This window comes from Protomyctophum parallelum (assembly GCF_964188405.1).
Source record: "Protomyctophum parallelum genome assembly, chromosome: 3".
Lineage (NCBI taxonomy): Eukaryota > Metazoa > Chordata > Actinopteri > Myctophiformes > Myctophidae > Protomyctophum > Protomyctophum parallelum.
Window position 1 is genome coordinate 35616261 of NC_139698.1, and position 529615 is coordinate 36145875.

A 529615-nucleotide genomic window follows, 5' to 3' on the forward strand; every position below is an offset into this window, starting at 1 on the left:
GTGTAGACCTCGGTCACAGGGTTTAATTGGTTGAGTCAGACAGTCGGATATTAGACAGAGCACCAGACAAGCAGGGAAACAGACAGTCAGATAGACAGACAAGCAGGGAGACAGACAGTCAGATGGACAGACAAGCAGGGAGACAGACAGTCAGATAGACAGACAAGCAGGGAGACAGACAGTCAGATAGACAGACCGTCAGACAAGCAGGGAGACAGACAGTCAGATAGACAGACCGTCAGACAAGCAGGGAGACAGACAGTCAGATGGACAGACAAGCAGGGAGACAGACAGTCAGATAGACAGACCGTCAGACAAGCAGGGAGACAGACAGTCAGATGGACAGACAAGCAGAGAGACAGACAGTCAGATGGACAGACAAGCAGGGAGACAGACAGTCAGATGGACAGACAAGCAGGGAGACAGACAGTCAGATAGACAGACAAGCAGGGAGACAGACAGTCAGATAGACAGACCGTCAGACAAGCAGGGAGACAGACAGTCAGATAGACAGACAAGCAGGGAGACAGACAGTCAGATGGACAGACAAGCAGGGAGACAGACAGTCAGATGGACAGACAAGCAGGGAGACAGACAGTCAGATGGACAGACCGTCAGACAAGCAGGGAGACAGACAGTCAGATGGACAGACAAGCAGGGAGACAGACAGTCAGATGGACAGACCGTCAGACAAGCAGGGAGACAGACAGTCAGATGGACAGACCGTCAGACAAGCAGGGAGACAGACAGTCAGATAGACAGACCGTCAGACAAGCAGGGAGACAGACAGTCAGATAGACAGACAAGCAGGGAGACAGACAGTCAGATGGACAGACAAGCAGGGAGACAGACAGTCAGATACACAGACCGTCAGACAAGCAGGGAGACAGACAGTCAGATAGACAGACAAGCAGGGAGACAGACAGTCAGATGGACAGACAAGCAGGGAGACAGACAGTCAGATGGACAGACCGTCAGACAAGCAGGGAGACAGACAGTCAGATACACAGACCGTCAGACAAGCAGGGAGACAGACAGTCAGATAGACAGACAGACAATCAGGGAGACAGACGGCCAGTCAGAGTGAACAAGACAGGATACCTGTCTGAGCCTCTTCCATGTGAGCCAATAGGATCACTGAAACAATGAGCCACTGTCCTCTAATGAAGACAGCCCACTGGGAATAGGCCAGTCTATGGCCAATAGCCTGCCATGCACTGACCTATATTCACTAGTATGACATGGCTTCCAACATCCTGAAAATATGCCAACAATGGAACCAGAAAAATCTGAAACATTAGAATTTTGTAAGATAAAAATAAATGTAATATGTGACGCTTTTCAGGGACACCTCACCGCTTGATAAAATGTAAACATGCGTGAGAGTACAATAACCATTACATCAGAGCTGATTGTACAACAATGCCATAGCCTAGTACAGTAGCTGTGTTTTCCTATATTCCTCTCGTTTTGGCGAGAGAGAGAGAGAGAGAGAGAGAGACAGAAACACCACATAGCATTGGTATCCTGGAGAAAGCCATAAGGCCTAGACGAGGAGTGCAAACAATCTAATCTTTATCACACCCGGCAGGAAACTATTAATTGACCTTTATTTGACCAGGAAGTCCCCCGGGCCGTATTACATTTATCCCAGGGCCGCATTTGGCCCGCGGGCCACACTTTGGACACCCCTGTGATACACTGATGTAATACAAAATATTACAACATTATTGAAAAAGAAGCTTCAATGTCTATTCTATATGACGTAATATTCATAAATAATTTGGCTGTGTGTGTGTGTGTGTGTGTGTGTGTGTGTGTGTGTGTGTGTGTGTGTGTGTGTGTGTGTGTGTGTGTGTGTGTATTTTTGTCTTCTGTTGGATTTTTTAATGTTCTGTATTTGATGCTTTTTTGCGTTTTAACTTTGATGCCTTGTGTGTTGTAACTTGTAATGTTCATGATGTGCAGCACTTGGTTGATTTCAAATGGACTTCATGAATAACATTTACTTGACTATTGTCTACTTGACAGACTGTGAATAATAAACATCCTGGTCAGTCAGCAACACTGTGCGCGCGCACACGCACACGCGCGCACACACACACACACACACACACACACACACACACACACACACACACACACACCCCTGCCCACCACCACAGGCTACCTAGCTAGCATGCCACTGACTGTCATGGTGTCCCCATAGCAACCTATATTTACACCACTCCACTAGGAAGGTGGGTCCTCCTCTATTTCAAAGCAGCTGTGAATTTATGATGGAACTTTGCCACATACTGTACAGTACATGTATTTATGATAGAACTTTGCCACATACTGTAGGCTACAGTACATGTATTTATGATAGAACATTGCCACATACTGTAGGCTACAGTACATGTATTTATGATAGAACATTGCCACATATTGTAGTATACAGTACATGCAAACCAGGGCTGGGCAGTTAACCGGAAATATATAAAAATAACTTTATAACCAATATCCGACTTAATCTTGCTCCTATACAGTAGGTTAATTCAATGTTTGTTTGTGTGTGTGTGTGTGTGTGTGTGTGTGTGTGTGTGTGTGTGTGTGTGTGTGTGTGTGTGTGTGTGTGTGTGTGTGTCCTATTTTACACATTGTCACAAACGTTGCATTGCATAGTGAGCGTGTACTGTAGATCTTCTATTTTCTGTATTGTTTTTAATCTGTTATTTCATAAAAAAAACAATATTATTAATTATTATATTTTTTTACAATCAATTCCATCAATTAGTGGGATTAACTGTTCCCCACCCACTACAGAATATGTCCACCAGAAGCATGTTAGACATACGAGACCAGCCCGACATTTGTTTGCAGTTGCTAGGGACACAGATTCCTAATTCAGCATAATTATGTGCTCTACACTCAGATTACCCCACAGCCATGTGGTTACAGTAAAAACCCCACCCTACTCCACTGGTCAGAGGGGAAGTGCTGTGAAAAGATTATATGCATAGCGTTTTGAATATGGCTGGGCGATGGCATAGGGCAAAGTTCAAATCCACATCATCGCTAGTACATGCTGTCTGATATGTCATCGCTAGTACATGCTGTATGATACAATATGGGTCAGTCACTCCCTGCTGTTGAGCCATTAGAAAAGTATTGCACATGAGTCTGTACAAAAAGTGACAAAATGTACCTGAAAAAGTATCAAAACCAGAATAAATTCAATCTCATTCGGTTAATAAGGATGAATAAAGAGAATTAGCTACAAAATGGATTCCATCATTGTAGTATGACATTATCCATACTATTGAGCTGCAATGATAAGTGTCTGTCAGTTGGGGTTTTGCTGAGTTGCATGGCCAGGGGAGTATCAGTGTGGATCAGTGTAGTACAGTGTAGTACATTTGACTCTCTGCTTTGTCAACAAGTTCTTCAATAAATGTCGGACGCGAACATTACCATCCCTCATCATGAATATGGTACACAGTCCTCCAGCACGCACAGGCTGTACACAAACACACATACATAGCCTACTGTACTCAGTCAGGCTACACCCCCCCCCCCCCCTTAAGCACCTAAAGCCAATGACTATGTGTATGCAAGCTAGATGTACTGTTGACGTACCTAGCTTGTACCAAAGAAATGTTTAAGGAATTAACCTTATTACTGGATTATCAGGCTGGACATTATTGGTAACTTGCAGCCAGATAGTCAGAAGAACAGAATGATCTCTCATGAAGGGGTAATTCAGACTGCTGCCATTTGTCTCCGCAACGTTGTCCACAATGGTTTCACCTCATCTTGGTCTGAAGTTCTGAACTAGGCTTAAAATATCCAGGTCATCCCTCTTTACAATCTACTGAACAAGAAAACAGCCAGACATAAGAAAGAAAAAGAAATGCCACACAGTGTTTTGTTTGTTTGTTTTTTCTTGTCTTTTTCTTTTGTGTAAGTCATGTGGATTGTGTATGCTTTATTTAAAATAATTAAAAAACTTTGATGACAAAAAGAAATGCCACACAAAAAAGACTAGCAGTAACATAGCCCGGGGGACAATCAACACAACAGAAGCTCTCAGGTGCCAGGGTGAATGAACTGTTGCACTGGGACCAATTATGCCACCTGTAGTAGCACTCCTGCTTTCTAACGTTAGTGTTCTTTACATCCAGGCTATGGCGTCATGAGCTCAGGTTGACTCAGCAGCATGCAGGGATCAAGCTGTCTCTCCTTTCACACCTACTTAAAGGACAGAAACCCACTTAACAGTAATACTCATTCTACTGTCTTCTTTTGTCTCCTCCCCTCCCCAGTCCCAACCATATAATACAGTCATCTGCACGAGAACAGGTCATGCAGTCCACTGTCCACTTGTGACCACTGGTACACTAACACTCATGCCCAGTGTTTCCATGAAGAAAAGGATTTCCTCTAGAATAAAAATATATTTTGGAGACACCAAATACTGTGAAATTATTTATGAATTCCCTGTTCGCCTACATTGGCCCAGTATGCCCATTTCCCCCTGCTGGATCAGTTTTAACACTGTAATGCCAAACCTGAGACATGTTTTAACCTGCAAACAAAGTAGAAATAACTTAGTGACGTGACAAGGTACTAATTACCTGTACCTAAGTTCTTGGAGCTCAATTACTGCTAGTTGCACGTGCTCAAGCCACATCATGGAATTACAGACTGGCCCCCTGCAGTATTAAGCACCAACCTCTGCATTCAGAAAACTCCCAGGTGGACAGGAACGGGGTGGGACGGAGACAAGGAAGGCGAGAAGGATAGATGGAAGGAGTGGAACAGCAGGAAAATACCAATTAGTCTGTTATCTATTCCCCAAGCTGATCCTTCAATTAGAGAGCTCCTGCTGGAGCCAAGGGTGGAGAAAAAACCCAAGTGTAATGCTGCTTTAATATCTTTGGAGACCACATGTTGAATGACTTACTGTATAATGAGCCTTGTGTTGAATGGTCTTTAAAGGTTTAGAATAAAAGGAATAGGAGTGCACATATGCTGCAAATTCCTGAGTTTAAATTTAAATCAGAGGGTCTTATAAAGTACAGTAATGACGCAATATGGGTATTACTTTTTTGTTTTTGTTTTTTACACTTTCAGAATTAATCACTGTCTTAAGCCCAATAGGCTACTGTAGTTCCCCTAGGGTTCTATACCAGGGATCTATGCAGTTTGGTGCTCCTTTTTTCACTGTTCTCTTGCAAATAAAACTCACAACACAAGGTGTCACATTGAGATTTGATATTTTTTCAGAATATTTGCCCTCAGAATAAGAGTGCTAGGGGAAAGAAAGCTGAAAAATTGTATTGCTAGATTAGACATGAAATATCTCAATATCCGTGTCCTCTGCCTTTTCAGGAATATTTTCAGGGGCTACAGTAAGACGACAGTGTTCTCATTCTCAAAATGGGGTCTGAGGAAAGGACACCTCAAATATTAAATGTGCAGAGACCTTTCCCTATCAGCTGTATGTACTGCTACGTACAGCAATGGCAGCGAGAGTAATCCCTATCTTCTGTAATGCCTACATGTCTTCCTCTCACACAAACCCACATTCCATGGTGACTACCATCTGACAGCAGGTTTCCACAAATAGGACTGAGCCGCCCAGACCAGCTGCATAACAAGTGCCCAGACAGATACACTGTACTGTACAGTGCATGCTACATACAGTCGGTTCAAATTATATGAAATCTGCTGAAACAAACCTACATTTGAAGGTATACTGTATACACAGTATATTTGAAAACTCCTCAAACATCTTGCTAGATATTCAACCCACTCATGATGAATACTATATTAGTAATATTACTATACTGGCAATCATAGCACTTCATAGTGAAGAGAACTTCAAGTCTACTTAGTGCTTCATTCAACAGCATAGCTTTAAAGATAAAACATAAACTGTGGATTTGTGGAACAAAGTTTAACAGCTGCAGCATTTTATATTGTACCTACCATAAACTAACACCTCTTTCAACCACATAAAATGAACAAAGGTTAGGCAAGTTTACAGTGACTGAATTTATTTCTAGGACATTCAGTCAATGTGTACTTTGAACAAATATACACTCAGTTGGGCGTTTATAGAGCTCATGGAAGAATTTCATCTACAAACACCCACACTATATTTAAAATGTAGGGCTGGGCACTCACCAATATTGCCCACCTTAGAGACTGCCACCACGCTCCATGAGTTAAATACAAATAACAAAAGTTACAAAACACAACAAATTGACATATTTAAAACATCAAAACCTTGATAATCCAGATGTGAGGGTATAATGGTTGTCCTAAGAATTGAATTTGTACACTAAATACAAATAGTCTCTAAGGAAATGGAAAAACAGGAGGGAAGTCCTTTAGTCAGCAGAGTTCAGCTATAGAGCGACCACACAAACCCTGAAAGCCTGTGGTCTGGACCTAAATACAGCAAACATGGAGCAGGGTGTGTCTTTGAAGCACTGGGTGGGAAGGCCGCATCTGTGTCTGTCTCGTAATCTCCCATCATTTGGGACCCCGGCAGGAAAGGGTTGGTGCAGAAGGATAACATTATCTTACAGTAGCCTAATGTCTGAAAGTATTTTAAGAAACTGTATTACCTAAGCAGTAAGCTGACAGATATGTATTCATAATATACTACTAAAACGTTGTATCCACTCACTGGCTAATGGATCTGTTAATTGCCTCCATGTTAACACACAGGGTCAGGCAAGCATGTATGCAGTTCTTCACGCATATATGCACTTCACGAAGAAGTGATTCAAGGACGCTATCTTGTGCTGTTTTCTGAATGAGGTCACAAGGTTGTTATTTGTTGGTTTCATTTATCTGGTTAGTGTGGAGTTGGCCTTCAGCAGAGTTGGTTTCAAACATAGGCAAGGACAGTGCAAAATAAAATAAAACAAATAAAAATAAAAAGCAGATGCATGTAGAAGTAAATAAACTGACATGCCTAATACCAGGTGGATTTCTGTGACTTGTGAGTGTGAATGCAGGGCAGGCAGGTGGAGTGAGGATAAATACATTAAAGGCATCTAAGAGGGCGTTGGTGGATAATCAACCAAGTTCTGGAGCACACGGATACAATCAAGTCCTTTTATGTGGGCAAATAAAACTCACCGCATTTCATCGCTACTGCGTCTTCATTAGAGTCATGAGTCATGAGCACTTGTAAAAAAGTCTGTAAAGCTCTTTGAAGAATGAAAAAAAAAGGAATGCAACATTTCAATGCCAGAGCATGATCGTCATCTCCGTTCATTAGGGATGCAATGGACTTTAGACTTTAAGATTAACTTGACCTACAAACACCATTTTAAACATTTAAGAAGTGAGTAAGCTTTTGCCTTTTAAATAATCTTTGGAGTATATAATGGCTGGAAGGAAGATGATATACTGTTAGTAGTAAGGCTGTAGTAAGTAATTATACATTTATACTGTGATTTAGGACTGGGCGATATGGACAATTATTGATGTTGACAATTACTTGTGGGAATGTCTATTGGTGCTTTGTTAAAATATTACACACAATGAGATTGTATATATCAATAATGCCTATATAACAGCTATGTGGGTAAACTAACATCACTTTACTACAGTAATACAAAAAAACGTTTTATTATTATTATTTCAAGGACCTCCAACCATAACTCTCAGAGAAACCCTGAGGGTCCCTGGACCACACTTTGAGAATAATAATATCACAACAATATCCAAAATATGACTCTTTATAAAATGTTTTATGTAATTCTAATGGCTCAGACCATCCATGACATGTCATATTCAATACCAAGAAAAGACTTGTTGGACTATATTGACATGATTCTAGTAATATTATTTTCACCTTAGTGCAGCTGAGTCTCTCAAATGACTGAAATGAATGGAAAAGCTGCTGTCCTTGACAGTTGGGAGACACATATCATAACAATGCTAATACACTTATTTAAATATGTGTAATTTATTTTATTTGCGTCCATAAAGTAAGCTAATGTGGTTCTTAGCAGTTACAAGGCAGTTACAATTAATTGTAATAACATGCAGTGTGTGTGGACTAGTTCTGCCATCAGTGCTGCTGTTTGTGGAACAAACAGTCATTTTGTCTGAGGTAGCAAACATGCCGGCTGCTGTGGCAATCCTTAATTACAGTCTGGCAAAACTAAAAGCTAGGAGGTAAGCCTTCACTTAGTCTACTTCTCCAATACTATGCACGCATGCACGCAGCCACGCGCACGACTCGCACGCGCGCACGCGCACACACACACACACACACACACACACACACACACACACACACACACACACACACACACACACACACACACACACACACACACACACACACACACACACACACACACACACACACACACACACACACACACACACACACACACACACACACACACACACACACAAAGATGAATCTACTGGCTGCCAGCTTGGACTTCAAAGAATCTATTATTCAGATACAACTGTGTTTCATTTTCTTTCAAAGTGCCGTCTCTTTTTTGATCCAGCCTGTCGGTCCATCTGTTTTTGTGTGCTTGCCTTGCATACACACATGTGCGTGTGTGAGTATTTGCTGTGTGCCTGTGTACATTGTGTGCGTGTGTGTGTGTGTGTGTGTGTGTGTGTGTGTGTGTGTGTGTGTGTGTGCGCGCGACCATGCGTGCGTGCGTGCGACCGTGCGTGCGTGTGTGTGTGTATATGTGCGTGCGCTTATATGAGTTGTGTGTTTCACTGTAAGCGGGCTATGTAATAAAGAAGTGACTCCCTGCTTGATGACGGAAGAGAAAATCCGCAGCACAATGGGAGTTGTCATGGTGATTTATATGGACAGAAATGTCACATACTTACAGGATGAAACACTCTTTGGCCTCCATGCCAAGTGACACTTTGGCCAGTCCACTTTGTAAATCTATCCTAAAAGCCAGTGGCTGTCTCTATTGCAGTACATCTGGTTAAGAAGAACCTTTCTTCAGCTCCCCCCCCCCCTCTCTCCTTGACTACTTAATGAAAAGGTCAGAGTGAACAAACCTTAATTCTTCAGCTCATCTACGCATTTGGTTGTAGTAAATGTAAAACATAAATAGAAATGCAATAGATAATGAAAAGGTTAGACAAGAATGAGTAAAGTAAAATACCCTTCATATTTCCCATTGTTTTCCAAAGATCCAGGTTTCTGTTCTCACTGCACTAGTTACTGTAAGTCAATTTAATTTGCAATGGATGCAAATCCATGCAATTAAAAATACAATAGTACTCCAATTAAAGTAGCAAAAATATAGCCTACAGTAACCTCCCAGCCACACGTGTAAATAAAGCATTTCAAACTCCCACTCATCCGACTTCACATGGTACAGCTCTAATGACTCTAGTTGTACCGCACCTGTTCTTTACAACAAATGCTGGGACAAACTTTTAGAGTTGAGAGGGAGGAGGTGATATACAGTAGTAACAGTACAATGGCTGGGGAACAACAGACACAAAATAATAACGTCCTAAAATAAGGCTCACAAAGTGGGGCAATATACTGGCATTTATTCAATACATTGTTCTTACTTCTTTCTCTATTTTGTTTCATAGAGGACTGAATGAAAAATATTTCTGGAAAGAAATATACTGTATAATAATTGTTCCAATGAACAATGCATGTGCTCTCTGTATTTGTACAAGATTCAGCTAAGTAAGCCAGGTTACTGTGCTGCTCTAATGAGGATGTACAACTGACTTATGACAACAATGAGCTTCAGAGTTCAGACTAGAGTGACAGACAGAGAGAGAGAGAGAGAGAAACAGAGAGATAGAGACAGACAAGAGAGGGGGGCAGAGAGAGAGTGAAGATTGCAGGGGGAGTGTTCAGCAACTGGTGTCTTTAAATAACTAGTATATTTATCATGTGCTCTCTTGCATGTTGCAGATAGTATGAAAGCAGCAGCCTTTAAGTAGTTCAGATCTATGGCTGGTCAAGGATAAGTGCGTGGGAAAGAGACATGACTTTCTGTAGCACTGTAACATATACAGCCAGAGCCGTATGCCATACTACAAAGGATAACTTTGGGTGATCCGTTTACACTTAGACATGAGATGATTTTGTAACTTCTACATTAAAAACATTGGGGTAAAAGAGCTAAAGTTGTCATTGTTTTTGTGAGTTCACTTCTCATGTCGTTTGCTTGCATATATAGAGGGCAAGTGCATGTCCGGAAAAAGCATCATAATATTGGCGGCTTGATGACCTTTAGGACTACGGACTTACTTTCCATCCATTGTAAACATACAATGATGACCAGATTATGGAACACTAAATACTGGTCTTCATAACCAACAACATACTATACTGCAGTTCAAGTACAATAAATCACGTCATGTTATATGTATTGCTAGAGGTTGTATTATAATGTTGTACAGTGAAATCTACTATATATCTACTAAGCTACTCTTCTTAAGGTCTACAGTTATCACAGGGGATGCAAATAAAATAAAGGGTGCAAACAAAATGGGTGTCATATCCATTCCCTTGCTGAGTCGTCTCCATGCAGGTACAGAATATGAAGTTGCAAAGCCATCTATGCAGTATAAATTCATCATTGTCACTTTATCCTTTTGTAACTCTTGAGAGTCCATTTTGGTTATACACTCTTTGACATGAACACTGGGAATTGTCCTAGCACAATGTGAATCAAGTGATGAGTTAACAGCTAATCAAAGAAGACGGTCCAAATTCAGTTATAGCAGCGTGAGCCATGAGCCCCAAACAAAACAAAACAAAAGGCACTTTTGTGGAGTAGCCACAGTTGTTGTTGTTATTCAACCAGCAAGTTTAGTAATGGACCAGCCTGTTGGCTAGCTTACCCTCCTAAAATGTTTTTGCTTACTGTGCTTACTGTTTGTGTATGACAAAACTGAGACTGTGTTAGGTCAGTGCAGCACATACAGGTTAACCAATCTGGAATTCTCTCTGTTGTTTGACTCACTGCCTGGACAGAAAATCTGTTTGACTGACCACTGCTGTTAATGTTATTTTTGTGTGTGGACAAATATAGCTATGCATCTGTAAGAACAGGTAGGTAGGTAAGTAAGAGTAGTTAAATAAATAAATAAATAAATAAATAAATAAATAAACAAACAAACAAACAATGTAGTAGGCTGACACTCAGGGAATCAGGTTGGCCAACTTGGCCTACTGATAAACTGCAGTACAGCTATTAAAAGTGTAACTTAACTTGTGATCACTTTGCTTAATGTTTTGTGTACAGCTTATTGAATTCCATTGTTGTTGAAATGTGCCATACTATACAAATAAACTGGCCTTGCCTTTGCAAATGTTATTGTTATTAGGTTGTTATTATTAAGCCTGAATAGGTTTGTATTTACGTTTAGAGGGAAAACTTACCCTATGGGTGGTTTGGTGGCCGTGATGGAGACTTCACCGTAGTCCATGGTATGAAAATGAAATGTGGCACTTTGATTACTGTCTGTCCAGTGTCCAACTTCAATTCAATATCAAAGATTATATGTTCCTCCTCTCTGGGCTCAAATCCCCCTGGTCTTAAACCCCACGGATATCCATGGTCACCTGCGATCAGCATGGGAAAATGTAATCAAAGATGTGTCATTTGTATGAGGTGGGAAGGTCTAATATAGCGTAACGTAATAATAATCCAACAAGTGTGTGTGACTGTGTGCAATGCAAGAAGATGACACAGTCACTGGCTGCCCGCAAGTATCCACGTAGCGCGTCACCTTAAAATAATAAGCCTGACCTCGATCCCTCCCCTCGCCTCTCCTCTCTCAAAAACATTACATAAATAAACCCCTTGAATGGGATTCCTTCCTCCCGCGATGTAAACTTACTTTTGGCTAAAATGTTGCACAGACTCATTCAAACACACTTGCTTGCTGTTGCCAACGCAGCCTTTAATATAATCCTTCTTCTCTCGCCTCTGACTGGTTGCCTGGCTGACACTGGAGTGATTCCCCTTGTGCTGCTGCTGCTCCCAGCCCGCCTTCGTCAGCAGCAAAGCGGGCTCACTTTCTTGTCGTACGCCGGTGTCGCGCCCCGAGAATAGCCGATCCACAAGCAAAACGCGTCGCATCTGCGACGCGTTGTGGGCACTTGTGGGCTTGCGGATCGGCTATTCTCACGCCAATCGTCCCCCCCGCTCTCATTTGGGAATTCATTGAAAACAGACTGTTGTCGACACGACGAGGCACCAGCTGGCCACCGACTCTGTGTGTGTGTGTGTGTGTGTGTGTGTGTGTGTGTGTGTGTGTGTGTGTGTGTGTGTATTGTTTTTTTTTTAATTATCTTTGAAGGATGTATTAAGGTGCAATTTGTGAACGTATAGTGCATAGGTTGTTGGCAGGTAGGCTAAATGATAAAAATGCAAAACTTTTCAAATAGGCTACATAACATTTCCAAACCAACTCAGAGAGTGCAATTTTTCACATGACCCAAAGAAAATTGCCAAATCATTCAAATTAGTATTATTATTTTAATTAGTCGAAATTCAAACCTTTCTCCCGGCATGCTTTGTAACAACAACATCCTCCCTCCTGCACAAGTGTATTAATGACACAAGAGGTCACTCTACAACCATGGCATTTAGGCATAGTACTGGGAGTCAAAAGTAGAATATTTAAGGGACCAAGCAGTCCTGAAAGCCCTATATTGTTTAATTCCTGTGCATTCGATGGGTGGATTCATAATTTCATTCTACATCGGGTGTTTTAAGGGACCAAGCAGTACTTTATTGTTTTTTTCTTTTTGTCCTTCTGCCAAAATAGCAGTTTTCACGAAACTCTGCAACATGGTACAGGGCCATGCCAAACGGTGATGATGCGAAGCCCATGACCATTGGCCAAAGGGTGGCACTTCGACACACATATGCGTCTCATCATGCCGAACAAGTATCTTGCTCTTACTTTTGACACCTGACCTCTAGATCACCTGCCATTTTGAATTATATGAAAATCAGTTAAAAGGCATCTCCTCCCAGGATCTTTGCTCAAAATGCACGAAAAGTTATACACGTGAACTTTGGACCTATACGTCTATAATGAAGGTTTTATGAGCCAATGAAATTAGCTGTTTTGTGAAAATTCTTCTTTTGTCAATAATACATGTACATGCAGCGTCATAATATGCTTATGAAACTTTACAGTATAGTAGAGGGTCATGCCAAATAGCACTGAAACCAGCCTTACTCCAATTGGCCAAAGGGGGCGCTATAGCATTCTTTTTAAATGAAACCTTTGAACAGGCATAACTCATGCCTCGTTTGGCCAAAAGTCATGGCACTTGTTTCCACATGTGCTTTGACTCATGGGGAACACATCTGTCACTTTGACCAGTAAGCTCCGCCCTCAGATATTCCACCATTTTGAGCATTTTGAAAAATGCTTATACCTGATTTTCTGCCTGGATCTTTGAGCGATTTGCGTGAAACGTACACACAATCTATGGACCATTATCTGAAATCCCAGTTGAAGATAAGTTTGTATTTGCAAGAATTAACAGCGAACACACTGTACAAATGGATGATGATCCCCAAAACCAGGACACATAATTGTTATAAAAACACTGAGATTTTACTGTTTACAATGGAACAACTTATTGTGTCCAGATAGTTCAGTTGGTAGAGCTCTTGCCTTTGGACCACAAGATCATAGGTTAAAATCTGGGCACCGCCAACTAAGTGTATGACTAGCATGGCTTTGGCTTGGGTGCTGGAAGTCCTGGGAATTGATGGTAGGTGTGGTGTTACAGTAATTATAATTACAGCATTTGACAGCTTTAGTAATTGTTCATGCTGATTTTTTTGTATTTATGAATACAAAAATGTATACAAAGCCAATCTGTGATGTAATACACTGTCTGGATGTCATCTTGAATGGGATTAAAACGGAGTAGTTTGTAATCAAAACCAGCTGTGTTCGGAGGAAGATGCAGCAGTGGGACTCAATTTATTATTTTATTGGCTTTTATTGATGTGGGCCTTGACACATCATCACGCAGTACGTTTTCATTTTAAGGAAGTAATTAAAATTCGATCTTTATGGACTTTTTATATAAAAATACACAAAAATGAAAAATGTGCAATTGTTTTTGGCATCATTTGTCAGGTATGCTCATTATGATTGTTACCAAGTGGGATTGTGGATCGGCTGTTTGTCAGTAATAAAACCTTTAAAATGACATATTTGACATGAGGCAGACTTGCAGGTGAAGATAAGTTTTAATTAAGTTCCAGGCCTGGACAACATAGTGAATAATAAAGAAAATAAAGAACTCAAACAACATAACACAACTTAACTGTGAACAGAGAGGTACTGGTGTCAACCTCTCCCCATGGCAGCACAAACACTACTGAGCCATTTCCCCTATATATAGACTCCTGACTCCACCCCTGGCTAAGCAGTCAGCGAATCACAAGGCATTTAACAACACAAGCAATCAGAGCTCTCTTCAGGCCATCAAGGCAGCTTCCCAACTACAGCATCTGCATAGATAAACACAAGTATTAATTCACATGTCACAGCAGAATGTGCACCTTCTGTGGGACTGAGAATCAACCCGTTATATATATATACAGCAATATACAGCAACAATACAATGAATGTATATTGTACATTACTCTGACAGAGGCTGCTCTGTCACAATGATGACCACGGATGTGGTCTAAAAGTGTGAAAAACGTATTTTTCATTTCACTACACCTTTAAATATATGTGCTGTGTTGCTTCTATTCTATTACAGTGTCCATAGAACAATATCTAAAGAATGCAGTATATGAATGTGGTGAGCCTGAACAGTCTGCCAAACACATAATTAACACCTGTCCGCTGTGCAGACCATCTAAAAAAATCTATTTTGGTAGATGATACCCAAAACCAGGACACACATGATTGTTATTAAAAACAGGCACTTTTATTTTGGGAGATCTATTTTGGGAGATGATACCCAAAACCAGGACACACATGTTATTAAAACTGTCAGCTATTAGCTTGTATTCCCCATCGATGATGTCACTGGAGGACGGTTTCTGAACTGCCCACAGCCCTCCTATGAGACACAGACCGAGTAGAAAAGGATTGCGCCATTTTTTCATGATTATTAGTGAGGACCTATTATATGAAGATAGGTTGAAAAGTGGTGAAGTGGTCCTTTAATTAATTAATTAATTAATAAATGAATTACTTAATGTTATTTTAGGAGAGTGACAGGGCGTGCATACTTAGTTTAGACTAGTAATTGGTTAGTATAAATGTAAATTAGCCCCAATACACTGAGAGATTAACATCAAACTCTGAGCTCCTAATCCGAAAATAAAACTATACACACAAACATACGCACGCGCACGTGCGCACGCACGCACCCACACACCCACACACCCACACACACACACACACACACACACACACACACACACACACACACACACATAGATACACACACATACATTGGTATTTGGTGGGGTTCCACTTCCTGCACGTGTCTGATTTTACAGTCTATGGTCTGATTGCTGTGCAATGGCAATAAGTGACCGCCAAGGGGAGCTGTTGTCCAAAATTGATCTCTGTCGCATGAATAGTACTCCCTAGTCCCTTTGATGATGATTTTACGGCCTGTGGCACTAAAACAAATAATACCAGTCATGAATTTGTCCAAACCTCTATGCCGGCTGGGGTGACTGAGGTAGTAGAGAGGGTACAAAATGATGCTGCTGCAGCATCATCAACATTCTCTCTTCTCTTCCTTCACATAGGATAGGATATCTCTGCAATCTGCATGGTTCTCTGCCTGCAAACTCGTTACTTAAACTCCACATTTTTCATATAGCCAATAAGTCTTTGCGTTTGTGTGTGCATCCTTCTTTATACTCTATGGTGTGCATACGTTCCTCTTTCTCTTGCTGTGTTGCCAGTTTTGCAAGAGAAACAAGTGGCCAGGTCTATGAAAACAAGCACAAATTAAAATAGCTGATCTACAAGCTCACAGCGACACATTATTGTGAGGTTGTACATCCGTTATTTAAACACATTGAGAATAAATCGAAATATTTTGAATATATTTTAAACATTTAAACATGGTAACACGGCCTGAAGGAAGCAAACTAGCAAAGCACACACACAAGGAGCCCCAGTAGCCTACGTTGGCGGGGAAAAACGTGGTATCGACGTTACAACTGTACTTACATTAGTAGGCCTATGCTCTTTTTTCACAATTCACCAAATCTCTTCACCAAACATAGGCTTTGTCAGCACAGGTAACATGTAATGCCCATGAGTACCAAAGTATACCAAGTAGAACCGAAAGACATGCATACTCTTTATTCTTCAATTTGTTTTTATTCTGCTCATCATGTTAATCGACTTTAATACATTAAACTTGATACTTGGGTGGACGGCAGACCATGTGAATGCTGAATTATGGAATTGATCCTGACAATTCAGAAATGGTCTGAAGCTGTGTTCTATGATATATCTGCTTTTGTCCCATCATCACCTCATTATGAAGCTGCGAAGATTTGGGCCCAAACATGATGGGATGTGACTCCACCCGTTGTCCCTTTGAATCTATAGTCATCATTTCCTTCATGCACTCATTTCTGAATTCTAATTCTCTTTATTCTCATGGGTTTCTACGGCGGGACCTTGTTTGTGACCTAGATAAGTGTGGACCACTACATGGCCATCGTTCATGCTGTGGCAGCCATGAGGGCCAGAACACATTGCTACGGAGCTGTGGCAAGTGTTTGGGTCATATCAATTATATTGATCTGCAAAAATTCCTCAAGTGGTAGGCTATTTGCTGCCATTGAGCCAGAGGACGACAATGAAGAGATAGGTCCATGTCATGCCAGAGTGTGTACCCACATGAGACAGCAACGCAGTGGAAGATGTTCCAAAACTTTGGAGAGAACATATGTGGGGCTCTTTGTTTGCCTTCCTATCATGGCCTTCTGCTATATGAGAATCATTGTTGTGCTGCAGAAGTCCAGGAATTCAAAGAAACATCTGAGCCATGAAACTAAATAACTAATATTCACCATTGTTTGTGTGTTCATTGTCTAATGGATGCCTCACAATGTCATAGTCTTCCTTCAGACTCTACAGCTGTTTGATATCCTAAATAACTGCCAGACCTCAACTACAGTTATGATCAACTCTGCATTGAGTGTGACAGAGTCCATATTTGCACTGGCTCATTACTGCGCAAATCCAATAACTTTCAATATTAGGGAGCTCAATTCCGCTGCAACTAGTTGCAAGTTGCAACATTAAATAAATGGGCACGGCCTGAAAGGTTTAAGTAACACTGGACCAACCGAGCAATAGGAAGTGGTCAACTGGTCCTATACTAGTACTTCTCACACAATGACATGTACCATAAACACAATTGAAAATTGCAAAGCACGACTGAACTGGACTTGCTATAGAATATTGTTTTGGCCTGGTAACTTGACAGAGAAATTATGAGCACTATTCACGGCAACAGGTGAGTCATTTTGCTATTGTCTGACTTAAGAAAAGACTGCAACAGGACACATTGATACAATAAAATAAACTAAAGTCTAAACATAAGAAAATATATGTTTTGCCTCTGTATAATTATATGCAGTATTTTACTACTACAGATTGCAATATTTGACTTTCATTTTCAAACACTGTGTGCATCTAGCCCCCTGAAAAACATACCCCTTGGGTATGTTGTTCATGGGTCAGTGTGACCTGTTGTATGTTTTAACAGAAACATTTTTAAGTTGTCAGAAACCAAAAACATTCTAATAATCATTAGTTTGTATATTATCATTAATAACACTTTTACCATGCAATCAATATTTAGTGTAATAGTGTTATTCACCTCCCACTGATCAGGGCTACATTAGGTTAATTCACCCATTCACATGTTTCTCAAAATGTTCTGTAGCCTACATGATGTTTTTCTGTACTTTGGTAAAGCTATACACAATGCATTAGTTTTAACGTTATACAACGCGCACACACACACACACACACACACACACACATGCACAGTAATGTTAAATAGAGATGAGATTGATGAAAATAAAAGTTTGCACTCAGATATCATTTTCTGAATTTACTCGTTGGGACGAAATCGGTCTATTATGATTATTATTATTACGTCCTTTCCTTTTGAAAATGCACCTAATCGCTACTCTTATCCCTCTTTCTTTCTTTCTTTCTTTCTTTCTTTCTTTCTTTCTTTCTTTCTTTCTCTCTCTCTCTCTCTCTCTCTCTCTCTCTCTATCTCTTTATCTCTCTATCTCCCAGCTTACCACCTACCAGTGCTACCACTGACTTTGATTACCCCCCTGGAGGCTATGGGAATTGTGAATACGGACGTCATGGGGCCTACTTTCTCCCACTGCTCTATTCAATCTTCTTCACCGTGGGTCTTCTAGGGAATGTGCTTGTTCTCTGGGTCATCATCTTTGGGGTGCGTCTCCGTAGCATGACAGATGTTTGCCTCCTCAACCTGGCCTTTGCTGACCTTCTGCTAGTATGCTCCCTTTCCTTCCTAGCCCACCAAGCCTGGGACCAGTGGCAGTTTGGAGATGTTATGTGCAAGGTGGTCCTCGGTGCATACCATATTAGCTTTTACTGCGGGATCTTTTTCATCACCCTGATGAGCATTGACCGGTACCTGGCTATAGTGCAGGCAATTTATGCACTAAAAACACGAACACGCACCTTTGGAATGATTGCAGCTGCTGTTACGTGGGTTGCTGGATTTTTCGCCTCGTTTCCAGATCTAGCCTTTCTTCAGGATCAGGTACAAAAGTCTGCTCATTTAAATGGAAGTGATATTCATATCTGTAATAGCTTTAAAAGCTTTCACCTTGACACTGCGGAGAATGGACAGGACAGGCACTACTGGACTATCTTTGGGCTTTTCAAAATGAACATTCTTGGCTTGCTGATTCCGATGGTCATCATGTGTTTCTGCTACAGCCAGATCATTTGGAGGCTCCTGCACAGCCCATCATCCATGAAACATTCCATCCGCCTGATTCTTGTAGTTGTAGCCGTGTTTTTCTGCTGCTGGATGCCCTACAATGTTGCTTCTTTCTTCAAAGCTTTGGAGTTACTGGAACCAGAGGGCTTTGCTGAAGAATCAGATGCAAAATGTGCAAGTAGCAAGGCAATCAAATTAGCTTTACAAGTCACAGAGGCCATTGCTTACTCTCACAGCTGCATCAACCCCATCCTGTATGTTTTTGTAGGAGTGAAGTTCAGGAAAAACCTGCAGAGGTTGATGAACATGGCTCCATGTGGGCTGTGTCAGGTTTTGAAGACCCTCATCCCTGAGGACAGAGTCACAGGGTCTGCTTATTCTCAGACCACCAGTGTAGATGAAAGGTCTGTACAAAGAAACAGTGTAAGGGTTGAGTTGTGTAGTATGTAGTGATATTACCATATATGCACTCACCACATTAACTCTGGTGTCCTTAATTTGGGGCGAAACTATTTTTACCCTTCAACCAATAAATAAATTCAAATCTTAAAAAAAGGTCGATAGATAGCTGGATAGAGCAAGGCACAGGTCACAGGATAGAGAGCTCCTGCAGAGGTTCTTTCTTTGTAGAGAGCACTTTTTCAATTGGGTTCAAGGTTGTACTTTATTGTTACATCTTTTGTAGGCTACAGGTACATAAGAGTAAAACTCATTTTAGTTTGGCTTCCTTCAGACAATGCAGCAACATAGAACTGTTTTACTTCAAATGACATCCTGCTAGTGAGAATAAGAAATATGTACTATTTATGTATGCATGCTGTGATAACTGTACCTTTATTGCAAGTATACAAGTAGCCAGAGGCGTCAGGTTCCTATAACGGCGGTGGGTGCAGACCCCTGAAAAGGACCTTTCTGCGCTGCATGATGTGACAGGGACAGTCAGCACTTGTTTCACCAGTCTTACGGCCTCTGGTAAAGTAGATATGGCGGTCCCCCCGTCCTCACTTTTGAGGAACTCCACGACATCATGAAAGGTAGACAACTAGTGGAACTCTATGCCGCTTTGCCATGGCAAGCAACATGTCACGATGCAGTGTCAGTGTCAGCCTTAGAGTATATATTTCTAGAGAAGGCACCCAGAGGAAACCCTGAGGCGAAATGGACATAGTGGCCGGATTTGGTAGTGCAGCTCGAGCCAGCGCTGCTCCGTTGACTATCATTGCGCACGTTCATGTGATTGGGGCCATGACACGTGAACGAATGTTTCATATGTGAACGCGCACAAAACGGCACAATGATAGTCAACGGCAGCGCGTTCATGTGTTTGTAACCAATCAATCCCAGAATGCACTCTGTTCCTACCAGGAAGGAGGAGTGAATCCGCCTCATGCGCTTTTGAGCAACTTAATGCAAGTGGATGGGAGGAGAACTCGGGTGTCTTCTCTATAGATATATAACTCTATGGTGTCAGCAGCTCACTGTCAAAATCACTCCCATAGTAGAACTGCACTATGCTTTTGCAGTCGCCCTTCCCGACAAGAAACTACCTGGCAGCAGAACAAAAGCCACCTTATTAGCATTAGAATGCCCATGGGCGGCGGCCCAACACCTATCTTGCGCCCAAGCGCCCCCAACCCCCCGTAAAGCCAAAGGTATGTGACTACGTGCATGACAACATGTCCACTGGGGAAGGGACATTTCAGTCAGGACAGTGGGTGCATATACTGCATATTGATATTGGCGCCGCTTATTATTTTGCCCGTGGGTGCTTCTGCGCCTGAGCACCCGCGGAGTTGACGCCGCTGCAAGTAGCCTACTATAGTATATAGTTAAGGTAAGCTAAATGCCTGAAATGAGTAAATTGATTTTTATTCCATACTGCATGCTAATGAAAGCTTTACAAGGCGCTACAGTACAGTAGACTGTATGTTCATTATATATGTTAGATTTTCTTGTATGAATTATGATTATGCCTTGTAAAATAATAAAAAGCAACAGCACCTAACACTGTGTTTCTTGTTTTAGCTTAACCACCACTTATAAAGTGGAAGGAAGTGTTGTGTGTGTGTGTGTGTGTGTGTGTGTGTGTGTGTGTGTGTGTGTGTGTGTGTGTGTGTGTGTGTGTGTGTGTGTGTGTGTGTGTGTGCGCGTGTGCGTGTGTGAGTGTGTGCGTGCGTACAAATGCATGTGTGTGGGGGTTTATTTGCACATAATTGCAAATATATTTTTGCAGATCGAATGCAATCCCTTTGTGCATATTTCTTATGTAAAGATGTATTAATTTATTCATTGATGATGTCACAAACGTACCTCTTTTGGCTTCCAGTTAGTGTTTTAAATGCATTCAGTGGCCCTATATAGATCAGCCCAGGAAGTGTGTTGTGGAGGGGGTGGTTAACTAAATGACAACGTCAAAAACACAAGATGTTACAGAGCACAACTGAACTGGATATGATATAGAAACATTTAAAAACAATTCCAATGAACAATACATTTTAGATTAAAAAGAAGACATTTGTTTTGGTACCTTGACCAAGCACAGTAAATGATGGAGAACGCCACAAGCTATTTTATCAACAGCACTGTCAGGTGAGAATTTTTCCTATAATTTGACATAAAAGTCAGCATGCAATCACCCATTTTTTACATTTAGTTTTTAACCCATTTAGAACTGGAACACCTATATTTCCAGCCGGGAACACCTCTTTGTGAATAGTTGTTGTTATACAGTATATAGTAGTAAAAATAAAACTTAGGTCAGGATTTAGAAGGCGTTTTTAGAATTGGCCTCAGGCAGGGCTGCCATATGTCAGAAAATGTCAAGAGTGAGACTCTAGTGTCTTAATGTGTTCGACGCCGTCCGAAGGGCGGCGGCGAAAAATTGGCTTTTTTTATGTCGATTTGGCCCGTTTTAACGTTGATATTTAACCTTAACACTGATGTCTTCACCTCCATGCCAGCTGCTCTCCCTGCACTGACAGCCTCCTCATGCTTAAAGTAGAAATGAAAAAGATATCTATCTATCTATCTATGCTCCTCAGACCCAGCCAGCCAGCCAGCAAGCCACACACATAGTACTCAGACCCAGCCAGCCAGCCAGCCAGCCACACACATAGTGCTCAGACCCAGCAAGCCAGCAAGCCACACACATAGTGCTCAGACCCAGCCAGCCAGCAAGCCACACACATAGTGCTCAGACCCAGCCAGCCAGCCAGCCAGCCAGCCACACACATAGTGCTCAGACCCAGCCAGCCAGCAAGCCACACACATAGTGCTCAGACCCAGCCAGCCAGCAAGCCACACACATAGTGCTCAGACCCAGCCAGCCAGCAAGCCACACACATAGTGCTCAGACCCAGCCAGCCACACACATAGCTCCGTAAGGGAGTGGTTGCACCACTCAAAAAATCTTAAAAAAACTGAAGAGGCTATACTGGAGATTGGAGAACCTGATTTGGACATGATCTGATGCAGGACAATGTCACCATGACAGAAAGAGAAGATGGGTCTGGCCACATTCATTCACCCCATAATCTCAGTGGAAATTGGGGAATATGTCAGAAAACTGGAATGTGGGAAAATTCCTTATTTTTACATTTTCTTAGTTCAAACACATCTGTGGGCTCTCTCTCTCTATGAACAGAAACAAGTCGCGATGCGGCCCCTATAATGTGCACGGGCTATGGCACCGTTCCACTTCCTCATATCACGCAAGAGACGCCACACACCAGTATAGAAGAGAGATAGTCACAGGTCACTTACTCACTTGTTGTAACTTGTGGGGGCTATATTGTCTTCCATGAAAAATATTTCGAAGCGATGTTAAACTCCGCATGGCTCATTTCCATGCGTCACACAGTCGCACACAGACGATTTGGTCCACTGTTTACCCTCCTGCATATATCAGCGCTGCATGCAGATCGGCTATTTTACCGTTTGTGAGGAGCGTGCGTTATTACGCGGCGGAGCCGCAGAGAAAATTGTTATTTATCATTATAATGCGTGTGAAATGGCATGTGTGGCGTGGTGCGTGGTAAAGGGTTAAATTGCGTGACTGTCACACTCAAAGGGTGAGACATGGCAGCTCTGCCTCAGGTCTAAATGGGGTGATGACGGAGATGAGACACATTTCCTGTGAGGTTTTAACTGACCCAATCACTTAATATAGCAACCGGGACAAAATAGTTATTGGACCCGAGGAAGAACTTTAAAAGTCAGCACTCAGCACACAGGGCCTTCGTCCCACTCCTTCCACCATAGTTGACCAAACGCTCCCCGCTGACAGGTGCATGCCAAATCACCTTCCTCCCCAGAACACGGACAATAAGTGTTCGCATAGACGCCTGACAAATGGATTCAAACCCACAACCTCCGTTGTGGTGGGCAGGGACTTTTACCACTGTGCCACCAGAGCGCTAGTCATGCTATATTACCGTATATGTTTATTTTTAGTATTTTTACTGATCTAATAAAAAAAAATCATTACTAATTCCTATTCTTATCATGCAATTTCTCTCTCAGCTCAACTGCTCCTTCAGACATCGCTGAAGAGACAACAACGTATATATATGAGGACTATGGTGATGAAGACTTCGGGAGGTGTGTATACGAGCGTCATGGGGCCTACTTTCTCCCACTGCTCTATTCAATCTTCTTCATCCTGGGTCTTCTAGGGAATGTGCTTGTCCTCTGGGTCATCATCTTTGGGGTGCGTCTCCGTAGCATGACAGATGTTTGCCTCCTCAACCTGGCCTTTGCTGACCTTCTGCTAGTATGCTCCCTTCCCTTCCTAGCCCACCAAGCCTGGGACCAGTGGCCGTTTGGAGATGGTATGTGCAAGGTGGTCCTCGGTGCATACCATATTGGCTTTTATGGCGGGATCTTTTTCATCACCCTGATGAGCATTGACCGGTACCTGGCTATAGTGCAGGCAATTTATGCACTAAAAACACGAACACGCACCTTTGGAATGATTGCAGCTGCTGTTACGTGGGTTGCTGGATTTTTCGCCTCGTTGCCAGACCTAGCCTTTCTTCAGGTTCAGCAGGTACAAAATGATATTTCAATCTGTGGTACCTTTTACCATGACACTGCAGAGAATGCTAATGCTACTATGCTACTAACGGACAGGCACTACTGGACTATCTTCAGCCTTTTCAAAATGAACATTCTTGGCTTGCTGATTCCGATGGTCATCATGTGTTTCTGCTACAGCCAGATCATTTGGAGGCTCCTGCACACCCCGTCATCCAAGAAACATTCTATCCGCCTGGTTCTTGTAGTTGTAGCCGTGTTTTTCTGCTGCTGGATGCCCTACAACGTTGCTTCTTTCTTCAAAGCTTTAGAGTTAATACCGACGGCGGAGAGCTTTGAAGAAGAATTAGATGTGCAATCAAAATGTGCAAGCAGCAATGCAATTAAATTAGCTTTACAAGTCACAGAGGCCATTGCTTACTCTCACAGCTGCATCAACCCCATCCTGTATGTTTTTGTAGGAGTGAAGTTCAGGAGGAACCTGCGGAGGTTGATGAACATGGCTCCATGTGGGCTGTGTCAGGTTTTGAAGACCCTCATCCCTGAGGACAGAGTCACGGGGTCTGCTTATTCTCAGACTACCAGTGTAGATGAAAGGTCTGTACAGAGAAACGGTGTAAGGGTTAATTGAGTTGTGTAGTACAGTGGTTCCCAAAGTGGGGTCCGGGGACAAGGGCTTTAAGCAACTATAGTGGACTATTCAACTAGTTGACTAGTAAATCCACTATGACCTTGTTAGTACTATAGTTGACTATAGTTGATAAATAAGAAAATTTTAATTTAAAAATAATTATCCTTGAGAGAGTTATAGACAAATTCAGAAACGGGTCTCATGGTCGCAGCTTACGTATTTCCTGTAGGCTGGAGCCGACATATCTGCGGGGTAAACCCGCACCTCTTCTACTACAGTGAACTGCAGTGTTGGGCAGTAGCTAGCTACAAGTAGCGAAGCTACATAGCTTAACTACATTTATCAGTAGCTTGATGGTAGCGTTGCTCCTTTTGAACCAAGTAGCGTTTTTTGTAGTGTAGCTATTTTTAGACCCAAGTAGTGACGTAGCTTTCAACAAAAGCTATACATTACAAATTGACTGTTAAATAAAGTTTTGTGGGGGGAAAAAATCCCTGGAAAAAAATCCATGATTGGTTGGTTTAGATAAGAAGAGTCTGACACAGTTATGTTGTTAAGCAGCAAGAGGATCCCACGCAGCATTGAGTTTGTGCTTAAAATGTACTGTAAATTCTACAAACTGTTAATAAATATTTCAATCAATCAATCAATCAATCAATCAATCAATCAATCAATCAATTCTCTCAATCTGAGTTTCCCATCCTCAAATATTCGGTAAAACAGTGCCTCCCCGAGGCAACAGGCTGTCTTGAGAGACTAGCATTCTCTAAATCCCTGTCTCTCAGCTGGTGCGCAAATGGCTAGGCTGTGGCAATTTTTTTTTAAAGAACAAAAAATAACTAAAATCGTTCATTTTTTGGAACCATGAACTTTAGTTCAAAATGTTGAATTATGAACTGAATTAGTTCCTTTAAAAAAAATTAACTGTGAGTGTGAACTGAACTATAGTTAATAAAAAAAAGAACTTTCCCAACACCGAACACATGAATCAGCCGGCTCCTGACACCGCAAGGTACATTAATACAAGTAAATGTGAAAAAGTTGACACCAAAAGCCAGACAGAGGGCTTGTTTCCAGTTTGTTTTTAAATAAACAATCAAACTCAGCATTTTTGCCTGCCTATTAGGCTATTTGTTCGGTGGAAACTTGATCATGAAGTTGATAAAAAATATTAAAAAAAAAAGTAGTGTCCATGTAGCTAGCTACTTTTGCTATGTAGCTTATAGTGTAGCTTGCTACAATTATAGCTTCGTTGTAGAAGTTGAGCTATATTTAATAGAGAGTAACTGGTAGTGTACAGTTTCCAAGTAGCTTGCCCATCACTGGTGAACTGTAGAGTGACTGATGTTAGTCTGCCTCAAACGTTACTATTTGACCTGCTTTTTACTAACAGTAACATTACAAATATTCCCAGAACATCGGGATGAACCTGTGTAGTTTATGGCTGCTCCAACAGTAGTGGCAACATTTAAAAAAAGAAGAAAACGGAATGTCAAAATATCCACCGTGGTGGCTGAGAGCCATGGAGTAATGGTTGAGATGAAGCAGTGAAAGGTCCTGAAAGATACATAACGTCAGTCTTACCCAATACCCAATCTTTCTGTTTTATGAACACAAGACTGCTGTATTTTAATAATAATAATAATAATAATAATAATGAATTGCATTTTTGTAGCGCTTTTCCAAGTGCTCAAAGCGCTTTATAATGGTTCATTCATTCATACATTGGGAGGTGAAGCGGCGAACAGTCGACGCCAGCGTCCTCACTTCCCACATTCACACACCAATGGTGGCAAGCTCACACCGACCGACTAATTGGAGGCTATGTAGGGTTCAGTGTCTTGCCCAAGGAAATGAAATGAAAATCACTGCTAGAGCCGTACGTTCTCTTATGGATCCTTGGCATATATTTTCATATGGCATATATAGTGTCAATTTGGGGGTCCCAGACATGAAAATGGTTGAAAACCACTGGTGTATAGTGATATTACCGTAGGCTTATATAGGTAACAAGAATACTCGCCGCATTTACCCTTTTTGACGAGTTATCTTGACAACTCGCCAAAACGTGTAGAAAACTCGCCAGAATGTTAAGAAGAATCGCCGCGGGACGACTCTTCTTCACATTCTGGCGAGTTTTCTACACTATTTGGGGCACTTTCAGCAGCTGCAGCTGCAAGTTTCTGAATGTTCTCAGAGCCTGCATCTCCGCATGCTGGGGGTGGCTGATCTACCCACAAACAGTCCGTTGTGGAGAAAAGGAAGTCCACACATATGCAATCACACAGAGTGATTAGCCTACTAATGAGTGACAGGTCTTGCCACTTTTGTAGCCCTGGCTGGACCGCTTACAGCGACTCTCTCTCAGCAGCGCAGTACATTCTCATCAGACAGACATGATATTTTGTTAAAGTGTAGGCTATTATAGGCTATTATGGCTATAAGCTCTGTATCTGGTTAATTCAAGATTCAAGATTGCTTTATTTGTCATTCTTTAATTCCAACTGTAGCAGCAGAAAAAAACGAAATTGCGATGTGCTGAGTGCACGGGCCGCAGCAGCATGGGTCGCGCAGCTCGCGCTGCCACAAACTTGTCTTTACATCAGAGAAAAAAAGAAAAAGAAGAAAGCGACCGGCGACTTCTTCAGAAGCGTGCATGATCATCATGCAGTAGCTAGATGCGTGCTCCAGTGGCGAGATTACTTCCCCTTTCGGCGACTCTTCGTCACTTTCCGAGTCGAGTTCTCAGACAGAACTCGACCGGGAAAGTGACGAAGAGTCGCCGAAAGGGGAAGTAATCTCGCCAAAGATGAAGAAGACTCGGCGGGTCGAGTCTTCCAGTATTCCTTATATATACATGCACTCAGTCACCACATTAACTCTGGTGTCCCTAATTTGGGGCGAAACTAGTTTTATGCTTCAAAAACAATCAATAACTTCAAAATTCATTAAAACTTATAAGGGACTTCCAGCTGGAAAGAACAAGGCACAGGTCACAGGGCGCTCCTAGAGAGCTCCTGCAGAGGTTGTTTCTTTGTAGAGAGCACTTTTTCAAGGTTCAAGGTTGTTCAAGGTTGTTACATCTTGTGTACAGGTACATATTACATAAGAGTAAAACTAATTTTTGTTTGGCTTCCTTCAGACAATGCAGCAACATAGAACTGTTTTACTTCAAATGACATCCTGATAGTGAGAATAAGAAATAATGTATTTGTTATGTATGCATGTGATTACTGTACCTTGCTTATTGCAAGTAAGTAGGCCAGTAGTTTAGATAAGCTAAATGTCTGACATTAGTCAACTGTTTTTTGATTCAATACTGCATGCTTAAGACAGCTTTACAAGGAGCTACAGTATAGTAGACTTGTAGTAGACTTCCTTGTCAAATATAATAAAAGCAACAGCACCTAACACAGTTGTTATGATATGCTGTGTACTGATACTTGGTACTTGTACGTAATTATGCAATGTAGTTATATGTATGGTGCACTGCCTGAACTGTAACATACTTTAGGGCTGTGTTAGGGGCACGCTGAAGGCCGCGCGCTGCAGGCAGTGATTGTGATGTCTAGTCAGTGACGTCAGTAGGACATGAAGTATCCAAGCTATATATGATCCTGTAAGTGTAATAAACGATGTGAATGAATTGATGTGACCAAGTCTCCGTGTCATGTTAATTTCGTTCTCCCGGAGCAGGCCTGCCCGTATGTCCGTCTGTCCGAACCATGGAAATGTCAAGGGTCGTCACACACCAGAACCAGACGAGGGTCCGAGTACTTAGAACAAAAATCATTACAACAGTGTTTCTTGTTTTACCTTAACCACCACTGAAAAAGCGGAAGGAAGTGTTATGTGTAGTGTGAAGTATGTGTATGTGTTTATTTGCACATGTTGCAAATGCCTTTTTGCGCATCCACTTTGCAAGCTTTTTGCATCCATGTTTTAAAACAAGTGCAATTGCTTTGTGCATATTTCTTATGTAAAGATGTATTCATTCACTTTTGTCTTCCAGTTAGTGTTTTAAATGCATTCAGTGGCCCTATACTGTACATGATATAGATCAGCCCAGGAAGGGTGGTGTGGTTAACAAAATGACAACTTCACTTCTCATGCAATGACAAGCTAAAACACGACATGTTACAGAGCACAACTGAACTGGACATGATATAGAACATTGCCACATAAATTAAAAAGAAGACATTTGTTGGTACCTTGACCAAGCAGTGGCAAGCACAGTAAATGATGGAGAATGCCACAAGCTATTTTATCAACAGCACTGTCAGGTGAGAATCTTTCCTATAATTTGACATAGAAGTCAGCAATGACCCATTTTTTACATTTAGTTTTTAACCCATTTAGAACTGGAACACCTATATGTTATTATACATTTCAAGCCGGGAACACCTCTTTGTGTAGTCGTGGTTATACAGTATATATAGTAGTAAAAGTAAAACTCAGGCCTCAGGTCTAAATGGGGTGATGACAGAGATGAGACACATTTCCTGTGCGAGGTTTTAACTGACCCAATCACTTAATATAGCTTGGAGAGAAAATATATTCTGGCTGTTCTGCAGCTTTGTACTATGAAAATATTACGTCTGCCTGTGCGCCTTACTTCTTCCTAATCTCTCTCTGTGTTTGATTTTCTGAGCGGAAATCGGTTTCTGCAAGGCTCCATTGTGGGACCTTATCTGTTCAATATCTACACGGCTCAGATTATGAAAAACATAATGCTACCATAGTTATGCAGATGACACAAAGATTTACACAATGTATCACTGAGGGAGGGGACCTACTGTATATGTTCCAATACAAACACTGAGTAAATGCGTTGACAAAATCAATCATTCGATGTTAAAGACAACAAAAAGAGAAATACTAAATATTTCACGATGTGGTTCTGGAGGTGTAAGACTCAGGTGCAGAACAATGGCAACCATGACAAAATAGTTATTGGACCCAAGGAAGAACTTTAGAAGTCAGCGCTCAGCTTCAGTCAGTATTCGATAATGTGCAACACCACAACCCAAGCCAAAACCTTTGTTAGAGTAATAGACTCAGACCTGAATTTTAACAACCACATTAACACAATTACAAAGTCATCCTACCGGTACTGTCACCTTAACATATCAAGAATTAAAGGACTTTAAAATATCTCAGCAAGATTTAGAAAGACTTGTCCATGCAGATCATCTTCACTAGACTTGACTACTGTAATGGCATCGTCTCTAGGTCTCCCTAAAAATCAGTTATCAGAGGGCTGCTATACTGCTGCTTGACTCCTTTAAAAATACCTTGGAAGTAATTTCTTAGTCAATAAATGGTTATTAAATTAAATAAATAAATTTATGGTTGCTCTGGATTAAGAACATCTGCTAAATGCCTAAATTGTAATTGTAATTTAATATAAAGAATTTAATGGTTTAGGTCCCAAATACATTGCTGATCTGAATTTCATGAAACATTTATAGACCTTTCAGGTCATCTGGGACAGGTCTGCTTGTGTCCATGAATAAGAACTAAACATGGAGAAGTAGCTTCTTATATGTACCAAACTACCAGAAAACTACAGGTCTGCTATACAAGGCTTATTTCTTTTAAATCAAAACTAAAAACATTTCTGGTTGCCGGCTTGCCGCAGCCATTTATTAAGATTTATTTTATTCTTTATTACCATACTTTTTATTTTTAAATCATTAAAGTGTCTTTCATGAATGTGTTCATTTTGCTGTCTTCATGTTGCTGTACAAATAAATTTGTCTTGCCTTGCCTAGAATCTGCTTTGTACAACCTTGTTTTTCCCAGGACTGTTCCTTTTGTTGCCTTTTGCCTGTTTTTTCATTCTTGTAATTAAACACTATTTGCAGTTATTACATTATCAGCTGCCGCATTAAATTATTATTTTAAGATACCATGTTATTATTTTTGGATACTATATTTATTTTTACTATATATTTTTTTTTAGATAGCCTACTATAGTCATTCTTTTGAGGTACTAAGCCATTCTTTTTAGAATATAACATTATTTTGAGATATTGAAATACTTTTTGTCATTAATATAATGACACACAAAGTCATTATTTTGAGTTATAGTTATCTCCCACCTCCTTTTCTTGTACTGAATACTGTACTAGCTGCTCACTGCTCATAAGTAATTAGGATGGATCAAATTTAGAGGATAAATCTCCCCAAGGGGATGATAAAGTATAACATAACATAACATAACATAACATAACATAACATAACATAACATAACATAACATAACATAACATATAACTATTATATATAGATAATTGAAGCACAATACTTTCATACACAGCTCTAGTCATGCTATCCTTTTTTAGTAACAAATCTATTTTTTTCTCCCCAATCTTTGTTGTTATGACAATTATCGGTGATTCCTCCCCACACACATTTCTGTGTTGTCACTCACCTGATTTGTATGAAAATCAAGCGATAAGCACCATTAGGTTACTTATCAGTCGAATGCAAACGAGCCAGCAGGCTCGCCTGGAGCCGACAGGCTTTGATAAGGAAACATGGATTTATTGATTGATTGAATCGTTTATTAGACAAAAATGAAAATAACAGCAACAGTCAAACATTTAGTCCAAAAGGGATAGCACCAAAAAAGGTCCTTGCGGTCTTGTTTACATTTAATGGTCAATTCATAGACATGACATGAAGAATTACGACAATTTACAATTCAGGCATTTAGCAGACTCTCTTAATCCAGAGCGATTTACATTAAGCAAGAACAAAAAACATGGCAATACATCGCATACATAAAAAGTAGTTATCATGAAACATGCGTAAGTACGTAACATTGGAATATCTATATAATGAAACTATGCATACTTTAAAGTGCTATGTGATGTCTACATAAAATGCTATTCTAGTGCTGTCTACATAGAATGCTATATGTCACCACCATCGAAAACCATTGGTTTTATACATAAAAACTAGCTCTCAATGATTACGTAATAAAGATGTGGATTAAAGGACCCAATGCCAGAGTGTAATTGGTTTTCGATGGTGACGTAATGACGATATGTTTTAGTGTTGGATGGTTGGAGGATTAAAGGTAATGCTCCTATGTATACATGTATGTAATCTGGCACCACTGCCGTATCAGGCACAATTAGTCATTACGTCATTTGCTGGGACGGTGCATATGCATCAAAATTGGCGGGACGGCTGGGACGGTGCATACGAGTCCCGGGCGAAACTAGTGCTTGCGCAAGTAATAAAACATTGTCCAAGAGGGGGGGGGGGGGGGGGGGGGTGATCACCTTTTTAAGGGAGAAGTGATCTTCCCTCTCCATTGGGCCTGCTGAAAGGTGCATTTTCAGGCCTGTTTCAAAAGATGTAAGTTATCTGCATTTTTGATGGAGGGGGTCAGGGCATTCCACGCTTTGATGGCAGTGCTGTAGAAGGAGAATTTACCCATATTTGTTTTGAAAGTGGGTGGTACCAGATCGTTGTACTCACTCCCACTAGTATTGTGGCTATGGGAGTCGCTCACATTTTTAGGTAGTTAGTCATGCGGGTATGCGGGTACTGAAGGCATTGAGGGCAATTTTGGGCAATTTACAATTTTGAATGTATGCAGTTGGCTCCAAGCGAGCCTGCTGGCTCAATTGTATTGGAGTGATAAGAAACCTACTGGTGATTATGCCACCCCAGTCCGTAGGTATACGTACGTCCAATGACCAATACCACCTTCCTCACCCGGCTTCCCTCCCACGAACACGGACAATAAGTGTTCGCATAGACGCCCGACAAATGGATTCAAACGCACAACCTCCGTGGTGGGCAGGGACTTTACCACTGTGCCGCACCAGAGCGCTAGTCGTGCTATATTACCATATATGTTTTTTGGTTTTTTTTACTGCTCTAATACACTTTTCATTACTAATTCCTATTCTTATCATGCAATTTCTCTCTCAGCTCAACTGCTCCTTCAGACATCGCTGAAGAGTATATATATGAGGAATATGGTGATGAAGACTTTGGGAGGTGTGTATACGAACCTCATGGGACCTACTTTCTCCCACTGCTCTATTCAATCTTCTTCATCCTGGGTCTTCTAGGGAATGTGCTTGTCCTCTGGGTCATCATCTTTGGGGTGCGTCTCCGTAGCATGACAGATGTTTGCCTCCTCAACCTGGCCTTTGCTGACCTTCTGCTAGTATGCTCCCTTCCCTTCCTAGCCCACCAAGCCCGCGACCAGTGGCCGTTTGGAGATGTTATGTGCAAGGTGGTCCTCGGTGCATACCATATTGGCTTTTACTGCGGGATCTTTTTCATCACCCTGATGAGCATTGACCGGTACCTGGCTATAGTGCTGGCAATTTATGCACTAAAAACACGAACACGCGCCTTTGGAATGATTGCAGCTGCTGTTACGTGGGTTGCTGGATTTTTCGCCTCGTTGCCAGATCTAGCCTTTCTTCAGGTTCGGGTACAAAAGGCGTCTGGAAGAGATATTTCAGTCTGTGATACCTTTTACGATGCTACAAAGGACAGGCACTACTGGACTATCTTTGGCCTTTTCAAAATGAACATTCTTGGCTTGCTGATTCCGATGGTCATCATGTGTTTCTGCTACAGCCAGATCATTTGGAGGCTCCTGCGCAGCCAATCATCTAAGAAACATGCCATCCGCCTGGTTCTTGTAGTTGTAGCAGTGTTTTTCTGCTGCTGGGTGCCCTACAACGTTGCTTCTTTCTTCAAAGCTTTGGAGTTACTTCAAGTCTATACAGAATGTAAATCCAGCAAGGCGATCAGATTGGCTTTACAAGTCACAGAGGCCATTGCTTACTCTCACAGCTGTATCAACCCCATCCTGTATGTTTTTGTAGGAGTGAAGTTCAGGAAGCACCTCCTGAGGTTGATGAACAGGGCTAGGCTGTGTAAGGTTTTGAAGACCTTCATCCCTGACGACAGAGTCAGACTAGGGTCTGTTTATTCTCAGACCACGAGTGTGAATGAAAAGTCCTCCACTGCTTTATGAAGTAACATAAGGGTTGAGTTGTGTAGTCTATAGACAGCCACACTGGGACTGCCATCACTGCATTTCACACTTCTCAACTCAAGCTACTTGCCTGGCACACTCAAGCTATCAGAGTGTGCCAGGCAAACTCTGATGAGCTTTAGTGGTGTGTAAAGCCCTGCACACACCGTCTGCGAGCGCTGCGTGTCAAAACGCCTCGCCTGACGCGCCGATACACCACTGTTCTATTTTCCAGGCGTTGCCGCGCGGCAACGCCTGTGCCGCGTCGCTGCGCACCCGGTGTGTGCAGGGCTTAACCTACCGCCAAGCCTACTGCTACTGTTCTTGCAGTTGAGCTATGCATATAGCTTTTATTTTCTGGACCCATTTAAAACTCTCCAATTCATTCATTATAGAGATTTACAAAAAAATCAAGCCATCCAGGATCCTGGTGAATCATGACCATAAAACCTTTGATTATGTAAAAAATAATAATAACAAAAAAACAAAGAGAGAATGATATGATATACTAGTACTACATTTAATTATACCCTTTGTTCAAAGGTTTTATGGTCATGACTCACCATGAGGATCCTGGATGGCTTGATTCTAGGCTTAAAATAATTGATATAAATATTTGTATAAATCTCTATGGGAAACATGATTGGCCGATTATTCAGTGGGTCCAGAAAACCTTCTATGCTTTATATTCATTTGATCCAATATTGGTGGCTGACCAAAATAAGTCACTATGTCGCCCTAGCACTCCCAATATCCTGACCTAGATCTTTATTGTATGCAAAATCTGCATACTATATTTCTCTGCTGTCGGGCAGAAACTCCAAAATGTTCATTTCATATTTATTTAAAGACCTTTAAAGCCTCGGACAAATTGACAATTACTCATGACAATAAACAACATATTTTGTGCCGGACCAATAATTAGACAGAAAAAAAAATGGTGTTCATTGTCATGAATTGTCACCAGCCGAGTTGGCATTGTCCGAGACGTAAAGGTCTTTAAATAAATACATTTTGAAACGTCTATGGAAAAATGAATGGGAAATTCTCTTCCGGTGCCCTATGGAGCCATATGGAGTTAGATGGGTTTGTCAAAAGCAACTTTTTATGAAAAATCTGAAAATTTGCACAATCACTAGCGTGTGAGTTTGTATGCGAGGACAACAGGTTGATAATGCATAACGTTATGGCAAATTCGTGCAAGCAACCTGTTGCTTGTACATTGGAGGAGAAATTGAACGGAAGCAGGGAGCAACCCTGTTCACACCATAGACTGTAAAAAATATGGACAAAGCGTTCCCTCGGTCTAACATGAACGTAAAATGAAGCCTGTCAGTCCTTGCAATGGAAGTCGCCATCTTTCTAGATCCGTTTGGGCCCAGCTGGCCCATTGGCTGGACCAGACAACGAGGCGGGACTTCCCCCCTTCTTCTTCGTTGGTTTTTATTTTGACTCGAGTGGGTGGGGATCCCGTTCATAGACTGTAACGGTAGCCACGCCCCTCAGAACATGCGCGACTTTATGGTAATCTTTTTTATAAATGGGACCATAATTTTCCAAAAAGAATATTATGACATTAGAAATGAGACTTTAAACTAGTGACTGGAAGCAAAAAGTATTCATGACCATGTTTATTAAGGTAATACAGTCTAGGTGAAGTTGGGCCCAAATACATGGACTTCTATGGGGCTATGGGTTTCTATGGGCCCAATGACAGCGCCACAACAGGCCATTATATGAACTTTCAGGAAATCCCGATTTCCTTGTGGCTTCACAGAATATCTGTCTGACTACCCCCCTGGTTCACACCCTGCCATGCAGGCTGTGCCTTTTACATCACACACATCAATTTGCCTCTACCTCTGCCAGCAGGGCATAAAAATTACCCTCTGTTATCCTCATACAGTGGGCCGCAGAGGCAAGGCCCACAGGCCCACTGGTGTGTGGACACACCCATGGCGTCTGCCAACCACTGTCCCAGCTATGGGCAGATAGCATGGGCAGATGGGGCTCATATCTATGGAATGCAACCCATCTAGGAGAAGGACACTGAACTAAAACCAGGACTGCGAGTAGTTCCCTCCACAGTCCTTAATCAGCATTGTAAAGGGCTCGTCTGAGGACGACCTAGAAAGAAGACAACAGACAATGCCTCCTATGAACTCCTGAATCAAGGACTCCCTACCATATTACTTTGGAATCTTGTGATGATTCTATACCAAGAAGCAAGAATTTAGATACCAAGACATTCCATCTCTTGGTGTTCACTCCACTGTTAACATGTAAAATGGCAGTGCAGCCTGTGTTCCCTATAACACCTTGATAAGCCTAGACGCGCTGGGCGCAGCCATAGCTGTGGTGTATCATTAAACACAGCTTTACACTGCAGCACTGATACAGCGCAGCACTGATACACGTGGCCTCCATGGATTTGTCTATATAGGCAACTACCTCTGCCACTTGGAACTCTTCAAGACGTGATGACTCCAACCTCCTGAAAGGTACTAATCAATCATTCACCAATATAGCTTATTTTCAAACATTTCTAATGTAATCTATTGCTGCAAGATATACATATGCACCTATATTATTTAACCTATGTTGATTTTTATCAGAGCATCCTCTGCTCTAATATTACAGCTTCAAATTGCTAATTGCTAATATGTAAAAACCAGAGCGATATTTTGCAGTGGAAAACTTGATAATGATATTTTATTTGATGAGGTGACTGAATGAGGTATAAAACACTAAACCCAACTTTTGTCACACCATCACTAAACCCAGGTATTTAACCCTATACATATATATATATAATCCCATGATCTTTTCACCCAGTGTCAATTATCTAATATACAGGGGGGAGTTTCCCCGGTTGGACGTAGCGTGTGGAGGAAGACATTATTCCAAACAGTTCCTTTCCCCTCCATCATGCACACCAGCTGGCCAGGGGGAGGCATTATAGAGATGTTTTTTGTGAGGGTATACCCAGGGGACACGGGGAGAACATGCAAACTCCACACAGAAAGGCCCTCTTGACAACCCCTCCCAGAGTATGGGCACTGATGACGCATCGGAGAGAACACCCTCCCAGCTCCCACAGCGTCCCCAGCGGGAATCGAACCCAGGACCTTCTAGCTGTGAGGTGACAGTGCTACCAACTGCGCCACCCTATATTCCATAACAAATATTCCATATTCTCATCAAAATGAGCAGGGCTATACCTTCTATGATGTCACTGAGCATCATACCCAAGGACCCACCCACCTCAGACATCAGCAACATTATGAAATTCACATATATGTCTGGGTGCAAATCACACAGGTTTCATGTTCTAGGCTCATGATAGGGTTATTATAGGGTTGTTCTAGCTAGTGTTATGATATGTGAAATGTATGTAATATGAAAATGAATGAAAATTAATCATCTAACAACAGGTGTGATGAAAATGCACAAAGATAGCAACATTAATTTAAATTGAACATACAATTTAAAATGGTGTATTCATAGATTTCTTCAAAACGTGGCCTTTTTGTGGTATTTATGTTGCTGAATGAGTCATAACTCATCAGAATGTCAGTGTGTGATCACACAGATAGATGATTGGGGGAATATTTGATTAGCATGATGACAGTATCAGTAATGGACCAACTGCAAAAAAGTATCAGCCGTCATGGGAATTTAAAATACAGCGCAGTACTTTGTATTAAAAAAATAATACAGCTATAATAATACAGCTAATCAATCAGTATACAGTATTATAAATTACAGTAAAACAAACTAATAGGCCCCAGCACTGTCGAGAATTGTATGGCACAGCCTCAGGCTTGTGAAACTATATTTCGACAGTACCTGCAACTTCTGACACCATAAGAGGAAACTGATGACAAAACGATAATAAAGAGAACTATGACCAATTACTACCAATGCAAGTCATTGCAACTCCTTGCAACACGTGTGTGTGTGTGTGTGTGTGTGTGTGTGTGTGTGTGTGTGTGTGTGTGTGTGTGTGTGTGTGTGTGTGTGTGTGTGTGTGTGTGTGTGTGTGTGTGTGTGTGTGTGTACATATACATACATATACAGTCATATGTATATAGATAGAGACGGGTCAGAGAAGCAAGCAGAGATGGTTCACAGATGCAAGCAGAGGTGAAACACAGACCGGGAAACCTGCAATGTAACCACTGTGACAGAGTACTAATACTCTGCCTGCCTGGTGAGTATTGATTACCAATATACTGTAACACTCTGCTTTTTGGAAGAGCGTGTAAGAGATAGAGATATTGCAAGCCATGTACACTACTGGTGACTTGCCATGTTCTTGTCCCCCTGTTACAGCTCGCTCCCCATCACCTCCACACCCTTGTGATGTGGGCACTCTGTGCCCTTCAACGCCACCAGAAGCACCCCACAGCACAGCTGTCTCCCAGTTCCAATCTCCCCTCCTGCCTCCCTGATTGGCGTCTGCAATTAGCGCCAGAGGCTACAAAAGCCTGTCCTGCCTGCAGCTCAGTGCCAGATCGGTTCTCCACCAGTCTATGGTTGGTAAAGTACGTACAGACAGTTTCCCAGTGTTGTAGCTATAGCCAGTTAAACTTCACGCAGTTGCTGTGCACTATTTTCTCCCCTGTGGATTCCTCTTTATAACGCTGCTTTTTCTCTCCTCTCCAGTTCCCAGGATTCCCAGCTGAGTTGGAGCAGCAAACGGAGCCCACACTCTCTTCCCCCCAGCTTGCTGTTAACTATTGTTAATAAACACGCCCGGGTGGGCTTTAATAACTTTTTCATCCAAGGCACCCCTGAATTACATTGTTATACTTTATAGATAGAACCTCCTTACAGTATGTGTCACGAGGAAAACTTAAAATGAATAGTAGTTTCCATTACGACAAATTGAAAATGGCTTCAGACTTGACGTTCAACCACTTGAACTCCAGCATCCCTATATTCTGGGGGGAGTGTTCACCAAAAAAAGCAGATCTACAAGCGCACAACACGTCACACCGCTTCACAGTGCGTCACAACGCATGTCACAACGCATCACGTGGCCTAGAGGGCCACTATATTTCCACACTCACTCCAGAGGGATACCATACTGTCAGGCAGAAACCTCTTATCTCTGCATTTTTACTTTTTCCGTAAATCCATGCCCTACTTCGTCATTCTATATCAAACAAAAGTAGCAAAAAAGCAGATCTACAAGCTGAAAACACGGCACAGTGTGGCACGTTTTGAGCTTGTAGATTTGCTATTTTTGCTATATTTGAATTGCTTTTTGGCCGGGAGTTCTTGGTGTCGGTGGGCGGTGGCAGTGGCCAGCTAGTCTCATCCTCCTAAAAAGTAACATTATAATTTCATTTCAAATGCATTTAGTTATACTTATGTTAACTTTATAAACTTAAATACAAATACATTGGACATATAAATGACAATACAATTGTAATACTAGTCATTAGGCTACTATAGACTGAAGTAATTAAAGCGGGTAATGTTTGCATGGGTAATATAACAGCTGAAATCAATAAAATATCCGTATTCGGGTATTAACCTGGCCCGCAGGTTAATACATTTAGTGAAGGTGGGGGCCGCATGTGGCCAGCAGTGTCTTACCTTGCCTCAATTTTATGCAATGCCTCTTTATTTTATTATTTTAGGGGCCTGTGCGCATACCTACAACCTTTTGCTAAGTTGGTCACCAAAGGAGATACCGTAAACTTTACGGTATACCGGAGCCTTTACGGCGTAAAGGCTCCGCCTACCAGAGGAACTCAGACCCACTTTTACAGGATGGCCTTTTTATCTCCTTGATGCTATATCTTGTTTGTTATTTAGTTTTTTCTATTGTTATTTCATTATTGTATTATTGTTATATTGTGGTTGTTTATTGCTGTTTTGATTATTCAAACATATTATAACAAGCTTTGTTTAAAGAAGTGCTATATAAATAAAGTTTATTATCATTATTATATATAATTATTACAATTGGGGGTTTAGATTTGCTTTGTGGTTTAAATCATTAAATCTTCATTGTATACAAATCTGGTTTGGTTGTTTGGTTCAGGTTGTAGTTACATGTATTAGTAATTCTGTAAAATTACACACTTAGGACGTGTTCAGAAATACCGCACCGGAGCGAAACTCGCCTATTAGTTGCACAATGCAATGGCCAATGCAATACACAATGCAATAGCCAATGCGCTATTTCCTGCGCCCTTCATTTGCTGGGTTATGGTCCAGGACGGTGCATGACTGAGGCCTTATATGAACACGCTAAACATGAGCTTCTTCTTAGACGCCTATAGAAATGGAAGTAAAGAAAACCACGTACATTTCCTGTTTACTTTTAGTGGTTTGAACAAAACATCACACATATGTGTCAATGTCACCACCATTTCCTGCATAATTAGTTGAAATGTTCTACCTTGTATAGCATGCAGGCTCTTCCATAACATTGTATCTAACAGAAAGCTAAACATTACTGATTCATCATCTATGAATAAGGACCAACTACTAGACAAACAACATGTGCAGTGCAGATACTCCATATGCTTGTCTAGAATCTAGACCAGTGTTTCCCAAACCTTTTCATGTCAAGGACCCCCAAATTGACACGAATTAGCCCATGGACCCCCATTTGAAACGATATGCCAGGGACCCCCATAAGAGAAGATTTTTATGGCTCTAGCAGTGATTCTCAACCCGGTTAATTTCAAGGACCCCCAGTTTGACATGCATTAGTCTACGGACCCCCATTTAATGGCATTTCTGAGAGTGTACAAATGGAACCATTTGTACACTCTCAGAGTTACAGACCCATTAGGGTCCATTTGGTTCCAAACTATCATTTAGCTGGGGACCCCCTGGAACTCCCTCAAGGACCACTGGGGGTCCCCGGACCCCACTTTGGGAACCACTGATCTAGACAACCTTATGGAGTATCTGCCTCTTAAGCCGGTGCATTTCTAGAAGGAAGCTAAAAACATTAATTTAGTTTTAGTCACATTTTAGTAATCTGAATGTTTTAGTGTTAGTCTAGTTTTAGTCGACTAAAATATACAGTTGAGTTTGTCAACAAAATTGTATTTTGGCAGGCCTTGATGGTGTCATAAATGCCTGATTTTACACTTGGTGAAACCATACATAAAAAATGACTTATCTTTAAGTTTTCTCTTCTACTACTAGTCGCTCCTATAACATTTTAATTTAGTTTTTATCTGTTGACAACATTGTCAATATATTTAGTCTTAGTTTTAGTCATCGTAGCTAAGTTTTTATTTCGTTTTTATGTAGTTTGTCAGTGAAAAAAGGTTGTCGATGACCATTTTTTTTCATAGTTTTAGTCCACGAAATCTGTTGGTTTCCCTGCTGTGAGATGAGCAATGTGAAAACCTGAAAACGCAAGTTACGAATGTAACTATGGTTATGTGAATTCCTGGATGACTGCCAGTAGGCAGTAAACAATAGTGAATATGCCCTCTCGCGCTCCGCGCAGGTCGAGTCTTAATATAAACAAAGTCATGTGACGTGTAGGCTGCCCGTGCGTCCCGGTAGGCTATATAAGCACGTGACAGCCCACACCCGGCCTCTTAAGAATCTTCTCGCCCTGAAAGATTCCGAGTGACCGTTATTACTGGCAGTCATCTGGCAGTGGATGACTCATACCAGAAGTGTCACGAGGAATTGAACCCACCTACTAAACTGCCGTAGCAGCCAGTGGCAGGATCGCCGACGTCAGTGAGGATCCGGAGGCCACATCAATTCGATAGAACCTCGAGAACGTGCAAGGGGCTGTCCAAGATGCCGCCGCACAGACGTCCGCCAGTGACACCCCTCTCATCGCCGCCCAGTAGAATGGCAGATGACCTCGGAGGGGGCAGGTTTACCAGATGCTTCATAAGCCTTTTTAATCGCATCCACTACCCAGTGGGATAGCCGCTGTTTAGACAGCGCGCCTCCTCTATTCTTTCCGGCGTAGCACACAAACAGTTGCTCTGAGCGTCTAATATCCCGTGTTGCCTGAATGTACAGTTGCAACGCGCGGACTGGACACAGTAAGTGCAGGGCCCTTTCCTCCGCCTCGGATGTAAACGGGGGAGGATGGAATCCCGCCAACTCTATGGCCTGGTTAACATAATCGGGGGGCTGAACCTTAGGCAAAAATGACACATTTGGCCAAAGTGTGACCCGAGTGCCGCCAGCCTTCCACCGAAGGCATGCAGGGCTAATAGAAAGTGCGTGGAGCTCACTCACACGCTTAGCTGTCGTAACCACTAACAGAAAGGCGGTCTTAATCGATAAAGAGCTCAAGGACGACCCAGCCATAGGCTCAAAGGGCGCCTCGCTCAATGCCTGCAGGACCAGAGGCAGGTCCCAAGCTGCAGTATGCCTCACCCTAGGGGGGCGTAACCTCTTGGCACCACGCAGAAACTGTGTCACCCAGTAATGCGCACCAACTGACCTGCCATCAACATGGCTATGATTGAAGGATATAGCTGCCGTGTGCACCTTCAAGGTGGAGGCTGCACGGCCGGCATCAAGTAGACACTGTAAATAATGTAGTACGTGTTGTATAGGGCAAGAGACCGGGTCCAGACCCCTGTCGCTGCACCATGATGAGAAAGCAGCCCAGCAATTTGAGTACACCAACCTTGTGGAAGGGGCCCTTGCATTCCGCAGGGTCTCACATATTGAGGGGCCTAGCCCACTCAAGAGTGACTGATCCCTTTCAGTGGCCATACCCAAAGCTGAAGGAGGCTCGGCGATGGATGCCACACCTTCCCGTCCAGCTGGGACAGGAGGTCTATCCTCGCTGGAAGCTGCCATGGATCCCCGTCCAATAGACTGAGGAGCGTTGAATACCATGTTCTCGAGGGCCACCTGGGGGCCACCAAGAGAACTCTGTGATCTGACGATCTCACCCTGTGAAGCACAGGCAACAACAGGGGGATCGGGGGAAATGCATAAAGGAGCGCTCTCGGCCAAGCGCTGGCGAGAGCGTCCATCCCGAGTGGGGCACTGGCCTCTGCCAGGCTGAACCACCGAGGACAATGAGTCGTGCCTTCCGAGGCGAATAGATCTACGTAGGCTACCCCGTGTCGATCCCAAATCAACTGTACCACCTGGGGGTGCAATCTCCACTCCCCAGGGGGCAGTCTCTGATGAGACAGATAGTCTGCCACAGAGTTTGCTCTGCCTGGCAGGTGCATAGCCCTCATCGAGGAAAATAGAGGATAAGCCCACGTCCACAGGCGATGGGCTTCCCTCAGGGACTCCAGAGACCTGGTTCCTCCCTGATAATAATAATACATTTTATTTATATGGCGCCTTTCAAGTCACTCAAGGTCGCCTAACAAAACAGAAAAATACAAAACAATAAAGCAAGTTTAAAAATACAGCAAGTTTAAAATGCACACAAAATGATGGTTGACATGAAACACCACTGAGGTGCTATCCGTCCGAATGAGCACGTGCTTCCCCCTGAGAAAGGGCAAGAAGTGCTTCAGCGCCACGGAAACAGTCCGGAGTTCTAACACATTGATATGGCGTCCTCTCCATCGAGAGCACCATAGCCCCTGGACTGACCTCTTCTGCCATACCGCGCCCCAACCTTGAGGCGAGGCATCTGTTGTCACCACCTCTCGTATCGCCGGGACCGAGCCGAGAGGGACTCCACTCAGCAGGAATGCATTGTCCCGCCAACGGCGGAGATAACCAAGGCACCTGCGAGTGACTCTGACCTTGACCCCCCTGTGTAATCCAGTCGCACACTGCGACTGGAATACCAGTCCGGTGCCCAGACCGTTACGCTACGGCCTGGGCCGTCCTTGCATTCTTTCCTCGGTGGGCAGATACACCCGGCTCAGCCCAGCACTCCTTCAGCTGATTTAGGTAGTCAGGCGAGGGTGGGACAGCGAAGGGTGGCATTTTAGCGGCGGCAGCCCGTTTGAAGAACGGGTTACTCGCCCCACGAGCGGCTGACGGGTCGTCCAGCTCAATCTTAGCCAGGGCAGCACGCAGCGTTGAACGCAATGTGCAGCGCCCGATCCCCAGCTCAGTGCTTCCCGAGCTTCTGCGGGAAGTCTCTGAGCCATCCTCAGCCTGCACACTATCCACCTGGGGATCACCCTGATCCAGGGGGTCCCCCCTGGGGATATCATCCTCGTCATGGAACATGGAGTCTGAAGCTCCAATTGACATGGCGTCATCAAAGTCATAATCATAATCTAATTCTAGATCATCATCGCCCTCCGGCTCCTGGACCGCCTGTGGCGGAGGAGGCGGTGGCTGCTGGACCGCCTGTGGCGGGGGAGGCAGTGGCCGTACTATTGCCTTAAGGCGCTCTATTTCAGCCCGCAAATCATCCATTTCATGGCGATATGTAGCAGTCGTGACAGCCGCCGTTGACCTCTTCCGGGCCAGGTGAGCGCTCTTTGCGAGACCCGCGTTTGCGCTTCACCTTCCCATCAGCAGGGACCCCAGAAGGTGGGAGGTTTCCCTTGAACAGGAGGTTCACACAGCCTAGCCTCTCTCACAGAGAGTGGTAGAGTGCTACAGTTCATATACATGCTTTGTCAGTCAGGGCTTCCCTGAGGTGACCGACACCCAAGCATGTCGGACACAAGTCATGTCCATCGTCGACTTGGAGCTGAGTGCTACAGGACATACACGCCATAGCTCAGTAGTCTCAAGCCAGTTGTATAGCCAGGCAATACCAGCGAGAACTGTACAATCACAGAATGCGTCAGTAACCTCCAGTAAACAGAACAGCTAACTGGTCAGGATAAGATGGCCTGCTGTTAACTTAATGTCAATTATAGATACTTAAATGGGCAATCCCAGCGAGGGCTGTGCAGCCACAGAACGCGTGGGAACCTCCAGTAACCAAAGTTTTTTTTTTGTTTTTTTTAACAAATTAAGTTATTTCGATTAATCAATTAATTAATTAATTAGATTAACCATCAAACAAGAATGTCAATCGGACATTCAACTAGGCAATCCCAGCGAGGACTGTGCAGGCACAGAACGTGTGGGAACCTCCAGTAACCAAAGGGTTTTTTTTTAAAGAAATTTAACAAATTAAGTTATTCAGATTAATTAATTAATTAATTAATTCGATTAACCGTCAACAAAAAAAGGTCAATCGGACATTCAACTAGGCAATCCCAGCGAGGACTGTGCAGGCACAGAACGCGTGGGAACCTCCAGTAACCAAAGGTTTTTTTCTTTGTTTTTTTTTAACAAATTAAGTTATTTAGATTAATTAATTAATTAATTAGATTAATCATCAAACAAAAAATGTCAATCGGACATTCAACTAGGGCTAGGCAATCCCAGCGAGGACTGTGCAGGCACAGAACGCGTGGGAACCTCCAGTAATCTGAATTTATATCTATTCTTAATCAAATTAAGAATGAAATATTAGTTTAATTATCAAACAAACAATTATAACTAGGTATAGGCGAGTGCTGTGGGAAACCAGCAGCACACGGCCAACACCCAGTGTGTGGAGGAAGCCCTTTAACAACACTATGAGTGTTTGTAGCTAGGGATCCTCAAGACAAACAAAGAGTAATGGTGATAATTTGACAACCACAGCCTTGAGAGGACAACAATTTGCGCTCTCGGCAACAGCCACAGGCAGGATGTCAACACCACGACACATATAGTGTCTTAACAACTCTTTGGACTTGCAAATACAGAACTGATGTACAGATTCTAGGAGCTAAACATACCTATGATAATCACGTCAGGTAGCGAGAAGTTCAAAGAGGCCGGGTGTGGGCTGTCACGTGCTTATAATATAGCCTACCGGGACGCACGGGCAGCCTACAGCGCGAGAGGGCATATTCACTATTGTTTACTGCCTACTGGCAGTCAGTAAGGAATGAAACATAACCAGGTTCTGTTCCATATGTTGATCTGAGTTCATCAAACCCTGTGTACACTCAAGACACGCTCCATATATGGCCATACCTCATCAAACTCTGTACACTCAAGACACCCTTAGATCTCCATATATGGAGCTGACATGTTCCGACCTGTTCTGACATCCATATGTTGATCGGACCCCAAAAATTATATGCATTTGTCCTCCGACCCCAATATGAAAATATGGGACCCCCAGGGACCACACAGAAGCAAAGATTTGAATTAAAAATGTTTGCTCTGAAAGAATATATATTCCAAATTTGCACCACATTTTCACGATTCTTCAAAAAGAGCAGATCTACAAGCTGGTAGCGCTCCACTCGGTGCCGCGCTATAGCTTGTAGATCTGCTTTTTTCAATAGCTAAAATATAACATAATGCTTAAAACACCAAAAGGGGGCCTGGGCCATGGCTCAGTGGTCTCTCTCCCCATTTCCTGTCAGCCTACTGTCTGCACCCTACATAAAAGCCACTAAAAAGACACCAAAAGGGGTTCCCGCCCAGAATGGAAATTAGTCATGCAAAGACGAGCAAAAACACATTTAAAAAAATAACAGGCCAAGACTGAACAGGATATTTCAACACAGCGATGAACACCACGATCAGGTGAGACTTTTCAAAAAACTATTTGCCTTTTGTTGAAAGCCACAGTAGTCAAAATGTTTTTTGCAAATCCTTCTATTCTTTATTCTATTCTATTATATGATAATCATATTTTAATCAAGAATAAATAAGCATATAGCTTTTCATATAGCAATTAGGGGTTCAGCGTCTTGCTCAAGGACACTTCGACACTAACCTGGGGGAGTCAGTGATCGAACTGGAAACCTTTCAGTTCCCATCCAGCCGGCTACTCTACCCCTGAGCCACTGCCACACTGCATGTCTCCCCATGTCCTTTGTCAGGAACAGCAAAAATGTTCCAAGGTCAATATGACCTGCAAGGTGCATATATTTTATCATAAGAAAAAATAAATCTTAATAAACCTTGTTTGTAGTTGTACTTCATGTTATGTACCTGGCCTAGGGGGTGCCAAGATACACAACAAAAAACAGGGGAGACGCAGTTTACCAAAGAAATAGAATTGATTGATTAACCAAAAATAAGTAATCAAACGATAAATCATGAATAAACAGATGAAGTGTGGAGATCAGTATTCAGTGGTGTAGTGTGTGTGTATGCATGAGTGAAATGTATGTGTGTGCGTGCCGTGTTGTAGTATTAACCGAAATGTTGAAAAGTGTGCATGGTGGAAAAGGTGCAGGAGGCAAATGAAAAGAACAGAACTGGGGAAGGACTGGGGAAGCAGGCATTTATAGGGCGTCGACACCCGGTCCCAGGTGCGAGCTGATCAACATTAGTAGCTCTGCTCCCCAATCCTATTGGATAAAAGAAACAGAGGTTACTATAGGGTAAACGCAGCATATACCAAAACCAGATATAATATATCACAATATAGGAACCGTCACATTACTGATACCATTCAATGCTTGGTGTGATAATGATATTCACCTCTCACTGTTTGAGCAGTGAGCAGGACAGCAGGTAGAGGAAAATCTAGAGAGGTGGAGATGTGCCCTGGAAAGGAGAGGAATGAAGGTTAGCCGCAGCAAGACAGAATGTGTGAATGAGAGGAATGTGTGATAGGAATCAGACAGAATGAAAAGAAAGATGTACAAGACAGTGGTGAGATGGTTTAGAGACAGTTGCACTGAAAAGACAGGAAGCAGAGCTGGAGGTAGACTAAAATGTTGACGCATGTTAGATGTATTAATTAATGCATGTTCAAACTATTTTGTACTGTACACGAGAAACCCTAGATACATTAGTTTTACATTCAATGTATTTTTTTCTTTTTCTTCTTGCTTATGGGTAAGACAGTATGCAGTATACAGTATGATCGTTGTTTTTGCACTAATATATTTATAATTTACAATTACAATCCTATATGTATCCTCTACTTGACACTTACACTTACTTTTATAAAGGGACCTACTAAAGCATTTAATGATGAAAACACACCTAATCCCTACTCTTATCCCTCTCTCTCTCTCTCCCTCTCTCTCTCAGTTTAACTGGGACTGCCCCGCTGGAGTGTCTCTCTCAGCTTACCACCTTGGAGCCGGACTTTGACTACTCCTCTGGCTACGAGCCGTATGAATACGAACCTCATGGGTCCTACTTTGTCCCACCACTCTATTCAATCTTCTTCATCCTGGGTCTTCTAGGGAATGTGCTTGTCCTCTGGGTCATCATCGTTGGGGTGCGTCTCCGTAGCATGACAGATGTTTGCCTCCTCAACCTGGCCTTTGCTGACCTTCTGCTAGTATGCTCCCTTCCCTTCCTAGCCCACCAAGAACGCGACCAGTGGCCGTTTGGAGATGTTATGTGCAAGGTGGTCCTCGGTGCATACCATATTGGCTTTTACTGCGGGATCTTTTTCATCACCCTGATGAGCATTGACCGGTACCTGGCTATAGTGCTGGCAATTTATGCACTAAAAACACGAACACGCGCCTTTGGAATGTTTGCAGCTGCTGTTACGTGGGTTGCTGGATTTCTCGCCTCGTTGCCAGACCTAGCCTTTCTTAAGGTAAAGGAGTCAAGTGATGATGATTATGAAACTATTTCAACCTGTAATCCCTACGAGGACATTGAGGACAACCCTCAGGCACAGGAGGACAGGCACTACTGGACTATCTTCAGCCTTTTCAAAATGAACATTCTTGGCTTGCTGATTCCGATGGTCATCATGTGTTTCTGCTACAGCCAGATCATTTGGAGGCTCCTGCACACCTCGTCATCCAAGAAACAATCTATCCGCCTGGTTCTTGTAGTTGTAGCCGTGTTTTTCTGCTGCTGGATGCCCTACAACGTTGCTTCTTTCTTCAAAGCTTTGGAGTTACTTCAAGTCTATAATACAGGAGGTGAAAGCAGCAAGGCGATCAGATTGTCTTTACAAGTCACAGAGGCCATTGCTTACTCTCACAGCTGTATCAACCCCATCCTGTATGTTTTTGTAGGAGTGAAGTTCAGGAAGCACCTCCTGAGGTTGATGAACAGAGCTCCATGCAGGCTGTGTAAGGTTATGACAGCTCTCATCCCCGGGGGACAGTCAGTGAGAGCAGCGTCTGTATATTCACAGACCACTAGCGTGGATGAAAGGTCCACTGCTGTATGAAGTGACAGGGTTGAGTTGTGTAGTCTGTAGTGATATATGGTCATACAATGCCTGTCCCACCTTTTTTGCTCTCCGACGAATGGGCATTTTCTATATCCTCACTGACATTTTTATTGCCAATTTATTGCCATTTTTAGTATCTATTTTACAAGAGAAAACCTGCGCGTCACATTAGCTCAGGGCAGGATTGCAGTTTAGCAACACTGCTGCACACTCCGGCAGACACGATCACACGCCACGGAGCACGGCCAGCCTCCCGGGACCTCACGAAAAAACCACCCCATTAATAGGAGGCAAGGTTCAGGGTCCAACAGGAAGGGAGCATCCACATGACATCCCTCTGTAAGGTTCAGGGTCCAACAGGAAGGGAGCATCCACATGACATCCCTCTGTAAGGTTCAGGGTCCAACAGGAAGGGAGCATCCACATGACATCCCTCTGTCTTCCTATTTATTGATTGACCCACATATGACATCACAACCCAGCTATCCTCGGTACCAGGCTTTCATTTTTGTTGGTGCAAAAATTGAAAGCCTGGAGGAACGCATTGGCCGCTCTGGTCTAAAAGTGGGAGTCAACCCTTCTGGGTGGGCGTCAGTCCAAATGATGTGACCTAGCGCTGCACTAGGGGGGAGAGGAAGGGCCGGGGTGACGGACAGATCGATGAGATCCAATCAGGGCGTGCGCAAATCTCAGCCCCGACCCGCCCCTCTAGACCAGAAACCTAACACGTTAGCTCAGGCTACAGCCCAGCAGGAAAACGGGCCCGGGCGGGAAAAGATGTACGATAACAATAGTGGGCGCTACTCAAGCCCACAATTAGCAGTTGCTGTTGATTATTTAGAAGTCTCTGTGCACTTTGTGTGATCTCACTGGTCCTAATTGCCTGCTTTATGATCTTTGTAGAAAATGTTTAAGACACCCTTCCTCCTCTCATGGTCGAAAAGCTGTTTTGTTTTTGTTCCCCTCAACAATAATGTAAATACTTTCGTATACATAGAAATGCTGTTTATACTGTACTGCTTTTTCCAAATAAAATAAATATTATTAAAAAAGAAAAAAGGTGTCTGTGCAGGCCTCAGTCATTCACACGTATCAAACACCGATCAATGCTTTTCCAATGGGATCGAGTCACATGGTTTGACCAAACATTTTTGTTTGATGGGGGGATGGGGGGAGGAACTTTGTAAGTGCAGTCACATTCCGAAATTTCCCATTGTGTAAATATTTTTGAGGGGCGCTAGCCCCTACTATGCCCAGCTTTCCGGAACCGTGTGAACACAAACATTGGTGGTGATTAGCTGATCATCCCATAACGATGATTTGATTGGCTGAGCAAAGTACATAGAAGATAAAAGTGAGGGCAGAAAAGTGAAGATGCCAAAAGTGATTGGCAGGAAATACATTTGTGATGATTTGATTGGCTAGACATCACTAGACATTTTTAAATCTAGACTTAAAACCCATCTTTTCTCCCTGCATTATGGTTCCCCCTAGTTTCACTGAAATCACTATATTCACCGTGCTCTGCCCTGTGGTTTCAAAACCCTATATGCTATTTTAATAGATTTTCTGAAGCATTTTTAACTGTGTCCTAACGTATTGTACTTAATACTTATGTCATCCATGTGTATTGACACATCGTATTATGCTTGTTATTGTGCTATTGTATTTTCTGCTTTGTATTGTTGTGAAGTGCACAGAGACCCCTTGGGGTGATGTTGCACTATAAATAAAAATCACACCCGTGTGAACTGAGTGGTGCAACTCCCCCCCACCACCTCTCTCTCTCTCTCTCTCTCTCTCTCTTTCTCTCTCATAGCAGGCAACAGTGCAGCACTATCCCTCTCTCTGTTTCTGGCACAACAGCGCCCCTACTGGTACTCATAGTCATATACTGTTGCTCATTAACGTCTCATAGGTAGGTGAACCAACACATAGGTGGGTGAACACGGACATTGCTGTTCCTTGGAGTGGTTGCACCACTCAAAAACTATGTACATTGGTGACTATAATCTACCTGATCTTGAGGCCTACAAAATCAAAAAGAAAAAAAAAAATCCTATCAACTAGTCAACTAGTACCAACAAGGTCGACTAGTGGACTAGTTGCTTAATGCCCTACTATACACAAACATTAAATTCCCATTGACAATGGATGGACAATTTTACGTCATGATACGATGATAAGTAAGAGCACTTATCGACTTCACACAGGTGTGATTTTTGAGTGGTGCATCCACTCCAAGGAACAGCAATGTCCGTGTTAATCTATGTGTGTGGTTATGAGTACCAGTAGGGGCAAAAGTGGCACTGTTGTGCCAGAAACAGAGAGAGAGAGAGTGTTGCACTGTTGCCTAGTGCTAATTACAGAGAGAAAGAGAGAGAGAGAGAGGCAGGGGGAGAGGGGAGAGGGGAGTTGCACCACTCAGTTCACACAGGTGTGATTTTTCCTTTTACAATGACCTATACTATGTATATTGTATACTATGTATTTGGTGTGTCATATATTGAATCTAGTGGTGTGTCATATATTGAATTGGGTGATTTCACAGAATAATGCAGTCAGTACTTTCATCAGAATGAAAGTATATGTTTTCAAGAGGGAGGCTAGTAGGACTATAGGTTTTCCCACAATCATGCTTTACCTGAATGGAAATCTAAGTTATAATGAAAATAAATGACTTCCACCTCAGTGATAGAAAACATTTGTTACATGATTTAAAGAGAGACTAGACCTGTACGTACCCATCACAGTCAGCTTTTCTGTACCACGCTGCTAGTGCTAAAGCACACATTGCTTTGTTAACCATTTACCAGCAGAGAAGAAAAACGTGTATAAAAAGTCAGAGTTGACTGTTCCTTGTACGTTTAATGGCAAAATAACCAAGGACAAAACTGAATATTTACAACACAGTTAACGTGTAAACACAACTTTCTGTACAAAGAAATATACATGCAAAACAAAATATAAGTCATAGTATAGGACATTCAAAATGACATTGCTGCAGTTTTGTACTATGTGTATAAAATAGTTATGACATAATCGTGAGGTTTACATCCTGGGCAACTTGCCTATCCCTCTCTGTACAGTTTTACACAATAATAACGGCGCCTGGTTTCCCCAAATTACATACTAGTGTTCAGAGCATATTTATTCACTCGTAAGTGTGAGTAAATGATCATTATGAATGATCTGAACACGGACATGCTTTTAGGAACACCTGACTCAGGTCAATAAATTAAAAGGACATGAAATGTGAGACTGTACAGACAACGTACATTTGACTCAACACATCTTTAGCATTTCTTATGCTCTTATGATCAATCACTCTTCAAATTAAATAAAACTAGCTGTTTTATTCCCCCCACACATCTCTCCAGATTGACTTACTGTACAGTGTACACAGTAAGATCCTCAGTGTTTTTTTTCTTCCTTTTTTTATACTGAGAGTCCATTTGGGTACATCTGTACACTCTCAGTTAAATTAATGCTGAGGAGTTTACTATGATACTGGCACTTTAACAAAGATGAACAGACATCAGTTTCAGACAACTTTGTAACTTGAACACATCAGCTCAGTCAAATGAAAACAAGTGAAGCAGAACACCTTTCATGGCAGATAAAGGTCCGTGTTGCTGAATCTTTCTCAATGGGTATATTGTCACTGCCGGGAAACACTGTATGTGGACATTGTATGTCCATATTTCATATTTTTAAGTTCTGTTTTGTTTTAATACATAAATCAACTGCCTATTTTATACTTCATCCTATGACAGTGTCGTGCAAACGCATCGCTATGTGACACTATTTTTAAAAATATTGTAACAATTTTCGTAACAAAGTTTGTAGTTATCTTTGTAAAACTTTTTGCCTATAAAGACATGCCCCAAAATAGGAACACCAGGTTGAAAGTGGTCAAGTCTGTCTGTTGGCTTTTGAAATGTCTAACCAAAAGAAAGAATTAACAAGAACTTGTAACTAAATAACTGCATTGGAATCATTGGAACACACCGTTTCTTGAACACTTGAATTGTTGACTATACAAGCTTTACTGTTCCTGTAATTAGTTTCCCCAGATGTATAAGAGCATAAGTCTATAGTGAACGGGCCACAATACGGCATCTTAGTTATTCACATGACAAAACTTCTTCTATTGCTCGGTACAACAGTGTTAGTAGAGTGAAGGTTAAACCATGAGACTAAAGGGCCCGTTATACTTGGTTGCTTGGAAATAGCTGATCTACAAGCTCAGAATGCGTCGCACTGCAATGTGTTGTGGTCTTGTAGATCGGCTATTACCGGTGCTCGTCACCTGCGCGCAACTAAGTATAAATCGCCTTTAATACTAGCAACACATACCAATACCTATCTACAGAAGTCAACTCACACAGCAATCACTACTTTGTGCACAGCTTGGGAAAAAAGATTTTTAAATTGTTCATATTTTTTCAGTGGTAAACCACTAATTTCCTATTTCAACAAGAATAAATAGAGCCACAATGAACCAATGTAAACACTTCTACCTTTAGGTTCAGTGTGGTCTTTGATAACTTAACATAATCAATCAAGAACAAGGTAAAGCATGATCAACTTTGGTATAGTTACAAAAAATAAAAACGGAACAATGACAAACCAAAAGCATAAGTGCCTATAGATACACATTTTTACATTATTTCTCATTAAGGGCTGTCAGGATATTAATACTGAACTTAATACATAAGAGTTAACACAATACAGACACCTATCGCAGTACCATGTACGTACATGCCTTTTTAGAATACGGATACAACACAAGTCTTCATAAATAGTTGCATAAATGTTAAAGCTGCAACATTGCACATGGGAATTGATGCAAAATACGAGTGCATTTCTACTGTGGTAGCAGTTTGTTCATAGAAAAAGTCCAGCCACAGAAAGGGCTTTTGGAGTTTTTCCATCTCCGTGCATCCCAACTGACTGGACTCCTTAAATCCTAATTTGTGCTTCGTGGGAAAGTGTTACGCCATGTTGCTCCGCAAAATATTTTCAAAAATAATTTCATTTTAAATTTTTGTTTTGCAACATGTTGCCAACATTTTTCAGCTGAAGCATAAATTAGGTTTAATACTTAGTAAATGCAAACAGTATTGGTTTGATTGAGACATGTTCAAAATGAGAATAAAAGGCAGGAACACTTTATTTACAAAGTAAGGCGGATGCATGTAGAAATCTGAGGAGCCTTTCCAATAGCTTTGATTATATATTTCTTTATTGTAGTCTATTTAGTCTGTGTGTGCACACAGCAACACCTGATTTATACTAAGTTGCGCACCAGTGAATATACAAGTTTACAACGTGTTGCACTGCGACTCGTTGTGAGCTTGTAGATTGGCTACTTTCGGTATGCGACGCAATGCACAACCAGCTATAAATCAGGCTTAAGTAAGTGTAGAGGGCCCTATGACAAGCAAACTATTGCATTGAACAGAAATCTAATGTGTTTCTGGAACACATGGTTTTGGTCTTCATTGTTTTAGACATTGCGGACCCTATTGTTGGGCTCTGCATTAACAGGCCTTATTTACTTTCTCCTTTCTACCTAACATTAGTACTCCAAAAGGTACGAATAAAGACACTTCTCTGTTTCCTCACTGTACATTTTTTCTTTTACAAAAAGTAATCTCTCGTTACAAAAAAACAAACACATTTTTTTCTTGTTCAACCGAAAACAACCTGAATATATATATATATATATTTTTTAATTATACAGTATTGTTCTATTTTTTTGTCATTTTTCTTCTTCTGTTTAACACTGTCCAAAACACAAGACTTGCTCACGCTGGCTCTTTGAGAAAGCTTGGTTCTCTCCCTGCTAAGTAAAGGTTTGAAATCTCAAGATTCAAACAGTTCTTCTGTTGTGCGGGCATAATAACAATATGCCAAGGGCCAAGGAGTTCAGGAAATAGGTAGGGGGGGCTAGGGCAGGAGGACGGTTAGATGGGGTCTCAAAGAGGAAAACCAAAGTGTCTAAATCTCTTATTAAAACAAAGCAATATAGATCATCAGAGTCAAAAGGTGGATCAGCAGAGGGCAGTCAGTCAGCAGCAGTAGGACATTTTGTGGCTTCATGAGGGAGAAGGAGATCATCAGTATTACTCTCTGGTGCTGGTGATCCATAGTGTTCAAGCACACTGTTCAACCACACCCAACTGAAGCTGAGTGTAGCTGGTTAATACATCCAATGGGCATCCAGGATAGTGCAGGGCAAACAGGAATTCCTTTTGGACAAGTGCAGATACTGGTGGCTACGGGAGGTCTGTGCTGCGACGACATTGTATCATGGTTTGGCCACAGAACTAGAACAGGAGTAGAACGAACCATCGTCATTCAAACCAGCATGTTAGCTCTGCGATCACAGTTTGTCTGGCCGGCTGTCCAGTGTTCAATTGGTGGCTCCCTGGTGCCGGTTCCCCATTGGTCAGATGTGGTTGAGCAGGCGGCTGTGAAGGAAGGTCTTGATGGCGGCTACTGGCCGAATATCGTTCTGGTGTTTCCGTCGCTCTATGAAGGAGATGAGTCTGGAGGTGTCCAGATGTGTGGTGGTGGTGGTGGTGTGGTGGTGGTTCTGAGGCGGTCGTGGCTGTGAGTGACGTGAGGTGGTAGATCCAGGGTCTTCTGGAGGCTGGAGCCAGGGCTCCTGGAGGCAGGAGGCGGCGGAGGGCCGGCGCTCCGCCTCACATTGGAGCAGAAGGCAGACCACGTCCCTGGCAGCCGGGCTCACGCCCTGGAAGTAATCCTGAGGGAAGCTGAAGTCCAGGCGGCAGATGTTGAGACAGGTCTCCTCTACGCTCTCATCCAGGAAGGGAGATGCACCGCTCAGCACGACATAGGTCACCACCCCTGTTAATTATTCAGTCAATTAATTAATCACACCAAATATTCAACGTTTTCATAGCAGCTAAATCATTTTACCTTCTACAAACTAACTTAGTTTTTTTTCTTCATCAAAACATGTCTAAAACAAACATTTGTTCAAATTAAAGTTCATAATAGCAAACAAATGTTACAAAACATTCTATTTTTTATTCATGCATAGTAAAGGCTATGTACTCATCACCCCCCATTTTGTTACAGACCTAAACTCCACAGGTCAGACATCAGTGAGGCAGGCTGACCCAGGACCAGCTCAGGGGCGGAGAACTCAGGGCTCCCCAGTAGAGGATGGACGTACTGGGAAGATGGGTTCAACTGGACCGCATCGCCAAAGTCTGTCAGCTTGATCACTGACTGGGAAGAGGCATGCTCCACCACAATGTTCTCAGGCTGGGAAAGAAGGGGGGGAAGCAATCTATCCATTAGTGGTCCAACTGGATCTATTGGCTCTATTGGCTAGATCTATTAGCCAATAGAGCCAATCTATTGGCTAGAGGAAGTCTAAGAGCGGTCCCTACTAGGGTTGGGATTTGTTAGGATTTGAACGGTTCCGGTGTATAGAATTATGACGTGGCACTATTATTTAAACTTCACCACCACCAACTAGCCACCACGACAATATCATTGTTGCAATTTGTACTGTATATTAAATATACAGTACACATTGCAATAATGATATTGTTGTAGTGACAAATGTTGTGTCTTTAATGTTCAGATTAATTTAATATGAAGGACCCCAGTTACCCTAATGGAAACAAGCCATAGTGCTTTCTTGGGTTATAAAATCCTCTTAGCAGACCTTGTATTGAACTGTAGGCTACGTTCCTGTGCTTTTTTCTGCAAACTGTTTATAAAGTAATCAATGAATGGAGGTATATATGCACCTAAGGCTGGGCTCTCAACAGTTGCGCGATTACTTCAGAGCCAAATCAAAAGCAGTTGAGTTGCTTATAAATTGTAAAAATAAGTGCAGACAAATTGATTTTTATTTAATTCATGGCTCTATAGTTGATTGATTTTGAGATGTTTCCTTAATGTGGACGTGCAACTGGTGCAAGTTGCAACAACCTTTGCAGGAAACTATGGCATCACATTTATTGCACTTTGCGTGCTCAGCCTCAGAGTCATTTCCCTCTATGTTAACCACACTCGCTCCGCGGCGGTGACCGCTCGCTGAATGCACAGAACAGTGGTATCCGCCCCACTCACTCACTCATCGCAAAGTGCAATAAATGTGATGCCATAGTTTCCTGCCAAAGGTTGTTGCAACTTGCACCAGTTGCATGTCCACATTGAGGAAACATCTCAAAATCAATACGCCTACACGAGTCACAAGATTAATCTACTCACTCATGTCAAGTAGTAGACGTCACCCCAGTAACTTGGCTCTGCATGCATGCATTCACAGACACAGCGGAGCTAAATGACGACTGATGAGAACCGTTTGGGGAACCGTTAATTAAAGAACGATGGAACCGGCTCCGGATCTGCAATGTCGGAACCGGGTCTGAAATGGACCCGGTTCCGAATCCCAACCCTAGTCCCTACGCTCTACTATTGTTTGTCAAAGTCCCCCATATTGATGAAAATATGAGAGTAACTGATTTGGCAAGTCAAATAAACCCCTTTTGAATTGGGGTCCAATTCTTACTCGGGTTTGAACTTGATGCATATCTAAAAACACAGAGAACGGCAGCCACGTTATGTGTGTTTACCTTGAGGTCGAGGTGCGCTATGTTCCAGCTGTGCAGGTAGTGGAGAGCTTCCAGAATGTCTCTGAGGTACAGAGCCACCTTCTCCTCTGTCAGGTTGCCCCAGCTCACAATGTAGTCCAGGAGACGACCCTGGTCAGCCCTAAACATGACACAGCATGTAATAATTGTGTGCCGTGCCTTCGCCCTCTAAATTGTTCTATGAGTACAGTAATATTATATGCTGTGTATATAATCAGTAATATCTAGACTAGCACCCACATAGTCATTCATCTGTTTTCTGCATGCAGACTATTATGTAGTCTAGTCGCTGGAGGGGGGTCTCCTGCACCCCCCGGAAATATACTTCTAATCAGTGTTTTCTTATTGGAAAAAATGTGCTGAAAATGATGAGCTATGATAAAAAGTTGTCAAAATGTCCCACCTACCTCAAAACCCCCTTTTTGGTATATGGCTCTGGCGAAATTGTGTAAAGGCAAATATTAATTCACTAAAATTACATACATAGACATGGTAGTCTGAAATTGGTCATGAAGTATCTTGACACATAGGGGTAAGTAGCAGAACAGGATTTGGGGGGTTGCTACCATTATATTCTTAAATATGACCCACATTATCCTCAAAAACACAAAAGAATATGGTGTCCGCTTGACTAATAACAATAAAGATGGTTATTTTCCAACACATTATGGTGAGTATCACTGCCTCACTTGTATATAGAAAACTTCCCATATCCCTAAGCTTCAATTTGAGCCCAAGATAACCTGTCTATCTTGTAAATTACTCTTTCTGTAGCCAAAATACTGAACTATACCTCAAATCGGTGAAAATTTTATATTTAGTCAGTATCAGCTATACATTTGGAATAAATGAATGAATAACTGAGTTTGAACTGACTCCACATCATGGAATATTTCTTACTTGAATAAGCTATGTTAAAAAGTTTGCAAAGTGTCCCATCTACCATTTTTATGCAAATGAGTGCCTCCATTATCAAAATAATCGATTTTCACTATATCTCAGCCAATATTGCACTTAAATGAACAAATAAGGTGTCTAGACCTATGTTTTGAGGGTCAAGGATCTCAGTGAAACTATAAAGTGACCACATGTGCCCGTGGCATGCTGGTGTACAAATCAGTGCCGATTAAATATCTATCTCATCAGCTTCTTGTCCATGCTCTCCAGACAGTGTCAAGGAGATCAACCAGTGAGGTTGGTAGGACTGCACCGCAGGACACACTGGATTAAAAAACTCAACCACCCCTGTCCTTCATCATAGGGTTTTGGTTTTTCCAAAAAGGCTTCATCAGCTCGCTTGTATAAGGCAACACGGTGGTTCTCTTCAGAGCAGAGTAGCATGGAGCAAGACGAGCCAGGTCAACTTTAGATTTAGAAATGAGTTTGTCATCTGCCCCCACCACTCTTTCACTGAAGACTCACAATTCAAATAGCTCAATATAGCTCTAGCCAAGCCATGTGGCTCATAGGGCAGGAGCCTAACAAGTACACTCCCTGGCATGACTACTAGTATGTACCAAAGGGACCATTTGGTATATACTATACCTCAAATCGGTGAACATTGTATATTCAGTCAGTATTAGCTATACATTTTGAATGAATAACTGAGTTTGAACTGACTCCACATTATGGAATGTTTCTTACTTGAATAAGCTATGTTATAAAGTTGGCAAAGTGTCCAATCTACCATTTTTATGCAAATGAGTGTCACCATTATTAAGACAATCGATTTTCACTATATCTATATCTATATTGCACTTAAATGAACAAATAAGGTGTCTAGACCTATTCTTAAAGTGACCACATGTGCCCGTGGCATGCTAGTGTACAAATCAGTGCCACCATTACAATAAAGTCACATTTATACGTAAGAGATACCAATATTGCATATAACATCTAGACAGGTGCTGTGTTTTTAGGCAAGCTTTATAATTTAGAATATACTGTAGAATAAAATCACAAACTAAAAACATCCTTAGTATGAACAATAGTATACGGCAAGACTATAGAATGGCCTGCAATATGCAGTACAAAATTCAAACAGTCACACAATCCTGTAACAGTATTCCATCCTATTCCTGTACACACTCAAAGGCAAAAATGTAAGTGTGTAACAGTGTACAAACAGTGACCACCCTAGCCTGCACCATAAAGGACAAAATGCACAATCACATGAATGAGTCATCGTGTTCATGGAACTCATCAGTCTTTTTTTGTCTGCTTGTCCATGGTCTCCAATGACAAGGATTTTCAACCATCTCTGCCCTTCATATGGTTTTGGTTTTTCCACAATAGCTTCATCAGCTACATCAGCTATCAGGCAACACGATGGTTCTCTTCAGAGCAGAGTAGCATGGAGGAAGACGAGCCAGGTCAACTTTAGATTTAAAGTGAGTGGTCACTTCCCCCCACCATTATCCACAGCAACTTGGCACGGGTGACGTCCACTGGGGCGGCGGTGGATCAGGGGTAGAGTGGCTGGATGGTAACCAAAAGGTTGCCAGTTCAAACCCAGGCTCCCCCAGAGTTAGTGTCGAAGTGTCCTTGAGCAAGACACTGAACCCCTAACGGCTCCTGGTGTGCAGTTTGGTGCCTTGCATGGTTTCCGCTGCCATCAGTGTATGAATGTGTGTGTGAATGGGTGAATGTAATGCACAATCTATGTAAAGCGCCTTGGATAAAAGCGCTTTATAAATCCACCATTTACCATAATTTACCATAACCCTTACGGTTCCATTTGCACATTCAGAGTTGCATACCCGTAAGGGGCCCTGGATATCAACAGCTCAGTGGCCTTGTGGTCAGAGCATTTGCCTTGAGCCTGGGAGGTCAGGGTTCGATCCCCGGCCGGGTCATACCAAAGATTGGGGTAAGTCCCTGCTAACCTGACGCTGCCAGATGGGGGCGGTATTGGGTAACCATGTTCCCCAACACAGCACTCATCTGGGATCTCTCAGGGAGTTGAGCTGACACAAATCCGTTCCGTACCGAACCAATCAGCGTGAGCAAAGGGCGGGATATGTGCGAAACCGGATGTGAAGCTATATAGACACGTCAATATGATTGGTTGTGTTTGCACGCCCACACGGTGATAGACAGACGGTCCCATCCAATCATCTACCAAGTATCTTGAAAAAAAGGAACAGCCCCGTCATCGAATTTGCTTCCGCGATCCCAGATCCCAATAAGCTGTGAAACTAATTTGTGTAGCAAGCTTCTTGGATCTGGCAGCGTCAGGTTAAGTCCCTGCTACATACTAGTGTCATGTCCAGGCTTGACACTTGTACATCAAGCTGCCTCCTACTACAGAAACGGGAGATAGGCTCCTGCCCTATGGGCCTCATGGCTCCGCAAGGCTTACAGGTCCATTTGGTTCCATTTTTTACACTCTAGAGTTACACACCCGTAAGAGGCCCTGGATATCATCAACAGCTCAGTGGCCTTGTAGTTAGAGCATCCACCCTGAGACTGGATGGTCAGGGGTTCGATCCCCAGCTGGGTAATACCAAAGGGTCCCTGCGACATACTAGTCATGCCAGGGAGTGTACTTGTTAGGCTCCTGCCCTATGAGCCACATGGCTTGGCTAGAGCTATTTGAATTGTGAGTCTTCAGTGAAAGAGTGGTGGGGGCAGATGACAAACTCATTTCTAAATCTAAAGTTGACCTGGCTCGTCTTCCTCCATGCTACTCTGCTCTGAAGAGAACCACCGTGTTGCCTTATACAAGCGAGCTGATGAAGCTTTTTTGGAAAAAACAAAAACCCTATGATGAAGGACAGGGGTGGTTGAGTTTTTTAATCCAGTGTGTCCTGCGGTGCAGTCCTACCTCACTGGTTGATCTCCTTGACACTGTCTGGAGAGCATAGACAAGAAGCCGACGAGATAGATATTTAATCGGCACTGATTTGTACACCAGCATGCAACGGGCACATGTGGTCACTTTAAGAATAGTTTCACTGAGATCCTTGACCCTCAAAACATAGGTCTAGACGACTAGACACCTTATTTGTTCATTTAAGTGCAATATTGGCTGAGATATAGTGAAAATCGATTATTTTGATAATGGAGGCACTCATTTGCATAAAAATGGTAGATGGGACACTTTGCAAACTTTTTAACATAGCTTATTCAAGTAAGAAATATTCCATGATGTGGAGTCAGTTCAAACTCAGTCATTCATTCATTTATTCCAAATGCATAATGACTAAATATAAATTTTTCACCGATTTGAGGTATAGTTCAGCATTTTGGCTACAGAAAGACTAATTTACAAGATAGAAAGGTTATCTTGGGCTCAAATTGAAGCTTAGGGATATGGGAAGTTTTCTATATACAAGTGAGGCAGTGATACTCAACATAATGTGTTGGAAAATAACCATCTTTGTTGTTATTAGCCAAGCGGACACCATATTCTTTTGTGTTCTTGAGGATGATATGGGTCATATTTAAGAATATAATGTTAGCAACCCCCCAAATCCTGTTCTGCTACTTACCCCTATGTGTCAAGATACTTCATGACCAATTTCATGACTACCATGTCTATTTATGTCATTTTATGTCATTTTAGTGAATTAATATTTGCCTTTACACAATTTTGCCAGAGCCATATACCAAAAAGGGGGTTTTGAGGTAGGTGGGACATTTTGACAACTTTTTATCATAGCTCATCATTTTCAGCACATTTTTTCCAATAAGAAAACACTGATTAGAAGTATATTTCCGGGGGGTGCAGGAGACCCCCCTCCAGTGACTGTACTAGTGCACAATACTGTACATATTGTTCTGCTTCAAAACAGGCGGCACATGAAGGGGGAAAGGCGGCTTTGTATTCCACACACATAAACCCCAGTGAAGTATCACTTTTGTTTTGAAAGGTTTGGCCTTTCAAATAGATGTTTTTCTCTGAAACCGTAGCTGTAGCTGAGACAACTAGGAAACCACAAGGCAGCAGAAACGGAAAGCATTTTGAGGAAGACAGATTAACTTCAATGGACAGTTTATGTTGTAGACTCTGTCTGTAATGAGACGGCTGGCTCATTCATTGTGTCCCACGATTCAATTCCAATTCTTGAGGTCAATTCAAAATGGATTCTCAATTAAAAAATGATACCCATTCAATTTCATTTGGAGACATTGCTCTCGCGGTATATCATTCCCTGTTCTATTATTACCTACCGTGCTCATCCTCAGTGAGTGAGGTCAATATCAGTTAGCTTCCAAATCTTCACATCATATCATAACATAACATAACATGAGGCATACATACAAAATAAGAAGAATCCCTTTTTTGGGCAGTATGTCAATGCAATACCCCATACTTACATCTCAAGCACAATCACATAGCTGGTGGATGTCTCGTAAGTGTCCAGCAGTCTGACCAGGTTAGGATGGTCCAGGGTCTGTAGGATCCTGATCTCCTCCAGAACCTGCTCTCGACGCAGCAGCCTCTTGTTGACATGCTTGGCTGCTACCGCACCCTTACTCCCTCTCTGGTCACACCGCTTGGTCACAGAGAAGCGGCCCCTGGGAACAACAGGGAAAGATGCATTGTGAGTGTAAAACCAGTAGAGTGCTGCAGTTTTTAGTCCTACAACCTGGAAGTGAGTTTACAATTCATTGTTTCCCTTGCCAGGATTGGCTTTCACTTTTCGCTTTCGCCTTTATTTAATATTTTTTATGGAGGTGTAGACAGGGAGTAAAGGCCGTCGGAATCGGGAGTCAAACCCGCTGCACGCTGCCAGACTGGATTGCCAGCCAGGGTGAGTGGACTGCTGAGCCACGGCTCAGGCCCCTTGCCATGATTTTCAATGTGAAAATGTGAAATTTGTGTAGAAAATAAGATCTGCGCCTTAAGCTCCATTCCACCAAGAGAAGCCTGTTTTACTGCTACTACTGTTTTTACTACTTTTCTTGTCTTTCCAGATGCTGTTTTGAACCAAGCATTATTAGCACACCCTACTGTCTATCATTGCTGTATAGTCAGCTGTTTTTGTGTATTTTTGAGGGGCTATACCGAATTCCTTCCTCGATGTTGTATGATGATAAGAGTGCCCCTCACTTCACACGGGTGTGATTTTTTTCTCCTTAATCTACAGTATATGTTTGTTGTTTTTGCCTCTTTGTTTCTCAGAAGCCACTGAAGCCAGTTCTTAGTTTAGAGCTGTGTTGGCATTTTGGTAGTTTTTTTTGTTCCTCTGCGGTCACTATAAGTAAAAACGCAACCTGCAACTACTGGTGCTGTTTTTGTCTCACCATTATTACACAATGGGCAGAGGCTGTGTTGCCAGGCACAATGGGAACCCATGTCAGAGGAACTTCTGGGCTGGCCTACAAAAAGTCATCCCTCTAGCAAGTAAACTGCCACCGTGTGGCCATAGAGGGTCTGCGCCAGCCAGAATTGGTCATATTCAGTCATTGTCTCCACCAGGCCGAAGGCATGGGGGGAGAGTATGTTTTTTTCACTTTAATTTCCCCTTCATTAAAAAATCGATGTCATATATATTTTTTGCTCTTGCGTGTGTACAGAATTCAAACTGTAGGATTGATTATTGTCACGGACAGAAGTCATTCTTTCCCTTTGCATACTGTAAAATAAGTAACAAACTAACATGAGAATGTTATCGAGTTGTTGGAGGAGGAGGAGGTTCACGTAGTGAATGTGGAAGGTAATAGCAGATTGTATTCTGGTGATGTGTTAACTGCGCTGCTGGCTGCTATAATGTTAATATAGACATATGTCTTCTATTGTGTTCTGAAGGTTGGGCTGCTGTACTGCCACTAGTGTTAATGTTATATTTTGTAGTGCTGTCGCCTCACAGCTAGAAGGTTCTGGGTTTGATTCCCGCTCGGGACGCTGTGGGCGTCATATCAATTAAGTACATTAATTGACGGAGAATTCAAAGGCAGGATGGTTGGAATTTAATTGACAGAATACTGGAAGCTAAATTGGTAAGAATTCCATCTGAGGTGGTGCATCATTTTCTGCTGTTTCGTAAAACATGTATTTAACTGACCTAAACAAATAATCATCTGAAAAAAAAAAATCTCAAGAAAAGATAAACAGAGTAGTTTGTGAGTGAAACTCACTCACTCAAATGAATAAAGGCTTCTGCCACGGTACCAACTCATCATTAAGTATAGTGTTTGGAATATAAACATTACCTTCCTAGTTCAGTGATCTCTGTGTAGTAGGACTCATAGCTGCTCTTCCAGAGGAGTTCACTGCCATCATCCGGTGTTTCTGTAAACACAGTTCATATTGAAATCAGGCCCATTCAAGTACAATCACTGATAGCAAGAGAATCACAATGGGTCGCATGGTGATGATTATATATCTTGGGAAAAGATGTTCGAAAATATCATGATATTTGATTTTGCCCAACCTAAAATAACTGGACTCACCTGAGACTCTGAGGCTTGCACAGGAGGTCACAGAACCTGCTACATTAGTGGCAACACAGGTGTACACTCCGCTGTCCTCCACGGACACACTGAGGATACGCAGCGCTGCCTCTCCTGTCTCACTACAAAGAGGCAGGGTGAAACGCACACTATCAGACACCATGCTAACTTCACCACAAGACAGAGTGCTTCGGCTGAAATCAGAGCAGCCTCCTCCTCTCACCTGTACGTGATGCTGTAGTGCCCGTTGTTGCTCAGAGTGCTATTGTCAGGCCCCCTCCAGGTGACGGTGGCCCGGGGCCGACCGCACACCTTACATCTCAGAGTAACGCTGTCGTCACTCTCACACACCACGTCACTGACGGGGACCAGGAACTCTGGAGGAGCTGGAGAGGGACGGAATGAGAGGTCTTACACATTGGCGTAAACATTATCTACAGGCTTGTTTTTTAAACGGAGACGCAAGTCAGGAAGGAAGGAAAGATATTGGTATGTTAGGTTTGGTTGTGAAAGCCGCCCGTAAAAGAGAAATACAATGTATACATTTTAGGTTTCGTAATTTATTTTGAAACTGTTAATCCCCACTAAAGTGCAATGCATGTTTTATACGTCTATGTAGCCACTGGTGAAATAAGTGAATAAATGTGTACATACCATCATAGATGTAGTTGGGGTTCAGAAGCTGAAAGATATTGAGAACAAAAATAAATTTATTTCTCATACATTATGCAAATAAACCTTTTTCAGTAGTCAGTTCAAATCGCATTCTGTAAAACATCACAATTTTATTTTAAAGCCCTAACCACACCAGAGGGTCGCCATGCAACTACTTTCAACTACTTGCAACCATTATTCCCAATTCCCAAAAGAGTTGTGTGAGTAGTTGCAAGGAGTTGCAGCTGGTGTGGTTTGGGCCTAAGTGGTTAGTCTGAAAGTCTCTGTGACCGATTTCAAAGTAGATAACAGACATTTTTAAGGCCTTGGGACTGAATGTAAGACTAATAGACTATACACTATGACATATAACAAGATCTTTTCAATGCCTTCCTTGGAATGAGAAAACACTATCTGACAGACACTGAAGCTGGGAATTCACTCTACCTTGACAGAAACTTTGTTTGCCAGGCCGTCCTGTGACTTGCGGTAGCCGTTCTCCATCTTGCCCTCCTTCCGGTTCTCCTTGTCTCTCTTCTCTGACTTACGGCGAATTCTGAGTGCTGTGTGCCATGATAATGACTTTCTAAAGGAAGAAGAGGCAGTCAGTTTGCTTAGTATTTAAAAATTAACAGGACCATTTAGCGTGCAGGGCATTAATCCTTCCCATATTTGTACTGATATCTGCCACGGACTGCCTGCGTGTTCTTACTTGATGGTTCCTTCGGGGAGGTCGGGGGTGATGGAAGCCGAGGTGTGTCCCAGTACATAGCCAGGGATCCAGCCCTCAGCTGCGGGGCAGTGCTCGGTGGCCGCTCTGTACACCAGGAACATGTTTTGCTGGTTGCTGGCTAACATTTGGACCACTTCGCCTTGTGCCACACAAATCTCATCTTCCTTCACAGCCACATAGTCCTGGGTCACCAGCATGGTGGACACACTGCTGCTACTGCTGCTTTCACTCTGCAGGGGGAGAGGGTTGGACACCATTAAACATCATGCCTAGCATGCAAGCAAAGAATGAATGAATGCATAGATTATGTATTAAAGTGTGTGCACACACAAGCATTTATAATTAACTATTACTAGTACTACTAAGGACTAAGGCTAAGACAAACCATCATAAATAACTTAACAAAGAATAACTCATGGACCAAATTCTCTCTCACACACACACACACACACACACACACACACACACACACACACACACACACACACACACACACACACACACACACACACACACACACACAGCACAACCACACTCACCCACACACATTCATACAAACTTAATTTGATGTTGAAGAGGGAGAAATGTGTGGGGGTAAAAGCTTTGAATCACTTAAAAAGCTTGGTACCAATCAAATGCTTCATTTGATTGAAAGTAAAACCAAACAAGGCACTCGCTAATACATGTCTGCCTGACCACATGCCATGAAGCAAATATTAGTCAGTGCTTTGTTATTCTGCAGAGGTATGGTTAGAGCTAAAGTTGTGAAAGTCAACAGTTTATACAGAGACAGATCATTTCAAGATTCAAGGGATTTATTTGTCACTCACTCACTCAAAATACAAGCAGCCGAATGTTGGTGTGACATGCTACACAGACTGTGCTCACAATATATTGCAAAACAACAAGATATAATACTGGGTATAAAATATAATGCAAGCGGTATTAATGATCTCTGTTTGCCAAAGATAGAACGGAAGAAGTACAACAGGAGTTCCGGAAATGCAGAGGGCCTGGGAAATGACTGGCTGTGCAGACTGGAGTAAATTCAGTGTAAATTCAGTGCAAAGTGGAAATTGCTGAAAATAAGGTTAACAAGAAAAGGGGGAAAGAAGCCAAGAGGTCGTAAAAATAATATATTTGTTTCCTTTCAGATGGGGGTGGGTGCAATTTGTGCTTATTTAGATAGTAGTGAGGAAACGGAGGTCAGAGGGAGAAGGATGACATGCGAGACATGACAGCAGTCAGGTTCCAGCTCAGGTCCTTGAGACTCTCAATGAGCATGTGGTCCGTGCACTAACTGCCTAAGCCACCTCCAAATGTAATCCTCCATCACATCGGAAGCATTTCTAGCACACATTCAGAGGACATCGGTGTCTATTGGTTGCAGCTGCGAAGCACATAAAGACACTGAGGATTGCTTAACAATGTCTTATTATGGTAATCTAAACGGAGAGAACAGATAGTAAACAACTGCTCTCTCAGCCAGCTCAACACTGTTAGTACAATCCAGAAAAGTCACACACACACACCCACCCACACACACGCACACACACACACATACACGTTGTAGTGGCAGGTTAGTGAGCTTAGATAAGAGATTATTTCCAGCGCCACAGCAGTACTAGTGATAGTAGTAGATGTTGCATGAAGAAGCCATTCTCAGAGCCAGTGGCAGGATGACTGGCCAACCAGTCAAGCCAGTGTCGGGGTTAGTGACTAGAGTTGAAGCCTGGGCCTTGATCTTACCCCGTTGCTCTGGGTGGACTGTATGGACTGCTCGCTGGTGGAAGAGCAAGTGCTCATGCGGTCTACGTCCTTACTGTGGGTGGAGTGGCGGTGATGAGAGGGTGTACCATGGCTTCCTCTGCCTACAGAGTCCCCGCCGCCACCACCACCTTCACTGGGGTAGGAGAAAGAACCAGGCCGGCTGGCAGGGGAGGCAGGAATGCTCGGGACCGTAGCCCAGAAAGTGCTGCCTTTGTGAGCTGGGCTGGCGGGAACCAAGGTATCCTTCCCCAGACTTCCTCCTCCAGGGGACTGAGGTGAAGTCAGGGGAGAAACCGTCCCGACTCGTGGGTTTTTCAGAGACAGAGTCAGAGGAGCCACAGCCAATGGCTCCTGTCTCTGGGGATCCTCGCCGCCTCGCAGGCCCTGCCTGGGGCTGCCCTCCGAGCTTCCCGGTGGCATATTGCTGTTATTACTGTTACTGCCGCGAGGGCCGTCCAGCACCCTCATCTTAGGGACCTCGGAGGCTAGCGCCTCCTCATCCGCAGCAGCGGCATCTGGATAAGGGTTAGGGGGGAGGGACGGTGGGGTCTGGGAGTGGCAAGGTGACCACGTACCTGCTGATCTATCGGGCCCCTCGGGGCCCGGGGGGTGGTGGTGGTGGACGGGCTGGGGGAGGCGTGAGGAAGGCTGGGGGATGCGGGAGGGCCGGGATCGCGGGCCGCAGAGGGAGGAGTTGCCTCCGGATCCCCCGGAACCGCCTCCTCCTCCTCCTCCTCCTCCTATGTTAGAGGTGCTGTTGCATCCGCTTCCCCCTGGCAGACCTCCACTACTGCTGCCGCTCGGCCCACCTGATCCCCCGCCCCCAACGTGATTCCTCTGGTACTCTATGGGAGAGGTCAGAGCTGGGAGGGGGGGGGGGGGGGGATGACAAGAGAGCAGCAGGGAAGCAAATTCATTTTCAGTGCTGAAGAAAAGTCACACATTACAAAACAATCACACTGTGAGGGACGCTCTAATCATCATACATCACATTCCGTACTCCAGTCAATCAAATGTAATTCCGGCCAATCAATTTTGGCATCTTCATTTAGGATGGATATCTTTAATCTATGAAGGAGGTTTTACTGAAGAGGTCTGACGAGGCTATATAATATTGTAGGAAATAAATACACACATGTACAGTGTATGGTGCTCCTAGGCGTCTACAAGGAAATACTCATTAAAGACAAAACCATCAACTGCAGAGCAAAGCAAATTTGTTGAACTGCAAGTTCAATGGCTGCGTCTGTATGTGCTACACAACACATCACAGTGTACAACAGGCTCTCACCACCTTTACAATGGCTGCGTCTGTACAGTATGTGCTACACATCACAGTGTACAACAGGCTCTCACCACCTTTACAATGGCTGCGTCTGTACAGTATGTGCTACACATCACAGTGTACAACAGGCTCTCACCACCTTTACAATGGCTGCGTCTGTACAGTATGTGCTACACAACACATCACAGTGTACAACAGGCTCTCACCATTGAGGAAGTTGCGCTGGTTCTCCAGTATCTGGCTGACCTGGTGGATCCAGACCTGACTGATCCCGGGGCTGGTGGAGTGCAGAGTGTAGTTCTCCTGGCTGCCACTAGAGGACCTGGAGGTTAGCGTGAACTTACAGGCGTCTTCTGGGTTCTCCTCCAGTCCCAGCCAGCTCACCTATGAGGGCAAGAGAAGAAAGAGTGTCTCAATGTGAACAATTCACAGCCTAAGCCAGGGCAGGGCTTCTCAAACTTTTTTATTTCAAGGAGTCCCACCAGTTTGGTTTGCATTTGGCCACAGACCCCCCCCCCCCATAACTCAAATGGAGCTGGTTTCATTGATTTCATTTGTACACTCTTTAGTTATAGACCTGTAAGGGTCCATCATCATCATACCCGGAAGTTATGCGGGAACGCCTACTGAGTGGCGTTGACAGCCCATACGTCCCTTACCTTGATGCTGTTCTTGAAGAGGTAGCCAGGGCTGCTGTAGCCCTTCTTCTTGTCGAGGGGCTCGCTGAAGATAACGATCTGCTCAAAGAGGAAGACTCTCCGTTCCTTCATCCTGGACAGAAGGCCCCCGTCCTGGTCTGAGACCATGAAGGTGTCCTGGAGGAGCAATCTGCCCTGGGCCACAATTTTACCCTTGAGAGGAGAACGTGCACAAGAGAGGACACGGTGAGTGGCGGGAGAACACTTAGTGCAGCAGAGTCAAGCATACAACACTGTCATAGAGTCGAACACAGTAGATTGTAGAATAATGAAATCACACTCGTGAAGTGCATCAAATTCTCCCCGCACACTTCAAAACTTTCCAAACTAAGAACCGTTGTCTTACTTCGAAGCCTTGGAGACGTCCGACATTCATCATGTCGTTGCAGCGCTTGGGAACCACACACATGACCTCTACGGCTTTCTGCAGCAGCACAGGGAAACAACAACAAGACAGTTTAGACAGGAGCAAAGATGATTAAAGAATAAATTGTACTCGAGGCTGGTATCACCTTCAAACTGTCGTCAGACTCATTAAAACGCCACCCATTTCTTGTCGGATCCACAGCCAATTATTAACCACTTATTGACTACCATGAATCCTTTTACAAGACAAGGCTTTATTTCCAGAGCAACTCATCATACCTCCAGCTCTGCCGTGTCTGCACCAGCCTTCTTGGAAATCTTTAGAAGATCCTGGGAGACATAAAAATTGTACCAGCTATGAGCATATTTTCCTTTGAGACAACACAGTCCAATATACAGTATGTGTTCTTGAGTCATGTTTCTCCAGTGAGATGTGTGGTGTAGCGACCTTCAGCAGCAGCTGGTACTTCATGATGCGTTGGACAGGTTTGATCAGCAGGTCGGTGAGCTGCAGTCTGTGACCCAAACGCTGCTTAAGCTCCTGGTGGAAGACATACAACAAAGATGACGTTATGATGTCCTGTTCATGTGGATAATATGGTATAGTTAAACCATTCAAACCAGGAAAGCATCTGTGTCATTTTGAGTTGAGCTAAAAGTAAAAAGCATTATTACTTGCGCAAGCAGAGTGTGCAAGTACGTCTGTAATCGGCTGCGTATGTCAGTGGCGTTGCTCGGCCAATCAGGGACCAAGTATGTATGTATGTTGGTGGCGTCGCCACTATTTTAAACCTAGACAGCAGCAGAGATCTTTAGCACTCAGAGCAGCAGTCGTACCAGCAGTGGCTGCTTGCACACAAGTAGGCCATACATGGCCTACTTGTGTGCAATGCGCAAGTTGGCAGCTCGACAGAGTGCATTTCTAGTTTTATACTTTGGCTATTCAAAAATAGCATATACATGTATACAAGCTCATAGTGAGTCACTTCATGCCGCGTTACAAGCTTGTAGAGCTGCTATTTTTGAAAAATCGTGACAATTTGTGCAAATCTTTGAATTATTCTAGATTTTTAACTGAAATCTGTGACAAACATATTTTGAGATGCGGGTCAGCAGCCAAATACATATAATTTTTCGGGTCCTTGACATGAAAAGGTTTGAGCACCACTGATATAGCAACATGCATTTTTGGATTTCAAAGACATTCTTTTGTAGAATCGGCCTAAGGTCTTAATTGAGTAAACAACATGATAACCATTGATCTAGTGCCACTCACAGCATGAGAGAAGAGCTTAATAAAACTCAACTCAACACAATGTAATAAATAAATAAAAACATGAGGCAAGGATGGTTAAGTGTGTAAAATGTCATTCTTACTTCAAAGTATGTGTCAATGTACTCAGACACAATGTGCTCAGACTTGGGCTTGTTCTGACAGTACACTATATACATCTGTAGTCTCCGTTCCTACAAGACAAAGGCAGCAGTGAGAAGCTTAGGCAGAGACATGCAGTACAGTAAGGTTTCTTTCACTTGTTGTAAATTAGTTTACAGTATATTGGCTGTAGTTGTTGTGAAATGAAAAAGAACGGGAATTAAATAATAGTAATGAATAATTGCATTTTCTCTCACCTGTTTGACAAACAGAGGAGCCAGCCTCTCATTATCTTCCAAGCACTTCTCTAGTTCTCCTATGAAGAAGCTGTGAAGCATTCAAGAAACACTTAATGTAATGTAATGTAAGGTAAACTGCTTTCAAAAGTCAAATTCAAGCTATTCCAGTGGAAAAACAGTTATTCACAGAAGTTCATGTCAAAGTGAACTATAAGAGACAGTCAGCATACTCTTTATGCCAGTCGTAGATCTGGTGGATGTTTCCAAAGACAATCTTGTCTTTTCCTCTCATGTCATCTGGAACTCCTTCCTCTTTCATTCTGGTCATGTAGCCCTGGCAGTGCACATATGTTTAAATGATACATTCAGTAGGCCCATCTCATAATAATTTTCCTGATGTCTAGGTTGCATTTCCTTACCTCCACCACTGATCCCAGGTCCCGGACATAGTCCCTCTCAGTCTCCACCAGCTCCAGTAGCACATAGCTAGGGATGGAAAACAAACCTTCACCATCTCATACACATGGATGATGTATACTGTAAATAGTAGTAAATAGGACTGAAATATAGAGATACAAGGGTCCGTTCTGCCAGTGATGATATGTAACTCCAGTATTCACAACACGCTGAGGGAATTGCCTGGTGGCCCAGCCAGACCATTATATCCCTTGTGAGCCGCGGGGACCCGAGTTCGAATCCAACTCCCCTGTCACGTCTCACATGTCACATGATTCCCCTTTCTCTCCCCTAGGTTTGCCCGAGTGTCTCTACAGAGTCTACACTCTCCTATCTAAATAAAGAATGCATAAAATGCCAATAGAGAAAGAATCTTTAAATTGAAAAAAAAAGTCACAGCGGCAGAACTCACTGTCTTCTCTTCAGGAAGCTGGACTTGCGCTCGTCCACGTCGTCGATGGGGGAGGAGGAGGACAGGAGGGAGTTGTCCGAGGGGTTGAGAGACGGAGAGCTGCTGTCCCCTTGCTCCACTGAGAGAGAGCTGGGACGCTCCTCCAGAGACTGACATCATTATGGAAGAGGAGTGGCAGAGACATTGAAAAACAACAGAGAAGAAAAGAAACAAACAATTAAAGAATGAAATAAACGTGTTTATGAAGGATTGAAAGAACATTACTGTACGCAATCTCATCGTGTTTTTACATTCCAAAAATATCAAAACCAACATCATTGTGTGTATATGGAGCTAATTGTAGTGTTGACTTTTATAATGTGTGTAGATGTAGGCCAGTGGGCGTGTGTTTGTGGGGGGGTGTTTGCTAGGTGGTTGGAACAGGGTACAGTGGGCGTGTGTTTGTGGGGGGGTGTTTGCTAGGTGGTTGGAACAGGGTACAGTGGGCGTGTGTTTGTGGGGGGCGGATGCCAGGTGGTTGGAACGGGGGACAGCTGGCACAGTGAGTCAATGTTCAGAGTCAGACCGATGACAGATGACACAATCCTCTGCGACAACACCATAAAGAACATGTAGGAAAACACCCACCCAGACCCTAGATACACAGTATGGTGAATGTGTGTGTGCGTGTGTGTGTGTCATTATCGTTCATACCATTTTGCTCTTCACCAACTCTTCTATGGCGCTGACTAGTTCAGCAGCACTGGGAGTCTCCGAACTACCAGGTCGACCAGACAGGCGCGAAGCAGCCTGAGAGAGCGACCAATATATACAGCGACAGTGAGAGAGAGATAGAGAGAGAGAGAGAGAGAGAGAGAGAGAATTTATAAGCCACTTTCTTTTGATTGCTCCTTTTTTAACCTCCCTTGTTATACAAAACATAAAACATGAATAATAATAATAATAATAATAATAATAGTAATTTGATGCTGCCTCATAACACAATAATGTCAGCTGATGTACAGTTTTAAATGTAGGTGTCACACATACTGTGTGAATGGCTCACCATTGATGAGTTTGGACTCCCGATATCCCATTTGTCCAAATAAGAATTAGAGTGGGTGTGATGTCCCTAATAGCTGGCTGAACTGGGGCCTAGTTGAAGCTAATCACAGGCTAATGTTGAACACACAAGGGCAATGAGGAGGGCTCAGGTCAAGGATAAATTCTGGGATTAGACAGCTCTCTCTAACACAAGTACCATGATGGTCAAATGACTACAGACAGAGGGAATGTTGCTAAATATTCTATTGGTGGAAAGGCTTGACTCTGAAATGGGCCAGTAACAAGCACACACCGAGGTAGTGCCAGGAGACATCAGATACAACACAGGACTTAAAGAGAATACAGCATTTAGCTGATAAAACCTCAGTAGCCCACAGTGCTTAAACGATACCATAACGTTTCAATTTGTATCCAGCTCAAAGTGGAATGAGTGAGGAGATATCAAGTAAGCGAGGAAAAACAGCAGTGGGTAAAGGCAAGCTGATCATAACAGGAGTTTTTACATGGAGAGGTAGGGAAACTGGGAGAGAACAGAATCAGAACAGAAATCAACATAATGCTGAAGATAGGATCATGCAACCATCAAAAAAAGAAGGAAACAGAAAAATATGTATTAGTGACAAAGTCAAGAACAATGTATAGTAATCTAATGCAAGCCTTTTGTGGCTGTGCATGATTAGAAATGACATTACTGTCATGCACTGTAGTGTGTGTGCGTGTGTGTGTGTGTGTGTGTGTGTGTGTGTGTGTGCGTGCGTGCGTGTGTGTGTGTGTGTGAGTCTCTATCAGTGCATGCACATGGTCCCTTCACCTTGTCATCCTGGGAGTCAGGCTGCAGCAGGCTGTGCTGCTGGATGGCCATAGGGGGCGGTAGAGGGACGGCGTCCGCGCCCTCCTCCCCCTCCTCCTCCCCACAGCTCTGCATGCCAGATGACGAGGACTTGGAAAGGGTCCCGCTGCTTAGGCCCTCATTACGCATGCGCTGAGAGGAAGAGCGAGAGAGAGAAATATCATTAACTACTGTAAGTCGATGTTGAACATACATCAACATACATTGTAAACCAGTTTATCACGTATCGACCGATGCCAGCCAGATCTGACTAGCTATGATATGACTTAAGTTGATCTGTAAGTCTGTGAATGTACTAAGGGAACCAAAAGGACCCTCCTATGACGAAATCGACTACCTTTTTTCACTGAGGAAAACAAAATAAAAACAAAATAAAAACTAAGCTATGGTGACTGAAACTAAGACTAAATATACTGACAATTTTGTCAACAAATTAAAACTAGACTAAAATGTTAGGGAGGGACTAGTGGAGAAAAGATACAGTAGAACTAAAAGACAAGACAATTTATGTTTGGTGTGCTTACAAGCTCACAATGCAGATCAAGCAGAGCTTGTAGATCGGCTATTTTCAGCATGCAGCATCAAGGCCCGCCAAAACGCATTTTTGACGACATAATCAACTGTAGATTTAGTAGACTAAAATCGTATGATATTTAGTCAAATAAAACTAGACTAACACTAAAACATGCCAGGTAAAACTAAATTTAAATGTATTCAAAAGACTATGACAAAAACTAAAGCTAAATTTGCCGTCAACACTGATGAGAAGCGCTGGTATAAAGGCTCCTTCACCTCCTCCAGGTTTTCGTCCTGCGGCGTGGCAGCATTGTCGTCAGAGTCCTTCATGGAGCCGTGCGTGGCGTCGGCGTTCTTCCTGGTGTCCTGCTGGCGGCTCTTCTTGTGCTTGTGGGCCAGCTTCTTGACGTGGCCGTCCGCCTTCCCGGAGCTGAGGCGCCGCACGGGGCTGGTCAGCCACTTCCTCAGGGTGTTCCCGGGACGCTTGGGCCCCGGAGAGCTGCTGTGTGGCCCCAGGGTGTGGCTGGAGCCCGGCTGCAGGGCGTCGTTACTGGACACGGACAGGGTGTCTGAAATTGGGAGAGATACGACAATGCTCATAAATGAGTGAAGTGAAGGTTTGACATGCGAGCATTGGTACCGATTATTTTCTGCATTAAAGGAGTCTGAATTCTAAATGGCTCATCGTGATGTTTCTACGGACAGGATGGCATTTAGAATGGCATGTGGTAACCTTATGGAAACAGTATTAGAATCCTTGATACATATTCCACTGTATGAATCTTTGGATTGTGAGAGTGCAGCAATACCATATTGATTCTCTCTCTCTCTCTCTGTGTGTGTGTGTGTGTGTGTGTGTGTGTGTGTGTGTGTGTGTGTGTGTGTGTGTGTGTGTGTGTGTGTGTGTGTGTGTGTGTGTGTGTGTGTGTGTCCATTATCTTGCCTTTGTGCTGAATTGTACTAACTTTACAGTAGATGCCTTTCAAAGCGAACAGGGCTGTTGCTTATTTAAAAATCATGGCCCACAGCATTATGTAAAACTTCTCCCTTGGGTTTGTGCGGGTGTGTGTGACTGTGTGTGCATGCATGTGCGCATTTTGCGGGTGTGCCTGCATGCATGTGTATGCGTGTGCGTTCGTGTACGTGCATTGTTATCTGAATAAGCCGCACTGGCCTCCCCATCACAGTGGTGGCAGCTCCCTGGGGAGACTGTAGGAGGGAGCTGAATCCGTTGGCTGTTATAAATGGAATGGAAAAATGTGTATACATAATATAGAGGGAAGATGAAAACCTCTAAGAATGATCCACCTCATCTCAACTTGACACCTCCCGCCACATCCCTCTTTCTTCCCTTTCTTGCTATACAGTACTGTACATAATGTCTTCCTTCTTTCATTTTTTTTCTCCCTTTCCTTGACCATCCACCAATCAACTGGATTTCCCGCTGCAACCTGTATTCATGGCACTTGGTCATCCACAAGAAGCGACAGACGAGAGCGCTTGCTTTGGAATCGCCAGGTTTGATCCCGGGCAACATACTTAAAAAAGGAAACCAACGTTTCGACCTCGGAAGGTCTTCTTCAGGGAATGAAGAAGACCTTCTGATGTTCGAAACGTTTCCTTTTTTAAATAAATGTTTGCACCGTGGCTATGAGTGTGTAGCCTTTTTCTTTATCTTCTATATTTATTTTCCAAGGCCAGCAGCACCTCACCAACACTGGTGTGTGCCCTGTCCTGTAGGTGTAGCACCACAACTCAGCAAACCCTCTTGGTGTAGCAGCTTGGGACAGCGACACCCTTATTGCTCCACTGATACCACTTCAGTATGCACATGCATCACTGTTCCACTGGGACATGCCACCCTCATCTACATGGAGCGTGGAGCGCTGGAGTTTGGAAGCGCTCATTGGAAATCACTCAACGGTCCTGCCTACCACCTGTTTCTAAATTGCACATAATGCAGGAGGAAGCAGGACATTGCGTTATTGAAAAAAAGCGCTTCACTTTGACAAAAATACTCATCTGCACGGAATTTCTTGACAGAAAGTAGATCATAACATGTCTACGGTGGATTTTTATCCATGCAGATAGGAAGAGAATAATTCAAGCTTTCCATACACCTGCAATGTTGGCGAGTTTAACGTTGTTTAATGCAATCAAATCTGTCAGATTATGTTTGGATGTATGGGCTGTCAAAGCCAGGAAGTAGTGTTTTGCCACTCAGTAAGCGTTCCAGCATAACTTCCGGGTACGATGATGTTACGTGATGATGATATCACTGGAGTTCCGTTGTGTGCTGTCACAGTGTGCACATTAAAGGCATTTCACCTCGTAAAAAATGGTCAGAGTTCAAAGACGGGTGACAGCATGTTTCCGCACTAAAACAGGCTGCCTGTTAAAGTGGGGGTGCGGAGGGGATAAGAACCTGGACGTGCTACTGGGGCTCATTTCAGAATGACGTACTGTTCCAGTGTCCAAATGCAAGCCTGTGAATTTGAATCAATCAATACTGTGTTGTATTTTGTCTTCATAATAGTTCATATGATACACCTGATCAGAATTGAATCTCAGCTGAATAGAAGAGTCTTGGAATGAGGTCTGGCGGAGCCTGTTTCGCTTCTCTCTTGTAAGCGGAGAGAGTGAAGGAGCTCTCATGGGATGATGTTCTCATGCTGCAGAACAGCAAATGATTTCCAGAAGGAGCATGCCTGCAAAAACAAGTGCATCTGTATGGTGCTACAAGCTGTCATTAAAGGAACAGTGCAGCATTTTAGACTTTTAGTACTACATTTGACCGTTCACCCACTTTTATACAAGCTTTTTGGAATCTACTTAAAGTAAGCCTTTCCTTCAAAACAAATGGAAAAAGAGATTACCTCCAGTATACAGACTCCCCCAGCCCCCTGGACATTTGCCTATAAATAGACTATAATTTAGGATTATCCTGCAATGTGGACAAACTGTACATCACTCTGGCTTCATATGTACACTGTGGATACCTATCAACAACAACAAATATTTATCTCATCCCATACTGCATTTTCTCCAATGAAAATTATGCGATTATGCATTTCCCTTCTGTCACAGCACAGAAAGCATGCCACCAATTTCACTCAATGGATACTATTCTAACTCTAACCCTCACAAACTCTACTGTCCATGTGAAAATGTTACCTGACAATCCATTTAAACTGGATTACGTCACCAGTGGTGCATTTAAACCTGTGTCCTTCAGCTCCCTTTGTGAAGCCTACGTATGTACAAATGGCTTTGTTGAGCAAGTTGAGTTATTTGACTGAGTGCTAACTTCCGTTGCAGCAGACGGCTGACTATAAAGCAAATGTTCCATAAACTAACACTTTAAGATGGAAACTTCTACAGTATGTCTCAGTATGTCCTCAGTACAGAGCTATTGCATCTCGAATATATGCCCTTACTGCACTCGAAATTCACAGAGAAGTGGCATCTGTTAAAAATTAAGGACCAAACATTACAAACTACGTGACTAGGTTGAATGACTTTATGTGACCCCATAGGGTATTTTCTCATAAATGGTAGGCATGGAAATGCCCTCTGCCCATTGAATTAGTACAGTACTAAAATGTATAGATGTTGTGGGGTGTCTGTCTGCCTGTTCTTGAGTGAGCACACCTGCGTGAGTGCGTGTGTATCAGTCGTTGAGTCTTTGGGAAAGTTATGTTTTACTGCGCCATGCTGATATAAAGCATGTGTTCCCACATTGCATGCAGAGAAAGAAAATATGTTTTTCCACGAAAGAAAAACATCTCCCACAGTATGCCCCACAGTGTCCTATCTGACTGCAGGGATTTATCCCAGCATCATCTCACAATGAGAAAATCAGGCTCTCAGACTAGAGATTTATACATAACCGGTACCTTCTGAATGATAGCAGAACGGCGATGTGGTGGATGTTTACACGACACTGCCCACACAACTCTGTTGCATGGATATCCTAGCCAGGGGTACTATAATTTTAAGAGGTCATGGGCAGCACGGGAGAGAACGTATATTTTTGTCCTGTGAATTATACATTCAATACCAGAGAGAAGACACTTTCTTTTTGCCCTGGCCAGACACTGCACAAGCAGTGCAGGGTGTTTGGCAGCACAGGGAGACTTGCTTCCAGCACGTTGAACAAACACAACAGAGAACCCATAAACATGCAGAGGTCAGGCATTCTCATGTGGAGCAAACAGAGCATGCTTCCTACAGACGTGTCGGGTTCACGACCTGTCGTGCTGGAGGCCGGGTTACTGCACCAATATGTTTTACACTGCTGAGTACAGCAAGTGAGAGGAATGAACTGCTTCTTTTTCGTTTGGAATGAACTAAATTCCAGTCAAATTAAACGAACACCTGCATCATCTTAGCTGTAGATTTGCTATTAAAATTATTTATTATGGAAGCAAAAAGTATGGGAATCATGTTGACCAATTAAACATTATGTTCAGAACTAGATAAAGTGCCCCTCAGGGCACAGGTCTCCACCAGGGCAGGTCAGGTTGTGGCCTCCTGGTGGCGCTATAATAGGCCAATGTGAAAAGGGTGGCATTTCTTCTTATGCCTTGGATGGCTTTTTTTTCCTTTTTAATAAAAGAAAAGTAAAAAAAATGATATATTTTTTTAATACGTGGTGCCAAAGTTTGTGTTATTGCCATTGAGAATGCATTGGGCATGTATGTTAAATAACTCAGAAACTATAAAACATTTCAAAGTAAAAAGTTCCAGCATGTGTATCCACAGTCAGCTGAATTATAAAAAGAGTGAATGGAGTTTCTAGGTGAAAGCGATTTTTTGAAAGTTTTGCGTGGGCTCACAAAGTGTTAAAAATGGGCCGAACCTGCAAACTTTGAAAGCCAATGTTAGCCAATTAGGATGGAATATGAAATATCGGACAGATCACATGACTATAGAGATAGTATTGTTATGGTGCGTGTCAAAGTAGAACCCAAATGCAGGCAACACAGGCAGAGTACTTTGCAAGAGTTTTAATGAAGACCAAACTGAAGCAGGCAGGACAAAAACCATAAATCCATCCAGGCAGGTCAAAAGGTAAACAAAGAGTAAATGTATTAAAGTCCAAAAAACACGCAGAGGATCAAACCTGAGGAACACTCGGGTAAGAAGTACTGAAAAGCAGGAGTCCGGAAAACACACTAACAAATGGTTATACTCTAGCAAAGCATTAGCAGAATGAGTCCAGTCTTATGGGTGGAGCTGATAGGGGAAGTAGGCCCAGGTGAGTAGTGAGAAGTGAACAAATGGGCTGATGAGGCAGTTGGAGACAGGTGTGTGTAGAAGCAAAGGGAGGGGGTAGTGGCCAAAGTGGAAAGATGGACAGGCAGGGAGCCAGACCATAACAAGTATGTAAGGATTTGTGGGATTTTTGGACAGAATCTGGAGGAGTAATATAATAAAATGTGATTTTCAAAAGTCAGCCTACTGGTGGCACTATAACAGGCAGTTCTGGAGGCAGAGGTTCATCGTTTTCATCCAGGGAGTGTGTGTGCAAAATTTGGCATGGACCAGGTTAACATTGCCAGAGATTAGCTGGTAACAGTAACTGCAGTCTTAACTCGATCAAGGTGTCAGACAAGCTAATACACAACAATGCGAGTCATGATCTTCGCTCTGTTTCACTTTTATTTTTTGTATGTGTCATTTAGGAATTAAACTTCATGAATATTAAGTACATAATCCTATGTAGTATGACAGCACCATTCCGTTTGATCTTTTACTCATTTTACGCATTACACATCCTAATGGCAGCTAGGGTTGTAGTCTACTACACTTCAGAAAGGTTTCATCTATACAGTATGTGGGCAAAATACCAGTGCCCAGCAGGGCCAGTGTCTAATTGGTAGACTGGTGTCTCACAGTGTCCCGACTCCTAATTGGATATAAAGTGTCTGGTTGCATTCCTGGTCTCATCAGCAGACTCAGCTGCAGGGTACCTTAGTGCCCAGATGACTGTGACAGCAGCCACAGGGCATGGAAGACGCGGTCAGATACACACCAACACCAACCCACTTGCTCAGCTGTTCGACAACAAACCTTCACGCATGCTCAAGCTTGCAAGTTCACACCCAAAACCAAACAGCTACTTAACTGTCAGGAAGGACCTTAAAATCAGCATCTGACCATCCCATCAACATCATAGTATCTTCTTTCCACTATACCCGGTTAGCCGATATCCTCAGGGACATTTCCAACAAGCCTATTTAAACAGATGCCTGCTACTGTTTTCTCAGATGTTGTCTATTACTGTACATCTACCCACCACAGCCAACTCTGTCTCTGTTTCATTCATGCTGTTGTAAACATGCTAGATTTACAACTCTGGGTGCCTCTGCCCTATGGTTAGTGACTCGGAAGGGGGGATTGGGGTGGGGGGGTTGTTCTAGAATTGTCCCAGTGGTATTCCACAGAGGCATGCCTGGGATTCCAGAGGTGACACATGGGGGGGGGGCATCCCTGGTGTGACTGTGTCTTCTTTCGGAGAGAGACGCAAACGTACACAAATGCACACAATTCACATGGACACACACGCCAGTTGATGTGTCTGTTGACGCACAGAGGGGGCTTGGGTGTGTGGGACAGCCCCAGGGGGGATGCTAGTCAATCTACAGAATGTTTACAATGCTGGAGAGGACATGACACAGTCCGAGTTAAGAAGGGTGTGGTGGAGGAATATAGAACTAAGATGAGTCCACAGAGTGTATGTCTAAGTATAGTCCAGTGTCTAAATGTATATTCTGCCTTTTGCGAGTTGTCTACAGTGCAGACAAAAATGTTGCATTTTATCATGAACATTAGTGAGGACCAATTATCTGAAGGTAGGTTGAAAAGTGGTGAAGTGGTCCTTTAAACAAACGGAGTACAATGTTTGTTTAAAGAAGAGAGGCGCCCCTCAGTTTTCTATTCTGCTCCATTATTTAATCATCTCCTTGGGCTCTGTCATGCACACCCTTTTGGCCATCTGTCCACCACCAATCTGACCCAGTAGACATCATAATAGTCACTCTCAACCAGACAATTCAATCCCATTAGGCTATAGCTTGCTCACAGAATTACTCCCATTTGAAATACCTCCCAATAATCCCCCTTTGATCAATTCATATCCATCATAAGCCACCCTGAAAATAATAGGTCAGCATTTGATTTGAAATCTACAGTGGACAACAACATACAGAAAAAAATTGATCTTTTTCTGACACTTCTTGAAGAACACAACAGTGGTGCAATTTTTCACCATCACTAAAGTTCAATGAAGAATAGACATGCTACAGTCTATATACTGTATGTACGTATGTTGAACATATCCAAGTGACACCAAACAATTGGAGCACTGAAAGCACATTCCTATCTTTAATTGCTTTTTGCTATATCTAATAAAAATATAAAAGCTATGAAATATAAGCCCTAAAAATATTAAATGCTACACATTCTCTCTGAGACAGGCAGCAGACTTGGAAAACTTAGATATACTAATGTACTGTATGTTCATATATAGAACATATACACCGGTTCAACATAACCCTAACACTCATGTTACAGTACACATAACCTAGTACATACCCAGGTCCAGTAGCCAGAACTTGCAGTTGCCAGTTGCAGAGTGTCCACCTGGAGATGAATCCATGTGACAGAGTTGACTGAGAGTCACCAGGGACTCTATTCCATGGGCCATGCCACCCCAAATCAAGCCTCACCAAATCCTCCTCCCAAATTCATTCAGTTCTTTTTACAAGACTGAACATCACACAAGTAATGATCTCGACAGTCAGTAACTGCACAGCGGAGGTTTTAAAGAGAGTGATTGTATAGTTATGCAGTGAAGAGTCAACTGCAGCATTAGCATTGGGATGTTCTCTCTCTCTCTCTCTCTCTCTCTCTCTCTCTCTCTCTCTCTCTCTCTCTCTCCCTCCCTCTCTCTCTCTCTCTCCCCCTCCCTCTCTCTCTCTCTCTCTCTCTCTCTCTCCCCCGCCCTCCTTATACTGAGGGGCTGCTGCTGTGAGGGTATTGGGCAAGCCTCCACTGTGCCTTCACTATTCTGAAGAAACCTTTGGAGACATGCACACACGCATTCTACCGTATTACCCTTTGTAGAAGCACCCACTCACTTTTTGTGGGTGTTGAGATGCATATTTTATAGGCATAAAAGTTGCCTTTTCTACTCTTTTTTTTCCTAAGGAATTCAGTCAACTCACGAATAGACTGAACAAACAAACAAACAAATAACATAATGCTTAAAACACCAACAGGGGTTCCCGCCCAAAATGGGTTAACTAAAGTGCTCTTTCTACTATTTCCTGCAGCCTATTCCATAGATCATAGAAGATCCCAGTCTTAGCACTCCACGCGACAAGTCCCCTGTGGACACTGTACAGACTACTACAGGAAGTTAAACAGGCGCTACACATACAAAGATATCCCTGTTCAAATATGTGTGTTCTCTATTAGTCAAGCTCCCTGGCTCTGACCAAAAACCCTGTTTCCTGTAAGGCATATACACGCACAACATGCATCTCGTACAGAGACGTATTATCAAGCATAACATCACTTATATCATTGCATATGGCTTCCGAAAAAGAGGCATTCGCTGTAAATCTTGCTAATTTGGTGACATGGCTATGTCGGCGGAGAGGGAGCTAGCTGTTCAAGAAGCACATACTTAATTCCACTAATCTAATTTTGATGGGAGTCACCTCAACCTGATTTTCCTCGGAATCTGCAGAAGGTTTCACTTTTGATCATCACTGGATCCCTTGTTCTTGCACCCAGACACATGAATTGCACATGTGCACATGCATGTGTGTGCGTAGTCTGCGTACACAGACACATTAATGCACTCACACGGCACACACACGTCGCACACATACAGGCACGCACGTGCACAGACTGCACATACACTGGGCGCACACACACACACACACACACACACACACACACACACACACACACACACACACACGGTGCATGGTGGGACCACAGCTATACTACTAATTTGTTTGTTTTCTCTTTGTGGCTTCGTCTCCAGACAGTCCACTGCCTCCTAACAAACAAATGTCTGTCTCGCTCTCCCAGTTGCTCAGTGGTGTTTGCGTGACACAGCAGGAGAAAAGGGAAACTTCCTGGGGACAGTGGTGAAAGAAGTACTCTGAATTAAGAGTGTTTGTTCAGTAACATGAGTCTCCCTGTCTCTCCAGCTCTTTAGTTAATATAAAATCAACAGCATTTTCAGGTCGGGATACCAATTTTATCCAACCAGGAGAGAGAATGTGATGCTGGACACATGGATAAACAACTGAAATTGGAATTGATGACACAAATAAATGAGCAGACAATGGAACTGGAATAATATAAAATTGAAGGTGAACTCTCTCCTGATTGGCTGAGATTGGCAACCCTCCGTAAAATGTATTTTCTGACCTGGAGAGACGTGGAGACCGCTGTTACTGAACAAACACTGACAATGACTACTATCAGAATATAGAGATTTAACTTTACCTTACCCTACCCTACCCTACCTAAAAGCAATATTACAATGTGTAAATACATCGCAATAAATAGTCCTGTATTCAAATACAGGACTGTTTTTATTTTATTTATTCAAATGTATTAGTATTACTTACTATAAAATATAAATAAATATCAAAATATATCAAAAGTAAAAGTAGTCACTTTAAAAATAAATAAATAGGCAATTTACAAGATCTTTCAAAAATAGGCAATGTACAAGCTCACAATGACACGTGAGATTACAGATCTGCTATTTTCTAATTAAGTTTAGTTAAGAAAACTAAAATTGTCAAATAATTGTAGTGGATTGTATTAGCCTTTGAGATGTAGTGGAGAAGTAAAAATAAAGTATAAAAAATGTAAACATTCAAGAAAAGTTAAAAGTACAGTACTTGAGTTACACTTTACTGTCTGGAGTCATAATCATCCCTCCCCTGCTTTCCAGAACTTTGCTCAGTTATAATGTCAGAAAGCCTGAGACTTTCTCTTCATAAAACATGGGAAAGCACGGGTGCAGCTCCGAACATTGTATGTGTTTTTATCAAGTCAATAAGTATAGAACGACTAATGTTTCCGCTGTTAGTACATCTTCATCCGAGTGATGACTCCTGTTTTTCTGAAACTGCCTTCGTTTCATTTTCTTAAAAAGGAACCCCTCCAGGGACCTTTTGTGAAGAACAACTTCTTTTAAAAGACTGACCACACAAACACACACGAGTGCGGGCGGGCACGGGTGGCGCGCAACACACACACGCATGCACGCACGCACGCACGCACACACACACGCACACACACACACACACACACACAATAATGACTAGTTTGGTAATGCACCACCAAGAAACTAAAGACAACAGAAAAATAACTGCAGTAAGCACAACCATGACCAGCAAACTGAGGAGGCCGAAAGAACGGGAGTTCAAGTAAGAAACATTTATGTAATCAAGAAAAGTCAAAAGCATGGGAGTCTACAGTCATGGAGTCAAAATAATTCTGTGTATTATTAAACACCATGGAAACAAGCTGTGCAACACTCGCCCACTTTTAATTACAGAGATGGAGGAATGCCAACGCACAACTTTATTGGCATTCTGTCAGGACACGATGACAATGGCTGACATCGCTCTGCTCTCTGTTTACAGAGTGTGCAGAAGTTTAGAACCTCTGACTGAGCCTACATTTCTGAATTAATGTTAGATAGATGTTGCCTCTCCCTCTTACCTTGTGTGTGTGTGTGTGTGTGTGTGTGTGTGTGTGTGTGTGTGTGTGTGTGTGTGTAAGCACGCAGATATCCACATTTCAGGTAATGATATATAATATTGATAATTATAAGCTTTAAAGAGCCTGCAAACATATAAGATGTGGAATTACTGGCTTGTGTGAACACACACAACCAGCGGAAACCCCCCCCCCAATACAGATGACTAACAACGTTTGACCCCACAATGCAGCGTGCAGACTATGACATCAAAACTGTTCCTGTTGCAGAGTGTCAGTTTATTTTTCATGCTGACAATGGAATGGGCCTTTTCTTGTACATTTCTGCAGGCAGTAAAACAACTACAATCCAACTATGTTAAAGAGCATCGCAAAGCATTGTTTCAACTTTTACTTAAAAGTAAAAGAGAAAACAAATACATTGGTTTCCCACCTTTAAGTCTCACACAGTGGCCACAAGCAACCATCTACATAACATCTATACTATGCTATCCTATTCCATTCTATGGTAGGAAATAGCTTTTTTAGCAATCCCTCAACTTTCAGAAATGTAATTGCTGTGCAGTTGCTATGCAATCGTTTGTGTGAAAATGTGAGAGTGAAATCATGCTTCCCACTAACTCCCCACAGGAGGTTTAGATAAAACAGGTAAAGGTACGCGTCATTGTGCATGGTGTGACGCACAACGCAAATGGCCCTTACTTCTTGTCCATGGGTTATGTCCGGTGGGCCACGCTGGTGCACACCGTTACGGCACAACCAAAAACCAATCACCCGCAAGTGGTCCGAGTCCTACCTTTGTGGTTGAAGAGCCCCTCCATCTCCATGGAGGAGCGGGAGTGGGCGATGCAGAGCATGGAGCAGGGCACCAGGCCCTCCTGGGCGGGGGAGCGGTCCGTGGTGCGGACCAGGCACCAGTCCGGCTTGTCGTGGAGCCGTTCCAGGACCTCCACCGTCTGGCCCCGGCGCACCGTCAGCTCGCCGGCGTTCCCACCGGTGCCGGCCACGAAGTCGTGGATCACCACCGTCAGCTCACAGCCACCGGACAGCTGGAAGGGACAGGGGGCGGGGGGGCATATTGTTTAATGAGGTGTACAGTGGGGTTCGCTCCACATAGGACAGGACCAATCACTGTCAGCGTCAGCGACGGCCCACAGCATCATAAGGCAATGTGAAGGACAGGACCAATCACTGTCAGCGTCAGCGACGGCCCACAGCATCATAAGGCAATGTGAAGGACAGACACTAGGCTAGCGGGCTGCAGAGCTACTAGTGTCTAGCCATACTTGATGTTTGAGAGACTGAATGTGAGAAAGACAGACAGAAAGACAGACAGACAGACATGCACTGTATTTGCATGTTAAAATAATAAATAAAAAACAAAACAAGTTAAACGTATGTAATAAACGGCCTCAGGTGCAGGTCTTAATGGGTTAATTAATCCCTGGTTTCGCCAGGAGGACGAAATCACGAACAACCGATAGGAGTCGCTATTGCAGCCACAGAGATGGGAGCCAACTGCCCTCCCTGCCTGGAGGGAGCCAACTGCATTTGTTGGAGCGCCCGGGCCATAGGTGGGAGGCAGTCAGGAACTTCTGTTAGTCTGGAAGAGACTAAGTGGCTGGAAGTGACTCATTCACATTCAGAAGAGAATCGGGCTCAACGTGACTCATCTCAAAGAGTTCAACATGATGCATATGGAAAGTCTTAGCAATCTATAAAAAGATACGCCAGGCAGACAATATGCTGGTTTCTACGACAACCTGGGATTAAACTGCATGAATTGTCAATCTGAGGGTCTCAGTGACGCATTAGTTTGACACGGAATCGTTCTGCACGGTAAACGGTGTCTATCAGGACCCCTGCATAGGTGTCTGTGAATCGTTCTGCACGGTAAACGGTGTCTATCAGGACCCCTGCATAGGTGTCTGTGAATCGTTCTGCACGGTAAACGGTGTCTATCAGGACCCCTGCATAGGTGTCTGTGAATGGTTCTGCACGGTAAACGGTGTCTATCAGGACCCCTGCATAGGTGTCTGTGAATCGTTCTGCACGGTAAACGGTGTCTATCAGGACCCCTGCATAGGTGTCTGTGAATGGTTCTGCACGGTAAACGGTGTCTATCAGGACCTCTGCATAGGTGTCTGTGAATCGTTCTGCACGGTAAACGGTGTCTATCAGGACCTCTGCATAGGTGTCTGTGAATCGTTCTGCACGGTAAACGGTGTCTATCAGGACCTCTGCATAGGTGTCTGTGAATCGTTCTGCACGGTAAACGGTGTCTATCAGGACCCCTGCATAGGTGTCTGTGAATCGTTCTGCACGGTAAACGTATATCCAATGCATAGTTGTCTGTGAACATGTGTGATATATCATTCTGTTTACATTTATACCTGTGACTAGAACAGATGGTTGCTGTTAGGACTGACTGTGAGGCTAAGCACGTGGAATGTATTCACAAATACTGAGATGTATTTAATAATACTTGTGCTATTAAAACTACTGTAGTTTTAAGTACTTTTTAAGGGTCAAAAAGGTGCTTATCACAAACAAAACAAAATAAAAATTAAATGATCAACACCGTTATAAATGCCAATACAAATGAGTGATTGCTAAAAACTACTGTAGTGTTCTCTCCTGCAAATACCAATTTGAATCGTTACTTTAACATTTTCCCCCATTTTTTATGGTTTATTATTACTTGGCATTAGCATTTGGCAGGATGAGAGGATGGATGTCTTTAAGACAAGAAACCTCATGCAGCTTATTATAGATACTAAATATCTAAGCATTTTACTGAAACTTTGTAGGTTTTAGGAATACAAAAATTATCCACTTGAACAGCATCCTCTTCCTTTGTAAACAAAAAGCTTACAATTAAATACAGTACATACCCTTTGATAGAGAGGACATGTCAGTGAGCTGAGAAGGTGAGCAACAGGACCCGAGCTCCTGTCCTCCTTCATGACGGGAAACAGTCCAATACAGCAACGCAAGACCGACAATTACTGGAAAACAGTCCAATACAGCAGCGCAAGACCGACAACTACTGGAAAACAGTCAAATACAGCAGCGCAAGACCGACAATTACTGGAAAAGAGTCCAATACAGCAGCACCAGACCGACAACTACTGGAAAACAGTCCAATACAGCAGCACCAGACCGACAACTACTGGAAAACAGTCCAATACAGCAGCACCAGACCGACAACTACTGGAAAACAGTCCAATACAGCAGCTCAAGACCGGCAACTACTGGAAAACAGTCCAATACAGCAGCGCAAGAAGATCGACAACTACTGGAAAACAGTCCAATACAGCAGCACCAGACCGACAACTACTGGAAAACAGTCCAATACAGCAGCACCAGACCGACAACTACTGGAAAACAGTCCAATACAGCAGCTCAAGACCGGCAACTACTGGAAAACAGTCCAATACAGCAGCGCAAGAAGACCGACAACTACTGGAAAACAGTCCATTACAGCAGCACCAGACCGACAACTACTGGAAAACAGTCCAATACAGCAGCTCAAGACCGGCAACTACTGGAAAACAGTCCAATACAGCAGCGCACGAAGACCGACAACTACTGGAAAACAGTCCAATACAGCAGCTCAAGACCGGCAACTACTGGAAAACAGTCCAATACAGCAGCGCACGAAGACCGACAACTACTGGAAAACAGTCCAATACAGAAGCTCAAGACCGGCAACTACTGGAAAACAGTCCAATACAGCAGCTCAAGACCGGCAACTACTGGAAAACAGTCCAATACAGCAGCTCAAGACCGGCAACTACTGGAAAACAGTCCAATACAGCAGCGCAAGAATACCGACAACTACACCTGCAATAGTCTTCAAAATAGACCCACATTACTTCAACATCAAAGTAGAAACAAATAGTCTCTATGGTTTACTAAAATACTAGTTGCTAAATAGTTAAGTTAATCAGTCTAGTGTCAAGAATAATCCACGGTCACTGGAACAGTCACGTCCACTGGAATAGTCTGCTTTAATCCACAGCCAGCAGCTGACCCGCAATAGTGTCAAAGAAGCACTGGCTCATATCCTTGAAACGATGCACACTGCTCCTCTCTACCTATCAGCACTTCAACGCACTCTCCTGTCTGCCAGACATCCTCTCCTCAAGAGTGGGAGGCTGTTCCTGACAGCACATGAGGCAGTCACCAAGCCGCACGCACGCACGCCAACACAGCTCTCCCTCTCCTCAACGCTGCATGGCCCTTTTGCCATGTCTGGGGACAGTCGCAGAACTTTATGATATCTATTTTGTACACACAATGTCAATTTAAAGCCAATGATCTAATAATTACAGTGAGAGCAGTAAGACTCTCAAAAGGGAACGTCAAGCTCTAAAAGATCGAACAACAGCAGCTGCTTGTATTATACATGGCAGTTAGGTTTTAGCAATAATGGAAATATGAACGTAGCAAGATTTATGTCCGTGTCCCTTCACTATGCGTGTGTGCGTGCGTGTGTGTGTGTGTGTGTGTGTGTGTGTGAGAGAGAGGTGCTTTCTGTGCCGCTATGACACAGTGACACACACACACACACACACACACACACACACACACACACACACACACACACACGCACGCTAACAGATGGAGAGTCTTTTGTGTTGTTTTCATTTACGTAAGTTGTTGACGTTGGTAATTGTGTCACTGACAGTTCTGAGGGGGGTGGGTGGGTACGTGTGTGTGAGTACCTTGTCACTGTCCAGGGTGTTCTGGGAGGTACGGGAGGCGATGGAGATGGTGTCTGGTTGACTGCTGGCATCTCCCTGGCTGTCCAGATCCTCCCCATCCCTGCAGGCACATTAATATGTACATTATTATGGACATTAACCGCACAATCTTCAACGTCACCTGAAGCATAACCACGTCAACGGTTCCATCTGTAACACCACATAGCAGCCTCTGCTCTCTTTTGAAGGCTGCTAATGATGTTGTGGTTTACGGGTGTGTAAATAAAAAGCTAATTACGGTGAACATCCACACACAACGTTTCATATCATTGATCACTCAATCAAAAGGATCAAAATGAAATCTCCTCTCTGGAAGTGTTAACCTTCTTACAGTATATGGATTAAATCACCATGATTTATTTCCGGTACATATCGCCAGCAACATCGCATTGGAGCAGTATTATTCATTATTTATTATCATTTCATTATTCATCTTATATCTGGAAGAACAGGACATGTATGATATTGTTATTGACTATTACAAATATATACGTTTTTTTCTAAATATCCACAGGGTTGACAAAAAACTAGACATAGCAAACTTTATGGACACATTATTTGACAGTATATTGTGTAAATCGGCATAGGCATTCTACCCGGAAAGACTGTTGTACAGTGTACATGTTTGTTTACAGACATTGTGGTCTGTGGTGTTATCCTACCATCAGGGTTCATACAGTACGTTGTTTAGACATCCCAACAGTCCTACAGTCAAGAGTCGGACAAACCCGTGCTGTGGGTTAAAAATCATCCGTGCTGCGGGTCTAAAATCACCTGTGGCTCCCGACATGCGTGGCGGGTTACAACTAATCTGTGCTGCGTCTTAAGAATCACCCGTGTCTTCCTGTGAGGTTACGGTTTGGGGAGGGTGTCTGACTCATGGTGTGTCTGACTGTTGGTATGTCTAGTCTGCCCTTGTGTTTAGGGTTTCTTTAGGGATGTGGTGTGAACCTACCGTCTGCCCTTGTGTTTAGCGGTCGTGGCTTTAGGCATGTGGATGGGTTCCTTCAGCGCCCCCCGGAGGTGAATGGTTCGCTCCTGAATCACCTCTCGTATGTGTTTGATCCAATCCTGCTTGTTCTCAATGCTGGAAGCCTGTACAACATCAATATTCAAATCACAGATTCAATGTGTGTTTCTTTCAAGCCCTGAATGCATGACGTGACGTCCCAACTGGTAGCACAGCATGCGGTCCAATCCAGTGACAGCATTGCACCTCTGACGCCATGTTTGTTCCCTGTGATCATTGCACTTTTACAGTAACACTGCACACGTGCACCCACACATTACGCACACACACTCACGCCCGTCGCCCATGCACAACTCTCTGAGAGTCATAGATCTGTAAGGATCCATTTGGAACTGTGCTCAACACCCCCAAGGAGCCCTGAGAGTCCCTGGATCTGCAACACAGAGGGCCTATTTTGTTAGCCTCATGCCAATCTGAGAACCCATCGTCAAAAAAAAGGAAAAACAGCATCCTCTTTTCTGTCAACAGTCTGTCTCGAGAGACTAGCCTCATGTTGACGTCACCAGGTATCTGTGTGGACGAGCTAATTAGCACGGGACAAGGCGGTAGGATAGCAGCATCAGTGGTTTCCGGTAGTGGTGTAAAGTAACTACTGTAAGTACAAGTACTCAAGTACTGTACTTGAGTACAATGTTTTCTACTTTACTTCTACTTCTACTTTAATTTCCAATTTGCAATACTTTCCCTTCTACTCCACTACATCTCAGAGGCAAATATTGTATTTTTACTCCACTACAATTATTTGAAATCTTTGGTTACTAGTTGCTTTGTAGATTTTGGTTATACAAAACATATACACTAACCATTTCAGCACTATATACATTTTGGCAATTTTCAAATGATTTTTAGACATTTGAAAACTTGAAATGGGACATTCTGCATAATGACTACTTTTGATTCTAATACTTTTGTTCTTTTTACTGTATACTCAAGTACATTTTGAATTCCGGACTTTTACTTGAGTTTTACAGAAGATTTCTACAGTGCAGTATTGATACTTTTAAAAGGACGTTTACCACCACTGTTTGCCGGTTATATAATGTCCATGAATGTTTGGAATGATCACAATTATGTAACGAGAAGAATAACCATATACAGTACTGTATGCAGGAACACACACGAACAAATAAATGTACAAATAAATATGCATGAGCACCCACACACATGCGTGTGCATGCATATCTTCACTACATACTGTACACACTCTCACAGAAAGTACACATGCGTACATGATGCATTGTGACTCATTCTATGCTAACCAGCAGGACTAGTGTCGATGACCCACCGACTGCTATGCTAATGCTAAAGTTAATTAGCATATGCTAAAGTAAGAGTACACCATCCTCAAGGAAGTAACTTTCCTGAACTGAGAGAACAACGTGTGGGGTTTAGAATAGATGATGAGATGAATTACCAGTACACCTACACAGGGACTTGCAGCACAATCATAGCTTTTAAGAGTTATCATTACAGTGCTAAAAGTGAAGCAAAGAGTAAACCTTCCATTTATCATGACAATTGTTTCTGCAGTGATGATGCAGTATTTGAGAGGGGCTGCAGGGGAACATTCGCCTAGCAATGGACACTACAAAGCAAAATCCTCAGTGTTGATTTTAAGGTAGTGTACAGTAAGTAATTATGTTGTAGTTAAACAGAAGGTTTTTGTGAAATGGTTAAAGCTGGTTAAAGTGTTTGTTCAGTAACAGAGAGACAAGAGAAAATAACATTTCAGTTGGGTTGCCAATATCATTCAATCAAGAGAGAGCACCCATTTATCATCTTCAATGTTATGGTATTGGTTTTTCACTTCCAATTTCCAATTGTTTATCCTGTATCCCGTATGAGTTTACTAAAGAGCTGGAGATAGAAGGAGAACCCTGTTACTGAACAAACACTCTATTATAGCGGCTCAGGTGGTAGAGTGGCCGCTTGGGAATCGAACGGTTCCCAGTTCAATCCAGGGGGACAGCGCATATTAATGAACACAACGCAATCAAAGCTGTGTAAATACACCAGATTTAGAAAGAATGCTAGTTTCCATCCGTAGTACCCATACAGAACAAAAAGAGAACATATAAAAGATTAGTAATGATAAAAACATTACTAAAAGGGTACAAACAGAACTCAAAAGGTAAGAGGGCCTAGATGGTTCTATTTGTAGTTAGTAACACTCAAGGTTTTAAATTGATCGCCATGTTTGCGTGGCCATTCAGTACCTTAAGGACAATCTTATTGTCGTGGGTGGGGGTCCTTCCTACCCACAGCGCAAATTTACAGGGATCTCCCTCCACGTGCTCTGTGACACCAAGCTCTGACGTCTGTGGGACAGAAAAGAAAAATCATTATGAACATTATGAGGAGTTAAAAGGAGTCTACAGAAATTTAATTAACATTGAACTTAACATTATCATCAACAAAAAATGAATTGTAAGAGTCCACATTATAATTAAAGAAGAACAAAAAAGAAGAAGAAATTAAATCCAGAGTTGATAACTTACAAGCAGCTTGCTCTTGAAGAGGTACTTGCTGCGGCCGTTGGAGTCTTTGACGTCCTTGCTGAAGACCAGCGACATCTCAAAGAGGAAGAGGTGTCGGTCGCGACCCTTACGGATCAGAGTCTTAGGATCCCACACCTGGAAGGACTCCTGCAGGATCAGCTCTCCCAGGGAGTCTATGTTCCCATCAAAACCTGGGACAGTGAAACAGGATTAGCACATGCTACTTCTGTCTGATTTTACTTCAGTCAGATGTTAGGTTTAGGGGTTAGGGTTGGAATTATGTCTGAATTACACTCAGTTGCGCACCGACCAGTGCTGTGCACCGGAAATAGCAGATCTACAAGCTCACAGCATGTCAGAGGGGTAGACACGTTGTTAGCGTATCTAGAACTGCTATTCTTGGCTTTAGTTTTAAGGTAAAAAATGTCAAGAAATTGTAAAAATCCGACCAGTCTGAAGTGAGTGGTGCTGTACCATAATCGTGCTGTAGTACTGTACTATAGGCCTACTGTACAAGCCCTCCTCCCTGGCCTGTGTGTATGTGCGTGTGTGTGTGATTATACTGTGTAGTACCCACCATCCAGCATGGAGAGGTGCATGGCATCGTTAGCTCTCTTAGGAACACTGAGCATTACTTCCAGACCATCCTTGATCTCTCCTTTACCCTCCTCACAGCATGTCAACAGCTCCTGTCATTAAAAACACACACACACACACACACACACACACACACACACACGCACACGCACACGCACACGCACACGCACACGCACACACGCACACACGCACACACACACACACACACACACACACAAGCAAGCGCACAAACACACGTTTGTTTGTTTGTTTGTTTACAGCAGTGGTTCCCATACTTTTTAATTTCGAGGACCCCCATATAACTCTGACAGTGATGTAACCCTAAGCCTAGACCTTTTAGAACCTAACTCTGAGGGTCCCTGAAATCAACTTTAAGAACTACTGTTTTACCACAAGTTTTACCAATTCATTACCAATTTACACATTATTGACAAAGACATATAATTACATGCATTACTTACTTTGAGAAGCAGCTGGTACTTGGTGATTCTCTGGACTGGTTTGATCAGATAGGAGGATATGGAGTTAGCAAGACGATGTCTCTGTTGGATCTCCTGCAAATACAAGATAAACATGAGCGAATCCTATATTGCACCCGCCCGTCACAGTGTCATTCTAAAGCCTTTGGGGGAAATTAATAAATTAAATCATTAGCTAGTTTGTTTGTTTTTGTGTTATCAAATATTTCACACCACTCATGTATTTAATATTATTCTAAACTGGAACATTAATTTGTCTAGATAATGACTTGAACTTGATGAAACTCAAACCCAGCATTGTTTAAACTGAACCTAAGGTTAATATACCGTACCTATATTTCTTAGGCATACTGTACTAATGACAGCAAACACATGTCACTTACATCAAAGTAGGGTCCAGCATGCTCCAAGATGAGCTGGGTGGAGTCTGGCTTGTTCTTACAGTAGTTCACATACATCTGGAACTTATCCGCCTGAACAGAAAAACATACAGTACAAGATCGTCACATCGACACAAAAATAATGTAATCGTACTACTGTATTTACTTTGGAGTATTGTATATTGTATATAGGTAAGGACATGAAATACACAACTTAGAGTTATTATTATTATTTATTTATTTGTATCAATATCAACTATCATCAAAACAATAAAATAATCTAAATGCATGAAATTATAAATGTACAATTTCAGCTTAAAAAACTGTGATCTGTAGTGATCTGGAGTCCTCTTACCCAAGTGACAAAACAATGGCCAACATCTTCTGGCAACTGCTCATACTTCTCTAACTCCTTCAAGAAGATACTAATGTGGACAGAAATACAGTATTAAAAAAAAGTGTGAGGACATCTAAGTATATCCATTATTTCTGGGCCAATACATGCTGCCAAAATGCAGCACAACATAAGACCAATGTTTTTCCTTTGGCAACAGTGGTGACATTTGAGGTTGTGAGTTCACGGTCATTCATTTTTAACTTACTACATGATCATACAGAACTGGTCATTATAAACACATGAACTGTGCACATACTGTACAGTACACAACACAAATACACTGAGCATAGCTTAATGCACTGGTTTATTTTCCTTTAAACCTTTATTTAGGCCTAAGGCCGATTCTAAAAATGCCTTCTAAAGCCTGACCTAAGTTTTCTGAAAAACTTCAAATATTTATATAGCAGCATCAATGTTTTGTAATTTTTGAATACTGTACATACTGTACAGAACCCAATTTAATTTAATTTAGTTAATTTAACTCCAAGAATATACAAATGGAAACAAATGGACCCGTAACTATTTGGTTCAATTTGTACACTCTTGTAGTTACATACTGTACATGTATGGGTCCATTTGGCCCCAAGCCCCCAGCTCATCGTGCGGTTCTCGGTTCTGTACTGACTTGTGGTGGAACTCGTAGAGGTCCTGCATGTTGCCAAAGATAATATGTTCCTTGTTGACGATGCCAGGAGGAATCTCCTCCACCCCGCTGGTCATCTCCCACAAGTATGTCTAGAGAAACACACACAAAGTAGAAATAAACGTCAATAAATTCACTTTCGGAGCATTAAAGACATTTCAGCAGTTGCTTTCTTTCCATAATCCCTTGAATCACACATATTGTACTGAGAGTGTAAAATGGACATACAGGTAAATGTTTTTTGTAGTCGCTTTGCAACACAATGATACCACCATAGTATAAATGTAACACTATAACATCTCATATCAGTAGTTAACTGAGCAATGAAAGTAATTGGGACAACATGACACTAACTCACACTAACTAGTTCATATCATTTATATCTCTCACAGATAGTCTGATCAAATTAATTAAGCTCAATCACACACGCCACCTCAAGCAGGGAAGAGAACTTGGAGAAGTACAGTAAATAGAAAACTTTCTGAGATACGGTTTTGTTTATCCTTATAGTATAAACAACTGCATATCCATACTTTAACAGGTTTATGGGTCTCTTGCATAATACTTACATCCATGCACTCTCGTAGGTCTCTGACGTAGGTCTTCTCTGTTTGAATGAGCTCAGCCATTATAAACCTGAAGAGAAACATTGAGAGAGACAATTGTCCACATGAGTGGTCTTTAAAAGAGAACCTGCTTCAATATACTGTATAGTAGTATTAAGTGACAACAAACTAAATGTAGTAGTAGTAGTAGTAGTAGTAGTAGTAGTAGTATTGTTGTTGTACAAAGAAGAAATACAGTAGCTCATTTTAAACTATTAAATCACATGTAGTACAAAACTTCAAACACAGACCCCCAAGAGTACAAAGGAACTAGTCTTAAAACCTGATCACATTGTTATTCAACCCTCTGGTTGTTTCCAAATGATGGCTTTGAAGTTTAATATGGCATGAGCTCTGTATGGTAGGATGCAAGTATGCATGAATAATATGGTCCCCACTCCTTTGGGGTATTTGTCATTGTGGCCGAAGGTCACAGTTAACTATGGAATCGTGTATTTCCCGTCAATGTGTTGGTTGGTTGGTCGGGCACGTGACATTGTGTGACATCATCAGGGATGGAGCGCGTGACATCACGTGACATCATCAGGGATGATGTCATCAATATTAAGCCCATATATGGAGATCCCTGATGTCATCAATATTGGCCCTCAGGCGTGTTACTGGTATGTATATTTTTACACACTGCATGCAAAATGAGTCATCTGCATAACCGAGCAGTGGGTTCTATGGGGGGAATTAGGGGTAGACTAGGGCCGTGGCGAAAACCGGGGACTTTCTTTTTCCCAGACAGCCTCTCTACCCACTACCCATGGTCTATGTAGTATAGGGTGTTAACAAAGTTAACGAAAATGTTATGGCGTTCACATTTTGATGGCGTAGAGATTGGAAGATGTGTACAGTGGTATCATAAACAACCTCAGGTTTGCAACAATCTAAAAATAATATACTGTACTTGTGACATACTGCATAGGCTTATGATGAAACTACACCACCGTGTCTGGATGTTTAATGACATATCTTTCTGTTTAATTAACAAGAAATGTCTCAAGCTCCTAGACACAGCAACCTGTATGCCTACACTGCACAGTACTTATGATGGTGGGTCTGGAACTGTATAGAAATGTATTTGTACTGTACTTGTTCAGTTCCCAAGATTTTAAAGAACTCAATATGACCGAATACAATTTCTATTCTTCAGCACACTTGTGATTTGTCACTCACTCTTTCCGTCGTGCTGATTTCCTCTTCTCCTCATTGAGTTCATGAGCAGCATCTCTCAGCTTCACATCTAAACCTGGAGCGTTGGCAGGGATGATGTCCAGTTGTAACCCTTTACTCTAAAATAAAAAAGAAATAAAAACAGGAAACGTGAGGGATGCATTCAGACACAATGTTCAATTAATATCTAAGCTTAAAAGATTTCACTGACTTAATCCCACTATCCTACTATAATCCTACTATCCTATCCTGCTATCCTACTATAAAATGAGTAAAGCTCTGTCATTCTGTCCTCATCCATCCTTCTCCTACGAAGAGCCCATTTTTACATTTGAGCTGTTTATTAGCATTTCTGTGAACTCTCATCCAATCTAAGACTGCTGTGGGTAGAGCCTGGAGACTGCCATAGAGCAGTGGTTCTCAAACATTTTTGGAACAGGTTAATTACCTTTATATCCACGGCACCCCTGAATGACATTGTTAAATATTGTTAAGTATTCTGAGGGCACCCACTTTGAGAGGTCCTGCCATAGTAGTGTGATGGTTGATTGGCAGGTGTTTCTTACACACATGCAACTGGCGCAATGGTGCAATTTTATAAAGCAGTGTTTCTGAAACGGTTTCATGTCAAGGACCCCAAATTGTATATTGCCGCGGGCCACCCCTAGCCTGGAAACCAGACCAATCTGCAAGTGAAAGAAATAAAATATATATACAGTATACTAGTATAGTCTCGCTATGCCAGGCTAGACCCCAATCTGAAAATGTTTTGAAGATTTACGTAATAAATAAATAAATACATTCAACATGTTCACTATTTATTTTTGAGTGGTGCAACCACTCACACAACATAGGGACAGCAATGTCCCTATGTCCCTCCCTATGTCCTAACCTATATATGTCACAATATTTAGAGTACCAGTAGGGGGAAAAGTGGTGCTGTTGTGCTAGAAACAGAGAGAGAGAGAGATAGTGTTGCACTGTTGCCTGCTAATTACAGAGAGAGAGAGAGAGAGAGAGAGAGAGAGGAGAGAGAGAGAGAAGAGAGAGAGAGAGAGAGGTGTCTGCTAAATGCTAATTCCCCCACACAGTAACTGTCATTTCTTGATCGTTTCGTACACGGGGCGGCTCGCCGGAACCGGGCTGGCAACCTGGGTGCGTTCCTGTGGGTCTGGAAGTTCCGGGGACCTACCAGGGACCCCCACACGGAGTTTTAAGGAAAAAATATATATCTAAAAAGTCAGCTTATCTATCTGCTATTTTTTAATAGCCAACATATAAATGGATTAAGTGGTTAAAATCATTGTGATGCTATTATATTAACTACTTTTGCTGGGAACCCTCTGGAACCCTCCCCCCTCTCGAGACCCCTCTTTAAAAAAACAGTTTTAAAAGGGACTTTGATTTAAACAAATAGCAAGCAACAAATCCAAGACTGGGTGACTTGATGCACCAATATGTAGGTTTTTGTGGTAAATAAAGGGCAGAAACTTGAATTACTAAACAGTCTTGGTATAAAAGATTTGTTGAAAATGATTTGTAACTTTTCCCCATATTCAAAATGCTTATTAGCAATTGTCCATGGGCTATGAGATCTGTAGTGCCAGTTGCCATGACAACTAAGTCATGTATGCACTATGCAGATAGTTTGCCTGCAGACATCCCTCAGCATGGACTAGTTATTATTTCATCATTAACCACTTCATTGTTGATCCCATGGGTCTATACTTGATCCCTTCCTTTTCTCCAAATGTCTTTGCAGAAATTAGCCAATCTACAATGTTACCCCATACCATGGGATACATTGTGAGCTTGTAGATCTGCTGTTTTCACTGAACGGGGACGCTAGAGTTTATCTGGTTAAATATTAGAAAAGTGTATAACCATGTAACATCGCATTCTGCTAGTTGGGAGAAACAATGACCAAAGATTGATATGAGGTGGACTACACCTAAACAAAAGTTATAAATGTAGGTAAACAATGGGAATTGTCAACTCAACTGAAAGAAGCTACTGTATGGACAATACAGCACAATGGATGCTTCCTTTAAAACAAAATATTCCCCTTATTTATTTAAATCTTACAATCCAGGCATAGTGTTACTGGTTATACAAGCATTCCACAATAAATTATGAATCAATCTCTCAGTGTCCACTCTCATCATATATAGACTATCATCTAGCTATTGTCAACAAGAGAGCAACACATGCTTTTCTTTCTAAAAGAGCAATCCCTCCATTGAGGGGGAGATGAGATTTGATCTGGACTACTCACAGCCTTGTTGGAGTCGGAGGATATGCCCAGGGCTGTCTCCAGGCAGGTGCCATACTTGTCCATGCGGACAGAAAAGTCCCGATAGCGTTTGTCCACAGAGGACACCCATTTCTTTATCTCCAGGGCGTGGGCATGCCCCTTGTCACAGAACCCATCTGCCAACTGGATCAGCAACTTCACTCGCTCTTTGGTTTGCTGCGCACAGAGAGAAATAAAGGACAGGGGAATGGAGGGAGGCGAGGGGGGAGGGGTGGTGTGTGAGAAAGAGAGAGAGAGGTAAAGAGAGAGAGAGAGAGAGAGAGAGAGAGAAAGAGAGCAGGAGAGAGACGTGGGGTAGTTTTTGTTAGAGAGAAAGAACAGATGAGGAGCGATAGGTAGAGTGAAAGGGTAAAGGGAGAGGTGGAGAGAGGTGTAAGAAAAGAGAGGGAGAGAGAGGGATGGGTGTGTCATCTGATGAGTATAATAGCTGGTACAGCTACACAATAATGGTGACACAGCAAACAGACAGACAGGACAATACACTGCCCTGGAAATGGGCCTCACAGAAGAGAACAGGGGTATGCAAGCGCACGCATAAACACACAGACATACTGACATGGACACAAACAACACAACAAGCATAGCATCTGGCACAAATACATATACTGTATCTAGATGACCCGTTTTCCAATTCTGAATAACTTTTACATTTTCATGTGATTTCTGGCTTCTTTTCTGTTTTTCACCACTTGCATTGTGAGCTTGTAGATCTGTAATTATGGGTTGAATGTTCTCTCTAGAATAGGGATTCTAGGGTTCAAGTGGGTAAGGAGTTAGTAATATTTTAGGCTAAATAGTAATAACAAACGTCATAAATATCAACTGATATAAGCTCTGCACATAACTGTAGTCCAGTCAAAAATCTATATGGAAGAAACTTAGAGCCTTAGTGCTGCCTTACATTCCAGTATGGGTGTATTCAATGTAGGCGATCACTTCTCGCAGACACTAAACCATTTCAACTCAGTCCGTTGCTAGCCAGAGCTCACATGAAATAACTAAAAACTAAACTCAAGGCTAGTTACCCATAAGAAACTATCCTGCAACAGCAAGCTGTAACATTGTGATGAAATAGCAGGGGTTAATAATGATGAGGTGTTAAAAATGGAACCGGCTATGATCATCTAATAATTTTAATGTGCTATCTTATTTCATTTTCAGGAACAGGAAGAAAATAAACTGCAAGTAAAGGTAAAACATTACTTGCAGATCATTCCCTAAGTTCACCTAAAAGTGAAAGAAAGTGAACAGAAACAAATAGACAAACAAACATGGTGCCTCTGGTACCAAAGTGCATGCATACACAAACCTTGGCTGTAGTCTGGAAGTCTTGGTGTTCTTTGAGGAGTTCCTGTGTGTGGTGTATACTGGAACCAGTGGAGGTGTGAGTGGACAGGTAGAACTCTCCAGTGTCATGGATCCACTCCAGGGCCTAAAGGGAGGACAGTGTCAACTAAGTAGACCTCATGGAAATATAATGTGTAAAGAACGTTCAGAACAACACTGTGCTTCCGTGTCAAACCCGGAAGAGGAGTAATCAATCCATGGGGGCCTCTGTCGTACATTTGTTTGTTCGATATCATATGAAGATGTTTTGGATATATTATCCATACAGTAGCAAAAATAAACTAGAAAAAGTGCCCTTCTGGGCACAGGTCTCCACCAGGAGGATAGGAGAGTGTGTCAAGGGTCAAGGTCAACGTAAACTTTATTGTCCACAAGGACAATAAAGCTACAGCCACACATAAAACACCAATGACAAACAAAAATACATTACAGAGGGAGACACAACATTACACAATTGCACACATGATGTGGATAATCTAGCCTCACACAGTTACTGCTGTTTCAGAGACTCGTTCAACATCTTAGTTGATGCTGGTACAAACGATTTTTTAAAATCTGATGTACTTCCACTTTGGTTCTTTGTATCTTCTCCCAGAGGGCAGAAGTACAAACTCACCATTTAAAACATGGGTAACATCACTGACAATTTCTTTAGCCTGTTTTAGTGTAGCCTGCTCATAAATAGACTGCAGAGAGGGGAGTTGTCTTACCCCTATGATCTTCCCTGCAGTCTGCACCAATCTGAACAATTTGGACCTCAGTTGCACTGAGAGATTACCGAACCAAACTGTGATGCCAAACCTGACCAGGCTTTCCAAGACTGCTCGATAGAACACTAACATAAATCTTTGGTCAACACCATGAACCCTGAGACATCGAAGGAAGTGCAGACTGTCAACATCTGTATTCCATGTTAGTGATGTACCAATTTGCGTGATGTTTGGACAAAATCTGTAGGTGTACTGTCCAAAAAAATTGCACAAAGCGGCCTTCTGGTAGCGCTATAAGAGGCCAATGTGAAAACCTTGGGCCAGAGGTTCAGCTGTGGCATTCAGGGAGTGTGTGTGCAGAGTATGGCTGCGATCAAGCCAACAGTGCCGAAGATTAGCTGTCCACAGACAGACACACAAACGGACACACGGACGGACAGAGAGCAAAACATACTCTCTCCCCATGCCTTCAGCCTGGTGGAGACAATAAGCAGGTGCCCTAGAAAGGTAGGTAGCTGTTATCACAGATTTAGGGCACTTATGAGTTATGACCCATCTTTTATCGTTAGCTATGATAGACCCTAAAGTTACTAGTTACTTACCACTGTCGCTCAATTGGAAATCTACATGGCTCTACAAGTCTACGGTATAGTTTAAATTCTTCCGTTCTATTATTTGTTCTACTTTCTAAGTGGGCCACCAGGACGGTGGCTTTATTGACCGCACATGACCCATTTGGACCAGTGAAGCATAGATGAGAATACTCGACCAGGAAGAGTTTGGATCCTGGGGGTAAAACCTTATTAGCCATGGCCTAAAAGCTGCCAGTTTTCTTAATGTCACATTCCAGTGTTTGTTGCATTACTACCCCAATGCCACCAGAGGGAGCAAAATTACTGTCATTTTCAATGCAAGTTTCAAACTTTGTCCAGGCTGAGCTACAGCTGGACTCCTTTCTTCAGCCCCTTCTCTATGACTAAAGAAAAGAAGACTTAAAAGACTGAAATACAGCAGTAGCTTAATAACATTTGAACATGTTACTAACTAGTGTTACTAATTACAAAAGTAACTAAAACAAAATTTGAAGAGTGAAAAGCAACTGTTCCTTAGCAAAGGCCCATCAAGTAGGAATTTAGATATCCTGGCTACCACTAAAAACGGACATTTCCAAACTCTCTCTATGGAGTTACTTTAGCAAGCATTTCAGATTATGTGCTGGCCTAAAGCAAGTTTACCCTTAACTCAGTAATACAATATCAAACCTATTATGTTATGTGATACATGTGATATTATGTGAGTTTATGTGTGACCAAGAATCCCATCAATTGTATTTGAAAACCTCCTTTACACTGCGTCAGTACACACACAGAAACAGAAACAGTAGCAGGGCAGCGACACACACAAAACATTTTCAGTTGTAACTGAAATATGGACAAATAATCTGACTGAAATGTTTGAAGATTACATTTCTTGTTACTCACTGTGCTGTGCCATGCACATAAAAATCCATGCATGTACAGTACACATGCACACGCACACAAACACACACACACACACACACACACACACACACACACACACACACACAGACACAGACACACACACACACACACACACAAACACACACACGCACGCACACGCACACGCACGCATAGTGACCCACCTGTTTGGCGCTGCGTTCAAACACCACGTACTGTTGACATTGGTCCAGTCTCCTCTTCCTCATAGTCCAGAAGTGGAGCACTCTGTTCTCTCTCTGGAGCAACTCGCTCAAGATGTCTGACGAAACAATGCAGGCAACACAGGACGTCATTCATCCAACATACGCTCCACCATGAAGTTTCACAGAAGCATATCAAAACACGGATGAAGAGCACTTATTCATTCTCGTGCCTCCCATCTGAAAGAGCCCCCTGTTTAATGGTGATGCTTCATTATGCTGCTAGGAGGAAAGTGGAAACATGAGCACACAGTAAGAGGAGCCAGCGCATACAGTAAAACCCTGAGCGTTAAAGGCAATGGAAGTGATATTGTTTTGGTTAAAACAAAAAGGGTTTTGTGGAAAAGTTATAACTACTATATTCAGATAATAAGCGTGTTTGTTCACTAAGTAACAGGGCCTCTCCATCTCTAAACAGAAAATAAAAAATGCAGGTGGGTTGTCAATTTCATCTAGTCAGGAGAGAGTTCCCATGCAGCTAAAAATGTATAGTCTTCCAGTTCCAATTTTGTCTGCTCACTTCCAACATTTTTTGTTTCTCTTCTGATTGGAGAATATTGGTATCCCAGTCCATTTCAGGTCAGCGAGACAGGCAGGCCCCTATTACTGATCAAACATTCTGGTAGCAATGATTACTACCAGAATATGGTGACACTTATTTTAACAAAAACATATCACTTACTGCAGTGTTAACTGTTAACACCCATGATTTTACGGCGGACTGTGTGGTGAAGACTCCACTATGGATCCACTACTTACTCTTGACCTGAGTCTCCGGAGCCTTGACATGGGCCAGCATGCCCGGCATGTTGACGCTGTTTCTGTGTAGGTACTTCAGGAAGACGTCTGCGTTACGCCTGGCTAATGTGCAGGCCTGTCCAAGGGAAAGCATTCATATAACAAGATTACTTCTATGCATACACACACAGTGTATATACAGTGTATACATATTGTACATATTCCAGGTCAAATTATTTACACAGCTTTCTCAGATAAGCATTAACAGAAGATAGAGACTGGAATGTAATAATATAGAGTACAGGCTGAAAACATTGGTAGATAGAAAAAATAGTAGTAACAATACAAGTATTCATTTTGAACCATTCAGTACGAGGCTTTCTGTTCGGCACGCAATACGAACCGGACTATATGCAAGTTTTTATCAACTTTGAACAATGTGCTCTGCGCTTAACAAGGCAGTCCATATGACATCAGGCATGTTGCAGCATGCAGTCTGCCCATCCCACCCCCAAAAATAAACCCAACTCCAGTCACTGGGACACGCTTGCGAGGCCCACTACGCTAATGATAGAGAGACCAGAAACCCACCATCAGCAGGTCTGGCGTTCCCTGTGAATTATGAGGGCATTGGCAAGAGAGTGGTTGAGAAAAACACAAGGGTATATGTCGTGCAGCTGCTGCATGGGAGTAGTTCACGTCAGTTGACATTACCCCAGCTTGTCAAACAAGGAGCAGCACACGCGCTACAAACAGTCCCCGCAGCATTTTGGCACCCATACCAAACCTGATTCAAACATGACAAAATAAATCACTGGGGTGATTGGTAGATTTATTGCCGCAGATATGAGACTCATGCTGTGTTGCGAAATGCAGGCTTTACGAAGATGCTTAATGTAATTGAGCCCTGTTACACTGTTTCTTCTCAAGCTCATTAGAAACAGAAATGTTTGGGGAAATGTTAGGAAATAGGTCAGGTATAGCTCCATCATTGTTCAAAGCAAAATATCAATGACCTAAGTATGACCATAAATGGTAAATGGTGAATTTATATAGCGCCTTTATCCAAGGCGCTTTACATAGATCAGAACACACGAACACCTCTGTATCGTATCGAGCCATGCATTTTGTTAACCGTTTCACCCATAATACATAGACTGCTTGTTGACCTTGAGGAAGGCCTCTTTCTGCTCCAGGTGTTTGCTGATCATGGGAATGACGTGGTCCGTCTCACTGTTGGGGCCCAGTTTATCAGCGCCGCCACACCAGTCCTCCTCCCTCTTATACTCCTGCTCCAGGCTTTCCAGCACACTGCACACCTGCAACACAGATAACAACATTTGGTTCCTAACTATCCATCATTGCTGGGGACCCCCTGGAACTCCCTCAAGGACCCCTGGGGGTCCCCGGACCCCACTCTGAGAACCACTGACTTACAGATCCAGTTCCATGTGTACATTTGGAGTTAAATGAACAGGTGTGTAGGTACAGCACACTTTCCTACCTGTTCAGAGGTCTTGTAGAATGCCACCGATGCGTTCACTAGCTTTAGTCTGTCTTCCATCTTCAGCATCAGTTGCTGCCAGTGGTCTGCCACCTACAGTCCAAACACAGACACAGCAGTTTATTTTCTGAAATAAAATAAATCATTTCACAAAACCAAACTCATTTCACAAACTACTACACACTGATCAGCGTAGTTGATGCATAATATATATTCCTCGTTTACACTGCCAGCAGTACGGCCAACAAGCTCAATCCCCAAATATTTTTCACATTGGTCACGGACAAAGTGTTTTTTTATTAATTTAACCGTCCTTCCAGGGTATTGGATAGACTATGTGTCTGCAAGGCTATGGAGTGCAATTGGATGCATGCTATGGTGCCTGCACTGGGTACTCCAACAATGGGTACAGCGAGTACATTTTTCGTAGTATAAAACAGTGTATGAGGGATATACCTTCTCTGCACAGTCTCTGATCATGTCCATGTCATAGTGGTTAGCCTGGAGTAATGCCTCTGCCTTCTGTTGAACCTGCAGAGCGCTCTGATGGGTCTTCTACGGATGGAGAGAAAGTAAACGTATGTATTAGCAACTCTGCTCATACTGTACAAACACTATAAAGATAATTATAGGAGGTCGGTTTTCAACTTCACCGTTACCGTTACATACATGTATGATAATTGATAGATTTCACAATAGAGGTGAGAGTACAGATCAATGACATATCCTATGTTTGTTTGTTTATTTATTCTTTATTTATTTTAGGAAGGGGAATGATAACAGTAACGAAGGGCTGAAGGGTAGAGGGTACAGCAACGTTCCCATCAGATGAATGCCCTCTTTTTCCAAAATACCAACCTTCACATTCTGACGTAGATTCCGATTCGCTTAATTTTAGTTTTACTAGTCCTTACCCGTTGTGAGATATTTGCCCCCCCCTTGTGGCCGTGAAGGGTACTGTGCCCGGGTGCGTTTGTAATTGACTAATAAATTAATTAATAATCATTAATGTGTCAAATCGAAAAAAGGGTTTCGTTACGCCCTCCATATTCATATGGTCAATGCCTGTGCGGGAGTGATTGGTGCAGGCAGTAAGGAGTTACGGCACTGTTTCTGACAGACACACACACACACACACACACACACACACACACACACACACACAGACACACACTCAGACACACACTCAGACATTGTTAGAATTATAGCATGATGATGATTATAGTATGATTATAGCCCCTTCGGTAGGTAAAAACATTCAGCACACGGTGGACAAGTCTTAATAGACCCAACATACCAGTTACAAACTATTTGTGTAAAAGCAGTGATACACAGTAAGCCATTGGAGATGGAAGGCCAAGGAGATGAAATGGATGGAAGAAATGGGGGCGGACAAGGAGGGAAATTAAGTGATGAGGGGTGAGAAGAATTTACACGGGAGGAGGAGGCCCATCACAATACAAACCATTATCATTCCCCAGTTCTCAAATGTATTCAATTTATAACGTTTTCTATAAAAAACGGGTTTCATTAAAGACCATTAAAAATAATATTACTCAGCTTGACATGTTAGAAATAGGGATTCACCAGCATAAACCCATGAGCCATTTTGGGTCCCACCCCAGAGCTCTGAAAGCATTGTTATGAGGTTGAACAGTACAGCTAAATACCAGAGCTTTATTGCAATTTCATACAAGGAAATATGTATTAAAATTCCAGCGTCACATGAAATATGGATGATGACCATAAACAGATCTTGTATTCTCTTTGGGGATGGATTTGTGTGTGTGTGCGTGCGTGTGTGTTTCAGCCCCGTGGAAGTAGGTCAGGTATAGGCCTGCATTACAATGAGCCAGGCTCAGGAGCGTTCAAAGAAAATGTACCCTGCATATTCAGTGATAAAAAAGTAAGGAAGTAAGAGAGAGAGAGAGAGAGAGAGAGAGAGAGAGAGAGCAATGTACTGTAACTGTATGACTTCTGATGAACTTCAGACATGAACCAGCAAAGAGTTTCAGATGGCAGCACGGTTGAAGGATGAAGGGGGACGGAAGTGGACGTGGCATGGGAGTAAAGAAGGGAGGCTGAGGAAGATGAGAAGGAAGGGACATAAAAGTGTAGATAAAAATGATGAAGGCGAGGAAGGAGCAGGAAAATGAACGAACACAGACGAAGCAGTCAGACGAGGAGTGGAATGGTGTCGAAACGGTGTCCCGACGTCCCGGGGCCTATAAAATATGTATCTGGGACTATAATTTATCTCATTCGGGGCGGTTTCGGGACTAGAGGAGTATTTGCCCTGAAAATGCACATATCGTGCGCAGTGCGGCCTCCCATCTCTTTCTCTCTGTCTCTTCCCCCCTTATCTTACCCCCTCTCTCTTCTCTCTCCCCGTTCTTTCTCTCTCTCCTCCCTCCCTCCCCCTTCTCTCTCTTCTCTCTCCCCCTTCTCTCTCTCCCTTCCTACCTCTCTCCTCCATCCCTCCCCCTTCTCTCTCTTCTCTCTCCCCGTTCTCTCTCTCCCTTCCTACCTCTCTCCTCCCTCCCCCTTCTCTCTCTTCTCTCTCCCCCTTCTCTCTCTCCCTTCCTACCTCTCTCCTCCATCCCTCCCCCTTCTCTCTCTTCTCTCTCTCCCTTCCTACCTCTCTCCTCCATCCCTCCCCCTTCTCTCTCTTCTCTCTCCCCGTTCTCTCTCTCCCTTCCTACCTCTCTCCTCCATCCCTCCCCCTTCTCTCTCTTCTCTCTCCCCGTTCTTTCTCTCTCTCCTCCCTCCCTCCCCCTTCTCTCTCTTCTCTCTCCCCCTTCTCTCTCTCCCTTCCTACCTCTCTCCTCCATCCCTCCCCCTTCTCTCTCTTCTCTCTCCCCGTTCTCTCTCTCCCTTCCTACCTCTCTCCTCCCTCCCCCTTCTCTCTCTTCTCTCTCCCCGTTCTCTCTCTCCCTTCCTACCTCTCTCCTCCCTCCCCCTTCTCTCTCTTCTCTCTCCCCGTTCTCTCTCTCCCTTCCTACCTCTCTCCTCCCTCCCCCTTCTCTCTCTTCTCTCTCCCCGTTCTCTCTCTCCCTTCCTACCTCTCTCCTCCCTCCCCCTTCTCTCTCTTCTCTCTCCCCCTTCTCTCTCTCCCTTCCTACCTCTCTCCTCCATCCCTCCCCCTTCTCTCTCTTCTCTCTCTCCCTTCCTACCTCTCTCCTCCATCCCTCCCCCTTCTCTCTCTTCTCTCTCCCCGTTCTCTCTCTCCCTTCCTACCTCTCTCCTCCATCCCTCCCCCTTCTCTCTCTTCTCTCTCCCCCTTCTCTCTCTCCCTTCCTACCTCTCTCCTCCCTCCCCCTTCTCTCTCTTCTCTCTCCCCGTTCTCTCTCTCCCTTCCTACCTCTCTCCTCCCTCCCCCTTCTCTCTCTTCTCTCTCCCCCTTCTCTCTCTCCCTTCCTACCTCTCTCCTACCTCCCCCTTCTCTCTCTTCTCTCTCCCCCTTCTCTCTCTTCTCTCTCCCCCTTCTCTCTCTCCCTTCCTACCTCTCTCCTCCATCCCTCCCCCTTCTCTCTCTTCTCTCTCCCCGTTCTTTCTCTCTCTCCTCCCTCCCTCCCCCTTCTCTCTTCTCTCTCCCCGTTCTCTCTCTCCCTTCCTACCTCTCTCCTCCCTCCCCCTTCTCTCTCTTCTCTCTCCCCCTTCTCTCTCTCCCTTCCTACCTCTCTCCTCCATCCCTCCACCTTCTCTCTCTTCTCTCTCCCCCTTCTCTCTCTCCCTTCCTACCTCTCTCCTCCATCCCTCCCCCTTCTCTCTCTTCTCTCTCCCCCTTCTCTCTCTCCCTTCCTACCTCTCTCCTCCATCCCTCCCCCTTCTCTCTCTTCTCTCTCCCCGTTCTCTCTCTCCCTTCCTACCTCTCTCCTCCCTCCCCCTTCTCTCTCTTCTCTCTCCCCGTTCTCTCTCTCCCTTCCTACCTCTCTCCTCCCTCCCCCTTCTCTCTCTTCTCTCTCCCCCTTCTCTCTCTCCCTTCCTACCTCTCTCCTACCTCCCCCTTCTCTCTCTTCTCTCTCCCCCTTCTCTCTTCTCTCTCCCCCTTATCTCTCTCCCTTCCTACCTCTCTCCTCCATCCCTCCCCCTTCTCTCTCTTCTCTCTCCCCGTTCTCTCTCTCCCTTCCTACCTCTCTCCTCCCTCCCCCTTCTCTCTCTTCTCTCTCCCCCTTCTCTCTCTCCCTTCCTACCTCTCTCCTCCCTCCCTCCCTCCCCCTTCTCTCTCTTCGCGGCTCCACAGCCCTCGCATCTAGCCACCTAGGCTTGCACATCCACGCTATATGCGGCCCTCACATATATCTCGCTCTCACTCTCTCTCTCCCCCCATCTTCTCTCTCTCCCTCTCTTTTCCCCCTCTCACCCCCTTCTCTCTCTTTCCCCCTCTCTTTTAGGAAGATCAACAGGCATCAACATATCCTGATTGGCTGACCTAAACCATCAGTCTCACGGATGGCGTTTGATCCATGCTACCATATTATAAACGTTAGATCGTGCCATAAGTCTCCATTCTTGTTTCAGTACAGTAATACGGCTTGCTTTGCTCAATTAGCTATGGAGATTCAATCCAGGCACCAGAAGGTTCAGCCCAAGGGGAAAGGCCTGGGTCCAATGTGTGTTAACATCTGCTGTTGCATAGTGGGGGATTGGATCATCTTCATATGCTACGCAACGTATTATTCCAGTGGGGTCGCGGATGGATCAACCACAGAACTCCTAAGTACTCCATGTACATCTTACACTTAAGTCCTAATCTGAAGACGTTATGCCAGTTATTTAGTATGGTCTGGAGCAGACGGACCTCCCACACGACATCAGGTGTGAATTAGGGCTGGGACTGTTGCCACGACAACAGATAGCAGCGTAACGCCGCGGCACTGACGTTATGCGTTTGCGGCAATGGAGGAGAGCTATGCTAAGCTAAAGTCCCAAATTATAGATTTATCCTCGCGTAGCCGCAGAAATAACATAAGAATTATTGGGCTTGACGAATCGATCCAAAGTGACCAGCCCACTGACTTCTTTGCAGAGGTTCTGGTGGAAATTTTGGACCTTCCTACACCGCCTGAATTGGATCGCTGTCACCGAGCGATCCAAATATGATGTGATAGGCACTCACTTCTGCTGATTATAGAAAATTTACAAAGAGATGCATAGGAGAATAAGGAGAGATGATCAGATGAAGCAGCCCGACTCCGGACATCTCTATTGCAGGCGCACGGTGCGCACCGCTCTATACCAAACTAATTTGGCATACGGCTTACGGGTGCTTTTAAACTCCACTATGCGCATTTCCAAATGTGTGTGACCAAAGTAGCAATTATGGGGAAATCGTGCCAACTGCCAACACGCCCATGACCACACCTCTTGGCGCAAATACCGGTGTCGGCATAATAGATAGCGGGTGGCGCTGGACCAAAATACCATTTAGGGACAGAGCAAGCTCCTGTACTGGTAATTTTCGGGCAGCGGCTGACTTGTGGGCCGCGGGTAACGATTTGTGTGATTGAAGGAAGTAGTAGCAAAAACGATGTTTTGAAGAAAACACACTATGGCAATCTGGCACAAATATGGCCTATAAATTGCGTCATGATCCAAGGAAACCAGAGGAAAGAACATGTTGATTGTCCGACCTATGTATGGTCCAAGAGTTATATGCCAAAACATGAAGTGGGCTGTTGTCCGACTCCACACTCCATGAGGAGATTAGAAAAATCTGGGATAGAGGTTCTTCCTTAGCTTAGTGGGAAAGTGAGTGCAGTTTCCCAGCAATCGGGCGCTGCATTCTTGATGTGTGGCATTTTGTGAAAAATTGCCACCCCCACAAACTAGTATACTGAAGTCAAATGATTGTTTTGCTACTAACTACTGTATTCTAAATAGGCTTTTAATGGTGACTTACAGGGATTAAATGGGTCATCCCTTGGAGGACGAAACAACAAAACACAGAGGAACAGTTCTCCAAAGACAAAAAGAAAGTGGCATGAAATAAACACGGCCATAATAAAGAAGGCTGAGGAAGTAAAGCAGGATGTGAAGCATAACTCACACGGTATGTGTACAGTATATACAGTACAGGATATTTACCTCTATAGCATGTTGGAACTGCTCATGTTCCTTCTGGAGCTGTTCAGCCTCCTGTAAAGAGCTGGCTGTAATCAGACCTGCATTCAGCATGGACTCCCCATTCCGAATCCAACCAAGCACCTGGAGCCACGCACGCACGCACACGCACACGCGCACGCACGCACGCACGCACACACACACACACACACACACACACACACACACACACACACACACACACACACACACACACACACACACACACACACACACACACACACACACACACACACACACACACACACACACACACACACACACACACACACACACACACAGATTAAACAGAGGGTTATTATTAAGGTTTAAATAGTACAAAGTAAAAATCCTTTAATTTATCCATTTGTAATGGAACCAAATGGACCCGTCTCTCTGAATAAAGTTTACACTCAGTATTTGACAGTGTAGTTTCTGTGTAAACATTAGTTTATGTACAGTACTCTAAGTAAGACATCCCACCCACATGGCTAAATAGACTGCCACAGATAGCTGCTTCACGCACACATGGATTATGACCGCACACCACCCACAAACTCTCAATCTCTCTCTTTTCTTTCACTCATGATACTGTACACATCATCAAACAATAACACACACACACACACACACACACACACACACACACACACACCACACACACACACACACACACACACACTTTGCAAACTTTAGCATCATTGACTTATTCCATATTGCCTTAATCTTATTCATAATTGATGTAACAAAAACAAAGTCTAACCCTAATCAAAATTGGGGACAATAATTTTGTCCCCAATATAACATACAGTACCATCCCCAATCAACTGGTCCAACTGTCCAAAATGTGCCCTAAAACATGTCAGGGACATGAACGCACGCACAGTGCCATGCACGCACACATGCACGCGAGCACAATTATCACTTCTGTTTACAAAGACTACAAAGACTTCCCACGTACTTCTGTGCCTGTAGCTTTACCCGCAGGCTAAATTCCACACAACCTGCCCTCTTTAATATTATCTCTTACTCTCCCTGAGGATGACTCAGAAAGCAGCATGCCTGCTGTGTGTGTGTGTGTGTGTGTGTGTGTGTGTGTGTGTGTGTGTGTGTGTGTGTGTGTGAGGGTGTGTGTGTGTGTGTGTACGCATGCGTGCGTGCGTGCATGCCTGCGTGCGTGCGTATGACTGTGTGCTCTGGGAATGAAGTGATGATGCAACGCGTCTCTAACTTCAGCTACTTCCCACATTCCGTTTGCACTTGCAATGTCGCTAGTTGGCCCCTCAGGACGTCGAGTTGACAACTACTGAAACACTGTGCTCCTGTACACATCCTGTACACAAACACACACAAATGCTCAACTCAAGATTCATATTAAAACACAATCAGCGCCGGGACTCCTTCAAAAAAGCTTGGGGTGCCGGCAAGATTCTGAAACCCCCCAGACATATTTTTGCTTGCTTACCTCGCTGAGATTCCAATAATAATCAATGATGATCCCTCGTGTTCATATTTTTGAACGAGAGGCAGCTCAGAAGTCAGAAATGAAGAGTTTAGTATATCCATCTGATCAAAACCACGGAGAGCTCCCTAGATTAGGAGATACGAGGTATTCTTTCTGCAGCGGTAAACTAGGAAGTGACCAGGACCGCGGATGAACGAAGAGTGAAGAGTATGGTGGCCTTGGAGGCCAGCTCAAAAAAATTAAATAAAATGTATTCTGAATATTCTTCTCTCGTTCGATATCATTGAAAATGTGCTAGTCCTATCACTCTGTCGGTTGGATTGCTTATGACGTGCCCACACGTCGTACAGACTGAACCAGTTAATCCAACCAAAACTGTCTATATAAGAACCATCTTTTTTTACCATAGACTTGGCAGATTTTTGGAGAGCACAAATATGACAAACATTAAAAGTCCACAGACTTGGCTGCCACATCTGAAAGCCAGACGTTGGAGGGGTTACTAGCGCCCCTCAAAAAAGAAACTGTAGGCATTAAAGTGCTAAAGTGCTAAGTGCTAAAGTGCTTGGGTATTTATTGCATGTTGCTCTATTGCACTAAGATTTAGGATCAGAGTTCAGCAGCTTAATGGAGACTGGAACAAATGATAGCTTCAAGGGGTTTGATTTGCACTTTGGCACAGGCAGTCTTCTTCCTGAGGACAAAGGCTCATGTTCAGAGAAGAGGTGATGTTGCTAAATAAATGAAAGGCATAAATGAATACATGGTCATTAAAATCCTTGTAGGATTGCTCTACTTTCACTAAGGTCAGTACGGAAGGGAGGGATGGCCAGGTGATGCAAGAATTTGGGTGAAAGTGTAATGTAGAGTGCAGATTTCTGAAATGTGAAGGTCCACTGCGGTACTTGTCAAAGGTTTAACCCATTAAAACGGTGAAAGCATAATAATGCTTCCATGTGTCATTTTCTTATGTTAGCAGCGCTGTGAGCTTGTCGTCTCATGTATACCTGCTTGACCTCAGCCTGCAGATGTCTCAGTTGGACGCACTGCTCCAGGTGTCTCCTGTGCTGGTCTGCGGCCAGGTCCAACTCCTGCTGCTTCTCATGGAGGAACTCCAACAGGTCCTGGACACGTGTGGCCATGTCCACATCTCTGTCACAAAGCAGCTCCACACCTGCACACACAGAGACAGACATGTCCACATCTCTGTCACAAAGCAGCTCCACACACAGAGACAGACATGTCCACATCTCTGTCACAAAGCAGCTCCACACACAGAGACAGACATGTCCACATCTCTGTCACAAAGCAGCTCCACACACAGAGACAGACATGTCCACATCTCTGTCACAAAGCAGCTCCACACACAGAGACAGACATGTCCACATCTCTGTCACAAAGCAGCTCCACACCTGCAGTTGTCGCTCTTGGGTGGACACCCTGCATCTCCAAAACGGTTTCTTTTTTTAATTATTATTTAAAAAAAAAAGGAAAATAGTGCAAATAGATGCATTAATTTACAAAAAAATGAAATGAAAGTTGAATTATGGAGATACAAGGTTTCTTCCCGACATCAACGATTTGCTTTGTTATGTAACAAGCTCACAATACGTTGTGAGCTTGTTGGGCTGGTATTTTCACAATTCTTGACCATGTTCACCTATAATAGCATGCCCAAATGACTCAATCAGGGATGGCACGGTTAGAAAAAAGTATAAATACTAAATAAATCTATAATAATATGTGTAATATATCTGTACTTACATTTTGCTCTGATGTTCTGTAGAAACATTTTGTAATAGTTTTTTTCTTTTTTTGCAATATTGTGATGGTAGCTGCAATGTTGACGCTGGTAGATTGCCCGCAAGGCAAGCTACTGAGCCTGCTCTATCACAAAACTAGCTAACAGTTAGCCTTAACCTTGCGGCTTGTAGCCTTGTAACTGAGCTAGAATAATAGAAAATAGATGTGTAACTTTGCAAAAGTCTGTTTCTCTTCTGAGCTTTGGTTAAAAGAAAAGAGGTGTGGTGTTGGTAATATAAAAAAGAAAATAAAGTGTATTTCTCCATCTCTTGTGCATGCAGGCGTGTGTCTGTGTGTGCGTTTAGATCAGCTGGGGCTTTAACCAGCCAGTGAACATGAGTGCTATGGATTAATCTGTTGATCTGGCAAAGCATGGATGCTATTCTGATCTCCTGTCTCTCTCTCTCTCACGCACATGATGCATGCACGCACGCACGCACGCACGCACGCACGCACGCACGCACGCACGCACGCACGCACGCACGCACGCACGCAGCATTATCAACCCAGCCTGCAGTAAATAGTAATACATTCATACTGAACGTCAGGTTTTATTATTTAGAAAGCAGCATCTTTTCATCCTCTTATCTCTTCACCCACTCACTCTTACTGACTTCAGAGTCTTTACTCACTCTGCGCCAAAATGGCCTTTTGATGCCTGTTTTCCAAAGGCCCCGGGGAGTCCCTGGCTGGGTCTGATCACGAAAATAGCGTTGGTTTTCAACCAAGTGTCACTGTTGTGCAGCCTAACACACACACACACACACATATTAACTGTATATATGATGATTTCAGGTGTGACAGTACAGTACAGTACAGTAGAGGGACCCCCACGCAGTAACTGTCATTTCTTGACCGTTTCGGACGTGGGGCGGCTTGCCGGAACCGGGCCGGCACACTGGGCGCGGGTCTGGAAGTTTCAGGGACCCCCCGGGGACGCCCACATGGAATTGCACCACTTACTTCACACGGGTGTGATTCCAGTTTTTAGAACGTTAATATCTCTGATTCTTCTTTTTGGGCCAAAAACAAGCTTGATTTGCGGCTTATTTCTCTGAACGATAGGAGCCTAGTTTACAAAAAGTATGTTTTGGGTGGATTAAATGACAATCGCGGGTTCCTTTTATTTAGCTAGTGTCTAGTGTAACTACTTGTCTTAGTTCTACTCTTCTACTATTGTCCACTACAGTAGTTCATCCCTAACATTTTAGTATAGTTTTTATTTGTTGTTGAAGTTGTCAATATATTTAGTCTGGTTTTATTTCGTTATTTTTTTCATTTAGTGATAGTGACGAATAGTTTTTGCCATGGCTTTAGTATACGTAATGACGTATTCATGTACGATGTGTGTGTTTGTGCATGTGTCTCCACTCACCAGATGCCTGCACCTCGGTGACGTACTGCAGCAGCTCCTGTCCCTGGTGGATGACATCAAAGGTCAGGTTGTTCATGGTCAGGGCCTTGTCAGCGTGATGCTGTAGCCTCTGTTCTGCCAGCGTCAGATCCTCCGTGTCAAACTCATTCATCTGCTGGGACAGCTCCTCATTCCATGACTCCAGGTCTGAGATGATCTGAGAGAGAGAGAGAGAGAGAGAGAGAGAGAGAGAGAGAGAGAGAGAGAGAGAGAGAGATGGGATTAGGAGTGAAGTATTACAGCATGTTCGTATGCTTTGAGAGAGCAAGTAAAATACATTTTGAAGTGGGATAAATCCTCGTTCACTTTGTTTTACCCATGCACAAACACACAAATCAAGGGGCACAAATAAGTATTAAATCATTATTACGGGGACAAAATTATTAAAAAAAAAATTGTTTGAGATTAAAAAAATAATCGATTGATGAGGATTTTAGGTAATTTCAGGGAAGTCTGATTTAATAGGAACTCTTACTGTAAGTCACCTCAGTCAGTCTAATTGCTAGTAGTAGTAGCCTGGAACTCACCTATGCTTTTTATGGCATAGGCAGCTCCCGGCAGGATCCGCCGGGAGAAACTATGCGCAGCTGCGCGACATGAGACTAATTACTTAGAGCGACAGAGAGAGAGAGAGGAGTGTGTGTACTGTGTATACATGTCTGCGTGTGCGTGTCAATTTAACAAAGGTGCAGACGATCAGAAATCAGCAGAGAGTGAGCAATGTTTGCGCTACTCTATGCCGAATTGAAGTGAACTCCGTGGTTTCCGAGGCTATAGTAGTAGTAACTCAATCTCCTCTAGCTGACTGTATGCCACTCCGTGATGTCAGTGCTTGTCCCACAGTGCCCACGCATGCTGAATCATCCTGGCAACAGATTATTCAGGATTATGTTTTCTCCAGAATGTCTATGCTAGCCTCAAGTTTATGCCAAATAGGTACTGTAGTTGCTAAAGACTTCCGTCAAGGAATTTAGACAAAAAACAAAGTTCCCAGCACTTCCGAGATGGAGCATTTTTCGTGACTCACGCAGGTGTCTGACATTTACTGTGGCATAGCTATGGCATTATTCAACACATACAAAACTCAAATATCAGCACTCTGGCTCTCCATTACTTGAGTAACACTGTGTGTGTCTAGACTATAGACACTGTTATATATCAAGCCAACATTCAGCTGTTCTGTAACTTTATATGATACCAATGTAAAGAATGACCCAGAGATGAAATGCACGTGTCGTCTTGCCCCAACCACTGGATTCCATGATGTAACATGATCATATTTACTGTATAATGCAGTAGCTGATTAACAGCAGTAAAAACCTGATCTGAGTTTGTGTGCTCAATGTGGATGAATATGAGATGCATGGACAGCTGTCCTCATCCGTTCAGATGCTGTGAATGTAATCTCTGGTGTCTCTGAAGATCTCCAGCAATGAAGAAAATGAGGTGAGAGTGACCGAGAAGGAGCAGAGTCCAGCATAACAACAATACCTCCTTAAACGTAAAGAGTGGAATGTAGGGGCATGAGGGGGGAAACCAGACAGAGAGAGAGAAAAGGATCGCATTACAAAATTCTTAAAGTTTAGCTCAAGTATGTAGTGTATAGGAATGGGAAAATTCCTGTTTCTTTCAAGTCTCCAGTGTGAGTTTCATTTCATTCTGCAGACTTCCCAAAGTTTCCAGCGGCTGTATCCCATTCGGTGGCTGCCTGGCTCTATCCAGCTCCGTAGATAGAGCTGGCAAACTCTAGAAATATTGCTAGAAATAAGGGCTGGAAAGGGACATTTCCTTTGCATTCACAATAGCGGAGCAGTTACATGGTGCAGTTATGTAATGCCGTAGCACTTTACAATGTGCACTACATTCACACACGGCTGGGGTAACCATGCCCTGCTCATGGCAGCCGTTAGGGGATGACTTTGCATTGATAGATGAACACATAATGTTCTACTCAAGAGCTTGTAACATCCCTTAAAGTGTCAGCAGCCAAAGGGGGGCTAATAACACTAAATGCAAATATAAGTAAGATAGATTGCCTGATTCTGAATGAGCAACTCCATGAAATCAAAGGAATAGAGGAATTTAAATACTGTGGGTCATATGTAGTCAGCAGCAGATTGCAGAAAGGATTTCCTGACAAGGAAAGGACAGGAAGTACTTGGAATAAGTTACCTCTAATATGGCCTGGCCATCAGAATTCTCAAGAGCTACAGTACCAAGATGAACCTTTTCAAAGCCTGCATAGAATACTTCTGTACGATGCCAAAACATGGACAATGATTAAAGAGCTCCTGCATCGTCTTGACGGAACATACACAAGAACTCTTGTGAGATGTTAATTAGCTTCGAGCTAAACCGGCATCTTTACATGCAACCATTTGCATTGATTGAAATGTTCATTAATGTGCACTGTCCTGGATATAAACAAATAAAATGTCAGGAACATTCATGGAGGAACCATACCACTAAAGCAGTGGTTCTCAAACTTTAACATTTCAATAACGGGTCCACTTGGTTCCATTTGTACACTCACAGAGTCACAGACCTGTAAGGGTCCATTTGGAACCTCCTCAAGGAACCATGATGGTCCCTGGACCACACTTTGAGAAATTCAGCACTAAAGCTCAGATCTATGGTGGCACCACTCCCATCTCAAGAAGAGTCTGCTTTGCTGGACTTTGCTACAGAGAAAAAGAACAGATCAGCTCGTGGATACTCTGCTCTGGTGGAGACTACCCTTCCCACCAAGAGGAAGCAGACCACTCACATTTGCAGAGGACACAGGCCTGACTGTGAATGAACTTGGAGTGGCAATGAGCAATAGAGTTGAGTGGAATTAGTGTTTGTTTCAGATCTCGAGGGCACTCAAATGATGGTGATGAGGCGTTCAGTGTCTTGCTCAAGGACACTTCAACACTAACCCAGGGCAGAAACATTTTCTCATAATATTATGATGTAAATCCCCCTCTCTCTGCCCCTTGTCATTTGGCTCTGTTAGAGATCTTACACAGACATTTTAGATACTGTAGCAAGTCAAGCCATCCATGTAAGACAATGTGTGCACATTTCTGATCCATACAGAAGAAAAGAAAAGTACTCACACATACAGTACAGTATATTCCAAATCCTTTTATTATTGTCTTTTCTAACTATACCCTTGAATACCGAAACCAGATCTACGTCCAAACAAATCCAATGAAGTGTGGGTAATTCAGTTCTTATCTCTGCAAAAAAGCTTGCTGCAGCCTAGGCTGTAACTGAAGGTAGGTAGAACCTTCAACAGATCTCTAAGGCATAAAGATGCAGCTTTGTTCCTTTTGCCTGTCAAGGAACACTAGGAACCTACCAGTAACACTGAGAACCCCACTGAGCTTGCAAAGTAGGAACTACACATCTCTTAAAAAAGACAGAAACCAGATTTGTTCGATAATCCTGGGCTAATTGAGCAATAATCCAGGATTGTGGAATAGATTTTGACATCTCAATAGAGATCTCCATAAAAAGTGTGTTGAGGAATTTATCTGTATTGCCTTACCACCACCATCAAGAGATCTAGCCTGCAAAAATGTAAACACAATACCCACATTTCTTCACAGCACTTTCTTACAAAATGTCTGTCTACGTTTATTTTATGAAAAAGGTTTAACTCTCAGAGTTAAACTAACACTCAGGATGTTGCAGTACACCAGCACTAGAGCACACAACGTTATATCAGACTTTCTTCGGGCAGTGTTCTTTCCACACAGTAAGATCATCCCACATCTACAGTAGCTGGCAACAAAGTAACAACTTACCCAGCAGTCCGCTGAGCTCTCCCCCTTTCCTCTCCTCCTGCAGTTAAGTAGAATGCCCTCTCTGTGTAGAAAGACCATCGCCCTCAGCTGCCAGCACAGTAACTTACAGGACACTCTATAAGACTCTAAGAGCAGAGACCAATCCTATTACAATGTCTCTTTATCTCAGCGGTCCACAGAGAGACTGGGCTACACTTGAGAGATGAAGGCACTGTGAGGCACGAGTCTCACCTGAACCGTACATCAAACACACGCCTCCACAGCCGTGAGACTGAGGAAGGAGTGTCCCGTCCGGGGCACGTGCATGTGTATGAGTGTACGTGTGCATGTGTGTGTGTGTGCGTGTAGGGAGAGGAAAAAAGGAGCTGAAAACAAACGAAAAAAAGACTTCTACTGTAACACCCTTCATTCCCTTGTACTGTGTCATGTTAAGTGTGTGTGTGTGTGTGTGTGTGTGTGTGTGTGTGTGTGTGTGTGTGTGTGTGTGTGTGTGTGTGCGTGTGTGTGTGTGTGTGTGTGTGCGTGTGTGTGTGTGTGTGTGTGTGTGTGTGTGTGTGTGTGTGTGTTTTCTCTCTGTGCTTGAAAAATGAGTGACAAGGAGACTCACCATGATTTCCTGAGCTGACACGCAGAGCAAATAGGTGGATTTAAGTGTTCCTCCGGGCGCAACAAAACAGACACAACAGGCTGGAATCCAACCACTACTCCACATTTCTTCTAACATCTATTAGATAGACATTAGATAACTTGTATCGTCACAGCCTTATTTTATGACTGACATACGTTTAATTAAAACCATTCAATGCTTTGTTTAACAGATACCGTGGGTCCTACATGTAGGTTTATGAAACCTTCTCAGCACACAAAGAACACTGTAATCCAAAGGTTCATAAACATTTTTGGCTCAGGTCACCCCTGTAAATAGCTTTATCATCCACGGCACCCCTGAATGACATTGTTAGTTTTTAGAACATTATGTCATAATGTGAATCTTTCCCTCTAAGATCCAGTACGTTACGAGAAAAACTTTAGAGCATATCCGTTTCCAATAGGACAGATTGAAAATAACTTGTTTACTATACAAACTCACAGATCTGCTATTTTTGGTGAAGAGACTTGGTGTACTGTATATTGAAAAAGAACGCACCAAGAACAGTGCAACTCACGTATTGATGAATTCCAAATATTATCAAAGTATATTCTTCGGCACCCGTGGACTTGTGTCATGGCACCTACTAAACCCTGCTATAATCTTCGAGTTCAAGCAAAGCAAGAAAAATGTACTGGAGAGACAAAACGAAACTATTTGTCCAAAATGTAACGAACCCCATAATTCCCATGAGACATCTCCTCCTTCGGGTGATGAATTCCTTTCAGGGTCACACTAAGTTCCAACACGTGCATTTAAGCATGCGTACAGTATACACACCCGCTCGCAGGCACACACGCACGCACTCGGCACTCACGCACACGCACACACACACACACACACACACACACACACACACACACACACACACACACACACACACACACACACACACACACACGTTCTGATACATGTTCATGCCCACACACTGCTTCACTCATGCATCCACTGACTCACTACAGTATGTGTGTTATGGAAATGTCCCAGAGCAACTGGCGTTTACGCTATCAGCACGCCTATTTGCTTGAGGCTTTCATAATCATAAAATATTATAAAAACAAAAATAAAAAGCTATGCCTAATTTGTGGGCTGTGTATCCATTTGTGGTGCAGCAAATATAATCCAGCTGCTATGATAAACATCACACGAAACGGGGGAGGGGGGGATCAAAATTACTCACAGCTGCTATCTGAGCCCCAGCCAAGAGGAAGTGTTTCAATAAAGAAATGGGACCAAAAGCCGGCCACGGAGGAGAAACATAATTGGACCAAGAAGAGTAGGGGGATAAAACGTGTTAAGTCGAACTACATTGTTGTTGTTTTTCGTTGCAACTGTGCACTGCTGTGTATTCAAAATACTGCAACTGTGTTGTTTACTGTATAAATCAATAGGCATCCTCCACGTGCTGGAGCTCTGTCTCTACAGCCATGTACACTATGAGATCAATGTCACAGTCGTTTTACCACCATGTCTCTTGCCTTTTCTGATAAGATATCCTGGTATCTATTTTTTTTTTCTCACTTCGCTTCGAGAAAAAGACGTAGCAAATCAGGCTGGATTCTAGACTAATGTTACAGTGATTGTTGAGATGGTAAAACTAAAGGGGGAAAAGGGCTTTGGGTCATACTTTCATTTCTCTTTAGTCTCTAAGTTCATTGTCATAGCCTATCTCTTCATCATCTCCCTTCCAGCTGCTCATCCCAAGTCACATCACGAGTGCTTCGGTCTTTCAGAATGTACTCTACTCTCTTTTTTAGTCCATGAGTCTTTCCTTTTTTGGGGATGTTTTTTGACAAAAAACAAAACAAAACACTGCTCATCTGCTGAGAAACGTAGGTGCTGGAGTCACAAAAGAAGAAAATATTAATGGAGGCTCCGCACACTCGGATCTGTGCACAATCAAAGGATTTATTTGCAAGCTTTCGGTCTACTGACCTTCTTCAGGCATTGGGGATGTTTTTTAAATTAGTTTTGAAATAATAATGAAAAAAATGTAGGAAACAAAAAAAAATCAAGGGACCCATAAAAATGTGTTGCAGAAGCAGTGCTCCCTCCCTCTTTCTCTCTCTCTCTCGCCCCCACCCACCTCACACAGTCCCAATGTATACTGACATTGATGGCGTCTCTCTCTCTCTCCTCTCTCAGTCCATCCCCCCTCTCTCTCTCTCTCTCTCTCTCTCTCTTCTTCAGTCCCATATATACTCACATCGATGGCGTCTCTGTCTCTCTTCTCTCTCTCTCTCTTTCTTTCAGTCCCATATATACTCACATCGATGGCCTCTCTCTCTCTCTCTCTCTCTCTCCTCTCTCTCTACTCTCTCTCTCTCTCTCCTCTCTCTCTCTCTCTCTCTCTCTCTCTCTCTCTCCTCTCTCTCTCTCTCTCTCTCTCTCTCCTCTCTCTCTCTCTCTCTCTCTCTCTCTCCTCTCTCTCTCTCTCTCTCTCTCTCTCTCTCTCTCTCTCTCTCTCTCTCTCTCTCTCTCTCTCTCTCTCTCTCCTCTCTCTCTCTCTCTCTCTCTCTCTCTCTCTCTCTCTCTTTTCAGTCCCATACTGTATATACTCACATCGATGGCGTCCCTCTCAAAGATGCGCAGCTGGAGGAAGAGCTCCAGCTTGATCTTCCTCTCCTGGAAGAGCTCCTCCATCTGGCCCTGAGCCTCGTCAGCTGCTGCAGAACGCTCTCGATGTGAGCCATGGAGCTGTTGTGTGGCGTCTTGTTGCTGGAGATAGCCGAGTCTCTGCAAAGACGACAGTATAAACACCACGGACTTGAGGATTGACCCAATAACGGCACACAACGCACATGACACATTGAACACACAGAAGTGTCTACTATAGACAGGGTCAAATGTCAAATGCAAAAGAAGGCAAGGAAAAAAAACATTATGGAATTAAATTAGCAACAGTACTACTTTCCGCTGAAGTGTAAAAAAGTAGTACTTCTATGACGGCTACAGCTACAAAGCAGCTGATGCACGGTTCATTTGTGATGCAGTGAAGCTCTTAACTGGCGTTTTATCTGTGGAGTAGAAGACCACGAGACCGTCCGTATAGACTATAGAAGCACACATGTGTTTTACGCTGCTACCTAATTGCCCCTTGGACTCTTAATACAGAGCAGAACTGAAGAAGTGCACATGTGTCATGTGGACTTCAGCAATGTGTGGTCTGGTCTATATCGGGCAACTGGCGGCCCGGGGGCAACATGTGGCCCCCACCTTCACTTAATGTGGCCCGCATTGTTATACAGTATACTAAATACTGATATTATTGATTACAGCTGTTACAATTCCAAACATGCAAACATGACCCACTTGAATTACTTCAATCTTAATGACTACGGTAGTATTACAAATATATTGTTTTTTTTATGTCCAATGTATTTGTATTTAAGTTCATAAAGTTAACAGAATTTTAATTAATTAATTGAATTGAAACATTTTTCAGGATTCAAAGAGAGCAGATAGAGAACAAGTAGCTTAAAACGCGTCCTGAACTTAGATCGACTATTTATGCAACAATTGTGTGACATAGAGTGACGAAGTAGAAGTATTATTAAAAAGTGAAAATAGGGAGCCAGTATATGCAATATGGCCCTATGGAAACCTACTGTAGTGACCTGTCCATCATAAAGGTTTCCCACCCCTGGTCTATATCAGCGTTTCGTTTCCTTAGAGTGGGTCTGACACATTTGTGGGTGACGGGACCAATTTTTATGGGTTTCGACGAATTTACATGTTAAAACCACCAAATAAATCTAAGAAATACCATAAATAAAAAATATGAATAATTAAAAAGCACTGAAAATAGCAGAACTACAGCGCAAAACACGTTGTGAGCTTGTAGATTTGCTATTTTCACTATAGTTTTGGTCCCCGGGGCAAACGTCTACTAATAAACTATCTTTCGGGTCTCGACCCGAAAGTCTGTGTGTGAACCCCGCCTGCTCTATATAACCATAGAACTGACCTGAGCTGCTGTATCAGGTCCTCTCTCTGCTCCTATATAACCATAGGACTGACCTGAGCTGCTCTATATAACCATAGGACTGACCTGAGCTGCTCTATATAACCATAGGACTGACCTGAGCTGCTGTATCAGGTCTCTCCCTGCTCTATATAACCATAGGACTGACCTGAGCTGCTCTATATAACCATAGGACTGACCTGAGCTGCTGTATCAGGTCCTCTCTCTGCTCTATATAACCATAGAACTGACCTGAGCTGCTGTATCAGGTCCTCTCTCTGCTCTATATAACCATAGGACTGACCTGAGCTGCTCTATATAACCATAGGACTGACCTGAGCTGCTGTATCAGGTCCTCTCCCTCCTTGATGACGTTGACGGTGGCCTGCAGTGTGGTCTGCTGCTGCTGGCCGAAGCGCTTGATCAGCTCCTGCACGGCCTCCACCGACTCTGCATACACGTCATCCAGCAGCTCCTTCTGCAGCTCCTCCAGCCACGTCCACAGCTGTGTTGATTTTGACAAGCACATTTTCATTTAGTTGAGTCATAGTCTTTTTCGATGTAGTCATATTTTAGTCACCTGAAATGTTTTTGGCGTTAGTCTATAGTTTTAGTCGTCTAAATGTCATAGGATTTTAGTCGACTAAATCTACAGTTTATTTTGTCGACTAAAATGTGTTTTGGCAGGTGGTTGGTATCAAAATATACTTAAAGTGACAACAGTAAAAGTACTGGTTGTGCAGAAACGTTTTCAAAATCTTTTGAAAATAGCCGATACAAGGTCACAAGATTGTAGATCGGTCAAAATATATATAGGGCTGAAGAGGTTGGTGTGTTTTGAAATAATAATAATCTAAGTAACTCAAGTTTTATAATTCTAGTGGAATAAAAGTAGGCCTACAATACTTTCCTCTGAGATGTAGCGGAGTAGAAGTAAAAGTATTGCAAATTGTAAAAGTAAGAATACCTCAAAATTGTACTTAAGTACAATACTTAAGTAAATGTAGCCTACTTAGTTACTTTACACTAAATGTGCAGTACAGTAGCATCAATGATTGGATGTGCAGCATCAATGATTGGATGTGCATCATCCATGTCCACCTAGGGGAGACTGACTAGAGAGAAACAGACAATGCTGAAGGATTGGAGCCCTGTCAGAGAGCTCAGATAATACGTTAGAGTTGACATTACGGTTGTCAACAGCATACGAGACATCAACAGGAGTGAGAGGGTGAGAAATAGGAGGGGGAGGCAGCTCGACAGACAGGCATAAGATAGAACAGAAACATAAAACTAAGCAGTCCATTTCAGAGCTGCTGTTTCACTCATCTCTGGGACACTTTGACAGAGTAGCCATCTGGGTGACTTGGCACAGCATCCTACTGTATATCCCTGGCACGCTGGGAGAAATACCCCACTTAAGACTGTTCTGCACGCGCACGCGCTCTCGCTCTCGCTTTCGCTCTCTCGCTCTCTCGCTCTCCTCTCTCTCTCTCTCTCTCTCTCTCTCTCTCTCTCTTTTCAACCTTACTACTACTTTGTACTACTAGGACTAAGACTAAAAAATATGTTAATAATTATATAATAATCATACTATCATCATACTATAATTCTAACAATGTCTGTCTGTCTGTCTGTCTGTCAGAAACACCGCCTTATCTCCTCATTGCCTGCACCAATCACTCCCACTTTTCACACAGGCATTGACCATATGAATATGGAGGCCCTTTTTTCCATTTGACACATTCATTATTAATAATGCATTTATTAGTGAATTAAAAACGCACCGGGCGCAGTACCCCCTACGGCCACAAATATCTCACAACGGGTAAGGGCTAGTATAATAAATTAATAATTTACATTTGGGGGATATCTTTCACAATAATGAATAAAACATGTTCTAGACATTCTAATGATCACAAAAAACATATATTACAATTATTTTACTTACTTTTAATAGGGTAAAGGTCAAAAGTCTTAGGTTAAAAAAAATTCAAAATTCCAGAATCTTTTTATTTGTGTGAATTTCAGCCTCTGTGTGGGGTATTTATATGCAAATATCATGACCAATGGCATTGCAATGAACATCACTGATGACGTTTAGGTGAAAAAAGAACAGAAAAAAATAATTATAATTAGTAATTAATTAAAATAAAATTGTTGCTAAAAAGCAAACGCTGGGTCTTAGAGGGGGGAGTTCCAGGGGGTCCCCAGCTAAATGATAGTTTGGAACCAAATGGACCCTTATGGGTGTGTAACTCTGAGAGTGTACAAATGGAACCAACAGTTACATTAACATTGATTTTACAATATAAATTGGGGATAGAGGTGCTGCAAACACGTACAGTACATCTCTCTGTCATGCTTACAGAGTAAACTCTATGGGTCTCTATGACTCATGTCAACAGGATGTAGTACTGTTAACACATGCTGAGCATGGCCCGGGCGGTTAGTGTAGCGGTCCAGGCACCTAGGCTGCTAAGCCAGCCTGACGGCGTGTTGCGGGTTCGACTCCCGATCCCGACGACCTTTGCCACGTGTCACCCCCATCTCTCTCCCCATTTCCTGTCACCATACTGTATGTACACTATCCAATAAACGCAGAAAAAAATCACACCCGTGTGAAGTGAGTGTTGCAAATTCGTGTGGGGGTCCCTGGGGAGGGGAGTTCCAGACCCACAGGAACGCACCCAGGGTGAGAGGTCAAGAAAATACTTGAGGTGGGAAATCTATAGTTATCTGATCTCAGACCTAGTGTACAGTATGATTTGAAAGAATTTAAAGATACTGTAGTGTCTTCAACTGTTTTGATCCCATTATTCACTAATTTCTTCAGTGTTCTGTAAGCATTGGAGTTATCTCACAAGGGAGTCATTCTCTATTCCCAATAGTGTTTAGGATTCCTGCTATGCCCCAAAGGTGTTGAAGATTATGGAGTTCTCTTCTCTGTAACTGAAGAGAGGCCCAAGAAATGAATCATTTTCAGAGGAGTAGCATTCAACTCATGCTGTTCAATAGAAAGCCCCCTAACCTCACTACTCTCAGTGTGCAAGACTATCAGATAGAAATGAGATGCCAGATAGTAGAATCTGAAATTGGTTTAAACCATAGGGACTCAGGAGTTGAAAGAGTATTACATTTTTGTCTGGAAATATTATATTATTATTACATTATAAAACCTAGGAGGTAGCTTTGTTTAACTTTAACACTAGACTAACACTTTCATTTTAATTATATCACTCTACCAATTAGTCAGAAGTATGCAGCACAGGCCTCAAACTTGTGTTGAGAAAGAAAATATTGTATTATTATCTTTAATTGTTGCAGTAAATTATAAAGGAAGGTAAAAACATGTACACAGAGAATATATTAACCTTTGGTTGGTACACTTTTGCGGAACTAGACGCTCTCTCTCTCTCTCTTTCTCTCTCTCTCCTATTAAACCATGACTGTGCTCCCCTGCACCCATCGCAGAGATAAGTGAATAATACATTTTTGATAGTGCAACATGCAGCTAACCTCTCATTACCCATTTAATTAACAGTGACTGGAGGGAGGCTGTAGGAGAGACTGTGTGTGTGGAGCCACTTCAAAGTTAACAGTGACTGGAGGGAGGCTGTAGGAGAGACTCTGTGTGTGGAGCCACTTCAAAGTTAACAGTGACTGGAGGGAGGCTGTAGGAGAGACTCTGTGTGTGGAGCCACTTCAAAGTTAACAGTGACTGGAGGGAGGCTGTAGGAGAGACTCTGTGTGTGGAGCCACTTCAAAGTTAACAGTGACTGGAGGGAGGCTGTAGGAGAGACTCTGTGTGTGGAGCCACTTCAAAGTTAACAGTGACTGGAGGGAGGCTGTAGGAGAGACTCTGTGTGTGGAGCCACTTCAAAGTTAACAGTGACTGGAGGGAGGCTGTAGGAGAGACTCTGTGTGTGGAGCCACTTCAAACAACTGCTGACTGAGTGGTGACACCACCTCTATTACCACGCAATGAACATCCAAAAAGCTCCAAGTGAATTCACACATCATACCTCGAGTACTGTACTGGGACAGTGAGTTCAAAGTAAACTGGTCTAAATTACTCCAATCATTATTTAAAAGTATAGCTCAGCATTAAAGGTATTGAAACAGCATAAGCAGTATACTGAGTGCTAATTTCACAGTGCTAATTTCATAAATGGACCCATATGTCTCTCAGAGTTAAGACAATAGGATTAATGTGGTGGCATATTACTGTAATGACACAAAACCACATTCTAGTGTGGACAAGTCAGGAGCAAATAGGACTAACTTCATCTCAGTGTCTCTTTAAGTAAGCTATGGAGTAAAGAGACTTAATAGAATAGAATAGAATAGAATAGAAGAAAAAGACACATGCATGTATGTATATACTCCTACCTCCTTGACGTGTGTGTGGAAAGCGACAGACATGTCCAACAAGACTTTGCGCTGCTCCACGCGTCGCACAAAGTCCTGGATGCGGTCCTCCAACTGGTGGGCGGCCTGGTAGATCTCCTCTGGATCACACTCCCCTGTCTGGGCCAACTGCTCCGCCGCCTCCAGCAGCTTGTCAGCGTTGGTATAGGTGTTCTGCAAATAACGGTCATGTCAGACATACAGGCATTTCTTGTTACCACCACGCTCTGACTTCTCTGGTGCGCTATCCTCTTATAGGTACTGGGTCGCACACAGTGGCAAGAGTGTTTTTTTTCCCCTTTCAGCTATCCAGCCTTCGTCAGTGTGCAGAATTGGCGTCTGCTACCTTTTGAAGTGATGGTGACGGTGTGCAGGGGCGCACCATCACCGCTAATCACTTCACTGAGGAAAATCCTGAGTGTTAACGTAACTCTGAGAGCATGCAAATGGAACCAAATGGAACCAAATGGACCCGTCTCAATCTGCACATTCTCAGTGTCAGACTCAGTGTTAGTATAGGTGTTCAGTGATCAGTGTGAGCCCACTGCTCTGCTGTACACATACTGCAAAATCCAGAGTGTTAACTTAACTCTGAGCATGCAGATGGAACCAAATGAACCTGTAAGGCCATTTGGTTCCATCTGTACGCTCTCAAGAGTTACAAATGGATATACATTAACGATGAGGATTTTATTGTGCAACAGCCTGTCGGCATCGTCGCGGTTACCCTGGAATTAACATTAACGTCACATTACCGTAATGTTAATGTTCGATATAAAGATGAGGTGAATATTTTGTGTGCTCTCCAGTTTTCTCTGCAAGCAATTGCTGCCTCTGCACACTTGTAGGTACTTTGGTACAGTAGGATGGAGAACATTAGCACGATGCCATACATACAGTATCATTACAATAATAATCGTTTCCATTGTTAGCGTATAAGCTCAGGAATGAGTCCATATCTAGGATGGATGCCTAAGCCTTTACACTGCACTACTTTCAATGCATTTTAATAACGCAGTAATATTTTCAAGCTACTGTACAATATTGTATTTGCATAAGATGATGCTTTTAAGGCCCAGTGCTACAATATAATATATTGTAGTGTTATTACAAACACAGTTGCTTGTACAGTTCGAAGACACCTTTGATTTTATTACCTGTTTAAAAAAGAAATCTCACCTGTGCCACTTCCTCAAAGTCTTCGTGTCTCTTCTGAAGGGCCCTGGCTCTGTGCAGAGACTTCCCCACACCCGTGTGTTTACTGAGGAAGGCCTCGCCGTGGTTCTCTATCCAGTCCAGCACCTATACGCAGACATGCACGCACGCATGCATGCACACACGCACGCACAGAGAGAAACACACACAGTAGACGGTTTTAAGATAGCACACCTGACTAATGTGTGAGGTTTTAAATTAATAAAGAATAATGAACAACATGCGTCATTGCAGAACACAATAGGTCAATAGTTCTATTGTAGTTAAAAAAACTCCTATGAGTTCCAAAAGTTCCATCTCCACGAACAGTACAATGATTATTATATAGTCTTGAAACTACACAGATGAATAAATAAACATTGAATAATACAAATATAATTGTATATTCAGTGACGTATCAGGACAACATAATGGAGCAGGACATAATTGCTTCAAAGTGACAACATTTCTAAAACAATTATTCTTGTATTATCAATACAAAAGACTGGGGAATTCATTCCAGAACTTGATTAAGTGAGCTCAGCACCTAGTCTTATTGGCCAACCATTAGAGGGCGCAGTTGGCTGTGCTGGCACTATTCAGACCACAGCAGTTAGTCTAACACAAGCCAATATCCTACATCCTTCTCCTCTCTGCAATCAATATCTCTCTCTCTCTCTCTCCCTCTCCCTCTCCCTCTCCCTCTCCCTCTCCCTCTCTCTCTCCCTCTCCCTCTCCCTCTCCCTCTCCCTCTCCCTCTCCCTCTCTCTCTCTCTCTCTCTCTCTCTCGCTCATATAATTATAACAGCAGTCCAAATTATCAGTGTTGTAACGGGTTAGATTTGCCATAACACCTTAACTTAATTTCCATATTATCTATTAAGCTGTTGATCACAGTCCCTCATGTGCTACTTGGAGCGAGAGAATATATTTTCACAGGATTTTCAAGGCCTGAGATCATATTTGTATGGGGCACTCGGAAGCCCAAACACGCACGCACAATGCCCCCGACACATTATGTGGCAGTAAATTGCGTCACCATGGAAACCACTACCAAGAGAAAAGGGGCGACAAGCGAAAGTGATGAGAGACTCAGTCATTTCTATCCCAGAGCTCTGCTAAGCAGAGAGAGAGAGAGCTCTCACTCACACAACTAGGAAGGCTTTTATAAACCCCTCAAAACCCCCCTCACACACTGTGTTACATGAATGGTGCTCTGCAGTACAGTAAAATATTCATCACATATTCAATGGGACACCCTCCCCCCATGCCCCCCTCCAAACACACACACGCACGCAAGCACGCATGCACACACGCACGCCTATTGGAACACTGTTTAGTTGAATGCAGAAAGGCTCAAGTTGCTTTAAATGGAATAAACCAATGAACTATCCGAGCACTGGGTGTCATTCATGTATACTCTGTAGTGTGTGTGTGTGTGTGTGTGTGTGTGTGTGTGTGTGTGTGTGTGTGTGTGTGTGAGGTGTGTGTGTGTGTGTGTGTGTGTGTGTGTGTGCGTGCGTGCGTGCGTGCGTGCATGTGTGCGTGCCATCCATGCACGTACCTGCTGTACATCCTGCTGGAACACACAGAGCTGCAGGCGCTGGTGCAGGCGGACCTTGCGGTGCTGCCAGATGTTCTCCAGCTGCCGCTGGTGGTGCAGCACCTCGTGGATGATGTCCAGCACGTGGTGCACGGCCTTGGAGTAGTTGGCCGACGCCGTCAGAGAGTCAGCACTGCCCGGGGTCAAGGGGCGTTGCAGCTTGTCCAATAGGGACTTCCCGTCTTGGCTTACCTGTTTAGGTTGTTTAGGGTGAAATGTAGGTTGATTGATTGATTGATTGATTGATTGATTGATCGATAAATGGATCAATGGGCAGGAGAATGTTAGGGTACATGGATTGTTGGATAATCCTGGTTGGTAAGAAAAAGTGCACTTTGGGTCTTTAAATATTCATAATAAATCCGATGGTCCCTTTAAGCATTGAGACTTTATAGTAGAAACATAATCTCTGCATGAATCCATATCTTGTGTGCTCGTAGATTGGCAAATTGCTCTCTTGGCTGTACAGCAACGTATACAGTATATAGGATTGACATGGTTGAACTGACCTCTGAATATGCAGTGGTGATGTGTTCATACACCCCCTGGTGGTGGTGGATGGTGTCCTCCAGGTCCTGGAGCTCAGAAGGCAGCTCTCCCTCACCGCACGCCTTACACCATGGCTCCACGTTACTCATGTACTGATGCATGCACACACACACACACACACACACACACAGAAGCCCAGACACACACACACACACACACACACCACACACACACACACACACACACACATACACACACACCCTCTTTCAGCTATGTTGCTGATACACTATAATTAGTTCATACGGTATTATCAGTGGGAGGACGTGTGAAAACCCACATCAACATCCTGCCCCTCAGCTGTTACACCACGCATATAAATGAATAATATTATTAATAATACATCATGAATATCATGGACAAGTTGTAGTCCGTGGTGAGTTAGCTAACTAACAGCTGCTTCCCTGTTAGTTTGTCTCATTTCCCAGGGCAACGGAAGTGCACAAAAGTGTCCGAACAGTGGTGTTATTGTTTACAGCCTGAAACAGTCTACAGTGGGATTTACTGTATTTTGGACAGCGTTTACATGACCACCAGAGCACTTCTGCTCTCATTTGTTCACCCGTTTGCCTGGCAACTGAACCACAGACAGTACTTGCGTTGATCATGTTGTTTTATGACCAAAACTAGCACACTCATCTCCAGGTTCTCTATCTAGAACAGGTCACCTCCCCTGTGTCACTGTGACCCCGTGAAGTTCAGCTACAAAGACAGACTATGGGGAGGGAGAGAATATGATGTAGAGAATGAGAGGGTGAGAGAGAGAGAATAAGAGGGAGAGAGAGGGAGAGAATGAGAGGGAGAGAGAGGGAGGGAGAGAGAGGGAGAGAATGAGAGGGAGAGAATGAGAGGGAGAGAGAGGGAGAGAATGAGAGGGAGAGAGACGGAGAGAATGAGAGGGAGAGAGAGAGAGAGAGAGAGAGAGAGAGAGAGAGAGAGAGAGAGAGAGAGAGAGAGAGAGAGAGAGAGAATGAGAGGGAGAGAGAGGGAGAAAATGAGAGGAGAGAGAGAGAGAGAGAGAGAGAGAGAGAGAGAGAGAGAGGGAGAGAATGAGAGGGAGATAATGAGAGGGGGAGAGGGAGAGAATGAGAGGGAGAGAGAGAGGGAGAGAGAGACTGCTACAGTACACAGAACTAGAACGGAGGGGGGCATAAAAGTAGAGCAGAGTTCTTCAACAGAATAATGATGAAAAAACAAGTGATAATTCTCTAATGGGAGGAACAGGAGGAGCAGCAGAAGATACAGGAGAATAAAAATAATACATAGAGAATCTAGTCATTTAAGCCCTTTAAGTTGCTGTGAATGATTGATTGATTGATTGATCAATCGTGTGTGCGCACATGTGTGTGTGTGTGTGTGTGCAATGCGAGTGTGCGTGCGTGCGTGCATGTGTGTGTGTGTGTGTGTGTGTGTGTCTCTTGGAGTCAACAGAATGGTCAGTCTCTATTTACCTGAGCATTAGAAGTAGCCTAACTCAAACACAGAAACAGTGTGATCAAGCGGAGACCGTTTGTGGTAAAACCTAGTGAGAAACAAAACCAACAGAGAGGCCTCTAGGCTTGCCTGCAAATATGGATCACACATAATATACAAAAGACAGATGGCATAAAGCGCTTGTGTGGTGCTCAGTCAGTCTGGATAGCCCTCTCTCCATCACTTTCTGTCCCTTTCCCTCGCTACAACCTTCTGTCTTTCTCCCTCTCTCTTCTCTCTCTCTCTCTTTGTCACCCTCTCCTTATGTGCAAAACAGTTGGGAATCATACATTTAGCATTACATTATCCACCTCACGAATTTATAGGACAGGTGCCGTGTCTAAGATTACTCTTAAGTGCTAATTGCATTACAACACGTATTTCATTAGACAGTATAGACACAGGTTTAATTTGCAACCCCAAAGCACTTTTAAATTGTCATGCAACTTGGGCTGACAGGACCAATGAGGTTGACAACATGATGACAAGACTTTATTTACCGCTTCAAATCTCCAGTGGTGTCTGTGTGTGTGTCTGTGTCTGTGTGTGTGTGTGTGTGTGTGTGTGTGTGTGTGTGTGTGTGAGTGTGCGTGCGTGCGTGCGTGCGTGCACAGTACCTGGTCTGCTTTCTGGTGGAAGGTGGCAGACATCTCCAGCAGTGTGCTCCGCTCGTCCAGCGCTGCAGCGAAGGCCTTCCACTCCTGCTCCAGCTGGCCTGAGATCTGCTGGATCTGCTGCGAGGCGTAGTGGCCGGACTCCAACAGGCGGTTCCCCACCGACATGATGCGGTTGATGTTCACATACACATTCTGTACGGGACAAAGACGAGATAGATAGAATATAAAATAATTGTTGATATATAGATGCAGCCAGCGGCTAGCGTGGGACCAAACTGACGTCATAGGGGTGCATGTGTTTGGTCTGACTAGTCATTGGTCCGAAAAACGACAACCCACCTCAAACCTTAACCTAACCATAACCGCAAGCACGGGAGCAGGCGCTAGTCCGAGGTGCGGACGCATGTCGAACCAATGCTCCGTCGGACCATAGCATGCCTCCCACGTTATAGTAGTGGTACAGATGTGGTACGGGTTTCCCTCCACTCCAGGTATGACTGCTGTAGAAAAGTAACACTGGCACATCCAGCTGAATGGCAGGTGCAGGACCCAGCAGTGGAAGAAGATACAGAATAAATAGAAGTCTGCACACTCCAAGCTCCCAGTCAAGGATTTATTTGTAGATTAACTACTCACCTAGAGAGTGAGTGAGAGTGAGATATAGGTGAAAATACAGAACAGGTGTTTTCCTCTAATTGCCTGATCAGCTACAATCAAGTAAGTGCTGCTATTCCCACTCATTTGGTGAGTCCAATAAAAAACTGTTCAGTTGGGAAGACAGAGACAGCAGATAATGGGACTGAGATACAGAAACAGCACCAGAATCTAAATTAGGATATGAACTGACAGATTTGCATTATGATGGATAATACAGAGTTACAATTTTCATAAAAGGGTCAACATTCAGAGGACAGGCACACACACTCACACTCACTGGACATTAAATAGTAATTTTCCTTGTGGAAGGCACACCCCTGAATAATAGAAACAAACCCATTCCCCTCTCCGTGTTTCAGTCGTTTTATATATGGACTCCAAGCTGTTTTGTGTAGATAGCCACGGATCAGCAAACACTAATTAATGACTGTGTTAACAGCCTGTTATTATTCTATTCAATTACTGCTCCAGGACTCCATTATGGCTCTTTGTTGGCGTGTTCACATGAAAATGGGATGCTAGGCTTGCAGTAAACCAGCTACAGGTCTGCAGAAGTGCTACCTGGGCTTTTATTTTGCTAGGTTGTTTCCCTAGGATCATTATTACGCAGTGAGACCTCAGGACCCGGGTAATGCTGGTTGGATTTAACCCTAAACCTTAATCCAAACATCCACTGTTGACTTTGAACTACTTGAGCACCATTGCTTATATTTTCAATACGTCATCAATGTTATCATCCATGTGAGACACAACGAAATATAATATGTCACATTTTATATTGTATTACTATTTTGTTATGTCTCACTCGCAACTTCGCAAGGGCAGTCAGTGTGTACAATTTCTCTCAAATAAACAGCGGTGGGCACGATCTGTCATAGGACGCACGTGTGCACACACACACACACACACACACACACACACACACACACACACACTTGTGTGCGCACATGCACATACAGGGCTGACCTCCTATCCTGTTTTCTGGGTCTGAAAGCTTCTCCTCCATCTGTGGCACATTATTAATTAGAATAAATAGCAGAGGCTACTATGACTTCCTCCTGTGAGAACATACTAGGTGGTACATGCTTAATCTAAAACTGATGAAGACCAAGAGAGAGAGAGAGACAGAGAGAGAGACAGAGACAGAGACAGAGAGAGAGAGAGAGAGAGAGAGAGAGAGAGAGAGCTTGAACTCCAAGAAAAGACCTCTACACTGTAGGATCACATTACAACATGAAAGCCTCTGCAACGGACCATCACCATCTACATGGTAGTGATGGTACTACCATCTACCGCCTCTAAAACTAGCACTATTACAATGCCTCCTGTACTTGTGACCTTTGTGAAAGCTTGACTCATCCCTCTACACTACGTGCATGATTCTCAAATGTTATCAATCTAGGACTAAACAAATCGAATCTTGAGTTGCACAATGCAGTTCCAAAGTGCTTCCTCTAGGGGGCATAACAGCCAAACAACTCCATCTTCTGAATTATGCATGTGGCACCTTATCAATGACATAATCAAACAAAGTCCCCAGCACTGGTCTCCGATTTCAACCGCATCTCAGACCCCTCTGCAGAACTTTGCATATTAATGCAGTACAGAGGAAAAACATGCAAGTACCACCATGACAGATACTCTCTAGTGATGTTGCATATGGTTGGTGACGTCACACTCCATCTGTGTATACTGTATAGACACACATTCACCCTCCACACACATGCCACCACATACACACGCATGCAACCCAACTCCACCCGACATGCACCATGTAAACACGCTGTCCAGCTAGCAAAAACATTGTCATGAGCCTGACACTATGTATTTCCAGCCAGTCATGCAGGCAACAGGAAGGGGAAACAGCGTATCCTGTGGAAGAATGGGTGGAGGGAGCAGTGGTTCCCTCTGTGTACCCAGCTCTGTGAGTGTGTGTGTGTGTGTGTGTGTGTGTGTGTGTGTGTGTGTGTGTCACACAGTTCCCTCCTCCTCTCTCTATTTTACACCACTGTTGGCTCAGGGGATTAGTGGTCCCTCTTCGTCCCCAAAGCTGATACAACTACAGTAGCTAAAGGCGGTGGCCTATCCTGTCCCCTTTGTTCAGCAGTGACAGAGTTAGAATCATCTCACTGGTTGCCCAACAGAGACACTGCACACACCATGTGGTCCAATAGACCCCTTTTTCATACTTCAACTCTACTTGTTATGCCAGAATCAAAGCATTATTTTACAACAAGGAAAATGCCAGAAGAAGGGAACTTCTTAGCTACAAATCAAGGGCAGTGTGATAAACAGAGCTTACGTATGATTCATGATGACTATTTTTATATATATTTGATGTATTACCATGTGTTTTGTTCTTGCTTACTGTAAATCGCTCTGGATTAAGAGCATCTGCTAAATACCTAAATTGTAAATTGTAAATTGAGTTGTTTAAGCTGTAAATGTGTCTCTATTCAGAGAAGGCATTCTTCACAGTCAAATATGAAGAGGTCTATTTTTCACCATAGTGAAAATTCCGTAGCTGTTAACACTCTTAATATGTCACTGGCGTGCCGTTATCACTGGTCCATCAATGGGTGATGGCAGCTAGTCACGAACACTTATGCCTGTGGTGTGAGTGACCGTTTGACCCCTGCCACTGTACTATTTCAAGCACCAGGGGAGATTTGTGAGGTCAGCGGCTAGCACAAGAGATGCAGGCTACTGAACATACACGTAGCTATAGCGCCGCTGTTCATACTACTGAACATACACGTAGCTATAGCGCCGCTGTTCATACTACTGAACATACACGTAGCTATAGCGCCGCTGTTCTACTGAACATACACGTAGCTATAGCGCCGCTGTTCATACTACTGAACATACACGTAGCTATAGCGCCGCTGTTCATACTACTGAACATACACGTAGCTATAGCGCCGCTGTTCTACTGAACATACACGTAGCTATAGCGCCGCTGTTCATACTACTGAACATACACGTAGCTATAGCGCCGCTGTTCATACTACTGAACATACAAGTAGCTATAGCGCCGCTGTTCTACTGAACATACACGTAGCTATAGCGCCGCTGTTCCAGGTGCTGTATCAAAGACCTCAACAAGGAAGGAAAGAAAGAAAGAAAGAAAGAAAAACAACAAACAGAGACTTGATGAGATCATAAATGAGAAGTCAGAGGAATCCAAAAATAGGCCAAGCCCCCACCACCACCGGCACAGGTGCCATCATATACACTTCCTGTATGCAGGTTATTACTGGGCACACAGCGGCCTCATTTTCCCCTGCCAGGTCACGTGGCCCCGAGAGATGATGGGAGGTGTTCAAAGCAGCACATGGTGACGGAAGAGACAGACAGGACAGAGGGAGGTCATAGGTGCCATACCAGGGTCATGTCTGTTATGTATGTATTAAGTATATGCTGTACTGTCCTGTGACAATCTGACACTGGATTGGCTGAAGAGTGAGTGGACATTCATGGAAGCAATTAAGTGCATGGTACTTACGTCGTAACTGTACTGATGTCACTGCTAAAGGTCTTTTACACACGACAGGACATCAATAATAAAGAATATGAAAATACTACTTGGATTCATATCAATTTAGTTGATGCGTCATTCATAGAGGTTGATGCCTTTATTCACAGCTTGGAAGCTCAGAAAAATAGACCTGGTTATTTCCATATTTTAACCTATGAAGAGGAGAAGGGGCATTAAGGCATTTGTGATATTTGTTATTTTTAAACCTTTTTATATTATAGCTTATGAAGAATAGAAGGGGAATAGAGAAGAGCACAAAGGCCTTCTGGGAAACGCAGTGAGGAAGTTGAAGAAGGATCTGAGCGTGGAGGGGTAAGGCTGCAGGTGATGTGATGAGACGCGACGGGACGTGAGGGGAGGGGAGTGAGGGGGCAGTGTGCGCACGGCGGCAGAGTGAGAGACAGAACCGCAGTATTGGGAGGAGATGATCGAGTCGAGGGCTAGCAGAGTGTCAGATGTACATGTACAGTTAAATGAGAGTGTACAAATTGGGAAAGGGGCAGATCGGGGGCTAAGGGGCGATAATATTGCAGAACAGAAAGTTGAGGTAATATATAATGCCAGGGCTGGCCGCTGGGCTAGCCTATAGGGGGCAGAGCTGCACACATGGTGCAGTGTAGAAGCACGAGGCTGCTGCAAGGCGATGACAGGAGCAGGGCGGCGATATGGGTCAGTTACGGGCCAGCTCAGAGAGACACAGCAGCATGACCGAGCAGGACAGGGTGGAGCAAGTGGAGGAGAAAGTGATTCGATAATATGCAGCGAAAGAACTGAATAAACCAAAGGTTAAACACAGTTACACAGGTCAGCATAGTGGGGCGATAAAGACATGTATCTCACCATGCAGTTCATAGCGAAGTGGTTGTGCTGGGTCTGCAGTTCCACGGCGTGTTGGTGGTTCCCTCCGATCTCTGTGTAGCTGGTCAGGAAAAGCCCCTTGTTGTGCATGATCCAGTCAAACATCTACAAACAGATCAGTGGGAGAATATACCAGCATTAAAATGGGCCTACCCAGAGAGAGAGAGAGAGAGAGAGAGAGAGAGAGAGAGAGAGAGAGAGAGAGAGAGAGAGAGAGAGAGAGAGAGAGAGAGAGAGAGAGAGAGAGAGAGAGAGAGAGAGATAGAGATAGAGACAGCGACAGAGAGAGAATGACAGGTTTAAGAAGACAGTTAATAGCCTACAGTACCCACAACACCACAGAAAAGCATCCCACACACAGTCAGCCAGATGTTCAGCCCCCGAGAGGCAATATTAGGTTCCAGTGGAATTAGATATTGCATAAATGTATGTAGCACAATGCAACATTTTAACACATTACTCTAGTTTCTGTTTCATTATCTGTAGATGCAATGATACAAATGTATATACCGGTATATGTTATAAAGTAGGTTTACCATAAGTTATAGTTGTATAGGATTAGCCCAGGTGACAAAGAACTAGCAATTAACTTTCTCCTGCATGCAGTGAAATCTATGGTGTTAAAATTATACTCATAACGTGCATGTGTCGTGCTGTCTGGACCCCCCCCGGGACTGGACCCCCCCCCCCCCCCTCTCTCTCTCTCTCTATACGCACGCAGCCACACACTGTTCTTTTGGGCATGGAGGCACAGCGCTGAGCGCACTGATATAACAGACAGCAGCACAAAATGTTTACAAGTTTATCAGACAGACAGACAGACAGACAGAATATTCTGTAGGCTATAATACACTGCAGTGTTTTTATGTGTTTTCTTAAGCAATTGATTAATGTACTCGTCCTCATTTCGATCAGGGCTTCAGTCTCCTCATTCGACCATGTCTATCCACAGTAACGGGACATCTTAGCGCTGCGTAAAATATGCCTTCTCCGTCTCCAACTGTGTTCAGCTCCTCACCTGCCACATTGCTTGCTTCATTTCCTTTATTTACTGCGGATTGCATTCACACCTGCACCGAATCGTAAACAAGTACGATTGGAAGCGAAGCGAAACCCCTGTTTTTGCTCGGAGTAGAATGCGGTTCTTTGATACGCATTAGGATTCGAATGAGCCTTCACACCTACCAAACGAAGTGCACTTTCTGAAAATGCGCAGCAGGATTCGTTTTAATCGTAGCAAAGCTCTCTGGTGTGAATGTCACCTTAGTCAGCTACACTGTGATTATGAATCCCACCACGGCTCTAGGATAGATTCTGATTGGCAGGCATAGTTTTACTGAGGTTAGGGTTAGGTTTAGGTCTAGTTTTACTAAGGTTAGGGTTAGGCTTAGGCATAGTTGCAAAAACGAGAAATGTCTGTCAATCACAGTGACTACTGGCCAATCACAGTGGAGTTTGCCTAGAGCTGCGGTGGGATCCATAATAACGCGTCAGCTACAGACATTCGAATGACAAAGGAAATTAATTCAATTGGTCTCCATGTGCTGTATGTCAAAGCAGGGTCAGGATCATCCAGGCTGCCATTAAAGGCCACATGCAGCTTACTGGGACAGTGGATGAAAACACAGCTGTTACTACACAGTTTTAAAGCTGCTAGTCGTAAGACCAGCACGGGTTTCTTGCACAATTAAGCGCCTTCTTGTCAACCCGTAGTGGTCCTACCCGCCCAATGACTCTACATTTAGGAGACTATGCCACGGCTCGAGTCACCACATTATGGATTCAACTGACATGTAATTCAGTACAAAGTTATGGATGAGAGCCTGTGAACACTTGGTAGTGGAAAATTCATATTTTAAAATATGCTGAAGCCCTGAAATGGTTCCTTCTCTCACACAGCAGTGAAAATAAGAGAGCCTGCTGCTTGGTGTTTGTAATTAGCTTAAAGCCCTCATCAGTCATCTGTGTGCTCATGTCCCTGGGCTAGTCCTCCGCTAGTCCCTCTCTAATGAGTCTAATGAGTAGGAACAACAATAAAAGGACATCACTGTGTGTGTGTGTGTGTGTGTGTGTGTGTGTGTGTGTGTGTGTGTGTGTGTGTGTGTGTGTGTGTGTGTGTGTGTGTGTGTGTGTGTGTGTGTGTGCATAATTAGAGATCTGCCTGACTGTCAAACACTCTTCCCCAGCAGGCACCATCTGCCTCTGGCTAAATGATGTTCCTACAACTATATTCACTAGCTCCACACACACACACACACACACACAGACACACACGGACACACACGGACACTCACGGACACTCACACGCCACTCACACACACAATCTAAACATGCCTTATGCGATGCCTTGTGAAATCTCTAAATCTGACGTGCAAGAGATCCAATGGGCATATGCATACGAAGGAAAGCCGACACACACAACCATCCAATGCTGAAGATTAATTTCAAAGCCTGAGGTTAAGTATGCATGCATGCAAGCTCACTTGTGCAGTTTCATGTGCAAATACTAGTACATTTTGCCAATTACACATACAAAGTTAAGTCAAAGTTGAGTTAAATAAGTGTATACTGACAATACGACCTGCTAAAACCAGAGGAACATTTCTGTCACCTTCTCGGCATCCTGTTCAAACAGCCTCAGCTGGAAGCACTGGTCCAACTTCAGCTTCCTCATGTGCCACAGCTGCTGCAGATGCTGCCGCGTTCCGTGCAACTTATCCAACAGGCCCGTCACTTTGGCCACCAGGTTGTGGGCGTCGGCGTGTGCGGCGTGGAACCCGTGGTGGTGGTGGTGGTCGTTGGAGTCGCCGCTGGCGCCCACGCCACGGTTACCGTAGCCCCCGCCGTCCCCGCCGCCGACCCCCCCTCCGGCGGTCTGCGCCTGCAGCCGCTGCAGCAGCCGCCGCCCCTGGGCGTCCAGCTCCTCCACGGACGCCTTGGTGGCTCGCTTCTTCAGGGCCGCGTGCTCCTCCATGAGCCGCCGTGACCCCTCCAGGTCGCGCGGGAGGTCTCGCTGGGACAGAGTCTCCTGGAGCTCCTCCAGGCGGGACAGAGCCCGCGCCGCGTCCCCGGCGAACGTTTCGAAGGAGAGACGCACCTGGAGAAGTGGAGGTGTTTTATTTAAGGTTAACTCAAACTAAATCTGATCCAAGTGGATTTTACTGTTGCTTCTGCTTCATCTACTGTCTAGAAATCACACCTGTGTGAAGTGAGGGGCGCATTACCAACCCTTATCATCTTACATCATCGCAATATCATAACATAACATGCATATGCCGATTTGCTCAGTGACAGACAAAACAAACATCAAACTCTGTTCATTGTTAATGGCATTTAATGTTTTTGTTGGTGACAAAACAAAAATTGTCTAGACGAAAACAGAAACCCTCCAAAAAATGTAGAACAAGGTGAAAATAAATGAAAAGAAAAGAAAAGAAAAGAAAAACCATAACATAACATTAAATAAAAAAGGAGAGGCCCACCTCAATCCATTCATCATGGTTGTACTCCAGGCTGCCTTCAAAGTCAGCTGTCAGCTGTGAGGGGTCCACTACCTTGGACAGACCCTCTAGCGAAACCATCACCGTCTGGGGAGAGACAGGAGACATCAAGGAAAGGACAAACAGCAGGAAGAGAGAGGGAGACATCAAGGAAAGGAGGGACAGATGTACAAGAACAAGAGAATCATTATTATCATCATCATCATTGTCAGCACCATGTTACAAACCAATCAAGTCTCAAGTTGTCAAAATAATAGTATAATATATAACAATATCTCCCACGGCCTCCATCCTTAACCTAGATTACGAAGGGAATGTGCAAAGCCATCGGTTGCCCATGTCCACTGTTTAGATGGGTGGGGTGAAAAAACAACAACATTCCAGACATTTGTGTTATCATTAATAAGACAGAATACACATGGATTTAAGCCCCCAGGAGCAGAAATTGCTGAGGTCCACATTAGCACAGCACACACAAACAATACACCTCAAGAGGTGACTCAATTAACCTTCACTTCAACAAATTAAAATGTAAATAGAACCAGCAGATGATAAACATTGATTCCCAATTCTTTCTTAACAGGCATATTAGACAATGGAATTAAAACACGTTTTTCAATATATTAACAGAACCATTTCCTGAACTGAATATTAATAATAATAATATTGAATTGATCCTTGTGAGATGAAATGTTTAACCACGTACTGTGTCCTGGTTTGTACAAAAGCTGGCCAAGAGCTATGAATATACATGGAGAGGCTTGGCAAGTAGGCCTAATTGCAGGAAAAGAGTGGACACCTACATACATTATTATTGCGCACACCTGGGATCTGCCCAGTCAACCCACAGTTTTGCATTGGTTGCTACTGACTGAGCAGCTCCATTGGAGCAGTTGGCACATTTCAATAGTGGATGCTGAGGGAGGGGAAAGCAGTTATCTCCCTCTACCAGTTCTTCTCACATATCCTAGGGACTCAAACAGAGAACCCTGCTGATCCCCATCACTGCTGCTAACTCACATACAAAATGATTGGTCATCACAAGAATCCAAGCGGCCAACTCTCTCCTGTGGTAAAGAAACACTCGGTGGTGTCCTATATATCCTGTTTCCATAGTAACCGGGTCAGTACTAAATATACCAGCACCACATGCTCACACGGGACAGAACACTTCCACTGTCATCAAGTGGCAGTCCAATTAAAGCCACTAAATTAGGCCTTAATGGCTAATATGAACTAACTTCAATTTAAAAGACAAATATGTAGTATCACTCTATAAATTCACAGAATCTCTGTCTTTTCCTCTGTCTGTCTTTTGTATATATCTCAAGATCTGCTCATCAAGGGCTGTGTCGAGACTCGAGTGTGAACAGTTCTCGACAGTCAGTGGAGAACGTAGGGGAGTGACACGCAGCAAATGATCCGACCGGTCCAAGAATCAAACCGGGAATTCATGGTCAGGCATCAGACTATATGGTACGCAGTACGCACCTAACCATATTCCAGAACTCATGGTCAGGCATCAGACTATATGGTATGCAGTACGCACCTAACCATATTCCAGAACTCATGGTCAGGCATCAGACTATATGGTATGCAGTACGCACCTAACCATATTCCAGAACTCATGGTCAGGCATCAGACTATATGGTACGCAGTACGCACCTAACCATATTCCAGAACTCATGGTCAGGCATCAGACTATATGGTACGCAGTACGCACCTAACCATATTCCAGGTTGCCCAGATCTATTTTCGGGAGATAATAGAGGATCTACTGAGTCCTGGGGGATCCCGGTCAACTAATTATAAAGGGTTAAGTGGTTAACAGCAATGCCCTGAAGAGGCATGAAGAGAATATTTGTATTGAAGTTTGCACATTTAAGGACAGACAACAGATACATACTAGTGCTAACAATGACCAAAAGAGTCACTCCTATAGCCTATAGTCTTTCCCTCATGCTATAAACAGTAAAACCGTCCGCTTATTTTGGAAAAAAATGTTTTACACTAAACGACTGGTCTCGTAAATGAGTGTTCTAGCTAAGACTGGCACACAAGTTGATGGATTACTCTATGTGTGACAACCACATCAAGCTAAGTTATGAGTAAAGTCAAGTAGTAGCATTTAGCCTTTAACAAATGCTGTTATCTAGTGCCAATGGATCCCACAATGGCATGCTGCCTGCTCACACATAAGGGCCAAACACAACAGTTCAATGCTGCAGATGAGAAAAGAGTGTTATTGTTGTGAGAAGTACAATAATAGAGAGCTCACACCCACCTCAAATTCAAACTTGGAGCTGCCGAAGTTTGTCCTCTGTTTCTGCCAGAAGTTGTCCGGTTTGATGATGAGAGCAACGTGGATACAAGAGGGAAACGACTCCTGGAGGATCTTCAGCAGCGGTTTGATGCTGTCCCACTTAGAACCACGCATGTCCACGATGACTGTGAAGCCATGTCTGGCCACCTCCTCACTGACACACACACACACACACACACACACACACACACACACACACACACACACACACAAGGTTAGCTAATGAACACATGCAATGATATACGGACAAATGGGAAATGGTGTGGAGTGAAAACATTGACTGAACTGCAAACAAATGGAAGGTATGATATTAACAAAGGTATATGGGCATAAACACATGGACATATGAAATGATAAATCTCACTGACGGTGAAGTTAAAAAGAAAGCTTCTGGGTTTCAACAACACAACAAGGCTGATGCAAAAGAGATCCCTTCAAGCTACCGAATGATGAATACATCTCTGCTTGTGTATCAGAGAAAAAGGGAAACAACATTAGCCTTTGGAAAATAAAAAGTCAAGTGAAGAGAAGAAAAGAGAACGACTCTCAAATGAAAAAACGCCATAGCATACAAATCCCCTCAGCAGAGCACCTGGGGGGGAATAAAAGAAGAATTAAACTGAAATGTTCTCCTTTGCTTACCAGGCGTCGTGGCGCTGTATAAGTCCATAAAAGGTTATTTCTCAGTGTTAAAAGGCTTTAATCTCGGTGTCTAGCTAGCAGACAGAAACAGGCATGGGCCCTCCTGCACTAACTCACTCTGACCTCACTCTCTGGAAACACACTGGCAGCCAAATGGCTAGAGAAAAACAGCAGAGAGATTCAAAAAGAAAAAGAGGGAGGGGGCGGGTGGCAGAATGAGTGAGCAAGAAAAAGAGAGCAGAGAAAGAAAGGGAACTATAAAAAGTGCTCCTCGGAGCACAGGTCTCCACCAGGTCAGGAACGTTTGTTGTGGGCGTGCAATGCATTGTTTGGTATTGAGTGATCATAGAAGTAGCAGTTAATAACCAATAGACAAAGACTTACAGTAGCTGGAATTTATTATGTCAGAATCACAAAGAGAAATAAAATGTGTTTCACATAAGCTGGGCTCCTAAAAGGCAGATTTGAAAAATGCAGGCCAGATATTTCTCCTTGGCCTCTAGGGAGTGTGCATACAATGTTTTATGCAGATTTGTCCTGTTATAGTTAAAGAAGTTACTCTGTCTTTATAGCGCCACCATGAGGCTGATTTGAAAAATGTCAAGTGGCATTTCTTGCTCAGCCTAGTGTGAATATGCATGCAGTTTCACCACAAGCGGTCGCTGCGTTCATGATTTGTGGCATTTTGTTAAAAATGCAGCACTCCTGCAGACCTTTTTGACACCAATCTTGGAGTATGAAAAATCTGAAAGAGTTGTTTCATGTAATGGCTATAGAGCAGGGGTAACCAACCAGGGGCTCGCGAGCTACCAGTAGCTCGCGGGAACCTTTCAAGTCGATCCCGAAGTGACGGGCAGCAATACACAGCAGAATGTCGTTCGCAAAAAAAGAGCAGATCTACAAACTAACAACGTATAGAGGCTCGATGCATTTCAGCTTGAAGATCTGTTCCCCTTGCTTCCACCGCACCGCCCTCGGCCCTCCCCCTTTTAGCACTCTGTGCTCATGTGCTGTCTGTTGTTCCCTCGCAGGCAGCACACAGAGCAATGAGAGCATCAGAGTGAACGCAGCATGATAGCGTCCCCGACACGTTGAATATTATTATTTGTAAAGTTCGAACGCCAACTTTTAACACTGCACGGCTGCACGCACAAATAAAGAGTGCACTCGGCACTCGCACATGACGGATTATTATCGATCAAAACAATCCTTAGCGTGTTGCACAGCATGAATGATATAGTAATCACCGACCTGGCTGGATAAATATCACTATGACAAATTGTCAAAATGTTTAGTGCCGCTGTCAAAACATGACAGTGAGAGTTGAAGATTCTAACTATTGAACAAGAAAGCCACAGTTTTGAAGGAAGTGGGTCCTAGACAGGGCTTGACGCTTAGCTCATGGATGCATGGATGATAGACAGACTATCCGTTTTTATCCTGCTGTTCCACTTCCATCATGTGATATTCGATGCAGGGCAAGATGCTCGATTGTGAATTAAATTGTAACATTCTCCTTGGCTTTGACTGCTTCAGACAGAACATCTGACACACAGCTACGGTAGACTATTAATTTACTATTAGCTGTTAACTTACTCGGCTGCCTACCGTTGCTCGTTAATCAGGTCACACAATGGATGGACCACTGATATTTATCAATCCAGGTCGGTGATTTTGTAACATGCTTTTGTAAGCGACGCTAAGGATTGTTTTGATCGATAATAATCCGTCATGTGCGTGCGCGAGTGCACTCTTTATTTGTGCGTGCAGCCGTGCACAGTGTTTCTCCCACGTTTGGTTAAAAGTTGGCGTTCAAACTTTACAAATATGTGAATATTCATTGAAATGGGAAACAAAATATTGTGCTGTAAAAGCAATTCATGTCCTTTGCATTTTTTTTTATTAAAAAAAAACTCAACAAAGAAGTTTATTTGTATTTTTGTCCTAATATTTTTTATTTCTAATACATTTGTCTTAAAGCGCAAATAACATACTTTCTAAAATGGCTTTTAATATTTAATATATTGTCTATGTCCCTCAAAGTTATTTCTAATGGTTTTGAGCCTCAATCACCACTGATATAACCAGGCCTTGTCATTTCTTTCTGGACTTTGAAAGCAGTTTTAGCTGCAGTACCACAATGTCCTGAGGTGGTGGGGGTGCAGATGCAGATTATTTAATATTTGAGTCATTATAATACTGATGCTAGATAAAACCAGGTTGTTTCCATTCCATGCCAGCTTGGAAAATCGACAATGGTGGACATTGTAAACAAAGTGGAAATTATACAAAGTAGGGTGACATTGATGACATCACGATGAGGCCAAAATCAGTTGAGCTGTTCCTGAGAGCAATTTCTATTAAAGCACCTGATATGATATGAAAGCCTGATTGTTCAAAATTGGTTATTTGTGGGGATAGAAAACACATATGGGAGCTCCAAAAACAGAAAAGAAATGGAAAAAGTTTAATTCTATGTTATAGGTCCTTTAATATTATTTGACATTGATAATATAACTTACTATACGTTTTTATTCTTATTTAAGCTTTAGTCTTTGTGTGGATGTGTGCACATGCATTGAGCCTGTCAGAAATAGCAAAAAAACAAGTGTTTTTTCTAACACGTTTTAGTGGTAGATCTTGGCTTACAATTGGGAATAAAATGGGCTCTTGGGCTTGAAAAGGTTGGTTACCACTGCTATAGAGAGACTGTACCGTTTGCATGATATTTGGACAAAATCTGTAGTTGTACTGTAAAAACAAGTGTTTTGCCAAAATCTGCCTCCTGGTGTCGCTATAACACGCCCATGTGAAAAACTGTGGCAGAGATTAGCTGTTCACAGACGGACGGACAGGGTGCAAAACATACTCTGCCTGGTGGAGACAATGAGAGAAAATTAGGGGAAAAGGGAGGAAATAGAAGAATGGATGATTCGTTCATTCTCAGTGCAAAAAACATGCAGATATCTTAAGATGTTCTTTATTCTTCCTGGTGGAGAGGATTCAAACCTCACCTCTATGTCTCAACACATCAAATGATTTGAGGTCTTCCCCAACCACAACTCACCAGACTGTGTACTCACAACGTCACAAGCTACATTTTGACAATGTAACTATGTAAGCAAGACCATCTTACAAACAAAGGAAACCTTGATGTAGTGAAATACAAGAGACAACAGTCTCCAACAAACTACAAACTAGCATGCGTGAGCAACAACAGGTCATTCTGAAGCTTGGGTGGCCTGGGAAATTGAGAGCGCAACAAAACACAACACAAGTGTTTTCTAACTGTCAACCTCTAATGTGGAGGCCCAGCACAGAGTGCTATGGAGACGCACAAGAGACTCTTTGTGTCTCCATAAGGAACCACTGCTGGTCAAAGTCATCAAATGATTGACGACAAAAACATAACCCAAAGGGTCGATAGAAAAAAAGTAATTTTGGGGATAAACTGTTAGTCCCAATACTTGATTTTGATTGGTTGGTTTCTGATTAGACCACGTAGTAAATGTCACGATCAGTGTATATCAATCCCAGGTGCGTTACAGTGATCCAGCATCTCTGTAGCTGAACTATGGAAGGGAAGTGCTTGATTTCCTTACAGACCCTGGCTGTGCGGGAATCTAAGCACGGCCCGCGTTCATAGGATTGTGAATGAGTGGCTCTGGGCGGCCTTGTAAAGACTAAAGACAGCAAGCACCTCCTATTACCTTGTCACTGAGAACAGCTGTTCGCTAGCTCGCTATCATTTTTGACGTGATGTTCATAGTAGGGCATTAAGCAACTAGTCGACTATTCAACTAGTCGACTAGTAAATCCACTAGTTGACCTTGTTGGTAGTGGTACTAGTTGACTAATTGATAAGAAAAACATTTTTTCCCACCGATTTTGTAGGCCTCAAGATCAGGTAGATTATAGTTAACTAGTCCTTACCCGTTCTGAATATATGCAAACAGCAAATCATGTTCAGTGTGTGATGTAATAGATCACATTACTGATAGGGGGGGGAATTGTTTACAGATGGTCTTGGGAAGTTGGGTACTAAAGTATAGGCTAATTAAATGCTGTAGTACAATCATAAGTACACCATTGATGTGTGATGTAAATATGGTGGTGATATTCTGCCTATAAATGGAAGTTATTGAATATTTTCAAGGTCGGTGTTGCACTTTGTAGACGGTCCCTAACCGCTCACCGTCTGCTGCCCGTGGAGATATAAGCTATTAAACGGTGAACGCGGAGGTTGGCTTTTTGGGCTTCAAAGCAAGTTGTAGTTTGTTCTTTATATAATCAGGATAAGAATTTGATGTTTTGTGTGATTTAGGAACGTGTCGTTGTCATTGCATCTGTCTGTATGTATTTTGTCATTGTGTTGTTCCGACGGCACGGGATCTGTCTTCTCCAAACGTCTCCATTTGGCCACCCCGAGACCCGACAGATAAGCATTCCGTTGTGATCGTGCTGTTCAGTGTGTCACGCAGCCACGCTGGGTGCGCGCAGGGCTGTAAGCTGTCGTTGTCAGTGTCCAGGCTTTGAGCGTGCATGTAGCCCATGTGTAATGCACGGCGAAGGAGGTGGTTGAGGAGGGGGCAGACAGTGTAGTCGGAGCGGCTGCAGTCCTGGCTGTGTGTCGCTGATCATAAGCCCAGAAACAGTGTCCTCGGAGCGGCTGCAGTCCTGGCTGTGTGTCACTGATCATAAGCCCAGAAACAGTGTCCTCGGAGCGGCTGCAGTCCTGGCTGTGTGTCGCTGGTCATTCACATCCAACACGGATACAGAACAGATGCTCCGACGGGGCTGGGTTTCGCTTCCTACGTCACACTACAAACGGTGACCTATCGAATTATGCGTCCCACACCCCCTCCACAGGCACACAATTCTTCAAGTTACAATTCTCCATGATCGTGTGGTGATGTAAAAACAATATCTGTACAGTAAATATGACAGTAGCGTCGGTAAAATGTAGCCTAGCTGGATTCTGGGAGCGTGCAGATTTTTTTTGGCATGGAGAGATGTGTGCTAATAGTGTGGCTCGGTCGGAGATAGACCACGGACAAATAAACGGGTTTTTATTCACTAATAAATTCATTATTAATCTTATTGGAAAAATGGCTTCGTTAAGACCTCCATATTATTATGGTCAATGCCTGTGTGAAAAGTGGGAGCGATTGGTGCAGGGAATGAGGAGATAAGGTGGTGTTTCTGACAGACAGACAGACATTCATTCAGACAGACATTCGCTCAATTATAGTATGATGATATAGTCACCAATGTACACAGTTTTTAAATGTACAAATATTTATTTCCAAATAAATTCTCTAATAGGTAGTTAAACAACTAGTCGACTAGTAAACTAGGCAACTAGTCAACTAGTAAAAATTACTAGAAGTGAATGCCCTACTAGACATATCAGCTAAATCTGGATTCCAAAAAAAAAGAAGTTCTATTGAATGTTAGGTACCATGAGACTAACCTAACACATACAGTACATTGTTTTTCTCGATGTGTTTGTTTGGCAAAGTTTGTCGTAAACACATAACCTGGCTGGACTGCTGGCTATCTCTGGTGGGCACAAAGTGTAACTACTTTTGTGATGTAGGAATAGTTTTATGATGTTAATATTGCTATGTTTGTAACCGTTTTAGAAAAGCAATAAGCCATGCAAGGTCCGAAATTACCTTGTATTTTATATGTCTGTGAGGTTTGGAGACACTCCGCTGAGCGCCGTGACACCACGCCTCTCAGCCATTATAAAATACAAGGTAACCTGAGACCTCTTGTGGCTTATTGCTTTACAGGGAATACTTAAAGCACATCACACAACGAATAACGCAGCATCTTATGACATTTCTTTTAAAGATTTTCAAAATGTTCATCTATAGAGCGTATGCGCATGACATCATCATCATACCCGGACGTTAATGCGAGAATGCCTACAAAAAATGTGTCGCTCACTTTGCCACTCAATCTGCCATTCACTTTATGAATACACATACCCTCTATAGTGACATCATGCCACAAAAGGGAAGCCAGGTGCATGAAAGTGCTTAACAATATGTTACATACGTACATAACTCTCTCACAGCATGCCGTCACAAGCTAGGTAACCTGTACATGATGGGTGGGTGATGGCTTGTCCAAAAGTGTGGGATGGATGGAAAAGTGTGTAGGATGTGAGAAAGGGAGAGGTTGAACCTTCACAGAGAATGATAAATTAAACCATCATGGAGCTAATCCATAGCCCCAGGCAGGTCCCGCTTCAGATATGGGGAACCTTATTCCAGTGTCCTCCTTTGAAGGCCAAGCCAGGTGGGACAGTTTGAGATAAAGAGAAAGTGGATGGGATTGGAAAGTATAGTGTGGATAATGCAGTGGTTGAGGACTGTGTGTGTGTGTGTGTGTGTGTGTGTGTGTGTGTGTGTGTGTGTGTGTGTGTGTGTGTGTGTGTGTGTGTGTGTGTTTACGTGCGTGCGTGTCTGTGTGTGTTTATGTAACTATTTAGCCTATATAACTAAAATAGCCAAGTTCCAGTCTCTTGACAGTTTCTTAGTGCTTTGTTGTGCAGCTGTTTCATACATTTATTTTGTGTGCAGGACAAAACATTTTACATTTGTAAACCTTCTTCAAGCTAATCTTTTGTTTTTAAACCATTTTCGTGTATGTGTATGTGTGTGTGTGTGTGTGTGTGTGTGTGTGTGTGTGTGTGTGTGTGTGTGTGTGTGTGCGTGCGTGCGTGCGTGCGTGCACTGTACCTTACCTGGGGACTGTAGCGAGGTAAGCTATGAGTCTACGTAAGTCCTCCGGTCGTATTCTGTCATGGTTGCTCCGTGCCGGAAACGTGAGAACTGGACCTCCCCGTCTGTCTCTACCACCTGGAACCAAAAGCCACCATTGAGAAAAAACATTCTTAACCAAATCTCACAGTTTCACATTTTACATGCTTTCAGACTGGTGGATTGTTTTGTTTGGGACAAATGAAGGGACACTGCATATTGCCAGAGTTGGTGGAACTTTTTTGAAGTCCAAAATTGAGAGACCGAAGCAGCACAGGATCCTAGCAACATAGTTATATGTGTCCCCCCCCCCCCCCCCCCCCATTTGTTTGTGTTTTTTCTCCCAATTCAGACACTGCCAATTCCCCCCATGTGTATAGAAATCTCTGCAAACTCCTACTGTTTGGTCTGGGAACACACATGGACTCGGAGTTTCACCAGAAAGTGAGGAGCTTCACTGGGACAGAGTAACATGGGTGCAGAGGAACACGCAAATCCCTCCCACTCCCACTCCTCATGCTCCCCAAGGCGTGAATTCTGTTTGTGTCCGAGCATAGGCATGGTAACGCCCTGCCTGCCCGTGATTGGCCTACCGACACTGCCCATCTTGACTGTCCTCCGAGGTGGATCTAATGCGAGGATATCCGTGGTGATGGGAAATAATACAAGTTTTATTTCTGTAGAAGAGGCAAACTAATATTGTTTATGCCGTTTGCTTTGATGGAATAATTGATTGAACATGCACGCCATAATATGATTTGATTTGTGTTCTAAAATAAAGTGTTTGTGTTGATTATTGTATCATTTGTTTGTATGTGTAAACTTGAAACATCATTGTACTATAAAAAGGTCTATTTTCCCTTCATCTTTATCCTTTAGTGTAATAGTATTAGTTTACATCACTTTATTTAGAACACACCCAAATCAAATCATAGTACAACATACGTATGTGTTCAATCAATTATTCAATCAAAGCAAACAGCATAAACAATATTAGTTTGCCTCTTCTACAAAAATAAAACATACAAGTTAGTTACAAGGCTTGAAGGCTGCATTCTGTTGCGCGAGCCAAGCTGTCATTCTCTTGTAGCCTATTATTTATTTCTCAATCTCACCACAGACTCAGTAACCTCGCGTCTCGGAGGACAGTCAAGACGGGCAGTGTCGGTAGGCCAATCACAGGCAGGCGGGGCGTTACCATGCTTATGCTCGGACACAAACGGAATTCACGCCTCCCCAAGCGCCCCAGCTAACCTGTAGGAGTTGCTATTGCATCGATAAAACTCTGAGTGTACAAATGGAATTACGGGTCCATTTGGTTCCAGACTGTCAGAGTTATGGGGGTCCTTGAAATAAAACAAGTTTGAGAACCACTGTACACAAAATGGAACAGAGAATTAATTTGGTAACATTGGTAACACCTGTGAAGGAAGTAGGGAAAGTATTTGTGCATAGAGCCTATTGGAGGAATCGAACCACTGCCACCACAGTGGTGGGCAGCTACTTTACCCCTGCGCCATTCGTACAGCTATGCTAAATTATTGATTATTCCATTGAAATCTTTCCACTGTCACTTCCCAGGGTGGGATGAATGGTGTCTTATTGTACCTGAAAGAAAGGCGACTTTCTCTTTGAGGATGGGAAGCACATCAATGGCCTTCATGTCTTCATTGCGATGAAACCCTGAAACAGAGACACACAGAGAGGTTAGATTGTAAAGAATGGACATTTATGGAATCCAGATTTCTGAATCACAGATGATGTACACACACCGAAACAACCAAGACTAGTATAGTAGAGCCAAGGATCTTAAGAAGCCTCTGACTGAGACTGAGACTGCCTCTACTTCCAATTTTATTGGGAAATGCTGTAGTGCTGAAATTTGAAATACTGCTACTGTATGCAAGCTTCCAAACTTCTGTTGTAGGCCTTCAATATATCCAGTTCCTTTAGTACAGACATTATAGAATGCACAGTAAGAGAGCTAAGTAACTAACATGATAAGTCAGCTAAACCTCCAGGAGCCATTTACAACATTTCGTAGCACTTTCCTCAAGTCCTGTTATTGTCTCCACCAGGCCGAAGGCATGTGGGGAGAGTATGTTTTGCACTCCGTCCGTCCGCGTGTCCGTCCGTCCGTTTGTGTGTGTGTCCGTGTGTCCGTGAACAGCTAATCTCGGCCACCGTTAACCCGGTCGATGCCATATTTTGCACACACACTCCCTGGATGCCAACCATGAACCTCTGGCCCAAACTTTCCAGAACGGCCTGTTATAGCGCCACCAGGAGGCCGCTTTGTGCAAAACAAGTTTTTCGATGCCATATTTTGCACACACACTCCCTGGATGCCAACCATGAACCTCTGCCCCAAACTTTCCAGAACGGCCTGTTATAGCGCCACCAGGAGGCCGCTTTGTGCAAAACAAGTTTTTGCACAGTACACCTACAGATTTTGTCCAAACATCACGCAAATTGGTACACAGTCTCTCTAGAGCCATTCAACGAAACGGGTCTTTCAGATTTATCAGACTCCATCCTGATTGGTTAAGATTGGCTTCCAAAGTTCACAGGAGTGCTCAGTTTCAAACAAAATGCTGCAAATCATGAACACATCGCGTGATTTCCGTGAAATTGTGCACCCACATTCCCACTAGGCCGAGGACGAAATGCCACATGAACAATTTCAACTCAGCCTCAAGGTGGCGCTATAACTGGCCGAAAAGTGTTTTTACCTCTAACTGCACGGATCTGTGGATAACCTGGTGGAGACCTGTGCCCGGAAGGGCACTTTTTCTAGTTATAGATGCAGCTAATTCGTTTATCTTTAACTCAGCTAACTAGGATCTGCTTTATTTCTAGTGTCAACCAGTGATTGGACAGCAAGAGTTGACTATAGTCCATGCACATGCTGTACATGCAAAGACTTAACAACTTAATTTCATTAATTGTCTCCACCAGGCCGAAGGCATGTGGGGAGAGTATGTTTTGCACTCCGTCCGTCCGCGTGTGTGTCCGTGTGTGTGTCCGTGTGTCCGTGAACACCTAATCTCGGCCACCGTTAACCCGGTCGATGCCATATTTTGCACACACACTCCCTGGATGCCAACCATGAACCTCTGCCCCAAACTTTCCAGAACGGCCTGTTATAGCACCACCAGGAGGCCGCTTTGTGCAAAACAAGTTTTTCGATGCCATATTTTGCACACACACTCTCTGGATGCCAACCATGAACCTCTGCCCCAAACTTTCCAGAACGGCCTGTTATAGCGCCACCAGGAGGCCGCTTTGTGCAAAACAAGTTTTTGCACAGTACACCTACAGATTTTGTCCAAACATCACGCAAATTGGTACACAGTCTCTCTAGAGCCATTCAACGAAACGGGTCTTTCAGATTTATCAGACTCCATCCTGATTGGTTAAGATTGGCTTCCAAAGTTCACAGGAGTGCTCAGTTTCAAACAAAATGCTGCAAATCATGAACACATCGCGTGATTTCCGTGAAATTGTGCACCCACATTCCCACTAGGCCGAGGACGAAATGCCACATGAACAATTTCAACTCAGCCTCAAGGTGGCGCTATAACTGGCCGAAAAGTGTTTTTACCTCTAACTGCACGGATCTGTGGATAACCTGGTGGAGACCTGTGCCCGGAAGGGCACTTTTTTCAAATGAAATGTCTTTGGTTGACACAATGAAAGATTCATAGAACAAATGCTATTCTATAGTTCAAATGAACCAAAGCTAAATCTTTCTCTGCTGAAGCCTGCATGGCATTCCACAACAATGCTTTCTCTAAAAAGGGACCCATGCATGCTTTCGCCATAATGAAAGTGATACCAAACCAGGTAGCTTGAGGCACTGAGCTGATTGTCAATAGAGTCATCAGCCATAGTCAATCATACAGACACAGTTAAAACTTCTCATCTCCAGAGATTTGGAGCTAACAGTCACAACCACCTACTTAAGATATGCTTAAATTAACAGTTGCCTAAACTAAGCCTATTGAAAACGGACACAAGCCTTTTGGGGCGGCTGTTGCTGAGTGGGTAGAGAGAGGCTGTCTGGGAATCAGAAGGTCACTGGTTGGGCCAGGGCAGGCTTAGCGGTCCAGGCACAATGGCTGGTAATCCAGCATGACAGTGTGTCGCGCGTTCGAGTCCCGATCCCGTCAAACTTTGCTATGTGTCTTCTCCCCCGTCTCTCTCCCCGTTTCCTGTCTACCTAAAAGGCAAAAAGCCCAAGTAATATCTAAAAAAAAAGATGGTCGCTGGTTTGACCCAGTCTACAGTACATGTTGAGCAAGCATGTATCTGAGAAAGAAAGTATCGCCATGTGTTCACCTTAACGTTCTGAGCTAATTATGTATGAATGCAGAAAAGTAAATAATTACTTTCTGTTTCTAATGAAAACAGATGACTTTCCTGTCAATTGTCATTATAAGACAAGAAGGAGAAAAGGCTACTTTTCCCAAAATGTCTTAGATTATATACGTACAGTAGCATGGTTTGCAGTGCAAATGAGAAATGGACAATACTGAACTACTGTAGATGATCCCAATTTATTTCACTTGCATAGACACTAGACAGCATGCCATTAAACAATCATTCATAATAATATTAATAATAATAATAATAATTATTATTATTATTATTATTATAACCATTATTATTAGCATACAATAACTAGACATTGGTTATTTTCCATCCAAACAAATATAACTGCAATAGCTAAATCATTTACTTTAGGGATGTCACTGTGCTACCTTGCATTAAAGTTTGAATCCAGCACATGAACAGTCTATAAACCATTGCATCAACCCTAAAATCATCAATCAATATTAAAAGCCTGTGGACTGGCAATAATATTGATCATTGTTTATCATACTATAGCTGTGTATTGCAGTGGTTCTCAAAGTGGGGTCCAGGGACCCTCAGAGTTCCTTGAGTGGGGTTCTGAATGAACCCCTTACTGTCCAAATTGACCCTTGCCATTTGGTTCCATTTATACTCTCTCAGTGCTATGGGGGGTCCTTGAAATGAAAACGTTTAAGAACCACTGATGTACTGTATGTAGGTTATCTGTCATTGTCTTGTCTGGTCTGGTCTGCTGGTGTTAATTATTTTCCCCGCCTTCTCACCATATGGTACATAGTTAATACCAAGGAACACAATGGAACAACAGGCGCACACACGCGCGCGCGAGCACACACACACACACACACACACACACACACACACACACACACACACACACAAGATTCAGGGTCTCATCATTTCTAATCTGTATAGGAACTACAATACAACAGCAGCATAGTAAGTTAAAATTGAGCGATAGGGAGAGCTAAGCGAGAGAGATAGAACGCTGTAGAGAGCGAACTGTAAGGGAGGGAGAGAAGGATGGTGCTCTCTCTCTCTGCAGATGCAGTTAGAGGGTGATGTCATTGGATACCCCTAATTTGCATCTGGCAGCGAGTCAGCGAGAGTAGTGCACTCTCTCTCTCTCTCCTTTCTCTCCACACGCACATGCACGCACACACGCACGCGCACACGCACACACACACACACACACACACACGCCATGATGAAACTACTAATCCTTAATTTGCTGCAAAGTTCTGAGAAAAACCCTTCTGATATAGGCTATTAAAAAAAAGGAAAACAGAGCAAAGTCGGCAATTACTCAAACATGATTATTTTCTCACCAGCAAAAAAGTATATTTATGTTACATAACTTTCAAAACAATCATGACTTTTCATTTTGAATAGGATAAAATGACAGGAAAGAAGAAGGGGATGAATGAAGAGAGAATGGGGAGGCCAGAAAGATAAATACAGAGCATTGTGTGTTAAATGAACACAGAGGACACCGTGAGACAGACGGCTGCTAGATAATATGGATTTCAGCCCGCCAGGTCTGAGGAACTCAGCGGTGCAGCAGCAGCAGCGGTCAGGCCTGGACGACCATCACAGCATATTAGCTCATTATAGGAAATGGCCTGACTGGACACAAGCCTGACTCAAGGATAATGTCACCGCCAGGCAGCCCAGCCTGAGAGGAGACAACAGGAATGATGTAGCAATAATGTCTCAATATTTTCTCTCTCTCTCTCTCTCTCTCTCTCTCTCTCTCTCTCTCTCTCTCTCTCTCTCTCTCTCTCTCTCTCTCTCTCTCTCTCTCTCTCTCTCTCTCTCTCTCTCTCTCTCTCTCTCTCTCTCTGCAGCCAGGGAGACGTCTAAATTGCATTGGTGAACCTGCATCTCTTGTTAATACAGTATATCCTATTGTCTCTGTTTGTGTCTCTGATGCCATATTTTCGCTCCATTACTTTCTCTCTCTCTCTCTCTCTCACACACACACACACACACACACACACACACACACACACACACACACACACACACACACACACACACACACACACACACACACACACACACACACACACACACACACACACACACACACACACACACACACACACACACACACCTGTGAATGGAGCGTAACAATGAAAAGAACAGGATCATTCTCTGCTGTATATTGTTTGCTTTTGTCAAAGTCGTGGTGGATGGACATCTGTCCTAATATTGCCATTGCAGACTGTGCGTGCGTGCATGCATGCGTGCGTGCGTGCGTGCGTGCGTGCGTGCGTGCGTGCGTGCGTGCGTGTGAAGTGAGTGTGTGAAGTGTGACCAGCCACATTCCTCAGTCTGTAAAGCTGCAGTTCATGTCAAAGTCTGGCCCTGGCCTGGCACATGGCCAACACTGAGCTCTCTCCCCAGCCTGTCTACAACCACAGCTCTCTGGGTTCCAGGGCTGGGTCTGTGTGCACTGCAGTCAGTGGTGGTTGAAGTACACCGTTCTCCTTTTACAATGCAGAAATACACTATAGAAGGCCTGTATTCAAAGTTTTACTGGAGTAAACGTACAAAAGTATTGCCATCAAATGATACTTAGGAGTTCCAAAGTAAAAGTGTGCAACCTTTCCTAAATTGGTCAGCCTTTTTCGAAAATAGCTGTAGTTGCGATGACCAGCATTTAGCTGAACCAGCACAGCAAGTTATACGTTGTACTGGCCATATAAGGAGCATGTCTTGAGTGTACAGGGTTCAGATCAACATATGGAATGTCAGAACAGGTCAGTCCATACAGTATGGAGATCTAAGGGTGGACATTCTCTTGAGGGCCTTAAATTCCGGGCCTGTTGAGAACTCTAGTTTTCGCCCGGCTGCCGGGGAAATGCTAGATTCCATAGTTAACTGTTGACTTGCAGTCGCAATAACCTTATCAACTACAGTGCCATTGCTAGTTTTAGCCTAGTTCATATGTTATAACAGCCCATAGAACATACTAGAACTGAAATGATTGCCCTACACACTGTAATTGTTGAAACGCTGTGACACACACACACACACACACACACACACACACACACACACACACACACACACACACACACACACACACACACACACACACACACACACACACACACACACACACACACACACACACACACACACACACACACACACACACACACACACACACACAAAATCATTTCCTCTCACTGCACAGCCGCTCATTTACAAGTCTGCCGAGCAGAAAATAAAGCTTGTCAATCATGGTCTGGTGGTCTGGCGGCTGGTGGCTCATAAAACATCCACGATGAGAGCAATCCATTTTACTTCTGCACATAAATGCCCCGTAAAATGACACAGGACTACATGTCAGAAATGCATATTGACCGAGAAGTAAGGATTTTCATTTGCAATTCACAGCAGGAGAATCGTGGAACCGAAGACATCATGTCTGACACATGATCAGTAATCTGCCGGCGTGACATCACTGTCAACGGTCCTCCGTGGGCAGAAGGACAATATGATCACTGCGAGGTGACAACATCAACCGCACACACAGACATGACAGGTATATGTCACACACACGACAGGTATATGTCACACGGACACTAGCAGTTCAGCAATGGCACATGCCGCTGTCACGTCACACATGCAAGCAGACACATTTCTCACTGGCACGTATACAGGCAAACTCAAACATGAACGTGCGCACAGCGCACACGCACACACACTCACTCATGGAAATGTCTTGTTCACATATCAATCAACAGGACAATGATAGCGTGGAATGTGTAGTATTGCAGAGATCGTGCTGGGTAGGGAAGGCATGCTGCATGATTGATGCAGGATGATGACTCACGAGTCACGACACTCATGACAATATGTATGTGAACTACGTGGATAGCTTATGATGTAGGTCATACATGGGCAACTGGTTGCCCGGGGGCCACATGCGGCCCCCACCTTCACTTAATGTGGCCCTCAGGTTAATATCAGAATACTGATATGTTAATGATTTGCAAACATGGTCCGCTTTAATTACTTCAGTCAAAATTTGTAGCTTAATGAGTAGAATTAAAATGTTACTTTCTCGTGTCCAATGTATTTGTATATAGTTCATAAAGCTAACATACTGGTAATATGGTATTTATAATTAAAGGTTTTTTTAATTAAATAAATGTTAAACTTTTCAGGATTCCAATTAAAATAGCACAAAAACCTAAATCAGGATTTCAATTCAAATTATAGCAACAATAGCCGATATACAAGCTCAAAATCGTCTATTTTTGCTAAGTAACGTAATATGCAATGTGGCCCTCTGGAGTGAGTGTGGAAATATAGTGGCCCTCTCCTTCGTCAAAGTTTCCCACCCCTGGTGTAGGTAATGGTGCAGCAATTTGTCATGGACACTGTCAGAGATCATTTGCATTGCCACCACATACAGTACACAGGCGATTTGCTGCTACTAAAAAGAGCTCTCATATTGAGGACTCTCTCTTTCTGTACAAGGTGTACGTATTAACCACGTAAACGTAAACCATATAAAACCTGTACTTCACTGTACATCAAATAATAGCTATTAGCGGATCTACAAGCTCAACACAATGCATTGCAACGCTGCTATTTACCATCTGCTATTTTCTGCGAAATGTTCTTTAATTTTTGCTGAATGACATGCCCAGAATAGGGAGGCTACGGTTCATGTTGTTAAATAAAACGTGCAATAATGCAACTGTGCATTCCTGGGATATGGCCGAACACCACAGGGAGAATGCAAATAGGATATGTATTATGGTCCCCTCTTATCTGTAATTGATTTCTCTTTCTTGCCTCTTTCCCTTGGTCTGAATCTTTTCTCACTTACTATTATGATATTCACCATTATATTTGATTTGACATATTGTCCTTCTACACCTCCCAATAGGCTTGGTTGGAAAACAATCTATAATAAAGCCTTGACTGCATGGGAGCTTTACAAAGTTACAGTGTGCAGACTTCTATTTTTTTATATTGTTGGAAAGACACCATGAAGATCTAACACATGCAGCTAGAACAGTGAGTTATGGTTTGGGTTTCACCTCAATGTGAACTTCATGAGGAAGGATTTGGATTTCCTTTTAGGGGGAGGAGAGACTATTGTTGTCGTCTCCGCCAGGCCGTGACCTTTGGCCGTACGTCAACTTTTCAATGGAAGTGGATGAAGAGAGAGAGGATTTTCGTCCAACCAAGCAACAGCAACCAATGGGTTTTGACAAAGGGTCAATTGCCCCCTGCCTTGCAAAAATAAACTGAATGAGCGCCATGATGCATGTACAGTAGAGTATAACTGACGCTAGAATAGTAATAGCTGCATTAGTAGAGCTCATTTAAATTCAGTACAGTACAGTCCCAGTACAGTAGAGTATAACTGACGCTAGAATAGTAATAGCTGCATTAGTAGAGCTCATTTAAATTCAGTACAGTACAGTACAGTACCAGTACAGTAGAGTATAACTGACACTAGAATAGTAATAGCTGCATTAGTAGAGCTCATTTAAATTCTGTAGCAGAAAAAGGCTGAATGTTACTGGAGGTTTGATGGATCACCCCCTTTACATTCTGAAAGCTGGAAAAACTAAAGTTGCTCAAGTTGAACACACTTGTTCAACTTGATTACCCTTCGAGGTAGAGTAGAGGAACTGCTGCTGTAGCATAAATAAATAAACAAAAAAAATGTGACATCTCTACATGTAAACCTATTTCTGCACTGCAGTCTCTTTGGATAAATGCTGTGTAGCTTAATGCTGCATTCACATGGAATCAGGCAAGCGGTAGACCACAATCAGACTTAATTTTAGTGGACGGGAGTGTAAACGGAATATTTACCGTTCCGTGCCGTCCAGCAGTTTTGCCGTCTACAACTTGCCTGATTCCATGTGAATGCAGCATAATGGAGGTTACAGGGTGTAATGTCACAGGCACAAGTGCCACATTTGAATAGTGTCTTGTGTGAAATTAATTTGGTATGAAAGAAATTATGCAAAACAAAACAAAAAACATGTTTGTGCCCAAAATCTTGACGTTAACTTATTAACTTAACTTATCCTGGTCTGATGGAAAGAAGTACATGGCAGATAATGTATGCTATTCCACTGCCAGTTGACCTCCTAACAGAGCAGTCACGTGCCAGTCTGTATGGACTATTTCAGTGCTTCAAGCTGAAAACAAAGCAGCTTTTCTCAAAGATCTCTAACACAATGGTAAACAATGGAGACTCCATGACATGTATCAACACTTGAAGTCGTTTTATAATATTTGTCTTAATCTTGCCTGGTGTTGGCTGCGTCACCAGTAATATAACACAAGAGGCAAATGGGCAGTGTGCTTAAAAAAATGTTTCAAGGTACTGCCACTTAATGTTTCAGACGTTCACAGTCTGGAACAATATTTGGTTAAGTTTATACAAAGTAATTTTTCTAAATTACAACAGCTAAATGATTCATAGTTATGAAACAAATGGGACTTAACGTGTCTGTAATGCCAAGTTAAATTAACATTGAGGATCTTACAATGTAGATTGGGGTTTCAGAGATAAAAAAAATATATATATGGCAATATCAAACGGGGGTCCATGGCCTAATGCAAATCAAACTAGGCTTCATTGAAAGTATCAATGATCTAGAACTCCTAACCCCAAAATGAACCCACATGCATACTAGTGCTGTTTGTGCACTGTGATTGATGCTGTACTCCTGCCAATCCCTTGGCTCCGATCCTACAGACAACAGACTAGCCCGTCCATGGAGCATCTGCACAGCTTAAGACTAATTTATACTCGCCAAAACAGACAGATTGTCAAGTGGATATAAAAAACTAAACACTTGTTTTTTTTTTACTTGAAAATCAATTGTGTTCGTTGAGTGAAATGTTCATACGTTTAAATATAGAGGACATTGTGTTGGTAAATGGAGCGTTTATATAGCGCATTTATCCAAAGTACTTTACAATGTGCATTGCATTGGCCCATTCACACTCACATTCACAGTGACGGCAGAGGAAACCATGCAAGACACCTGTCTGTCATCAAGAGCACTTTGACACTAACCCAGGGGGAGTCATAGATCGAACTGAGAACCTTCCTAAGTTCCTATTCCGTCTCCAGGCGTCATTGCCTCTGTGGCTAATGACAGTCAATGCTTGAACCAGGCATTTTGCTATGGTATGGCCTAGTCGAGCAAGGTTAATACATTATGCTTTAGAAAAGTGTGTAATGTTGATGCTCAGTCTTATGCAGCAGTAGAGACAGCTCATGCTCAATAACTAGTACTGATAGTGCTAACCTATATCCTAGTGTGATTGCTTCGGCATAAGCCTGATGACACATTGAACTGAATTTGCAACTATAAGCATGGCTAACAGGATAGATCAGAGCAGCCATTCAGTGCAGTACCCTAAACAGTGTCTTCACACTAAGGAAGCTACTGTAGCTCTCCATACAATTTTGTTGACAGTCACATACTTGTATTCCAATACATCTAAAATGCAACAACTGTATAAAATAGACAATTGAGAATAGTGAGTCACATTAGATGTTACTGTGATTTTAGATTTTTCTGTGCAGTAAAGTGACACTGATCGATTTCAGATGCTTCTCACAGTATTTGCTTCTGTTCTCGCCCAGGGACCAGGATATCTTACTGTGGGTTTGTGTGAAAACAGAGAGAACTGGGAAACATTCTTCCCCCGTGATAAGTCTGGTTTGGCTCAGTTTGGTCTGACTCGGTCTGACTTGGAATGTGAGGGCTTGGGGAGCAGCGTCAACACAGGGGAAGTGTGGGGTTTGAGTTCACTTACATCTGACCGGAACAGAGGGAGGGAGAGTGAAAGAGTGAGAGAAGAAAGTGAATGAAAGAGAGAGAGAGGTTGTGTGTGTGCTTGTGCGTGTGTGCGTGTGTGTGTGTGTGTGTGTGTGTGTGTGTGTGTGTGTGTGTGTGTGTGTGTGTGTGTGTGTGTGTGTGTGTGTGTGTGTGTGCGTGTGTGTGTGCGTGTGTGTGTACACTACAGGTATGTGTGTGTGCGCGTATGTGTGTGTTCGTGTCTTTTGGCTTATGTTTCACAGAGCAGTGCTTTGACTGACATCCTTTGCAGGACTCTAAGAATAGTGTTTCCTCTGAGGTAAGGATGTACTACTTTCCCAGGTTTTTGGGGTACCTAAAAAAGAAACGGGCAGAAAACAGGCCGCCAGCTGCTGTGGATACGGCTGGGTCCACCACTAAATCAATGCTTGTGTAAGTGTTCAGTTTAGGGGTGTTAATAGAAGTAGTTGAATTGAATAATACCACAATGGAAACATTATTTTAGTTCAAATGTGGCCCTGTACCTCATGCTGTTTTAATTTCTGTCCAATAAAGTATTCAATCAATCAATCAAAACCTACATGACAAAGCAAGATAAATTAAGTTTCTAATATAAATGTTGGTTTCAATAGATTTTTGCCCAGCCCTACTTGAGTTGCGTTACAGTAGATGTTGTGCTCCTAGTGGTCTGTCACTATATTCTACTACTCGGTGTTGTTGAAGTGACGATGTACAGTATGTTTAGCTTGAGCATTATATGATGTTCAGTTTGCAGGGTCCACTCACTGTGTGACAACCCAGACAAGAATAACAGCAGGCTCATGTTGCCTCTATACTGTACAACATAGAGACAAATCTCTCTCTGTCTCTGTGTCATTCTCTGTCTCTCTCTCTGTCTCTGTGTCATTCTCTGTCTCTCTCTCTGTCTCTGTGTCATTCTCTGTCTCTCTCTCTGTCTCTGTGTCATTCTCTGTCTCTCTCTCTGTCTCTGTGTCATTCTCTGTCCCCCCCCCCACACACACACACACACACACTTCTTTCTAGTCCCTGTCTTTCATAGACAGACAGAGTTTGTCCTCAAACGTCTCCGTCCTGATCAGGAAGTCCTGTGACCTTCAACTAGTGTTGTCGGGGGTTGGGGGGGTGTTAGGGGGCAGTGGTGGTGAGCTCATCTTTCATCAGGTTACTCTCATATTGTTGTTACAGTGTGGCTTACAGCAAAAAATAACACTTGGCTCCTACCACAACCCTTGACCTGGATATAGCCCCTGGACACATGCAAAGTGTGTTTCAATAACTGACCGGGGGGTGGGTAGCGTTGTTACAAAACAAATGTTTTACTAGTAGAGAGTCAACTACTTGAAGGTCCGATCCCTTATGACTTCACTATTCTGAGCTCTGAGGTTTGTCTAAAGTCGGGAAGTCTGGCAGGAACAGGTAGAAGTTCTGTGGGGCAAAAAGCAGTGGGTTTGTGAAGCTCGCCAATACAAATCTTTAATGCCGCAAGGCAATGTCTGCATGAACACCCCATCCCTCAGCAACTCTCAACGGGCCCAGAGAATCGCACACTATACAATTCTATGTCTTGATTGGAACAGGGTTTGTCTTTATACCTCATACTAAGCATTTAAAGTACAGCAGCCTTGTGTTCATACAACAGAAAGATTGGGTATTGTGTAAGACTGACGTTATGTATCTTTCAGGACCTTTCACTGCTTCGTCTCAACCATTACTCTATAGAGCGCCGAAGTCCTGACGTCAGTCGCTCATCCCCTCGATTCCCCCTGGTTCACGGAAGTCATTTCTCTATGGAGAATAACATGGGGTGATCTTAATATCGTCTACTATAAGCATTGTGGTCCAAAAATAAACAAACTGTCTTGGCGTTATTGTCAGGGAGGTGTCTCTGTATCGTTTATGACAGTCAGTCACTCATACTGTATATGATACAGTCAGTCTGTTTGAGTGATGATTTGGATGATTTGTTTATTTTTCAAACACAGTCCTTATATGAGGCGATCTAAAATCCCCCTATGGGGATTACAATGCAAATAAAAAGTACATGAACCTGTGGATTTGCACCGTCTACCGATATTGACGTCAGACTTCGGTGCTCTATGGCTTTGGTCTCAGCCACTGTGGTGTATTTTTTGACATTCCGTTTCTTTCCAAAGTTGAATGTTGCCACTACTGTTGGAGCAGCCATAAACTACACAGGTTCATCCCGATGTTCTGGGCATTTTTGTAAAGTTAGTGTTAGTAAAAAGCAGCTAAAAGAGTAACATTTTAGCAGACTAACATCAGTCACTTTCCCATTCAATGTAGTAGAAGAGCCGACTGTTTACACCGCAGATATGTCGTCTCCACCTACAGGAAATACGTTGCCTGCGACCATGAGACCCGTTTCCGAATCGGTCTATAGAGACAAACAGGGACAATGTGCACACACTCATCTGAATACACAGTTTCTTCTAGTTAATTATCGCTGGCCAGCTTGGACTGTGGGGAGTGGTGCGTTATATATTTGTGTGTCTCTAGTTACAGTATATCTGAATTCCTGAGCATGGAAATTGCAATTATTTTAAACATGATGTTCTATTGATTGTTGGTCACCTGTCTCTCTCTGGTGCTTGAAATATGAAATGTAAATTGTATATGGTTTAAGTAATGGTGTATAACGTATGGGCTTTAGTTTGCCTTGTTTAAGTTAATGATACTAATTAATGTGAGTGTTCTTGGTATGACCCACCTGATTTAAAATGGTGGCTGAATCTGCAGAGAGGAGTTCAGTTTGGTCTGAGCAAGCTATATTGAGCAGCCGAGGAAGAGAGCTGCTGGGGCCCTTCATGGAAGGGTGTAGCTGCAGTACGTTAAGGTAGTTACCTCAAGTTGCTGTACTTTTAGCCTTGCCTGTGTTATTTTTGATGTGCTTAATTTTTGGACAGTTCATCACTGTGAATATTCTTGCACTGCCTGGTTGGTGTTTGGAGACTTTGGGTAAATACAAAAAACAACAAAATGACAGTTGTCTGATTCTTGGAGCCTTTACAGTATGATCATATATAATACAGAGCGGCATTATTCTCAAACATCACACCTATTTGCTAGGCCTATTACTAGACTTTGTCTTGTTTGTTTTTATATTTTTAAACATAAATTAAGATGCAGCCTACAGCTTTCCACAATGTACCACAGTCATGCCACTGTACACAACGATCTATCATAAGCAATGGTGATATTAAACACTTGTTCCATTGTGTTGATAATAGCAAGTGTGTCAGTGCCTTGCAGCCTTGCACCCTACGTCCTTGGCCTTGCTCTAACCCCTGACCACATATTGAGATGCATAAATAACTTATGACACAAGCCAGCACAACACAACAAACCGCAAGGGACAGTAATGTGAAAACCCAATATATGATTCTGTGGGCTGTATTTTGCGTGTCTTAAGTGCCAGGTCTTATTCCCTAACTTGAGTAAACTAAAGACCTGGAGGCGTGATCAATGCCATTTGGCTATTCTGAGTGGCCAAAGAGCATTGATCACGCCTCCAGGTCTTTAGTTTACTCAAGTTAGGGAATAAGACCTGGTACTTAAGACACGCAAAATACAGCCCTGTGACTCTTACCCTACATATACACACCAACCTCTGAATAAGTGATCTGCGTATAAATAATATAAAACGGAATGGAATATGGAACATACATGTACAACAACAACAATGGTCAAGACTATTACACTGTTCAGTGACAGTGAAAGTGAGGGAACTGGTTTATGGAGCTATTCAGAGAGCAATGAAAGACACAATCAAAGCTGTTCCAATGTTCCATAATGAAGCACTGTACTCACATTTGTACGGTACGGAGACACATACAGATTATTGAAAGGAGACAATACCAATGGGTTCCTCCTCGCTCTAACTACTGTCGTAAAAAATAATTATGACACTTGCATGCATGTTACGTAATTGTTTTATATATCATTGAAGGAACACATACACACATTCTCTCCTGATAGCTTTTGAAATTGCAGTGTGTGTGTGTGTGTGTGTGTGTGTGTGTGTGTGTGTGTGTGTGTGCGTATGTGTGCGAGTTGTTTTTTGGTTTTATTGTACTACGTACTGTTATCTATAACAAATCCACACAAGTACGGCACCGTGGCCATCTGCCAAACTATTTCTCTATCTTCCTTTTGCTTCTATTTAGTTTATTTGGGGAATCGTTATATTTTATGAAAGATAGGTCAGTGTAGAGAGACAGGAGGAAAACAAGGGCAGAGAGAGGTGAGACATGCAAAACAAAAGAGGCATTGGATTTGAACCCGGAGCCTTGCGCTCACAAGGAGCTTATGGTCCGGCTGAGCTGAGCCAACAGGCAGGCACCCCAGCGAGAGTAACATCTTGACACTGAAACACCTTGTCTATATGTTATGGCTCTCCCTCTTATTCTCTCTATCTCTCTCTCCCTCTCATTCCTTCTCATCTGCTCATATATTTTACTGCCAGCCTCTTTCTCTCTTTCACTGACTCAATCACACACATTCATCTCTCCTCTCCCTCTCTCGTTTCCTTCCATCCAATCTATTGTCAGTTAGCATAGTTCATGCTCCCCTTGGCCTCACCATTGGCAACCCACTGGTTCTGTTGCCAGTACACAGCAGCATCCTGAGTGGTACTGAAGGTATAAGAAACTGACTCTTTTTTTGCTGACATAGTGTGTATTGAATTCTGTCTGGTGCACACTTCCTCCATTCACCACTATCAGATTTGAGAGCATGAGCGAACATGAATGTATTGCTATAGAGATTAGCCCTCTATAATAAACTGCAGCAGAAGTTTGGCAAGCTACACACCTTCTGGGAACTGTCTGTGCCAATTTGATCAGGAATTAAAGTCTGCTAGTCATCTATTGTATAGACAGCTGGTAGACACTGTAGTAACCAGCCCATCAAATATCTATCCATCTATCATTTTCCGAACAATTCTTTGAATGCATTTGCAGCAGCAGATAAAGCATGGAACACAAGGCTTGTACAATGCCTTTTATTGAATATAGGGTTGTGCAGATATGGTAAGGGACATGTGTTTTGCTTGGCGATAGTCAAGATGAAAAGTTCTCATTTTGTTGAGTCACAACATCAACATGAACTAATTGTAAAATGACACTTTGACAGATTTGGTTAAAGCAAGTTTCAAGTCTCAAGCCTTTTTGATTCATATACTCCCTGGCGCATACAGGCACAATGGCACACACAAAGAGAAACATGACTTAGGGATAATACAAACGGAGATATCTGTTTTTGCAAATTAACTCTTCGTCACTGTCCCAGGCCTTTGGAATAATCACCTTGCTCCTGTATGCTTATGGCAGTATACCTCCAATCAGCCAGCCTCACTGTGATCTCATTCTGCAGAGCAATCCTTATGACAAATGGCTCCATTTCCCCTAATCGCCTCACAGCAGCCATCTCCTCAGACATCTGCATTCATTACCCCTGCAGTTACCAAGTCTCTGACACTGAGCAGGAGGGGACTTGGGAGTGGAAAAGAAGCATGAAAAAGACCATTTGCTGTTTTATTCAGTGTGAAAGTACCTTTAAGCTACCTGAGCTCGTGCTGAACAGGGTCACTGTAAATACTAAATAGCCCCGACAGCAAAGCTTGATGTTGAGGCATATATTTGTCCTGCAGTACAATTCAGTATGGGCAACTATAAGGCCTGATTATACTTGCCGCACCCGTGTAGGTGTCTGCAGACAGCGGACGTGACATGGTTGTAATCACAACCATGTCACAATTTGTTACAATTTGTTTCTGTAGACACGCTCCAGAAAAACAACACACGCTGCACTACACAAGGCATAATCTAATGACCTGCATGTGGTAAATGAAAGAGGAGGTCTCTCTTGGATCTAGTGCATTCCCGTTACCCTCTAAAGGCATCTGATTCTAACATAATTCCTTCAGCAAAGCTTCAAGAAGTATTTTTATTCAGGTTACTTTCTGTCATCCAAACCTGCCATGAACATCACTTCATATTCAAGTCCTTTACATAATACATAATAACAGGTGGCGATGGATCAACCTTTCCTCAAACAGAGGTTTGTTTTCTTTATTACACTTCTCCACACATTGCCGTATGCACGCCAATAGAATCTGGGATGCACATGGATGTCCCTGCGGACATGAACTGGTGATGAAATTTACGTGAATGCAGCAAATATAATTTCACCCTACATAATGTAGCCCGTCTAGTTGTGGCTATATAGCTAGCACACGCACCTTGCAAACTGTGAACCTCCTATAGTTCTTATCATAAAGAAGTATCCTATAGTGCTGTTTTTTTTCAATGTGACGTTATAATCACTCAGTATACATTGCATACTGTAAGTTCTATTGTAGATGTCTCAGCACAGCACATCCTTACACAATATATAGCAAAGTTGTGAAGTCAATACAAACTAACCATGCATAGACTGTAGTAGTGAACATAAAACACATCCTCTTAGTCAAAGTGTTTGTTTGGTGACTTAGGCCATACCAAATACAGTTACAGCATAATTTTATAGGGATATCCATTAGTGAAGTAGGCCTATGCTCTTGACTTGCAGCATTCTGGCAAAAGCATGTTTTCAAACAACTCAGCGATAAGTTTGGTATGTTAGGATACAGTGAGTGAGTAATATGTTTGTGTAAATATTCAGTTTTCACTCTGTGTTGTTTCTGACATCTGGCGGTCATTGCAAGGTTACAGGTACGTGTATATAGTTGCAGTTTAGTGCTGTTATCAGGAGATAATTTGCACTCTCATCTCTGCCTCTCATCCAATCATAATGCAAGGTCAGAACAAACTGTGCTAGTGCCATAACATGAATGAATTAACAAGATAATGCACAAATAGTATAGGAATCTCTCACAAAAGCTGAAAAAGTCGCCATGTATTCCAAATTATGAATAAACTAAAATATATGCTCTTTGAATATAAATGTGAAATAATAAATATAGGCCTACTGTAGGCTACAAAAGCTACACATGCAGTAGACTGAACTCCTAAGCCGCCGTCCAACACTTTGTTGATTCCAGTGGCAAGTTGTATATTGTGGTAACTCCTAATGCAAAACAAAACTAACATTCAGTGATGTTCAAAACAGATTAACTTATCATCCACTCTGAGATTTACTGTTAGAATAACTAATTTACTCCTTTGAGAGTGCAAAATGCTGTAACACTGACCATAACAATGTAACTTTTAGACAATTCCCTAAATACAATTCTGTTCAGAATTAATTCAGAACAAAGTAATGAGCCACTTTTATTGGACGTAATAGGCCTATTGCCATTTAAAGTTACTGTTAGTAAAGTAAAGGTAAGCTTCTGTCCAAGATGCCATATGTAACAGACAATGTATCAATAATAACCGTACCTGAGAGTCTGATCAGGGCTTTTCCTGCCTGTGCATACTGCCAGCTGTGGTTATCCAGCACAGCCATACTAAAGAACAGGACCAAACCCCAACCAGAGTAGAAGAACCAATCCAGTGCTGTTTCCAAAACAACAATCCAAAACGTAACTAAAGGAGCCCAACATCCATGGATCTAACTGATATTATAACACCAATTCTACATTTCCGACAGTAGCGTTGTGGCAAACTGAACAGCAGGCAAAGGCATACATTGGCCAACGCCCTGCCACCCACTGAGCTGCAGAGAAGACATGGCACTGCCAGCTTCTTTTGCCTTCACCAATTGCATGCTTTTCTTCTCACTGTCCCCCTATGCCGCCAAACCCCCCTAAAACAAGATTTAGTGACTGCATTGCATTAAGCAGTTTCTCCCCTCTCTGTGTGCTTGGCTAGTTACACAGAAACAACGTTAAGCCAGCCAAACAGTTGTAGCCTGTGGATTTGTGAACAGAATAGGCTTGGTTGTAATCTTCTCTTATACTCTATGAGTAGCCTACTCACACTGGGCCACCTCAGAAGAACACAACGTTCTGTAAATAATGACATGGAAAAGCCTGAATACCATTTTTCAAATGATTTTTTGTTGAAAGTCAATGGAATGTAAAATTAATTCAAAATTGTATTCATAATATCAGGAATAATAAAACAAATTCAAGAAGTTCAAGAAAGGTGACATACAGTAGCGTGTGCAAAGTGTTTATACTATATTAGAATTCCCTCCAGTTAGGTCTACTCTACTCTTTTATATCCACACTCGTAAAAAACGATAAATGTTTAACTTGTTGTGGAACAGAACAACATGAACCACTTTTGAAATAAGCAAACAAATAAAGAGCTTATTCATTCGAAAGTTCCAAAAGAAAGAATAAGCCACTTTCAAAGGGGGATTACCATTAGTGCCTCCTAATTTAGCACTCAGAAGTTTGGAAATGGGTTTACTGAGCATGGGGCTAAAAGTAGCAACCTAAGAACTCATGATACAACTTAAAACACAAACATGAGGAGGAACCACCACAACAACACGCACACATGGTGACCAACAAATGTTTCTATGTATGCATGTTTAATGTGTTACTAAAAACCTTACGTTTCAAAAATACTAGTATTATTGGATTTAGCTGTATTGATGTATTTATGTAAATAAATGGACTGAAATAATGCTATTAACACTATTAGGCCTGTAATACGTGCAAACACGCACACGCACTGCACTACGCGCGCGCACACACACACACACACACACACACACACACACACACACACACACACACACACACACACACACACACACACACAAATTAAACAATTATTCATTATAAAAAGACAAATATTCAGTCTAGCAGAGTTGACATACCATCTTTCTTGTCAGTCGGACATGGTTCCACAGACAGCCGACTCTGTCTGGTCCTCAGAAAGCCCACGTAGAGGAAACGAAACAGCACTGCCAGACCAGCCATGATCAGACGTACGAATACAATCCAAAACCCAGTGGGTTAACACAGCCTTAAAGGTAAGTGGTGATACTTTGAGCTTCCCTGGGCAATTGAAATTAGAACTTGGTAATGGTTGCAGGTAGCAGAAACACTGCCCCACTGAAGTGTATCATGATATACAAAAATAATGTTAAGTATGATCTATAGAGCATAGTATAGACAATACTTGACCTTGTCGTGACTCCCAAAGTACTGCGCTCTCACTAATGTGAAGAGAAATCCTTCTTTCTACAGGTATACTATGTATGAATGCTGTATGCTGTCTTATCTATCTGTTTGTGTACTAATGTCTGATAGTTTGCCTCTATTCTGTCCCTATGTGTAGATATTAGCAGCCATTATCTTTTCTGTGCGTCTCTGTGTTCTTCTGTGTGTGGTCAGTGTCTGTCTGTGTGCGTCCAGGTCACTGGGACTGATCATGTTGGAATAAATAACCGAGAGGAATTATCACCCGCTGAGAGAGAGAGCAATAGAGAAAGAGAGAGAGAGAGAGTCAGCTGTGAAAGGGGCTACAGAGAAGGGTATGAACACGTGTGTGTGTGTGTGTGTGTGTGTGTGTGTGTGTGTGTGTGTGTGTGTGTGTGTGTGTGTGTGTGTGTGTGTGTGTGTGTGTGTGTGCGCGCGTGTGTGTGCAACTGTGCATGTGTGCGTGCGTACCATTTGTGTGTGTGTGTGTCAGCTGGCATTGCCAGGTCTTTGCAGCTGTGAACGCCTTTCCACCCGCCTTCCTTCCTTCCCTCTACCCTTCCTCATCATGCCAACCGCCCGTACAACTGCTGCCGGAATCTGCCCTGTAATAACGCCTCTCCTCTATCCTTTAAAGAAACACACACATGAATGGATGCACAGACATAAATCTGCATCTGCAACCAGAAATGTGAAGATCATAAACAAATTGACATGCATCTGTAATATGGTATGCATTCACTCTCATATGCATAGAGCACACCCCTGTGCGTGCGTATACACCCACGCACGCAGGCACACACACGCACACACACACACACACACACACACACACACACACACACACACACACACACACACACACACACACACACACACAATTACAATTACAATTTAGGCATTTAGCAGACGCTCTTAATCCAGAGCGATTTACATTAAGCAAGAACAAAAAAGCATGGGAATACATCACATAAAAACATTTATCATGAAACATGCGTAAGCTAAGAAAGTAACAGTGGAATATCTATATAATGAAACTATACAGTGGAATATCTATATAATGAAACTATACATATAAACTATACATCTATACTACACACATACTACAGTACATCTATACTACACACACACACACACACACACACACACACACACATTGAAATGTGTTAGGGGGGGGTTACCATGGACTTTCCATTACTATGATGTACACCTCTGGTACTCATAGTGGGGAACCTCCCAGCATGGCTCTCAATCCCTTCACCCAACCTGACCGACCTTCTGACTCACTATTTCAATCACAGGCCGAAGGCATGGGGAGAGAGTATGTTTTGCACTCCGTCCGTCCGTCCGTCCGTCCGTCTGTGAACAGCTAATCTCCGGCACCGTTAACCCGGTCGATGCCAAATTTTGCACACACACTCCCTGGATGCCAATGATGAACCTCTGCCCCAAAATTATAGCGCCACCAGGAGGCCGCTTTGTGCAAAACAAGTTTTTGGACAGTACACCTACAGATTTTGTCCAAACATCACTCAAATTGGTACAGTCTCTCTAGAGCCATTCAACGAAACAGGTCTTTCAGATTTCTCAGACTCCATCCTGATTGGCTAAGATTGGCTTCCGAAGTTCGCAGGAGTGCTCAGTTTCAAACAAAATGCTGCAAATCATGAACACATCGTGTGATTTCCGTGAAATTGTGCACGAACATTGAGGAAGAAATGCCACATGAACATTTTCAACTCAGCCTCATGGTGGCGCTATAACTGGCCGAAAAGTGTTTTACCTCTAACTGGAATTTTTCACTGCTCTTTATAGCGCCACCAGGAGGCCGACATGCGTCCGATTGTGGTGAAACTGTGCATGCATATTCCCACTAGGCTTTGGAAGAAATGACCGTTTTCAAATCAGCCTCATGGTGGCGCTACAACAGGCCAAGCCTCCACACACACACACACACACACACACACACACACACACACACACACACACACACACACACACACACACACACACACACACACACACACACACACTTCTTGTGGATCCAAATGGACCCATTACCGATTGAAAAATGTATAGCTGACTGATGTACAGCTGATCGATGAGCAGGATGGCTTCCTCTGTCGTCAGTGTGTGAATGTACTGTACATTGTAAATACCTTTTGGATAAAGGCTCTATATGAATGCACAACAAATTTGAAATCACATTAGAAATCTGGGACATGTAACTCCTAACTAATGTAACTAATTTGATATTTCACTTTGCTCTCGTTTGTCTGCGTACTGTACGCCAGCCTGTATCTGTGTGTGCGCATGTCCGCCCGCCTGTAAAGAGTACCAAAGTTTATAAAGTCATTGGGCAGCCAGCTGCATCTCATCAACACAACAAAGGGAAAGAGGACAGAGCTCACTGTGGTGCTCTGGGAGGCCATTCATCAGCCCCCTCTATCTACACCCTGCTCTGATTGTCACCCTGCTACAAAACCACGCCAATACACCACACTGGACCAAATAGCACTTGACAGGCAGGGCACATGCCTCAGAAAGTGTGTGTGTGTGTGTGTGTGTGTGTGTGTGTGTGTGTGTGTGTGTGTGTGTGTGTGTGTGTGTGTGTGTGTGTGTGTGTGTGTGTGTGTGCGTTTCTGTACCTCTCTGTTTCTTTCTCTCGCTTTCTCTTGCACTCAAAACACAGCCTCCACCGCTGTCTCTACGTGTTATGCTCTATTGGCTCTCTCTCTCTCTCTCTCTGTGTTTGTGTGTCTGTGTGTCTGTGTGTCTGTGTGTGTGTGTGTGTGTGTGTGTGTGTGTGTGTGTGTGTGTGTGTGTGTGTGTGTGTGTGTGTGTGCGTGCGTGTGTGTTCTGTGCAGATGTTCACGATTTGACGGTGTGGTTGTGCTTCTTGAAGCTGGCTGCACTGCAGTACTTTAGAAGTATACGTGAAGCTAAGTAGTCCTTCTGAGAATCGGTGAAGTCCAACACACGGCATTGTGTGTCAGAATCAGCTTTATTGTCACATCACAGTTTTACAGGTAAAAAAATAGTTTTTGTGCGCATTTCCCATCATGTCATTTTTTCCAAGAAAAACAAAGAAAGGGAAGAAGAATGGGCTGGACTTGCTGGGTGTTGAAAAGCCGGTCGTTAGGCTACTTTTTGTTTTCCCGGGTCACGGGGCGGGCGGGCCGTTGATTAATATATTGTTTTGCGGGGCAGGTTGGTGCGGGCTGGCTCCCGTGGCGGGACGGGACGGGCGGGTTATGAAGAAAAAGCTGGTTTCATTATAAGCACTACAGTTTGCAGGATTAGTTTCATATTGTTTCATGTTGTTGCACATGAAGTGCTAAAACTTAATGAAACAAAGTTGGCTGGGACCCAGACCCACACCAGACTATATTTTCGTTCAGACCATAGACTGTAAAAAATATGGACAAAGCGTTCGCCGGGTCTAACATGGACGTAAAATGAAGCCTGTTATTCCTGCATTGTAAGTCGCCATATTTCTAGATCCGTTTGGTACCAGCTGGCCATTGGCTGGCTCCGTTTTGGACCAGCTGGCCATTGGCTGCCCAGACAACGAGGCGGGACTTCCCCCCTTCTTCTCTGTTGGTTTTTATTTTGACTCGAGTGGGAGGGGAATCCCGATCATAGACTGTAACGGTAGCCACGCCCCTCAGAACATACGCGATGTTTATTTTTTCTTTATGGTCATTTTTTTAATTAATGGGACCATAATTTTCCAAAAAGAATATTATGACATTAGAAATGAGACTTTAAACTAGTGACTGGAAGAAGAAAGTATTCATGACCATGTTTATTAAGGTAATACAGTCTAGGTGAAGTTGGGCCAAAATACATGGGCCTCTATGGAGCTATGGGGCTTTTTGGGTCCAGTCCAGCGCCACAACAGGCCATTATATGAACTACCGATTTCAAATGAGGCTTCACGAAATATCTGGCTGACTGCCCCCCTGGTTCAGACACTGCTTTTCACAGTGGAACCATCTGATCATCCAGCTGACCAAAACTGACACAGCCAACAGCTGACCTCTGCTAATAGGATTATGTTCTCCTAGGAAGACAAGCTACGTGGAATTGAACACATTCCAAACAAAGGAAAAAAGGTCGGAGTTGTCACTTCAAAACAGAAACACTGTTTTGTCTGTGTTCATTATTTGGCTCTGCCCTGCAACTGCATAATAGCTACCTGAGGCAATAGAGCAGAAAACAAATAATTAGTATAAACACATTAGTATAACAGCAAAACACATGTCATGTGATGTCATTTTCTAAAAATAATACAGGGCCAATGTCAGGCCTGACGACTCTGTGTCAAAACTCTACAGAAAGTTCTAAGAATCCAAGCAGTAAGCTCAGAGTTGTACTCCCTCTTCACAAACACAACAGCGCACATCATGGATAGCAGCGGGAAGACGAGATGTGTTTCTGAAAATCTATTATCACAGTCCCTGCCTCCACACGATAAGCCAACGAAAAGCAGCAAGCCAAAACTGTAGGATGTGTGTGTGTGTGTGTGTGTGTGTGTGTGTGTGTGTGTGTGTGTGTGTGTGTGTGTCGTGCGTGCGTGCGTGCGTGCGTGCGTGCGTGTGTGCATAAACACATGTAGGCCTTCCAGGTAGCTAAAAGCCAGATAGTTCCTGTTTACAAATTCAGCAGTCATGGCCACTTCCCAGTGGAAGAGTGGAATACACAATCATCATATCATGGACTCACAACGCACACTTTGCGCCGCTCAGGCGCTCTATATTTCACGGTTTCATTGAATTAAAGTCAGTATGTGCGGGTTGGTATGCAGCCAGCATGTGGATGCAGTGCAGTATAGTGTTTTATGATGCAAGGTGCCACCATCAGTAACATCTCTGCAGTGCTCTAATGGCTCTTCTCTTCTCCACATTGCTCTGTGAATAGATTTTCACTAGACTTATCCCCAACAAAGACCAGTACCCACAGGACAGACAGGGTCCCTATCATGGGCCAGGAGGCAGATAATCCATGGCTAACCTCTTCGTTTTCACAGTTCCAAAAACAACTGGCTTTTGTAAATAGAGGGCCATAGGATGGAACTATCTGATGGAATAACTCATACACAAGGACATGCTCAGCTCAGTGGCCTTGTGGTTAGAGTGTCCGCCCTGCAACCGGGAGGTCAGGGTTTAATCTCTGTGCTAGTCATACCATACATAGACAGTAAAAATGGCACCCAATAACTCCCTGCTTGGCTCTCAGTATCAAAGGTTGGATTGGGGGTAAGTCCCTCCGACATACTAGCATCATATCCAGGGGGTGTACTTGCACATCAAGCTGCCTTGCTAAGAAAACAGGAGATAGGCTCCTGCTGACAATGACATATGCATGTACCACATGGCTCAGGAAAGATTAGTCCACAGGCTACTTACCCATAGACATGCACTGTAAAATCCTCTCCTGCCTTACAAATGGATACATTTACAGTAACACTGAGGATTTTACTGTGTACCCAAAAACCTATTTGCAGTGTGAATGAGTTTTACAACTTGACAGTAGTTGATTTACAATAGCATTTCTAGAGAGAATGATTTCACACCAATTTAACGTGTTAAAGCCAAATTTAATCTCACCAACTATTTTCATATTTTGGTAAGGCTCCTTGGTGTCTCAGTATCTAATTATTCCCACAAAATGAGTGTGTGTGTGTGGGGGGAGGGGGGGGAGGTACGATGCAGCGAGAGGAAGCAAGAATAAAAGATTAAGTATTGGCTGGGTCCAAGTTTGTATCTGCTCTTAATTTAGGATGCACTGCTCCTAGTCAGTTAATTGTAGGGCCTCCCTCCATTCCAAGCAAACAACACAGAACCACATCTGAATCTGGACTCCACCCTTGAATGCATATATAGATGGAATACTATACATAGATACTGTAGGAAGAGATTTCTATTTCCATCTCTGCCGAATTTCTATGGGAATAACAAATAACTGGGTTGGATATTGAAAACAAAACTTAGGCCTGTCTAAGATTCCACCCACTCATGGGCGAGAGAGACAGAGAGGAAGAGAAAGAGAGAGAGAGACAAAGAGAGTGAAAGGGTGACTGACAGGCCCAGGTTCCAGTCTCTGCACCCCTCAATGTCACCCAGTAGGGGTCACTGCACACTCTAAAGAAATAGTCTTGCCATGTCTCTCTGTTTACATTTATTTTCATAGTTTCTTTGCGTTTAGGCTAAAGGAATCCATATCAGCAGTGGTACTCCCCACGTTCCTGAAACTTGACAGCCTGTTTAAATATTAAATGCTCATGAGTCTGTCTCTCTCGCTCTGTCTGTCTGTCTGTCTGTCTGTGCGTGCGTGCGCGTGTGTGTGCGAAACACAAGTGAAGTGAGGGGCGCTCGTATCATACATCACATTCCGTGCTCAGCCAATCAAATCATCACAAATGTAATTCCAGCCAATCACTTTAATAATATACACAATAATATGTACTTTGCTCAGCCAATCAAATCATCACTATGGGGTGATCTTTGAATCTTTGTGTTTGTGTTAACACAAACACATAGTAGGAGCTAGTGCCCCTCAAAAAAGACAGATAGCTAGATTATCCTCTCATCCAATGCATTTCCACTGATGGATGCTGAAACTTACTGATATTTAACATAATATCAGATACTATTGTTAAGTAAGTAACCAAAATACATGTATATGCTGAAGGAATAGAGAAAAAACATATGCTGAACGCAGTATGATGTACTATACTGGTAACCAACCTTTTCAAGCCCAAGAGCCCATTTTATTCCCAATTGTAAGCCAAGATCTACCACTAAAACGTGTTAGAAAAAACACTTGTTTTTTTGCTATTTCTGACAGGCTCAATGCATGTGCACACATCCACACAAAGACTAAAGCTTAAATAAGAATAAAAACTTATAGTAAATTATATTATCAATGTCAAATAATATTAAGACAAATGTATTAGAAATAAAAAATATTAGGACAAAAATACAAATAAACTTCTTTGTTGAGTTTTTTTTAAATAAAACAAAATGCAAAGGACATGAATTGCTTTTACAGCACAATATTTTGTTTCTCATTTCAATGAATATTGACATTGGCAGATGTTCAAATGACATAGGCATAACATGACCATATATATTTGCACAGATATGGTGACATACTCTCAGGGTCAGCCCACCTTTAATGAGACTGCTGTGACTGCACTTTATCTGCAAGCGTTTTGAAATCTGGTTCATATTTAGTGATTGCCAGTCTGAGGGTGTCATTAAGATGTGAGTCAGTCATACGAGTTCATGGTAGCGTCCCACGTTGAATACTAAACTTATTTGTAAAGTTTGAACGCCAACTTTTAACCAAACGTGGGAGAAACACTGTGCACGGCTGCACGCACAAATAAAGAGTGCACTCGCGCACGCACATGACGGATTATTATCGATCAAAACAATCCTTAGCGTCGCTTACAAAAGCATGTGTTGCACAGCATGAATGATAAGTAATCACCGACCTGGCTGGATAAATATCAGTGGTCCATCCATTGTGTGACCTGATTAACGAGCAACGGTAGGCAGCCGAGTAAGTTAACAGCTTAGTAAATTAATAGTCTACCGTAGCTGTGTGTCAGATGTTCTGTCTGAAGCAGTCAAAGCCAAGGAGAATGTTACAATTTAATTCACAATCGAGCATCTTGCCCTGCATCGAATATCACATGATAGAACAGCAGGATAAAAACGGATAGTCTGTCTATCATCCATGCATCCATGAGCTAAGCGTCAAGCCCTGTCTAGGACCCACTTCCTTCAAAACTGTGGCTTTCTTGTTCAATAGTTAGAATCTTCAACTCTCACTGTGTCATGTTTTAACAGCGGCACTAAACATTTTGACACTTTGTCATAGTGATATTTATCCAGCCAGGTCGGTGATTACTTATCATTCATGCTGTGCAACACATGCTTTTGTAAGCGACGCTAAGGATTGTTTTGATCGATAATAATCCGTCATGTGCGAGTGCCGAGTGCACTCTTTATTTGTGCGTGCAGCCGTGCAGTGTTCAAAGTTGGCGTTCGGACTTTACAAATAATAATATTGAATAATATTCAACGTGTCGGGGACGCTATCATGCTGCGTTCACTCTGATGCTCTGTGTGCTCCCTGCGAGGGGAACAACAGACACACAGCACATGAGCACAGAGTGCTAAAAGGGGGAGGGCCGAGGGCGGTGCGGTGGAAGCAAGGGAACAGATCTTCAAGCTGAAATGCATCGAGCCTCTACACGTTGTTAGCTTGTAGATCTGCTCTTTTTTTGCGAACGACATTCTGCTGTGTATTGGCAGTGGTGGCTGGCTGCCCGTCAGTCTGACACTTCGGGATCGACTTGAAAGGTTCCCGCGAGCTACCAGTAGCTCGCGAACCCCTGGTTGGTTACCCCTGTTATAGCTACAAAGCATACCGGGTAAACTTGAGAGGCTGTAGCCTAAGAATGGCAAATGCTTGTCTGTGAAGCTATAGCAAAAAACAAACCGCTGAGCCAAATGCTCACTTGCCATAGCCATCATCACTGACTGCTCCATCTCACAATAGACTAGGTTCCAGACGGCCGGCCAGTATTTATTATCCATGGCAATGAATTGTCCCGCAATTTGCATATTTTGAGTTTGGGTTTTTACTTTTACTAGTCCTTACCCGTTCTGAATATATGCAAACAGCAAATCATGTTCAGTGTGTGATGTAATAGATCACATTACTGATAGGGGGGGGAATTGTTTACAGATGGTCTTGGAAAGTTGGGTTGGGCACTAAAGTATAGGCTAATTAAATGCTGTAGTACAATCATAAGTACACCATTGATGTGTGATGTAAATATGGTGGTGATATTCTGCCTATAAATGGAAGTTATTGAATATTTTCAAGGTCGGTGTTGCACTTTGTAGACGGTCCCTAACCGCTCACCGTCTGCTGCCCGTGGAGATATAAGCTATTAAACGGTGAACGCGGAGGTTGGCTTTTTGGGCTTCAAAGCAAGTTGTAGTTTGTTCTTTATATAATCAGGATAAGAATTAGGTGTTTTGTGTGATTTAGGAACGTGTCGTTGTCATTGCATCTGTCTGTATGTATTTTGTCATTGTGTTGTTCCGACGGCACGGGATCTGTCTTCTCCAAACGTCTCCATTTGGCCACCCCGAGACCCCGACAGATAAGCATTCCGTTGTGTTCGTGCTGTTCAGTGTGTCACGCAGCCACGCTGGGTGCGCGCAGGGCTGTAAGCTGTCGTTGTCAGTGTCCAGGCTTTGAGCGTGCATGTAGCCCATGTGTAATGCACGGCGAAGGAGGTGGTTGAGGAGGGGGCGGACAGTGTAAATGGTGCATTTATATATAGCGGCGGAGCGGCTGCAGTCCTGGCTGTGTGTCGCTGATCATAAGCCCAGAAACAGTGTCCTCGGAGCGGCTGCAGTCCTGGCTGTGTGTCACTGATCATAAGCCCAGAAACAGTGTCCTCGGAGCGGCTGCAGTCCTGGCTGTGTGTCGCTGGTCATTCACATCCAACACGGACACAGAACAGATGCTCCGACGGGGCTGGGTTTCGCTTCCTACGTCACACTACAAACGGTGACCTATCGAATTATGCGTCCCACACCCCCTCCACAGGCACACAATTCTTCAAGTTACAATTCTCCATGATCGTGTGGTGATGTAAAAACAATATCTGTACAGTAAATACGACAGTTGCGTCGGTAAAAAAGTAGCCTAGCTGGATTGTGGGAGCGTGCAGATTTATTTTGGCATGGAGAGATGTGTGCTAATAGTGTGGCTCGGTCGGAGATAGAGCACGGACAAATAAACTGGTTTTTATTCACTAATAAATTCATTATTAATCTTATTGGAAAAATGGCTTCGTTAAGACCTCCATATTATTATGGTCAATGCCTGTGTGAAAAGTGGGAGCGATTGGTGCAGGCAATGAGGAGATAAGTGTTTGTTTCTGACAGACAGACAGACAGACAGACAGACATTCAGACATTCGCTCTATTATTATTAGGATAGTTCCGCTTGACTCCCCTGTGGGAAGTGGCTGGTACAGCAGATCCAAAAAACACACATTTAGACAACCATTCAAATTGAGTTTTATGTCAAGGGTCTAGTCATGAAAAACTCCTCAGCTCCAAAATGCAACTTACAGTAACTCTGTGGCCTAACTGGCTTGGATATATTGTAGAAGCCATGCAATTGCATTCAACCACATAGATAATTTATGTGGATTCCTCAAATAAATGTTACTTAATTTCCTTTAATTCTCCTCTGTGCCCTACTTCAGTGGTTCTCAGCATGTGGGTTGGGTCTCATGATGTGGGGGGGTCTCCAGATTACAGTGAATTGACAATTTATTGTTTAAATAATAATAATAAAACATTCAAAATTAATTGAACTTTAGGCCTACTATAAAACTGGTCAAACATTGGCAAATTGTCGAATAATATAAGAGGCAAAAATCATGAAAATAGCACAGTAAATTCACAATATTTATCTGTGGTACAGAGTCAAACAAAATGTAATGCCTCTACTCTAGTCTCCTACAACGCCAAGTGCTTGTCAGGGTCACCAGTTCAAATATGATTATTCTGGGGGGGTCGTTGCCTGAAAAGGTTGAGAACCAATGCCCTACTTGATGCTACAGGTACAGGAAAGTTAATAGCAATACTAGCAATACCCCTCTGAAGATGACAGGCAGTGCGTGTAAACACAAACCCTTGCAGTCGACAGAGTGAGAGAGCAAGCACATGACTCACACATGCATTCATTAGTTCACTGGTAGACCAAAATAGCTCATTAGCCAGAGTAATGATGTCATAGACAAGTGACTCTTGACGTGCAGAAAAGAGTTTAGCAGAAGCGTAATGTATGTTTCTAACCACAGAGATAGAAATTCATTACTTATACTTAAGGACACATTCCAGCCTTCTTTTCCTTAAAAATAAGAAACCACAACTGATCTGGGAGATGTGAGCAAAATGAGTAGGCATGGCCCAGGCCGTAGCGTAACGGTCTGGGCACCGGACTGGTGATCCAGTCGCAGTGTGCCGCGGGTTCGACTCCCGGACCCGACACGGCCTTTACTGCATGTCATCCCCCCATCTCTCTCCCATTTCCTGTCAGCCTACTGTCTGTCCCTTCAAAAATCAATAAAAAGGCGTAAGCCGCAAAAAAATATCTTAAAAAAAAAAAAAAAAAAAAATGAGTAGGCATGTTATCTGCTGGCTTGTTGTCTATAGTGTATACTGTCTGTTACTGTATATAATTTTGATTACTGCATTACTGTCTAAATTAATCAAAGTTAACTTAGACAATGACACCTTCCAAACAAGACAAAGTCTTGTTTGGAAGGCTGCAATTCTGCATGCCGTCTTCCTGACCTTTGACAGTCCAATGAAGGTTTTTGCCTGTATCAAAATACTCCCCAAATACTGACACAGTCTGGAAGAAAGGATCTGGATAGCCATATCTTTCCTCTTCCCCTCTCAGCAGTGTTAATTTTGACAGTCATTTTTGATTAGTTTAGCCATAGTCTTTTCAATAACAAATAATTTAGTTTTTGTCATATTTTAGTCATCTTAAAATACCTGAAGAAGTATCTGAACTAGTGAGCGGCAAGCAGTATCAATCCTTACAATGTTCCTATTATGGATGTATATAATCATATTAAGTAGGTTTTGCATCAAATAAATTAAACAAAACATTAATCAGCATATTCCAGCACCAGTCCTTCCTCTTCAATGAGGAAGAATAAGGCTACATAGCATCATATGTTGTATGGCTCCCTGTCTCAGAAGCTAGATCCAAGCATCCTTCATAGATCTTCAGTCAATGAAGGTCCAACATGCACACAGTCACAACCACCATCCCCCCATCACCCTGCCCCTCCCTGCTGCAGCCATCTCTGGCCACCCATTGGCTGAGGACAGGGGAGAGGGGAGAGGTTGATGGCAATTGGACGGGTGGTGCAGTGGAACCTTTCCTATAATATGCATCACTGCTTTCCAGGAACAGACAAGGGGAAAGGAGGAGAGGGAGGAGGACAGAGAGAAGATGAGAGGAGGAATGAAGACAGGGAGAGGAGATGAGAGAAAGAAGGTAGAGGAGATGAAGACAGAGGACAGAGAAGGAAAGAACAAAGGAGGAGGAGAGAGAAGGACAAGGGCGAGATATAGGGAGATGCTAGGCAGGAGGACTACAGATATAGGGAGATGCTAGGCAGGAGGACTACAGATATAGGGAGATGCTAGGCAGGAGGACTACAGATATAGGGAGATGCTAGGCAGGAGGACTACAGATATAGGGAGATGCTAGGCAGGAGGACTACAGATATAGGGAGATGCTAGGCAGGAGGACTACAGATATAGGGAGATGCTAGGCAGGAGGACTACAGATATAGGGAGATGCTAGGCAGGAGGACTACAGATATAGGGAGATGCTAGGCAGGAGGACTACAGATATAGGGAGATGCTAGGCAGGAGGACTACAGATATAGGGAGCTGCTAGGCAGGAGGACTACAGATATAGGGAGATGCTAGGCAGGAGGACTACAGATACAATGTGAAGATACTGACTTGGTTATAACTTTTACCTCCTTTCAGCAAACAATATGTTGAAGTTAAGAATCACCTCCATTATGTCCAATGTATACAAATGCAGAATTGTCTTTCTGCCCTTCAAATAGAGAAAGTATCCTGAACAGATGGCGAGCGAGTGAGAGTTTGTGTTTGTGTGTGTGTGTGTGTGTGTGTGTGTGTGTGTGTGTGTGTGTGTGTGTGTGTGTGTGTGTGTGCATGTGCGTGCATGTCCATGTATGTAATGATATACTGTACTGTAGCAGCATGCCTTTGAAAGCAGATCAAATTCTTGGACATGGGGCCAATATTTTGTAACCTAATATACCGTATCTTGGACTTGACGTTGTGCCAATATAACCTCCTTGAGTGCATGCTAACCTCTAGTGTGAGTGTGTGTGTGTGTGTGTGTGTGTGTGTGTGTGTGTGTGTGTGTGTGTGTGTGTGTGTGTGTGTTTTGCTTTAACCAGGAAACTAGCTGATGTAGGGGTAGTATAGTCTGCACTGCTGTGTGTACACTGTACAGTACTGTGTATGTGACAGCAATTGAGTTAGTCCCTCCCTTGGCCTAAGAGGCCTGCTGCTGGGTCATGTGGCTCAAGGATCTCTGTCCGACACACACAGAGACAGAGAGAGAGAGAGAGAGAGAGAGAGAGAGAGAGAGAGAGACAGAGAGAGAGAGACAGAGACAGAGACAGAGACAGAGACACAGAGACACAGAGAGAGAGAGAGAGAGAGAGAGAGAGACAGAGACAGAGACAGAGACAGAGACAGAGACAGAGACAGAGACAGAGACAGAGACAGAGACAGAGACAGAGATGTACACATTCATTCAACACTGCAGATCATCCCACTGGTGATACGATGACTGACTAGTGTTAGTGTATGTTGAGTAAGTTGAACTTTCAATTCTGCATTTGAGATGAAATTCATGTACCTAACAAATTATCAACCTAACACAACCTACAGTATAGCACAGGACTGGACACCAAACAGCAGACCGCATAACAACAAGCCACCATCGAGTCCATCAACGCTGCAACACGGAGTGAGCGGACATTTGTTGTTTGCCTTGAGATTTTGCTCATTATGCAAAGTGGCTGTTTAAATCACTATTTTCTTCGTCCGTGCAATCATACTTTTCATGCGATTTTTCCAGAGATATCAATAATTAGGTGTGCAGTAGGATGTGGTGTTTCACATTAGAGGCTGCGAACCAATCGCCAATGTTATCATTAACATGTCTGTGATCTTGACGCTTTGCAGCCCCGTATCCTCCGATCTCTGTAGCTCATTGCCTCCGACTTGTTTATCTCCACTGGTCCTTTTGTAGTTGATTGTGTTATTGTGTTATTTGCAGCCACAGGAAGTGTTGCTCGGTCAAACAGATAGCAGTATTCTGCTGGTATCCTGTTGCAGGACGACACGGGATGGGCTCTCCCTACAACCAACGCACCGGGAGTTCCATAGCATTATCCACTTCAATTCTACTTAACTCACACGCAGACACAAACGCACGGCACGCATGCACAAACTTAAGTAAAACGTTCAGACAGACACCACACACAGCACACAGTCATGTAATTACAATTTTCCATAGAGGAATTACAATGCGCTTATTCCAGTGAGAATATGAACTTTGAGTAAAATGTGCTTCTACGAAACCTAAACACAGTAGTTCTAACACTGCCAGGTGCCAACCTCTGACCGCTACACAAACGGCGCTATATCTTTTGGTTTTCCCCATGCCTGTCCTTACGTCCATCGTTCCCTTTGTCCTCCTCCTTCCTCTTCTCTCTAAACTCTTTCTGAAACAACTGATTGCCTATCTCACTCTACATCTGTGACATGTGCATGTGTGTGTGTGTGTGTGTGTGTGTGTGTGTCTGTTTCACATTCGATGTACAAAAATGCTGCTATTGGGGAGGATGTTTTAAAATTCACCATCAAAGCAAGACTACAAGTATTACCAACCAAGTACAATCTGTCAATCTGGTATCCCGACACCCACACTCCACTCTGTATAAACCATCATGATTCTGAACAACACCTAGAATCCATCGCACACATAACAAATGGATGTAGTGCATACAAAAACGTATATATTGCTCGCCACGACCGGATTGTTGACCTAGTGTCTGATGCAGTTCGAAAGTATGTGCCATCTAGTGCAGCAATGTATAAACATTCAAGAGTGTTACCAGATTGGTTTAGCTGTGCATGCGATGTCTTTGCTAACATCCCCAATACACCTGATGTTGTCTTTGTTGACACCAGACACAAGGAGGTCCTGATTCTGGAGGTGGGCTGTGTCTTTGATTTGTACATGGACCAGGCATTCCAAGATAAATATTCTAAGTATCAACCATTACTTGGAAGTATAACAAACTTGGGGTATCGCTGTAGATTTGCCATACTGATATTCGGAAGCCTGGGCCATGTGCATAAACTGACCATGAGTGGCCTAAGAATAGCTGGCATGACAAAAAGCAAAGCCAAACAACTTGCCAAATACTGTTCTGTCTCGTCTGTTATAGGCAGTTTGTCTGTGTGGAGAAGGAGGTGCCATGTGTATCCCTAAGTGAACATGAACTGTCAACCCCGTTATACTTGTTTCCTTGTAAAATTAATTGTAATTTGTGGATTCAAATAAAGAAATCGAAATGTGTGTGTGTGTGTGTGTGTGTGTGCATGTGCGTGCCTGCATCTGTGTGTGTTGTGCATACATCAACAATGAAGTCGTGATGAAAAGCTTAAAGCCTAATTCATACCGTTGTACAAGAGTTGTGTATAAATTGAGTTTACGTATCACTGACCCATTTGAGAAACTGCATTGAGACAAAAAAGTGAGATAGAAATCTCACGCTTCACGCATACCAAATTAAGTGCAGACGCACGCACATGCGCGAGCACACGCACACGCACGCACATGCACCACCCCCCCCCCCCCCCCCCACACACACACACACACACACACACACACACTAATCGCCATAGATGGCTGAGTCTTCCCCACCCTGGCCTCTGTGGGGGAGAATAAAAAAAGAAAATCCAATGAGCTCCAGAGGAAACCACTTCCTCCTAAGCTTAAAATTGTGTGCAAGCGAGTGTGTGTGTGTGTGTGTGTGTGTGTGTGTGTGTGTGTGTGTGTGTGTGTGTGTACATGTACATGTGCGCGCAAGTGTGTGTATGTGTGTGTGTGTGTGTGTGTGTGTGTGTGTGTGTGTGTCAGTGAATGTGCCTGCCTGCCTGTCTGCCCGCAGTGCACATGGTTAGCATTCAAAGTCTCATTCAATAGGAACGACCACTACAGGCACAGATGAGAGATCTGAGCAGAATTACACTGAACAGAAACATATGGGAGGAGAGGAGAGGAGCAGATGAAGCTAGCTTAAGATTGCAAAACGGGACTTCAAAACTGTGTCCCAACAAAATTGCAAATATAGCTGACTGTTCTTCCTCCCTCCTCATCTCTTTCTTACATAATACTATGCCAATATTTGAAAATAAAAAGGCTACACTGTATCCCGGACAGAGTTGGTGTCATAGCGTCCTTGAAAAAGACTCTGAACCCCTAATTGCTCCCGATATGCAGGTTGATGCCTTGCATGGTTTCCTCCGCCATCGGTGTATGAATGTATGGGTGAATGTAATGCACAATCTATGTAAAGCTTTGATAAAAGTGCTATATAAATGCACCATTTACCATTTATCCCTGGTGTCTAGCCAATCAGTAATGAAGGTTATTGTCCCCCACCCCCAATTGGAATACAACCTCAAGTAACCAGTTTGCAGATCATGTACTGTAGTTGCTTCATTCCACCCCACAGAGCCAACTGGAAACCAACTGCCACTGTCTGCAATTCAAATTATTCACCAGCCACAACTTCTCATAGCACTGGCACTGTGAGTTGAATGTGATTGGCACAATGACACATTAAATTCCTTCTGGCTAGATTTGGCTGTTAGCCCACTGTATGACTGTAATAGATCATTTTAGATGGTGAGCCTGAACTAGACCAACTGCTTATTGTTGGTAAGTGAGTTACTTAGTTTGTGGTCAGGATTCTCCCTAGTGCAGCAGACTCTACTGTTGTTTATGTGTAAACATGTATTTGTCCTCTCTCTTGTTTACTTGGGACATGAACGAACAGCAGTGCTCCTCTCCCTCCCTCATCATGTTTAAGGGAATTGTATATACTTGCAGATATGAATATTAACTGGTTCTCTCCAACATGCTCACTTAAGAAAACCCTCCATGCTATTGCAGATACATGTAATTTAACACAGTTAGTAAACAAGCCAACAAGAACACAAATAACAGTAAATGGCATCTCCTCCACCTGTATTGATCATATCTTTACAAATGCAGCTGATCTATGCTCAAAGGTGATTTCTGTTGAATTTGGATGCACTGACCACAACATAATAGCTTTTACGAGAAAGGCAAAGATCCCAAAAGCAGTTCCAAAGGTAATTTACAAAAGATCCTTTAAAAACTTCAGGGAGGGCTCATTTCTAGAAGAACTTGAAAACATACCATGGCATACTGTAGGTGAAGAGGAAAATCCAGAGATAGCTTTGAATTTGTTTATGCATTTATTTCTGTCAATAGCTGACAAGCATGCTCCAGTTAGAAAACATACTGTTAAATCTGTAAGAGCACCTTGGATTGATAATGAAATTAAAAACTGCATGGCTTTAAGAAATACTGCTAAGAAAAAGGCAAGTGAATCTGGCAGTCTGGCTGACTGGCAGATCTATTGTAAATCAAGAAATAATGTTACAAAAATGAATAGGAAGAAAAAGAAATGTTATTATCAATCAAGGATAAATGAAATCAAATCGGACAGTAAAATGCTGTGGAAAACCTTTAACAATGCTCTGGGTAGGGGCTCTAATAGGGCTTCCTCCTTCATTGAGGTGGATGGGGCCTTTATCACTAAGCCATATGACATAGCTCAATACTTTAACAACTTCTTCACCAGCAAAGTAGAAAGGTTAAGAAAGGATATGTCTTGTAATGATGTGCATTGTGTTTCCTCTATATCAGACAAAATTATGAATAATAAGTCCTGTATGTTTAGTTTTGAACCCATCAGCTCTGAGGTGGTGGAGAAACTGTTACTTTCAATACACAGTGAGAAGTCTGCAGGCCTGGATAACCTTGATGGCAAGTTACTGAAGCTCGCTGTACACCTGGTAACTAATCCAATTACTCACATTTTTAACCAAAGCTTGATGTGGGGGGTGTGTCCACAAATATGGAAGGAAGCTAAAGTTATTCCAATACCAAAAGATTCTAAAACAAACATCACAGGAGTTAACAGCCGCCCTATTAGCATTCTGCCAGTTCTTGCTAAATTAATGGAAAAATATGTATTTAACCAAATTCAATCATATTTCTCGGAGAATGTGTTAAATACTGACTTTCAACACGCCTATAGAGATGGGCTTTCTACATGTACAGCACTGACACAGTTAATAGATGACTGTCTAATGAATGTGGATTCTAAGAGACTAGTGGGGTCTGTACTGTTAGATTTTAGTGCCGCGTTCGACATTATTGATCACAATCTATAGCTTGACAAACTTTCATGTTATGGTTTTACCTTATCTGCACTAAGGTGGATAAAAAGCTATTTATCCAGCAGATCACAGAGAGTATACTATAATGGGAGTCTCTCAGACACTAAACATATTCACTGTGGAATTCCACAAGGAAGTTGCTTAGGTCCTTTGTTGTTCACTATATTTACAAATGACATGCCACTGGTCTTAGACAGGGCCAATATAGCCATGTATTCTGATGACACTACTTTGTATATGTCTGCCACTAATGTGGAAGATCTGTCTGTAGCTCTTAACAAGGAACTACAGAACATATCAGAGTGGGTGGTGAACAATAGGATGGTCCTGAACATCTCAAAGACCAAATCCATTGTATTTGGATCACAGCATATGCTCAAGTCAAAACCCAAATTGAATCTGAATCTGAGCGATCTAGTTGAGCAGGTAGATGAAACAAAACTACTTGTGGTTACATTAGATAGTCATCTAACATGGTCTACTCATATTCAAAACATAACTCAGAAAATGGGAGGGGGTTTGTCCATGATTAGGAGAGGTGCTGAGTTTTTAACTCCAACATCTGCTGTCCAGGTCATCCAGGCACTAGTGATATCCCACCTTGACTATTGTCCAGTTGTGTGGTCCAATGCAGCTAAAAAGGACCTGCGTAAATTACAAATAGCCCAGAATAAGGCAGCTCGCCTTGCCCTGAACTGCAATACTAGATCTAGTACACTGTTAAATCATCAGAAGCTGTCATGGCTGTTGGTGGAGCAGAGATTAGCTGCCAGTCTGGCTGGATTTTTTAGGAACATTTGTTCAAATAAAAAACCAAAATGCTTATATAAAAATATTCATTATACCAGCGATAGACATATACATAATACCAGACATGTTGCAATGGGTCGATTTACAGTGCCTAAGCCAAGAACTGAAGCAATGAAGAATACAGTCATGTACAGGGCAATGACTTTCTGGAACTCTCTACCAGTATGCATTACAGAAATTAAGGGTAAAAGGCATTTTAAGAAAAGACTGAAGGACTTTTTTTATATATATGGTAAATTGTAATTCTGTTTATTTTAATGTAATCTAGAGTGAATGCACGGTTGTTGCATGGTTGTTATGCTTTAATGTATTTATTTTGTGATATCTGTAATGTTGTTCTTGTTTCAATTTTTGTATGTATGTTGTTCTGTGAGGACCCCAGGAAGAATAGCTGTTGCCAGGTGTAGCAGCTAATGGGGATCCTAAATAAACTAAACTAAACTAAACTAACCACTTATTTTAAACACTATTTTATTCTTTGTTGTACGATGGTGTCACTGGAAAAATACATCATCATGAAGCGATGGGGGTTTTGTACTGTAGATCTGTTATGTAAGATATTTGTATATTCTTGCCTATAATGACCTGCCTAATATAGGGACGCCAGGTTTGAAGTGGCATTATGCATGGCTTACCTAGGCTGTAGTGTGGCACTGTGACATTGGGCAGAACTTCTGGATAGGGACAGGTTGATATTGTTAGTGAAGTTTAGATGTGGCAGCAGGGTTGACAGCACCAACATAATTCTGTCTCTTACTTTATGACAGTCTATGTGATGGATAGCTACTGCTTTTTCACTGTCATCGCGAACTGAGAGCACTACATCACTATAAGTAGGTCTACTGGCCAGTACCAAGCACCATTCCATAGCATTACTTGTATTGAATAATAAAGACTTACACCTATTTGGGTCACATTTATCCATTAGAAAACTTCTAACATTGGTGTGTGTGTGCATATGTTTCTGATTTGAAGAAACTGTCAAACATGGATCAGCTTTTAATTCAGTACCAGACCAGTTTGATCCTGGTATTGACCCAATAAGTGATGCCAGTCCAGTGCAGCGCAGTGACAGGCTTAAGAGGCCACACAATGAAGAGATACAGATCAAGATACTTTAGTTCCAGACTTCCAGTTTCAGCTCAGATGAAAACCACAAAAAAACACAAATATGACAAAAAAGAAAAAAGAAAGAAACCCTGAAAAATAGATCACATTCGAACTGGGGACCCCCCACCCTGCAATGAAGGAGACCCTTTGCGTGGGGATTGGGGACCCACAGGTTGAGAAGCACTGATCTAATGTAACGCAAAGGTCATAACCACAACAGAGGAAATGAAGATATAGTACAACAATTCCCAAAGACAACTGTCATCACCAGAAGCTAAACAAGAAACCACCACGACAATAAACAGATTGTTGTCCACTTTACAGTTCAGAATAGCTGCTGGGAGATTATGTGTACACATGGCTAGGAATAAAGTAAGAAACACATGCACGCTTGAACACACACAAACACAGACAGACATACGGTGTGCAACTGTGCATGCACGCATGTTGCACTTGCAAGTGTACATAATGCATATACTAATGCGAGACAATTTGTGTCACTTTGGCTTGCAGCACACATCATGTTTAGAGTAGAGTAGACTGTGCCAGGTCAGCTAATAATTAATGGAATAATGCTTCATAAGTCCAAGGAGATTTCACACACCTGCAGTTCCATGGTAAAGCACAGTACACTGCACACACAGTTTGCTAAATAAGGGATAAATTCAGTAACTAATTAACTGTGGGGTGAATAATTAAAAGAGAACATCCATACTCCATAGTGAAAGCACACATTAATGACCAAAAAGATACCTTTGTGAGGTAAACGATTTCAGGTTGTGAATGTGAACTTGTGTATGGTTTTGCCTGTCATTTCACAAATTAACCGCATGAGCATCCAAATTGTAGGCATGTCATAACAGGTGAACAGTCGCCCCAAAAATATCAGATCTACAAGCTCAAGTAGAGACCCCTGGGGGACACCCATCAACAAAGTGTATCAGTCACAATCGCATAACACCTCATCTACACAGGCAGGGATAGGAGCAAGCTTTCCAACGGTGATATTGCGCGAAAAACTGTCCTGATATGGAGCGTCAGCCATTGCGTTGCAACATAGCCTGAACCAATCAAATAACCAATGTGCCAATGTGCAATAGTAGCGTGTAGATGTCAATCAATAAAAGAGTTTGGGGTGGCAAAACCTCACTCAAGGAGTCTGCAAGTGAATAATAGAAGGGGTGGCTGACGTCGATGCAAGCTTGCGGTACGTCAGAACAGACTCATTGAAAAACATCCTTTGCCGACAGCCTTTGCCGTGTGTCACTCCCCATCTCTCTCCCCCTTTTCTGCCTAACTACTGTTCCCTATCAATAAAGGCATTAAAAGCCTGAAAACAAGTGAACCTTTTCATGTGCTCATCATCCTTACTCACAAACATGATTTGCTGCCAGTTTGCCTTGCCACGCACCGTGCCAAGCCTTTCAACTTAAATCACACTTTCTGGTCTCCAAAGACTTCCAATGCATTTTATTCCAGGGGAGATTAAGTCGAATAATCAGGGGCTTGGCAAGCAGCCCCATATTCAGTTAGGATAATCCACACACAAAACCCAACATGCCACTTCACTGCTCTGCTTTCATCCAAAATCAACGTCCTCTAGAATGGCTGGGTGTATTTTTAGTGTGTGCACGGTGCATGGTAGGGGTGTTCGGGACATGACCCTGTCAGTTCATGGTTACTAACTGATGCCACACAGACTAATGGGATGAGACTCCAATGTGCCACAGCAATCATGGAGAACACAACAATTCACTTCAAACAGACATGGTGCTCTTGACTGTTTGACTCAGTCAAGAGCGTGTCTCTCTCTCACACACGCCACAAACTCACACCACAAACACACATGCACTTATGCGCACAAAAACAAACAAACATTTGGCACTCTTTTAGCATGGTTGAACTAAGGACTGTTTTAAGAAATGACAATGCTTTCTGTCCTACAAACCAATTCCTGCTGTTCTTTAAACAAAACACAGTTTATGGAGATCATGATACTTCCCTAAAGACCAAAAGCTCAACCTCCCTCTTTCAATAATTGGAATTATGTTTGAATAGATGATTACTTTAAACCCATATCATCAGTGGTATTTCAGACAACACAATGACAAGTGCAGTGAATGAATTGACAAGTGAACATTAAAATTAATTACACAGCCATTTCCTGGTCAGGAAGGAATTTCTACATTGACACATTGAAAGACTTTTATAGCTAGAAAGAACACATACATACCTGACGTTTGACCAGGGCCATCCAGTTTGGGTTCACATTTCGGGAGGTTGCAATCTGGTGACAGAAGGAGAGACCAATAAGAAAGAGAGTGAGTGTCAAAAACAAAAAGAAAATAAAGGTAAAGAGCGGTGAAAGGTTCCGTCCGCGTGCTGTGCAAAGCCCTTGTCTCAGCCTTCACTGTAACTGTGTGTTAGAATTCAAAGCCTTGTGATTACAGAGCGCAGATGAGAGAGATCAGACCACGAGCAGCACTTTGATGCGAGTATCATGGATAGTCCCCGAGATTGAACAGCATTATAAGACATGTTGTGGCCCTGTGGAAACACACACAAACAAACAAACACACACACACACACACACACACACACACACACACACACACACACACACACACACACACACGTGACACGCACGCACGCACGCACACACACACGCACACACGCACTGACCGTGCACAGATACCACTGAATGACTTTCAGCACACCGGCTGATAAGGGAGTGAATTATTTAAAGTTATTCAGTAGATCTGTATCTTGAACGCCAGGGGAATCATATCCTGCAAGATGAAACATTAAAGACTTGTACAGATGATGGAGTGGGTCTTATTCATGTCATGTCATTCTAAGTTCATTAATGTTGGAGTTGAGGCTTTGTCACTGAATTATCCCATTGTTGCTCTTGATGATGTGGCATCAGCTTCAGTTTCACGTATTGTTTCGTTATTATGAAAGATCATCCAAGAATCCTCAAATTCTGGTGCAGAACTTATTTTCAACCTTTGGAAAAACTAGCCAGAGCAAATGTTCTTTTTAAACCACAGACGGAGCCTTTATTTTGGCTGGCAGGAATGATGGCAAATTCCGTTTCAAACTTGCCTTTAAAACCTGCATCCAGAATAACCCATGTATTTAAATCACGAACTGAGCCGTAAGAAAGCGCTAAATTTTTAACAGAATGCATTTTGTGGCAGTGACAGCATGTCTGCTGGGAGTCTAATACACTGCATTGACTTGTCTTTCTTTCTGGGTCACTCGTCAGTAGGACAGTGCAGCGGCACGAGACTGCGAGTGGTGAGTGACACAGTTGAGGCGGGGAGGGGGAGTGAGGGAAAGATTAGCTCTGTCCTGGCTTGAATTCTCGTAGCCTAGCTCCCACTCTGAAATGACCAGCCTGGCATATGCTGGTGCCTTGCAGGGATTAGTCTACTGGTTTATACATCTATGTTGTATGTTTAATTTTATACAGATCGGAGTGTATAATCAGTGAAGAATGATCACTTCATGTAGGTGTTTAGTCTGTCATGATTGTGTGTACTGTAGTACTAGTATAAGCAGATAAGGTATACAGTATATGTTTTTTTCCCTAGTTTTTCTTCTTTTCTTTTATTCCTTTCTTTACCTAAAATGTACCCTATTGCAGGGGTTCTCAACATTTTTGGCTGGGGACCCCCGACAATGCTTTGACCATGTCTCGCGATGCCTGCCCCGCCCCACTCCCCACCCCCAATACAAATTATCTGCTACAATAACCGTAATAATAGTAAACTTGCATCATAAATAAATACTGAAACAAGATTCATTATTATTCATTAGTGGATGCTATTTGTTTGGTCATCATTTTATGGTCAGCCAACCATCGTTAACAGAAAACTATTGCCTCAAACTTGGGCTAAAGGTCATATACTTTTAGCCCAAGTGTATGCCTGTACCCGTACGAGTAGCCGACATCGGAGCCAAATAGAGAGAGAGAAGAAAATGTAATCTAATGTGAGGTACAGTAAATGATGTGTGAATGATGCATCAGCAAAACACGTAAAGCTTAAAGCCAAAAAATGCTAAATTGTTCTCTTGAAAATCAATTATTTCCCACAAAGGATACCACTGTGTCAACGTATATTAGGCTTAAGCCAGAGTCCATCCAGCCTTGGCCTGGCGCTACTCATATGGCTGAGGTCACATGTGTTGGCGTCTTCAAAGGGAGAAAGGATATAGTGTGTGTGTGTGTGTGTGTGTGTGTGTGTGTGTGTGTGTGTGTGTGTGTGTACTGTGTATGTGCGTGTCTACAATTCCTGTTTGACAGACTGAGCACAGCTGTTGACAGGAGACAGGCAGTTGTCCTGTCTCCTAGGGCAGTATACAGAAGACAGACAGACAGACAGACAGACAGACAGACATTGCATTTCACCAAAACTGTGTCACCATCTCATATAATGTTCTTCCCATATTGGCCAACATACTGTATGAGTTTGGTGACATCAAAAGCTTAGGCGAATGAATCAAACCCACAGCAAGCCTTTCTAAATGTTGGTACAGTCATGGCATGTGTTCCATATGTTCCCTAAACAAAGATTGAGAGAGAATTCAAACTCTAAAGCACCTCCGTGCTACAAACCACATATAAGACCCATACAGTATATATTATCACACATGTGCCTTTATTTGCCCTGAGAGTGGGCGGTGATAAAAGTACACAGAGGGTGATAAGCACAAGCTCAATGGTCAACTGCCATATAAGTCCTCCCCAGGCTAAATCCGTACCTCCATGTCTAAGGCGGCAGATGATCAATCAGTGCAATGTGTTTTAAAACATTTTTCGATTTGTTGATTTGTCATACCATTACAAAATAATATATATAGCGCTTAAGTGGTAAAGGAAAGGAACAGATAGTCGTGTCCAACACAGATGAAACTCAGCAAACCCACCAAACAGTTACTGCGGATGGTTTGGTTAGATCCAGGGCTGAGGAGCAGATCTAGGTGTGAAGGAACCAAAACACAGAGCAGAAAACAGTGGCCGTTGACAACTCACAGAATGGCAGCGAAATGGCATGTATTTGTTTTCAGCCAACTAACTCCCTACTCCGGAGGGAAATCACAGTGAGACTGCCGTTTTGTTCACCAGGGCAAATTTCTCGTTGTCTTTGTGATTAAATAATGCAAGCGCCGACAAATTGGTGCTTGCATTCCTCATTTCACCCTAGTACATGCATCATGCGCCAGACCAACTGATCCAAAGAGTAGCATAAAGAGGGGCTGACAGACAGGCCATAGGATATTATTATGCAACCTCAATGAGTTGTGTGTGTGTGTGTGTGTGTGTGTGTGTGTGTGTGTGTGTGTGTGTGTGTGTGTGTGTGTGTGTGTGTGTGTGTGTGTGTGTGTGTGTGTGTGTGTGTGTGTGTGTGTGTGTGTGTTAGAGCCCCTGGGGGCCATGGCTGCATGTGTCTGTGACTGCTGTTCCGAATAGCTAGTCTTTAAAGGAATACAGAGCATCCTGGGAGGCCTATGGCTTCAGGTTCTAGATCCAGATGTGTGGGCTGTGTTTTAAGTAGTAGGGAGAGGGAGAGAGGGGAGTACGAGGGGAGAACAGCGTGAGGAGAGGGAGAGAGGGGAGTACGAGGGGAGAACAGGTTCTAGATCCAGATGTGTGGGCTGTGTTTTAAGTAGTAGGGAGAGGGAGAGAGGGGAGTACGAGGGGAGAACAGCGTGAGGAGAGGGAGAGAGGGGAGTACGAGGGGAGAACAGCGTGAGGAGAGGGAGAGAGGGGAGTACGAGGGGAGAACAGCGTGAGATACTGGTCCCTGGTGTATATTGAGAGAGTAGGATTTCCTAACTTACGAGTCCGACTCTGTTTGCTCTAACTACTTAAGACGTAATTGTAATTGTTTGTTTTATGTACTGCTGCTACCCTAAACAGGGCTGTTACGAGGAGTTAAAGATGTGTATCTCAATGGAATTGAGGATGCTACAAATCTCAATGCTCCTTTATTCACATGAATTATGTCATTCAATTAATTTGAGTGATCTGCATCAATCTACGCACCATATCTAAATCCACATATTACACACATAAAAACCCCCAGGAAAGTGTTCTAAATCTTCTAAAAGTCATTAACAGATATTTTTGTGTCCCTTTAAGTGGTTAATCAGATTTTTTTTAATCACCTGTATGAAGTCACAGGCGCTCTTAATACATCATTATACATCATCACATTCTGGCCAATCTGAATTTTTCACATTGATTTGTTGATAACTATATTAGCACTGCAGGGTGGGACGTGTGGACACGTCTTTTTTATATATATATTTTTTATCCCACGATTTTGTAACCCATTTTTCTCCCCTGTGTCAATCATCTAATGTGATCCTGGGCTCTACAAACCCTCCACCAACCTAGTCCCCATATATGGGGGACAAGGGGAGAGCAACGGACTTGAACTCATGCTTCCTTCATGCCTGAGTGTCCAAGTTGCTCCTTTACACCTGACAGGGGGGAGTTTCCCTGGTTGGACATGAAAGGCAGGGGTTTTCAGAGTAAAATCTCCCTCATCTGCTTGGCACTCTAGCACCTTTATTCTGAAAAATGGCACCCAAATTGTTAAAATTGTCTTTTTTATTTCTTTCAGGACATTATTTGTTCTACTTCTGCCTGGACTTATGGCGTCTCTCGGCAATTTGTTCCTTCCGCTTCTCCTTGGCCTCCTTCATTCTTTTTTTCAGCAGTTTGTCATACTCGGAGGCCTCTTCCTTGTTTTTCTGGGTACGCCTTCTCTTCAGGGCAATGCGGCGCCTCTTGTGTTGCAGCACACGAGGTGTCACCAGCCTCTGGATCTTGGGAGCCTTGCTTCTGGTCTTCACTTCTCTTCTAATGACATACTGTCTCACATCGTCTTCCTTCGTCAGGTGGAAGAGCTTGCGGATCTTGCTGGCCCTCTTGGGACCCAGGCGGCGTGGTACGGTAATGTCAGTCAGTCCTGGAATATCCCTCTCACCTTTCTTGACGATGACCAAGTTGAGAACGCTGAGGTTTGCATCGACAATACAACCACGGACAGACTTGCGCTTGCGCTCGCCAGTCCTGCGGGGGCGGAAGCAGGAGTGGCCCTTGCTAAGCAGCAGGCGCACACGGCCATTGGTCAACACACCCTGCTTCATTGGGAAGCCCTGTTTGTCGTTGCCTCCACTGATGCGCACCACATAGCCTTTCCACTCATCACCCAGGGGGTCGGCAGACACCTCACTGGCCATGTGCTTCTCGTAAAATGTACGAAGCTGTCTTTCATCGTCCACTTCTATCAGCTTCTGACAGCCAGTGGCTGGGAACGATATGTTCAGCTTCATTTTGCTAAACTGCCACGGAAAAGAAAACGGATAATGGGAGGGTGGGTCTTATATGGTTATTGCTGCGTCAGAGTAATGTCAGAGGTCCCGCTGCTATGCCCAAATATGGAGTGTGTTGTCTAACCTCATGTGTCATCATGCCATCAGCTGCAAACAAATCAGTCAGCTCCATATATGGGAACAAAAAGGGGCATACCCACCCATATATGGGCATATACTGATGACATCAGCGATCAAAACATGGGCATAACAGAAACAAGGACTGACAGAAACAGAGATCCAGTTGTCCAGAGCCACAGATCCGACCGCTATGCCCATATATGGTCATGTGCAATTGTGCATATATGGGACCAAACTTGAGGAAATAGCACCCAGGAGAATGGGACTAGCAGGACACTGCCAAAGACACCAAGAGCTGCCAGCCAGCAAGTTAGTGTGGGAACCAACACATGCATGGGCACGGGTCATGAGGACTTCCAACATTAACAGAAGTGGATGTACTCAAGAAAGACACAGGAGCGCAAAGCACCGATGAACTGGACAGATGTATAGAGAACCGGGATGACTGGAAGCAACGATGGAGGGCTGGTCTGAGGACGACATAGAGAGAAACAGACGGGTACAACGATGGAGGGCTCGTCTGAGGACGACATAGAGAGAAACAGACGGGTACAACGGGGACTCTGACAAAGCCCCCAACACTATGACTCTCAGACATATCGGTCCAATCAGCAGTGCGACTCTAATATATGAATGGCAACAATGAAACGCATAGATAAAAAAATATGGTTAGAAATGTATTTCTTCTGGGGCACGGTGGCACAGTTGGTAGCTCTGTCACGCGGTCACCTCACAGCTACAAGGTCCTGGGTTTGATTCCCGCTGTAGGCCTGTGCTGGGGGAGTGTTTTCTCCTCTCATCAGTACCCATACCCTACAGTAGGTGCAGTTGGCAAAAGGGCCTTTCCGTTTGGAGTTTGCATGTTCTCCCCGTGTTCCTTCCACACGCTACATCCAACCGGGGAATCTCCCCCTCCCTGTCAGGTGAAAAGAAGCAGCTTAATTGGACTCAAACTTGAAGGAAGCATGAGGTCAGTCTGTTGCTCTCCCCTGGTTGGTAGAGGGAGTGTAGGTAGAGCCCAGGATTACATGATTAGACAATTGACACTGGGTAAAAAAAATGGGTTACAAAGATTGAGGGATAAAAATAAAAATAAATACACTTTTTTTGCAGGGAAAAGAGTGGAGAAAAAGGGAGAAATAAAGATAAACTAAAAACTAAAAAGGAACTAGAAAAAGTGCCCTTCTGGGCACAGGTCTCCACCAGGATTTCGCCTAGTGGGAATATGCGTGCACAGTTTCATCGCAATCGGACGCTGCGTTGAGGAGTTGTGGCGATTTGTACAAAGCGTGCTACTCCTGAAAACTGTAGGAGCCAATCGTGGCCAATCAGGATGGAATATGAGAAATGAAACAAACCTGTCTTGATCACATGACTATGGAGATCATGTGTACCGATTTGCGTGAAATTTGGATAAAATCTGAAGGAGTAATAATAGAAAATGTGTTTTACATATGTCGGCCTCCTGGTGGCGCTATAAAGAGCAGATGTGAAAAATTCCAGGCAAAGGTTTTTCCTTGGCCTCTAGGGAGTTGGCATACAATGTTATCCACAGATCCGTGCAGTTAGAGGTAAAAACACTTTTCGGCCAGTTATAGCGCCACCTTGAGGCTGAGTTGAAATTGTTCATGTGGCATTTCGTCCTCGGCCTAGTGGGAATGTGGGTGCACAATTTCACGGAAATCACGCGATGTGTTCATGATTTGCAGCATTTTGTTTGAAACTGAGCTCTCCTGTGAACTTTGGAAGCCAATCTCAACCAATCAGGATGGAGTCTGAGAAATCTGAAAGACCGGTTTCATTGAATGGCTCTAGAGAGACTGTGTACCAATTTGCATGATGTTTGGACAAAATCTGTAGGTGTACTGTGCAAAAACTTGTTTTGCACAAAGCGGCCTCCTGGTGGCGCTATAACAGGCCGTTCTGGAAAGTTTGGGGCAGAGGTTCATCGTTGGCATCCAGGGAGTGTGTGTGCAAAATTTGGCATCGACCGGGTTAACGGTGGCCGAGATTAGCTGCTCACGGACACACACATGGACGGACACACACACGGACGGACACACACATGGACGGACACACGGACGGACGGAGTGCAAAACATACTCTCGCCCCATGCCTTCGGCCTGGTGGAGACAATGACTCAGTCTTAACTGCCAGGTGCAGAAAGCTCTTGTTTATGAACATCTATAATCAGTTTGTGTGCTGCAGCCTTTGCCTCAGCTCACGGAGTATGCAGCAATACGGCTTCACATTGTGGCGTTCAGAGAATGGGTTTAATGCTGTTCAGACAATGGGTTTTATGGGTAAGTCTATTAGAGGCAGCCTAGCGGCAGGCAGGTAGCCAATCATGAAACAAAGTGTCTACTACGGTCGCTAGTAGAGAAGTAGAACATTTTCAAACAGCACCACAACAACGAAGACAGTGGGCGTGTGCAGTGGAGTGAGGGGATTGTCTTATCAGAGGAGGGATTTGAAGGAGGCCCACAGGTACCATGCAGCCCACAACCTAGACCTGCAATCGTTCCATCCATCCCTCCCTCACTCCACCCCCCCCCCCCTCCTGTGCTTCCATGGCCCAGGGCGACGAGGGTGGCAGGTTGGTGATTTATACCTCTGTGTGTAAGTGTGTGTGTGTGTGTGCGTGTGTGGTCATGAAGCTGTTCCCCAGGCTACACTTACCATCCTACAGACACATTACCAGCCTATTGGAATTCCTGGTTATTGACATCAGGCTAAAAAGTCAATATCCTTAGTGTGTATGGTGGTGTGTCCATCTCTAGTTCCTTTCCAACCACACTGACTGCCATAACTGTGTGGTCATTTTCAGCAGCTGTTTATCACCCGACTTTCAGTTGTAGGTCAAAAATGTGTTCACTGACATATGTTAGCAAGCAATACTCTAATACCTGTCTTATTGCGAACGCAGTGAGCACTAACTATGACAGCAAGGGCTGAATGTCTGTGTGTGTGTCCCGCTGTTACACCACCCGCCCGCCACCAGAGGGCGCAGCTGTATCACACAAAACACACACACGCACGCACTCACACACACACACACACACACAACTTAACTTAAAAAAAACTTAACTTAAAAAAAAACTTAACTTAAAATGAAAAAGAAAAAACTTAACTTCAAAAAAACTTTAAAAACACTTAACTTCAAAAAACTTAACTTCAAAATAAAATCTTAAAAACTTAAAAAAACACAAAAAAACTTAACTTAAAAAAAAAACTTTAAAAACACTTAACTTAAAAATAAAATCTTAAAAAAACACAAAAAAGTGAAGTTTAATTAAAAAGAAAACCTTAAAAAAGTATGTAATTTATTCTAATTGTTATTGCCATTTACGAGCTGCGTTCGCTTCCCGCGTTTGCGCGTCTTACTTGTAGTACTGTGTGTGTTCAAGGTGGACTAACACACACACACACACACACACACACACGAAATAAAGAAAAACATTCGTTTTAAACAAGGGCAAGAGCTGGCCTCCAGTACTGTACATATGGGCACAGGCCATTCAACAGTGCGTGCAGTACCAATATGGGCTTATATTCTGTAACTCTGACCAACTGGCAATTACTGTAGGCCGTCCATGGATATAGCAGTAAGGTTTCGTCCTCATAGAGTAGGGTGCATTATGCAGGGTGCACTCCACCCAAGCCTCAGCTCTGTAATTTGAAGAGCTGCTTGTTGCTCTATGTCATGTTCTCTCTCTCTCCCTCTGACTAGCTTAATTTGTCTCTTGCTGTTCTTCACTCTTCCTTCGACTCTCAGACATATCGGTCGAATCAGCAGTGCGACCGTTGTTGCCATATAAATGGCAACAATGAAACACATAGATGTATAAAAAATATGGTTAGAAATGTATTTCTTCTGGGGCACGGTGGCACAGTCTGTACTCTGTAGCGCTGTCACGGTCACCTCACAGCTACAAGGTCCTGGGTCTGATTCCCGCTGTAGGCCTGTGCTGGGGGCGTGTTTTCTCCTCTGCGTCATCAGTACCCATACCCTAGGTGCAGTTGGCAAAAGGGCCTTTCCATTTGGAGTTTGCATTTTCTCCCTGTGTTCCTTCCACGCGCTATGTCCAACCGGGGAATCTCCCCGATCTTGCTTGTCTTCACTCTTCCTTCGTTAATGTGTCTCGTACATCTCCACGCTCCATGCATCAACACTGCAACCTCAGTATTATTGCCATACATCATAGGTGTCCTTACAAAAGGTGGGGATTGGGTGTTACAGTATGTGCCGTTTCAGTCCTCTCCTCCTTCATGTGATTATGTAAGACTTGTGTTTCTGCTTGGGTAGCCTAGATAATGTTAGGTCATAATGCTTGGGTAAGTATTACCGTGTTAGCTGATAATACAGCATCCTCCACCCTGTGACTGTGCTCCCAGTCCTGCCTACATGAGCACAGGCTACTGGGTTCCCTTTGAGCTCAAAGACCTGCTGTGCTGTCAATACTAAAACTGCTGCAACGCAATCTTCATTGATCAGAGTCAGGTCGTTCTATATGATTTAAATTAATATACGTAACACATTTCTTTTCTTTTTTTTATATTTTTTATCCCACGATTTCGTAACCCATTTTTCACCCCTGTGTCAATCATCTAATGTGATCCTGGGCTCTACACACCCTCCGCCAACCTGGGGAGAGCAACGGACTTAACTCATGCTTCCTTCATGCTTGAGTGTCCAAGTTGCTCCTTTACACCTGACAGGGGGGAGTTTCCCTGGTTGGACGTAGCGCGTGGAAGGAACACGTTATTCCAACCAGTTCCTTTCCCTTCCATCAGGCGCCCCGGCTGGCCAGGGGGAGGCAGTTTAGAGACCAGGATTACTGCATGTTTTTGTGAGGGTACCTACCCTAGGGGACACAGGGAGAACATGCAAACTCCACACAGAAAGGGCCTTTCGCCAACCCTGCCTTCGGGTATGGGCACTGATGACGCGGAGGAGGAAACACGCCGCCAGCACCCACAGCACCCCGAGCGGGAATCGAACCCAGGACCTTCTAGCTGTGAGTAACACATTTCTGACCCATTTCTTCCATAGTAAAATAAATTCGTATTTTCACATTATTTTGCATTCACTCTAAATGGATCTTGAACATTCATGCTGCTAACGCACGTGCAGCATTGCACTCTGTAACCCTTCTATTCCTGTTAAGACAGAACCACAATATGAATGGGCACATTAATTTAATAACTTACATTCCTGCCCATCAGTTATTCTCCTGGTAGAAAAACACAATTATTTAATATTGCAGACTACCAAAACACCCATAAACGTATATAGGAGCTTGAGGCGCCTGTCTGCGATATTGGAGACCGGACAGGAATAGACGCCACTTTCACATAGTAAACACTAGATCTTTGTAGGAAACCAATGCCCGGCTAAGCCACGGGTGGTATGACTGATGACCAGTATCTTATGACCGATGCTCTTATGAATGAACGGGCCGTGGCTCACATATGCAGACAAGTTGTCTTCACAGTTATTTAATACTATATGCTGTCAAAGGTACTCTTGCTTTTACATCAATCACGTTTCACAGCACAGTTCTTTCTGGTATAGGTAGCACTGCCCCACAAAATAGCACTGTATGCAATGCATTGTAATGGGCTGCATGAAAAGTTCAAGCTGTCCAATGTGTCCATGAATTGTTTATTATGGTTAGTCCAGAGGTTTTTTTTTAGTTAAGACTATGTTTCCATGTCCATGCACATGTTTGATATAAACATGTAATGCATTTAAAGATAGGCAAATTAATTCACAAGTAATTGTATTTTATTCCAGGGTGAAATGTGATTGTGGTAAGCTATGAATAGAAGGAAACAGCGCCCGTTTATTATTATACGATTATTATACGATGTAGGAGTATAAAATGCTGCTCAGAAATGTTTAATCTATTCACTTTCAAAGGCAAAAAGACTACCTAAAAGAAACAGTAACACTCATCATGGTCACTTCCGATTTTACACAAGTAACACACCACATCTTGGTGGAATAATGCATAGAAAATAATTCTGTCAAATAACTTATTAAGTAAGTTGCTGCGAGAGTGAGGTCTAGCCAACACCAATCTGCATGTGATTGTGTCATGCATCCTTTGTTTTTATAATGTTCTGACAATTGGAATATTGTAGACCTGTCTTGATGCTGAACTGGTATTACCTATTGTACCTACCTATTGTAATTAGTACAGCTTGAGACTATGATTTGAGGTTCAACCTATCTATGTATATGGTTTGTACCAATAACAGAAATGCTCGGGCACTATCTTCTGTCTGATATACAATACTCATACTGTATGAATTCAAGCAATACATTTCTGTCTGATCCAGAATTCCCCTTTCATCATGTCCCATTAAAGATTCTCCCAGTGTCGTGGTATCATGCTGTGTATGGGCTCTCAGTAGCAGTCAGCAGGATGCTATTGAGCTACTGTATGACTGAGGCCTCACTCAGGAAAAGAGAAGTAAAACATGCTCAAACTTTGAATGATGTTGGAATGTGTTTCAGGCGGCTTATTTCCCATATGCGAGTCCAAGTTGCCAAGAATGCTTATGAATGCATCTCAATTTCACGTGGTACCATTTCTGGATGATAATTTCCGGATCGGGCCTTTAAGCCACAGCATGAGCAACCAGGGAGTGTGACTCAATGGACGAACTGTGCTCCACAGCAACAGTGTGGGATGCAAAGATGGAGTGCCATCTGTTCCCATCAGTGGTCCTCCTGAGATTAATCATGAAGAGAGGAGAAGCATTTTCAGGAGATAATTTGGATAGACTGCCTTGTGATTGTTATGGGTCCAAGTGTTGCACGAATCTGAATGATATTTTGCTAACTAGTGTGTGCAGTTCCTTTCTTTTTTTTCTATTGCCTTGAGGGGTGGAGCCTTATGACCTTGATCTCAGCTTAAACCACCCCTGCTGTAATCTTCATTACCCACTTGTGTGATTGAGCCTGGATCTATTTAAACAAGTCACAATTTCGGTTACTCAGCCAGGTGTTCATTCATTAATCTTTCGATTAACCAATAAGCCCCCCATGACAGCCACCTCGTTACACAGTTAGTCAATGCATCCAAAAAGTCATCCAGGCAGCAACTCAGTCTGTCGGTCGGTTCATTAGCTGGTCAGAATTTAGACAGAATGGCAATCTGTCAGCCACCCATCCTCACAGCCAACCCAACCATCCAATCAGTCATTTGGAGTATTTTACCACAGGTTGTTTTGGTCTCTGAACTTCAGTGACTAATTAGGGCACTACAGTGCACACACCCACGCATGCACACATGCACGCACGCACGCAGGCACGCACTCCTAACGGTTTGGAAGCAACATAGCTGGGCAGCTGTGAGCGAAGACTTCAACACTTGACAAACCAGGGGTTAAAGAGAGAGAGGTGCCTGCTTTTACAACTCCTACACAGTAAAATCCTGTTAATATAAGACACTGAGACACTCTGTTAGAGTTGCAAATGGATCAAATGAGTGTGTATAAAGAGCAAGTAACTGGATGACTGGATGGATTGAATGGATAAGCGAATGAATGGAAAGATTTATATGTATGTCTTGATTTATAATGAAATGGATGAGATAAGAAATTCCTGTTATGTCGCACTTGCTCCTGACTAGCTACTAGCTACTAGAGCGGAAGGATCGATGGCAAGAAAACAAGACCCCAGGACTATTTTGTGTTATCCTTTTAGCCTAAATGTCTGTGCTGTTTACATTTCTGACTAATGAAGTATTCAATCAATCAAATGGCCGTTAAGAAAAGTAATGAAGGCTATGTTTGGACTGATGGATGGCATGGATGGAATTAGGCTCAATTGAAATTATGTATAATGTTTATAAATATTTACTCATATCAGAAATATTTTCTGAATTGTTTCCCTTGTTATTACTTTCTATATTCCCTTTCCTGAAAACAGTGAATGATGCCCATGTTTCTTTACACCTGTAAAACTGTGATACTGTGACAATACAGTCGGATTTGATGAAATTATTTTAAAAAAAAATACGTTTGAACACGAGCAGAATTGGAGGATTACCATAGTTACTTAATTAACATGGAGAATTGATACTGCCAGATTAATAACAATACAATGCTTACAATAAGTACCACTTCATGAATTGATTGTCCTGTCTGCATATCAATTCCAAGTTCTATGTAGTCAACACTAGCCCATCAGCTATATGTGCTAGAAAACAGCATTTTCTCGTATTGTTTTTTCTTCATATCTTAAAAATGTTTCCTGCAGTCTAACCTATTTCTGTCTTCACCATGAATACTGTATGAGCTGCGTTTGCCGCTATATAAACATTCAAGAAATCCAACTTCACTGTGTGCCAACTTTCCAGCCTGATATAACACAGCTATAGGAAAATAAACTGGCACACACCCAACCACCCATCACGCAGACTGTAGCATTTAAATACAATCCATTTTGACAACATTCCTAACCGTCTGAGAGCAGAGGCAATTTCTGCAGTCAAATGTGTGATTTTTTGTATAATTAAACATGTATTAAGTGGGTGTGTGTGTGTGTGTGTGTGTGTGTGTGTGTGTGTGTGTGTGTGTGTGTGTGTGTGTGTGTGTGTGTGTGTGTGTGTGTGTGTGTGTGTGTGCGTGTGCGTGTGTGTGTGTATGTTCCTCCACATGTGGTCATCAGTGCAGACTGTGAGTAGCAGACCCTGAGGCACCAGGTGTCAAAAGACAAACAGCTGAGGGACAGCTGCCTGTGTCTTCTGGTCTACCCTGGTGGTGTGCGGCATCAGAGTGGTGGTCCCACACCACACAGAGTGCTCAACTGTGTCTTAAGCTGTCCATGTAGGCCACTTATGACCTGATATAATGTGCATCAGATTAGGCGAAGCTAAAGCATGCTTGCCGACTCTTAACCTATTTAAATGAATTCGTTTTTGTTCAACTTTGGCTAGGAAATTAGCCTATGAAGTTCCACAGTCCACCAACAATGAGCTACAATAGTTATTATCACTACTTAAAGCAACACTTATCTTCATCTTTAATTTGCTATCCATTTCATTTGCCATCCATCGGAGCTGGATATTAGTTGGACATGTCAGATCCTGGAGTGGTGACTAATAGGCTACCTTGTGTTTATGTTTGGTGACGTTTATGGTAAGTGTAATGGTAAGAGAATGGCCAGTTTTGTTATAGTGATGTGATGTCTGGTGCCATCATATTATGCTAGAAAGGCATGTGCTGATGACCTGGCCTCTATCTGTGAGCATCCGATATGAACATACAATATACTGGATATATTTTAATCTCCAATCGATTCAGTTTAAAGGAACAAAGTGTTCGGCTTGCAGGTCCAGCTGGGTTCGTGACGGATACATTGAGAAGATACGTAGCCTATAGTACGCATTGGGGAGACTTTAACATTACGCCATGGCAATCCAAATGTGTAATTGTCAAAACGACATCGGGGACGTATTATTTGGACCGTTTGGACGATTGTCACAGACGCTGCATGCGAAATGACTAGCCCCATATGTTCCCTCTCCCTACGCTCATTCTGTAGCTCCGATATGAGGTCACACACTGGGCCCCTCCCACCGCGTTTCAGAAACGGCGCAAGTTTCCGCTATGTAAGTTTCTTACCCTGACGCCACGATTAATCCAAACGTGAAGGGGACGTGGAGGGTTTACACCAATTCAACCATAACAACGCCCAAGAAAATCCAACTAGAGATTTGAACCGAGCCTTTACGTCCCGTATTTTGTCAGTCGCTTCCATGTTTATCAAGGAAGTTGAAAAGCTTTAGCGCCTCCCCGGCGCCTCCCCTGGTCGAAATTTCCAACTGACTTCAGTTCACTCGACATGCACGCGCACACGCACACTTCCTTGATAAACATGGAAGCGACTGACAAAATACGGGACGTAAAGGCTCGGTTCAAATCTCTAGTTGGATTTTCTTGGGCGTTGTTATGGTTGAATTAGTGTAAACCCTCCACGTCCCCTTCACGTTTGAATTAATCGTGGCGTCAGGGTAAGAAACTTACATAGCGGAAACTTGCGCCGTTTCTTAAACGCGGTGGGAGGGGCCCAGTGTGTGACCTCATCTCGGAGCTACAGAATGAGCGTAGGGAGAGGGAACATGGGGCTATAGCGAAATGACCAGTATCAGCAGACAGACGGACTCAAATACGAACCAAACCAAAGTAGCAAACCCATTTGCGACTCCGAGTGTACAGATGGAACCAAATGGACCGTTATTTGGTTCCATTCGTACACTCTCGGTGCTAAATGATTTCACTCAGGATTTTACAGTGCAGTGTGGTGTGTCGGGGAGGCAGCCAGTGAGGCACCTATGCTATGCATAATGCATCCACAATCCACATCCGTGGATGATCATTGTAACAATAATGTGGCAGCTGACAACAAACATCGATGGTTTCATTGTGACTTTCTTACCGGATTTGAAAAACGCCGCTATGTCTGCGGCGTCCTTCGCAGCCTCATCCAGCCCCTCTCCTGCGCTCATCGCTGCGATCACAGTAAATATATCCACTGAGAAGAAGAAATCCACAAAGGTTTTGTTGTGTCAGTAAATGGGAAAGGCAACGTCTTTCATTGAAGCGGTCCGGGTCTAGTCTCTACGGTGTTATCATCATCACAGCACGGATGCAATACGTCGTTCTCCCCTCAATAAACGAGAAACCTCCATTTTGGCCCCGACGAGGAAAATTCTTACGACCGATCGGCGGCGCTCCCGAGTGGGGACGTGAGGGGAGTGATGGCGAGGGAAGGCGGAGGTACTGAAGAGGAGGAGGTGGAGAAGGAGGGCTATTCCTTTTCAAAGGGAGGTGGTGGTGGGGGTGTGTGAGGGGGATATCCTGGGATTCCGTTTTGGGTTTGGTGCATTGTGCGACACAGCCCCTCAACGTCACCGCGATGCTGATGTGATGCGAGCAGCCCACACGACTACATCTGTATGAAATAAAATAAATTGTGATAACGTGTTTTGAATTTCAGAAGGCAATTAAAAGTTTTGTCGATAGGCAGACTAGACAGCTATTTATCATACTAAATGTAGCCAATTCTGGATGCTGGTATAACGACGATTGTCATGAAGTCATTTTCCCTACAATCAATTCATCCTCAGCATGTGCAGTTAATTCCTTTGTTGTGATGCACTGCTGCCATCTGTGGGTTGATTTGATGTCTTCCTTTATTGCCGTACGTGTGCGTGTGTGTGTGTGTGTGTGAGAGAGGGGGGGGGGGGGGGGGGGGAGAATGGAAATGTATGACCAGACCAACACGCACACTGCAGCACCAAAACCACATCATGTGGGTCGGGCATGTGATCCGTATGCCAGCCCACCGTCTACCCTGACAGAAACTCTATGGCCAGCTTCCAGATGGTCAATGTCTGCTGGGGGCCCAGAAAACACGGTACAAGACCACCCTCCATCAAACCAGCAGAGTCCCTCCTACAAGGGGTTCAGGGAATCACTCGTCTTCAGGACAAGTTCACAGAGAAGAGAGTGCAGAGGCGTGCATGAGGCACCAACGTGCCAGGACCACCGACCAGGCGACCACCACTGCTGCCTTCTCCTACCCCTCCTGTGACAAAATCTGTGGATCACGCATCTGTCTGTGCATAGCCATGCACCTGCATAGCCACCTGGCTATGCACAGGCGACAGACACAACCACAACTAGATAAAGTGCCCCTCGAGTCGGGGCACAGGTCTCCACCAGGGCAGGTCAGGTTGTGGCCTCCTGGTGGTGCTCTAATAGGCCAATGTGAAAAGGGTGCCATTTCTTCTTACGCCTTGGATGGCAATTGGATGATTTGAGGAATATTTTGTTCCAAAAATGTGTTTTGCAAAAATCCACCTGTTGGTGGCGCTATAACAGGCCAATGTGAAAAGGGTGGGATATATTCCTCAGCCTAGTAGGAAAGTCTGAAAGATTTAACGTAAATTGCACACTGCATTCATGATTTGAGGCTTTTTGTTCAAAACGGGCCAGTCCTGCAAACTTTGAAAGCTAATTTTAGCCAATTAGGATGGAATATGAAATATCGGACAGATCCGGCTTGAACACATGACTATAGAGATAGTGTGTAACGATTTGCGGGAGCTTTGAACAGAATCTTGTGTGTGCAAAACTTGGCATCGCCCGGGTTAACGGTGCCAGTGATTAGCTACGGACGGATGCACAGACCAGGGGGGCAGTCAGCCAGATATTTCGTGAAGCCTCATTTGAAATCGGTAGTTCATATAATGGCCTGTTGTGGCGCTGGACTGGACCCAAAAAGCCCCATAGCTCCATAGAGGCCCATGTATTTTGGCCCAACTTCACCTAGACTGTATTACCTTAATAAACATGGTCATGAATACTTTCTTCTTCCAGTCACTAGTTTAAAGTCTCATTTCTAATGTCATAATATTCTTTTTGGAAAATTATGGTCCCATTAATTAAAAAAATGACCATAAAGAAAAAAAACCATCGCGTATGTTCTGAGGGGCGTGGCTACCGTTACAGTCTATGATCGGGATTCCCCTCCCACTCGAGTCAAAATAAAAACCAACGGAGAAGAAGGGGGGAAGTCCCGCCTCGTTGTCTGGGCAGCCAATGGCCAGCTGGTCCAAAACGGAGCCAGCCAATGGCCAGCTGGTACCAAACGGATCTAGAAAGATGGCGACTTACATCAGGAATTACCATATTATTACAGGCTTCATTTTACGTTCATGTTAGACCCGGCGAACGCTTTGTCCATATTTTTTACAGTCTATGGCACAGACGCACGCACGTGCGCCTTCGACCTGGTGGAGACAATAATCAACTCATGAATTCTATTTGGAGCAACGTGTCGCAATGCGAACTTGTAGATCAGCTATGTTTGCTATTTTTGCCCAAAAGTGCCCTCTTACGGGATTTCAGCCCCTGCCCCTGCCCCTTCAGAACATCCCACTCCACTGACACATGCCTCCTCTATTTGAGCGATCACATCAAACACGAGGTGGATGCTGGAAAATACTGCGGCATGGTCATGCGGGACCTCCAAAAGGCTTTTGACACCGTGAACCACTCCATACTGGTTAACAAGCTTAAAGCTATTGGTTTTGATAGCACATCAGTGAGCTGGATGCAATCCTACCTGGAGGGGAGAGAACAGATGGTGGAGGTGAACGGAACACTGTCCCCTCCCCTCCCAGTGAGCTGTGGTGTCCCACAAGGAAGCATACTAGGGCCTTTACTGTTCCTAATTTATGTTAACGACATGACTTCAGCTTGTGACTGCAACTTGTTCCTGTTCGCAGATGACTCAGCACTGCTGGTCTCGGACAGGAACAAACTGCAGGTTGAAAAGACCCTCAGCTCTGAACTCGGTAGAATCTGCACCTGGCTCGCTGATAACAAACTATCCTTACACCTGGGAAAAACTGAATCCATCCTCTTCGGATCAAATAGTAAACTCAGCAAGGCAGATGGCTTCTTGGTTAGAGTGGGTGACAATATTATCACACGAAAAGATCAAATTACCTACCTAGGTTCCATCCTGGAGGCTAATCTTTCCGGTGATAAAATGGCCACCAACGTAATCAAAAAAGTCAATCAAAGAACAAGATTCCTTTACAGGATCTCCTCACTGGTCAGCAAAAACACCTTGAAGACCTTAACAGGAGCCCTCGTACAAGGTTTCTTTGACTATGCATCCACCTCTTGGTACCACAGCACCTCAAAGGCCCTTAAAACAAGGCTCCAGACCTCCCAAAACAAACTGGTCAGGCTCCTACTTGGCCTCACCCCCCGAACCCACCTCACCCCTGCCCACTTTGACAGGCTGGGATGGCTTAGGGTCGTCGACAGAGTACAGCATCTTGCAATGGGTCTGGTCCACAAGATTCGATACACCACCAAGATACCCATGTACCTGTCTAAATACTTCCTTAATGTAAACGAAGTCCACACCCACAACACCAGAGGGAGTGCAACAAACCATGTACAACCCAGATTCGGCACAAACAAGGGACTAAATTCTTTTCGCTCCTATGCCACCAAAATGTGGAACGCCCTACCAACAGTCATTAAGACATGTGAATCCCTTGACTCCTTCAAAACCGCTCTCAAAGGGCACCTACGGATGGCTGCAATTCGAAACTGGCCTCTGTAAAATCTGAATCCCCCCCACCCCATTTCCCTCACTGTATATTGTATATTGTATATTTTCCCAGTGCTTGTATATTTTCCCTTTTTTGCTTCCCATATGATGAATTCCTGTTCTGTTCTTTAGCTACATAGAAATGTCTATTTGTATGTCTCTAAATGGTTGTATGTCTTTAAATGTTTTGATGAATTGAACAATGTGGACCCTGTTGTAAACAAGTGTAATGCTTAATTGGGTCGTCCACTCACAGTTGACAGTCTTTGTATTGAGTTTGTGCTTAAAATGTACTGTAAATTCTACAAACTGTTAATAAATATTTCAATCAATCAATCAATGCCTCTCTAACGCTCTCTGCACGTCCCTGCTTGTGACTTCAACTTGTTCCTGTTTGCAGATGACTCAGCACTTACTGCTGGTCTCAGACAGGAACAAACTGCAGGTTGAAAAGGTACTCAGCTCTGAACTCTGTAGAATCTGCTCAAACAAGCGATTCAATTAATTTTGTACCTTTGCCACTAAAATGTGGAACGCCCTACCAACAGTCATTAAGAACGTATATGTGTTTCCCTTTTTGAGTGGTGCAACCACTCCAAGGAACAGCAATGTCCGTGTTCACCTGTTCACCTATGTGTTCACCTATGTTACGTTAACCTACCTATGTGACTATAAGCACCAGTATGACTATGAGTACCAGTAGGGGCGCTGTTGTGCCAGAAACAGAGAGAGAGATAGTGCTGCACTGTTGCCTGCTAATGAGAGAGAGAGAGAGAGAGAGAGAGAGAGGAGGGGGGATAGAGAGTGGAGTTGCACCACTCAGTTCACAGGTGTGATTTTTTAACTTTCTTTAACTGTATATATGACGATTTCCTGTTTTAAGTGTATATTTGTACGTCTTTAAATGTTCTGATGAGTTGAAAATGATCTGAATTATCTGAAAATGATCTGATGTAAGTAAGTCTTGCTTTTCCTGGTTTCATCCTCATAGCAGTTTTTGTATTGATAACTTGAGCTTTTGTTTGAAATGTACCCATTCTACATACTGTGAATACAGTTTTCAATCAATCAATAAATCAATGTGTTGTGTTGTTGTGAGCACCAGTCACTAACAATCTCGTCATTGAATCGCTGATTTTAAGTGTTATGATTAAATCAGAAAAAGATCCTTTATAACACCAGTAATACGCCCTGAGGCCAAGAAGCGAGGTCGCGCTTACACAATGATCCCTGAGATGTCTGAAGATTGATATGAATCAATAAAGGTCAAATAATAAATGTTAAAGATTTTCAAGGTTTTAGGGAGTATATCACCGGGAAGGGGTGATTAGAATCAGTGGTGAAAGCACATCCTCAAAGACAACTTTCTTATTTCGGTTTAAAGATTAATTATTATTATTATATTTATTATTATTTATTTATGTTTAACTTTGGACAGATACAGACTTCTAAGTTAATTGTTAAACAGGCAGCCAGGCAAGTAACTTATACAATTGATTTTGAAGCTTTCAATTCATTAGGTCTTACATGTATTTTTGAATACTTATCTGAGGATAGTATTGGAGACATTATTGAGCTTCAAAACAGTCATCTTTTTTATAATAGATATTCTTTTGGGGCTTTTTGTCTTTATTTACTTTGTGGCAACAGAAGAAGATACTGTATCACTGCTTTCTGTTGCTGGCAGGATACTGACCACGCTGATGATGCATAGGCTCATCAACACCACAGAGGCAAAGCTACCTCAGTCACAGTGCAGGTTTAGGAAGGAGTACAGTCAACATGATATTTACAACACCACACAATTCTGGGAGAAGTGCCGGCAGCGGGAACATCACCAAGACCTCTTCATGGCCTTTATTACCCTCTCCAAGGCCTTTGACACAATGAAATGAACAGGGAGCTGTGGAGTGTGCTCACCAAGTTTGGCTGCCCAGCCAAGTTTCTCAGCATCCTCCACCAGTTCCACGATGGGATGATGGCCCATTGGCCCGGCCATGTGACCATTGGAGATTCTGCATCTTTCCCTGTATTATGCACAGCAGTAAGACAAGGATGTGTGCTAATACATCCTAATACTGGGGGGTATGACAGGCAAATTATGACAGGCAATTCCTGCTGTCAAAATATGACCCCCCCCCCCAGTCAAAAAACACTTTGTTTGAAATAGACACTCATGCTTTCTAAGGATTAATACAAAATTAATATCAACATCTTAAAACCAAAATGTTGAATTGTGGGTTTGAGCCATAGACTGTAAAAGAAATGGACAAAGCATTCACCGGGTCTGATATGGACGTAAAATGAAGCCAGTCAGTCCTTGAATTGTAAATCGGCATCTTTCTAGATCCGTTTGGGCCCAGCTGGCCATTGGCTGGCCCAGACAACGAGGCGGGACTTCCCCCCTTCTTCTTCGTTGGTTTTTATTTTGACTCGCACGCGGGTGGCTCCCGATCATAGACTGTAACGGTAGCCACGCCTCTCAGAATTTTTTTTTAATAAATGGGACCATAATTGAGAAATGAGACTTTAAACTAGTGACTGGAAGCAGAAAGTATTCATGACCATGTTTATTAAGGTAATACAGTCTAGGTGAATTTGGGCCCATATACATGGACCTCTATGGGGATATCGGGGTTTTTTGGGCCCAATGACAGCGCCACAACAGGCCAATATATGAACTTTCAGGATGTCCCGATTTCCTTAGTGGCTTCACAAAATATATGTCTGACTGCCCCCCTGGTTTGAGCTCATATGCCCTTTTGATGTAAATCAAAAAAGGTCAAAATATGACACCCCAGTCAAAAAACACTTTTTGAAATAGACACTCATGCTTTCCAAGGTGTGATTTGGGTCCTAAGGATGAATACAAAATGAATATCAACATCTTAAAACCAAAATGTTGAATTGCGTGTTTGAGCTCACATGCCCTTTTGATGTAAATCGGGGGGGGGGGGGGGGGGGGGGGGGGGGGTAAATCAGTGGGGAGTGTTGGCTGGGAGGAGTAGGACTAAGGCCCTATGGGGGGGGGGGGCCCTCTCCATCATCAAAGTTTCCAATGAAATTTGGAATTATTTGCCTTATATTGGTTGATAATGGTACCCCAACTTTCAGCAGCTGTCACAAAGTTTCCCAAGGGAGTTGGGTTGGAACACATTCTTCTGTGACAGTAGACACCTTTATGAACACATAAGAAAGCTAGTGGTAAGCATTTATTTTGCAGATTTGCCACAACTAAGCTAACTTTACCTAACTACCTGTGCTCTTCAATGTCTTCCTCCCTTGTGTTACCCATTTTCTCCATAAGGAGCCCCAGTCTGTAATCACTCAGCACCAACTGCACTGACTCGGATTCTGATGCGGATCCTCAAGACCGACTGCCCTGCAGAGTACTGTAGTAGTAGTAGTGCATGGCAGGTGGCCCCAAGAAGCGTTATAAGGACCAGGTGAAGAACTCATTGAGGATGTGTAAGATCAGGCCTGAGGCCTTGAGACTCACTGATGCTGCTGACTGTGACTCGTGGTAGCACGCAGCGCTGCCTAGAGGGTACTCACAGGCTGGAGTACTGCCAGAAGACAGCAACAGAGACAGTCTGATTCTCTCTCTCTCTCTCTCTCACTCACTCACTCACTCAGAGTCACTCACACACACACACACACACACACACACACACACACACACACACACACACAAACTGTGAGTGGACGACACCATAAAGCATTACACTTGTTTACAAGACCCGAAGACCGTCCACCTTTTCAATTCATGATCATAACATTTAGAGACGTACAAATAAACTTCTATATAGCCAAAAACAGGAATTCTAAAACGGTAACCGATAACCAATCACTTTATATCATTCGCAGCTAATTCCGGATCTCTGTAGCTGTACTGGGGAAGAGGAGCGCTTGATTGCCTTGCAAACCCATGCCGTGCGGGCGTCTAAGCAACGCCCGGCTCATATGACTGAATGTGTGGCTCCAGGCGGCCCCGTAAAGACATCAACCGCTATTCTCCCGTAGCCTACTTGCAGCAAAACAAGGAAGTGATGTGGCTCACTCTGGTGGCGCAAAGCGTAGCTACTTTTGTGAATTTAATAGTTTTATTAGGTTAATATTGCTATATGTTTGTAACCGTTTTAGAAAAGCAATAAGCCACTCGAGGCCCCAGCTTACCGGGTATTTTACAATGGCTGGGAGGGTAGACGCCCCCAGCCATTGTAAAATACCCGGTAACCGGAGACCTCTCGTGGCTTATTGTTTTAATCATCATAAAGGAGGTGAAAGGGGGGGGGGGGGGGGGGGACATACTGTAAGTGAGGGGAAATACACACACACACAAATACAAGAACGACGAGAACTAAGGTGCGTTGACTGTTTGAGGTTTATGCAATATCAATATATCATGATTCACACCTGTTTTTAATTGTGTGCCCATGTGCTAATTGAGTGAAGTTGTATGCTGTGAATGCTGACTATAGAGAATGCTTAGCCCCTTTCGGGACCCTACGTAAAACTTTTTTGATATTTTGTTTAGTTTTACGTTGGGTCCCTGCTCGCTACTGTATTTTCGTATGGAAATTCCTAAATGCGGATGTGGAGATTCTCTCTAAAATAGGCCCCGCGGCATGTGACGCCATTATTTTCCTTGAGTTATTCTGAATTCGGTAACTTTAAGTAGCTATACATCCCGGTGCGAATATCTCCTGTGGCGCGGAAGCCGTTAAGTATTTTTAATCTTTGTTTGACCGATTTGGTCGCTTTATTTCTTCTTGTTTGTTTACCGTTTATTGTACCGCCTCCCGGTGTGCGGTTGGCTTGTGAGGCTACGTCCCTGCCTCTGATCTGCTGTGTCATAGCTATAGCGCCACTAGCTAGCCAGATAGGCGGTACAATGAGGTGTCAATAAACAAGAAGAATCCAAGCTTCCAAATCGGGCAAACATATATTAAAAATACTTAACGGCTTCCGCGCCACAGGAGATATTCGCAAAGGTATGTATGTGTACTTATACTTTACATATTCAGAAAGCCTCATACTGAAGAATATCGTCAAAGACCGCGGGGAGGCGTTTTAACATGTAAACATGCGCCAGTAAATGTTTTAATCAGGTGGCATGGACGACGAGGAACAGGACCCAATGCACTGGGTCGAACAAATGTCAGAAACTTCAGTAGCATTTGGGTTCTGCTTGGAGGGCTAGAGAATGCTATATGAGAATGTGAATGCTTGCTATAGAGAATGAATTGTCCGTGTGAATCTCGTGGAAAAGTGGAGCTATTTCACTTACAATAAGATTAAGAATAATTTACATGTTTTCTGCCAGAACCTTCAATGGATGAGAAAAAGTCGCAGTTATTGGGTGAGTAGTTTTGCACGCAGAGCGCTACTACAAACAAATTACAATGAATGCAACAGAGATTAATCCCACAGAACGCTCGCTTTTACAAGTGCATGCATGGCCACTTCAGTTCATTTTCATTCCTTGTTGTGATGCACTGCTGCCATCTATGGGTTGCTTCGAACGACTGCCTTCTCTCGGGCCGTGTGCGCGCGCGCGTGCGCGCGCGCGTGCGCGCGCGCGCGTGTGTGTGTGTGTGTGTGTGTGTGTGTGTGTGTGTGTGTGTGTATTCGGGTAACTAAACGTCTACCCGTCGCCGGCTACATTTACCCGAAGCGAATACACACACACGCACTGTGACGCACACACACACTATCCATATTACAGAAAAGCAAATCAGTATCAGTTTGTTGTGCTAAAAAAACAAAACATTTTTTCTTAATTATTTTCTCTTCGGTCATTCGAATATAGCACAACGATTTTGCTTATCAATTTAGCTTTTCTTTTGGACTACAATTTAATTCCTTTCCAAGTTCTGCTTTTAGCCTAAATGCCAGCAGGCAGCTCACGGTGATGTCGTGTGGTTACAGCGGTTCACTGGTTGAGTTAACTCTCCCCCGCCCCCCTTGCCCAAAAGTCATGGTTCGCGTTGCCTTGGAAACGGCTAACAACATTTATTGTTGGGGAAAGTTGTTTGTTTTCCCCTATCCTATAGTCATTATTAGCTGAGGCATAGGCTAGGTCACTGGATTTAGCCTGGACAGCACACCTACACTACAGAAGGATTTTCAGAGTTTTCAGAAACGCCAACCGTTATTTAAAGGAAAACACAGACACTAGTGCATGGTGATTAAAGAAAGAAAGTCTTCTGTGGTGGAATGTTTGATCATGTCTTTCAGCTCTCGGTCTGCGAAAGCCAGCTACAGAAACAGGAACATCCAGGCCACTGCCCCGGTCGAGTCAATCAAGGAGATGCAGGTTTGACTGTTTTCATTCGTGATGTTATCATTTTAGCAAATACTAATCGTTGTAACTTTAACTTGTAATTAATTGTTGTCGTTTGTCTTGCACCAGTGCTTTCAGTTTCATTAAGCTTACTGACACTTACACTGACTAGGCTACAACCTTATATAGGCCACTTTGTGTCGGTCATGCACTGAATGTCATTGGAGCAACAATTAATTGATTTTGCAATGCATTCAGCAACGCTACATTAACAAGTCTTTTCTGTTCCCTGCTGTAGGGCTTACCTTGAATTATTATTGTATTTTGCCTTTCATGATGTAAGAGGCAAAAACCTGTTGACCAATTCGTGCTGCATATGAGCTTGTAGAAATAAAATGTGTGCAAATCTGTGAATATACATAGTAGGCCTATAGGCTATTAGGCTATATTTATATATTTTAAGTGACCTTTTTAAGTCTGCTTCTGGAGGTCCCTGGCAGATCTATGGGTGGTGCGGCCAAATTACTTCTACATATTTGTTTTGGGGGTCCTTGAGAGCCACTGGTAGGCCTATAAATAATGACCACATAATTGATGTTAAAAAAAGGAAAAGTACAGGTCAATACAAATGGGTCAATACAAATACAAAAAGTCCAGGTCAATACAATTGTTTGGGGGGGGGGGGGGGTACCTTGAGAGCATTTTTGAAGGAGTCTAGGGATTCATATTTCTTAGCGGCTGTTGGTAGAGTGTTCCACATATTAGTGGCATAGGAGTAAAATGTATTTAACCCCTTGTTTGAGCCGAATCTGGGTTGAATGTGGTTTGTGGAACTCCCTCTGGTGTTGTGATGGTGGACTTCATTGACATTAAGAAAGTATTTTGACAGGGTATATCTTAGTGGTGTAGCGAATCTTGTAGACCAGGCAAGTTGCTGTAGGCCTACTCTGTTGTCAACCCTAAGCGGGGTTCTGGAGTAAGGCCAAGTGGTAGCCTGACCAGTTTGTTTTGGAATGTCTGGATCCTTGTTTTAAGGAACCTTGTCCTTGATGTGCTGTGGTACCAATACCATGAGGTGCATGCGTATAGTCGAAGAAACCTTGTATGAGGGCTCCTGTTAAGGTCTTTTTGCTGACCAGTGAGGAGATCCTGTACAGGAATTCTGTAATTTGGTTGACCTTTTTTTTGCCATTTTATTTTGCCTCCAGGATGGAACCTACAGTAGGTATAGGTAATATTGTCTTTTTTTGTGATAATATTGTCACCCACTTTAACTGAGAAGCCGTCGGCCTTGCTGAGATTACTATTTGATCCATAATGACTCTGATCCTTTCAGTAGCCTAGCCTAGGTAGGAATTTGTTCATCTTGCTTGCCCTTATATTCAGTCACAGTGGTCAAAAATGTAGCTGATGTGGTATTAACTGAACTCCACTAGATGGCAGTATTTCTATATTAATCACTAACCTAGTAGGCTTTCAAAACATGATGCTTGCTCACTATGCATCCAACCATCCATCTTCAACCGCTTATCTGTCTTGCTCACCACTTAGATGTATTTTATTGCACTTTAATGTCTGCTTTTATTAAGTAAATCAATGGCATTAGCAATGACATTAACAGCATAGCAATTTTGCTTAATTCAGACTAATCTGTTTAAATGCAAATATAATTTAAGATAAGTATGAAGTATTACAATAAGCATTTAACATGGAATGAAACGATTCTGTAGAATTGCAAAAAATAAATCAAAAAATGTATGTACCTTCTTCTGGGCAAGTACATTAACACAAAACAGTTGACCTGTAGCCAAAAACCAGTGATGTTATACCATTAAACCTTACAGGCTTGCAGTGCTATTATTGTACCACTCCTGCAGCATTGGAGTTGTTCCAAGGCAAGGTTGGACATTGTGGACTTGTAGAATATACAATGGTTTATTTATTTAGTGGTCTACATCCACCTTTGATAGCAGTAACCTAGGCTAGCCGTAACCAGTCTGAACCAGAGAATTTACCCATTATCTGTGGGCGGCCACAGTCACCTTTTCATTCATACCAATGAAATTAAGAACAAACCAAACTGCTCAGAGGCATTACTTAAAAATATTACATTGTTAAACCGAAACCACATATTGTAAATGTTATTGGCCAACTTGTGTGTGTGTGTGTGTGTGTGTGTGTGTGTGTGTGTGTGTGTGTGTGTGTGTGTGTGTGTGTGTGTGTGTGTGTGTGTGTGTGTGTGTGTGTGTGTGTGTGTGTGTGTGTGTGTGTGTGTGTGTGTGTTTTAACTCAATGTTATGTATAATCAATGTTAATTTAGGCCAGTTGTCCTTTAAGAGGCAGTAAAATGACTTGTACTGCACCTTACAAGATGAGCCAATGAAAGATTAAATGAAAATAGAGCCTCAGCCCAGAGCTCTAAGTGATTAGAACCAACAATGGCAGAGCAGCACTCTAATGCAACTCAGCAATGCAAAATAATGAGCTAAAATTGAACATTTAGTTACAACTAATAAAGACCCATTTAAGATGGACATAGAGCAATCTAGGTGCCTTTCAGCATCACATATAGTCCTTATATGAATCTCTCACATCACCAATAAATTCAGAGGAGAGTTTGACTGATACATGTTGGTGTGTAATGCACGGGAATGTGTGTGCATCAATGTGTGTACTGTGTACGTCGACGATGCGAGTAAATGTGTGCATGAGAGATGTGAGGTTGTGTCAATGTGAGGGGTCATCATTAGGGAGAATGCCAAACCCCCTTATATATATATTTTTTTTATAATGTTTTATTGGGTTTTTTCCATTTTTTTAAATACAAGACATACAAGGAACATAGTGCACAAAAACAAAACAAAACAAAAACAACACCATCCAAGACAAAACAAAACTGACAATAACACATACCCACCCACCCACCCACCCGCTAGCCCTGAGGGGAGAATAGACTTATAGAGAAATGTACGATACTAAACAATACTTACAAAAAAAAAAAAAGATCGGGAAAGAAACTTGTAGGCAAGAGATGACCATATAATAGAAGCTAAGGAAGAGAGGGAAATTAATCAATTGCAGTTAAAGAATGAATATGTAAAAGAAAAGGGTCCCAGGTTCTAGAGAAGTTATTCAATGAGCCTCTAGTTGAGAATTAAATATTTTTCTAGGTGAATAAAGGATGCCAGGTCTTTTAGCCAGGATGTCGTGGCAGGGGGGTTAGGATTTTTCCAGTGAAGCAGAATGCGGCGCCTCGCTATAAGGGAGGTGAAGGCAACTGAATCTGCCTGAAACCTACTGAATCTGCCCTCCACAGGAGACACAAAAAATAGCAACTAGAGGACACGGAGGAACAGGAAAGCCAAAGATTGCGGAGAGAGTATCAAAAAAGTGTTTGGGCAGAGGTAAAAAGTGTGTGTATGGTCTGCAGGTGAGTGAAGACACCTGGTGCAGGAGTCATTGGTGTTTGGAAACATTCTTCTCAACCTGGCTTTAGTGTAGTGTGTCCTATGAAACACTTTGAATTGGATAAGACACATACGGGCGCATAGACAAGACAAGTTTATTTTAGATAGCACTACCTTCCAAAAATCCTCGGGTAGCTCCGTCGCAAGTTCCCTCTCCCATGTACCCCTCACCCCAGAGAGTGTGGTTAATTTAGAAGAGATAAGAGCGTGGTAGATGGAGGAGATGTTATTCAGGGAGTCTGAGGGTGACATTATAGATTCCAATATAGTTTTTTCAGGTAACCTGGGGAAGGGTATAAAATGAGTGGATGCAAAGTTGCATAATTGAAAGACTCTAAAAAAGCTAAGAACCCCCCTCATATTGTGCAATCACCCAAGCCTCACGTTCCATAAGTTGAAGTGCTCTGCTGTTTTCCCCTCATTGTTATGCGAGCACCCCAACCACCCCCCCCCCCCCCCCCCTCTCTCTCTCTCTCGCTCTCTCGCTCTCTCGCTCTCTCTAGTCTCCCCCCTCATCCATAATTCACAACAGGTCTCCTATTTCATGGCAGTTCTCCAACCAGACAGTTCACCATAGAAAATCAGTCATGGCATGGTGAAAAATGTATGACCTAGCTGCTTTCAAATGCAAACCTTTGCAATCATTTCCTGCTATCAAGCCATCTTGTAGACCCTCATGGGGCCAGCCATGTCTGATCATCTACAAGATGTTCCTGTAAAGTCCGATGGAATTTGATTTTAATTGGCAACGGGTGGCCTCCTTCTCTCTCTCTCGTGCGTGCGTGCGTGCGTGTGTGTGCGTGCGTGCGTGTGTGTGCGTGTGTGTGTGTGTGTGTGTGTGTGTGTGTGTGTGTGTGTGTGTGTGTGTGTGTGTGTGTGTGTGTGTGTGTGTGTGTGTGTGTGTGTGTGTGTGTGTGTGTGTGTGTGTGCGACAATTTACAGTTTGTTGAATAGGTGGATACGTGTTACCAGATCATTGTTGTTGCTCCCTCTATTGCAGCTGTGGGTGTCGCTCACTTTTGGGAGGTATTTAGTCAAATATGACACCTGCAAAGCTCCATTGTCTATTTTGAAATTGAATCCCATTTTTCATTGCTTAACCCCGTCTTTTACCCATTCTATGATAATGCATAAAACATCCTAAATGGTGTGGCCATCAGAGTTGTCCAAGAGTTTTATATGGGGGATCAAATTACCTCAGAAATAAATAACAAAAAAGGGCATTGCAGGCTGAGTATTTGTGTGTGTCAGTAATGTTTTGTGCAGTGTTAAATTTGTAAAAAAAAATGGACTGAAACTTAGGCTCATTGTCCATAGCGTTAAAAGAACTCCTAAAACTATGGACCAGAGCTAACTGAAACTGTAACCCATTATGTATACCTATATCCTATCTACCTCCCCGGCTTCCTCTTCTGTCTATCAGTCACACTATTCTAATAGACTTGTAAGGCGATAGCATTACCTTCATAATTGCCTAGTGGACATGTGGTCATCCAACACCGTGATACGTAGTTTGCGGTTCCCATTTGAGCATCAGCAATCTTATAATTTCAGGGTAGTAACGTTTCTGACAGGGTCAATGACGGCTTGTTGTCCTCTGTCTCAGCCAGTTGTCCTCTGTCTCAACTCTTCTTTTATACCGAGCAGGATTTCTTGAATCTCATGAATAGTAATGCCATTTAAGAGCCCAGAACAGCTTAAAAAGGATCTGCTTTGTTGAGGGGTGGCGACGATGCAACACTTTAAACCAGACTATCTAAACAAGGTAAGGTGAGCTAAGAGATCTGAAGTTACAGAGCAGAGTGCTTGCTCCACTGCTTGCCTCTCTCTGCGAGTCTGCATGACTTCTTCTTTATCGCTTTCTCGAGTCGGTGCAAGTGTGATTCATCATTAATGTGACTGGAATTAAACAACGAAGGCCCAGATATGCAGCACTTTTTGAACAAAAGGTTTCATTTTGACCTAGATGTCAGTATTATACTGGCCTACAATGCAGACCAAGCCTTTTATTAAGTTTGCAAGACAGTAGGATAAATGATTCTAACTACAATGCTACTGCAGAGATAGTTTTGCGTAGCCAGACAACTATTCCACAATCTCTGAATGCTATATTGAAAATTGTGGGAGGCTACGCGAGACTACTGCATAGATGATGACACTTTGTATTCCAGTCTCCAGGTGCTTGAAAAACTATATAGTATGTGTGTGTGTCACCACCAGACCTTTAAGTAAAAGTGACAATTAAATACCACAATGTAGAAATACTCTCTTCTATAAGTAAAATAGCTGCATTCAAAATTGAACTCGGCATCAAAATATAGTACTTAAAGTACCAGTGTAAAAGTACTAACATTTATTTTTTCTACAAGCTCACAACGCATCGTAGTGGGCGGTTTGTGAGTTTGTAGAGCAGCTATTTTCGAATAGATAAAGGGATTAAGTGTTTTTTTGTAGTATAATCTAAATAAGTAACTTTTAACTAATGTTTTCAAAAAATTGTAGTGGAATTAAAACATACAATACTTCTAAGAAGTACAATACCTCTGAGAAGTAGTGGAGTAGAAGTATAATGTATTGAGTTACTTTCCACCACTGGCTTCATGCAACAGTCATCTAGTAGAGAGGACCAGGCTAAGATATGTATGCACTTAATTTAGGAGAGAATATCTCAACTGTTCTTGGCTAATATGACCACCACGAACAACTTGGGAACTATGGCTAATTCTCTATCCGGGACGAAATACCTGAAAATGACCAGACCATATTTAAAATGACCGCTAGTTGAAACACAACTTCTAAACTGTTGGAACTACAGATTTTCTGAGATGCTCAAAATGTTCAGAATACTCAATAGACCATATGCACACGTCTTTTTACAAGTTAATGGCAGGGTGGAAACTAGCCACAATTTGCCATTGACCGCCCATACATCCAAACCGACATAGTCCAATCTAATTGTAATAAATTATGTCAAACTCACCAACATTGAAGCTGTACGAAAAGCTTTCATTATCCTCTTTCTATCTGCAAAGTGTTTGTTTCATAAAAATCACACACTTGTGAACTGAGTGGTGCAATTCCCCCCCCCCCCCCCCCCCCCCCTCTCTCTCTCTCTCTCTCTCTCTCATTATTAGAGACACAGCACTACCCCTCTCTCTGTTTCTGGCGCCCCCTACTGGTATTAATAAGTCACATACTCGTGCTCACAGACACAGGTACACAGGTAAACAGGTACACGGACATTGCTGGTTGTAGGAGTGGTTGCACCACTCAAAAATCCATGTTATGAGCTACTTTATGTCAAGAAATTCCTTGCAGGTGATTTCTTTCCAAGTATTGGAGTTTGGAAGCGCTCATTGAATAATCACTCAACGGCCCTGCTTACCACCTGTTTTGAATTTGCACATAATGCAGGAGGCAGCAGGATGCTGCGTTTAGTGCGTTACTGAAAGGGAGTGCTTCCAAACTCGGACACTTTGCAGATAGAAAGAGCATCATTCAAGCTTTTTGTACAGCTGCAATGTTGGTGAGTTTGACATAATTGAATACAATTAGATAGGACTTTGGATGTATGGGCGGTCAATGGCAAATTGTGGCTAGTTTCCACCCTGCCATTAACTTGTGGAAAGATGACCGCCGTGTGAATATGGTCTTTTGAGTACCGGTATTCAAACATGAGTCAATCAACATTTTGAGCATCTCAGAAAATCTGTAGCTCCAACGGTTTAGAAGTTAGATCCATGTTTCAACTAGCGGTCATTTTATATAGGGTGTGGTCATTTTCAGGTATTTCGTCCCGGATAGAGAATTAGCCATAGTTCCCAAGTTGTAAATGAAGTGCATACATATCTTAGCCAGATCCTAGAATTTGGGACCGTTCCTTTTTACCATTCTGCAAAACCCCCGAGGTACCCCAATCTGATAAGCCAGTCATTCTCACTCACTTTGCTTTTAAGGAATGAACCAGCTAGATCCCATAGATCCTCAGGGAGGGCCCTTTTAGTTTAAACTATTTTATTATTATTGCAGTTAACTATGGAATCGAGCATTTCCCGTCAGTTAGTGGGCCGGGCACCATATATGGTGGCCCGGTCTTGTGACATCATGTTTCATGATAACTACTTTTTATATTATGTGATGTATGCCATGCTTTTTGTTATTGCTTAATGTAAATCGCTCTGGATTAAGCGTATGCTAAATTGTAAATTGACATTCCATATGTTGATCCTTCCCCATCCATCCTTCCTCTTCGATGTCTCCCTTTTGACTTATACCTGTCCATTCAAATTTCAAACTCTAGACGGGCCTGCCCCAAAGTTATTATTGCAGCAGCGTCCGGCAGCCGGCAAAAACTAGAGTTCTCAACAGGCCCGGTGGCCCGGAAATTAATACCCGGCCCTACCTGGGCCCTCATCAAACCCTGTACACTCAAGAAACTGTCCCCGCTACCACCCTTAGATCTCCATATACTGTATATGGAGCTGACCTGTTCTGACATTCCATATGTTGATCTGACCTCATCAAACCCTGTACACTCAAGACATGCTCCTTATATGGCCAGTACATAATTAATTCTATGTTGATCTGACCCCCCATGCCAAAGCGCCAGCGCTCGCCCAGCAGTCTGCCGTCAACGAGGCGGATGCATGCACACGACCTCGAGGTCGCTTCTCGACCTCAGGCGTCTTACTGGTAAATGAGATATGGGGGGGGAAGACACGCAGCAAAGGTTATCAGGATCGGGACTCGAACCCGCAACACACTGTCAGGCTGGATTACCTGCCTATGTGCCCGGACTGCTAAGCCGGCCTGGGCCATACATATTACACTTGTGTGAATTTAAAACAATGCAAGAAGTTAACCACCCGTCCAGCCCATCCTTTAGGGTTCTATACTAGTGTATTTTCCATTTTCTGTTATTGTGGGGAAAGCTGTCGCTGAAAATAGCGGAAGTGGTATGTGCTGGGATTGACCTAGCTCTGGTCCATAGCTCTAATGCCTTCATTAGAGCTATGGAACTGTTCTCTTCCTACGCTCGCTCGTCTGTAGCGCAAATATAAAAAATGTTTTTACCTACTACCAACGCTAGGATTGACCCAGCAGTACCGTAGGTGTTTGAGTAAAGTTTAGTGCCCCCCTTTGGAATGGATGGAAGAGCATCTGCCTCTATTGAAGTAAATGGATGGACATGGAGAACCCCCCTTTGAGTTCCTGTGGAACATCTTATAATCTTATTTCCGTTATGTGATTGATTGATTGATTGAAATATTTATTAACAGCAGAATTACAGTACATTTCAAGCACAAACTCAATACAAAGACTGTTAACTGTGAGTGGACGACCCAATTAAGCATTACACTTGTTTACAACAGGGTCCACCGTGTTCAATTCATCAAAACATTTAGAGACGTACAAATAGACACTTCTATATGCTGATGATGATGAGGTGATGATGCTATTATGCTTTATAAGACTGGGTACCCCTAGGAGAGAGCATACGTAAAGCTATGGAACACAGGACCCTGGTAACACAGGACCGTTTGTTATGTTCCATTCCATTACAGTAAGTGCTACATACAGATGGGGAACATAGATAGGACCTTGAGAAATTGTAACCCGGAACAAAATAGCGTCATGGGAATATAGGACCATAGAATCCTGGGAGAATTGGGGCAATCAATGCTTTCTTGACAGTCCGGTCAAGAAAACAAACATGCTCGGGTGCACACACACACACACATGCACGCGCGCGCACACATACACATACACATACACATACACATACACATACACTACAAAGCATTGTGTGCTATATCATGAGAACAAATGTTTTGTCTTCAATAAAATGTTAGATTATTTTATATTTGATTATCATTCCTTGACCACTTAGAAACACGGTGGATAACACTGTGAGGACTAATTCTGCTTCTGTTTAAGCTGTTACTCTATCCTGGTCTGGGATTCTTGATCCCTGACCCTGAGGTGTCTGTAACTGTATCATTTCTTTTGTCATTGTGTTTAAAGTCAAGCAGGCATGGCTTCAGTTGGCTTTCAGTGGCTTACTGGCCACCGCTTACTGTTTGATTTGGACAATACCTCTTACTCTTGGGCACTTGTTTGTGTAGAACATATCAGTATATAGAGGGAAAAAGAGATAGAGATAAGTTGCTTGAACGAGACATATGAGCACTAGTTGTCATGTACCGATCATTCAGCACACAGCTCTGGAAGAGAACAGTTAAGAGGGTCATCTGGGTAAGTCAAAGTCATACATTATTTTGTCATTGTTTGTCCTGTTGATGTTGTCATCATTAACCAATGTTTGATCGCTCTTTTTGCTCCTGTGCTGACATGTGCAATGTCAAGTCTGGGTGTGAATTCCAAACTTTATTTGCTTTCATATTGTGCTTTGAATTTAAATGGCCAATCAGCAAGACTGAGACGTATCTGATCTACCATGCTGGCTTCGCCTGTGTCTTTTGATTACATTTTACAGCAGGGGTTGAATTCAAATGGATTAAATACTTTTATTCAGCATTTATATAGTTTTTTATATAGTTTTATATAGTTTCAACATAGTTTTCTTTCAATCATCATTCATTTCCCTAATTACAAATCCATCATGGGATGAGCAGAACAACAATTTGCATACACTACACTACTAGTACGTCATAAGGTGTCACAAAATCAATATTGCCCACTAACACACTGAACATGTTCATTTAACTATTACACACTTAACCACTATGGTTTGTTTGTACACTTTAGCTGTGGCTCTTGGCGTGCGTGCGTACGTGCGACTAGTGATGTGTCTGTGTGCACATGTCTGTCTTTCTGTATTGGCAATGCCCCTTTTGTGGCTCTGACTCTGCGTGGTCACATGAGAAACCACCTCTATGTTGTTTAGTTTAGTTGTATATGACTAGCTGTCATTTTGTATTAGACATACACTCAATAGTGGCTTGTTGTGTGTTTCTGTCTTAAGACTTAGGTGTGTGTATGTGTGTGTGTGTGTGTGTGTGTGTGTGTGTGTGTGTGTGTGTGTGTGTGTGTGTGTGTGTGTGTGTGTGTGTGACTTGGTTGTTTACTCAAGTTGAAAAGCTCACGCATGCATGCACACGCACACACACACACATGCACACACACCAGAAGAGAGGTAGTGGGTGTGATATGGTTGGTCACCCCAGCAACTGTTAGCTTGGCAGGGTATCTATTAGTGTGCACGAGTGCAGTGCAGTTGAGTTGTGCATGAGTGCTTGCATGCACGCACGCACGCCTTTCTATCTCTCCCTATTGAGTACTGCAGGCTAGGTGGGTATGATGATTCATTACCAGGTCGCTCTCCTAACTGCCTCGTGCTGACACTCACAGTGTGCATGTTAGTGCCCTCTGTCCAGACCTGTGGGTCAATAGCTGTGTTTGCTCTCTGTCCTGTCAGGGCTTGCTGGCAGGCACCTGCAGGCAATATGGAATCACTTATCTTCCTGATGCCCATGCCCAATTTACCCATAATTCACCACAAACAATTGAGCGAATGCTGTGGTCCAGAGAGTGCTCTAACACTGCACTACCACTGAGTGCCTACATCTTTTAGCATGTTCCTTTTTTGTCGCAGTGGGGATTCAATCCAATCAGTGCCAGTGGTCTGTGCTGCATGTTACAATAGCAACCTTTTTCTCTCCACCTCTCCCTTACATCTGTCGCTCTTATATACCCCCTGGAATATACACGGTATGGCCAGCTAGCCCAGAGCTCAGCCTCAGAGGGTGTAAAAAAAGACCCATGTGGTGTACCATGCTCTTCTTTTATCAGTGCTTCTCTGACTTTATCTATTTAATACATGCACTGTGTATATCTTTTCAGCTGTCTTATCCATATCTTCAGTGTTTCGAACTCTCTGTCTAATTAATTTCTCATATTAACTCCATCCCTCTCTCTTTCTTAAAATTCTATGCACATTCTTGCTTGTTGCTCATGCATTAAATTCATTACAGTGTTTCATCAATCATGAAGGTAAAATACTAAAACCTGAAGGATCATATTTCATTAACAAGTTGTTATATCTCCCAGCCCTGCCTAATGAAACAAATCTAATGGTTTTAGAAATGCTGGTAGACACTTCCGGCATTGTTGTGAAAATGGTTGTTACTTCCACGTCATTGGCACCTTTTCAGAAATTTGCTGGTCAAAGTGACGTCAAAGGTTATTTTTAGCTCATTGACCGTTCCCCGTTCTCTGCTATTTAAATTGCTCAAGTGAGGATAAGCGTGAGAGGCTGAGCTTTAAATGCAGTGTACATCTGCCACACCAAAGCCAACATAAACTATCCTGTAATGTGTTGGCTAGGCTTGTTCCTCTGTTACCAAGCAGCGGAACCTGGCAACATCTATTGTGTCTTATTTTACTGCCCCTATATCTTAAACACAAGCATGGTCTATGACACGGTATTCTGTGTAGTCTTCTTCTATATCTGTAGCAATTGAGGCTCATTGGGTGTCTAGAAAGGTTATATGAAGCAGAGAGCTGCATCTCCAAATCTGGATGATGACTTTGGTCCTCCACTGGACTTGTGGATCTTTATGATTGAATCACTAAGGAATATTTTAACCCCTTATATGCTACTGGTCCTGTATGGAATACCTTTTTTGGAGGCATACACTTGGATATTTTTTGTTTTACTTTGGTTACACCGGTAGTTCTTTAGATTTATCATTTCATAAGTGATGTCAGAGCCCAAAGCTGCAAGGAATGCAGGAGAGCTTCTCTCATCAGGCATACCAAACAGCAACTTAACTATTTACAAAGTATGTGAACAAAAGCCTGTGTTTTTTGAATACCACTGTAAGCTTGTAGGTAATGTTTGTGGTGACATCACACATCCATCATATCATAACAGGACATCAGGACAGGATGAATTGGATAATTTAACTAGAAAAGTGTCCGGACGGAGGGACGGAGTGCAAATTAAGTGCAGGTGTTTATTGGAACTACAAGGAAATGTAGATTGCCAGACCAGAAAAGACAAAAATTAGGAATTACAGTGAAATAATTGAAAGTGTAGGCTACACTTTGACAAATTAAATTAAAACTGAATGTCCTGTGTTTACAATGCATTTTATTTAGCAAAAGTTGAAGGAGGAGCGAGAGGCGAAACGATCACAACTAGATGGAAGACATGACTATGTCCTCAGCATCGTGGCATCGTGCCTGGGGCTTGACAAAGCAGATGTGGAGGATGCCATACTGGAAGGGAATCAGGTAGTGTGTGTGTGTGTGTGTGTGTGTGTGTGTGTGTGTGTGTGTGTGTGTGTGTGTGTGTGTGTGTGTGTGTGTGTGTGTGTGTGTGTGTGTGTGTGTGTGTGTGTGTGTGTGTGTGTGTGTGTGTGTGTGTGTGTGTGTGTGTGTGTGTGTGTGTGTGTGTGTGTGTGTGTGTGTGTGTGTGTGTGTGTGTGTGTGTGTGTTCAAAACATACAAGGTTTAATTGAACATTTATAAAACCCCAAGTAAGACTTAACCACTTGTGTCCCTATTTTGGGCATGTGATTAAATTCCTTTCAAACATAGCAAAAATAGCAGATCTATATGCTTACATCACACCGCGATGTGCTGTAAGCTTGTATAGCCTGCAATTTACACTGCTTTCGCATATGAGGTACAGTATGCAAAGTATAAAATAGGGCAATGATTTATGAAATATACATACAAAGATGAAACATTGAGAATGAGATACAAGGTTTCTGTCCAACAGCGACAACATGAATGCGCTGATTGTGATTGTGATTAAAACGTTTTCCTTTTGCTTGAGCAGATCGACCGTATGGAACAGTTCTTTGTGATGGACGGCCTTCCTCACCTGATGTTTTACTACCAGGAGGTTGAGCAGCCGGACGCAGGTACTGTATGAGGAGATAAAGTGATTATAAACCGATACCTAATCAAAATAAAAATCTAACTGGACATTCCCTCTCTTGATTTCAGAGGAAATCTAGATAAGGCATATCACCTCTTGCCCGTTTGATTGAGTCATGAGCTCTAGTACTAGCTGATAAGATTATCTCTCCCTCTACTGTACATACTGTACAAGCCTGGGCTCGTTGTGAGTTGAACTTGTGACATCTCTATAGGGCATCTCACTTATATTTTCTTTTCATCCTTACTACTAAGCTTTAGGAGCTTTAAAGCATGCGTTTGCTTTCCAAAGAGCTTTGGCCCAGTGCTTTGTTTTAACCTTTTCCCAGCAACTGGCCTGCAGCATGAAGCCCAAGGATTTTCTGATTTGGTGCCTTTTCACATGAATATTTCCCAGACTGAGCCACAGCAGACTAAGCCGCTTACAGGTGTGCCGTAAGAGGATTTGAGAATCTAATATTTGTCTATTTCCCATTTCAGTTGCTGCTACATTGGCAGCAACCCCTGCTCCCTCCCAGGCCGCTGTCCAGCCCCCGTCCCAGCAGAGTGGTGGCATTAAAAAAGCCAAAGTGTTTGTGACAGAGGGGAGAGATGTTGCTCTGACTGGAGTGTGTGTTTTCTTCACCAGAGCCAACACTAACAGGGCTACCACATCTGAAAATATACATAGGGTGAGAGAAGGTTGACTTTTTCTACAATTCTATGTAGAACGTTTTACTGTTTGCTTTGAGCTTTCTTTTATTAATTTTCTTTCTGAAAGAAAGATGAATAGTATGAGAGAGAGCTTTATTTACCCATTTCACTCAAAAGCCTAGCTTTCTGTATTATATATTTTCTCACCCCAGAGAATGAAGAAAACATGATGTAGCCATACATTCAACTGAATGATTGCAGTAGGTAGAGCTGTTTCTTCAATCCAATGGACAAAAGATATGAAGAAATGATATGCATCAGGACAAAAAAGATCATGTACACTTATTCCTGTCTACCACTGCAGAGACTAGGGTTTTGAATACGCTTTATCAGGCTTGGCCGGTCACTTCAACAAACACAATTTAATTGGCTAATTAGTCGTAGTGGGAAGCCGGGCTGAAAGGGTAAACTGTCGCTGCAGCGATGCCTGTTAAATGACAAAACTAAGAGCAACGTGTTCCTCTGCATGCGTTACACACACTCCTCACTGTCAGGTGAAAGGAAGCGGCCCACTGGCAATCATATGTGTGAATTTGGAATTGACATAAACACTAAATTGATCAGTAATTGCCATTACTTTGGCGGTGAATTTCCATAGGTGCTACCGTTAGGCTGGATGGTAAAGCACCATTAGTGTTTAATCGCTCCTGGCAGTTCTGGCTTATCGATCCCCACTTATCACCCGCTGTTATCTATGAAGATAATCACCATCACTGATTACAGGGTATGTTCCCAGTAAGCAGTCACAGCAAGGCAGGAAAGAAGAACATGATGATTGTGTTTGTCTACGTTGTGATCAGAATAGCCTCGGCTCACTATTTGCAGGAATTTTAATATGTCTGACATTATTTCATGCAACTTGCAAGCATAACATTTAATAATTTACCATGTACTATATGTCTGAATCTACTTGCTTAGGCCATGTACTGTAATTACTGTATGTCTGCTGTGATAATGGAAGTGTCCATTATCTTCCACTGACTTGAACTTCTGAACCCTGACAAAGGGTGTTCATTTATTTATGTCACATGCTGTAACCCATGTATATGTGTATGATAACTTCTAGTCTGTACACCCCACAGCTGTGGGAGTGTACTTGTCATGTTTTGCTCTCGGCCTACATTTTCTATCATTGAAGGAAATGAGGCTTCCAAAAAGAAATCAATGTCCAATGTTAATATTTATTTAGCATAATTTCTAGCAGGATTTCTTTCTGCACGATGATGACAAACTTTTGTCATTTTCCAGGAAGTGAACTTCAACATGTTGGATACTGCAGAGGTGGGTCTGTTGAAGAGTGTGGAGCAGCTGTTGTCCGACATCTTCATCCCCACGCTGAAGAGGACCAACCATGGCTGGGGAGAGCTGGCCAGCCCCCAGGCCCAAGCTGTAAAACAGGACTTCATAGCGTCTTTGGACAGTTTTGTGTCTGTCCTGGCAGGGGCACAGGAGAGCCTTCAGGAGAAGGTGAAGCAGCCATATACTCTACAACACATTTACCATCGAGAAACACGGTATATGCATGCAAAAAAAGATTACAGTATTTACAGTATCTTGTTTTCATCCAGGTAAACCTGAAAAAGTGTGACACACTGGACCTCCAAACAATGAAGACTCCATCAGACTACAAGGCAGCAGCCAATAGCACAGAGACCATAGAGAAGATAGAGGCCTGTATGAAAATCTGGATCAAACAGATAGAACAAGTAAGATGAAGCCAATGTAATAACAGATTTTGTTTTCCCGCTCCATTGTACTCCAAGTCGTTGATGATGCGTAATAGTGTGCGCACGCACGCACGCACACACACACACACACACACACACCACACACACACACACACACACACACACACACACACACACACACACACACACACACACACTTCTCAAAGCTAGTTAGTCCAGGCTATCGGATACACATCCTAAACAAAAGTGGTTTTGTAACTCCACCAGGTCCTGGCTGAGAGTGACCAGTTAAGAAAGGAGGCAGATGACCTGGGCCCTCGTGCTGAGCTGGATCACTGGAAGAAACGAATGTCCCGCTTCAACTATCTAGTGGACCAGCTCAAAACCCCTGATGTTAAGGCTGTGCTAGGTGTCCTAATTTTAGCCAAGTCCAAACTCATCAAGGTTAGAAACTGCTGTGACCTCCTCTGCGTAACAACAAACCAAAAATATACAGTATGCTGCGCCTGCTTCATATTGCCTTTTTATTTTAATTCACTGCTGACATTGTTTCTCTCATAGTCATGACAAGATTACTTTTGGTTTATTTTGTTCTTCTGTCTGTACTAATCTCTATTTCTACATTACATTTTACATTTGAATGTGACTGACTTATAATAACAGATATTAAGAGCTGGTGTTTTCTCTCTCCTCTGTCCAGTCGTGGCGCGAGCTGGACACAAGAATCACTGACTCGGCCAATGAGGCCAAAGACAATGTGAAGTACCTTTACACCCTGGAGAAGTTCTGTGACCCACTGTACAACAGCGACCCTGTGAGATACATGCTTTAAATATGCTTTAAATATGGATAATTTCATTGAATTATAAGCAATAGGAAATGACTGCATGCATATCAAACTGGTGCATAATAAAATGGCGTGTCACGAAACTATTTATTATTAAAATAAACATATTATAGAAAGAATAGTTGTTATGGGAGAACTCCATGTGTGCATGGCTGTAATGTACTGTATGTCTTTGTTAAATAAGAAAGCATGTTTTCCTTAACCACTTATACCTTATACTTCATTGACCAGCTGCACCTCCTCCCTTTTTTCCCCCTCTACACTAAATCACTTCGCAAGATTATAGATCAGCTGTTTTCAACAAATGTTTGCCCCAGAACAGGGACATGTGATTAAAGGTTTCCTTCTTGGCCCCAGGTTTCAATGGTGGATGCGATCCCAGGTTTGATTAATGCCATCAGGATGATCCACAGCATTTCTCGCTACTACAACACATCTGAGAAGATCACGTCACTATTTGTTAAGGTAGGGATCACAATATTCTGTACACTATGCCATGTACAGTTGCAATTACAGGTTCATATTAATAGTCACATGAAGCATTAAACATTGAAGCAATTATTATGCTACAATTATTATGCTATTATTGTGCTACAATGTATTTTCTTTTGTGCTTTTGTTTGACATTCTTTTCAATTATATAAAACATTACAGTTATAGCTCTCTTGTTAATACAATGTCCAGAAAAAACACAAACATGACAGATACACAAATACAATAACAAAACGAAAATAATAATAATAATAATAAATACAATCATAACAAACACAACTCAACAATCAAAAACAAATAAAACAGATATGGTCCCCATTTTCCTCCCCAGATTACTGTGAATTATCTAATACAGGTCCTAATGGATTGCTTTTCATAAAGTGCATGAACTGTCCCCATATTTCTTGAAAGTCATCAGATTTCCCTTTAATGGCTAAAGTCAATTTCTCTAGTGCAAGACAATTTGACAGTTCTTTGTACCATTGATGTCTGGTTTGTCTGGGTTTTGCCTGGAGAAGAGTAAGTACCGGTAATCATACTCTTAACTTAGAAGTTTTTAGGAAATTTACCCAAGATACACAGTTGTGTACAAATATCCTCTGAGATAATCTGGGATAATATACCAAGTACTTCTTTCCAAAACTTCATGATCTCTGGGCATTGCCATAAACAGTGAAATAATGTACCCTTCTCCACGTTGCACTTTACACAGAGCCACCTCGGATTATTGGAGGCTGTACGTGTAAGTGTCCGTGGCATGAGTTGAGGAATTCAATTCCTTAAATCTCCCAACTCACCTGGTCTTCCAATGTCTTCAGGTGACCAACCAAATGATTACAGCCTGCAAGGCTTACATCACTAATAACCACTCTGTCACCATATGGGACCAGCCTCAAGAGCAGGTGACAGAAAAGCTCAGAGCTGCCATCCACCTCAACCAGGTATGTATCTATCCACGTATGCCCTATTCAAAAACGTTAAAAAATAGCAGATCTAATAGCCGAGCTATTACATATTTTGAAACATTTTGCGTAACATTACATGCCCACTATAGGCACACCAGGCTAAAGTGGTAAGGCTCGATTCCTTACCACACATCGGCTGCATAATTGCCGAAATCAATGTTGTGAAAAACATAAAATAATGGCTGATATTTATCATTCAAGCCGATTATACAGAATCTATCGCCATTCGCCTGTCGTGTATATTGTAGTGATTGCTGTTGCATTACATGACATGACGATGTTCAGTTTGTGTGTACTCTCAGGTGTACTGGTTAGCAACAGGGTGTAATCATATTCTCTACACACACTATGGCCCTCATTTATCAATCGAGTGTAAAATCTGCCACAGATTCGAGTGCAGGTTTCGTAGTACACCCACGTCGCCACGGCATTTATAAAGTGATCGCAAACAGCTGATCCTTCCTTAATTTTGTTCTCACGTTAATAAATGTCACGGCTGAATTTGATCTGGCACGCCCTAAGAAATCAAGCCTCGCCCTCGTTTTTGCGACATGAACAACGGCAATACGTTTCCTGAAACCATGTGGTTACATGAAAAAATAGGTTTCTCCCGTGCTTTGCTGCCCGCCTCTCCCCCTCTCTCATACACACGCACAGCACGCACACGCAACTTGCAAGCCCAACTAACTGGTGTGTTGTTAAACAAATAAAGAACGAACACCTGCATGAATTAAATAAAGCGTGCGTGCGGGGGGTGAGGCGGGCAGCAAGGGAAGCGAAGCGAGAGGAGAAACAGACAACTAAATAAAGTTGTAGGCCTACCCTGTGACCAACTTTATTTAATTCATGCAGGGTCCCTGTCTGTTTCCCTCTCACCTCGCTTGCCTTGCTGTTATGCACGCACGCACCTACATGACACATTAAATAAAGCTGTCTGTTTCTCCTCTCGCTTCGCTTCCCCCTCACCCCCCGCACGCACGCACGCACATATCGCTATTTGCAACTTTAACTGTGTGTTGTTAGTTGTATATTAAATTATTAAAGTATTTTTAATTTAATATACAACAAGATATATTAGTGAACGAAAACCTGAACCTGTGAACCATAATTAAATAACAAATAGGCACACTGACACACACGCTGCTGTTTTACAGGTGCTCCTCCTGTCCTGTCTGTCTGTCTGTCTCTCTATCACAGTGGTCCGTCCGTGACCAACTGACCATGCACGTTCCGACGTTCGCCAGTCTATTTAGATTGCCTCGCAGTCGTTAGTCACTGTTATATGAATGTGCAGCCAAAACCATAGCCTCATGTGGCTGGTGCATGGGCTGGCTGGGTAATATACCTATATATCCGATGCAGTTCCCACTTGCGCTGGGAGCCTGGCACGGTACATTTGGCATTCGAGCGACGCGTCGGGTTTATTATATTGCACATACCGTAAGAAAGACATCGGCCTTCATGCTGTAGATTAGGCTACAGTAGGCTATACCTGCACGTTGGGACTCCGCAGCTGAGCTGCAGCAGCTGCTGCACTATACTCTCCAACGTCCCGTCATGGAAATATTTCAGCACAGACAGCCCAAATCCTCGCATGTACGTATATGCGCTCATGCAAAACACTGTTTAAATGGCTTAAGCATCTCTTGCAACATTGTTTTTAATTGCGCGATTTTATCTCCTACTAATTTCATATGACACATGTATTCCTTAACATTTTTATTTATTTATTTTTTACATGTAGCCCATATACATTATACATACCTTTTATATAAACATTTTAGGAGTGAATACATATATGTTTTGATGCCTGTGACAGCCTCTCAGCAGTTCAGACAAGGCTGCTCCGCTTGTGTAAAACAGAAAAACAGCGTACGCCAGCTCGCGACCAGACGTGACTATTTGTCCTACTCAAGTTCAATTTCAAGCTTTGCCGGAAATGTTAAATGCCGAAAATGTCGGTAATTTCGGCGTGCGCCCATATTTTGGCGTACGCACGGTTGATAAATGAGGGCCTATGATTGATGTAATTTTCCGACAATAATGTGCTGCAAATGAAAACATGCAACTAAAACAACATTGTCTGCTTTTTCGTGGGTGCTGAGTGTTGCGTGGAGGAAAATGGCAGTAGAGAACAGTAGCTTGCTACAGTATTTAATGAATTATGTTCACCAGGAGTACCAGCGGGTTTTCCACAAGACCAAGGTGCAACTGGAGCAGACCCCATCAGAAAGGCAGTTTGACTTCAGTGAAATGTACATATTCGGAAAGTTTGACACGTTCCAGCGGCGACTCAACAAGATCCTGGAAATGTTGAACACCATCTCTATCTACTCTGCCCTGCAAGACCCCAAGATAGAAGGACTGGAGACCATGGCCACCAGATTTCAGGTGGGTAAATGTTTGGAGACATTTTCTGTCCTGTGCTATACAATTAGATATCATTGCTGTTGGACAGAATTTATTTAAAACATTTTATGTTTAGTTTTTTTCTTGTTGTTTTGAGTTGCAATGGGTTGTCACTCAGCTTGTTGATCTGTTGGTGGGTGAATATTCAGTTTAGATGCAAAGGAAAGGGGGCAATGAGCATATTGTTTGACAGATATGACTTTTGTTCATTTTCAATAACTTTATTATGAATTAATTAATAAAAATGAATAAATATTTCTATATGGTATATTGGTATCTGGGTAGCTCAGTCAGTAGAGCACTCGCATTTGGACTACAATGTTGTGGGGTCAAGGCATGTAGTGTACCGCCAACTCCATAATGAGTAGTACTGTACTGCTTGGGTAACTAAGTACTAGCTAGGAATAGGAGTTGGTGGTAAGTGTTGCACTCTACCTCAGCAATAAGCCACTCCGGTAGTGGAATAACTGATAGTCCGGAGGCTTAGTGCACTTTTTTAGGAGGATAGTGCACTTGCGGATAAAAGCGCCAATTGTTTTATGAGGCTTCCTTAGGACATACTAAAGGATTTTAGCCTAGGAGCCCAACGCAAATATTGGAAATAGCCATATAGAACATAGTTATAGTTTTTTCATTAGGAAATAAATACATTCTTGAGTCATAAGAAGAACATTGGTGATAGATTGTTTTTTTTTGTCCACTTAAGAAGATGATTCTGATTTAAATTTGTCCACTGAGTATTAAACCTCCAAAAGTATGAGTAAAATAGAGTACCAAGACACCTGGTACCTGTACACACAATAAAGTATTGCACAATATAGGCGAAAATTAAAAAAAATAGGTGTTATGTTTATGTAAAGAGCTCTCTCTCTCCATTTGTGTTTAAGATTTAAACAAATAGCTCTAGACTGAGTTTACACTGTACACCTGATCCTAATGATGCAATTGCATGGGCAGCCCATCATGCCTCTAAACAACCTTCAGTGGAAGACCCCCCAGCACGAAGTGCACTCCTTCCTCTACGAGAAATCAGCCACACCATCCATGATTAAGCATGGCATGGATGTTCAGAGACAGGCTATTGAGTATCTGAATCCGGGACAGATCCCTGTCACAACGTTTGACCAGCCTCTGTTTGCTCTGGCAAAGCTAGTACAATGGAAATGGCCAGATACACAAGGTGAAAGAGTTCATGTAGTCATTACACACAGAAATGGCCCTCTGGAATACACTGGGTGATCTGCTGGAAGGCTCTGGTTGGACAACAGCACTTACAGAAGCAGATGTGGCAGGAAGTGGCATGGCTGCATCATATCTGAAAGCATCGCATCTAACTCGAACCAGGCATGCCCACCAGGTAACTGTCTTGACACTGCACAATCTACAGCAGGAGGCTTTCAGGCTTAGTGCAGGCCCCAAAGATGATGAGTCTTTCCTGGCTTGGAGAAAATGACATGTTGAAGAAGAGTCCTACTTTAATGTTTTGGGATCTGATCATAAGATATGAAACCCTCATTCTCATCTTCATCAGGGCACACAGACAGCGGAATTTTCTACTATATGTAGAAGTGCTTGAAGCGCTGGCCCCTTTATTCTTTGCCTTGGACCATGTGAACTATTCAAGATGGTTGCCTGTCCATATCAGGGACATGAAGTCTTTGCCCATCACTGTCAAGGATGAGTTTGAGAATAATTCACAGTTTCACACTGGGTTCTTTCAAAGACATACAACAAGTTCTCTGCAATCCCATTCGATCAAGCGCATGAACAGGAGAACAAGAATGTGAAAGGTTCGGGTGGTGCAGTTGGCTTCACAGAAAACCCAGATGCTTTCCGAAGATGGATGCTCTCAGGCCCACAGATGGCAAGATTGCTAAAATAATTTGAAAAAGAATACCTCCAAGATGACAAAGAGAGCTTCCAGCACCATGAGCAGGGTCTTGAAACACAGAAGACCTTTCAGAGACAGGTCCTCAGTCTATCTGAAACCATGAGAAGGATGGGAAATCCATTCTTGGATGATAGCAACTGTGCAGATGAATCAGTCGTAAATACAGTGCTCATCTTGGAGGAGACAGGGAAGAGACAATATCAGGAATTTGTCAAGAAGGTGCTTGATGAACGCACCCACTTCATCCATGATCCAATGAAGATGAATTCCATGGCACTCTTCAGGCAACCTCGACGGAAGACAATGCCTAAACATGGAAAGAAGATCAGAGTACTTCAGAACAACGTGGCACTCTTTGGCCAGTTATTTATAGCTATGCAGAGCCGTGAGAGTAACTTGGAAGTAGTGCACATGAGGTAGAGTCCTTCCCTCCTTCCCTCTCCGACTTTGGGAAACTTCACCTGACAGGCACCAAATCAGACTTTCTGCAATGTCTTGAGCAGCCAGGGCAATCAGAGCCACCTTCAACCTATGACTCCAAAGTCCTTGATGGGGCAGTCATTGTCCACTGCCTACCCACTGTGAGGGTGAGCACCTTTGATGCCTATGCAGATGAGGTTTTCATCCCTTACTTGGAGAAGCAGCTACAGGATACCAAGCGGTTGGATATTGTATGGGACTCATACATCCCAGACAGTTTGAAGGAGTCCACCCGCGAAAAGAGAGGACAAGGTGTTCGCAGGAAAGTGTCTGGACAGACAAAGCTGCCAGGAAATTGGATGGATTTTCTTCGTGACCCAATCAATAAGAAGGAGCTGTTTGACTTTTTGACATCCAGAATTGAACAGTTCTGCTGGCCACCCACCAAATCTTTGCATGTCGCATCAGGGCAAGCTCATCTTTCGGTTCCAGTAGCATGGACTGTTGCAATCATGAGGAGGCAGACACTAGGATTGTGGTTCATGTACAACATGCACTGGAGCATGGAGCAAAAACTGTCCATGTGCGCACTGTGGACACTGATGTCATAGTCATCCTTGCTGGCATGTTCCATGATTTAGTGGTACTTCAACCTTTGACTCACATCTGGGTGGCTTTTGGAATGGGCAGAAAATACAGATTTTATCACTCACATCTGGGTGGCTTTTGGAATGGGCAGAAAATACAGATTTTATCACATCAACAGTATGTGCAAAAGCCTAAGGGAACACAAATCCCGAGCCCTGCCTATGTTTCACGCATTTTCCGGATGCGACACAACATCCGCCTTTAATGGAAAGGGTAAGAAGTCAGCTTGGCGGGCCTGGCAAGCCTATGATGCTGCGACAGAAACATTTGTCAATCTGGAAAAGCATCCCTTCCAGCAACTAGATGTTGACTGCCAGCAGTTTCCGGGAGCTTGAAAGACTGACGGTCATCTTGTACGACAAATCCAGTCCTTTGAGCTCCATCAACGAAGAAAGAAAGAAAATCTTCTGTGAACAAAATCGAATGATGGAGAAATTACCTCCCACCCAGGATGCACTCCTCCAGCATGTGAAACGGGCAGTCTACCAAGCGGGCATCTGGGCCACCAGCACACAAAGCCACCAAGTTATTCCTTCTCCACAGAACTATGGATGGGCCAAGAAAGAAGGGTCATGGGTGCCAGTTTGGCTGACCATTCTAGAGGTTTCCAGAGCTTGCAGAGAGCTGATCAGATGCACCTGTAAAGGTGACTGTAGTACCTGCAAATGCAGCAATGCAAATTTGGACTGTTCCCCACTTTACAAATGCAATTGTGACAGCTAGACAGAATGAACAGCTCTATAACATGTTTCGCACTATGATGCATATTAATGTGTATTCTTCATTGCAATACATGTGTTATTGATGATATTTTATGTTCTGTGACTTTAATAAAGTCAAAATAAGTCAACTTTATCACATTTGGAAGTAATCTGATCATTTTATGATGCATATAGTTTGAAAAATACTAGGCGGATTTTCACATATTTCACATATTTCATTGATATTGATAGTCTTGAAATTTCCTATTTAAAATAAATATTTGAAAAGGGCTCCTAGGCTAAAATTAAATAACTGACCCTAACGAACCATCATGCAAAAAATTACGCTTTTATCCGCAATTGCACCATCCTTTCACTAAGCCTCCGGACTATGAGTGTTATCCACCAACAAAACTTGACATATCAGCAGAGTGGAGTGACTGGCACAGCACTTTTGAGAGAGAGACAAGAGAAAGACAGTGGAAACAGCATGTTGACTCAACCTCGGATGGCGGATTTACCTCATGGGTTATGACAATGGTAGATCAAAATCTGCACCCTCAAATTTCAGGTGAATTATACACTTTTCTAATCCAGTGAGATGGTTTGCAGTGATTCAAAGTGAGAGATGAGAGGCTGCCAGTGTTGCAGTTTCATTGTAATAGTCAACAACTAAGCCTACTGCTTTCTATGGCCAGAAACTCAGGGACTCAAGAGAAATATGTCACATATTATATAGATCAAGTAAATCTTACGAGTCCCGACCCCATATTTACTTATTTATTTATTTATTTATGTTTTATTTATTTTCATACTGGGATGCAGAGTAGACCTTTTAGATTGAGATATGGTTCATACTAGGTGCTGGTGGAATTACAAATCAATATTGGGCGCATACTGTACGTGTCCTGAAGTTTGTTGTCTATTTAATTATTAATGGAGCAGCTCCAGGCTGCACATCTGCTTGACATCACAGATTACAGTCTTGGTTCGTTGGTTTTTACCTTTGGGGAAATAAATTGCTCATGTCCACACAGTCAAACACATTGATTGGGCTTCACTTCACATAGAGTGTAGCATTTGAATGTATATCGAGCCAGTATTCCAGATGGCTAACCATATCCATATATTTTATTTATGAATGTAAAGAAATGTTCACTTTTATTTTTTTTTCCTGCTACCTTGGATGGACAGACTTCAGATATGCAGGCAAAGTGGGAGGTAACATTTAATCAAGGTTTAAAACCTGTAATTTTAATCTTTTTCTTCTTAATATTGCATGAACCAGCTTCATCCTAGAATAGATTTAGAAAATCCGTAGATAAATAAAACATTCTCATACGTTTTAACAGAATTAAACTCCAACAAAACCGTTTCAATGCATGCAATTGTCATCCCTTGCTCCATAATTTCATATTAATTGACATTGACTTTTTACTAAACTAGCCCTTACCCGTTGAGATATTTACTCAGGTACTGCGCCCGGTGCGTTTTTAATTCACTAATAAATTCATTAATAATCATTAATGTGTCAAATCAAAAAAAGGGCTTCGTTACGCCCTCCATGTTCATATGGTCAATGCCTGTGTGAAAAGTGGGAGCGATTGGGGCAGGCAATGAGGAGCTACGGCGGTGTTTCTGACACACAGACAGACAGTCACACACACAGGCGGACAGACATTGTTAGAATTATAGTATGATGATGCTAGTATGATGATTATATCAGTGTGTCAGTGTGTTCTTCTCAGATTAGTCTAATTGCATCAGATGCATGCTCATAACTAAGAAGAGGGACTGGGGGGACCATGTGTTTTTCCTTTTGTGAAAGTTTATTGCTCAGCATACTGTAAAACTACCAGTATTACTGTATGCATCCTGCTCTCTCTTTGCTAGCAGTAGTATAGCCATCAACAGCCGAGACGGACTTCTGCTCATTGAAATTAAATAGGCATAACAAATGACTGAGTGTTAAAATGAATGAGTGTTAAACTAAAAAAAGATGTTTATGTGTATGTGTTTAATGTATATGTCTGGGCCAGGCTATCGTGCTTTCCATGCAGAAGAAGCACTACAGTGTCCTGGACCAGAGACAGACCGATTTCGATGTGGACTACGTGGATTTCTGTAAAAGCACAGCTGAACTCCATGTAAGTTTATCATGTGAATGTTGTAGCGTAGCCAACTGTAGGTGCTGTTTGGAGGTTGGTTGGTCCTGGTGCACCCCTGAGAAGTTTTACAATGCTTGGTGTAGGCCTGGGTTTTATGGATAAAACTAATATTACTATATTATTTACCTAATAAATCAATATTGTACTGTGACGGTAATTCTGTTTTTAATAAAGCGATTCAAAAAGGAAAAAGATAGCACATGCCATATCACAACATTATGATATCTAAAATCACACATGCGTGTCATTGGTAAATGTGATTATAATACTTTGTTTCAGAGACATAGATATAAATAAATACTTACTCATCTGGACAGATCTGTGTTGACAGATTATTCTAAGTAGTTGGTATATCTCTTATAATGGATTGTCTCTTATAATTAACATAATTATACCTCTGTTCACGTAAATTCAATAATTTATTGTTTTTTTTTTTCAGAATATCCTGAAGAGTTTCATGGACAACACGTTTGAAAGGATTCACAATACAGAGAGAGCTCTGAATGTCATGACGAGATTTGAAAGGTAACCATCTGATGATTTTCAGTTAGGCTACCTCACATATAAATGTGACACGTTTGTCAGTCTTTAGGCCAGTGGTTCCCAAACGGTTTCACGGTTCTAGCAGTGATTTTCATTTCAAGGAACCCCATGTTTGACCTGACTTAGGGTACAGTTCCACATTTCTATCTCTGGGACCCCAGTGTATTTTGTAAAATCAAACTTAATTTAACTCTGAGAGTGTACAAATGGAACCAAATGGACCCGTCAGGGTCCAATGTGTACACTCTCTGAGTTACAGACCCATAAGGGTCCATTTGGTTCCAAGCTATCATTTAGCTGGGGACCCCCTGGAACTCCCTCAGGGACGTCCCACTTTGGGAACCACTGCTTTAGGCCACATACAGTATATGCCACACTTTAGGTATCAAACTAACTATCACACTGAGTAATAAAGTATTCAATCAATCAATCGGGTTGCACGCTGGCCACGTGGTCCAGGCGCATGCCACATATAGGCTTTGGCCTGACAGTGCGTTGCGTGTTTGAGTCCCGTTCATGACAACCTTTGCTGCGTGTCTCTCCCCTTAAATCTCTCTCTCAATCTTTCATGTCCATCTTCCCTTGATACTATCAATAAAGGCAGAAAAGCCTAAAACAAATCTTATAAAAAAAAATCAATCAATCAAAAGTCTTAAGTATCATAACTAACTGGAGTCGTAACAGAAATATAAATAACTGTAATACTATAACAAAATACACACATAAATGGATGCACCTGGGACGTATCCTCAGTGATGTATCCCAAGGTCATCGGGGTTTCGGGTCTCGCAACATCATACCCATCACTCAGGTGACCCAGCCGGGAGTGATCAAGTCCCAACTTACGTCCCAGTAGCTACCTTCGATAAGTCCCATTAGGGAAAAACCAGGGCCACACAATCCGTTCCTCCTGAACTACTCTGCCGGGACTGGGAGGTACCATTCTGGCACATGGAAGGACTAGGCTCTGTGGGTTGACACCTGTCCGGGCCCCTCCTACGTCTCACCAGGTCCACTCCTGCTCTCACCAGGTCAGGCCCTGTGCGTTGCACAAGGTATACTAATAACCTGTAATTTAATTGGTCTTGCAGACTGGGCATCCCAGGGCTCGGCATTGAGGAGAGGTATCAGTGCATTCTGCAGAACTATGGTCGGGATATTGAGATGGTCTCCCGCATTTACACCAAGCATAAACTGGATCCTCCCATTGGACGAGACCTGCCCCCGGTGGTGGGCCGGATTCTCTGGTCCCGGCAGCTGTACCGCAGGATCCAGGAACCCATGGATCTCTTTCAAAAGGTTAGATAAAACTGTGATTCTCAATTCAATTTTAATTTCAAGGACCCCACAGTTTGATATGCTTTAGAGTAGAGTCGACCACTAACCCTTTCCTGGCATCCAAGGAAAGTCTGCAATGTTATTTGAACTCTTGAGGGTGTAAAAATGGAATGGTATCCTTACGGATCCATTTGTTTCCATTCATACACCCTCAGGGATTTGTACACACTCTGAGTTACAGACGTGTCTACGGTCCATTTGGTTCTCCTAACTATCATTACTCTATCTGGGGACCCCCTGGAACCCCCTCAAGGACCCCTGGGTCAGAACCATTGATATAAAATACTATATCCTCTCCTTGAAATGTGGCCACACGCCCCCTGACTGCCTGCATCTCCTTCACTGTACTGTGACCTTACCTCCACAGCATGCAGGGGTTCTGTCCACTCCTGAGGCTAAGAGGATCATCCGCAACTACAACAGGGTGGCCAGGGTGTTGCTGGAGTATGAGATACTCTACCATCAAGGTTGGATGACACAGGTGAGGGAAACGGGAAACCTTATGTTAGATACATGGATCTAAAGATTGCATGACATTTCAATACATTTTGTAAAATAATATAGTAAAAGGCATCATTAAAATAAATCAGTTCAAGTATGGCATACATTATTACATTGATGGATTCGAGGTGTACTTAATGGTTCTGTGCACAATTATATGTAGGCCTATTCCCTTAATAGGCCTAATGTCATTAGGACTTGTCCTTCTCATCTGTGTCTCCCACTCTCCACAGTGGCGTTTGTTGTTTCTTGAACACCACCTTGCCTTTCTCTTGCAGATGGAGGACGCCAGGCTGGGTCTACAAGCATCTCTACTGGTCAGGTCTGCAGAGACAGGGGAGCTTTTTGTGAACTTTGACCCTGAGATCCTGACCCAGGTCAGGGAGTCGGAGGGCATGACCAGGATGAAGTTGGAGATCCCACCCTTTGCTGCCCTGCTGCAGGAAAGACAGACCTCCCTCAAGACAAATTTCAACAAACTACAGGTGCATATGTGCATATAACATGTGCAAACACATTAATGTCAAACACTATACTTGTTTTTATGTATTTGTTGCAACACATGTATGCTTCAGGACGGTATGCATTTTGTCATATCAACTTCAGTTTGACTTAAATTCTACCTCAAACATGGAGATTATTTGATCACTATGTCTGCGTTACAATTGTCTTCGCATATACGCCTTCTAGATGATCTTGTGTGAGAACACCAGAGTCCGGGCTAAGATTCAGAGTGCCTTTGAACAGCTGGTCATGCCTCATGTAACTAAGGTAAGACTGCATTTTAAGAGATAGAATTGTCTGAAATTGTCAAACATTTGAAATGGATTTTCATGTGAAACCCATATGAGCCATAGTCATGAAACGGCTTTGTTCTTACATTGTGGTGTGGAATTCCTATTGCTACGCTGGTGGATGAGAGCACAGCAAAACTCACTGATGAAACAGTACATGTACTCTACACAGTATATACAGCTGCTGTCATGCTCATCAACTTACATCACTGACTGAACAGGTGGACGAGGCTATACTCCCAGGTCTGACCTCCCTTAACTGGACATCACTGAACATAGACAAGTACCTCAGCCGCATCAGTGCAGCTCTGGGTAAGCAGAAAATCCAGGAGGATCAATTTCCATGTGCTGACACGCATGACATGTCTTATTCAGCACCTGCAACATCTGATCAAACTCAGATTCATGGATTAAGTGTGTGTGTGTGTGTGTGTGTGTGTGTGTGTGTGTGTGTGTGTGTGTGTGTGTGTGTGTGTGTGTGTGTGTGTGTGTGTGTGTGTGTGTGTGTGTGTGTGTGTGTGTGTGTGTGTGTGTGTGTGTGTGTGTGTGTGTGTGTGTGTGTGTGTGTGTGTGTGTGTGTGTGTGTGTGTGTGTGTGTGTGTCCTCCTTTCCCTTTCCTCTCTTCTTAACCCCAACCTGTCCCTCTGCCTCTCTCCCTTTGTTCAACCTAACCCCTCCAGTGGACCTTGAGCTGTTGATGGACAGAGTGAACGACTTGGTGGAGTTCAGGATAGACACAGTGCTTCAGGAGATGAGTACAGCAACACTGTGTGTTCTACCAGAGGACGAGCCCTTCACCTGCGAAGAGTTTGTTCAGACCACCAGGGTAGATTCAATATGCACTCTATCTACAGCACGTTGTGTACATTTGTCACAATTTCTACATGGTTGGCTGAGCACACATTATTCCTTATTTTCCTCCTCTTGCAAAAAAAATATGAAAATGAGAAGTCTAGGCAGATGTAAAAATATCATCTATATTATGATATACTGTAATGTTAGAAGCATAAAATGGATAGTTTGAAACATAGAAACCATAGAGGTATATTTGTAAAATAAAATATCTTTAGTCATACTATTTAACTTTATAATCTTTCACTGGTTTATTTTTCACAATAACCGTTCCACATGTTTTTTTGTGGCTTTCGCCTTTATTTTATATTTTTTATGGAGGGACAGACAGTAGGCTGACAGGAAATGGGGGAGAGAGATGGGGGAGTGACATGCAGTAAAGGCCGTCTGGATCGGGAGTCGAACCCACGGCACACTGCCAGACTGGATTACCAGCCAAGGTGCCTGGACTGCTGAGCCACGGCCCAGGCTTTTTAACAACTTCTTTAAGCACTCATGCCAAAGTGATGTAGGCACCGGATACGTGTATTCATTTATGTATTTGACAGTTAATAAATAAAGTTTCTGGCAACATTATGTTGCTTTGCAAAATGTACTCGGGTGCTAGGACCTTTTTCAGTGTTTCATCCTTAGTGACTAATGCAGTATTGACAACGGATTTCAACAATAGTAATGTAATGTTAGTATGTTACCATAGATCATCCAGTATAACAAGATGACTCCCCTAGATAGTGTGTAGACATTTAGATCACTATAATGGCACATGATCCAACACCTCGTTGACTGTTAATGATTACACCGTATGTTCTCAGGCAGCTGTTGTATTCTCATTTCTGTGATATCTTTAGATTAACGAGCAGGTTGCCTGACTGCTTGTGTGGTAACCTGTACGTCATCTATTACAATAATATGCATCAATTTGTGTGACGTTCCCTGTGTGGGAGCAGTGAGAGGCTCATTAGTTTGACAGGACAGCCATGGCTACAGGTACATGAATCATGGCTTATTCATGAAATAGCTGCTTAGTCATCAAACTGTCACTGTCACGGTGTCACTGACACCGCTGAAAAAGCAATGCATGTTATGAGGATATGAATGAATGACACACCGACTTCCCACCCATGCTTTGAGATCAGATGTAGTGCAGATATAATTGCCACATTGAGATGGATATGTTCATTTTCTGGCTGAGTCACTTCATCACCAATCCGGCATAGGCCGTTGAGATGGATGGAAATTAACTCACTTACTTGACTTGCATACTGTATAAATTGAATTTGATTCATTTGTCTCGCTGTCTTTGTCCTAGGAATCTCTACATGGGAGCTGTGTTGTGCTAATTATAACTACTGTACCGTACGTGTATTTATGTGTTCTTGTCTTCATCACACAGGACCTGTGCATTAAAGGAGCTCAGATCCTCCACACGAAGAGCTCGTTAGTGGAGGAGGCGGCTAGTGAATTGATCAACATGCTACTGGAGTTTGACCACAGTCCTACAGAGGAATCGGAGAAGGTTCCTGAAGACAATCGCACTGAGAGCAAGACCATGGACCACGCGGAGAGTGATGGTACACTGATATTATGTGTTTAGAAATACAACAGAATGGGAAAATCGTAGCTCATATGGCACCGGTGAGAAGGATTTTGGACAAAATGGACAAGCATGTATTGACGACATTTATTGTCCCATTCACTTTAAAGTTATTCTGCCATGATTTCATTTAAAACCTGGTCGATGCCAAATTTTGCACACACACTCCCTTGATTCCAAAGATGAATCTCTGCCCCAAATTTTCCAGAACGGCCTGTTATAGCGCCACCAGGACGCCGACTTTTGTAAAACACATTCTTTTATATTACTCCTCCAGATTCTGTCCAAGATCCCGCAAATTGTTACACAGTATCTCTATTGTCATGTGTTCAAGCTGGATCTGTCCAATATTTCATATTCCATCCTAATTGGCTAACATTGGCATTCAAAGTTTGCAGGATTGGCCCGTTTTCAACAAAAGCCTCAAATTATGAACATAGCATGCCATTTACTTGAAATCGTTCACAGACTTTCCTACTAGGCTGAGGAATATATCCCACCCTTTTCACATTGGCCTGTTGGTTAGTCAGTCAGGGACCAATCAGAAGGCTGACAAAGGGTGAATTGCCATCCAAGGTGTAACAAGAAATGGCACCCTTTTCACATTGGCCTATTATAGCGCCACCAGTGGCCAGGTCACAGGTGGAGACCTGTGCCCCGAGGGGCACTTTTTCTATTTCACTATAGTTCTACGGATCGGGAGGCCCCGTTCATGACGTCATAACTTTAATAATTAATAATTATTTGTCAGTGTGTATTATCGGACTTCAAAGCATGAACAGCATACACAGCCAAGTAGAAAATACACAAAAGCAGCTTGCTTGATTAAACAATTTTTTACTTTTAAGATATAACTGGAAGGCAGCATTGGCTATACAATGATGCAATCGCAACTATCAGAGTGCACACACTGGGAAGTGGGAACAATTACAACCAAACAACGACACTATACTACTACTACTATTTATTTTTTCAAAATAAATAGTAGTAGTTTTTTTTTCTTCTTTGGGGAGGCCCCTGGAGACCCGAGGCCCGTTTCAATTGAACATGAACATGAACCTTGGTTTATAAAAAACAAAGTTGTCCTAGTAGTGTAGGATTTGTGAACAAAATAAACGTTAAATGTAGGCAAATTAACGAGCTGTTACTGTAAAACAAGGCTATAGTATGGCTGGACACTTATATGTATAGTATATGAAATGCTGTAGGCTTTTTTTTTTTTAATACTGTTTTTATTAGGCATTTTTTGTATATGACAACTTATAAGACAATCTTTGACAATAATAATGAGTTATATAAAATGAAAGATAAAGACAGATAATGTGAATTCCACATACAATACATAATAAAAAAGATATATAAATGTGATAAAAAACGAAAAAACAAAAAAAACATTTAAACAACGACAAATGTGAACAGACAAACAAAACAAAGACCACAGGACAGACACTCTTGCTCTCAAAACTTTCCCAACACGTTGTAAATTAACTGAATTACAGACATTTCTTTTTAAATGAGAATAAATAAAATAAAATAAAATACTCAGTTCCTTTTTTTTTCTTTACTTTTCTTTCCAATTTTCTAATATGTTATCTATTGTGTAGGAGGGGTTAGCGTGCACCTATTGAAATGGTCAATGAAGGGTTGCCATGTCTGGTAAAAATCTATCTTCACTCCCTCTCAATTCAAACTTTATCTTTTCCAATTGCAAGTAGTGCATAACATCTTTCATAAGTGTAGTGTGAGTGGGAACCTGTGCTTGTTTCCAATTCAACAGTATCAGTCTGCGAGCCAGTAGAGTCACATATTTTACCATGTTATATTGGAAAGTAGACAGTTTGACCCCGGGCCCCCCGACCCCCAGAACTGCTGTCAGTGGATCCGGGTCAAAAGGTCTTCCAACAATGTCTGACAGTGATTTAAATATACTTTGCCAAAATGATGTTAGTTTAGTGCAGTGCCAGAACATATGAGCTAGGGTGGCCGGCGACTGGCCACATCTGTCGCAGGCTGGATTCACATTTGGAAACATTCTGTTGAGTTTTTCCTTTGACAAATGTAACCTGTGTAATATTTTAAACTGTATAAGACCGTGCCTGGCACATACTGAAGAAGAGTGCACAAACTTTTGAGATGTAGATGCTGTAGGCTTTTTAATTTGAAACGACGGATACAAGAAGTAGTGACAGCCGGCCAGTGGAACTTCATCCGTCAGTGATGTTCAGGTTTTTATTATCCCCATAGAGGTCCGATCCCCATAGAGATCATCCAGGCTTACTCGACCACTAGTCCAAGTAACTAACTAACCACTCACTCAGTCACTCACTCAGTCACTCAGTCACTCACTCACTCACTCACTCACTCACTCACTCACTCACTCACTCACTCACTCACTCACTCACTCACACAAATTAAACAGCTCTATGTACCAGTCTTTTTCTTTCTTAGATACGGTCTAATGTGCATGTTGTGAATCTTCACAGTTAGTGCTCCAGCTAGTGGCCTTGCTTCTCCCCTGGTAAGGAGGAAGAAGAAGAGGGACCTGATGGAGGTGATGGAGGAGGAAGCCCAGGAGCTGCTCTCTCACTTCAACCACCGCAATATGGACGCACTGCTGCGACTCACACGGAACACCCTGGAGATGCTGCGCAAACGCATTCACGCCTCCTCTCTCATACACTTCCTTGGTGAGACTTACTGTTTCTAATTGATTGGCTGCTCTTTTTGCCAAAACGATCAAACCATAGCACTACTGAGTTTTACTACTAGGCTACACAGTAAATTCCATATACCATATACTAGGCTACATACTACTAGGCTACCTACAGTACACAGTAAATTCCATACCATATACTAGGCTACTAGGCTACATACTACTAGGCTACCTACAGTACACAGTAAATTCCATATACCATATACTAGGCTACATACTACTAGGCTACCTACAGTACACAGTAAATTCCTGAGTATTGATTAAACTGTGAAAGTTTACAAATTGAGCTGAAAATGTGTAGGACCCCTCAAACATTTAAACAAAAAAATAATCAGGAAAGGCTACCATGAGACTATGCTATAGCATCTTTACAGAAGTAGTTGCATACTGTAAGTAATAGTTGCTTTTATGAATTCTGAAGTAAAATGTCTGTAAAATATAAACCTCTGAAATATAGCAAATATATGAGAGACCTTTTTTTTTTATTATTCTTCTGCAGCTGAGAGTGATTCGTCCAGCCGTGCCAAAAGTGGTGGCCAGCAGAGCATCTTTAGGGCCAACGTGATTCTGTCCATCCCCAACATTGTTATGGTACCAGCCCTGGATGAGCTCCAGCAGGCTCTGAACCGGGCTGTGGACTGTGTGGTCAGTGTCAGCAAGGGAGTAGGCCAATGGTGTCCAGAGAGGATCTCTAAGGTGGGCATAATTGTTGGATGTGGCAGGGTCAGTTGTGTGTGTGTTATAGGACGGTGCCTCCCGCTCCCCTACCTTTAGAGCAGCAATTCAACACAAAGTGCAATGTTACGACTCAGTAAGTGCTTTGTCAAACACCAGGGTAAGTGGTTATGGAATTAGAGTCCTATAGAGCGTCGCAGTCCCGCCCCCTTTCTTGATGACGAGCACCCCAGAAGACAATTTCCAATTCATTTTTCCCATAGACAAAGTATTTATTTAAAGACCAACTCGGGTCGAGCGGCCCGGAAGACAATTTCCAATTCATGTTTCATAAAGTATTTATTTAAAGACCTGTAAGCCTCGGTCAAAGCCAACTCGGATCGTGACAACTCATGACAACAAACACAATGTTTTGGTACGAACAAATAATTAGAAAAAACAACAACAACAAAAAAAGTGTTGTACGGTACCTTTCTAATTATTTGTTAGTATTGTTAGTATTCTTTCTAAATACTTTTGTCTTTTCTCATGAATTGTCACGATCCGAGTTGGCTTTGACCAAGGCTTACAAGTCTTTAAATAAATACTTTATGAAACATGAATTGGAAATTGTCTTCCGGGCCGCTCGTTGGGGCAGGACTGCGACGCTCTATAAGTTGTATGTCTACAAGTAAACAACATACCCACATCTATCTAAATCAGATTGGGAAGGCTATCATTACTCCCAAGCTCCAGTGTGGAGTAGAGATCAGGGCAGTCAGACTAGGCTACTATCTGCCAGCTAGTATTTTATCAAAAGGTACATTTATTCAGTAGGTTGTTTCCTGCTGGTAATAATCAATACTACTAAAACTAACTCTTATATTTTTTATCATGAGGGAACTGCTACAGTAAAGCAATGAGAGGAGGGTGCTCATAAATTGGAGGGAAGTCAACATTGAGGTCTATGTTGAATAGACTGAGCGAACCACCGCTCAAATAATTAGAAATCACAACCCAACTTTTAGGAAGCAGAGTATAGAGTATACTTAAGGACATTGCAGTTTCAAGCTGGTCTTACACTTGTGAGTTTACCGTACAAAACCAAAGCAGTCGTTTTCAAACGTTTTGCAAGTCACAATCTCAGGGCACACCTGTATTCATTATATGTGCAAATTAGCCTCTATAACAATGTAAATACATTTTATAGAGCGATAACATGAACGTGTGCGTGCGTGCGTGAACCACTGAACTAAAACACAAGTTTGCTGTTATGGAGACATTGAAGAACTCATACTGCAGTGTTATGTTATGGAGACATTGAAGAACTCATACTGCAGTGTTATGTTATGGAGATATTGAAGAACTCATACTGCAGTGTTATGTTATGGAGATATTGAAGAACTCATACTGCAGTGTTATGTTATGGAGACATTGAAGAACTCATACTGCAGTGTTATGTTATGGAGATATTGAAGAACTCATACTGCAGTGTTATGTTATGGAGACATTGAAGAACTCATACTGCAGTGTTATGTTATGGAGACATTGAAGAACTCATACTGCAGTGTTATGTTATGGAGACATTGAAGAACTCATACTGCAGTGTTATGTTTCTCGTTTTCCTTGCAGAGGAAGATGAGTGAGCGGCGGATGGCTGCATTGAAACAGGAGAGCAGTGAGAGTGAATCGGATGATGGAGAAACCACATACAGAAGTCTGGCTGGTAAGTTGGACCATTATGTACAAACATATGGATTGCATACTAGATCCACCATCCAGCTGAAATAATTATCTCTCCGCACCCATATGAACACAATTTATTAATAATTCCATACAGAGTAGGACCACAGTACTGTGAGAATCCCAAATGAAAATCTTCCCCACCTCAAACGTGAATATCCCCCACTTTCTATTTGTATCACACCTGGCAAGCGTACATACATCTCATTGACAGTCATGTATTGAGCTTATTTGGGAATGAAAGAAGGGGAAATGATGATACAGCAGATGGAAATCGTATCCATAATAATCTCACTGTACCTAAGCAATACCTAGCAATATGCCAACTATGCACTGATCACACCTACTTTTAAGACCAACATGCCACATGAGCAAAACTGTGTCAGTTGGAAACAAGCAATGACAATTTATGCCACATTGTGGAAGATACGGCCCTGTGTCTGTTTATCTCATTATATCCATCTTTCTCTGTCCCTATCTCTCATGGCTGAAATTCCCGTAACAGTATACAGATCATTTCCCACTACAGCACAGTTATGGTGTAATCAGATCTCCTTATTTCACAGATCAGCGGAGCATGGGGATATCTGAATGTGAACAGACAAAGTCACTGATAAATGTTCCATCGGTGGCTTTGGAAATAGGCATTTAAATATCAGACATTAAAGCATTAAACTCAAAACAACTTGAGCACATCAGTCCTTGCAACCCTTTCAATCACAATACACACTAGCTAGCATGAAGCTAATGTAGTGAAACACCGCGGATGATGATGGATGGAGAGAAATAAATGGGCTTGAATGATAGAACACAATACAGCGTTAAATGATGCATAGGATGCAGACATACTGTGACAATCTCCAACCAGATACTGGGATTCAGAGACATTGCATTTCTATCTGGACAGCCCTGGGTTATTTCACCTGCAGAACTTAACACAAAAACCTTTCTGATTTGAATGTTCTACGTATTTTTATTCCATATTTGAAAAGCAATGATGTCCACACACCGCCGACCCATAACAGACCCACCATTGATAGTCAATTTTAATATGTATTCAAATTGGTGTGGATCCGTAAGGCTTTCGACGTCTCAGTTGTTCAATGATGCCTATTCCATAGTGCAAAAGTATTCAAAGAAAGGGTAGCAATGCAGGGCAGCAATACATTTTCTTTAAAATTGTTGAATTCAGCCCAGTGTTACACATGTCCTTTATATATTCACTGCATTTGCAACTAAAATATACAAACCAGACTCTAGTCCACCTTATTCACTGTGTTATTCTCCAATTTTACAATTACAGTAGATATTTACAACCTGTCTACCTTTATCCTTCTTTTTAAATCCATCACAAATTGCCTGCTTTCCTTTTCCTATGTTCTCCTTCCAGATGGAAGCACCTCAGACATCTCAGCATCTGTGGGTCAGACTCTACCCTTCCAAGCCAGGAACTACTACAAGAGTGTGTCAGAGAACAAGGAGATAGTAAAGTTGGTCTCTGTTCTCGGCACATCCCTCAACTCCACCAAGAAGGTACAGCACTGTACAGTGACGCTAGTACAGATGAGATTTTAAAAGGGAAATTTAATTACACATTATATATAGTGTTTGGAACAACTATGAGTTCATTACAAGGTGGATAGTTTAAAGGATTTTATGAAGAGTATACAGCAGCATAAATGCTTTAATTATTAACAGTGGGACATTTTGTTAACGGCATGACATCAAGGATCAGTTGTGTTTTGAGTTCCATGGCCACACATTGACCAGAATTGCCACGACATTCACATTTATTGCATGATAGTAGTTTCCATCCCCCGAGAATGACATGCAGGAAAAGGCTACATTCCAATGTGTTCCACATGGACAACTAAACATGTATTTCCAATGGCTTCTTTTTCTCACATGAACCGACCCTGTTTTATTTTATTGTTGCCTAGGAAGTGATGACAGCTCTTGAGCGTTTCAGTCGTTACCATCACATCTGGAAGCAGAATCGTGAAGAAACCATCCAGAAGTATGGAGTGACTGATTTTTGGTGCTTTACTTTATGAAAGAATGAATGCATTATTGACTGATCATTTTATTTTCTATGCTTGTAGCATAGGGGCGGCCATAGCTGAGTGGTCAGTGTGTTGATTTGTGACCCAGAGCAAGAATTTTAAACCCTAATTGCTCCCCGAGCAGTTATAGGATGGGTAAATGCAGAGGACGAATTTCACACATGTGCATAATGCATATACATACATAATGCCTATACAGTGACAAGTAGTCACTGTAGGAGTCAAGTCACCAAGGAGTGGGGACTACATTATTGTATTATTTATTCAGTATTATAACACATTATTGACAATAAATGTGATCCAAAATAAAGAATAATATAGTTTTTCTGGTTTATTCGCAGGTTCAGTCAAGGGAGTCCTCTTCTCTCAGAGTTTGAGAGCCAGATCATTTACTACAGAGATCTTGAACTGGAAATCAATGCTGAACCCGAGTTCCTCACTGTTGGAGCTTTGGCCTTGTACACAGGTTGGATAAAGATGCTTGACTGTCCTTAATATTTGTCTGTTTCCAGCCTTTCCAGCCCTAGATCTAAATCCAAAATGTAGTTTTTCATCCTGAGACCCAGGCTTATAAAGACATATTTCTTTTTTTTTCTTTTTTTACACAGGGAGTTGATTCTCCAGGAACTGGCTGAACATGTGGCATATGTTGTTTACAATATTATATTATTATATAATAGATTAACAACAATGAACATCTATTTTACTTGTATATTTATGAATGTATAATATATTATACATTGTTATGATTTTACTGTACTAAAGCATGATATAATAGTTCCCAATACACTCAACATGTTCAATTTAATATCTTTATTTATAGCTTAGATGCGATAGTGTGGTGCAGAATAACTCCCCGTGGTAATGACTGATTTAACAGTCGTAGGTTGATATCAATTATAGTGCCACGTAGAAGACAACAAAAAGACTAGAGAGGAGGGCCTATCAATTATTTATAGTTAAACTGAAATATAGCCTGGCTCTCACTTATACTGTGTAAGACGACCTTTGTTTTGGCTCATGACACATTGTTTTGGCCCATGGACATAATTTGGAAAGTCTTACAGACTGTGATCCAATGCTTAGAGCAGTGGTTCTCTAACACCTTTTTTTGCCAGGTGCTTTAAAAGCGCCTGGACTACATTTGCTACTACCACCTCTAGTAGCGACCGACGAGTGGACACTTTTTCATGATTGGCTGCCTCTAACCAAATGGGAGGCTTGCCCGTAAAAGACATAGTTTAAACGGCATAAAAGTAAAACCCATAGTTGTTCATAAACAAGAGCTTTCTGCACTCGGCCGTTATGACTGAGTCATTCTTGTTTCCTTTTGAACAAAAGGACTACCTCACCTGCCCAAAACATTATTTAGTATAAGAAGTTAAGAACACATAACACAGTCGTTTCTATCTTGTATTTTATTTAAAATAAATATTGAAAGCTTTACTTGCTCAAAACGAGAGCGATTGGCCAGGGGCCGGCCTAGCGGTCCAGGCAGCATAACAATGTGTTGCGGGTTTGAGTCTCGATCCCGACGAACTTTGCTGTGTGTCTTCCGCCCTATCTCTCTCCCCGTTTCCTGTCAAGCTACTGTATATCTATCAATAAAGGCAAAAAAGCCTGCCACCAAAAATATATATATACAAATGAGAGCTATTACCAGCAGAAGCATATTGCAGGATTTTGGGGGACGCTACCCACAGCCTGGTTTAGCTTTGTTGCTCATTCCACGATTGCACAATCCTTACAAGTTATACCTTGTTGTAAAGGTGACTAATTAACAATAACAATGATATGAAATGCAATGGTATTATTGAATGGGAAAAATAATCGACCCACATTCATTTTCCATTTCCTGAGCACTGATGAATGTACCTACACTACAGTGTAAAGTTAGTTTTCTCTGTGTGTAAACGTAGTATTGTCTCCTTCCAGCGGACCTGAAGATGTCTCTAAGTGCAGAAACCAAGAGCTGGATGGTGGACTATGGTCTGCACTGTAACAAGAAGTATCGCTCAGAAATGGAACAGATTTTCACCTTCGTGGAGGAAGCAGGGAAAAAACTTAACCGACAGATCAAAGACTTGGATGACATCCGCATCGCCATGGCATCACTCAAAGAGATCAGAGAGCACCAGATATCTATGGATTTCCTAGTGGGCCCAGTAGAGGTACAGCAATCATATTTTATTCTTCAACCTTTCAGATATTGATGTTGGTTATTTACACAAGAGACTGGAAACATTCATTCAGTCATTCACTTAAGATTGATTTATTCTCAAAATCCGTAGTAATTAAGCTCATTTGCATTTGAGTAATACAATGCATTCAACAACATCAGTGTTGATACAATACAATACAATACTAAATAAAGGCAGTTACAGATAAGAAACCAGATTTTAATAAATCTAAAAGCAATTAATATAATTCGGGAAACCTGTTTAGTCACCAGCTGGGTTTTAAAACAACTCGAGGGTACTGGAGTGTTTAATCTCAATGTAGGGCCACAGAAGCTAAATGCAGATTTACCAAGTTCAGAGCGGACCTTAATGTACACACAGTGTGAGGCAATTACTTAAACAGCAGGTGCAGTCAATAAATAATATGAAGCCTGACTTCATATGGAAACATTGATAATGCCCATGATGCAGCACTGCAGGAAAATAGCATCTGTCTTTGATCAATGAAGATTTGGTGAACGTGTTTGGCCAGTATTTCCATGTGCTCGGTAGACCTAAACGATGTTGCTTGCCAGCTTGAAGCCTGTCTTATGTCCACTTACCTCAGAATTAATTTTCCATCACACCTCCCTTTCAGGAGTCCTATGCCATGCTCCATAAATATGAGCTGTCAGTGGTGAAGGAAGAGGCGGAGAAGGTGGACACGCTGCGCTACACCTGGGAGAAGCTGCTGTCTAGAGGCACGGAGGTGCAGAATGAGCTGGTGGCCCTGCAGCCCAACTTCAGAGGAGAGCTGATCAGCAATGTGGAGACCTTTGTGGAAGACTGCCAGCACTTCTACCAGGAGTATGATAAGGTTGGAAGGAAGGCATACAAAAATAAAAACACATTTAAAATGCTTGTTTATGTCCACATACACAACAAATAGGAAAGGGAATAAATCCTGGCATTTTTTAAGCTGATGGTAGGCTATCATTACAGATTTGACAGGAAATGCACCCAAGCATTTCCCTACAGCAATGTATCAATCAACCTATCACTATATTAAGATAACATAGCAGAGATGGTCGTGTCTTCTCCAGATTTAGTGGCTACCCTTAACTGAGTTTGTTAAATTCTCCTTCTTGTACATTCTGACCTACTGAAATCATCTTACGACCAACTTTGCACATATCCTAGGCTACTAGATATAAAAACCAGCCTAAAGCTGTGAGATTTGCACATGCACACACACACCACAAATAGCATATTAATTCCCCTCCCAGTCATTCATGTTAATTTCGGTGCATAATTAATATAACCTTATGGGTCTAGTTTTTAACTGCAGATATTGCCTTCATTCTTTCATCTAGGATGGCCCTATGGTTGTGGGGCTAGCTCCTCAAGATGCCAGCGATAGGCTCATCATGTTTCAGGTATGTGGATAACCATCTAGTATGGGGCTGCAACCATCGATTATTTTTGTTATTCTATCGATTGCATTTTCAATTAATTGAGGGGGACTGGGGAAGTGATCATTGTTGTAATAATTTTATATATCAATAAATGTGGAAAATGTTGAATATATTGATTTGTCTGATTAACCACTTAATTACATTGACTGCCATTGACGAGTATACTCGTCATTTAAGGGTTTTTATTAAGTTGAATGATCAAATAAAATTAAAATGACCATCAACGAATGAATGGCTCTAGGTTGCTAGGAGACCAATAAAACCGTAAATGAACTGGAAGAGAAAAGTTTGTTTCCATCGGCCTCAATGTAAACAGATTTACTAAAATGCATTTACAGTATCTCTGATTCTTTTCCCAGATGTTTGGTCAAAACAAGCTTTATTCACGGCCCACAACTAAAGAACCGATGATCACAGTTACAAAATGTAAAATATAAAGAGTTTGTTTATCTATAAACAAACCTGATAACCTTTCTCCATTTCAGAATCGCTTTGACAACCTGTTCAGGAAGTACATCACCTATACGGGTGGCGAGGAGCTGTTTGGACTTTCTGTTACCCAGCATCCTCAGCTGTTAGAAATCAGGAAGCAGTTGACACTGCTGCAGAAGTTGTACGGCCTGTACAACAATGTCATCGAGACAGTCAATGGTTACTATGACATTCTGTGGGTTGACATCCAGATTGAAAAGGTCAACACTGAGCTTCAGGATTTCCAGACTAGGTAAGAAAAGAGGTGTATTTACACCACATGAACCCTGTTTTGTCCCTATTTTGGGCATGGTCTAGGATGGCGAACATTTGGTGAAAATAGCAGATCCCTTCAACAAAGTATATAGGGTATAAATTGTTAATATAGAAAACATACTGGTCTATAATCATGACAAATATGTCTGTAATAATTGTTTCAATGATGCCCATTGTGATTCCTTTCGATTATGCCCCCTCACGCAGCTTAGATGTATATTCCATTGTAAACCAATCCATCAGAGTGAGGTGAACAGAAATGAAGTGAACAGAGAAACTTTAATCTGTTTTTTAAGTGTTTTTTTTTCCATGATATTAATCAAACAGACATTCTAGCGTGTTCACACAGCATCACACCATATTCACAACACCACACACCCAGAATTTTACATCACACCATATTACACCATCACATGGCCAGAAGTTAATCATCAGCGAATGTCTGTCTCTCTGAATGAATGAATGAATGTCTGTCTGTCAGAAACACCACCTTATCTCCTCATTGCCTGCACCAATCGCTCCCACTTTTCACACAGGCATTGACCATAATAATATGGAGGTCTTAACGAAGCCATTTTTCCAATAAGATTAATAATGAATTTATTAGTGAATAAAAACCCGTTTATTTGTCCGTGGTCTATCTCCGACCGAGCCACACTATTAGCACACATCTCTCCATGCCAAAATAAATCTGCACGCTCCCACAATCCAGCTAGGCTACTTTTTACCGACGCAACTGTCATATTTACTGTACAGATATTGTTTTTACATCACCACACGATCATGGAGAATTGTAACTTGAAGAATTGTGTGCCTGTGGAGGGGGTGTGGGACGCATAATTCGATAGGTCACCGTTTGTAGTGTGACGTAGGAAGCGAAACCCAGCCCCGTCGGAGCATCTGTTCTGTATCCGTGCTGGATGTGAATGACCAGCGACACACAGCCAGGACTGCAGCCGCTCCGAGGACACTGTTTCTGGGCTTATGATCAGTGACACACAGCCAGGACTGCAGCCGCTCCGAGGACACTGTTTCTGGGCTTATGATCAGCGACACACAGCCAGGACTGCAGCCGCTCCGCCGCTATATATAAATGCACCATTTACACTGTCCGCCCCCTCCTCAACCACCTCCTTCGCCGTGCATTACACATGGGCTACATGCCTGCTCAAAGCCTGGACACTGACAACGACAGCTTACAGCCCTGCGCGCACCCAGCGTGGCTGCGTGACACACTGAACAGCACGATCACAACGGAATGCTTATCTGTCGGGGTCTCGGGGTGGCCAAATGGAGACGTTTGGAGAAGACAGATCCCGTGCCGTCGGAACAACACAATGACAAAATACATACAGACAGATGCAATGACAACGACACGTTCCTAAATCACACAAAACATCTAATTCTTATCCTGATTATATAAAGAACAAACTACAACTTGCTTTGAAGCCCAAAAAGCCAACCTCCGCGTTCACCGTTTAATAGCTTATATCTCCACGGGCAGCAGACGGTGAGCGGTTAGGGACCGTCTACAAAGTGCAACACCGACCTTGAAAATATTCAATAACTTCCATTTATAGGCAGAATATCATCACCATATTTACATCACACATCAATGGTGTACTTATGATTGTACTACAGCATTTAATTAGCCTATACTTTAGTGCCCAACCCAACTTCCCAAGACCATCTGTAAACAATTCCCCCCCCTATCAGTAATGTGATCTATTACATCACACACTGAACATGATTTGCTGTTTGCATATATTCAGAACGGGTAAGGACTAGTATTAAACAACATAGGAACAAAGGAAGCAGAGTAGAATTAGAAGTGTTGCTGTGTAGAGGAGAAGAAGAAGGAGAACCTTTGCCGTGTTGTCTCTTTTCACCTCAATATCACCTCACGTCATGGCCTGATGTCTGGGCCTGCCCCTGAAGCTATATAGTGTAATGTGTTTCATTGAGTTGCATGAATGCTCCGAAGGATTTCAATCTCTATACCCATCGTCTTCATCTGTGGGCTCTGTCCTTTAATGTGGCCTGTGCTTTGTGCCCATCGCACTGGAAATGGAAGAAGGTAATGACGTCTGACAGAAGAAAATAAGAAAATAGATATTCCAGTCTAAGGAAGAAAGTATTCTTGCCATTGTAAGCTACTGTGTGGTTATCCTTTGTTACCTTTTGCTCTTTTGCTATGATATCTGCCTAATTAAATAACGTCCCATTGGACACATGTGCTGCTAGGCACATAACACACACCCACAGCTCCTCTTAGTGTGAGTTAATAGTAAATGATACGTTTTAAAGCCTCTTCTAATCACTTGTAATTACAGATGTCGTAAGTTGCCCCGTGCCCTGAAGGAGTGGCAGGCCTTTTTAGACCTGAAAAAAACTATTGATGATTTCAATGAATGCTGCCCCTTGCTGGAGCTGATGACCAACAAGGCCATGATGAACCGCCACTGGAGGAGGATCACTGAGGTGACGACCACAAATACTGTTCACTGATGTGACAGGGCCTATGTAACATTTTCCTGTCTTATTGTCTCTGCCAGGCCGAAGGCATGGCCGAGACTATGTTTTGGACTCTGTCCATCCATCCGTCCGTCCGTACGCCCGCCCGTCCGTGTGTGATATTTATTCCTGCAAATTGTATCAGAATCTGTACACGTGATCTCTATAGTCATGTGATCAAGACGGATCTGTTAGATTTTTCATTTTCCATCCTGATTAGGCTGATTAGGCTAATCATGAACGCAGTGTCTGTCCAGTTGCGGTGAAACTTTGCACGCACATTCGCACTATGTTGAGGAACAAATGCCACCCTTTTAACATTGACCTATTATAGAGGGTATGCGCATGCATAAAGTGAATGGCAAATCGAGTAGAAAAGTGAATTTAATGTCGTTTAACATTGTAATGCAATCAGATAGGACTTTTCTGTGGATGTATGGGCTGTTTTTTGCCACTCAGTAGGCATTCCCACAAAACTTCCGGCTATGATGACGATGATTGATGATGTCATGCGCGTACCCTCTATAGCGCCACTAGGAAGACGCTTAAAAAGAAAATAATAATAATAATAATATATATATAATATAATATATATATAATAATATATATATATAATATATTATATATATATATATTACTCCTACACATTTTGTCCAAACATCACTCAAAATCAGTACACATTATCTAATGTCACATTATCTAGTGAAGTGATGAAGTCGGATTTGTCCGTTTTTTCATGTTCCATCCTTATTGGCGCATTCCGATTTCCGAAGCCCGAACATTGTTGGCCCACGATAACCTACATGACCTGTTGGAGAACATTTCTTCTAGTTCTGTGTGCAATTTGTTTAATGGCTGCTGTGTAACAGCCTAATTTGTAACTTTATAATTTAAATGTGTGTTTGTTGGGTCAGGTGACTGGGCATAGCTTTGAGGTGGAGAGTGACACATTCAAACTGCGTAACATCATGGAGGCTCCGCTTCTAAGGTACAAGGAGGAGATTGAGGTAAGTGTGGAAAGGTCTTACACAACTACTATTGCTCTGTGGTGCTTTTTGATTTATTATAATTTGTTTTACATGGATTCTATGCTACTAATATCTAAAGAGGATAATAAGCAACATAAGTAAATAAATAATCTGGAAAGGTGACTATTGATTTTGACTTATCTCACTAGGTGTCGACAAATCAAGTGAAAATAAAAATAAAACACAAATGTTTTCTTTATGTCAACCTTTCAATCTTTTAGTAAGGTGGAGCTTTTGGCATCAGTTAGATACGTGATATGTGATTCAATCCTTGTGGGCTCCTTCATTCAGGCTTTTAAATCAACTATATAAACAGTTATGTGGCAAGTTTATATTATGCTTTTAAAATCCAACAGACATCTTTATGGTGAGGTGAGTGAATCATGATGAGGAACGTGCTATTTCAGTAAATGAGGCTTCAGAAGTTTGTAGTCGTAATATTAGTAGTGCCTAAGCCATAAGGTGGAGGTAGACTGTAGACATAATAAAATATCCTGTACTGTTTTTTTTTTTAAATGCTCCAGTGACTTGCAATTAAATGACTGTATATTTGATTAATATGTGTGTTTGCTGTCCGTCCTGTGCGGGTTTCTTCCACAGGACATTTGCATCAGTGCAGTGAAGGAGCGTGACATTGAACAAAAGCTGAAGCAGGTCATCGCCGAGTGGGACAACAAGACTTTCACCTTTGCTGTCTTCAAGACCCGCGGGGAGCTGCTCCTGAGAGGCGACAGCACATCAGAGATCATTACCAGTATGGAAGACAGCCTGATGATGCTAGGCTCACTTATGAGTAACAGGTACATGAACAACGTCGTAGGACCTCCTACTGGGAACAGCATTATTAGGTTGAGATTTGTCTTACAGTAAAAGAGCAGTGATTTTTCTTGTCCCGCTAGTTCTGACGCTCTAAGCATTTGTTGGGCATCTACACGAACACAATTGGCGTGGGGAGGGTGATAATTGTCACTGCATGTAATCCTACTGGCTGGCGTGTCACCTGTTTTTGGGCGGGAGGAGTAGGACGAAGGCCCTATGTCCTCCTGATGGTGGCTTCTCACTGGCAGGTGAGTCAGGTGACAACACAGAAATGTGTGTGGGGAGGAATTAATTGGCATAACATTTTGCCATTTGTTTAAAGGTCCCAATTTTGCCGGTGTCTTACCCCTTATCAGTAAACTTATTTTATTTTTTATTTTTTTTACTATTTTGAAAAACCTACACCAAATCTCTTCCGGGAAAAAAATCACATAGCGTCGCTTCACTTTCTAATATGTTGCTTGACTGTAGTGAAACAACAAAAGTATTTCTGTGATATAGAGAATTAGATGATTATTTTCTGCATTAATTGATTATTTAATTGGCTATATTTGGCTGTAGCGGAATGCACTGTCCTGCATATAATTGGCTGCTTATCTCAGACTAGAATTGCCTCCTACACCTTCAATCACACATTGAATCAACACTGCTTCTAATTAAGCACATCTAATGGCTAAAACACCTACAGCATAAAAAAAAATCACAACACCAAAATAAAATGACTAAGATAGCAGAAACAAGACTTTTAAAACAAGCGGGCATAAAGCAATGAAAGAAAGAAAAAAAGAAAAGAAAAAACAGCTGTAACTAACACAAATGCTTTCTTAAAAAGGCAGCTAGTGTAGCGGTCCAGGCACCTAGGCTGACGGCGTGTCGCGGGTTCGACTCCAAATCGCGACGACCTTTGCCGCGTGTCACCTCTCTCCCCATTTCCTGTCACCATACTGATAATTTCCCTCTATAACTAAAATCCAGGGTTTCTGAGGTACTACTATCAATAACTTGAGTAGCACAACTGTTACTGTTAAAATGCAGTAGTCTGATAAAGGTACTGATTCAGAAAGCAAGGGTTACAGAAGTCAAAAAGGTTTGAGCACCACTGCTCTAAGGTATTGCAGATTCAACTTTTTCATAGATTACATAGATAGCTTCAATGACTTGTTTGACAGCACTATCATTGTGTAGTGTTGTGTTGGATTCATGTTAATACATGCATAAACGTTAATATTCCTCTCAGAAAAGGGAACGCAAAGATTTGGCTGACCCCCTGTAGTAACTCTGACTAGGACCCCTAGGGGCCCCGGACCCACGGTTGAAGACCCCTTACTTACAGTATGGCTCTTAAAATGCACCACAGAGTGGAGGAGGTGGAACAGATCAGAATTAGATGAATTGATACCGAGAAGAGGCAAAGTTAATTGGGCAATTCAGTTTATTGTAATTGCACCAACTATCACCTCACTCAGATAATGTCATCATTTGCCCTGATCGTGTGTTACTGTAAGTATGCCTCCTCCGGGACGATGGCTAATACAAGCCATTATATAACTAGGTTTTATGTAATGTAATGTAATGCTTTCAGCCTGATGAAACATTATCGAGTGAACTTATACTTATCCTGACTGGACCTCTGCAGATACAACACTCCGTTTAAGGCCCAGATTCAGAAGTGGGTGCAGAATCTGTCCAACACCACAGACATCATTGAGAACTGGATGACTGTGCAGAACCTGTGGATCTACCTGGAGGCTGTGTTTGTAGGGGGAGACATCGCCAAACAGCTTCCTAAGGTACATTCAATTACACTGGGCTGAATTGGATTGGGTTTTTATCTATTATAGATTTTGTGATCCCAAGGGAAAATTAGTTTAGGTGGCGCGTGCACGCACGCACGCACGCACGCACGCACGCACGCACACACACACACACACACACACACACACACACACACACACACACACACACACACACACACACACACACACACACACACACACACACACACACACACATAGCTTGCATTGTTCGCTCTTTAACCAAACCTGAAATAATGTGCCTTTAATCTTTTTAATGGGAAATAAGGTTTATGGCTAGTGCATCAAAGTTAAGAACCGTCTGGCATTATTCAGTGTTGTTTTATTCCATAGCTTCAGAAATACATTGAACATTGTCATGCATACAAAATATAACAAATCTAACAAAAAGTACTGTGTTGTTTTGAATGAAAGTGGGCAACTTGCATATTTACTGATGCAGCACATTATTCAGTTAACACATAGCCTAATATATTAAATTCATCAGTGTTAATCTAAATCTGAGTGTACAAATGTAACCAAATGGACCTGTAAGGGTTAGAATTTGATAAAGAGCTGTACCACACAAATCAGATGTGAGCAGCTAACTAATGTACCCAACTGCTTTAGGAAGCAAAGCGGTTCTCCAACATCGACAAGTCATGGGTGAAGATCATGTCACGTGCCCATGAGATGCCCAACGTGGTGCAGTCATGTGTGGGAGACGAGACCATGGGACAACTGCTTCCTCACCTCCTTGAGCAGCTGGAGATCTGTCAGAAATCACTCACAGGGTGAGTGGGAAAAAACATTCACAACAAAACAGAAATAATCACTCTCAAGCCATCGTAAACAAGCTGACAGAATAGACATAAAATTACAGGATATACTTTTCTTTTTCACTGTGAAAAAACCAACCAGCATTCTCTTTCAGCTTCTTCGTTCTGTTCTTTCTTTCAGATACTTGGAGAAGAAACGGCTGCTGTTCCCTCGTTTCTTCTTCGTCTCGGACCCTGCCCTGTTGGAGATCCTAGGCCAGGCCTCTGACTCCCACACCATCCAGGCTCATCTACTCAACGTTTTTGACAACATAAAGTCTGTCCGCTTCCATGAAAAGGTACATCGTTTGGGATATATAATTTTTTTGTATCTCTCCGATAGGGAAATAAGTGAATAAGTGAAACGAACCATGGCATCATGGTTTGATCCACAGAAGCCTTATTTATACTATGTCACATGGCAGATCTATAAGCTTACAGATTGCTTACAGTACACAGACTAAAAAAGTAAACATTAAGCAAGAGTGTCACTCAAACCATTATTGCACACTAGGAATAGAATGCTACATTTATTTGCAATTCTCCCTCACATTACTCACATACAATTATTACTCACTCCTTATGCGGCAGCATGACAGTTAAACGGATCGAAAATGTGTCTGTGAATATTTTGCATCAAACTATTAGTTTGGTGAAAACTCGTTCATACAGGTCAAAGCTTTTATTTGTGGTGAAACCTTTCAAAAATAATAATTATCGCCACATAGTATTCGCCTTCTGTGGTTTACAAACAGATTCCAACGTCAGAGCAAAAAAGGCTCACTTAGAATAGTGGGCTCTGATTGGTCACCCACAACTAAGGGGTAAACCAAATGTAATTCAAACTGAGGAGTGCCAGACCAATCTCCCCATGGATTCCCCCCCCCTCCTGTGGCAGATTCGTCTGGTTTCCAGGCTAGATACAGATGAGTTTGAAAAGTAATAATACTAATACTAATAATAATAATCCTTCAGTGCCACCTAGTGGTCACCAGTTTAGGCTCTGAGTGCCAGATCTCCCATTATAAAAAAGAAGAGGGCGTTTTTAAACAGTGCTGAAGGGCTTCGGTCTGTGATAAACAATAAAACGAAACAATAAAACTAATTTCACTTCGAAGGTTTATGACCGTATTATGGCCATATCATCACGGGAAGGGGAGACCGTGGCTCTTGAGCGGCCAGTTTTAGCAGAGGGCAACGTGGAGGTGTGGCTCCATGCCCTGCTTAAGGAATCGCAGAGATCTTTGCACATGGTCATCCGACAGGCATCTGCTACCATCCAGGAGTCTGGCTTCCAGCTCATCGAATTCCTCAACTCCTTCCCTTCTCAGGTGAACATAATCACATTCAGATCAAATTTTGTGTCAAAAAGTGTATTTAATTTTGTGTTTAAACTGATCACATTGATATTATCCAGTATAAGGTAAGAATCAATTCAAAGTCAGATTTAGTTTTTATCATCAGCGTTGAGTCTCATCTTCATGCCGAGCCAGTGTTTTGCAGAAAAGAGTATTTACTGCATTTGCCAATGTGTACTGCCAATAATATAATAATGATATTGTCTTCTTGGCCTATAAAGATTATTCTCTATTGGAATCACTCTATCCATTAAATTCTAAGCTCTGTGCGGAATGGCATAGGCCCAAATGGCCTCCAAAGTGCAATTTCAGTGTTGTGAGTTATGCGTAAAACAACTATGCATAAATCTCCAAGTGATCGCGTCCTTGTTTGAAGGTGGGCTTGCTGGGCGTCCAGATGATTTGGACAAGGGACTCCGAGGAGGCTTTGACCAACGCACGCTATGACCGGCGCATCATGGCCAAGACCAACCAGCTGTTCCTGGATCTGCTCAACACGCTGATTGACATGACCACCAGAGACCTAAGTGCTGTGGAAAGGACCAAGTATGAGACACTCATCACCATCCATGTCCACCAGAGGGACATCTTTGATGACCTGGTGAGTAGAGCAGGATGATGGATGACTACATTTGTTAGGTGTGTCCAGGAGCTTTCCGCCTGCGTTGTCCAAGCAGCCGACACCTTTCAGTGCACCTATAAAAGTTTACTTTAGTGCACTGCTTCTTTATAAATTGCCCGCCAATTTTGTCTAAAAGTGTGGAGGACGTTTTTCAATCTACTTTTGCTTCACCATTATCCTTCTATTCCTCCGCTCTTTATCTTTTCTTCCCCTATTGGTTTGTTGAATGTTTTTCACATGGTCTCTCCTCTCTATGCTTTCTCTCACTAATATGTGCTGCCCTTCTTCTTTTCTCTCTTTGACTTCACCTACATTTGACATCTTATTTTTATCCCACCCAAGTGCCTTTCTCCTCATCCCTATATCTTCTCCATTCTTCCCTCTACAGTACATTCTCTCCATCTTCCCATCCCCCTCTGCCTCCCGTTTTTTTGCTTTCATATTCCTGCTGGCCTGTCTTCAGGTCCACCTTTTCACTTTATCTCTCTTTCACCTCATCCCCTCTAATCCTCAACTCCCATTACTTTCTTATTTGATTTGATTGATTTGATTTGCACAACAGTTTATATATACATGCATAATATGTAAATTATTTCCGTGGGAAAGTTTGCAGTTTGTTGTTGTGCTGGTGAGGTAAGAAACCCTAGGGGGGCTTATGCGAGAACCGCACCGTATTACATTACATACAATATGAATGTATTAACATTAAACATTCTGCCATATCCCACATCTCCCCTGTATCCCCATTCACCTCTATCTGCACCCATTGCCTATCCTTCCTCTGCCCTCTCTCTCTACAGTGCCGGCAGCATGTGAAGAGCCCCAGTGATTTTGAGTGGCTGAAGCAGTGTCGCTTCTACTTCAACGAGGACTCTGACAAGATGATGATCAACATCACAGACGTGGGGGTTGTCTACCAGAATGAGTTCCTGGGATGCACTGACAGGCTGGTCATCACGCCACTGACTGACAGGTACACGGTCACACTGAAACACAGAAAGATACGAGACAAAGATGTTTGTCTAACTAAGAGCAGGTCCATGGGCTTGACAGGTAGGGAACATGAACATGCACGCACGCACATACGCATTCACGCACATACACTGTGCCCATGGAGGGGAATGTTTTTTAGGAGACGATAGGATAACGGTTTTGAAGACAGGACAGGGGACAAATAACGAGCAGAGGAGGAGAAAAGATGCGTTGAGGGAGTTGTTAGGGATGCTCTGAGATAACGGAATCACCTGTCTCTGACAGGGTACAAAAGAGAGAGCGATAAACACAGGGGGAAAGAGGTGTATAATCAGGAGGGAGATGCATCCACAGATAGAGACAGAGGCAGGAAGGCAGGCAGGCAGACAGACAGACAGACCGAAGGACGGACAGACAGACACGTGGGAGCACAGAGCAAGATGAGAAGAGACAGAGGAGAAAATAGATAAGAACAGACAGCAGCATGGAGCCATCAGCAGACATCAGACAGCTAGCTCCCCAGAGAAGTGGCATCCTCCAGGCCTCATGGCCTCAGCACTTCCTAATGCCTGGCTCCCTGTTATTCTGTATCTCTGCACCCTGTTGTTTTCTCTTTCGCTCTCTGATGTTGACTGCTTCCATGTCGGATGAGAATTAATTGAGGCCTTGACCCAAACAGTGGGTCGGGATCCATGTTTGGGTCGCGGATCCATTTTTATGGGTCACAACAGGCAAATATCAAATATGTCTGATTCAGTTTCAATATCAGTTTATTATTTCCATGAATCTTACATGGCCCGGACGGCTGGCGTAGACGCCTGGACACCTAGGGCTCTATTTTCGTCCATGCTAAACACCTTCCCTAAACTACTTTGCCTTCTTTTGCTATTTTGAAAAACATTTTGAATAGTTAAAATAGCTATTTTAACTATTTAGGAATAATGGAGCCCCTACGACTCCATTTTTGTTACCTGCGACGCGGCCCACAAGTCAGCCGCTGCCCGAAAATTACCAGTACAGGAGCTTGCTCTGTCCCTAAATGGTACAGCGTCACCCGCTATCTATTATGCCGACACCGGTATTTGCGCCTAGAGGTGTTGGCACGCTTTCCCCTAAATTGCTATTTTGGTCACACACATTTGGGAAGGCGCATAGTGGTTTTTAAAAGCACCCGTAAGCCGTATGCCAATTTAGTTTGGTATAGAGCGGTGCGCACCGCACCGCGGTGCGCCTGCAATGGAGATGTCCAGAGTCAGGCTGCTTCATCTGATCATCCTCCTTATTCTCTTATGCATGTCTTTGTAATTTTCCTATAATCAGCAGAAGTGAGTGCCTATCACTTCCTTGTGTCCATTGTGTTCATATATGTATAGTCAAAGACGTTTTTTGACTTAAGTTGTGCCAGCCATTGTGCACGATTACATTTGCTTGTTCAGTTTCATCACCCCATAGCGCAGCAAATGGGGTTTAATCCGATTTCCCGAAATTTCATTTTCGCTTTATACCGTTTCGTAGAGATGGCCTACACGCACGATCTATATACCAAATGAAAGCTTGAATTTCGATGATCACACAACACTTTGAAATGTTAAAAATGAATTTGAGCGAGTTGTGACTCAAGACGAGTGTTCTTGTCTCTTTGCGCGGTGGAAGATCAGTTATTTTGCTCAATGTTCAGCCCAGAATAAGGATGCTAGTCATGAGAGAGAGAGAGAGAGAGAGAGAGAAACAGATGAAGATCAAACATGATATTTGTTTTAAAAAAAACATTTTCCAGTCCAGCCGTAAGCCTATATGAGAAGCTACATTCCCTTCTGAAAATAATGATTTACCTTATTACCTCTTCACCCAGGTATGTCACTGTATTGTACTGTACTGCGCCCACGCAGAATTTAATAAATGAAACAACACTTCTTATACTGAAACTTTAAGTGTGTGTGTGTGTGTGTGTGTGTGTGTGTGTCCTCCAGGTGCTACATCACTCTGGCCCAAGCGTTGGGCATGAGTATGGGAGGCGCTCCAGCGGGTCCTGCAGGAACAGGTAAAGCTGAGTGTTATTAACTCTTATGATATTAAAAAAACAAAAAAATACAAATTAAATGTAAAAAACATACTGAAATCCTATGTTTGCATGCTTGTCAGGTAAGACAGAAACCGTAAAAGACATGGGCCGCTGTCTCGGAAAGTATGTGGTTGTCTTCAACTGCTCTGACCAAATGGACTTCAGAGGTCTGGGAAGGATTTTCAAAGGTGAGAGACCTATAAATATTTGAATATATATATGTTTTTAGTACAATATACTGTATCATGAATAACTTGCTACAGCAAAATGTATAATAGAAATAATGTGAAGGTGTGGGATATGGTACATGCAGTTGTAGTCAATTAATGAAATGACCAAAATACAATATTGTTGCTGTCAGGCAGAAACATTGTATCTCCATATTTCAACTTGTAATGTTTTTCCCCCCCTTAAGTTTTCGTACAAGAGTGTCATGCAAAAGTTAATACAATAGCTGATCTACTACAGTGTATCACATTTTTGAAGGGTTTCATAAATATTGAACCAATGAAAAGTAAGGACATGTGACAAAAATAATTACTTAATTGAATCCATTGGAATACAGGTTGTTTCCTGAAAAGTAATGAGTGTAAACTGTACAAATGTACACTTTTCAAAGTTCAGTTAACACTTTTGTGAATCCTGTGTCTAGGTCTGGCCCAGTCTGGCTCGTGGGGCTGTTTCGATGAGTTCAACCGCATCAATCTCCCCGTGCTGTCGGTGGCAGCTCAGCAGATCGCCATCGTCCTCACGTGCAAGAAGGAGCGACGCAAGAACTTCATCTTCACCGACGGGGACAATGTGGAGATGAATCCAGAGTTCGGCATCTTCCTCACTATGGTGAGGATCAGGGCAGGGGACACTTCAACGTTCAGTTGAAAACAAAACACTTAAACCCCATACGTTGTTGAGTGGTGGCGCTCAGGGCGCTATACTAGTGTATTTTCTGTTTTCGCTCATTATTAAATATCTTCACTGAAAATAGACGATCCATGAGCTCACAATGCGCCGTGTCGTGGGCCGCAATATGCTTTTTTCTGTGATTTTCCCCAAGATACAGCTGCTGGGTTGGAGCTGCTGTGATGGACCAAGTATATACTCGAGTATACAAAAGTGCATTTTATTTATTTATTTATTTATTTTTTATTATTTTATGAAGATGATGCCTGTATAAGCTCACAACGTCTTGCACTTGAGCCACCAGAGCCCCCTGCCTACATGTTGAGAACCAATGCTCTATTCCACTAATAAGCTACCACAAGAACAATGTTTCTGTTAATTACAGCCTGCTGAATTAAAGCATCATCTCACATAATCGGTTAAAGTAAAGAACGATGACTTTCCCCTGCTATTTTACCAAGCATTCAAATTTAATTCACAAAGTAAAAATGTAACACTATTTAAGTAGTATAAAGGTTAATTGACTGGGCAGACGTGAAATGATCCCAGCATATGGGTTATTTTGCAGCCTTTTATGCACTATACATATTTAACAAGCTAACTTGGTTTTACAGTATAATATTATTACAACAATTCATTATTCAGTAAATGGAGCATTGTAGAATGGCTCTTGCGTGTTGAGAAGGGTAAGAGATTATACATATTAAGTTAGAGAGATTGTTGTGAATTTGTACAGTACAGAGTGAGCATTAGCGTAGCAGAGGTGGTTCTGAGCTGTGTCCAGGGGGATTTCCCTTGCTCAAGGCATAATGACTTCTCTAAACTCTGATTATCTGATTACATCAGATAATTATAGCCCCAAATGTACTGTAGGGGTTCTGTGTATGTGCAGCTAATAACTTCGCAATGGAAAACAAGGTTAATAAAACAAAATGGAATTTGCTGTTGAAATTTTAATTTATTTGGATTGTTATAAAGAGACCATGTAAATTTAATTTTTTTAAATCATTATATTATTTCACATTTTCTTTTCCATTATATGTTAAAATAATATTCAAACGTTTATTTGGGGTATTGTGTAACTACTAAATGCCAACCAAGTTAAATGTCTAACTTTATTTCCTATATATGAAAATGCATCATTGTCCACCAGTGAAATGTATCCGATAGAGCCGATAGAGTGTAGAAATGTAATCAGTCCATTGGGTTACATTTTTAGACTATTGGAGTAGTCAATAACACAGAGGATTTTATTGTATACTTACTGTAAAACCACAAGTCTGATTCTGATTTCAAATCTTTATATTTTTCACCTGATCAGAACCCAGGATACGCAGGTCGTCAGGAACTTCCTGAGAACTTGAAGATTAACTTCCGATCGGTGGCCATGATGGTTCCCGACCGTCAGATCATCATCAGAGTCAAACTGGCCAGCTGTGGGTTCATAGATAACATTGATCTGGCCCGCAAGTTCTTCACTCTGTACAAGCTATGTGAGGAACAGCTCTCTAAGCAGGTACGTAGAAATATACTAATGTTTAGTGTGCGCACATAGGCTATAGTATAATGCCTGACATTATAGGCTCGATTGCCAGGCCAGGTGGACCATTTGCATTTCTTCATAATGCTATACATATATTGTATATAATTATACTAATATGCATATTTAAATCACACCTCCCATCTGCATTCATGCTTCCAGGTGCACTATGACTTTGGCCTGCGGAACATCCTGTCAGTGTTACGGACTCTGGGTGCTGCCAAACGAGCCAACCCCAACGACACCGAGTCCACCATCGTCATGAGAGTCCTCCGGGACATGAACCTGTCTAAACTGGTCAGTAGTATAGTTATACAATAGAACAGAACCTGTCTAAACTGGTCAGTAGTATAGTTATACAATAGAACAGTAAGTCTAACCACTATAAACCTATTACACTAAGAAGAACTCTTGTGATGGGAGTCCACAGGCAAATACATGTAAGTTTGGCTGTCTATGTGAAAAGGTTTGAGAACCACTGCAATAGACTTTACAGAATGCAATTATAACCATGAAGAACAATGACTGATTCCTTATACTAGATGACTGTTTCTCAACGTCGGGTCCGGGGCCCACCAGGGGTCTGAATAGATCCTTATGGGTCTGTACACTCTCAGTTTAAATTGTAGATTGGGGCCACAGAGAAAAATAAAAATGGTGGTGATCCAGGGCTTAATGCTTTAAACTGGGGGTCCTTGAAATGAAAAGGTTTGAGATTGACTAGCCTCGATACCCAGGCTTTCATTTCGTCTGCGCGAAAGATGAAAGCCTGGAAAAAGCCGTGGGCTGAACCAGTCTAAAAGTGGGAGTCAACCCTTCCGGGTGGGCGTCGCTCTAAATGATGTGACGTAGCGCTGCACTAGGGGGGAGAGGAGGGGCCGGGGGTGACGGACAGATCGATGAGATCCAATCAGGGTGCGCGCATTTCTGAGGCGCGACCCGCCCCTCTAGACCAGAAATGTCTCTGCTTAGGTCAGGCTAGAGATTGACTAGATCTACAGTATAGATGGATAGATCTCTGGAATAAAATCTAATCTAGTCCAGTCATGTGAATTAATAAAATAACATTTGGCAGACTGGGACACAAATGAACCCTACTCTGCACGTGCATGCTGCGACTCATGTAAACCTGCTTCTTTCCATCCAAACTCTCCATCACTCCCTGTTCATTTCACTGATTGTGTGTGTGTGTGTGTGTGTGTGTGTGTGTGTGTGTGTGTGCGCGTGTGTGTATGTGCGTGTGCGTGCTAATGCCATTAGATTGATGAGGATGAGCCCCTGTTCCTGAGCTTGATTGAGGACCTCTTCCCGGGCATCCAGCTTGATAAAGCAGGTTACCCTGAACTGGAGAGGGCAATCGACATACAGGTAGGAAAGAGAAAGGAGGAGTGTATATGTGTGTATGTGTGTGCGCTCTAACACGCTTGTGTTAGAGCTTAGAGGGAGAGGTTGGTGGGGTTGAAAAGAAACACAGGAAATCGGAAGTCATAGAAGAGACAGATATGCTCTATGTCTACTTTCCATAATTGCCTCAAAATATAATGCTCTGAAAGAAATAAAGCATTGCATCGTTTGCCATTTCAAAAGTATCAGTGGCAAGTAGAAAGTGCTGAAAACAGATGTCGACATCAGCTATCACTATTGTCTACTGTTCTCAGCATTTGTGTGTTTGCTTGCATTTTTTTCGTGAATGCACTTTTTTCTGCATCCCTGAATCTGTATGCATGTCCTGTGACTTAGTTTTTGTTGTGCTGTGAAAATGACGAAAGAAAATTACATAACGTTTTTATGTCATGTGTGGAGCAGTTTTGTGGAATATAAATGCCACAGAGAAGCATATTGACTGCATGAAGTCTGAATATTCAGAATTTAAGATTCAAATATTCAGTATAAGAGTCAAATTCTTGGATCCTTGACAATGCAATAATAAGTCTGTCTGTCTCGGTGCAGGTTGAAGATGCCGGACTCATCAGCCACCCTCCATGGAAGTTGAAGGTCATCCAACTGTATGAGACTCAGAGGGTCCGACATGGCATGATGGCTCTAGGACCTAGCGGGGCTGGGAAAACCACCTGTATACACACACTGATGAAGGCCATGACAGGTTTGTGTGTGCATGCACGCACGTCCACATCCATGCTTGTGTTAGAACGGCAGAGGAAAAACAGAGCATGTGTCAATGACGCATTACATGAGTCAGCCTGTTCACATTGTCTATTTAATTGTCTATCTAAAGTTTGAAATAAAAAGACGTTTACATTCTGCATTGCTCCACCTCATTTTGGAAGGTCTGTGCCACGCTTCGGCACTCCAAAATATAACCCTGCTCTCTACATTATTCTGTGTAATTAACTCTGGTCAGTTCACAAACTAGCTTGACTCTCATCACACCTTAATTAGCACACTACTATCCATACACTATGTAATGCTGTCTGAAGGCCATAGTTATAGAAGACTGACTGTACTACTGCGTGTATAAATGTTTACTCTACTCTCAATCATGTGTTAACGCTGTCATTTTACATACTGTATCAAATCCAGTTGTCCATGTAATAATAATATACAGTATATATGATGCCAGCAGAGATGTTATGCTTTGTGCCAGTTTCTCTAGAGAGTCCTGTATATTTATGGTATTCTGCAACTGAAATCTTGATTCTGATTTTGTGTGTGTGTTTGCCAGATTGTGGCCAACCGCACAGGGAGATGCGCATGAACCCCAAGGCCATCACAGCTCCTCAAATGTTTGGCCGCCTGGATGTCGCCACCAATGACTGGACTGATGGCATCTTTTCTACGCTCTGGAGGAAAACCTTGAGAGCCAAGAAAGGTTTGAGTGACTTCAATGTTGTTTATTATGTTATTCAATTTAAGTACTGCCATTTTAATGAATGATGCGTTCTATCTTTCCCTGGGACTGAGTGTACCAGTCCACACAAAATACTTATGTTAATCCAAACCAAGTAAAGTGGCTAACAAGGGATCCTTGCTTCACATTTGCATCTTCTGTTATGTATTCATGTGGACGATGTTGTGTCATGAAAATAATTATGGGTTGGTTGAGAATATGATGCATCATTTAATTAAAACACAGCACAGATGCATGGAATGTTGAGGAAATTGGTCCCTACATTCAGAGTTATAGAACTAAGAATAAATTGCGCTTAAACCGCCTGAGATGCAGCATCTTGTTTTCAAATCAGAATGTTTTGCTTTCTGCTTAAGTAAAACTTGAGTTTGTGAGTCTGCATCTGGGAGTAAAAGTGTAGCTGTTTGTGCATTTCAGTATTTAATTGTTTACATGCTATATTACTGTGCAAAGAGTACAGTATTCTTTTAATCTCAGGCCGACATTCCCTCTCTCCCTGTCTGACTCTTTCTTGTTTTTTGTTGTTTCATCATATCATCATTAACTATAATGCTGCTGCTGTTATCAGCTTTGAGCCTTTGAACCGTATTCTTGTTCTTGAACCATCTCCATCTCCAAGTGTCATGAGGACGACCTACAGTAGAGATGCTAGTATAGTCATATACTGTATTGATCACACATGTTGAACTATGATTCCACAAATACGTAACATGGTGACTATGATATGTTAGAGTATACTTTATATTTCTTGCACAATCATTGTTTTTAATCTTGAATTAGAGCCCTACCGCTAGCAGTGTTCTAATTCAAGATTGATGATTGTAACTAGCCAAACATCTTTAATTCAACCATTAAAGGTATATTCAGTGATTTCACATAATTCAAATATCACTTATTCTTTTGTTTTGTTGTGATAATCCTCCCTACTATAGAGTGTGCTGACCATATAAGGAGTTCCTCCCTGTCCCCAGTTAACCCCTGGGGGTCAAAAAACCTTAGGTTTCGTTTTTGACTCTCTATCCTGATTGGACGAAAGGCTGGGTCCCACAGCCAAAAACGAAACCTAAGGTTTTTTGAGTGAAATCACTGAATATACCTTTAAGGATTGCAATTGCAATGTTTGTCATTCGGCTTGTCCCTCCAACTCTTTCCTACCAAACATTGATTGATTGATTGATTGATTGAAATATTTATTAACAGTTTGAAGAATTTACAGTACATTTCAAGCACAAACTCAATACAAAGACTGTTAACTGTGAGTGGACGACCCAATTAAGCATTACACTTGTTTACAACAGGGTCCACATTGTTCAATTCATCAAAACATTTAGAGACATACAAATAGACATTTCTATGTAGCTAAAGAACAGAACAGGAATTCATCATATAGGAAGCAAAAAGGGAAAAGATACATATACAGTGAGGGGAAATGGGGGTGGGGGGGTGGGGGGATTCAGATTTTACAGAGGCCAGTTTCGAATAATGACATGACATGACATCTCAAAAACTGCCGGTCGGAATCCATGGAATCCATGGAATTTGCTGTGCAAATGCTCAGCAGAGGATCAACCCTAGAGCTACTGGAAGCACACCAGCACACCATTCAAGATGTTTCAAAATATTTTGGGTGGATTTCCGTGAAATTGGCTGTGTGCATTCATGCTCCCTTACCATTTGAGAGACCCCATGGTCTTGAGGCCAGAAGCAGAATGGACCTCTGGTGGCCACTCCATATGTTGATCCTTCCCCACATGTCCTTCATCTTCGATGTCTCCATTTTGACTGATACCTGTCCATTCAAACTCTAGACCCAAAGTCATTAGCGCAGCCGCAGCCGGCGAAAACTAGAGATCTTAACCGGCCCTGGGCCCTAACTGGGCTGGCCTGAGGCCTTACTAATTAGGACACATTTTACGGCCCATTTTACGGCCCAACAACGTCAATAAAAAAAAAAGAGGGAAAAAAAGGTTGCTTCTCGCCCTCAGGGCGTCTTACTGATATGTATACAGTACTACGTATACACTGTAAATTCATTATGTAGCTACATACTGTACATCTTCTTGTTGACTTCAACCACATTATCCACGATCAATTTCTTTTGTTACTCATCTCTTAGGAGAACACATCTGGATAGTCCTAGATGGCCCAGTAGATGCCATATGGATTGAGAATCTGAACTCGGTGTTGGACGACAACAGAACACTGACTCTGGCCAACGGGGATCGCATACCCATGGCTCCCAACTGTAAGGTGGTGTTTGAGCCACACAACATCGACAACGCCTCGCCAGCCACCGTTTCACGCAATGGCATGGTGTTCATGAGCTCCTCTGTCCTCAACTGGAGCCCCATACTGGAGGTATAGTCAAATGATTAATTATTAATATTATTAATTAGTGTTTATGGCTGTAATAATAATATGCACATGAATCAAAACATTCGCTCTGAGCTACAATGCCTCCAGTCTCGAGTTCTATAGTATATAGTATAGGTCCAAAACATTACCAGCCTTGTGAGTGGGAGCAGAGGGAGATAGGGAGAGGTCAAATTAAGCCAGAAGGGATGTAACGGGAAGATACTTCTCTGCAGTAGGTAGGTTGAAGTCAACCAGTAGAATCAAGGGGGTGCCATCTTCCGGAAACGAGCTGATCAGAGAATCTAGTTCTTCCAGGAAGTTCCCGAGAGTTCCTGGAGGGTGATAGAGCACAATGAGGGTGAGGGGGACTGGTTGTGATATTAAGATAGCATGAAATTCACATGTGGACAGAGAAAGGTGAGAGAGATTTAAGACACGGACATTCCACACTGATTTGCTATACTAGTTTGTGGACGATTCATTGAGCCAAATCCCTTTGCAGCTGTTCATTATATCTTTAAAGGGCAACAAGCAGCAGGGATACAGTTTGCTTTGACAGCACATTTGAACACCCACTTTTACAGATACATGTGTTGTGCATGTGCACACTGAGCCTATGTGTGTGTGCCAAACACCAAAATACATATTGCTCTCAACTTAAGACCTGTCCAACGCCCACATGCTCACTGACCCCCCGGAGTACTTGGCTGCAACTGATTTAATGAGCACAGAGAACAAGCCTCCTCGCAATACTCCTCCGGGGTGGCGGCATATATAGCTTCAAAGCAAGATGCTTTTCATCTTGTTTTGTCAGATTGTGTACACGGAGAGAGGGATACACCACAACATGGTGAGCCATGGAAAAGACAATGTAAAAAAATCTCTTTATGTCTAATTGTCTATGGAAAAATGCTTTCCCCTGTCCCTGAGAATACAGAAGCAGGATTGTTCCTTCTGTAGTCACATTTATAAAGATAATGATGATGGTGATGATAATTGTGTGTGTGTGTGTGTGTGTGTGTGTGTGTGTGTGTGTGTGTGTGTGTGTGTGTGTGTGTGTGTGTGTGTGTGTGTGTGTGTGTGTGTGTGTGTGTGTGTGTGTGTGTGTGTGTGTGTGTGTGTGTGTGTGTGTGTGTGTGTGTGTGTGTGTGTGTGTGTGTGTGTGTGTGTGCGTGCGCATGCATGTGTGTTTTATATCTGTTTTAATTCATCAGTGGAGAAATAATAAACTCCGATTTTATAGTGTGCCTTTGTGTCATTTAGCTGTAGAATTGGGTTGCAAACTAAACTTGAGTATACATTAACTAATGAGAAAATAGAGAATGAACACTCAGATTAAATTATTGTCTCAAGTGCACGGCCCAATACAGCCAGCACTCACTTTTGAGTGCTGGCTGTCTTTTTATTTTCCTATAAATTAAGCAATACCCCACAAAAAAATTACTAAATGACTGACTTGACTCACTTTTTCAGGGCTGGTTGAAGAAACGCTCCCCTCATGAAGGTGATGTGCTGAGGGACCTCTTCTCCTCCTCCTTCCCCGAGCTCTTTTCCTTCAGTGTTCAGACACTGGAGTTTAAGATGGAGCTACTGGAGGCTTTTGTCATCATGCAGTGCATCAACATGCTCCAGGGACTCATACCACCTAAGGTAGGCTGATGAGTCATCTCTGAGTACTCGCTCAACGGTCAGACATAATGCAGAGTCAGACAAATATTTTGCATTCGAGTTCAAAGGAATAGTTCACCCAAAAGACTACTCACCCTCATGTGAGTTGAAAAACGCAGCCTTTCTTTTCCCACATAACACACAGTTAGAATGACAATTTAAGCATTTAGCAGGCACTCTCACCCACTTACAAAGTGCAAGATCGGTAGTGCCAGGAACCCCTAGTCAACAAACGACAGGATAAATGGTCAAATAAATAGAGTGCAGAGAATTCAAGTGCTACAGTAAAGCCTTGACAACTGTAGGATACTAGGTAAACACAAACATAGAATAATAAAAAAAATTGTCAAGACAAAAGACAGTACAGTGTACAAGAAATTATACCAAAAGCATAACACCACCAAAACAGACAAAATCTGTCAAAATGACATGCTATCGAGTATCTAAATAACATTCTTACCAGTTGTGGAAAAGTAACCACCATACGTATATATCTACAGTATCACATTTAGGCAACTTTGCAGCAAAAGGCAAAAAAAACCCAACTAAAACTAAAGTTAATGTTCTTAGATTAAAAAAAAAGTGCTAAATATTTATACCTCATAATACATGTCTTTGGAAGCAAAATGATTGCACTGTGAGTACATAATCAATACATCTTCTGATGTATTGTGATCTTTTTTTAAATATGATATTGTATTACTCGACGACACTGAAAATGTGTTTAATTACTCAGTATAATTTTGAGAATGAATAAAACTTGAATGAATGTTTGGCATAGAGCTCTTTTTAGGAATGTAAATATGGGGAGATTCTATGTTCTTGTTGAGCAGCGCATGAACACGTAATTGTTTTGGTTTCAGACTTAGATTATGCAGCACAAGCTGTATGGAATCTTTTCATGATCACTGTTTGTGACCATTGACTTCTGTAGTTTCTGAGAAAGCTGCTAAAAGGTCTTGACTCTTGTTGGCAAATGCCTCATATATTTTTTGGTAAAAGCTTTATCCATGTTTCAACTGGCATGAGGGTAAATCGATATTGACAAATTGTATTTTTATGTGAACTACTCCTACTACCACTTCTAAATTGCGCTTGAACCCCCTGAGATGCAGCATCTTGTTTTCAACGCGGTCCCTCAAATCAGAATGTTTTAGCTTTCTGCTCAAGTAAAACTTCAGTTTGTGAGTCTACATTTGTGAGTGTGGCTGTAGTTCAGTATTTCATTGTTTAGATGCTATTACTGTGCAAAGAGGGAGATGGACATTATTCCTTTAATCTCAGAATGACCTCATAAGAGGCCGACAGCCATTATTCTTAGTTCTCACTTGTTCTCTCTCTCCTTTTTCTTGTTTAATCTTATCATCATTAACTAGCAATGCTGTTTGAGCTTGAGCTTTGAGCCACTGTCATCATCATTTCTTTATTTCTTTATTTCAACTCGTAATACATTTTCAATGTAGCCGAGATACAATACAATAATCAACAGAAATTACATTCACATACAGCAACATTAAAATAAGCACAGTACATTAATCAGAAGACAGAAAACACTCAAAATACTCAAAGAACTACAACAGATAATAAAATAAAGCAGTTACAATCTCGATTTGAACTTTTTTGTAACGTTTCAACTGCCATGAGGGTGAATCGAAATTGACAAAATTGTATATTTGAAAACTGCAAACTCCAACTCTGAGAATTTACATTACTTACAGAATATATGGAGATTTTGTATTTCTATCACAATGTGAGGATTAGCAATTAAAGTAGCGTCATCTTTTTATATTTGGCAATGGCATTAAGGTGACTACTGGACATTTTATGATTACATATCCAATACATTATACTGTAGTTACATGTCTGGCACAGAGCTCAAATCCCCCAAAATAATACAGGATTATGTTTTAATATAATTTTCATGTGAATCCTAGAGCACATTAGTAGCTTGTTACATATTAGTAATCTTTCTTACATGTGATGATTCCATAACACATTCACTCACCACCCCAAACCCCGTTGACCAGGGGTGGAGTACAGAGCACTCTCTTATGAAATAATAATACAATTCACAACATGAAAACACAAATTGTCAATACTATTAGCCTTATTCACACGGCTGCCATTTCTTGCCATTTTCTCCCTGGAAATAAAAACGTCTGGGTTTCCGAGGCTACAAGACAAGCTACCGTAGTTCTGAAAGACACAAAAAAGAAAACAGGCTTCCAGTCGCGATACAATGGAAAAACCAAGGACAGCACACATCGCTCTAATCTAGAAGCATCGATTGGTGACTGGTTCAGCGCCACCATCAATGGACAGTGACAGGCCATGCACGGAAACACCTGGGTTCCAGAGGCTATGCATGCTGTGACCAGCATCATGTTACATGGGGAGAAATTACCCAAGAGAGCACAGCAGCACACAGAGCCACTACCTGGCTGTCTCAATTTACACACACAGAGAGTACTGTATATTTGTAGTTAACCCATTACTAACACTACAGATTTGGTGTTATGTGCAGATAAAATGCACAAACAATGGCATGAGAAGCTACTATGCAATCGTACACAAATTGCCTATATCTTGTGGCTCATTTGTATTTGTATTTGTATTTAGCAAGAATCAAATATTTATCAAGATATTTTAAACTCTAAACATTACAATATATATAGGTCTACAACATTATAAAACCCATTCTAAGATAAAGTAGACACTTTTGTACAGTAAGGGGGTAGCAAGTAACAGATGCAGCTGCACATAACTTGAAATAAATAAACAAGCTGAGATTGATTCCAGGATTTAAGGAAATCAAATTGACCATGTTTTGTAGAGATTTTTTTTTATAACAATTGAACATTGAAAATGATGATAAGCAAAGCACTTTATAATAATCAATTTATCATTGGCACAAACCTCAGCTTGAAAAGGATTTCTGCTCACTTTTGAGAACAAAAAATGTTTATTTATTTTTCTCTTTTTGTAGTCAATATTACAACAAATTCAACAGCAGTATCACTATAGCTATGTATAGCCATGGATGTTTTTAATGCTTCAGAAGTTTCATGGTCATTTGAGCAGTGCAGACCAGGCACCTTTGTGTAATCTCAAAACGACATAAAGGTAAATTATGCATATTTGAATTGCTGTGTAGTATAGAAAAGGAAAATAAGTATCCAGGGAAATACCCAGGCCTGTTGTCTTTTTGCGGAGCACTGTGCTCATGGCTGTTTAACTGCATTATCTTCTCTTCTACCATAATTGAACTACACTATGTTATTACCTATTGTACAGGAGCAGGGCGTGGAAATATCCAGAGAGCACATGGAGCGGCTTTATGTCTTTGCCCTCATGTGGAGCGTTGGAGCTCTGCTGGAACTGGAGGACCGCAGGAAAATGGAGGCCTGGCTCAGAGGCCATGACAGGATAACACTGGACCTACCAGATATCCCATCTGAATGTGAGGACACCATGTTTGACTACCACGTCACTGCAGATGGTAAGCATAACGAGGGTTACCGACACCTTTTTAGGATACATTGCTTTAGTTTACGTGGTAAGGTGCTATGGAGTTTGTGTGACTGTTTTTTTAACTGTAACGTAGACATACCTGTATTTTTTTCCTTATATGTTGTCCATATACTATACGACAAATGTGTGTGAGCTATTCCCAATCAATTCAATTTGTAGAATCTTGCACATACCCAGGATGTTAATTGAACCAAAATGAGAGCTCCCCAAAACAACTGGCAAGTACATTGTGTGTCGTGAAAAGAGAATGAAGCCAACAGTAATATAATTTAAAAAGTGTATTTGATCGCCGATGAAGGCTTATTGAGCTGAAAGGCGTCCTTTTGGGGTTCTTCATTTTGTTTTCTCTATTTACAGTCTTTTCACAACACTATTTGTAAAAGGATGTGTGACCCATGTATGGTATTGGTACCTCATTCTTAAAATATACTATGACTAACACCTCTCCAGTCTTCTGTTTTGTCCTCTATTTTCCATCCCATAATGTGATAATACTGCAGATTTGTTTTCCCACAACAGGTCAGTGGGTCCACTGGAGCACCAGCGTTGAGGAGTATATTTACCCATCTGACTCCACTCCAGAATATGGCTCCATCCTTGTCCCCAATGTGGACAACGTCAGGACAGACTTCCTCATTCAGACGATAGCCAAGCAAGGAAAGGTAAGCAAGACAAAAGTATTAAAGGCCCTGCTAGCATCCACTAGGGACTGTGCTGCTCCTAAAAAGCCTATTATACTTTATAAGACAAGCTATGGCTCATGGTTCATCCCACTGGGCATTTACTCAATATATTGGCTCGCTGACAATCCTGTGTCCATAGCAATGTAGACCAGTGGTTCTGAAAGTGGGGTCCCAGGACCCCCGTGAGTCCTCGAGGGTGTTCCAGGAGATCCCCAGCTACCCCCGTGAGTCCTCGAGGGTGTTCCAGGAGATCCCCAGCTAAAACTGAGGAACAGTTTCAACACTTATTATAGCTCTATTTAATTTTTTGGGCTAATCTAAAATAGCCAATCTACACGTGCCATGTCCTTGACATGAAAATATTTGAGAAGGACTGACTATAAACTGAGGTGTGCAACCAATCAACGATGTGAGACAAAAATGTGTGAGCTGCTAGAAATATAAAATGGGGGGTCAGCAGCCAAATAGATATAATTTTGGAGGTCCTTGACATGAAAAGGTTTGAGCACCACTGACACTGAGGTGTTACTCTATGTATTAGATTCAGTAGTGGGAATTAGATTCACTATTGTGGAAAGAATTGTACAAAGCTTGACAGTTCAACTGCAGTTCCTGTTCCTTATCTGCATTGAAAAGCCTTCAAAGTTTCTCTGTGGTTTTATGATAAGGATTTCAGGGATGGTATGGTATCTCCCGTCTGAGACTTTACCTGCACTGTCTATTGCTTTATTGACCCCCTGCTACAGTTACTCACACGCATGCATTGCACACAGGCATGCACACACACTATCATGATAATGCATGTGAATACCTTTCCTCTGTTCTGCATTCCCTTCAGAGTAGTGGAGCATTCAGTGGGGTTTTAAGTAGAGCATTGATTGCTTTATTTTAATCTGTTCACTTAGTGTACACCCAGCCATGCCGCCACCGTCATACTATTGATTTAGACCCATTTGTGCATAATGCTTTTGTTTAGATTCACAACATAGCCATCAGAAATTGTGTGTGTGTGTGTGTGTGTGTGTGTGTGTGTGTGTGTGTGTGTGTGTGTGTGTGTGTGTGTGTGTGTGTGTGTGTGTGTGTGTGTGTGTGTGTGTGTGTGTGTGTGTGTGTGTGTGTGTGCGCACGTGTTCATGCGTGTTCTCGTGTGTGTGTGTGTTCTAGACTCATAGTCTAGAACACCACCATAAACCCTTAAAGTCAGGACAATACATACTGCTGACAATTAAAATAATGTGGGTGGGACTTTTTTTTTAAATAAATGTTATAGCCTACTGTATAGCAATTTGGAATGGCATCTACGTATGTAGTCACATTTTTCCATATATCATTTATAATCACTATTATTTTATATGAAGTATGTATATATCTGAAGTCATCCCTTCTCTGTTGCCCTTTAAAAACAAGCTGTAAAATATGAAATGATTGCCAAAGTTAATTGCTGCAGAATCTATTTAGATATACATCTTTGTCTTACAGTAGTTAGCAAAACTTCTTTATTAACTTATCTGTGAACTCTCAAGTCTGTCAGGGAATAGATTTTCTTTCTTAATATTCTCTGTAAAACGTATGCTCAAATAATGCAGATAGCGGGTTTGCACAGCATTGATCTATGTTATAGATAAAGCTGGTACTATTAACTCATTTCAATGTTTATTTCCACAGGCTGTTTTGTTGATTGGAGAGCAAGGAACAGCCAAGACAGTCATCATCAAAGGCTACATGGCAAAGTATGATCCAGAGCTGCACATGGCTAAGGTTCTCAACTTCTCCTCTGCAACCACTCCACTAATGTTCCAGGTACTGTACAAGTCGTCTCTCTGCCCCCCCCCCCCCCCCCCCCTCTCTCTGTCTCTGTCAGTCTCTTGCTTTCATGCACGCACACAAAATACATATTGCCAGTGTTGTTCATGACGAATCCGAGTGTTGACGTTTTTGATTAATTTAATTTCAAACCACCCTCACCTGATCCTCAAACTGTAGGTTTATCTCTGAGTGGGGCTGAGGCCACGGGTGGGTTAACTTGCCACATGTATTAGCCTCTTGCTGCGCCAGTGCTGGCAGTGTGTGTGACCGTGTGTGCTAGCTTGCTCATTGACTTGTGCAGTGGTATTGATCTCTATGAGTCTATGGGCTGATTAATAATGTGGAAGGCTGGACCACGAACCACTGTTCTTCTCCCCTACATGACTGAGCTGCACATCGACACAGCTGTCATGATTGATCACAGTATGTCTGTGAGGACCAGATGAGGCACCTTTATCACGCTTAAGGGTGATTTGTACTTGGTTGCGTGCTAGTGCCACTCACCGAAAATAGCAAGATCTAAGAGCTCAGAATGCGCTGCAGCAGCAGCAGCACGACATGGTGTGAGCTTGTAGATCAGCAATATGATGAACAACCAAGTGTAACTGAAAGTTCAAACTGCCCCCAAAGCTCACCTCTTGCAGACTTGATTCCACACTTAGAATTCCCCTTTTACAGTATATTTTCAACCGAATAGCTTCGTTTTTATTATAGTATATACGTTTTTATATTGTCTTAATTAAGTTGTTTTGAATTGTTGTTTTGTTGTTAAATCTCATAATAGTATTATTATAACTCAGGCTTAAATTCTCACACCTTAACTTATCTCACATTCTTCTTGCTCCTACTCCACCCCTCTCTCCTTAGAGATCAGTTGAGAGCTATGTGGACAAGCGGATGGGGACCACCTATGGACCCCCAGCTGGGAAGAGAATGTCCATCTTTATAGATGACATCAACATGCCTGTCATCAATGAGTGGGGAGACCAGGTTTGGGAGCATTATAACAACTATGCCAGATAAAAGTATTGATTGGTTTAAAACAGAATTTTCATAATTTGTCATTTATAACAACTTTTCAGCCTATCCTTCATCTCTCCCATTCCAGGTAACTAATGAGATAGTCCGGCAACTCATGGAGCAGAATGGGTTCTTCAATTTGGAGAAACCAGGGGAGTTCACCAACATTGTGGACATTCAGTTCCTTGCAGCCATGATCCATCCCGGAGGAGGTCGTAATGACATCCCACAGAGACTCAAGAGGCAGTTCTCCATCTTTAACTGTACCCTGCCCTCCAACGCCTCCATTGACAAAATATTTGGTAAGTAACATGACCAAAGCTTTATTATTACTATTCCTTATAATGTAGATTGTAGAGTTGTTTTGAATTCCTATGAATCACTTTCAGTACAGTATTTATTTATGTACTAGCATGTGTGCTATAGTATATGTTGAAGCTGTCCATAACATGTTCAGTTCGTAACATACAGTAATACACATCGGTCACCTTATTTGGTCAGTAGCTAATGCAAAACAGTACAATAGTACTAGCTGGACAATAGTAGACTAGTTCTAGCTGCTTGTTTTTCTATAGGACATTCAGATTGCACCCATTCAAAGGTAACACAAGCAGTATTGCTATCACTCATTATACTCTCTACTAAGACATTAGCAATCTGCTGAGTCTACAAGCTAGAATGTCTCATTAAAACAAAGGTAAAAAAGGTTACCTTTGGCAACAAGATGCCCGGGTCATTCTTTCATTCTCAAGTCTTACCACTATCGACCCCACCACCTCAGGTGTGATCGGCAGGGGCCACTACTGTGAAAGTCGCGATTTCAGTGAAGTGGTCCGGAGCACCGTGCCTCGTCTGGTGTCTCTGACCCGCCGTCTCTGGCAGATGACAAAGGTCAAGATGCTGCCGACGCCTGCAAACTTCCACTACATCTTCAACCTCCGGGACCTGTCCAGGGTGTGGCAGGGCATGCTCAATACCACTGCAGAGGTGGTCCACTCCTTACAGGTAAACACAGTCAAGACAGTAGAGTAGAACAGTGGTAGAGGACAGCAGATGTGACGGAGCACTCTCAGCAACTCTGCTGAAGTGATAAACATCCTATGTACTAACAGTATATGATTTATTACAATAGCAGTAGGAAGATTAAAGGATCATTATGTACGGGGAAGAACAGACTGGTAGAAAATGTTTAGCCTCAGGCCCTCTTAAAAGTCTGGCACGCCAGGTCATTACCTAACTGTCTACAGGTTTGTGAATTACTGAATTATTGATTAGAATAGAATACATCTTCCAATTCTGGCTGCACAGGTCTGGCAAGGGCATGTTGAACATCACTGCTGGATCCTCAGCAGTGATGTCTGAACAAAACAAAATAGAACAGGAGAGAAATACAAATGATCTGATATCAGATTAGAACCTTTTTTTTTCATGAATAGTTTTGATGATCAAAACTTACAAAGTCCCTTGCTTTGTATTGATTAGATGATACCATCTTTGTCTCATTCATCAAAATTATTTGTATTCAAGGATTCATTGTCCGTCAGGAATGAAACAGTTCCGCCTAATCAATATCATCACTCGCATTGAGACTTGGAGGAGGATTTAGTCCTTGGCAGCAAAAATGACAAATGTATCTTACTGCATATCACAGGTGTTGCTGTCTCTGTGGAAGCATGAATGCAAACGCGTGATCGCGGACCGCTTCACCATTCCTGAGGATGTAGCGTGGTTTGACCGGGCCTTGGCAGCACTGGTGGAGGAGGAGCTTGGCGAGCGGGAGAAGGATGTGGTGGACCATGGTGTGGATGCATACTTTGTTGACTTCCTGCGCGATGCCCCTGAGGCTACAGGTACCGCATCAACGCAGCCCTTCTGCCTACATTGTATACACTGTCTAGTATGAAGACAACACGTACAAGACAATGCAATGACACCTTTGTCATTGTTCTGTGTGTTCTATTGACCAAAGAACCCTTCAAGGCTTTGTGATGATTTCAGTTGTTGTTCTTACAGGCGAGGAACTTGAGGGGACAGACTTTGACATGCCCAAAGTGTACGAGCCCATAGAATCATTTGAAAGCCTCAAAGACCGACTTAATATGTTCCTCAACATGTTCAACGAGAGCATCAGAGGAGCTGGCATGGACATGGTCTTCTTTACCGATGCTATGATACACCTAGTCAAGGTACAGGACAGAGTTTATTATGTTTTTATTTGTTTTTTGTTGTTCCGAACAATCTTTAAGAATTGATCCAAAAAAGCAAAAACATGTCGATCTCTGCATATTTCTTTCTGTTTTCTTACTGAATCCAATCATCTGTCTGCCTTTTTGCTTTCCTGTACCTCTCAACCTGGTCCAAGTCACCCCCCCCCCCCCCCGCTTGTTTTCCTCTTTTATCTGTGAACTGGATTAATTTACAGACATACTGCAGGAAATGTATTGTAGATGTAGCAGATCTGAGGCATAGCCTTTTTACATCAAATGGGCTATCATAATACATCATGGTAAATAGCTACAATTTACTAGTACAGACAGGATGTACTTTGAAAGCAATTTTTTATATTGTGAGACTACAGCTAGAGCACCAAAAGAGCCTTGGTATACAGTAGATGAGTAGATGACCAAATGCTTTTTATTTTCGTAGTTTTTGTATTAATATGAAAGTTCATGTGGTTAGACTAACCAAACAAAATAGTTCTGAAACTATAGACGATTGAAATGTGTAGGCTATATATATATATATATTTTTTTTAATTTTATCCCACGATTTTGTAACCCAGTTTTCTTTTTCACCCAGTGCCAATTATCTAATGTAATCCTGGGCGCTACACTTCCTCTGCCAACCTGTGTAGGCTATTTCTAAAAACGTCAGTTGTATGAAATCGGGTTTAAAACCCTTTTGGTGTTTTAAACATTATGTTATAATTTAGCTATTGAAAAATAGCAGATCTACAAGCTCATAGATCTATGAGCATATATCTATGAGCTTGTAGTCTGCTATATTTTAAAAATCGTAAAAATGTGGTGCAAATCTTTGAATATACATTCTTTCAGAGTGAACGTTTAAATCGGGCCTAAATGGGTTATTTGGGGGGGGGGGGGGGGAGTCAGATACATAGATAAGACTGACTGAGATTTCTGGATGGATGGATGGATGTATGGATAGATAGGCATGTTTTCTAAACAGAAGATACAGTGATGACATGCAGCATAAGATGCCCACCTGCATGATACAGCTGCTTTCTCTGAGGCCTTATGGCTTTTATCCAGACGATCCTGCAATGGCACTGCAGCACCTTGGGGCTAGGAGCTGTTCAACCTGTTCTCTCTGGCTCACTGCAGCACCTTGGGGCTAGGAGCTGTTCAACCTGTTCTCTCTGGATCACTGCAGCACCTTGGGGCTAGGAGCTGTTCAACCTGTTCTCTCTGGATCACTGCAGCACCTTGGGGCTAGGAGCTGTTCAACCTGTTCTCTCTGGCTCACTGCAGCACCTTGGGGCTAGGAGCTGTTCAACCTGTTCTCTCTGGATCACTGCAGCACCTTGGGGCTAGGAGCTGTTCAACCTGTTCTCTCTGGATCACTGCAGCACCTTGGGGCTAGGAGCTGTTCAACCTGTTCTCTCTGGATCACTGCAGCACCTTGGGGCTAGGAGCTGTTCAACCTGTTCTCTCTGGATCACTGCAGCACCTTGGGGCTAGGAGCTGTTCAACCTGTTCTCTCTGGCTCACTGCAGCACCTTGGGGCTAGGAGCTGTTCAACCTGTTCTCTCTGGCTCACTGCAGCACCTTGGGGCTAGGAGCTGTTCAACCTGCTCTCTCTGGCTCACTGCAGCACCTTGGGGCTAGGAGCTGTTCAACCTGCTCTCTCTGGCTCACACTGGCCCCCAGTCTGGGCTCCTTCATGCATGCAGTAGTGTACTGTACAAACAGGGAAGACTGTATATCCCCGGCTTTGTTTTATCTCTTTCCCCTTCATATACTCCTACACACACACACACACACACACACACACACACACACACACACACACACACACACACACACACACACACACACACACACACACACACACACACACACACACACACACACACACACACACACACACACACACACACACACTTCATACGGATTTGTACTTGCACCCATTAATCTTGTGTGTGTGTGTGTGTGTGTGTGTGTGTGTGTGTGTGTGTGTGCGTGTGTGCGTGTGCGTTGGTTGTGTAGATATCAAGGATTATTCGGACGCCGAGAGGAAACGCCTTGTTGGTGGGTGTTGGAGGATCAGGCAAACAGAGCCTGACCAGGCTGGCCTCGTTCATTGCTGGCTACAGGATCTTTCAGATAACATTGACACGGTAAACCTGACACACAGACTTGTACACACAGAGCCCACCAACCTCCATGTTTGCGTTAATCCTATTCTCCTAACCAAGCATGTACTGTAACAGCAGTTTAGCAACACTGTGAAAGTATTTGTTTAATTCTTAGAGTTAAGTTAGTTAACTTAACTGATGTGTACAGTGTAATACAATACACACATCCTATGATCACCCACGGCAGTCAACAATAATATGTCCTGGTAGGGGGTATCTTTGTATTCACAGTAGAAACAAAAAACACACTCAGTCTGTATAATGCACTTTGTATTCCAAAGTGACTCTGCAGTGCACTGGCCCTGAACGTACCCATGACATATTGTCACCCTGCAATGCGCCCAAACATCCATTTGCTGTTCATACTGTGCCATTGAATTTTTGGCTGTGCATGGTGCCAGCTCAAATCAATCAATAATTTGACCTTCGAGTAAAAACAGCCGACACTAAATGTTTCACTGGGAGCAAATTCAAATAACACACTTTCCATCTTGGCGGCACCGCCTTTAAAGCAGCGAATCTCATCTCAATTCAACTAATAGAGGAAACAGGATGTAACTACGCTATAATTCTCCATATAAAAACATACTCCCTTTGGGAGTGTGTTTTTTTTCACACAGATGTCCAATTCTCATTTAGTTGTTTAGGAAAAACATAGAGAGTCATTATACACCTTTGAATACATCAAGATGATTAAATCGGGCAGATGGGCGCTGTAAAAAAAAAGCTGTTCTTTCCTTCTGGACTTTTCTCGCCTTATTGTTCTGGATCATTTACTTTTTTTTTTTGTCCATCACTCTCATTTTATACTCTGTCTTATTGTTCTGGATCTGTTGTGTTTTTTTATCCCTCACTCTCTGTCTCTCAGCCCCTTAGCAGCCATGTTGCCGTCTGCTGTTTTCCTAACAGGTTTTAGTGTTTGGTATTAATATGAATGAAGCCTGTGTTCCTCCTCCAGGCATCACAGTTAGGGTTGGGATTCGTTAGGATTTGAACGGTTCCGGATCCTTCCCGGATCCCTCTTAACGGTTCCGGTTCCTAACGGATCCTAATATTATTTATTTCCCCTTTCTTTCTGACATAGATTATGCTTATATTATAACTAACCTAACCAAGTACATAATAAACACAAATTAATTCAATTATTGAAAATGCACTTTACAATTATGAGGTGGCACTATTATTTAAACTTCACCACCACCACCACCACCAGCTAGCCACCACAACAATATCATTGTTGCAATTTGTACTGTATATTGCAATTTGCTGTATATTAAATACAATACACATTGCAATAATGATATTGTTGTGGTGACAATTGTTGTCTTTAATGTTCAGATTAATTTAATATGAAGGACCCCTTACCCTAATGGAAACAAATTTCCATTATACAATCCTTTTAGCAGACCTTGTATTGAACTGTAGGCTACGTTCCTGTGCTTTTTTCTGCAAACTGTTTATAAAGTAGGCTAATCAATCTATGGAGGTATATGCACCTAAACGCTGGGCTCTCAACAGTCACGCGATTAATTTAGAGCCAACTCAAAAGCAGTTGAGTTGCTTATAAGTTGTAAAAAAATAAGTGCAGACAAATTGATTTGGTGTGATTCATAAAATATCAGACAGAAAGACGTCGAGACATTGGCGTTCTAAATTAACACCATTAACAACAGTTGTACAATACACCTAATGAAAAGCTCTGTAGACATTAGTAGTTTTTATTTTCTATTACGTTACTAGCCTGGGGAAAGTGAACCAGCCTTGCATCATCCTCATCCCCCGCCGGCTGTGGTGGACCTGCGGGGAGTGCGGGCTTTCCGCATGGCTCTCTCAACATTTATTCTACTTTGCGTGCTCAGCCTCAGAGTAATTTCCCTCTCTGTTAACCACACTTTGGAGATCTCTTCGACATACTGTCCCACTCGCTCCGCGACGGTGAGCGGTCGCTGAATGCACAGAACAGTGGGCGTATCCTCCCCGACCCCACACACTCCTTTAGGTGGGGTGACGTCACCTCAGGCTCTGCTTGCATGCATGCACATTGCACAGACACAGCGGAGCTAAATGACGACTGATGAGAACCGTTTGGGGAACCGTTAATAAAAAAACGATGGCCCAGGCGGTGGCGTAACCGTCTGGGCACCCGACTGGTAATCCAGTCGCAGTGTGCCGCGGGTTCGACTCCCGATCCCGACACGGCCTTTACTGCATGTCTTTCTTTCTTTCTTTCTTTCTTTCTTTCTTTCTTTCTTTCTTTCTCACTCATGTGCAGCACAACTGTCTGCCGTTCTACCTCTGTGTAAACATATTCTCACTCACTCACTCACTCACTCACTCACTCACTCACTCACTCACTCACTCATGTCTCTCAGCAACACCAGTTGATGCCTGCTTTGCCGAGGAGCTGTCCATCTCTTCACCCCCTCTCCACTGCCACTTCTACAAGTCTACTCTATGCCCTCTTTTCTCCTCTGAAAGCACATAATGCTTGCACGCACGCACGCATGCACGCACGCACGCACGCACACACTCTCTCATGCAGTCTCAACTGTCTCTTCACACATTCAATATCACTTAGTTCTAAAAGCACCCACTACCAATGTGGGAAATGCACGTGCCACCTTTCAAATACACAAAGCCAGCCACATGTACTGTACTAATACAGCCCTTTACTCGGCTTCTCTCTCTTATCTCAAAATCAAAGTCTTACAATTTTAACCACTTAAAACCGATATTGGTAACCGGAGTTCCTCTGTAATTGTGCAGAGCTTGTCAATCTGTGAGTTTGTCAATCTTTATCCCGTGTTTCAAGATTTTGAACAATCTACTCGTAGTGTGCTCCTGATACAAGCTCTGCATGAACTCTATTTGGAAGTATTTCACAACTGTTTCAATGAAACTCTTGTGTCTGATGAAATCCCCTAAGCATTTTAAACCTGGCATCCCTATTGTGGTTCTTTCTAGGCGATGTTTCAGCAATGTTGTTATAATGCCTAATAAGCACATTATAATGCATTATTATAATGCATTATAAATGAGCTATCAAAGCATTATATAGGTGACCTTAATATAACGTGTTACCGCTTTGGTTACTAGTTACTTTATGAATGTGGATTATTATTACAACACACATTATCTACATCTACGCTACATTATCCACTTCAGTCTTATATACTTTCGGCCATTTGAAAATAGCCGATCTACAAGCTCACAATCTGCTATTTTCAAAATATTTTAAACATTCGAAGACTTGAAATGAGACGTTCTGCATAATGAGTACTTTTCTGTACTTTATGTACATTTTGATACCAATACCTTTGTACTTTTACTCAAGTACATTTTTAATTCAAGACTTTTACTTGTAAGAGTAGTTCTACACTGCAGTATAGGTACAAAATGTAGAAAATGTTTCCTCACTGGTTTCTGTATTGGCAGCTCTTACAACACAGCCAACCTGATGGAGGATCTCAAGGGTCTGTACCGGACCGCTGGCCAGATGGGCCGAGGCATCAGCTTCATTTTCACCGACAATGAGATCAAAGACGAGGCCTTCCTGGAGTACATGAACAATGTCCTGTCTTCTGGAGAGGTACACACGCACGTGCGCATGCATGCGCGCACACACACACACACACACACACACACACACACACACACACACACACACACACACACACACACCTTTTGGGCATGTCTTTACAGGCTAAAATATTAAAACAAGTTCAATACTTTCAAAATCTTATATTAAATGCACAACATGTCTTTACATCTGTGCATGCGTCTGTATATAGTGTGAAGTCGGTCTGATCGACCAACTTCACACTTTGCCAATGAGCAGAGTGAGATGAGAATCCCGGCCTTGAGTCGGTTGGATAGTCTGTTGTCCAGAACTGCAGATCCGACTTATATGTCCATAGGCATATTGTGGTACGGAGATCCGGTTGTGGAGAACTGCAGATCCGACCACGTTGCCCATGTTATCATGCGCATATATGGGACTGACTGCCTTCATACGCAAAGCGCGTTGTTTCTTTAACATATTTTTGAGGGGCGATAGCCCCTCCTATGTCCAGCTTTTAGTGGGTGCAAACACAAACATTTAATCCCATTGACAATGAATGGAGTAAGGACAATTTTGAGTGTTCGTGTAAACACAAACATTGCGTAACATAAAAACATTGAAGACGAAGGTGAGGATGCAAATTCTGATTGACCGTAATGAGATGATGTATGATGATGTACGATGATAAGTGCGCCCCTCACTTCACACGGGTGTGATTTATTTTATACTGACTGCCGCTAGTGGTCATTGGAGATAGTCTTCTTCTGCCGACGGAAATGACTGGATTACTACACATTTACATCCAGTCTCCCGTCCTCCCACACTGAGAGAAGAAGCTCACAATGTTTAACCTCCGTCAGAAACGGTAATATGTCCATCGTGAATGTGATGCGATGAAAATTGACAAATCAGATCCAAACATCGGAAAAATGAGCATGGTGCACAATGCACAATTTTCACTGTCTGTGTAATCGTACTGTACTGTTCTGTTCTCATGATGGCGACAGTATTGAATATTTTAAAAGGTGTGCTCTGCTGCAAAGGAGGCAGCGTTATCACACTGATTGTTCAGACCACCAGAAGTCACAGCTACAGTCAGAGCATGGAGATAAACACAACTTAATAACCCTCGCCTCGTGTTTTCGGTCTTGATCAGTCTTTATAAATGTGTTTTCAATATTTTGAACAATCAACACAGGCTGTTTTATAATAAAGAAGACCAGCGGTGGAACATTCACGCTGTGTTTCCCGCTTCAAAGTAATGCCATGCAGCGGGTTAATTTGTGTTGCTTCAGTGAGACTGATGGGTGGCATTGACATTATGTTCCTTGTTAAAAAACAATCCTTCCTATAAAATGATATTGCAGTGGAAGAAGGTGCTCTGAAGCTGCAGCCTGATGCGTGTATGAATGTGAATGAATGAGCGAACGAACAAACAAACAATTTCATTTTTATTTTATTAATATATTTGTTATATTTTGTTAATACCCAAAACAGAAATAAATATCACATATATGTTTTTGTGTAACTGAAAGGGGTGGTGAAGGGTCCTTAACCACTGGCATTCCTATTCTTGGCATGCTATTATAGATGACATTTTTCAAAAATGTAAAGATAAAAGAAATAGAAAATATATTATTTTATTACTTTTTGTTTCGTTTGAGAATTGGTGTCACATGTTGAAAATGGCGCATTGTGAGCTTGTAGGTCTGCTATTATGGACATTTGATACCATAGTGTGACAGGTCACAAACTTAATTCAACTTATGTTCTGCTAACCTGGTTGGTCAGATCTTTAATCTTCTTCCTTGCCTTCCCTTCCCATGCCATGATTTTCTTCATCTATTATCACGCCTTCTTCCTTCTTCTTGCTGCCTTGCTCTTCCTCTCGTCAATGTTCCTTCTCTACTGTAAGTCACAGTAGCAGACTCCACATTACTAAAAGTAAGCCGATTAAGTTGTTATCTCTGTAACACAGCAACATCTACTGCAGGAGTTTTCAATCATTGTGTGCCCAAGGCACACCAGTAGTCATCTCAAGGTACACCTGAATCCATATCTCTGCAAAATATGCGTTTAACTTGTTTTTGAATTTGAAAAACTGTAATCAAATCGAGGTTTTACACATCTGATTAGAATTGACGTAGGTTTTTGTTTTGGGGTCAAAACATCGGTACCTCCTCCTCCTCCTTATTTCTCCCTTGCATTTGTCTCCGTCTCTTCTCCTTCTCCCTCCCCTTCTCATTTCACCTCTTCAACACTTTCCCTCCACCCCCAAAGAACGATTCCAGCACCAGCTGCTCTGCCTGTAGGGGTGTAGAATGTGGTTGCCAGGAGAGACTGGTGTTTTTGTCAGGGCTTGTTTGTGTTCAGGTGAGGTGAGGTGTGTGTGTGTGTGTGTGTGTGTGTGTGTGTGTGTGTGTGTGTGTGTGTGTGTGTGTGTGTGTGTGTGTGTGTGTGTGTGTGTGTGTGTGTGTGTGTGTGTGTGTGTGTGTGCGTGTGCGTGTGTGTGCGTGTGCGCGCGCTGCGTGCGAGTGCGGACTGCGGAGAGGAAGAGAGCGCTAATTGAAGATGCACACTACAGTATGATGTATCGCTGCTTCTAACCATAAGTGCAGTGCACACCAGACTATTGAAAGAGATGGTTACAACACGCTTTGATATCCCCATGACAAAACACAATCATGTGGTTCATGTTGCACGTGTGATTAATCATCAACTACTTTTAAGGTCAATGTTGGAACTACACAATACAACCCTCTCTAATAGGTCTGGTGCACCCCCACCCCCCTCTCTCTCTCACACAGACACCAATGGTACTTTAGTTCTCTGCAGACCGGTGTCATGCAAGGCTTTAGGGGCAGCAGTAAGGTGATAAATGGAGAAGAGAATAGAGAGAATAGTTGAATGTGTGGCCGCAAGATAACGTTTACGCACAGTGGAAGCTCCTAAATGCGTAATTCACGGAAAATGTATACTTGCGGATAAAGAATGGCGTACGATGGAGTCCTGCACATATAATCACATTTATAATACAGGTACATCTCCACTTGCAGATTAAGATGTTCAAAAGTTCTGTGATGCAATACAGCAATCACTGTAGTCAATGTGATAGATTTGTGGAAAATGTTCAGGAATAAACTGAGATACAGAAGTGGGTTCATAAAATGAGAGTTATGGAGGAGAGTGCTTCACAGAGCATAATATACAGGCAAAAAAGAAGAAGAAAGGAAGACGGAGGAAAGCAAAAGGAAGGAAAAAATAATAAATATATTAAATAAACAATGTCAAAATGTCAAAACAACAATAGTCAAGCCTCGACTCTCTCAAGGTCGGTATAAGGGGCAGATAGGCCTAGTCAAAAGCTAAAGTTGAAATAAACTTAGCTTTGATCACAGAACTAATCTGTTCTTAAAATTTTAGGTTGCTGTCAAAGGTAATACCAAGGTCCTTAACTGAAGTGCGGATGTTGGCGCTGAGGGGACCGAGCGGGGTGATAGGAGTTAAAAAAGCGTCATAATTAAAACTTAACTTTCATTCAAAGTGAGAAAGTTTGTGTTCATTAAGGATTAAAGGTAGTGATGAGACCCATATGGAATAGCAAGAGCATATTATTATGTCTGGGTTTATGTAACCACTGTGTATGGAAGCAGTTGCATTTTCCATTTTGAATTATGTGTCACAATTTCAAAAATAGAGTACTGCTACATAACACAGCAACAGATGTTATTTATAGCGTTTTCAAATACCATGGCTCTGTTTGTCTTATGGCACTAATTGTCTTTATGCCTACATATTAATATTTTAAACTCTCCGGTTGGGAAATGCTTTACTTGCAGATTCCCAGAGCTAATTAAGGTCCAAATTGGCTAACTAAACTAAATTGTTTTCTTAGACCAAGGCTTGCCGACAGAACCCTTGAGAATTATGTGGGATGACAGGGGGGAGTTTTTTCCCACTCCTATTTGACCTATTTTTACACGTGTGTGTGTGTGTGCACGTCTTCCATCAAGGTGTCCAACTTGTTTGCTCGTGATGAGATCGACGAAATCCTCAGCGATCTGATCCCTGCCATGAAGCGCGAGTTTCCAAGGCGACCACCGACCAACGAGAACCTGTACGAGTTCTTCATGTCGCGGGTCCGACAGCACCTGCACGTGGTCCTGTGCTTCTCGCCAGTTGGGGAGAAATTCCGGAACCGGGCATTAAAGTTCCCAGCGTTGATATCAGGTTGTACCATGGATTGGTTCAGTCGCTGGCCCAAAGATGCTCTTATAGCAGGTGTGTAATGTAGTGGGTTGTGTTCCCACACTGGGACTTTGATCATTGTCAATTTTTTTTGGATGTTGCTCAATCGGATTTCTGCCATATAAAAACTACTACCAACCTTAGAGCACCACGATCTCTTGAATCTTGTCAAAATAATCAAAATAAATTAAATTAAAATTATATTATATGCATGTACTGTAGATATTATTAGTGGCAGAATTGGGTGTGCTGTGGGGGCACATATTGTATAATGACTGAAGTGCTAGAAGAAAGCTAAAAAGATCACAAGAATAGGTTGCAATCCTGCATTCAGTCTGCTTATTAGAATATCAGATCAAAATTGGCATTTTGGACTGAGGGTGGCAATGGGGTCACTCAAATGGTTAGGATGAAGCATGAATGAGCACAACTGAGTAACTTTAGAGATACTGACATAACATTAAAGGACCACTTTACCACTTTTCTATCTTCATATAATAGGTCCTCGCTAATAATCAGAAACCGTCTTCCAGTGACATCATCGATGGGGAATACAAGCTAATAGAAACTGCAGGCTTTCTAGTCCTGAAAAGTTGCAATGCGAAAATGAAAATCTAAACATTTTTGAAAGAAAATCTTGTTAAAAAAAATCTGCCTAATGATGATGTCACTGGAAGACGGTTTCTAAACTGCCCACAGCCCTCCTATGAGACACAGACTGAGTAGGAAAAAATCGTGCCATTTTATCATGATTATTAGTGAGGACCTATTATATGAAGATAGGTTGAAAAGTGGTGATTGGTGAAGTGGTCCTTTAAGTCTGAATTACACTTAGTTGTGCACAGGTGTCGCACACAGAAAATACCTAATCTACAAATTCACCAGGCTGGGCGCTGCGATTCGCTGTGAGCTTGTGAATCGGTTTCTATTGGTGCACGACACCCATGCACAACTATGCCACTAGCGAGTCAAAAACCATAATTTTCCAAGTACAGTACGTCCTGTGCAATCTGACATTGTGTCCTTTATTCCCCTGCTGCTCTCTATTGGTCTATCAAATCATAATGGCTTTTGATTATCGCAACCATCCGGTTGCTAGATTAGTTCATCTTGGTTCCATGTTTTTAATTTGCAAGCATATGAGTTATCTCAATTTACACAGTATACTTTTTTTCAAAAATAATAAATATTCTTCTTCCTCCGAATACTCATTCCATATGCGGTTAATTTAATCAGAAGTAGCGTAGCTTTTGATGTTGTAGACACGGAAAACAAAATCATCCATAATGCTCCTCATAATCACTCAATCAACCCCGCTTGGAAAACAATCAAGTTTCAATTATAATTTGAATTGTAAGAGATTGGCAGTATAAGTGCTGGTTCATTTATATTCTAAATTGCCAATCTCTTTTCTGTCGCCTGACTTTTTTCTCTCCTTTCTCTCATTCTTTCAAATGTCCTCCTTTCACCCACCCTCGCCCTTTCCTCCCTCACTCTTGTCCATCCTCCCCCACATATTCCTACTCGCCTCCAGTTTCGGAGCACTTTCTGTCTATCTATGATATTGACTGTTCCTCCCAGGTAAAAGGGGAGGTGGTCCAGTGCATGGGCTCCTTTCAGGATGGCGTCGCAGAGAAATGTGTTGACTACTTCCAGAGGTACCACAATGAGAACAGTATATATTTAAAGTTTATGTCTGCCATTTGAAACCGCTTAAGCCTGATTTTTTACTTTGTTTTAAGCCGGCATTGAGCAGATCTAGCCAATCTAGCTGATTACAAGCTCACAACCATGTTTTTGTCATGCAAAAGCTGACGTACAGCAGAGCCAATTATGCATATAAGATAACATTAGGCTATTCTTGAGAACTTTTGCCTATATTAATGAGATGCCCAAAATAAGGAAAATGTCCACTATAAAGATAAGCTTTGTATTTTGTTACCACCATTTTCGGCAATGAATATGTGACCATGGAAGAGTAGACTTTTAACTGCAGTATGTAACTAATGTAATCAACATAGAAGTACCACATATTTGGGGTGGATGGGGATGGAAATACTGCAGTGCTAACGCAAGATGCAGAGCAGTGACCATCAACCTTTATAATTTGAAGGACCACCAGTTTGATATGCATTTGGCCATTTCAAGGATTTTACAGTGTAGACTGGGTTCCCACTATAGAGACAAATAAAATCAAAGGGTGATTTCTGGTTTCATGCCCTTTTTTGCCGATGGGTTCCCTGATTGGTTGCATGCTAATTGCTAACTATACCCCTGAAGGACCTCCAGACCCCACGTTGAGAACCACTGAGATGACCTGTATTCTGTATTGTCATATAGGGTATATAATGTATCATATTATGGCATGTGCAATCTGTTTTGTATTCAGATACCGGCGCCCGACTCACGTCACACCCAAGTCCTACCTGTCCTTCATCCAAGGCTATAAGGCCATCTATAAGGAGAAGAGATCTGAAGTACAGACTCTGGCCAACAGGTAAATACACTATGCCACTTCTTAGATAGATTTATAGTTAAAACCTATTCCAATTTTGTTGAAAATAGCTGACCTATACAAGCACAGTGCATCACATCTTGTAGAGGTGCTATTTGTTGTCTCCACCAGGCCAAAGGTAGTATGTTTTGCACTGTGTGTGTGTGTGTGTGTGTGTGTGCGCGCGCGTGTGCGTGCGTGCGTGCGAGCGAGCGTGTGCGTGCGCGCGCGCCATTAACCCGGTCGATGCCAAACTTTGCACACACACTCCCTAGATGCCAACGATGAACCTCTGCCCCAAATTCTCCATTCGTTAATAATCTGTTCCGCTCCCTTCACTCATGTGAAGTGAGGGGCGCTCTTATCATGCATCATCATACATCACATTCCGTGCTCAGCCAATCAAATCATCACAAAAGTCATTCCAAAATCACTTTTGGCGTCTTCACTTTTCTGCCCTCACTTTTATCTTCAATATCAGCCAATCAAATCATCGCTATGGGGTGATCAGCCAATCACAAGGCAATGTTTGTGTTCACCCCCTTGTGGCGCCCCTCAAAAAAAAGAAAAGCTCAAGAATGGAGTTAGGTGGTTTCTTCCAGACAGCAACGAATTATCCTCTTCAGATCATGAGGGGTCAGTTGTCACCATAACGTGTTGATGATGGCTAATAACATGCTACTGTTACCCCATCTGCTGCAGAGCCTCTCCTACTGTTGGAGGTCTTTTTGAAAATGGGCTAACCCATTATAAAGAAGGCAGACACATCCTGAACTAAGCTTATCGACTCCTGTCAATGAAGGATGATCATGCCAGCTCTCCCTGGGCCAGGAATCAGGAATGCGTGCATGCATGGTGTCAGGAAGCTTCAGTTATGCAAAAGCAATTTTCACAATGTATCAGTTGTTATCTAGATATAATATGATAGACTTGGGGAAATGGCTTTGGGAAATGAATAACCACCGGAGCCTTGCTTGCTCCCTAGTATGTAGTTAACTCCTCCCATAACAATTCTCCACCAAGCTTTCAATTGTTTTTTCTTTTCTTTTTTCCCCCTAGGCAATCATGAAAGATAGATCATGAGATTGTGTATTTGAACGTGCACCATGTGCCTGTTCTAGGAAGGGAGAAATGTTTCTATATTTGACCTTTGTTAACCTTAAAGACAGGGCACCAGAACATTTTAACGCTGGAAATTCAACTGATGTGGGGGGAAACCCTAACCTGACGCTGCCAGATGGGGGCGGTATTGGGTAACCATGTCCCCCAACACAGCTTCCATCTGGGATCTCTCAGGGAGTTCAGCTAACACAGATCCGTTCTGTACCGAACCAATCAGCGTGAGCTAAGGGCGGGATATGTGCGGAACCGGATGTGAAGCTATATAGACACGTCAATATGATTGGTTGTGTTTGCACGCCCACACGGTGATAGACAGACGGTCCCATCCAATCATCTACCAAGTATCTTGAAAAAAAGGAACAGCCCCGTCATCGAATTTGCTTCCCGAGATCCCAGATCCCAATAAGCTGTGAAACAAATTTGTGTAGCAAGCTTCTTGGATCTGGCAGCGTCAGGTTAGGGAAACCCCACAGTAAGTAATAAGTCATGGGTTCCAACGGTTCCCGAGCCACGTGGTCCATAGGTCAAGAGCCTACTGTATGTCTTGTTTTCGTAGCAGGAGGAAGTTGATTGATTTACAAGTAGACCCCCTGGGCTACTATGTCGTATCGACCAAATACAGCTCTTGATTCTGAGAGCCAAGCAAGGAGGTATTGAGTAGTACCAAACACAAGGCCACTGAGCTGGGTATTCTCATAAATGCTAAATATCAGCATTTTTTTAAATCAGTGTTTGAACAGCTAAATCCGGCTTGGCCCAACATTCAGATGTTTTATTTTTTGTAAAATAAAATGCGTTTTGTAATGCCAGGAGTTGAATAAGTCCACCCTGTTAAACTCCCCCTATCTCTTTAAACAAATGCAAAGATATTTATATCATAATATGCCTTTAATTTCACAATTAACAGTAGTACAGCCCCCAGAGCACCTTCCCCTTCTGTTGATGTGCACTCGGGAGGCGCAGCAGGGGTAAATTACCGGTCCTTCACTGCAGAGTTTAGAAGCTGTATCGGGAGGGCGATTGATTTTTGCCACTGCGCTATAGTCTCTCAAGACAGACTGTTGACTTGCATCAAAGGAAAAGAGGGCGCTGTTTCTCCTTTATTTGCTGATGGGTTCTCTGATTTCTTTTTTTTTTTTAAGATATTTTTTTGCGGCTTACGCCTTTTATTGATTTTTTAAGGGACAGACAGTAGGCTGACAGGAAACGGGAGAGAGATGGGGGGATGACATGCAGTAAAGGCCGTGTCGGGTCCGGGAGTCGAACCCGCGGCACACTGCGACTGGATTACCAGTCCGGTGCCCAGACCGTTACGCTACGGCCTGGGCCGGTTCTCTGATTTCTGCGCTAGTGTCTCCTAGTTGGACAGAGGCACTATACTGCATGACTAAATTGGGAGATAAAAAGAGTAAAGAATAATTGATTAATTAAAGGTTTTTATTGCAGTCGGTATATATAGTTGCTGTACCGCACTGTTGTGACGAAAAGAGAGCTGAGCCAGAAGGAAAAGCTCTCTGTCTATCAAGAAATCTTCGTTCCTACTCTCACCTATGGTCATGAAGTGTGGATCATGACCGAAAGAATACAAGTAGTTTTCTTCGTTTGGCATCTCCCTTAGAGATAGGGTGAGAAGTTCAGTCACACGTGAGAGACTCGGAGTAGAGTCGCTTCTTCTTCGCTTGGAAAGGAGAGTGATTTGGGCATCTGATTAGGATGCCTCTCGTTCTTGGGCATCTCCCTAGGGAGGTCCTGGAGGCACATCCTACTGAGAGGAGACCCCGGGTCAGACCAAGGCGCAGTTGGAGGAATCACATCGACTCACTGGCCTTGGAATGCCTCGGGATCCCCCAGGAGGAGGTTACTAATGTTGCTCTGGAAAGGGAAGTCTGGATCTGATGGAGCTGTTGCCCCCGCGACCCCACTATGGATAAGAGGTTGAAGATGGATGGATGGATGGAGTTATCCCCCCATTTTTATCAATCTTTTACAAATGTACATAAATAATAGAGATTAATGTAAATATTGGTACAGCAATGTAATCACTAGCCATGTTTAAACAACGTCCCAGTTTCAGACCTTATTGCCTCCACATAGTGTCCAGTTGTAGGATTCAAAATGTCAAATGATCCCCTCAAGCATCCTATGTCTCCTGCTGAAGATAAACACAGAGCTGAGAAGGTCAGGGATGCGTCAGACTGAGCAGTATGCTACGCAGAGCTTTACGTCACACAGACAGAAAGAGTAGTGTACTTTCCTCTTTGTTCACATTCATTACAATGAAAACCTGCCAATACATATTTAGATTGATCAAGATTTAGTTTAGTTTTTTGAGTGGCGCTATCCCCTCCTATGCCCATTTTTGTCTGTTTGTGTGTACCCCATAGCGATGATTTGATTGGCTCAGCACCCCATATCGATGATTTGATTGGCTGAGCAAAGTACGTATTGAGGATAAAAAAGTAAAAAGTGAGGACAGAAAATTGAGGGCGACACAAGTGATCAGCCTTGAGGACTTGAGGATAAAAAGTGAGGACGCCAATTGTGATTGGCCAGAATGTGATGTATGATGACAGACAAGAGCGCCCCTCACTTCACACAGGTGAGATTTTTTTAGATAGCAAGTGTAGAGAAAGAGAGATACCGTAAACCGAGGGCAAAGGCAGGTGAGACATGCTGGGAATCGGATTCAAAATTGCTCCTTGTGACTCACAGTGAGCAAGTGTTCTGTGCACTGGCTGCCTGGCATATTTTCACATCTTATTTTCGTATGTTATGAACATCATTGAGGTTAGTATGCAGCGATGTATTATCAGAAAAGTACACAGACTATTTTAGTGCCTGACTGTGTTCATTGGCCACTTTCAGTTTCCATGGACATGACTATAGCTATTTTATATAAACATGGCGGCACCCTTGACTGCCGACATCCCAGAAGGTGATGTTTCAGCTGTTCATGTTCATGTTCTATACTTATTATTAAATAAAGCTGTATAAATGAAATTGGAAGGATCGAGCATTCAATTGAAATACCATTATGCAGTTTGCTTTGTTTACTTATATTATGCAATAGCAAGTATTGCCAGCTGGTGTGACACTTAAGGCCTATTCATAGTCTGGATTTTCGGTGGTGAGGTGACCACCGCTCCAGTGGTCAGCTGACCACCGGAGCTGAAATAATGTTGAGCAGTGGTGAGTAAAAACAGAGAGAAGGGCTGGAGCGGTGGCGGTGGTTTGCTCTTCACCGCGGCTCGTGATGTCATGTTGTAGTTCGGTGGTCACCTAACCACCGAAAATCCAGACTATGTATGAGCATTTACACTTCACTAGCCTCAGAGGTTATACTTTATACATTATAGACATGAAACCCCATGTCAATATCCTGTCGGCTGTTTACATTTTCTTCACCCAGAAGAAGATCCCAGTGATTGAAACGTTGAATCAATAATTATAAACCAGTGGAGCTGAGTGTTGCAGACTCTATTTCTTCGTCTTGTACTGCCATTTGTCCAGCACCTGGGCTAGAGTGGAGGTGCATGCTCTATTACCTTATAGAGTTATTTAAGTGAATTGAGCGAAGTAATTCACTGTAGGAACACGCCTTCCAGGCGTGAGACAACAGAACAACTATAAACTCCCATATAAATGATATTAGATATTAGACGTCATTGTGCCCAGGCTTTGCCTGGGGTATGTGTGACGCGGTGACGTCTCGAGCTCATTCGTAGATGATACTTTCTTCTGCTGAGCTCGAGACGTCACCGCGTCACACATACCCCAGGCAAAGCCTGGGCGCGATGACGTCACGAGGCATAAACCCATCTAATATCATTTATATGGGAGTTTGTAGTTGTTCTGTTGTCTCACGCCTGGAAGGCGTGTTCCTACAGTGAATTACTGAGCGAATTAAACTTAAAATAACCTAAGAAACTAACAGTGGAATATCTACAGTATCTTAGTTACATACAGATTTCCTACACGTCTACGTTATCACATTGAATCTAATGAATTCCATTCATCCAGGATGAACACTGGTCTCCAGAAGCTGAAGGAGGCATCGGAGTCAGTAGCACTACTCAGTAAAGAGCTGGAGATCAAGGAGAAGGAGCTACAGGTTGCCAATGACAAGGCTGACATGGTAGGTCGGGCGAACAAGATTATGAACATAATATGAGCGTGTACATATGAGCAACGTGTGCATAATGGTGTGCGTGCTCAAAAATAATGTTTCCAGTTATTTGGTTTATGTGTCTGTCTACCATGATCCATTTAATACCTTTCAATCATGAAGTATTACTAATCCACCGAATGAACACTGGCAGCTCCTGCAGTATTTCTCCAGCCATGCATGAGCTAAATGTCCTTGAGCAAGACACTTTAACCCCTAACTGCTTCCGATGAGCAGGTTGGTTTCCTCCTCATGAAGTGTGTACTATGTAAAATACTGTCACCTGTGTGTGTGTGTGTGTGCATATTTTAAGCACATGTAAGTGCTCATGCATAATATCTGACATTACATATTTTGTAGCCGCGGCCCGCAGGACAACGCTCCACACGTCTCAGACTCTTGGTCCCACTGAAAAATAGGTCATTAATTTGTGCATTGTGTTGGTGTGTGTCCTCTGTACCAATATGTAGGTGCTTAAGGTGGTCACAGTAAAAGCTCTACTTGAAGGTTGAGATTGCATTGTGTTGGTTTGTGTCCTTGGTTTGTCAGGTGCTTAAGGAGGTCACAGTAAAAGCCCAGGCAGCGGAGCGAGTGAAGGTGGAGGTCCAGAAAGTGAAGGACAAGGCCCAGACCATCGTAGACAGCATCTCAGCTGATAAGGCCATAGCTGAGGAGAAACTAGAAGCTGCCAAGCCTGCGCTCCAGGAAGCAGAGAATGCACTGCAGGTATAAGGGTGGTGGGGATTGCAAACTGCCGAAGGTGTGCAACGGCTGAATCTGAATAGGAACTTGCCTGAACATACAGTATGTGACTATTTCTGATACAGAGACAGTCATGGCGGCAAGACTAACTGTTCAGGAGAGGAGAAATCTTCTTTTTTACTTTTTATCCAAAATGAGTTAATGGCACAGGCAGTCTCTTCACATAATAGAGCATGACTGAAATAAATGTCAATTTGAAGCTATGATTCCCTGCTTTCATATGACATGAAAAATAGTTTGCGTTTGTGTGAGTCGTGAGGCTGTCACACAATAGTCAACCTTTTGTTTTGTTTTTCGCTTTCCTGAATTCAGTCTCTTCCCATGTTTGTGTGTCTTCCCTCATATATCTTTCTCACACTCTCTCTCACTCTGGTTTGTGTTCAATCAGGAACACTGCTGGAAGGCCTTGTCTCTTGCTGTGTGTATGTGTGAAGTCAGCATGGTGTTGCCTAAAGCACTTCCTGTGTGTGTGTGTGTGTGTGTGTGTGTGTGTGTGTGTGTGTGCGTGACAGTGTTTGACAGACAGACAGACAGACAGACAGACAGACAGACAGACATGTGTGCACTGTTGCTGGATGTTGTGATGTAAATACAGCAGGTGTGGGGATCACTCATCACTGATGACTGATTGCAGACCTCCTGGGGCCTGTTTCACGAAACTTGGATTAGAGATTTATAATATATCCTGGATCAGCGATTAACCGGTTTCATGAAAGCTGGTTAATCTTGCCAGATTAATTTATGTTGAGGCTTGATTCGGTTTCATGAAAGTGATGCTACATTAGTTACCATGGAAACTAATGCTTTGGATTTAGCCTGCTCCGGACCAGGCTAACAGCCAGGTTTAACCTAATCCTGATGTCTTTACTGTTCATTAAACGCCCAATGCATTCTCAATGGCAATAGCACAAACTTTGGCATGCTACTAGTCCTACATACTTACACCTAGAAACCCCATTCAAACCTATTTAGGTTCATCTTACGGTGGAGTCATTAACCAAACGTCAATTTTGGTAGTCGACTCGACTACATTGATAGCCGATTAGTAATCGATTATTCGCCAGTGATATATATTTTTTTTTTATCCAATAAAACCGAGCAATTCTAGACTTCTCATTGAAACAGCGCATTCGGGAAAAACCTGCGTTACGATTGGCTCCGCACCGCACCGCACCGTGGCTGCGTATAGGGGTTCCCCGTGGAATTCCCCTCGTAATAAAACAAAGAGCAGCATTTGACTGTCACTACTCAATACATGATCGCACCAACGGCAACATTAACATTACAGGCGGCTGCAATTCGAAACTGGCCCTGTAAAAAAGTTTAAGGGCCTACACGTTTTACCCCCTTTTTACTTTAACTGTAGGATATGCAATTCAGCACACATGATGGTAGTTGCCTTTGCAAGGGGGCCAAGTATAGGCAGGAGCTGCGCGATCACCTCCCACTGCGAAGGTTTAATTTGACATTTCTTTTTCACGCTGGGTTTGGTGACTTTCTCGTCTTCCAGTACGGCTTGGACAGGGATGCGCTGCTGGTTAAGCCGCTCCAGCATTGTGAAGGTTGAATTCCAACGCGTGGGGCAGTCATTCTGGAGCCGGTTATCTTTGACATTTAACTGGTCCTGTCGTGTCTTCAGTGCACATGTTGCTATAGACGAGTGTCGGAAATGACTAACCACTCGCCTCGCCGCATCGATGGTTTTGGCTACTATCCTCTTCGATTTGTGGGGTTTTTTCGTTTCAGTTTCGTTTCGTTTCGTTTCCAATACAAGCTATATCAATTCAACCACCAGAGGGCAACGACGACCAATCTTTCTGGCATGAATTCTGGGCGAATCTCAGTACAGTTACCCTTTTCAGTAGGACAGAAGTTATTAGAGCAGTATGAGACATAATAATACACAATCAACCATGAATGGATTAGGCGAACTACCAACACCTCTGTGTGCTGTGGTGTTGGTAGTTCGCCTAATCCATTCATGGTTGATTGTGTATTATTATGTCTCATACTGCTCTAATAACTTCTGTCCTACTGAAAAGGGTGACAGTTGTGTTGTCAAGCTTTAGGCAAAAAAAAATAAAATAATAATAATATTAATATTAATTTTTTTTAATTAAAAATATTAGCGAATAATCGGATGTCAATTAACAGTGTCGACTAGTGGTTTGCTAGTCGACTAGTCGACTAATCGATTATTATGTTAATGCCCTAGGGTGGACATGTTTGCCTGAAAAGGAATCTTTGAAATGTTTCATAGTTTTAGAAATATAGTGCTTTCAAATTTGAGACATTTATAGGCAGATAGTGGCATGTCAAAAACTCACTTTCACCTAGAAACTCCATTCACACTTTGTAAAATTCAGTTTACTGTGGAGACAGATGCTGGAACTTTTTACTTTGAAATGTTTTGTAGTTTCTGAGTTATTTAACTTAAGCAGTCAAATTGATCACAAACCAATGATGTTTTCCAGACTTATTCAATTATTATGGGTTTATGTTGCCTTATTTGTATCGGTCTGCATTAAAGGACTAATTTAAGCACTATATAAAATCAAATAAACAAAATATATATAGGCTGCACAACATCATGACAGCTTGTGAGCTTGTAGATCAGCTGCTTTTGGTGAATGTTCCCCAGAATAGGTTTGATGTCGTGCAAGTGCACGGTTAAGAAGAATTATATTTGCGAACGCAGTGAGCCACTTACTATGACAGCAAGGGCTGAATGTCTGTCTGTGTGTCTGTCCCGCTGTTACACCACCCGCCCGCCACCAGAGGGCGCAGCTGTAGCACACACACACACAGGGCGCAGCTGTAGCACACACACACACACACACACACACACACACACACACACACACAACCACACACACACGAGCTGCGTTCGCTTCACGCGTTTGCGCGTCTTACTTGTATATTATATTATATATTTGTTTTGTAAAAGTGAAAACCACTAAATATTACCATTACTCATTGTTTTACAACATATTACCATTGCAACGTTTCACCCACTATTGAGCCCATGACCCACAGTTCACCAGTCTGGCCCCTGTCTGGACAACAACCCCCTTCCCCAAAGGTAGCTCCCTCAGAGGAGGGAGTTATGGCCAAATATCACAATGCGACAATATCATTATGCTTACAATATTAAGAATTCTGTTTTAAGTTAATAGTAGTGGTAAAATGTAAACTATATTTTTGGGGTAGTTAATCATTCAGTCTATCCACTATTGAGAGTATGTTCTCTCTTTAATTACAGCAGCAGTATTTATTTTAGAAGCTTAAGTCCTTGTATCAGTAAGTCTTGAATAGATTAGTAAAGATACTGAGATATACAAAAGGGGGCAGTAATGCCGTATGAAGAAGAAGGATCAGTAAATCTGTGTTCTACAGAATGGGTCTAGAGACAAAAAGTCAGGCTATCTATTCAGCCAGGCTTGCTGATCCCGGCTCGCCAAATCCGCCAATTCTGAGCCTCGCTTGGCTTTAGTGGAACGGAATAAACCAGGCTGTAAAGACCAGTATTGAAAAAGCCTGGTTTTGGCCTAAATTCTGGATTAGTTAATCCAAGTTTCGTGAAACAGGCCCCTGGTGGGAGTGTGCTTCCTACATTCGGAGTGATGCATTCATGTCATAACTTCCAGCGTCTCTTTATCACACCAATCTGTCGTTTCAAATTGAGAGGGAAAAAAGGGTTTTGCACCTCACCAGAAAAGGCCATACCCACCAACGTTATAGGATAGACCCGTCTTGGCTCCCAGACAGGCATAGTTTTACTGAGGTTAGGGTTAAGGGTTAAGATTCGGTTTAGGTAAATAGTTTAATAAGAACTGTCAATCACAGCGACTACTGACTACAATCACAGCAGGGTTTGTCTAGAACTGTCAATCACAGCGACTACTGACTACAATCACAGCAGGGTTTGTCTAGAACTGTCAATCACAGCGACTACTGACTACAATCACAGCAGGGTTTGTCTAGAACTGTCAATCACAGCGACTACTGACTACAATCACAGCAGGGTTTGTCTAGAACTGTCAATCACAGCGACTACTGACTACAATCACAGCAGGGTTTGTCTAGAACTGCGCTGGGATGCATGAGCACACCACACTGACACACAGGAAGTCAAAATTGTAGATGGCTAATAGCTGTGAGTTGAAGTGACATCCATTTGATTATTTCCCAGAAAGTACTATTGGACAGAGATGTGTAAAGAAAGAGAGAAATAAGAGTGACACGTTTGTGAGTTTGTAGATTGGCTATTTTCGCTGTGCAACACTTGCCCAAGAGAGGATTGAAAGGAGAGGAAGTGAGGAACCCAAATGAAATGAAGGAGGGGAAGAAGATGAGATGAGTAGCATCTTCTGCTGGAAGAGCCTCTGCTTCGTGTGTGTGTGTGTGTGTGTCTTTCAACTTTTCAAGGCAACAAAATTAATCTCAATGGTACGGTCGTCTTACAATCTCGCTTCATGGTTTTGTCTGTAATCAGTCCCTCTAGGACCTAAGACCTAGTCAGAGACTCACAGAGAAAGACCTAGAGTCTAGGTCTTTCTCTGTGAGTCTCTCTTTCTAAGACCCCTTTGTTTCAACTCCTGCCTCGTTTTAAATCAACACAGAAGCTCCCAAATATTAGGCCAGTCAATCTAAGCTAAAATGGGGCGTGACCCAAAAGAAATTGCAATAGTAATCGTTTATTATCCTTAGGGTCATCCAAATAACATATTAAAAATAGAGTATTATATAAATTGTGGATCAAGGTAAATTCAAGGGTTGAAAGTTGGGGTACCATTAAAAACCTGTATAAGGCAAACATTTCAAATTTTTATTATGGTTTAAGTAGCATGTGACGTGTCAAACTAGGGGTTATTCATGATTCTGAATCAATTGCAAGCATTCATTTTGCATGAAAAACACTCCTTTGCCTAAAAACGAACATAGCTGAACATAGCTGACGTCACAAATTTATCACATTTGGGCAAGTGGCTATGGCCGAATTTAGCCCAAGGAGTGTTTTTTGTGCAAAACTAATGCAAATATATTTTTCTTGTATTTTTGTATTTGTATTTTCTTTCTACTTTCTTTCCTCAAATTATCTGCTCAAATGACTGTCCCGCTTGAAATTTGTCATCGCCTGTGTTTTATCTCATCTCCTTGTCTCTTCCTATGTAAATCTTGTTGTCCTTCCAGCACTTTTTCCATTGACCTCTCAGTCATCAGTCAGTGTACTGTATGTGTCCCCAGGGTGTCCTTACCCTGTGCAAACTCATCTACTGCAGGACACTCTCTTAGATATGCCCTGCATTAGCACTGCAGCCACCTATTCATTCTCAATATTATAAAATGGAACAGACAATTTAACACAAAACTAGTCTCTTAATCATATTAGCCAGAATGCTCTTCACTGTAACCTTGACTGGGAAGTCATGACGAAACCATATCTATCCGTAACACATTGAAGTTATCCATTGTGTAATATAATAATATTCTACTGCTACTCTATGCATGAGGGGTTTTGGTTCGAATACAAAAATTGGGTGAATCTTGTTGCTAATCGCTAGTAACGCTGTGGCACTCCACGCATTGCTCTGCTATAGCCACGATAAACCATGCATAGCCTCTTGTGTATTATTATTAAAATGCAACCTCAGTCTTTTCAGAGGAAAACAGAGTATTATTGTAGCTCAACTATTCTGGATGATGCCCGAATCTCTATTTAAACAGTTTGTGCCTATTTTATACTTAATTTGTCTTGAGATCTTGAGAAATCTTGAGCTTGTAGATCTGCTATTTTCAAAATATCTTGTGTTACGTGCCACATGGGTAGGTTTGTCTGAGATTTCTCTGTATTCCTTTCACAAAAGTTGAACGATTTGGAACAAAAGTCTTGTATGGTGTCCATGGCACAAAATCTTTTGAGTTTGTGGCCAAACAAATATTGATTTAGGGGCCCTTGGCATTCAGTGTTAATTTAGTTGACTAATCAATTAACAGAAGGCTAATTAGGACTAAGACTAAATGGTGTGTTATTCAAAATACTTTTGGCTAAATTAACTAAGACTAAGAGACTAAAGACTAAGCTTTTGATATTTAGTTGACTAAGGCTAGACTAATTTCAGAAGAAATAACGTGGTGGTTCAAAAGACTAAGACTAAATCAAAATCGTCTGGGGAAAAACGTAACACTGGCTGCGGTTACATGAGGGCTTTTTCATTCAGAATGAAAACTTCAGAATGAATTAATTCAGAAGTAATGTTTTTTGCTGCGTGTTTACATGGGAAAAGGTCATTCTGAATGAGTGTTTACATGGACAATACTTTTAAATCCCATTATTTCATTCCACATCAGGTTTGGGGCTGGGAAGGCTTCTAGTTGGATAGGGGGCGGGCGGATATGTTTACGTCCAGTGGTGGAAAGTACATTTACTTTAGTACTAAAGTACAATTTTGAGGTATTTCTACTTTACTTTCCAATTGTTTTACTTTTACTACACTACATTTCAGTAAAACAAAATAATAATAATAAAAAAACACTTTTATGCCGTATTACTTTATATTTGATGTATCCTGTAGCCTATGAGAGGTTTCTAATATAATTTCTTAATATAATTAATCGCAAAACAAGAGCATAATATAGCCATACCAATTACATGGAAACAAGCATGCACAGAAAGACCAGAATGAACTTCAATCCGAATGAGTGTTTACATGAGTCCACAATTGTTTCAATAGGATTAAAAAATTGAATAAACCTGTCAGTTACATCAGATCTAAGTTTAAATCAGATTGACCATTTTCATTCTGATTTAAGTTTTTGTAGGTGTGTACATGAGAACTTTTTAAAGGATTTAACTTTTATTCTGAATGAAAAGGGGATTTAACTGTCCATGTAAACGTAGCCACTGTTGTCATTAAAAAGGTTTGAGAAGCACCTCTCTGTTCTCTCCTCAGACCATCAAGCCTCACCTCATCATGTCTCTCTGTTCTCTCCTCAGACCATCAAGCCTCACCTCATCATGTCTCTCTGTTCTCTCCTCAGACCATCAAGCCTCACCTCATCATGTCTCTCTGTTCTCTCCTCAGACCATCAAGCCTCACCTCATCATGTCTCTCTGTTCTCTCCTCAGACCATCAAGCCTCACCTCATCATGTCTCTCTGTTCTCTCCTCAGACCATCAAGCCTCACCTCATCATGTCTCTCTGTTCTCTCCTCAGACCATCAAGCCTCACCTCATCATGTCTCTCTGTTCTCTCCTCAGACCATCAAGCCGTCGGACATCGCCACGGTGCGCACGCTGGGCCGCCCGCCGCACCTCATCATGCGCATCATGGACTGTGTGCTGCTGCTCTTCCAGAGGAGGCTGAACCCGGTGAAGAGCGACCCGGAGAAGAACTGCACCACGCCCTCCTGGCATGAGTCCCTCAAGCTCATGACCGCTGGAAACTTTTTGGGAAATCTGCAGGTACACACACACACACACACACACACACACACACACACACACACACACACACACACACTGATGTGAGATGCAGTGGTGGAAAGTAACTACCGGTAAGTACATTACATTTACTTAGGTACTTTGAGGTATTTGTTCTTTACTTGAATATTTCCCGGTTTCCAGTACTTTTGCTTCTACTCCACTACATCTCGGATCCAAATATTATACTTTTACTCCACTACATTTATTTAATAATAAGGATAATAATAATAATAATAATAATAATAATAGCTTGAATTTATATAGCACCTTTCATGAACCTGGTTGGAATAACGTGTTCCTTCCACGCGCTACAGCCAACCAGGGAAACTCCACCCTGGCGGGTGTAAAGGAGCGACTTGGACACTGCATGCATGAAGGAAGCATGAGTTCAAGTCCGTTGCTCTCTCCAGGTTGGCGGAGGCCGGAGGGTGTGTAGAGCCCAGGATCACATTAGATAATTGACACAGGGGTGAAAAATGGGTTACAAAATCGTGGGATAAAAATTATATATATATAAAAATAAATAAAAAGATTGTTTGTACCAGCATCAACTAAGATGTTGAACGAGGCTCTGAAACAGCAGTGACTTTGAAGGGTTAGATTAACCATACTATGTGTGCCCCCTCTGTGTAATGTTGTGTCCCCTTCTGTTATACATGTATTTTATGTTTTGTTTGTCACTGATGTTGTGTGTGTGGCTGCATCAGGGGTGAAAGCCCAAGACAAATTTCCCTTGTGGAAAATAAAGTTTACCTTGAGCTTCAAAATGTTTTTTAATACATGAAATGGGACATTCTGCATAGTGAGTACTTTCGCCTTTCAGTACTTTTAAATACAGTTTGATGCCAATACTTTTGTACTTTTACTCAAATGCATTTTGAATTCCGGACTTCTACTTGTAGCAGAGTAGTTTTACATTGTGGTATTGATACTTTTACTTAAGTAAAACAAGTGAGTACTTTTTCCACCACTGCCGATATGAAATATTAAATTGTGAGTAAATGCAGTGGAAATGGAAAGAGATGAGCTGCAGCAGAGCCCCTCTGGCAAGACTCCCTCTGGCTCAGAACCGCTCACAGCCGCTTCCTGATTACCCTAAGGGTGTTCTTAACCACTTGAACCCCAGCAGCCCTATACTGGGACAAACATTCTGTAAAAACATAGATGCAAGAGCTTATAGATTGGCAATTTTTGGGCCAAAAAGAAAAGGAAAAAAAGGAGCGGGCCAAGTATAGACCCCTGGGTAACTCCGGTCATTGAAGCATAGGGTTTTAAGTGGTTCAATGTGTGTGTCAACTATAGGCCAATCTAAATACAATAATACAACATGAAGATCAACTTCAAGAAGACTTCAAGGCAGAAACTATGATGGTTGCCAGGAAGGTTAGAATTGTAATCATATGTAACTTGTCACAAACTTATTTTAAGTCTTGATTATTAACCACTTAAGCCCCATTTGACTTAATTGGTAGACGGCCAGCATTGGTAAAGCATGCTTGTGTGCCTAGATATACCCCAGTTTCGATTAAAAATAAATACAAATAAAATGCAAATCGTTACAATTTACATTTTACAATGTAGGCAATTAGCATTTAGACGCTTTTTGTTTCCATTGCACAGTAGTAGGAGTAATGACATTTTGTGGCATCTTTGGTCTCGGGGGGGGTGGGTGGGATTGTTTGTTTTTGTTTTTGTGTTTCTTGCTTTTGCTGTTGTGTTTTGTCATTTATGATGTTAACGTGTCTTATTGTGTTTTTTGTCTTAAAATAAAAAACATTTGATAACAAAAAAAACAGTAAGCAAGGAAAGACAACGGTAATTCATAGTCATACTGTACAGTACATCCAGGTTACAAGTTTACAAAATACATGAGCAGTTCAGAATTTCTCCAAGGCTCAAGTCTCCAATTTTAATTTAATTTATTTTCATCCATATCCATCACTGCCTGTCTCTTTCTGCTATATCTCTGTCTCTCAAGCTCTCCACCCCTCACAGGTCCAGCCGTCTCTCTCTGTCCCTGTAATCAACCACCACCACTACACAGCAAAGTCTTCAGTGTCCATTTTGGACATTGAGGACTTTTCTGTGGCTCCATTGTTATCCCCCTGGCTCCTTCCCCACACCACTCTTCTTGCCCGAGCTCATCCATTATCTGATCTTGTGTCAGGATTTCAGTCACCTAGCTGTCTCTGTCTAGCTCCATTCTCTCACTTCTCTAACCCCTTTACTGCTCCTTTACCATCTTATCTTATTTTCTCAGGAGCCTCGATCTCTCTCTCTCTCTCTCTCTCTCTCTCTCTCTCTCTCTCTGTCTCTCTCTCTCTCTGGTGGCTTGATCTAGTCTTCTAGATAGCAGGTGTGGTGGATATACTGTCATTTGAAGAAGCACTGATTTATTTCAACCACCCCCTCTCTCATTTTCTTTCTCTCCCCATCTGTCTAACTCACCATCCCCTCTCCATTGCTCCCTCTTTTTGTACCCCTCAATCCCTCTCTCTCCACCCTCACAGCAATTCCCCAAAGACACCATTAACGAGGAGGTGGTGGAGCTGCTGATGCCCTACTTTGACATGCCAGACTACAACGCAGAGACAGCCAAGCGGGTCTGTGGAAACGTGGCTGGACTGGCCTCCTGGACCAAAGCTATGGCGTCCTTCTTCTCTATTAACAAGGAGGTGCTACCCTTAAAGGTAGAGTGAGTTCGTCTGTCTCTGTCCTTCCCTCCGTCCATCTCTGGAAAGATCTCGAAAACCAATGGGTGGATTGGCATGAAACATGCTGCTATATTCTCGTGCCACAGAGCAGGAATGCATGAACCACTGTAAAGCCATTTGAGCACTTGGAAGAGAGCTATACAAATTCAATTAATTATTGAACTGTAACCATGATCTTGCCTCTAGCGCAGACGATATCTCATAAACTGGCTGGCAGATTGCAGGGTGAGCCCTGCTGATTTTGGTGATGCCATGGCTGTTCCGTTAATAGTGCCTCCCTTCGGCCAACATTTCCAGACGGAGCAGCATGGCCTTTAGGGGCTGCTAGCTGGGCTTTTAGATTATTAGGCGGTGTGTCCAGAGCGTTAGCAAGTTCTCTAACGCCCTGACAAAAATCCACTGCCGTGCTACTTCGCTACTTACCGAGTGTTGTTGAAAATCTATCCTCCAGGGTGGGAAGCCTCTCAGGACCACCTTCTCTATATAATATAGAGGCTTTCCCACCCTGGAGAATACACTTTCAACAACACAAAAAGGCCTTTGTTTTGGTGAGTAGCAAAGTAGTAGTATGTGTCCATGTCCCCAATGCTCCATGTACAGTATGTTGGTTTGGGGTATCGACTGCAGTACCGCTAGATGACCTAAAGTGGCACTGTTGAGCAGACTATATGCCCATTCACACTGAGCACTATAACAATAAAAGCATAACTCAGTGTGTTCTCCGAGAACTAAATAAAGGTTGAAATGAAATGAAATAACTAACAATACTACTAGTAGTACAGTACAGTACAGTACAGTACAGTACAGTACAGTACAGTACAGTACAGTACAGTACAGTACAGTACAGTACAGTACAGTACAGTACAGTACAGTACAGTACAGTACAGTTTTTTATTAAAAGGTTAAAACACTATATTCAGATAGTAATCATTGCTATAGAGTGTTTGTTCAGTACAGTGGTCACTGGTCTGCATTCTCTATCCTGATTGGCTACAATTGGTATCCCTGTTTCAGTTTTTGAAAATGCATTTTCTGTTTAATAAACAGCTGGAGAGACACAGGGAGACCCCTAAGCACTGATTACTATTTGAATACTCCATAGCTTTATAACACTTATTTTAACCAAAGGAAATCACTTACACTACCTTTAAAGTAACGCTACAGCGTAGCAAAGGTGTGTTGAAAGACAAAAGAAAAAGTGCTTTTCTAATAATACTCAAATCATTTCCATTTCCTCTCTTTCTTGTGTTTTGCAGGATTTGTCTGCATATTTATTGATTATTTTCAAATTGTTTCCTGTTTCATTACCCCCTCTCTCCTTTCACCTTTTCATTTCAACCTCCCTCTACGTCTTTTTCTCCCTGACCATCTATTCTGGGGGAACATTGGCCAGAAATAGCAGGCTCACAACATGTCGCCTTGCGATGTGTTCTGAGCTTGTAGATCTTGCTGTCCTGTTTCTCTGGGAAAGCTCCTTGAAGCTCTTCTGACCTTTTCCCACAACATGGAACACAAACTGGCACATCGATTTTCTCCGGTTTACAGCTCAGCAGTGGCTCTCCCTTAAACGACAGAGAGAGAGAGAGAGAGAGAGTCTCCTCTCAACTAACACATAATGAATACTTCATGAATACTTAAGGTCGCTTCGGACGTACACACAAAGCATAATTTTACATATTTTTAAACCTCCCAAAATGCTTCCTCCACAGTCCCAGCTTGACTCCGAATACCCTCCCGAGCTCCATTCCTATTCCTACTTCCCAATTTCCATCGTCTCTACATAAGATTTTCTTCTTTTCTCAGTATTCTCAGAGGCTGTACTCAGCCTGCACTTACTCAGCCTCATTACTAAATTGTACACGCATGTGAATCATCTTGATAATTGACAAGAATATCTCATCAGCCTGTCAAAGATATCTCTCACCACTTGTGAAGTCGATCCTCTCTTGGTTCCATCTCTCTCTCTCTCTCTCTCTCTGTCTGTCTTTTAACCATCCACTTTTGGTGTGACATAGAGATGAAACTCAAAGCTCTCCCTTTGCTGTCGGTCTTCCCCTCAGGCTAACCTGGCTGTGCAGCAGAACCGCCTGGCTCTAGCTAATTTCGACCTGCAGACAGCCCAAGCTGAGCTGGATGCCAAACAGGCAGAGCTGGATGTGGTTCAAACAGAGTATGAGCAGGCCATGATGGAGAAACAGGTATATACTCTTGTCAGAATGGCAATGGTATTTGAAACATGTGTGTTCACACTCAAAATGCACTGGCCTGTGAAACAGGGTTTAGATCGTATGATGTTGAAGCTGTGCTTTAAAGCCATTATTTTTTAACCATGGCACAGTTCTTCAACGTGCCTCTTCTCAGTAAACACTGACCAGTGACCAGGATTACACACCCACTATAATTGCTGGAATCAGAAGAAATGGTCAGGAGTTGCACGCACATCCCGGGTAAATTCAAACAAAAAAGAACAGACTGAAAAAGGAAGAATAAGTCTGCACACCGTTTTGAAAGCTCCCCAAAAACTTTGGAATCAGAAAAATAAAATAAAATAAAACCGTTCTTTTATTTTACATATTTTACTACTGCTACTATTATTCGGACACTTTGCTCGGACACATTCGGGCGGCGGTGGCTCAGGGGTAGAGTGCCTGGATGGTAACCGTAAGGTTGCCAGTTCGAACCCGGGCTCCCCCAGAGTTACTGTCGAAGTGTCCTTGAGCAAGACACTGAACCCCTAATTGCTCCCGATGTGCTAGTTGGTGCCTTGCATGGTTTCCGCTGCCATCGGTGTATGAATGTGTGTGTGAATGGGTGAATGTAATGCACAATCTCTGTAAAGCGCCTTGGATAAAGGCGCTATATAAATGCACCATTTACCATTTACACCAGTGCCGTTCAAATGCATAATTGCTCATTTTTAGCTTAATTTGAGATTCTGAAAGTTAGAATTGCAAGCACGCACATTATAATTTCCCTATTTACTTTTTACTGCCAACATTTTGCTTTCTGGGGATTATCTTATGTTATGTATTATGTAAAGTGCTTTTGCGTGAGCACAGATAAGCTGTCTTTCAGGTAGAATTATCCACCTGGTTTCATTGGTATTCAGTGATCATGCACTTTCAACATCCCGAAACAAAATGCAGAATTATACGTAAAATGCTAAATTATATATACTATAGTCCTTACCCGTTCTGAGAAATTTGCCCCCCCCATCATATAGTATTATATAAAAATATTAATAATAGTATCTAAAGATTCTGAACAGTGTGATTGTGTGCGTGTGTGCGTGCGTACATGTGTGTAGTGTACTCTATGTGCATGTTTTCACCTTTCAGTACTTCTTGGTGTTTTATGTTGTTGTTCTATGACAACATCAAAATAGAACAGTGTGTGTGCATCAATGTTTTCTGAATAGTAAATCAAACCATCTGTATGATCACAGTCAAAATAGTCTGCTAGCATTTGTGATCCAGGCAGGGGGCATTCAAGGCTTTGATCATCTCCTTATTTTCACAAAATCTACACCAGACTAGTGTTGATGGAACATTGATTTGATATATGTCTGTGGGATTCTAAAGGCATAATAAATGCCTTACGTGGTGCAAACTCTCTTCTAGGATCTAAAGGGTTACTTTTCATGAGGAAAAAGCAATTGGGGTTCCAATGGATCCAATGTAGAACTGTTATTTTGTCACAAGCTCTTAATAATATTTTCATTGATTCAATATTTATAAAACCTACAAACACACTTTCACTTGTACTTGCAAATACAGATCATGCCGTGAGCTTCTTTTGATCTCTTGCACGTCAAAGTAGGGCATTCATCTAGTAAAAAACATAAAGATGAGAGTTTTATGTCCGACAGTGACGACATTAACACATCTACACAAAATATGTTGGGTGTACAGAAGAACGGGTGACTGCACATGCTTACGAGACACCTACTGTACAATTCAGCTGACTGGGTCGTGTACTCTTCCTCAGACCCTGTTGGAGGACGCTGAGCGCTGTAGACATAAGATGCAGACGGCGTCTAGTCTGATCAGTGGTCTGGCCGGAGAGAAGGAAAGGTGGACGCAGCAGAGCAAAGAGTTTGCTGCACAGACCAAACGGCTCGTTGGTGAGTTTTAGTACTGGTTTTCAGGACACTTTTTTTTTCAATCAACCCATCATCGTTCAATATATTCAACTGCTGAAGAACTTCAGGCAACAGGTTGTCAAGTCTGAAAACATCTTGGTGTTTTTGTCTTCTTTTTTCTCCATGCCAGGTGATGTCCTTTTAGCCACGGCGTTCCTGTCCTATTCGGGCCCTTTCAACCAGGAGTTCCGTAACCTCCTGCTGAGCGACTGGCAGCGGGAGCTGAAGATGCGCCACATTCCTTTTGGCAACAACCTCAACCTGACCGAGCTGCTCATTGATGCCCCCACTGTCAGCGAGTGGACCCTACAGGTCAGACATAGAGCTGCTCATTGATGCCCCCACTGTCAGCGAGTGGACCCTACAGGTCAGACATAGAGCAGAGCTGCTCATTGATGCCCCCACTGTCAGCGAGTGGACCCTACAGGTCAGACATAGAGCAGAGCTGCTCATTGATGCCCCCACTGTCAGCGAGTGGACCCTACAGGTCAGACATAGAGCTGCTCATTGATGCCCCCACTGTCAGCGAGTGGACCCTACAGGTCAGACATAGAGCTGCTCATTGATGCCCCCACTGTCAGCGAGTGGACCCTACAGGTCAGACATAGAGCTGCTCATTGATGCCCCCACTGTCAGCGAGTGGACCCTACAGGTCAGACATAGAGCTGCTCATTGATGCCCCCACTGTCAGCGAGTGGACCCTACAGGTCAGACATAGAGCTGCTCATTGATGCCCCCACTGTCAGCGAGTGGACTCTACAGGTCAGACATAGCCTACTGAATAGCAGTGGTGTAAAGTACGTACATAGTTACTCAAGTACTATACTTAAGTACAGTTTAGAGTTATTTTTTCTTTACTGGAGTGTTTCCGATATTTTACTTATACTCCACTACATCTCTGAGGAAAATATTGTATTTTTACTCCACTACAATTATTTGAAGATAATTATTATTTTGTAGATTTTTATTATCATTACAAAACATACATTAACCACTATTACTAAATTGCAGTATTGATACATTAATAAAGTACAAAATATGAGTTTTCCACCTACTAAAAACAGCAGCAGAAGATAAATTATTGATCCCGTGCACGCATATACAGTAGACGTGAAAGGGGTCTTCAGCCCCTGCCCTTTTGACCCTCTCCAAACCATGGATGCAGCAATTACTATGGTGACAAAAACTGTAAATGCCCCCTCTCAATGCTGTACTAGAAGGCAGCATTCAAGAGAATTGCCCCTCTCCTGAACTGGAATGCAGCATTTTATGTTGAAAGAATTGTCTCTGTGTCTGTAGCCTAGGACCATGCCGTGCTGTAGCCTATACTGATGATCTGCAGTAAAAATGTCTCAATTTAGCGCAGTGCCATGAAGTACGCGCACACAGAGTTATAGCCAATTTGCGATACCGCAGCACAACGACGTATACACAATCGAAACCTGGCCTGCTAATTTGCTAATTAAAAGCATGGCCCACCAATGCATATAAAAATGGGGGTCCTTGAAATTGGCCTGCATTGCCTGTAATATCATGGAATGTAATAACACCTCTCTCTTTCACAGGGTCTCCCCAATGATGACCTGTCCATTCAGAATGGCATCATTGTCACCAAGGCTGCCCGCTTCCCACTCCTCATCGACCCCCAGAACCAAGGCAAGATCTGGATCAAGAACAAAGAGGCCAGGAGTGAACTGCAGGTTTGATTTTTTTGCACACAAAATGTGGTTGCAATCTGAAATATCACTCAGAACAATTTGAGTGTTGCCCACCTCTCTGTGTCACAGACCTGTACTGTATTGAGTCAGTGTCTCACTGAGATATGCAGTGTGTTTCTAACCACCTTTCTCATCTCCTTTATGCTATCTAATATCTAGTAGTGATTCCATACTAATAAAAGGGTTAAACAAGGCATGAAATAGATTTTTGTGTGTGTATGAGTCCTGTGTGACTGAATAATGAAGCAATCTCTCTTTCATCATTGTTACATAACATCCCCTAGAACAGAATATTGAGCTTTGTGCGACACTTTATTATTTTCTTTGCCTTTTCACTTCCACTCCCTGGGAGAAAGTATTTTTACATGGTCTCTATGGTCTCTTTCTCCTACAGTAAATGCCTTTCTTTGTCCAAAAGTCTTTCCCTGTGCCCAGGCAATAATTTAAAACATATTGTACACATTTGCATCACTATCCATTTTGCATGCATAGTGAGAGGTCACTGGCCTTGTTACAGGAAATGTCTAGCTGGCTGGATGGATTGATTGTAGTATTTAATATTTGGACTATTCCAAGATCGAGGGCTTGCCTGGTTACCAATCACACAATCTCAGAAGCAGTGAGTTTATATTCCTCCCTTTGAGACCTCATCAGGCAGTCATATACTGTAAAGCCCCACTGAAAACACTCTTTGGTTAAAGGGAGAATGAAACTCATTGTCTCCACTATACATAGTAATACAGTCAAGCCCGTAGCAGGAACCTTATTCTATACATTTATGGAAGGTTGATTGTTATTGCTTAAACATGTAACTTTATCATTTTACGTGACATAATATGCTACATTGTTAATTAGTCATGAGCATCTTTCTCCATTATGCGTCAAGCTCATGGGCAATGTCATATCTAAAGGATAAAGAACAAACACAATAAATACCTCCCCCAAATATTTCAGTCTTCATCACTTACCCGCTGCTGTCTGCTCCATGGTTTGAGGAGCATTATCAGGACCAAACTTACTTTGACAAAAATAAAACATTTTGTAAAACATTTTTTAACTGTGGCTCTTTTCCTGGTCCCAGATAACCTCATTGAACCACAAGTACTTCAGGAACCACCTTGAGGACGCCTTGTCTCTAGGTCGTCCGCTGTTGATTGAAGATGTGGGAGAGGAGCTAGACCCTGCCCTGGACAACGTATTGGAGAAAAACTTCATCAAGACAGGCTCCACTTATAAGGTAAAGTAGCAGAATAACTCTTCATACTAGGGATGCACAATTAATCAGTAGCATAATCGGAATTGGCCATGAATAAATAAATAAATAAATCTGCATTTAATTTGTGTGAAAACAGACACTTGGACAAGAGTATAGGCTATTTATTGATTGAATACTTTATCAGGCTTTGGGCCCCTAGGGCCTATGCTTGTTTCCATTGTGGTCCTCTGTATAATATCGGAATCGGTCAGAATCGGTATCGGCAGATATGACCCTGCAAATAATCATTTGGGCTAATGCATGAGTTTATAATGAGACGTGGTAATAATGTTCATGAAGCCCCTGGAAGTCTCTCACTAATTTTTTATGTCTTCTGTTCACTTGAACAAGCGAGAGAGTTTAATTGATTTCACTGCTGATAAAATGTTTTCATATTTATTTCATTCATCAGTATCATCCTCTAGTCTAGACGCACGCACACACGCAAAAACACACACACACACACACACACACACACACACACACACACACACACACACACACACACACACACACACACACACACACACACACACACACACACACACACACACACACACACACACACACACACAGATGTGCACCTACAAATGGAAGCATTCACCAGAGTGGTTGAGTTGAGAGTTCTTAACTGGAGGCATTTTATTTTACTCACGCTCATTAACGTGTCTCGAGTCTTGGTTTCATCTGATGCCAATTAGTGAGCAGCCGATCACAGCAGCTGGCCCCTGTAAAAACAACACACACACACACACACACACACACACACACCATGGTGTTTGCTAGCAAGCACGTGTTAATGCACTTCAAGACACGTACAAAAATACTGATCGGCTAAGGCCCTCCGGCTGCCAAGAGAGAGGTGTCAGTGAAGGCATCAACACCTGTCTCTCTCTCACATTGGCTAAAATAGCCAATGTGCAAGCTCACAGCGCATCGCAATGTGTGCTCGTAGATCAGCAGTTTTTTTTTCTTCTATTTTTGAAGTTTCTTGAATTTACTTCGCCTATAATGACATGCCCAAAATAGAGACGCCAGGTGGAAAGTGGTTACGTTCTATAAGCACATATTCTGGTGTGAGGGTCGTGCTGGCTGAAGGGGAAAAATCGCCTAGATAATTAGAAGCTTTACCGTACGTGAGTAATGACAGCTTAGATACAGCAAGTTGATAAAGAGGCTGAAAAAACAGCCAAGACACGCACATCTGAAACCAACTAGGCTGGGTGCCGGATCAAAAATGTGACATTATAATAATAAACAAGAATTGACGACATAGTCATAATTACCAGCTGCGTTATTATATCTGCAGAATTGTGCTATGAAATGTAAATTATCTGTACATACTGTATTGTGCGTGTGTGGAAACAAGAACAGGATCTGTCTATAGGTGCATGACTTTGTAACTCTGAGAGTGTAGCCTACTACAAATGGAACCAAAGGACCATTTTATACAATAAACAATAAACTCTGATACTGTACCAGGTAGAGCGGGGGTCCCCACGGAGGTCGGCGTGGGGGTCCGCGGTAGTCTGCGTGGGGGTCCGCGGTTACAGTGGGGGTCCCCACGGAGGTCGGCCTGGGGGTCCGCGGTAGTCTGCGTGGGGGTCCGCGGTTACAGTGGGGGTCCCCACGGAGGTCGGCCTGGGGGTCCGCGGTAGTCTGCGTGGGGGTCCGCGGTTACAGTGGGGGTCCCCGCGGAGGTCGGCCTGGGGGTCCGCGGTAGTCTGCGTGGGGGTCCGCGGTTACAGTGGGGGTCCCCGCGGAGGTCGGCCTGGGGGTCCGCGGTAGTCTGCGTGGGGGTCCGCGGTTACAGTGGGGGTCCCCGCGGAGGTCGGCCTGGGGGTCCGCGGTTACAGTGGGGGTCCCCACGGAGGTCGGCCTGGGGGTCCGCGGTTACAGTGGGGGTCCCCACGGAGGTCGGCCTGGGGGTCCGCGGTTACAGTGGGGGTCCCCACGGAGGTCGGCCTGGGGGTCTGCGGTTACAGTGGGGGTCCCCGCGGAGGTCGGCGTGGGGGTCCGCGGTAGTCTGCGTGGGGGTCCGCGGTTACAGTGGGGGTCCCCGCGGAGGTCGGCGTGGGGGTCCGTGGTTACAGTGGGGGTCCCCGCGGAGGTCGGCGTGGGGGTCCGCGGTTACAGTGGGGGTCCATCATCATGTGTACTGTATGGTACACATGATGATGGGTCCATTTGGTTCTATTTGTACACTAATTTGAATTAAATGACCTCTAAGACTTTTACTGTGTATGAATTCATAAATTACAGACTAAATTAAAACCACACCTTCTTCCCTATGCACAACTTGCAGCGGACAATAATGTTAATCTCGTCTTCATTGCGGACATACTCAAAATAATGTAGTGAAGTAGTGAATGAAACGCTTTGTGGTGGCAGTGTCTCCTCCACCTCCTCCATGTTTAGTTTGTTTACTTCTCTTGCAGTTTAACAACACGAGTCACACACTAATTTGTTGTTCCGCGTTCTGCATCTGATACTTTACATACTGTACAGACGAGTGTGCATCGTTTCCGTATCCACCCTAGAGTCTAGATCTAGACCGCATCAGCAGCCTGCAAAGCAACTCCATCCCATACCTCCATACCATTATAAATACACACTCAAGCCCTTCCACCAAGGCTCGTGAAAATAGTAAGATGTTACTTTTGGAAAAAAGAAAATTATTACTCAGTCAAAATGTGAAAGTTTAGTTACGTTTCTAGTTAAAAAGTAATAATATACCTGAAATTAATATTACTTTAGTTACTTGACAACACTTATGGCAGCCAATGGGAAAGATAGGTTGCTACTACAGCAAGTGGGCGTGAAAGCCAAGGCGATGGAAAATAGAGCAGCTGTGCTTACACAGCAGCTGGTAAAAAGAGCCTGCACATCAAACTAATGCTGTGTATTGGCTACTTCATCGGTTACTTCATTCTTCATTACCGATACTGTACATTTGGGAGCATTTATTTGGTGTGCAGACTCTTTTGTAAGCTTAATACAGAAAACACACACATTTTCACTAATACCTTTTCTTGTTCACAATATGTCTTCATGCTGTTGAGTATCAATAAACATTAATAGATTTGAGGTAAAAGAAAAAAGGAAAAAGAACTGGAAATGCTCTCATATATTTTCAGACCTCTGTCAATGAGGCAGCTTGTCATAAGCTGCCATGCCATGCCAGCATGCCATGCCATGGCCTGTCCACTTTTCTATTTAATATTTTCGTTTTAATGTCATCATGGTTTTGAAATACTAAGCACTGCCAGAGCGCCTTTGGCCATATACTTGTTTTCCTTCTGTACTGTGGTTTATTTTGAACTAAATCAATATTATAATATAACGGATGCGTCATTCTTTCCATTCTCTCCCATTTCCAGGTGAAAGTTGGAGACAAGGAGGTGGATGTGATGAAAGGCTTTAGGCTGTACGTGACCACCAAGCTGCCTAACCCAGCCTACACCCCCGAGATCAGCGCCCGCACCTCCATAATAGACTTCACGGTCACCATGCGAGGTCTGGAAGACCAGCTACTGGGCAGGGTCATCCTCACAGAGAAACAGGTGCATTTGCAGATACAGATAATTGTAGAATCATTATGTTTTGATGTGAATGACAGGACTTGGACATCTCACATCTGTATTGTATTAAGTTAGACTGCCAGTGTCATCCAAGCACCTGAGGTTTGAACTTGAGGTTGAATTGTTGGCTGTTGGTGTCATGTTGTTGTTGCCCATCAGCCATTGATTTTACTGTAATGGGGAATAAGGCCAAAGGTCTGAAGGGTCTGGTGGAAATGTGAGGAGAGGCTGGTGTAACTCCGGGGAAATAAGAGCTAGGAGTGAACACCTAGAACCAACGTCTCACACTTCAAAATGCCGACAGTTTCTGCTACTGGAGAAATCCCTTTTTTTTGGGGTGTGAATGACCCCATAGGTAAGTTTGATAGAATGGGGATTAAACAAAGTCAGTCTTGTCTGCATTGTGAGAAAAACATTTGTTCTTGACAGATAATCATTAACCCTTCTTTCAGATTTTTTTTCTTTTTTCTCCCAATTTAGTCATGCCAAGGTGTTATATAAGGTGTTTCAGATAGTCCATGTGAAGCACTGCAGAGCGAGGTATGGCTGTATTTCATAGTCCGAGTGCACCGCTTTCTTCCCTTTACACGCTCACAACTCGTCGTAGCATATAAGCTTGTACAGTAGATCACCTATTTTTGGCTAATATTCCCCAAAGAATATTGGATTATGGGGGGTGAGTGATTAATACGTTTCATTGATTAAATATTTATAGAACCCACAGACAGACTTAACGACTTTCACTATTAAATGAAATGCAGATCTACAAGCATTGCGACCAGTGGGGCTTGTTGATCACCGTTTTCCGCAGTTTTTTCACGACCCTCTTGTATGATAAAGTATAGCGGTAACCAGTTTCAGTGTTTCAGTTTGGGCCTTGCCATTGATGTAGGGAAATGACCCTCGTCCATAAGTGTTGCTTTTTTTAGCAGTGAAGCACAGTGCTGAGCTCCATAGCACTCGGAGACCATTTAAAGCTGCATATTTCTGACAAGCTCTCCCTAGCTTCCTATCTCATTCTGTATTACTGTATTACTGTATTACTGTACGGCTCTACATTCCCTCCGCCAACCTGGGGAGTGCAATGGACTGACCTCATGCTTCCTTCAGTGCATGAGGGTCCAAGCCGCATCTTTTCACCTGACAGGGGGGAGTTTCCCCGGTTGGACGTAGCGTGTGGAAGGAACACGTTATTCCAACCAGTTATTTTCCCCTCCATCAGGACCAGGATTACTGCATGGTTTTTGTGAGGGTACCCTAGGGGACACGGGGAGAACATGCAAACTCTACACAGAAAGGCCCTTTTGCCAACCCAACCTAGGGTATGGGCACTGAGGAGAGAACACGCCCACAACGTCCCCTGTGGGAAATCCATTTTAAGAGTCTTCTTTTTTTTTTCTTTTTTTGTCTTTCATCTATGTCTGTGAAACTGTGTAATTATTCACTTTGACTTGATATGCCAGCGCCCACACCGCCCACCCACCAGCGGCCAATTTGTGTCCTTTCTGTACGGTTCTCTTAGATTTAGACAATTGACTTTCTTTACTTTTAGTTAGGATTATTCATCTCAGGAGAGCCTTACAGACTATGAAAGTCCTGCTGTGGGGGAGCTTTAGACTCATGGTTATTTAAAGTTTTGCCATGCTGAGACAGCCCTAAATAGGCTTTACTGCTGCTTTAGGGAAATTAGATTTGTACTCTGAGTGGTCTAAAGTTGCTGCCAGGCTACACCGCAATATCCAGAGCAGTACATTAAACCTGAGAGTGTATTTACCTTTTTTGTGTGAAAATCATCTTCAATCTCTGAGTACTATTGTGTTCTATTGTATACTATTGATGTGCCTAATATCTGTATCTGACCTCAGGAGCTAGAGAAGGAGAGGACAGACCTCCTGGAAGATGTGACAGCTAACAAGAGAAAGATGAAGGAACTGGAGGACAACCTGCTGTATCGACTTACAAGCACACAGGCAAGCAATTTTATCTAAAGCAGCTGGTTCTCAAACGTTTTCATGTCGAGGACACCCAAAATATGTATTTGGCTGCGGACCCCCATCATTTAAAAAATGTTTGTGCCAAGGTCCAGGGACCTCCAGCAAAGATTTAAGTTAAAATGTTCGCTTTAAAAGATCTACAAGCTCTAGGGCGTCATGAAGCAATGCCAGACGTATGAAATGGATTCTATCTGTACAAATGTAACATTTACTGGAGACTGGAGCTAGTTTCAGTGACTTGATTCAAAATATATAAAATACATAGTTTCACGTAAGGTTGAGCTTGTAGATTGACTATCTTCGCTCACTGAATTTATAATATATTTAATATTTTTGCAGAAGGTTTGCTTATTATTATCAAAATAATATATATACTTTTTTTAAAGATTTGTTTTAGGCTTTTCTGCCTTTATTGATAGATACAAGTGAAGGATGACAGGAAAGAGGGAGAGAGAGACGGGGAGAGACCTGCAGCAAACTCGAACACGCGATGCGCTGTCAGGACAGAGCCTATATATGGTTACATTTTAGTTTTTTTCCTAAATTCTTCTTGTCCAGGGATCACTAGTGGATGATGAGAGTCTGATTATTGTCCTTGGCAACACCAAGCGCACAGCTGAAGAGGTCAACCAGAAGCTGCAGATCGCTGCAGAGACTGAGATCCAGATCAACGCTGCCAGAGAGGAGTACCGCCCAGGTAGACATGATCAAGGATAGAATAATAAAAGCGTTTGGGGGGATACGATTCTTTTAACAAACAATTGGCAAGCCAAACACCCTGTGCATCTATCTTCCCCCCCCTGATTGGTTCCATTGGTGACACATCTGCCAGCAAAAACCTAATTTGCTGGCACTCAAGCCTGGCGACACCAGGCTTGCTGATGTTAATCTGTTTAGCTTCGCTGAAAATCTAAATGTTTGATATTCATGTTTGAGTCTGTAACATGAAAGTATTGTGTTAACTTCTTTTCACTTGGACATTAAACAAAATATGTGTCTTTGTTTCCTAGTGGCCACCAGGGGCAGTATCCTCTACTTTCTGATCACAGAGATGAGCATGGTGAATGTCATGTATCAAACATCTCTAAGACAGTTCCTGGGACTCTTTGATCTTTCTCTCGCCAGGTAAGGGAATTTGTTTAATCGTTAATTTGTAGTTCTCATGAGCACCTGCAACATGGCATCTCTCACCTGCATGTTACTCTCCCAGTGTTTGTAAAGAAATGTAAGGACAAGCCGCACAGATATGTAGCAATCACACATCACGTCATTTTGTGAAACATTGCCTGGCCTTTTACTCTTGTTGCCACAAATGACACGTAGCTTGCGAGCAGAAGTATAAGCGGAATACACTCGAGAGGTTCCACACATGCGTTTTACCATGTGGTTGTATACACTGTTATGCAAGACCCATATTTCATTCACTGACGTGGTGGACTTGGTCCACTCCAAATATAATATTGTGCAACACAAATGTAGATGTAAACAAACCCTTTCATACATCTAGCATGCATCAATGTTGTATGCTAGATGCGAAGGTGTGAGTCAGGCCTAATACGATGTGTCAATACACATGGATGACATAAGTACCATACCATACGACACAGTTAAACATAGGTAAAAATGCGTTCAGAAAATATATTAAAATAGCATATACGTAGGGTTTTGAAACCACGGGGCAGAGCACGGTGAATATAGTGATTTCAGTGAAACTAGGGGGGACCATAATGCAGGGAGAAAAGATGGGTTTTAAGTCTAGATTTAAAGATGTCTAGTGAGTTGGCATCTCTTACTGTTTGTGGGAGAGCATTCCAGAGACAGGGGGCACGATGCGTTATTTTATTGTGGTGTGTGACTGTGAGTTTTCCAGTATCTTGGGAGCGTAGAGGTCGTATGCTTTTATTAGGCTGGACATGTAGGGTGGAGCAAGTCCATTATTTACATATCCGCTGTTCTTGCCAGTTCTGTATTTAATATTGATGTGATGGCATGCTGTGTCATGCTGGCATTGCAACCAGATTAGGTGGTGATCTCATGCTGTGTGTTGTATCCTGTATTGTATGGCTTTTGCATAATTCATCCATTCAATGTTGTGAGCTTGTAGGTCGGCTATTCTTGAGCATGACTCGAGCTTAATGTGAAAAAAAGAGCTTTTAATGAGTGTGCCAATTAACCGTGATGTGTACTGTCGTTCCATTCCAAACAGATCATGCAAGAGCCCAATTACTAGCAAGCGCATCGGCAACATCATCGAGTTCATGACCTTTGAAGTGCATAAGTATGCAGCGCGGGGTCTCTACGAGGAGCACAAGTTCCTCTTCACCCTGCTGCTGACCTTAAAGATTGACATGCAGAGCAACAGAGTCAAGCATGAGGAGTTCCTCACACTCATTAAAGGTCAGAGGTCAATGGCTCTATTGTCCCTTGATATCCTTTTCTGTCTGACATTGTCTTTTTTTTCTTTTCCTTTTCCTTTCTTAAGCACTTAAACCAGTGGTTCTCAACCTATTTCATTTCAAAGTCCCCGCCCCCCATGTTTGATATGCAATAGGCGAGGGCTAAACTAGTTACAAACCCATAGGGCTACATTTTTCAGCCCTGGTGAACTGACGTTGAGAGAGTGACTTATCGGTATATCCATACATTAACCAGGGTCAGACGTCTGTCGCTGGCTCCCCTGTCCACCTAATCTCTAAAATATCATATCTACAAGCTGGGACAAGGAGCTTTTTGGTAAATGAGCTCCTTTTAGGACATACCCAGAATAGGGACGCTAAGGTTCATGTGGTTAATATCTGTCTCACTCAACCTCATACATAACAGTATTATTCTCTGAAACCATTTGATTATATTATGGTGTGGCTCCTAGGGGACGAGCCATCTAGACCGTCTGTCTGTCTCAGATCCCTTCACTGTCTTCCCTCCATATTTGAGCATGACTGATGTCATCAACATGTCGGAGATCCACTAGTAATTTTTGAGGGGTGCTAGCCAATCAAACACGATGATTTTATTTGCTGAGCAAAGTACATATTGAGGATAAAAAGTGATTGGCCGGAATGACTGATTGTGATGATTTGTGATGATTTGATTGGCTGAGCACGGAATGTGATGTATGATGATATACTGTATGTATGATGATAAGAGCACTATAACTATAACTGCAGCCAGACAGCGGTGTTGTTGGACAGCCTGTACTGCTCAGTTCACACGGGTGTGATTTTTGATGTCCAGCTTTAGGTGTTTGTGTAAACACAAACATTGCGTGACACAAACATTGAAGACAAAGGTGAGGACGCAAATTCTGATTGGCTGGAATGAGACGATGTATGATGATGTACGATAAGAGCGCCCCTCACTTCACATGGGTGTGATTTTTCTTATTGCCTGACCCTTATTGGCCATATTGCCTTCTTATCGCAGCCAATTGCTCTAATTATGTGAATGAGCATAAAATTGTTTTCCAAAGTTTGAACAGCACATTACGGGGCCAGATAAAAAGGTGTGCTCCTCTGAGCACAGATCTCTGCCAGGCCGGGTTGTCTACCCAGGGCTGTGTCAGACGTGGGTCTCTGCCAGGCCGGGTTGTCTACCCAGGGCTGTGTCAGACGTGAGGTGCAGCCATCCGAACAAAATTAAGCTACAGGTAGCTGGAGTAGCTCTAGGACGTGTGGGGACAAAATCTACGTCATATGACCTCCTGACCACTACAGCCCAAATCAGACCACGTTGTGTGTGCATGAGCAAGCATGTGCACCTCAGTTCACTCATTAAACATTAGTGTAGGTAGCATTTTCCAACATATTTTAGAACTATAACAAACTACAGTATATACGTTTCCTTCTCTTCACCCCCAGCAAGTCATATGATGTGTATTATTTAGATAAAGGAGAGTGAATTTACTCAAGGTTCAAGTGAATTTTGAGCGTATTGGCTGAAGTTCACTGAAGCATAGCCGCAAAGTGCTCTATGGGAATAAAAGCCAAGCCAAAGCAACTGGCAAGACCACAGGCTGCTACAAGGCAAGCACACATGCTTCACCATCTGTCAAGACAGGCTAAGTGCAGAGACAAAACATTGGATATGGGGCTATTTGGTGCATAACGAAATACGTTCCGAGCGTTGAATAGAATGAATGTGTAGAACTTTAAGACAGATAAGCATCCACATGTTTTATTAAGCTTTGTTTGGTCATTAGCACAGCTTGTTAGATATTATAGTATCAAAGAGATCCAATACCATAGATGACAATTCCTTAACCACACTGTCACTGGTTGTGTGTGTGTGTGTGTGTGTGTGTATGTGTATGTGTATGTGTGTGTGTGTGTGTGTATGTGTATGTGTGTGTGTGTGTGTGTGTGTGTGTGTGTGTGTGTGCGTGTGCGTGTGCGTGTGCGTGTGCGTGTGTGTGCGTGTGCGTGTGCGTGTGCGTGTGCGTGTGCGTGTGCGTGTGCGCGTGCGCGTGCGCGTGCATGTGCACTACTGTATACAGGAGGTGCTTCTTTGGACCTGAAGGCTTGCCCCCAGAAGCCCGCTAAATGGATCCTGGACATGACTTGGCTCAACCTGGTTGAACTCAGCAAGCTCTGGCAGTTCTCCGATATATTGGACCAGGTAGGCTACATGAATAAAGCAGACACACACAAACAACACGCATGCATGCAGGTGTAGTCTGTGATGATGGCACACAAGCATACACCCGGCCTAATGGGAATCCAGATGTGCACTGTTGCAGTTCTGTTGAGTTCTCCCATTTCCATACGGGGGGGGAATTAAAAAACTTCAGTGCACTGTGTCTAAACATGTTGCGACCGCAAGTCGCAACATGTTTAGGCACAATGCAAGGAATAAATGCATTCGCCATGTATCTGGAGGAAGTCTGATCCAATCATTTTTAGATTTCTCCAGTTTAATCCTGCGTTTAGGTTTTGTTGTGTTCAAGATCTGATTTTAGGCATGTTTAAGCCTCCAGGGAAATCCGTGTTGAGGTTCTTAATCCACTGTTTTTCATTAAAACGTCTTTGTCCTACTGTCCAGTTGGGATTGTGTTGGAGTCCAGCGCATTTTAGAGCTTCAATGCCATGAGCCATGAAATGTTGCACAAATCTTGTGGTTGTCTTTTTTCCATTGTTAATATTGTATCTGTGTTGTCCCAGCCTTGTACCTATTGTTTTACCCGTTTCTCCGACATATTGTAAACCACATTTGTTACATGTGATTAAGTAAATGCAGTTGCTGGTTCTGGTTGTTATTCGTTGTTTAATCTCTAACACGCGTTTTGTAGTTCTATTTTTGACTAATTGTTTGGGTTTGAAGTATTCTGGTCCCTCGCGTGCTGGTGTGTTGATTTCTTTTAGCTTGCTGTGTACTAGATAATCTTTAAGGTTTTTGTTTTTTCTGTATGCCGATATAATTTTATAATCTTTTAGAAGATCATCCGTTCGGTTCTCAAAATTCCTTTTTATTCTGTTGTTGGCTAGTATGCTCTGTGTTGAATAACTGGTTATCAGGGCCAATTTAGGGCCTGGATCACGCACTCTTATTTCTAAGAAGGTACTTTGAGCTTTCCGGAGGAATGTCCTAGTGTATCCCCTTAGTCTGAGTGCCTTAAATAGTGTCTTACAAGCTATTTTGAAATCACTACTTTGCGTGCAAATCCTATGGAATCTTAGTAGTTGTGATTTGACTATCCCTGTGTAAGAGTGTGTCGGGTGGAATGACGTTTTGTGTAATAGGGCGTGGGTGTCTGTTTCTTTAAAGAATACTTTTAAGTCTAGTTTCCCATTTGTGTTAAAGTTTGGGCCCTTGAAGATTGTTACATCAAGAAAGTCAATCCTTTCCGTGTGTGTCACAAATTTTATCGTTATGGATCTATGATGGCTATTAAGAACATCAATAAATTCCTGGAATTCTTCCTTGCTATGTTCCCATATTCCAAAAATATCATCCAGAAACCTATAATAATGTGTTGGTTTAAGTCTGCATTTTTCTAGTGCTGTCTGCTCCCATATGCTCATGTAAATGTTTGCATAAGATGGTGCAAATCGCTTTCCCATGGCCGTCCCTTTGATTTGTAAATAAAATTTGTTGTTAAAGGAAAAATCATTCTGGGTTAGATTTAAGTCTAGTAATTGGAGTAATTCCTCCTCTGGTCGATTTGTGTCTGGGTACTTATTAAATACTTCTTTAACTGCTAGTAGGCCTGCTTCTGTCTCAATGTTTGTGTAGAGGCTGTCTATATCTATTGAAAACAACAAGGCTTCCTTTCCTACTATAATAGCTTTAATTTTGTCCACAAAATCGTAAGTGTCTTTTATAAAACTGGGGTGTTTTATCGACAGTGGGTTTAGGAAATATTCAATAAACTCTGCTGTCTGATAAGTCTCACTGCCACAGTCCGACACAATTGGTCTACCGGGTGGAATTTCATATGGTATTGTCCATGAATCCGGGCTTTTGTGTATTTTTGGTAAAAGATAAAATATCCTAGCTCGAGGGCTGTCTTGTCCTATTAAATATTTATGTTGCTTGGCATTTATGTGTCTTTTTTCCCTCAGTTTGTTAACAATGGCTTGGGCTTTTTTCGCTGTCTCTATGTAAATTGGTTGGTCTAATTGCCTATAATGATCCTGATTGTTAAGCTGCCTCTCACCTTCTAACAGGTATTGGTGTCTGTCCATAATTACTATGCAGGACCCTTTGTCTGCTGGCTTGATAACGATTTGTTTGTTGTTGATTAGTCCCCTAAGTGCTCTGGTTTGTTCTATTGTGAGATTATCTTTTTCCTTAATGTGTCCTGGTATGCGTTTTACCGTATTCATGTCCTTCTTGATTAGTTGTTTAAGGCTGGTCGGGAGTAACGTCTCGGCAGGTTCCCAGTTTGAACCTGGTCGAAATGGTTGTATTTCTCCTCCCCCCCCCCATACGGGGGGGGGTGTGTGTGTGTGTGTGTGTGTGTGTGTGTGTGTGTGTGTGTGTGTGTGTGTGTGTGTGTGTGTGTGTGTGTATAGCCTACTGTATGTGATCTGTACGTTACTGCTGGAGGCTTTCGTATCTCATTAAGTGTTTTTCACGCCTTTCTCCTTCACTCTATTCAACATGTCAATATGATTTCAACCTCGTGTCACTACATCAGACACAAGCACACACACATACGGACACGCGTGTGCGCAAACACACACACGTGCAATTCAAGCACGCATGCACACATGCCATGGAGGATCACTCCAGCCTGTCAAAAGATGCCTTTATACAAAAAAAGACTGGCCCTCAGGCTCTAATATACGCATGAGTGCGCACAGTTGACAGGATGGTGGCTCACAGGGGGGATGCTCTGTGCTATGTGAAATTAGCTGGAGAAACTCCCAATCAATTACCTTTGGCTGTGTGTGTGTGTGTGTGTGTGTGTGTGTGTGTGTGTGTGTGTGTGTGTGTGTGTGTGTGTGTGTGTGTGTGTGTGTGTGTGTGTGTGTGTGTGTGTGTGTGTGTGTGTGTGTGTGTGTGTGTGTGTGTGTGTCTCTTTGTATGGGAGTGTGTGCAGGAGTAGGCAATTCCACGTGCATTCTCGTGGAGGTGCATACCGTCTCTGTCGGGAGGAAACCTTATATGTCCAAAGCCGATAACGTTCACAACATGGAAAAAAGAACACGTGTCTCAATGGTTCCATCCATTCATCTTCAACCGCTTATCCGTAGTCAGGTCACGGGGGAAACAGCTCAGAGAGCTCCAGACTTCCCTCTCCAGAGCAACATTAGTAACTTAATTCTGGGGGATCCCGAGGTGTTCCCGGCAGATATTGGAGATATAAAACCTCCAACTCATCCTTGGTCTGCCCCGGGGTCTCCTTCCAGCGAGACGTGCATCGAGGACCTCCCTAGGGAGACGCTCAAGAGGCATCCAACCAGATGCCCGAACCACCTAAGCTGGCTAAGCACCCGTCTGAGAAAATAATTTTGGCCGATTGTATCCGCAACCTTATTCTTTCGGTCATGACCATAGGTGAGAGTAGGAACAAAGATTGCTCGGTAGACAGAGAGCTTTGCCTTCTGGCTCAGCTCTCTTTTCGTCACAACAGTGCGGTACAGCGACTGCAATACCGCCCCTGCCGCTCCGATTCTCCGGCTGAGCTTCTTCTCCGTCCTCCCATCACTCGTGAACAAGACCCCAAGATACTTAAACTCCTTCATCTGTGGTAATGTCTCATTCCCTTCTTGGACTGCACAATCCATCGATTTCCTGCTGACAACCATGGCCTCAGATTTGGAGATGCTGATCCTCATCCCAGCCGCCATACACTCGACTGCGAACTGGTCCAGTGAGAGCGGAAGGTTTTGCACCGATGGAGCCATCAGGGCCACATCATCTGCAAAAAGCAGTGAAGCAACTCTTAGCTCACCGAGCCGTATACCCTCTCCGCCACAACTTTGCCTCGAGATCCTGTCCATGAAAATCACAAACAGGATACGTGACAATGGCCTGGGCCGTGGCTCAGCGGTCCAGGCAGGTAGCCCGAGCCTGGCAGTGTGCCACCGGTTCGACTCGCGACGGCCTTTACTGCATGTCACTCCCCCATCTCTCTCCCCCATTTCCTGTCAGCCTCCTATACAAAATATAAAATAAAGGCGAAAGCCGAAAAAGAAAACATAAAAAAAACAATGCACAGACAATGCACAGCCCTGGCGGAGGCCAACCCCCACCCCCGTCTGCCACTCCCTCTGCACTGTCCCTGCTTCCAGTGTAGTTATTATTTAATCACAAGCTCTTGTTGATAATGTATTAAAAATATTTATAAAATCCACAGGCCCACTTAACCGTTCACTTGATTTACTTTCAAAATGAGCAAAAATAGCCAGTCAGACACAATGTGTCGCGATGAAGCAAGCTTTTCATTTTTGTGTGACGCCTTAGTAGAGTGAATTAGGGCATTCATTCATGAAATAGAACAAAGAGTTGAAAACTGGAGATGGGAGGTTTCGGCTCGATATGTCTGTGACTGTGAATGTATGCGTGTCAGTTAGTAAAGATCAGGCAGGAGTGGATTAACAGTTATTTGTTCAATTAAATCATTTGTCCAAGAAGAACCAGGGGAGACAGACGGAAATAGATCTAGGATGATCCTCAGCTGTGTGAGTTTGCGTGTGTGTGATACCCTGTTGTGTGTGTGTGCGTGCACATGGACCCATGCTGACATGGACACATGCTGGCACATGCACAAACACACACAAGTAATGCCCCATTTATATTTTGCAGCACAGAGAAAATATCTGGTCTGATATCTTCAGCGTGCAATATCGTCCTGCGACAGAGCATACACACAGAACATACAAATGCACACATTCGCATTTGTGTGCACACACTGCGGCCCCTTTTCCACCAAAATAACTTTGGTTCTAGAACTGGTTCCGTTTTAGATTCTTGGAACCTTGGTGCTTTCACGGACCGTCTGCTATTTTTTGGTTTCAGTTCTGAACCAATACATTTTCAGTGGAAACACTCTGAACTGGCTCAATATTAGATAAAATAACTGGTTCAACTCCAGTGGAAAAGTACCACAGACATTACTGTATGCAGTCACGCTCATATTGATTTATTTATTATACATACTGTACAGCAGTGGTTCTCAAACTTGTCAAGGACGCCATCTGAAAGGTTTTTTTGTCAGGGACCACCATACAAGATTTGTGTTGCTAAAATGTTTCAAGCCTATTCCACACATTTTTCACTTTTTTTCCCTGAGAAGTTTTAAAAATACTAGCTAGTAGTGCCACAAAATAACATGTTGTGAGCTTGTACTGTAGCTATTTTCAAATAGGCTGTTGTGTATACTATGTAGGGTTAAACTGGCGATGTTGTATTGACAAATTGTGATTCTAATTTTGGTCCTTGAGGTCAACACATCCTACTACTGAATGCAATAATCTGGCACAAATTAATGTTCTCTGCGAGCACACACAGGGGCAATATGCCATTCAAATGTTCATGTTGATGTGGATGTGCTATCTGCTATGCCAAGATATCATTCATCCATCATCATGGCCCTCAGCAGCAATGGTCTTTACATATGGACATGGAATCCTTCCCAAGCAATTATCTTTGAGTAATACTCAGGTCAGCAGAATGCAGACCTATTTGAACTTGTGGAGAACGTAATTCAATAACTCTCACTCAATTGGCTCCCCACAGAATTGATTTAAAAGTGTAACTCCTCCTAGGTTTAGCCTTCCAATCGTATTTGCCTCGTGTTGTTGGGTAGGTAGGTAGATAGATAGGGGTGTGTGTGTGTGTGTGTGTGTGTGTGTGTGTGTGTGTGTGTGTGTGTGTGTGTGTGTGTGTGTGTGTGTGTGTGTGTGTGTGTGTGTGTGTGTGTGTGTGTGTGTGTGTGTGTGTGTGTGTGTGTGTGTGTGTGTGTGTGTGTGTGTGTGTGTGCGCGCGCGCGCGCAAGATAACTCAACCTCTACTTGATGAAATGCCTTGCAGATCAAGCTTCTCATGCACTCCAGAGGCTGAACCTGACTGATGTTTGTGAACACATGTTTATTTTGTGTGCGTGACATTTTACTGTATATCATTTTCTCAGATTAGTCGTAATGAGAAGCAGTGGAAAGCATGGTTTGACAAGGAGGCTCCAGAGGAGGAGGTGGTGCCCAACTCTTATGATCAGGCTCTGGACTGCTTCAGGCGTCTGCTCCTCATTCGGTCCTGGTGCCCTGACAGGACCATCGCACAGGTAAGAGAAGTGTGTGTGTGTGTGTGTGTGTGTGTGTGTGTGTGTGTGTGTGTGTGTGCGTGTGCACGTGCATGCACACTTTTATCTGTCCTTATGATCCTGGCCTTATCCTAAAATAGTTTGTTTTATTGAGAGGAGATGCTTTCCTGGATTGAATGGGTTAATTAATTGACAGATGCAGATATTTTTTGAGTGAAATCCAAAATGTTTGCTTGCTTTTGAGGAAGTTTTGATGTTGAGTCATTATTTTTGTTATCTCAAATGTAGCAGTGAGAACAAACACTGGGTCGGAACCCTGATTTTTGTGGGTCGCGAGTAAATTCCGGTACCTCTTTATTATTTTGTTTCTTACAATATGTTTTGAATTATTAGTATTTCAAAAGATTTTCCAAAAAATCCCCAAAACTATCTCTCTCTCTCTCTTCCCCACCTCTCCTCTCCATCAGGCCCGTAAGTACATCATGGAGTCAATGGGGGAGAGGTACGCTGAGGGTGTGATGCTGGACCTGGAGAGCACATGGGAGGAATCGGATCCCCGCACCCCCCTCATCTGTTTCCTGTCCATGGGATCCGATCCCACTGACTCCATCATCGCCCTGGGAAAGAGACAGAAGATAGAGACCCGCTACGTCTCAATGGGACAGGGACAAGAAGTCCACGCCCGCAAGCTTCTGCAGCAGACCATGGCTAATGTGAGTCTGGTGCGAGCTCACTCATTTAAATTGATAGGTACTAGGTAGGTAGGTCGGTCGGTCGGTAGGTACTGTAGGTAAGTACAGTAGGTGGGTGATGCACTCTGTATCTTGGCAATAATATCAAGGTCGCGCCTCTCAATAAGCTCTTGTCGCCTCAATCTATCATAGTATCATATAGCATAGTTCCATCCCATCCAATGCAATTTTAGGTTAACCTAAGTGCTTAACAGATAGGACAGGCTTAATAAATGTGATTAATTTGTCCTCAGGGTGGCTGGGCCCTGCTCCAGAACTGCCATCTGGGTTTGGACTTCATGGACGAGCTGATGGACACAGTGACCGAGACGGACACTGTCCACGACAGCTTCCGACTATGGATGACCACAGAGGTTCACAGACACTTCCCCATCGCGCTCCTGCAGATGTCCATCAAATTCACCAATGAACCACCTCAGGGCCTGAAGGCGGGCCTAAAGAGGACATATGGCGGTGAGGAGGCAAATCAAACATCATTTACCCTCAGACTGGCGAGCCACGTGTTGAGCGGGCAAACATTATTCTATTGATTTTGCAATTAGAGGCGAGCCACAGCTCACTTTGACACTGAAGTTACTTGATACTGTATGTAACAGGAAAGTGTGTGTGTGTGTGTGTGTGTGTGTGTGTGTGTGTGTGTGTGTGTGTATGTGTGTGTGTGTGTGTGTGTGTGTGCGTGTGCGTGTGCGTGTGCGTGCGCGTGCGTGCGTGTGCGTGTGCATAGGAGATAAGACATTGATGTGCATGCTGGACAGTGTGTCTGTCTTCGTGTGCGGTCTCAGTCCCCTGGGTTATGTGGAGACACACACAGACAGACTGATCTTATCACCTTGAATGGATTGTGTAATCATTGGATAGATTGTATGTACCTGGGGTAAAAGTCATGAAGGACAAAAGATCTTATGCAACCTAATTCAATCGAACATCCAGTCTGCCAGCCTCTAACTAGCAGCTTATATAGATTACTGTTTTTCATTTGGCAGTTAAACGTGAACATTCATTGGTAGGCTATATATGCATTTATTTTCTTAACAATTAAGACCAAATGTCATTATACTAACTAATGGCCCCTACACACTGTAGGAGTTTTAAAGTTGTCGGCGAGTCATCAGATCGTTATGTATTTCACACTGCAGGAGTCTTTTTTTTTAATCGTCTGTCATTATATCGTTGTGGCTTTCACACTAAACGACACAAACACACACAGCGCACGAGGTACAAAAGTTTGCTCTGCACTGTTCCGATGCGCTTTTATCAACATTATTCAAGTGAAATGCGTTGGTTTTAAATAAATACTAAAAAAGGAAAGAGGCCGTACAGCTCGTAGTCACGATGCTATAAACTTTATTATAACGTTTCGGCAAGCAGGTTGCCTTCTTCAGGGTATGACAAATAAAAACTAGACTAAATGTTAGGGTTGGGACTAGTGGAGAAGAGATCCTGTAGAACTAAAAGACAAGTCATATTAATAATAATAATAATACATTTTATTTATATAGCACCTTTCATGTCCTAAAATGCAACGCAAAGTGCTTTACAGGGCAACAGAAAACACAAACGTAAAGTAACAATTAAGCAAGCAAAAACACAGTGGCCTTAAGACAATAAAAAACAATAGCAACGACGCCATCAAGGCCCGACAAAATACATTTTAAATCGACTAAACTGAAGGTTTACCGTGGTTGTATAAGCAATACTAGCGAGCTGTTTGATGGCATATGGAGATATGCTTCCCATAGAGCAAACGTGAGCGCTGTATTGCTCTCATATAACCAACTGTATATTTAGTCGACTAACAACAAAACATTTCAGATGACTAAAATATATGACTGAAACTACATATAATTTCATACAAAACACTAAAACTAAATGAAAATGTGCTGTCAAAATCAACACTATGTTGTATATGTCCCCACATACAGGTATCAACCAGGACCTTCTGGATGTCAGTAACATGGTGCAGTGGAAGCCCATGCTGTACGGAGTAGCGTTCCTCCACAGCACCGTGCAGGAGAGGAGGAAGTACGGCCCCCTGGGGTGGAACATCCCGTACGAGTTCAACCAGGCCGACTTCAATGCCACCGTTCAGTTTGTCCAGAACCACCTTGATGATATGGACATTAAGAAGGTATGGGATTGAAGAGGAAAGCCTCATTATGATCCGTCACGGCACATCCGCAGTCCTGTAGGCTGTGAGCCTACAGGACTGCTATTCTCGGCACGAGACATTATTATGAAGTCATTATTAAGTATGAGTCAGGCTCACTCCGTTGGTCATTCATATATTCACGGCACCCTTCAAAGTGCATACTGTGTACATTGCCAGTGGGGGGGGGGGGGCGTTAAAAGGAGATGCACGCTGTGTAACTCATTAACAGTGCGGTGGGTTGGATTGTAGCTCCCAACCTCCCTCATCTCCATTCATTTTTTTCAGAATTTCTCATACATAAATAATGGGTATTTTTTTCATTAAATTCTGTGTTTTTTACATAGGCTGTGGCCCTGTCCCAGTTTAATTAAAGAAGCACTGCCATGGATCAGCCATGGGAACCCTGCTGCCATGGAAGAAGATTATTTCTCATTTTCAGACATGAGGATGCACTGATATTTGCCTGATGAGAGCAAAACTGTACGAGTGCTCTTTTCATTATGAATTCCCATCTGCCCCGAGGGCACGTGGATGAACGTGCTATACTGAATGACACAGAGCAGGATAATGATTAACAGGCTTGTTGTTCATGAATAATTATGATAGTTATTTTAATCACCGTACTTTTCAGTCCGATGTCTCTATTCTTCAGGCACACCTGCCTGAAGAAGGACGAAAGCTTCCAATACGATACTTGCACAGAGTGTGCGGTTGCTGTTCGTTTTTTTTCACCCTGATACTGTGTTTAATTAAAAAATAATTAAACAGATGAGGGGTGGTTTAGTTTACTTACTGTAAGTAAACACATCTGTACTCTGTCTCTAGGGCGTGTCTTGGAGCACGGTGCGCTACATGATTGGTGAGATCCAGTATGGCGGCCGTGTGACTGACGACTACGACAAGCGTCTGCTCAACACCTTCGCCAAGGTGTGGTTCAGTGAGAACATGTTTGCTCCAGACTTCTACTTCTACAAGGGCTACAGCATTCCTAAGTGCTCCAGTGTGGATCAGTACCTCACATATGTCCAGGTGAGCACAATAAAGAAAGAAAAAAATGTATATCATTTTTTACTATAGAGGGTATGTGCATGCATTGGCAAAGTAAGTGGCAATCATTCTGTGTGGATGTATGGGCTGTCAAGGCCAGAAAGTAGTTTTCTTGCCACTCAGTAGGCGTTCCCGCATAACTTCCGGGTATGATATATGGTGATGTCATGTGCATACCCCAAATCAATAACCACTTATTTCTTCATCATTTTGTCATAACAGTGTTATAAAATAGTGAAAATTGACGATTTACAAGTAGATTGGCTATTTTCACTGATTGATTATTAATCGATAATTCTTTATCATCGATTAAATGTATACATTTGATTAAATGGTAAATAAATGGTAAATGGTGCATTTATATAGCGCCTTTATCCAAGGCGCTTTACAGAGATTGTGCATTACATTCACCCATTCACACACATGGATTAACAACAGATGCCCATGGGATTATTCAGAATAAAGACGTAGAGTGCCGTCCTGGGCCGTGGCTCAGCGGTCCAGGCACCTTGGCCGGTAGCCTGAGCCTGGCAGTGTGCCGCAGGTTCGACGGCCTTTACTGCATGTCACTCCCCCATCTCTCTCCCCCAATTCCTCTATAAACAAATAAAATAAAGGTGAAAGCAGCAAAAAAAAAAAAAAAATACATCTGGAGATGTCCTGGGCACACAATGTGTTTTAACTGTTGTACCCCTAAAATAAAGTGCCCCTGCTCCTGAGGAGTGCAGAGAATGGCTCAGGTGTGCTGTTCTGCATCTGCTATTTCTAGCTTATAGGTTAAGAATGTTGTAAACATGGCACTGTGTGTGTGTGTGTGTGTGTGTGTGTGTGTGTGTGTGTGTGTGTGTGTGTGTGTGCTGAAGCAGTTTCATTAAAGCTATTTTCATTGTGATGGATGGTCAAAGCTAGCGGGCTCCACAGGCTTGTGCAGCTCTGCAACGCCTCTCAAATGACAAACCAAGCCCTAGAACACACACACACACACACACACACACACACACACACACACACACACACACACACACACACACAGTGCAATTTGAACTGTGTGTGTGTGTGTGTGTGTGTGTGTGTGTGTGTGTGTGTGTGTGTGTGTGTGTGTGTGTGTGTGTGTGTGTGTGTGTGTGTGTGTGTGTGTGTGTGTGTGTGTGTGTGTGTGTGTGTGTGTGTGTGTGTGTGTGCGCGTGTGTGTGCATGTGCATGTGCATCCCCACATACTATAATATGTAATTCAAAATGAAATGCAGAGCGGCGGGAAAGCCACTGCCCTCTTTAAGATAAAATAAATGAGCACGCCACAGAAACAAACACCCTATTATTATCCCCTCCCACCACCCTGACACAGTGCATTTTCAGCTTGGCTCTATCTGAAGCTGTATTGTGATGAATGTTTGGGGAATGAGCTGTGCCAATGAGGGCATTCATCATGCTGCCCACTACAAGCTGCTGTCCATCATTTAACCAACGGGCTAGTGACAGGCGCGACGCTCATTTTTGACTCTTTAGGGGAATACCAGACGAGTTGCCCATTTACCATCCCGCCCCGGGTGTATGCAGCCGGCAGAACTGCTAAAGTAACCTAACTAAATGATGCTTAAACGGTTAAACCTAACCTTATTCCTAATCTTAACTTCAGTAAAACTATGCCTAAACCTAACCCTATGCCTAAGCTTAAACCCAGTAAAACTATGCCTAACCCTAAACCTATTTCTAACATTATTCTCAGTAAAACAAAATAAAGAATACAAGAACCGCGGCACCGAGCGGTCGGTGTGAGGTCGGGGGGAAAAAATCGAGGGCGAGATGGATTATGGGTGACCGTACCTGATACCCTTTTTTCTTTTCTTTTATTTATACAGTATATGTCTCATTTTAATGTACACCATTAAGTTTAAGACACATTCTGTAGTTTTCACTGTAAGATTATGTAGTTTTCACTGTACAAATGTGAACATCTATTTTCAAATGACATGAAACTAGCACGACTACAACATTTACATTTCTTTTTTTTTTTAAGATATTTTTTTTGCGGCTTACGCCTTTTATTGATTTTTGAAGGGACAGACAGTAGGCTGACAGGAAACGGGAGAGAGATGGGGGGATGACATGCAGTAAAGGCCGTGTCGGGTCCGGGAGTCGAACCCGCGGCACACTGCGACTGGATTACCAGTCCGGTGCCCAGACCGTTACGCTACGGCCTGGGCCAACATTTACATTTTAACAAAACCTCATACAGGTACATGCCTTTTTGTCATCTTGCCAACCCGATTTTGTAACTGGCCCTAATACCAGTGATTGCTACCGTAATCCTTCCATTGATAACAGTAAAATAAGCCAGTCATTGATACACTAATACTTCCATTAATACTACTAATCCCCAGTAATCCATCAATTGATTGATACCAGTAGTAGCCATCGATATTAATACACACATTTAATACCACTAGTAAATCCTTTGTTAGTCCAGTAATGCCCCCATTACTAGTAATGCAACCATTGACTCCAGTAATACATCCTTTGATACCATTAATGCATCAATGGTCTTACCTGCTGCACTAAAATGATTTCTACCACACAGACCATACAAACGCTGATACTGTGTTTTTGTGCTAATTGCAGTATGACCTGACAGTCATGCTGAGGTTTCTTGGTATGCATGGACTAAACTGAAGCAACGTCAAATCAAAGCTTTCACAGTCTAAATACATGGAAACACAGCAAACATGTAATTAGCCCTTGACTAAGTCCCTCCCCAACCCATCCTTAACGTTAGCAGCGAAGAAAGCTTGACCTGCATAGCAACCGTTGCTAAACTATTTGGATTGGCATTGGACAATCGCTTTTTGGGGTAATTATTCTGGGTTCCATGCACTTTTACTCCACTACATTTATTTGAAAACTTTAGTTTCTAATTACTTTGTAGATTTTGATTATTATCACAAAACATACATTAACCACTTCACCCCTACAGTATACATGTACAAGCGCACAATGCGTCGCGATGCGACTCATTGTGAACTTGTAGATCTGATATTTTATACGATTTTCATACGTTTGAAAACTTGAAACGGGACATTCTGCACAATGAGTACTTTTACTTTTGGTACTTTAAGTACATTTTGAACTCCGGACTTTTACAGTTGTAACAGAGTATTTCTATATTGCAGTATTGATACTTTTGAGTACTTTTTCCACCACTGCTCACGTCACACAGTCAAATGAAGTTATCGTTCAGCCCAGCTGCCGGACAGTGTATGTGTATCGTGTTCAGCTAACGCAGAGTTGGCTTTCCCTCTATCATTTTCAAATGTCTCACCCAATCTGAATTTAATCAATCATGGTTTTAACCAGGCATGACCCCAATTTTCAAAAATACTAATTGAAAAGAGCAAGTTAAAATTCCCACAATAACCACAATTTTCCTCATCTGAGGTCAGGTTACACATTTAACTTTTCACAAGTGGCCCCCTAACTAAATTCATCCAGCTCATTGTGAAGTCATGCTGCTTCTCTCGACCGTTGACATCCTGGTTCAAGGGCACTTTCAGAGGCATTAGTTGCAAGCATCTAATTTGTTGTTTCTGCAGTCATACTAGAGCAGGGGTCCACAGTAGTTTACTGACAGTTTGTCAGTAAAGTTGAATAACGTTCCATCAATTATTTATTTTTTATTATTTCAAAAGATTTTTCCAAAAAAACATTCTAAAAATAAAATAATTTCAGAAACTAGGCAGCTCTGCCGCCCCGACACCTACACTGCCGATCCAAACGATATGTCTGAGTCATAGTGCAAGCTCACAATGTGTCACATCGCAACGCATATTTTTCACTAGTTTTGAAATAGGGCTTAGATGTCCAAGTACTATACATTTGGTGAATCAAACGTGAATCTTTTGCTCCTGCAGGGCCTACCAGCCTATGACACTCCAGAGGTGTTTGGTCTCCATCCCAACGCAGATATTACCTACCAGAGTAAGCTGGCTAAGGACGTGCTGGACACCATCCTTAGTATTCAACCCAAAGACAGCTCCTCGGGAGGAGGGGAGACCAGGGAGGCTGTGGTGTCCAGACTGGCTGATGATATGCTGGAGAAACTGCCACCCGACTATGTACCGTTTGAGGTATAGTACTGTACTGGTTGTGTGTTTATGTGTCCCCAAATCAGAGTGTGAAGACAAAGGAAGAAATAGACACTAAACAAAAAGAAAACAAAAAAAACAGAAGGATATGGAGAGAATGTTAACATTTTCAGCTAAAAATCATCATCACATCTCTGACAATGTCAGCTCAATATTGCATGACTCTTACCTGTCGGGCAGAAACTGTATGCTACGGAGGTAACCCCTGCAAGCAAGATGACACATGTCCAAAACCATAACTTTTCAAGATGTGGAAAAAAAATCCAATTAATTAAATATACGGTAGTTATCGTAATATCAATATAAATATGTATGATGACACATTTATCAAGTGAAAAAGTGTGTTTTGAAGAAAATGGGAAATGGGTGTGGTCTGGGGTCACTAGAGAAAAAATTGAAGGACATTATTAAATCTATGACCTACGTCCTACGAGCTACAGATTAAAGTCAAAATGTATATAGCACCACAAATAAAGTAGGTTAATTCGTCACTACAAGCAGAGAAATGTTGTTGGAACATATTGACTGCACTAAACATAATAATATATTAAAACAAGATAAGAAATATCAATATTATAAAGAAATATGAGGCCGATTTGAAAGATTTGAGGTGGATTGCCTTCCTTGGCTTACTGCCATTGTGCACAATGTTAAGCACTGATACAGACAATCCTTGTACACTACAGTATGTGCAAATACTTTGCACATGAAGAAATAAATCATTCAAATTCTGATTCCGGTTCTGTATTGACGGGTAATAAAATACTTCCCAATCAGGTAAGAGACCGTCTCAACAAGATGGGCCCATTCCAGCCCATGAACATCTTCCTTCGCCAGGAGATTGACCGCATGCAGCGGGTCATCGTGCTGGTACGCAACACCCTGACCGACCTCAAGCTGGCCATCGACGGGACCATCATCATGAGTGAGAATCTCCGGGACGCGCTGGACTGCATGTATGACGCACGCATCCCAGCTCGCTGGAAGAAGGTACAGTGCATCAAGGAAACGTTCTCTGTAACTAGCCGTCTGAACCGCAGAGAAGCTTAATCACATGAACCCTAGTGTCCCTATTCTGGGCAAACATTCACCGAAAATGGTTGATCTGCGTGAAGAGCAGATTAAAAACATTATCTCAGTGTGACAGAATGTATTCAAAATGCTCAAACTGTGTGATTGTGACAGTAGTGTGATTCAGCAGTGGCTTGTTCACAAACTCAAATGCTCTATATTGATGCACATATTTTGTAAGTTTCTGATGCCAAATAGGTCATAGTAGACCTACTTGATCACAGTAGTAACAGTCAGTCAATCAGTCAGTCTCTAGTAGCTCATATATGGACAGATGACAGATTTGTGTGTGTACATTTAACAGATGGAGAAAAATGACTTGCCAGTTTAGTTGACCAACTTTACAATCGAGGCAGCAAAACAAGAAAGAAATATGAGTCTGCATGTTTTTTCTCTCTGTCTGTGGCTTGCATTTTAATAATTGGGTTGGCATTCAAGGAACGCACTCACAACCATTACATTATTGGAATAATATGTGCTTGGATTGTGCAGACAGGAAATCCAGGGCCAAGGTTCATCATTGTGTTGAACCTCATATTTTTTGTTTCTCTTCTGGTCTTTCTTATCTGTGACGATAAGTTCTTATATGTGATATGCGATACGTCCTCATCCTGTGCTTTACTTTATCTTGTCCTGTTGTCCCCAGTTTCTGTCTGTTCTATTCCATTGTACTTGAATTGTGCTGTTTTGGCTAAGCTTTGCTCCAGTGGAGCCGGTCCGTTTCACATCCTGTTGTATTCTACTCAGATCAGCATGGATCATGTAACAGCTTTCTTTGTTTCTTTTGTTTATATTCTGCTTTTGTTGTTCTTGCTCATTTCAGGCATCGTGGGCCTCCAGCACCTTGGGATTCTGGTTTACAGAGCTTCTGGAGCGGAACCGGCAGTTTCAGTCCTGGATCTTTGAGGGTCGACCCAACTGTTTTTGGATGACGGGCTTCTTCAACCCACAGGGCTTCCTGACAGCAATGAGACAGGTACGTAACACACCACCCAGCTATTTAGCTACCACTGGGGAGGGCACCAGATGGCACAGCACACAAACGTGTGTGCGTGCTTGTATGTGTTTTCCTCTGACTTTTTCTTGGCATACTGTATATGTACATTGTCATAGCGTTCTGCTCTAGATGAAAGGGACTCGAAGAATGGGAACTAATTTATTCATGAACTTACCGGTACACAGAAAAGGCTTTGTTTCTGTTTTCCAGCAGAACAGCTTGATTGCTTTTTCTTTCAATGTTACTTGTTCCTATAGTTCCTGGAATCACCCATTGTAGAAACCTTTCCTCTAAAATAGCATTACGCCAAGGTCCTCTTTGTTCTGCTCTGAGCACCTTTACTAAGTGACATAAAAACAAAAATATCAGCCTCATGAAAAAAAAAAAAATCCCTATCGGAGGATGTGGAAAAAACGTTCTTTTGTCAGTTGCTGCATCATATCATCCATACAGTACTGAAATAACTGTAACTGTACATTTTGTAACCATACTATTTGGTTCAGTTTGTAGTAGTTCTCTAAAGCACAATGAACACAATACAATGTGTGTGTTTCAGGAGATCACTCGAGCCAACAGGGGCTGTGCTCTGGACCGCATGGTGCTGTGTAACGAGGTGACCAGGTGGATGAAGGATGACATCACCCAGCCCCCTACAGAGGGGGTGTTCGTCTACGGCCTCTACCTGGAGGGGGCCGGCTGGGACCGCCGCAGCTGTAAACTGATCGACTCCAAACCCAAGGTCCTCTTTGAGATGATGCCTGTGATCCGAATGTACGCCGAGAACAATGGTAAGGACTTGGACGGTGGATTTGGGAGGGAAAGGATGCTAAGGAGAAAATGATTCTTCCATACGTTTTTTTCTTTATTTCTATATCAGCCCCTGCTCACATTTGCATCCAATCAGAATCAATGGATATTAACAATTTAAATTTCGGCAGACTGAGCATTATTTATTTAGTCTGGGAACGGATTACCAGCATTGTGTGGGGGATTTCGTGTTACGCCTCTCACAGCAATTGGACGCTGCATATCATGATTTGAGGCAGTTTGTTCCAAAAATCTACCTGCTGGTGGTGCAATGAAAGAGGTGGGATTCTTCCCTGGCCTAGTGGGAATGAACTGTACGTGCGAAATGTCATGTAAATTGCACGCAGCATTTGTTCAAAACGGACCAATCCGACAAACTTTAATGTTAGCTAATAATTAGGATGGAATATGAAATATCGGGCAGATCCGTAATCCCAGTCTGCCTAAAGTTTAATGCTGGAGTTTTTCCAACTTGATTAACCTACTGTAAGGCTAACATGTTCATGATTCATGGCATTTTGTAAAAAAGAAACTGTCCTAAAAACTTGAATATGAGAAATTGCATGACTATAGAGATCATTTGTACCGATTTGCGTGGTATTTGGATAAAATCTGTCAAAAGATGTGTTTTACATAAGTCGGCCTCCTGGTGGCGCTATAAAGAGCACAGTTATAGGTAAAACACGAATGGGACAGTTATAGCGCCACCATGAGGCTGATGTGTACATTTTCAAGTCGCATTTCTTCCTCTGTCTAGTGGGAATATGTATGAAATATTTCCCTCAAATTGCACTCTGCGTTCATGATTTGATGAGGCATTTTGTTAAAAACTGAACAAACTTTGGAAGGCAATCTTAGCCAATGGGGATGGAATATGGGGAAGCGGACAGGTCCGTGTTTTAGCTTGTTTTCTTTTCTTCCCCTTGCATGTACTTGGTTCCAGTCCATTCAGTTGTTTTCTTTTCTTCTCCTTGCATGTACTTGGTTCCAGTCCATTCAGTTGTTTTATTTTCTTCCCCTTGCATGTACTTGGTTCCAGTCCATTCAGTTGTTTTCTTTTCTTCCCCTTGCATGTACTTGGTTCCAGTCCATTCAGTTGTTTTCTTTTCTTCCCCTTGCATGTACTTGGTTCCAGTCCATTCAGTTGTTTTCTTTTCTTCCCCTTCATGTACTTGGTTCCAGTCCATTCAGTTGGAACACAAGGGGTGGCATCAAGGGACCACTCAGTGTTTCCCACACAATGCCCATTATAAGGCTCTTTAAGAGGGTCTGGCCTGGTTGTGTTGGGACAGACTCGGTGAATTAACAGTAATTAACTGAAGTTAATTAACTATAGGGCAATTTGTTTCCTTGTAGAAAAAAGAAATTAGCACATTAATTCCCTAATTTAGAATGTGTGATTTGCAACATCTTAAAGACAGAGGATTCTATTTATGCCATGAGATATTATTCCACTGAATTAACTACTGTATGTGGAAGATCATATTCCTGATTTCAATGGTTTTATTTTCCAGTCTGTGCAGCGATGCATACTTTATGTAAATTGTTGTGTTGCAGGTCTAAAGGATGCCCGCCTGTATTCCTGCCCCATTTATAAGAAGCCAGTGAGAATGGACATGAATTACATCGCAGCTGTTGACCTGAAGACATCTCTTCCACCAGACTATTGGATCCTGCGCGGTGTGGCACTCCTCTGTGACGTCAAATGATCCACTCTTTTGTCTCTCAAAATGGGTGAACTCTTAACACATCAAAGGAGGAAATAGTTCAGAAGGTACTGTGGATCTGTATTTCTTAAACCAGTGATTCAATTTGCCCTCAGCATTTTTTGTATTATTATTATGTTACCCAACAGTTTTACACAGTAAAATCCCCAGTGTTACTTTAACTCTGATAATATATGATTGTAATCAAAAGGGAGTTACACACCCTTAAACACTGAACCACTTAACAACTAAATCATTTTCGAAAGATTTTCTAAATAGTTTGAAATTGTTTCTGCTCAAGCTACCACCGGGCCCCGATTATCCGCTTAGCTTAGCGCCTAGTAGCCGTAGCCGATGTGCGACATTGTAGGTAAGCAAAATAAACAACACCCATTTTGTTCAATCTGACTGAATTGTCAATCGTACTGTAATATATATGTAATCTATTTAAATAAATTAAAACGTTATTTGCTATTATACTGATGTCGGTATCATGGTCATTTGACCAAGGTGACTAATAAACTGAAAGAAATCTTCACAATGTCACAGTGCACAGCCTGAACATCAAGAAGGCTGCCCAGAGGCCGTGCTCTCATAGCCTGAAAACCAGACCAATCTTGCCTGTGCAACAACAACAAAAAAGCCAGATTCGGTCTGGCCCCGTTCGGTTGTGATTGGATTTTGCTCCCCCTGAAGTTGTGGGGCACCAATCAGGTCCCAATATGCAAATATGGTGTGGGTTTATCACCAGTCAAGCTTGTGAGCAGATATCTTTTTTCGTGTTCATTCTTCATTCATTCTTCTATCACTGTCGGGCAGAAAATGTCCAAAACCGTCTACCGTCTACAACTCATCTACAAGCTCCTAACGTATTGCATCACTATGCGTTGTGAGCTTGTAGATCTAGTATTTTCCATACTTTTCTGCGACAGTCTTTTATGATGACGTAGTGCATTCATTTAGGAAAATAAACATTAATATACCATTGCTGTCAGGTAGAAACCTACTTTTTAAAACACTCAGATGTGGATACAGCACAGCTGATATAATTGTGATTAGTTTATGTCAATGACCACTCCCCACATGACTGAAATACCTACAAATTTTAATGAATAAGTCTTTACAAAAAAAACAATGGCATCATTGAAACATCAAAACACTTTTTTGGTAATATTTGCTTTTCTTACAAAACCATTGCACACACTGTAGTGCTACCCTGTACACAGACCTGGGATGTGTTTCCCCAAATTAAAATATTCCCTCTAAAAGTCAATTTATCCTTTTGACTTACAATGATTACATTCACACAGGACCCAATCTGAGAACCCATCGTCAAAAAATAACAAAAAACAGTGACCTCTTTACTTTTGAATTTGACGTAGTCAACAGTGTGTAGAGACTACACAGGACCAGACTGACAGGTTAATAACTTAATCATATCGAAGGTTTTGAAATTGATTAGGAACTTTTGTACGTTTTGACAAAAATATCAGTCTAAATCAGGATCGGTGTCAGTCGGTGCCATGTCAATGTTCCGACGGCACATTATTCCGACTCGCTCCATTACTAACCATACTCCATTATCCCTAACCACACATGAAGCCACATAGTCTGAATTATGAGCAGCCCACCGTCATCTAGCCTAGCCAGCCTGCTTTCTGGTCTAGAGGGGCGGGCGTGCAAGGAGCAACCGCTGGATTGGTTCACCGATCTGAGCCCCCACCCCTGCCCCCTCCGCCCCTCCCTGGTATAAATCAGCGGAGGAAAGCGACGCCCCCTCTGCACTGTAGTTCACTCCCACTCCTACTTTGCTAGACCAGGAAATGTCTCTCGTTCCCCCAGGCTTTCATTTTTTGAGCCGAATGCGAAGGAAAGCCTGGGTACCGAGGCTAGTCGGGCTCTATAGACAGGGAGATGAGATGCGAGGGAGTATAAAACTAAGATATTCTCCTCCTACTGTAGTGTTGCACAAGAATGATCAGAGCCATTTAAGGATCATACCGGTCTAAATACAGCTTCAGTTCAGCTATATCGTACAGTACACAAACCATTTAGCCATGAATTGCTTCAGTCTTGGAGGTTGTCATACTTTTTGTCTAAAGTCATTAAAACGCTACGGATCATGGCGTAATTGAGAAGCTAGCTAAACAAAACGTCGTGGACATTTGAATTTAGTTTGTACAATATATTATATTTTTCTCCAGGGACTACATTCGGCTAGACCTTTCAAATCAACCTGTAAATGCATACATTTTTATTTTTTGAATGGACAACAATGGAAATAAATCCTGGACTTTATTGTGATTTATCCTCAAATTGTATTAATCTGTGGTTATTACTTTTCAAACTAAACTAAATTGTAAATTGTAATACAACGATGGATGCAATTAATATAACCACAACATTATTCGGTGTATAGCATTACCTGCCTCAAGCATGTTCCTCAGTTAATAAGAGCCTCAGTTAATTTTCACACTGTACTGAAATGAATTGAAAGTAGAAAAGTTCACTCCTCAGAGCAGTGAGAGCACAGATACCCTCCAGGCCGGGTCGGCTACCCAGGACGACCTGCTATAGCACCACCATGAGGCCGATTTGAAACAATTGGGGTAGATCTTTCTTGGCCTACTGCGAGTGACCAGGCAAAGACAAACAAACTACGGCATGCTTTGGAAAATGAGCAGCACTAATGTAAGGTATATGAATGGTAATTAATTGGCAGAACACTATAGACCACCGGTATGGTCCGGTATGTGTGTAGTGTAGAAGCTGTTGGGAAACCTGGTCCTGCATACTTTCTCATGATCTTTTCTGTATGGTCCTGGACCACCTTTCAATACATCCAAGATCTTTTGCGTCTAAGGAAAAAGCGTACAGAGGTATACAGTATGTACACAAATGTCTGTTTCTGTGTGTGTGTGTGTGTGTGTATATATATATATATATATATATATATATATATATATATATATATATATATATAGCTCGCAGCAGTGGTTCATGCAGTATGCCATTTCATCACTTATCCTGCACTTTCTTTTTTTTTTTTCTTTTTTTTTTTTACAGTACAGCTCCTATCTGTAAAGTATTTTGCGTCCCTATATATTTGGTTTATAATTATTTGGGGTCACAGAATGACTGGAGTGAATGCACTCCCTACATCTGTAATGCCTGATTTACAGTATGCTTAGGCGACAAGGTGTCGTACAGCACTCTACAAAAATAATGTTATTTTCAACAGTGCTGACACCTTTTCAGATGGAAACACATCTGGCCTAAAGGTACTATGGAATGCTGCATCAGGTAATTAGCGTGGAAACTTCCTTATGTTAAAGACTGTTTTGTAGACATCAAACATGTCAACAAGGACAACAACAGCTAGGACACTATAAACAATCTACATCATATTCAACTTTACTTTGATAATCCAAAACATCATTGATATTATATTAGTTCATGTCTTTTCCACACTTAACCAACTGGTGTAAAACCTGTGAACTGGGGACATCTGGCAGCCATAATGTTGAAAAATAGCTGCCATGCACTTGCTGCCATGCTACACTAAAATATTTGCTAGTTTCTTCTCCCTCAATTACAACACTTTCAAGTTACAGTCAAAGTCAGTCAAATTACAATCTATCCCAGGTCTACCGTCTACATGCTGTATGCACTACACCTACAATTATATAAGTGAGAAAATGTATACTACAGCTGCGGAGCAGTGACTGTAAGGCTTGCATTCACACTGGAACAGTAAAATCGATTACTCCATTTCCTGTATGGTATCGATCAGATCTCGTCATCACTTGTTTCAACGTATCTGTGAAATGAGATATTTACTTCTGTAGCCATGAGAACAGATCTCCTGTCCCTTTGTAAATCCAGTTTGTGTTGACGTTGATGGTCTCAGTGTCTCACGGCATTACATTCCCCTGGGACAGCGAGCGGCTCATCTCCGTGTGCACAAAGTATGTCTTAAGTTCTCCTTTGCCCTTCACGTTGATGATGCCTCGACAGGAGCACATGTAGCCCAGGGTGGTGAGAATATCACTTGTTTCCTCTGTAACCTACGGATGGGAAATGTCCGTTTTAGTCATCTCACACAACTGGGATTGATACCAGCAGGCCTGGTAAGGAAGACCACTGCAGTGGCCTGCAAAATTCACTGATTAAAAAAATAAACCTCTAGAGAACTGAAGAAAACTGGTTCAGTCAGAGACATATGTCAAATAATTTAAAACTATTTACAGTAATAATAATACAGTAATATTTGAGCAGAACTGTTCTGCTCTTGGACATGCCTCCCAATTAATTTGAGCAGCATATCTGCGATTCATCTGGGACGGCAAATAACCCTTGCATGATAAACATACTGTACAGTACTACAGTATATGAACCCATAGCATGAGCCAGGCAATGCAGAGCTATTATTTATAACTACTGCTACGGACTTCAGAACATTAATTTGTGCTGCCTTGGTGAAGGTCTGCGCTCTACTACGCGTTCTTTGTACTTTGAAATGTCATTGCGTTTAGCACTAGATCTATGACATTTCATATAATGTATAAAATGTCATGAGCTGCATGGCACTGTGGGTGATCTCAAACCAGTCAAGTGTTATTGGTGCTCAAGCAGCTGTAAACACGACAGTGCTCTACATCAAGCGATACTGAGATGATGTGATGTCGTTGCTGCCTCGTGCCATAGCATATGGCTTTGGATTTCTTGATATGAGAAAGAGAGTTCACGCTGTGCTACTGATGTAGGATTGGACAGTTCTAGTCTAATCTTACATATTTCTACTGTGACTACAATTTCTAAACTAGTAGTAAAGTGTGTGTAAAATTTCACAACATTTTCACGCTGCGTTCATGATTTGAGGCTTTTTTTCAAAACGGGACAATCCTGCAAACTTTAGAAGCCAATGTTAGCCAATTAGGATGGAATATGAAATATCGGACAGAGCACATGACGTCTTGAGCACATGACTATAGAGATACTGTCTAACGATGTGCAGGATTTTTAGACAGAATCTGGAGGAGTAATATCCTCTTGGGGGTACAGGCTTTATTTCCGACATACTATTGGTCCAACTGTATTTAAACCGACAACCTAAGCCAAACCCCTAACCTAACCCTAACCGCTAACACGGTGCAACACATGTCGGACCAATGGGATTGGGAGCGACGGATGCTTTCTGCACGTTAGACCTTTGGTGTGTCAGATCTGCGTGTGCATCCCCTTGGTGGTGCTATAAAAGGCAGATGTGAAAAATGCAGGGCAAAGGTTTTTCCTTGGCCTCTAGGGAGTGTGCATTCAACGTTTCACACAGATCGGTGCAGTTATACTGTAGGTAAAAATGTGTAAATCTGCCTCATGGTGGCGCTCCACACGTCGGACAACGCTCCACACGTCCCAAACTCTTTTCCCTTCTGGCTCCAAAACTATGGAATGCACTTCCCATTACAATCAGAAGTGCAGCCTCACTCCCAATCTTCCGCCGTAGTCTGAAAACATACCTTTTCAGACTCCATCATGGCCCGCCCCATAGCACTTACCCTACCCCCTTAGATAGCACTTTTTGTAGACTTTAGATGGCATTTGATACAGACTTATAGCATGTTATGTAGACAGCACTAGAATTGTTGTATGTAGTCATAGCACTTCATAGTATATAGTTTCATTATATAGATATTCCACTGTTACGTTCTTAGCTTATGCATGTTTCATGATAACTACTTTTTATGTATGTGATGTACAGTATTGCCATGCTTTTTGTTCTTGCTTAATGTAAATCTCTCTGGATTAAGAGCGTCTGCTAAATGCCTAAATTGTACAACAGGCCGTTCTGCAGGGCGTGTGTGTGCAACGTTTGGCATCGACCGGGTTAATTGTGCCGGAGATTAGCTGGTAACAGACCGACGGACACACGGACGGAGGGCAAAACATACTCTCTTTAATACCCATGCCTTCGATCGGCCTGGTGGAGACAATAACAGCACATATGAGAAGTGAGTTACCTGTATTTTCCCCAGGACTCCAGTGCTGTCCATTCTGCTTGCTACATTCACTGTGTTTCCCCAGATGTCATACTGTGGTTTCTGGGCTCCAATTACCCCGGCTATCACCGGACCATGGTTGATACCTGCCAGGTGAAAACCAGCATTCAATAAACACATACTGTAGGATGCACACATGCACACAGACACACAGACACACACACACACATGCATATGGGCCTATTGTTTTTGCAGTGATTACATATGCATATAGGCCCTCATTTATCAACCGTGCGTACGCCAAAATATGGGCGCACGCCGAAATTACCGACATTTTCGGCATTTAACATATTCCGGCAAAGCTTGAAATTGAACGTGACAACGTTCAAAACCCACGTCTGCTCGGGACCTGTCACCTGGCATACGTTTTGTCCTCACCTGTTTTTCTGTCGTAGAACGGCGGAGCAGCATTGTTTGACCAGCTGAGAGGCTGTCACAGGCATTTTAAACATATGTTTTCACTCCTAAAATGTTAATATAAAACGGTATGTGTATGCAGTAAAAAACAAAAGAGAGATTTCCAACTTTACAAGTAATTAAAATCGCACAATTAAAAACAATATAACATGTTTACAATATATTAGTTTGTGCTTAATCAAACAGTGCTTTACTGGCCTTGTTATGCGAGCGCACTTGTGAGATGATTTTGGAGCGCATGCGGTGATGCGGCATATGTGATTATGATATTATTTAAAAAAAGGCATAAATGGACTGCACGCCTTTTATTTCCAAGTGACAATGACAAGCATACAGCTTGCCTATTTGTAGTAAGTACTAGCAGGCTATAGGCGTAAGGGGCTTAATCATTCACCATTTAAATAGGTGCTTAGACAGGTTTTGACAGTTCAGATAAAAGCGAGATCATTTTCGGGGGTCGGGAGCCTGAGGACGGGACCGCGGCGTGCGTCGCCAATACATACCAGCACACATGCAAGCAAGCCTTCATCCATATGTTTATGATTCGTTCATCAATGATCAAATCACTACATAAACATTGATTATGACTGCCTTGACGACATGATAGCCTATCTCTCATGCAGGCATCACTGACACTCACCCACAGGACTTTAATATCACAGCAGTGCGCAGTCTCACGCCTTCGCCGTGCACTGCGCACGAATGGGTAAAATTAATATAGGCCAGCCCAAACGTATTCCATTCATGGCGATGCGATGTCGATGTGTCATGTAGGTGCGTGCGTGGACATGACAGCAAGGCAAGCGAGGTGAGAGGGAAACAGACAGGGTAGGCCTACAACTTTATTTAATTCATGCAGGTGTTCGTTCTTTATTTGTTTAACAACACACCAGTTAGTTGGGCTTGCAAGTTGCGTGTGCGTGCTGTGCGTGTGTATGAGAGAGGGGGGTGAGGCGGGCAGCAAGGCACGGGAGAAACCTATTTTTTCATGTAACCATGGTTTCAGTAAACGTATTGCCGTTGTTCATGTCGCAAAAACGAGGGCGAGGCTAGATTTAATAGGGCGTGCCAGATATATTTCAGCCGTGACATTTATTAACGTCAGAACGAAATTAAGGAAGGATCAGCTGTTTGCGATCACTTTATAAATGCCGTGGCGACGTGGGTGTACTACGAAACCTGCACTCGAATCTGTGGCAGATTTTACACTCTATTGATAAATGAGGGCCATAGTATCTGATATTGGATTTTGTCCACATAGTTCTGATGATTCACCTCAGCTATATATTTTATTTGCACAACATGTACAGATGGTCCTGTGCAAAAATAGCAGTTACATCGTTCGCAGCTGAGTTACAGAGTAAAGACACAATACAAAATGTTTAACCACTTTTTAACCACATATGAGTTGTGTGCTTGCAAGCTCCGCTATTTTAGGCTAAGAGATTTGGGGTTTGAGGGCAAAAACAGAGAGGACCAAGTACAGACTACAGAGCAGACCGTGGTCAACTAAGTATTAGATTACCAATTATAAGAGCCTTCGCAATAAGGATGTTATGTCATACAGTAGGATGTCATCAGGGCATGGGAGGATAAACACTGAGCAGCAGTAAATAAACAGGCCTCTCCTCAGACTTGGCTACTGACTCAATTTTGTTATTGCCACAGAGGCACGCAACAGGCAGCACGCACGCACGCATGCTGGGATTGGCGGTATTGAACTGTACTGTATCTCTGTACCACATACAGTACAGTTATGCTCTGGTAACTCCCCCACCCCATGCACACACCCCTTGGCATTTACCTTGATCTGCACCATCTGATGGTTTATAATAGTAATAGTATATAAAACCATCTTTCTGACTGTTGCATGTTATTTCAGTCTGAATCTGTATGTAGTATGTGTCCAAAATATGTTCCCCAATTATCTGACAGGAGTTATTTTTGCATGGTCATCCATATATGATTCAAAAGACCAGAGGAAAGTCCACATGGTTGTGAATGTGACTCACCAACTCTGAGTTTGAAGTCGTTGAAGGAATGCTTATTAATAACATCTAGCTTCCCCACCAAGGCAAACGCAAACTCCACCATGGTTCCAAGGTGCATGTACTGTCTGTCATGCTCCTTGGGAACACAAAGAAGATAGGCTATGCAGTCTGTTGTGGTTGATGGAGTGAGCACAGCCAATATCATTTCAGTAAGACATTACAGTGATATGCATTTTCTATTAAATAGCAATGTAAAGTAATTAAATATTTTGCTTAATTTAACGGCTTTAACTAATCTGGGTTCACAAAGAATACACTGAACACAGAGCACGTTCACATAAAGGATAGATGTTAAAATCATCAACATTAGTAACTACTGATGCATGCTGACGGCATAACGTATTGCAAACTTTAACTCATATGATTTATCCTCATTAACCATGAATAATACTAGAGTCATGTTACTGTGTACACCTTTAACAGAATGTGATGTTTGTGTAGTATGTTTATACCTGTGTGTACTCTGGCCCAGGTGATGCATTCAGCCCTGTGGCAGCCATGTACGTGCTGCCAATGGTCTTGATTTTCTCAACTCCACTGAATTTAGGCTTGGATAATAACTGTTTTTCAACAGACGGAAGGACAGGTGCGCACGCACACACACGCACACACACACACACACACACACACACACACACACACACACACACACACACACACACACACAAACGGCACACACACACACACACACACACACAGGTTACAACAGGATCGTTTTGCATTATGGCAAACAAAAGACACCATAGAAATATATAGGTACAGTATGCTCTGAATTATAGATAAACATAATGTACAGTTTTTAATTTAGAGGCAACATCAGTAACATTTAAGAATGAAACAACAGTAAATCTTTGGTCTCCTAGTTCAAAGCACTGATGTCTTCAGTCAGGCAGTCTCATGTTGATGCCAAATTGAAGCCATTTACCTCATCAAAATCAGCAATGATCTCGTTGAGGAGCCTGAGGCACTCCAAGCCTTCCTTGTTGACGTCAGACTCTGTGTAGAACTCTTTAAAGTCTGGGATGGATGCAAACATGACGCACACCAGCTCATAGGACTGGTGGTACAGATCCTGCAGGATCAAACACACATTCACGTTTTAACACTGAGGCCGACAGGAGATACAGTATGAACAAAAAGACTGCAGAATGCACAGTATGTCATGGAAGATGAACCATAGACAAAGCCGAAACACAAGGTACTCAAAGAAAAGAAAAATATGATTGAATGCAAAAAGTATCATAGTATCATAAGTAATGGTAATAAGCTTTAACAGTGCTGTGAGTGATATTTTGTGGTTAAACTAAAAAGGTTTATTCTAAATGTAAAGCTCTCTATTCCGATTTCTTTTCCAGTAATAGTGGTCTCCCTGTCTATCCAGATATTTAATAAAAAATAAAATACAATTTCAGGCGGATTAAAAATTTCATGGAATCACGAGAGAGAACGCCACAAAGCGCTTTCATCAGCTTGTGTTCTACTTCCAATCTTGTTTGTTTTTTCTTTGGAGCTGGAGAGATGGGGATACCCGAACAAACACTCTTTATCTATAGCAATAATTGCTATGGGAATATACGTATACGTAGGTATTTTAACAAAACAATGAAACGTAAAGTACTAATGCAGAAAATTAAATAAAGAACATGGAACTGAACAACCTATGGAAACAAGTGAATAACCTAAAAGGCTAAATAAGTATTTAAACACATGTTGGAAATGCAGAATCCCCATAAAAGACAAAACCTCAGTTTGAGCTTTAAAAAGTCTCCATAGACCTATAGCTTTTCTACAGTACAGAATGCAGATTCTAGTTGTCAGACTTGTCAGCTTCTCTACGCTCATCTAAAAGTGTAGAAATAAGAGTATTGATTGAAATATTTATTAACAGTTTGCAGAATTACAGTACATGGCAAAAACTCAATACAAAGACTGTTAACTGTGAGTGGACGACCCAATTAAGCATTACACTTGTTTACAAGAGGGTCCACCTTGTGGGGGGGATTCAGATTTTACGGGGGCCAGTTTTGAATTGCAGCCGTCCGTAGGTGCCCTTTGAGAGTGGTTTTGAAGGAGTCAAGGGATTCGCATGTCTTAGTAGTAGCTTGCTGAGACTTCTCTCTGACCTTTTGCAGTATTCAAAAAAAGCTATGAAAATCCACATGCCCACCAGCACCTCCCCTGAAACCCTGTGCAGTGCATATTGCCACAGTCAGATAGTGCAGTGCATTACCCTGTTGAGGTTTGCCAGAGTGCTGTTGGTGCTGCTGAGAGCTTTTTCTCCAGTAACTACTTAGTCTTCTTTAGCTTTTAAATTAATTCACAGCTCTACTCCAAAATGCTGCATGGCCGTTTTTACAGCATGGTTCTGCAGGAGGCTAGTGGTCTAGATTAGAAGAGGATCTGTCCGTCTGTATGTCTCACTGTGTGTCCGGAGCTCACACACCACAGTACCAATCAGCGCCAGGATTCTTATGCACAGGCTGGTCTAAGATCCATTTTGGAGCCATATCGTTCCAAACACAAAACTGTAGTGTATGGGGGGAGAGCATAGTGACGCGTTCGGTAGGATTTTGGTTTATTTGGGCGCCATCTTGCTGCCTACATGTAGGCAAGTAGGATGCTAGGCTACTTGGCTGCCAGTCTGTAGTTCACTGTCACTGCAGTACACCATCTTCCATCTCTCTACTATCTTTGACTTGTCACAACTCTTCTACTCTATGGCTCTGGATCGACAGTGGTATTATTATTATTCGTTGTTAGAAAATGTTCGAGTGTTCTGATCTGATAGTCGCCTCCCCTCCCCTCACGTCAAAACAGTTCTCAATGTTTACATCTTACTTGACGAGAAGACATGTGGACATATCCTTATGGAACCATGGAGAGGGGGAAAAACACCACGAGAGTGACGAGTGATCAGTAAAACATCTGTTCTCTCCGCAGTAAATAAATAATCTGTCTGTATGTGATCTGACCATTATTATTTTTATTACACTATCATCCTCGTTTGAGGACAGGTAGATCTAGCAGATCTAGAGCAGAGCATACATGTGTTTGGGAATGTGACACCCAAATCAAAGAAACCACAGTGTATTTAATTATTTGATATCTCCGTCCGACAGTCAACGCACTGCAAGGCTACAATGGAAGCATAATTCTGACGGCCCACGTGGGTATAAACTAACAGGGCAGACCCATTACTGTTGTGGATCAAGGTTATGTTATTTTGTCATCTGACACCCAAACCATACAGTGAGGCTGGAAAATGTCAACCAGAATAACCCGTTCTGAGTGAAACTCCTCCCTATGCACTGGCCCTATAGAACTATAGATAATAAAGGGGGGGATTTTTGTTTTCCTAATCTGTAGCCTACATTCATTACCCCTTGGAGCGAACTCAACAGAGACCCCAAGGGAGGGACAGTCTGCTGAAGCTTAAGTCAAGAGCAATAAATTACTATTCTGTGCCTATCGGGTTGCAACTAGAACGGGGCTGAGGTGCGCTCGTGGTGTCTCTCGTGGCTTAAGTTCGATTGAGACGGCTCACGGCACCCCTCCGTTGCGGTCCAAAACTATACTTTATCTGCAAAAAAACAAAAACTAGTCTGCGGTTGTTGGAAAAATAGCGATGGGAGCAGAATTCGAACCCAGGAGGTGTGGGTTGGGAGTCTAATGATTAGCGAAGCACGCTACCGAGCTGGCTGCCAGAATGGGTTTTTCTGGCTGTATTAATGTGAGAATGCATTCTCGCGGGCACTCTACTACTAGCAGGAGGGGCGGCCAATCAGAGGCAGGCGGGGGCGGGTCTTTATGCAACTGGGCCACAGCTTTGAATCACGCTACAAGAACAGCCTGTATGTTTTCACTCAAAGGGCCTGCTGTTAAGACATTAGTACAGTACATTAACCCCGTATGTTTCATTAGTACAGTACATTGCAGTACAACACAGCAGGACGTCCACAACAATCAGTAGTGGAATGACAGCATGAAGTAGGTTCAATGTAAGGGCAGCAGTTATGCATTAAGATGGGACTTTCATGAGACTATACTCTTGTCACAACAGGGGTCGAGACACAAGAGAGACATTTGGTGTCTTTCCAGGGCCTAGTAGTTTAACAAGGAATATGAATTGACAAGTTAAGGCCTATTTCAAAGATAGTTCAAATATAGATACAAAAAGGACACCTCTTACACCATGGAGCATAGATGTGCCACGCAATGGTAGGCCTCAGGTCTACCATTCTGAAATTTAATTTAATTATATATATATATATATATATATATATATATATATATATATATATTATACCAGGCCTCAGGCCTACCATTACGTGGCACATCTATGCACAGAATGTCTATGTTCACAGGCTTCTGTGTGCGGCCTAGAGGAGCAACTGAGCATGTGCAACACCACTTCTTACACCATGGTGTAAGAGGTGTCCTTTGGGAAACCGAGCCAATAGCTGGTTTACAAGCTCAAAGCTCAAACACGTCGCGCTGTGATCGTAGATCGGCTATTTCCGATATGCAACATGCTTCCATAGAAGACATGTTGGCTCCTATGCTGGCTTTTATGGAACCCAAATGAGTGAAATCAGTCATGGCGACTGAGAACATTAACCCATGGAGTGGTGAGTGACCACAGTAGTCGTCACCTCGTTCTTCCAGTTGCGAGCCAGGAAGTGTTCGGCGACGTGCGCGGGCAGGACGTTCTCCAGCAGCACCCTGTTGAGGTTCTCCATGGTCTCGATCTCCTCGCACTCCTTCTTGAACTTGTTCTTCCACAGGAAGTCTAACCTACAGTAATATTCATTCTGTTACAAGAGGACACAGAAGGTGAAGAGACTGAAGGTACAGCCGCACTGCTTGCTTCCATCAATTCACACAGAGAACAAAGAAAAGGACCATGCTCGGCCAGTGTTGATTTCGTCGACTATGACGGAAAATGACATACAAATGAAATAAAATAAAAACTAGACTAAAATGTTAGGGAGGGACTAGCAGAGAAGAGATCCAGTAAAAGACAAGTAATTTTATGTTGTTTGCAAGTTGATAATAGCAGATATACAAGCTCACAACGCGTCCCGTTTTAGATGACTAAAACTAAATAACAAAATCAACACTGGACTGCACTCGATCCCAATACTTGAGCATAGATAAGATACTCCTGGTCTAATGTTATGCAACTATAAGAGAAAGTCGCTCAGTCAAATTACTTTATTTTACTTGATTTAAGTACTGAGTACTCAAGTACAAATTGCATTTTATTGTGATAAGTATCCAAAAATACTCAAATTAAGTTATACACAAATCTTTACTTCAGTACAGTACTCAAGTTAATGTACAGTACTTTTTTCCAGTGACTGTCCACAAGAATGGAGGCCACCGAAAGTGAGACAAGGGAAAAGCACGATTTCTGATTAAAAGATTGGTGATGAAATGTAGTGTGTGTAAGTGATATGTTTTGTTAAAATAAGTGTTAAATTGCTTTATATAGTAGGGGTCTCTCCAAGTCACTCCAGCTCTTTAAAATTATAGGTCTATTCTAGACCTTGTTGTTTATCATCTGATTATCACTACTGTACAGTATGTCCTTCTCCCATCAATCACAGAGAATTCTCATGAGAGTGCACGGCACAATTAACCGATTTCATGGTGCAAAATCAATGGCGAGAAATTGGATTGTGAAACAACTTGGAGAAGAGCACAAATAAATAAGCAATGATAACATAAGTTAATATGTGAAATCCAATTCCTTGTGGCAGACAGACAGACAGACAGAAAGCACTAGAGACAGACAAAGAGAGAAATTTATATGATTATTTTCATATGATTGTGAGTGCGGGTGTGTATCTGCATGAAAATTAACAAATGGCATCTGCCAGTTCTGACTCCACAAATGGTTGCACCTGGTACCTACTCATTAGACTGAAGACATTGGTAATTTGTCTTCGGCAAACACATTTATTTCCCCTTCAAACTCAATCTTACTCTGCTTAATATTCAGGTCTAGAGAGCTGTATCGAAAGGAATTAGGCAACATGTTGACTGCTCAATTTAATTCCACCAAATATTTAGCCTACTTAGCAAAGTGCTTAGCAAAGTGGTACTACTCCTTGGAAAAGTAACGTCAGTGTCAGAATTAGCAGCTGATTTAACAATATATTTCTTTATTAACTAACCTGACGATATGGTTACAGAATTTCACCATTATATTTTTTATATAAATAAGCACAAAGGGACTTCAATGATTTTTCACATTTCTCTGAGATTACACTAAAATGTACAGCACACTCTACTATAGAAGACTGTATGTTATGTTTCCCCTGTGAACAAGTGGCATCCAAATGGTGACCACAGAAGATCTTTCTTCCAAAAAATCTGTAATAAGAAAATATATACAGTAAACATTTTACTGTATATATTTTCTTATTTCTGTCAAACGAAATGTCTTGCAAAGAAATGTCTGCAGAATAAACACATATTGTACAGTACACAGGCTATTCTACAGGACCAGAACTCTGCCTTTGCACAAACATCAATTTCCATCTGATGGCTAATAAATGTACAGTGCAGCAAAGAACACTGTGGCCCAGCCTTCATAAATCACAAACCTGGAGTGGACGAGGTAAGTTAGACAAACTACGGTAGTCTCTCTGTGCACCTCTCTCTACCAGTGTAATAGCAGTCTCCAAGGGGCTGCGTATAGCAATATTTAATTCCAAAAGATACAGTAGAAAGTGGTGTCAGGGGTGTTATTTTGATCTACTGTACCGTACATCTAAACAATCCTTTGACAAGCAGACGGGTATATGCACTATAAAGCAGTCAGCTATATCAAACTCCTCCACAGCTTATTTTCCATGACTGTAATTTATTGTTGTGTCAATGAGCAGTGAAAGCGGATATACATTGAAAAGCATAGAGATGTATGGATGTTATTGTTTATCATGTTGCCATCATAGAATAGAATCATTCCCAAAATAGAATGCTAACAATAGAGAAAGCTGTTGTTGTTAGAGAAAGCACAGTCTTTGGTGCTGTGTGGAGATGACATGACGATAGCATCAGTCAAAGCCATTGTGTTCTGAGCCTACCTGTCTGGCTAGCACAAGCAGGGTGATGAAGAAGATGAAGAGAGAGATAGAGCCCATTGTCTTCAGGTCTTTGAGAACTCCTGGCCTTTAAGGGTTGAGAAAAGAGGGAGAGAAATGGGAGAGAAGGTGAGAGAAAGTGACAAGACAAATAGAATAAGACGGGTGGAAAGAAAATAAGCTAGAGCCACGAGACAAAGCAACGAAGGGCAATGAGAGAGAGAGACAGAGAGAGAATTTCATTAAGATTCCAGATTGCAATCAGGGGGTTGAAGACACATGTCACTTGACTGGGTAACAGACCATACCATTCCGAGCTGTCAACCAATTAAAGTCTAGCGTTGCTGCCTAGCTATGACATGGCCTTGTTTACTGATGCTATTTGCACGCTCTCCTTCTAATGGCCAACTCACCAGCATGACTGAACTGATTGTGCCATTGTGGCATTGCCTTATTTCACTGTCAGGTGTTATTTACTATGAAGATTTGACATTCAATGATACAGTAAAGTGCGGAACAATGAGCATTAATCATAGAGTCAAACTCAGGTCTCATTCTCACCTAATACTTCGGTAGACTCGATGCGAATGGGCGGAGAAGTTGCGATTCTTGCATATTTAATTTGCTGCGGTTTGCCTTCACACTGGCTGTAACAGTGCAGCAAGGAAACGAAGCAGGGAATTTTATCAATGTGTTCAATTCATAAACTACACAGTGAAAGGCAAGCTATGGTGTTAAAAAATATACTTTGAGTATAAGTTAGGACTTTTGACGTGACGGATGCAGTGTGTCGTCGGGGACTGTGTGTGTGTGTGTGTGTGTGTGTGTGTGCCAGCCACTGTTCTTTTGGACACGAACGAGGCACTGCGGAGACGGGAGCGCAAAATGATCCGAAGTTTACAATAGCTACTCCCAGAGTGAGTCCCATTGTAATTGTGACTGTGGCATCATCATCATCATGATGGCCTTCATGACAACATGACAATCGTACTGTAGGTCCTACAGTACGATTCACGAACACCTACATAGATTTTGTTGTGTCTGATTAAATGAAGTGACACTACACTGACATTATGACATTATTGACCCTTTGGAGCAAGAAGAGGCTATTTCTTTATTTCTGTGCTGAGAGGAAGGCGGGTGGGGTTGTTGTACCGCTGAAAGGTGTCAAACTAGTATAAAGTGAACATGGTTCTGGTCATGCTTCAATACATCTCTATCCACAATCAATACTATACACTGACATTACAATGACCTCGGAGGCTCCTGCCAAGTCTCAAAGATGAAGAAAGAAGACAGGAGTGTGAAGATGGAAATGGTTCAAATCAACAGCTTTGGAAAGGCAAGCACGTTATCAACATATGAATACAAGATGATGGTATAATGCAGGAGGGGTTGAGGCTAGCTGAACTGTTATAATAGCTAGCTTATGTTCAGACACATATCACCTAATTGCATATTATGCTATTAGGTGATATGTGTCTGAACATAAGCCAATGTCCTACACCTACAGTGTTGAACGTATAGGCCTATATTATGTTCAAACACACAGGCACATCAATATCAGGTACTTATTTTGAGTGCCACCATATGCTAGGGCCATATTATATGGATCTGATTGACGCTTAAATTAATAAACTGTATTAGGTCACAAAAAAGAGCAGATACGTTACGTACAGTATAAGAGCTCAAAACGTTTCATTGCTATTTGCAGTGAGTGACAGAGTCAGTTGACAAAGTAAAAATCAGGCTTCATGTTCATGCAAATGTTTGGAACGCATCTGTGTGTGTGTGTGTGTGTGTGTGTGTGTGTGTGTGTGTGAGACGTCTCTCTCTCTCGCTCTCTCTCGTATCCTTCCCACTTTTCACATACTGTACCTGTCCAGAATTTCATTCTTATACAGGAATCTGCTGTATTCATCTAGCAGAGAGGAATGCGTCTGTAGTATAATGATGTTGTAAACCACCACGGCTGTCAGCATAATAATCATCTTCAGCTCGTAGTTTACCCGCAGAAACACAGAGCACGAGATGAGGCCAAGGATGCAACTGTATATGAAATACTACGAAGAAAGAGAGATAGACAGAGCAAAATAAATGGAGATGTTAAGTCACTGAGCATCATGCATATGTAAGGAAATGTTAACAGATATCAACCCAAGAGGCTCTATGCACACTTCCTAATTCCACGGGCCCCTTCCCTACTTCCTTCACAGGTGTTACCGATGATACTAATTTGGGCGTTCCATTCTGAGCAAGTTGGCTCACTGAAAACACTTTGCTACACCAGTGGGTGTCAAAGTGTCCTTGAATGTGTTCCAAATGGCCCTGTACGGGTGTGAAACTGTTAGACCCCCATATTGATCCTTGAAATTAAAACGTTTGAGAAGCACTGTACTGTACAGAGCCTTAATTAGTATCATCTGTAACACCTGTGAATGAAGTAGGAAGAGTTCTTTCCTAAATGGATGCTGTGCATATACCCTATTGAAACAGATATCAATCCAAGTGGTGCCACCATTTTATGTTCACCACTACGAATTGCGTGCAAATTCTGAAGTAGCATGCAGGATAGATGAGTAGGGGACTTCTATAATGGCAAACACTGCATATAAACACGCTGTGTATTTGCATATATTTGAATGCCATCCTACCAATCTGCTAGAGAGAAAAGACAACCGCAAAGAAAGCATATACACTTACACAGCGACATGAATTACTTACAGGAAGGTAGAAATTGTTTTTGTCAGTGTGAATGATAGCTTGTCCATTTATGAGAAACAGCGTCTCGTTAGATGAATTGTAAACAGGAACAGGAGGCATCACATTCTCCTCCACGAAGAACTGCAACAAAGAACAAATCGAAACCTTGTAACGTGCGTCATGGTCATGAAGTGTGGGTTATGACCGAAAGAATAACAAGAACAAGTGGCCAAAATGAATTTTCTTTGACGGGTGGCTGACATCTCCCTTAGAGATAGGGTGAGAAGTTCAGTCACACGAGAGAGACTCGGAGTAGAGTTGCTGCTTCTTCGCCTGGAAAGGAGGTCCTCGAGGCACGTCCCACTGGGAGGAGAACCCCGGGGCAGACCAAGGCGCAGTTGGAGGAAGCACATTGACTCACTGGCCTTGTTACGTCTCGGGATCCCCCAGGAGGAAGTCACTAATGTTGCTCTGGAAAGGGAAGTCTGGAGCACTCTGGTGGAGATGCGACCAGACTACGGATAAGCGGTTGAAGATGGATGGATGGATGAAATTAAAACACCAGCACAGTAAAAATATTGTTCATTTGTTCATTTATCCATTCACTTATTGCTGTATCTCTCAATGAAGCGTATCTGAAATTCCTATCTAGTCGGCCCTGTAAGTCAGATCATGCGAGACCAACAGTACTGAGGATTCTTCAAAGCAAACCTGCAGGAAATGATGACGATTCTGGTCCAATGAGCTAAGCCAATTTGGTTCATCTGCCCTAAGCGACTGGCCCATGTTGAGAACTGAAATAAGATTATAATCTGTGGAATGGATTTGTGTGAAGGTTTAAAACGTGGTTTTAACACTGCCTCGTCAGATAGCTCCCTGAAGGCCCCCCACTGGTGGCTACAGTTCCCTTATGAGCCAAGCCTGTTTCATTTCCCCAGTTTTCTGTCTACAGACGTTCAATTCAAACCTATTCAGTCCAGCCTCATACTGAATGTTAATTAATGATGAAATATAAAACGACAGTGAAAATAGCTGTTTTTTTTGTGTGTCCCCTTTATCTCAAAATGCAGATGCTCATTCATTCTAGCAGCAGATTATAGCCAGAAACCATAGTTATTTATATTGACAAAAGAAGCAAATGGGCATCCTGCAAATGCTTCGCACAATAAAATAACCACAAGCAAAAAACAATTTAGATTAGGTCTGCATCTCATTGCGTTGGGGAATCTAATGTGTTAAAGGCATAATGAAATGAAAGTATGAAAATTAATGTTACACGTTTAAATGCCACTGCAACAGACAAAATCCAAATGGTCTTTAATCCCCAAAGCGTGACACGTGACCAAGCCCTGACAAACCAGTGACTTTGCTGTGTGCATAGCCACTAACAATGACCACTGACTCAGAGTGAGTGATAAGCTGCAGCCACTAACCATGACCACTGACTCAGAGTGAGTGATAAGCTGCAGCCACTAACCATGACCACTGACTCAGAGTGAGTGATAAGCTGCAGCCACTAACCATGACCACTGACTCAAAGCTGCAGCCACTAACCATGACCACTGACTCAAAGCTGCAGCCACTAACCATGACTACTGACTCAAAGCTGCAGCCACTAACCATGACCACTGACTCATAGTGAGTGATAAGCTGCTTTGTGCCATTGTGGTGGCCCAAAAAAACGACCAAACATTGCTTGATTGGTGTTTGGTACGTGTGAATGAGGCGTCAGGCTTCGTACACACATAAAGAACAACTGTGCTGTGCTCTGCCTGTGTTTCATGGCCGCCCCAATGCTTTTCCAATGGAAGTCGCGTGGTTTGACCAAACAGTTGTGTTTGATTGCCCCCCCTCCCCCCATCACACACCACCGTTTGGTCAAACCACGTGACTTCCATTGGAAAAGCATTGAGGCGGCCATGAAACACGGACAGCACAGAGCATGTTCGTCTGACAACATGATTGAACTTAGCCATCGTTCATGACTCTCGTATTCATACGAGAGTCATGAAGAAACTTCACCCTGTTTTTGGCGAACGCTGCATTTACAAGATTTCCGTATATATATAAACATTCAGATTTCAAAAATAAAGTACTCACAATTTGTCCCACGGGTGTTAGTTAGTAGCAGCTCCAGCGATTAGAATTTCTGCATCCCGCGTTGTTTAATAAAAAGCATTTTTATCCTAGGTGTTATTTTGCCATTGGCTTTCAACTACGCGCCCCTATCGGTCGGGAGGAGGGTGGCACTCGGTGTGTTCGATATAGGTACGCTGACCGCCCTGCCAATACAGACTAATAGGCGAGTGCGCTCCCGGTGTGCAACTGTGGATTTCCCAAACGAACCCCGTTTGAAAAAAGTAGCCGGGGAGCTCGGACAAAAATGCTTTTTATTAAACAACGCGGGATGCAGCAATTCTAATCGCTGGCGCTGCTACTAACTAACACCCGTGGGACAAATTGTGAGTACTTTATATTTGAAATCTGAATGTTTATATATACGGAAATCTTGTAAATGCAGCGAGCGCCAAAAACAGGGCTAAGTTTCTGCATGACTGTCATGATAATCATCATGGCAGTCATGTTTCAGGGCTAGATTGAACTTAGTGTGAGGTGGTGCAACTTCCTGTTCTCAACATGTAACCCAATCATGCTGAGCATGTGACACAATCATACGTAGTGGATCCAATCAAGCACAGGTTTATGAGTGCAGTGGGATACTCATCTTGTTATACTGTGTTAATCAGTGGTTATAGGAACAAAGAGGCTGTCTGGAGGGCTACTGGAAATCAGTGGTCAAGCACTCCATCCCACACAGTGAAGCACGGTGATGATGGTTTTGAAATTTTCGTTCGTTTTATGTTTATTTAATTTAGATTTTTTGTTTTTAAAGCAGGTTCACTAGTTTAGTTTAGTAATAATTTGTTTGAAAATGCTTAGTTTATTTGGTCACAACTATTTGTGTTTCAGTGTGGAAAAGAAAGAAATCCACCAAAAAAACACTTTAGTACACAATGTCACAGTTAAAGTCCCTGCACACTGCTGCGTTATATATGTGAATATATGTGTGCTAGCTTATCCTTTTTTTTTTTTTTTTTTCTTTCTCTGCTATATATTATATTATATTCATACTCCCCAGCTATGGGACCTTATCAGCCATGTACGTAGCCCCACGTATACTCCATTTACAGTATGAAGTGGTTGAGCCCCAAATCAGCTTTTAACATTCGTCCGGTTGCTATGCAACGCCTCCGTCACCACCAGCTCTGGGATCTTTACAACTCCTCCATTTACCTCGGTTCAAAGCAGGATTTTCAACACTCCATAACTCTGAAACGTCATTCATCCAAAGTTCGGATGTAATTTGTTACTTTGTCTCGCATCGCTGCCAACATGTACACGTTTCTGGTGAAAGGTATACAGTGTGAGCTAATGCTAATGATGGCCGAACCTCACATTAAGCCTCATGGATTTTAAGCCCGTCCTACAACTGTACTGTGAAGTTAGAAACGTACCATGTTGAAGACAGCCAAGACCAGTATGAGAGCAGTGGCTGTCATGGTGAGAGTGAAACGTACCATGTTGAAGACAGCCATGACCAGTATGAGAGCAGTGGCTGTCATGGTGAGAGTGAAACGTACCATGTTGAAGACAGCCAAGACCAGTATGAGAGCAGTGGCTGTCATGGTGAGAGTGAAACGTACCATGTTGAAGACAGCCATGACCAGTATGAGAGCAGTGGCTGTCATGGTGAGAGTGAAACGTACCATGTTGAAGACAGCCAAGACCAGTATGAGAGCAGTGGCTGTCATGGTGAGAGTGAAACGTACCATGTTGAAGACAGCCAAGACCAGTATGAGAGCAGTGGCTGTCATGGTGAGAGTGAAACGTACCATGTTGAAGACAGCCATGACCAGTATGAGAGCAGTGGTTGTCATGGTGTGAGTGAAACGTACCATGTTGAAGACAGCCATGACCAGTATGAGAGCAGTGGTTGTCATGGTGAGAGTGATGCGCGGCCACGGCTTGTTGGCGATGATGCCGGACGACCTCAGCAGCCACATCCATGAGGTGGAGGCACTTTTACCACACTGCTAAGGAGACACATACAGTATACTGTACTGTAACCAAACATACGGTACATTTTTGGGGATGCATGGATAAAAACACAATACCAATGAACAATCAACACACACAGTTAATTAAAGAAATACAAAAATACAGCAAAATTGAGAGAAGGCAAATCTTTTGGAGTAAATGCAATACCTGATACTGATTAATGTAATGGCCTCAAGGGTGCCAATCAAGTGTGAGTGGCATACAATTATGGCAAGTGGGATCTAATTAATTTAATGCTGCATGCTTCAATACATTTCAAATCACATGCAATAAAGTCCAAAGGGACAATTTACTCCTGCATGTGCTGCACGATATTGTCCACAGCATGCAATGCATTGTTTTCCAATAGAGCATTGAGTTTGACTCCATTGACGTTTTTTTATTGACTGACATTAGACACACAGCAGGACACTGGAGGATTAAAAAGCTCCCACTTTAGTGCTTCACTGGTCCAAAAATGTTTAATCAATATTGCTAAAGGTCAACGTAGTTGTTTTATGATGGTGGTGCACTGTACAGGATTTAAATATAATTCACTGTTACACTGTGTGACCATGCACACTTGTTACAAGACTTGTACATAAATAATTACGAATAATAATTTGAGCAACATTTACTGCCATTACTCTATATCCATATTACTCTATATCCATATAGAGAGACAATGCAATTAATGTCACATATTCTTTGGCTCCAAAGCTGGCCCACTTACAGTCAATTACTTTTCCTCTGCACAACCCTGCCCTCGGCTGAATGTGTCTCATAAGTAGATAATGAGAGTGAAAGCCTGAGTCATTTGCTTGATCATCTCAGGGCAATTCCTAAACCTCATTGAGGCATGAATGGCTGACTGGACAAGAATGACTTAAGAGACTTGCGTTACAGGAAACAAGGAATGGCATAATGTGTTATTGGGAACAGGGAGGGGTCACCAGGAAATACAGTAAGTATATCTTCTGGAGGTTTGATTTGTTTTAACCACAGATACAGATACAGCAAAAATATGGTGTAGAGACAAATACTAGCTGGACCTAGTAGGCTATAGAGCCCTGGGGGACACCAGTCAACTAAGAAGAATATAGGATTTATGTGGTATTAAGTATGTAGTGCCATTATTATATTTATATAGTCAATCTCATCTGTGTTGTTACAATGGAATGTTGATCTATTGCTCAAACAAAACAAACTGAGAATTGTTAATCAAAGAACACAGTAAGAGAATGTGCCCACAACTAATTAATATAATAGAATCTGGTTACACTGGTACTATTGGAATATCAAATACACATGGTGTGAGATGGAGGATGACTGAGTTAAGCAGTCACACCTGGCCTGAGTCAAACTAGAACTGGACTCAGAGCTGGGTGTGGCTGCGCACCTGTTGTGCATGGACTTGATCAAGGCTAACAGCCAGGATAAATCAGTCATGACTCATCTGAGAGAGAGAGAGAGAGAGAGCGAGAGAGAGCGAGCGAGCTGCCCTGTGTTGTGTCCTTCCTTGCCCTGGGTAGTGACTAGGCGGTCACACATGGCTTTTTAAGCAGCCAGCTCCCTCTATCTCTCAAACAGTTAATGCGATACAAATATTTTGTGTCTGCTGATAGAAAAATGATACATACATTAGCAGTAATCGTGACAGTTCAATGTGGAAGAATTATGTTTTGTTTAGACAAAGTTTGGATATAATAGGTTTGATAAGACTTGCATGAAACTTGTGAGACAGATCTAATCTGATTTCCCCTGCAATAAAGAGGCCTTTCAAAGTTACAATGATGTTTGCGCCAGTTTGAACCCTTTGCTTGGCCTTTACTTGATTTCTTAATTCCTAAAGATGAAATAAGCTCGAGATCTAAAGATTTCGAGCTAACCAATTATTGAAACCAATTTCTGGTTTCAATAATATTTCAGTAGAGATAAGTGGGTTCACGCTGACTGTATCTGTACTAATGCAGACAATTTTGTGGAGAGAAAATAAAAGCCTCTACAACAGTTTGTTTTATTATTTTATCATTCTCGTCATCACTGTAAATGTTAATTTGTATTTACTAATGCCAAATAAAAAGTTTCATCACTTAAATGCTATTTCACACTTCAAAAACATTATATAAAAAAGGTTAGTTTGATTCTAGATGTACTGTAGATGATCTACAAGCTGACGATGTGTCACATCTTGATGTATTCTGAGTTTGTAGTGAGCTTATTTATTTATTTTGTGGTGTGGAGAAAAAAAGAAGAAGATGTGACAGTTCCCTATATTATGATGTATATTACTCTTAGGTTGTCTGGTTTTGGTATATGTTACTACACTATTGGATAAAAGAAACTTCGGGTTACTTCAGTAACCTCAGTTGTATAAGTGACTCGAAGAAGAGAGTCATATGGGGTGCCGCCACCTGGTGGCGCAAAAGCACAGAAACTCTGCATGTACTCACGAACAATTCCATTGGATCGTGAACGTGAAGCTCACGGTGACCTCCCTAACCCCACCCACTCGGTATAAAACCGGGGGTTGGTCCCATGAGCGTCATTCCTATCAATCTACCTTTCTGCCGCTGACAAAGCAGAAGGGCGTCTTGATGACTCTCTTCTTCGAGTCACTTATACAACTGAGGTTACTGAAGTAACCCGAAGTTGTCTTAAGTTCCTCTCTCGAAGAGAGTCATATGGGGATCATAACACTCCCGTATGATCACACCGGCTGATAGGACCGATCCACGGTCCACCTATCAAGAGACACACGCACGTCACCCTCAGGCGTGGCACGTGTATACTCCCGTAAGGAGGACAATTAAAGGCTACCTAGGTCCCTGACCAGGTAGAGCAAAGCCGATAGCGGGACAGACCAACCTGTCCGACTGCTATCAATCCCTACTAAGGAGCCGACAGCAAGCTGCCTCATGTGCCCGTGAAACGGGCTTGATGGCTAACCATCTCATAGAGCCACTCTAGGGAACGCTTATGCGAACATGGGGGCACTATGTACTGTCAATCACTGCGCTGCCGCACCCACGACCGCCTGGGCTAAGTCCCTGGGTGCCACGTCAAGATTATAATACGTGGCAACGGTCAAGGGAGACGACCAACTTGCCGCTGCGCACACATCCTGGATGGGGACGCCCCGTGCCAAGGCCCAGGATGCCGCCATGCCCCTCGTGGAGTGAGCTTTTAACCCTTCAGGGAGCTCCACCACACTACTGGTGTAAGCCAGTTGTATAGCTTCCACAACCCACTGTGAAAGCCTCACCTTTGTTATAGGCTTCCCCTGCCACCTGGCGTGGGAGGCCCAAGAGACAAAGAGTTGATCTCCCTGTCTGAAGGGAGCTGTCCTGTCCCTGTACAGTCTGATCGCCCTGACTGGACAGAGACAGTGTAGCCGCCTGTCCTCCTCTGAGGCAAAAGGCGGTGGGTGGAACGCCAAGAGCTCCACCGGGTCACGACCAGCAGGAAAGGCCTTTGGCTTGAAAGACAAGTTCGGCCTAACCGTGACCTTAGCGTTGTTACCACTAAACCTCATGCAGCTCTCATTGACTGAGAGTGCGTGGATGTCACTAGCACGCTTCGCAGTCGTCAGTGCGACCAGCAGCGTGGTCTTCAGCGAGAGAAACTTCAAATCCACTGCCTCCAGTGGTTCGAATGGCTCCTTCTTAAGCGCATACAATACCACCGTCAGATCCCAGGCTAGGACCAGGGATCTGGCAACCGGTCTAAGGTGTAGGACACCCTTCATGAACTGACGGATCAGCGGTTCTCACTCACCGGTCCGTTGTTCACACCTAAGTGGGAGGCGGATATCGCCGCCGAGTTGACCTCAACCGAGGACAAGCCTAGACCTCTGTCCAGGAATTCCTGCAGGTAGGTCCGGATGGGCCCCACCGAGGCCTGGAAAGGAAGGACCCCACCAGGCCTGGTCGAGCACCAACGTTCAAACAGCTGCCAAGCCGTGTTGCACCGGCGTCTGGTGGAGACTGTTCTAGCACTCAGAATAGTCTCTATGACATTCTGTGGCAGATCCGCTACCGCGAGCGGTGCCCCCTCACAGGCCAAACCCAAAGGTCCAAGTGCTGGGGGCGCGGGTGGAATATCTCGCCGTTGGCCTGCGTTAGCAGGTCGACCCTCAGAGGGAGTCGCCAAGGGTCGCGATAGAGGAGGGAAGCGATGTCCTGTCTCCAGGACCCCCAGGCCGGAGCCACCAGTAGCAGCCCCGAGCCCAAAACTCTCACCCTGGCTAGAACTTGTGGGATCAGTTCCAGCGGTGGGAAGGCGTAGAGTAGGCCCTGAGGCCACTGATGCGCCAAGGCATCCAGACCCAGAGGCGGCCTGCCTGTGAGGGAGAAGAACAGGGGGAACTTCGTGTTCTCCCCCGTGGCAAATAGGTCCGCCACCGGAACTCCAAATCTGCGCCACATTTGGCCCACCACCCATGGATGGGGGGACCATTCGCTGTAGCGGAGTGGGCCTCTCGATAGGAGGTCCGCAGCTGAGTTCTGGCGTCCTGGGACGTGACAGGCCGTGAGGGAGATGAACCGGCCGTCACACCAGACCAGCAGTCTGTGAGCTAGTGAGCACAGACGCAGGGATTTGATCCCCCCTTGTCTGATGATGTAGGCCATCGTCGTGGTGTTGTCCGTACGGACCAACACGTGATGTCCCCCGAGGAAACGGCTCGAACTCCTTCAAGGCGAGGAAAAACACCGCCAGAAGTTCTAGACAGTTGATGTGAGCGGATCCCCCTAGGGAACCGTTCCACACCCCTCTGGCCGTCCTGCCCTCGTGAGTGGCTCCCAGCCAGAAAGACTGGCGTCCGTGGTGACCACCCTTCTGGACAGGGGCAACCCCAGCGGTACCCCTTCCGTCAGGTTGCGTCTGTCAGACCACCATTTCAAGGCCAATACACAGCCCAGGGAGACTCTCACCCGGCGCCGTGTGAACTTGGGAGGCAGGTGTAGAGACTTCAACCGGAAAGGTCTCATGTACAGCCTGCCCAGCGTGCCAGAGATATGGCTGAGGCCATGAGGCCTGCCATGCGTAGGCACACCCCGAGTTGAAGTGTGTGGCCCGTCCTGAACTGTGCGGCACACTTCAGTAGGTCGTCCACCCGGTCGGCGCTCAGTTTCGCAGTGTATGCGACTGAGTCCAACGTGATGCCTATGAAGTCCGTGGACTGCGTTGGCGTCAACATGCTGTTGGTATGGTTCACGTTGAAACCTAGAGAGGTCACGTGGGACAATACCCTGGCTGTGTTCTGTACCGCTTCCTGCTCCAAGGCCGCGCTCAGAAGCCAGTCGTCGATGTAGCTTGCAACCCGGAGACCCTGTTGCCGTAATGGGGCGAGAGCAGTTTCCGTGCATCGAACAAAGACCCTGAGACTAAGGGACATCCCAAAGGGGAGAACTGTATACTCGTACACTCTCCCCTGAAACCCGAACCTCAGGAACTTCCTGTGTGGTGGGTAGATAGGGATGTGAAAAAGGAGTCTTTTAGATCTATGGACGTGAACCAATCGCCTGGGCGTATGGAACGTGCCAGAGACTTGGCCGTCAGCATCTTGAACTTGAAAGTTTTGAGATGTCTGTTGAGTGCTCGAAGGTCCAGGATAGGACAGAGCCCCCCCCCCCCTTTTTCTTGACCAGAAAGTAGCGGGAGTAGAAACCGCTGCGGCTCTGGCTGAGGGGCACCTCTCTGACGGCCTCCTTTAGAGACATTATCTCCTGTTGGGAGTATATGGCCAGCTTGACCCCGTGCTTCGGTGAAGATGACCTCGCCGAACATGGGGGGTCTCATAGCGAACTGGAGTCTGTAACCCTTCGCTAAGGTGTGCAGAACCTATGGTGACGCGCCGTGGCGTTCCCACTGTGCAATGTACCTGGTTAAAGGGTGGTCCACCCCCAGACCAGAGACATTTTCGGCATGACCCGTCTCCCCAGTGGCGTTTGAGCACGCCACCGGCTTCATGCCCCGCCCCTCTGCAGTGGGCAGCCCGTGGGTTACCCCTGACAGAGGGTTCATGGTCCCCCGAGTAGAAACCGTTGCGGTTCTGGCTGAGGGGCACCTCTGACGGCCTTCTTCTCCACTAGAGTTATCGTCTCCTGTTGGAGTATATGGCCAGCTTGACCCCGTGCTTCGGTGAAGATGACCTCTCCGAACGCGGTGGGTCTCATAGCGAACTGGAGTCTGTAACCCTTCGCTAAGGTGCGCAGAACCCATGGTGACGCGCCGTGGCGTTCCCACTATGCAATGCGCCTGGTTAAAGGGTGGTCCACCCTCAGACCAGAGAAAATTTTTCGGCATGACCCGTCTCCCCAGTGGCGTTTGAGTACGCCACCAGTTTCATGCCCCGCCCCTCTGCAGTGGCCAGCCCGTGGGTTGCCCCTGACAGAGGGTTCATGGTCCCCCGACATTGGTGTTCTTGTTGTTTTCTTATTGTTTTGGGCAGTGCCCTTATTATGGAGAAACATACAGAAACATGTGCATTTAGTGCAGACTTGTGTGGCTTGGTCACGGGCCCGTACGTGGCGGGAACCCGTGCCATGAGCCTCAACCTCTTGTGGGGCGGCTCGGGAGTGCAGTTCGAGACTACTACGCCCAGTGCAAGCCCTGAGGCGGGGGGGATGGGGGAAGACGTCAGGGTGCGTCTCCCCCGGGAGGCAGGAAGTGTCACTACTTCTGCTGAGCCTTGCCGTCGTTTCATCTCCGTCACCTCATCGCGGGAGGGGACAGCCCCCATACCCGCGAAGATGGCTGTGAGAGATCCTTGGAGCAGTGAAGCGGCGTTGAGATGTTTGCCCTGTGCAGCAGCAAGGGCATACATCTTCTTGGCGGCCAGGCTGGCGTGGCCCTCCCTAGTGCCGGCCGCGGCTGCTGGAGGGCGGCGGCGTTGGTCAGTGGGGCGTGGGGGACATTTGTCCCTCACGTCCACGGAGGGAGCTCTTGGAGGAGCTCGTTGTCCATCGTCCACCTTGAAAGCAGCCTATCTAGAATGCTAAGCATGCTAGGGTGGCATCGGCCATCCAACGAGGTTGCTACTCCCGACCTCGAAAAGGTTAGCTAAACAGCTAAACAAACCTAGCTTCACAATGTACATACCTGTAATGTTGAGGGAAGCAGTCGGTAGTCGAGGGTCGCTGGGGAACCACGTCGAGTGAGACTTGTGCGTCTGGCCGCTGCGTGAAGTAGTAGTAGCGGTAGTTGTCGGTGGAGGCCTAGGACTGCATCCGACATCCCGTCGTCGCAACCACCCGGATCGGGGGAGCCTCGTTGGTGGGCCGACGAGATCCCGCTGGAGGGAGAGCAGCACCCAGAGCCAGCCGGCGAGGCCTGGCTGATGTCTTGGGTCTGGCTCCACAGGCCTGTTCACCAGTGTGGTGAAGAGCGTGTGGAGCTTGTTGTTGGCGGTCCGAGTCGCCTTCCTGGCAGGGGAGGAGCCGAGGAAGGACTCGCCATGGTGTCTCTGAGACGCGTCAAGGTTGAGGGGTCTGGAGAGAGAGGACGAGGCGTTGGGCCTAGACCTCGAGGTTTGGGGCTGGTCGGGACAGCAGGGCTCGGAGGTGTCGACCAGGGACCTGTCTTGGTGACTCTTGACGCGTGAGATGCGTCAGTCTGTCTCCCTGTCTGCAACAGAAGCAGCAGGGGGAGAGACCAGGGGTCTCGAAAGCCTGGCGAGCATGCTTTAGACCCATGCTCTAGACCCCAGGTGGCGTTCCTCCTCGGGGAACCCGGGAGGGCTGTTGTCACCCCTGCAGGTCGTCTTGGGTGTTGGTGCAGCTTGAAGGAGGAACCAGCAGTCCAAGAGCTTGTAGAAGCACTTCTCTTTTAAGTTATAATATAATATCATTATATAATAATAATATATAATATAACAAAAATGTTGTGAGGAAAACTGTCTGTAACTCACAAAACAGGGTAAAAGTAAAGTGGTGGTGGAGTAGAAAGAGTAGGACTCGTGGTGCTCCACTGAAGATCAGCTGTCCAAACAGAGAAAACCACGTTGTGAAACTGTGGTGTGTTCTCAAGGCATCTCTGATGTGTGGAAGGCAAAGACAAAACATGCACAGTGCATGTGTGTCTGTCTGGGAGAGGAGGTAGAGACAGCCATGTCTGAAGCAACTCTTTGGTTCCATGGGGGGGGGGGGTCGAAGTCACTGTCGTCACCGCCGGTGGCCATGGTGTGCGATGGAGTTGATTTAATAAAAATTAAAAAATTAACTCAAAAAACCAGGGTTATGGAACGTAACTTACGTAACTCTCGTAACCTACTTACGTAACCAACGTACGCTCGGAGAATGCTAGCTAACGGCGCCGTTCGGCTGGACGTCAAGCTAGCGTTGTGAGATACGATGGTGAAGCCAAATCAACGCCTAACGGCTGAAGATAGCTCGGAGGGTAGCGAGGCTGTAGCTAGTTAGCGCGACGCCGGAAGGCTGAAGGCTAAGAGCGGGAGGTAGCATGTAGCTGCGGGCGGTAAACTACGTAACTTACGTAACTTACGCTCGGAGAATGCTAGTTGACGGCGCCGTTCGGCTGGACGTCAAGTCAGCGTTGTAAGGCACGCTGGAGACGCTAAATCAACGCCTAACGGCTGAAGATAGCTTGAAAGTTAGCGAGGCTGTGGCTAGTTAGCGCGACACCGGAAGGCTGAAGGCTAAGAGCGGGCCGTAAACTACGTAACTTACGTAAGTTACGTAAGATACGATGGCGACGCTAAATCAACGCCTAACGGCTGAAGATAGCTTGGAGGTTAGCGAGGATGTGGCTAGTTAGCGCGACGCCGGAAGGCTGAAGGCTAAAAAGCGGGACGTAGCGTGTGGCTGCGGGTCGTGGGTCTAGCTAATAGCTGGTTAGCGCCTCGCCGGTAGGCCTAGGGCTAACGGCTGGACGTAGCTAGCGTATAGCTACGCAGGTAGCGTAGACGAAGCGTGTAGCTATGGGCCGTGGGTCTAGCTAGTAGCTGGTCAGCACCTCGCCGGTAGGCTGAGGGCTAACGGCGGGACGTAGCTAGCGTAGACGAAGGGGAAAAACGTGCCTGACGGCTACGCTTTAAGCAGCGGACTCGCTAATGAGGGAAGCTGAAAGCTAGTAGCACTAGGGAGGCTAAGCTAGCAGCAACCCTGAACGTGGCAGCTAACTGTAGACCAAGCGAAGCAGTAAGCTAGCTGAGTGCTAAGGCGCAAAGCTAGTAGAAGAGAAGGACTAAACGACAAGCCGCGTGACTGCACACTTGTGTTTTATTGTCCGTGTAAAGGACTTACTGCTGGAGAGAACTTTTCTGCAACGTTCGTGAGTGAAAAACACCTCGCAGGGGCTGCGAATTTCCAGGTACAAGTATGAGAAAAACTCGTCCGTTCTAGGGAAAACAGTTTCAACAGCCGGTGGTGAATTCTTTGTCAGAGCGATCTGGCATCTGCGGCAGAAAGGTAGAGGAATGACGCTCATGGGACCAACCCCCGGTTTTATACCGAGTGGGTGGGGTTAGGGAGGTCACCGTGAGCTTCACGTTCACGATCCAATGGAATTGTTCGTGAGTACATGCAGAGTTTCTGTGCTTTTGCGCCACCAGGTGGCGGCACCCCATATGACTCTCTTCGAGAGAGGAACTTAAGACAACAGAGGTTACTATAGGGCCTATAGTAACCTCTGTTTCTTTTATATAGGATATAGGGAATAGGATTGGGGAGCAGAGCTACTAATGATGATCAGCTCGCACCTGGGCCCGGGTGTCGACGCCCTATAAATGCCTGCTTCCCCAGTCCTTCCCTTTACAGTCTATGGTCCTTCCCCAGTTCTGTTCTTTTCATTTGCCTCCTGCACCTTTTCCATCATGCACACTTTTCAACATTTCTGTTAATACATACAACACGCACACACATACATTTCACTCATGCATACACACTGAATACTGATTTTTTGTTGTTTATCTTGGCACCCCCTAGGCCAGGTACATAACAAAGAAAACACTCTGAAGTGGTTAACTAATAACTACATATTTTTACGGTGTAAATTTTGCCTCTCTATTGGGATATAAGCGTGCATAAAGTATTGATAAAGTACATTTAAAATACTTGTACAGCTGTACAGTATATACTGTAATAATGTGGTTGTCACAAAATCCCAAAGCACACAGTTTGGGAACCACTGGTCTAGTGGACCTCACAATGAGTTATAAAGAGAACAAAATTAAGAGAAAGAGCGCCAAGCTGTCAAGATGCAGCACTAGGCTTCTTGGCAATCATTGAATGTGTTTTGTGTTAAAGCTTTGGGCAATATTTAATATAGAGCACAATTCAAAGTTAGTAGTAGCATATTGTAACTCATGGGGAGAACTTAAACAAAGGCCAAAGTGTTTGGTAGAATAGCTGGTGGTGAGCCTGTGGCTTGATGGGTTTAATGCTATATTTTATGTTTAGTTCAGCACTTCTTTCTTTCTAAAACATTGCGCCATCTGAACATAAATGGTTCAGGCCATGTTCAAATTCAATTTGAACCTGGATAACCTGCATTAATAATAATACAATTATTGGATAGTGAATAGACTATCGAGGTCTCTTATAATTGCTTGACACGTGACTCCTCCGGTGCCAATCACTTGTTGGCAGACCCGAGGAAGCTCTTTTGTGGATCAAAACATTATTTTAAAAAGTTATAGTTGCAAGCTCAAGACAGGGTACGCCTGTACGGCATCCAATTATTTGTTCACATACAGTGTTATACTGTAGCTGCAAAGGCAGTGGCACTGACTATCCTTGGGACATATAAAAGCCTGTATGTTCCTTTTTTAATCAGTCTAGTAGTAGTATAGTAAATGTAAAAATTGTCTGACAAGTTATTACAAAATGTGAGTAGCACTTCAAAATAATCACATCACTCACCAGGAAGTGCCCAATGAAACATATGAAGAGGATCATTGAAAGAGTAAGAAAAGCCATTCCAAATGATATTCCCAAGACAGCGGTTCTAAGGAGAGATAAAAAATATCCATATCAATGCAACTTCATTCAACAGTTTCATATATTTGTGCAAAAATAATTAATGTATTTTTGTATTTATTCCCCCTTCTAAACACAATAAATTGATTAAACTTGACAAGAATCAATAATCAACTTTATTGTCACATCACTGCTTTGCAGGTAAAAAGGAAAGCATGCAGCGAGATAAATCACACATTAAAGAAACATGTCAAAGAGAACCAACAACAAAAACCCTTTACTTTTAGAAACTTACTTTGGCAGGACCAGAATCTGCACAATGAAGATGCAGAAAAAGATGAGACAAGCACAGGTGACGTAATATTTGAAGGCTGGCAAGGTTGTTGCTCTGTACTAAAAGTCAGAGAAAAACATACTAAAAAAAGATTCCAGCACTTGAGACAATTAGGAACAAGCAGTCACAACACGTTATATCCTCTTGACGGAATCATTTGAGGTTATGTGCCGAGTTGTAAATAATTTACTTGTACCAATGTACCTGCACCATGTCTTACCTCCTTCTCTAAGGATTTGTTGTGAAAGAATAATGATATTCTCTGGATGTCTTCAGACTTTAGCCACTGTCTGGAAGCGTAGTTGATACAGAAAATAAGATGGTAAAGAGAACAAAGCATTGAAGGAGTTTAAGAAACAATAGTAACCATTTGAAACATAAGCATATAGAGCGTCCAGAAAAGCATTTCCCATGCATTTTTCCCATATACGTTTCAGAAAGTATTTATTTAAAGACCTTTTAAGCCTCGGACAAATCCAACTCGGATCGTGACAACTCATGACAACAAACACAATTTTTGGGCTGAACAAATAATTAGAAAAATGAAAAACAACAAAAAGTGTTGTACACTGCCCTTTTTTCTTCTTTTTTTCATCTTCCTAATCCTATCCTATGCATTAGCTTTTAGTTTCTGCTGACTGCTGTACTATATTTTTCACCAACACATTACATTACATATATCAGCCTTACTTTTGAGAATTTATTCCGTCGAAAGTGCGGATCATCCTTTCGTTGAGTTCCTCCTCAAAGCGTTTCTTCTGAGACTTTGTCCTTTATTGGATAATAAGTGGAAAGAGAGGAGCCAAATCGGATGATCTTGACATCTATTAGTCACATTCATCAAGTGCTCTAATTATGGTCCGGTCTTGTTCAACAGCCATTAAGACAATGGGATAATCATCCTAATACTAAATTGCACCACTGCTGTGAGAAATGAGCAGCTTACCTCTCTGATCGTCTCTGAAAGTGATACTGGCCCATTGGTACATCCTAGAATAAAATCAACCGGAGATACACAGGGGTTATAAGCAAAGAGAGACGATTTTGGCTAATTTAACAAGCGGCAGGAAAATACTAAATAATGTCTTTGTTTTCTTTGCTAATGTCAGAGCATACAAAGTATAGTGCACACACGCATGCATACTGTATAGCTATAGCAGTGCTTCTCAAAAGTTTTTGGCTTCAGTGCCCCGTTTTCCTGATTTCTAGATCAAAGTACCCACTTTACCCGAAGTTGCTTAGAAAAAGAGAAAACTAGCATATCGATGCTGTCGAAAACCAACTTTTGTTTTAGTAAATTCATGCCCTACTACAGTGGCATACAAAAGTAGCAAAAATAGCAGATCTACTATTTTTGCTACTTTTGAATTGGAATCCTGAAAAGTAGCTGTTTTGGACATAATGAGGTATGCACCCGATGCTATGAATGAACGATAACCCACCTTTTGAAGAATAAATTGAAGAATATAACAAGAAAAGGTGTGAAAGGCGTGAAATTAGACCATCCTGAGCACATTTACTTTAAACTGTGTCCAGTTTTTCCACTTTCTCTCACATATATACGTATATATACGGTACATATACCCCAATTTGAGAACCACTGCTGTATAGAGTAAATTATCATGGGGTCACAATATATTGTGCCACAAAATATTGCAATATTATTATTGGATGCAAATCTAAAGTTACAGGAGTGGATATGATGTGTGATATGACATTAAAGCTTCAAAGACAACACACATCCTCCAACTTTGGTACTGGGTTAAACTGCAAGGGCAGCAAAATCATATACGAACTTTTTAAATAACTTTTTATGCCACAACTGGTATCATCGGTAACACCTGTGAAGGAAGTAGGGAGTTCTTTCCAATATGGCATGTGTGCATGTAGCCCATTGGGAACCAAAACAACAACAAAAAAAGGCTCTCACAGAAGTGTTGATCTTTCCATTCTCATTGGTCATGCTGTCTCGGTGATGCAGGTTGGCAAAGGGCTTGGCAGCTCCCCAGGACTCCAGGTAGCGAGTCATTCTGACTGAGGCCCTCATCTTGGCTCCATCCTGAGTGTGTCTGGGACGGTAGTGATGCTGTGGGCTCCGCCGCTCCACCTGCGCACGCACACACGCACGCACGCACGCGCGCACACACACACACACACACACACACACACACACACACACACACACACACGCAAAGAAACCCATGAAGCATATTCAGTCCCCGCTGTGTAGACATAACGTAATAAATAAATGCAGTAACATCACACTGAAATGGAGAATTATAGGGGAAAGTGCTGAGACTTTCTCCAAATTCTCAGTGAGTTGTATGTACAGTACAACAATCAACAAACCATATTGAACTATTGAATGTTAACCACAGTGTATTGTGCGAGGTTCTGATCTTTCCATGTTCATCTGCCCAGCCTTCATCATACGGTCTCAGTATTCAAGTGATGTGATCTCGTGCCAATAACGTGTGTGATTGTGTTACCTTTGGATTGATGACCAGGAAGGTGATGACTCCATGCTCCTTCAGATAGGGGTCTCTCTCCTGTCCCTCGCCATCCTCCACCTTGTAGGCTCCATCAAGGTGCTCCATTGTCTCAGAGGTTATATGGACTCGCCTGGCAGACACATGGACACACAATGAACTGTGTCTGAAATGTGAATATACAGCACCAGTGGGACCAGTGTGTTTATCGAAGCGATGTCTACTGTATCTTCACAGATCAACCAAGCTGTGTCTAAGCAGGGTTCATGGATACTGGTAAAACATAATGCATATTTATTGCCATGTCTTTTTTCTTTTTTTTTGCGGCTTACGCCTTTTATTGATTTTTGAAGGGACAGACAGTAGGCTGACAGGAAATGGGAGAGAGATGGGGGGATGACATGCAGTAAAGGCCGTGTCGGGTCCGGGAGTCGAACCCACGGCACACTGCGACTGGATTACCAGTCCGGTGCCCAGACCGTTACGCTACGGCCTGGGCCTTATTGCCATGTCTTGCAATGACTAATTCTATATAGCCACCTAGTGGTGTGAAAGGGCTTTTAAGGAATAGTCTTTCAATTCTGGCAAAAAAAAAACTTTTCATCCAATGCCATGAGTTACGGTACTCACCCTGGTACACCTCCTGCTTCCATGTGATTGGCCAACGTGACGTCATGTGACCAGACATCATATTGCCACTTTTGAAGGCCAATCACACCACACAGTACATTCCCAGAGTGCACTCCAACACGCATGCTGATGTCCACCCCGGTGGCATCTCGCACTTTCCTGTATGCAACAAACATACATGGGTGTAATATTAACAGTCTTGCCATGTCTACTTTGGGCTAGTCTGTCTCAAATTGTCTGTAAAGTGCTTGTGGATGTTAATTTATTTATTTTCAAGGTCCGCAGACCCCCCATCTGAAAATATTATGTGCCAGGTACCTGGTTGCTAATTTCTGTTGCAAAATCTGGCAACACTGACTAGAGCTACAGAGGATCATTATGCATCGTCAAAAGTAGCAGATCTACAAGCTTGAAGCATCTAGAGCGACGAAGCCATTTGGGTTTTAAGTTTGTAGGCTACTTTTTATTTTGAATTTGAATCCTGAAAAGTAACCGTTTTCATTTGACGGTCCATACCGTACACAGTCAGTGATACTTAAACTCTGTAAGTGTACAAATGTAACCAAATTAGTTATCCTTTTTTGTGTGACCATAATGTTTAATTTTTTCCCAATTATAGACAGCAAGGCAAAACGAAAAATTAGAATAGCAATACATTAATAAGCATGACATTCTCAAATAGATAAATCACACACAACTGAGGAAATACACAATGCAAAACTAACGAAAGAACGGAATAATACATTCAATGTGAGTGGTGCTACCCTCTCTCAATGTGGTATTCTATTCCCACAAAGTGTACATAAGAAAAAGACCATGGCCCCTAGCAGGCCTGTCAATAGATTGTACAAGCGCGCGCACACACACACACACACACACACACACACACAGCCAAGGTTTTCATATAACCCTTTGAGGAGCCCTGTTCTGGCCTTGATTGAACAAAGATTTCAGCTCACATTTTACATTGAAAGGAAAGTAAACAGCTTTGCGCATGTAAGTGGATAATACATTGATGCATGTATACAAAAGTAAGCTTGCTCACACAAGGTACAGTACATATTGTGTGAACCAATGAAAAGGATTACCAAGAGATTGTGATTAAATAATAACTATGTTATTTTCCATTTCCTGCAAAGTAATTACAGTTTTGGACATACAAGGATTCCACCCAACAGCGACGAGGATTATACTGTAGTGTACAGGGGTTGAGACTAAGGTCTCAGACTCAGACGTACAGGTCATGTTCTACTATCCCAAAGGCCATGCCCACTTGCCCGAAAAGTAAACAAGAACTTGCAAACAAGCACTTGCCGGTAGGGAAATCTGAAAACAAACTTCATCTGCCCGAAGGTTTTATTTCAGTCCGATAACTCACGAATAGATTGAACAAATATTTATTATAGAATGAGAGTGTGTATAAGTGTGCATATAATATCTTATCTTGGCGTTCGGGTGTGCTACATCTTTCTCCCTACTCGGCACAATTATACAACCATCATTAACCATTAAAAGCAGGGAGAAAGATATACAATAACAACCTCCAATGGGGAACATGAATAGCAGAGTCCACCGGTGGTGCTGGCGTGGCGGTGGGAGCAAACATAACAACACCAGGAACTCATATGCAGAGGAAGGAACACAGGAAGAATCCGACAGCTGATTGCCACGTCAGTGAATGACATGTGGGTCTTGCATAACACTGAATGAGCCCCTCGAGTATATCTGACTGAACTAACTCTGCAAGCTACGTATCATTTACCTGCCAGGGGCAGGTGGGCAACCCAGGGCCAAATTAGCCATTGGGCGAGTGGGGCCGTGGCCCAGGGGCCCTTGGCTCTATGGGGCCCTTCGGGGAAATTGGACCGTGTGGTACTGGGTTTGAGGCCCTTCATTGGCCGTTGACTTTGTTACATTTAGGTAAAAATGATTTAAAAAATTATGTGTCAGAGTTTGGAAGCACTCGTTATCAGTAAAGCAACCTCCTGCTGCCTCCTTATTATGTTAGGGCTGCCAACACTCCTGAATCCGGAAAGAGTCTCCAGATCTCACGCTGTGGTCCTGAATTGTCCTTTCTCCTTAATATCTCCTGGATTTAGTCTACTTGCCAGCCCATAGAGCACCGAAGTCTGACGACAAAATCTCCTGAATTCTGACACTATAATGTTGGCAGCCCTGCATTATGTGCAAATTCAAAACAGGTGGTATGCATGGGCTGTTGTTGAGTGATAGTTAACGAGCACTTCCAAACTCCAGCACATATAAAATAAATCACCTGCAAGGAATTTCTTGACAGAAACATGTCTACAGTGGATTTTTATGAAACAAACACTTTGCAGATAGAAAGAGGATAATTCAAGCTTTTCGTACAGCTGCAGCGGTGTGCATAAGGTCAATTGCCGGCTCGTTGTGTGTGTCTGTGCATTCATGAGGAGCGCACAGTGCAACGATGCTCATCCAAGTCTTCTTTTTTCATAAAAACAATGACTAACCTTTGTCGTCCAGCCAAGGGTTTCATATTAAGCCTTTGAGAAGCGATTCAGAATGATTCAGTTATTCAACGATTGAACTTACGCTCACAGTTTTAAATAGAAAGAAAAGTTAACAGCTTTGTGCATAAGCAAATAATAGGCTACATGAATTCACAGCAAAAAGGTATGTATACAAACATGCAGAAAACTTGTATCTAAGTGTGATAGTTTTTTGTTTGTTTTTTTCCGCAAGGAGCTCAGTGCGACCACGCTGGTCCAACGCAGTCATTGTGTTGCTCCCTGTCTGAAATCCCCTCATTTTGAAAGACTTTTGTGATCAAGAGAATATGGCACAGCGAACTGACAGCCTCATACTGTTTGTTTTTTGTTTGGTTTACGCTTCTGTATATTTAATAAAGTTAGCAAGATACCATGACATGATAGTTATGAAGTGCTTTGATCTCATCAGAATGGCTGTCAAGTTTAGTTTAGTTTTGTTTTTCACATCCACAATTGCTAATTCTAAACTGTGCACTGTCATTGGTGTCACTGGTAATTGGTCATCTAATAATAATGGAGTGATAGTGGAGATTGGTTGGACTTGGGCGGGCCCCCATGACGATTATAAAAACATTTCGTCTCTGGTTTGATGTGTATGTCCGTAGCTGCGTATGATGTGATGAAGATATGTACCAATGCCAGCGTATAACTGGCCCTTGATGGTGACGTAATAATGATATGTTTCAGTGTCGGGTGGATTAAAGGTAATGCCCCTATGTATACATGTATGTAATCTGACACTAATGCCATATCAAGCACAAATTAATCATTACGTCATACGCTGCCACAGGACATACGCATCGGAGCACCGGACAAACCACATTACTTGCACGCTCTGCTTGCACAAGTAATAACTTGAATTTATATAGCGCCTTTCAAAACTCCAAGGACGCTATTTTCTTGAAACTATCTTGCATACAGTATTTCTCTTTGTAGCACATCCCCTAGACTAGACTGAGCCCTGTATTATAAATAACACTGTGTTATGTAAAACAATGGTTCCCAAACTGGGGGTCGGGACCCCCAAGTCTCTGAAGAATATTTGGAACCATTGTGTTTGGATACGTTCTGTGCACCCTTGTGTGTATAAATAATAGGCCTGTTCTTTGTTCTACTGTTTCAAGTGTGACCTGTGGTGAGGAGGCAAAAAGCCTCTGAAACTAAAGTGAAGCATATTCTGTTGTCCCATACTACCTACTGTACTGAGCTGTCTCTTTCCTGGATGTTTGCATTTTAGATAACAGGGAAAACGGTGGTTCAAAGAGGTGCCGGTAATCTCGTATGTCTGATGTGCTCTAGTTTTAGGCCAACTAAACCGTGCCGCGGTTTAGTTGTCAAAAACGAAACCTAAGGTTTTTTGACCCCCAGGGGTTAACTGGGGACAGAACTCCTTAGGCATATTTCTCTGGCATTATTAACGAGAACAAGAAAAATGCCAGAGTCCTATTCTCTACCATTGAACGACTTTTAACCCCCCCCCAGTCCTACAAGCAGTCATTCCCGGCCTCTAAAGCTAAGTGTAATGAGTTTGCATGCTTTTTTGATAACAACATTTTTAACATTAGAGCTGATATTATGAATGATGCTGCTGCTAGCGCAAACCTTCAAACAGCAGCTAATGGTCCCAGGGTAGATCTCCCCAGGGGGAGCCTATTATCGTTCTGCGCAATTGATGAAGACGAACATGACTATCTGTGGAAACGAGTCAAAACAAATGAAATGCCTACAATTCAAAGTGCTTGTCAAGGTGGGGGCGGTCCCCAGTTTAAATATGACTATTGTGTGTGTGTGTGTGTGTGTGTGTGTGTGTGTGTGGGGGGGGGGGGGGGGGGGGGGGTATGATGTAAGAGACAGGCTTACTTGATGGCCTCACACATGTCCAGACCCATCTTGACACAGTTCTTTGCATGGTTGGGCAATGACTCAGGCAGGCCGGACACACAGTAGTAACAGTCGCCCAGGATTTTGATCCGCATACACTCATTCTCCTGAAAATAAAAACGAGAAACAGCTATAGGTCCCCAACCTTTTTCATATCATGGTCCATTATTTATACACCATTTGAAGAGATTTTGCCTATCAGAGACCCATGACTTGGATGACAATGATGAATTGTGTAGACTTCTTGTAAATTAAGTAATGCAGATGTTTAAACAATAATTGAACTCTTGAAAGCGTAAAATGAAACCGAATGGATCAGGGTCCATTTAGTTACCAACTCTCCATCATTTAGCTGGATACCACCTGGAAACCCGGACCACTGGTTGAAAACCACATGTCTTGTCTTGTATTCATTGTTACTTTCATTAAAATACACCTATATAATGTTTACCTTGGCTATTTGGTCAAATTTCCCAAACAGCTCGTTCAGCATGTGCACTAGCTCTCCTGGAGAACAGTCAGTTGCAAGCCGGGTGAATCCCACAATATCAGCATACAGTATACTGGAAATAGATAATAAGAAACAATTTATAATGTAATATAATATAATACAATACAACATAATACATCTAATATTATGTAATATAATATTATATAGCCTGATATAATGTGATTTTTAAGTATACAAATGTGAGTATACGCTTGCCAATTAACAGTTTGACTGCGGATCTTGACTTAAAAGGATCCCTGGCTAATAAGACAAATATGCCTTAAAATATTATACTTGCCCTCTATAACTAAAATTGAAAAATAAAAACACCTTAAATATTTTATTTCTTTCATAAATAGAGAATCTTTCACTCAATAGGAACTGCTCCTGTTGCAAGTTGATGATGTCATATGTCCATGTGTGGTCCAGCCCTATTATATGGAATGCACATGCTAATGAAAAGGATTTAAAATATTGCTTTGATGCTCATTATTATCCTTAGGATGTATTAAGTTGTTTTTTATTGGCATATTCCATACATTCCATAGGGCTAGACCATATGGACATATGACATCATCAACTTGCGACAGCAGCAGTTCCTATTGAGTGAAAGATTCTTTATTTATGAACCAACGACCAACAATCACACCATTTTACGGTGGATTTTCATGAAACAGACCTACATTAGCGCCCAGGTGATTCTTCAAAGGTTAGTGAAATACTCAGCAGTGAAGCTTATTTCACGATTTCAATTCTCCGCAGTCAACGTGTTAAGTTCCTCGACACTGATTAATTTATTGTTAGGAGATATATTTTTTACTGACCACTTGGTTCCACATAAAGTAAGTAACACATGCCTGACATTGGTGTGTCTCTGGACATAGAGATTGTGAAAGTTGTTTGTGTTTTCCATCTGACCAAAATTTGGACCCTGCAGTCTCTGGATGATCTCAGCCTTCATCACACGAGCAATGTGAGCTGGTAGCAGTGACAACAGGAGACGCTCCTAATGCAAAGCATGACATGATGAAGAAGAAGATTGTGAGGACACAATAAACCAAGTCTTCCAAAACTATTGCTAATCTTATGCGTGTTAATAAGACAGGTTCAAAATGGGATGGTTGACAGGCATGTTAGTAATAATAACTCCAAATGGATCCATAATGTGTTACCACTTGGCAGCTTTATGGTACAGTAATCTGCTGGACTGGCTCAAAATAAACCCTAGCCTATTCATTTTATGACTACATCAATAAAGTACTGGTACAAATTAAATTTGGATTTTAACCACAGTGGTAAAGATTAGAAGGTGGAGTGGAGCACAACGATGCTCAACAGTTGGTTAATTCACTTTAATTAGTCTAAAAGCCCATTAGGATTCAGTAGACATAGAATCAGTCAATACCTTAATTCGTCCCTGTAAAGCTTCCAGGTTGTTTGTACATTGATACTTTTAAAACAATGACCTGGTGTGCTCTGTTCTCAGTCCAACTGGGTCCATGTGTAGGATAACAAAATAACCTAAAATTAAATAATTTCCACACACTGTAGAATAAGCATCAAATATTTAATATGCTTACTCACACGGTTTAATGGACCTGCATCAGGCATTCTGCTTGAATGATCACATTGATCCTTTGAAATTGGATCGAATCTAATTACATTTTGAAGCGTTAATCAAATGACCGTAGCATGAATGAATGAATGAATGAATGAATGGCTGACGTGAGGATGCCAACTTCCTGTGTAATTTCAGGCATTGACTGGGGATTTCAACATTGCATCAGGGACCGGTTCATTTCACTTCTTGTTACTCATGGTCATATAAGTAATGCAGGAAACAGTTTCAGACTGCTCATTATGCCATTACCATCCACCCAGAAACACACTCAGCCCGTTTTAACCTCACAACTTGTATTCTGTTTAAAGGGAATGAAGATTTCTCTCCGGACCAGGTGGCTAGACTTTGACTCTGTGTAAACTTGACAGGAGTTGTCTAATAAAGCTCTCTACGGTGAGGACAGATAGAAGGTTGGAGAAGACAGTAAATGAGTATGTGTATGGGTTTGTATGCCGTTCAGACTATGGGTTGTATGGGTAAGTCTCTAATTGTGTAGACTTCTTGTAAATTAAGTAGTGCAGATGTTTAACAATAATTCAAGTTCAATTTAACTACAGATCCAAGTACACAATGGTTCCTGTTTTCAAATATGAAGCTTATTTGTATGATCCTGTTAATATTAACCTTTGGCTTAGATGCAGCTAATCATGAAAAAGTGTCCATTACGGTTGTCTATACGGTCGTCAGTAGTGGTGCGTGAAAATATATTTGCGCAAAAACCTCCGAAGACACTATTGAGCCATTGATCATGGAGAACAGGCAAGATAGGCTCATCAGAAAACAAAATCCTCTACCATTATTCTTTACAAATAAGCCCCTCTATATAGGCCCTCGTGGCTTGAATGTGGAGGATTGCGCAGGTTGTTGAATTCCCAGATGAACCACCCTTATGGAGTAAATGCACTCATTATACAATATGAGCATTTCAGATAAAGGTCATCTAAAAGCAAATGTCATACAAGGAATTTGATTGTAGAGTGGCTTGACTGCCTGAGAGAGGATTTTATAAATGGTGTCTCACTGAAGGGGCCAACCATCTAGAACAGTGATTGTATGACTGTCCCCACAACTAGATAAGTGGTTCTCAACAACACAAGGTGCTGTGAGCTTGTAGATCAGCTATTTTAACAATTTCACAACTTTCTTATATTTGACAATTTGGATTTATTTATTCATTTTTCATTGTTCATTAATTTTGATACAGTAATGGTCTTTTTACCAGCTGCAGGCTGGGCTATTTTCTATCGGGTTGGTAGTGGCAACTTATCATTGTAGTGACAACTTATCATTTAATTCGCTGCTGTAGTCAGACCTGTCAGCCAATGGGATAGTATTGCAGCCATGAGAAAGTTAGGCAACCATGCACCTTTAGCCTCTAGCCGAACTCTCTGCCACTGGGATAGCATTGCAGCCAGCAAGTTGCAACAACAACCCACTAGTTATTTCACCAAGGGATTCTTATGTCAACTTTCAATTACAACACGCAAGCTAACCCAGGTAAAGTACTGCGAAGCAGACACCTGTGTCTCACGCCAACATTGGTGCTTCGTTCACAAACTGCACAACTAGTGACTTGCTATCCATAGCTATAGCAAAGGGAAGCCACGCCGTTATAGACTCTACATCTTATTTGTAATTCTGCTAAGCTACTGTAAAGCATGATCATCCTTCTCAGGCAGCACTAGCAGTCCAAGGCAGGTGTGAAGCACTTTTCACAACAACAGCCAGTTAGCTTTACTCTAGGGGCTGCTGCACATTACATAATGTAGGTTAGGACCTGGACTACTGTCTGTAGCTAATGACTTCGCTCTGGCAGTCAGCCATACGTTTCACCCATTATCCTTGATTTTCTAGTGCAGCGATAATTCAAAATTTGCAAGCAAGCCCAGAAATATGCAGCCCCAGTATATTCTTGTGTCCTATCAATAGATTAGGTACAGACAAAGTATGCATGAAGTATGCATGAAGATTAACATTATTATTAAAAGAACATGAAGATAACGTGAGCGGTTAGGAAAGCAAGGGAAGAAAAATCCTTCAAAGGCATCTTAGAGTAGATTTGCATGTGTTGAATGGATGAATTCATTCAAACTCACTTGTGACTCCACCCATTAAAAACAAACCCAGATTGATGTAATCAAGCTGAAGAGGCCGCCTGGGAAACAGAAGGTCCCAGGTTCGATTCCCGGCACCAGCAATGTGTCGAGGTGTCTCTGAGCAAGACCAATTGACAAATGATTTTTTTCATTGCGACACGTTATAGCTTATAGATCGGCTATTTTGAAATAGCTCATGTATGTATACAGTAGTTAAAGTGGTTCAACTACCCACTGAAACCTTCTCAATGCCCCCTCTGAGAACCACTGGTCTACACTGTGTAATCCTGAGAGTTCATTTATATCAGAGAGTGTGCAAAAGGAACCAAATGGACCAATACAGATAAGGCTGAGTGTGTACAAATGGACCCGCACTCACTGGTCACTCACTGGATGCTAGACTCTGTGAATATCATACCTGTTGGCGTTTCTCAAACTCCAGTTTAATGGGCGACTTGATGCAGTTGCATGTGTCCTGGTAGGTCTGTTTCAATGCCAACTCCATCAGGTGTTTGTGGTATGCCCCTGCCATATTTCCGCAGATGAAAATGATAACATTCGCCAAAATCTGTTAGGAAAATAAATAAGACAAAAATATGGATTTGTTTTATCTAAACATGTTCTTGACCAACATTAATAGCACATTATATAATACATTATAGCACTTTTCTAAACATTGTGCTTTACAGAACGTGCTCAAATCAGAAAACAACCAAGCAATAAAAACAACATATTAAATCAACAGATTAAAGAATTTGACAATTAGAGGTGAAAAAGGCAAATAGTAAGAGAATCATTTAATATAAAGGTGTGTATTCAGAAGAGATTTGAAGGAGAGCACTGGTTTTGCTAGTCTTTGGATCCTCAGGGTTTCAAAGCCTAGGGCCCTCCTAGGGGCCAGGGCCGCATAAGCCCGATCACCCCGAGAGGTGCTTTTAGGAGCAACAAAGAAAGCCTTACCTGAGGATCTAAGGCTGCACCCCTTATAGGGCTCCAGTATAAGCGTAAGGTACTTGGGAGCCTGTCCATGCAGGGCTTTAAAAGTCAAACTTAATTTATTATAATCATCTTTATGATTTTGATAGGGATATAAAGGAAAGAATATATAGTCTGTGCATTCATATAATTAAACTAGAGTGCATTATGTAAATTGTGAAAGCAATTAAACAGGAAGTGTGAGTAAATGTAATCTCTCAAGACAGATAAAATAAATTGCAGATGGGTTCCCAGATTGGAGTAAATGTGTCAAAATATGAAAAATACATTTAATTTCATTCAACATTAACTACACATTGACAAGCATTTGCATCTTCAGCAATTCAAAACAGGTACAGTATTGTTTGTAATGGATTACCATGGATTACCATCAACGGTAATAGGAATGGGTAAACACTAAACAGCAACCCAGGTATGACCCTCAAATGCTACCAGTATGGCAAAGGCTTTATCTCAACGACACTCGCTCTGGTTTCGAGACGTTAGTGATCAAATATTAATTAACAAACAGATAATTAGAGTCCATTCAATCATCTTGCAATAGTCCTCAAAGAGCCATTTACCAACTCTATGAATAGCTTCCACTGAATGAACAGCTCCTCGCGCGCCGCTCACCATCTCCCAGCTGTCTGCCGCTCGTTTGCCTTTCACACAGTTTCATTAATGTTGTGTTTGAACAGAACTGCTTTCCTTGTGCATGTTTATGTTTGTCTTTCTCTGTGCATACAGTATGTTCCTACCGTATATGTATATCGTTGGCGTCATGCAGAAAGCTCGTCTCTGCATAATTTCACTTTTATTTCTTTGTAAATGACTGCCCTACTTCATCATATTAACTACAGTGTCAGACAAAAGTAGCAAAAATAGCCTAATAGATCTTGTAGAGCTTGTAGAGATTGGCTGTTTTTTCTATTTCTAACTTGGAATCCTGAAAAGTAACAGCTTGCATGATGGGACATATGAGGTTTCCACCTGCCAGCGTGTGCTTCCACATGCACCTGTTTGCATGTGTGTACCACTTAAGTGTAGTCTTGTGCTTATTCCTAAACTCATTTCAATGGTGCCCTTTTAAAATCTGTTTCATTCTGACTCTTAATTTTGAGAACTCCTAATTCAGATTTTTGATTAATAATTCATAATTATTAATTCCACTGATATGTATTCTACAAGATAACCCCCTCTACACTACATAAGCATTTGTCAAGTACTTTGTTGTACAACGATTAGCTAAAAGTGCCAAGCTAAGCTCACAATGTGACATAATGCAACATGTGAGCTTGTAGATGCCTATCTACATTAATTTATATTATGTTTTGACCAACTTTCTTTCTTATTGTCTCCACCAGGCCGAAGGCATGGGGGGAGAGTATGTTTTGCACTCCGTCCGTGTGTGTGTCCTTCCGTCCGTCCGTCTGTTATCAGCTAATCTCCGGCACCGTTAACGCGGTCGCTGCCAAACTTTGCACACACACTCCCTGGATACCAACGATGAACCTCTGCCCCACATTTTCCAGAACGGCCTGTTATAGCGCCACCATGAGGCAGCTTTTCACATGTTTTACCTAAAACTGCACCGATCTGTGTGAAACGTTGCATGCACACTCCCTAGAGGCCAAGGACAAACCTTTGACCTGCATTTTCCGCATCTGCCTTTTATAGCGCCACAAGGAGGCCGACTTTTGTAAAACATTTTTTTTTATATTACTCCTCCAGATTCTGTCCAAAAATCTCAAGTCGGATCTGTCCGATATTTCATATTCCTTCCTAATTGGCTTTAATTGGCTTTCAAAGTTTTCAAGATTGCCCTGTTTTGAACAAAAGCCTCAAATCATGAACGCAGCGTGCAATTTACGTGAAATCTTTCACACATTTTCTTACTAGGCTGAGGAATATATCCCACCCTTTTCACATTGGCCTGTTATAGCGCCACCAACAGGTTGATTTTTGCAAAACACATTTTTGGAACAAAATTACTCAAATCATCCAATTGCCATCAAAAGTGTAAGAACAAATGGCACCCTTTCCACATTGGCCTATTATAGCGCCACCAGGAGGCCACAACCTGACCTGTCCTGGTGGAGACCTGTGCCTCGAGGGGCACTTTTTCTAGTTGAGCTTCATTTTCTGTACATCTGATTAATATGATGCTGTGTTATTTAAACTTTACTAACTGAAGGCTAACGAACAAAAGATCACTTCAAAATTACCAGGAGACTTTGCCTGAGAGTGTCTGACTGATGGTGCAGTGGTCTAATCATCAGGCTTTCAGTACAGACATTCCATGTTCAAGGCCTGTTCCTCCCACAGCTCAATGCTGCAGTAATTTGAACTTTTCAAGGCTTGAATAAAAAATAAAAACTCAAAAGCACCAGGAGAAATCTCCTGAATGCCCCAAGGTGCCTTGGCTCAATGGTGTGGAGCGCTTGACCCGTTGCCTCTGCTACAGACAGTTGGCAGGTTCAAGTCCCATGTCATGACGTCAAGGTGCTGGGAAGGACCATCGGGAGACGGTGCTCTCTCCCCCTGTTTCCTGAGATGTAACGGTTGGTGCTTATGTCTGAAAGAACCCTGTCCAGCTATCCTTTTACCATGAAAATGTCGATTAAAAAAAAGATGAAAATGATTAAATAAATATACTATAGTGTGTAGTTTTTTCATTGTCAATAGTCAAGAAAATGACATTGCCATTGTCCAGGATTATAATCGGGCTCCAGTATGCAAATACACAGACTATTCTGTCAGATGATGTGCCAAAATGCATTGCTATTAAATTTGTAAACGTTTGACCTAATTCTCATCTGTAAAAAGTTACGTGGACAGGGTTCTTTCAAACATAACCCCCGACCGTTACATCTCAGGAAACAGGGGGAGAGAGCACCGTCTCCCGATGGTCCTTCCCAGCACCTTGCTGTCATGACATGGGACTTGAACCTGCCAACTGTCTGTAGCAGAGGCAACGGGTCAAGCGCTCCACACCATTGAGCCAAGGCACCTTGGGGCATTCAGGTGATTTCTCCTGGTGCTTTTGAGTTAAACAGAGCTAGAATGTTTAAACAGTACTGCTTCGGATCATGTTAAAAGCACCATCGTCCCCGAGGTGGATTCAAACCAACAACCTCTTGGTTTATAGCCAAGCGCACTAGTCCACAGCGCCACACAAGGCTGTTGAGTGTTGAAGCAAAAGTGTGTGTATTGAATATGGATTCGGAGTCCCAGGGGCTTTACTATCTGAAGGCTAACATACAAAAGATCGCTTCAACAGTACAAAGAGGCAGATGTTACTGAGTGATGGTGTAGTAGGGGTTATTCAGCACAGAGAGTTCATGTTCAAATCCCACTCTTTTTTTTTTTAAGTAAATTTTATTCAAAGAGTAAGATATGCCAAATCCCACTCTTCCTAAAGTTTAATGCTAGAGTTATTGAGCTTCATTTACTGCTATTCTAGCAGTGGCTCACAGCCTCAGCCTCAGCCTCAGCCTGACTACCTCAAAACTCTAATTGTCGTAGTGGTTAAGATGTTGGCTTTCCACGTGGGAGACCAGGGTTCGATTCCCGGCTGTTACACTATCATACAAAAGAAGACCTCAACAGCGCTAAGAAACATCTGATTAATATGATGCTGTGTTATTTAAACTTTACTAACTGAAGGCTAACAAACAAAAGATCACTTCAAAATTACCAGGAGACTTTGCCTGAGAGTGTCTGACTGATGGTGCAGTGGTCTAATCATCAGGCTTTCAGTACAGACATTCCATGTTCAAGGCCTGTTCCTCCCACAGCTCAATGCTGCAGTAATTTGAACTTTTCAAGGCTTGAATAAAAAATAAAAACTCAAAAGCACCAGGAGAAATCTCCTGAATGCCCCAAGGTGCCTTGGCTCAATGGTGTGGAGCGCTTGACCCGTTGCCTCTGCTACAGACAGTTGGCAGGTTCAAGTCCCATGTCATGACGTCAAGGTGCTGGGAAGGACCATCGGGAGACGTTGCTCTCTCCCCCTGTTTCCTGAGATGTAACGGTTGGGGCTTATGTCTGAAAGAACCCTGTCCAGCTATCCTTTTACCATGAAAATGTCGATTAAAAAAAAGATGAAAATGATTAAACAAATATACTATAGTGTGTAGTTTTTTCATTGTCAATAGTCAAGAAAATGACATTGCCATTGTCCAGGATTATAATCGGGCTCCAGTATGCAAATACACAGACTATTCTGTCAGATGATGTGCCAAAATGCATTGCTATTAAATTTGTAAACGTTTGACCTAATTCTCATCTGTAAAACTTTACGTGGACAGGGTTCTTTCAAACATAACCCCCGACCGTTACATCTCAGGAAACAGGGGGAGAGAGCACCGTCTCCCGATGGTCCTTCCCAGCACCTTGCTGTCATGACATGGGACTTGAACCTGCCAACTGTCTGTAGCAGAGGCAACGGGTCAAGCGCTCCACACCATTGAGCCAAGGCACCTTGGGGCATTCAGGTGATTTCTCCTGGTGCTTTTGAGTTAAACAGAGCTAGAATGTTTAAACAGTACTGCTTCGGATCATGTTAAAAGCACCATCGTCCCCGAGGTGGATTCAAACCAACAACCTCTTGGTTTATAGCCAAGCGCACTAGTCCACAGCGCCACACAAGGCTGTTGAGTGTTGAAGCAAAAGTGTGTGTATTGAATATGGATTCGGAGTCCCAGGGGCTTTACTATCTGAAGGCTAACATACAAAAGATCGCTTCAACAGTACAAAGAGGCAGATGTTACTGAGTGATGGTGTAGTAGGGGTTATTCAGCACAGAGAGTTCATGTTCAAATCCCACTCTTCCTAAAGTTTAATGCTAGAGTTATTGAGCTTCATTTACTGCTATTCTAGCAGTGGCTCACAGCCTCAGCCTCAGCCTCAGCCTGACAACCTCAAAACTCTAATTGTCGTAGTGGTTAAGATGTTGGCTTTCCACGTGGGAGACCAGGGTTCGATTCCCGGCTGTTACACTATCATACAAAAGAAGACCTCAACAGCGCTAAGAAACATCTGATTAATATGATGCTGTGTTATTTAAACTTTACTAACTGAAGGCTAACGAACAAAAGATCACTTCAAAATTACCAGGAGACTTTGCCTGAGAGTATCTGACTGATGGTGAAGTGGTCTAATCATCAGGCTTTCAGTACAGACATTCCATGTTCAAGGCCTGTTCCTCCCACAGCTCAATGCTGCAGTAATTTGAACTTTTCAAGGCTTGAATAAAAAATAAAAACTCAAAAGCACCAGGAGAAATCTCCTGAATGCCCCAAGGTGCCTTGGCTCAATGGTGTGGAGCGCTTGACCCGTTGCCTCTGCTACAGACAGTTGGCAGGTTCAAGTCCCATGTCATGACGTCAAGGTGCTGGGAAGGACCATCGGGAGACGTTGCTCTCTCCCCCTGTTTCCTGAGATGTAACGGTTGGGGCTTATGTCTGAAAGAACCCTGTCCAGCTATCCTTTTACCATGAAAATGTCGATTAAAAAAAAGATGAAAATGATTAAATAAATATACTATAGTGTGTAGTTTTTTCATTGTCAATAGTCAAGAAAATGACATTGCCATTGTCCAGGATTATAATCGGGCTCCAGTATGCAAATACACAGACTATTCTGTCAGACGATGTGCCAAAATGCATTGCTATTAAATTTGTAAACGTTTGACCTAATTCTCATCTGTAAAACTTAACGTGGACAGGGTTCTTTCAAACATAACCCCCGACCGTTACATCTCAGGAAACAGGGGGAGAGAGCACCGTCTCCCGATGGTCCTTCCCAGCACCTTGCTGTCATGACATGGGACTTGAACCTGCCAACTGTCTGTAGCAGAGGCAACGGGTCAAGCGCTCCACACCATTGAGCCAAGGCACCTTGGGGCATTCAGGAGATTTCTCCTGGTGCTTTTGAGTTAAACAGAGCTAGAATGTTTAAACAGTACTGCTTCGGATCATGTTAAAAGCACCATCGTCCCCGAGGTGGATTCGAACCAACAACCTCTTGGTTTATAGCCAAGCGCACTAGTGCACAGCGCCACACAAGGCTGTTGAGTGTTGAAGCAAAAGTGTGTGTATTGAATATGGATTCGGAGTCCCAGGGGCTTTACTATCTGAAGGCTAACATACAAAAGATCGCTTCAACAGTACAAAGAGGCAGATGTTACTGAGTGATGGTGTAGTAGGGGTTATTCAGCACAGAGAGTTCATGTTCAAATCCCACTCTTCCTAAAGTTTAATGCTAGAGTTATTGAGCTTCATTTACTGCTATTCTAGCAGTGGCTCACAGCCTCAGCCTCAGCCTCAGCCTGACAACCTCAAAACTCTAATTGTCGTAGTGGTTAAGATGTTGGCTTTCCACGTGGGAGACCAGGGTTCGATTCCCGGCTGTTACACTATCATACAAAAGAAGACCTCAACAGCGCTAAGAAACATCTGATTAATATGATGCTGTGTTATTTAAACTTTACTAACTGAAGGCTAACGAACAAAAGATCACTTCAAAATTACCAGGAGACTTTGCCTGAGAGTATCTGACTGATGGTGAAGTGGTCTAATCATCAGGCTTTCAGTACAGACATTCCATGTTCAAGGCCTGTTCCTCCCACAGCTCAATGCTGCAGTAATTTGAACTTTTCAAGGCTTGAATAAAAAATAAAAACTCAAAAGCACCAGGAGAAATCTCCTGAATGCCCCAAGGTGCCTTGGCTCAATGGTGTGGAGCGCTTGACCCGTTGCCTCTGCTACAGACAGTTGGCAGGTTCAAGTCCCATGTCATGACGTCAAGGTGCTGGGAAGGACCATCGGGAGACGTTGCTCTCTCCCCCTGTTTCCTGAGATGTAACGGTTGGGGCTTATGTCTGAAAGAACCCTGTCCAGCTATCCTTTTACCATGAAAATGTCGATTAAAAAAAAGATGAAAATGATTAAATAAATATACTATAGTGTGTAGTTTTTTCATTGTCAATAGTCAAGAAAATGACATTGCCATTGTCCAGGATTATAATCGGGCTCCAGTATGCAAATACACAGACTATTCTGTCAGACGATGTGCCAAAATGCATTGCTATTAAATTTGTAAACGTTTGACCTAATTCTCATCTGTAAAACTTAACGTGGACAGGGTTCTTTCAAACATAACCCCCGACCGTTACATCTCAGGAAACAGGGGGAGAGAGCACCGTCTCCCGATGGTCCTTCCCAGCACCTTGCTGTCATGACATGGGACTTGAACCTGCCAACTGTCTGTAGCAGAGGCAACGGGTCAAGCGCTCCACACCATTGAGCCAAGGCACCTTGGGGCATTCAGGAGATTTCTCCTGGTGCTTTTGAGTTAAACAGAGCTAGAATGTTTAAACAGTACTGCTTCGGATCATGTTAAAAGCACCATCGTCCCCGAGGTGGATTCGAACCAACAACCTCTTGGTTTATAGCCAAGCGCACTAGTGCACAGCGCCACACAAGGCTGTTGAGTGTTGAAGCAAAAGTGTGTGTATTGAATATGGATTCGGAGTCCCAGGGGCTTTACTATCTGAAGGCTAACATACAAAAGATCGCTTCAACAGTACAAAGAGGCAGATGTTACTGAGTGATGGTGTAGTAGGGGTTATTCAGCACAGAGAGTTCATGTTCAAATCCCACTCTTCCTAAAGTTTAATTCTAGAGTTATTGAGCTTCATTTACTGCTATTCTAGCAGTGGCTCACAGCCTCAGCCTCAGCCTCAGCCTCAGCCTGACTACCTCAAAACTCTAATTGTCGTAGTGGTTAAGATGTTGGCTTTCCACGTGGGAGACCAGGGTTCGATTCCCGGCTGTTACACTATCATACAAAAGAAGACCTCAACAGCGCTAAGAAACATCTGATTAATATGATGCTGTGTTATTTAAACTTTACTAACTGAAGGCTAACAAACAAAAGATCACTTCAAAATTACCAGGAGACTTTGCCTGAGAGTGTCTGACTGATGGTGCAGTGGTCTAATCATCAGGCTTTCAGTACAGACATTCCATGTTCAAGGCCTGTTCCTCCCACAGCTCAATGCTGCAGTAATTTGAACTTTTCAAGGCTTGAATAAAAAATAAAAACTCAAAAGCACCAGGAGAAATCTCCTGAATGCCCCAAGGTGCCTTGGCTCAATGGTGTGGAGCGCTTGACCCGTTGCCTCTGCTACAGACAGTTGGCAGGTTCAAGTCCCATGTCATGACGTCAAGGTGCTGGGAAGGACCATCGGGAGACGTTGCTCTCTCCCCCTGTTTCCTGAGATGTAACGGTTGGGGCTTATGTCTGAAAGAACCCTGTCCAGCTATCCTTTTACCATGAAAATGTCGATTAAAAAAAAGATGAAAATGATTAAACAAATATACTATAGTGTGTAGTTTTTTCATTGTCAATAGTCAAGAAAATGACATTGCCATTGTCCAGGATTATAATCGGGCTCCAGTATGCAAATACACAGACTATTCTGTCAGATGATGTGCCAAAATGCATTGCTATTAAATTTGTAAACGTTTGACCTAATTCTCATCTGTAAAACTTTACGTGGACAGGGTTCTTTCAAACATAACCCCCGACCGTTACATCTCAGGAAACAGGGGGAGAGAGCACCGTCTCCCGATGGTCCTTCCCAGCACCTTGCTGTCATGACATGGGACTTGAACCTGCCAACTGTCTGTAGCAGAGGCAACGGGTCAAGCGCTCCACACCATTGAGCCAAGGCACCTTGGGGCATTCAGGTGATTTCTCCTGGTGCTTTTGAGTTAAACAGAGCTAGAATGTTTAAACAGTACTGCTTCGGATCATGTTAAAAGCACCATCGTCCCCGAGGTGGATTCAAACCAACAACCTCTTGGTTTATAGCCAAGCGCACTAGTCCACAGCGCCACACAAGGCTGTTGAGTGTTGAAGCAAAAGTGTGTGTATTGAATATGGATTCGGAGTCCCAGGGGCTTTACTATCTGAAGGCTAACATACAAAAGATCGCTTCAACAGTACAAAGAGGCAGATGTTACTGAGTGATGGTGTAGTAGGGGTTATTCAGCACAGAGAGTTCATGTTCAAATCCCACTCTTCCTAAAGTTTAATGCTAGAGTTATTGAGCTTCATTTACTGCTATTCTAGCAGTGGCTCACAGCCTCAGCCTCAGCCTCAGCCTGACAACCTCAAAACTCTAATTGTCGTAGTGGTTAAGATGTTGGCTTTCCACGTGGGAGACCAGGGTTCGATTCCCGGCTGTTACACTATCATACAAAAGAAGACCTCAACAGCGCTAAGAAACATCTGATTAATATGATGCTGTGTTATTTAAACTTTACTAACTGAAGGCTAACGAACAAAAGATCACTTCAAAATTACCAGGAGACTTTGCCTGAGAGTATCTGACTGATGGTGAAGTGGTCTAATCATCAGGCTTTCAGTACAGACATTCCATGTTCAAGGCCTGTTCCTCCCACAGCTCAATGCTGCAGTAATTTGAACTTTTCAAGGCTTGAATAAAAAATAAAAACTCAAAAGCACCAGGAGAAATCTCCTGAATGCCCCAAGGTGCCTTGGCTCAATGGTGTGGAGCGCTTGACCCGTTGCCTCTGCTACAGACAGTTGGCAGGTTCAAGTCCCATGTCATGACGTCAAGGTGCTGGGAAGGACCATCGGGAGACGTTGCTCTCTCCCCCTGTTTCCTGAGATGTAACGGTTGGGGCTTATGTCTGAAAGAACCCTGTCCAGCTATCCTTTTACCATGAAAATGTCGATTAAAAAAAAGATGAAAATGATTAAATAAATATACTATAGTGTGTAGTTTTTTCATTGTCAATAGTCAAGAAAATGACATTGCCATTGTCCAGGATTATAATCGGGCTCCAGTATGCAAATACACAGACTATTCTGTCAGACGATGTGCCAAAATGCATTGCTATTAAATTTGTAAACGTTTGACCTAATTCTCATCTGTAAAACTTAACGTGGACAGGGTTCTTTCAAACATAACCCCCGACCGTTACATCTCAGGAAACAGGGGGAGAGAGCACCGTCTCCCGATGGTCCTTCCCAGCACCTTGCTGTCATGACATGGGACTTGAACCTGCCAACTGTCTGTAGCAGAGGCAACGGGTCAAGCGCTCCACACCATTGAGCCAAGGCACCTTGGGGCATTCAGGAGATTTCTCCTGGTGCTTTTGAGTTAAACAGAGCTAGAATGTTTAAACAGTAATGCTTCGGATCATGTTAAAAGCACCATCGTCCCCGAGGTGGATTCGAACCAACAACCTCTTGGTTTATAGCCAAGCGCACTAGTGCACAGCGCCACACAAGGCTGTTGAGTGTTGAAGCAAAAGTGTGTGTATTGAATATGGATTCGGAGTCCCAGGGGCTTTACTATCTGAAGGCTAACATACAAAAGATCGCTTCAACAGTACAAAGAGGCAGATGTTACTGAGTGATGGTGTAGTAGGGGTTATTCAGCACAGAGAGTTCATGTTCAAATCCCACTCTTCCTAAAGTTTAATTCTAGAGTTATTGAGCTTCATTTACTGCTATTCTAGCAGTGGCTCACAGCCTCAGCCTCAGCCTCAGCCTCAGCCTCAGCCTGACTACCTCAAAACTCTAATTGTCGTAGTGGTTAAGATGTTGGCTTTCCACGTGGGAGACCAGGGTTCGATTCCCGGCTGTTACACTATCATACAAAAGAAGACCTCAACAGCGCTAAGAAACATCTGATTAATATGATGCTGTGTTATTTAAACTTTACTAACTGAAGGCTAACAAACAAAAGATCACTTCAAAATTACCAGGAGACTTTGCCTGAGAGTGTCTGACTGATGGTGCAGTGGTCTAATCATCAGGCTTTCAGTACAGACATTCCATGTTCAAGGCCTGTTCCTCCCACAGCTCAATGCTGCAGTAATTTGAACTTTTCAAGGCTTGAATAAAAAATAAAAACTCAAAAGCACCAGGAGAAATCTCCTGAATGCCCCAAGGTGCCTTGGCTCAATGGTGTGGAGCGCTTGACCCGTTGCCTCTGCTACAGACAGTTGGCAGGTTCAAGTCCCATGTCATGACGTCAAGGTGCTGGGAAGGACCATCGGGAGACGTTGCTCTCTCCCCCTGTTTCCTGAGATGTAACGGTTGGGGCTTATGTCTGAAAGAACCCTGTCCAGCTATCCTTTTACCATGAAAATGTCGATTAAAAAAAAGATGAAAATGATTAAACAAATATACTATAGTGTGTAGTTTTTTCATTGTCAATAGTCAAGAAAATGACATTGCCATTGTCCAGGATTATAATCGGGCTCCAGTATGCAAATACACAGACTATTCTGTCAGATGATGTGCCAAAATGCATTGCTATTAAATTTGTAAACGTTTGACCTAATTCTCATCTGTAAAACTTTACGTGGACAGGGTTCTTTCAAACATAACCCCCGACCGTTACATCTCAGGAAACAGGGGGAGAGAGCACCGTCTCCCGATGGTCCTTCCCAGCACCTTGCTGTCATGACATGGGACTTGAACCTGCCAACTGTCTGTAGCAGAGGCAACGGGTCAAGCGCTCCACACCATTGAGCCAAGGCACCTTGGGGCATTCAGGTGATTTCTCCTGGTGCTTTTGAGTTAAACAGAGCTAGAATGTTTAAACAGTACTGCTTCGGATCATGTTAAAAGCACCATCGTCCCCGAGGTGGATTCAAACCAACAACCTCTTGGTTTATAGCCAAGCGCACTAGTCCACAGCGCCACACAAGGCTGTTGAGTGTTGAAGCAAAAGTGTGTGTATTGAATATGGATTCGGAGTCCCAGGGGCTTTACTATCTGAAGGCTAACATACAAAAGATCGCTTCAACAGTACAAAGAGGCAGATGTTACTGAGTGATGGTGTAGTAGGGGTTATTCAGCACAGAGAGTTCATGTTCAAATCCCACTCTTCCTAAAGTTTAATGCTAGAGTTATTGAGCTTCATTTACTGCTATTCTAGCAGTGGCTCACAGCCTCAGCCTCAGCCTCAGCCTGACAACCTCAAAACTCTAATTGTCGTAGTGGTTAAGATGTTGGCTTTCCACGTGGGAGACCAGGGTTCGATTCCCGGCTGTTACACTATCATACAAAAGAAGACCTCAACAGCGCTAAGAAACATCTGATTAATATGATGCTGTGTTATTTAAACTTTACTAACTGAAGGCTAACAAACAAAAGATCACTTCAAAATTACCAGGAGACTTTGCCTGAGAGTGTCTGACTGATGGTGCAGTGGTCTAATCATCAGGCTTTCAGTACAGACATTCCATGTTCAAGGCCTGTTCCTCCCACAGCTCAATGCTGCAGTAATTTGAACTTTTCAAGGCTTGAATAAAAAATAAAAACTCAAAAGCACCAGGAGAAATCTCCTGAATGCCCCAAGGTGCCTTGGCTCAATGGTGTGGAGCGCTTGACCCGTTGCCTCTGCTACAGACAGTTGGCAGGTTCAAGTCCCATGTCATGACGTCAAGGTGCTGGGAAGGACCATCGGGAGACGTTGCTCTCTCCCCCTGTTTCCTGAGATGTAACGGTTGGGGCTTATGTCTGAAAGAACCCTGTCCAGCTATCCTTTTACCATGAAAATGTCGATTAAAAAAAAGATGAAAATGATTAAACAAATATACTATAGTGTGTAGTTTTTTCATTGTCAATAGTCAAGAAAATGACATTGCCATTGTCCAGGATTATAATCGGGCTCCAGTATGCAAATACACAGACTATTCTGTCAGATGATGTGCCAAAATGCATTGCTATTAAATTTGTAAACGTTTGACCTAATTCTCATCTGTAAAACTTTACGTGGACAGGGTTCTTTCAAACATAACCCCCGACCGTTACATCTCAGGAAACAGGGGGAGAGAGCACCGTCTCCCGATGGTCCTTCCCAGCACCTTGCTGTCATGACATGGGACTTGAACCTGCCAACTGTCTGTAGCAGAGGCAACGGGTCAAGCGCTCCACACCATTGAGCCAAGGCACCTTGGGGCATTCAGGTGATTTCTCCTGGTGCTTTTGAGTTAAACAGAGCTAGAATGTTTAAACAGTACTGCTTCGGATCATGTTAAAAGCACCATCGTCCCCGAGGTGGATTCAAACCAACAACCTCTTGGTTTATAGCCAAGCGCACTAGTCCACAGCGCCACACAAGGCTGTTGAGTGTTGAAGCAAAAGTGTGTGTATTGAATATGGATTCGGAGTCCCAGGGGCTTTACTATCTGAAGGCTAACATACAAAAGATCGCTTCAACAGTACAAAGAGGCAGATGTTACTGAGTGATGGTGTAGTAGGGGTTATTCAGCACAGAGAGTTCATGTTCAAATCCCACTCTTCCTAAAGTTTAATGCTAGAGTTATTGAGCTTCATTTACTGCTATTCTAGCAGTGGCTCACAGCCTCAGCCTCAGCCTCAGCCTGACAACCTCAAAACTCTAATTGTCGTAGTGGTTAAGATGTTGGCTTTCCACGTGGGAGACCAGGGTTCGATTCCCGGCTGTTACACTATCATACAAAAGAAGACCTCAACAGCGCTAAGAAACATCTGATTAATATGATGCTGTGTTATTTAAACTTTACTAACTGAAGGCTAACGAACAAAAGATCACTTCAAAATTACCAGGAGACTTTGCCTGAGAGTATCTGACTGATGGTGAAGTGGTCTAATCATCAGGCTTTCAGTACAGACATTCCATGTTCAAGGCCTGTTCCTCCCACAGCTCAATGCTGCAGTAATTTGAACTTTTCAAGGCTTGAATAAAAAATAAAAACTCAAAAGCACCAGGAGAAATCTCCTGAATGCCCCAAGGTGCCTTGGCTCAATGGTGTGGAGCGCTTGACCCGTTGCCTCTGCTACAGACAGTTGGCAGGTTCAAGTCCCATGTCATGACGTCAAGGTGCTGGGAAGGACCATCGGGAGACGTTGCTCTCTCCCCCTGTTTCCTGAGATGTAACGGTTGGGGCTTATGTCTGAAAGAACCCTGTCCAGCTATCCTTTTACCATGAAAATGTCGATTAAAAAAAAGATGAAAATGATTAAATAAATATACTATAGTGTGTAGTTTTTTCATTGTCAATAGTCAAGAAAATGACATTGCCATTGTCCAGGATTATAATCGGGCTCCAGTATGCAAATACACAGACTATTCTGTCAGACGATGTGCCAAAATGCATTGCTATTAAATTTGTAAACGTTTGACCTAATTCTCATCTGTAAAACTTAACGTGGACAGGGTTCTTTCAAACATAACCCCCGACCGTTACATCTCAGGAAACAGGGGGAGAGAGCACCGTCTCCCGATGGTCCTTCCCAGCACCTTGCTGTCATGACATGGGACTTGAACCTGCCAACTGTCTGTAGCAGAGGCAACGGGTCAAGCGCTCCACACCATTGAGCCAAGGCACCTTGGGGCATTCAGGAGATTTCTCCTGGTGCTTTTGAGTTAAACAGAGCTAGAATGTTTAAACAGTAATGCTTCGGATCATGTTAAAAGCACCATCGTCCCCGAGGTGGATTCGAACCAACAACCTCTTGGTTTATAGCCAAGCGCACTAGTGCACAGCGCCACACAAGGCTGTTGAGTGTTGAAGCAAAAGTGTGTGTATTGAATATGGATTCGGAGTCCCAGGGGCTTTACTATCTGAAGGCTAACATACAAAAGATCGCTTCAACAGTACAAAGAGGCAGATGTTACTGAGTGATGGTGTAGTAGGGGTTATTCAGCACAGAGAGTTCATGTTCAAATCCCACTCTTCCTAAAGTTTAATTCTAGAGTTATTGAGCTTCATTTACTGCTATTCTAGCAGTGGCTCACAGCCTCAGCCTCAGCCTCAGCCTCAGCCTCAGCCTGACTACCTCAAAACTCTAATTGTCGTAGTGGTTAAGATGTTGGCTTTCCACGTGGGAGACCAGGGTTCGATTCCCGGCTGTTACACTATCATACAAAAGAAGACCTCAACAGCGCTAAGAAACATCTGATGAATATGATGCTGTGTTATTTAAACTTTACTAACTGAAGGCTAACAAACAAAAGATCACTTCAAAATTACCAGGAGACTTTGCCTGAGAGTGTCTGACTGATGGTGCAGTGGTCTAATCATCAGGCTTTCAGTACAGACATTCCATGTTCAAGGCCTGTTCCTCCCACAGCTCAATGCTGCAGTAATTTGAACTTTTCAAGGCTTGAATAAAAAATAAAAACTCAAAAGCACCAGGAGAAATCTCCTGAATGCCCCAAGGTGCCTTGGCTCAATGGTGTGGAGCGCTTGACCCGTTGCCTCTGCTACAGACAGTTGGCAGGTTCAAGTCCCATGTCATGACGTCAAGGTGCTGGGAAGGACCATCGGGAGACGTTGCTCTCTCCCCCTGTTTCCTGAGATGTAACGGTTGGGGCTTATGTCTGAAAGAACCCTGTCCAGCTATCCTTTTACCATGAAAATGTCGATTAAAAAAAAGATGAAAATGATTAAACAAATATACTATAGTGTGTAGTTTTTTCATTGTCAATAGTCAAGAAAATGACATTGCCATTGTCCAGGATTATAATCGGGCTCCAGTATGCAAATACACAGACTATTCTGTCAGATGATGTGCCAAAATGCATTGCTATTAAATTTGTAAACGTTTGACCTAATTCTCATCTGTAAAACTTTACGTGGACAGGGTTCTTTCAAACATAACCCCCGACCGTTACATCTCAGGAAACAGGGGGAGAGAGCACCGTCTCCCGATGGTCCTTCCCAGCACCTTGCTGTCATGACATGGGACTTGAACCTGCCAACTGTCTGTAGCAGAGGCAACGGGTCAAGCGCTCCACACCATTGAGCCAAGGCACCTTGGGGCATTCAGGTGATTTCTCCTGGTGCTTTTGAGTTAAACAGAGCTAGAATGTTTAAACAGTACTGCTTCGGATCATGTTAAAAGCACCATCGTCCCCGAGGTGGATTCAAACCAACAACCTCTTGGTTTATAGCCAAGCGCACTAGTCCACAGCGCCACACAAGGCTGTTGAGTGTTGAAGCAAAAGTGTGTGTATTGAATATGGATTCGGAGTCCCAGGGGCTTTACTATCTGAAGGCTAACATACAAAAGATCGCTTCAACAGTACAAAGAGGCAGATGTTACTGAGTGATGGTGTAGTAGGGGTTATTCAGCACAGAGAGTTCATGTTCAAATCCCACTCTTCCTAAAGTTTAATGCTAGAGTTATTGAGCTTCATTTACTGCTATTCTAGCAGTGGCTCACAGCCTCAGCCTCAGCCTCAGCCTGACAACCTCAAAACTCTAATTGTCGTAGTGGTTAAGATGTTGGCTTTCCACGTGGGAGACCAGGGTTCGATTCCCGGCTGTTACACTATCATACAAAAGAAGACCTCAACAGCGCTAAGAAACATCTGATTAATATGATGCTGTGTTATTTAAACTTTACTAACTGAAGGCTAACAAACAAAAGATCACTTCAAAATTACCAGGAGACTTTGCCTGAGAGTGTCTGACTGATGGTGCAGTGGTCTAATCATCAGGCTTTCAGTACAGACATTCCATGTTCAAGGCCTGTTCCTCCCACAGCTCAATGCTGCAGTAATTTGAACTTTTCAAGGCTTGAATAAAAAATAAAAACTAAAAACTCAAAAGCACCAGGAGAAATCTCCTGAATGCCCCAAGGTGCCTTGGCTCAATGGTGTGGAGCGCTTGACCCGTTGCCTCTGCTACAGACAGTTGGCAGGTTCAAGTCCCATGTCATGACGTCAAGGTGCTGGGAAGGACCATCGGGAGACGTTGCTCTCTCCCCCTGTTTCCTGAGATGTAACGGTTGGGGCTTATGTCTGAAAGAACCCTGTCCAGCTATCCTTTTACCATGAAAATGTCGATTAAAAAAAAGATGAAAATGATTAAACAAATATACTATAGTGTGTAGTTTTTTCATTGTCAATAGTCAAGAAAATGACATTGCCATTGTCCAGGATTATAATCGGGCTCCAGTATGCAAATACACAGACTATGATGGGCCAAAATGCATTGCTATTTTATTTTTAAACGTTTGACCTAATTCTTATCTGTAAAACTTTACATGGACAGGGTTCTTTCAAACATAACCCCCAACTGTTACATCTCAGGAAACAGGGGGAGAGAGCACCGTCTCCCGATTTGGCACGTCAAAAAATCACTTTCACCTAGAAACTCCATTCACACTTTTTATTATTCAGCTTACTGTGGAGACTATGGGCGCCACTGGACAACGATAGGCAGGTGACACAGCAAGTTTTGCCTACTCGGGCATTTATTGAGGATTTAGTTTGGTTCAAGTTCAATGTTCGGTTCAAGTTCAAAGGCAACTGAAAATCCAGCGCACACACACAGCTGGTTAACTTATATTCTTCCTATGTCAGGGTATAACAGTCTATAGTTTTCCTCCTATTCCTTCAGGAGTGATATCTGGGTTCCTCTTCAGGATTCCTCCATCCCGGGGTTGCCTGTGTAATGAGACATAGGATTAGCACAGCGTCTGAACCAGTGGCAACAGTGAGGGGATGTGTGTGTGTGTGTGTGTGGAGACCTACCGCCAGATTGCCACGTCAGTGCTCCCTCCGTGAGTCAGTGGAGAATGAGGCGGAGCGTTCCTCTGTTTCCTGCCTTTCAAACCTTACGCGCGCAGCGCGGCTGTTGCGTAATTAGTTTGATTGAGGAGGAAGACGGGTAGGTACTTGTGGTCAATCACGTGACCCAGGGCGGGTCGCTGTCTTCCGAGCTGTGCTCCGCCTCTGACGCTCCACTGACTCTCGGTGGGGTGGCGCTCTGACGGCCCGCTGTCATGCGACATCCCACAAGACACATGCTGGAATGTTTTACTTTGAAATGTTTCAAAAATTACTTTCACCTAGAAACTCAATTCACACTTTTTATTATTCAGCTTACTGTGGAGACACATGCTGGAGTTTTACTTTGAAATGTTTTATAGTTTCTGAGTTATTTAACTTAAACGCCCAATGCATTCTCTATGGCAATAGCACAAACTTTGGCATGCTACTAGTCCTACATACTTAAACCTACCAACCCCATTCTAGCCTACTTAGGTTCATCTTACGGTGGACATGTTTGCCTGAAAAGGAATCTTTGAAATGTTTCATAGTTTTAGAAATATAGTGCTTTCAAATTTACAATGGGGCTCAATGGCAGACATTGGCACGTCAAAAATTACTTTCACCTAGAAACTCAATTCACACTTTTTATTATTCAGCTTACTGTGGAGACACATGCTGGAAAGTTTTACTATGAAATGTTTTATAGTTTCTGAGTTATTTAACTTAAATGCCCAATGCATTCTCTATGGCAAAAGCACAAACTTTGGCATGCTACTAGTCCTACATACTTAAACCTACCAACCCCATTCTAGCCTACTTAGGTTCATCTTACGGTGGACATGTTTGCCTGAAAAGGAATCTTTGAAATGTTTCATAGTTTTAGAAATATAGTGCTTTCAAATTTGAGACATTTAACATGGGGCTCAATGGCAGCTCTATAGGCACGTCAAAAGTCACTTTCACCTAGAAACTCCATTCACACTTTTTATTATTCAGCTTACTGTCGAGACACATGCTGTAACTTTTTTATTTTGAAATGTTTTGTAGTTTATGAGTTATTTAACTTAAACACCCAATGCATTCTCTATGGCAATAGCACAAACTTTGGCATGCTACTAGTCCTACATACTTACACCTAGCAACCCTATTCTAGCCTACTTAGGTTCATCTTACGGTGGACATGTTTGCCTGAAAAGGAATCTTTGAAATGTTTCATAGTTTTAGAAATATAGTGCTTTCAAATTTACAATGGGGCTCAATGGCAGACATTGGCACGTCAAAAATCACTTTCACCTAGAAACTCAATTCACACTTTTTATTATGCAGCTTACTGTGGAGACACATGCTGGAAAGTTTTACTTTGAAATGTTTTATAGTTTCTGAGTTATTTAACTTAAACGCCCAATGCATTCTCTATGAGTGTGTAGTTTTTTCATCGTCAAAAGTCAAGAAAAATGACATTGCCATTGTCGACGATTATAATCGGGGCCCAGTATGCAAATACACAGACTATTCTGTCAGATGATGGGCCAAAATGCATTGCTATTTTATATTTTAACGTTTGACCTAATTCTTATCTGTAAAATGTTAGGTGGACAGGGTTCTTTCAGACATAATCCCCAACCGTTACTTCTCAGGAAACAGGGGGAGAGAGCACCGTCTCCCGATGGTCCTCCAGCACCTTGATGACATGGGACTTGAACCTGCCAACTGTCTGTAGCAGAGGCAACCGATCAAGTGCACCACACCATTGACCCAAGGCACCTTTGGGGATTCAGCAGATGTCTCCTGGTGCTTTTGAGTTTTTATTTTTTATTCAAGCCTTGAAAAGTTCAAAGTAGTCGAGCATTGTGCTACTGTATATAGGAGCAATGGGACTTGAACATGGAATGTCTGTACAGAGAGACTGATGATTAGACCATTGCACACACAGTGAACGTCTTCTGGTAATTGTGTGTTAGTAAAGTTGAAACACTTCAGCATTAAGTTATAGGAGAACAGGGATTTGAACATGTAGAGGTCTATTAACTGAAGGCTATTGTAAAGCAGTGGCTCGCAGCCTCTGCCTGGGTGTTACACTAAACAACTCTTGAACAGCACTCAAAGCATTTGATGAACGAGATTCTATGTTCAACTCTCAATTCTTTTAACTGAAGGCTAACATACAAAAGATCGCTTCAACAGTACGAAGAGGCAGTTGTTACTGAGTGATGGTGTAGTAGGGGTTGATCAGCACAGAGAGTTCATGTTCAAATCCCACTCTTCCTGAAGTTTAATGCTAGTTATTGAGATTAATTTACTGCTATTCTAGAATTGGCTCACAGCCTCAGCCCGACGAACTCAAAACTCTAATTGTTGTAGTGGTTAAGATGTAGGCTTTCCACGTGGGAGACCAGGGTTCGAATCCCGGCTGTTACACTAACATACAAAAGAAGACCTCAACAGCGCTAAGAAACATCTGATTAATATGATTCTGTGTTATTTTACTTTACTAACTGAAGGCTAACGAACAAAAGATAACTTCAAAAATTACCAGGAGACTTTGGCTGAGAGTGTCTGACTGATGGCGCAGTGGTCTAATGAACAGGCTTTCAGTACAGACATTTCATGTTCAAGTCCCATTCCTCCTACAGCTCAATGCTGCAGTAATTTGAACTTTTCAAGGCTTGAATACAAAATAAAAACTCAAAAGCACCAGGAGACATCTGCTGAATGGCCAAAGGTGCCTTGGCTCAATGGTGTGGTGTGCTTGATCCGTTGCCTCTGCTACAGACAGTTAGTTGGCAGGTTCAAGTCCCATGTCATCAAGGTGCTGGAGCAGCTCAGCACTTTATTGTGCTGATGGGGGAAAATCGGAAGTTTTCACAGCAGTCTAGGAGAGTCAAGAGGATTGTACGTAGCACTCTTGCAGGTGAAACACTGACAATGTCAGAGGGGATTGATAATGCTATCTTTCTGTCTACACTCTTCTCTGAACTGACTGCTGGTGATATTGCTCATGCTGTGCCAATAACCTGTGTCACGGATAATCATTCACTGGCTGATGCATTTAAGTCCACAAAGTCAGTCACTGGAAATCAGCAGCATCAAAGAGCTCATCCACACCAAAAATGTTGAGCGGATCCTTTGGTACAAAACAAAAGAATAACTTGCGGACTGCGTTACAAAAAAGGGGGCTTCACCTCTTCAGTTACTGAAGGCCTTTAGTGAAGGACAGCGGCAACTTACTGAAAGTATTTAGGATTGTGACTTTGAAAGGAATATTGTTGGCGGAGTGCCGACAATAAAGTTGTGTTGAGAAACTACAGTTGTTTTATTCCCGTAACAGATTTAACCTCTGCACATGTAGTCACATGGACCACAACAGCCCTCAAATTTACAGGAATGTAATATAATTTTCCAATACAAGGAATTGTGAAATTCATTTTTCAGTGAAAATAAAATAAGTTTAAGGATAGATACACAAAATAAGAAACCAATAGGTTAATTCAACTAACGCTTACATTTTTAAGGGTCAGATTTTACACTGTTTACAGTAATATTAACAGTTATTACTTGGGGTTATGTGATCAGTGACATATACGTACAGTAGGGAAGGTAAAGAGGACCTCCCCTATGTCACTGATCACATGACCGCAAGTTCTAGGCTATACAGAAGGGGGGGGGGGGGGGGGGTTATATTTTTAACACAACAGCTCTGTGGTAAATTAATGACGTGAAAATTAGTGATATTCCCCTTTAAAATAAATCCATTGTTCATTGAGCGGTAGAAATAGAAAATACTATTAACAGAACTGTAGAGGTACATTACTTCACTATAGAATACAAGACACTCTTCAAATTGCTGTACTAGTACACATACTGCATAAGTCATGGGTGTTAGACCATTTTAATGGTCAGACAAGAGAACTTAATTGTGTGAAACATTTGTCCATTATTGCAATTGGAGTGTGGAAGGTGAATTTGGCAGAGAAGGGCTGAGAGCTATTATGGTGGATTTCAGGATTATCTGAACTGAAGAGCTTAAGCCCCACTCTAGCCATATGTGCCAAAAGAGGCAGTTGTCCGAGATCTCACAAGAATGTTGAATTTTGTTTTAATCCTGTTATCAACACAGGCTGTGTGCCATGTTTTATTTGATGTGTTATTGGGTTTCCTGTTTTATTTTGTAGCCTGTATGTTTTGCACTACTCCCATCTCAGTCTGCCCTTGTGTCTTCCACTCCCCTGACCGTCCAGACCTGCTCCCAATTACTGGCATGCCCTTGGTTCTGCTAACAGCCAGCACTGTATAGGCTACTCATGTTTTCCCGGTATCTCTGCCACTGCCAGATTGTCTTTGTTCATCCACATTTGTTCATCCACATAGTCAACTGTGCTCTTTAGAGACCTCAATAAAATAATAGTGTGTGCTCTGAAAAACAAGAGATCGGAAAACATGTGAAATGCATTTTATTTCCCTGAATTGATTAAGTGACAAAGGTCACACTAATAAATAAATTATAGTTTTATTCATACGCTTGTCCACCTGGCTCTCATAAAGTTACATGCATTAAGGTCTATCCCTGTCAATTAATTATGGCTGAAAATGTTTAATGTTAAGGAAATACAGATTTGCATGAACACAAAACATATTGCAGCATTGGCAATGAGGTAAAATAAATATTATTTATAAGGACAAGAATAACATATTGCAGCATTGGCAATGAGGTAAAATAAATGTTATTTATAAGGACAACATAATTCCTATTTGAGTTTGGACAGCTCAATCTCAAAGGCATGACATTTTGTTTATGCACTTTCATCTAAAAAGCGAGACAGAGATATGCAAATGGAATCAAATATTGAATCTATGAAATATAGAAATTAGCAAAGGTTGCATTTTGCATTTAGATTCAAATGTGAAACGTCGCACCACAGCTCCTGAATAAAGGGGCTAATACTTTGTTTGTGCCTGGGGCATAGAGTGTCTGTGTGGAATTCTCTTGGTTCTAGCTACATAATCGAGCCTCAAGTATTATAATGAATTAATGATGTGGGACTGCGCCAGAGAAACTATTGTTTTTAAACCTTCCTCACTCTCTTATGCATGTTTGATGAATCATACAATAAAGCATGGAAATTCAATTATGGGGGATTATATTGTCACACAAACATGCTGTTTGTTAATGGAAGAGATACATCATGTGCTGTCAATCAGTAAGACAGTAAGCAAGGATTGTCACTTCTTTCAAATGGTTAATGGCCATTTGGGAACACATAGAGCTACTATACGTTTGACTACTAGCCAAGGGTATTGTTAAAATAGTAATGTAATCCATGGTAGTCCCTGAAATCCCCAGTGTTATTCTATGACTAATATAACTATACCTATATCGCATATCACCCATTCACTGTTCGTTGGTCTCTTCATTAAACAAGCTGGTGTACTGAGACCAGTGAGCCAGCAGTGTAAAGTTAAATGGACTGGACAAAATGGACATACTGAATCAGCATGTCTCCCTCCCACTTAAGACTTCCTGTGCAGTATGTAGGCAAACTGGAATAATGTACAAGGGTGCACCAGTTTTTATGGCTTACATTTCCATATCTTATGACTTATGTGATTACAGTACCTTCAAGCTGTTGAGAAAATCTGAAAGTTTTGCACAATGCCATTCATTCCTCTACTTGGTTATGATGATGACTCAATCAATACGTTATCTTTACTGTGTGACTATTATTGTGCCATAAAGCCTTGCATATCGTTTATATCAACACACAAGTAATGAATTGTGTTATTGTTTGGATTTTAAATAGTCGGGATTCAAAACACTTAACTGTGCGTGTGAGTGTGCGCACATGCGCGTGTGAGTGTGCGCACGCGCGCGTGTGTGTGTGCGTGTGTGTGAATTAAAGTATGCTTTTGTGTGAGAACTCAATATGTATTCATGTTTTAATTATATACATAATAGACTCCACCAGTGTGTGCAAGCAATAATTATAAATGAACATGATGAGAGCCCAGGTTTGTTGTTGTTGGAGTGCTGTCAGCAATATTGGTCAATAATGAACTATTTTGTATAATGGCTTTCATTGCTCTACTTGGGAAAATTGCCTACAGTATGACTCATTCAATCAGACTGCAGTGTTAACCAGTAGTGTTCCTAACCAATGGTGTAAAGTATTTAAGAATATTAAGTGTATTTAAGAACACATTTTAGGTGGACTACTGGAGTATTTCAAATTTTCAATACCATTACTTCTACCTTACTACACCTCAGAAGCAAATATTGTAGACTAGCCTGCTTTATGTTAGACTCTAAGTAAATGTTGATGGCAAGACTTTTACTTGTAAACAACATCCTATTGTGAGAGGAGGAAACAATAAGCACTGGCCAGTTTTGTGCAGATACTGCAGAGGTAGAAAATAATGTTGTTGCTGTTTTTCTGAGTAATGGTGGTGAATGAATCATCATTATGAATCAAATATAATAGTTTGAGTCAAAAATGGATGAATGTGCATATGGGAGAAGACAATAATTCAACCTTGATTCCTAATCTTGCAATTTAAAAGTTCTGGGGTTGGAAACGGAAAAGGTTTAGAAATGTTTTAAATATGATGGACTACAGTCTTTGGATTCAAAGGCCTTGAAAAACCTAACAACAATGAGCAATAAAAGACAAAAATAGCCTCAGAGGACGTAAGCTATCAAGTTGATTGAGCAGTCTATACTGTAGTGTTTGAGTGGTTTAATCTATCAACATCTCCTCGTTACTCGCTATAAATAGACCCACTAGAGCAGTGGTTTCCAAATGTCTCCACACATTGTTATTTATTCTGTATTCTGTATAATAATTGTATTCTTGTGTGATCTCTCGCCTTATGGACACACACGCACACACACACACACACACACACAGACACATTTTAATACCTAATCTTTTATTTGTTATATTAATTAATGAGTAATATACTGTAGTTGTTAGTTTGGATTAGATTTAAAAGCTCACGTATCACAACGCAAGAGGAAATTGTTTGGAGAGAGCTATTTTCAGTGCTCAACAGCGTCGTACGATGAACACATCTAGTGCATTTGATCATCCTGTAACACTTTGGAGTCCTCTCTCCTCTTATCTTTCAAGGAGTTGATGGCGTGAGGGGGAGGGGGGGGGGGGGGGGGCTGCGACTACTCAGAGGCTTTTAAAGCCACTGGCAAACTGACAGAGCCAAAGACAAAAACATGGCATATACAGGTACAGTACACACGCATGCAACACATGGGTTGACACAAGCACACACACCTGCACTTAGAAAGAGCACAGGCGAGTGGGTTGAGAGACTGTCTGTCTGGGAATGGGAAGTTCAGTGCTTTGACCCTTGGCCAGTGTACATTTTGAAGTGTATCTGAGCAAGACTCTTAAACCCTACCAGTTGTCCCTGTGCGCTCATCAAAGCCATCTGTGCAACCACTGGGTGAAATTCCTGGTCTTAGGAGTTCAAAACTTTGAATCCCTATCTGACCGTGTCAGATTTTGAAATCCTGTTGTGTGATCCAGGACCACTCAGTTCACACGGGTGTGATCTTTTCATTTTGAACTGTGAACTGAACTAGCTCATAAAACTTTCCCAACACTGATGTGTACTATGTAAACTCTACATTTCCATTTTCCAGCTATTCAGTCGCAAATAAATAAATAAAATTAAACCTTATTTTTTTTTGTATATATAATTTGGGGATCCCCCAAAATAAATTTGGGACCGCCCGAGGGGTCGCGACCCCCATGTTGAGAACCCCTGATCTAAATTATGCCTACATATAAGTTATAAGTACGCCTGTAGGGTCGTCAAGGCTAGGGCAAGTTCTACCTGCTAAGATGGAGTCTGAAGAGGTGGGTTTTCAGACTATGGCAAAAGTTTGTGACGTGTGGAGTGGTGTCCCGGCGTTTTTAGTTCATGCTCTTCCAGCTTCTCTGCGTTGGCTGATCTGAGCGTGCGGGAGGGTTTGTAGGGTCCGATCAGACTTTGAAGATATGGGGGTGCCATACCTTTGGTTGCTTTGAAGGCCAGCATCAGAGTTTTGTACAAGGGGAGTAGGGACTGACTGGGCCATTTTCCCAACAATTTAACCAATAATCTGTGCAGCATTTCCTCGCCCGCCCCGCGATAATTGCTCTGAAATCATGACTCGTCCGCACGCCCCGCAGTTCAACCCGCAGGACCTGCGAGCTACGGGTCGGCCCACACATCACTAGTATGTACTGTATATAATGTATGCATGCATTGTGTGTTGTTTTATCCATGTCACCTCTTAGAATGCAGCACACAAAATAAAAAAGCTCAATGACTTTCTCTACCTTCTGGCTCAATGCTAACACACACAGAAAATGGCTTATGATCACATCTGGACTGTAACGAAATGTAATTTCAAGGGCTAATCTCAAGGAGTAGATCAAATTAGGCTACGGAACATGATCAGTGGTAGATTACTTAGATGCCTTTGTGCATTAGCTGTTAGCTTGCATCAGACTGACCCCAATGTCACACTAGTATGTCACAGAGCCAGAGTGTGCCTCTGACGCACTGGGACTGAAGATGATACTGTACCAATCATGCTTTCATTTGCATCATCACACTGTAAACTCAGTTTTAATTTAACTATAGCACGGGTCTTCAACATTTTGACTACATATTGAATACAATTGTATTGCATGTCATCAGTGTTTTGCTTATATGAATGTTGTTTGTCTAGACACATTATCTTTTCTATTAATATGTTGGATTTATGCTAATCAGTGTTAGCTGACATTTAACCACTTAAAACCGCAATAGCCTACTTTGTGAAATTTACTTTTGGCTCTGTAGTATGTACTTGATCTTCTCTTTTTCCCCTCTATACCAGATCTGGGTCTGATTGATTCAAACGGTTCCTGAGTGCGATTTCTCTCACATTGGATTATTGCATACCCGAGTACACTTCATTCAACTGTATGGGTTCTTATGTGGCTCAGTTTTAGCTTTTTCACGCTCATGCTACTCAAACACTAGCAGGATTTTTTATTTTATGTCAACATTCAAGCAGAACTGTCACAAATGTGATAAAGAATTAATTATAGTGACACATTATTTTACCTTGCTTATAACAAATTACAAATATGATTATTTTGGTATGGAAGGCTTTCACATTGCAGTGTTCCGTACCAGAGTATGCATCAATCGGACCACAGGCTACAAGGGTACGGCTGGTTTCCTGGTGTTATCAGGGCATATGGTACGGTTTCCTGGTGTTATCAGGGCATATGGTTTCCTGGTGTTATCAGGGCATATGGTACGGTTTCCTGGTGTTATCAGGGCATATGGTACGGTTTCCTGGTGTTATCAGGGCATATGGTTTCCTGGTGTTATCAGGGCATATGGTACGGTTTCCTGGTGTTATCAGGGCATATGGTTTCCTGGTGTTATCAGGGCATATGGTACGGTTTCCTGGTGTTATCAGGGCATATGGTACGGTTTCCTGGTGTTATCAGGGCATATGGTTTCCTGGTGTTATCAGGGCATATGGTTACCTGGTGTTATCAGGGCATATGGTTTCCTGGTGTTATCAGGGCATATGGTCGGAACGCTGCTCATATAAATGCTCATATGGATATCCCTGATGTTATCAGTATATGGCCTTGTCCCTTTTATGCTCATACTATGGATGTCCCTGATGTTATCAGACAGTATATGGGCATATAGGACATGCCCTTGTCCAGTCGTAAACGTCTGTGTGGACCATGTGTAGAACGTTCCTCACCCAGGAATCAGCCCAGCTCCTAATCCAGACAACAGTCTTGTCAAAACTCGACTATTGTAACTCCCTCCTTACTGGCCTACCAGCATGTGCACTTAAGCCTCTCCAACTTATCCAAAATGCCGCAGCTCGCTTTGGCTTCAACCAGCCAAAATTCTCACATGTCTCCACCCTGCTCCGCTCCCTCCACTAGCTCCCGGTTGCTGCCCGCACAGAATACAAAACTCTGATGCTGGCATTCAAAGCAACCAAAGGTATGGCTCCGCTCCCCCATATTTTGCAAGTATGATTGAACCCTACAAACCCTCCCGCGCACTCAGATCAGCCAACGCAGGGAAGCTGGAAGTACCCTCACTAAGAACGCAGGGACAACGCTCCACACGTCCCAAACTCTTCTCCCTTCTGGCTCCAAAACTGTGGAATGCACTTCCCATTGCAGTCAGAACTGCAGCATCACTCTCAATCTTCCGCCGTAGTCTGAAAACCCACCTTTTCAGACTCCATCATGGCCCATAGCACTTACCCCCTTAGATAGCATTTCTGTAGACTTAGATAGCATTTGATACAGACTTATAGCATGTTATGTAGACAGCACTATAATTGCATTGTATGTAGTCATAGCACGTCATAGTACATATGTATAGCAGAGTATAGTATATATGTATAGTTTATATGTAGTTTCACTATATAGATATTCCATGTTACGTTCTTAGCTTACGCATGTTTCATGATAAATGCTTTTTATGTATTCCCATGCTTTTTTGTTCTTGCTTAATGTAAATCGCTCTGGATTAAGAGCGTCTGCTAAATGCCTAAATTGTAAATTGTAAGAGTGTAAACTAACTGTGGAAAGTGGACTGACTAAGTAATCAAATTCCAGGTCTGGGAAATTGGCAAATTAAACTTGGTTGGGGTTGCCAAGGCAATCAACTGGCTCATTTGGGGCACGGACAGTCTTTTCTGGCGGTTCTGGACAACCGCCTATACGACGGACTCTGCGCAGTGCACACAACTCGCCCAAGTGCCAAATTTGAAGTCGGTCAGTCGAATGGTTATTGAGATACGCATACAACGATTCTGTGCAATTACTGTAAGAAGATGTGCAATTCTATGAATTCAGTACACGCCTGTGGATGACGTGCATGCGACTTTCTCTGTGTGGCTGAGGTACATAGTAACACCGAACATCTCCTCATTACTGCCACAAACCAGAGAGTGCATGTCATTTGATCTGCTCAGTTCCCAAGGGACAAACAGTCCTCGATAATGAGATGCAGTACCTAGCTATCTAACAGTACATGTGTTAAAGTGACTCAGTGTCAGATAATTGGATCCAATCTCGCCTGGATTCAAATGAAGTAAAAAAGGCACTTCTCTTCAGAGGCCAGGAAGTGCTGCTTCCTGTGCAGCAGACAAAATGTGCTCAGAACATAACAACAAAATTCAATATCATCACAAAATGAGGGGGGTGATCACCTATCTAAGGGAGAAGTGATTTACTCCCCCTTTGCCTTTGGCCTCCTGAAAGGTGGATTTTTATGCCTGTTTCAGAGGAAGCCAGTGATCTGCATTTTTTAGGGATGGGGTCAGGGCATTCAGCACTTTTGGATGGCAGTGCTGTATAAGGAGAATTTATAGGGCTAGTGGTCATCAGGTCCCGGATAAATCCGCTGTTTCTTTTTAATTATTTCAAAACGGCGAATTAAACGCATTAAACAAATGTCGGGTATAGCGTTTTACGCTCGGTGGAAGACTGGATTAAACAATTAGCGGCCATCAAACTGTTAACAAGCCTATTTTTGGCTTAAATCCTGCATTAGTTAATTCTGCTTTCGTGAGATAGGCCCGAGGATAGTGCCGAGTTGTCAGCGAACAGCATACTGTACTATGCATGTGTAAGGTGATAGCCCCCCCACCCCCCGAGAGACAGAGCGAACAGCATACTGTACTATGCATGTGTAACACCGGGGCTCCACCGGGCGCGTCAGCGTCACGTCTCCGTCACCGTTACAAAATGTTCCCTTTTTAATCAATGAAGGGTGGCTCCACTGCCCGCGTTGCGTCGCATCTCCGTCGCCATTAAAATTGCCCTGGTTCGTTTTTTGACGCACGCGACGGAGACACAATGCGCCCGGTGGAGCCCTGGCGTAAGGTGATAGCCCCCCCCCCCGAGAGACAGAGCTTAATATCCATGTATGACTAATGACTGCTACAAAAAAAATCAGACAAGGTCCAACTAAATTCACACTAAACATTGTGTTTACAACTTTACATGCACACTAACACCATGGGTACTGGGAATAATCAGCTTATGGCAATAGTGTGATTGAAGGCCCAGGCCGTAGCGTAACGGTCTGGGCACCGGACTGGTGATCCAGTCGCGGTGTGCCGCGGGTTCGACTCCCGGACCCGACACGGCCTTTACCGCATGTCATCCCCCCATCTCTCTCCCGTTTCCTGTCAGCCTACTATCTGTCCCTTAAAAAATCAATAAAAGGCGTAAGCCGCAAAAAAATATCTTAAAAAAAAAAAAAAAAAGAAATAGTGTGATTGAAGCGTTAATGATAAAAACAGAGCGATTACAGCACTATACCTTGTGTTTGTTTGCATGTTTTACTAACTAAACAGTCGTGTTTCTGGCTACCACAGTGGTGGAAAAAGTACAAAAATATTTTACTTAAGTAAAAGTACAGTTATTCTACTTGAAAGTTACTTACCGGTAAGTAACAGTAAAAGTAACCAATCAGAAAATTATTAAGTAAAATTATAAAAGTAGCTCACATTAAATGTATACTTAAGTATCAAAATGTCTTGGTTTTAAAATGTACTTAAGTATAAAGTAAAAAGTACAAACATTTTCATCCTGTCCCTGACTCCCTGGCTTTTTTTTTCAATGGCATTTAATGTTTGTGTTAGGACAATGTTTGTGTTTACATACACACACCTCAGGGTGCAAGCTCACACAAAATATATTTCACAGTCAAATACATATTCATTTATGGGTCCATTACAAAACAGACATCATATTAAGCCCTTCACTAAGCCCCACCCACTCCACTCTGCGAGGGCAAGCTGTCCTATCCCCCATCACACAGATGCATGTTAAATGATATCCCCATATAAATAATCGAAGCAAGAACTTGAAAATGTCTTATAAATCTAGTCAACAAAGCCTGCAGTAGGCTATGCACTGGACAAATGTGGATGACATTATTTCAATAAAGTAGAAATACAAGCTGGGAGAAACGACGTGTCCCGTGGTGATGGGAAGATTTCATGCAATGCACGGTAAACTACAGTGATTAGTATTGCCATCACCCAGGTGGGTGAGTCGTGTTGTACCGGTATGTGTTCCATAATACAGCCATGCAAAATAACAGCTATGATGACAAGCTGTCGAGCTGACGAAAACAGAAGCAGCGCGCGCGTACACGTGTGCACGCACACACACACACACACACACACACACACACACACACAAACACACACACACACACACACACACACACACACACACACACACACACACACACACACACACACACACACACACACACACACACACACACACACACACACACACACACACACACACACACACACACACACACACGCTGTTTATTCACCGCACCAGAGAGAGAGAGAGAGAGAGAGACAGGCGCTTCTGTCCAGCTTTTCACCACACCACTATGCTTCACTGTGTGAATGTTAAGGAATGAGTGAGGGCGAGGCGATGACTTTATAAACGTTATGCTGAAAATGCATTTGTGAAATTGTGAAATTACTGAAATCCAAGCGAGCCCCGCATATATATTTCACATGTGCGCGGAAATATGCGATTAAGATTTTAATTTGTAGCGAGTAACGAGGTGTCAATTGTAATGTAGCAGATTAAAAGTACGATCTTTTTCCTTGTAAATGCAATGAAGTAAAAGTAAAAGTACAGAAAAAGAAAATACTCAATAAAAGTACAAATTCTCAAAACTACTTAAGTACAGTAACGAAGTAATTGTACTTACATTGTTACATAATTGTTACTTTACAGTTTACACCACTGGCTACCAGTGCTGGGAAAGTTACTTGCAGGTGTAGTGAACTAAGCTACCAGTTGCTCTATTTTAAATGAAGCTTCACTGCACTGAACCCCAGGAAATGCCGCACACTAAGTAAAGCTACAGCAAGTTTACTACTTCATTCCAAGTCGTGGGCATGCGGGCGCACACGCACGCGCAGACACACGTGCACACACACACACGCACGCACGCACGCACGCACACACGCACACACACACGCACACACACACACACACACACTAAATGGGGTACCATCTAATTTATTCCCACTCAGATTCAGAGATGTCCCATCGATATTCTTACAACTCCTAAATTCTATTTGTGCTGTAAACATTTCTCAGGTGACACTATCCCCACCCAGTATGACACCACGTCACCCAGTATGACAACAAGAACAAGCCTCGGCATATCACAGCCAGAATACCTTGTTGACCCCTGGCTCTATAACCACAAACAGAGATTTGCCCTGTTGAGTCTGTTGACCACAATTAGCAAATAGACAGCAAACAAGAAAATGGCATTACTGTTGGCAGCTAACCAAACTGATATCATAGGATAGGGCTGGCAGTGCCAATATTTACTAGAGGGCTTCACGGTCCTTGGCAGTGCCCTGTCTTTCCTGGACACCGTGCCTGCCAACTGGGAAGCAATCTGTCTCCCTAATGCAACATACAGTAGCTGTGGTCCTGTGCACACATAATGTGCACACATACTGTGCACATGTTATGTTGCATTAGGGAGACAAATGCTCAGTATATTATACTGAGCATACACAATATATATGATTACCGTCTTAGAGATTTGGATGCAAGACACCCCTTGTGAAACCTTCATCAGTTGTTGGAAGGCTTAAAAAAGACTTACACATTAAAACAAATTGCCCTGGAACCTAGGCTATATCTCCTGTTTCCCCTGACTTTTGTTGTTGAAGTGGATTTAATAGACTAAATCTGGGATTAAAGCATCCAATTTCATTCCCATGCTCTGTCTAATGGTGTGTACTATTTTGAACATGTACTGCAACTAAAAGTGAAATGTTTCCTCACTGCTACCTGTCTATTATGTTAAAACATTTTAAGGAACAGGTTTTGCCAGTTTGTTTGACTTTATGGCCTGAAAGTGTGACACAACGTTGAATAACTAAAAATTAGTTGCTGTCCTTTTTTCTCTCTCAGTTAAAAAGTACCAGTTTTGTCTACCTCTAGTTTAGCAAACATCATATTCTGTTGATGGGAACCCCCACCCTCAAAAGGGTAGGATCCCACCTGACTGACTGAATGGATGGGAAAAGAAGAGTGAATTTAGCTATAAATCGTAAATGAAGTGACATTGTCGTCATAAACCATAGCAAACAATGCTCAAAATATATAACTCTGTTTTATAAATAAAACAGATGAACAAAATTAGTGAATGACAAAAATGTCAGATTTAGCTTTTGCTTGCCATCCAAATCCCTGCAACTCCCCCCAGCCCGTCAACAAAACCGCCTTTAATCAGGAACATCCTCTAGCATTACATTCCAGTCTGTCTGACTTAGCAGCAAAGCAATGCTGGCTGGCTGGCAAGCTGAACTGATGCACAGGAGGAGATGTGCTGATAGTGACCTTGTCACATCCTCCCCTAGGCAGCCCAGATGTCAGTACAACCATACTAGGGATGGAAGCAAATGTGCAAAGTAATGGCAGCAGAGTGCAATGAAGTGGTACATAGCCCAATACAAAAGAACAGCGGTAGGAAAAACAGGAAAGATATACCAGAGCTCAGTTATTGTATGTTTATTATTTGATTATGTCTGTAGATATTGGGTCTGTTCCAGTTGGATTGTAAAGGTTTGGTGGGCACTACCAGAGAAACCAAATCAAATTGATTAATGATGTTCAGTTCAGCAAACAAATTACCCCTGTTGTGGAAGCAGAGTGGATGAATGAGGCAGACATGGTAATTGAAGCATGATATGTTACAGTACGTTTGAAAAACCAGTACGATGGAAAATAATTGCTCGTTCGGGGCTTACGGCTGCAAGACGCACAAACACTCCCTCCTTCCTTCCCACAGGACGCGGTTAATATGACCATCCCGTCCTGGTCTGGCCCCCGGTGGCCGAAAATGACTGGGTCTAAAACGATGGTCACGGATACGCTATGGCCGCGAGCTTGCTAATCGACCATTTCGATTCTATTCTGTCTGTCCTTCTTTTTCGGTCATACTTCTTTTTTGAAGAAGTTCAGCTATTAGTGTAGATTTTTGTCTTACACAAAAAGAATCCAATTGACAATGAATGGAGAATTTACGTCATATGTGTCTGAGCAAAGATAAGAGGACTCACTTCACACAGGTGTGATTTTACCACTTAACTGTTCTGATAGAATAGCTGGGGTTAAAACATACTTAGTAAAAACAGACCTGAGTTGCAACTGTACTTGGGATTCTCTTTTTTCACCCTACACCTCTAATCACCCAAATCTCTTGCCTAAAAATATTATATATTATATATTTTTGGTGAAAGTTCTCCCCACAATAGGGAGGTTGGGGTTCAAGTTAAATATACAGTAGGTCAACCGCTGCACCCACAGACTGTCTGTGTCCCTTTTATGTCCATGTCCTTTATCTGTACATGGATCCCTTATGTTCTTAGTATATGCCCATACAGTACAGTATATGGGCTCATATACAGATATACCCAGCGATGTGGTGGCTTCCTGATAGGGTCCTTCCTTGTTTGTTTTGGTTAAGGTCAGCTTCCGTAGCATTATGCCAACTGTTTGCTCTAGGACCAGCAATAACACCGTTGGAAAGGCGGTGACCTTTTCTTGAGTTTATTTTAAATACATTAGAATTTCTATCGCTCATCCACTGCTGTAAATTGTTTTTTAGTTGAAAGGTCACATTTGTTTGTTTGCTAAAAATACGATGCTGTGCTGTGGAAATTACCGGATATATTCATTGTGTGAGCTGGATGGGAGCACATTAACCTTTCATAAAAGAAAAGCTACTCTTCTGATTTCATGGAAATCCATGAAAGGTACTGAAAACGTGGGGGAGGCTTTTGAATTTGTGTATACATGTAGATATGTGCAACATATGTGTGTGTAAAGTTTGTGTTTCAGTGTGTGTGTGTGTGTGTGTGTGTGTGTGTGTGTGTGTGTGTGCAACTGTTAAATCTTGGTGAATGACAGAAGGTGTGTGTGCGTGTTTTTGTGTGTCAAGACCTGTTGACCTTACCTGCCAGACCACTGGCTCCATGCGGTCAGCTGTGGTAGACAGGCAGACACTCAACACAATGGTGTGAGAGCAGGAGGTCACGATGCTGGCGATGATGGCGTCTCGCATTGAGAAGGGCAGCATAGTGTACACCACAAACACAATGAACAGGAAGAATGACACCTGTGGTGGGGAGGACAGAGAAGGAGAGAGAGAGAGAGAGAGAGAGAGAGAGAGAGAGAGAGAGAGAGAGAGAGAGAGAGAGAGAGGTTTGTTTATTTGTCACACACTCATACACATATGTGCAATGAACTGTTGGTGTGGCAAACTGTGCTAACAATGTCCACAATATATAACACAAACTAAATGAACAAGATATGAGTAAAAGTGTGTACAATGTTTTACGTGTAGAAAATACCAATATGGTGCAACCAGAGGAAAATATACGTATTTCTTTTAATGAACTAGAGCGGTGTGTTGAAGTCGGTGGCGCGAACGGTTCTTGAGATACGTGGATTACAGACGTACGTACACACAGAGACTTGGCGTATTAATATATCGATTAGGAACCAAGACACAGAAGGATGACCAAAGTATATATATACAGAGAGGGGGAAAAAGTGGTCATAGAACAGAGGAATAGAGAAATGTGAAAAATAGGTGAGACGAGCGAGAAAGAAAGAAAGATGAGAGAGTGGATGGAAGTGGCACAGGGGGTGAGTGTTTGAGAGGGAGCTACTGTAGTTTGCCTATTTTTGGTGAAGAGATTTAGTGTAGGGCGTTGGATATTGGACCTCAAAGGTATTTTGAAGGACCATGATGGATCTAAATGAGGCCGAGTCAACTACGTGCATGAGGGTTAACCTCACGTCTACAACAATTCACCCAGTGACGAGTCAATTCTTCTGAAATCCAGTCTGTTTTGCCTGCATGGGGGGGGGGGGGGGGCTCTGTGTTTCTCGTGCGTCTTTAAACCATGCTTCAACACGTTTATAAAGAAAGTGTTTTTTGCACACGCAAAGTTTACAACGGACATTAATATACTTGGCAGACAAGAATGCAAAATAATACCGATACATTTCTCTGTCATGGTCCGTCTTTCTGTTTGTTGTTGTTTGGAAGTGAAGCGACTGTGAGTGTGTTGTGACGGTCGCCTAGACGCATACGCTACGTCATAGCAGATCTACAAGCTACAATGCATCTCTATTTTTACCCGTTGATAGCTTGTAGATCTGTTCTATTTTAGCATGCCATGCAACAGCCATCTACTATGAATGCATAACTCAACGAATGAACAAAAACAAATGACGCTCATTTGTAACTAGTAAGGAGTAACAAAGCGTGTTTTGGCAGAAGAAAATAGTACTATTTCTGTAATATAATTAATCATTCTTTATATAATTCTTTATACTACTCGTTACTGGAAAAAGTAATAATATTACAGTAATATGTAACTAGTTACTCGTTACTGCCCAACACTGTCCCCTTCTATAGGGTCCACTTCTACATGTGTCTCAGTCTGGGTTTATAGCTCCACCAGTGCCATGCTGAAAGGAATAAAAGAGGGTCACGTTGACATGAAAACGTTTGGGAACCACTGCTTTGGTGTAGGCCGGGGCCGGGGACCCCGGCCATCCATGTAGATATACTGTAGGATTTAAGCCATTGTCAGATCTGTACAGACAATGTTGTGTTGACATTGCTGCAGGGTACGGAACCACATGACTTAGTACGTCTGAACACTGCTCTCTAAAATGCAGTTTATTTATAGCTCCACCAGTGCCATGCTGAAAGGAATAAAAGAGGGTCACGTTGGGTGAGGGACCGTGGTATGTCATGATGTGTTAAATACAACTCTGAATGGAGTTTGTGGTTCCATCTCCCTAGTAGTCTACACTCATGTTCCTGTATATCTACACATCTATCTGAATGAAGCAAAAATACAAAAAACAAAACTGCCTAAAAAAAAAAACCCTAACCATTTGTCTGTACTGGCTTGGGGGGATTTTCCTCAATAAACATCTATTCTATTCTAATTCTCAGCCACTTTCAACCTGGCATCTATTTTGACCATGTCAGTACAGGTGAACATAAAAAAAAAAAAATCCAAGTGCTTTACAAAAAGTATAAAAGGTAACACAATAACACTACTAAGATGGTACTGACCTAATTGGCTAGCATTAAATCCTCAAGCATGGCCTTCTAAAGCCTACAGTAAGTGCCCGGGCCAGGCCGCAAATGCCAGATTACCCGAGTATTAGGAACAACCATGATACTGTGGCTCTACCTAGCCTCTGAGGCGGCGGACTGCCTCATAGTACACATCTGAAATGGAACTAAGAGCTGGGCCTTGCAGGGCTTTAAACGTCATCAATAAAACCATAAAATCAATTCTGACACATGTAATAGACCAACACACTTTATGGCTTAGTGGTTAACCTATTTTTTACTACTGCTGCACTGCTTGATAATTTGTCTCCACACACTCCATCCAATATTTGAACTGTCTTTTGAGCTTATCTTTATCCTCAAAACACTACAGTTATGCCTCTACCAGAATGTACTGTAGTACAAAAATAGCAGACCTACAAGCTCGTAGCGCGCCACTCTGTGGCGCGCTATGAGCTCTGACGTTGAGTTCTATGACGCTATGAGTTCCGACGTTAATAAATGTGACGGCTGAAATCTATCTGGCACGCCCTATGAAATCAAGCCTCGCCCTCGTTTTTGCGACATGAACAACTGCAGTACGACCCTGGAAACCATAGTTTCATGACGAAAAAAGTAAATAAAAACATTTCCTCACCCCCCCTCTCATACACACACACAGACGCACGCACACACAACTTGCAAGCAAATGTCACTGTGTGTTGTTAGTTGTATTTATTAGTAGTGTTTATTCATTTAATATACAACAAGATTAGTGAACGAAAACCTGAACCTGTGATTCTGTGAAGCATTAATTAAATAACATTGCTCATGTCATTGGAATGAGTTTGGACACGCACAGCCCGTGACAAATGCTGTTTTGCAAATAGCTGCATCTCCTCCTCCGCTCCTGTTCTGTCTGTCAATAGACTGCCTCCCTGCGCAGCCTAAACCTTATGTGGTAGGCTACTGGTAGGCTATAGTGGTGGTGGGCTCAGGCTGGCTGGGTTATCCTACCTATAGATGCAGATGCAGTCCCCACTTGCGCTGGATCGGCAGTCACATTTATTGGCATTCGAGCGCGTCGGGTTTATCCTTAATTAAAAGGACGAGAGGTAACGCGAGAAAGACATGGCTGTAGATTGCAGTAGCCTACCCGTTTTGACTATAGCTGCAGCACTGCAAATGCCTGTCATGGAAGTTAACTCTTCCCGGAGGGAGGGGTGGGGGGGGGGGGGGGGTCGGGGGGCTACTGGTATGCGCTCATCTCATGCGAAACACTGTTTAAATGGCTTAAGCATCTAACTTGCAACATTGTTTTTAATTGCGCGATTTTAATTGTTTGTAAAGTTGGTAATCTCCTACCAATTTCATGACACAAAGACACATCATTGCTGTAGGCCTATTACTTTTTGTCTCCACCAGGCCGAAGGCATGTGGGGAGAGTATGTTTTGTTTTTTTCTTTTTTTTTACCGGTAGCCCATATACATACAGTTTTATATTAACCTTTTAGGAGTGAATACATAAGTTTCGATGCCTGTGACAGCCTCTCAGCTGGTCAACAATGCTGCTCCGCTGTTCTACGACAGAAAAACAGGTGAGGACAAAGCGTACGACAGCTCCCAACGTGATTTTTGTCCTGGCTCACGTTCAAGTTCAAGGTTTTGCGGAAATGGTAAATGCCAAAATAATAATTTCGGTAATTTCGGTGTGCACCCATATTTTGGCGTACGCCGCTTTGATAAATGAGGGCCATAATGTTTTCTAAAACCCAGCCAACTTATGTTCAACATCTGTTAGCGTGACTAACTTAAAGCCTACTGGCAATAGTGGTGATGATGATGATGGGTCCATTGCTAGGTCGTTTGAGTTGACAGCTACTGTAGCTTGCAGAGACCTATGGTAATAATATAACCAATCCAAAGTATCAGGAGCAGTGGACGCTATGAGGGTAGCGCCCTTCAGGGACACTTCAGACACTATACAGTATAGGCTGCAGGCCACTGGTGGCCGGGATGCGTGGGTATTGCACACAGAGCTGCTCACTGCCTAGATCAAAGTTATAAATTATAATGCGAAGTTGCAAACTTAACCAACACAAGAAATCAGATGAAGCGTTTTTACATATAATTTACATAAAATCCCATATCAATTGAGAAAGCCTGATTGTTCAAAAATGGGTCTTTGTGGAGATAGAAAATACATAGGGGAGCCTAAAAATGGAAAAAGTCGAATTTCATGTTAAGTAAAATATGCACTTGTTCTTTAAGTTATGCACAAAAGACTGTTGTGACGAAAAGAGAGTTAAGCCAGAAGGCAAAGCTCTCTGTATACCGAGCAATCTTCGTTCCTACTCTCACCTATAGATTAGTCATGAAGTGTGGGTCATCACCGAAAGAATAAGGTCGCGAATACAAGCGGCCAAAATCAGTTTTCTTCGACAGGTGGCTGGTATCTCCCTTAGAGATAGGGTGAGAACTTAAGTTCAGTCACACGAGAGAGACTCGGAGTAGAGACGCTGCTTCTTCGCCTGGAAAGGAGCCAGCTTAGGTGGTTCGGCCATCTGGTTAGGATGCCTCTCGGGCGTCTCCCAATAGGGAGGTCCTTCAGGCACGTCCCACTGGGAGGAGACCCCGGGGCAGACCAAGGCGCAGTTGGAGGAAACACATCGACTCACTGGCCTTGGAACATCTCGGGATCCCCCAGGAGGAAGTCATAATGTTGCTCTGGAGAGGTACGTCTGGAACACTCTGGTGAAGCTGTTGCCCTCCGACCCGATTACGGATAAGCGGTTGAAGATGGATGGATGAAAATAACGTGTCAGGAACAAGGCCAATGGAAAGACTATACAATATTCTCCTTGGATTTGTTAATGTTAATGAGAAATGTATGCACTGATTCATACAAGTAATTAGTAACTGACTTCCTGACCCATGGGAGAGATGATAATTGTCGTAGAATATCATCTAACATGCCAACATAATTTGCTAAGAGTCTAGCGTGCTTTCCTTTATTAATGTTCTAAAATCCAATGTTGCTAATTGAATTATGAATAGCAGGATAATACTATAGCAGGATAATGGAAGGGGCTTTTTTTTAGGCGTGAGGCAGTCATAAAGCAGTGAGGCGCTCCATTCACTGTGGGCAAGGCAAGTAAATAAGTATCCTGGACAGGGCTTTTTCATGGTCAGACCATCACTGAACATTAATCTCCACCACAGACCCATGGATAATTTTCTTGATAAGGACCTGGAGTAAAGTTCATAAAACTAATTACACAGATGGAATGTCTGATTACTTCAAGCTTTTAGTCCACTGTCATTGCAGATATGTGTTTACAGACAGATATTTAGTGGGGGCTGGGGTGTGTGTGTGCGTGCGTGCATATACTAGTATGTGTTTTATTATTTGTGTAGGTACATGCACAAGTATAAGCAGTATATGCATGTACTGTGCAGTGTGTTTGTGTGCATGTGTATTCATTCCATTCCATTCAACCCTATATGAGGGCCTGGTATAGTCTTTGCATTTCCAACTAAATGCACGGTACAAGGGATCACATCTCAGGGCTGACGGCTGACAGTCAGATATTGACATGAAGTGCAAGTATTTTCAAATTGGCCTTCCTGACTACAGCCTCTGTAACGTTTTTGAAAAACCTTTTCAGAGAAACAAATTGATTCTGCCAACCATAAATCAAGCAAATAACTAGACACTTTTACACATCCAGTAATGTCAGTAATGTCAATAATGTTGCCTACTGTGTAAGGTACAGAGACGGAATGGGTAGTCAATTTAGTTTAGCTTTTGAGCAGGCAGTGGAGATCTAACCCATTAAGACCTAGGGCCGATTCTACAAAATATTCCTTCTAAACCAGTAGTGCTCACACTCACTCAATATTCACGCTCTATCATGAGAGAATATTCGTAATATTCATAATATTCAAAGAACGTTTCAATGGGCAAAGGTCTTCACACCTTTCTTTTTCTTCTTTCCTTGGTCTGTGAAAAAAAACAGTTTCAAATACTTATTGGTAAGGAATTTATTCCAATATTGGTAATTGGCCATGCATTCTTTTGAGAATATCTTATTGGTGGACATCTTGTATTGATGCCAATGAAACATATTTCCGCAACTAGTATTTCTTGGGACTTTTAGTATGTTGTCCAGGAGACTTCATAGAAATGGTCTGTGAAGAAAAAAAATCTGTTACAATTAACTCTTGGTCTGAAATTTATTCCAAGATTGGCCATTTTTCTCATAATAGTCCCAGTTGGTGGCTATTTTGGATTGATGTCAATTTAACCTATTTCTGCAACTACGATTTCTTGGGACTTTTGATATGTTGTTCTGGAGACTTCATAGAAATGGTCTGTGAAAAAAAAATCTGTTTCAATTACTTATTGGTAAGGAATTTATTCCAAGATTGGTAATTGTCTATGCAGTTTCTGAGAATAGTCTTATCGGCGGACATCTTGGATTGATGCCAATTAAACATATTTCCCCAACCGGGATTTCTTGGGACTTTTAGTATGTTGTTCTGGAGACCTCATAGAAATGGTCTGTGAAAAAAAATCTTTTGTTACAATTACTTTTGATTTTAGGTCCAAAATGAGCTAGAATGCCTGGACTACAAGGCAGTAATGTCAGTAATGTCAATAATGTTGCCTACTGTGTAAGGTACAGAGACGGAATGGGTAGTCAATTTAGTTTAGCTTTTGAGCAGGCAGTGGAGATCTAACCCATTAAGACCTAGGGCCGATTCTACAAAATATTCCTTCTAAACCAGTAGTGCTCACACTCACTCAATATTCACGCTCTATCATGAGAGAATATTCGTAATATTCATAATATTCAAAGAACGTTTCAATGGGCAAAGGTCTTCACACCTTTCTTTTTCTTCTTTCCTTATAATTTTTATCCCAAAATTTAGCAACCCAGTTTTTTCACCCAGTGCCAATTATGGCCAGGGGGAGGTCGTTTTAGAGACCAGGTTTACTGCATGTTTTTGTGAGGGTACCTACCTTGGGGGACACGAGGAGAACATGGAAACGCCAACCCCACCTCTTCACACCTTTCTGCCGAACTGCAAACTGCTTCTCTTCAATTTCTCCTCCAATGTGCTTGTGATTGCATTTGGTCTTTTATTAAACATAAATTCTACCTACATCTGTCATCAGCCATTACTTCAAATAATTTTCTTCACAGCATTATTGCAAGATATTGGTATAAAAGTGGCTAATTATTTAGTGCCTTTTCCTCCTAATTTCCTCTCTCGCCCTCTTTCCCCATCTCACATCGTCACCTCTCCTATTTGCCTGTTCCATCACTCCTTGTTAGTGCCAACCTGTCTACCCTCCCTCCTGCCTGACTAGTTTCACTTAGTGAGGGACAGTTTTTACATTTTTAGTTTAGTTTTAAGTAACATATTATTTGCCATAGAAGAGCAACATGTCACCTTTTCCATGTACACCCCATTATGAAGGAACAGTACTCCTAGCCTAACAGAGACACTCAGGCACGCGAGACAGACAGACAGGCAGACAGACAGGCAGGCAGACAGACAGAAAGGCAGGCAGGCAGGCAGGCAGGCAGGCAGGCAGGCAGGCAGGCAGGCAGGCAGGCAGGCAGGCAGGCAGGCAGGCAGAGAGACAGACAGACAGACAGACAGACAGACAGACAGACAGACAGACAGACAGACAGACAGACAGACAGACAGACAGACAGACAGACAGACAGACAGACAGACAGACAGACAGACAGACAGACAGACAGACAGACGGACGGACGGACGGACGGACGGACGGACGGACGGACAGACGGAGAGAGAGACAGGGGGAGAGAGAGACAGGGGGAGAGAGAGACAGGGGGAGAGAGAGACAGAGGGAGAGAGAGACAGGGGCCAGGAGAGAGAGACAGGGGGAGAGAGAGACAGGGGCCAGGAGAGCAAGGGCAGGGGCTGGCCCACAAAGATAAGACCCTTCCCTGCTGTCAGCAGAAAGGGAAGGCTGTAGTTGGGATAAGCATCCAATTGATTCCAGAGCTGAAAGGGAAAGTGTAAACTACATAATTTAATCTGGGGCAGGGGGGTGGAGGGGGGGGGGTGGAGCAGAGGGTAGCAGGAAGATGCCTTGAGGATGGGGACGGTCCATGTTTGAAGAGCACCCATTATGCACTGAGGCAAATTCCTCTGACCTCACTTCACCTTCAGCAAACACAATGTAAAAAATATATGAATGTAGCTGCAAGTAGCAATGTAGGGGTAAGGTGAAGGAGGAGACGGCTTGAGAAATTGATGTGCCTTGAGCCAAGATTCCCAAGAACACAAAATACGGAAGATTTTGTTGTTCTAGAGCACAGTTTGGTGCAAGAAATAAATGCTTTTTATTGCCTCACCTATGGGTGCATTTTGAAATATTAGTTGGGTTTTTTTCCACAATTTTGTAACCCATTACAGTGTCAATTATCTAATGTGATCCTGGGCTCTACACACCCTCCGCTAACCTAGTCCCCATATATGGGGGACATGGGGAGAGCAACGGACTTGAACTCATGCTTCCTTCATGCCTGAGGGTCCAAATTGCTCCTTTACACCTGACAGGGGGGAGTTTCCCTGGTTGGACATAGCGCGTGGAAGGAACACGTTATTCCAACCAGTTCCTTTCCCCTCCATCAGGCGCCCCGGCTGGCCAGGGGGAGGCAGTTTAGAGACCAGGATTACTGCATGTTTTTTGTGAGGGTACCTACCCTAGGAGACACGGGGAGAACATGCAAACTCCACACAGAAAGGCCCTTTCGCCAACCCCGCCTCGGGTATGGACACTGATGACGTGGGGGAGGAAACACGCCGCCAGCGCCCACAGCGCCCCGAGCGGGAATCGATCCCAGGACCTTCTAGCTGTGAGGCCCACTGTGCCCCGTTGAAATATTAGTTCTAAATGGCAGTCCAATGACATACTACCAGCAGCATAGTTGTTGTCAGTGAGTGTTTCTATAGATTAGGAATGTCACATGCCACAGTGACGGTTTAGGACTCACAATACTTCTCTCAGCATTGATGGGATGTTTTGTTAGTGCTTGTATGGAAGTTTACACAGAATAGCGGCCAATATATTTCTCAACTTGATATCAAATCAATAGAAACAAGAGTCTTAAAGTCCCGCTAGTGGCCTCTAGAGGTCCTTATCTCCTTTCACCCCACGTTAAGTGAAAGTGAACCTTTTGTGCACTGACTGTCCCCTCTGGTGCATTCTCCTCTCAACTTATAACGCGTACACATGGAGATGTTTTTAGGTGTATTCGCAAAAGCATTTCATTGTATTGCCGTTTTGTTGACACGGAACCAGCGTTTTGGGTGACTGAATACACAATCTTTTTAAACTGGGTCCCAGAGTGAACAAATCTGAAGACGCAACCCTTGCGTCTCCGAGTGTACAACAAATACGCATCTTTCCTGAACCGATGACACCATAGCCGTCCTCAACCACAACACCCCCCCGCGTGCATGCAAGCCCCCTTCAACGACAACAAAGATGCCGGCGCCCATCAGTGGTGCGTTCGTCACCAAGTACACAAACTTGTTTATGAATTCCCTCCCAGCTTAAAAGGTGACTGGGAATTTTTTTTTATAAATAAACACGCCAAGCTTTCCATACCGATTGAGCGGATTTACCCTTCAAATTTTCCCTTGCGCTAGATCTCTTCTTCAATCGCGCAAAAAAATATTTTTTGTTAGTTTTATCTGTTTATCTGTTAGTTTTATCTGTTCTACTGGAAAAAATTATAATAATAAAATAAACACACCAAGTTTTCCATACCGATTGAGCGGATTTACCCTCCGTAGCGGCCCTTGCGCTAGATCTCTTCTTAAATTTTGTTAAGTTTTATCTGTTCTAGAGGATGTGAAAAGTGTTGACATGACAAGACATCCGCATAGTGAAGAACCAGCGCAAGGACCGCCTACTTTTTGAGTGGTGCCACATGTATGTATGTATGTACCTGTATGTATGTATGTATGTATGTATGTATAGTATGTTTATGGTACCAACAGGTGACAAAGTGGCGCTGTTGAGCTTCACACTGTGCACAGGTGCTGAGGTGCATGATGGGAAGTGGGAAGCTGTGAGAGTGGGAAGCTGTGAGCCGACAACCAATAGTGAGACAACCACTAGTCAGACAACCACTAGTCAGACACTCACTAGTCAGACAACCACTAGTCAGACACCCACTAGTCAGACACCCACTAGTCAGACACTCACTAGTCAGACAACCACTAGTCAGACACCCACTAGTCAGACAACCACTAGTCAGACACCCACTAGTCAGACACCCACTAGTCAGACAACCACTAGTCAGACACCCACTAGTCAGACACCCACTAGTCAGACAACCACTAGTCAGACACCCACTAGTCAGACAACCAATAGTCAGACAACCACTAGTCAGACACCCACTAGTCAGACACCCACTAGTCAGACACCCACTAGTCAGACAACCACTAGTCAGACAACCAATAGTCAGACAACCACTAGTCAGACAACTACTAGTCAGACAACCACTAGTCAGACACCCCAACAGCACCACTCAGTTCAGACGATTTTTGTCGTCTGAACTGATTTTTCTTAAAGCTCCAGTGACCATTATTTTATTTTATTTTATTGTTTTAGGTTAATATACACATTATCAATATAATTCAGTAAAAAAATGGCTAGGGCGGAATTATCCTTTTATGGAGAAATAGAAAACAGACTGAGTGCGGCCATTCACTCTTGCCAACCCTAATTAATTACCAAAAGAATGAGGAAATTAAGAGTTTTTCTTAGTTTCTGAAAAAAAGAAAAGGAAAAATATGTACAATATATATATTTTTTTCAGTTTATTTTATTTTAGTTCAAGGGACCCTATAATAATGTATTGACTCTGTGCTTTCCATTATCTCATCGTGTCTCAGGATTTTCATGGCTGATGTATTGCTCAGTAAAAATAGATTTTCTTCAGAATAGTTGATGACTGCCTCCAGATGGAGCCTATTGAGACGGCTGGCTGCAACACATCTGCTCTGATGCACTGGCCACAGCCACAACACATCTGCTCTGATGCACTGGCCACAGCCACAACACATCTGCTCTGATGCACTGGCCACAGTCACAACACATCTGCTCTGATGCACTGGCCACAGTCACAACACATCTGCTCTGATGCACTGGCCACAGCCACAACACATCTGCTCTGATGCACTGGCCACAGTCACAACACATCTGCTCTGATGCACTGGCCACAGTCACAACACATCTGCTCTGATGCACTGGCCACAGTCACAACACATCTGCTCTGATGCACTGGCCACAGTCACAACACATCTGCTCTGATGCACTGGCCACAGTCACAACACATCTGCTCTGATGCACTGGCCACAGCCACAACACATCTGCTCTGATGCACTGGCCACAGTCACAACACATCTGCTCTGATGCACTGGCCACAGTCACAACACATCTGCTCTGATGCACTGGCCACAGCCACAACACATCTGCTCTGATGCACTGGCCACAGTCACAACACATCTGCTCTGATGCACTGGCCACAGTCACAACACATCTGCTCTGATGCACTGGCCACAGCCACAACACATCTGCTCTGATGCACTGGCCACAGCCACAACACATCTGCTCTGATGCACTGGCCACAGCCACAACACATCTGCTCTGATGCACTGGCCACAGTCACAACACATCTGCTCTGATGCACTGGCCACAGCCACAACACATCTGCTCTGATGCACTGGCCACAGCCACAACACATCTGCTCTGATGCACTGGCCACAGTCACAACACATCTGCTCTGATGCACTGGCCACAGTCACAACACATCTGCTCTGATGCACTGGTCACAGTCACAACACATCTGCTCTGATGCACTGGCCACAGTCACAACACATCTGCTCTGATGCACTGGCCACAGTCACAGAAATTACATATGACTCTGGTTTGTTCTCCTGGTAACTCTTGACCACATAAAGGGACATTTCACCGCTGGAAGAAACAGCAGGACACTCAATGTTATTAGTATTTGTAGTAGATAACAGTAACACAAATTTAAATTTGCACCCTATGGCCAGAAAAATAATGAAGTATGTGTGTTTGACTAGGGTTTGACTGGATTGCTGAATTGCTGGATTGCTTCAGTGCACTTCCCCTCCTTGTGGAGAGGGAGGAGGCTGCATGGAGGTGTGACTTTGTAGTCCAGGAAGGAAGTTAGACCTAGGCTTCATAACTAAAATATTAAAAAGAATCACACCCGTGTGAACTGAGTGGTGCAACTCCCCTCTCCCCCCCTCCCCTCCTTCTCCTCCTCCTCTCTCTCTCTCTCTCTCTCTCTCTCTCTCTCTCTCATTAGCAGGCAACAGAGCAGCACTATCTCTCTCTATGTTTCTGGCACAGCGCCCCTACTGGTACTAATAGTCATATACTGGTGCTCAGATACACATAGGCGGGTGAACACGGACATTGCTGGTTGTAGGAGTGATTACACACACACAAAAAAAGAAAGTGTTCCTTGTGTCCTAAACATCATTAAAATAAGCTCTGGTTGCAGAAGGGGTGAAGTGGCCCTTTAACTAATTGACACGACATTGGGAGATTGTAGATCTTGTGATTTTCACCAAATGTTAGCCCCAGAATAGGGATGCTACAGTTCATGTGGTTAATTCATAAATTCAGTGTCTCAGAAGGTAAGAGTCGAAGGGTTCCCGGTTCGATCCTAATCAAAGTAAAAATGTCTTTGAACAAGAGACTGAACCCCTACAGTATGTTCCTGATGATGAGCAGGTTGGTGCCTTGCATGGTTGCCTCCACTGTCAGTGAGTGAATGAGTGTGTGAATGGGGGAATGTAAAATACAATGTAAGTCAAAATGCCTTTATGTCTTTACTTTTGCTCTCTCTAAAGGATGTTAGCACATTATAATCAGGGTATATAACCGTGTTCTTTGTCATTCAGCTAATTAATCTAGTTATTTAAAGCACATCACATGGTGGTATCTTAGCAACTCCATGACAAGAAGGTAAGTAATTTCTTCAGTGGCATACAGAGCATTATCAAATATAAACCTACAGTGAAAGGCAGTAACACGTGTCGCTGCTTGCTGGTAATGACAGCATTGTATAAGAGAGTCGAGACAAAAGCCAACGTTCTTAATGCGCTTAAACTAGTTGTCAGGTGACACTGTTTGAAAGAATGACACCTACCGTCTCAACACCTTTTTATTCCCTATGTTCCCATAGTTGTGTCCGTCCTCACTACAGTACCAAAAGCATTTAATTAACTCTGACTTCTACATTCCCTCCCCTACTGCTTTCTTCTGGAGTTGACACCCACTTAGCAACTGCACTGTAACATCCTGGTGACCAGAGATCCAAAGAGCAGCTCATTAATCTAATTGGTTGATAGTAAATGTTCGGCCTACACACCACGTCTGGATTCTATGGTGAGCAACCACCAAAACAACAAAAGCAACTCCCATTTTTAAACCAAGTTTAATTAAGACCAAGTGCCTAAATTATCCAATCTATCAAACTCTAAATTTTGTTAGGGAGTATTTGAAGTTGGTCGGCCGGACGATTCCAGAGATACGTGAATAACAGACGGACGTACAGACAGACATAGACGTACGTAGAGAGATTTAATTTAAGAAGGATGACGTATTCTGCATGTTGAATAATTTTCTGCTGAGGAAACGGATATGCTTGTGTGTCAAGTGAGACCATCTACAGTACAGGAGCAGCATTAATAATGCAATATAAATGCCAGAAGATGGGGGAAGCAAACGCTCTCATCTAAGAGGTGGACCACACGCAGTGACCGTGCTGCTGGTATTGGGCATGCAGTTCTCTTTATCCTGTAATGTGTTCTCAGTAATCCAGTAAGTCCAAGAGACATCTTGGCATATCATCTTAATAATCACATGCCAATTTCGTCGGCCAGCTCAACCAGTCAAATCGCTTTTAACACCTCGCTAAACGGCGGCGGCAGTGGCTCGTGGCCGGATGGTAACCGCAAGGTTGCCAGTTCGAACCCGGGCTCCCCCAGAGTTAGTGTCAAAGTGTCCTTGAGCAAGACACTGAACCCCTAATTGCTCCTGGATATAGAATAAAGCGGAGATCCGGGCACACTTGATGTAAAAAGGAGGAAAACTTTATTGAACCGACATGTTTCGACCTATACGGTCTTCATCAGGGCCCTAATTGCTCCTGATGTGCTGGTTGGTGCCTTGCATGGTTTCTGTCGCCATCGGTGTATGACTGTGTGTGTGAATGTAATGCACAATTTATGTAAAGCGCCTTGGATAAAGGCGCTATATAAATACACCATTTACCAATTCTAAACTAACAGGTTGGAGCGTGACATCGAGGAGAGATAGTGTTTCTGTAAGTGACTTGGAATTACAGTGAGAATACAGAAATATGATTCCACATCGATGACAATGTACAGTGCTGTGAAAGGCGCAGAGTAAACATGAGAGAGAATAAGAAATGGACATAAATGCAGACAGTGTGACTGATAAACATGCAGTACATGAGACAGCAATGCTGGAGGAAGAAAGAGGAATACATTGAAAGTGTGGCTCTGTTGAGGGGACAGAGTCCAGGATAACAACAACGTCATTTTCTCTCAACCGTGTACTGTCCATCTTGCTGCCTACCATTGGAGGAGGGCGTAGACAAGTAGTTCTTAAACTTCTTGTGCCCCCCTAAGGCACATCAAAGGGCAAGTCAAATCCAAAGTGACGTGAAATCATCACATGCTGGCTTCCCACCAGTAAACAAACGGTCAACTGTATTCGTTGGAGCACCATGGCCAAGCTGGATGCACTGCTGCTGGCTGTCAAACCCTGGCATCTGCATTGACAAATGGTTTGACTCAGCTGGTACAAATAAGTTGTACCATTTCACATGTGTATGTTAGAAGGATGTAGTGTATCCGCGCCAAGGTACTGTGGCTCCTTGTGTGTGTGCTTTGCTTCCTTAAGGCAGTGTCTACTTATTATAAGCAACCTTTGACTTATTGAGTAAAGCAACCACTCCTATAAGCCCTGCACACACCGGGTGCGCAGTGACGCGGCAACGCCTGGAAAATAGAACAGTGGTGTATCGGCGCGTCAGGTGAGGCGTCAGCGAGCGTCGGACGCCGCCGGTGTGCGATAGGTTCATTGAAAATAACGGAGGTCCCTGGCCAGCCGGGGCGCCTGATGGAGGGGAAAGGAACTGGTCGGAATAATGTGTCCCTTCCACGCGCTACGTCCAGCCGGGGAAATTCCCCTCTGTCAGGTGAAAAGAAGCAGCTTGGACTCCTCATGCATAGAAGGAGGCATGAGGTCAGTCCGCTGCCCCCCCAGGTTGGCAGAGGAAGTGTAGCACCCAGGATTACATTAGACAATTGGCACTGGGTGAAAAGAAAACTGGGTTACAAAATCGTGGGATAAAAATTTAAGAAAAATAATAATAATAATAACGGAGGCGGCTGTTTTGATGTGCGGCGTTCGCAGACGGTGTGTGCAGGGCTATAGACAGCTTTGTGTGTCCGAGCACGAAAATAACTTTTGGTTTGTTTTCACAACCCTGTTACGCAGCCTAACACACACACACACACACACACACAGACACACAGACACACAGACACAGACACAGACACACACACACACACACACACACACACACACACACACACACACACACAATTTCGAGTGGTGAAACCACTCCATTACGGAGCTATGTGTGTCTCTGGCTGGCTCCGTCCTTGGGTCCGTCCGACAAATAAACGAGCAGGCAAAATTTGTAACTGGAATGATTTAAAATGGAAGCTGATTAATGTGTTCTCTCTCCTGATTGGATTACATTTATATCTCGACCTGAAATTCTATTTTATGTTTAAGAGCTGGCAAGATGGGGCCCTGTTACTGAATTATTATTCTGTAGCTATATATATATATAGCTTAGAATGCTCAATTTTCACTTTCACCACTATAACTAAGTGTTAAGACCAAAGAAGGAACACTATACCACAAATTCAAAATAGTCTCAACCTGCAGAGTATCAGCCTGCATTCTTCAATGTAATTTCAGACTGAGAATGCTGATCTAGCGTTATATCATAATTTCATTATAACAGAGAGGATCAACATGGATGGACACTGTGAAATTGGGCAAGAGTCCAGTATGGTACCAGTGTCTTCTTTATTCAGTTACAAATCAGTGGGCTAAGACCATCTCAGGCTGCATTGATAAAAGCACAATAACTGATTTATGGCACAGATCAATAAAACCAGAATTCAGAAATCAATGAAACCATCTGTGCCATATAAAGGTCAGAAACCAGTTGTTCAGGGGGTAACTGGAAGGCTCACCCCAAAAGTCTGTTTGCAATGAATCCAATATAAAAGCCAAAGTTCCTCCCCAGCTATTTAGGAATACCAGGTGAATACCTCCGATTTGCCCCGGGGCGACTGTGTGTTTGTATTCGTTCAGGCCGGTAGAGTAATAATCACAATGTCCCCAGTGTGAGTCAAGCTGGAGACATGTTTTAAAAGCCTCTTACAGTAGTTTTCTGTCTCACTACAAATATCTAAAGAAATATGACCACATACTGTGCGTTTGTTGTAAATGTAGCCAGTGTGCTAAAATCACACTGTTCATGCAATTAGACTGAATTACTTTGGTGGAGAATTAGACTGAGTTACTTTGGTGGAGAAATAATGCACTGAATTTGAATGCTATCCCTTTTACCATGCTGACCAGTTTCTCTCATCAGAGGCCTTAAAGTACATGAGCCAAGAGCTAAGAGAATACTAATGCTCCGGCAGTCCTTTTCACTTAGCTCCAGTTATTGACAACCCGCTCATGTATTATTCATTATTCATGCTTTTTTGTAATTGCAACAAGAAGTCACTTTTCTGTTCCCTTCAATGAAAGATGAGCCAAAAGTTGAACGAGGAAAAGCAATAAAGTGGAAACGCTAATGGATAATTTCTTCCGTATGACAGCGTTTCTCACCAACATTATCTCAAAGAATATACAGTGGCAGTCTCTTCTCTAAGGTCTGTATTGATGAAGCTGACTAAGGCTTTGTAATCACAAAGCAGGAATGAATAAAATGGTGAGTCAATGGATCTTTTCACTGCAAAAGGCAGGCAGTGACTTGGCCAGCCTTTGTGCTGTTGGTAGCCATAAAACTCCATGACCACCCATATGCTTGTTCTTGAACTAAATGACTCCTGCCACATATGTACATGGACTATACTGAGTGTATACTAAAGTATTGAACTAAATGACTCCTGCCACATATGCACATGGACTACTGCGGTGTATACTAATGACTCCTGCCACATATGCACATGGACTACTGCGGTGTATACTAATGACTCCTGCCACATATGCACATGGACTACTGAGGTGTATACTAATGACTCCTGCCACATATGCACATGGACTACTGCGGTGTATACTAATGACTCCTGCCACATATGCACATGGACTACTGAGGTGTATACTAAAGTATTTTGATAGTTTCCCGCTTATGTTAATAGCTGTAAATGTGTTGATGGGCGGTGCATTGCTCATTGTTCACTGTTTGACTGTACATATTTTATCCATATACCAAGGGAAGGCCAGCTGAAAATGTACATACTGTATACCAGCTTCATGTCCACTGTCAATAGCCTGTACATATCTGAACAAACCTTTGTTCATATTAGTGATAGATTGTTCGTTATACTTACACACCATGCATTAATAGTTCACATTATGCTAAAAGCAACAGTCCAACTATTACATTACAGTGGAGTAAGACATATTTCCATTGCATAAGTAAAATCACACCTGTGTGAACTGAGCGGTGCAACTATACATTTATTGTTATAGTTACTGTACTGTGCTCTGTACTGTATTGTAGTGTACTGTACTTTGATTATATTTGGACAAAATCTTTGAGAAATGACAGAACGCGGCCAGGGGGACGGCCCGGGTCCAGCGAGTCTTCCCACGTCCAAAACAGTGGAGAAATGACAGAGTTACCTCGCAGGGGTCCCCGGAACATCCAGACCAAAAACATTATACTTGACCTCTATAACTAAAATAAAAACACCTTAAATATTTTATTTCTTTCATAAATAAAGAATCTTTCACTCCAGGAGCTGCTCCTGTCGCAAGTTGACAATGTCATATGTCCATATTATGTAGCCCTATGGAATGTATGGAATGCATATGCTAATAATAAACAACTTAATACTTCCGAAGGATAATATGAGCATCAAAGCAATATTTGAAATACTTTTTACTAGCATGTGCATTCCATATATTCCATAGGGCTGGACCACACATGGAAATATTGACATCATCAACTTGCGACAGGAGCAGTTCCTATTGAGTAAAAGATTCTCTATTTGTGAAAGAAACAAAATATTTAAGGTGTTTTTATTTTAGTTATAGATGGCAAGTACAATGTTTTAAGGCATATTTGTCTTATTAGGCAGGGATCCTTTTAAGACCTCAGATTGGTTGTCAGATTGACACTGGTGTGTGTGTGTGTGTGTGTGTGTGTGTGTGTGTGTGTGTGTGTGTGTGTGTGTGTGTGTGTGTGTGTGTGTGGCTCCTATTTAAATAATCCCTTGCCAACATTATTTAAAAGCAGGATGGCTCACATCTGTTACACTGGCTCTGGTGAAAAAATAAAGACAGAAAAAAAGCTGTACTTTGCATACCCGAAACATTTCTTAAAATATACGGGGACTTTGCCATATATTAATCTGTGTATTTATCATTGACTTGTATCCAGTGTTAATTTTTAGTCTTTTGAATAACACGCCATTTCTCGTGAAATTGTTTAGTCTAGTCTTAGTCGACTAAATATTCAAATCTTAGTCTTTTAGTATTTTAGTCTTAGTCAACAAAATAAATACTGCTTGCATCTGTTGGTAAAATCACAGTATGGCCTTCTCTTCAGTTATGACTACAACAATATTGAAAGATGATTGTTCAGGTCGCCACTTTGCTTTGGCTCATTGTAAGATGCTTTCACATGTGTGCAGAGTGCAGGAATCCTGAAACCTTGCCAACGTCTTAATTAATCTAAATAGCTTGATAAATGCATGCTTTGAAGTCATCGATTGCTGAAATCACATTAAAGAGTTTCAGAGCACTGCTGAGATAAATTTGTGCCATCCACTTCGTTTTTACTGCTTCGCTGCTCTACTACTTTCTGAAGGCTAAATAATTATGTGATTTCATCTGGATCTTTAGCAACAATACTAAGTAATCAGGTTTGCGCTACATTTCACAATTCATAGCAATCATGAAAGGGTATTTTGTACAGTGCATGCTTTCCAGTAGGCTACAATACAGTAAAATAAATGTACAATGAGCGCCACTACTAGTGGTCCCATGGTGCTGTAATGTGCATGGCTATGAAATGCACTGAAATATTTCCGGCCTGCAAGTAAACGCCTGGCCACAGTTTGTCTTCACCTGGAACTCAGCCTGAGTTATGTGACGTCCTCCTATTATTCTACTCTACATGTAGAGTCATTCCTCCTGTAGTTGTGAACAACAGCACAGCTAAACCAAACAGCAATAACAAAACCGATTGTGCCTTGTAATCCGCCAGCCAGATAACCCCCCCTCCACACACACACACACACACACACACACACACACACACACACACACACTCTCTCTCTCCCCTCTCTCTCTCTCTCTCTCTCTCTCTCTCTCTCTCTCTCTCTCTCTCTCTCTCTCTCTCTCTCTCTCTCTCTCTCTCTCTCTCTCCCTCCCTCTCCCTCTCCCTGTCTGTGCCTGCTGCTATACACAGATAAGGTAGAAGAGACATTAGAATATCCTAAGAAAGGAAGCCTTCCACAATAGGTTAAGCTTCACTTTGATTCAATTCATGGGGTAGAGCATGGCTGTATAAATACCAGTCTGGGAGTCAGCTGCCATTTAAGCCTCCCTAGAGTGCTCAGAGATCTCCGACCTAGCGGTTCTGTGAAGGCCCTGACAGATAGGAAGTGTCATATACTCGCGTCAAGAAATGTACTCATTGTTTTGGCTGGGCATGTCAAAATCTGTTGGGATGCACACGCAGATCCGACACACCAAAGATCCCCTCTAACCCAAAATTTGTTGACGGGTCTTTCAAAGCTCGGTTCTATTTTTGAGCATCAAAGTGGAGCATAGACCACCAAAACAAAGATCTGCTCTACAATATAAATTTAAAAAAATAGTGAACATACCATACTGCCCTTCAAAGCCAAAGTGCCATTAAGTTTTTGGACACACTGCGAATTTAGGGGATAAACAATTACCTCAAGATCAATATCACTTATTTGCCATTATCTCTTTTGACTGACCAGTTCAAAGTCAAACACATTTAAACCCATTATCGGCCAATTTGTTTTCCCGTAGTTACTGCACATTGGCTTTGTAGGACAGCAGTCCTCCAATATGTCTTGCTGTTGCATGCATACGAGTTCGCTGGTGACCTCAAAATGGCAAGAATATGGATGAGAATGACATACAAAAGTACCCAGTGTTCTATAGGGCAGGGGTTCTCAACCTGGGGGTCGCGACCCCTCGGGGGGTTGCCATTTTGCCAAATTATTTTGGGGGGTCCCCAGATTATTAAAAAAAGGAACAAAAACAGAATGGCTGGAAAATGGAAATTAAGAGTTTACATAGTACACATAGTACAGTACAACTTTCCTTGATATTTCCTTGTTTTCCTGCTTTCAGAATTTATTCATGATGTATTGTCTCTAATATTGAAGCTATTGTAGCGGTCAATTTGTATTGGGGAGGGGGTGCCTACTGGCCTAGTGGTCCAGGCGCATGCCACATATAGGATTTTGCCTGACAGCGTGTTGCGTGTTCGAGTCCCGTTCATGACAACCTTTGCTGCATGTCTCTCCCCCTCTCTCTATCCCACTTTCCTGTCTGTCTTCACTGTGACTATCAATAAGTTCAAAAGCACAAAAGCCAAACACAAAAAGCAAAGAATGTATTGGGGGCGGGGCAGCATCTCCAGGGGTCCCCAGGCAAAAACATTGAGAACCCCTGCTATAAGGAACGAGCACAGGGTGGAGACTCGCTTAGGTTGACATAGTTCTGGTCGCCATTTTCCAGCGTCACTGTGTGACGACAGTTATAAATACGGAAACACTGTGTCAATAATATGACAAAGCTATAGTTTTGTTGATTGTAATATTGCGAATATAGGCTACAACAGTTACCATCAAAATAAAATATGTACAATGTATTCATATTGCGGCACATTTCTCTCTCAAAATAACAACCTCTCTGCAAGTGTTACTATCCTGGGGTTGGTTTGACAGACAGACGAGAGTCTAATTGTCTGTCTACCGTCATCTCAGACTGTACACAGAGATAAACCAGATAACCACTGAAACATTAAAAGAGACATTGATTTAGAACAGAGATCTTACATGTTTTACACGAAAAGCATATCCTTAGCTAAAAGAGAGATGAAGCAGGGAGCCACCCCCACATTGTATAACACATTGCATATTCAACTATTGTTAAATAAAGGCCTTGACACATTAATTAATTTGACAGAACTGTCAACATTGTTTGTTTACAACTTAATAGGTTTGCTAAATAATCCATATGTTGAATTTGTGTTACATATACTGTATATCTTCAGATATTTTAATTAAAGTAATATTTCACCATTAATTACCCCAAGCCTTGAATTTATGGAGATTTGTTTTTGTCGCATTCCTGAGTCAATAATCCAATATTTGACTAATTGAAGTTAATAGGAGACCGATCTTAACAAGAGCAACCCATATTAAAAACATTGTTTTTGAACTTGAATCATCAGTATGCTTTTGGACTTTATATTATCCTTTTATATAGTTTAATTTTGGTCTCCTACCACAGCAGAGTCCTCAATTACTGAATTAGAGCTCAGGAATGTGCCAAAGACAAAATAATTCAAGGCTTCATGCGGCGAGTAATTGATAGATTTTTCATTTAAAATAAAATAAATTAATACAAGTCTATCTCTCAAGAAAATGGCTGCCACCCTAAACTAATTCTGACGACCCCCTAGGGTCCTGGAACCCCTGTTGAAGATCTATGATTTAGAATATAGGGCAGGAATTTCTGTGCAGAGATTAAATACAAATCGAAACCACAGGAGATTTCCCCCCATTTCTAGGCCACCTCTTTTTTTCACATTCATCCATGTTCCTTATAATTAGACTCCACCCCAGATCCCCTTTTATCACACACTTCAAATTCACATTCGGGCTCAGACTCAGAGCTTTAACACATCAGGAAAAGCATAATAATGACGTGTATTATGTTTCATCATGACCTTTTGCAACAATGCCTTAAGCAATTGGGACGGGTAGGCGCTACATGAATCGGTAGCAATCGTGGAGTTGTTATTGATATTTGTTTGTGAAAAAATACAAGTACATCATATAGTTGGATCAGTGGCTTAACTTTCTCTTCACGTCAGTGAAGTTTGAAAGATGAAAGCGCAAGTAATACAACGAGCAAACAAACAAAAACAAGCATCAACAACCAATATCATCTGATCTGTGTGCGTACACACGCACACGCACACACACACACACACACACACACACACACACACACACACACGCGCACACGCACGCAGTTGGTGTTGTGCATGGTGAGATGTGTTCAAACGGTGTGGTTTGGTAGGAGAAGGCAGACAAAGGATGGGGTGTTGCGCTGGCTATTAGTGTGGCAGGATATAATAAATTGATGAATAGAAAAATAAAAAAATATATACACATGCACGCATGCACGCACTACAAACAACAGCTCGCTGCTCCACCACATTTACTGTGCAAAACACAAACACAAAGTTCTGTGGCACATTGCCACACAACCCAACAAATATAGCACAATTACAGCACATAAAATCAAATTGAAACATATTTAAATCGCTTATTTAGTCAGCCTGTGCCATGTATTCTCATTGCAGGAAATTGCAGCAGTACTGACACAGCCAAGGTGTTGAATGAGAAAACAACCCGTCGCTTATTTTTTACTTTCCAATTGCAGACATCTGTTTGCTTCCTGGACTACCTTCACTTTTTGGATACCGTGTGCTGATAAAGGTAATAATCGAGACCTGTCGCTGGTCCAGAAGTCTCATCTCAGAGCTAGTAGCGGAGAATGAGGTTCCAGAGCTATAACACACCTGCAGAATGCTGACAAACGTCAGGCTTTCTTGATACTGAACCCATGTATGAAGTTTGAGTCAAGTTGTACCCCAAATAAAGGAAATAGTAACAATGGCCTTGACATTTGGCAAAGAACAATCTGGGAACCCATTGGCAAACAAAGTAAAAAGTCTGTCTGTGCCGTAGTCTGTCTCGAGAGACTAGTATAGGTAAAGAATGCTGAAATTTCAGATCTTTTATAATCGACTAAATTGATTAGTCTGCTAAACCACGTAACCTTGTGTTATACTTGATTATACAATGGATTCTAGACCTCAGAGCTTTGAACTGTCACTTGAAAAAGCTGCGATTCAAAATGCTGACACCACCACTCCTCGTGGCGTACAATAATAGCTCACAAACGCATTGCGTACACTATTAAAATAATCGAGGCATCAGTGAGGGGTATATATAGGAGGAAATCAAGAGCAAATGAAAAGTCTCATCTTACCTGATCCCAAGGACAGATGATGCCCCCGAAAAACATGAACAGGTATCCCATGGCAACCAGGCAGGCCCAGATGACCAGGGAGAAAACCCTCAGGAGTTTTTTAAAGACAGACTCGATGCAGACCAGCACGAATACAGCCAGGAAGATGGCCATAGCTGTGGGAACGGTGATTACAAAGGCCACATGGTCCTCGATGTCCTAAGAGAAGGAAACAAACAAACAACTGAGGTCAGTGGAAGAAGTTAATTAAGAGAGGAAGTATTCTGTGTAAGAGAGGCAGATACTGAGAGCAGAACCGAGGGATAGAGAGAGACAGAGAGAAGAGTTTAACTTTCTTTTATACGACGTACTACGACGTACTATATAAGGCAAGATTTTCAAACTTTCATTATGCTTTATGTAGCATGTGACATGTCCACGGCTATGGCAGTTTTTAGCCTAAGGAGTGTTTTTTGTGCAAAACTAATGCTTGGAATTATGAAAACCCCCTAGTTTGACATGTTACATGCTACTTAAAGCATAATGAAAATTTTTTTTTGCCTTATATAGGATGTTAATGTTTAATCACATAAACCCCTATAAAACAAATTGCTCAATACCGACAGCCGGTCAGCAAGTGGATTCATGAATGTAACAATATTTTAGGCCAATAAAAAGATATACAAAATATACTATATACCAAATTTCCCACCCCACAAGCCCGGCTGCCGGACTAATATAGAGGTAAGTGTAGAAATAGAATTTGAGGGATTAATGTTGATTAAAGTTATTGCACAGGCAACAATCGGCCTCCTGGTGGCGCTATAAAAGGACAATGTGAAAAGGGTGGCTTTTCTTCCTCTGCCTTTCACGGCAACCGGACGCTGCGTTCATGATTTAAGGCATTTTGTTCAAAGTGAACAACTCCTACAAACTGAAACTTCACATGCCAATCTTAGCCAATCAGGATGGAATATGAAAAGTCAAACAGATCCGTCTTGATTACATGACTATAGAGAATACTGTGTACCGATTTGTGTGATATTTGGAGAAACTCGGTAGGAATAGAAATCGACCACCTGGTGGCGCTATAATAAGCCGATGTAAACAAATTTGGGGCAGAGGTTCTGTTCTGGCATGCAGGGAGTGTGTGTGCACACTGCACGGTTTCACGTCAAACAAGCCAATGGTGACAGAGGTGAGCTGTTCACAGACAGACATACTGTAGGAACGGATGGACGGACACACATGGACGGATGGCAAAACATAGTCTTGGCCATGGCCGGCCCTGGCGGAGACAATGAAAGATTGATTGATTGAAAATTGTATTAACAGATTGCATTTAAAGACATACAAATATACACATCTATGCAAAATACAAAAATAAAAGTCATCAATCAAATACACAGTTGGAAAAAAGGGAATGTGTGAACAGTATAGAAAAATCACACCTGTGTGAAGTGAGGGGCACTAATATATTAAAGTCTAACTCATGTTGATTAGGTAATGTAATGGTGATGTAAAACAACGGTGCCAACACAAACATTAAATGTAATGCCATTAACAATAAAGAGACAATATGACGTAATGAGGGACAATATGATGCAATGAGGGACAATATGACGTAAATTTTCGTTTTTAAAACAAACATTGAACTAAAAAACATTAAACCTGTATATAGAAGGGGCTAGCGCCCCTCAAAAATAGAGGGGGACTTTAACTTTTTTACAGGTGCCAGTTTCGAAATGCACCCTCCCGTATGTGCTCTTTGAGAGCGGTTTTGAAGGAGGATTCACATTTCACATTATTTTAGTCGCATTCACATTTCACAAATTTAACATGCTTGTAAGAGATGAACTGAATAAACAAGTGAGTGATCAAAATGGAGAAAGACACATTGACAGAAATGTAATAGACCAAAATTAATGTGTTATTAGAAGCAGGCTCTACTCAAATACTGTTTCACCTCCTTCAGATTGTTCTCTTCAAGTCATTATCTCCACAAGCCACTTTGCAGAACATAATCTGCCCTTGACCTCAACCCACTGCATTTGCAGAATAAGCTGCAACGCATCCTTAGAAAACACTGCTTTTAAGAAGAGATGCGTTGTTAACTACAATGGACACTGAGGAGTGAGGACTAACAATAAGAATACTGGACTACTCGCCCCGGTGCTTGCCCGTTTTGCCTCCCGGAATTTTCCCCAGTGAGGGGGATAACTTTGTAATATGCTATTGGCTGTTTGTATTCTTTTTGGAAAAATATAAAAAGATACTCCTGTGGAAAGGCTATATTATTTGACTTATATTGAACCTATAAACAATTTAGTATTATTTAGTATATGTAAGGTTTTGCCCCCTCAAATGGTACCTCGTCAGATAATCCCCACATATCCTACAACAACTTCTGTGAACAGACTTCACTGTAGTAGCTTTTCATAAATTAAATTTGTACTGCTCTGCTGTTATGAAAGTTTATAGTTAGAGAAATTCAAAGTCCAGCCGTCACTGGGGAAAATTCTGGGAGGAAAACAGAAACGGGGCGAGTAGTCTTGTTACCAACAATAAGATGCCCTGAGGGCAAGACACATCCGCCTGAGTGATGGCAGACTGCTGGGCGAGCACTGGCGCTTTGGCATGGGGGGTCAGATCAACATATAGAATGAATTATGTACTGGCCATATATGGAGCGTGTCTTGAGTGTACAAGGTTTGATGAGGTCAGATCAACATCTGATGATGTGATGTCACGTGGCGTGACCATATATGGAGGTGTGATGTCACGAGGCCTGACCATATATGGAGGCGTAGGGTGACTAACTAACTGACGGACCGGAGATGGAGGTTTTCATAGTAAATGTGACCTACGGTTGCAATAACTACATGTATATCATTCACCATTGCATTTTGTTATAGTTGTGAGCACTGAGCACTGCCATCCCTTAAAGATTTTTAAAACTATATTTGGATAGTTGACATGCTCACTGTGAAGACACTTTTTTGCCAAGGAATTCTTCAAAAATAAAGGCAGATATGGCAGATTTTACTCTGAAAAGCCCCTCCCTTCCGTTCCCCCCCAAAAGCGGGTGGCATAATCTTCCGTTCTTACCTCACGCTGGTCACGCTAAAGTCTCTCTAGAAGCGGTAATATTCTAAACGAGAGGCATGCTGAAGTCAGAAATAAAGACAGAACATTGTCCATCTGGTCAAAACCATGGAGAGTTCCCTAGATTAGGAGTTACGAGCCATTCTTTTGGAGCCGCAAACAAGGAAGTGAACAGCAATACAAAATACCTAAAGACGCCTGGCTATACACGTCCTTAGCACCCCGTGGTTTTGATTCTAAAGACATGTATACACGTCCAAGGCATAGAAAGAATTAAGGGACATTTCACCGACATTTCAACTGCAGTCACTCAATGTTAATAGTATTTGTAGTAGGTAACAGTAGCACAATTTGGAATTTGCACCCTATGGACAGAAAAAGAATGTAGTCTGTGTGTTTGACTAGGACTAGGGTTTGACTGGAATGCTGAATACCTACAATAACCATGATGCTTTGGTGCACTGCCCCTCCTTGTGCAGAGGGTAAGGGCTGTCTTACTGAGACATGTTGTCCAGGAAGGAAGTGAGACCAATGTCTGATGAGTCAGACATTTGAAATACTAAAATATTTGTTAGCAGCTCAACCACTGAAATCAAAACAAATGTCCATCACAGATAATAAAGCAATAAGCCAGAAGAGGTCTCAGGTTACCATCTAACTACGCCTCTCAGACATTATAAAATCCACGGTAAGCTGGGACCTCGCGTGGCTTATTTCTTCTCTAAAACGGTTACAAACATTTAGCAATATTAACCTAATAAAACTATTCAATTCAAGTAGCTACACTTTGCGCCCACCAGAGCGAGCCACACTTCCTTGTTTTGCTGGCTATGTGATGGGAGAATAGCGCTTGATGTCTTTACGGGGCCGCCTGGAGCCACACATTCAAAGTCAAATGAATGCGGGCGGTGCTTACACGCCCGCACGGCCAGCGTGTGTAAGCAATCAAGTGCTCCCCCTCTCCAGTTCAGCTACAGAGCTGCGGGATCAGCTGGGAATGATATAAAGTGATTGAAGGTGTGTGTGTGTGTGTGTGTGTGTGTGTGTGCGTGCGTGCGTTTGTGGAGTGGGTGGGCGGTGGCTTGTGTGTGTGTGTGTGTGTAGAGCGTTGCGTTAGAGTGTTAATGCACGTTTGTATACTAAGAGCGACCTTTTGTCGCAATAAACCTCAGGAAAGTGTTTGTGTTCTACTGTAGTTAGTTAGATAGTTAGTTACTGCGAGAGTGAATCTTTAATTTGTAACATTATTGAAATTCAAATTACAACGATTATTATTATTCACATATTTTTTTAGGGCAAAACATATATTTTTTGTGGTCAAAAAGTTGCACTTTGCACACACATCACAAATTACTTACACAATACAATATGGTTTCAACCTGCATCTATCTATCTATCTATCTATCTATCTATCTATCTATCTATCTATCTATCTATCTATCTATCTATCTAAGTGCCATGTCTATGTAGGTCTGTCCCCCAGAAACTCCTTGCCCAGGGGGCCTGGCCGGTTCCGGCGAGCTGCCCCGCATGTGTGTTTGTGTGTGTGTTAGGTTGCGCACAGGTGGTGAAAAACAACCATGCTGTTCTCGTGCTCAGAAATAGCCACCCACACACATAGCTTGAGTGGTTGCACCACTCAAAATTGTGCATTTACACACAAGATATTTCAACCTCTAATATACAGATTGCATGAAACTTGATTGCATGAAACCCTGGAGGATGAATCCAAACCATTTGACAGAAACCATTATGTTGGCTTGCCTCTAGCACCACTCTCAGGCCAAATTAGTCATTTTAGCACACAGAATATCTCATTATGTAATTGGAAGATTGTAGGACGAACCGGACAGATTTTGGTGACCCTGTGGCCTTTTCTCTAGCGTCCCATTCAGTGAGTAATGAGTATACAATATGTGCCACCCTCCACCAACTGCCTTTTTTCCCTATTATAAATATAAATATTTATTTTTAGCCATACTAGTTATCTATCACAATGTCAGTTCAAACTACTTTTGGTTGGTTGGGTGTAAGGTTTATTCAGTAGCAGGTTTTGTTTGTTTACTTTTTAAATTAATTGTTGTATTTTATATTAATTGGCACTATAGTTAAATTTCATAGAAGATCTTTATGTTTGCTGAAAATACAGCATTTGAAACAGAGAAAGCTAATATCCTAAAAAGCCACTGATGCTATAAGACCAAAGTCATTAAGGCCCCAGTTCAGTTGTAGCACCATTTATAATGGATTTGCTCCTCTACTGCCTTCCTGAAAGCTCTGAGAGCTCTAATAAAAATTTCAGGAGAGTTCCATCAAGGTGGATGTGTGGAGAATGGAGATATCACAGCGAAATTATCGCTATAACGCCGCAGACCTCCATTCCAGCAGGGCTTTTCCAATGGTGTGAATGCGAAAGAACTTGTTGTGCCTCATTTATTTTCTCATTCTCTTGCAGAATCTGTTTGTACAGTCACATAGATTTGAATATAGAACTGTATAGAGTTTTTAAATAAAGCAAATAAGTACAGGTAACTTTTCCTGTCTAAGCAGCACATCTTGATGAGAATGAACAATTCTAATAAAACAGGTGTGTTCCTACCACTCATACTGTGCTATGCCACTGCACATGGCTAACAAATGCCTTAAATTCAAACAAATGTCTAACAAATGTCTTGAATTGTTTTTAGAGTGAATAATAGAGGGCCCCCTCTCTCTTTCTGTCTGTCCCCCCCAATGTCATTCTGATTTTATTTAGTTTGAAATTTCACTAGAGGATAAGTATGGAGCCCATAGTAAAATTATCTCGTTCGAACGAGATAATATCTTGTTCAAATGAGATATCTTGTTCAAACGAGATATCTCTTTCAAACAAGATCTCGTTTGAATGAGATAATATCTTGTTCGACTTCGAACGAGATAATATCTTGTTCAAACGAGATAATATCTTGTTCAAACGAGATAATATCTTGTTCAAACGAGATAACATCTTGTTCAAACGCGTTCTCGTTTGAATGAGATAATTATCTTGTTTGAATGAGATCATTATCTCGTTCGGACGAGAGATATTATCTTGTTCAAACGAGATATCTTGCTCAAACAAGATAGTATCTCGTTCAAACAAGATAATTATCTTGTTAAAACGAGATATCTCGTTCGAACAAGATAATTTATTTTTCTTACCATGGCCACTCAGGGGCTCCGTAGAAAAGCCCTTTGAATTGTAGCAACTCGTTTCTAAGGGGTCCTCATGTTAATGAGTCCCCCCCCACAGGCCCACACACACACACACACACTCACACACACGACTGGATGGTCCCCAAGGGCTGTGGATAGCTAGCTTTGTCTCTCCCAGCACAGAGCTCCAAATCAGCACAGGATTTAGGTCAACCAGCCAGTGGGATGGAGAGAGACAGAGAGAGAGAGAGAGAGAGAGAGAGAGAGAGTGCAGAGAGAGAGAGAGACCCCGCCTTCATCCAGCGGACACCACCCTACAGCCGAGGCCCCCCCCCTGCTCCACCTGGAGGTCATGCCAGCGCACCATAGGCAGGCCCATGTGGCCACGCCCCCTCATACTACACATACCCACCACCATCCACGCACATGCAAGCACCACCAACCACACCCCAATACACTTATGCCCAAGCTCTGAAAACAACCACTCCCAGCCCCACACATGGAAGAATCACATCCTATGAGCACAACATGCATAATGAGTTCATCAACATGCTCAATGAGCTTTACACCAACTGGTTCCAGTCCAAAACTACTAGTGGAATATAATTCCAAAATGGATTACGAACCTTATAGACTCAGCGAACACAGTCTTACGATTGAGAAATTCCCCCATAGGCAGACCTGGCTCCAAAGAGAAGACAGACTATGCACACAAAACGAGGTAGAGACTGAGCTACACTTCCTAACCGTCTGTCCACTATACCAAGACATCAGAGACATGTACTTCCCACGGATTACATGATTACGCCCAAGGAGAGTTTGAAAACCACCAAATGTTTATAACATGTTTAAAACATTGAAATACTGCTGTCAACTTTGAAAAGTATAAAGCGTCTCCTATATGGATGTTTAACTATCTCTATCTCTAAAATGCACAATATTTTATAGTCTCACAAGATAGTATTACTCAAAGTGTTAATGTAACACAGCTCTGTTATAGCTATTGTTTTATCTTATCTCTCTCTCAATTGAAATTGAGAGAGAGAGAGACAGAGAGAGAGAGAGAGAGAGAGACAGAGCAAAGTGAGAGAGACGACAGGGAGGTCCACAATCTTGCGTTCTTGCCCACCCACAAATACAATGAAGGTCTACTTTGGGGAGGACTGACTACTGCCGTGGCAAAAATGCATTTACCAGGATATGGTGCACAGTACAATCCTTAGTGTTACACTTTGCAAATGGAAATAATATTAACACTAAGGCTTTTAATGTGTCACTGTGCTTGGTACTCTTTGAATGTAATGGCGGGTGGATTTCTATTGATCAAAATGAAATGACATTTTGAATATTTCCTTTTCGGTATGGAAAAATATATACTTTTTTAAATGTCCTTGTTGCTCCTTGTTTCCTGTATAAATTATGCTTTAACATCTTGCTAGAACGTGGGCAAAACTTTGGCACAGGTGATGCACAACTAATAATTTTGTGAAAATGGGCTGAACATAGAAAAATGTCAAACAAAAAAAATCATTTATTTTCATAAACAGGGAAAATAGCCGATCTACAAGCTCCCAAGGTGTCGCAATGGGACACATTATGAGTTTGTAGATAGATAGGCTATTTTCATACCTGCTAGATTTAAATAATAGCCTATGTACTTAAAAAAAAGGTTTGCCTTCTCGCTGTATTGATATAGCTGTGTTTTCCATGTGATTGGCTCAGCCTAATTATCCAGAAGTGATTCACTTGTCTTCATGGATGTGCACACTCTGTCTGCTATTGACCCATCCATCTGCTGCAGATGATGGTGCATGGAAATCACATGATGTCCCCGTCTCCTCCTCAAGGCCACACAAAGTCCCAATCATTCTACCATATATGGTGCCAGTTCACGCCTAATGCAAGAAACCCCAAAAAAGAAATAAAACAAAATATATGTTTTTTTTTGGCGTCTGTGCTGTAGAGAGTTAAGCCTGGGTGTGTGGGTGTCGCGTACCAAAAATAACCGATCTACCAGCTCACAATTCAACGTGTTGTGAGCGTGTGTGTATGTGTGTGTGTGTGTGTGTGTGTGTGTGTGTGTGTGTGTGTGTGTGTGTGTCTCTCTCTCTCTCTCTCTCTCTCTCTCTCTCTAGCATATCGGGAATGGGTCAATGGGAAAGCCTCTCCTACTAAAAACATCTGAATCATAAATACAAGAAATATTAAGCAATAATAAAAATATTAATTACAGTGCCAACCAAATCTGTGTGTGTGTGTGTGTGTGTGCGATTTGTATTCATCTAACATGCCTTCCTTTCCAGACTAACAGAGACCTAGAGATTGGGTGGAAACAGACCTTGGCTCTTTACGCTCCAGCTCTCCCCTCTCTCTAGTTCAGTCAACCATGAGCTCAGACAATAACCAAGCCCCTTATCCACTCACTTTCATCTTGTGCCCTCGTCTTCTCCTCACATTACTGCTGCAACAGGGACTGCATGCTGTGCGCATGCATGTAGTCGACTGAACTCTACACATAAGCCAATTTATGTGCTTGTGCACGGGTGCTTGTGTGGAAGCGTGGATGTGGAAGCACTATATGCGCTGTATGTTCCAACTTCCATGAGTATACAGTATGTAAGTAATATATTTCTGAAACTTCATACACAAAATCTGTTCATTCAGCCATGTGTAACCCGGAGAGAGTACTTTTGTACACTCAGCATTTATTTGTTTTGTAGTTTGTTTTTTCTTCACTTAAGTAGATTTTCGAGAAAATCCACTGTTATCAAGGGGGGTTGCATGCATGCATACAGCAATCCGTGCTAACAAGAGAAGGTGGGTGGGGGTACCATCTGTCTGTACACATGAGACACTCTGCTATGAGTAGGTGCATGTTTGTGCAACTTGACGAGTGAGTTGCCTTACCAATCCTGAAGCGAAGAAGACGGCGAGCAGAGCGAGGCACGCTCCCATCACGATGAGCAGCAGGAACACGATGAGCGGATGCTGCTGGCTCATACGGTAGTAGGACTCATACAGCCAGTCCGATGACCTGTTCCTCCTCACCCGACCTCCTCCTCCTCCAACTCCTGACCCTCCTTCACTAACTCTATCTCCTGCCGACTCCCCCGTCCGGTCCAGGAGGTACCTCTTCCTCCTCATCATCGCCTCCTGCCACATGGATCCGGGAGCCGGAGGGCAGGAGGTGGTGGTGGTGGTGGCAGAAGGAGTTTCTACCACGGACGAGGAGCACTTGCCCCACTTCGCTCTCCTGCTGCTGTCGCTCCTGTACCCCCTGTGGTGAGAGGTCCTGTTCTCCAACGTATCCTTGGGTTCCTCCTCCGCCTCCTCTCCTAAGTCCTTCAGGCGGAGGCAACTGACAGCAGAGGCAGAGGCAGTGGCAGCGTGCGCCGGCCGGTAGGGTGGCAGGAACGCACCGAGAGCAGCGCGGAGCATCCTCCCCTTCGTCCTCCTGCCAACATGTTGGAATGGGGAATGAACAGGAGCGCAGAGACAGAGGCTGTTAAGAAAAAGAGAGAGCGAGAGGGGGAGGGACATTGGGGGGATTGGGAAAGGGGAGGGAGAAAGGGGGAGGGGAGGGGTAGTAGCAACAAGAGAAGGTAGCAAGTGAGAGAGAGTGAGTGTGAGTGTGAGTGTGAGTGTGAGTGTGAGTGTGAGTGTGAGTGAGTGAGTGAGTGAGTGAGTGAGTGAGTGAGTGAGTGAGTGAGTGAGTGAGAGTGAGTCAGACAGAGTGTGAGCGATATAGACAGTGAGTGATACAGGCAGAAATAGAAGAAGAGAAGAGAAAAGTGTGGGGAAGATGTGGAAGAGAGGAGAGAAGGGAGGGACACATAATTTGATTACATCAGCACTAAAACATGATGCAATTACAAGAGGGAGAGAGAAAGAGTGTGTATGTATATATATATATATATATATGAGACAAAAAAGGGACTCCTGCACATCCAAAAAGACCCGTAGGAGGTGCAAGTCTAGTTAGCAGCACCTGACGAAGCTCACGGCGAAACGCGTCGTGCTAATAAATAAGTTGATGCAGTAAGTTGTCCGTCTCTGTTCCCTGGAGTGTGTGTGCAGTCCCTTCCTTGGAAGGTTTTTCTCTTTTTTATATATATATATATATATATATATATATATATATATATATATATATATATATATACATACATACATACACACACACACACACACACACACACACACACACACACACACACACACACACACACACACACACACACACACACACACACACACACACAGTGTCAACCCTTTCTTCATCCCTCCCTCTTGCCTTCCCTAACTCTTTTTCTCTACACAGGCAGGCAACAATTTGCCTAAATAACAGGTTTGTTGAAATATATTTAACTGGTTTAAAGGTGAACTGCTGGTGATTATTGCCTGATGCAGATGTACAAAAATATACAGCAAATATACAGCTTGTCTGTTTGAAAATGGGACTGTAAGGAAAAACACGATGGAAATATAGTGCTAAAAATGTTTCAGGTAAATTGTGCTATTGTGAAAGGCTGTCCTTTTCAATGGCGTGTGCCTGATTCATTAATCCCATGAATTGTGTGTCAAACAGCATTAAAAAAACCACACACGTGTGAAGTGAGGGGCGCTCAAATTCATGTTGATTAGGTGATGTAACAAACAAACATTACATTCTCTTTATTGTTAATGGCATTTCATGTTTGTGTTAAGGACAAGATGACGTAAATTTTCCCTTCATTGCCAATGGCATTTTTTAAACAAACATTGAACTAAAAATAAACATTAACCCTGTATATAGGTGGGGCTAGCGCCCCTCAAAAAGATGTTTCAAAAGGTGAAGCAGACAGGGGAAAGCATTGTGAAGACACATGCACACTATACAAAATCCAGTCAAAACTAAGTGTTAAGCCATCAGTGCTTGGAGAAAAATGTATAAAATATGATTATCACATTCCCGTTTCTTGCTCCCATTCATAGAATCAGATCAGTGTTGGAGTATATAGTGAATTAGTGATGAACCAGTAAATTAGTTTAATGTACAGTTTAGGTCAAATATTTGACAAAAAAAAATGTATACTGTACAGGTATATGTGAACTTTAGTTTAGGGGGATTGGCACTGGCCAGCTAGGTTAAAAAAAGCCTCCTCATCTGCCTATGATTCTGGGGCGTGATGCTGTGACAACACAACAGACAGCAAACTGTGGTGCCTTTCATGTTTGTTCCAATGCTTAGGTGGCAGCAAGAAACGGTCTTAAAATAGACAGGGAAGCTCAGAGCAGCAAGATGTGTGTGAATGTTCTCTATCCCACTGTCTTTCCCACACGCTAATGGAGGCAATGACGCAATCGACAGTATTGACCTGCCCAGAAAATGGATCTCTCTCTCTCTCTCTCTCTCTCCATGTAATGTACGTACATTAGTAGCTAGCAGTTCATTTCTTTCGTTTCACTGCTAATCTGCACTGTAGGTCAATACATGAATCTGTGATGATCATCATCCTTCTGTCCTTCCTGAGAAAACAGCAGGTAATTTAACTAACTGACTAACTGAGTGAGTGTACAAATGTACGGATACAATTTGTACTTTTGTTACCAATGGGCAGTCAACCACAACCGAAATATTAACCTTGGCACAAAAAGGTATGGTTGAGTGCTGATGACTCATATAATTTCCGTGTGTGTGCGTGTGTGTGTTAACACAGGTTTAGGTGTGGCTATATTGAGTAGTTATATTTCATTGGCCTCTTTTATAGGAATAGTTAGTAGGGGCAAAGCCCAAAGGGGCAAGGACCCCTCTTTTCAGCGTGCGACATTGTCATGAGACAAATTTGCTATTACATTGAAAGAAACCTCGTACAAAAGATCTACAATTCACAATTATTTTAAATCCTAATAAAAAGGGACACTTTTGGACACGAGGTTTCCACCTGACAGTAACGATATAAGGGCTACCGCTATGTTGTTTTTTCACACCGTGACAGTAACAACTGCATCCTCTGCAAGGACCTTGCACTTCCAAGGAACCCCTTCGGAAATAATGAGCACACTGCTGTTCAGAGCGGGGGTTCCAGTTGTAACAGCGAGCCGTTTATTATTATTATTTCTGGTGTCGTTATTTCATGGTTATGGTTCGTTAAATATATATATATGTACTTATTCTTATTTCCACATATATATTTATACTAGCCAATAGTTCATTCTTTACAGTTATGGAGCTAAGCTTATATATCAGGACTGTCAGCAGCTTTGTTTATACTGTGCCACTGTGGCCAGTGCTGCTGCCGTTATTATTATTCTGCTTTTCCAAATGCAGATGAAGGATCGGATGTCCCTTCTCGCTCGGACCGTCTCCTATAGACACACTGCCTGATGTTCGTTGAGATGACATTGCTAACTTAGCTCTAGCTGTTCGCCATCATACTAACTTTTGCTTATCCTTTTGTTTCATGTTCAGCTCCCTTTGGGAAGGAGTATTGGGTTAAGTTGTAGTTTTTCCCTTTGTTGATGGTTAGGTTTTGGTTAGGTGAGTTTATTGATTTCGTCTTCTCTTTTTTTTCGGGGAAACCCCACCACTGTAAGTTGGACTTCTCCGCTCATCTACTCGTCTACTAATTGTCTATTATAAATGATTGCCAATATACTTGAAAGTCGATTAACTTCCATCATGTATTTATTGATCCATTTGTATTCAAGATCAACCTTTGTAACTTCTATAACTAAAGTACAAGTAAAGTCTTTTTCAACTTTGAGTGAGGTTTCCTGTCCATTTTATATGTTATGCGTACCCATTACCCTAGACACATTGGGGCATAACACAGTTCACAGAGGCCAGCGGGGCACAGCATACTGTACTGTATCCTTCCCTTTGCCGTTCTTAGAAAGCATCCCAGGTCAGGAGGAATATGGATGGGTTATTTGAGGGGAGAATGAAAGGGGGACCATGATCTTACATTCATACAGTGTATGTTTTACCAACAACAACATTGTGTACCTTATTTAGCCACCTTTTCTTGAACATGGCCAAATCTCACAGTGCTTGTTTTGTTCAGACAAACTGAGAGAAAGGCTGATTTAAAAGCACTTCCACAATTTGCATGATTAATTACATTTGCATCTGTGAACATAATTAGTGTGGATAATAATCTGTAATGTGTGTGATGAGTCATGGAAGTAAAAAAGCTGTTGGATTCACTGGTTGCACATAGTGCCAACAAATGAATTGATTAAAACCGTCTTGCCGTCAGCATTAAAATCGCGCATTGCCAAGCTTTTATCGCACGTAACACTTACTTTGAAAAGCCAAATATCCATAACCACATGTTACAATGACAAAATGCTGTGTGTGGTGTCTTGACCGGTTGTTGTTCTCTCACTCGGTGCAGAAAAAAACAGCTGTCGGCCGTTAAAAAACCTTGTTTTCATTGCGCCGATGCGCGAGACATGGCCAAAGCATTTCCAGAATGTTGAGACAGACCCCCCCCCCACACACACACCTCTGCAATATAGTATGCCTTGTCTTGTTAAATTTGGACAAGCCTTTATTACAATACAATTCTACAATCTTTCAATGTGGGATACATGTTTGCAGATTGCTAGTTAAATTCAGTGTAACCGGTTTGAATTGATCACACATCAGTTGCCTAGCTGGAGATGGTTGGAGAAATAAGTGCATCCTGAAGATGTTTTCACCCACCAAAGATTGTTCTATGAGTCCAACAGTTGAAATATTAATAATAATAAAAAAAAAAATACACAAATCTTTTTTTTAATAATCTATCCCCATTTAGTATTTTGGGATTCTGCTACTTTACTATTTTTTTTTGCACGACACCGTTGTGCAGCAATTCATAATCGATAATTAAATTAATCCAAAAAGTTATTGATCGCTGTTAAAATAATCGATAGTGTAATTGCAGCCCAAAAGGTGAACTGGTTATGTAACTTCCTCATTCCATGGAAGGATTTGACTTGCATTATAATTAGCATAATATTACCATGGTGACGAAGGTGATGGGGTGTCTGACTTCTATTTGATTAGTCACTACTTCAATTAAGAGCAGCAGCAAAAATGGAACATATTTCAAGAGTCATATTGGCATTGATATGGTCCATGGTCCTTTGAAAATGTCTACCGTTGACCATTAACATTCCCTTCGCAGCTAATCAAGTGTGCCACTGTTTTTATTTTATGTAAAGCTCTCACTCACATCTAGCATTGGAAATTCATTTACAGGCGTAAATGATAAAATAATGAATCGTGATCGTAATGTGAGTGTAATACAATAAAACGAATAAACTTTATTCGTATAAATAGCACCTATCATGACATTATAAACTAGAAAAAGTGCCCTTCCGGGCACAGGTCTCCACCAGGTTATCCACAGATCCGTGCAGTTAGAGGTAAAAACACTTTTCGGCCAGTTATAGCGCCACCTTGAGGCTGAGTTGAAATTGTTCATGTGGCATTTCGTCCTCGGCCTAGTGGGAATGTGGGTGCACAATTACACGGAAATCACGCGATGTGTTCATGATTTGCAGCATTTTGTTTGAAACTGAGCACTCCTGTGAACTTTGGAAGCCAATCTTAACCAATCAGGATGGAGTCTGATAAATCTGAAAGACCCGTTTCGTTGAATGGCTCTAGAGAGACTGTGTACCAATTTGCGTGATGTTTGGACAAAATCTGTAGGTGTACTGTGCAAAAACTGTAGGTGTACTGTGCAAAAACTTGTTTTGCACAAAGCGGCCTCCTGGTGGCGCTATAACAGGCCGTTCTGGAAAGTTTGGGGCAGAGGTTCATGGTTGGCATCCAGGGAGTGTGTGTGCAAAATATGGCATCGACCGGGTTAACGGTGGCCGAGATTAGCTGTTCACGGACACACGGACACACGGACGGACGGACGGACGGACACGCGGACGGACGGAGTGCAAAACATACTCTCCCCACATGCCTTCGGCCTGGTGGAGACAATTATAAAAGGTGCTAAACAATTAAATGCCTTAAAAACTATTAAAATGATTTTATGTTAAAACTTTGTTTGTGTTAAAACTCTGGCTGCCTCATTCTGAATAAGTTGTAGTCTGTCATTGCTTTTCTTAGCAAGGCCAGAGAAAAGTGCATTACAGTAGTCTAGCCATAGCCGCAAAAAGACTAAATCGTGGATGTAACTCAGAATCGAGAATAATTACACCTACAGGTATAGGTCTTTTACTGTACCATTGTTTTGTAAAGACAGGATGCCCAGGGTACTGTATATACAATCTCGCTGCTCACTGTAGCCAATTATGAGCACTCTTATTTGCGTTGAATTTGAGGAAATCAACGTTTATTTATTTATTTGAAATTTCCCCTTGAGTTGCAGCAACTCATTTTCGAGGAGGTCCTCAGGGCACATAATACAACAAGAAAACAATCCAACAACACAGAACAAAACAAACAATAACATACACAAAGACTATTTAAATTAGGATCACTGATCACATCAAATCAATCAAAATATGGTACTTTCCAAACAGAAATGTCAATCTCCAATACTTGGACTTGGTTGGGAATCCCTTTGCCTTCATAACTGCCTCGATACGCCGTGGCATTGAGGCAATCAGCCTGTGGCATTGCCCAGGAGTTATGGAAGCCCCAGGTTTCCTTGATGCTTGCCATCAGCTCTTTGTTTTTTTGGGTCTGGTGCCCCTCATTTCTCGCTCGCCTCTCTTGACAATACCCCATAGATTCTCAATGGGGTTTAGGTCCGGCAAGTTGGCTGGCCAGTCAAGCACTGTGATGCCATGGGCATCCAACCAGGTTGTGGTGCTTCTGGCGGTATGGGCAGGGGCCAGGTCATGCTGGAAGATGAAATCTGCATCTCCATACAGATCCTCAGCAGAAGGAATCATTAAGTCCTCTAAAGCATTCTGGTAGACTGTTGCCGTGACCTTGGATTTAAAGGACCACTTCCCCACTTTTCAACCTATCTTCATATAGGCTAATAGGTCCTCACTAATAATGGTGATAAAATGGCACAATGTTTTTCCTACTCAGTCTGTGTCTCATAAAAGGGCCGTGGGCATGATATTAATTTGTTTTGGAAAGGTGCTGTATAGTCTAATGCTGTGATTTGAGACTGATGTGAAGGTACCCTTATTGTGTGAGCACTCATCATCATTTTTCGACCGTGGCCGAGATCATGGATTTCACAATGCCATGCCAGACTTCCCGGTTCTTCATTGCCATCCCCAGTTCCTGCTTACTGATGCATGTGTCCCTAGCGATGACATCAGGGAACGACAGTTTTCTACCTCTGGTCTGGTTTGAGGCAGGACTCCAGAGAAGGGAAGATATAACCTCATTGTCAGCTCTGTAGCAGTGGCCGGTAAACTGTGTTCTTCTGGTTCGGACTAGTGAAGAAACACGGGGAAGGTTGCCGTATATTAGATTAGTCGATGGGTGGCTCTTCCAAGACAGATTTTGCGCACTCATTAGAAGGCGGGTATAAGTGCCATCCAACCATTTCTCTAGTTTCTTTGAAAGTGTCCATGTCTTGGAGCCAATGTCATAGAGTAGACTCGGCTCAACGGTCGTCCTAAATATTTTTACTTTTAACATCTTACTAAGCTGGGATGACCAGATCTTATGCATGTCATTGCATAAGTTTGAAAGTCCTTTTGGGAAGAAGATATATATGAACCCAAATACTTGTAGTCATCAACCTGTTTCAGCGGAGTGTTGTTAAGTGTTTGTATAATGTGGTTATTGTTGGATTTGCATATATTTACGTATTCAGTTTTCGTCTTGTTGAGATAAAGACCAACACAGTTGGAGGCCTGCTCAAGAGACTGAAGGAAAGCCTGAGAGTATTCCAATGATTGACTGATAAGCGTGATGTCATCAGTGTTCATTTAACGGGTAAACGAGCAGTCACACTTCTTTCCATCTATAACCAATCTCTCAATCTACACCGAAAAAAAATCTATAAACTCACAATGTGTCATGAGCTTGGAGAGCTGCTATTTCTGGCGGTGTGAGCTTGTATTAGCTAATGTTCGCCCTAGAATATGGATCCTGGGATTCAAGTGGTTAAAATAAGACTTGTGTGCATGCCATTATATTGCATTGTTTCTGCCAGGATTTTAAATAAGAAGTCGACATGACAGCCTGGCAAGTCAGTGTGCTTCTCCTAACATAATGAGAACAGCTAGCCTGGTCATGGGAGGGGGGGCTCTCTCTCTATGTAGTTAAAGGGATTGTGACATTAAAAAAAAGGTTTTGGAATTGTTCTTATTTTTTTTAGGTTTTCTAATCTCAATTGCACCCAAAAAACATGAACTTTTAACATTCAGTAGATTTTCTGTGATCTGGGGTTTTCTGGCTCAAACAGGTGCTCTGATTTGCCGGCAGATTGTGATGTAAAATCCTGCAAATCCCATATATGTCAATGGGATTTGCCAGCAGATGTCACTGTTTTCACTGTGTTGCCTGTTTTAATTGTAGCTCAAAAGGCTTCCAAACCCCAAAGAAAACTTCAGACCACAGAAAATCCACTGAATGTTCAAAGTTCAGGTTTTTTGGGTGTAATTGAGGTCATAAAACCTAAAAGAAAAAAGAAAAAGAAAAATAAATGAAAATGAATGTCATAAAACCTTTAAGGACATAGCCCTGCTTGAATAAGGAAATAATCGTTGCTGTCGGGAGGAAACCACACCCTTTACATCTGTGTGTTGGTTACAAATCGGACCTGTCTGAACTGAGTGGTGCTCTACTGCAGTGTTTCCCAACCTGTGTGTCGCGGAGCTTTGGTGTGCCGTTTGATGTGTCTAGGTGCTCCGCTTGATTTGACCGAAATGAACAATCCCTCCCCGAAAGCAATAGCTACTGAGCTGCAGGCTTCCTATTGTTGTGTAGTTGTTGTTAATTAGACGTGCGACCAGAACAACGGCGGAACAATAGACTCTAGCGACCATCGGCCATAGGAATGTTAAAGGAATGTTAATGCTAATCGCCATCACCTGTACTCGCCTGGCAACTTTACTTTATAAATGGGGCACCACAAGACGCTACATTTCGCTCCTTCCAGAAAGACACCACCAGAACCCGACAGCAGCACACACAGCGCCGCCGAGTCACCACTGAAAAGCCGTCTGTTCGCCACACTGTGCGAGGAAACATCAGGAACATCAAACTCTGCTGTTGCACACCAAAGTTCGATAGCTTTGAAGGGGAAAAGTTTTGTTGCGTGTATATGAACTGAGGGAGGAATTAAAGTGCTTTCTGTCTGCTGAGCAATCCAAATATGCCGAACTGTTTGCAAATGAGTAGGCCTACTGGTGTGCAAGACTAGCATACATGGCGGATATTTTTATCCATCTGAATGAACTGAACAGGAAAATGCAAGGGCGAAATGAGAATATTCTTACAAGCACGGCAAAACTGAACACATTTCGGGAGAAACTCGCCATCTGGCGGCAGGCTGCAGGCAAGGGAAAGCTAGACATGTTTCCTTGCAGCTACGCTGGATACAAAGACAAATATTTTTGTTCTTGTTTTTACAACTCCTTTTTTAGTATTACTTTGCATTGACAAATTGAACATGTGTGTGCTATATTTTGTAAATGAGTTTTCAAAAATAAATTGATGAAACTGAGGCACTGTCTCTGTCCTTTTCTTTCGCTTTAAAGTTATTTGATGAGTGCTGTCATGTGTGTTTTTAAAAGTATATTGGGTTCAAAGAAGTTTTACTTTATACATTATACTTTTTCAAAAGTATGTGTTTGGTATCAAATACGTTTTACTATATATTTTATATATATATATATATATTGCAATTGATGGTCAGATTGAGGTAATCATAGGTGATCATACAGAACATCCATGTTTTACGAGCTCAATAAAAATAATTCGCAGGACCTTTTCAGCGGTTGTGATCACAACGAATGCATCTAACGTGCACACCCACTTCAAAATAACAAGCGCTTCGAAAAAAAACCTCTTAACTGCATTGGACCCTCAAACTGTCTGCTAAAGCAGCTAACAGTTCTTTTTGGTTCTTAGTCATAGTTCTGAGCCAGAGCTCCAAAATTGGTGGGAAAAAACTAGACCTATATTCAATTATTTATAGGATCAATACAAGTAAATTAATACATGATACATTGAAGTAGCTTTTTCATATTTTCTATTATTTTGCATATTTTCCTACATAATGCCTCATTTGCATATCTAAAAATGTAAATGTTGTAATACAATAAATCATTGTCTTCGTGTAAGTAATCAACTGGGTAAGTGTCATGGTGATAACAATCTAATATAGGTATAGTTTTGCCCACTCAATTCATAATTAACGTTCCAATTTTGGAGCTCTGGCTCATGGAATAACCAAAAAGAACTGAACCGGTTACCATTGGGAACCAACCAGTGGAAAAGATTTGGGTGATTGCACACACTAGTGTTTAATAAAAATCCACCGTAGACATGTTATGAGCTACTTCCTGTCAAGAAATTCTTTGCAGATGTTTTTTTTCTAAGTGCTGGACTTTGGAAGTGCTTGTTGACTATCACTCAACAGCCCATGCGTACCACCTGTTTTGAATTTGCACATAATGCAGGAGGCAGCAGGAGTTTGCTTTACTGTTAACGAGTGCTTCTAAAGAATAATCATATGCAAGGAATTTCTTGACAGGAAGTACGTCATACCATGTTGATTTCTCTAAACGACAAAACTATGTTTTGGGTAAATTAAATGACAATCGTGGGACATGTTACACAGCAAAGGTCAGAGATGTTGATTTTAGAAATGTCACTTTGTGTACACAGAAAGGTCAATCAGGAGCAGGAAGTCAGAAACCGTAACAATAGCACTGTGTAGCCACTCTGTACTTCATAAAAGCACAAAAAGGGTCAGTTTTTATAGCGTGGAATGGTTATTGTAATGGAGAATTAGAGCTCTTTCGAATTGTCAATGTTCCGAGTATGACACTACGACGAGCCATTGATGGCCAGTACTAGGGTGGGGAGGCTTCAATGTTTCCCAGACGCTCTGGGGGCCTGCAGTCTTATCCACATACTGGAGGTAAACCTTTAGTCGGCTAGACAGTCTGAAGAGAAGACACACTGGAGAGAAACCTAACCTTACCACTGTGAACTGTGTGATAAGAGGTTCAATCGCATAGGCGGTCTGAAGAAACACCAGAGTATCCACACAAGGGAAAAACCTTTCAGGAAAACTGTTCTGTGATAATACAAATTCTCCTTGATTCAGTTGATTCAGAGAGATGAAACAGAGCTAGAGTAGAGGACAGGGAACATAATTTGACAAATCGTTAGACTATCATACACATCTGGTTAGCTGGCTTGTTGGTTTGCTGGCTGGCCAAAAAACATGAGTATACTATTAATGGATAAGGGCTGTAATTAAAGCTGTACCTTTAATGGGCCACAGCTGCCAGTGTGTACTGTTAAGACTTGACAGGGTTTAGAATCTTGCTACTAGGCTGAGGAATATATCCCACCCTTTTCACATTGGCCTGTTATAGCGCCACCAACAGGTGGATTTTAGCAAAACACATTTTTGGAACAAAATGCCTCAAATCATCCAATTGCCATCCAAGGCGTAAGAAGAAAATGTCACATTGGCCTATTATAGCGCCACCAGGAGGCCACAACCTGACCTGCCCTGTTGGAGAACTGTGCCCCGAGGGGCACTTTATCTTATAGACCAATGGCGAGCGTCGCTTGAATTTCATTGGCTATCGTCCAATCGTCCACTATCGCCGGGCGACGTCACCCAAAAGATGAATTATTTTTATCTTTTCGGCCGACGTTCCTCCGCCCACTTTTCGACCATCGCCTGTTCGCCTGCTATCGCCTCTATCGCCAGTAGTTGCCGGGTCCCATTGACAAAAAATGCACTTCCAGAAAATTCACCTGGCTGTCGCCCGCTGTTAAAACGTACGGTTCGAGTTTTGAAAGGGTTGGATCATGTCCTGCAGGTACAGGTTTTCATGGTAGGCCTATTTGTCCTACTGCAGTCCTGCTATTGACACCTGCATTTCCCCACAATGATTAATACAAGTCTGTCTATTTATCTTCTTGTACCTAAGAGGGTGCCATGCCCCTTTCACCTTGGTGGTCATCACTGAAGTGCTTTGAATTTGATGCACCAACAAGTAGCCAGTGGAGTGAGCAGAGAAGGGGGGACATGGACTTTTTGGGAGGGTTAAGACCAGGCATGCTGCAGCATTCAAAACCAGAGGTTTGAGAAAGCATTACATTTTTATTACTTTGATATTGCCTATTATTGAACTTAAGCTTTGCAGATAAATCAATGAGTCATTGTCAATACGTAATACATTTTTACAGGCTAATATTTTGGAATTATTTGGTAGGTAATGCAACATTATTTGGGAGGTAATGTTGCTTTACTCTGTTGCATACATTTTGCAATATTGCTCAATCTACTACTGCTGCTAGACTAGTACTTGTATATTGAAATGGCTGATGAGTTTCCCCACTATTTTCCTTATCTTTCTATATTAATTGCCTCTCACTTCCAGAGAAAAGCATGCCTTGCAGCAGAGCACTTTGACATGAGCAGCACTACCATTTTAATTTTATCTATGAATCTAGTTCCTTGTACCAAGTGTCCCGATCCTGTCACAACTACCACTTTCCATTGACAATAGAAAAAGATCTAGATCTAACCCAAGGCGAATTAATCAGCCAACAGTTAATGTACCTGTCACTCTCGTTCATAATCTTTTATATCCTCTGGCTATATTCAACTCAAATGTCAGACTAAAATAACATCTACATGTCGTCTTTCAACTTCACATAAGACATTGTGTGTGGACAGAAATAGTTGCATTATGCAATCAAGCCCTGTGTCAGTCTTGCCTGTATGGATATGCAAGATGGAACCACATTATTCCTGGATATTTTGGGCAAATTTTCACACATTTGGCATATGCTGACATATAGTGACCTATATAGTGACCGGTCAGCAAGTGGATTCATGAATGTATAGTATATAGACAATATTTTAGGCAAAAAAAATCACAGCTAGAAGGTCCTGGGTTCGATTCCCGCTGGGGACGCTGTGGGCACTGGCGGCGTGTTCCCTCCTCCGCGTCATCAGTGCCCATACCCGAGGCGGGGGTTGGCGAAAGGGCCTTTCTGTGTGGAGTTTGCATGTTCTCCCCGTGTCCCCTAGGGTACCCTCACAAAAACATGCAGTAATCCTGGTCTCTAAAACTACCTCCCCCTGGCCAGCCGGGGCGCCTGATGGAGGGGAAAGGAACTGGTCGGAATAACGTATCCCTTCCACGCGCTACGTCCAGCCGGGGAAATTCCCCTCTGTCAGGTGAAAAGAAGCAGCTTGGACTCCTCATGCATAGAAGGAGGCATGAGGTCAGTCCGCTGCCCCCCCAGGTTGGCAGAGGAAGTGTAGCGCCCAGGATTACATTAGATAATTGGCACTGGGTGAAAAGAAAACTGGGTTACAAAATTGTGGGATAAAAATTAAGGAAAAAAAAAGAAAAAGAAAAAAGGAAGCTTCTAAGTATTGATTCAACAAAATGGACATAAATCAGTGATAATGGCTCATCTGTGAAAGGACCTAGATTTGGGAAACGAATAAGAAGAGCTTTTCTCTTAAGACAGCAGACTCTGCTGTAGATATTGATCCAAGCATGAATGGATGTAAATCAGGGATAATGAAGGCATCTAGTTGAAGGAATAGAGGGGGTAGACATGAGTGGTCTCTCAGGAGCTCTGAAGACATTAGATAAACTAAAAGGTGCATTTCTTTTGTTCTTACATTAGTACATTACATCCACTTTGTGTCATAACCTTGCTATGAGGTCTAATGCTTGGAAATGCGGCATAGAAGAAAGAAATCCTCCATCTTCCCTGAGAGCCCTTCAATGTTATTGATGGGCCTTTGAGCATATTTCTGTGTGCACTTGTGTTTGTGAAGGAGAGGAAGACGGATTTGAGAGAGATCAATGCTGACAATTTGACAAATGTTATGCATTTACATTATTATTGTATTATATTGTATAACATTGCATAACATGAAGATAATCTATCTTGAAGTTCAACGACATGATATGAAACAGTTTGATACAACAATCTTTGCTTCAATATATTATTTTTTTGGATATGACACCTGATGAACAAATGCCAACCTTGCCACACTGAACTGTGAAACTCAGATTTGTGTTTTCTTTTCTTCATTCTAATAGCCTACTACCGGTACATGCTTGGAAAAAACTCAGGACAAGGGCCCTTTTTTTAGGAAAACGATGTAAATGAAATAATTGCTTTTAATGCTCATATTAGCCTTAGGAAGTATTACGTTGTTTTCTATTAGCATATGCATTCCATACATTCCACTTATGGTGTTTTTATTTTAAAATTGTAGTTATAGAGGGCAATGGCTTTTATGTCTGTGTTTTTACTTCTTACCTGTCCATGAGAAATGTCGACGGTCGGCCATAGTCTTTGTCGTGTCCCCTGCGCCATAGCCGGCTGTTCATCTATCGGAGCATGTTGAATCAGCGGCAGAGGGAGTCTGTGAGGAGAGAGCTCTCCGTTTGGCTGTTCAGCCAGTCTGTGAGGAGAGAGCTCTCCGTTTGGCTGTTCAGCCAGTCTGTGAGGAGAGAGCTCTCCGTTTGGCTGTTCAGAGAACCAATAATGGAAGTAAACAGCAAACCAACAGATAAATAGATGCCAGGAACAAAGGTACCAGTTGAATCAGTTATCCATTTCAGTGGTTCCCAAAGTTCAGTGGTTCCCCTAGGGGTCCTTGAGGGAGTTCCAGGGGGGACCCAGCTAAATGATAGTTTGGAACCAAATCGGCCCTTATGGGTTTGGTTCCATTTGTACACACACATTATAAATTGGGGTCTCGGAGATTGAAATGCCATTAAATGGGGGTCCGTAGACTAATGCATGTCAAATTGGGGGTCCTTGAAATTAAACGGGTTGAGAATCACTGCTAGAGCTGTAAAATTCTTCTTATGGGTGTCCCTGGCATATGTTTTCAAATGGGGGTCCACGGGCTAATTAGTGTCAATTAGGGGGTCCTTGACATGAAAACGTTTGGGAACCACTGATCTAATTCATATTCAGAACATAATTATGACACCAACATCAAATCATGCCCAAATTGCAATAACATGTTGAGAGGCCTCAGGCATTTTCACTTCTGCCCACAAATGCAAAAAGATGCATGCTGCTGTACCATGTCACACAATTAGTTTCCTGGTATGGCTGTGATATAATATTACATACATTTCAGGGTAGGGTATGTATTCCTCATTCTCAATTTGCATTGTTCCCAAGTAGGCCGGTGACCGACGGGCACAGGTCTAGTAACTTCAAATGCCACCACAATGAGGCAAAGGGGTGATCTATATGGCTCTGTATCTGGAATACATGTTATGCATGTAGAATCACAGCCAGTCAGGCTACCAGGATCCCACTAGTATCACAAGCCAGGGTAGGCCGGAGCCTGCTGGAGATCTGTGCTCTGGGGAGTGCAATCATGTTTATATTTCACCACATTCAATAATCCTCAAAATTCAATAATGCAGCTGCAAATAATTGAAATAAGGAACTATTTTTCTAGGCATTCTTGTGCATGTTTTAAATGGCCTGTAAGGGTGCATTTTTATTTAAAAACTAAACTGCATAGTGACAAGGAATATTGTCCTACCTAGCTCATGTTAAGAGTCCAAATTAGACTGGTATTGATTGATTGATTGAAATATGTATTAACAGTTTGTAGAATTTACAGTACATTTTAAGCACAAACTCAATACAAAGACTGTCAACTGTGAGTGGACGACCCAATTAAGCATTACACTTGTTTACAACAGGGTCCACATTGTTCAATTCATCAAAACATTTAAAGACATACAAACATTTAGAGACATACAAATAGACATTTCTATGTAGCTAAAGTCCTTAATTAGTGCAAATCAAACTGGCTAGAGGCAATCTTTGCTTTCTAGTGTTGCACAAACACTGGCTGCAACAAGGACAACCCCCCCCCCCTCCTCCTCTTTCTTCTTGTACACCGGCTTGATCAAACCCCAGGGATTCAAAGCTAGTAGTAGACCCGTGTGTCATGAACACGAGATCCACAGATTCAGACAAGACCACTCATCAAAACCTTTGGGTTAGTTATGAGATCAATGAATTCTTGCAACTCTGATGTGATTACATGGCCTTCTAGAACAAAGAGCCAGCTTTTAGCAATATTGCTATCTCAAGCTAGTGCCAAAGTAGCCTTGAAACATAACGAAGTACGAGCGTCATGTGAACCATGGCTAGTGCCAAATTATTAAGAGTGATTGATTCAGTAAAACATAGCTAGTTTAAACCCCCTTTCCCTTAGTCAGCTATTTTTTAAATAGCAAACAGGTTAAAAGCCATTTTAGTAATAATATTGCAATGGTGCCAACCAACTACTAACCTTTCAGTAATGGAGAGCGCAGAGCGGTTTCATTAGGGTCCCGCCTGTTCTTTCTCCCTGGCCTCCGTGGCCTGGAGCCAGCTGAAAGTCTCAAGAGTTAATTGGAGTGTACTTCTTAGCTGCCATTATGGTGCACCAGTGCCCCCAACAGGAACATTGAATGATTACACTAGGTGTATTACAACTGCACTGAAGCCATTTCATGCCGGACACCCATTTGAAAAGATAGTGCCAGGGAAGAGAAGATTTGACAAGATTTCCAACATTCTTAAAAATAGACAAAAGTGTAAATAGTGTAGCACGTTTAGAAACGATTGCAATTTTGCTGGGGACCCACTGGGCCCCACTTTGAGAATATTGGTATTGTAGGCTATACGGTGTAGTAACGCAGCACCGTATAGCCTACAGCATGGGTTCCCAAAGTGGGGCTAGGGGTACTTGAGGGGGTTCCAGGGGGTACCTAGCTAGAGATAGTTAGGAAACAAATGGACCCTTGCGTCTGTATTCTGTAACTCAGTGTACAAATGGAACCAAATGGACGGTTCCATTTGTACACGCAGTTAAATTAACAGTGGTTTTACAATATAAATTGGGGTACCAGAGATAGAAATGCCATTAAATCGGGGGTCCCTAGGATAATGTGTGTGAAACTGGGAGTTCATGAAATTAATGATTCGGAAAAAGTGCTAGAGCCGTAAAAATCCTCCCTTATCGGGGTCACTGGCATACGTTTCCAAATGTTTCCGTGGCCCAATGTATTTTTGGGGTCCTTGACACGAAAGAGTTTGGGAACCACTGGCCTACAGTATGCCATTTAAAGAGATGGCACTGTGCAGCGCACACACGTTGGATTGGCATAGCAAACCCAGAGTAATCTAGTAAGAGTGGCGACACGCTTCCTTTGATCTCACTGCAAAGCAGGTGCCTATGGCCAAACATTGGAACTATCCCATCGAGATAGAGAGCACTTCCGAATTCTATGGTTACAATGGGAGTCAACGCTAGTGTCGCCACTCTCTTACTAGATTACTGAGCAAACCTTAGTTGGCACCTTGTTCACCGTTGGAACAAATGCATTCAGTATATGAATTAGATTTTTACACAATGTACCAAATCAAATGGAAAAGTAGTTTTAAAATGTTTATTAAAAAAATAATCAAAATAGAAAACTATACATAAAAATGGTGCCCAGAGGAAAACACAAGGTATACATCCATGTGTCACTTATTTACACATTATAACCCATCCCATTATGGCACAGACATACAACAGTTGGAGATTTGGTTCATGGCAAAGTTTGCAGGCGAAACTAGGCATCCTTTATAAATCAAGCAACTCCATGTCAAAAGCTGTGCCCTGTAAGGGGTACCATTGTGAATAACCAAGTCTTCACGATAACATTGGTAAAAACAGTTGACCATGCCGTTATTTGTAATCACACCAATATACAGAATACATGGGAATGGTATTCTATAGTTTTAGAATTGGTTTCCGCCATACACCTACATGAACCTATGCCTTAAGATCTGTTAAATCCCATCTTCCTGGCCGTTAGGGTTATATGCTTATCTGACCAACAGTGCTAATAATACTGACTTAGTGACTTTAAATCTTGGAGCAAAAATGCCCCCGTGAAATGGCACAGACTTTAACATTCATCTAGTCATTCGATATCAAATTGTGAAGGAAAAAAAAAGCACTCGAAGAACAGACTGCAACTAGTGACCATCGGCATTATGTGTTTTACAAAATGCAGATGGTCGACAGTTTGCAGTAAAGGTCTGTTCCTGACGTGAAGCTTCACCATGAGGTTGTGAAAAATCAAAAGCATGAACCTAAATCTGGCAGTGGTTATAGTCAATGAATGACAACACATAAAAATGAGGGCATTTTTGAAAAGGCAGTAAAGAATCAAAAATTAAACCCACTCAGAGACAGCCAATCACAGGATGAGTTCCAACAGGAAGACACCCAATCTTAGGAGAGCCTGAGTATGATGGGCCAAATTCCAATACCCAAATAGCTAAATTCCAATACCCAAAAGCCAAAATCCAATACCCAAAATCTCAGCCACTCGCTCACTAACAGTCGATCACTCCAGCATGGTGGTGTTACGGTGAATTGGTGACCTGCTGAAATATGTGACAATAGAGTACCTGAACTCTAACAAAACAAAACCACAATGATTTACGTTCGGACTTTGGATACTGACGTTATGTGATTAGACCGTCTACACTATTGTAACATATTTCCCCAGGTCACCAATTTCACCCTAACACCACCATGGTGATTCGTGAAGTGACTGAGTGTGCGTGAGCAAGTGGCCGAGATTTTGGGTATTGGAATTCAGCTACAGAAAAGCACCAGGCAGAACAAGGCAGGAAATGGTTGGATGAGAAGATGTTACCGATTGGCCTAGGCTAAAGACAGAAGAATTTAGTCTACTGCATATTGCGGGAAATGATCCAAAATTGAAATCAATGAATAAGTGATGTTTCAAATGAAAGTCAGTGGCAATAACACAATTACAGATTTGGGCACGTAAAATTTCAAGTGACTAATGGTGGTGCAATGGCAAATATGACATTTAAGAGGTTAGCATCATGATGTGGCTTTTTGGCACATTTCTAATCCCAAAGCTCCCTCTTCCGTTGGGAAAATGGAAGCACATCCCTTTCAACTAAGGCCTTCAAATCCATCTATTGCACAGGTCAAGGTAGTATGGGAAATAAACTAGAACACTACAAATAAGATAAAATGTCAATAAATTAAAACCAAATGATATTGCACAACATTTCAAACTGTAAAGTAAGGTGGTACAGTAAACAATGCAATTACTAGTAGTGCCAATTTGATCAAAATAAAAATCCCTTTGTGATGCAAACTTTGCATCCTATAGCTGATTAGTTTCTAAATGGGTCCAAGACAAACATTGACAAAAAAGATGTCCAAAAGGTGAACACACAAAAATAAACAAATGGTACATTCAAAAAAGTCGTCACAGTTAAAGCACTTGAGATAAAGCCCGTTTGTGCCGTTACACAAATAAAATGACGTCAGCAGCATTACACTGCATAGGTAGGAAGGTAGTGCTTTGATTCTGTCCATACAGACAAGTAAGACATGACAGTCTGAGTCATAAGTTACCTTGCTCGTTATCACAGCCATCAAGGGAGTTGCATTCAGAGGACCTAATGAACCCAACTTCCAATCAAAAGCACAGTAAAGACCTAATCCTACTACGCCCAAGGAAGATCAGTATAGGTTCAAACTGTGAAATGCATCCAGACTGATTCAAACCATCTAGGGGGACCAAAGACTCAGAATAGATGAGGGGATTCCAAGACAACATTTGCCGTTTCTCTCTGGGAAAAAAATAGCATCAGTTATTTTTGGAACCTAGTCTTCAGGGTATAGTTTGGGTTTATTGACAACACGGTTTGAGTTACTATTATTGATATCAATCTATGGACAGTCACTTTGAGAGATCCGTGTTAGGAGATATAGCAGCTTGCCAACAGTAAATACATGGTAAATGGGGCCGGCTAACAAAAACATTTTAAGCCACAGAAACACCTTTCATGCATTACTGGATACCTTCCTCCTCAAACCGATACTATATCTAGGAACGATTTCACTTGTTGAATTATGCCAGTGCTGAAGAGGCTCCAGTGTGTAGTGATACACCAGCATTCTTCAGCAAACAAAATAGTCCCAAGATGTAATGTCAGTCAGTGTGGAGAAAGAGCACCTGTAACACATGAAGAGCTGCAATACGTGTCAAATGTTTGTTAGCAGACAATTTTCCGCCATAAAATGTGGGGAATTTGCTGGGCCATATCTCCAAGCACGGCAGGCACTGCCTGAGCGGCTGAGCCAATGTCCATACATTAGTGATGTAGGATATCAAGTGTGCGACTCATATCACCTTATGTCAAAAGACACCACACCAATCACCTTTTTAAAATGTCCTCAGCCACAGAAATAAACGTTCATCTGTTGCATCAGCAATGAAATTCACACAGCTTGCTTGAGTCCTTGCTGGTGTGCATCAAGTTAAAAACAAGTGTTTCTGATTAGTCTGCGATGGCCTACGGCCAGGGTTTACAAATGAACTGGCACCAGCAAACAAGCGCCACGTTGGACCAGTTTCGTCTTAACGTCAGAGTCCGGTTAAACCGGGCAAGAGCCGAGTGGCATCCCTGGATGCCTTCCATTATAAAACAGAAAGATCATTCTAAACCTGGATCAACTTAGGCCTTCAAACCAGAGCATGTATGCTGGATCATTCAGGGCTTTCAGAAACAAGCCTCAAGTTGTACCATTGAAAGCCTTCAGCAATTAAAGTCAAGTGGCATAAACGTGGGACTTCAACAACCAAAAGACAAGTCCAATGATGAAGCTTTAATGTTTCATCTGCTGTGGTTGAGAGGCACAAAGCTGTCCCTCTTCCTGTGTCTCCAGGGGTTGCGGTTACACGGTTGTTGGCTCCTGAACTCTGGCACTGAGCTCTGTAAGTGGTGAACGAGTCCACCTTGGGGACTGCATTGACCTTGAGAATGATTTTGATGGCAGAGACCACTGGCTTGGTTGTGCTTGAAGCTCAAGGTGTGTGCTTCAACAGGGGAGCGGAAGATCAGTCTCGTGGAGTAACCGTGGCCTTGCTGTCCTCCTACCTTAGCATGGTTGAGGTGGTGGGACATAGGTAGAGTGCTTGGAGTGTCAGTGGAGTGGGCGACAGGTGAGGCTTGCATTGTCTGGCGGTGGACAGCACTGATGGAAGGTGGATTCTCACAGTAGAACTGGCAGTCTTGGAGGGAGGGAAGGGTCATGTTGCCTGGAACTGGCATCTGAACCTGGTGTGAAACAAACCAAAGAGCAAAAAGTTAGAAGGTGGCATTATATTCGACTTCCATCCATTATGCTGACATTTCCATCTGAACTGTGGAAAGACAAAACAAACAATCAACCTGTGTTGTATTAGAGATGAAGCCAGCAGGATGTGTGGCTCTGAGATCAGTAGGCAGCTGTAGCAATGGCTGGATTGGGGCCAGGCTGATGGTGTGGAGGGGCATAGCAGTTATACTGCTGGGAGGAGAGTCAGACTCCTGGAAAACAATGCACACGCCCAGACACATTAGAAATGCAACTTATAAATAAAATTAAGGTGTGGAAATAAAATGCTGAGCATTCAGTCGACACTGATCCCATTTGGCAGTCAAGAGTCAAGAGTCCAAAGGATTGAACAATACACACCACCACTATTCTTGGTTACATGAGAGAAAACCTAAGGTCACTCATGAGCTCATAACACCATAACCTATTATTTTGGCAACAGTTAGTATTGTCGAACAGCTACAAGGTTAAATTATTCACCTGGATGAAGGAACAATACAGAAACCCCACCGTCCTTTTGTAAGGGTTACAGCTTTTTGATAAAGCTTGTAACATGACCCTTCACTAAAGCCCACCCCAAAAGCGAATGTCCAATGGCAATCCAAATAGTTTAGAAACGGTCAATGTTAATTTTGCATGGCTCCAGGGAGTCCAGGCTGTGTTGTTGAACATATACAGTAACAGCTTAACTTTGGGAAAATTACACGACCAACGCACCCAGGTGATGGCAATAATACTAATCACCGTCGTCTCTGTGCATTACATGAAAACTGTCGTTAGTTGATGAGTTGGATACAGTTTCTCTCCCTCACATTTCCTCGTATTTCTATTTTATTGAAATAATGTCATTCATGATTGCAGAAACCCCAAGCTGTGGATCAAGGGTGTCGTTGTGGAACCCCCAGCAGCAGCACATGATGGGTCTGAACTGTTATAATCGTGCTTGTAGCCTGGCTAGGGGATCAAGGGTTTCCCTGGAACACAGCTGTGGACCGTTATTGTATTATACTAGAATTTAGCGGCCGCTTAGCGGCCGCTCATCCCAGAGTTACTTTGCCGCGCACTATGGGAAGAAGGAAATTGCGGGAGTTGACTCCACATGTAGTAACGGATGGGTTATTAGTTATTATTATTATGTCCTTATTAGTTTAGTGTAGTGTAGTATTTGCTCCGATTATGCTGTCGGGGAGCATTTTTGGCGCTGATCGACAAAACCCCTGATCTGACGTTACTGGTAGATCGTGATCTACCTTTTGGGCACCGCTTAACTCAACCTTTTTTGTCCCAGGGCACACTTTTCATAGCCTAAAAATCTCAGGGCACACCTAGATATACGGTTTGTGTACACTGTATATATACCGGTGTGTATATATAGTAAATATATATATTATATATATATATATAAATATATATACATATAGAATATTAGTGGTCCATGACATGAAAATGTTTGAGAACCACTGCTGTAAAACATTGGACAATGATGTTTGACAGTCAGCAATATTGTTGCTTATTCTAGATTTATTTTCTGACTTGATCTGGCCTGTTAACATTTTCATAGACCTGGTTGCTTGTTTCCCTCTCAGTCAATGTGGCAACCCTGCTCAATGCCGTGTTGACTGTTCTGTATGATGATTTAGCTTAGAACACAACAGCTAGGAGGATGCAGCAGGCTGATGCCGTCATTTTGCGCAATTTATGTCCCCGAATTTATGGATATGGACTTATGGCTCCATCGCTGCCTCTTTCTTTAGTAGAAGTAGAAATGTAACGTGTTGCTGACTGTTTACGGTACCTCCCTCTCACACGCGCACGCACACACACACACACACAGCTGATGTCCTCTCCCACCGACGTCAGCTGTTCATTTATCTCCTTATTCATACACGCTTTGAGCTGAGAGAAGCTATAAAGCGCCTTTTAAATATGACAATGCTGTATATATATCAGCTGCACAGTTCAGGCAAGTGTCTGTGGCATATGTAACTTTAACAAAATAGTTTTGACAGCTTAAATCCGCGCGGCAGTGTTGTGTCTGTGTGTGTGTGTGTGTGCGTGCAATCAGAAGTACTGGCAGTAGCGAAATAACAAACGCGATCTGTCTAATCGTAGTAGTTAGGTACAAACCAAGTAGTTTCTAAGAACAATGTTAATGTAACCAAGACATTCGCTGAGCGACCTATATTTTAAATGCAGAGATTTAGAAGGAATAAGCGAAATGGTGAGGCGACTATAGGGAAGGTTTCTCTGCGGAGATCCATAGGGGAGATCACATTACAGCAGCCAAAGAGGGAGGAGCTGAGAGCTTTATGGGCACATCTTTTCATTGGCTAGTGGCACATCTTTTCATTGGCTATGCGCACATCTTTTCATTGGCTATGCGCACATCTTTTTCGCACATGACAACTTTAGACTTGTTAATATAGATTATTACATCTGCTATTTGTCAATGTAGTAATTGTACTAAATGTTGCTCGTGTCCCTCTCTCCTCTCAGACTTTATCCGTCCATATGCTCCCCCCTACACAATCAAGGCATTTAGACACCCAACCTAAAGACTGCTTCTGCCTAGGTTGTCCCATAAAGGGCTTTGCCTTCCTGCTGAAAGATATTTGCAGGGTGAGGGGGGTACGTTGGGTCTGTGCTCTATTTACAAAGTGACTTGAGACATGTTGTGATTTGGCACTATACTATTGAATGATCAAATATGAAGAATGCAATATAATGTGCGTTACATTAAGGGATACGTGTTCACAAACTGGGCATTGTTGCTTGACCACCAGGGGCCAGTGTCATGGCTAAAACTTACTACATCACTCCCAGAGGACAGCGAGCATGCTGACAAGGATGATGAGGACGATGAAGACGAATGGTGCTGAGGGCTGGGGAGCGACACAGGAGACGGTGACAGCGAGTCAGCACTAAGGGGAGATGTAGAGTCCCTCTGATCCTCCATGGAAGACACCATCAGCCTGGCAAGACGCTGCTCACAGGTTTCTAGAGCTGGGATCATAAATCATAATCCTATTTAGAGTAGAAAGTAATCAATCAAAAATGTATGTAGAAAACAAATGTTTGCTTGTAGCGAGTCTTGTAGTCAAGCATTTAGGTGTTTTTTTTCTTTTGTTAAAGATGTTTTTTAGGGATTATTTTGCCTTTATTTGATAGTGTACAGTAAGATGACAATATGGGGGGGGGGGGGGGGTGGGAGTGACACGCAGCAAAGATGGGGATTGGGAGTCGAATTAGCAGCCTAGGTGTGCAGACCACTAGGCCTGCCCGGGCGAGCATTTAGTTTTAAATTAGGTGTCATTTAGTTGAGAAGAAGCCCGTTTCTGCATCACTCACAAACATTTAGCATATTAAAATATGTGGAGTATCGGACTATGTCCGATTAGAATCAAACATAGCAGTTAGAACAAACACTTTTCAAAAAAGGCTCAGGCTCACAGTTCCTTATACGTGATTTACACAATGTCACAAGCTGCGTTGTATCGACGTGTTGCGAGCCTGTAGATGTGTGCACATGCAAGTAAAATCTGGCCTTAGGGTTAGTGCAAACATAATATAAACACGTTACCATGATTCCCTAGCTTGGCGTACTGCTTGATACTCCACTTTCTGATGGTCCAGTCCCTGTAAAACAACACTTCTGGGCTCACTTTGATGATGCGTCCTAAAGTGCTGTGAGGAAGGGAGGGAGCATATAGCACATCCAGTACATTAGGCAGGCCATTGAAAACCAAATAATGGGGATTAACACAAAATTTGTAATAGATTAACATGTTAGGTGTTACATAGCGACAGGAAACTGACATAATAATCGTCTCTCCAAGGATATTCTCTTGCTCAGACATTGTTAGAGACATTTCACCGCTGGTAACATCACTCAATGTTAATAGTATTTGTAGTAGATAACAGTAGCACAATTTGCACCCTATGGTCAGAAAAATATTGTAGTCTGTGTTTTTGATTGGATTGCTGAATTCCTACAATGTCCATAATGCTTTAGTACACTTCCCCTCCTTTAAAAAACAACCATTAAAATAAGCTCTGGTTGCAAAAGGGGTGAAGTGACCCTTTAAGTTAAAGAAACCAACCTGTCATATTCTTTGTTGGGGTAGTTGGATGCGTGATGAGACACGCCATGGCTCAGCACCATGAAGGCAAAGTCAAACACCTGCCTGACTTGCAGTACTCCATACGAACTCCGGCCCACATCGTTAGCTAGGAAAAAGAAAAACATTACAAAAGCGGCACAGTATGGGATAAGTGGCTGACATTATAAAATAGAGTGAGACAAAAAGACTGCCAAAGCAGACAACCCGCAACACTCCAAGTTAGAATAATATCCTTATAGGTGCCAGGCTCAGTAATATACAATGGAAAATAGAAGCGCCAGCTTTCCATTGACATTAAAAAGTATACATAAGACAAAAGTTAACTTTTGACACATGTAGAATGTCAATTTTAGTTTAAGACAAGTACAGAGTCAACCCCAGTCAACTAAGGTCGCACTCACACCTCCACTTGGTAGACTTGATGCGAATGGGCAGAGAAATTGCATAATTCTAGTATATTTAATTTGCTGCGTTTGCCTTCACACTGGCTATGTAAATCACAGCAAGGAAACGCAGCAGGGAACTTAATCAATGTGTTCGATTCATAAACTACAAAGTGAAATCTATGGCGTTAAAAAAAAAATATATACACTTGAGGACTCTTGCGACGTAAAGACTGGACGTTGTGTGCGCACTGTGCACGCGCCACTGTTCTTTTGGGCACCACATGACCGAGGCACAGCGCAGACGGGCGTGCAAAATTATCCGAAGTTTACAATCTGTACTGTCCCACTGATGATCCGATCACCATATCAAATTATTATGCATATGCCATGTTATCTATACAGTTTATAGATCATGCAGAGCTAAACATGCGTTTAATTTTGTAGTATTTATATTTAAACAAGATGAAGAAAGTCTCCACTCGGATCCCCACACACACACACACACTGACAAGACAGAATATTCTGTAGTGTTTTGCGTTTCCTTAACCCATTCTGACCTGAGATCAGATTCATACGAGGTTTCCGCCGGACACACACTGGTCCTGATGAACCCATTCTGACCTGAGATCAGATTCTAAAAATGTCAGTCGCTCTTCGATTTTTCAAAAATAGCAGACCTACAAGCTCGTATCGCGCCACTCGGTGGCGCAATACGAGCTTGTAGATCTGCTATTTTTCAATAGATAAAGCATAAAATGATGCTGACACCAAAATGGGTTCCCGTTCAGAATGGGTTAAGCAATTGATTAATGTGCTCGTCTGACCATATTTTGATGAGGGCTTCGGTCTCCTTATTTGACCACGTCTATCCACGGTAACCGCCCTAATGGGACAGCTTTGCCCTGCGAAAAATATGCCTTCTCCATCTCCAACTGCGTTTACTCATCATTCATCATTTACTTTATTTGATTCGGATTGCATGCACAACTGCAGTGAATCAAGTCAGGTGTGCTTGGAAGCCGATCAATGCATTTCCACTAGGAAATAGCTACTCACACCTTTGTCCCCCCTATTATAGTAGGGGCTCTACTGCAGCTGACCGAAAGATCTTTGAGATTAGACTGATATTTTGATTAACTACAAGGTCTCATTTTGTATCGACATTGTACTTTCAAGAAAGAGTGGTTTGGATGTACTTTTTGAAAGTTACTTAGAGTTGCATTAATGTTCCCTCCTCTGTGAATACTATTGGAGCATTTCTTTAAGTTTTAACTGTAAGGAGAACCAAATCTGAGTGATCCTTCTACCCCCGCGCAGCGATCCAGCCTTCAGCTATCCAGCATAAAATGGCTGTTTTTAATGCACTGACCTGCTTTACCACGTCAACCTGAAATGCCAAGCTATTTTTCACAGCCTCCACCTGATCTCATTTTTACCCTAGGTTAGGCAGTCCCGAGAGGACACTTTTGTTCCAGTTTTTATCTGGATAAAAACTTTTCACACCTTTAGGGTAGCGCATACAGAGAAAGATTACGAAACCCATGTTTTCCATTTAAACATAGTAATACTAGTAGTACACTGCGTTGACTGGGGTCCCCTCCTACAAATATTAATTAATATAAAAAATAGATCTACAAGATCACTATGCGTCACCACGTATTTTGAGCTTATACATGTAGTCGCCCCATAATAGGGACACCAGGTTCCATCAGGAGGAATCAATCTTCACTTAAAACTGAGAACACAACATGTAATGGATATGTAATCATCTTCATTTTATGTAGTGTAGTACTTTGTCACAGAGTAGAGCCAAAACAATGTTAAAATGCAGCACAATCAAAACTGGCCCAACAAAATGATTTGTCACACGCACGCATCCTCCATTTCTCACCTGGCTGTAGAGGGTCTTCTATACACAACAAGGATGGCCTGTTTCCATTGCCCATGGCGTCTGCCAATTCCTCTTTGGCCACGTATGCCCCTCCATCTCTCACCCGGATTCCCAGTCTCTGGTAGTTAAAGTCACGCCCATAGAGCGCAAAGAACTCAATTAGCAGGATACCCAGGTTGATGTTGGTGCGCCGCGTGTCGATCCGTGGATGGCGCTGTAACAGACAGATGACCAACCGAGTCGATGAGTTTGACAGTTGACAGTGAGTCAATTGGAGTGTTACACACTATGTTACAGTTTCCCCTACTGCTGTGAAAATGACAAAGCATGGATGCATTTTAAATAGCTTTAAATAGTTAGCTTATTATCCGTTATTACTTTTATCCATTTTTTGTTCATATGCCAAAATAGTACCGTTTTCAGGAGGTGAAAACGCAACAAAGTGAAACCACCTCCCAGAGTGGAAATCTTTGAGAACGCAGTTTCCTATGGTCTCCATATAAAAAGGCAAAACGGCAAAGCCGCAAAACTTATGACATCATGGCTCACGTTGGCTCACAACGCATGTTTATTAGTTCCTACAATGAACAATTCTCCCACCTAACAAGCACCGCTCATCAGCGACGGTAAATGTAAAACCATGATGTAAATTATATGCCTTGTGATAGGTGGCAGGCAGCAGCGTTTATGTAGCCTAATGTATTATAAATTATATAACCATCCCGCGGCACGCTCTGCCTGCATGCTCTGGGCTGCCTGTCAGCCCGTCTGTCACCTCGATGTGTTAGAAAGCAGGCAGCGAGCGACGGCCACAACCCAGTTGTGGTCTGGAAGCATCATTCAAACCCCCGCCGTGAAGGGGGTTCTTCTTGTACGTGGGTGACTGGTCTATTTGGCAGCTAGTTACCGCCACCTAGAAACATTATAGCGTTTTCATAAAGTGTGCGTTCTCATGTAAAGAGTCAATAAAAAAATTATAATAACGCAACAGGACTTTGCCGTTTTATCTGGAGACCGTCGTCTAAAAGAAGCCCGAGTTGAGCGACTCAATGCAGTGTTACCCCTATAGACGAATTCAGAAACGGGTCTCATGGTCGCAGCTTACGTATTTCCTGTAGGCGGAGCAGACCTAGCTGCGATTTAAACCCACCCACCCAACCGCACCTCTTCTACTACATTGAATGGTAGAGTGACTGATGTTAGTCAGCTCAAACATTACTCTTTTACCTGCTTTTTACCAAGACTATCTTTACAAAGATGCACAGAACATCAGAATGAACATGTGTAGTTTATGGCTGCAGTAGTGGCACCATTCAACTGGAGAATTAACGGAATGTCAAAAAATACACTGCAGTGTCTCAACCATTACTCTATGGCTCTGGTCTCAGCCACTGTGGTGTATTTTTTTTTTTTACATTGTTTTTCTCCAAAGTTGAATGTTGCCAGGAACTGGAGTTCATTTAAAGCTAAAATCACTGTGATATTCATTAGCCATGTGTGTCAGTCACCAGCTGCTCCGGCCACCCCAACAGAGTAATCACAGACCAGCTGCAGAGTGCACTCTGTGTCACAGCAGCCAGAACATCTTCACTGACTTTATACCGTCTGTCCCTGCAGATGATTACAACGCATGTCTCTAAAGAGTTATGATAAAAATAAAAATAAACACACCCATGTGAACCGAGTGGTGCAACTCCCCTATCCCCCTGCCTCTCTCTCTCTCTCTCTCTCTGTAATTAGCAGGCAACAGTGCAACATTATCTCTCCCCGTTTCTGGCACAACAGCACCACTTTTGCCCCTACTGGTACTCTAAACATATGGACATAGTCAGTCACATAGGTTAGTCTTTGGAGTGGTTGCACCATAAAAAAAATACAAAATAATAAGTGAATAAGCCAAAAAAGGCAATAACCTCAATGCACACTGCGTCGCTGTCACTCAAGTTACTACTGGCCAATCCCACCGAGTCTTTTCCGGGACTTATCAATTCAAAGGAGCTTTATTGGCATGAGGAAAGCAACATTGACATTGCCGAAGCAAGTGCCACTGGGAAAGAGGGAGTCGCGCCTCTGATTGGCCGAACTCCCCCTTCTGTGGCGCAAGCTTCCGCTCATGCTTCCGTTATGCTTTGCAAGAATCTCGGGAAAGCTTGCCTCCCCTCGAGAGACACACGCCCCAGAGCCGAAGGAGGCGTCTACCGTTTTATGTCTATGTCAATCCTACCAGAGTTGGATTTGCACCAGGCCAAGAGGAAGTGCTTCACAAGTTTACATGTAGTCCCACCCCGACTCAATGGCTGAGCATAATATTGCTTTAAGACTTGCTGTGTTCTCCTAATGGAGCCGTGCTGATTTTGGCATGATGCCAGTTGCACAATGGTAGGTGCTTTAAGGAAAATGGAAGATGGATTTGGACCAGTTGAAAACACAGGAAGTTGCCTACTGCTTGCAGCAGTAGAGCCACACTACACTGCCAAACTAGTGTTTGTAAAGTAGCTCTTCAAAAAGGAATGCCACAGATAATCCACACCATCTAAAAACTATTGTAGCTAAATAAAAGGATACAGAACACCTTAAGGCCCGCCCACAGTAAGTAGAATTCAACGACTCAACTAGGGATGGTCGGGTCATGAAAAGTCGACTACCCGTTTAAGTCGTAGTAATGCCGATTGCGATATTGCAAGCACCTTGACTATCAAAATTAGGAGGTAATCACAATTGTTTTGCATAAGTCAATCATCTCCATGCAGACAATTCTCTTAAAATAGTGGAAATAGATTTACAAGCTTGTGATGAGAGCTTGTAGATCGGCCATTTACACTATTTTAACAAATGTTGAGCATACAATCAATAAATATGTCCCATATTGGCTATAGTACAATACGCATTTTGATAATTTAATTTATTTGTGCAACTTTTGTTTACAAAGCCAAACAGGAAAGTAGTTTTTTCCAGTGTACAATGAAGAAACTATTCAATCGCAATTATTTGTATGACAAATAATCGATCAAATACAATTTAATTTCATATCGTGACAGACTTAATCAGCACTAATTGGAGAGGATGAAGCTACGGAAAAGCTATGTTAAATAACCTTTTCCTGAATGCATGATGCATTTAAACTGACGTAAGTATTACAAGGAGTACTTTTTATAAATAATGTTTGTAATTGGCCAGTTTAAAAATAAATAAAATCACACCCGTGTGAAGCAAGTGGTGCAACTCTGTGTGTCGGTCCCCAGGGGATCTCCGGAACTTCCAGACCCACAGGATGCCGGCCTACTGTACTATACTGACACGCATAGCTCCTTAATGAAGTGGTTGCACCAAAAAAGATCAGACCCCGTCTGAAGTGAGTGGTGCTGTAATATACTTGTGCTTTACAAGCTCTCCTCCCTGGACTCTCTCTCTCCGTGTCTCTGTGGCTGCACAACAGTGACACTTGGTGGTGTGTTAGGCTGTGCAACAGTGTCGCTTACAAGATATGCCATTTCTGTGCTCAGACCCAGGGACACATAGCTGGGCAATAGAGCATCGCAGTACCTCCCCCTTTCAGAACGACGAGTGGCCCTGGAAATGAAATGCAATGCATTCTGACCATAGGATTTTCTTTAAGTATTTATTTAAAGACGGTTACGCCACGGACAAAGCCAACTCGGATCGTGACAAATCATGACAATGAACACAATATTTTGGGCCGATCAAATCATTAGAAAGAAGAAAAGAAAGGCAGGAGACAACACTATTTGTTTTGTTTTTCTTCTTATAAATTATTTGATCGGCCCAAAACATTGTGTTCATTGTCATGATTTGTCACGATCCGAGTTGGCTTTGTCCGCGGCGTAACCGTCTTTAAATAAATACTTAAAGAAAATCCTATGGTCAGAATGCATTGCATTTCATTTCCTGGGCCACTCGTCGTTCTGAAAGGGGGAGGGACTGCGACGCTCTATAGGGTTTGCACCACTCAAAAAATATAGTGTAGCACATTGGAATACACAGTACACTATGGCTCATGTAAAACATTTTGACAGACGGCATTATATGACAGGGCATTAAACATATTTATACTTCACTGTCCAATCTACAAGCCAAAACTCATTGCAGACGTTGTGGGACACCATTGTACGTAAAAGGATAAATGATTAGGCCCTCACAGGGAGAGAACTGCCGTTTATGGAGATTTATGACTCTTCTTAATTACCATATCAGCAGGGCAGTATGCAGTTGGTTTGATGAGACAAGCTGTTGCATTCCGCTATACTTTGTCAGCTTCCTTGAAAGAATCTCTTAACTGCCATGATCCGTGTGGAAAGCCTGGTAACGCGAGGTTACTGCTGCTTCTCTCATGAAGAGGCATGACGGTCATGGCATTATAAACTGCATGCAGAATTTTGCAATTCAATATCCTTACATTATGTAAAATGGCATACGTGGTGATACCAGCTACTACCTTGGTTCCAGCTGAGAGTATTCCACCATGGTCAAACATCAATCCCATGAACATGCAGACAAACTGGTGTCCTTTTAAGGATTAGAAATGCTGCATGGTAAGACTGACATTCTCATATTTCTTAGACCATTCATTACTGACGAATAGAATAAGTAATGGCTGTCCTTTCTGCAAAATCAGGCCAAGGGTCACATAATGTTGTGGTACTTTAAATCTTGGACACACGTCTGTAGGGAATAAAGGTTAAAACACATTTGCTGTATGGGGCAGAGACACTTACAATACACCAGGAAAAAGCCCTGGATGGAGTCTACACAAGAACGCTACGAATGGCACTAGGTGTCACATGGACGGACCGCATCAGAAATGTGGACCTACCACACAACAAGTCAGAGAGATGAGGGTGGCAGGGCACTGGATGGGAAAGAAGCGTACCACCTATGTAGACGTGCTGCGGCGCGACAGCTTGGCTGACAACACTGCAGAGCTCAAGAACCTGATGTTGGATAGGAAATTGTGGAGGGCAGAAATCTAGAAATCCCGAGTTGGTGTTGGCTAGACCTCACTCTTGCAGCAACCAACTAAAACATTATAGTTAATATATTGTGTGCACGGCTTAGGTTATCCAAGATCAATTACTCTAAATGGGTTCGATTTAGATCTCAATTAATAGCCATACCCCTCAGTGTAGAGGCAGGACCTCAAAACTATGGGGAAATTAAATTCACACCTTGCTGCAGCCCTCCGGATCGAAACATTGAGTCTTTAATTAAATCAATTTTTTTGTCTTCTACTTGACTTTTGCTGTGGCCAGTACCTCACCAATATAAGCTGTGCACCGTGCCTCCTTTTGACAAATTGCTCACTTGGATGCATTTGTCAGGCAATCTAAAAATATAAACCAGGGACTAGTGTCGATTCAACTTGAAATTTTGTTTCTACTGAAAAAGTTTTTTTTTTTTGTGACCTTCTTAGTCATGCACATTGGACAACAGAAAATTCCCATCCTTCCCCAACCAAGTTGCTGTAGCTATATTGTAGAAATCATAATATGAAATCTCTGGCACAGAGACTGGGAGAAAGCCGATGCAGTGGTGCCTTGGGGCTCGACCAGTGCACAGACCACATGCTCCTCATGAGCTATGATTTATTATTATTTTTTATCCCACGATATTTTACGTGGAAGGGACATGTTAGGGGATACAGTATAGAGACCAGATTTACTGCATGTTTTTTTGTGAGGGTACCTACTCTTGAGCTATGTTTGAATCAGACTTGTGTGTGTACCTGTAGGAAGCTGACAGCCATAAGGATAAGACTATAAGAGCTGATGCCCCCGGTGAAGACTTCATTCAGATCTCTCTGCAGCAGGAACTGCTTCAGCACAAAGATCAGGGGAGGAAGCACAGTGTATTTCTGCCAAACAGAAAGAGAAGAAAATAAGGGATTAACAAAGAAGTTACATAAAAAACACACACACACACAGTTCGGCTCCACAAGGCTTACCTTGAGGTAGCTCTTGATGAGCTGCGCTGCTCTGACTGCAGTCTCCATGTTGAAACTGATGTCCACCTTTACCTCAGTCTCCTGGTCTGTCAGCTTAATGATCGGCACCTGTTGGCAGGGCAAGAGTTATAGCATATAGCAGCCCACAATCCCAACACATGAAGCAGTGATTGTGATTAGGGTCAGTGACCTACTTGGTACACAAAACACTGCCTTTCCTACCTAGATATAGCCATATACAATTGCCTTAAACCAGGCCTCAGGGAGATATGCACACAAAATCTCATGTACTCTCTCCATAGCACAAGCATTATGAACAATTGTTAGTCTGAAGGCATATTTAATTCTTCAAAAACTATGCCCATCAACATTTCTTAAAAAGGTAACAAGTTGACTTAACCAAAGTCCTATGGTTCTATTATGAGGCAGACATAAAATAAGAATCTGCCGACTCTTGAGGCACTGGTAAAACTTTGATTTCTCTATGCACGACACTAGATTTAAGATATTTTCAGGGCATTTCTTTAGCCTTTATTAACAGGGACAATGGATAGAGAGGAAATGCAGAGAGAGAGTAGGGGAGGGGGGAGAGAGAGACACATTCAGTAAAAGGTCCGGCTAGGCCCAGGCCGTAGCGTAACGGTCTGGGCACCGGACTGGTAATCCAGTCGCAGTGTGCCGCGGGTTCGACTCCCGGACCCGACACGGCCTTTACTGCATGTCATCCCCCCCATCTCTCTCCCGTTTCCTGTCAGCCTACTGTCTGTCCCTTCAAAAATCAATAAAAGGCGTAAGCCGCAAAAAAATATCTTTAAAAAAAAAAGAAAAAAAAAAAGGTCCGGCTAGCCAGGAATCGAACCAGGATCTCGCTGATCAGAGTATTGTGCCCAGTGCCATCGGGTCAAGTCTTGGCGCTGGAATTACAGTGCCTAACAAACTCAAGACAAAGAATTCAGATTTACTACTTTGGTCTACCACAGTACTGACCGAAGCCTTGTCGAGGACTTTGATAGGATAGGATCCAGCTATATTGCGTTTCCTCAGGGCTTGTTCCAACTCCTGGAGAGGGGGGTGGTCCCACTTCCCAAACACTACGAGGTCAATGTCACTGGAAACAAATTTGTTTAATTAAGAACCCCTTAAGATTTGATTTATTTTGCATCAACATAATAGGCCGTTTAGGCCCATACATAAATGAGATTGCACACAACATTTACCTTGTAGGTAGATATAGTCCTGTGCTGAAGCTGCCAAATATCTCCACCTGCAAAATCAACAACAAAGTTATTACGGTAACACTACAACATCAGAGCAAGGGGGGGGGGGGGGGGGGGGGATTACTATTGTTTATAGAAAACATAAAGAGTGAACACAAAGCAGCTTTCTTATTTAGAAGTGCTGAAGGCATGCTGCATCACTAACCTAGATCATGACAGGGAATTCCATAGGGAGACTTTGTTTTAAAACATTTCAAATCAATGATCATGCTCCATTGTGTATCCGACAATTTGAAAATGTTTTAACACTCATTATGCCCAGGATGTGTCCACACGTTTTCATAATTACACCGTAGGAGGCTCAGGTTATGTGGATAAGTCTTTAGGTCCTTTAAAAGCTAAAATCCATTTGACAGCGACCTTTGCTAGGCAACACCTTGCTCATCCGCCCAAGAGCCGTTTTGCTAAGCACGCAGCCATTCACTTCCTGGTTTACGGGCCAACAATCTGCCCCATTTACTCAGGTAGATGGAATAGAGGTAAGGTCACCAACGTTATTTTCGCCATCATGCAATTTCAGACGGCAGATTCGTGAGACTGTCCGCCGTTTCCTGTCTGGAAGCCAAATTTTGCGAGACCTCCGAGACAAACTATACCTGCTGCTGTTTAGAGCCGCAAATAAAATGATGTAATGTGCACTCGAAGAGCAAGGGATTAGAAAACCTGTGATATGTCTTATATTCCTGAACCGATTATATGACAAAGGTCTTAATTGTTCATAAATAATGTTTGTTATGAGCTGGTCCAGCCAGCTGCATTCACTGCCATGTATTCATGGAACTTCCGGTGTGTGATTTGGCTCCCATGAAAGTGCCCAGTCACGTGACCATGACCTTTCCTTCTCTAAGCTTCCTTGATTTACTCTCTGAATCTACGGCGCTGTCCGTGGTATTGATAGGACGATGATGTTCTGTCCCAATTTCTGACTTCATCATGCATCTCGTTGGGGCGGAAGGCAGGGCTTTTCAGAGTAAAATCTGCCATATCTGCTGGTAGTCTAGCGCCTATATTTTGAAAGATGCTGGCGCATCCGTTAATATACAGGAGACATGCCTCCACAATGTTGAACTGCACATCTCACCATTATACACGAACAACAAAATAATTTAATAATTGTAAAAGTTATTTAGTAGTATTATCATACTATACAATACAGATTGGTCAAAATAACATGGTCAAAATAACATTGTATTCACTAAAAACATTTACATTACATAGTGGAGCTTTTAAAACCCTAACCTCGCATCACCAGGCTTTTCACCTCAGAGGAAAGCCTGGTCTGTGTTACAAAAGTACTGTGATCTGGTCGGGAGCAGATGATATTGTTATGTCGTGTTGTAGTCATTAGGTTAGAACCCTCAAAACGGGACAACAATAAAAGCGTGACTCCCTCTCGTAGCCTTTTATTGGGTTCGAGGGAAAGGAAGTTCCAGATAGAGGGTTCGGGCCTGACGACTACAAAACAATGACTACAACATGACCTAACGATATCATCCGCTACCGACCGGATTATAAGCCCGAAAAGGAATGCTGCCCAGGCAGGCTACTTAAACCCCAGCATCCAAATCCCCAGCATCCGAATCCAGTCAGAGGGTTTTTTTTGGCCAGGGACAGCTCAGAATGTTTAGAATGCTTCCAAGAAAAGCTGCTTGCTCCAAGAACCGTAATTCTAGGATGCGTTTCGGAGGGCGGGGGGTGGGGGGGGGGGGGGAGTAATGACATGAAACATCCGGCTCCAGCTCTCATTTGGCAATGCAATTGAACATAGACAAATTATAGTATGATGCTGTAGTGTACAAACTATTTTAACATCAGAATCTGTTTATTGGTCAGATATGTTCACGTGTTAGGAATTGAACTTGCATTGCAAAATGGAATGCATTCAATGCAAGAGTCCCTTTTGTAAAAAAGTATAAAAATGTCTTCATAAATAAATGCTTGGCCAAGCTAGATGCACTGTGGTTGAGTCAAACTTGAATACCTATGCAGTGGTGGACAGGTACATTATTCTTGCAGCCTTTGCTTTAAAGATTTTATGCTTAACTTTTCTGATTGATTATATCGTTTAAATATTTAAGTGCCAAATGAAACAAGTATAAAATAGAAAAGCTAAACATTAAAAGCTTGCTGTGAATATACATTTTAAAAGATGACAAAGGTCAAGGTCTTCAGCAGGGATGAGATTTGAATGATCCAAGTGCTGTATAATGCACAATAATGGTCACCTACATTAAAAAGGAATAAATGTATTATAAAAGCAAAGAACCATTGCAGAAGAGCTGAAACAGGGGTTTATAATAATTCCATGACACACTGCATTTAAGTTGTTCTCTAACCGGACTGAGACCTAATGAAGACCCACAGTGGTCGAAACGGTGTTTAAATTTTGAATAGGCTACATTTTCTACTGGGAGCCAAGTTAGTGTGGAAACTTCACTTACTTTCCTCTAACCAGACTTGACACAACCTAGTGCCACCCATGCAATGCAACAACTTGAGGACAGACATTACTATGGTCAGATTAAGATGATAAAGGGGGGGAAGCAAGCCTAGAAGTTTAACTATTTTATTATTAACCCCATTATTGATTTGTTAAATTAGTAAAATGTTGCTCATTTAGCAAGCAGGATCTTGACATCTGCTGGCATTTTACCAAGAGGTACAGTAGGCTACCTGATATACATCACCTTATTGCAAACGGTATGGTGGAGACTGGAGACACTTACACGTGCTGTGGGCCATAGGTCCTTAATGACACTTTCTATTCTGGTCACCACATCTCTCCTCATTGCTTCTTCCTCAGGGCGTGGAGACATGAAGTTGAAGAAGTCTACTATCTCCTCGTGTAGACTACAATGCAAAGGGGATATAGAAGTGTGTTAAAACAGTGAACTCGATAGCACCATATTAGTCAGTCACTGACACTGGTACTGAACAACCAATGAATATTTGAATTTTGCTTGAAAGGACCATTTAGAACCCCATCAAGAAACGTTGAGGGTTCCAGGACCCCAAAAAGATGGCAGGCAGCACGAATTTATGTAATTTGCCTGGCTATTTTGGCAAATTGATTGTAATTCTTGGTTGTGGCAATTCAATTTGAACAGCATGTTGCCAGCCGCATGCAGTGTTAAAATAATTAGCTCTCTGTAGGCCTAAGTGTTCATGCTCGATCACGTAACGCTACGCTAGTAAACGTCACTACGCCGGCCAAATGCAATGTGTTATAATAACTCGTGTCGGCATTATAGCCAGGGGTTGACCGTGGATTATTTTTTATTGGACCAAACCAGTCATTAGTCATATTACATTTGAAAACTCTTACCCGTTTATACCGGGGCTGTATCGCCTCGTTTTCCATATACTGTAAGAGTCTGAATAGTTCCCATTACAGCTATTGGAGAGTAAATGGTTGATTCCGTGGAAGGTGTTGGCTCTGTTCAGCTGTCTCTTGCGCCCAGTAGAATACTGGTGGTGATGTTTTATTCCCCCGGGAGGGCTGTGGGTTTGATTCCCGTAGTGATGTTTGATTCCCCCGGGGGTGTGGCTGCCAGATTGTTGCCTGCTGCTGCGACAATGTTGCTGCTGAGGAGCGCTCTGATGATGAGCCGGGGAGAGTGTGAAATGCTGCTGCTGTCTGGGAAGATTCACGTGCTCGTCGAGGTGCAAAAAGCGACTGGCTTCCTCCACGATGTTCAGATTGTCTATCTGCAGCGAGGAGCTGGAGGGCGACGAGCTCTCTGCCTCATCAGAGTCCAGAGAGGAGGAAGACGGCGACAGGGAGCCCTTCCTCCGAATGCTAAACGTCTCGCCCCCACCACCATTATCCTGCTGCTTCGTCAGTTTCCCAAATGCCACCCCTCCTCCTGACGGCGGCGGTGCGTGATATTTACACGAGTCGGTCTTCTTCGCGCACGGCAGACATGCACCTTGCATTTGAAAGTTGCGCTGGCCGCTGATGCTGGAGTTTGTTCGAAATCCCTGAGAGGTTTCCCAAATGTGCATCATCCCTAAGGAATGATCAGGTCCCTTCTGCTGCTCCGGCTGCTGCTGGATCCAAACGCCGCCGCTAGTGCTGGGATCCATTGAACTTGAGTTAGCGTACAACATACAAATCTCCCCGCGGGACAGTGACACGCAAGCCGGCGAATCACTTTGCACAAACAAATCTACCGCTGCGGAATGAAATAATATTTTGTACTTATCCTCGAAGTAGCTTCATGCCCGGGAATCTGTAAGATTTTTGTACAAGCAGCTTGTTCAACTCCACTCCCCTGTAAGCCAATATGGCGCACCCACTAGCAAAGTATCAGCTAGTGCGCATGTCTGTGGGATTTAAACCTTTGGACACACCCCCTTTAGGCTTGACTGATCTGGACAGTCGGCGGAAATAGCAGATCTAAAAGCTCACAACCCGTAGCATACGCGACGCGTTATGAGCTTGTAAATCGGCTATTTTCGTATAAATCAGGCGATATCGTGATACAATGTGAAAGCAGTTAATTCAGAAACTTAGTAGTGGCCAGTGGTCTGACAATAAAGTCATTTTCGTTGACAGTATTTTCTGGTCTCAATGTCGCAAACCAATTTGTATGGTTTGTAAAGCACAATTGAAGTACCGGTATTTCATTATAGCCTCTATCAGTCTTCAGTAGGAGTAGGCCATAAAGAAATTCACCCACTTTTAATACTTTTTTTTTTTTTTACACATGTAGACTTGATGTGACAATGAAGCAGAGTTTATGACTGGAATGTATCAATGTGACCACACAAAGAGCCTATTTTAAAAGCTATATAGTATTTGAGAGGGAGAGGGTTTACATTTTAATGTGAAAAATAAAAATATCTCTTTACAGTTTTATATACAACTTTAAAAAAAAACATATTTGCATAAACATAATGCACAAACTTGCACATCAAACTTCCTGAGGGAATTAAAAGTCTAGCAGGTAGTTATTTTGGCAAATAAAGGCAAAATGATTGATGGCTTGTCTGCTCAATGAGGCAATATAGCTCTTATCCGTGTCACCTGCCAATTTTGTGACTGAGCATTTACAATACAACCAGCAGGATTCTGTTGAACATGTAATCATAAACTTCAATTTTTCATTCAAAAGAATGTTCAGTATTTGAATGAAGACCAAAGTAGACTAGCAACAATTCATGGCACACTCATTTCTATCTACGCCAAAATAGCTGATCTACAAGCTGACAACGCATTCCGATCTACAGGCTGACAACACATAAATGCGTTGTCAGCTTGTAGATCAGCTATTTTCGGCTAATGTTCCCCCCAGAATAGATGCTGGGGTTCAAGTGGTTAAACAGAAACGTGCCATAGCATATTTAACACCTGTAACATAATATCACTCGTCTCCCATCCACCATGACACACTTGTGTAACACGGTTTGCTTTTTTCGCTTCCGATCCGATCCCGATACCTCAATTTCTGTGTAAGCCGATACCGAATACCAATACCAGTGTCGTGATCTCATGTTGTGTTTATAGAAATCTAGCTATATATATATATATCTCTCGTGTTGTGTTTATAGCAGACTCCTCACTCAAATGTGCACTTTCAATTTAGGCACCTCCAAAGCAAACTGCACATGTCCCAACATTTTATTTACCTGCCAGTGTCAACCCCTTACCCCTGTGTGGGATCGGTGGTTAGACTGACATATTATAATTCACCGATATGACCAATAAGGGCCGATCCGATACCGATACAGTATCGGGACATCTCTACTTTAAACGACAGGTTTCTGACTCTTACATTACTTGCTTCAAAGACATCTTAAATTGTTTTTTATTATTATTATTATTATTTTTTTTCCTACCCTTGTTGCATTTATTTTATTCCATAAGACATCATTACATTCTAATAATCGTAACTGCTTGAGTAGGTGATGAGAAAATGTTAAGCGACAGCAATTCTCCCCATACAGTACTTGTATTAAGCATCTAGCATTACAACAACTGTATAGGAATACCATAGTTGTATGTTTTACCAACAATCTCAGCCAATGCACTTTTTAAAGTTTGCCATTTTCCAGGATCTTGAAAAAAGAACAATTCAACAATAAGAGAGGACAAAACAAACATCCCTTTCAACCATTTGCCAGTGGAGGTCTATATTATCATATGCATGATGCATATGCTCATCTCTTAATATGTCTGCAAACAGAAGCTATCTGGTTGATACAGCTGGTAACAGCAGCAGGGACGCTCCGAGTGGTTTCTCCTCTCCATGCTGCCAACGCTTCCAGGGCTTCCTTGGGGTTGCTAGGAGAAAGGTCATAGACGCAATAGACAGCCGCTAACTGGACTTCCCACGGTACACCTTGATGGAGGGAGGAATAAAACAGCGTTAGCCACATCCAAAAGTTACTCAATCAATCTTTATCTCCCAATGTCAATACTCAGCCAGACAATGGCTTTCATAAGAAAATTCAGAGAAAATAGCAGATCTACAAGCCCACGTGTTGCAAAATAACCTGCTGTGAGCTTGTAGATTTTTGGTGAAAGAAATTTGGTGTAGAGGGAAAAAAAGAGCAGATCAAACACAGAGACGCGTTATGCATTGTGAGCTTGTAGATTGGTTACTTTAGGTGAAGAGATTTGGTATAGAAGTGGAATAAATCAAATGAGTAAATCAAGTGTAGAGCCCTCAGGTCCACAGTCAGCTAAGTTATTAGGGTTTAAAGTGGTTAAATACATTCACTCACATATACTACATATCGAGAGGATATTTTTCTCCCACTTACACGAAAAATGGGGCCACCTAGGGTTGTCACGATTATGAAATTTAAGTTGCTGATTAATTGTCGTCCAAATAATTGCGATTAACGATTTAATTGTTTTTGGAACATATGAATACAAATTCATAATAAAACAATTGCACAGGGCAGATATGACAAACAACTTACAATTTAGGCATTTAATCCAGAGCGATTTATATATACAAAGAAATTAGACATATAATTATTTTACATTTTCAAATTGGTTTTAAAAAAGGCGTAAATAGCTGATCTACAAGTTTACAACGTTTTTACAATTGTGACAGGCCTAGGGCCATCTCCACTTTGCTAATTAAAATGCTTCAAAATGTTGAAAAGCATCAGAGTACATAACATACCTTCTGCTTTTGCATGCCTAACAAAAGTGTTGATGACAGAGGCGACAGTTTTCACAGTGGAAACACATTTCTCCTTGATTCCCCGGTGGCCAAGACGTCCTGATACAAAAGGAAAACCAGAAAAAGAAAAGATCAAAAATGATAAAATAATCAAATGCATTTCTACAATACACAAAAGTCAGTTTAAATAAAACAACTGACCTATGAGTCTGAGGACAGTGGCAACAGTCACATCAGAGACCAGCTTCTTAGGCTCTTTGCTGTGCATCACCCATGTGTGCATCAGGGGCCACAACTTTTTGCTGTAAAAACAGATATGATCAGAACAGAATCATTTAATGTATTTATTTTTACAAAAGCAAGGGAGTGTAAGATAGAAAATGAATTATTGCATCCAGAAATACATAAACGTAACATGTAAGAAAACCAGTCAAATTAAAGTTATGTTTTGTTGCGCACCGGTGTCTGTCAAGCGCCAAAAATGGCCTCCAACTTCACAACTCGTCGCAGTGCACACATTGAGCTTGTGGATCAGATAATGTTGCGTAAGGTTGAAGGAAAACCATTCTCACGTCAATATATTCTCAAAGGTCCACTTCCATGGTGTGTGTGTACAGAGAAGATCCAGTGTGAAGACGTTCTCCCAGGCCTCTGTCCCCAGGTCATCCCCACACCGACTGTGTTTTTTGAATGGCAGATTGCCCCGAGACTGCACGTCAGACATTGTTCTGGAAATCAACTGGTCAATGTCACCAGGTGGGCTCTTGAAGAGATACAGCAAAAACGTTATCGTTATTAATGTGTACAAACTATAAATGCAATGAAGGTCAGGAGTACACTTAGTACATTGTTGCCATCGCTCGGGATGGAATTGCTCAGGGGAAGTGTGGCTCTTAAAAATGTAGCAACACACGGGGCGGTTGGATGGAGTCACCGGCTTCTACCCTTGTCTACATTGTGTGGCCTGTAAAAACTCCAAGAAAACAAACACATTTACAAGTGCAGTTACTAACAAACAATACACTATCAGACAATTTGTGAATTGTAGTTCCTCTAATGTAGTCTACATGATTACATGTAAATGTAATCTACAGTATGTAGGCAAAACATCTAGGGCAGTCCGCACACGCATCATAGAACACATGAGTGCCATCAGACGCAAGGACATCAAATCTCCTGTCGCCAGACATTTCATGGAAGCCGGTCACTCCATAGCAGATCTGTCTTACACAGTTATTGATCAAATTAAGAAATCTAGAAGAGGGGGCGATTTAGACACTAAACTCGTCCAAACTGAATCTAGATGGATTTTTTATTTACAGTCTGTCAATCCAGGTGGCTTGAATGAAGATCTCTCCCTCCAGTGTTACCTATAAGTAATAAGTTATTTTCAAAAAGTGATTGTATAAGTCTGTTAACATGTGATGTATGCAATATTCTTGTTCCCTATATAACTGTGATTTTGTATTCTGTAATGTCCACGCCCCACCATCTGCTGAGGTCATCAATTAGTAATTAGCAATTCTCAGCACCTGAGCTGTATTGTTTTGGAGCTCTTTAAGAGCAAGTTCTGTCTGTGAAAATCATATAGCACTGACGAAGGTCTTAGGACCGAAACATTTGCTTTTTAATTGCACTTTGAGCACAAAGCAATTTATGAGCATGATAAAATAAAGGAACTAGATAAAGTGCCAATCGGCACAGGTCTCCACCAGGGCAGGTCAGGTTGTGGCCTCATGGTGGCGCTATAACAGGCTGTTGAGGAAGATTTGGGCCGGAGGTTCGTGTTGGAGGGATGCAGGTACAATGTTTTTCCATGTGTGCATACATAAGTTGTATACAGATCGATGCAGTTATAGCTAAAAACAGGAATTGGCCTGTTATAGCGCCACCGTGAGGCCTAGTGAAAATGTGCGTGTATAATTTAACGGAAATTGCACACTGTGTTTGTGTTTTGTGGCCTTTTTTCGAAATGGACGAATCGTGTGAGCTTTGGAAGCCAATCTTAGCCAATGAGGATGGAAGATGGGAAATGGTGCCGCTCCGTGTTGATCACATGACTATGGAGATCATGTGTACCGATTTGCGTGAAATTTGGATAAAATGTAAAGGAGTAATAATAGAAAATGTGTTTTACATATGTCGGCCTCCTGGTGGCGCTATAAAGAGCAGATGTGAAAAATTCCAGGCAAAGGTTTTTCCTTGGCCTCTAGGGAGTTGGCATACAAAGTTATCCACAGATCCGTGCAGTTAGAGTTAAAAACACTTTTGGGGCAGTTATAGCGCCACCTTGAGGCTGAGTTGAAATTGTTCATGTGGCATTTCGTCCTCGGCCTAGTGGGAATGTGGGTGCACAATTTCACGGAAATCACGCGATGTGTTCATGATTTGCAGCATTTTGTTTGAAACTGAGCACTCCTGTGAATTTTGGAAGCCAATCTTAACCAATCAGGATGGAGTCTGAGAAATCTGAAAGACCGGTTTCGTTGAATGGCTCTAGAGAGACTGTGTACCAATTTGCGTGATGTTTGGACAAAATCTGTAGGTGTACTGTGCAAAAACTTGTTTTGCACAAAGCGGCCTCCTGGTGGCGCTATAACAGGCCGTTCTGGAAAGTTTGGGGCAGAGGTTCATCGTTGGCATCCAGGGAGTGTGTGTGCAAAATTTGGCATCGACCGGGTTAACGGTGGCCGAGATTAGCTGCTCACGGACGGACGGACGGACGGACACACGGACGGACGGACGGACAGAGTGCAAAACATACTCTCCCCACATGCCTGCGGCCTGGTGGAGACAATAAATAATTTCTTAAGTCTCAGTCTAAGGAGTTTTTACTAGTTTCTATACAGTGAGCGAGTCTTTTTCTGTCAAAGTTTCTCTTAAAAATTTATAAAATGTATTAAACCTGGGATTCAAAATGTGATAAAGCAACTGAAGAGGTGAAGAAATTAAAAAGAACTTTTATAAAAAGGGACCACGAAATCAATTTAAATCAATAGATAAATCAATAGATAAACACCACACAAAAATAAATCTCAAATGCAATCTCTCCTTGGAAGAGGAGGCTTTACCTTCTCCCAGCCAAGGTAAGCTGAAAGGCAGTCAAGGACCAGACCTTGTGCTCTCTGTTGGGTGACAGCATGTATAGCCTCACACAGTCTGCTCTTGTGTGACAGTACACTGGGCCATGTGGTTACTATAAACAGAATAAGCTTAGCAGCATCCGGAAAATCTGTAGCAGTAAAGACAAGAATGCAAAAAGCAAGCGTTACTGTAGTCACACAGGCAATCTCTTACTGTTCACCATGCATGGAAAAATTGTATACCGTAATACAATCATACAAATCAGTATTCCAGCTCCAATTCTTTGGATTTTGTTTGATCAATGAAAAAAATATATTTATTTTGATTTGGTGTTGATATTTGAAACAGAATCCAGACATAGAATATCAGCATGTGCGAGCAAACATTTGCATTTCTGTCAAATCCCTTATGTAAAGACAACAATTGCGTAGGTTTATTTTTATTTTTTAAATGCACCAATTCAGAACATGGCCAATTCAGATTTAGAACTGTAGAATTCCACTTGGAAAATACAGGGAAAATTAGGTATAGAATAGATTAGAACATCAAAAATATCCTGATTACCTTCTCTTATGATGCTATATGCCAGAATATGAGCCTTCTCCAAGTCTCTCCTCTGTCGACAGATTGCTGTATGAACTCTACACAGCGCCTGCATGTAGTCCCCACTGAGTGTCCCTCTCTCGGTTTTCAGCTTGGTCAAGATGGATGAAATCATATCGTCTGCTAACTAGTAGGACAAAAGTTACAAATTCATATTATTGGGTGTAATTTCTTACTTTTATAGTTTACTGCACACCGCACAGGAGAAATAAAGTGATGCACACTGTAGAATCCTGTTAATTGAACTGTATAAAATGTATCCAAATGGAAGCATAACTCTCAGAGTTGCAAATGGGTGAATTGACACTGTGGAATTTACTGTGCATTGTTCTTCTTCATGCATGTTCAAATGATGGAGTAAGAACTGAAGATACAGCAACACTGATTTGGTATTGTTCTACAAAAATTATGTAACTTTGTTTTATGAATAAAATGTAATTTTGTCCAATCTGTATGGTAGGTAGAGTATGTTAATACAATATAAATTATACAATTGGGGCGGTTGTAATTTGTTTCCTGCTCTTCTATTGAGACATTTAGACCATGTCAAAGGTCCCGTCTCACCTAGACACAGGATATCACACGAATTTTGACCTGATGGTCAAGAGATAAAATGTATCCCCTTAGCAAGCAGGCAGGCTTGATTAGCTCAATGGTAATGAATTCAGCACTTGCACTGGTAGAAGAGGAAAGTTACATAATGCAGCTTTAAGGCCCAACGTTCGATAATAAAAGCACTAACTTACCCAACTCATTTTGCAGAACTCAGAGATGACCTCTTTCTCCTCATCTGTCAGAACAGGCTTCTTGGGCAGTTGCCCCACTTTCAAATGACTCTCGATTGCAGGCAGCAGATCAAAACAACAAGCTCTAATTTTCTCAAGAGAATTGACTATCCGCACCTTACTGCCTTCCACAGATTGGCAGGCCATCTCATCGGGTCCCTGAGGTATGGACTCCAGAGGTAAAGCGCTTTCATTAGAGCTACCTGGGGCAGTGGGGTACAGCAACCTTCGAGTAAGACCAACAGAGCAGCCATCTAGCCGTCTCCATTTGGAATCTTTGGGAGAAGGCAGATCCACTGCAGGTCTCTTCTCTCCTCTCACCTCCGTCTTGGTGAAGGCTGTTGTAGAAGAGTTGATGAAACCAGATGATTGACTGACTGTCGCTGTGGTCATTGTCAAACTGTCTGAAGAACAGATTTTGAGACCGACATTTCCACGGAGGATGCTTAGCGTACGGGCCCGAGCGGATAGTTCTGGATACATGGTATCAAGCATCCTCATGGGATTTTCCTGTGATGGGCTGGAAGATGAAGGAGAGGAGTTATTCAATGCGGATGAAGGCAGGCGACCAGGAACTGGTACAGCATGTTTTGGAGTGGCAGAACCAAACTGAAGTGGGGACATATGAAGTTCAGTTGAACGCAGTGGACTGGTGAGGCAACTGTTGGGTGCCACATTGAAATGAGGCAAAGTGTGGATGTCCAGGGTGGGAGAAGAAGGGGGGTTCTCCATGGGTGAGGGAAATAAGAGTTTTCCAATAGCCTGCTTTGGATTGATTGGCTTAAATGTCTTTGGGGGTGTTGCGCTTAGAGGGGCTAGTAGAGGAGGAAGTGGAGGGCCCATTTCGGAGCGGACTTGGCCTATGAACTGTGGTTGTGCCATGGTGGACATTTCTGCAGTTAGTCCAAGCAGAGATGGAATTGAATCTGTACTTCCATTTGTGGTAGTGTGACCCTGAGTTTTCTTGTCAGATATGGAATTTACACCCTTGGTTTGAGATGTAACATCAACATTTGCCATTTCAATTTGACGTTTCAGTTTCTGTACTTCCAACGTGGGGAGCAGACAGTTTGGACTCATTTTCCTACACAAAGTATGTATGCTTTTCTCCTGGGTTGAATGTAGTGTTACAGAAGTACCAGACTGTCGCTCTGATGTCATTTTAGAGTCTATGGCATCACTTTCATCAAGTGATGCTCTTTCATCACTAATATGGATTACTTCAGAGGGTGTGACATTATGAATACTTTCTACTACATCCACTTTTGATTCTCTCTCTTGAGTAGCCTCTTTTAACGATCCTTCACTTTCTCCTCGAGTGTGAATGACTACGAGCGATTCTGAGGAGCTCTTATCCACAGAGACTGCTCTTTCAGGCTCTACGGTGTTAGATGGACTCTTATCCACAGAGACTGCTCTTTCAGGCTCTACAGCGTTAGATGGACTCTTATCCACAGAGACTGCTCTTTCAGGCTCTACGGTGTTAGATGGACTCTTATCCACAGAAACTGCTCTTTCAGGCTCTTCGGTGTTAGATGGACTCTTATCCACAGAGACTGCTCTTTCAGGCTCTACGGTGTTAGATGGACTCTTATCCACAGAAACTGCTCTTTCAGGCTCTTCGGTGTTAGATGGACTCTTATCCACAGAGACTGCTCTTTCAGGCTCTACGGTGTTAGATGGACTCTTATCCACAGAGACTGCTCTTTCAGGCTCTACGCTGTTAGATGGACTCTTATCCACAGAGACTGCTCTTTCAGGCTCTACTGTGTTAGATGGACTCTTATCCACAGAGACTGCTCTTTCAGGCTCTACGATGTTAGATGGACTCTTATCCACAGAGACTACTCTTTCAGGCTCTATGGTGTTAGATGGACTCTTATCCACAGACACTGCTCTTTCAGGCTCTACGGTGTTAGATGGACTATTAGTGTCAAAGGTTAACGAGGATATCTCAACAAGGAGTACTATGTCTGATGAGGAAGATGATGTCGATGATAGAGCGTCAGAACACTCTGAAGTCTGCATATGCTTTGGATTAATATTCGCATCTCCGTTATCTGTACTGTGTATTTCGGTTTCTTTTACAGTCCTGTGATTATGCTCATGTTGCTCAAAATGTTTGTGATCACTTGCACTGGAAATGCATTCCTCCTTCTGTTTCACTCCCTCTGGCGATTCTGCAGTCAGTGTAGGTGCAGAGGGTTCTGAATGATGGCTTGACGCAGGTGTTGCGTTTGGTTCAGGTGTGAGTGGTGAAGGTACAGTCGTATCCGTTGGTGACATAGAGGGTGGTGCATGGTGGTGGCTTGACTCCATCATTATGTCTTCTTCTGTTTTCACTGGAGAGCCCATAGTCTTATCTACAGTTACACCAGAGGATTCAGGTGCTGCAATAGGCAATGCCTCCTCTTGTTGAAGAGGAGACTCATCTATAGGATTAGTGGGGCACTCCTTCTCTCCACTCCCTGCCTGCAGCTGGTCAGCGTCTCTGTCCTGAAAGAAATTGCAAGGAATTAGAAATTAATTTATGATACTCTAAATTTGTCTTTCAATTTGTCAAAAAAGTACTTTGACTTGAATTCACGACTTGCCCGAGTTAATTAATTGTAGAACACTTTCCCTATTCGCGAGTTGTCCGAGTTATGTTTTAATTGTTTAATCCACGTTTTTAATCAGTTTGAAGTCATACGGACAATCCACCAGACAGAATGGGATATGAGACGTGTTTTGAATCAGTAAGTTGCAACCAATAAGCATAATTCACCATTTGTCCGCGTTCTGATTGGTCCCTGACTGACTAACCAGCAGGCTCTTTCTGCCTTGTTCCGTCCTGGTTACGCCTTGTTTAGGTTGAATTTGGAAAAAACTAAACATGATATGCCCAGTCACCATGCTGCACCTGTGATGTTCCTTTTTACTGACACCAAATTTAAAATAAGAATTGAATGTACAGAATATCAATACGAAGCAACTGAAAAACACCTTATTTCAATAGTAGTAGATGGAGAGAAAGGATTTTTGTACAACCACGAAACGGCAACCAATGGGTGCGAAGAGGGGCACAGCCATGCCATCATATGATGATACCATCATAACCTGATAACCAGCAACCGATGAATTAACAAAAACTGAGATCTGTACTGTGTATTTTGCTTTCTTTTAAAGTCCTGCCATTCTGCCAAAATGTTGGGGATGAATTGCACTGGAAAAGCATTCTACCTTCTGCTTCACTCCCTCTGGAGATTCTGCAGTCTGCGTCAGAGGTGCAGAGGATTCAGGATGACGACTTGATGCAGGTGTTGCCATGTTTGGTTCAGGTGCGAGTACAGTCGTATCTGTTGGTGACATAGAGGGTGGTGTGTGGTGGTGGCCTGACTCCATCGTTACGAGTTCTTCCGTTTTCTCCGGAGAGCCCATAGTCTGATCTAAAGTTAGACCAGAGGATTCAGGTGCTGCAAAGAGCAAAGCATCCTCTTGTTGAAGACTAGACTCATCTATAGATTTAGTGGGGCACTCCTTCTGTCCACTCCCTACCTCCAGCTGGTCAACATCTCTGTCCTGAAAGAAAAGCATTACTAATTAGAAATTTAATTATTTATGATACATTCAATTTTTTACTGGCTTCTGAATTGGTCTTTCAATTGATCTAACAAGTACTGTGGATAATATAATCAGCAAGTTGCACCCAATATAATCATTAGGTGAAAGCATTAGAACAAGCTGTTGAAATTAAATTAAATTAAATTAATACACATCAATTCAAATAGATGTAATGAATTGTTACCGCTCTAGGGATCGGTGATATGCACCGAGGCAAAGGCTTAAACAAGTCCAATATCTTCTGGACGGATGAACCACGTCGAGGCTTCTCAACATCACTCTTATGGAAGTGAATACTCGAACTGCTGTCTGTGTTAATCGAGCTGTCTTCCGTTAATTGATCCTTAGATTGACCATTGCCTTTCTTTGCTCTGTGCCTCTTTCCAACTGTATGTTGCGGAGAAGATTGGCTCTGAATTGTTTGCAGCATAGGTGGATTGTGCTTCAAAGGTGCATAAATAGTTTTAGTCTCTAGGGGGTGATGGTGGGGTGCATGGAGTTTTCCGGGAGCAGGCTGGGGTCTCTCACATGTAGCCAACTGACGGGGGCTATTTACTGAAGGAGTGCATGTAATCTGGCAAGTGGCTTCTGAAAAAACAAGACAGCACAGAGCAATTCTGAATTACAAACACAAAGCGATTGGTTGAGATAACATTTCCCCTTGTTATGTGTATTAAGGTTGTGGTGGGAATCAATGACTTCATGTTCACTGTATTAAGGTTGTGGTGGGAATCAATGACTTCATGTTTACAAGGATTAGTGCTATAGGGGCAATGCTATTATACCAGTCAAATATTAATAACGATGCCTTACCAGGGAAGTGCAGTGTTTGCGCCATCTTTGATTTCTGAGGATCCACACATTGCCATAGATTCTCTAGTAGCCTCCAGAACTTTTCTGTGAAGCACACACTATCAAAATGATGCCTCAATAACACAACCTGCTCAACTTTTAAAATACTGTGAGTGAGATACTGTATAAACAATCTGAGGCTAAATACTATACATACCTTTATCTACTTTATGTTCTTCAGGTGGATTTGCTTGAGTAGATATGCTCTTACATTCTGTCCAAAAACAAATAATCAGTGTTTGCATACATCTTAAGACAGAAGAGACTAAATGGTAAATGGTGCATTTATATAGCGCCTTTATCCAAGGCGCTTTACATAGATTGTGCATTACATTCACCCATTCACACACACATTCATACACCGATTGCGGCGGAAGCCATGCAAGGTACCAACCAGCACATCGGGAGCAATTTGGGGTTCAGTGTCTTGCCCAAGGACACTTCGACATGTAGCCAGGAGGAGCCGGGATTCGAACCTGCGACCCATGGATCATTGGACGACCTGCTCTACCTCTTGAGCCACAGTCGCCCTACTGACACAACACGCTGGGCGCAAGCACATTGTCGCGTCAAAAATGTCCAGGCATCTCTTCCGGGTTTTTGAACAGCTGGTGGATGGAAATGACGCTCACGCACAGCCTCAACTCGTAGAGTCGGCATGGAGAATGGAAACACTTTGCAGACGCTACAAGTTGAAGCCACGCCTGAGTGTTATTTCCATCCACCAGCTGTTTCAAAACCAGGAAGAGACGCCTGCTCTCTTTTCTTGCTGCGCAGTATGTGATTTCATGTGGCTGTTTTTAAGTTCTTGAGTCTTTAATCGGTTTTTGATCCAACGGCAATGACATGTGATCAATGTTATTTATAAATACTACCCAATATTCTTACCTTTAATTCTTTCTCGCTCTAATCGCCTCAGTCTGACCTGGAACAAAGAATAAAGTGTTCAAAACAAGCAATCTTAGAAGGGGGACTGCCCAGAACTCCGACATCCCATTACTCTGTATTGACTACGTGGCTTTGCGTGCACTTAGGGTTAGTAATGTGCGAGTTGGACCAACACGCCGTCGGAATAATGAGCAGTCTGACTAATGACACGGCACCGACGAGAAGCCCCAACACAATACAGCCATTTTAAAAGTACAAACTTGCGGAAATGAGAGAAAACACTTTCCACCGTAAACTATTTGACAAGAGTTTCAGTGCGTTAAGTAACCTGAAATCACACCAATATACAGGTGGGGCGAAATCCATTCACGGCGTAGGCGTAACGGGCACGGCGTACGGCGTAAGTCGGGGCTTAATCATTTTGCGTCGCCTCGCCGGTCCGGTTCCGTGGACCGCCGTCCCCAGGCGACCATGCGTTCCCGAGCTGTCACCTCTATTGCGCACCGAAAAGAGCAGATCTACAAGCTCGAAAACCACGGAGGTCCCCGGGCGGCCTTCCTACATACGGGATGGCCCGACCCGAGTCCGTGGACACGCAGGGTCCACGTCTCTGTGTATGTGTGTCACTGGTATATGAAAGTGATTCAGCGTCTCTCTCTCCCCTGAATGACCGGCTGCCACCACCGCGCAATCAATCAATCAATCAATCACTCCGGCTCCACACGGATCCCATAACAACCCCTCTCACTTTCCCTCTCTCTCTCTCCGCCTCCCTCCGTAAGTCCGTATATATATCTCTCTCTCTCACTTTCCCTCTCTCTCTCCCCCCTCCCTCCGTAAGTCCGTATATCTCTCTCTCTCTCTCTCCCCCTCCCTCCGTATATATCTCTCTCTCTCTCTCTCTCAGAGCAATAATAAAGTGTCTATCATTTTACGTGTGACATTCTGACAGACAATGAAAGAAACATGACTGAATTTAGGTGGCTTATATATGATAAGTTTATCTCTCTCTCTCTCTCTCTCTCTCTCTCTCTCTCTCTCTCTCTCTCTCTCTCTCTCTCTCTCTCTCTCTCTCT

The 529615-nt window shown here is 42.6% G+C and overlaps 10 protein-coding genes and 1 long non-coding RNA gene across 14 annotated transcripts in view; 5 read left to right on the top strand and 6 right to left on the bottom strand.

Annotated features, from left to right (window-relative positions):
• cobl (cordon-bleu WH2 repeat protein) overlaps positions 1-11975 on the bottom strand; it is a 100430-nt gene extending 88455 nt beyond the window's left edge. Inside the window, 2 exon segments of the mRNA XM_083761113.1 lie at positions 11411-11593; positions 11872-11975. Coding sequence (XP_083617239.1) covers positions 11411-11457 — 47 coding nt within the window. The 5' untranslated portion in view covers positions 11458-11593; positions 11872-11975.
• A 6506-nt stretch (positions 11976-18481) lies between these two features.
• LOC310856668 (C-C chemokine receptor type 5-like) lies at positions 18482-19450 on the top strand (the record flags this gene model as incomplete). The annotated part of the gene is made up of 1 exon (XM_083762139.1): positions 18482-19450. The coding sequence occupies exon 1, from the start codon at positions 18497-18499 to the stop codon at positions 19448-19450; it is 954 nt and encodes a 317-aa protein (XP_083618265.1). The 5' UTR covers positions 18482-18496.
• A 4108-nt stretch (positions 19451-23558) lies between these two features.
• LOC310856669 (C-C chemokine receptor type 4-like) lies at positions 23559-24665 on the top strand (the record flags this gene model as incomplete). Its single annotated transcript, XM_083762140.1, has 1 exon — positions 23559-24665. Exon 1 carries the CDS (start codon positions 23724-23726, stop codon positions 24663-24665), a length of 942 nt encoding a protein of 313 aa, XP_083618266.1. The 5' UTR covers positions 23559-23723.
• Positions 24666-28831: 4166 nt separating this feature from the next.
• Positions 28832-48938, top strand: LOC310856140 (C-C chemokine receptor type 5-like). The gene is made up of 3 exons (XM_083761386.1): positions 28832-28948; positions 32617-32926; positions 48003-48938. Exons 1-3 carry the CDS (start codon positions 28905-28907, stop codon positions 48786-48788), a joined length of 1140 nt encoding a protein of 379 aa, XP_083617512.1. The 5' UTR covers positions 28832-28904; the 3' UTR covers positions 48789-48938.
• On the top strand, positions 36003-38097 carry LOC310855849. Its single transcript, XR_014569031.1, has 3 exons — positions 36003-36183; positions 37781-37895; positions 38018-38097. It is a non-coding gene; the product is annotated as an uncharacterized lncRNA (long non-coding RNA).
• Positions 48939-51639: 2701 nt separating the features above from the next.
• Positions 51640-213717, bottom strand: triob (trio Rho guanine nucleotide exchange factor b). The gene is given in 62 exon segments (XM_083761057.1): positions 51640-55670; positions 55907-56093; positions 57419-57557; positions 62759-62959; positions 64598-64676; positions 64838-64959; positions 65061-65223; positions 65492-65519; positions 65939-66077; positions 66204-66454; positions 67974-68857; positions 69486-69663; positions 69939-70130; positions 70324-70401; positions 70623-70673; positions 70792-70884; positions 71721-71810; positions 71976-72045; positions 72188-72291; positions 72377-72443; positions 72826-72974; positions 73519-73614; positions 74681-74851; positions 75512-75804; positions 86793-87045; positions 90727-90826; positions 91721-91860; positions 94012-94113; positions 94294-94484; positions 94871-94982; positions 95352-95444; positions 95753-95842; positions 96105-96174; positions 96772-96881; positions 97359-97425; positions 98577-98692; positions 100849-101043; positions 102197-102319; positions 104608-104723; positions 105424-105538; positions 106572-106721; positions 106907-106999; positions 107363-107461; positions 112994-113113; positions 115481-115647; positions 117652-117847; positions 124696-124796; positions 124799-124869; positions 126433-126602; positions 130490-130681; positions 131687-131809; positions 133266-133496; positions 133814-133945; positions 135941-136132; positions 140976-141098; positions 143605-144090; positions 144476-144580; positions 146778-146970; positions 154216-154330; positions 155840-155914; positions 197909-197962; positions 213602-213717. Coding segments are annotated over 62 exon segments (9498 nt in total). The 5' UTR covers positions 213672-213717; the 3' UTR covers positions 51640-55248.
• On the bottom strand, positions 202327-203053 carry LOC310855996 (small ribosomal subunit protein eS6-like; the record flags this gene model as incomplete). The annotated part of the gene is made up of 1 exon (XM_083761211.1): positions 202327-203053. Exon 1 carries the CDS (start codon positions 203026-203028, stop codon positions 202327-202329), a length of 702 nt encoding a protein of 233 aa, XP_083617337.1. The 5' UTR covers positions 203029-203053.
• Positions 213718-223529: 9812 nt separating the features above from the next.
• dnah5 (dynein, axonemal, heavy chain 5) lies at positions 223530-363046 on the top strand (the record flags this gene model as incomplete). The annotated part of the gene is made up of 88 exons (XM_083760609.1): positions 223530-223619; positions 236177-236311; positions 236862-236946; positions 237443-237633; positions 238904-239122; positions 239224-239361; positions 239611-239787; positions 240044-240157; positions 240548-240655; positions 241501-241623; positions 243823-244038; positions 248911-248937; positions 249756-249863; positions 250324-250409; positions 251519-251726; positions 252133-252246; positions 252545-252751; positions 252957-253037; positions 253282-253372; positions 253741-253886; positions 255306-255498; positions 257990-258193; positions 258719-258915; positions 260506-260599; positions 262007-262149; positions 262557-262633; positions 263021-263145; positions 264615-264850; positions 265497-265715; positions 266212-266274; positions 266799-267037; positions 269394-269541; positions 270489-270581; positions 271203-271402; positions 273058-273211; positions 273845-274008; positions 274175-274331; positions 275151-275363; positions 275767-275991; positions 276813-276985; positions 278955-279025; positions 279127-279234; positions 279699-279886; positions 281268-281462; positions 281649-281783; positions 282747-282854; positions 283437-283590; positions 284170-284316; positions 286472-286713; positions 288184-288360; positions 291673-291877; positions 292429-292571; positions 294258-294392; positions 295266-295388; positions 295507-295720; positions 296200-296423; positions 297070-297268; positions 297432-297604; positions 299648-299778; positions 303232-303385; positions 307372-307639; positions 309141-309264; positions 309996-310103; positions 315243-315357; positions 315937-316113; positions 323411-323614; positions 326146-326325; positions 328410-328547; positions 330337-330472; positions 330621-330802; positions 332056-332190; positions 333290-333445; positions 336844-337026; positions 338910-339014; positions 339597-339735; positions 340049-340163; positions 341245-341435; positions 343531-343652; positions 349615-349764; positions 350211-350456; positions 350729-350948; positions 352418-352623; positions 353470-353673; positions 357597-357812; positions 358608-358820; positions 359725-359877; positions 360455-360686; positions 362263-363046. The coding sequence occupies 88 exons, from the start codon at positions 223530-223532 to the stop codon at positions 362412-362414; spliced, it is 13977 nt and encodes a 4658-aa protein (XP_083616735.1). The 3' UTR covers positions 362415-363046.
• Positions 363047-365520: 2474 nt separating this feature from the next.
• On the bottom strand, positions 365521-477030 carry adcy2a (adenylate cyclase 2a; the record flags this gene model as incomplete). 4 transcript variants are annotated; one of them, XM_083760309.1, is made up of 25 exons in its annotated part: positions 365521-366478; positions 368432-368556; positions 370900-371014; positions 371391-371498; positions 371864-372010; positions 375591-375749; positions 378033-378117; positions 379908-380092; positions 380754-380873; positions 384689-384826; positions 395714-395798; positions 396066-396163; positions 396325-396394; positions 396795-396875; positions 397051-397094; positions 398035-398211; positions 398594-398726; positions 399224-399382; positions 403615-403742; positions 404087-404198; positions 404983-405131; positions 408261-408410; positions 443490-443651; positions 467335-467532; positions 476500-477030. In XM_083760309.1, 25 exons carry the CDS (start codon positions 477028-477030, stop codon positions 366326-366328), a joined length of 3612 nt encoding a protein of 1203 aa, XP_083616435.1. In that variant the 3' UTR covers positions 365521-366325. The 4 variants fall into 4 exon arrangements, with proteins under 4 accessions (XP_083616435.1, XP_083616437.1, XP_083616436.1 ...); XM_083760311.1 differs by having other exon boundaries at positions 384689-384823; positions 476500-476623; XM_083760310.1 differs by lacking the exons at positions 365521-366478; positions 370900-371014 and having other exon boundaries at positions 368529-368556.
• Positions 477031-496605: 19575 nt separating this feature from the next.
• LOC310855557 (terminal nucleotidyltransferase 4A-like) lies at positions 496606-515845 on the bottom strand. Its single transcript, XM_083760607.1, has 12 exons — positions 514911-515845; positions 514312-514435; positions 511526-511572; positions 511296-511416; positions 510309-510416; positions 510090-510218; positions 504350-504563; positions 502052-502178; positions 501532-501635; positions 500761-500954; positions 498026-498163; positions 496606-497911 (listed from the first exon to the last, which is right to left on the bottom strand). The coding sequence occupies exons 1-12, from the start codon at positions 515693-515695 to the stop codon at positions 497468-497470; spliced, it is 2535 nt and encodes an 844-aa protein (XP_083616733.1). The 5' UTR covers positions 515696-515845; the 3' UTR covers positions 496606-497467.
• Positions 515846-516402: 557 nt separating this feature from the next.
• The window catches only part of ice1 (KIAA0947-like (H. sapiens)), an 18232-nt gene continuing 5019 nt past the window's right edge, over positions 516403-529615 (bottom strand). The window contains exons 12-23 of the mRNA XM_083761484.1: positions 528540-528576; positions 527809-527865; positions 527613-527696; positions 526984-527387; positions 526419-526757; positions 523158-525692; positions 522373-522538; positions 521796-521956; positions 519297-519487; positions 518926-519026; positions 518725-518823; positions 516403-517929 (exon numbers count right to left, since the gene is read on the bottom strand). Coding sequence (XP_083617610.1) covers positions 517748-517929; positions 518725-518823; positions 518926-519026; positions 519297-519487; positions 521796-521956; positions 522373-522538; positions 523158-525692; positions 526419-526757; positions 526984-527387; positions 527613-527696; positions 527809-527865; positions 528540-528576 — 4356 coding nt within the window. The 3' untranslated portion in view covers positions 516403-517747. The remainder of the gene's footprint in view (positions 517930-518724; positions 518824-518925; positions 519027-519296; positions 519488-521795; positions 521957-522372; positions 522539-523157; positions 525693-526418; positions 526758-526983; positions 527388-527612; positions 527697-527808; positions 527866-528539; positions 528577-529615) is intronic.

Coding starts and splice junctions, on each gene's coding strand:
- LOC310856140 (XM_083761386.1), top strand. CDS start 28,905: ATGATGGAGAATGCCACAAGCTATTTTATCAACAGCACTGTCAG. Junction 28,949..32,616: donor TTTATCAACAGCACTGTCAG/GTGAGAATCTTT, acceptor TTTCTCTCTCAG/CTCAACTGCTCCTTCAGACA. Junction 32,927..48,002: donor TTGGAGATGTTATGTGCAAG/GTGGTCCTCGGT, acceptor GTTATGTGCAAG/GTGGTCCTCGGTGCATACCA.
- LOC310855557 (XM_083760607.1), bottom strand. CDS start 515,695: ATGTTGTACGCTAACTCAAGTTCAATGGATCCCAGCACTAGCGGCGGC. Junction 510,417..511,295: donor AAGTCCTCGACAAGGCTTCG/GTCAGTACTGTG, acceptor CCCTGCCAACAG/GTGCCGATCATTAAGCTGAC. Junction 497,912..498,025: donor TCATCTCTAATACAACACAG/GTTGATTGTTTG, acceptor GTTTCACACCAG/GTTCAGATGCCAGTTCCAGG.